Genomic DNA, 576,716 nt, shown 5'->3' on the forward strand with positions numbered 1-576,716 from the left:
GCGATGGCTGGAAGTCCTTGGCCAAACGAGGGGTGCCGGGGGTGTAGGAAAGCGTTTGTATTTGAGTTAAGGGCTGATGGTGAAGGACACAGACATGGGTGAGGGCATTCAGATTCAGCAGGTCTGGGCTGGAGGCCAACAACTGCATTTCCGACACCTGCAGTTTATGCTCATGCCTATGAGCCATACCTTTGAGTAGTACGGATATAAGTTATAGCTGTTGGATTTAAGAGGTTCCTAACACCCAGGAGTTTTAATAAATGATATGAAGGATAATTTATGGCCCGTCAGAAGCATTTTGTTTTAATGAAAGGAGGACCTTTATGTCCCCTTAGGCAACTCACTAATCTTTTTAGACTGAATGTCTTCTATAAAGTGGGAAAAATAATAGTGGTTCTTCCTACCTTTCATAGTTGTTATGAAGAGTATACAGAAATAAGGCTCATGAAAACGATATAGGAAACCTGAAACCCTATGCCAGTGATTATTAACTGAAAGTGTACACCAGGGTATCAGCTTTTTTTAAAAAAAAAATATTTTTTAAATTGATGTCAGAGAGGAAAGGAGAGAGAGGTAGAAACATCAGTGATGAAAAAGAATCATTGATCAGCTGCCTCCTGCACACCCCACAGGGGGATCAAGCCTGCAACCGGGTATGTGCCCTGACCGGAATCGAACTGTGACCTCCTGGCTCATGGGATGATGCTCAACCACTGAGCCAAGCCAGCCAGGCCAGAGAATTAGCTTTTAAAAATTTTATGCACCTGCATAAACATGCAAACGTAGTATATACACACACATACTCAGTCTTCACTGCAGGAAAAGTTGAAAGGTTACTTACATTTAGAATCGCCTTGTAAACAAAATGGTATTTGAGTCTTCAGCTCTGACCTGGTGTGGTGCAGTGGGAGTTACTTGAGTACCACTGTCAGGTGTATACTAATTAGTGTGGATCCAAGTTGGGTCCTTGCCCTTCAGGCACTTTGCTTTATGCAGCCACGGAAATGTGTACAAGTAGTTTTAATAGTGTGTTGGTAATGATGGAGGCCTGTTCTTTGACTGCTGAGTAATCTAAAAAGCATAGGAAAAGGAAATGCAAAGGGAGCTTTGGAAGCTTGTAAATGTATGCGTATAAATGTCCAAAAGTAGGCTAAAATCTGATGTGTAATTTTTTCCTGTAGATGAGTCAGAGCTCCTCACTGTACCTGATGGTTGGGAGGATCCAGCTTTTTCCAGAGGACAAACCCAGAGGACTCTTGGGAAGCAGTTTTGCATCTCTGTTCCCAAATACAGAGATTGGCAAAAGTAGGCTCACGGTTTTCATATGGAAAAAGACATGCAGGTTATGATTATTACAATAGCTTTATTAACTCAAAAGAGTGTCACAATGAACTGTAAACTCACCCCTGTATAGAGAGGCTTACTGGAAAGAGTGCTGGCCGTTGGTACAGAAAGCCTTGAATGAACACGTATGCACATTTTATGTATTTCTTTGAGATTTTGCTCTGCTGATACCTTTACTTTTAAGTAAGTATTGTATGCTGGTAGATTTTTTTAAAATATATTTTTTATTGATTTCAGAGAGGAAGGGAGAGGGAGGGGGGAGGGAGGGAGGGGGAGGGGGCGAGAGAGAGAGAGAGAGAGAGAGAGAGAGAGAGAGAGAGAGAGATATGAGAGAATCATTGATCAGTTGCCTCCTGCTTGCCCTGTACTGGGGATAGAGCCTGCAACCTGGGCATGTGTCCTGACTGGAATTGAACCATGATTTCTTGGTTCATAGGTTGATGCTCATCTGGCTTCTCTCTCTCTCTCTCTCTCTCTCTCTCTCTCTCTCTCTCTCTCTCTCTCTCTCTCTCTTTGGTAAACTCATAGTGATCCAGCCTTATGTTGAATAGTTTATTACTCAGTGTATTGAAATATTCTTCAGAATATGTTCACATGTCAAAAAATAGCATTTTTATTTGCTTTCTTGAAATCTGGTTCTTTGTACTGAGAGTTGATGCATAATTTTCCAATTATTGCTTCTTTTCGAACTTATGATAATTTGTTTTTACTTTGTATTTAGCTAACAGAAACCAGCTTGAAAAAAAGTTGGAAAGGGAAGTCTGTTCTCACCCTAAGGATAAGATAGAGGATTTGAGTTAGGTCCAGGATAGGGAAGCCATATAGCTTTGCATTTTTACCTTAGATGTTAAATATGGCCTCATATGGATATGGAGATATATATATATATATATATATATATATATATATATATGTATATATATATATATATTTTAATTAGAGATAATATTTATTGCCCTAACCAGTTTGGCTCAGTGGATAGAGCGTCGGCCTGTGGACTGAAGGGTCCTGGGTTCGATTCCAGTCAAGGGCATGTACCTTGGTTGCGGGCACATCCCCAGTAGGGGGCGTGCAGGAGGCAGCTGATCGATGTTTCTCTCTCATCGATGTTTCTAACTATCCCTCTCCTTTCCTCTCTGTAAAAAAAATCAATAAAATATATATTTAAAAAATATATTTATTATGTTAAGTACAAAGTATTCTAAAATCAAGTAAGTATAATGGTTTCAATTGCCTGACGTTCTATATTCTCGTATGAAGATAATCAAGCATTCTTTATATTAACTGCCCAGCTTCTTCAACGAGGGAGTTGATACAATTTTAGAGAGAGATTAATCCATAGTAATTAATGGTTAGATTGGGATAGGCTATATAAGTAAACTGAATTCCTTTTTAGGCGGTTGCTTGTTTGCTCTTTTCTTTTTGTAGCAAGTTAATGCAACCCTGGATCTGATCAAGGGCCGCATGACTGTACAACAAAGAAGACTTTTGATCCATACATCATCACTAGGGTCAGAGACCTAATAAAACTATTAGCAAGGAGTGTTTCATTTGAGCAGGTAAATTTACAGTTACAGAGATTCTGCTTTATTTGTGCCATTAGAGATGATATAGCACTGCTTCTATCCATCCCTTCCCTTCCTCCATAGAGTTTTCATTATTCTGCTTAGATATCAGTGTGGGCTTTGAAAAAAAAAGTATTTGTAAAGACTATCAGTTGAATATGTCTTTGTTTTTTTTCAAAAGGCAGTATGAATTCTTCAGAATGGGGTTGCATGCGATATCATTAAGTTGTTTAGTAAGAAGTAAAAAAAGATTTGTGAAAAGAGGATCATGGCTTATTGGTCCCAAAGGATCTACAGTGAAGGTACTTTTTATCAGTAGAAAACTTGAGTATCTTCTTTGTCATTAGTTTTTCAGTGTATTTCAACTGAATTTCAACTTATTGTTCTTTTGATGTAGGCATTGGAACTCTTAACAAACTGTTGAATTATGGTTCAAAGAAACACGGTATCAGCCATTGGACTTTTTAGTGTCTTTAAAGAGGTGAGAACGACTTACTATATTTAGTTAATTTTCAGCAGAGAACAAATTAAATAACTTGGTTATTTTTTTTTAATGATTGTATTGTTTTAGAACGTGCTTTGCTTGATTTCTCATTAGTAAATGCTTTGTACTTCATGGAATTTGAGGGAGCCATTGCTCCTGGACCCTAACATATTATGGCCAACCTTTGACAATTACAGACATCCATTTCTCAATTAGAGTCTGTACATCATCACTCCTTCCACTACACATTTTAGTTACATGTGCTCAAATATAGTGAATGACTGAACAGATGATGTTATTTGCAGGAATGTATACAGCCAGTTGAGGTCAAATTCAAATTTTCTTTTGTTTGAATTTATTATAATGTTTTCATGAACATTTATTTTAACTTGTTATGAGGAAATCTGCCGAGCAGATACTGTTCCAATTGACTCCCTTTGATTCTGTTATCTGGATCTGGCTGTGAGGCCTTGCTTCTTTTTTTCCAGGGCCTTTAATAGAACTCTCTTGGACTTCCTTCTTAGAAATGATCTGCCCTTTTCTTGTGGGGCAACAATAACTTAAATACATTGAATACTTTGTAATTCTATAAAGTATAAATACGTTACTCAGTTCTTACAACAAATCCTTGAGGTATCTTCATTTCTGCAATGCAAATGAGAAAGCTGGAAGAGGAAAATTAAGTGTCTTTTCCATATAAAGTGGCAGTCCCATTATTTGAGCCCACATATTCTGACTCTGAATCCTGCTCTCTTCCCTCTAAATTGCAGTTGCAGAGTGTTACACTCGTTCTATATGTCACATTTTCGCAGTACAATTGAGTAACATCATTGTACTCAAGGTTGACTATTACGAAAGATCTAGCAGCCACTAAAAGCAGTTGAAGGAACTATTATATTCAATTGGCAGCCACTGCCTGGTTTGTAGGATATTTTGCAATATAGTAATCCCTTTCTACCTTCTACCTGGCTAATTGAAATCTTTAAAAGTGACTAATTCATTTTTCTTTGCAAATTTCCAGTTTATTTTAGATTATATTGAACCTTTTCTTTTTTTAATTTAACACTCAGATTATTTATGTTAGCCTTTTGAGAGAAATATATCCCTGTGTGCAAAGTTCATGACTGTTCTTGGAAATGTAACCATGGTATACTGAGCTGTTTTATTTATGACAGGTATTTGTTGAACAGTCCAGTTAAATTAGATGATGTTATGGTAAGTTTAAAAGTCTCTATTAGATTGATGTGAAAAAACAATTTTGAGTTACTTTGGTATATTAAAGATAAAGAGAGCTAGTCATGCATCTGATGCCTGTTTTGCATCCTCTTGTGTACCAATGTCTATAAAATTCAAATGGCATTGATTAGGTGGTTGAGTTCTGTTAAAAGGACCTGTAAATACTATCAGATTATTATTTTTATTACCAAAATCTTGTTTTAAAAATTCTACTGGTCATTCATTGAACTAATACTTGAAAAACTTTTAAGTTTTTATGGGGTATTAAATGAAGTATATTTTGACCTATAATTTCCTGATTAGTTAATTAAATTAATGAAGCTGGCAAGACTATATGTAATATTCTTCATGAAATGTAATTTTTCCCTGGCCAGGTAGCTCAGTTTTTAGAGCATCATCCCGATAACACCAAAGTTATGGGTTCAAATCCCAGTCAGGGTACATACATATAAGAATCAACCAATGAATGCATAAATAAGTGGAACACCAAATAGATGTTTCTCTCTATATATCTCTGTCTCTATCCCTTTCTCTATCTCTCTCATCAATAATAAACATTTTTAAAAATTTAATTTTTAATTATTTTAGCATGTGAGATGGAAAATTGGCATATTAATGAGTACGTTAAGGTACCAAAATGTAGAAAAGAATATAAGTAAAAATAATATGATTTCAAGTGTGATTTAAGGGGAAAAAATGTAGTTGAATCCAGTTAAATCCAGTAGTTGGTTCAGGTAGCTAAATTATAATGCCATTTTTATGTATATGTTCACTAATGTATTTTTAAAGTATTATTATTATTATTTTCTCTTAAAGACATTTCTAACTTTAGGCTGATGGCAAGTGCTTTATATTTTATAACACTAACTTCCAATTATAACAGTATTCTGAAATTAATTGTACTAAATATATATTCTTTATGTTTCACTTGGTTAAATCTAAAGAAATACACATATTGTGTTTTTTATTTGTCTAGCTTCTATTGAAACTAAAATTGACGTGGCTGCCATCAAGGAAAAGGTTAAGAAAGCAAAGATTAAGAAACTGTGAGCTCTCACAGCTGAAGAAGTTAAGCTTAAGATGGAAGCAGATGAGAAGAAAGAAAAGTAATACACACACACACACACACACACACACAACCTGAACTAGAACCTACTAAGCTATCTCTTTTTATAAAGGACTTTGAGATACTAGGGCATTAGTTGTATGTAAGAAGTAATATTCTAATTATTTTTTTTCTGAATGTGTTTTTCTTTATGAGAGTATTTATATGTATGGCTATTCTTTATAAATATAAATTATTGTATTCTCCATGTGCTTTTTGAACAGTGTACTAGAGAGCGGTATATATGTCTTTATGTACATTGCACCCAATCTGTTCTAGGCAGGCTTTGTCTAGCATGATTTTAGGAGTAATTAAAAAAAAATTCTTTTTTTCTTTCATTTTTTTAATCCTTACCCAAGGATACTTTTCCATTGATTTTTAGGAAGAATGTAAGAGAGAGGGAAAGACAGAGAGAAACATCGATGTGAGAGAAACACATCGATTGGTTGCCTCCTGCAGGAGCCCTGACCAGGGCCCTGGCCGGGGAGGAGCCTGCAAGGGAGGCATGTTTCCTTGACTGGAATCGAACCTGGGACCCTTTGGTCTATAGGCCAAACCGGTCAGGGCTAGGAGTAATTCTTTCGTTTGATGTAAAGATTTTTGAAATGTGACTGTTGTAATTATCCAACAAATCGAATATCTGATTTGGTTAAATACCTACAACTATGTCCCAGGAAAACAAACCTGTCCCAGGTTTTGAGGAAAACAAATGCAGAGTTTTCAGTGCTCTCTCCACTGATAACAAACATTTAGGCTTATTCCTTTCTGTAATCTCATTTTATGTTGTGTTCCAAGATTAAACAACTCATAAGCAAAAAAAAGAGCAAGGCCTCTTTAAGTCAAATTCCTTAATTACTACTCTATTCTGAATCCAGAAAAGTGATAAACCAAAAATACCTCAAATTGCAACTGGATAAACAGATTATTTAGAGTTGAATCAGCATGCAGGAGTTATGAAGAAATGTTTATACTCATGAAGGCCTGTTGACTTATTTAGAATCACTGAAATCTAGCTCCCTCATTTTATTTTATTTTTAATATTTTATTGATTTTTTTACAGAGAAGAAGGGAGAGGGATAGAGAGTTAGAAACATCGATGAGAAACATCGATCAGCTGCCTCCTGCACACCCCCTACTGGGGATGTGCCTGCAACCAAGGTACATGCCCTTGACCGGAATCAAACCTGGGACCCTTCAGTCTGTGGGCCGACACTCTATCCACTGAGCCAAACTGGTTAGGGCTAGCTCCCTCATTTTAGGTTACTTACTGAAAGTCACTGTGGCAGCCTGAAAACGGTGCTTTTTCATAGAAACATGGAAAGTAAAGGTGAATTTATCCTGTAGAGTGAGGACTTTGAACATTTTGGTTATGGCTTTACTGAAGCAAGGTAATTTTTTCTTGAATGTTTTAAACTTAGAATTATACCCAATTGTTATTTTTAAAACATCTTATACAGATGAGTTTGTAAACGTTTTTTTAAAAAATATTTATTTTATTGATTTCAAAGAGGAAGGGAGAGGGAAGGAGGGATAGAAACATCAATGATGAAGGAGAATCACCGATTGGCTGCCTTCTGCACACCCCCTACTGGCGATTGAGCCTGCAACCCCGGGCATGGACCCTGACCAGGAATCAGAACAGTGACCTCCTGGTTCATAGGTCAATACTCAACCGCCGAGCAACACTGGCCGGGCAAGTCTGTAAACTGTATTTTTCTGGGTTGTATTAGTCCAAAAGAACTAAATGTTTGTACTTGACCAAGATGGTAATAATAGCAGCCAGGATTAATACTAGTGGACTAACAATGAGAAAGAGAGATAGGGATCTATTACGTAAATATATTGGCCAGTCTGGATACACAATAGAGTAGTAACCTGTGAAACAAACATAAAATATCCTCTTAAATGTTGTTTTCATAATGCAGTAACATAATTCACAAAGACTTTAATGAAACAGTTAAGATTTATATACATACGTGTGAGTTTGTCTCGCTGTGTGCTAACTGTAAAATCAGAGAGAGAAAAAAATTAAAAGAGTAGGTACTGGGGAGGCTTTTGTTTTATTTTTAAAAACCAAGTTTCTAATTATAACTACTAACTGTTGCTTTGACTTTATTGCAGTGATTTTCAAAGGTTACTTTTTAAAGATTTTATTGTACTAACTACTCACTTGATATTTTTAAAGCAACTATTATATAAACTAAACTTTTTATGTACCACTACTGTAAATGGAAAATCATTTTACATATCATATCTAACAGATGATGAATCCAATTAAAATAAATATTAAAACATTAAATTTTTAAAATAAAAAATATTAGTAATATTGAGTATGAGCAATTTATTAAAATATTTTCCTGAAAATAAGTTCCTCCTTTAGAAAAATGATGCTGTTTATGATCAGTCAGTAAAAGAGAGACAGTTGCCTCTCATCCATTTCATTATGTTGGTAAATTACATATAGGAGCATTTGGCAATCATAGTCATATCTACTCCTCTCTCTTCACTGAGCTTTATTCAGAATTTGGCACTGGAGCACTACGAAGAAAACTTTGCATTTGCCTTAGCCTTCTTGATGCTTTTTTAATAGTCAAGACACCTTTTGACACCAATCCTACTCCAGCTGCTATTGGATTCCTGTGGTAGAACCAAAAAGGATCTGGCCCTCTGGGTACCTGTGAGCATCCCTGATCATCACACCTGGGCTTTTTCTGTGTTCGGTTACTGTGAACCTGCTAGACTTCACACAGTTTTCAATATTGGTGGTTCTGTAGTTTAGTTGTAATTTTGATGTGGATGTGGGAGGAAGTGAATATAGCATTTACCTATGCCTTCATCTTGGCTGGAAGCCTGGGCATATTGTTGTAAAATCTATGGTTTTAACTCCTATGCTATAAAACCTAACTTGTAAAACATAATAATTTGCTTTGTAGTGTTGTAGCAACATGAAAGGGAAAATTCAGTAAATATATTGATACTCTGAGAAGAGGTTTGTTGCACTTGGACTACACCTTACCGAGTTCTCCTAACAAAACTGATATGAGTCAAATAAAGAATGCTTGAACCAGGGAGAAAGGACTGGCTCAGAAACCTGGTCAATAAAGTGTTACTGTTCTTGGAGGGAAGATGAGAGTTAACTGTTTACATCAGGAGAAAAGGAACGGGCAGTTTTAAATAATTTTGTAATTTTAGACCTGGAAGGGGCCTTAGAAAACATGTAAGCAGCGGAATGCTTTTGCCAAACAAAATGTATGCAGTTAAACTCGGTCCACTCTGCCCTGCCTCTACTAAGAACCTCACCCCAGCCCTGGAACTCTGGGAGTTCAGTGGGTTACAGATGTGGACACTAAAGTACTACACAAAAGGATTTGCACAACTTCAACAGCTTAATTGAGTTTTCCTTCACATCATAGGAAAAAGAAATGTGTCTGGAAGAGGAACTTATAAATAAACTCTTGGCCAGTTATGAATTATTATTTCAAAATTACAAAGCAGAATTTTGCTAGGATGTTTAGTAAAACATCCTTGCAGTTATCTTCATTGGCTTTCTACACCATCCTCATTAAAATATTGTTGTTTTGCTCATTTAAGAAGTGCCCCATTACAGCTTCTTTCATTTATTCTACAGATGAAAATGCAGCCTTGAATGCCTCAAACAAGTAGTATCACAAAATTCAGAATACTGTTTATTTGGATAGTTTCATTATACAAATTTTTGATCTTGCTGAAATTAGCAAATTTTGGGTCTATAGTTTTCAACACCATAGTCATTTTGTGTTGTACTGATTAGAACTAAATAAACAGGATACTAATTGCTTCTTTAAATTTATATTAAACATAGTGCTGAGACAATAATAAGCCATTGGTTTGATTGCAACCTAATAGCTATTCCTGAAAATAGCTATTAGGATAAAACAAAGATTTGCATTCTTAACTGTAGAAAGTTACAATCGTTTAAACACATTGTATTATGGGTAGATTGTTTCTTTTACTCACCGCACAGATTGTCCAAACAATTATCATTTGGGGGGCAAGCACTGCAAGTGGATCCTTTTTTATATGGCCAAGTGGGGTAATTTCCTCTATAAAGAAGATGAAAACTGTCCATTAGGAGAGGTTTGTTGTTGTTGTTGTATTACAATTACAATTTACTATGAATCCTTGACTAAACCCATAAGATAGAAGTCCAGATTCAGAGGGTTGATAAGAGAAGTGGAGAGAAAGCAGAACTGGAAGCCTGTTCACATAGAGAATTTACTCTGTGTGCCTGTGTCATTAACCTGTGTCTTGGTCTACATTATTTAATTCTTAAGACTACTCAGGGAGGAAAGTATTTTTATTTCTATTTTATAGATAAGGAAACTAAAGCTCTAAGGATTAAGTAGTTTGCAAAAAAATACCCACTATATATATATGTATGTGTGTGTATACACACCCACACACACACACACACATCACAATATATGTCAGAGTCAGAACAAAACCCAGATCGCTCTGGTTCCAGGGCAGTGCTCCCTCTGACTGCCTGGCCCATGTGATCACTGTCATCCAAGCAACTGTCCATCTTAGAAAGAGTGGTGTGACCCACATTGACTCCTCCATCCACAAGCCGCCCTGGTGTTTACTGGATGGGAGCCATTTGGCTGGATAAGCACCTAACAAAAGAAAACAAGACATGGGGGAGTTTCTAAGGTGCAGTTTGTTTTTACATAAAAGATGTGATAAGAATAATAGGTAATAATTACTGAGTCTTCCTTGTGAGCTAGACACTGTTCTAAGTCCTTATGAATTAACCTCAGCCCGATGAGGAAGATACAGTTCTTTATCCCCATTATATAGCTAGAGGCTGAGGCACAGAGTGCAAGTAATTGACCAAGGTCACAGAAAGTGAGAGACTATCCAAACATTTTCTATCCCCGTGAAGATCTGCAGAGAAGCAGTGAGGGGCTGTGCGTATATTTCAGTGAACTTGCAGGTACACTAGACCTTTTTGGAACTCTACTTTTAGAAAGAAGTTCTTAACTTTTTATGCCTGGGACCCTTTGGTTGCCTGGTGGGGTCTGTGGACTCTCTGAAAATAGTTGTTTTTTAAATGCATAAAATAAATGTTATAGGACTAGTATAAAGGAAACCAATTAAATTGAAAGTTGTCAAAATGGTAAACATTTGTGATATAGTCAAATATACTTCTCTATTAAATATTAGACAAGATCAAGCAGGGAGTTTAATAGTTATATTAATTTCAAAGCAGTGATGAATAAAAGCTATTTTGAGATGATCTACAGCAACCAGAATGGAATAGGAAATATCTGTGATATTTACAAAGATATTGCCAATAGAACGCACAGGTGTTGCTGGTGAAACTGGAGTGTTCTCTTCATTCGTAATGAAATGTTACTTTCAGTAGAGGTTAGTGAAAATAAGATGTTACTTTTTCTAATCCAAGTTCAGGGACTCCCTTCCCCTAATACTATACTTTTACCTCTGAAGTTAACACCCCCTCCTTAGAAACATTAACATCTTATTTCCCACCCAAAAATATATGTTCTAATTTCGTTGGGCTCCACATTAATTTAGGTTGTTTTGGAAATTAAATTTACCCTCATGCTTACTCTACGCCATGGAAATTAAAGTAATGTAGTAGAGATTCTGATAACAATTATAAAAGATGTCCAAAATGGACATTAATCATCGGAATATCTCATCGTTAACACAATACTCATTGAGTGGTTACGTTCTTAATTAAAATCATTTAGTAAAATCATTTATGCTACATTTTTGGTCTAATTGTGCATTACACATGATAAAGAATAGGGGGAAATAGTTGCTTCAAAAATAAGCTAAAAATGAGGCAGTTGCTATTCTAGGGAAGTGGCAGAATTCATCTTGGGAGAAACATGCTGGCAAGGCCTGGATTTGACTAGTTGGGGAGAGATTAAGACAAAGCAACCTAAAGTACTCTGCCCAATAAAGAAGCAGGATGTTTTCCTGTTTCCCTTGGTAGCCTGAGAGATAAAGGATCAGGGCCCTGGGGCTTTGCAAAAGAACAAGATTAACATGAGCAAGGGTCCCCAAAGAAGTGGTGGCTCAAGTACACTGGGTACTATACTGTTTGATAGTCAACATGGTCATGTCCTCTACTGTATTATAATCCTCTCTTCCACAGTCCACTGAGGGAAGTTCTGTGGACATAGCCTTGCTCAGTGCGGCCCAGGGGGATGAAGGAGAGCGTTGTGTCTGTGTTTGGGATAATACACATGAGAGAGACCTGAAGCTGCCAGGAGAGGGGTCGAAACTGTCCTGAGCAATGGGAAGGAGGTGAGGGTGTGCCTCGGAGCGGGAGGACAGGTGTGGCTGTGAGGAGCAGGGACCCCGGAACAGCACGCACTCCGGAGCCAGACGGCCAGGGCAGAGCCTGGCTCTGACACTCCCTAACTGAGGGACCTCGGCTGGCGGTTCACCCTTCGGTGCCTCAGTTATCTTATCTGCAAAGGGGGTGGTAACGAGCTGCCTCACAGTCTGTGAAGATTACATGGTTACTTAGAGCAGTGCGCAGAGCATGAGGAGCAGAGTGCAAGCACAATGACCTGGGACACGCGCATGGTATCACTTTAAGTAAAAAAACAGAAAACATGTATTTCCACAATCTCAGTTTTCTAAATAGGTGTATGACGCATACGCAGGCATACTTAAACTTTAAAGGAAGTCGGGCCGAAACCGGTTTGGCTCAGTGGATAGAGCGTCGGCCTGCGGACTGAAGGGTCCCGGGTTCGATTCCGGTCAAGGGCATGTACCTGGGTTGCGGGCACATCCCCCATGGGGGGCGTGCAGGAGGCAGCTGATCGATGTTTCTCTCTCATCGATGTTTCTAGCTCTCTATCTCTCTCCCTTCCTCTCTATAAAAAATCAATAAAATATATTTTTTTTTAAAAAAAAAAAGGAAGTCGGGGAGAGGTCATGTGTCTTCCCGTTTTCTAAAAGAAGGCATTATAATCATTTTAAAGCAGAATTGTCAAAAGTAAATGAAATAAGTTATGTACATTGGAACATTCAAATCAGAGTTATTTTTATTTTGACAATTGTGCAAAATTTCCAAGTTTTAAATAAACCAATAAATATAAAGTAACACCAATCCTCTTATTTTGTGGTGCTATTACCATATCCAGTTAATCTGTGTCCCTGAAAGCATTTTAGTCTTGCAACTGTTAAAAATGTACACATGTATTTATGTAGTATTTATAAAGGGTGTATACACCACAAAATGTACCAGAATGTGAATGCAGTAGATTTCTAGGCAGAGGAATTAAGGTTAATATTACTATTCTTCTATACATTTATTTCAATTTTCTTAAAGTGAAAATAAATACTTTTTTAAAATAGAATTAATTTTTTTTTTTTTTTTTTTTTTAGAAAGAGGTTGATTTGAGCACTTACGCTGGTCCATAGTTGCATATAAAATGTGCAGCATTAGGAAACTGTAAGCCGGTAATTTTAGGACAGAATTGTACTGCACAGCCAACTTTGTAACTATCTGCCCACACAACCTGAAAGAGAGTGAGAGAGATAGAAAGCAAACATTTGATTGTGATTAGGCCTTCATAAACGTGGTGAGGTATAGTCACTCTAGTAAGGTAGAACATTTATACCACCAGGGAAGTTGTAGGTGCTCAGAACTCAGGTGGAAACAAGAATTGTAAATTATTATTTGGGGGGGGGGGGTGTCTATGTGTGAAATATACAAAGAATAACATCATTTTTGACAGTTGGCGCAATGAAGACATAAAGGGTCACAGGATAGGGAGTGACTGAGGGAGGAGGAGGCTGCTTTAACTTGGGTGTTCAGGGCAATGTCTGGGAGGTGGCATTCCAGCTGAGACCCGAGGAGGAGGAGGCAGCCCCGAGGAGGACCATGCAGGCCAGCTGTGCGAGGAGGAAGAGGCCTGTGCAGGAGGAGCTCGCAGGGCGAGGCCCTGAGTGGAGAGTGGCTGGGAGAGAACAGCTGGGATCTGATGGTGAGGGGGAGGGGGGAGGAGCTGCAGAGGCAGCGAAGGCAGAGGCAGAAGAGCAGGTCACGGGGAGTCTTGTATGTATGTGAGTCATGGGCCGTTTTCATGTCCTGGAAAGATCCCTTTGGTTGTTCTGAAGTAAATGGACTGAGAAGAGCGAGGGAAGTAGGCGGGCGGGGATGTGGGAGGCTATCTCGGTGGTACAGAAAAGAGTTCACACTTGGATTGTGGAGTGGAGTTCCTGAGAACCGATCAGGCTCATGGTTCCGGTTAGATGGAAAGCTGATAGGATTTCCTTTTGCTTTGAGTGTGGGGTTAAGAGGAAAAGACACAAATCAAGTTAATGTTTTAGGCCCGAGCAGCATTTACTGAGATGGGGAGAATCACCAAGGATGAGGAGGGGTGGTTGCACGGGCGGGGTTCTGTCCACGTCATGCGAGTGTTCAGAAGCCTATCAAATGTCTGAGTGCAAACAGTCTCTGCTGGATAGAACCATCTGCAGCGCAGAGACGCAAATCTGGAAGACATGTGACTGGATCAGACCACACAGACCAAGGTAACAGAAAAACAAGTGAGAGCTGGGATCAAGCACAGCCGCCGGCCAGGGGGTTGAAAGGAGAGGTCAGTAACACAGGGAACCAAGAACAGAGCCAGCTTCAGGGAGAGGGGGCCCTGTGACCAGAGGGCTGCATTCTTGGTTTAATTCAATGCTGTCACACGTTTTAGTACCTTTACTGATACTTCCCCCCTTATTTTTGAACAAGGACTTCACAGATTCATTTTGTACTGGGTCCCACAAATTCTATAGCTCATCTTACCATAGTGTTTGGTGTCCCAGAACCTAAAGAAAAAAGGTATCTGGAGCCAAGCCAGCCATTAAAAGTACTTTTTTTTTTTTTTTTTTTTTTTACAGTGATACCATATTGCATTTTAAATTACTTTTACTCAAAAATTTTCACAACTCTGTGACAAGAACTGTGCTGAATATGGGGGATGCAAAAGTGAATGGGCTGGAGCCAGTGGGAGCCTTCACAAAATGCCAAGGAAAGCCGTTATCACATAGGGTTTCATGCTGTGCAGGGGAAGCAGAAGGTGCTCAGGGGGTCTATAGCATGGGGCCCTGCCCGCCCCCCCCCCCCCCCCACCTCATTAGTGAGGTGGAGCTGGAGCTGAAGCTGGAGGAGTGGGTCTGAGAGAGCCTGGAGAAGTCTTCCAGCAGAGGGCAGCATCCCTGTGAACCCAAGGTGAGAAAGACAAGGCCATTGAGGCTGCAGAAAAAGATCAAGTTTAGGTGAAAAAATCAATAATAAAACCACTCCCTGGGGAGCGAGTATAGGGTGAGGGAAGAGGGGAGCTGAGAATGGAGTCTGAGCTTCTCCAAGGTTCAGTGGTGGGGTAGGAGGCTCATAGGGCCTTCCTTTACCTCTATAACTTGTTTCTTAAGCCCATTTCTTCTACAAATAACTTCTTCTCCCTCTGTGATTTTCCAAATAAATGTTCTCTTATAGTTTGTAAAGAAAAAGGGGTGCTGGATTTTATCAAATGCTTTTTCTGCATCTATTGATATGATCCTGTGGGTTCTATACTTCAGTTTCTTTATGTGATATCACGTTTATTGATTTGTGAATAGTGCACCAACCTTGCATCCCCAGAATAAATCCCACTTGACTGTGGTTTATGATCTTTTTAATATGTGGCTGGATCTGGTTTGCTAACATTTTCTTTTTTAAAAAAATTTTATTTTATTGTTTAAAGTATTTCAGATGGTAGTACATATGTACTCACCAGCACATGCCCCCCCCCCCCACCCCGCCCAGTGTCTTGTGTCCATTGGTTGTGCTTATATGCATGCATACAAGTCCTTCGGTTGATCTCTTACCTGCCCCTCCACCCCCCGCCCCGCACCGCACTCAACACTCCCCAGCCTTCCTGTAATTTGACAGTCTTGCTAACATTTTCTTGAGGATTTTAGCATCTATGCTCATCAGATATATTGGCCTATAATTTTCTTTCTTTGTTGTGTCTTCATCTGGTTTTGAAATTAGGATAATCCTGGCCTTGTAAAATGAGCATGGGAGGTCCTCCTTTTCTTGAATTTTTTGGAATAGTCTGAAAAGGATGGTTGTTAACTCTTCTTTGAATGTTTGGTGAAATTAACCTGTGAAGCCATCTGGTCCAGGACTTTTATTTGTAGGGAGTTTTCGATCACTACTTCAATTTCACTGGTTGTAAGCTGTCTGTCTATTCAGACTTTTGTATTCTTCCTGATTAAGTTTGGAAGGATGTATTTTTCTAAGAATTTATCCATTCTGCCTAGGTTGTCCAGTTTGTTGGCATATAGTTAGTTGTCATAATATTTTCTTACAGTCCCTTGTATGTCTTTGGTATCAGTTGTTACTTCTCGTTCATTTCTGATTTTATTTATTTGGGTTCTCTCTCTCTTTTTGTTTTTTCTTGATGAATCTGGTTAAAGGTTTATCAGTCTTGTTTATTTTTTTCAAAGAACCACCTCTTGGTTTCATTGATTCTTTTATTTTTTACCCTTTGGTCTTGGAGAAATTTCTTCCAGGGTTTTTGTATGTCAAGTATTCCTAATCTTTGGGTCTTCCCCTCTTTCCCTCCCCCCCCCCCCCCCCAGTATCTTTAATGCTTTAAGCCAGCGATTCTCAACCTGTGGGTTGCGTCCCCTTTGGGGGTCGAACGACCCTTTCACAGGGGTCGCCTAAGACCATCGGAAAACACATATATAATTACATATTGTTTTTGTGATTAACCACTATGCTTTAATTATGTTCAATTTGTAACAATGAAATTGGGGTCACCACAACATGAGGAACTGTATTAAAAGGTCACGGCATTAGGAACCACTGCTTTAAGCTATTCTTCTTTATTCTACTTTCTTTTATATTTCTGGTATATTTTTTCTAAGAGTATGCAAATGTCAGTTAGTATTTATTTTGTGTTTTAGATGGTCTCTTTTTTAAAAAGTCAGGTTGTAATGAGCATGTAGTAAAAGCCATCCTTTTTATGTGTACAGTTCCAAGAATTTTGTCAAAAGTTTATATTCATATAGAAGATCTAGAACATTTCCATCACCCCAAAAAGTTTCCCTGTGCCCTTTATAGTGAGGCATTATCCCACCCTCCATCCCTAACAATCACTAATTTGTTTTTTTGCCTATGTGTTTTTGCTTTTTCCAGAATTTTACACAATTTGGATCATTTTAAATGTAGCTATTGAATCAGGCTTCTTTCATTTAGTATAAGCTAAATTTCCAGATTCATTCATGTTGTTGAGTCCATTAGTAGCCACTCCCTTTCATTGCTGAGTAATATTTGTTGCATGGACACACCACAGTTAGTGTTTCCATTCAAGTTGGTCTTTTAATAAAAGCTTCCTGGGCATTCAGATTCTGGGCTTAATTTCTGGAGTGACAAAGTCCAAGTTCATCTTCCAGCTCATACACTCACTGTGTGCTTAGCTTCCTCATCAATTAAATGAGAAGAGCACCACTTCACAGGCTTATTTTGACATTTTAAATGGGCTAATAAGAAAATGCTTAGAACAGCTTCTGGTACATAGCAAGCACTCAGCAAATGTTCATTTTTAATTCTCTTATAACTAATTTTTTCTGCTTTAAAATTTTGAAACTTTTTTTTGTCAGATTCCTATTGCATGCTTTTTTTTTTTTGTCTTTTAATATGGTAGACAAAAAACATAACTATAAAAAAAATAAAGCTACTCATTGAGAATTTACCCAGTGCCAGGGTAAATTAAGCACTTTACATGCAACATATGTTTAACCTCGTAACCAGTCAATAAATAGGCACTGCCCTGATTTCTGTAGATGAGCATTGGAACCTAATTTGCTTGACCTGGCAGTACTGTGAGGACAGTCCATGCCCCAAGCAAAAGGCCTTCCGTGTGCTTCCCCTTTTAGCAGAACCAGGAAGGACTCTCTTACCTTTCTCACAAAAACACGGCATTTGGGGAACTAAGTGGGGGCAGGCATGTCTCTCCCTTCTGGCTAACAACCCCTTCCCACCACCCTCCCCTTTCAATTCTCAGTGTGAGTCCATCTGGCTCATTACCAGGGTGTGGTCACCCTGTCGCATATGAAAAGCCAGCTAGAAAAACTGGGAGACATGTCACAGTCCCTTTGTTTCTGTGAGAGTGAAAAATGACAACAATTTCTAGAGGGTTGGGGTGGGGTGGGGAAGGACGTAAAAACAAAAATGAGACCAATAGAGGGCATCCTCCGCACTGTCAAACCTAAGCTGCTGCCCTGCCCAGATACGGAAGTCAAACAAATATTTTCAGACTTTACAAAGCTGAACTGTCGGCAACAAAATATATAATGTAAATAGCCTGCCATATTATTATGCCAAAATTCTTCCACAAGACAAATCATCTTTCATGAAGACAGCTAACGTGGTTAGCATTTTAAGAAGTATCATACCTTTGTGAGGTAATAATGGGTCTGAATCTATTGTCTTTATACAATCACCCTCCACAAGCCCAAAACTGAAAATAGCTTGCTTTTTATTAATAGAAGATGATAATAAATGGGAGGTTATAATACCCACTTGAGGTCGTTCCAAGCATGAATTTAAAATGGCAACTGAGTAGTCTTGACTCTCCCAGCGAGGTTTTGTGCAAGCTGAGCCTTCTTCCAATATAATTGGTGGAAAACCGTCTCATGGAAGAAATGCACGCTTTGTTCAGTGCATACTAAATACTAGTACCTTACTAGATAATTTACAGACATTGTATTATTTAATCTTTACAGCATAACTGGTATCTGAATCCCAGCTCTTCTTCTGACTAAATGACATTGGGAAAACAATTTCTTAACCTTTCTGAGGCTGTGTATTCATATATGGAGATTAGTGTTTCATAGGCTTGTAGTGAGAATTGAATGAATGAGATCTTAGATATAGAGAACTAAGCACCACGCTCACTAAGCACCATGCCCGGCTGACATGGCTCAGTGGTTGAGTGTTGACCTATGAACCAGGAGGTCATGGTTCGATTCCTGACCAGGGCACATGCCCAGGTTGGGGGTTTGATCCCCAGTGTGGGGTGTGCAAGAGGCAGCTGATCAATGATTTTCTCTCATCATTGATGTTTCTATCTCTCTCTCTCCCTCTCCCTTCCTCTCTGAAATCAATAAAAAATATATTTTTAAAAGGAGTAATTGCTGGTGGTGCATCTTCCCAGACCCAGGGGGTTCCTGGACATGCTTCCCAGAATGAGGGTCCCTCTTCTGAAGAGGGGGTAGGATGTCTCTTACAGAGAACAGGTTAGGATCACTCAGCTTGGGCTCTGACACCTGTATGCAATGGAGTGGGTTTTAGTGTGTCCAAAATATTAGCCATTCTTTCTCCCCCTGGATGTAAAGGGAAAACTTACAAGTAAGCTCAGTTAATTTGGGGAGGGCCATCTCTAAAATCTCAGGTCTATATGATATGAAATCAAGTTTTGGCTTTCTGGGATGATAGACATGGAGTGTCTTACCTTGCATTGTTTAAGAGTCTTTTGCCAATGTATCAGCCTTTTGATCTCTAAATATTTGGTGTGCTAAGCTACTGGCCCTTCTTTTGAAGTACTAGGCTCATTAGTACAGATTGTCCACCTTCCATACCTTCTTAATATTTCTTGGTGTTCTCTTCCCTTTCCTTTCACTTAGTTTTCAAGAATGAACTTAGATGTTTCCTGCTGTGTGAACAACTCCTGTGTCTCCACACCTCCCTTTGGCCAGATAAGCTGCTCTGTCCTCTTTGCTCAAAGGCACTCTGTCAGTTTCTCCAAATTGCACTAGCTGCGCACTGTTTGTTATATGTCCGTTTACACATATGCCTCTCTTCAAAGAAAGTCAACTCCTAAGGGTCAGGGCCATTCCCTGCTGAGTCCTTCACTCCCTAGCTCACTCCCCAGTTCTCCTCATTCTTACTTCTGCCTAGTAAAGAGTTAGCACATAAGTTGTTGTCTCAGGTTCTGTTTTTTAGGAACTTGGACTAAAACATATGACCAGTACCTTACAAAGTGCCTGGTGTAGGGTAGAAGCTTAAACGCTGCTTGAAAGAGAGTTGGCATCCTCAAACTGACAATTATTTCTGGAGATTTAAACACTATCATGCACCCTGGCTGGTGTTGTTCAGTGGTTAGATTCCCTATCTAAGGCTTTACCTGGGTTGTAGGCTTGATCCCTGTCCCTGGTCAGGGAGCGTGTGGGAGGCAACCAATTGATGTATCTCTCACATCAAAGTCTCTCCCTCCCTCCCTTCTACTTTCTCTAAAAACCAATGGCAAAAATATCCTCAGGTGAGGATTAATTAGATAAATAAATAAATAAATAAACAAACAAACAAATACAAACACCATAATGCGTAATGTTACCAAGTACCACTTGTAGGCAATCTGGATTTAGCTTTCTTGTCCTGTAGGACTTGTAGGAACCCAACAAAATTTATTCCCTGGTTAATTTTATTTGTAAACATAAACCAAAATTGACTTCAAAAAAACAACTAAAAGACAAAACGGACATCATCCAGAACCACAGGAAGGCTGGCCGAGTGGAAATTCTACAACTAGAAGGAAAGAGAAAAGCTCACTGAGACTCAGAGGAGGTGTGGAAGTAAAGTGCAGAGGTATGGAGGTGCTCGCGAAAAGGGCTGGCAGCTGAGGACGCGGCTGTCTTTTTCAATCGGGAGGGAGACACAAGCTCCCGACTGCTCTGAACTCCAGTTCTGGGCAAGTCTCTGGGGACCCACACTCATACGGGGAGAAACTGGACTGTCTGGCAGCGGGCAGAACTCGAGGACAGCTTTCTCTCAGAGGTGCTTGCAGTGATTACCTCGGAACAGTGAGACCCGGGTCCTCTTAGGGCAGGGCTGAGGATCAGCCATAGCTGTTTGCTCTGCCCTGTTGATTCCCTGAGACCCCACTCCACCCAAGCTGTGCGCAGAGGCTTTTGCATATGAATGGCCTGGCCTTTTGCAATCTAAAATTACCTAACTAACTGCAGCTGGGTCAGAGAGACCCAGAACATCCAAAAAGAAGGCCCAAGGCCCCACAGCAGCTTGCATTGCTTCACAGCTGGGACTCATCTAGGCACCTCCAAACTCCAAACAAAGAAAAGGAATTAGCACCTCCTTAGAGAGCCAAGAGCCAGTGTACCCAGTGGTCAGAGTGGACCATCCAGATTACAACTCCTCAGATCCATAAGGGACACACTCAGGGTGCAGACTCAGGGAGCAACAAAGCCCCACTGAAGCAAGTCTTGCCCTAGAAGGGTGTCTTCAGCACAGAAGTTCTCCCACTGCAGACACAGCTGATTCTCACTGCCAATTGGCCTGGAGGTCAATTCCTCCCAGTGATCCTACAACAATCAAGGCATAACTACAACAAGACTGTGCACAAAGCCCACAAAGGGGTGCATCAAGAGTGTCCACCTCAGGTAATTGGGGAGGCTGAGCCACTGGGCCCTATAGGACACCTAGCACAGAAAGCCACTCTGTCAACACAGGGAAGCAGCCAAAATGCAGAGACAAAGAAACAGGTTACAAATGACAGAAATGGAGGAAAGCAAGCTACTGGATATAGAGTTCAAAATCACGGTTATAAGGTTTTTCAAGAATTTTCTAGAAACCGCCGATAAATTTAGTGAGATCCTCGATAAATCTAGTGAGACCCTCGAGGATATGAAAAATGACCAATTAGAAATTAAGCATACACTGACTGAAATAAAGAATATTATACAGAGTTCCAACAGCAGACTAGAGGATCGCAAAAATCAAGTCAAAGATTTGAAATACGAAGAAGCAAAAAACACCCAACCAGAAAAACAAAAAGAAAAAAGAATCCAAAAATATGAAGATAGTGTAAGGAGCCTCTGGGATAACTTCAAGCGTACCAACATCTGAATTATGGGGTGGAAGAAGAAGAGAGACAGCAAGATATTGAAAACCTATTTGAAGAAATAATGACAGAAAACTTCCCCTACCTTGTGAAAGAAATAGACTTACAAGTCCAGGATGTGCAGAGAGCCCCAAACAAAAGGGATCCAAAGAGGACCACACCAAGACACATCATAATTAAAATGCCAAGAGCAAAAGACAAAAGGAGAATCTTAAAAGCAGCAAGAGAAAAACAGTTAGTTACCTACAAGGGAGTACCCATACGTCTGTCAGCTGATTTCTCAACAGAAGCTATGCAGGCCAGAAGGGAGTGGCAAGAAATATTCAAAATGATGAACACCAAGAACCTACAACCAAGATTACTTTACCCAGCAAAGCTATCATTCAGAATCGAAGGTCAGTTAATGAGCTTCACAGATAAGAAAGAGCTAAAGGAGTTCATCACCACCAAACCAGTATTATATGAAATGCTGAAAGGTATCCTTTAAAAAGATAAATAATTGATGGACAGAATAAACTGGTGAATATAATAGAATCAGAGGCATAGAAAGGGAGTGGACTGACAATTCTCAGCAGGGAAGGGGTGTGGGGGTGTGGGAAGAGACTGGACAAAAATCATACACCTATGGATGAGGACAATGGCAGGGGTAAGGGCAGAAGGTGGTGTGGGAACTGGGTGGAGGGGAGCTATGGGGGGAAAAAGAGGAACAACTAATAATCTGAACAGTAAAGATTTAATTAAAAATAAATAAATAAATAATAAATAAAATAAACATAAACCAAATTTGATGGTTTATGGAATAAATTTAGGGGAACCTTACTTATTTTCCAAGAAATGGACTTAATGCTACTGATGACTTCATAGCCCCTCTCTGCTTACAGTATGAAAATCTCACTGAAATCTGTCCTGTCCTTCTCATCACACAATCATAACCTCTTTGTAACTGTGCTTAACTTGTTTTACCTATAACAATACCAGTGAAGTCAAAGGCTTTATGGAGCTGAACTGTATTAAGAGTTTTTCTAATAACATTTGCTCTTTAAAAACTCTTGCTAGGGCCCTAACCGGTTTGGCTCAGTGGATAGAGCATCGGTCTGTGGACTGAAGGGTCCCAGGCTCTATTCTGGTCAAGGGCATGTACCTTAGTTGCGGGTATATCTCCAGTAGGGGGTGTGCAGGAGGCAGCTGATCGATGTTTCTAACTCTCTATCTTTCTCCCTTCCTCTCTGTAAAAAATCAATAAAATACATTAAAAAAAGAAAAACTCTTGTTAGGAGTGTTTTTGCCATCACACCTCATTTCAATACATTCTTGCTCATTCAAACCTGTCCAACATAGATTAAGTCCCTTTAGTTCTGGCTTAACAAGGACTGCCAGGAAATAGATATAAGTAAACAGAACATGTCCAGCAGGCAGACAGCTTGAGTGGAGTGGGGTGGGGTGGGGTGCGGTGAGGTGGGGTGTGGTGGGGGTGGAGGGTTTGAGCATAAAAGAAAAAAAGAGAGAGAACTCATGAACATGGACAACAGTGTGGTTATTGTGGCAGGGGGAGGGGTGTAGAAGAGAGCATAGAGGGAATAAATGGTGATGGAAAAATAAAATAAAAAAGAAACACACACACACACACACACACACACACACTCGTGTCCAGTCCAGAAAGTAGCTTATGGAGAAGACTTCGGAAGACGCTACCTAGGAACTTCTTCCCATAAAGTTGCCAACTGGAGTTAGGGTAAGGGAGCTAAAACCAGCTTGAGTGAAAAACAGGACAAAACAAAAAAGTCTCAATGGGAGGCTCTGAATGTCGCTTTGGGACTAATACTATCGATTTGGGGGCAGAAAAGCCACAGCATTGTTTATACTGTGGCTTTTGGTTTACATGTTGGTGTCTCTCTAGGGGGTGTAACTTGTTTTTTTCTCCTTTTGTGACACTTGATAAGCTCTTGATCCACATTTGAAAGAATTGGAGGATACAAAAGCATCAATTCTTATTGATGCTTCTGTCTGAGAGGCTCATTTCTCCCAATTTTGTAGTTCCAAAACAACGGTCTCACCTTTCACAGAGCTCTCGTACTTGACCATCCACTCTTAAGGCTCTGTGATTGCTTACAAATGGAATCAAGCCGCACGGGAAGAGAGCTGTTATCAAAATTATTCCAAGCCATGGTGGGCCTGCACATGTCACCATGTCCACTAAACTGCTCAACCACCAACTCTGCTATTGGACTCTGTTCCATTTATTTATTTTTAAGAGGAAACCTGTAACCCCGACTCTGTCATGTTGACAGCTGTACTAGCTTCCTGTATATTTTGTTAACACTTGGTTCCAGTTTTGTCCTCACCCATGAAAAGATGGTCTCAAGAGAACACAGCGCAGATCCTTACCTGAGTGTAATGGCCACAGACCTTGCTGCACCTCCGTGTCTTGAAGTCATAGTATTCAACTTCATTGTACCAGCTTGTGATGGCTGAAGACACAGAAAAGATGGACTGAGACCCACTCCAGATGTTTTCTCCCAGTGAAGTGAAATTTGTGAGCAGCAGGTGGGGTGTCTTCAGCTGTTCGTTATGTGAAAACTGACATTTTTTTGCCCACGCTTTCGCCGTTTGGGCTAGTACTGGGTCCCAGGTCTGCGAAAACAAATATGAAACAACAAGAGGGTCAAGAATGGAACCTATTTATGTAAGAATGTAACTGGAGTGAGCAAAGGGGGAATTTAAATGGGGAATGAGGTGTGAGGACAGGAATAGAGAAGGAACCACTGCACATGGTCCTCTATAGAAGCATGGTCTTCAAGTAATAATAGGGCTACTAGGGAACACGAGCATCTAATTTCGTGGAATTTAGCATCTGGGTGATTGACACAGACCAACATCTCACTGAAGATCTATTACAGGTTGCCCTGGCTATCCGAAAGTAGGGCAGACCTATGGACACTTCGGTTAGCCAAAATCCGTGTAAAGCGAAAAAGCAATGACCTTAGGGCACATCTTGCTAATGATGCACCAAGTAAGTGGAAATAAAGCACAAATGCCCGCAGACACAGGTCAAACCTTGACGCTGTGATGCTGATGTCGCTCCTGGGAGGGGCTTGCTCAGGGTGCAGCGGCCTCTGAACAGCTGGGAAACCAACACTGAGCACTCCTTCTGCTTTTCACTTGTTTTTCGTAGAAGGGAAGACCCTCTTCAGGTGTCTTTCAGTTGGAGAAAACAGGCAGGGATGTAGGTCTTTTTGTAAAGCAAAGTGGCATAAAGAGAACTTTCTAAAAGCAAGAGGTATCCGTAGGTGCAAAATATTGTGTGCTGTTTGACGTCTTTTAGAAAATGTAATAACCACAATACTTGACATCTTAAGAGCTCAGAAAGGTTAAAAACCAGCTCAAAGCCACAGAACTGGGATTCAAACCCAAACCCGTGAATCAAAATCCGATGTGTCCCCATACTCCATTTGCTGTCTTCCTGAGAAAGTCAGTACTCTGCTGGCCACAAACAGTTACACTTAGAGCCCAAAACAAACACAAAACCCTCACAAAAATTGAAAGGGAACAAAAGACAAAAAGAGAAGTGCAATCTATCCATGCCCTGAGGAAAGGAAGTGACCACAAAGAGAACTGAAATGTATTTGCCCAGTTGTTGACAGATAGCTACACCGAGTTTGTTTTGATCACAGACTGTAAATTTACTGAGCACATTAATGACAATGAAAAAAACACACAACACAAACAAACAACAACAGCCAGGGTGACCAAGGATTCCCCCTCCAAAAATTAGCGCACATCAGTTGTTTTTGACTGACTTACGCCACAAACACTGATATTTGCCTTACCATGTACAGCATGTCACTGGCTGCCGGCTTCACCTCTGATCGGAGCTTGTTATGAATGCGAACACAGTCTTTGATAAATGCTTCATTGTCGATATCTGGTAAACTGTTTGCTGAATACGAGTAACTGGAGACCACAGAAACCGTCCAGGCTGTCAGAGCAAGGGTGACTCGCATGCTCGGGCATCTGGCGCGGAGCCACCGCAGGTTCTGCCTGTGCGTGTCTGGGTTTTGCAAAGCACAGCCCACTCCTGCTTGGGGAAGTGGCAAAGCAGAACACGAGTGACAAGTTTGAAGATATGGGTTTCTCCATATATGGCTTGCTGCTTTTAACCCTGTTTTCAGTGGTTCTCAGTGCACCTATTACAACACAGATTTTTATGAGGCTGAGTCAGACTTTTGTCTGAGTTGGGGGATATTTCCAAAGGAAACTCTGGAATCTCCAGAAATAACAGTTTCAGTTTTTACAGAGGTTCTGCCGGTTAAATAAAAACGTATCTCTTACTTGTAGAAATGCTTTTTAAAAACTTTTCTGGGGGGCCCTGGCCAGTGTGGCTTAGTAAGTTGAACATCATCCCTTGCACCAAGAAAGAGGTCCCCAGGTCAATTCCTGGTGGGGGCACATGCCAAGGTTTCAGGTTCGATCCCCAGTAGGGGGCGTGCAGGAGGCGGCTGATGGATGTTTCTCCCTCTCCTTTCCCCTCCCTCTCTATAAAAACATATTTTTTAAAAAACAACTTTTTTTGGAGTATCTAGGTAACATCATAACTTGACCTAGATTTGTCCTTTTAAATACATGATGAGCTCTCTTATTTCTCGGGGAGAAATGATGTGTAATTCTTTATGCCCTGTTTATTCCTCTCTGATTGTATTCTCCTAGTATAAACACTTAGGCTCCAAAAGGTTCTAGTCACCCATTACATTGAGAACGAGGATGCCTGGGTGGGAATGGACAAAGACAAAGAATCCAGAAAGGGAGAAAGACTATGCTATTTACCAACCAAATGCAAAACACATGACTGCCATGGTGTCTGTGTGGTAATGCTTCATACCAGAATAACTGGAGATAAGCCAGCTGTATACATGCCAGGGTACACAAGTTAACTCTATCTAATTCACATCCTCTGAACAATCAGAAACCCACACTCCAAAGGCAGGAAGGCTATAGAAATAGACGCCAGAGTTTGTTCGGTAGATTAGGGAATGTTCAAGAGTGATTTCCTTTGGCGAAATGAGTAGTGCTCAACGATGGTTTGTAGGAAGATGGAACATGCCTTCCCACCGTTGGGTAAATGAGGTAAAGAAAAAGCCAACCACAGCGCTCCAGAGACCCGTCTCAGAGGCCCCTGTCCCCGGCCTTGACTCAGACCCGACTTCAGACCTGGCCAGTCCTGGCTTCGGAATGGATCTCAAGAGAGCCTCTCATATAATTGTACGATTGGAGTGTCCCAGGACAGAGAGGACTGTGTTCTGTTTGCTAATGAATGTTTATATATTTAGCAGCACTTGTCCAAGACTTGCTTTCATACTAGCATACCATCAAATATTGAGTTTGGGGGGGAGGGGGAAATAGACTTTGATAGACCAGCTCCACTGCATAAGGCTCCTCCTCCTATGAAAGGAGCCCAACTCTGGAGGCCATGTCAGTTCAGGTCAGCTGGCAGCAGCGGTGACAAGCAACGAGCTGGGGCGTTTTTATTTTCATATTCATGATCTCACTATCTCTCACAGTAACTGTGTGAGATACACATTATTATTTCCACAGATGGCAGTACTGAGACAAAGGGAGGTTAAATAATTGGACCAAGAGCATGACACTAGTAAGAGGCTAACATAGGGTCTGTCTGATTGCAAATCTTGTCTCCCGTTGGTAAGAGCACAAGTTCTTTAAGTTGTCTGGGTTCGAATCAAGTCCTGTGTATTGGCAGTATGACTTTGGGCTTTTTACTTCTCTGGGCCTTGGCTTCCCTATCTATAAAATTGGGATAATAAAAGTACCTCGTTATTGGGTAGATAAGAAAGTATTTGTAAGGAACCTTAGAAAGTGCCCTAACACACAGTAAGTATTGTACAGATTAACTATTATTATCATTGCTTTCCTTTAATTACCCCAGTTATAAGTAGGCACAGTTCATAGGTACACTGAGAGTACATTTAACATGGAACATAAGCTCATTGTTAGAAAAATAGATCTTGACACCATAAAACTTATTGCTCTAGATTCACAATGGACTTTGATACAAATTATATCACACATGCTGATATTTATTTGCTAAATGAGACCACAATTTTATATAATCCTGATTTTTTCTACTTACCATCATTTCATAAGTATGTTTTTGGTTACTATGACACTTAATAAACATTTTGAGGGTTGCACCATGCTTCCTCAAAGGCATACATTATAATTTACATAACAAATTAGTGTTGGATATTCAGATTTCTTTCCATTTTTCTTTATTATAAATAATGCTACTATGGATATCTTTATACATAAGGTATATTCCATATTTAGTAGGATTGATTCCTAAAAAGAGAATTACTATATAATAAAGCAGTGTTTTAAATATTTCAAATATAGAGTACCTAATTACCCTCTTAGAACTTGAACTAATTTCTATTGCTATCACCATCATAAGGGCATTAAGACTATATATTATTTTAAACATCAGAACTCTGTGTATATATATGTATCAGGTTGTGCATATTATCAGAGAACCAGAGCCAGATACTAGTTAAAGCAACAAAGATAGATTTTATTCAGAAACTACTGCAATAGGAAAAAGAGACCTCAGCATAAACTGTGCTCAATTCCTAATACAATGAAAACAGCTGGAGATTTACAGCCAAGGGGTAGAGTTGGAGTTGGGGGGAAAATGAGTTGATGGAAAATTACTAAGAGCAGTCCAGAGTGATCAGATATCAAGGGTGGGGACTGAGGAATTTAGTAACATATTGAGAGTGATCAGATATTAAGGGTGGAAGATATTTTCTCTAAACTGGCATGGCAGGATTCTTGCTGACACTGGTCTATTTAGATCTGGCAAGGATCGGGGAGGGAGCAAGACTGAGGCCTGGTCCAGAACAGGGCTTAGAGAAATCTGACTAAAGTTTGCTCAAAGAGAGTGTTTTGTCCATATATGTAATTAAGTACTTCCTCCTTTTTCTCCCTTTGCATTCTAGAATTAGTTTATAGCATCTTAACTTTAGCTGACCTCAAGGTGTAGTTTCTCCAAAAAAGCAGTCACTGATGGTGGGAATGCAGACTGGTGCAGCTATTATGGAAAACAGTATGGAGTTTCCTCAAAGCATAAGCGATAGACACAGACAACAGGGGGTGAGGGTGAGGGCAAGACTGGGCGGATAAGGGGACAATGGGGGGATAAAGACACATTTGTAATACCTCAATCAATAAAAAGTTAAAAAAATTAAATATGGAACTGCTATTGGACCCAGTGATCCCACTTCTAGGAATATAGTCTAAGATACCCGAAACACCAATCAGAAAGAATGCATGCACCCCTATGTTCATAGCAGCACAATTTACAATAGCTAAAATCTGGAAACAGCCCAGGTGCCCATCAGTAGATGAATGGATAAAAAAGCTCTGATATATTTACACCGTGGAATACTAGCTATACTAATAAAAGGGTAATATGCTAATTAGACCGGAGACCGACCAGAGAGGGCAGTTGGGGGCCATGAGGCTGGCAGGGGAGGGTGTTGGGGGCCATGGGGCCAGCAGGGGAGGGCAGTTGGTGGCCATGAGACCGGCAGGGGAGGGCAGTTGGGGGGCCATGAGGCAGGCCAGGCAGAGCAGTTGGGGGCCATGAGGCTAGCAGGGGAAGGCAGTGGGGGCAAAAAGGCTGGCAGGGGGCTGGGGGAGCAAGTTGTTGGTGAGCAGGACCGCTGGCAGAGTTGTTAGGGGAGATCGGGCAGGCAGGCAGGTGAGAGGTTAGGAGCCAGCGGTCCCAGATTGCTAGAGGGATGTCCGACTGCCTGTTTAGGCTCGATCCCTGTCAGGCCTAAACTGGCAGTCTAAAATCCCCTGAGAGGTCCCAGATTGGAGAGGGAGCAGGCTGGGCTAAGGGACACCTCCCCACCCCTATACGAATTTCATGCACGGGGCCACTAGTGCAGCTATAAAAAAGAAGGATCTCGCCGAAACCGGTTTGGCTCAGTGGATAGAGCGTCGGCCTGCGGACTGAAGGGTCCCAGGTTCGATTCCGGTCAAGGGCATGTACCTGGGTTGCGGGCACATCCCCAGTCGGGGATGTGCAGGAGGCGGCTGATCGATGTTTCTCTCTCATTGATGTTTCTGACTCTCTATCTCTCTCCCTTCCTCTCTGTAAAAAATCAATAAAATATATTAAAAAAAAAAAAAAGAAGGATCTCTTACCCTTTGAGACAGCATGGAGGGACTTGGAGAGCATTATGTACATGAATTAAGCCAATCAGAGAAAGATAAGTATCACATGATCTCACTCATCTGTGGACTCTAGAGAACAAAATAAATTCTTGGAACAAAGAAGCCATCATAGTGGAATTCCTAAATGTTGCCCTTGATTTGCTGTATGGTTTAACAGGAGAATGAGCATCCAAACCAAATTTACAAAAACGGGTATCAACTCTGCTTTATTCTTAAACAGAGTAGTCACTTATTAAAATATGAATTCAAAGGTAATGTTACAATGAGAACTGAGTACCAGACATTTCTAAACTCTTAAACATTGCTGTATTTCTCCTACAAATAATTCTCAAAACTTTCTTTAGCATAGACATGTTTCAGAGAGAGATATCTACTGAAGGTTCACATGCTCTTTGCTGTGTTTCTTAATTTGTAATGGTCCAAATACGAGTTAGCTCAATTTCAGCATAAAATCTGCCTGGTGTTCCCTTTTCTGTTTCTCCATGGAGTCACGCTGTTCTGATTTGAGTAAGTTCTTGCTATGCACCCTCTCAAGTTCCTGCAGGGCCTCTCTGCTGGGGTGATTCAGAGGGTGACTCACAGTCTTCAGCAGTCACACCAGCAGCCACTCGGAAGCTGTACAAATTGTACAGGAAAATCAGCTCTTTTGTAGACAGACCCAGAGAGCTGGTGTGCCGTTACCAATAGCAACATGCCTTCCCCTTCTGCCGGTTAGCTTCTACTCTGTCCAAAACTGAGGAAGTCTAATGGTTGTATGTCACACTATGCCACCTACTCAGAGGGCAGCTATCTTCTGCCAATCCCTATGACAGCGATCCATGGCCTTACACTTTTCATCTCATGGTATCGCACGGCCCAGCATGTTCTCAGTTACTGTTTACTTCATTGTAATCCTAGAGAGTATGTATTGTAATGCTGCATTTTTTTGATGAGGAAATTGAGGGCCAGCATTAAGTAATTTGTTCAAGTTCACACAGTTAGTAAAGAAGTGAATTAAACTCAGCGTTATCTTTCTTCTTTATACCAATGACTCACACATCTTGTGCATTAGAATATCCACCCTGTACAAACCATGAGTGCTTTTAAGCAGCCCTCCACAGTGTTTCTCAGATATGGCCAAAGTTTGAGGACCGATTTTACACCATGATGTTTCTCTTTGCCCTGATGACATCTGCTCTGTGGCTACCTGCTTAGGCCGAAGGCACTCAATCACTCTCATTCACTGTATCTTAGGATGTTGGGACCCAAATCTGCCCAGCTTTGTACTGCTGCTTCCAGACCATTACTACACAGCCTTTCCTCTGTTTCTTTGAGGGCTATGATATTCATTTATACTGAATTCTACTTTTGCCATCATCATCCTCAGACCTTCCCTGCCACTGTCTTTGTCTCTGTTTGAATTACCTAACACTCTGCCCACAACTCAACTTCATTGATTTGAATAAATAATTCACATGGACATATCCTGGGCTTTACCAGCTGGAGTTGTAGGCAGTTAGACAGACATGAGCAGAGCCAGGTACAGAAGGTCTTCAGGATGAAAAGCCCCAGGGGCCTAGCACAGGATAATTGTAGGGTGGGACCTCTCTCCCCCTTCCTGCCCCCAGGGTGACTTTTCCTCCCCTAGCATATCACTGGTAAGGAGGTTTGGAACCCCTGACTTTCCTCCCTAGAGATAACATCTAAGCCTCAATTGTGTTTCAGCACCAGGCCCAAATAAGCAACAAAACCAGCCTTAGGACCAACTGCATTGAATAAAGACACCCCTGCCACACACACACACACACACACACACACACACACACACACACACACTCTTAGTGCGAACCAATCAGTGGAGACCACAACCCTGAAAAGACACACCTGGAAAACTGCTGAATGTTCTACTGAGATCTTCTACTGAGACCTCCCATAAAATCTCTGCCCTTAAAACCTTTAGGACCTAGGACCCAGCTTGCTCTCCCTCCTTGGAACACACCCTTGCCTGTCCCCGTTTTCCCTTCCCCACTCCCCTCCAGTCACATTACCATCAGCTTCCTCACTCCCAAGCTGCAAGGGCCCTTCCTTTAGCTCTATAACTTGTGTCCTAAGCCCATTTCTTCCAGCAATTACTTTTTCTACCTGCACAATTTACCCAGTAAATGTTCTCTTACAGTTTGGGTCTTGCTCTGAATTCTTTCCTAGCCAGATACCCAGTACTGAGGTTGCTGAACCCAGGTTTGGTCTGACCCCCCTGGTCAGACACCTGGTGCTGTTCCTAAAGCCCACAACAGAGTCTGGCTACTTCCAAACTCCATCGGGAAGTGCTCTACCTCCAAATTCTTACTCTTTGGCCAAAGTGTTCTCCCTTCCATCTCTCAAGCACTGGCCCTGCCGCTGCTTCCATATCCGCTCTCCTTATTCCTGGTGCTCACAAGCCTCTCACCTGGTGCTTGAAGGACTACTGAACACTGGAAATGTAGCTGGTCTAAATTGGAATGTGCTCTAAGTGTAAAACATACACTGGAATTTAGACTTGATATGAAAGAATGCAAAATACCTCCTCAATACTTTTAATATTGATTACATGTTGAAATGATAATATTTGTGATATGTTGGATTAAATAAGATCTATTATAAAAATTCATTTCACCTGCTTCTTTTTACTTTTATAATGTAGCTACAACAAAATTTAAAATAACCTGTGTGGTTTTCATATATTTCTATTAGACAGTGACGTTTTAAATAAATAACTATTAGTATGAATATAGCGACTAACAAAAGTATGGACTGATAGAATTTAGGAATATTTTCAACTAGGAACTTTGTGTATAGACATATACTTAAAATAATAGTTTGTTTTTTTTAATTCTCCAAACTATATAGTAAATTTAAGTTTCTCATTTATGTGAGATTAGAAAGAAGTTATTGACAACCTATCCTCATTATTAGAAGATTCTATAGATTCTGTACTAACATTTTATTTAATATATTGTTATTGATTTCAGAGAGGAAGGGAAAGGGAGAGAGAGATAGTAGCATTAATGATGAGAGAGAATCACTGATGGGCTGCCTCCTGCATGCCCCTCACTATGGATCCAGTCAACAACCCCGGCATGTGCCCTGACCAGAAATTGAACCATGATCTCCTAGTTCATAGGTCGACGCTCAACTACTGACTCACACTGGCCGGGCCTAACATATTCTTGTGTAACAATTAAAATATAGGCCTCTTCATTATCCAAGTATTTATATTCAATTCTCCACAGTACAAGCTGGCCTCGGGCAGCTAAAGCAGTCAAACACAAACACAGAAACACTTGCTAATAAATGTATATGGAGTAATTTCCAATTCAAACATTCCTATTCCTGTATCATTAACACTTAATCCTAACAGGAAGACTCAACATCTTTGTAGCTTTCTTGTTAATTTCACATACTGTCATCTTACAATACAAGGTAAATGCAATAGAATAAATCAATTGCAACATTAGTGAGATTGCAATTCCTAATAAAGATTTAAGATTTTAGAAATTTTTAAAAAAGCTGTCGACATCCCTGGCTGGTGTGTTCAGTGGTTAGAGCATCGGCACATGAGGGAGGCAACCAATCAGATGTGTCACTCTCCCATCAATGTTTTTTTTCTCCCTATCTCCTCTTCCCTCCCTCCTTTCCACTCTCTCTAAAAGTCAGTGGAAAAATATTGGGTGAGGATTAAAAAAAGAAAAAAGCTGTTGACAAGTAAAATGTTGAGTAGAATTAAATTGGTCAAAAAATTTTGGGGGGGTTAATCCTCACCCGAGGATATTTTTTCTATTGAGATTTTTTTTCTTTACATTTTCTTTTTAAATTTTGGTCCTCATTTAAAGTATATTTTCTTGAAACAGTCCTCTTCTAATACCAATTATCCTAAGATAATTGTGATAGGTAAATTTTAAACATCATTATACATTTAAGCGAGATAAATGTACTTTCTAAGTAAATAAAAATTCAGAAATGAATAAATATTAATAGGTTAGTGCTTATGTTTATGAAGTGTTTACATCATATTGAATAATGCTGCTAGTCAGTCATTCATAAGCAAAACTTGTTAGTGCATCTGAACATAACTCAAATGTTTATAGGTAGAAACACAAGATATAAATGTTGTAACCAATATAATCTTACAGCATTGAGACTTACCCAATCAGTGTTTACACTGTTCAATTGGCTACACATTTTAGCATAGTTAATGTCTCACTTCTAAGAAGAAAATTCTTTTCCACTTGCTCAACCCAGATGAAATGTGGTTTCAACCACAATTTTGCTGTTTCCTTTGGACATTTTAGTTCTCCGCTTTCTGTTTCTGTTTTTTTTTTTTTTTTTTTTTTTTCAGTTTCTTTGCTAAAGCATCTTCTAAAACATGTTCTGCCAGCTGTGGTTCTGAAGTAGTCAGAGAGGGGAAAAAAAACTAAATAGGGTTTTCTTTTGAAAAATGAAAGTAAAAATTTGGAAATTATTTTCTTTCTTTCTCATATCCAACCAATGTTTAACTGAGATGTGCAACCATGGACTAATTCTGAGAAACAGTAAAGAATAAAATGAGTGTTGATTGAGGGGATAGGCCTAGGCAGAGCAGGAGGGTGGGTCAGGTGCTGAGGATCATCTGAGCAAAGAGCCCAGCTGCCTAGCAACCGGTAACACTACCAAGCCCTTGAGCAGCCGCTCCCTTAAGCGTTAGCCACTGGAGATGTGTGTAGGCCTCAACTGTGTTTCAGCTCCAGGCCCAGAAAAGCAGCAAAACCAGGCAGAGCTATGCCATGGCTGACATCAGGACCCGCCTCAATGACTGGAGGCCCCTTGGGAAAGCTGGTGAATATCCTATTTAGATCCACCCCTGAGACCCCAGATCAAAGCCCTCGGGATGAAGGACCCAGCTCAGCTCAGTCTGCGGAGCAGTTCCACCCTTTTCCCCACTCCCTCCTCCTGGATGCGTTTTCCTTGCCTTTCTCTTGTGCTAAGCTCCAAGGACCCTTCTTTTGCTTCTGTAACTTGTTTCCAGAGCCCATTTCTTCTAGGCTCACTTCTTCTTCTGTGACTTTCTAAATAAACTTTCGGCTCTGAAGTCTTAGACCTTGGTTCTTGTCTTTTTTAAAAAAATATATGTTTTTATTGATTTCAGAGAGAGGAAGAGAGAGGGAGAGAGAGATAGAAACATCAATGATGAGAGAGAATCATTAATCAGCTGCCTCCTGCACGCCCCCCACTGGGGATCGAGCCAGCAACCCGGGCATGTGCCCTGACTAGGAATGAACCTGTGACCTCTTGGTGCCTGGGTTGATGCTTAGCTGCTGAGCCACACTGGCCAGGCTTGAGTATCTTTTCATATGTCTACTAGAGGCCTGTTGCACAAAATTTGTGCATGGGGGATGGGGGGGGTGTCCCTCAAACCAGCCTGCACCCTCTCCAATTTGGGACTCCTTGGGGGATGTCTGACTGTCAGTTTAGTCCGGATCCCACTGGCAGTCAGACATCCCTCTTACAATCCGGGACTGCTGGCTCCCAACCGCTCGCCTGCCTGCCTGCCTGATTGCCCCTAACCGCTTCTGCCTGCCAGCCTGATCGCCCCCTAACCACTCCCCTGCCACCTGATTGATGCCTCACTGCTCCCCTGCTGGCCCAATTGCCCCCAACTGCCCTCCCCTGCAGGCCTGGTTGCCCCCAACTGCCCTCTCCTGCCAGCCATCTTGTGATGACATGAGGGCAGCCATCTTGTGATGATGTCACAACACCGCTTAGGCTTTTATTATATGGGATTGACCATCTGTATGTCCTTTTTGGAGAAGTGTCTATTCAGATCTTTAGCCCATTTTTAAATTGGATTGTGTTTTGTTTTTGGTGTTTTGTAAGTTCTTTATAAATATTGGATATTAACCCCTTATCAGATGTGTCATTGGCAAATATGTGCTCCCATTCAGTGGGTTGTCTGTTCATTTTGTTGATGGTTTTCTTTGTTGTTCAAAAACTCTTTAGTGTGATATGCCCTCTTCCATCCTCCATGCGTCTCTATTTTACTTGGTAGTTCAGTTTGTTTATTAAATTCCATAGCCAGGCTGGTGTGGCTCAGAAGTTGAGCACCAACCCAGGAACCAAGATGTCTCCAGTTAGATTTCCAGTCAGGGCATATGCTTGGGTTGTGGGCTTGATCCCCAGCAGGGGGCCTGCAGGAGGTAGCCAATCAATGTTTCTCTCTCATTGATGTCTCTGTCCCTCTCTCCCTTCCTCCTTTCTAAAATAAATAAAATTTTTAAAAAAATGTAATTTCCATATATGAGTGAAATTTTATGGTACTAGTCTTTATGCAACTGGCTTATTTCTGATTGAAGAGTCTGAGATTACCTCAGACTCTTTAATCAGAGTTCTCCAGGTCCATCCATGCTGTTGAAAAGGGAAAATTTTTCTTTCTTTTTACAGCAGAGTAGTATCCCATTATGTAAAAAGTAGTATCCCTTGTCTGTGTCCATGGGTTATGCATATATGCATATAAATTTTTTGGTTAATCTCTTTCCACCACCCCCTGCCCTCTGAGATTCGTTAGTCTGTTCCATGCTTCCATGTCTCTGGATCTATTTTGTTCATCAGCTTATTTTGTTCATTAGATTCCACATACGAGTGAGATCATGTGATACTTATCTTTCTCTGACTGGCTTATTTCACTTAGCATAATGCTCTCCAGGTCCCTCCATGCTGTCTCAAAGGATAAGAGATCCTCCTTTTTACAGCTGCATGGTACTCCCTTGTGTAAATGTACTGCAGCTTTTTCTCCACTCATCTAATGGTGGGCACTTGTCTTGCTTCCAAATCTTGGCTATTGTAAATAATGCTGCAATGAACACAGGGGTGAATTTTTTAGAGGTGCATATTATTCTTTTGAATTAGTGTTTAAGGAATAGCTCTGTTTAAGGGTCATTAGGTCTAAAAACCCAATGTTCTGCCTTGTAGCACTTCTCTTCTTTCAGAAGTACAATTTCCTTTTGTGCCACACAGGGGGGAGGCGGGGTCTGTATTGTTAAAACTTCCTATGTCTTTCAGCTTTGATTACTCCAGATTCCTACCTAATGGAGCTTTCCTTACTTTCAGTGGCAGCAGCAGATTTCCTACTCACTCATACCATCCATACCAACAAAGGGCGCTCATATTCAGCATTTGTTACTGATTTACTAATCTAGCACCTTTCACTCTTTCACCATTGCATCTTTCTCTCCCCTCAGTATTGATTATATGGTCCTAGGTAGGACCAGGGTTACATTGTACATCAAACCCAGTACGCTGAAACTCTGATCCTCAGGCCATTATACCATGACCTCATCATACAGATTCAGCCTGCCGGTCATTTGGGATTTTTATCTCATCCTTCAGAAATTATTTTTCTCATAGAGGAGAGTTTAATCTCAGACTCTTTAGTAACTAGAATCCCGCCACCCCTTTTTGCAATTATTCTCCCCTTGTTGACATAAGAAACATCCAAATATGTAGATAATTTTTATGAGTTTATTTGAGCCAAATTGACAACAACTGCCAGGAAGTTTCTCAATGGATTGAGAAAATGCTCCAGAGAATGGCAGTTCTGCAGTTTATTTTAAACATTAGAATCAAAGCAGGAGACATAAGGAGGTTTACATGAAATCTATTGGTGGTAGATTAAGGGGGCTGATGAAAGCAAAGTGGGGACATCCCTGGGATTGGATCAAGAGCAACATGGAGAGAGACACATGCTTCTTTCACACTGGTGCGTACAGGACAGCCAGCATTTACAGTCCATAGAAATGGACTCTCTGGTGAAGGGGATTGTGCTTCAGGGGTCTAGAAAAGAAGATTGCTCTGGCATTTCAAAGGTATGTTAGGTGCTAAAAGACAATAGACAGGCTCACATGAGGTAAGGACTGACTTCTGTCGAGGAAGCTATAGGTCTGGGTGTGACTACCTACCATCACCCACCTTTAGTTAGGAATTTTTATGTTCAGACCATCCTGTGTGGTTACTTTTGGTCTCTGAGTTTGTTAGGCCCACCATGCAGGCCTCCCCTGAGCTTGTCAGATTCAGTAGGTGGCCCCTTTTTTTGTCACCCTCATCTCCTCCTTGGGAGCTGTAATCCAGTGGTTCTCAACTTTCCTAATGCCGTGACCCTTTAATATAGTTCCTCATGTTGTGGTGACCCCCAATTTCATTGTTACAAATTGAACATAATTAAAGCATAGTGATTAATCACAAAAACAATATGTAATTATATATGTGTTTTCCGATGGTCTTAGGCGACCCCTGTGAAAGGGCAGTTCGACCCCCAAAGGGGTTGCGACCCACAGGTTGAGAACCGCTGCTGTAATCTATGCTGCATATTTGCATTGACACATGTGAAGTGTCAGCTACTGTAGGCAGGTCCCCTTTACCCACTGTGGCAACATGGAGGCACATCCCCCACATTTCCCTTTAAGACTGAAACTGCCTGGAGGAGTGCAGTACTGAGAGCCCCCGCTGCCACGCCTTTGGGGTCTTCTATAGCACCTTAGCCAAGCTACACTCTCCCCCTGTCAGTGACTGAGCATGACAGCCCTACAAGCCATCTCTGCTCAATGAATACTTCCAACTTGAAATATCTCCATGGAGGGTGTAGGCACCACAGCTCCTCCCCCTTGTGTGGGCTGAGCTTTTCTGAGTTGTATTGCATTCTGAGCCTCTGCCAACTGAATTTCACAGGTGCATTGCAGTCTGAAGGCTTTCCCTATCTACTCTTGCTCTCCCAGTGAAACAGGAATTTTTCGGGATGAAAAAGACAGGTTTTAGAAATTAAGGGGACCATGGAGGAAGCACAGGGCTGCAGAGCAGCAGAAGGTATATTTCCATAGACTAGGAGAGCTGAAAAGCTGCAACAGGTACATCTCCATAGAATGAGGGAGCTGGGAACAGCAAAAGGTCTGTATTTACAAAATAAAGAGAAGGAAGCCCTTCATCCAGAAGGAGAAGAAGAAAGCCCAAAGGGAACAGGAAAACAATAAGGAGGGAGGTGGTAGGGAGAACCTCACATGTCCCTTGTGAGTTAGATCTTTGAGTCTAGGAGTAACTACAGTAACCAGCCTAAGGGAATAGTGACCAATCAGAGGGGATATCAGGGCACCAGGATCTGCAGCCTTTATAAGCCTTAGAAAAAAGGAACTCAGTGGGACCCTTTCCCCTTCCCCATGTGGGAGTCCATTCTGTGAGACTCTTTCCCTCTCCCCATGTGGGAGTCTATACTTGTTCTTCAATAATACTACCCTCTGTCCATGGATTCATTCTTCAACTCCCATGGACAAAGAATCCGGATTCCAGTCAAAAAATTCCGTATAACCAGCCTTTTGTGTGTGTTTGTGTTCCAGTAAAATTTTATTCAAAGACACCGTATTTTGAATTTTATATAATTTTCATGTGCCACAAATATAGTTTTTATTTTCACAAAAAACTTTAAATTTTATAACAATTTTAGATTTACAGAAAAATTTGGGAAGATAAAACAGAGAGTTTCCATATACCCCAAAGTTTCCACTTCCCCTTATTAACATTTTACAGGACACTTGTCACAAATAATAAACCAATATTGACACATTGTCATTAACTAAAATCCACATTTTATTCAGGACCTAATGTCCTTTCACCTAATGCCCATTTTATGTTCCAGGACCCCATTCAGAATATCATATTATATTTAGTAGTCATGTGTCTAAGCTTAGACTCTTCTTAGTTTTGATGGGTTCTTAGGTTTTTCTTGTTTTTTTTGATGACCTTGACAGTTTTAAGGAGCATTGATCAGAATCTTATAAAATGTCCTTTAATTGGGATTTGTTTTTCTCATGATTAGACTGGGATTATATGTTATTGGGAAGAAGACCACAGGGGTAAATGCCATTTTCATCAGATCATATTATGGATGCATGCTATTCAACATACGTTATCACTATTGATGTTGACCCTGAGCTCCTGGCTGAGGTAGCATTTATCAGATTTCTCCACTGTAAAGTTACTCTTTTTTCTCCCTTCCCATACTGTATTCTTTGAAACCTCAATTTTTACAGGTACCAACTAATAAGTTGCTTGTATTTCTAATTCTGTTGCCATTGCCATCAGGAGATTTTGCACTGGCATAGTTGATTTTAGTAGACATCCAGGAAAGCAACCGGTAAGAAATCATATTCCCTAGCTCAGTTACTAGAGCTGAGCCAGTTTTCACACCTGGAAAGCACTGACTAAAGAGGTGGCTGAGTGCTCAGGAGAAAGCCACTAGCGTACACTTTAAACATTTCCCTAGTACTTTGCAAAAGGGACCCATGGGCATTTACTTGAGTGAATATATACTTGAAAATAGGAATGTTCATACACGTGGGGAACTGTTAAACAAAGGATCTGAGTTGACATCATCATGGTACCAAATCCAAGCAAGACCAGAGGGCATGAGTAAGCTATATGAGCAGACAACCTAGACCTCCGTTTCACCCGCCACCATATACCAATGTCCTTTTTCAGTTCACACCTATGACTATATTGAGTGGGGTCCTGTATTGCTATATAAAGGTAATGGAAGAAAACCAAATCCTAATTTATAAATTGGTTGGTTTGACATATGAGTACAAGCTAAACATGGACAATGTCCTCAGGAGTGGCCTTGAAAGAGCAGTGAGAGAAAAATCTTCAAGATGGAGCTTTGAGTGGCACACCTGGTCATCCACTTTGTTTGGAAGCATAAGTGGCCTGAGATGAGAATATGGACGCATGGACAGTAGCAAACGCTTCACCAAAGCTTAGGAGTTTAGAAAGAAAAGGATTGAAAGACCAGAAATATGAGGATCTGGGGCAGAGGCAGGTGAATGGAGACATGGGAATGGGAATGGTGTGTAAAGATTTTGCACGGGTTAATGTGCACCAGAGGCATTGAACAACCAAGAGGACAAAATGACTCCGTCAGTTGACATTAGCCAGCCTTTGTCCTTTGTCCACTGGAAATTAGCATGATGGGTAAATGGGATTCATGAATGCCACACATAGGTTCATTTGCATGGATTTTGACTTATCAGTGCTGATCTAGGTACCTCTGTATGTACAATCTACCAATAATAGAGATGAATGCTGAATCCCTGACATAGCACTATTGTTTACAGAGACAAACTGGCAGTTGGTGGCAAGTTCCTTCCACCCTGGAAGATCCAGTGGTTCATTTTCTTTGGAATAGACACCTATTTTAACATCTTTTCTGGGTATGAATTTGACTTTTCTGCCCTCAAATTTTTAGCCAAAACCCCCATGTGTGGGTTTCCTGGGTGCCTGGTCCACAGAAATAAGTTACCACGCAAGCTAGCATTCCATCGGAAGTCTCACTTCACAATGAAGGATTTTCAGAAGGGAAGTTCTGAATATGAAATCCACTGGTTGGTTGTATTATATACATTACACAGTGTAGAAACTTCTGACCTGAGAAAGCTTGGGGGTGGTCTTTTGGAGGTACAGTTAACATGCCACGTTAGAGGCAATACTTTGTAGGTATATGTCACCAATAGGAAGATTACATGAGACCAGGAACCAAGGTTTGAAAGCTGGAGTAACTTAAATACCATCACGCCCAGTGATCCATTGTGTGACTGTGCTCTGCAAACTTTGTGGTCCTGTTTCCCTAAACTGGCACATTCTTGCCAGGACACATAGCAAGGGTTCCTTTAGCCTACGAGTTATAGCTGTGCAATTTTATTTTCTGCATTGGTTAGTGCTGTGTGGGACAGACTAGTCACCAAAGCTGCACTGTCCCAACTGGAATGAATCAGAGGTTATTGATTACGGTTTTCTCTAATGATGAGGTCTGTGAAATCCTATCTAATAAAAGAGAAACATGGTAATTGGCGTACGACCACTACCCTTCCCATTGGCTAATCAGCGAGATATGCAAATTAACTGCCAGCCAAGATGGAGGCCGGCAGCCAGGCAGCTTGAAACTAACATGAGGCTTGCTTGCTTCAGTGATGGAGGAAACCAACGTTCCCCGCCTGCCTTGCTGGCCTCTGAACCTGCAGTTTCAAACATTGTAACAAATATAGAAGCGAAACAAAACCCCAGAAACCTGCTTTCAGCTGCTGGGATCTCAGAGCTGGAGTTGATACAGAGTTTCGATTATAGAACCGAAACAAATCAGATACCTGCTTTCAGGAGCAGAGGCCTAAGAGCTGGAGCCTCAGAGCTAAAGCTGGCCCAGAATAAAAAAAAAAAAGAAAAAAAGAAGCAGTTGGGAGCTTCAGTCCCAGCCTGAAAACAGCCCTCAGCCCCTCACCCAGACTGGCCAGGCACCCCAGTGGGGACCCCCACCCTGAAGGGTCTGTGACCAGCTGCAAACAGTCATCATCCCCTCACCCAGGCTGGCCAGGCACCCCAGTGGGGATCCCCACCCTGATCCAGGACACCCTTCAGGGCAAATCAGCCAGCCCCCACCCATGCACCAGGCCTCTATTCTATATAGTAAAAGGGTAACATGCCCCCCAGCACTGGGATCAGAGTGACAGGGGGCAGCGCCCAAACCCCCTGATCACCCTGCGGCTCTGTGTGTGACAGGGGGCGGGGCCACAACCTCCCTATCCGCCCTGCTCTGTGTGTGACAGGGTGCGGCGCCCCAACCCCCCCGCCCCCCACGGGCCCTGCTCTGTGTGTGACGGGGTAGAGCCATAACCTCCCTATCTGCCCTGCCCTGAGTGTGAGAGTGGCGGTGCCCCAATCCCCTGATCAGCCCTGCTCGGTGGGTGATAGAGGGCGGCGCCCCAACCCTTGATCCGCACTTCCCTGAGTGTGACGGGGGCGGTGCCCCAACTCCCCTATCGGCCCTGCTCTGTGCATGACAGGAGGGAGCTCCCCAACCCCTGATTGACCCTGCTCTGTGCGTGACAGGGTATGGAGCCCCAACCCCCCTGATGGGCCCTGCTCTGTGCGTGACAGGGGGTGGTGCCACAACCTCCCCATGGACCCTGCCTTGAGTGTGACAGGGGGCGGTGCCCCAACCCCCCAATTGGCCCTACCCTGAGAGTGACTGAGGGTGGCTTCGCAACCTCCTGATACGCCCTGCTCTGTGCATGACAGGGGAAGGCGCCCCAACTCCCCAATCGGCCCTGCTCTGAGCCCGACCAGGGGCTGCACCTAGGGATTGGGCCTGCCCTCTGCCACCCGGGAGCAGACCTAAGCCAGCAGGTCGTTATCTCCCGAGGGGTCCCAGACTGCGAGAGGGCACAGGCCAGGCTGAGGGACCCCTCCTCCCCCCCGAGTGCACAAATTTTTGAGCACCGGGCCTCTAGTCTGTTTAATAAAGGGAATATCATTAATACTATTCAGATTTTAAATATTTTTAGGAATTTTGTCTAACACTGCCCATAATCACATTTCCCTCACTCAGGCGGTACTTTGAATTTGAGTGGGCATGTGATTTTGGCAATTTCCACTTTTAGGACAAAAACGTTGAATTTCTGCTAGGAAAGGGAGGGAAAGGTCACAATGCCCACTCCACCCCAGCTCACCATAGCTGACCAAACTGGTTTCCCTGCAACATTATGTTGAATGATGTAGAAAAGGTTCATGACTATGCTAAATAATTGCAGGTCTTACCACCTCTAGAGTCACTAAACATTTATGACTCTAGTTGGATATGGAGTCTTTGTGTCATTTCCATTGGCTGTCACTATGCGTGACTGCTATATTGGCAATGTAAATGGTTTGATGTATAGACAAAGCACAAACACTTGAAAACATCAAACAAGTTTTACTCTCATAAAGAACACAAAAAAATGTCAGGATAAATGGCAGAAAGGCCAGCAACATTCTCCAGGACCAAGAGGGTGCAAACCTCCTAGTACTAAACCTCACTAGCAGATATATGGTTGCAGAGGTTACGGTATAAGTGAATGAAGGCCTAGAAGCATATCTGTCTTCCTCTGGACAGTTATATGCTGGAGTATTCCTATATGTATGTAGTAAAGACATTTGCTGGAGGTTACCCTACCAGGGCCAGGAGCAAGCATTTCAAGTTTCAGAGTTTTACAATGCAGAATAGAATACATGTCAAGGAATGAACCAAATGCTCACCTATCATTCCAGACTATCGAGGCCAGAATATCCTGGTCCAAGTACATTCCTGATCTCAATGCCATGGAAACAGAATAAGAGTAATTTTCCCTGACATCTCCAAGATTCATGCTAATAATCCCTTATGCTAGCTGAAGGAGTCAACCTGTGATTTGTGTAATAAATATAAAAATAAAAATTCTAAGCACATAGGGTGTGTGGTTCTGAGAGAGCTGGAGATGATACTGAGAACAAATTGGGAACAAATTTTATTGGGAAATAAAACTTAAGCAGACATTCTATTCCTTTGATCACATGATGATATGAAAGACATTCATAGACTAAGTTTTAGTGCCATTATTATTCATGGTGTTTCAGAATAATAAAAATTTTAATAAAAATAAGTTTATAATGAGAATGTTCTGTCATTTGAATCAGTTACAGAAATCCAATTCAAAATAACCTAAGAAAAAGGAAAAGTTACTGGATAGAAATAGGACATAATTTGGAAAAAAATTATGTGAAAGGTTGGAATAAATGTAGGTATCAGAGACAACAGCCTTTTATTGCTTCTCTCTGTTTTTATTTCATCCTTTCCTTCTATTCAGTCTGATAAGTAGCTTCAGAGATTTACATATTAAAACTTTAGCTACTGAGTAGAACCTTCCTTGAATGTCTGTCTGTATCCCTAAACCCAAGAGTACAATTGGGCTGAGCTGTGGTTAGTGGACCATCCCCAAACTAGGGAGATGGCAGCTTTTATGGTAACCTGTGGATATGGAAAGGTGATAAAAGAGAAGCAGAAAAGAGATGGGAAACAATTTTTAGAAAAATGAGAGTTTAAGGAAATATAATCTATATATAATACATACATATATATATCTACACTAATAAAAGAGAAACGTGCAAATTGGTATCACTCCGCTACGCCCACCAGCCAATCAGAGCAACTATGCAAATTAACCCAACAAAGATGGCAGTTAATTTGCATACGCAGGCACGGAGCGAAGACTGAAGGCTCCAGCCAGAGTGAAGGCTGAAGACTGTAGACTGAAGAGGCTTGGTTTCTCCACTGCAGCTGGACCAAAGGCCTGGGTCCCGGGTGCCAGAGGAAAACCAGTGCCAGCAGCCAGGGGAAGGAAGGTCTATTTTGCGAATCTTTGTGCAACAGGTGTCTAATATATATATATGTGTGTGTGTGTGTATATATATATATATATATATATATATATATATATATATGAAACCTAAGTGACCATTTGACTGTTCAACTTGTAGCTATGATGTGCACTGACCACCAGGGAGCAGACGCTTAATGCAAAGGCATGGAAACATGGAAAAGACTGATGAATCTCAGAGGGAGGGGGAGAGGGGGGAAGGCGGGAAGAGATTAACCAAAGATCTTATATGCATACCAGATGCTTGGTGTATGGATTTGTGTACCAGTGGGGTCCCTCAGCATGGCCTGCAGGGATCAGGCCAAAACCAGCTCTCTGACATCCCCTGAGGTGTCCCGGATTGCGAGAGGGCACAGACCAGGCCGAGAGACCCCACCAGTGCACAAATCCATGCAACAGTCCTCTAATAACATATAATGCATCCATAACTTACACACATTTAGGGTGGAACTAGCCTATAGCAGAATTTCTTGATCTCTGCACTATGGACATTTTGAATCAGATAATTCTTTGCTCTGGGGCTGTCCTGAGCATTGTAGGATGCTTAGCAGCATTCCTGCCCACTAGATACCAACAGTACCTTTCTGGTCATGAAAATAAAAAAATGTTTCCAGATATTGCCAAATGTCCCAGGGTGGGGGAGGGGAGTAGCAAAGTTGCACCCTGTTAACAGCCACTGGCTTAAGGCAATCATAATCCATGAAATTGCCTGGGGAGTATGTTAAAGAGTAGATGTAGAAATGTAGAAGTTAGTCATATTGGGAATTGAACATGGTATCTCAAAGAATTTCTACTTATGCATCAGAATGTTCAGAAGTTAATTTGCCCTCTGTCCTAAGTTGAACCACTTCACAAATCCAAAGTCAGTTTTTTTTTTCCATTTAAAAAATGGAAGCAATACTAACTCCATAGGGTACTTTTGAGTATAAAATAATTATGTGAAAATATTTTAGAAGCTACGAAGTGGTATATGAATATAAAATAATAATTTTTAAAAATAAAATCACTATAATAACCAGCCCTTTTATCTTCCTCAGGATATTATATTTCTTAAGAGTCTGGGGAGAAAAGAGGTTTGCCAGGGCTGACCAGCAGCCCCAGAGCGACAGATGAATGGATTACTCCGACACTGTGAAGAGAGGCTAAGGGACTGACTATAGCAACAAGACAGCCTCAATTGTCTGCCTCAAGGCCTTTATTGAAGTTTTTATCTTTAGATACAATGAGTAGGGTGAGTAATCTTGGGAGGACACATGAGTTTGTATTGTGCTCAAGGCAAGGGCACCCAAAGATTAGGCATAAAGATTCCAGTAAGCATCCAGGGGTCTGCACATGCACAGACTTGTTTGGAAACATCAAGGAATAATTAGGGGCACCCCCTTTGACACTCCCCTACGTCGGAATTCCGATAAACAGGGCAGGCGGCCTTCCACACACTTCCCTTTTCTCAGAACGTCCTCCTTACAAACTTTCCAACCACGTCTCATGTGCTCCCCAACAGAGACTGACTTCATATACACAGAATAGAGTTTATTAACATACAGTTTATACGATTTGATGTATTTTGCTATGTTAGGTGTTTTTATTCAGTTCATTCATTAGTATTAGCTGAAAATAGTTAATTTATATTACTAATTTATGCACTTTTACTATACTTTTAAAAAATGTTTTTATTGATTTCAGAGAGAGGAAGGGATAGGGTGAGAAGGATAGAAACATCAAAGATGAGAGAGCCTCATTGATTGGCTGTTTCCTGCATGCCCCCCAATGGGGAGTGAATCCACAATCTGGGCATGTGCCCTGACCAGTAATGGAACAGAGACCTCCTGGTTCATTGGTGACCTCCTGGTTCACGAATTGAGCTCAACCACTGAGCCACACCGACTGGGCTTTACTATACTACTTTGAATTAACTACAAGTAAATAATTATTTTTAAAGTTTATTTTATCACCTAAACTCAAAAGCATTCAGATTGCTCAATTATAACTAAGTAAGCCTTTGACATTTATTAGCCCTTGGTGGCAACAAATTATTTAGCCTAATAAAGAATTACAGCAAGGCTTTAATGAAAGATTGAACATGAAGTAGAATAATAAGTTCATCTCCTAACAGCATATACAAGTACCACTTAAACCATTCCAAACATATATATTACAAAAATAAATAATATTTGGTGCCCTGACATCACATGGAGAATATCACCACCACCACAATCACCATTACTAATAACAACGATGATAGTAATGATAAAAACAACAAAACCAAAAGTTATCTATTAAATGGTTGTCTTGAAGTTGGAATGGTCTTGAATACCTCACGGGTAAATCTTAATGCTTGAGAAATTTATTAACACACGTTAAAAATCTTAAAAACACAGAGATAGAAACATATTTAGAAAATGGGAATTTTCTCCTTTATCAGGACAACATAGTGAAATCTTAGCATTTCTACCATCACTTCTTTATATGTTCTTAGTTCCCAAGAGCTTACCTTCCCATACTTACTAATAAAGTACATGTTTTTGTTTGTTTCTTTGTTTTTCAAATTTAAATTTGTTGAATAAGTATGAGAAGGAATAAAAGGTATTGCAATAGTGGCTTGTAAATATTTTTTTATTTGAACTCAAAAAAAAATGTTGCTTTTTGGTATTACACTTTTGTCCTATGATGGTGGTAATATCTTATCCTTCATCTTCCTAACCCTAGTCATCTTCATCCTCATCCTCATCCTCATCCTTCTCCTCCTCCTCTGATTTCTCCTCCTCTTCTTCTTCTTCTTCTTCCTCTGCCTCCCCTTCCTCCTCCTCTTCTTCCTCTTTTTCTGTTACCTCAAGGGGAAATGTCATCTGTTCTTCCATTAATATATTTGGAAAATAAGACTGTACTATCAAAACAACTGTGGCACATAATGTAAAACTTAGTGTTCTCAAAAAGAAAATTAAGAAGCAGAGTGGGTCACACACAAGTGGCCGGGGCACTTCCCATCTTGGATACCAAAACTGATAATCTGTCAATAAAAAAGCAATTGAAAGCTGGGTTGCACATAAAGTAGTTAAATTGTTCAAGAAATAAAGGACAACAATACATACATATGGCTTCCTCACGATCTGCATTGCCTAGGGGGGAAAAAAAGGAAGTCAATAAAGAATGACATATACTTTGTCTTTCTCTAAAATAGAAAATATTTTTCCCAAAAATAATGACATCATTTTCCTAGCTCTCAGGCATCATACTATTATTATATTTGATTTCTGCTGTCCCACCAGCACCCAACCATAAAGTCCAATATATCTTCTTTTAGTAAAAGTCAGTCTGGCCTGCTACAGAGAGCATGAACGTATAGGAAGAGATGTGAATTCTAGAACTAATTCTGTCTCTAAATCATTGTCATCTTATATAAATCATCATATATATATATATATATATATATATATATATATATATATGTATGTATATCTGTTTGCTTTCTCAAGATGGTTATAGTATCAGTAACCTAGGATTCTACAACATCTCTTATTTTCATCTCTCCCCTACACTGATCATTGCAAATTAATCTTCAGAATCTACTCACTTTTCTCATGGAATCTTTATTTTCAGAAGCTTTCAGTTGCTCTTCATTTCCTAGCTGGCAAAGTTAACTCTATAGTTTGGTTTTCGCTATCTAGCCCAAAGCTGTCATAATACCTTTCAGGAAATAAATTTTCTTTCCTCTGCTCACCTGGGCATAGAAAGTCAGATAACCTTTCCTGGATTCCACTAGGAAAAAGAGTGGGAGGATAAATGAGTTCTCACACATAGAGGGCATAGTGGCAACCTGGGGCTTGTCTTGCAATAATAAAACCCTTAGAGGAAAATTTAGAAATGACTATTCTGGCACCTGCGAGATGAACCAATTTTCTGCTGGATCTTTGAGATGATTTCAATCTTTTGTGCTTGGTCATAGTTATTACTATGTATTTTATGTAAAAATTTCTATTTTGCAGCTCATTTAAAATATTGTACCATATAGTCTCTATATTTTTTTCAACTTTATTCTGTGTATGTGTATCTATCGATTGCTTAGAATAAGCAATGAAGTAATTAGTACATTTCTTTTTTGCATCTTCATTTCTCATCACCAATTTTTATTGATTACATTCTTCTTTTACTTTTGCACTTGATCAAATATTTAAGTACATTTATACTTACATCTTGTTTTTTTTCTTTATTTTTCCCCCATCACCACTTATATGCCCTCTACACCTTCCACTCCCTCCCACCTCCCTTGCAATAATCTCCATACTGTTGTCTGTGTCCATGAGTTCTTTCTCTTTCTTTTTTTTCTCACTTCCCCCACTAACAACCCTCCTTCCAAGCTGTTGACCTGCTTTCTACTAGTCTGTCTCTATTTTGCTTATTAGTTCAGTTTGTTCATTAAACTTCACATGTGAATGAAATCATATGGAACTTATTTTTTCTGACTGACTTATTTCACTCAGCATAATGTTCTCCAGGTCATCCATGCTATTACGAAGGATAAAATGTTCTTCCTTTTTACAGCTGAGTAGTATTCCATTGTGTAAATGTACCATAGCTTTTTTCCCCCCATATATTTTTATTATTGATTTCAAAGAGGAAGGGAGAGGGAGAGAGAGAAACATCAATGATGAGAATCATTGATTGGCTGCCTCCTGCAAGTCCCACACCGGGGATTGAGTTTGCAACCTGGGCATGTGCCCCAACCAGGAATCGAACCCCGACCTCCTGGTTCATAGGTTGATGCTCAACCACTGAGCCCTGCCAACCACTGAGCCATGCTGGCCAGGCTATCATAGCCTTTTTATCTACTCATCTTCTGAGGGACACTTGGGCTGCTTCCAAATCTTGACTACTATAAATAACACTGCAATTAGCATATATTATTTTAAATTAGTGTCTTGGGTTTCTTCAGCTAAATTCCCAGAGGTGGAATTGCTGGGTCATAAGGCAGTTCCTTTTTTTTTCTTTTGAGGTAACTCCATACTGCTTTGCATAGTGGCTGCACCAATCTGCATTCCCACCAACAGTGTACAAGGGTTCTCTTTCCTCCACATCCTTGACAACCCTTGTTTGTTGATTTATTGATGATAGCCATTCTGACAGGTATGAGGTGATATCTCATGGTTTTAATTTTCCTTTCTCTGATGATTAGTAATGTTGGGGATGGGTTTATTTCTGGGCTCTCTATTTTGCTCCATTGATCTATATGTTTGTTTTTATGCCAGTAACATGCTGTTTTTTTTTTTTAATTATCTTTATTGTTGAAAGTATTACCAATGTCCCTTTTTCTCCCCATTGACCCCCTCTACCCAGCCCTGCCTGCCCCCCCAGGCCTTCCCCACACTATTGTCTGTGTCCATGGATTATGTGTGTGTGTGTGTTTGTGTGTGTTGTGTTGTGTGTGTGTATATATATATATATATATATATATATATATATATATATATATATATATATTAGAGACCCATTGCACAAATTTGTGCATGGTTGGGGTTCTGAGGGGGGTGGGGTGGAAGGCTGGGATGCGATTGGCCCTCCAGGCGGGTGGTGGGATGCCCTTGCTGACATGGGATCCGTATCCGTCCCTCTGACTTTCACGCTGGTTGTTAGGAGCCACCTGGCGGCCGCTTTTATATTGTTTCTTTCTTGTGGAGCATCTAGGGAGGGGAAGTGGCCCCAGTGCCCAAGGCTGACTTCCAGGAGGCTGGTGGTGTCATTGGGATCATGCCAGCGGTGCTGGTCCATTGGTGCCTCAACCGTTCTCTGATATTGGACCTGCAGGACTACTGAGGGAGGGAGTGGCTGCCACCGGGCTGGTGGGTCTCAGCTGAGTGGCACTCCCACTGTGGGAGCACACTGACCACCAGGGGGCACCTCCTGCATTGGGTATCTGTCCCCTGGTGGTCAGTGCACATCATAGTAACCAGTCGTTCTGGTCATTCCGTTGCTTAGGCTTTTATATAAATAGATATATTTAAGTTCTTTGGCTCATCAATCCCCTCCCCCCCCCCCCCATCCCTCTGAGATTTGTCAGCCTGTTCCATGCCTCTATGTCTCTGGATCTATCTTTTTATCAGTTTATTTTGTTCATTAGATTCAACATATGAGTGAGATCATGTGATACTTATCTTTCTCTGACTGGCCTATTTTGCTTCATGGTGTCTCAAAGGGTAAGAGATCCTTCTTCTTTATAGCTGCACTAGAGGCCCAGTGCACGAAATTTGTGCATGAGTGGGTTCCCTAGGCCTGGCCAGCAATCAGGGCCAATTAGGTTCCCTGCCTCCCAGCCTCCTCCTTCCCTCACCACCCGCATCCACCACCACCCACGCCCAGTTCCCTGTCCCAGCCTGGGGCCTGGTCCTATTGGGTGATCAGGACCTGCTGGCCAGGGGGAGGGACTGGGAGGTTGGCCAGCAGGCCCCAATCAGGGCCTGCTGGCTGGGGGGAGGGATAGGGGGAGGGACCCAGTAGGTTGGCCACCGGCCGAGGAGGGAGCTGACCCTCAGCCCCCCTGAGAAATGGGCCGTGCCTGCCACCACCCACCCTTGGTTTCCTGTCCCAATTGCCCAATTGGGGCCTGCCGGCTAGGGGCAGGGACCAGGAGGTTGATTAGCAAGCCCCATTGGTGATCAGAGCCTGTGGGCTGGGGACAGCTCCTGCATTGAGCGTCTGCCTCCTGGTGGTCAGTGCACATCATAGTGACTGGCCATCTGGTCGTTCTGTTGTAGTTATCTATACATATAGATAGTATTCCATTGTGTAAATGTAGCACCATTTTTTTATCCACTCATCTGCTGATGGGCACTTGGGCTATTTCCAGATCATAGCTATTGTAAATTGCACTGCTATGAACATAGGGGTGCATATATTCTAAGGGTGCATATATTCTTTTCTAACCTGGTATTTCAGGTTTCTTAAGATATATTCCTAGAAGTGAGGTCGCTGGGTCAAATGGCAGTTCCATTTTTAATTTTTTGAGGAAAATCCATACTGTTTTTCATAGTTGCTGTTCCAGTCTGCATTCCAACCAGCAGTGGCTGAGGGTTCCCTTTTCTCCACAACCTCAGCAGCACTTGTCATTTGTGGATTTGTTGATGATGATAGCCATTCTGACAGGTGTGAGGTGACACCTCATTGTTGTTTTGATTTGCATCTCTCAAATGATTAGTGACTGAGCATTTTTTCATCTGTCTCTATATATCCATCTATATGGCCATCTATGTATCCATTTTGGCCCTTTGCCTATTTTTGATTCAATTTTTGTCCTTTGTTAAATGGTATGAGTTCCTTAAATATTTTGGAAATTAACTCCTTATTAGATATATCATTGGCAAATATGTTTTCCCATACAGTGGGCTCCCTTTTCATTTTGTTGTTTCTTTTGCTGTGCAGAAACTTTTTATTTTGATGTAGTCCCATTTTTTTATTTTCTCCTTAGTGTCCCTTACCGTAGGAGATGTATTGGCAAACATACTGCTATGTGAGATGTCTGAGATTTTACTGCCTATGGTTTCTTCTAGGATTTTTATGGTTTCATGACTTAAGTCTTTTATCTATTTTGAGTATGGTATAAGATGGTGGTCTAATTTCTTATTTTTGCATGTACCTGTCCAATTTTCCCATCACCATTTTTTGAAGAGACTGTCTTTATTCCATTGTATGCTCTTGCCTCTTTTGGGTCAATTTCTGGGGTCTCTGTTCTGATCTATATCCCTGTTCTTGAGACAGTATTATGCTATTTTGAATACAGAGGCTTTGTAGTATAACTTGACATCTGGAATTGCAATCCCTCCAACTTTGTTCTTTCTCAAGATTGATGGGTTATTTGGGGCCTTTTTTGGTTTCATATGAATTTTTGGAATATTTGTTCTAGATCTGTAAAATATGCCATTGGTATTTTAATAGTAATTGCAGTGAATCTATAGATTACTTTAGATAGTATAGACATTTTAATAATGTTAATTCTTCCAATCCATGAACACAGTATATATACTTTCACTTATTTGTATCTTCCTGAATTTCTTTCTTCAATGTTTTATAGTTTCTGAATACAGGTCTTTTACCTCAAATTTATTCCTAGCTACCTTATTTTCCTTGTTGCAGTGGTAATGGCATTGCTTTCTTGGTTTCTCTTTCTGATAGTTTATTATTGGTATATAGAAATGCCACTTATTTCCTTATTTCTGAATATTAACTTTTTATCCTACTACTTTGCCAGATTCATTAGATCTAGTAGTTTTTTGGTGGAGTCTTTAGGGTTTTCTATGTGCAATATCATGTCATCTGCAAATAATGACAGTTTTACTTCCTTCTTTGCAGTTTGGATGCTTTTTATTTCTTCTTGTCCGATTTCTGTGGCTAGGACTTCCAGTACTATGATGAATAAGAGTATGAAAGTTTACATCCCTGTCTTTTTCCTGATCTTAAAGGAAATGCTACTAGTTTTTGCCCTCTGAGTATGATGTTGGCTGAGGGTTGTGATATATGGCCTTTATTACAATGAGGTATGTTCCCTCTATTCCCACTTTGCTGAAAGTTTTTATCATAAATGGGTGCTGGATTGGCTCTCCCTCCTGGGATCATGCCTCAGCCTTTCCCCTCCACCCTCTCCCTTTCTTTCCCCATCTTTCCCCCTTTACCTTCCTCACTCCTTAGCTCGTAGGTCCTTCCTTTTCCTCTACAACTTGTTTCCTAAGCCCATTTCTTCTATGAATAACTTCTTCTACCTTTCTGATTTTCCAAATAATTGTTCTCTTATAGCTTGAAAAAAAAACAGTGCTTTCTCTGCTTCTATTAATATGATTCTGTGGGTTTGTTTATGTGGTATCATGCTTATTGATTTGTGGATATTTTATCAGCCTTGTATCCCCAGAATAAATCCCACTTTATCATGGTATATGATCTTTTTAATGTATTGCTGGATCAGGTCTGCTAATATTTTCTTGAGGATTTTAACATCTATGTTCATCAGGGATATTGGCCTATAATTTTCTTTCTTTGTTGTGTCTTTATCTGGTTTTGGAATTAGAATCATGCTGGCCTTGTAAAATAAGCATGGGAGTTTTTCCTTCTCTTGAATTTTTCAGAATAGTTTGAAAAGGATAAATGTTAGTTTTTCTTTGAATGTTTGGTGTAATTTACCTGTGAAGTCATCTGGTCCAGGACTTTTATTTGTAGGGAGTTTTTCGATTAGTGCTTCAATTTCATGGGTTGTAATCTGCCTATTCAGATTTTCTGATTCTTCTTTATTTAGTTTTGGAAGATTGTATGTTTCTAGGAATTTATCCATTTTCATCTAGGATGTCCAATTTGTTGGCATATAGTTGTTCATAATACTTTCTTGCAATTAATTCCTTGTATGTCTTTGGTATCATTTGTTACTTCTCTTTCATTTCTGATTTTATTTGGGCCCTTTATTTATTTGGGACCTGATGAGTCTGGTTAAATATTTATCAATCTTGTTTATCTTTCTGAAGGACCAGCTCTTGGTTTCATTGATTTTTGTATATTTTACCCTTTGGTCTTTGAGAAGTGTCCTCCAGTGGTTTTGTATGTCAAGCATTCTTAATCTTTGGGTTTCCCCCCATCCCATACCTTGAATCCCTTATGCTATTCTTTATTCTACTTTTTTTTATATTTATGGTATCTTTTTTCCAAGAGTATGCAAATGTTAATTAGTATTCATTGTGTATTTTAGGTGGTATTTTTTTTTAGGTGGTCTCTTTTTTAAGCCAGGTTGTAATTAACATATAGTAAAATCTGTTCTTTTTATGTGTACAGTTCAATGCATTTTGTCATGTTGTTGAGCATCCTTATAATTATTACTCTGAACTCTGTATCTGATTAATTGCTTACCCCCATTTCAATGAGCTCTTCTGGAGAATTCTCTTTTTTCATTTGGGGCCTCTTTGTTTCTCCCTTTCTGCTGCATTTTTCTTTTTGTTTCTATGTATTATGTAGATCTGCTGTGAATCCCAGTGTTGCCTTATGTAGTAGGTGACCTGTGGGACCAAGTGATGAACTATTCCTGATCACCTGAGCTGGACGCACCAAGAATGTCCCTTGTGCATGTTATGTGGGCCCTCCTTTTGTAGTTAAGTCTTGATTGTTCTTAGCCAGTTTGTGTGTGGGATTGACTCTCAGGCTATCTGACTGTGAGGCTCAACCACCGGACACAACATGCAAGCTTTTGTGCAGGTTCTGATCACCTGGAGTGGAATGTACCTCAGCAGGGTTTGGTTCTGCTGAGATCTCCCTATGGATATGCTGCTTGTGAAGCTTATTGGATCGTACTCTGTTGTCTGAATCTGGTCACTGGATGTCTTGGTTCTGGGCCTCTTCAGAAGGACTCTGGTGCTGGCCAATGCCAGGTGTTGTCTATGACTGGCCCTGGGCAAACTGTTTGGAGCTATCAGTGATCCACAGATTGTGGCTCCCTCTTCTGGGCCTGGATGCATGTGGAAAGACCAAGCTGCCCACCAAGGTCTGCTTTGACTAGCACTGGGCCCAGGGACAGATCAGCAGAAATCTCAGCACATCCAGACATCAGCCTCTGTCTGCAGTCTGTCTGTTAGGTTCGCTTAAAGATCCTCTAGTTGTACTCTTCACCAGGGTGTAGGCTCAGGGTGGGGTGAGAGGGATTCCAAGGTGGGGCTATTTCTTTCTCCCAGGCTGATGTTCCATGGAGGGGAATACTCTGCCTGAGAAAGATGGCTCTTTCAGTACGGGGGAATGACTTAGCACAGGGATCCCAGCGGTGACCTTTCAGCTCTCTTGCCACCAATTCCAGACCCTCCTCATGCACCTCTAGTCCACTCTGCCCTCCCTCCGCCAGAGCCCAGGGGGAGTGGCTATGAATGAAAATTTTGTATGTTGGCCCCTTAAGAGTTCGCCTGTGTTTCTAGCTGTCTCTCCCCGGTGGACAAAAACACCACTACTTTTCACAGGCAGATGTTGTGTGGGCTCCTTTCCTGGTTCTGGAGCTCTGGGCTGGGGAGACCCACTTGGGGTTTAGACCCCAAACTTCTCAGAGGGACCTTCCCCCAACACAGGCAATATATCCCTCCAAAACTTCAGCTGCTGACTGTGAGTGTCCACCCAGCCCTTTTGTGCTTCCACACCTCCCACCAGTCTCAATGTGGCCTCTTCTGTAAATCCTTGATTTTAAGATTTCTCTCCAGCTAGTCTTCAGTTGGCTGTTCAGGATTACTTTTTGGCTGTTCTGTACTTTAGCTGTAACTCCGGTTTGGTCCTGGGAAGAGGTGAGTATAACTTTTACCTAATCTGCACCATGTTGGATCCTCCACATCTCTCTTGTTTGATTTATCAGCTTTAAATTATAACTTTTGGCTTCTGGCTCTAAAAGATGAAGAAATTAAGCATGTTTTTCTACCCCTCTCTTCTCCCAAGTTTTATTAATTGCATCACTTGTATATCTCCTAAAGTTATCATATTTATATTTTGCTTTGTAATTATAAACTTCAGAATTATTTTGGACTTTGTCTATGAATAGAGATTCAATGCTTCTGGATAATTCTTTCAATGAATCATTTTGCTTTTCAATTCATCTCTTCTTTTTGGTGAAAGTCATACTCTAGGAGTTTATAGAGGAAACACTCATAAGAAAAACACACTGCAAATTACTTCTTTTCTCTTTCGAAATAGCTTATCTTTAGACCAGTCATTTTCAAAAAGCTGCGCTTTCAGGAATTAATTGTGAAGCTTTTTCAGGGTATAGCTATTAGTCTTCATTTCTTCTTTCAGACATTCTGGAATGTCCTTAAGGGCAGGAATAGAGGTAAGTGGGGGCAGAAAAGGCTGTGCAGTTTAGAAAAATCTAAAGATGATACTGTTTCAACCATCCTTTGATAATATAATACCATTCTGGTCAAAGGAACTATATTAGCATGATAATGGAAAACTAGTGTTCAACACTTCATTTTTCTCATCGTCCTATGCACTATGGTCTTTTTTTCTAAATGTTAAAGTTATTTTCTTTGTCTTACTGCATAGAAAATCTGTGCATCTGTCACTTTCGTTACATTGAGAACAAACTACTCCTTGTTGATAAGGCTTTCTTCTTAGAGTTGCTCTACAAAAAAAGCAGAAAACATTTGGTTAGAAAATGTCTCACATTTTATATTATTTACGTAATGTAATTAACAATTTTTATTAGTTTAGAAAGGTGATTTAATTAAGAAAAAGGATTCAAGGAAGTACTCCAATTGGAAATGCAATCTTTCCTTTCTCTCCCCTCCACAAAAAAGTCTCTTTTGAAATGAATTCCGATATCCTTGAAAGAAAATATTGTAATTTAAAAATGAGTGAGTTTTAAAGCTTATTTTATCTTATTTGTAGCAAAGTTTTTCTTTAAAACATGGATATTACAGAATGCTTTGTAATTAACTGCTTTCTTGTTGGCACACTTGTATAAGAAGTTGTATTAATTTTCTGAAGAGTTTGAAAAATCCTGAAATGTCTATTGTCTCAAAGACCTAGCTGCATGGATTACTTTGAAGTCTCCATGAAAAAATACATAAATATATAAAGAAGTAAATAAATTTAAGTGGAATTTTACCAAGTTGTTTTAACCCACCGTATAGACCAGGGTGGAGAACTGAGAAACTATTACATCAATTCTTCAAAGCTAAGTAAGAAAAAGGGTCCCCAAAGTAGATATGAATTGGGAAGCTTATATAAAAGATCTAGGATAGAAAAGATAGAGGAGATGTGTAGGAAAATATGTTTTTCAGTGAGGGGGGGTCATTGATACTGATCATTAAATAGAATTGCTTATTTACTCAGTGTGTATTGGAAGCTATAAAAACAAACATTAGGCATATATGTCCCTAGAAGTTTTTTTAGACTCATATCTGGCCATACCTTCAGTATACTGCCACTTATAGGACGTGGGTCCAAGTCCTAGATAAGGACATGTTGCCTGGCTGGCCTATTGGGTAACCTTACCTATGTCCAACCCAAAGTCCATTAGAAGACCATTATTTAAATTTTATAGTATAACTATATTGTTACAGAAGGAGAACACAATTCTGGTGCTGATGGAAACTTTCATTGCTTACACTAGACCCATTTCTGTCACCACTTTATTCACGAAGGAGGTAATTCAGCTCCATGGTTTGACAATCTAACAATTATAATTTGTAAGCATATTCTTCTCTTCAAAGTTCTCCATGTATAGACTCACATATCGGTACAATGTCCATAGAACAATGGCAAGAGGAGATCAAACAGATGTTGATCTTTCCATTTCATAAAGCCAGAAGAGTTATACCACATACAATAACCACTTTCACTTTCACTCTTCCATATATCATTGAGAAATATCACAAAGCTGGCTTCCAGTTTACTGGTACACCTGGGCATCTATAGGTTTCCCAAGAAGATTTAAAGAATCTACCCCAGTAAGCTAGAGAAAAATACAATGCAATAAACAGCAAGGAAGATTATCTTTTAGAGATCCTATTTGGCTCTCCATCTGATACACCTAATGCAGTGGTCGGCAATCTGTGGCTCGCGAACCACATGCGGCTCTTTGGCCCCTTGAGTGTGGCTCTTCCACAAAATACCACGTGCGGGCGCGCACGTACAGTGCGATTGAAACTTCGTGGCCCATGTACAGAAGTTGGTTTTCAGCCTGGGCGAGTCTATTTTGAAGAAGTACTGTTGATATTTGGCTCTGTTGACTAATGAGTTTGCCTACCACTGACCTAATGTATTAACTACCAAAACTCTATGACTACTTCCTAGACTTATTCAAGGTCAAGAAAAGCACGAATCCTGTTGTTTTCTGTCTCAAATTATCCCTTTATGTCAGCCGTGGGCAAACTACGGCCCGCGGGCCAGATCCGGCCCGTTTGAAATGAATAAAACTAAAAAAAAAAAGACTGTACCCTTTTATGTAATGATGTTTACTTTGAATTTATATTAGTTCACACAAACACTCCATCCATGCTTTTGTTCCGGCCCTCCGGTCCAGTTTAAGAACCCACTGTGGCCCTCGAGTCAAAAAGTTTGCCCACCCCTGCTTTATGTGCAAAGCTATGTTACTTTGTATCACTTTCTGTAAAATTCAGGTGGTCATATCTCCACTTCCACTGCTTGGAACTAAAGGACTAGGGGCCACAGTTAAACACTGACAAAGCTCCTTCGAGGGTGATATTATTTTGTTGTACCATCCTCTAATCATCCCCAAGATACTATCTTCTTTCTGATCATGCCTCCTTCCTCATCTTAGCACCTGATTCACAATCTCCCTTTCAATCAAAATTGTGCCACTGTCTTAGAATTTGGGACCCAGATGATTACAATATGCTTATGGATGATTTGCCTAATAACTTGCTCTCTCTGTTACTGTAATTGGCATTTTTGTAGCCACACTCTGGATCTTGTTATCCCCTAAAACTGCTCCACCTCTGAACTCACAAAATCACAAATTACACTCGCTGACTGCAACCTCCTATCCTTCCAGAGTGCTCACTTATTTACTTGCCCATTAATTTCACTGGCACTGCAAGTCTGTTTTCTCCCTAGCCACCCTGTTGTCTCTTCTCTATTTAGCTTAGCTCTCTGCATATTCTCATATTTGCATGTTCAGCTAAAAACCTGAAACTCTCTTGCACTATTTTCCTTTATAGACACCTGATTAAACCCAAGTCTGGAAAAGAAAAAAAAGGAAGGTATCTTACTGTGTGAATGTTCCATATCTGCTTCAGGGCAACTGGGTGCTGCTGGAGCAAAATCATTAAATGAGGTAAGGAATCTTTCTATGGTTCCCTACTCAGATTCCTCTCTGTTTCCACAATAACTATTTCAAACCTTCCCAATCTTCTTCTTTTTATTTTTTATTATTGTTTAAAGTATTACAAATAGTAGTACATATGTCTCCTTTTTTTCCCATTGACCTTCCCCTGTCCTTCCCTACTGTCCCCCCGACCTGCCCCAGCACATGCCCTCACCCCACCCCCCAGTATCTTGCGTCCATTAGTTGTGCTTATATGCATGCATACATGTCCTTCGGTTGATCTCTTACCTCCCCCTCCCCCCAACTCTCCCCAGCCTTCCCGCTGTAATTTGACAGTCTGTTTGATGCTTCTCTGCCTCTGTACTTATCTTTTTGTTCATCAGGTTATCATGTTCTTTATTATCCATAAATTAGTGAGATCATATAGTATTTTTCTTTCACTGATTGGCTTATTTCACTTAGCATAATGCTCTCCAGCTCCATCCATGCTGCTGCAAATGGTAAGAATTCTGTCTTTTTTTATAGCAGTGTGGTATTCCATTGTGTAGATGTACCATAGTTTTCTAATCCACTCATCTGCTGATGGGCATTTAGGCTGTTTCCAAATCTTAGCTATTGTAAATTGTGCTGCTATTAACATAGGGGTGCATATATCCTTTCTGATTGGTATTTCTGGTTTCTTGGGATATATTCCTAGATGTGGGATCACTGGGGTCAAATGGGAGTTTCATTTTTAGTTTTTTGAGGAAACTCCATATTGTTCTCCACAGTGGCTACATCAGTCTGCATTCCCACCAGCAGTGAAGGAGGCTTCCTTTTTCTCCGCATCCTCGCCAGCACTTGTCATTTGAATTTTTTGATGATAGCCATTCTGACAGCTGTGAGGTGGTACCTCATTGTTGTTTTGATTTGCATTTCTTGGATAAAATTAGTGACTTTGAGCATGTTTTCATATGACTCTTAGCCTTCCTTCTGTCTTCTTTCAAAAAGTGTCTATTTAGGTCCTTTGCCCATTTTATGATTGGATTGTTTATCTTCCTTTTGTTAAGTTGTATGAGTGCTTTGTAAATGTTTGACATTAAACCCTTATTGGAGATACATTGGCAAATATGTTCTCCCATGCAGTGGGCTTTCTTGTTGTTTTGTTGATGGTTTCTTTTGCTGTGCAGGAGCTTTTTTTTTTGATGTAGTCCCATTTGTTTGTTTTCTCCTTAGTCTCTCTTGCCCTAGGATCTGTGTCTGTAAAGATATTGCCACGACATATGTCTGCAATGTTGCTGCCTATGGAGTCTTGTAGGATTTTTATGGTCTCCTGTCTTACATTCAAGTCCTTTAGCCATTTTGAGTTTGTTTTTGTGTATGGTGTAAGTTGGTGATTTAGTTTCATTTTTTTGGCATGTTTCTGACCAAATTTCCCAGCAACATTTATTAAAAAGACTGTTTTGACTCCATTGTATGCTCTTGCCTCCTTTGTCAAATATTAATTGCATACAATGGCTTGGGTCAATTTCTGGGTTCTCTGTTCTGTTCCATTGGTCTATATGTCTGTTCTTGTGCCAGTACCAGGCAGTTTTGAGAACTGTGGTTTGGTATTGTGATCTCTCCAACTTTGTTCTTCTTTCTCAGGATAGCTGTGGCTATTCGGGGTCTTTTTTTATTGCAGATGAATTTTTGGAGAGTTTGTTCTAAATCTTTGAAATATGCCATTGGTATTTTAATAGGTATTGCATTGAATCTATAGATTGCTTTAGGTAGTATGGACATTTTAATGATGTTGATTCCACCAATCCATGAAAGTGGTATGTTCTTCCATTTGTTTATGTCTTCCTCTATCTCTTTTTTCAGTGTACTGTAGTTTTCTGAGTACAGGTCTTTTACCTCCTTAGTTAAGTTTATTACTAGTTGTCTTAATTTTTTGTGTGCAATGGGAAATGGGATTGTTTTTTTCATTTCTCTTTCTGTGATTTCATTATTGGTGTATAAAAAGGCCATAGATTTCTGGGTGTTAATTTTGTATCCTGCCAAATTCATTTATTAGGTCTAGTAGTTTTTTGATGCAGTCTTTGGGGTTTTCTATGTATAATATCAAGTCATCTGCAAATAAGGATAGTTTTACTTCTTCTTTTCTAATTTGAATGCCTTTTATTTCTTCTTCTCCTTTTTTTTATTAATCTTTATTGTTCAGATTATTACAGTAGTTCCTCTTTTTTCCCCCCATAGCTCCCCTCCACCCGGATCCCACCCCACCCCCTGCCCTTACTGCCCCCACTGTCGTCATCCATAGATGTATGATATTTGTCCAGTCTCTTCCCGTACCCCCCACCCCTTCCCCCCCGAGAATTGTCAGTCCACTCCCTTTCTATGCCCCTGATTCTATTATATTCACCAGTTTATTCTGTTCATCAGATTTTTTATTCACTTGATTTTTAGATTCACTGTTGATAGATATGTATTTGTTGTTCATAATTTTTATCTTTGCCCTTTTCTTCTTCTTCCTCTTCATAAAGAATACCTTTCAGCATTTCATATAATACTGGTTTGGTGTTGATAAACTCCTTTAGCTTTTTCTTATCTGTGAAGCTCTTCATCTGACCATCAATTCTGAATGACAGCTTTGCTGGTTAAAGTAATCTTGGATGTAGTAGGTTCTTGCTATTCACCACTTTGAATATTTCTTGTCACTCCCTTCTGGCCTGCATAGTTTCTGTTGAGAAATCAGCTGACAGTCGTATGGGTACTCCCTTGTAGGTAACTGTTTTTCTCTTGCTGCTTTTAAGATTCTCTCTTTGTCTTTCGCTCTTGGCATTTTAATTATGATGTGTCTTGGTGTGGTCCTCTTTGGATTCCTTTTGTTTGGGGTTCTCTGCGATTCCTGGACTTGTAAGTCTATTTCTTTCACCAGGTAGGGGAAGTTTTCTGTCATTATTTCTTCAAATAGGTTTTCAATATCTTGCTCTCTCTCTTCTTCTTCCACCCCCATAATTTGGATGTTAGTACACTTGAAGTTGTCCCAGAGGCTCCTTACACTATCTTCATATTTTTGGATTCTTTTTTCATTTTGTTTTTCCGGTTGGGTGTTTTTTACTTCTTTGTATTTCAAATCTTTGATTTGATTCTTGCGATCCTCTAGTCTGCTGTTGGATCTCTGTAAAATATTCTTTATTTCAGTCAGTGTACGCTTAATTTCTAATTGGTCATTTTTCATATCCTCAAGGGTCTCACTAGATTTATAAGAGTCTTACTAAATTTATCGGTGGTTTCTAGACAATTCTTGGAAAAGCTTATAACCATGTTTTTGAATTCTGTATCCAGTAGTTTGCTTTCCTCCATTTCTGTCATTTGTGACCTGTTTTTTTTGTCTCCTCATTTTGGCTGCTTCCCTGTGTTGATAGAGTGGCTTTGTGTGCTAGGTGTCCTATAGGGCCCAGTGGCTCAGCCTCCCCAATTACCTGAGGTGGACACTCTTGGTGCACCCCTTTGTGGGCTTTGTGCACAGTCTTGTTGTAGTTAAGCCTTGATTGTTGTTGGTATCATTGGGAGGAATTGACTTCGAGGCTAATTGGCTGTGAGAATCAGCTGTGTCTACAGTGGGAGAACTTCTGTGCTGGAGACACATTTAGGGGTAAGACTTGCTTCAGTGGGGCTTTGTTGCTCACTGAGTCTGCCCCCTGAGTGTGTCCCTTATGGATCTGAGGAGTTGTAATCTGGATGGTCCCACTCTGACCACTGGGTACACTGGCTCTTGGCTCTCTAAGGAGGTGCTAATTTAGCCTCTGCCTGAGGCTACCCTGCAGGAGCTACGAAGAGATCTGCAGATTCCTCTTCTGTGTTTGGGGTTTAGAGGTGCCCAGATGAGGCCCAGCTGTGAAGCAATGCAAGCTGCTGTGGGGCCTTGGGCCTTCTTTTGGATGTTCTGGGTCTTTCTGACTCATCTGCAGTTTGTTAGGTAATTTTAGATTGCAAAGTGCCAGGCCTTCATATGCAAAAGCCTCTGTGCACAGCTTGGATGAGGGGGTCTCAGGGGATCAATAGGGTGGAGAAAATAGCTATGGCTGATCCTCAGCCCTGCCCTAAGAGGCCCAGGGTCTCAGTGTCCCGCAGTAATCGCTGTTAGCACCTCTGAGAGAAAGCCGCCCTCAAGTTCTACTGGATGTCAGACAGTTCAGTTTCTCCTTGTATGAGTCTGAGTCCCCAGAGACTCGCTCGGAACTTGAGTTCACAGCAGTCGGGAGCTTGTGTCTCCCTCCTAATTGGAAAAGACAACCGTGTCCTCAGTTGCCAGCCCTTTCGTGTGCCTCCGTACCTCTGCACTTTACTTCTGCACCTCCTCTGAGTCTCAGTATGCTTTTCTCTTTCCTTTTAGTTGTAGAATTTCCACTCAGCCAGCCTTCCTGTGGTTCTGGGTGATGTCTGTTTTGACTTTTAGTTGTAGTTTTGAAGTGGTTGTGCGAGGCAGCAATTTCAGGTGTTTATCTATGCCACCATCTTGGTTTCTCCAAAAACCTTTTATTTCTTCTTGTCTGATCACTATGGCTAGTACTATATCGAACATGGATGGTGAAAGTGGGCATCCTGTCTTGTTCCTGTTCTTAGGGGAAATGGGTTTAGTTTTTGCTCATTGAGTATGATGTTAGCTGTAGGTTTGTCATATAGGGCTTTTATTATGTTGAGGTATGATCCCTCTATTCCCACTTTGCTGAGAGTTTTTAATCAAGAAACAGTGTTAAATTTTGTCAAATGCTTTTCCTGCATCAATTGATATGATTATGTGATTTTTGTCTCTCAGTTAGTTTATGTGATGTATCACATTTATTGATTTGCAGATATTGTACCATCCTTGCATCCCTGGAATAAATCCCACTTGGTCATGGTGTATGATCTTTCTAATGTATTGCTGAATTTGATTTGCTAGAATTTTGTTGAGGATTTTAGCATCTATGGTCATCTGTGGTTCTCTTTTTTGTGGTGTCTTTATCTGGTTTTGGGATGAGGGTAATGCTGGCTTCATAGAAAGAGCTTGGAAGTGTACTTTCCTCTTGAATTTTTTGGAATAGTCTTAGGAGGATGGGTGTTAGTTCTTCTTTGAATGCTTGGTAAACTCCCCTGTAAAGCCGTCTGGACCAGGGTTTTGTTTGCTGAAAGATTTTTGATCGCTGTTTCAATTTCTTCAGTAGTTATCGGCCTATTCAGGTTTTTTTATTCTTCTTGGTTGAGTTTTGGGAGCTTGTATTTTTCTAAGAACATGTACATTTCATCTAGGTTGTCCATTTTGTTGGAATAGAATTGTTCATAGTATTTTTCCATAATCGTTTGTATTTCTGTGGGATCAGTTGTTACTTCACCTCTTTCATTTCTGATTTTATTTGGGTCCTCTCTCTGTGTTTCTTGGTGAGCCTGGCTAGAGGTTCATCAATCTTGTTTATCCTTTCAAAGAACCAGCTCTTGGTTTTGTTGATCTTTTGTATTGTTTTTTTTTTGGTCTCTGTCATTTATCTCCACTCTGATCTTTATTATTTCCTTCCTTCTGCTTATGCTGGGCTTTTCTTGTTGCTCTCTTTCTAACTCTTTGAATTGTATGGTTAATTTATTACCATTGTTTCTTGTTTTTTGAGGTAGGCCTGTAGAACTATGAATGTCCCTCTCTGGACTGCTTTCACTGTGTCCCATAGATTTTGGATTGTTATGTTTTCATTGTCATTTGTTGCCATGATGCTTTTTATTTCTTCTTTGATCTCTTTGGTAACCCAGTCATTGCTTATTAGTGTGCTATTTAGCCTCCAGGTGTTTGATTGTTTTTGTTTTTATTGTCGTTGATTTCTAGTGTTATGCTACCCAATCTTCTAAACTCCATCTTTGAAGTCTTATTCTCAGGACATCCTCTGCCTTACTTCACAGAGAAACATAATGTACTTTAGATTGCAGCTTGAGATTTTTTTTTGTCACTAAATGTGCCAAATATACCCACCCCATCTTTCCTTATTTTTTTTTTAATAAAATTAAAGTACTGCTTCTCCATCTTTCTACGGTTAAGCTCTTGTATGTCTTTATTCTTTGTAAAGAATTACTTTTATTCTATATTACATACTATATTACATACTTCATGTCAACATTTAAATATACTCACATCATTCCCATTTTAAAAACAAAAGAAAAAACAGTCTTTGATTAATTACAACCTGGCATCGCTTCACTCCACATAAATGGCTCTTCCTATGTTTATCAATGAAGTTATCTTTAAATCTGATATTTTTAAATCTTTATCTTGCTTGACCTCTTAGAATTTGAAATTTCATACACTGGGCCACTAGTTGAATAATAAATTACCACAAGTGTGGTGACATAAACTATCACCCATTTATTATCAAACAGTTCTATAGGCTATAATCCCAGGTATAGTGTAGTTAGATTCTTTGCAGAGGGTGTCAAAGGCCAAATTCAGGGTGTTGACTGAGTTCTTATCCAGAGGCTCTGTATGAGAAGCTCCTGAATGAATGAAAAATTTTCAGGCCAGCAGGGGGGCAGTTAGGGGCAATCAGGCCTGCAGGCAGGCAGAGGCAGTTAGGAGTGATCAGGCAGGCAGGAAGAGGTGTTAGGGGCGATCAGGCAGGCAGGCATGCAGTGTGGTTAGGGGCATCAGGCAGGCAGGCAGGTGAGTGGTTAGGAGCCAGTGGTCCAGAATTGCAAGAGGGATGTCCATCTGCTGGTTTAGGCCTGATCCTAAACCAGCAGTTGGACATCTCCCAAAGGGTTCCAGATTGGACAGGGTGCAGGCCAGGCTGAGAGACCATTCCTTCCGCCCCCTATGCATGAATTTCATGCACTAGGCCTCTAGTTTTAATATAAATTCTGTAACATCTTACATTTATTTTTCATAGTTCAAAAAGACATTTATGAGAATACTAGTAGCCCGATGCACAAAATTTGTGCAAGAGTAGATCTTCCTTCCCCCCCAATGACGGCACCGCTTCCCTCCAACCTCCGGCATGCAGTTGGGACCTGGGCTTCCCTCGTAGCCCTGGCTTTGTCCAGACGGTCGTCCAGAAGGACGCCCGGAAGGACATCCTGTCTAATTAGCATATTACACTTTTATTATTATAGATATTGGAAGTTAGGAAAACTTAAGTTGAAAAATTCTCAATTTATTTATTTTTATATTCTATTTTAAATTTGAAGTAACTTACCCTGGTGCATAGTTGCATATGAAAAGTGCTGCATATTTAATACGTCCAACTTCTGAACATGGAGTAACAGCACAACCAACTTTGTAAGACTTGTCCCAAACAAGCTAAAATGAAATTTTCAAGAAAAACATGAAATTTAATTCTAAACAATTATTCTGCCATATTGTAAACAATAATATATTCAATATACATAGAACCTTTAACTAAATAATTTAAAAAATATGAACTATGAATTAGCATGGTTTTAGGGTAGCATTTGCAACACTGTAGTTAGAGAAATACTTTAATAAATTCTACCAGTAAGTATTCTTAGGATAAAAAGTTTGAGAACCACTGATACAGAATAATGCTTTCGAGCCAAAGAAAGATCCACCAGCTGAATCAATTTTCATCCTCTTATTGAACCTGAGTTCTAGGTTATTGGAAGAGAGGAAGAGGAAAAGAGAGGAGAGAGATTTTTGAAAGAATAAAAGTTGTAAACAGAAGGGAGAAAAAGAGAGACACTAAGATTAGAGAAAGGGAAAAAAGTGATAAAAGAGTAGAGAGTAATTAAATGCTATTGTCATTTTTCTTTTGTTGAAGAAATTCCATTATAAAAAGATTTTGGGCCTTTCATTTAAAAAAATGAATAAAGGAGCTTGCTCTTATAAAAGGAAAAGCTGGTATTAAATAGGAATAAAAATATGAGCATAGTTCAAGATACTCCAGAAATTCTCTGTAATGCTTTAATATTTCTAATACTTTCAAGTGACAAAATAAAGTACTTGTTTTGTTCTGTTAATCTCTGTGGGAGGGAGGGGAACCATTTTTGTTTCTTTTTATCCCAAGCCTTAGTGGTTTTAAAAGCATGTTTAGTAAAGAAATAGAGTGATGCATAAAAAGAATAGAGGATGGAGTGACTGCAACGGTTAAATTAGAGTTAGTCAGATTAAATGCAGGAAACAGAAATGTCTAAGATACTAGAATTAAAAAGTACAAAATATAGAGGAGTAGGTCAGGGAGTAGAATTTACTAGTTTACTGAAAGTATGAAGTTATATTAAGACTAGCTTTGATACAAATAAGATAATGGAGAACCACTATAACTTTCTAGAAGAAGAATAAACAGATCAAACATTTTTTGAAAGATTTATTTGATGAATGAGAAAGACATGAGTTCAACATGAAAAAAATTCCAAGATTTTAAGTTGTATATAAAACATGACATCAGTTTATTTGATAGAAAAATAATCATTTTTATTTTATTTATTTTTGTTAATCCTCACATGAGGATATTTTTCCATTGGTTTTTCAGAGAGAGTAGACAGGAGGGGAAGAGACAGAGAGGGAGAAACATAAATGTGAAAGAGACACATCGATTGGTTGCCTACTGGGGCCAGGGATAGAGCCTGCAATCGAGGTATGTGCCCTTGCTTGGAATCAAACTCTCGACCCTTCAGTCCTCGGACTAACATTCTAACCACTGAGAAAAACTGGTTAGGGAAAAAAAAAATCATATTTTACATAAGCTTGGAAGTTTATTTAATAAATTATTGATCCCTGATACAAATATTTATTGAAGACCTAAATAATGTCATGTTGTTGTGTTGAGAATAAACAGATGAGAATGTCCCTGCCTTTAGTGTAGTATCACATATAAATAATTATTAAACAATGTGATATATGAAATAATAAATATATGTATAGGAAATAAGTAGTTCAGTATTTTGAGGGGATAAAGTGTAAGATAGATAATTAGACATGAGGTAGGAAAACAATACTGTTAATTTGCATTTAAAAAGTTTTAACCAATTAGTTATGTAGTGATATGTGTACTGATCTGTGCAAAAAATATCATCTTACACTTATGTTTATAGTCAATAGTTTAGAAATAATTTTTATTTTCTGGTTTCTTACTTCCTTGTCCAGTGTACATTATTTTTAGAAAAGTACCTTTCATATTTGGGTATGGAGGTTAAATTTCCTACATTTAAAATAATGTTTTAATTGTATGGTTCAAATAATAGAGAGAATTACAAACATTTTGAAGATCTAGGACTGATAAGAACTTTGATTCTATTAGACTTAATAATTTACCATTTGTATTTACTTATAAAATTTAAACAATCAATAAAAACTTGATAGTAACGCTATTAAGGAATCTATTGAATTAATAATACGAAAATTAGATACCTGCATATATTTAGAACAGTCACCAGAGCAAGTGCCATTTCCAAAATGGTACCTTTCCTTCTCTGCATACCAACTTCTGATAGCAATACTTGCAGTAAATTCATTTTCAAGGCCGACCCACATATTTTCACCAATACCATTAAATTTAGGATGGGCCATTTTTATTTCTTCTAAATGAGTATTACGCTCAAACACACATTTTTTTCCCCATGCTCTAGCAGTCCGTGACAAAGCTACGTCCCAAGTCTGAAAAAAATGCAAAAAGCAAAGAAAACAAAATAATTGATGAGTTTGAGTTCTCATAGTAAGATTTAAGGAAAACATTCCTAACTTTATGCTTAAGGGTTTTATTTGTGGAATTTCTATAGGGAACTTTTTTAAGATAATCATAAATGAAACAACTATTTCCTGGTACAAAGGACTATGCATATATTAGTAATTAAAAAGTCAGATTGTTAGATGATGCAAACGATTATGATACTCTTACACAGAGTCTGTTCAGAAGTGTATAATACTCATGTAGTCTCTTCAGAACATATATTTTTTATTTTTTCAGAATATATATTTTTATCTCATGCCTTTTATTCATAGTAATACAATAATCTATATATATAAAAGTCCAAGTGACCGTTACGACTGGACAACCGTCTGGTAGTCATGATGTGCACTGACCACCAGGGAGCAGACACTCAACGCAGGAGCTGCCCCCTGGTGGTCAGTGCGTTCCCACAGCAAACCTCCTATGGCTAGCCAACTCCCTTGGTTCCTCCCCCTGGCCTGCCAGCCTGATGGGTCCCAATTGGGACTGGGCAAGACAGCCCTGATTGGCCCTGATCGACAGCCAGGCTGAGGGACCCCACCTGTGCATGAATTCATGCACCAGGCCTCTAGTATAAAATACTCATTTAAGAACTATTTATTGAGCACTAATTTTATGCAAAATATTGTGTTTTGAGGAAATAAAGTCTTACGATATTTCCAAAAATATGAGAAAATTTCACAAGATGCTGCTCCCTGGCCAGCTATCTAGAAATATCCAAAAATGTGTACTTTTGTTATTATTTAGAGCCTCATTAAGTTCATTGTTAAGGATAAGAACAAACACAATACATAAAGAAAAATCAACAAAATAGTTGTCAAACCAAAATGCTAAGTACATATGTCTCAGTGTATCTGAAAGTAAGCATTTCTGAAAACTAAGAATTTTTTAGGGTTTTCTCAGTTAATTTCATAGATTATACATATATGTAATATAAAATATGTCATAAAAAATAAACAAATCAGGCTTTTAGATTACCCCCCAACTACTTCGCTCCCCAAAGCTCATTATTGTTTAAAAAATTGCTTTGTATACATTTCTCTACACACACACACATATTCATATATAAGATAAAAGGGGTATTTTAAATGCATATTTTGTGATTTTTTCCCTTGCACTGTTGTAATAATTCCATACATAATATTATTGGCCTGTAATTTGTAGTTGTCACTTAGAGAGATTGTTCCATATTAACTCAAGTAGATCTACCTAACTTTTGCAATCTCTCCATAGTATTCTATATACTATAGTATTCTATAGCACATAATAAATGTTGCCATTCCACTATTAGGGGGTGTGCAGAAGGCAGCTGATCAATGATTCTCTCTCATCATTGATGTTTCTCTCTCCCTTTCCCTTCCTCTTTGAAATCAATAAAAAATACTTTTAACAACAAACAATAATGCCTGGTACATAGTAAACATGTGATGTATGAACAATATACAAAATAAGGCAGTAAAAAGATGATCCATGAAACATTGTTTGCAAATGAGAAACAATCTAAAAGATTAGGATGAGTGACAGAAGCATAATGACCTCAGGGTACATCCAAGTTGTTGTAAATGGCAGGATTTCCTTCTTTATCATGGATGACTAATATTCTATTGTATATATACACAACACCTTCTTTATCCATTCATCCAATGATGGACACTTAGATTGTTTCCCTATCTTGACTATTGTAAATAATACTTAAATGAGCATGGCATTACAGTATTCTCTTTGAAATCCTGTTTTCATTTCCTTTGTATATATACCCAGAAGTGGAATTGCTGGATCATATGGCAGCTCTATTTTTAGTTATTGAGGAACTGCCATACTGTTATGGCTTTGCTTCAATTATACTTCTGTCACTCATCTGAATTCTTTCTCTCAAGCTGACTGGAGCTGAGCCCTCTCTGACTCAGCCAGATCTCCAGTAACAAAAGGGGAAAAGCTTCATTATATATGGCAATGATTGCTTGGCTATGTCCTGAAAAGCACAGGAAACAAGATACAAAATAGATAAATTAGACTTTATCAGATTTATAAACTTTTGCGAGTCAAAGGATACTACCAACACAATGAAAAGGAAACCTATGCAATGAGAGAAAACATTTACAAATCATATATTTGATAAGGGGTTACTATCAAATATAGTAATTTCCTATTTATTTATCTTGTTTTATTTTTAAACAAGAATATATAAAGAATTTCTTCAACTCAACTAACAACAACAAGCCTGATCAAAAATTGAACAAAGGACTTGAATGGACATTTCTCCAAAGAAGACATACAAATGTCTAATAAGTTCAACATAACTATACATTAGGGAAATGCAAATCAAAACCATAATGATGCCTATTAAAATGGATATCTATACTACTAAAAGGTAATATGCTAATTAGACCAGACATCCTTCTGGACGTCCTTCCAGACAAAGCCACAGTGGCAGGGGCCGAGGCAGAGGTGGTTAGGGGTAACCAGGCCGGCAGGGGAGAGCAGTTAGAGGCAACCAGGCCAGCAGGGGAGGGCAGTTAGGGGTGAACAGTCAGCAGGTAGAGTGGTTAACGGCGATCAGGTAGTCAGGCAAGTAAGCAGTTAGGAGCCGGCAGTCCCAGATTGTGGAATCAGGCCTAAATTGGCCATTGGACATCCCCTGAGGGGTCCTGGAATGGAGAGGATGCAGGCTGGGCTGAGGGACCCCTCACCCCATGCATGAATTTCATGCACTCAGCCTCTAGTACATATATAAAATCCAGAAACTAACAAGTGTTGGCAAGAATGTGGAGAAATTACGACCCTTGTGTATTGTTGGTGGGAATGTGAAATGGTGCAGCCACTATGGGAAACAGAATGGCAGTTCTTAAAAAAAAATTAAACATAGAGCCCTGGCTGGTGTGGCTCATTTGGTTAAGTGTCATCCCATGCACTGAGAGGTGGCCAGTTCAATTCCTAGTTGGGACACATGCTTAGGTTTGGGGCTCAATCCCCAGTAGGGGGTGTTTTTGAGGCAGCTGATGGATGTTTCTCTCTCCCTCTCCCTTTCTCTCTCTCTAAAATCAATAAAAACATATTTTCAAAAGATACACAGAATTTCCATATGTTCCAGCAATCCCAGTTCTGGGTATTGCCAATAGAGGTGAAAGCAGGGAATTGAACACATATTTGTACACACACCCATTTTCATAGCATTATTCACAATAGCCACTGGTGAAAGCAACCAGAATGTACATTGACAGATGAATGGATAAACAAACTGTGATATAAATATACAAAGTAAAATATTTAGCCTTAAAAAGATGGAAATTCTGACACATGCTACAACATGAATGAACCTTGAAAATATGCTAAATAAAATAAGCCAGTCACAGTGAGAAATACTGTATGATTTCTATATGAAGTATTTTGCATAGTTAAATTCATAGAGACAGAAAGCAGAATAGTTGTAGCCAGAAACTGGGAGAAGCAGGAAATGGCTTAATGAGTACAGAGTTTCAACTGGGGAAGATGAATGCTAGTGATGGTTGCACAACAATGTGAATGAACTTAATGCCACAGAACTGTACAATAAAAGATGGTTAAAATGTTAAATTCTATGTCATGGTTATTTTACAATAAAAGAACTAAATTTTTTAGTTTAATGACAAAGTAGAAGACAAATACCAGATGACAACAACATCATGGACACAGGCAAGGGATTTAGAATTTGTGTTGTAAGATCTTTTTAATATTTGGAAGGAAGTTATAGATGTTAACTTTGGATTTTGTAAACTTATATATATTTTAAAACGTTAAGAATGACCAATAAAAAAAAAAAAAGAAAGTGTGATTTCTAAACCTATGAAGGAAAAGTTCTAAGGAGACCATATTACTACAATAAAATATTCTATTTACAGTTAATATTTCCATCCTAGCAAAATCTATGGAAAAATACACATGAACTTTTAGAAAGAGGAGAAGAGTGAAAATTAAGGTTGGGACTTTAAACTGTATCCAATACAATATTACTATTAAAATAATCATATATTAAGATATACATTGCTGGTACACAAGTGCCTGCTACATTATTCTCTATATTTTTCTTTATGTTTTAAATTAATATTTAAGGTTTAGAAATACAAACCCTATAAAAATTGCATTATATGTTTATTAATTATGAGAAGGAAGGCTAATCATCTAACTTGTAAAAAACCAGAATTAGCCTGGCCAGCATGGCTCAGTGGCTGAGCATCAACCTATAAACCAGGCTATCATGGTACAATTCCCGGTCAGGGCACATGCCTGAGTTGTGGGCTCAATCTCCAGTGTCCCCATGAAGGAGGCAGCCAATCAATGATTCTCTTTCATCATTGATGTTTCTATAACTCTCTCCCTCTCCCTTCCTCTCTGAAATAAAAACAACAACAACAACAAAACACAACAAAAATGCCCTAGCTGGTTTGGCTCAGTGGATAGAGCATCAACCTGCATACTAAAAGGATCCCAGGTTTGACTCCAGTCAAGGGCACATGCCCAAGTTGCAGGCTTGATCCCCAGTGGGGTGCATGCAGGAGGCAGCCGATCAATGTTTCTCTCTCATTATTGATGTTTCTATCTCTTCCTTTTCCTTTCTCTCTGAAATCAATAATTATATATATATATGTATATATATATATATACATATATATATATATTAAAAAGTAATAATAAATGGGAGTGCATAGCTAAAACTTTCAAAGATCCCCAAATTCTATGATTAAATTCAAAACATAAAAATTGGCTTGGAAATAATTATATTCAGCAACAGATTAAATTCTAATGTATTTTTATAAAAATATATAAATATAAGAGGAAACACCAAAAATACAAAAGGTAAAGAAAATGAACAAAAAAGAACTAAAATATGATCACTCAAATTAGCATTTAAAAATTAACATTAATATGAAGTACCATTGTATAATTTATCAGTTTAGCAAGTGACTGACAATGCCCAAGCCAGTGCGGATGTGGTGAAAGCAGAACATTTATACACTGCTGGTATTTGCTTAATTTGTCACAACCATTTAAACTAGCAATTGCTATGTGTCATATAAATTAAAAATATTACATCCATTATTTATGCCATATTTTTGAATTTGTCCAAAGGAACCAATCCAGAAGGAAGAAAAGACTCAAGTCTAGGGAGATCGTCTTTAACACTAGAAAGACTGAAATTTAGTATATACCTATATTGCCCAAAGGCAGTCGAAATGACTGCATTGTGAAAGAATAATATCGGAGCACTCTTCACTTATATTCCTTAGCTTTTCCAATAACTCACTTCTATTCGACATTTCTTTCATGAATTTAGGCACAAAAGAAATAAAATAAACAACTTATTAGAACAAGTATCACTGCATAAAGATTCGAATAACAAGTACTAGTTTAGCTTATTGAGCAACTGCAACTTATCAAGTATCGACAATTTATCATGTACTTGTATGTTATCATGTGACGGTAATCGAAAAAAAAATGAAAACTGTTATTTCAATACAGAGCCGAACTGGTCATATAAGAAATTTACTCAATTCAATAATAAGAGTCATTTGATTATTTAAAATTTCCCAAGCAGTCAAAATGACTGCTTTTGGGCAATATAGGTATAACACATATATATATATACCGGAAATGAAGGAGGGGGAGGTAACTACAATTATTAATAAACGCATTTATATGTTGTACAAAAAGTCACAACATTCTAAGACATTGTGTCCTTATATACATAATTGTTTTTCTAATTGAAATTAAAAAGCAGTCAAAATGACTTCCTTGGGCAATCTAGTGTTAAAATACATTATAATGTAAATTGGAAGCTTCTAATTGCCTCATAAGAGACTAGTTATTTCAATACATTTTAGTCTTTTTTTTTCTTTTCTTATTGACTTTTAGAGAGAGAAGAAGGGAGAGGGAGAGAGAGAGAGAAACATTGATGTGAGAGCACATCAATCTGCTGCCTCCTGCCCACTTTCTCCCAGGAACCAAGCCAGCAACCTTTCCATGCTCCAGATGAAGCCCAACAGAGTTTCACTGGCCAAGGCCATTTTAGTCATTTTTAATGACAACAAGGGAAGAGTTGATACATTAAATAGAAATGGGGAAGGGGAGGGAATGGGAAAGAAGCAAGAAAAAACATTTAAAGGAATGAAAAATAAGGGTTGAACTAGGGTAGGGGTGGGGAACTTCTGACCTGAAGGCTGTATAAGGCCTGAGAAATCTTTTGGTCTGACCCTGCCAAAGCTACCACAGGTGGGACTCGAAATTCAATAAATCTAGGAGCTTTTTTTCATAGCAACCTAAACGTATATTAAGTGAATCATAATAATAATGTAAATTTTGAGGGAGAAGCAAGGAATGACCATTACAGGATCGATAGGACACATATGATGAGTAAATGACAGGACAGACCTGTATGCTTCTTGCCAGCTGACCGTGGCCCATATGCCTGTATTGTGGTGACTCAGAGGACAGTTAGTGCCGGGCTGGCTGAGTGTGTACACGCTGGGAAAGTGTTAACACGCTGTGGTGAAGCTATAGCGATCCGGTGATGATGGACCAGATGCAATGAGATAATTCCTAGGGATGTTGATGACTTTGCCTCCAATGACTGACAACGATGTTGTTGACTTTTTGTTGACACAGATGATAAATCCAATCCAACCTTTATCCACACATCCATGATCAACAATCCTTGTAAAAACTGATCTCAGATGAAGATTAAAGAAATAACAATACACTGAAAAGACCTCAAGAGTCAATGATACGAACGTTGGATATGTTCCAAATCCAAGATACAGGATTAGAACAGCGATCAAAGCAAAATGATTGCAGTACGGCAACACCCTGGATAGTTAATAAAACTTAAGTGGGGTGACATCCTACAGGTGGTGACTACAAAAAAGAGAAAACTTGATGTGCAGTGTCGATCTTTTTAAGAGAAATGGACAAATGATTTTTTTTTGGTTAATCCTCACCTGAGGATATTTTTCCTTTTTTTTTTTCTTTTTTTAAGAGAGTAGAAGGGAGGGGGACAGATACACAGAGACACCTCAATTGTTTGCTTCCCACACATGCCCTGATGAGGGCTAGGGATTGAGCCTGCAACCGAGGTATGTACCCCTTGACAGGAATCAAAGCTGGGACCCTTCCGTTCATGGGCTGACACTCTATCCACTGAGCCAAACCGGCTAGGACCAAATGATTATTTTTTTGTTGAAGTCAAAGACGAACCTATGTGCCCAGTTTGTGGTGATGTGCTGGCAATAATGAAAAAAGTCAACCTGGATTGTCATTATAGCTCAAAACATGCTGAACTCAATGAATTGAGAGGCCAAATGTGTCAGGATAAAATCAATATTCTTCGGTGGAGTTTAGAATCACAACAATCTGCTTTTACTTAAGCCTCCTTATGACAGTGACAATGTTATTCAGATGAATTATGTAGTGAGGGAGCAAGTCGAAAAGAAGCTGAGGCCTCATGTGAGGGAGAGTCTGTGAAAGAGGTCATGGTGGCAGCTACAGAACTGTTAGCACCAGACAAATTAAAATTGTTTCAGAGTGTTAGTTTGTCTCAGAGAACCGCCTCCGATGGGATTACTGACAGCAGAAGGTATTGAAAAAACACTGAAGGATTTCCAATTTTTCTCTCTGGCTTGTGACAAGAAGACATAACAAATACTGCCCATTTGGCCATTTTCATTCATGGGATAACTGCAGAGCTTGACACACGAGAGGAACTGCTGTCCCTGGAAGCCATGCATGGCACTACAAGGGGTGAGCAACTTGAGAGGCTTGTTTTAACAATGAAAAAATTCGAGCTAATGTTTGAAAAGTGGCCTTACTACTAACAGAGCTACAGCCATGACTGGCTCACAAAAAGGGTTAATTGCATTTGTCAAGAAAGAACAGAATCATTTCAGTCTCGATCCAAGCGATTTAATTATATGCCACTGCACTGTATACTAAGAGAGTCTCTGTGCAAAGTCATTGAGGCTCAACAACGTGATGTCAAGAGTAGTGTCATGTGTACATTTTGTCAAAAGCAGAGGGTTTAATAGCGGCCAGGTTAAGGAGTTACTGAATGACCCTGACTGAGTACAATGATCTCGTTTATCGCTGTGAAGTGTGGTGGCTGAGTCGCAGGAACATGCTATGAGGTTTTATGAACTACAGGATGAAGTCAAGCAGCTCATGGAGATGAAGGGAAAACCTGTCTGGGAACTCAATGGTGGCAAGTGGCTGTGTGATCGCGTCCCTGGTGGATGTTACCAAGTACCTCTCAGGGCTGAATGTCAAGCTGCCGGGCCCCAACCAGCTTCTCAACTCCCTGCTTTCAAACGTGAAATCATTTGAAGCTAAATTAAGGCTTTTGGAAAGTGCAGCTCGAAAGGAGCAACACGGTGCATTTCCCCACTCTGGGAGGACAAAAGCCTTCTACGACACTTGAATATGCTGGCGAATGTGGGGAACTCTGAGGCCATTTAATGAAAGATTCAAGGCCATGAAAAGAAAACCAATGGAACTGAACATCTTTGCTACATCGGTTCAATGTGGAACCCGCTGACGTGCATGACAACCTACAACACGAAACCATTCAGCTGCCAAGCGACGATGAGCTGAAAGCCAAGTACAACCACCTCCCCCACTGCTTGCGTTCTATACACGCTCCATAAGCAACGGTGGCTTTCCCACTCTGAGGAGCCATGCACTGAAATACGCATCTGTGTTTGGAACAACGTTCTGCTGGGAGCAGTTCTTTTCAAAACTTAGCATCGCAGAGTCACCTGCGCTCCAGACAGACCGAGGCAAACCTGGAAAAGCGGTTCGACATCAATACCAGCTAACTACAGTGATGCGAACCTTCTGAGCTCGGCGTGTCAGCATTTTGAAAAACCCTAACTTAACTCTGGTGCCGTGTCACATATAGAAATATTTTGATATTTGCAACCATAGTAAAACAGAGATTTATATTTTTGATACTTATTTTATATATTTAATTGCCATTTAACAAAGAAAAATCAACAACAAAAAATGAGTTCGCGTGTCACCTCTGACATGCGTGTCATAGGTTCGCCATCACTGAGCTAACATCACAAGCCTCACTAAAGAGAAGCAGGTCTAGCCAACAGACCAGGAGTTAATTACATGTTTGACCAAATAGAGCAGGCTCATTTTTAAGTTTCTAATGTTGTAGGGCCTACCAGAGATGTTACAAATATCAACCGGTCCCTGGCAGAAAGAAGGGTAAGGTGACTGAGACGTCCCCTTGGGTGGATACCAGAGAAAACACATCTCACAATAATGACGGTAAGCGGTATTTGAAAAAAAAAAAAAAATTGATGTAAAAAATCCTTGATGAAAAAAAAAATCACTATTTTAAATAAAAACAAGATCTGGCTTTTCATTTGCATCATCCTGAGAGTGCCTCACTAGCCTCGTCCTAACTCAGAGGTTCTCAGCCTTCTGGCCCTTTAAATACAGTTCCTCATGTTGTGACCCAACCATAAAATTATTTTCGTTGCTACTTCATAAGTGTAATGTCGCTACTATTATGAAACGTAATGTAAATATCTGATATGCAGGATGGTCTTAGGCGACCCCTGTGAAAGGGTCGTTCGACCGCCAAAGGGGTCGCGACCCACAGGTTGAGAACCGCTGCGCCTGATTGAAGACAAGGGTCCTGTTGTTTAAATTGATAGTCTCCATCGATGTTTTTGCAGATTTTTAAATAAAAAAAATAAATGAAATGCGCTGAACCGTCATTTCTTCGAATGGAAACCTGAAATTGTACACCTCCGATGAGTGCCTCTACTCACCCTAGTCCCAGCCCTATGTACAATCTTGGTAACAAATGTGTTAAGAAGACGGTGGTTTGTATTTCTTCAGTGCATAAACGTTACGCACATATATTTTTAAGCCCAAACGGAAAGTGCGGCTCCCTACAATCCTTAACCCTCCGAGCAACGGCCCAGACTTTGCGAGGCCCCGGGGTGCGTGGTCAGGACAAGGGTTGTCAGAGGTTCAGGCAACCGCCTCGGGGCCTCACCATGAAGCGCAAGTTAGCCCCTGAGGGCCTGACCTTGCCTCGGAGTTCATTGTGGAGGTTCACGTACTCATTGATAAAGTTCACGTCCTCTTCGTGCGGCAGTAAACCCGCGCACAAGCCGGACGTCAGCAGTAGCAGCCAGAGCTCACAGAGCCACAGCGTCAAACCGGCCCCTCGCGTCAGGGGGAGCCACGGGACGTACCAGTCCTGTGCAAAGGGCCTCGGCGCCTCCATGGTCCACCGGCCGGCCGCGGACCGGCCAGTGCGCATGCGCTGGCCCGCCCCATGACCTGCCAATCCAGCTGGCCACGCGGACAAGGTTGGCCCCGCCCCACAGACACGGTTGGCCCCGCCCCTTGAGGGGAAGCCCTGCCCGTGTGAATGGTCCAATTGCCGAATAATTAAAATGCCTGAGAAACCTTCTAATTATGCCAGGGTAATCATTCTTCTGTGATATTGATGAAAATTATCCCCCCACCCCCCATGCTTACCTGTTGACCATGGAATTTAATGCAGAACATGCTCCTTATTTTCCTCGTAGACTGAAAAATATCCTCTTTAAGGTGGACTTCACTGAGATTTTCTCTCAGTGTTTTGTGGGAAATCACAAAATAAATGCAAGATTGGAAGCTCAACATGTAGGGGTTAAACTAAGGATCATAAAATTATCATAAGCTTGAAATATTTCCATATTTTCTCTTACCAAAATTTTATAGGCAGCCTGGAATATCCACAACAATCTTCTCTGACAAAAATGTCCAGTTCATAGTAAGTAAAATTTATTTTTGTTTTAATTTCTTTTTTCAGACAACAACTACTAGTGTCCTACCGGATTTTGGCCTGTGCTTTTTTACAAACAATTTGCTCTAGAAAACTTACTTTGAAGGATATAAGTTCTAGGCACAAAATAAAAGCACACATTTGTTTGGGGGTTTCAATTGCACCCTCCTATATAATAAACGGGTAATATGCAAATTGACAAAACAGCAGAACGACCAGACCACCTGCGGACCCTCGCCCCAGCCAGCCCACCCCTGATGGCCCCTATCGGGCAGGCCAGCTGGACCCCACCAGTGCAGGATGCTTGATAGCATTAAGGAAATATTCAACAGAATTTTGCCACAAAGAAAGCATTGTAGCCAGTTGGTCAAAATATCTAAAAAGAAATGTGCTTTTAAAAATTATCTATGGTGTACACCAAGCATGTCAAACTCGCAGCCTGCAGGCTGCATGCAGACTACAACAAATATTTTTGCAGCCCAGCCAATAAAATGGTAAGTAAGAAATCTACACTAATAAAAGAGAAACATGGTAATTGGCGTACGACCGCTACCCTTTTCATTGGCTAATCAGCGAGATATGCAAATTAACTGTCAGCCAAGATGGCGGCGGGCAGCCAGACAGCTTGAAACTAACATGAGGCTTGCTTGCCTCAGTGAAGGAGGATCAGATTGTTGGAGGAAACCAACATTCCCCACCTGTGGTTGCAGGCCTCTGAGTGGGCAGTTTAAGAAACATTGTAGCAGATACCTCTGGACTTAAGCCAGCAGATTCGCAACATTGTAAGCAAAGGCCAGAAACCTACTTTCAGCCGCGTGGAGGCCTAAGAGCTGGAGCCAAACCTCAAGGTAAAGCTGGCCCAGAATAAAAAAAAAAAAAAGAAAAAAAGGAGCGGTTGGGAACTTCAGTCACTCCCAGCCTGAAAACAGCCCTCAGCCCCTCACCCAGACTGGCCAGGCACCCCAGTGGGGACCCCCACCCTGATCCAGGACACCCTTCAGGGCAAACCAGCCAGCCCCACCCATGCACCAGGCCTCTACCCTATATAGTAAAAGGGTAATATGCCTCCCAGCACCAGGATCAGCGTGACAGGGGGCAGCGCCCAAACCCCCTGATCGCCCTTCAGCTCTGTGTGTGACAGCGGGCGGGGCCCCAACCCCCTGATCAGCCCTGCTCTGTGCCTGATAGGGGGGAGCTCCCCAACCACCCCCCCCCCCCCATGGGCCCTGCCCTGTGTGTGATGGGGTAGAGCCATAACCTCCCCATCGGCCCTGCCCTGAGTGTGAGAGTGGCGGTGCCCCAACCCCCTGATTGGCCCTGCTCTGTGGGTGATAGAGGGCGGTTCCCCAATCCCCTGATGGGCCCTGCTCTGTGTGTGACGGGGACAGCGCCCCAATCCCGATTGGCCCTGCTCTGTGCATGACAGGGGGTGGCGCCGCAACCTCCCCATCGACCGTGCCTTGAGTGTGACAGGGGACGGTGCCCCAACCCCCCAACTGGCCCTACCCTGAGCGTGGCTGAGGGTGGCGTCGCAACCTCCCAATCCGCCCTGCTCTGTGCATGACGGGGCAGTGCCCTAACTCCCCAATCGGCCCTGCTCTGAGCCAGACCAGGGGCTGCACCTAGGGATTGGGCCTGCCCTCTGCCACCCAGGAGCAGGCCTAAGCCAGCAGGTCGTTATCTCCTGAGGGGTCCCAGACTGCGAGAGGGCACAGGCCGGGCTGAGGGACCCCCCTCCCCCCCCCCCCAGTGCACAAATTTTTGTGCACCGGGCCTCTAGTGTTTTAATAAAATTCCGTAACTTAATTTTTTCCCTTATCATGTTACACATAATTATTAATAATGAACTACAACGTTCACTAATGACTGATTACTATAATTGTGTTGCATTTATTTCCCTTAGGTACCTTACACACAGGCGCACCATTTCTCTCCATTAATACTAGCAGCGAATATTTTAGCAGGTGATGGCCATGTCATTAGTCTTGGACTAACTTGTTTGGTGTGCACAACAGGAAATATTTTGCTTTCGGAGAACAAGAAAAATAGGTTTATTTGCATTATGCTTATTCATTTGTGTAGTTATTCAGTGTCTGGTAAGTTAATGTTCAAGAAAAAAATATTAATTTTTATTAAAATGTTCTATTATTTTATGTTAACAATTACTCATTTATTTTAGTCCTTTGTATTCAGCATGTCTCTATAGAAATAAACCTATGTTTCTATGAAAATTGAAGCTTTTGTTTGTATGCAGCCCGCATAAACTTAAACCTGGTTTATTTGGCCTGTGTTAGCCTTTGAGTTTGACATGCTTGGTGTACACAATTGAAAGCAATAGACCTCAGAAGATAGTTTCATTCAGGCCGTTAGTCATTTAGTAACTACTTATTACCAGGCAGTGTGTTCTGGGGTTGACAATGATTGGTGGACAAGACACAGACTCTGCTTCCAAGTAGCTTACAAGTTAGAAAACTAGCAACTCGGTAACTTTATACCCCGTGAAAAAGACCAAGCCTTTCTGGAGAGTGTGATGTCAAGAAAGTAAAGAACACAGGTAAGTGAAACAAAGGAAAAGGCACGTAATACATATGCCAGGAGAGCAGGAACTGCTAAGAGTATTTTACTGATCAGAGCCTATTTCGGGGGTTAAAATGGCAAGTGCTGAAATATGGAATTCCTTCATGATGTTGATACTGTTATTAGATTATGAAAATTGCTATAGTAAAACACGAGATAAACAAAATAATGCAATCATAGATTGCTAAGAAATTTAGGCAGTTTTACTAGTTCCATGTTTTAGACATATTCTATGACACATCATTGGCAGGTGATCATTATAACCTCTGCTTAAATAATTCCACTCACAAAGAAGTCACCATTTCTCAGGCAGCCCATTCTATTGCTAGACACCTCACTCAACAAGTATTTCTTAAGGACCTCTTGTGTGTCAGAGCAACAAATGCTGAGCAAGTTAGACATATCTATCCACATGAAGCTTTTAGTTAAAGATGTTACAGACAAATCAAACTATTCTAATACCATGTTTAATTTCAAAATATCCTGGCTATGTGTCGGGAGCTATTTTATTTTATTTTATTGTAGTAAAATAGACATAACAAAATTTACAATTTTAATCATAATTTAGTATAAAATTCAGTGGCAGTTACATTTACAGTGCTGTATAACCATCACCACCATCCTACATTGTTTTAAATGCTTGTCTACTCATTTAAAAAAATAAAATAATCCTTAAGATACAGATATTATTATGTTCATTTTAGAGATGGAAAAGTGAGAAAAAGTGGGAAGATGAACTTTACTTCATTAAAATGTAAATAAAGGATAACTGAGAAAGATATTTGGTACATAAATGTCAAAGGATTAAAATACTGATGTTTCATTAATGCACATTTAAGAATAATTTATAATTCCTGAGAAAATGAGCAGCACCATTAGAAAAATGAATGGAAATCTGTTGAAAAATGAATGAAGGAGGTGAACAGGGACCAAAAAAGAAACAAAAAACAAAAACCTAAAATAATGTGGTGGAAGGTGGTCTCAGGAACTAACCAATAGTTTGCTTCTATCCCAAAGTCAAAACCATGAAATGGAGTATAAATCTGGGAATAGTAATATGAAATCTTGGCTCCTAAATTTGCATTACTCTTATATTCTTGAGGTCAATATTTATTTAGTATGGTAATATGTATGCAACGACTTCTAGAAATCTTCCCTGAAAGGACATTTCCCCAGACTACCTTAATAACTCTCAAAAAATATATTTGTAAATCTGAGTGCAGTTTATGAAAACATATTTAAGTCTACAAATAAAGAAATAAAAATTAATATAATTTACCTCACACTTATTGAGAGGATTATATAAATTATATGTAAAGCACTTAGTTGCTTGGAACATTGAAAATATTATTTAAATTTAGGTATTATTAAATTAAAACTATTAATAAGTACTACCTCATTTTCATTTATTTTGATGAGAACTAAAATAAATTTTTAACACTTAGCATTTTGCCAGACATATTATTATACATTCTTAATACATACTTGTTGAATTATGATAATCAGTATGTTCTCACTAGCTACAAGGCACAAATCCATTGTGTGCAACTCCAGTTGAGAACCTGATGATTTTCACTAGGGGTGCATAGCTTTCCTGAGGGAGCATCTGCCCCTTTGTAGTCAGTGGACATCATAGCAACTGGTCAACTCCTGGTGGTCAGTGCACGTCATAGCAAATGGTTGAGCGGCCTTAGCATATCATTAGCATATTACGCTTTGATTGGTTGAATGGACAACTGGACACTTAGCATATTAGGCTTTTATTTTATCTACACTAATAAAAGAGAAACATGGTAATTAGCGTATGACCGCTACCCTTCCCATTGGCTAATCAGGGCGATATGCAAATTATCGGCAAGCCAAGATGGCGGCCAGCAGCCAGGCAGCTGATGCGAACAGGGAGACTTGCTTGCTTCAGTGAGAGGCCTTGCCGGCCTCTCAGCTGCACTCTAAGGAACATTGTAACAAATATAGAAGCTAAACAAAACCCTGGGCTTCAGCCAGCAGGACTGCAACATTGTTTCAAATACAGAAGGTAAAGAAAGGCCAGAAACCTGCTTTCAGCAGCAGAGGTCTCATAGCTGAAGCCGAGCCTCAAAGCTAAAGCTGGCCCAGAATAAAAAAAAAGGAAAAAAGGACAGGTTAGGAGCTTCAGTCACCCGCCAGCGTGAAAATGGCCCTCAGCCCCTCACCCAGACAGGCCAGGCACCCCAGTGGGAACCCCCACCCTGAAGGGTGTGTGACCAGCTGCAAACAGCCATCATCCCCTCACCCAGGCTGGCCAGGCACCCCAGTGGGGACCCCCACCCTGATCCAGGACACCCTTCAGGGCAAACCAGCCAGCACCACCCATGCACCAGGCCTCTATCCTATATAGTAAAAGGGTAATATACCTCCCAGCACCGGGATCAGAGGAGCCGTGAGGCCTCCCAGCACCGGGATTAGCAGAGCCGAAAGGCCTCCCGGCACCGGGATCAGCGTGACAGGGGGCAGCGCCCAAACCCCCAGATTGCCCTGCAGCTCTGTGTGTGACAGGGGCCGAGGCCACAACCTCCCTATCCGCCCTGCTCTGTTCGTGACAGGGGAAGGCACCCCAACCTCCTGATCAGCCCTGCTCTGTTCCTGATATGGGGGAGCTCCCCAAACCCCTGATTGCCCTGCGTCTCTTTGTGTGACAGGGTGCGGCACCCCAACCGCCCCCCCCACCCCCATGGGCCCTGCTCTGTGTGTGATGGGGTAGAGCCATAACCTCCCCATCGGCCCTGCCCTGAGTGTGACAGTGGCGGCTCCCCAACCCCCTGATTGGCCCTGCTCTGTGTGTGACAGGGGGGAGCTCCTCAACCCCCTGATGGACCCTGCTCTGTGCGTGACAGTGGGGAGCTCCCCAACCCCCCTGATGGACCCTGCTCTGTGCGTGACAGGGGGGAGCTCCCCAACCCCCTGATTGACCCTGCTCTGTGTGTGACAGGGGGGAGCTCCCCAACCCCCCTGATCGACCCTGCTCTGTGCGTGACAGGGTAAGGAGCCCCAACCCCCCTGATGGGCCCTGCTCTGTGCGTGATAGGGGGCAGCACCCCAACCCCCGGATTGGCCCTGCTCTGTGCGTGACAGGGGGTGGCGCCGCAACCTCCCCATCGACCCTGCCTTGAGTGTGACAGGGGGCAGTGCCCCAACCCCTCAATCGGCCCTGCTCTGAGCCAGACCAGGGGCTGAACCTAGGGATTGGGCCTGCCCTCTGCCACCCAGGAGCAGGCCTAAGCCAGCAGGGTGTTATCTCCCAAGGGGTCCCAGACTGTGAGAGAGCACAGGCCAGGCTGAGGGAAACCCCCTTCCCCCTCGTGCACAAATTTTTGTGCACCAGGCCTCTAGTCTATATATAAAAGACGAATGACCAGAATGACTGGTTGCTATGACATGCACTGAGGCCAACCAACCTGCCTGATCAGAGGCGGGGCCAGCCGGCAAACCTCCCATGGCCCCTCCCCCACCAGTCGGCCCTGATTGGGCCCTGATCAGAAGCAGGGTAGGCGGCCAACATCCCTTAAGCCCCCCTCCCCTCTCCCCCAGCCATCCTGGCCAGATGCTACCCGTGCACTAATTTATGCACTGGGCCTCTAGTTGTAAATAATGCTGCAATGAACGTAGGGATACATGTAGCTTTTAGAATTAATGTTTTGAATTTCTTCAGATAAATATTCAGAAGTGAAATTGATGGTTCTTTTTTAATGGTTTCTATGTCTTTTCTCTTTGTTTGTTTACAAAATCTCTGTTGAAGTTCTCACTCCATATTTTCCCATAAGTTTGTGGGCATCCTTATAACCATGTTTTGAACTCTGTATATGGTAGATTGCTTGCCTCCATTTTAGTTACTTAACTTCTGGTATTTTGTTCTGTTCTTTCGTTTGGGGCATGTTTCTTTGTGTTCTCATTTTGGCTGCCACGTTGTGTTTATTTTTATGTATTAGGTAGATCTGCCATGTCTCCCGGTTTTGCAGAATGACTTTATATAGGAGTCTTAGTGGCACGGTCTCCCTGGTCACCTGAACCGGGCGCTCCAGGAATGTTTCTTGTGTTGACTGTGTGTGTCTTCCTGTTGTGGCTGAGTCTTGATTGCTGTTTGTCAGTGGTTGAGTTTGACCCTAAGGCTGACTGACTGTGAGGACGGGCCATGGTGAAGCATGGGCTGACCTTAGGAAACAGGATTGCCCCAGGGGGTTGTGGTCTACCCTTCGGCTGTGCTGTTTATGGAGCTAACCAGGTGGTGTTCTGTTCTGGTCAGAGGCCAGCCACCAGGTGTATTGGTCCTGGGCCTCTTGGGAGGGACTGCAAGTGGTCTGAGGTTAGTAGCCACCTGTGCTGCATCTGGAGGCGTGTGGGAGAGGCCATGCAATGCCCCAAGGCTGGCTGCCACCTACACTGGGCCTGAGGCCACTCAGAAAAAGGCACAGGGGATACTGAGGCCAGCTGTCGCCTGCTGGGGGCCGTAGGTCTTGGGACGTTTGTCAGAAAGCACAGGCCAAGGCTGTGGGTGAGGCATGGCTGCAGAATGGGCCAAGGCCGTGGGCGGCAAACCGCGGCTCGCGAGCCACATGCGGCTCTTTGGCCCCTTGAGTGTGGCTCTTCCACAAAATACCACGTGCGGGCGTGCACGTACAGTGCGATTGAAACTGCGTGGCCCGTGCGCAGAAGTCGGTTTGGGGCCTGGGCGAGTCTATTTTGAAGAAGTGCTGTTGCTATTTGGCTCTGTCGACTAATGAATTTGCCGACCACTGGGCCAAGGGAAGTGTGCGAATCAGGTGGATCAGGCTCTCGGGTAGTCATCAGGTGGGGCCAGCTGTGTTCACAAGGTTAAGGCAGGTTCCGATTTGGAGCCAGCCTGCCCCTGCAGAGCACGTGGGGGGAAGGCCCAACACCTGGGCAGTGGCAGCCCTCGCCCTAAAGTCACACAATTCAGTTTCTCCTGGGATGTGTCTGGCACCTTTTGCGCTGCCGTCCTTGGCTGGAGCTCAGTGTGAGTGCCTGTGAGTGAGTGAGTCTGTGACAGGCCCTTGAGGAGGAGGCCTGGGTTTCCAGCCACCCTCTGTCGCACTGGGATCATCTTCACAGCCAGCTGCTGTGGGGACTACTTTCCCAGCACTGGACCCCTGAGCTGGGGAGCCTGGTGTGAGGCTGGGACCCCCTCAGTCCTCAGTGGGGATCTCTGGAGCCAAGATGTGCCTCCCGATTCTTACCATCCTCATGTGGTTTGGGGAGCAACCCATTCTGCTCTCCACCCATGACTGGCCTCCTTAGTTTTAAGAGTTCTGTTCAGTTTGCCTTCAGGTGGTTCTCCAGGTTGATTGCCTGATACTTTAGTTGTCTTTTTATGTGCTCATGGGAGGAGGTGAGTACAGTGCTTATCTACACCATTTTTTTAAACCTGAGAATATGCTTTTATTGTTTATTTATTTATTTACTTATTTTTAAAATCTTTATTGTTGAAAGTATTACATATGCCCCCTTTCCTCCCCACTGACCTCTCCCACCCTTCCCCCACCCCCCACCTCAGGCCTTCATCAACCTATTGTCTGTGTCCATGGATTATGTATATCCCATACGAGTTCATTGGTTGATCTCTTCCCCCACCCCTCACTCTCCTCTGCCTTTCCTCTTTGGTTTGACAGTCTGTTTGATGCTTTTATGTCTCAGTCTATTTTTCTTCATCAGTTTATATTCATTAAATTCCACATATGAGTGAGATCATGTGATATTTGTCTTTCTCTGACTGGCTATGCTTTTACTGATTAGAGAGAGAGAGAGAAAGTGAAAGATAGATCGATAGATAGATAGAGAAACATCAATGTGAGAGTAAAACATCCATTGGTTGCCTCCTGCACATCTGGGCCAGCAATCAGGGTATGTGGCTTGACTGGGAATCAAATCCACAACGTTTTGTTTCCGTGCAAGGGATTACCTTTCAGTGAGTGGGATGGGGCTCCATAAATTGAGCCATGGGGGCTCTAGTCAACCCTCTTGACTGGAACCTGTATGAATTTTTCATTGAGCTACTAATGGAGTGTGTGTTCAGTTTCTCCAAAAGTATACTTTTACCCTTTTTGTTTGTTATTAGTTTCATTACATTTGTAGTCAGAGAATATTAACTATTTATAAAGCTGTTCCTATTGGAACTTGAAGAAACAGATACCATAAAGAGAAGAAAGAGTCATGAAGTATCCACACATACACCCCAAAACTGGCATATAATAGAAATGGCATTTCTGATGAGATAGGTATCTGATGAGAATGGCATTTCTGAGGGTGATAGGACTTTTAAAAGAATATTCTCAGATAATTACTTATCCTTATGGGAAAATGTAAGCTTTAATATCTTCCTTTTTCTTACACCAACATAAATTCCAGATTAAGACATGTATGGGAAAAAATATCTAGAGGAAAATAAGAGAGTATTTCTAGCGCATCATAGCTATTGCCTCTATGTATCCTTATCTTCATATCTGCATTTAAATACTATACTCAACAGAGCATCCAGAGTGGTCCTATTAAATGTAAGTCAGATCACGTCACCCTTCCGTTCTAAACCTTCCAATTGATGTCTTCCTATGGCACTCAAACCACAATCCTAAATCCTCACAATAGCCGTCAAGGCCCTCCCTTCTTTTTCAGACACTCTGGCCCCATTATTGTCATTATTGTTTATGAAAAGAGCTAGGTGCTCCTGTCTCAAGCCATTAGGTATTGTTTGTTTGGGCTACAAATTCTTTTTCGTTGAAAGTATTACATATGTCCCCCTTTTTGCCCCATTTATTCATTCTAGCCAGTCCCTTCCCACTGCCGCAGGCCTTCAGCACCCTATTGTCTGTGTCCAAGGGTTATGAATACATGCATACAAGTCTTTTGGTAGATCTCTTCCCACTCACCCACCCTTACCTCCCTTTTCTCGAGATTCTTCAGTGTGTTCCATGCTCCTATGTCTCTGAATCCACTCCATTCATCAGTTTATTTTTTTCATTAAATTCCACATATGAGTGAGATCATGCGATACTTGTCTTTCTCTGACTGGCTTATTTTGCTTAGCAGAAATCTCTCCAGGTCCCTACATGCTATTTCAAAGGGTAAGATATCCTTTTTTTCTGTGATATAGTATTCCATGGTGTAAATATACCATAGCTTTTTTTATCCGCTCATCTACTGATGGGCACTAGGGCTGTTTCTAGGTCTTAGCTATTGTAAATTGTGCTGCTATGAACATAGGGGTGCAAACATTCTTTCTGTTGTTTTGGATTTCTTAGGATGTATTCCTAGAAATGGAATCCCTGGGTCAATTGGCAGTTCCATATTTAATTTTTTGGAGAAGTGGAATTTTGGAGTTTAGATTCTAGTCCTTCCACTCTAAGTTATTGGGACAAAGTTTGCCTTTGAGGTTTTCCATTTTTAATTTAGGAATAACAGCCACAACCTTAGGAGATAATAGATATCTCCTTCTGTATAAAATGTATAATATAGTAACTGAGACATTGATATGTACACATTATATTTTGGCTGAATCGGTATGTAATACATTCAAAGTTAATATTGTTTAAAAGTTATTATTATTATTTTGCATTTTCCTTTGTAGCTTAAAATAGGTTTAGATTGGTAAGGGCTTTCACAGTCCTCTGGTGTATTTCACTTAAATTTCTCAACAACTTCACTGACAGAAATTCTACCAGTTCCACCGCAATTCTTTTATATTTTCAGACTGTAATTGTCAGGCAGTTACTTATAACTTTTATCTTTTTGTCTTATTCTTATTTTTCTGGAAGTTTTAATTGTCTTAACTTCAAACATGTGAATGGATCATGCATTAATTTCCTACTGCTGCTGTAACAAATGACCACAGACAGTATTGTAAAGCAAAACACACATTTATCCTCTTACAGTTCTAGAGGTCAGACCCGTGGGAGGCGCCTTGACAGGCGCATTCCTTCTGGAGGGTCAGAGAAGAACCTGTTTTCTTGTCTTTTTCAGCTTCATTGCTTGGCTCGTGGCTCATGGCCCTTCTCCCTTGTTCCAAGCCAGCAATGGCTGGGCAAGCCTTCTCGTGTGATCTCACTCTGACACTCTTCTGTCTCACGTGTTCCTCTGCTTCCCTCCTATAAAGACCACGTGATGGCGCTGAGCCACGGGGGTAATCCCGGGCAATCTCCTCATCCCCAGGTCTTTCATCTGCCATCGTATGTAAATTAACATATTTACATGTTCTGAGGATTAATTAGGACGTGGGCGTCTTTAGGGGACCATCATTCAGCTATCACATATCTAAATCTCTCAAAGTTTTATTAAAATGAAATACACTCTCACAAAGGATACACCTTCTGGGTGTGCGGCGTGTGAATTTTCTCAGCCTGAACAAGTTTCTAGATCAAGAAATAGAAGGGACCCTGTTCCCCAACACCCCGCCCTTGGTGTTGTCTCCCAGTACTGTCCGCACCCTCTGCCACTGCAGGGTGACTTCTCTGTCCTGCTATCAGAGGTTATGCACTTCAGTGAAATCACAAAGTGTACACTCTGTATCTGGCTTATTTTGCTCAACGTTATGTTTGTACATTTTGTCCATGTTATTGTTAATAGGTGTCCTTTATTTTCATTGCTGTACAGTATTTCAGTGTATAAATATACCACAATTTACTTATATGCACATGCTTATGGACGTTTGACTTTTAAAAAATATATATATTTTATTGATTTTTTACAGAGAGGAAGGGAGAGGGACAGAGAGTTAGAAACATCGATGAGAGAGAAACATCGATCAGCTGCCTCCTGCACACTCCCCACTGGGGATGTGCCCACAACCAAGCAAGGTACATGCCCCTGACCAGGATCAAACCCAGGAACCTTGAGTCCACAGGCCAACGCTCTATCCACTGAGCCAAACCAGTTAGGGTCATTTGACTCTTTATGAAGAGTGTGCCATGAACTTTTGCATGCCTTTTTGTGAATGTATGTACTGTGCTCATTTCCGCTCAGAAGTGGAATCACTGGACCATTGAGTATGCATGTGTTCAACTTTAAAAAATATTGACAGCCTAGTTGGAGTGGCTCAGTGGTTGAGCATCGACCCATGAACCAGGACGTCACTGTTTCATTCCTGTTCAGGGCACATGCCTGGGTTGCAGGCTCAATCTCCAGTAGGAGGAGTGCAGGAGGCAGCCAATGGATGATTCTCTCTCATCATTGATGTTTTTATCTCTCCCTCTCCCTTTCTCTCTCTGAAATCAATTAAAAAAAACATTTAAAAAATATCTCCAAATAGATTTCTAAAGTGGTTGCAATTAACACTGTTACTAGTAGCAGTAAGAGGGTGCTAGTTGCACCATATATTTGTTCCTGCTTGGTATCGTCTATTTTTTTAGTTCTTACAGAAATGGTTTAGTAATTTTCATTTACATTTCACTGGATAATAATGAACTGTAGCATTTTTAGATATGTATATTGACCATCTATATGCATTTGTATATGAAACTTCCCTTCAAATCTGTTGGGTTATCTTTTTCATATTGGCTGTGGAACTTATTTATAAATTCTAGTTCCAAGTCCCTTTTTAATTGTATTTGCTGAACTAATATTTTCCTATTCTGTGATTGCCTTTACATTCTCTTAATCAGAGTTCTTAATTTCAGTGTTGACCAGTTTACCATTCTTTCTGTTTGTTATTAGTGTCCTTTGTACCTACTTTAAAAAATATATATATACTTTTTTATTGATTTTAGAGAGAGAAAGGGAGAGAGAGGGGGGGGGAGAGATTAACATCATTGTGAGAGAGAAATATTGACTTTCTGCCTCCTGCATGCCACTACAGGAGATGGAGACCACAAACCAGGCATGTGACTTGATCAGGAATCAAACTTGTGACCTCATGGTCCATGGGACGATACTCAACAAACTAAGTCACACCATCAGGTAAGGGCACCATCATGTCAGGGCACTGTCATGTCAGGGCACATACCTAGGTTGGGAGTTTGATCCCTGGTTGGGGCTCATATGGGAGGCAACTAATCAATGTTTCTCACAGCGTTGTTTTTCTCTCTCTCTTTTTCTTATTTCCTCTCTCAAATCAAACATATCCTTGGATGAGGATTTAAAAAAATAATCTGAGATACTTTTTTTTACTTTTACTTTTCTTCTATACAGCAATACTATATACCTTTGAATTAAAAATATAAATTAAATTATATAACACACAGGAGTGTTGAAGTTTTAACAATTAATCTGATGAGACATTTGGCCATGCACTTTTTTTTTTATTGTCATGTGTGAGACTCTCTCTTTTACGTAAATGTTAGAAATAAAGTCAGTGGTGGTCCATTTCAAGGCAAGGCTTTTAACCCTGAATGGAAAATGACTGGTAGTTTGCTAGCATAGCAGCCTGTGGACATGACAAAGTTCACGCACCTGGAGGGTCCCCGGGCAAACAGGATGCTAGGGAGGGGCACATTGACAGAGGAACTTAAACTGGAAAGGAAAGAATACCCTATAAGGAAATAATGAAACTTAGGTGAGGTCCGGGAAGATTGTATACCCCCTAGTCCTCAGCCAATGAGGAACCAAGGGAGGGATCTGAGCACCAGGGAATAAAATGTGGGTTGTAAACGCTTTGGGTGTGCCTGCCCACCAGACACCTGATCTTGCCAGACCGACATTAAACACCTCACTTTTGCTGTACTTTGTGTCTCCATGTCCATTGTCTTTATTTAATTTTGGACCGGTGAGTGTGTTTCCCATAATGCACAAAGATTAACACATTCTCAGAAGAACACAAAGTGGGCACAATAGATTCCATGCTGCCAACTGTGGTGCTTCCCCCTTTGGTTCCCAATTTGGATATTCTGTCAATAAAAAACAACAGTTAAGTGCTCACGTTAGTCTCAAGGGACCAAAGGAATTAAATCAATTCTCAGAGAGTTCTATACGTACCTACGAGTCGTTCACGTGTTTCATTTCCTATAACAGAAAAGAGTAAGATAAAATTAAAAGTATTCATTTGCTTTTTGGGCTTTTAGAATAAGGTAATGAACTTAGTAAACAAAATTTGGCTTTTTAGCTTAAAAAAAAATGATGAAAGTTTCCTCCCCAAAACCTGTTGTACTTAAAATCCGTGTGATGCTCTCTGCCAACAATGTCATTTCCACAAATATTTCTAAAATGCCTTTTGCGTTGAAGGCATAAAAGCCAAACATAGACAAAACTATATCACTTTATATTTGCTACTCTGTCATACCCATTTAAAAATCTCTGAAAAAGGTCGTCCTTCATGTAGTGTTTTGGGAACCCACAGCCTTCCATGAAATATCTCACTCATTTCTGCACAGGCCCTTGCTCTGAATTTTGCTCAATGTCTTTCCCCCTTCAAATTATTCTCCCCTATTTACTGTTTGATCAGCAATCTGCAGTTTGTAAGAAATGCATTTACTTATTTATTTGTTTGTTTGTTTGCTTATTCATTCATTTAGTCCTTCTTTTCTTCCTTTTTTTTTTTTTTTAATATTTGGCTGTGTATTGAGCATGATTACAGCCTTTGGACGTAATGGTTATCAGAACCAAAATGAAGTTCCTCTCCTTACAGAAAAATAAGGAAAGAAAATCTATCATCAATTTAAAAATGGACTAAGGAAATAAAAATGATCATTACAGAGAGTGGTTAGTACTATAAAAAACCAAAATGCCTCAAAAGATAGACAATAATGAGGAACTTAAACTAATACCTAAAACTTATTGAGAGCTTACTTTATTTTGCACTCAATCACTTTGTATGACACTTAAATGCTCTTAATCACCTCCTCAGTAAAGCCACCTCACATAAGTTCAGGAGGCACAGAGAGGCCCAAGCAACAGTCAAGATTTTGTTTAAAAAGCGATAAAAAATAATAAGAAAATAAGAATACAGGAAACAATAAATAAACAATAATAAAGGAGGAAACAGGATGTGATAAAAGTTTAAAAAAATTAAAAACCACTCTGTATCTATCTCTTTGCAATAATTTCAAAATATTAGTTAAATGAACCAGTTTTTAAAAATATACTTACTCAAAAAGGAGTTGAGAGTAAAAGTAAATTTTAAAAAATTAAACTTACAGTGTAATACTTAGAAACAGTATCCAGAAAGCAAAAAAAAAAAAAAAAAAGTAAAGAAATACTATGATGAAGTTTACAACATTAAAGAAAGAGATTGGGGATCATTTGAAGAGATGCAGAAAATATCTTGTAAAATTAAACATTCATTCAAGATAAAAGATCACAGCAAAATAAGGAAAGAGAAAACTAACATAATCTGGCCATAAGGACTAATTAAAAACACTTCAAAGCAAAAATACATAATTTTGAAACATGTCCTAAAAAATATGGAGGAACAAAATGGTCTCCACTGTTATAAATCACTATAGGCCCAGTGCATGAAAATTTATGCACTGGAGGGGGGTCCCTCAGCCCAGCCTGTCCCCTCTCACAGTCCAGTCGCCCTCAGGGGTGGGAGGTGACCTGGCGATCAGAGGAAGGTGATGCCCCATCACACCTGTGCTGCTGCCACTGCTGGCAGCAAAGCCTTAGCCAGCCCTGTTTACCTGACCCTGGGTGGCTCTGGGTGGCTGGGCAGCCGCCATCCGAGGCTTGCGTGCGCCTTAGGCTGGGGTGGGCAGCTGGCGGGGCTGAGGGTGGGTCTGGCTGCACTGTGTTCCTCCCACCCCCCTGGCTTGGCTGAAAGGACTGGGGGGCTCTGGTGGGGCTGAGGGAACTGGGCAACGCCATCTTGTGGCTATGGGCACCACCATTTGTGATGGCATGATGGTCAATTTGCATATTCCCTCTTTATTAGATAGGATTGTATTGGAAGATTCACTGACTATTAATATTAGTAAAATAAATAACTGATGTAAAGTTTATATGACAAAACATATTTTTTATAGAGAACATTAAGAAAATACAAGAGTATTAACCAACTATTCATAAGAGAATTATGTAAGATTTCTGGATATTAGACTAATATAAAAATAATTTATATTCTATAAATTAGCAAAAATCAATTAGGAAATATAATTTTAATATGCCATTTTAAAACAACAAATACATGCTACTAAGGAATCTAACTTGGTGTGCAAGGTCTTTACTGAGAAAAGTTTAAAACTTAACTGAAAGACATTTAAACCCAAATAATCTTTATTAATATAAATAGTCAATGTAATAAAGATGTTAAATCTTCTTAAATGTACCTATAAACTCAATGTAATGCCAACCACAATTTCAAGGTCTTCTATGGAATCGATGAGCTTATCATAACATTAATTTCCAAGAGTAAAGGACCAAGAATCACCAAATATTTCAAAATAGTTGGAAAGGAACAAGTTGGAGAAAACACCTCCTAGCAGGTCTCAAAGTTTATTGAGCCTTTGCAGTTTGTGCAGTGCTGTACTGGAGACCATTGTCAATACCTACTTACGTCTCAGCAATGTAGTCGTTTGGGACAGACAAAAGCGGTTGTCAATCACAGCTGGAAAATCCAAATAAAATACAACAAAACAGTGCTTAAGAGCATCAGAGATTCAAAGCAACAAAGACTAGAGCAGTGATGGCGGACCTTTTGAACTCTGCGTGTCAGCATTTTGAAAAACCCTAACTTAACTCTGGTGCCGTGTCACACATAGAAATTTTTTGATATTTGCAACCATAGTAAAACAAAGATGTATATTTTTGATATTTATTTTATATATTTAAATGCCATTTAACAAAGAAAAATCAACCAAAAAAATGAGTTCACGTGTCATAGGTTCGCCATCACTGCTCTATACACTGGATGCTTCCAAGACAGCAAAGCCAAAAGCTTCCAGGTCTTTTAAAGACGAGTTTCAGAATTGGCACTATATCAAGTCCTTTATTCAAGGAGAGGAGATATATGGTCCACTCCTCAATCGGAGTAGAGGCATGCATGTTAAAGGGGAGTGGGGTCAGGGGGAGGAATAGTTGTTGGCCATATTTCAAGTCAATGTACCACTCCAAGAGACAAAATATCCTTGCCTTAACCGGTTTGGCTCAGTGGATAGAGCGTCGGCCTGCGGACTGAAGGGTCCCAGGTTTGATTCCGGTCAAGGACATGTACCTTAGTTACGGGCACATCCCCAGTAGGTGGTGTGCAGGAGGCAGCTGATCCACACTTCTCTCTCATTGATGTTTCAAATTCTCTATCCCTCTCCCTTCCTCTCTGTAAAAAATCAATAAAATATATTTTTTTATAAAAGAAAGAAACAGCATATCACCAAAACTAAGAGAAAACAAAACAACCTTGAAAGTAGAAACAGACCCACAGGTGATTTGGATGCTGGAGTTTTGTAAGGGGGTTGGAATATTTGAAGGTGTTGATAATGGAGCTTGAGGGTGGGGGGAGTTAATAGAAACATGGGTTTAGCAGCTACATGGCATGGAGTCAGATTTTTCTTCAATTGCAGTAAGAAGCAAATGAGGAATTTTAAGAAAAGAAGGTATTTGATCTGATTTTCTTTGGGTAAAACAGTTTGGAGTAGAGTAGGAAGAGCATCATTAGGCTGGACTAGTTCAGGAGAGTAATGACAGTGGCTTGGATACTGGGCAGGAAGGAGAAATGAAAAAGAGAGTGTTTCTTTGTTATCTTTTTATTTTTTCAAGGAGAAAACACTAATTTCCAGGTGGGACATAATGCAGGAAGGTTATTTTTTAAATTGCTTTGAATGAAATCTGATTTTAGATGCACCATACTCTAAGTCATTCTTTAATTGATGTATAAAATGGATATTCAAGCATACATATCTCATGGAAAGTTAATTATCACAAATTGAACATGCATAGATAACCTTTACGTAGTAAGTCCCCTTTCTTTTCCAAAGGTAACCACTATCCTGAGTCCAAATGTAGAATAGTTTTGCCTGATTTTGAAATTTATATAAAGGAAATCTTTCAATGTGCTTTCTTTTTGTATCTGCCTTATTTTATGGCATGATAACTATTTCTTTTTCTTACATCTACCCCCTTCATCCATTTCACTCTATCTTCAATCAAAGAATTTATACACCTAACTTAAAAAGTATCTTTGTTCTGAGGACTAATAGGATGATGATGGAACAGAAACACTAGTTTTAAATCACGATTAATTTGGACATTGATTAACATGTTAAGCACCATGTCAGTCACCGGTGACTGACACTGTACTTTACATCGGGACTGGTCAGTCGCTGGTGTTGCCAGCATATTGGTGAAATCGGATATCGCGGGCTAAACGGAAAGGAAGGCAAAACAGGCTTGGCGCTTAACGTGTTAATGTGTTACTCCTGAGTGAGTCACTATTTTAATAATCCTATGTAATAAATGGGTAATATACAAATTGACCCTAACGGCGGAACAACCAGAACGACTGATGGACCAGTCACTATGAGGCGCACTGACCAAGTCCCATCCCCTGGGGGCAGGCTCCCATCGCCTGATGGCTAATGGGGAACTGAAGGTGGGTGTCGGAGGATGCAGGAGGCACCAGGCCAAGGCCCCCGTACCGCTGGTTACCCCACAAACAGACGGCACCCTACAGCAGGAGCTGGGCAGGAACGGCCAACCTCTCGGTCCCTCCACCCAGCTGCAGGCTCCAATTGCCCATGGGGCACCAGTTTCTATTAGTGGGAAGAAGATACAATAGAACAGCCTGGAAAAGGCAAATCTTTCCTTATTGATTCTTTATCGCCGGGCTTTAGAGAAATAATGGCCAGGTCCCCTGCTGGGTCCCTCGGAGTCCCATCTCTCCTCCTCTGCTGAACTCTGCTGGTTATCAGGTGTACCAAGAGCAGGAGGGAGAGGAAAGCTGGACTTAGCAATGCCACCCACCTGAGGGTCAGGGGTAGCAGAGGGACAGGGTGATCATATACAGACTTTGGAGCCACACAGGCTCTGCCAGTTAGAGCTGTGTAACCTCTCTGAGCCTCGGTTTCATCATCTATAAAATGGGTATGATAATAGTACCAGCCTCATTGGAATGTTACAGTGTGTGCATAAGATTATGCATGTCAGGCTCTCAGCCCGGTGCTTGACAGGTACTAAGTGCTCACTGTTGTCACTGTGATTATCTGTCCCCTGCCCGCACTGGGCCCACGAACCCCAGTGCTTAACTGGCAAGATAGGCAGGTGTGGAAATTGCCTGCTCCATGTCCTGGGGCCCCTGGGATACTCCGATTCTGGATTCTGGATTCCGTATACACGGGCAAGATGGCTCTGCAACATGAAACCCCTGAGGGTCAGGAGTCCAGGCTGGTCCCAGCATGTGCCCTTGAGTCTCTGGGGCAATAAGCGCTGCCTTCTCTCTTCCTGGCACGTCCTGTCCTGCCTCAGTTGTCACTCCCGCCTGGAATCCCTGCGCCATCTGTGTGCACATCTGTTCCCCAGCAGCCCCCACTCCGTGTGCCTCCCAGCTCTGCCCTGCACTTGGGAAAATCACTACCCACTCCACGTCTTTGTTTTCTCATCGGACCGCTGGGAAGAACAGTGCCGGCCTGCTGGGGCTGCGGATCCAACCAGGTCCCCAGGTGCAGCACAAGTGCTGGGGCCTGTGTTAAGTGGCCATTCAGTGTCAGCTGTTCTGTTGCTACTGCTGAAAGGCAGTCTCCTAGGAGTAGGGGTTCTGTGAGGTGCCCTGTCCTGTGAAAACCCTGAATGAGCATCTTCAGCCTCTTTCAGAAACTAGGAGCTCATGAGCATAATAAACCACCTGTGAAGGACCTTTTGACTCCTATAAGCATTAACAACAAAGAGTAAAAAGCCCGAGGCCTAGATGTCTGTCCTGTATACCAATAGGTTGCTGGTTAGGTTCCCTGTCAGGGCACATGCCCAGATTGTGGGACCAATATTTCTCTTTCTCTCTTTCTTGCTCTCTCTCTCTCAAATAAATAAAAACATATTTAAAAAAATAAAGTTGAAAGTGAAGCCATTATGGTCCCATGGCTGCAAACTCTAGAAAAAAACATAACTCAACAAGAATAAGAGACTCTTAAAAAAAAGAAATTATAGCAATAAAAATAACATAGAATTCCAATGAGGAAGAAAATGGGCATCTAAAAGAATTCATGTGGCTACAGGGGAAATCGCTAATGAGCCCAGTTTTTAAAACTCAAACTGGGAAAAATATATTTGCAGCAAATAGTCAATAAATGGTTAGTATCTTTAACATATAAAGAGCTCACACAAATCCTATATAATAAAAGCCTAATATGCAAATTGACCGAACTATGGAACAACTGGTGGAATGACTGGTTGCTGTGATGCACATTGACCACCAGGGGGCCGAAGATCAATTCAGATGATCTCATCAGCCAGAAGCTAGCTCATGGCTGGAGAGCGCAGCAGCGGTGGTGGGAGCCTCTCCTGCCTCTGTGGCAGCGCTAAGGAGCAGTGAGCTGAGAGGTAAGGAGCAGCAAGCAGGCAGGTGGAAAGGAGCAAGGGATCCCAGACTGTGAGAGGGCACAGGCCAGGCTGAGGGACCTTCCCCTCCAGTGCACTGATTTCATGTACCGAGCCCCTAATAACTAATAAAAGGAGGAGAATGGAGGCAAATGCCAATAAAATTTCAACTTGTAGTTCCTTGTATAGTAGCAAATATCTACTGTATAGCAGCACACTGGATCACAGTTATACCTCACTCCCACCTTCCTTTAGCCTCAGAGGGAAAATAATCAGTGAAGAAGGGAGGGATTATCTGAGTTTAAGTATGATTTATGACAAATGAGTTATATCATCAGAGAGCAGCAATCAAATCTTCTTCATAAGTTCTCTATAAACTTGAGGAGAGCTAAATTTGAAAATATAATGAATTTATGGAAACTTTGCTCTCCAAGTAGGAAGTTACAATTTACTTTTTTCATTTTGCTTACTGCAGAGGCTGATTTCACAGGTGTCTCCTTTTCCACACATAGAGCAGGATGCTCCTTCAGTGTAAGGGCGGGCTCCTCTATAATTTCCTCTGTAAAAAAGGGAAACATTGGGTAGCAAATGGCTATTTACTCCTCTAATTTTGTACCATTTACTTATTTTTTGGTTGCTCATTAAGTCATGAATGTTGAAAATGACTTTTGTCTCAATTTTATGCTAATTTGTTTAGTAAAAAGATACTTTAAAACTGATCTCTACAGTGTGGTCTCAATATGTCAAAGTTATATCCTTTAAAATAAAAACTTTTATTGATTTTTTTAGAGAGCAAGGAAGAGAGGGAGAGAGGGAGATTAACTTGTTGTTTCACTTATATATTCATTCATTGGTTGGTTGATTCTTGTATTAAAACTGCAACCTTGATGAGCAAGACCAACATTCTAACCAACTGAGCCACCCAGCCAAGGAGTTATATTCTTTAATATGCAATAAGACATAAATTAGATATGAAACCAGTGTAGTTATGTATGTGAAAGCCAAAGTTATTTTTTGTTTGTTGGTTGTAGAACACTAAGATTATCTCTTTATTTTGTAAATGGAATAGGCAAAATTTAAATAGCAAATAGAAACATATGCTTTATGGCTTATTTTAAAAGTATAATATCATCATCCTTATCTAGTCCTGTTTGATGATATACCAAAGTAATAGTACCATTTGGACAACCATTTGACAGATATTATGCCTGCTTTTCAATAGTATAAGCTGACACATTCTAACAAACCTGCTTTTTTCCATCTCAGTGTTTGTGGTAGACTTTACAAATGTTACTTAGAGTACCCAGAGAAAACTTTAATAACATTAGGAGCACTCCATTAAAGAATAAGTCACAATTCATTTATCCACCCATTGTTTATGGACATTTGTGTTGTTCTGGTTTTTTACTATTACATATTAAAGTACTATGCACATTTTGAACATTCATATATGTCTCTTTATGGGCATCCGTTTCCTTGACTACATATCTAGGAGTGAAATAAATAGATCATATGGTCAGTGCATATTTAACTTTTTAAGGGAGTTCTACACTGTGTGCAAAATATTTGTGACACTTTATATTCCCACCAGCTGTGGTGGAGAATGCCAGTCCCTTCACATCTTCCTCTGGATTTAGAATGGCCAGTCTTTAGCCAAATTGATGTGTAGCAATATTGTGGTTTTAATTTGTATTTCCCTAATGATTAATGATACTGAGGTTTTTATCATTGCTTTTTTGCCATCTGAAAATTTTCTCTATTTACCTTTTATTCATTTTTTATCGTTTTAAGCATTCTTGATATTGAATTGTAACAGTTCTCCCTATATTCTTGATACAAGTCTTTTATCTGATATGTTTTGCAAAGACTTTCTTTTACTCTGTAGCTTATCTTTTCATTCTCTTAGCAATGTCTTTGAATAGTTGTAATTGTAATTTTAATGCAATCAACACGTCAGTTTGTTCTTTTGTGGATCATGCTTTTGGTGTGGTAGCTAAAAATTGTTGGCTATGTTAAGGGCACAAAGTTTTTATAGTTTAGGTTTTAGATTTAACTCGTAGATTACTTTTGAGTTATTTTATTTTTTATTTTATTGATTTTTTACAGAGAGGAAGGGAGAGGGATAGAGAGTTAGAAACATCGATGAGAGACAAACATTGATCAGCTACCCCTTGCATACCCCCTACTGGGAATATGCCCGCAACCAAGGTACATGCCCTTCATCAGAATCGAACCTGGTACCTGTCAGTCCACATGCCAACGCTCTATCCACTGAGCCAAACTGGTTAGGGCAGTTTTGAGTTATTTTTATAGGTTTTATTTTATGCAGATTATATATATACTAGTAGTCCTGTGCACAAATCCTTGCGCCAGTAGCTCTCTGCGAGACCTCTTCACTCCACACCCGCTTCCCAGAGGCTCTCCGTGGCCTAGAGGCACAGCCGAGGCTAGGTGCGGAACTCTTGCCTCGTAGCCAGGGCGACGACGCAAGTGTTCCCACCCCACACCCCCACCCTGGCTACTCCGTGCCTGCTGCCCAGAGGCCCTCCATGGCAGAGGTGGAATGGTTGCCTCGTTGCTGTGCTCTCAGTGGACGCGTCCCTGGGACTGGGGGATTCTGGCGGGGCTGAGAGGACTGGGCACCACACTCTTTGTGATGGAGTGACAGTTAATATTCATATTACCCCATTATTAGATAGGATATCATATCTAATAAAGAGGGAATATGCTAATTGACCCTCACACCAATGCAAAGATGGCGGCACCCATAGCCAATACGGAGAGAATATGCTAATTTACTCCTCTGCCTTCAAAGATGGCAGTGCCCACAGCCACTGGGTGGTGCCTAGTCCTCACACACCCCCAGCCACCCAGGGCTGGCCTGAGGGACAACCGAACAACTGAACAGCAGGGTGTGTTGGGCGACCAGGCTGGCAGGGGGGTTAGTGAGGGATGACCAAACGACTGAACAGCAGGCTGCGTGGGGTGACCATGCCTACAGGAGGGCTGTGAGGGGTGACCAGGCTGGCAGGGGGGGCAATTGGGGGCAACCAGGCCAGCAGCGGGGTTAGTGAAGGATGACCAAATGACTAAACAGCAGGCTGCGTGGGGTGATCAGGCTGGCGGGGGCCAGGCATGAGAAGTGACCGGGCTGGCAGGGGGGGAAGTTGGAGGTTGCCAGGCCTGCAGGGGAGGTGCAGCTTTGGCAACCAGGCTGGTGGGGGGACAGTGTGGAGTGACTATGCCGGTGGGAAGTCAGTTGGGAGCGACCAGGCTGGCAGTAGGGTGCAGTTATGAGTGACCAGGCTAGCAGTTAGGGGGCAATTGGGGGTGAACAGACAAGCAGTGGGCGGAAGTTAGGGGCAACCAGGCCAGCGTGGTGGGGGGGGGGCAGTTAGGGGTGACCAGGTAGGTAGGCAGGTGAGCGATTAGGAGCCAGTGTTCCAGTATTGTAAGAGGGATCCTGGATTGGAGAGGGTGAAGGCTGGGCTGATGGGACTCCCCTGTGCATGAATTTCGTGCACTGATCTTCTAGTCCTATATAATATAAGAGTAATATGCAAATTGACGGCCGCCCCAATGTGGTCAAAGATGACCAGCAGGGGAGGGAAGTTGGGGGGAACCAGGCCTGCAGGGGAGCAGTTAGGCGTCGATCAGTCTAGCAGGGGAGTGGTTAGGGGCAATCAGGCAGGCAGGCAGGAGAGCGGTTGGGGACCAGCAGTCCTGGATTGTGAGAGGGATGTCTGACTGCCCGTTGAGAGCCGATCCCACCAGAATTAAAGAGGGTGCAGGCTGGGATGAGGGACACACCCCTCCCTGGGCACAAATTTTGGCCCTTGCAGCCCCAGCTTCGTCTGGAAGGTCATCAAGACAGTTGTTTTGCTGTTCTGCCGTTTGGTCAATTTGCATATTACACTTTTATTATATCTATATCTATATCTATATCATCTATATCAGTGATGGCGAACCTATGACACGCGTGTCAGAGGTGACACACGAACTCATTTTTTGGGTTGATTTTTCTTTGTTAAATGGCATTTAAGTATATAAAATAAATATCAAAAATGTAAGTCTTTGTTTTACTATGGTTGCAAATATCAAAAAATTTCTATATGTGACACGGCACCAGAGTTAAGTTAGGGTTTTTCAAAATGCTGACACGCCGAGCTCAAAAGTTTCGAGATCACTGATCTATATCTATATTTATATCTATAGTAATAGATAGGTGTATATAAAGATGTAGCTAGATAGCATCTTGTTCCAGCAGCATTTGTTGAAAAATTTTTTTTCTACTGCAATGCCTTTTTGTATCTATTAAAAATAAGTTGAACACATGTGGTCAACCATGTGTAGATTTAATTTTGAACTCATTATTCTATTCTATAGATCTATATGTCTAACTTTATGTCAATATTACAATGTTGTGATTATTCTAGCTATACTAATTCTTAAAACAATAGTGTCAGCACTAACAGGTTTTGCTCAGTGGATAGAGCGTCGGCCTGTGGACTGAAGGGTCCCGGGTTTGATTCCGGTCAAGGGCATGTACCTTGGTTGGGGTCACATAACCAATACTGAGTGTGCAGGAGGCAGCTGGTCGATGTTTCTCTCTCATCAATGTTTCTAACTCTCTATCCCCTCCCTTCCTCTCTCTAAAAAATCAATAAAATATATTTAAAAACAAACGAACAACCAAAAATAACAATAGTGTCAGTCCTCCAAATTTGTTCTTTTTCTTAGTTGTTTTGGCTAGTTTAAGTCCTTTGCATTCCCATATCAATTTTAAGATCAACGTTTCTCAACATTTACAATAAAGGCCTGCCAGGATATTTATAATTGTGTTGAATATATATATCAATTTAGTGAAAAATTACACTTTATCAATATTTAGTCATTTATCCTATTAAAAAGGTACATCTATTTATTTTTATATGTTAATTTATTTCATGAAGATTTTATAACTTTCAATGTACCAGTCCTTCATACCTTCTGTCAGAATTGTCCCTAGATAATAGATATGTAATGCAATATTTTTACCATCTTTATTTGTAAAAATAACCATCTGAATGCATTCCCATAGTGTATTACAGTTAAGTACTCATTACATTATTAGCATTCAGTAGGTGAAAAAGTATAAAACTGTGCTTGAGAGGATTCAGATTGGTTCAAAGTCATTCACTGAACTCAGTCATTTTCCTCATTTTTACAGTCATAGCATTTATCAGCGTCATTCAACCCTAATTTACATAAGAAAACATTAAAGACAAAATCCCACTGAAATCATCGAACAATAGTTTATGCTGTTACAAATATATTATGCAAAATAGAACACTGGCACCACATTTGTATCATCCTGCTTCACAAAGATATATTGCATATAATAATTTATATTTTAAGCTATTATGAATGATAATGCCATTTTATTTCAGCTTCTAATGGTTCATTGCCAGAATATGGGTATGCAATTGAGTTTTGTATCTTGATATTGTATCCTGAAGAATGTCTAAACTTACTTATTAGTTCTAGAAGAGTTTTCATAGACTCCATTAGATTTTCTACATAGATCGAAAGACCTGCAGTCAGCAAAGTATGGCCCATAGCTAAGAATTAATTTTTTTATATTTAAGGGGTTATTTAAAATACAAAAAACCAAAGATGGATATGTAACAGAATGCATGTGTTCTGCAAACCTAACATTTTTGCTATCTGTACTTTACAGAAAAACGTTTTGCTGTTAGCCTTAACATTACATGCAGGTTTTTCACAGACGCCCTTTTTTGGGTTTAAGATGTTGCCTTCTGTTTCTAGCAGGCAGAGAAAGTTCACTATGAATGAATGTTTGTCTTTTACTCCATCCAGTGAGATGATCAGATGATCTTTATTTTTAGGTTGATTGATATGGCTAATTACATGAATTGATTTTAGAGTGTTAAACCAGGCCTATATTCCTTGAATAAACTCCATTTGGACAGGATGCATTATGGTTTTACTATATTACTGTATTCAATTGCTAAATTACGTTTCAAAATTTTCTACTTATATTCATAAGAGATACTGTTCTGTAGTTATCTCTTCATTGTATTTCTCCTGCGTAATTTGTGTCTTTTGAGGAATTTGTTCACTTCATCCAAGTTGTCTCTTGAATACTTACCCCCATTATTATTTTTAATGGTTTTCTTTATCCCTGGCAACATTTTTTGCTCTGAAATTAATATTACCTGATATTAATATACACAATGCAGCTTTATTTTGCCCAATGTTAGTATAGTAAAGCTTTTCCCATCCTTTTGCTTTTCATGTTTTTATATTCAAAGCGCTAGAGGCCTGGTGCACAAATTTGTGCACGGGTGGGGTCCAGCTGGCCCACCCCTATCAGGTTGATTGGGGCAGGCTGGCCTGGGAAAGGGGCCCCATGTGATTGGCAGGCTGGTCCCACCCCCCTTTGGGGTGGTAGGGCCCATTGGGGTGGAGTAGGCCCGGGGAGGGGTTGCGGGTGGTTTTCTGGCCGGTCCCGCCACCTATTGGGGTATGGGGGCCAATCAGGGTGGGGCTGGCCAGAGGGAGGCACCACAGGCAGTTGTGGGGTTGACTCTGCCTTCTGTTCAAACTCCCAAAGAGACAATTTGAATATTAGCAGATATAAGATGCTTCTTGTAGGAAGCATATGATTGTTTCTTGATTTTTTATCTAATCTAACAATCTCTGCCTATTCTTTTGGATGTTTGTAGCATTTATATTTGATGTGATTATTAACATAGTTAAGATTGATGCTATCATTTTCTTATTTATTCTTTGTTGCATCTGTCGTTTGGTTTTTTTTTTTTAAGTTATGCATGTGTCATACTCATTTCTGTTGCTAACTGAGGGGTAAAAAAAATACAGGAGGAGATATACACACCTGTACTCAGCAATTTTGACATATCTCAGCTTCTTTTTATGAATCCTATATATTTATACTATGCTTGGATTTTGATCTTTTGTATATTTTATTTTAATATTTTTGTTTGTTAAATGGTTGGGTTGTGGGTGGATTTTATCTTCTTTCTTGTACAGATCAATGGGATGAGAGTTCCAGAATTTTATTTTTGTAGCCTCCCATTAGACTTATGTTATATTTCCACTTAGATGCACAATAGTAAAAAAGGCAATAAAACTTATGGTATTTTTTCAAAAAATTTGCTTTTCACTATCATTCAGAATCACTTGCTCATTCCAGTTATGTTATGCTATATTAGGAAAGCATCTGCCAGTCTATTTTGTGTTCTAGAACTTAGCATGGCAATGCATTTTACGTTATCTGTTGTTCTATTTAACAAAGAATGTCCATCATTTTTACTCTGAACTGTAAATATCTCATGGTAGGTATAATTCTTTACATAAGGTAATAGTCGCTCACCACTTTCTATTTTCATTTGTTTCTTTTATTATCATTATACTGGGAGACTTCATTTATTAGCTATACTTCATTTATAAAATATATGAATAAATATAACATTTATTTCAATATAAAATATTTTTTAAAAGCAAAATAACTTACGCAGGTCCATAGTTACATACAAACATTACATGGTCATCTTTCCCAGATTTAGGACAAGCTGTCATTGCACAACCAACTTTGTATGAATCGGCCCAAGCTACCTATAAGGAAATGAATTCTTAATTAAAATATGCAAAACACCTCTATGCCACAATGCACTATGGGAAGAGCTATAATCTTAGTCATGCAATAAAAATGAGTAGACAGAAATTTTTATTGGCTACTTTAATTTGTCATATTTAGTTTAAAACAATTTTTAAAAGGCTGCTTTCTTGAAGTCTACCTAACTAGATTTTCCTCACTGATAATTCTCATAAGTCAAACAATATAATATGTAGTCAAAATAATATTTTTTCCAGATGATTTATGAAAAAAATTATTTTCTCCATGTTTATATAATACAATTAATATTAAAATCACAGTGTAAATAAAAACAGTTATAGACTTTTATTTCTTTTTCTCTAAAACCTTCTACTGGTGCTTAGTTTATGATCACATTTTAAAAGTTGTGGTCGTAACCATAATCTCATCTCTGTCAAATTACTAGACTCAGATAGATACAGAGACTAAGAATATATTGAGTTTATTGCAAAAAACAAAAACATGATTTTCATAAGGAGGGTGAATATTTTTGTTTCATTGTAAAGAATAGCAGTATTCAAAAGAAGAAGATTCCTATGGAAAACTAACCATGGGTTGGGAGGAGGGGAGAAACAAAAAGATTAAAAAAAATAGTATTCTTTTGTGACAATGATAGAGTAGAATTTTCTTCCATTTCCTAAATAAACAAAAAGGAAAATGCTAATTTACTCCATCTGGAAAACAAAATAACAAAGGAAAATTGATATAGATTTTGATAACACTAATAAATTTTCTGAACCCATTTATTTTACAATTCAATTAATATAATCTGTTGATACATTTTATAAACTGATGTGTTAGTCACTATTTCCCATGACTTGGGTATAGCTGTAATCAACAGTTTTCAGAAGTATGTTTTAATGGCTGTTTGTCTGAGAGGCAGCAAAGTGCAATAAAAGCACTGTGAATAGAAAAGATATGACTTTTGGTTCTAACCATGTGTGTGTCTTTGGAGAGTGATAGATCAATTCTGACCTAGTTTACCACTTAGTAAAATGAGATTAAGCTAGTTCCTTAAAATACCCATTCCTTTGGAATGTTTTAGAAAGTTAATAAACTATATGACTACATGTATATATATTTTTAAAGAAATTTATGTTTAAAAATTTGGTTAATAACTGACCACACTATGAAATTTTATTATCTTAATATATCTGAATTGTGACATTTTTTGACTTTTGGAATGGTAAGAATAAATATTGAACATGAATAGGTTTAAAATGTTTACTTTCTTAAAGGAACTAAATGTAACATTAATATGAACATTGGTTGTAACTTCAGTACAAATATCTTCAGATGGTAACAGTAAGACCATTTTTACCTCATTTTCTTTAGAACACTAAGAAAGATACAGTTGTTGAGCCAATATGAAGAAAGTACCTATTCCTAGCTTTTTACACATCTGTGTACATTATCCAATGCAGAGTGAGCTCGTGCTTCTGCTGTATAATGCTAAGGGACAAGGGGTATTTGAAAAGAGATTCCTTTCCCCTGACAGTAAAAGAGGAGACAAATGATTACATAAAGGCTGTGACTCAGTCTTGATGCTATATTAGGAATATTGCATTATGCTTGTTATCAGGACACCTGACAATTGATCCCATTCTCTCAATTTTCCTAGCAGTAGCCAAACCATAATCATTGTATAAAACAACTATTCTGAAAGGGATTTCTAAACTTACAGCATCCTGTTGTCAGACGAAGTTTAAATGGAATAGGAGCTGCTAATTTCTGTGTTCAGTGAACCTCCTAAAAAAATGGCATGCTTTCAGACACTGTATGTTAGTTCAACTTAGACAGATAAGTTTAGAGAAGAGATCTCTTCTCTTGCTTAAATGGTCCATCCTAGGGACTCCATGTCATGCCTAAAATGTGATTTCCATTTCTCACCCAAACTCTCTCACCAACCAACCAAAAGAATTAGAAAAATTATCTATACTAACAAAAGCGTAACATGATAATTAGATCAGACATCTTCAGGATGTCCTCCTGGACCAGTGGTTCTCAACCTGTGGGTCATGACACCTTTGGTGGTCGAATGACCCTTTCACAGGGGTTGCCTAAGACCATCCTGCAAATCAGATATTTACATTACAATTCATAACAGTAGCAACATTACCGTTATGAAGTAGCAACAAAAATAATTTTATGGTTGGGTCACAACATGAGGAACTGTATTTAAAGGGCCAGAAGGTTGAGAACCACTGTTCTAGACAAAGCCACGGTGGCGGGTGCCAAGGCAGAGGATGTTAGGGGCAATCAAGCTGGCAGGGGAGAGCAGTTAGGGGTGATCATTCCATGGAGGGCAGTGAAGTTGGGGCTATCAAGCCTGTAGGGGAAGGAAGTTAAGGGTGATCTGGTCAGCAGGGGAGCAGTTAAGGGGTGAACAGGCCTGCTCCCCTGTATGATGAGGCCAGGAGGGGGGAGCAGTTATGGGTGATCAGGCTGGCAGTGAAGCAGTTAGGGGGTGATCAGGCTGGCAGGGGAGAGTTTAGGAATGATCAGGCTGGCAGGCAGAGGCAGTTAGGGGCAATCAAGCAGGCAAGGAAGCAGTTTGGGGCATCAGGCCGCAGGCAGGTGAATGGTTAGGAGACAGCGGTCCCAGATTGTGAGAGAGATGTACCTAAACTAGCAGTTGGACATCCCCCAAGGGGTCCCAGATTGGAGAAGGTGCAGGCCAGGCTGAGGAACACCCTCCCCACCCCCACTGCCCAGGCAGTAGATATTCTGAATACCCTCATCATGGATACCTGCCCACAGACACTTCGATAGCTTGGCCTCAGCCAGGGCCCTTCAGAGTGCATCAGTGTGCAGCACTGGCAAACACTGTGGGTACCCCCTATGAGCTGCCACTGGGCGCATGTGTATCCAAGCGAGAAGGCAACAGCAAAAACTATTCTTCCCACCCTACAGCTACAGAACTGTGGACACCACAGATGCGCCTTTCCAGAGTGAAGGCCTCCTGAGCCTCACCACCCTGACAGATGGCTCCTGGGCACCTCTGTATGCCCCCGCTGGGCAAACGTGATTACAATCAAGGATGCAAGGCAGCAATAATTGGGACATCACCCTCCCCGGCTGCTGACATCTGAACTCCGCAGTTGCACCTTTTCATCTCTCAGGCCTACATCAGGATACCCAAATAGCTCAAGTAGGGGGTTCAGCTAGACTACCAAGCCCAGGAGACCCAAGAGATCACACCAGTAGCACCATCCCCAAAAGAACCTGGGTAGCAATGCAGTCAGATCTAGGACACAGAAACAATTAAAACTGTAGACCAAAGCTTGGGAAGACAAAAAAGCAATCCCCAAAGAAAAGGAAAAATCACCAGAAAGGGAATTAAATGAAATGGAGGCAAGTAACATTTCAGAGAAAGATTTCAGAGTAATGGTTCTCAGGATGCTCAAACGTCTGGATAACAAATACACTCAACTCAATGAGAATTATAATGAGCTAAATGAGAATGTCACCAACATGAAAAGGAAACAAGAGTAAATGAAGAACGACATAGCTGCAATAAAGTACACAATGGAAGGCTTAAACAGTAGAATACAAGAGGCTAAGGACCGCATTAACGAATTAAAAGACAAGGTAGGAAAAAGCACACAAATACAGCAGCAACTAGAAAGAAGACTTAAAAAGCAAGAGGAGAGCCTAAGGGAGCTTTGGGACAGCACAAAACGAAACAACATCTGAATAATAGGTGTACCAGAAGGAGAGGAAGAGAAGTAAGGAATAGAAAACCTGTTTGAAGAAATAATGACAGAAAACTTCCCTGATGTAGGCAAGAAAAAAAACTATGCAAGTCTAAGAAGCATATAGGGACCAAAACACAATGAACCCAAAAAGACCAACACCAAGACACATCATAATTAAACTGGCTAACATCAACGACAAAGTAAAAATCTTAAAAGCTGCCAGAGAGAGACAGAAAGTTGCATACAAGGGGTCTCCCATTAGATTATTGACTGATTTCTCAACAGAAAGACACCAGGCCAGAAAGGAATGGAATAAAATATACAAAGTGATGCAAACCAAGGGACTAAATCTCAGAATACTATACCCAGCACAGCTGTCATTCAAAATTGAAGGTGGAGTGAGAAGGGGCTAAGAGAGTTTATTACCACCGAGCCAGCAATGCAAGAAATGCTAAAGGGACTGCTGTAAAAAGAAGAAACAGAAAGTCAAGAAGAAACATAAATATTAAGAATAAAAAGGATGACAAACAATTAATAATCAATAATAACATTAAAAGTAAATGGATGGATTAAATTGCCCAATCAAAACACATAGGGCAGTTGAATGGATAAGAAAACATGACCCATATATTTGCTGTCTGCAGGAGACTCACCTCAGAACAAAGGATTCACAAAGACTTATAGTGAAGGGATGAAAAAAATTTTTTCAGGCAAATGGAAATGAGAAAAAATCTGGGGTTGTGATCCTAATATCTGACAAAATAGATCTCAAAGTAAAGGGAGAAATTCAACAAGAAGATATAACTCTGGTAAACATATATGCACCCAATACAGGAGCACCCAAATACATAAAACAACTTCTGGAAGATATCAAGGGAGAAATTGATAGCAATACAGTCATAGTAGGGGACTTTAATACCCCACTGACACCCTCGATAAATCCTCTAAACAAAAAATCATCAAGGAAATAGCAATCCTAAGTGACTCACAAGATAAGATGGACTTAATTGACATCTTCAGAATATTTCACCCCAAAGCCACAGAATATACATTCTTCTCTAGTGCATACAAGACATTTTCAAAGATAGACCACACATTAGGGCACAGGCAAAGTCTCTTCAAATTCAAGAGGATAGAAATCATAACAAGTATCTTATCAGATCACAGTGGCATAAAACTAGAAATCAACTACAATAAAAACAATGAAAAAAAATCAAACACTTGGAAGCTAAATAGCATGCTATTAAACAATAATTGGGTTACCAAAGAGATCAAAGAAGAAATAAAAGGCATCCTGGAAACAAATGACAATGAAAACACAACAATCCAAAATCTGTGGGACACAATGAAAGCAGTCCTGAGAAGGAAGTTCATAGTTCTACAAACCTACCTCAAAAAAAAAAAAAAAAGGTAATAAATTATCTAACCCTGCCACTTAAAGAATCAGAGAGAGAGCAACAAGAAAAGTCCACAGTATCTAGGAGGAAGGAAATACTAAAGATCAGAGCAGAAATAAATGACATAGAGATCAAAATAACAATACAAAAGATCAATGAAACCAAGAGCTGATTCTTTGAAAGGATAAACAAGATTGATGATCCTCTGGCCAGGCTCACCAAGAAGCAAAGAGAGAGGACCCAAATAAACAAAATCAGAAATGAAAGAGGTGAAGTAACAAATGACCCCTCTGATATGCAAAGGATTATAAAAAAATAATACTATCAACACCTCTACTCCAAAAAACTGGACAACCTCAATGAAATGGACACATTCCTAGAAAAATACAAGCTTCCAAAACTAAATCAGGAAGAATAAAAATACCTAAATAGGCTGATAACCACTGATAAAATTTAAACAGTAATCAAAATGCTTCCAGCAAACAAAAGCCTAGAACCAGATGGCTTCACAGGGGAGTTTTACCAAGCATTCAAAGAAGAACTAAAACCAATACTCCTCAGACTATCCCAAAAAATTCAAGAAGAAGGCACACTTCCAAGCTCTTTCTATGAAGCTAGCATTATCCTAATCCAAAAACCAGATAAAGACACCACAAAGAAACAGAATTACAGGCCAATATCCCTAATGAACATAGATGCTAAAATCCTCAACAAAATTCTAGCAAACCAGATCCAGCATTACATTAGAAATATCATACACCATGACCAAGTGGGATTTCTTCCAGGGATGCAAGGCTGGTACAATATCTGCAAATCAATAAATGTGATACATCACATAAACAAATTGAGAGACAAAAATCAAATAATCATATCAATTGATGCAGAAAAGGCACTTGACAAAGTCCAACACTATTTTCTGATAAAAACACTCAGCAAAGTTAGAATAGAAGGATCGTACCTCAACATAATAAAAGCCTTATATGACACACCTACAGCACATCATACTCAGTGGGCAAAAACTAAAACCATTTCCCTTAAGAACAGGAACTGCTGGGGTCCAACCCCAGCGGGCCCAGGGGTCCCCAAAGGTGTGGACGGAGTCAGCGAAGAAGGAATGACACGGAGACAGCGTTCAGTTGATCAGCAGCCTAGCCAGGATCTCCAGCCAAGTTCTGGTCTGGATATCCAGAGAGGTTCTGTTTAGGATCTCCAGCCAGGTTCTGTGTCCATGTTCTCTTGCTAGGTTCTCCAGATTCTCCAGCCAGGTTCTGTAGCCATGTTCCCTCGCTAGGTTCTCCAGCCAGGTTCTGTCCAGGTTCTCCAGCCAGGTTCAGTCACCAGGTTCTAGTCAGGTTCTCTTGCCAATTTCTGTAGTCAGGTTCAGTCCAGGATCTTTTGCCATGTTCTCTCGCTAGGTTCTGTCTCTAGGTTCTGAGGCCAGTTTCTGTCCAGGATCTTTTGCCATGTTCTCTCCAGTGAAGTTCTTCTGTCTCTAGAGAACGTTCTGTGTAGGTTCTGTGCCTAGGTTCTGTCTCTCTCTCTGTCTCTTGCTGTCTTGTTACATCTGTATTTATACCAGTTGATTCAATCCTATCAATCTCTATTACAAAGGTTAGGGCGTTTCTGATCTCCATTCCAGGGAGTAAAGATTATGTAGCTTAAGCATGATTGTTCATAGTTAAAGTGATTAATTACCCGCCTGGCACTTAGTTAAGAGGTTTTATTCCCTCCCTAACTTCAGGGGAAAATCCCTACCTGGGAAAACAACCTTTCTCAGAGACCTTGGTTAAAACACATAGTGCCAAGAAGGTGAGCAAATATATTAAGAACAGTATGCCATATATGCCAGGTCCCTTGAAACAGCAAGCATGGACCGGCTCCCGGCAAGGAACAAGACAGGGATGCCCGCTTTCACCACTCTTATTCAACATAGCACTGGAATTGCTAGCCAATGCTATCAGACAAGAAGAAGAAAAAAAGGCATCCAAATTGGAAAAGAAGTAAAATTGTCATTATTCGCAGATGACATGATTCTGTACATAGAAAACCCCAAAGACTGCATCAAAAAATTATTAGAGTTAATAAATGAATTTGGCAATGTAGCACGGGACAAAATTAATGCCAAGAAACTAAGGGTATTTTTATACACCAACAGTGAACTTACAGAAAAAGAGATTTAAAAAAAACACAATTCTATTTACCATTGCACAAAAAAATTAAGATGCCTAGGAATAACCTTAATTAAGGAGGTAAAAGACCTCTACTCAGAAAACTACAGAACCTTAAAAAAAAGATAGAGGAAGACATAAATAGATGGAAGTACATACCGTGTTCATGGATTGGTAGAATCAACATCATTAAAATGTCCATACTACCCAAAGAAATTTATAAATTCAGTGCACTGCCCAATAAAATACCAAAGGCATATTACACCAACCTAGAACGAGCTCTCTAAAAATATATCTGGAATAAATTAAGACCCCAAATAGCTGCAGCAATCCTGAGAAAGAAGAACAAAGTAGGAGCGATCTCAATACCAGATATCAAGCTGTATCACAAAACCGCTGTTCTCAAAACTGCCTGTTACTGGCACAAGAACAGACATATCAATCAATGGAATAGAATAAGAACCCAGAAATCCACCCAAGCACTATGTTCAATTAATATTTGACAAATAGGCAAGAACATACAGTGAAGTCAAGACAGTCTCTTCAATAAATGGTGTTGGGAAAATTGGACAAAAACATGCAAAAAAAATAAAACTAGACCACCAACTTACACCATACACAATAATAAACTCAAAATGGATAAAGGACTTAAATGTAAGACAGGAAACTATAAAAATACTAGAGGAATCCAAAGCAACAAAATCTCAGACATATGCTGAGCAATTTCTTCACAGATACAGCTCCTAGGGCATTGGAAACTAAAGAGAAAATAAACAAATGGGACTAAATCAAAATAAAAAGCTTTTGTACAGCAAACAAAACAAACAAAACAAAACAAAAAATCAACAAAACAACAAGAAAGCCCACTGAATGGGAGAACATATTTGCCAATGTTATTATCTGTAAGGGTTTAATCTCCAACATTTACAGGGAACTCATACAATTTAACAAAAAAGGAAGATAAACAACCCAATCAAAAAATGAGCAACAGACCTATATAGATACTTTTCGAAAGAAGAGACATAAGAAAGGCCAAGAGATATGTGAAAACATGCTCAAAGTGACTAATCATCTGAGAGATGCAAATCAAAATGACAATGCGGTATGATCTCACACCTGTCAGAAGGCTATCTTCAACAAATCAACAAACGAAAAGTGCTAGCAAGGATGCGGAGAAAAAAGAACCCTTGTACACTGCTGGTGGGAATGCAAACTGGTACAGCCACTATGGAGAACAGTGTGGAGTTTCCTCAAAAAACTAAAAATGGAACTCCCATTTGACCCAGTGATCCCACTTCTAGGAATATATCCCAAGAAACTAGAAACACCAATCAGAAAAGATATATGCACCCCTAAGATCATAGCAGCACAATTTACAATAGCTAAGATTTGTAATAAGCCTAAGTGATCATCAGTAGATGAGTAGATTAAATATATTTTCTAAATCTACACAATGGAACACTATGCTGCTATAAAAAGGAAGGAACTCGTACCATTTGCAACCGTATGGATGGAACTGGAGAACATCATGCTAAGTGAAATAAATCAGTCAGAAATAGATAAATATCACATGATCTCACTCATTTGTGGTTTATAATGAATAACATAAATCGATGAAGAAAAACAGATCCAGAGACAGAAACATCGATCAGATCTTCAAACCTCAGAGGGAAGGTAGGGAAGCATGGGGTATGGGGGAAGATGAACCAAGAGACTTGTATGCATGCAGGTAAGCATAACCAATGGATGCACACAACAGAGGGTGAGGGTGAGGGCAGGATTAGGCAGGTGGGGGGCAATGGAGGGATAACCACACATTTATAATACCTTAATCAATAAAAAAACAACAATAGTGAGATATTACCTCACACCTGTCAGAATAGCTATTACAAAAAAGTCAACAAACAGCAAGTGCTGGTGAGGATATAGAGAAAAGGAAACACCATTTCACTGCTGGTGGGAATGCAAATTGGGGTAGCCACTATGGAAAATAGTATGGATTTCCCTCAAAAAATTAAAAAAGGAAATTCTGTTTAACCTAGTGATCTTAATTCTGGGAATATATCCTAAAAACCCCAAAACACCAATCAGGAAGAATCTATGTACCCCTATGTTTAAAGCACCATTATTTACAATAGCTGAGATTTGGAAACAGCCCAATTGCCCATCAGTAGGCGAACGGATAAAAAATCTCTGGGACATTTACACTATGGAAGACTATGCAGCTATAAAAAGAGGGATCTTTTACTCTTTGGACAGCATGAATGGACCTGGAAACTATTTTATTGATCTTTTTACAGAGAGGAAGGGAGAGGGATAGAGAGTTGTAAACACCGATGAAAGAGAAACATCAATCAGCTGACTACTGCACACTCCCTACTGGGGATGTGCCCGCAACCAAGGTACATGCCCTTGACCAGAATCGAACCTGGGACCCTTCAGTCCACAGGCCAATGCTCTATACACCTAGCCAAACCAGTTAGGGCAGACCTGAAAACTATTATGGTAAGTGAAATAAGTCAAACTGAGAAAGACAAGTATCACATGATCTCACCTATTTGTGGAATCTAATGAACAAAATGAATTGACCAACAAAATAATATCTGAAGCAGGGAGGCATGGAATAGACTGGCATACCACGATGTGGGGTTGGAGGACAAGAAGAGATAAACCAAAGAACTTATATATTTATATGCATAGCCCATAGACATGGGCTATAGGGTAGGGAAGACCTGGGGGAGGTGGGTAGGGGCTGGGAGGATTGGGGTGGAGAGAGGGAATTGAAGATACTATAATACTATCAACAATAAAAAATATGTTATAAAAATAAAAGAAAATTATAAAGCTTATCAGAGAAACAAAAGCATATTACATACACTGGAATAAATAAAAGGTTGACAGTAGATTTCTTATTGGAATTAATGCGTTGAGATGACAGTAGAGTAATCTTTAAAGTCCAGAAAACAAAAGATCCAGAGAATTCTATATCCAGTAAACCTATCTGCCAAATGATATTGAGCTTTCAAGATACCCAAGATTAACTCAAGAAAAAATGCTAAAAAAAAAAACAACATGTCTTATGGTTGAAATGGGCATAAATAAGAACTAATGAATAAAATATCAAATATTTACCTGTGTATAATGGCCACAAACTTTGGTACATTTATGACTACTATAAGTATAAAATTGCCTTTCATTATACCAAGAACGAATAGCAATTGCTGGTATATATTGGTATAAAATACCGAACCAAATATTTTCTCCCACAGATGTAAAAGTTGGGTGACACTGATTTGCTGGACATTTGTTGTGTTTAAATTTGCACTTGTCTGCCCAGGATTTTGCAGTCTTCGCTAAACCTTCATCCCAAGTCTGAAAGACAAAAATAATTTCAATTGCATTGTGCATATTCCTTTGCATTTAAGTTATTCTAATGATGACAGTCAAAAAAATTTTAAGTTTTCAATTTTAATAAAATATAGTTTTTTTTTTGCATTTATTATGTTCACCATTAGTCAGTGTTTTGTTTTGTTTTTAAGTTGTGCTTCAGAAACACTGTACAACCCCTTCTGTGGCCGTTCATATTTGTAGGAGGTCAAAATGTACAGACTTCTGGTTACAAGGTAAACAAGTTTTGGGCTGTAGAGTACAGCATTGTGAGTATAGTTAAGCATTCTGTATTGTATACTTGAAAGTTTCTCAGATATTAGATCTTAAGAATTCTGATTACAAGGAAAAAAATGTAACTATGAGATAATTGATCTTAATTAAACTTATTGTGGAAATCACTTTGCGATATATATTCATATACCAAATAACTATCTTTTATATTTTAAACTAATACAATTTATATTAATACAACATTTTAAAAAGTTTGCATGATTTCAGGGCTGATCTGTTAACACATCATGCTCTATTTTTTCTGACATTTATAGAAATTGACATGAGAAATGAGATGCCTGGTTTTTCTGGTTGATGCAATGGTGGATGACAGGAGAAACTCCTGTTGAAGTCTTAGCCAACAGTCATCACTTCTACTTTTGGCCAAAATGGAGTAACTTTCTGACTTAAAACAATAAAACTAACATACATATGTGAGAAAGCAAGACACATGAAACCAGGCAACAAGGACCAGTGATCCCTGAAAGGAGGGAAACCAATAAGGTTTATTCTATAATGGCCTTACCTGCTGCCTTGGGAGAATGTTCAGGCCATACAAGAATACCAGAAAGTACAGACATGCACAGAGGAAGGGCTGTAAAGATGGCTATTTAGCAGAGGGTTGATTAACACACACATGTGAAGAACATATGAAACACCAGGGAATGAGTCACTCAAAATGACAGGAGAGCATATAACCTAATGCTTACACAGCACTGGGACTATTGCTTTTTCCTGCTAGCGAGATTGGAAAACCGCATAATCTTGGGAATTGCGTCGAGTACTCAGGAGGATCTCTCCTTAATAGAGATAATTATCCCTAGCCTCAGTCACTTCTTTTGTTCTGCCTTACAAATCGTAAACACAAGACTCAAAAGGATCAATATGCCAAGTAACATAAGTTCATGCCAGACAAAAATGTCAAGAATATTTACAGAAATACAAAAATTACCATCACCCAACAAGCTAAAATGGACAGATTCAGATATCCAATACAAAGTTATCTGCATACAAGGACTCATGATCTCTATATATAGAACCCTTATCTACTTATATAAAAACCATGGGTGGTGTTCCTCACATACAGACAAATAGCCGCGACCTAGCGGAAGGAAGTCAGTCCTACAGGGGTTGTCTTGGCAACAGCTGTGCCCTCCCCCAAGTTGTTTCCCAGAGCTGTTTCCTGTAACAGCAGAGTTTGAGGCAGGAACCTGCCCTGGGAGCCTGGAGGCAGATCTTTCTAAAGTGTGTCGCACCAGCATGGGGTGAACCTGAGTGGGGTGGCTGAAAGGCTTAGAAAAGACAGACAAGAAAATGAAAGCTGGGTCTCGGTGAGATGCTGCTTCTCTGAGAGACAGCGACCACGCCCACAGCCATGCCTTTATTTTACAGCAGATGCTACAAGGCAAAGTAAGGGCATGACCAAGATGTTTACAAACGTTCTCCTGGGTTTCCATCCTACTCAACTACATGCACCTGAACTCTATTAATCCCACATCACTCAGGCACGTGGGGCTACGTGTTCCGACCATAGGTTCAAGCTTACAACTACAGCTGTTGGCTATAATTGTGCTGGGAGGGCCCTGCCCTCCAAGCTGGGACTTGCACGTGGCAATGAGAGGACTGTGGAAATCACTTTGAACGTATCCCAAACACTGTAGCGGCTCCCCACAATAAAGTTTTAATTCTGTTTCTTTTTTAAAATATATTTTATTGATTTTTTACAGAGAGGAAGGGAGAGGGATAGAGAGGTAGAAACATTGATGAGAGAGAAACATCGATCAGCTGCCTCCTGCACACTCCCCACTGGGGATGTGCCCACAACCAAGGTACATGCCCTTGACCAGAATCGAACCTGGGACCCTTCAGTCCACAGGCCAATGCTCTATTTAACGAGCCAAACTGGTTAGGGCAATTAATTCCCTTTTACTGTGCAGGAATTTCATTATTTGCTACTAGTATGCAAATAAACTGAAAGGCGGAACAACCGAACAACCAAACAACTGAACAACCAGTCACTGTGACATGAGCTGACCACCAGGGGGCATGTGTGGAACACGGCAGGCATTGGCAGCAGGTGGCAGAATGGGGAACGTGGCGGGCATCAGCTGTGGCAGGATGGTGGAGCAGGTGAGCAGGGCACCAGACCAAAGTAGGGTGACGGTCGCTGTCATCAGTGTGAGCCTCTGGTGGTTACTGAAAAACTCTTTGCTTCCATGTGCCGTGGTCCCACCTGGCACTCATACCTGCTGCCAGTGCTGACCCTGCTGGCACCCGCTGCCAGTGCCTGATGCCAGCCCTGATTGATTGGCGCCATCAATGGGTGTAAGCAGTGGCTGCCAGCCCTGATTGCCCCTAAGGGCTTCTCCATCTCCCTCTGCTCCTGAGGGGTGAATGAAGTAGCAGCCACTGCTCACATCTGCTGACAGCACCAGCCATGCTCACACCCACTGCTGGCACCAGCCTCAATTGCTCCGTGCCATCAGCGGGCGAGTGGGATCAGCGCCATCAGCGCGTGGGAGTGTCAGCAGCAGGAGCAGGGCTGCCAGCAGAGAGCGGACCAGGGGCCGAGGTGGGAGGGACTGGCCGGGGGTGTGGAGGATGGGCTGAGACCCACCCCTGTGCTCACCACGGCATCATGGCCCATAGTTCCTTTCAAGGTGCACAGATTTGTGTACTAGGCCCCTAGTAATACAATAAAAAATGGGGAGAAAGGCCCTGGCTGGGTAGCTCAGTTGGTTAGAGCATCGTCAAGGTGAGCCAAGTTTGAGGGCTCCCTGGTCAGGGCACATATGGGAACCAGCCAATTAATGTATGAGTAAGTGGAACAACAAATCTTTGTTTCCCTCTCTCTCTCTGCCTCATACTCTAAAATCAATAAGTTAAAATAAATTAATGAGAAAAATCAATGAGTGGAAATTAAACCAGAAGTAACACATCTGTTAAAATTAGCAGAAAGCAAGAGTCAGAAAAAAACCCTTTTACATGAAAAGAGCATCAGTAGGCTGTGAGATAACTTCAAATTTTATAATTAATATGCTTATAATTGGAGTCTTTAGTTTTTGACTATACAGTGGCTAAAATTTTTCTAATTTGTTTAAACCTGCAGGTCCAAGAAGCTCAATGAACCCCAGGAAATTAGAACAATACTACACCATGGTGTATTATAACCAAATTGCTCAAAACTAAGGATAAAGAGATTTCTTTAAAGCAGCCAGAGGAAAAATACATCTGATATACATGGGAACAAAGAAAATGATCCAGTAGATTTCTAGTCACAAACAATGTGCAGGAAGATAGATGTTACCAGGGCAACTTAGAATTCTGTGACTAGTATGTATCATAACTTAAGGAGAAATAAACTCACAGACCACTAAGTTGAGAGGATTAGTTACCAACTGACCCACAGTATGACAAATATTAATATCCTTTAAGCCAAAGGAAAATGATACAAGGTGGATATTGATCTGAAAAAAAGAAAAAAAAAAAAAAGAAAAGCACCAGATCTTTCATGTAAAGTGTTAAAAAAAGCAAAAATGATCGCATGTTTACAAAGTTGAACTATATATAAAACAAAGTAAATTCAAAGAAGGCTCATGATTCCTCTACCTTATTCCTTTCTTCCTCCTCTTCTGCAGGTAGCTATGAAAATTTAACTTAATCTACATTTATCCTTCCGTTTAGAAAATATAGCATATGTATGTGTTTCTATAGAATGTCCGCATATACAGGGATGGGCAAAAGGAGGTTTACAATAAACAATACAATAATTAAAAGATAAAATACAAGAATAAACTGATTCATGTCTTCACAGCTGTAAACTGTATATTAAAAACACACACATGTAACTCTAGCCAGTAACAGCATCAAGATTTCCTTTCTCCTTCCCTTCTATCACCACTCTGCAGGAGAGAGCTCAGCCAAGGTATGATTTTAAACTGCATGCTGAAAGTCCTAACTGAATTTACATAAATGCGTCCCTAAAATGAATCGCTAAGATCCCTTAGTACAGTGGTCAGCACACTGCGGCTGCGAGCCACATGCGGCTCTTTGGCTCCTTGAGTGTGGCTCTTCGACAAAATACCACGTGTGGGTGCGCATGTACAGTGCGATTGAAACTTCTGGCCCATGCGCAGAGGTCGGTTTTCGGCCCAGGCGAGTCTATTCTGAAGAAGTACTGTTGATATTTGGCTCTGTTGACTAATGAGTTTGCCGACCACTGCCTTAGTATAATCCCAGCTCATTTTTTTCTCACCATGTATTTCATGTTGGCCGCGGAGGGCTGGACTGTGCGACGCATTTCATTGTGAGCTCTGACACAGTCCTCTATGAACTTCTTGTCTGTGATGGAAGGTACGGTGGGAGTTTGACTGGCTACCAGATAGAAACCTAAAGTCCATAAGAAATTTAATTTATTCCCATAAACCATGGCAAGATGCAGAGGATGCCTTGGCTGTTTGGACTGGTAACGGCTAAGCCAGCCTGCGCTCTGCACCTGGGCCCAACTTTCTCTGCTGGTGTGAGCTCATAGAGGGTTGCACAGCAAGCTGGGCCCCAGGGGCGGGGCCAGAATGGACAGGGAACAGGCAGCAGGAGGAGCTGCCCAGAAAGCCCTGGGCTACAGGGGAAAGCCTTGAGTTGCCCCCTGGTGCAGGCATTCAACCATCCTGAAGGCACTGTCTGTGGACCTAATCTGGAATCACCAGGAAGGGTGTCTGGATTGTAATCCAGATTGCAACATTCAGGCAGCACTGTGTCATGCAAAAGAACAACATGAATTAGATGCTGACAATGAGCCAGGCTTGTGCAAAACCCTACATGTTAGTTTCATAGACTCAGCTTCTGTGTATTGCTTTATTATTGTTTTAAATAAATTGCAATATCATATTGCTGGTTTCCCCAGAGATTGGGAGTAACGTTAGCATACTGAATGACATAGTATGAGTCTCAATTATTTCATCAAAGACTTAATTCAAGGACTTGTTTGTTTCAGTAACTAAAGAGAATGACTGCCTAGAAAGATAAAAACAGACACATGGAAAGTGCAGCCAAGTACTTTCCCTGGACAAAAATCTCTTCTTCTTGACACTTACCTTTGGAACACACCTGCCTTTTTGGTGACTAGGGCATTTCAGCTAAGGACTCATTTAGTTAGTATGCTGAAGACTAGGGCAGAGTACATTTGATTAGCTATTTTATTTTTCTATACTAGTATCCCGGTGCACTAAATTCCTGCACATTAAAAGGGAATTAATTGCCCTAAGCAGTTGGGCTTGGATAGAGCATCAACCTGTGGACTCAAGGGTCCCAGGTTCAATTCTGGTCAAGGGCATGTACCTTGGTTGCGGGCACATCCCCAATGGGGAGTGTGCAGGAGGCACCTTGTGGAAAGTGATTTTGGAAAAATTGGTTCACGCAATTGTGGGGGCTGGCAAACTCATAATTTGCAGGGCAAGCTGTCAGGCTGAAAGTCGTGTATGAGTTGATGTTTCAGACAAGTCTGTAGCTAGAAACTGAGGCAGTATCTCCATTGCACTTTAGAGGCAGGATCCTGTCTTCTTCAGGAAACTTCAGACTTTGCTCTTCAGGTCTTTTAACTAATTGGATGAGGTCCATCCACACTATGAAGAGTAATCTGCTGTATCAAAGTCTATTGATATAAACCTTAATCACATTTAAAATTTTTCCTCATGAAACATGTAGACTAGTATTTAAACAACTGCTCACCATTATCTGGCCAAGTTGACACATAACATTAACCATCATGTCATCTTACTTCTCCAAACATTTCATGTGCCTATTTTATTACTTTATGTTTCTTTCCACTTCAGACACTATACTCAATCAATTTACAAGTTGTGTCAACTCTACTTTTACACTATATCCTGTATCCAAATACTGCTTCCCACGCTTGGGATGGCCAAGGCCATCATCATCTCTTGCTGGAACAAAGGTAGCAGTATCCTTCTACTCAGTTCTTTTGTATCCATTCTGGGTTCATTACAATTTATATTCCATAGAACAACCAGTGTATTCCCTTTAAAGCATAAGCCCCCCATTTTACAAAAGCCCCTAAGACTTCTTATCATACTTATAAATCTGAAGTCCAGGTATGACCTGCAAGGCACTACATCACCTCACCATGGCTCATCTCTGCTCCCTAACCGACATTCTTCCCTGACTCACTCTGCTTCAGCCACATCCATCAGCCTGACAAGGATGCTCTCTCCTCAGGCCTTTGCCCTCGCTGTTCCATTTGTCGTTAGGATTCCCCTCAGTAAAGCCATACCCGATCTCACCTCATTTTCTACCAGTCAGTGTCTAGTCCATTAACTGTTGCTATCTGAACATCATGTTATTTATGTCTTTAACATTTGTCACCTCTTTTAGATTGTAACCTTCACTAAAAGACTGGCTTTCTTTGCTTCACTGCTATACCTACAGCGTCTAGATCAGGTACTGAACCCTTATGCCCGCAATAAAATTTTTTGAATGAGTTCCTGAGGAAATGAACACTCTAACTTTCCAATAATATGTATACAAATGTTAGGTTTTTTAGAAACTATATCTTATTTGTTACATACATGCTAGTGACTCAATAACTTTTTTAGACTCCATTTAAAAGATAATAAGTAGGCTCGTATGTTTTTACTATTCATGACATTGGATATATTTGCAGATAGTAGGTGTTCCATGAATATTTATTGAGCTTCAAATGCAAATTATTTTGATACTGAAAATAATATAGGTTAACATATAGTCAATTTAGTTTCATTTTGTTTATAGAGAAATTAATTGGCTGTAATAACTACAGAACTTTTGTAATGAATTTTATTGAAGAATGGCAAAAATGTATAATTTATATAATCAACCCATAATCCAAGATTTTTGCTTTTTTAATAGATGTTTTAACCCAATATCTAGATTAGATAGATTTGTTTTAATTAGACCATGTTCCTACTGGCTCAGAGAATCACATTCAGAAATACTATACAGTTTAGGTATAGGAAGCCTAAGTTACAGGAATAGAGAGGATATTTTATTTTCTTGCATACGTATTTGTTTAATGGGCAATGATAGTTGGGCATGAGAATTTTTAAGGTTTTTGATAAATGTTTAAAAGTTGAAGTTTAGCGTTAATTTCATTATTACTTTTGTTCAGTTTATTTTTGCTCTTCTTTCTGTGTGGGGATAATGGGTAAAAGAGTTTTATGGAGTGTAGGGAAGAAACAGAAGGCATGATTGCCTTATACCTATTTACTTCACTACCTTTATTCTTTAAAAATATATTTGTCTTTTTACTCCACAATTTTCTCTAACTGGAAATGTAATGCATGTATTTTGAGGGGAGCCGGTTGTGAAAAGGCACTGCAGAGTAGAAAACAACCTGATTTTATGGGACGAGAACTGGATTAGGCTTCAGAGCTCTTAGTTCTAGCTTGTGTATCTGACACTTGCTCATACAGTTCAGGAGAGTCAGTCAGGCATCCTAGAGTGGAATGGAACCTTAGGGACCTTTCAAATCAGACCTTTTCTTTTATTGATGAGGAGTTGTCATCCAAAGACATTGTGTGTAGAGCAAAGAATAAAATGGAGGTTTCTTGATTCCTAGGCTTGTTCCTATTATATCCACATGTTAATCTATAATCATATATATTATATACAACAAGTGATCGTATATATTTGTGTATACGTGCACACATTTTTAAAGAAATATTTATGTCTATGTCTATATAGCTCTCTATAACATTATCTTGCAATCTTGACTTTTTCAATAATTGCAAGCTCCTTCAGAGCTTATAATGAAAAGTTTTCCCCATCAAAATATCATTCTGGGGCTGACACCTGGTAGATGCTCCACAAAATACGTTCAGTAGAATTCGCCTAAAAGAGGAATTACACAACTGCCATTGATCCAGACCGGGCTTTCGCTCTCTCCCTGCGCAGGAGAAGCACCAGCTCCAGTGAGTCCGCTCCAGCTCCTCCCCAGAGTTTAGAGGCCTCACAGAGCTGGACACAGGGTAAGGCCCTGGAGGCTGCTTCTAGAAGTTCCCTTTCTGGGTGAGTACCTCTGAGAGGCTGGCTGGGTCACTTTAGGCGAGGACCCTGGGGGAGGAGAAAAGACCCACACAGCCTGGGGGCAGCGGGAGATGGTGTGGATGCAGCTAGGGACTTGGGACTAGGAGCCTCTTTCTCTGGAAGTGAGAGAAGCCTTGGAGGCCCAGGTGGAGAAGCCGGTTGCCAGGCAACCTGCAGACGCTGGTCTGAGTTGGCTGGAGCCTTTGCTGGGAACTGCCTCTTTTCCGTGTGTGTCTGAAAGTGTCTCAAGAGGGTTCTTGGTGAAGTCGCCCCAGCTTATACATTCCCCAGCCCTCTCACTTGGGACCTGCTTTTTACCCAGCTTGCTGGATCAAGTCATGTTGGCTGTCCTTGGGTCCCAACCCACCCAGTCCATGAATCCCAGATAGGAGGAGCTTGGAGCATTCGTTCTGGTACATTGCAGGTACCATTGCCTTGGTGTATTATCTGCCTTGTTTGAAATTAACAATGGCCTCAGCTTCCATTAAGGTACCTGGGTCTGCCACTACCTGCGCTACAAGACAGGTTTACTGGGTCCCTGCCTGCATGGGGCTGAAAATACTATTTCCAAATCTCATTCCTCTCTCTTTGATTATGTGCTGGATTTATTCTTTGCTTTCTATTATGTTCTGATTTGGTATAAGCAACAGTATAGCCACTAGTATCACTAACCAAGAGAGACATGATGATGATTAGAATTGGAAATAAAATTTTCTCCTTTAAAAAATGAGAAAAGTGGGAGGTGATCTGATTCATGTTGGTAGCACTGAGGATAATATGGTAAGACTCATGGCAATCTAGAGGTAACTTCTCATGAGTTCCCTCAGTTTCAGAGAAGACAAGCCACTGAGGTGAACCTGGAAGTTTGAGGGTATGAATATTGTTGTTTTTAATATTGGCACATGAATTATAGTTATTTTAAGTGGCCTATAGTTATTTGAAGTGGCTATAGTAGCGACTGAGATATAAATAGTTGTGTGGCTGATGTGTGGTGAAAAGTCACCTGGCTGATTCAACACCCTTGTCTCAACTTGTGTTTGTTGTCCACTAATCAGCATGGCAAAGACCCACAGCTGCTTGTGATGTGATGACAAGCAAACAACAACCTCCCTCCTCCCCCCAAACTAATAACAACTTTAAAAAGCTCGTCTTTGCAAAATTGATCTGTGAAAAGCAAGCTGGCTGCTAGTACTATAGGACTATTTTTAAATCAAATGATTTATGTTTTCAGAATATGTCTACTATTGTTAAGTCTTCCTGACTTCACTCTACCAGTAGAATTCCATGCTTAGGACATAGGCTTTTTAGAGGAGGGGGCAATGACAATGGTGTGAAGGGAATCGTATAGACACTTTATTAAAGAATTGGTATATCTTTCAGGTAAGAGGATTTCACGGGACATGAAATGAAACTATTTTAATAATGATGGTGGCTACCATGTATTGAATGTTAATGGTGTTCTACATGATACAAGAGAAACAGAAAGGTGCTAACATTAAGCTCATTTTACACGTAAGAAATGTTGGCTCAGAAAATTTAAGTTCTTACTCAAGCTTACGTTATGGGAAAGTGTAAAAAATGAGGATTTGAATATCAGCCAGTTTGACTTCAAGAACTGTGGGGAGGGTGGGAGTAAGGGGGAGAAATCAACCAAAGGACTTGTATGCATGCATATAAGCCTAACCAGTGGACAACAGACAACAGGAGGTAAGGCCGTGAGTGTGGGGGTTGGGGGGTAATAGGAGGATAAGGACGCACATGTAATACCTTAATCAATAAAGAAATTAAAAAAAGAACTATGCCATACTATCTTTCTTTAAAAACAAAAATATTTTGCTATTAAAATAAATCCAAGTCTAATAGAAAAAGGAGGTATGCATGAATAAGTAAACAAAAATGTATACTTGGTAATATAAGGATAAATATTCAGAATCTGGATGACTGAGATATTCATGTTTTTTATTTTGTACATGTTTGCAAGCTGATTATTTTCACATTCTTTTGCTAGCATTTTTGCCTATCACCTCAGAATTACCAGTTGAATCATTCACTCCATTTTATTCTTTGTATTAGATAAATAATACTGCTTGCTACAAAACATTTTCAGCAGTCTCCTCAGGCAAAGTTAACACTCAAGAAAAGTTCGGGAAAAGAGTAAAGAAAAGAAAACACTTTGTGGTAGAGAATAGGTACCTGCATTAGTTTCCTATTGCTGCTCTAAAAGGTAACCACAAACATGGTGATTTCAGGCAATATAAACTCGATATTTTGCAGTTCTGGTGGTCAGAGGCACAAAGTGAACTCTGCAGGACTGAAGTCGAGGTGTCGGCAGGGCTGTGTTCTTCTGGAGGCTCTGAGGGGGAATCCAGTTCTTGTCTCTTCTGCCTCCTGGAGGCTGCCTGTGACCTCTTCCTCCATTTTCAAAGCCAGCTGCAAGCACCTTGCTCCTCCATGACCTGTGCTTCCATCCTTACATCTTCTCTTTCTCACCGTCTCCCTTTTATAAGGACCCTGTGATTATATTGCACCCATCAGTTGAACCAGGGTAATCTCCACATCTCAAAATCCTTAATCACATCTGAAAAGTCCTTTTTGTCAGGTAAGGTAACATATTCACAGGGTCTGATGATTAGGATTTGGACATCTTTGGGGGGGTGGCGGGGCAGGGCTATTATTCAGACTAGTATTGACCCCATAAATGTTGCCTCACATAATGGAGTTGCTCCACAAATAGTTATTTTTGGTGAAAGAAGGAAAAGTGATTGACCACATGTTTTTTTCCATATAATATTATTATGTAATTTGTAAATGTATTTAAAATTTGAGCAAGAATTATACTTTTATATATTTTATGTTTTCCAAAGTGTATTACACAATCGGTACATGAACGTGAATGGATTTGGAGGTTAAAGGAGTTGCTGCTTCTCCTAGGAGTCAAACTCAGTCATTCTCTGGAAGAAGGAAGCCACTACAAGTACGTGTGCTATGACACACACTGACCACCAGGGGGCAGATGCTCAATGCAGGAGCTGTCCCCTGGTGGTCAGTGCGCCCCCATCGGGGGAGCTCTGCTCAGCCACAAGCCAGGCTGATGGCTGCCAGTACAGCGGTGGTGGCGGGAGCCTCTCCCGCCTCCTCAGCAGCACTAAGGATGTCCAACTGCAGCTTAGGCCTGCTTCCCACTGGCAAGTGGACATCCCCAGAGGGCTCCCTGGCTGCCAGAGGGATATCTGACTGCTAGCTTAGGCCCGATCTCCCAGGGAGTGGGCCTAAGCCAGCAGGTGGACATCCCCGAGGGGTCCCAGACTGCATGAGGGCACAGGCTGGGCTGAGGGAACCTCCCCTCAAGTACACAAATTTTTGTGCACCAGGCCTCTAGTATTATATATTTATTTTTGTTTCATTATATTAAATATATACTTCTATTTAAATAATTTTGTGATTTTATGTTTCTACATTTTGATTATTTGTTAGGATATTATTGAAAGAATATCATTTTGAAGCTGATACAGAGCCGGATTTGTTTTCTCTTACTCTTATGGTATATAATCTTATATATAATCTCTAACTTGCTATCAGAATAAAAAAATGACCAGTTATGTAACATTTCAGAATAAGATATTAGCAACAATGGATGAATTATTTTCTGTTTTTATTAACTTTAACTTTCCCTAAGACTCATACTTATTTCTTATCACTGTGGCTAAGCTCACTGTACTTTTCTGGTCTTTGTACACTTTTTTGGCAATATGATTGAACATTTACAAACATATACATGTATATATTTGTCACTTCTTTGCTTACTATTTTCCCCATAACCTTTCAGACAGGGTCCAAATTCCTTAACTTGTATTATAATGTAACAACTCTGGACATTGCTTTCTCACTCTATGGATTTCAACCCTTTCCACTGCTAACTTCTGCCTGTGGGTGGTTTCAGCACAAGTTGCTCCTCTTGGCTGGAGCAGTTTTTTCCCTTCTCTCTCTATCTGGCCAATTCTCCTACACATCCTTCAGAGATTCATTTAAACATTACTTTTTTGTTTTTGTAAAAACTTTGTCAAGTCCCTAGACTAGGTTGGATACACATGCTCTGTGTAGGTTCTCTGTCATAGCACTTATTTTTCACATTATTGTTTTTATGAGTGAACTAGAGTCCCAATGCATGAAATTTGTGCAAGAGTAGGCCTTCCTTCTCCTGGCTGCCAGCACTGGCACCCAGGACCCGAGCTTCCTTCCCTCCGGCTGCTGGTAGGCACCCGGCACCTGGGATGTGGGCTTCCTTGCAGCCTCCGGCAGACACCTGGGACCCAGGATTCCCTCGCAGCCCCGGCTTTGTCTGGAAGGACGGAAGGACATCCGGAAGGATGTCTGGTCTAATTAGCATATTATGCTTTTATTATTATAGTTGTTCTCTGCATCAGGTGGATTACCACGTAGGTAGGAATTATCTATATTGTTTATCAATCTATCTCTGTTCTCAAACACAGGGCTTAATCAATATTTTTTAGTGAGAAAAGTTATAATTAACCTTATTGCATTAATCCATTGCTTATCTTTTAAAGTATAAATAAAGAGTATATGCACATTGATTCTATTTTTTTTTTAATTAAAGCAAGGATGGACTTCCAAATCATGGGCCATACAGAATCCTTGCCCTCCTGTGTAAGTCACATTTTTTTCACATTTGAACTGTTTAATGAGCAAATATTTATAATGTACTGACAAAAAATAAGGCAAAATTATATATACATGGCTATGGTTGTAAACCACAGAAAAATTTATATGCAGGTAGGTGGCCTAAAATTACTATGTCAAAATTAACTGAAATAGCTCTTCTATAGGATGATAGATAGGATTAAGGGTAATACTTTTCTTGTTTTTGCTTTATTTAATATTGTTCTTCTGTATTCCTGGAAAAGTTTAAATATTGTTTTATTTAGAAAATTTAGCTAAGTGCATTTATTAAAGAAATATATAAAATTTTGCATTTTATAACTAGGATAGTCAAAATGAATTTGATGAGAACTCTATCTGTACTTGTATCTTGAGGAGTATGATTTTATTTTGAACTAGAATACACTGACTTGTTTTATACTTTATATTTTACCCTTTTAAAATTTGGAAGTATATATGTCCTTTCAAGTATTTTAGATTACAGGGCATTCTGGAAAATAGAAATTAAACTTAATAATTATGAGGCTGAGTCACATGAAATTGGCAAGTATCAGAAATTTCTTGTGGTTCTACATAATAGTACCTGTATACTCATCTAGACAGGGAATGGAGCTGGGTGCAAACATTAGATACAAGATGTTGAGTATGTAACAACAGTCAATTGTGTGTTGGTAAATGTTTTTAACAACTGGTTTTCTGAAACTGTACTATAAGATTAATATAAATTTTAATTGTTAATTATAAAGAATCTTAAGTATATTTTAAATTGATTATACATTTTACTGACATAAAGGATTTGTAGTAAGGAATTGACAGATACTGATAAAACTTATAAGCCCTTTATTGTAAATTGTAATCAATTGATATAGCCAGTTGATTATCACAGAAATACATATTTTCGTTTTATTTTTAAATTCTCAGTTGAAGATTTTTTTTTCTATTAAATTTTAGAGTGTAGGGGAGGAGGGAGATGGGGGAGAGAAAAAAACATACCAGGGAGAGAGACACATCCATTGGTTGCCTCCTGAATCTACCCCGAGGATGGAGCCTGCAATGGAGGCACACACCCTTGACTGGAAATTGAACCTGCAACCCTTTGATCTTTGGGACAATTCTCCAACCACTGAGCCACTCCAGCAAGGGCAAGATATCTTTGTTTTTTGCTGAATTCTTTTATCTGTAGCCAACCTATGGTTGGAATTGATGGACTGTATAGTTCCAACATGAGTGTTGGTTGATATTTTTATTTATTGTAGGGTGACGTGAGTGATTGCTGGGTTGAATCAGGTGACAGTTTTGAATACTGCAACAATATTTCTGTTTGTTGTTATTCACAATGTGACAGTGAAGACGTGATACACTTTTAAGTTTTTTCTGCATTATTTATTTTCTCCACCACTTTTAAAGTCTCAGAAATCAAAAGTAATAAGTCAAGTCCTGATTCATATTATTTTGCCAATTTCTGTGTAAATAATACCACTGTGCTTGATTTCAGGCTACCTATAGAGCAGTGATGGCGAACCTATGACACGTGTGTCAGAGGTAACACACGAACTCATTTTTTGGGTTGATTTTTCTTTGTTAAATGGCATTTAAATATATAAAATAAATATCAAAAATATAAACCTTTGTTTTACTATGGCTACAATATCAAAAAATTTCTATATGTGACACGGCACCAGAGTTAAGTTAGGGTTTTTCAAAATGCTGACACGCCGAGCTCAAAAGGTTTGCCATCACTGCTATAGAGTAATATCATTGAACACAGAATTGGAAAGAAATGTCTACCATTATATTACTACACAGACATAAATAACCTCTGGCATACAAATAATAGTGAAGGATAGTAAAATCATTAGGAAGTAAACCATTGGCATCAGTGCACCATTTTATGTAAGATGCAGCATATATGATTTGCAGCTATTAAAGTCTCTTTTTTAAAAGTTATGGGCTACATAGATTTTTCTTTTTCTTTCAGGGTCCCACGCCTTGATTTGGGAAGCCTTGTTGACTCTGACGATGAGGTAATTTTTACTTAGTATTTAATATATCAAACATTTGAACACAATATTATATGTAGCAGATAATAAGTTCACTTAATTTTTTTTTAGGATGATTTTTCATATATTCCATTTAGAGCAGCGCATATTCATTTTGACCCACCAAATCCATCTTCTGCTCTTGATGGGGTCACACCATGTCAAATACCATATACTCAGCAACATCTAAAGGAACTGGTTAGTATTTAGTTCTTATAACCAACATTCTGAATTATAGTGTGCATTTTAGCACTGTATTTAATCCAGAAATTTTATTATGTTTAACCTATGTTTTGTTCAGTTTAAGGATTTAACATATTAATATCCTAAACAATAATGTTGGTGAAGTAATTTTACTGTGCTTCACGTTTTTTCTCACAGAGGGATGTTATTATTAAAGTACCTTATAAAATTGGTAAAGCATAGGATTATCCTAATAGGAAATCAAGAATTTCAAATTATGGCAGAATATTAGATCAGATCTTGCTCATTTAAAAATATAAGATTTGTTTCTTGGAATTTGACTCATTCTTTAGGCTACTAGTGTATTATAGAATAAATAATTCCAAGGTATCTCCTTGGGACATATTTGTACTTCACAGAGTATTCTGTGTTATGACCATAAATTCTGACCAGTATCCTGTGAGTAGGGCATGCCTTGCTGTCTTTGTTAGTCTTTCTCATGTAACTGTCTCTATTCATGTTCTCATCAGTCTTATTTTGGGTAAATTGCACCAATAGTACCCTAGTCTGTATCATGTTACAGTTTTGCCTGAAGCTTTCCCTCCTCCTTCTCCTCTGGGTTAGACTTGGATATCCTATCAATAAAAGGATATTATGCAAATTAACCATCACTCCATCACAAAGATGGCAGTGCCCATAGACAAAAGATGGCAGCGCATAGTCCTCTCAGCCCCGCTGGAGTCTCCCAGTCCCAAGGGGACGACGGCTGAGAGCAGGCAGCATGAGCTGCCTGGCAGAATGCTTGCTTCGTCACTGTGGTGACGAGGCAAGTGTTCCAAGCTGGTCCATGGATGGGCCTCTGGCTAGGCCGGGGTGCGGAACGCTTGCATAAGAAGAGAAGGAACCAATGAGCTGAGCAGAGTCGAGTGGCCCCCTCATTCCCAGGCAAGGTCAAGTCCAGGTGGCCAGAGGGTGGAGGGGGTGGAGGATAGTGTGACAGGAGGGGCTGGTGGTGGAGGCACAGCAGTGAAAGCCAGCTGAGAAAGAGGAAGAAAGCCCTTTATTGGAGTTCCTAAGAACAGGGAGGGAAGTTGTTTGCATTTCCCAGCCACAGAAGGGCCTCTGGCCAGGCTGGGGCGCGGAATGCTTGCATTGCTACAGATGGGCCTCTAGGCCACGGAGAGCCTCTGGACAGCAGGCACAGAGCGGCTGGACCCTGTAGAAGGCTATTGGTGCACAGATTTGTGTGCAGGGCTACTAGTTATCAATAATTTTCAAGGGTTGTGCTGGCTTTTAAAGTGACTGTCCCTCTCTGGTCCATTAAGTATGCCCTAGTGTTTGCCTAAAACTTGTTTTAGGTTTCTCTTATCCACTCTGTATGTCTCACTCCCATGGAAGTGTGGCAGGTGCCCAAATAATACCAGAAGATAAACATCTTAACATTCTGGAAATGGGAACCATCTCAGTATTAGTGATTTGTAATTCCTATGACCCTTCTGGAAGAAATGATTGACAGTGGAGTTTTTCTGGGGCAGGAAGAAAAGGCCTAAAAAGAAAGAAAAGTTGTTCATTGTCCTCTCAAATTATCTTAGTACCAGGGCTGATTATCCCTGGGAAACAAGCTCTGGGCTTTCTGGTATTAAAGGCCAGTGCCCAATCTCAGCAGTTCTGTCTGCTCTGGTTGCTGTGATGCTGCACAGCTAAAGGTTTTAACTATCGCCTCTTTTAGGATGTAGATATAATTGTCTGTTTCTTACACATAAATGCTAAGGTAAGTGATAAACATGTTAATGTTAGTAAGGCAATTAATAATGATTTTGATTTCTTTTTTCTGGTGGATAGCATACTTTTTCTATTTGTCTTAGGAGCAGGATATTATACCTGAAGATTTGCCAGCACCAACAAGCAAATATAAACTAAAATATCAGCAATATAAAACTGAAATGAAAGAGGGATATAAACAGTATTGTCAGAGAAATGCAGAAAAGACAAAATCAAATATCAGATATCAACCATCTCCAAGAAACAAGATAGATAACAAGGTAATATATGAGGCTTTATAAAGTTATAATGAAATTTTGAAAAAGAGTACACATATTATAGAAACATCTTCTTGTCTGATATGTCTTGCTGTTAGTCATAATAAGTGTTCCCTAGTATTTTACTCAGATTAACTAGTTTATTCTTCACAATTATCCTAAAGGGTTATTGCTATCATTTTCAGATGTAAAAAGAGTCTAGCCATATGACATGAACTCATCATCTTTTCTCAATTGGAAATTTTTCACTTGCCATGGATTGTAAATAAGACAGTATAGCTGTTTTTGATGTAGCTGCCTTGAATTCTGTCTTCCAGTCTAAATATTAAAGTTGAAAAGTGGTTTCAGATTTTATAATGACCCTCTTTTTTTCTAAAACTACCATTACTCCATGATTGTTTTCTGTCTTATTTTGGGAAATGTGTTTTAACATCATGAATTCCTAAAGTTGTTATGCTTTTATTTAACACTAGAGACCCAGTGCATGAAATTCGTGCATGGGAAGGGGATCCCTCAGCCTGGCCTACACCCTCTTGCAATCCGAGACCCCTAAGATATCCCTCTCGCAATCTGGGACCACTGGCTCCTAACCACTTGCCTGCCTTCTTGCCTGATTGCCCTTAAACGCCTCTGCCTGCCTGCCTGATTACCCCTAACTGCTCACCTGCCTGCCTGATCGCCCCTAACCACTCTGCCTGCCTGCATGATTTTCCCTAGGTGCTTGCCTGCCTGTCTGATTGCCCTTAACCACTTCTGCCTTGGCCTCTGCACCCACTACCCAGGCTTCCCTCCTCCGGCCGGCCACAGGCATCTGGGACCTGGGCTTCCCTCCCTCTGGCCGACCACAGTACCCAGGACCCAGGCTTCCCTCCCTGTGGTCGGCTCCTGGCATCTGGGACTGCAGGAGGCTTCCTTCGGCCAACTGCAGGCACCCGTGATCACGGGCATCTCCCCCAGGCCAGCTGCAGGCACCTGGGACTATGGCTTTGTCAAGAAGGACGTCCGGAATGATGTCCAGAAGATGTCCGGTCTATCTGGTCTAATTAGCATGTTACCCTTTTATTAGTATAGATTAAATAGGTGGAAATTCAGTAAGAGTAAAACATAATGAATTTAGTGGCTTTCCAGAAGCATACAGGAGAGATCAATCTTGAATTTTGGAAAGAAAGGTTTGGAAATAGTTTGTGATGCAACTGGACATAAAGAAGAGAACAGTTGTATACAATTCTTAATTCAGTTAACTTATTATAAAAGTAATGTATTTTCAGGGACGTTTGATAGTTATATTTGGTTAGTTGTATTTTTCTATCGGTAAAAAAGATTAATTTATAAGCATGTGTAGCACATCAGTTAATTTTTCTAGTCCACATATAAATTATCTAGAATAACTAAATCACATGCTGTTTAGCTGAAAGCATAACAGCAAAAGTTATGGGGTTACTAGGTGTCCTTTATCTTAAGACAAAATTCCCAGATCCAAACAATGCACACAAGTACAATGATCTAGTGTCTATAATAAGCAGGATAATTTCACAATTTTTTCACATCTGATGAGAAGCCAGATTCTGCAGAGATTTTGAAGATTGGGCTGAGAAAACTTGCTAATGGATTTCTTGTAGGCTTGAGAGAAAGGAAAGATGAAGATTGGTGCTAAGGCTTTTGTTTTGAACAATTGAAAGGGTGGGGAAGACCACAAGGAAATATGGTTTGAAGAGGTTAAATTTAAGATACCAAGTGGAAATACTGCGGTTCCCCCTATGTAAAGGTTAAAAACAAGCTGAAACAAAACGAAATGCTTTTCAATTTTTCAACTTAAACATAATGTAGAATGTCTGAAAGAAAATCTGACAAAGATATTAGCAGTAATAAATAAAGGTATAAAATATCCTCATACATTGATTCCTGATAGTTAATACTTGAACAAGATTCATTATTCATTCATTGAATAAATATTCATCAAGTGCTTTCTCTGTGTGTTCCTCTTCTGTCACCTGGGAACTGCAACGAAAAGGACAGGCAAGATTCCTGCTCTCATGGAAGTTACAGCAGGGGAGGCAGGCAACGAGTCACAAAGAGATGTATAGTAAGATTTCCTGTAGCAATCACGGCCATGACAACAGAGTAGAGTATGAAGAAAGATCTTGAAATCTATTAAGTTTTTCCAGTTGCAATCCTACTGGAACACTTTTGTTCTTGTTAAGGGAATATAGCACATCTTATATTCAGAGAAATAGTTGGTGTTTATCTGTTTAGGACCCCAAAGGATTTTTTCCTTAAAGGATATACCCCTTCTTTTAGTACTTTACCTCCAAATTTAATTTTTATAAGGAGTGGGCATACTTACATTTATTAGCTTTACAAAGACTTAAATGGACACTAATAGTTATAATAGTTGCTACCTTTTATGTAATGCTTTCTTTATGTCAGGTACTTCTTTTTTAAAGTGTGTAACACGTGTCATCTCATTTCATCTTTTTCTGTGTGTGTTTGTGAAGTAGTAACTGTTGTTAATTCCCATTTTCATGAGTAAACCAAGGCACAGAGAGTTCATCTAGCTAGAAAGTGGAAGGGCTGGATTCGAATAGGCAATGTGATCCTCAGAGCCTATACTGTTAACCCCTCCATAAATAATCACTGACATGTTCACTGGTTCTTTAACCCTTTCTTCTTTTAAAAACAAATATTCAAAGTATGTGTATGTGAGTTCATTTATTGCTTTCATATATAGAATGCCCAAGGGGAAGAAGCCGTCACAGATGACCTTACAACTCTGGATAGGAAAGCCCTCTTACAGCAGCGTTATGCGGACAACCCTTACCATGCACAGCAGAGTACAAGGAAATCTAATGCTGTAAGTTACCAGTCTGTTTACTTATTATTTGATAAACCAGTGAGATAATTTGCCCTGAAAGGTTTTACAGACTTATCATTGAATAAATAATTTCAACAATTAAATTTGGAATGAGATAATATTCATTAAGGTGCACATTGAGTCCTCATTTTAATAAATGATTGACGTTTGGTCTGTTCACTGTGGAGAAATTGTCTTGAATCTTTGAGAGTTTGTAAAAATCCTAATATATAAAATGCAGGGTCTGTAATGTCCAAAATGACTGAAGTCTCGACTGACCGGAAGTCACTCCTGATAACCCAGCACTGACTGCCGCTGCTATGGGTGCGGTGACCCAGCACTGACTGCCAAGAGGGCTGTGGATCAGGCCCAGAGAGAGAAGCAGATTCTGACCCGTAGCTTCCATGGCAGCTGTTGATCAGCCCTTGGCTCTCTCTTTCTCTCTGGGCCTGGCCAGAAGCCACGCCTCTCTTTCTCTCCAGGCCTCTCCCGGGCCTGCTGATTAGCCCCGTCTCTCTGATCAGGCCCAGAGATAGACCCGGGGACACTAACTGACATAGGAACCAATCAATCAGAACCAAATCTGGGTGAAGGGGAGGGAAGTTGGGGCTGAGAACAGGCTGGCAGGGAGGGCAGTTGGGGGTAACATCAGGCCAGCAGGGGAGGGCAGTTGAGGGTGAGAACAGGCCGGCAGGGAAGGGCAGTTAGGGGTGATAGGCAGGCAGGCAGAGGCAGTTAGGGGCGAACAGGCAGGCAGGTGAGCAGTTAGGAACCAGCGGTCCCACATGTCCCACATGTCCGATTAGAGAGGGTGCATGTTGGGCTGAGGGAACCCCCAGCACTGGGAATTTCATGCATCGGACCACTAATTTTGTTTATAAAGTTCCTAATATTAATTAGCTACTCTTTGTCAGTGGGTTTATTTGTCATCGACTCTCCCCCACAGTAGTCTGGTTATGTTTTTCAAAGTCAGAAGCTAAGAAAGCTAGAGAAATTCAGAGCTGTTAAAGAAAAGGATGGGAATTAAATATAAGCTCTTTAGCAAAAGGGAAGTAAAACTTTAGACTCTCAGTATTAACTATATTATAACCTTTACAAAATCAATTAATATTGTTTGATGGGTATTGCTTAGATCAGTTCTGGTATGTCATTTCTTTTTTTTTAACATTAAAATAAATTTTTTCAATAGAAGTATTTTACTTAATGATGTTTACTTTTTTTAAAATATATTTTATTGATTTTTTACAGAGAGGAAGGGAGAGAGATAGAGAGTCAGAAACATTGATAAGCTGCCTCCTGCACACTCCCCACTGGGGATGTGCCCGCAACCAAGGTACATGCCCTTGACCGGAATCGAACCCGGGACCCCTCAGTCCACAGGCCGACGCTTTATCCACTGAGCCAAACTGGCCTCGGCAATGATGTTTACTTTTTAAAAGTTAAATTAATTGGGATGATATAAGCTAATAAAATTATATAGGTTTCAAGTGTGCAATTCTATGATATACCATCAGGATATTGCATTGTGCCCATCACCCATCAGACTAACCTGCTTGAAGTTGGATTCCAGTGGCCACCCCAGACACTCCTGGGTGGTGAAAATCTTAGGGACGCTTGTAATAGATGATGGAAATCCAGTGAATATTGGCTCAAAAATTGGGAAAATTCACATTTAGATAAACTAAATAAAAATAAAACAATATGGATCTAGCCGGTTACATTTTCATTATCATTGAAGGGAAAATTAATATATTTTTATTTTGGTCAAACTCATCCAGAATCACTGTCTTCTGAACTGACAGCTGTGTGTAATCAGTTTCCACCAGGTAGACTGGTTTTCTGTGGATGTCCCACGTTGTTAACTTGTTATAGTTTTTTTTACTAAAACCACATAACATTATTTTCTATGCCTAATATTATTTAGACTAGAGGCCTGGTGCACAAAAATCTGTGCACTTGGGGGGTCCCTCAGCCTGGCCTGTGCCCTCTCACAATCTGGGACCCCTCGGGGGATGACCACCTGCTGGCTTAGGCCCACTCCCCAGGGGATTGGGCCTGAGCTGGCAGTCAGACATCCCTCTGGAAGCCCGGGAGCCCTCGGGGAATGTCCACTTGCCAGCAGGGAGCAGGCCTATGCTACAGTTGGACTTCCTTAGCGCTGCTGAAGAGGCGGGAGAGGCTCCCACCACCACCACTGTACTGGCAGCCATCAGTCTGGCTTGTGGCTGAGCAGAGCTCACACTGTGGGAGCGCACTGACCACCAGGGGTCAGCTCCTGCATTGAGCGTCTGCCCCCTGGTGGTCAGTGTATGTCATAATGACCAGTCATTCCCAGTTGTTCTTCTGTTAGGGTCAATTTGCATATTACCCTTTTATTATATAGGATAGAGGCCTGGTACAAGGGTTGGGACAGACTGGTTTGCCCTGAAGGGTGTCCCAGATCAGGATGGGAGTCCCGCTGGGGTGCCTGGCCAGCCTAGGTGAGAGGCTGAGGGCTGTTTTCAGGTAGGCCACACCCTCTTCAGGGAGAGGGGGTCCTGCTGGGGTGCCTGGCCAGCCTGGGGAGGGGCTGATTGCTGTTTGCAGGCTGGCCAAGCCCCCCAGTGGGGACCCTCACCCCATGAGGGTATGGCCACCCTGGGTGAGGGGCTGCTGGCTATTTGCATGCTGGCCACAGCCCCCAGCCACCCAAGCTTGCAGTGGAGGGTGGCTGGAAGCAGGTATCTGAGATTTATTTAACTTCTATAATTGAAACTTTGTTGCCTTGAGCGGAGGCCACAGCCAGCCAGGGCAGGTGGGAAGCTTGGCTTCCTCTATCGCCAGGGCAACCAAGCCTCCTGCTTGCTCCAGTTCTGTGGCTATCAGCCACCATCTTGGTTGGGTTAATTTGCATATAGTCGCTCTGATTAGCTGGTGGGTGTGGCTTGGGGCATAGCGGAGGTATGGTCAATTTGCATGTTTCTCTTTTATTAGATTAGACTAGAGGCCCGGTGCACAAAAATTTGTGCACTCAGGGGGAAGAGGAGGTCCCTCATCCTGGCCTGTGCCCTCTCGCAGTCTGTGACCCCTCGGGAGATAACGACCTGCTGGCTTAGGCCTGCTCCCGGGTGGCAGAGGGCAGGCCCAATCCCTAGGTGCAGCCCCTGGTCGGGCTCAGAACAGGGCCAATTGGGGAGTTGGGGCACCGCCTCTGTCATGCACAGAGCAGGGCAGATCGGGAGGTTGCGATGCCACCCTCAGTCACGCTCAGGTTAGGGCTGATTGGGGGGTTGGGGCACCCCGCCCCTGTCACACTCAAGGCAGGGTCGATGGGGAGGTTGCGGCACCACCCCCTGTCACGCACAGAGCAGGGCCAATCAGGGGGTTGGGGCCCTGCCCCCTGTCACTCACAGAGCAGGGCCCATCAGGGGGGTTGGGGCTCCGTACCCTGTCATGCACAGAGCAGGGTTGACCAGGGGGTTGAGGAGCTCCCCGCTGTCACACACAGAGCAGGGCCCATCAGGGGGTTGGGGAGCTCCCCCTGTCATGCACAGAGCAGGGCAGATCAGGGGGTTGGGCTGCCGCACCCTGTCACACTCAGGGCAGGGCCGATGTGGAGGTTATGGCTCTACACCGTCACACGTCACACACAGAGCAGGGCTCGTGGGGGGGGGGGGGTGTGGGTTGGGGCGCCGCACCCTGTCACACACAGAGCCACAGGACAATCAGGGGTTTGGGGCGCCTTCCCCTGTCACTAACAGAGCAGGGCCCATAGGGAGGTTGTGGCCCCACCCCCTGTCACACACAGAGCCGCAGGGCGATCAGGGGGTTTGGGCGCTGCCCCCTGTCACACTGATCCCGGTGCCAGGAGGCCTCGCGGCTCCGCTGATCCCGGTGCTGGGAGGCATATTACCCTTTTACTATATAGGATCGAGGCCTGGTGCACGTGTGGGGGCTGGCTGGTTTGCCCTGAAGGGTGTCCTGGATCAGGGTGGGGGTCCCCACTGGGGTGCCTGGCCACCCTGGGTGAGGGGATGATGGCTGTTTGCAGCTGGTCACACACCCTTCAGGGTGGGGGTCCCCACTGGGGTGCCTGGCCCGTCTGGATGAGGGGCTGAGGGCTGTTTTCAGGCTGGCGGGTGACGGAAGCTCCCAACCGCTCCTTTTTTTCTTTTTCTTTTTAATTCTGCGCCAGCTTTAGCCCTGAGGCTCCAGCTCTTAGGCCTCCGCTCCTGAAAGCAGGTATCTGGTTTGTTTCAGTTCTATAATCAAAACAATGTATAACTCCACCTCTGAGATCCCAGCTCACTGAAAGCAGGTTTCTGGGGTTTTGTTTACCTTCTATATTTGTTACAATGTTTCGAACTGCAGGCTCAGAGGCCGGCAAGGCAGGCGGGGAACGTTGGTTTCCTCCATCACTGAAGCAAGCAAGCCTGCCTCATGTTAGCTTCAAGCTGCCTGGCTGCTGCCGCCATCTTGGCTGGCAGTTAATTTGCATATCTCGCTGATTAGCCAATGGGAAGGGTAGTGGTCGTATGCTAATTACCATGTTTCTCTTTTATTAGATAGGATATTGATGTTTGGTAGAATAAGGAATATTAGCAGGATCATTCTAAAGATAAAGAAGCTACTTTATAAGACAACGTAGTGTCTCAAATAAGGGTTCTTTGATATGTGTCTCAAGTTACACTTGAAGTGCATGTCACCAATGCTTAAGGTCAGTTGGGTTTTGGTCTTGGTGTAATCCAAAGCCACCGGGTGTGAGTGGAATTCTTTTCCTTACAATTACTTTATTAGTGGCAATATATCTAAATTCACTATCAAGTACATTTCACTTGATTGTGGTAGTCCTCATTTATCTGTGCTTTTCAAGGGAATGTTTATGTAAGTAAACATTGAACACATCAAAAATTAGTATTTATTTATTTTTAAAATGTAGGTGGCTACTTTTTAATTTAATATTTAGCCACCTAACTGGACGACAGAAGCGGTGAGAGTGAGGTTTCCATTTCGTATCTTCTAGTTTGTTTGTCATTTTTCAATGTTATCAGATTCTTTGCACCAGTGTGACTTCTGTATCTAATCTGTTTTATGCTTATACAGACCTCTAAACCAATGTGCCTCAGGGTGGTTCTGACCTTTCCAAAAATATAAACCACCATAAATGTCAACAGTTACGGTGGGCCTTCTGCAAAGGCTCCATATTTATTAACCTCAGCTCTTTTGTTTGCTTGTTATTGGTGTAATTAGCTAGTTTATTGATATTGATAATAGGAAGAGAGCAAAGGGGAGGCCAGACATTATAAGCATGGTCATCTGGGCAGCTTCACCAAGAAACTGCAACATCACACTCCCCATGGGAACCACTGGTCCATTCCCTGAAGATCACTGGGGGAAGAAATCATATAAAAAGGTAGATGGGTGTGTGCGCAGTGAAGTCGGGGTGACGTAGGAAAGGTGCTTGTCTGTCAGTCTAGCCTGGGGAACAATGGATTGGCTAGGGTGTGGACCCCATCAAAAGCATGCAAAATCTTGGAAAGTTAAAATCTCCAGACAAAATCTCTTGTTCATGCTGGCTCCCTCTTGCTCTGTGAACAGCACTGTTCTCTCTCCATAGCCATGTGGCCTTAAGCAGTGCATGGCCATGGCTGTGCGAGCCTCACATGCAATGGACTGCAGCTGGGAACACAAGCTAAGCTAGCCAGAGGCTAGACTGGAATGGACTGTAATATGGAGCAGAAATCCTGGGCAGTGGCCTTTATTCTGGCCCTACTGAAGACACAGTTGAACTCTTTCAATGGTGGGATGAACAGAGATAAGACCTTAAAAGGGAACACCCGTAATTTTGCATAATCATTAAGGCTTTCTACTAACGCCCATCATCCCATGGGGCCTCAGGAATTTATTTTCCTCATGCACCCCAAGAACTTCACTTTCACCAGTAATACTTCTGGGTTTTACATCTCTGTTCTGGCTGATCTCTATTCTATATAATTTCACATTTTAGACAGTATCCACTTTCTGAATCACCCTTGGATATAAAATGTTTTACTTGTAAGTTACACAATCCTTCTAACTTCTTAAAAATCATTATAAAGTGCCACAAGCTTAAGACCACAAGATGCAGTTATATATTACACTAGAGGCTCAGTGCATGAAATTCGTGCACGGGGGTAGGGGGGTCCCTCAGCCCAGCCTGCACCCTCTCCAATCCAGGACCCCACAAGGATCGGGCCTAAACTGGCAGTTGGACATCCCTCTCGTAGTCTGGGACCGCTAACTCCTAACCACTCGCCTGCCTGCTGGCCTGATGCCCCTAATGCTCCCCTGCTGGCCTGATTGCACCAACCGCCTCTGCTTGCTAGCTTGATCACCCCCTAACTGCTCCCCTGCTGGTTTGATCACTCCCTAACTGCTCCTCTGCTGGCCTGATTGCCCCTAACTGCCCCCCTGCCAGCCTGATCACCCCAACCGCCTCTGCGTGGCTTTGTCCGGAAGATGTCCAGTCTAATTAGTATATTACTCCTTTATTAGTATAGATGATATGAGCTCCAATGAGGCATATTTGAATGTGTAAAGCATGCATCTTAAATTTCTACCCAACAAACATCTAAATTCAATTGCAGACTAACAATTAAATGATTGTGCCCAATGTTTCCAGGTTTCTTAGGAGTTTGTACTTTTTGTTTTTATAATATACCTTTAGTTATTCTAATTTAAATTTTGTGTCAGTTTCAAATAGCATTCTCTCTCTCTAAAGGTACAAAGCCTCTATCTTAAGCAACATTACATACTTGAATTCATTTATTGGAATGTTTATTGGAATGATCCATGGAGATGGATGACAATAATTTATATTCTGAAAATAGAACAAGTTTTATTTGACTTCTTAATTTTTTCACCATTTTTGACTTATCCTTCAAAAGAAACATTTTAGTGATTATAGTTACTTGATAATCTAATTGGACTTGAGTGATTACAAATTAGTTTATGAAACCTAAAATGCAGTAAAAATACTTTTGGAAAAGCAAAAAATAGTATGAAGATAGTTTAGTCAAAACACTAATTGAGAAAAGTTGATCAAGGATTATTAATGGGTTATATGTGTCAAAAATATTACTCTTTTAATGATGGGAGCCTTTGTTTGTTAGATTTTTGCTATAGCTTTAATGATTGCAATTCAATTTCAGCTTCAGGTACTGGGGATGGTTTATATTTTAGGACTCTTGAATTAACTGCAGTATATTCTGCTTTATGGACAGTGTGATTTTCTTTATTTCTCTTCTCAGGAAATTGTGGCCACTGAAAAGAAGAAACAGAGCGTTGCAGAGCAAGTGATGCTGGACCACCTATGCCGGTGAGAGTCACTGCTGACAGAAATCCATTCAGAAGATGTTCATAGCAGCACAACTTACAATAGCTAAGACCTGGGAACAGCCCAAGTGCCCATCAGTAGATGAGTGGATAAAAAAGCTGTGGTACATTTACACCACGGAATACTATGCAGCAGTATAAAAGAGGGATCTCTTACCCTTTGCAACAGCATGGAGGGACCTGTAGAGTATTATGCTAAGCAAAATAAGCCAGTCAGAGAAAGATAAGTATCCCATAATCTCACTCATGTATGGATTCTAGTGAACAAAATAAACTGATGAACAAAATAGATCCAGAGACATAGAAACATGGAACAGTCTGATGAATCACAGAGGAAAGGCAGGGGTGGGTGGGAAGAGATAAAATGTAACATGCATATATGCATAACTCATGGACACTAGAGTGGGAGCATGGGGCAGCTAGAAGGAGCCAATGGGGGTGGGGGAGGAGAAAGGACATCAAAAATACTTTCAATAATAAAGATAAATTTAAAAAATACATTTTTTTTTATGCCTGATGACCCATATCCTTGGCTAATCAATAAGTTGTTAACTCAGTCCCAAACTTTCTCTGTTCAATGCCCTCATAGTGTTTTAGTACTTTTTAAATAGAAATAATAATACCCATTATTTCTATTTATTGAATACTAGAGGCCCAGTGCACGAAATTTGTGCACGGTGGGGGGGGGGGGCACGGTTTCCCTCAGCCTGGCCTGCACCCTCTCCAATCTGGGACCCCTTGGGGGATGTCTGACTGCTGGTTTAGGCCCAATCCCATAGGGATTGGGCCCATAGGGATCGGGCCTAAACCGGCAGTCAGACACCCCTCTCACAATCTGGGATTGCTGGCTCCTAACCGCTCACCTGCCTGCCTGCCTGATCTCCCCTAACCACTCTGCCTGCCAGCCTGCTCACCCCCAACTGCCCCCCACCGGCGTGCTCACCCCCAACTTCCCCCACTGCCAGCCTGGTCACCCCCAACTGTCCTCCCTTCCTGGCCTGATCTCTTCTAACCACCTCTGCCTCAGCCCTGCCACTATGGCTTTGTCTGGGCAGTGGCCACAGAGCCTGGCTTAGCTTTCTGGGTCGCTGGGGTGACCCAAGAAGCCAAGCCAAGCCTCCCGCCCGCTCTCCTCCAGTTGGCTCTATGGCTCCGGTTGGCTCTGTGGCTCCAGTTGGCTCTGTGGCTCTGGCCGGCACCGCCATCTTTGTCGTGTCAATTTGCATATCCCCTCTTTATTGGCTGTGGGAGCCACCATCTTTATCGTGAAGTGACAGTTAATTTGCATGTTACTCTTTTATTAGATAGGATTTTTGTCTTAACAACTGAATGAGCATGCACTTCCTAACTAATAGCTTTGAAAAACAACAGCACATGAATTAAAAGAAGACATATTTTTCTCATTCTTAAGTAGCCATAATTACTTGCTAATGGGATGTATGTACCTTTTGGGGGCACTGCACAGTCTCTCAAACCTTGGACCTGTCTATGATGCTGCCACAGTCACTTTCTATTTCATATGGCACTTGCTGTTTACCACAGCACTGTAGAAAGCCCTGCTTTGCAAAGATGTGACTTCACTGAGGGAGTGTGTCTTGTTGAAACTGTGAGTTACTTTGAGCTAGTAGTTCATGTGGTGTCCAAACAAAATACTGTTTCCCTCAAAAACTAAAAATATCCTTCAGTGTCCCTGAGAGTTCCCTGGGGCACCTCAGAATGACTTGGCGTAGAGTTTGGGAACAGTAGGACTAACTATAGAATTGTAGAACGTAATCTAAGTTTTACAACCCTTAGAAAACTATATAAAGTTTTAGCACCTGCTGTGCTCAGTTGCATAAGAATGTGTAAATACTGCAAGATTTCAAAAGAAAACAGAAGAGTCTAGGTCTAGGACACCTTTGAGAAGAAGTAAGACAAGTTTAGCTTTAGAAAAAAGTCTTTGATTAGGTGGTAGAGAGAAAGAATAATATTCCACATGCATGTTTTTCAGTAAATTATCTGAAATAAATAATTATACTTACAGTATTCAATGTATCTCCTTCCATTATCTCATGAACTCACTTTAATAATGTTTCTACCCCACCATCCCACCACAAGGTGATTATTCATTTAACATCTGACAAATACAGAATTCTGATAGCAGTATAAATTTGCATTCATACGTGGGCTTTTTCGACTGCCTACCAATATGTGAACACTGGCACAACGGATTATCCCACTTCAATGTCGGACTTTGTGTTTTGTGGCGTAGGGCTGTAATCAGTGACCCAGAGCAAAACTTAACCACTGAGAAACCAGAAGGTGCTTGTGTCCTTCCAGATTCCAACCTAACACCTCTTCGATGTAGGAAAAGAACACTCCATGAAACAAAGTAAGAAGAGCTTACCAATCAGTGTAAATGGAGCCTGTGGTATTTATACGTGTGTTTTTTAAAATGTTATTTTGCGTCCAACTGAAAAGTGTTTTGCTTTTTGCAAATTAAAAGGAAGTGGATTTTTGGAGTTTAGATTCTAGTTCTTCCACTTTAAGATACTGGGATAAAGTTTGCCCTTTAGGTTTTCTATCTGTAATTTAGGAATAACAGCCACAACCTTAGGAGAGAATAGATATGTCCTTCTGTATAGAATATATGATACAGTAACTGAGACATTGGTATGTACGCAATATATATTGGCTGAATCTCATTGGTATGTATTACATTCAAAGTTGGTGTTGTTTAAAGTTATTATTTTGCATTTTACTTTGTATCTTATAACAGCCTTTGGCTGGAATGGGCTTTCACAGGCCTCTGGTGTATTTCACTTAAATTTCTCAACTTCACTGACTCTTGACATCTAGCCTCAGCTTTAAAAGACATAGAAAATCTACCAGTTCCACTGCAATTCTTTTATATTTTCAGACTGTAATTGTCAGGTAGTTACTTATAACTTTTATCTTTGTGTCTTATTCTTATTTTCTGGAAGCTTTAATTATCATGACTTCAAACATGTGAATGGATCATGCATTAATTTCCTACTGCTGCTGTAACAAATGACCACAGACAGTATTGTAAAGCAGCACAGATTTATCCTCTTACAGCTCTAGAGCTCAGACCCGTGTCTTGTCTTTTTCAGCTTCATTGCTTGGCTCGTGGCTCATGGCCCTTCTCCCCTGTTCCAAGCCAGCGATGGCTGGGCAAGCCTTCTCGTGTGATCTCACTCTGACACTCTTCTGTCTCACGTGTTCCTCTGCTTCCCTCCTATAAAGACCCACGTGATGGCGCTGAGCCACGGGGGTAATCCCGGGCAATCTCCTCATCCCCAGGTCTTTCATCTGCCATCGTATGTAAATTAACATATTTACATGTTCTGAGGATTAATTAGGACGTGGGCGTCTTTAGGGGACCATCATTCAGCTATCACATATCTAAATCTCTCAAAGTTTTATTAAAATAAAATTCACTCTCACAAAGGATACACCTTCTGGGTGTGCGGCGTGTGAATTTTCTCAGCCTGAACAAGTTTCCAGATCAAGAAATAGAAGGGAGCCTGTTCCCCAACACCCCGCCCTTGGTGTTGTCTCCCAGTACTGTCCGCACCCTCTGCCACTGCAGGGTGACTTCTCTGTCCTGCTATCAGAGGTTGTGCACTTCAGTGAAATCACAAAGTGTAGACTCTGTATCTGGCTTATTTTGCTCAACGTTATGTTTGTACATTTTGTCCATGTTATTGTTAATAGGTGTCCTTTATTTTCATTGCTGTACAGTATTTCATTATGTAAATATACCATAATTCATTTATGATATATATGGTAAATGTCCATGCTTATGGACATTTGGCATGTTATGAATAATGTTGCCATGAACTTTTTGCATGCCTTCTTGTGAATATATGTATTCATTTCTGCTCAGTACCTACTTAGAAGTGGAATCACGGGACCATTTAGTATGCAAGTGTTCAACTTTAACAAATACTAACAGCTGGCGGGGTGACTCAGTGGTTGAGCATCGACTCATGAATCAGGATGTCACTGTTTCATTCCTGGTAAGGGCACATGACTTGGTTGTGGGCTCGATCCCAAGTAAGGGGCGTGCAGGAGGCAGCCAATGCATGATTCTCTCGTCGTTGGTGTTTTTATCTCTCTCTCCCTTTACCTTCTCTCTCTGAAATCTATATATAACATATTTTTTAAAATATTGCCAAATAATTTTCCAAAGTGATTGCAATTAACACTGTCACCAGTTACATTAAGAGGATGCTAATTGCACCATATATTTGCTCCTGGTTGGTATTCTCTATATTTTTTTATTTTAGTTCTTATGGGGATGTATTGGTAATTTTCATTTACATTTCACTAGAGAATAATGAAGTTTAGTACTTCTACATATGAATATTGGTCATCTAAATATATTCTTATATGAAACTTCCCTTCAAATCTATTGGGTTATCTTTTTCATATTGGCTGTGGAACTTATTTATACATTCTAGTTACAATTCCCTTTTCAGTTGTATTTGCTGAACATCTATTTTCCTACCCTGTGGTTGCCTTTACATTCTCTTGATCAGAGTTCTTAATTTCAGTTTGCCATTCTTTCCATTTGTTGTTAGTGTCCTTTGTGTATTATTTTTTAAATATATTTTTTATTGATTTGAGAGAGATAAAGGAATGGAGAGGGAGAGAGCAGGAGAGAGAATAATCCATGTATGAGAGAGACATTGATTGGTTTCCTCCTGCATGCCCCTTACTGGGGATTGAGCCTGCAACCTGGGCATGTGCCCTGGCCGAGAATCAGCCGGTGACCTCTTGGCTCATGGGTCAATGCTCAACCAAATGAGCCACACCATCGGGGCTTCTCTATCTTCTTTAAAAATTTTCTGCCAACCATAAACTCATTATCTCTCTGACTTTTAATGCCATTTATCAAGTTGTTATAAATTCATGGTAGGCTTCTAGGCTTTTTCTTTGGTCTCATCTATCTGTAATATATTTTTGCACCAATATAATTCTATCTTTTTTATTGTTGTTGTTGTTAATTCTCACCCCAGGATATTTTCTTCCACTGATTTTTAGAGAGAGTGGGAGGGTGGTGAGGGAGGGGGAGAGGGAGAGAGAGAAACATTGATGTGAGAGAGACACATCTATTGGTTGCTGTCGAGTAAGACTCCTTCCACGTTCTGCATGGAGTAGGGTTCAGTATCTGAAAGAGGAGCCACACAACAAATGAGAGAAAAAGACACGAGATAATTTTGTAATATTGGGGGACCAGGCGGCAGGTCCCAAAGGACTTCCTCCGTGCTCAGGCCTCACCAAGCTTTTATTGATCTGGGATGCACCCATAGCATAGCCCTTAGGCAGGTGACCCCCTAGTAACAAGCAGACTAGCCTATCAGCAAGGATTTACATAATAATAAATGGGGGAGTAGTTTCAGCTACCACTGTCTGGACAAACAGAGGTGGCACCTAGCTCAGACCTTTGCTAGAGCTTCAAAGGCACCCAGCCTTCAGGAGGTTTTGGGGAGTTCTCTATCTATGCTTATCAGATAGTGAAGGCAATAAACAGTTTCCCACATCTCCCCCTTATTTTTTCTTTAAAAATTAATCAAGTCCCAATTTCAATGTCCAAAAGTTCTGAGTCCATGTTTCAATGTCCAAAAGTTCATGTGTACATGCCAGCAATGAAATGCTGGTTCTGGATGGTGGAAAATGCAGGTCCGGTCCTTTCTGGTCTGGTCCTGGGCACCCTGCAGCACCGCACAGCTACTGACTGCTAGCATGGCAAGGCGTCTTCCACCATCTCCATCTCTGAACTGTCTCTCCTGTCTTTGTGGCTGGAGCAGTCGGTCAGTTTCTCTCTGGTATCCCTTGTTGCAGGAATCCACATGGTCTAGGAGTTGTTCTCTGAAAGTATACAAACATATTCTCGACCAAAGGTTAATAAAGGAAATTTTACTTGGGGAATCCTTTTTATATTTGCCCAAATGATTTTCCTTTGGCTTATTTTGACACCACATATGTTTTTCATGGGTGTCTTGCTGTTAGCATTACAAAATGAAAAAAAAAATTTTTCTAGATGTAATTTAGTTACAGGATATTTTTCCTTACATGGTATTCTTCCACTATCCCCCTTTTTTGATTTAATTAGGAGGCGTATAGAAAAATTTTTTAATGCAGTCTAGATAACTTTAAATTTTTAGTTTTTCTGCACAAAAATATGACTGCTTTAGGTTCATTGCATGTTAAGCAATTTTACCATGAAATGAAAATTTTGGTTAATACTATATGAATAATTACTTATTTCAAGTTAGCCAAATTTAATTAATTTGAAAACTTGACAACTATTTTACTTTCAAATTTAATATTCTAACAATGATCTTAATTTACACTGTAAATATTAATGAAAAGGATCACTTTACATCCTTGTGAAGGCTCTGAGCATTCCTGCTGTTAGGCTAGATTTAGACATAGGTTCTGTTAGCCAAGCCTCTGTTTATCTGGATTCTGATTTCAGCTGGACCAAATCTCTTCTGTTATTTGGTTCCTGATCTGGGCTGGGCATGGAGAGCAAGAAGCAGCCATGGGGACAGGAGACCTTCCTCAGAAGGGGCAAGTGTTCAAGCCCGTGCACCATTGGGGGGGTGGGTCTGTGCCCCACCTTTGTTGCGCCCCAAGTTTTCTCCTACTGGCCCCCGGCTGTGCCTGGCTTAGGTCGCCCCACCCTGTGGGGTCTTACCCGTCGTTGACTACCAACCATCTCTGGGCCAAGTAGGGTGATGTGAGGTTCATTTCTGTCTCCTTGTTAACCTATGTCCCTCTGGCCTCCATGCCCAGCAACTGCCTTTGGATCCCCTCACCTGCTGGCAGGGCCCCAGCATTGATCATAGGGAACCCAGGTTTCTTCTCCAGAGAGGGCCCAGCTTACGCCATTGGGCAAGAGACAGATCCATGGTACTAGCTTTTCATGATCACAGCTGAACAGAGAGCTCAGGTAAACAGCTGTAGGCAATTGGATTCCTCTTGGCAAAAAAAGTCAAGATAGGTCAATACAGAATGCTTAAGTGCCTTCCCAGGAGGGAATAAATCCCTTCATGTCAAAGAATTAATTTGTAAGTTTGTTTGGGATAAATGCATAATATACTGTTGTAAAGCATCAAAAATTATTAATAAAACTTGTAGAATAATACCATGTAAGAATATTCTTTGTTCTAGGTCATGACAACTTAATTTTAAACTGGCTGTCTCAAGGTTTGGAATGAGGAACCTAGTTTAAAAAAAAGAAATTTATAGAAGCAGAGACAGTATGCTATCTAAATTACAGTTCTGGGTCTCCAGAGCACTGAGTTGACACGCTAACTGGAGCCTTCTGACTTTGGGATAGCTATGATGTCCTTCCCAGGTAAAGGAAAAATGTGCCTTCTAAGACATATGAAACCATAGTTTTTACCTGAATTAATTGTTACCATACTTCACTTTACCGTGCCCCAGGTGGTCTCTGGGCTGTTGGTTGTCTGTTTTGTCTTCCTCCTGCTGGATTACACTTGGAGAACTTTAACTTAAAAAAGAAAAACCTTTCTTTTTTACACCAAGTAACTATAAGGTTACTTCTTGGATGTTGACTGATAGTGCCACAAGGCCATGTATTTCAAGTCAAAGTCATTAAACATTTATGGTGACTGTACTTATTTTCAGATTTGGTATTTTAACAGCAAATCATTAGATTATCCTGTAAATATTAGTGGAAGATATTTCAAAATATTAAAATTTCTCCTTTTTATTAAATTTAAAATAATATTTTTAAACAGCATTCCCTTTCGGCTTATTTGCATATACAGAGGGATCATGGGAAGCCTTCAGTAACTTTTTCAGAAGAATTTACTTTACTAGGATTCAATTGCTTACAAAGATTAGTAAATTTAGTAAAGTTTTATGTCTGATACACAAGGTGCAAATGCTGCTTCACCTCCAGCCTAATTTAAAATGCAGCGGTGAGGAGCTTTTAAATAAAAGACATTGCTAGTTTAAATAAAGACTTTGCTGCTAATAAATCAATTCTTTCTTTTATTTGGCAGAAATTCCTTATACAACCAAGCATATTATATTTTAAAATGTTGCACTCGGGAAAAACCTCCAAATACATATCTAATTAAAACATTTTCAACACTTTTTAAACAGTTCTCAACATAATAGGATCTAGTCTTGACCATGGAATCAATTACTCTTAATTTGTTTATGATATATGCATAACTGTGGTTCTACTGAGAATTTAAGATATCTTTTAAAAATGTATCTACAAGCCTTTTAAGAAATATGAGCTCTATTGTCGGCCCTTATAAAGCCAACTGCTCAAAACATTGGTCTATCATACCACTGAAATTATATTAAGACCATGATTGCTAATTTATTAAGCATTAAAAATATCTTCTTAAAAATAGTATTAAATAAATCTGAGAGGCAAGCACACTTTCTGCCTCATCCGCATTTCCTCAGTAAAACTCCGCCTTAAAACTCCACCCCTGAAATCCCATCCTGCCTCAGTGAGCAGACATTCCTTTTGTGATTGGCTAAATCAGAGGGAGGGGCCTTGGCTGTTCCAAGATGGCAGCCCCCAGGGGGAGCGGTGAGCCATGCGACCAACATGGCAGCTACCAAGTCAGGCAGCCCAACATTGTGGCTGTCTAAACTGTTCTCTGACAGAAAAGATGATTTCCTTATTCTCACAATAAACAAGGGAAGAGCAAACCAAAATCCCTAAAAGATAGATGGCCAACATTATATTGTAGACAAACAGAAATCTCATTAGCTGTTTATACCCTTTATAATTATCTTAAAGAATATTAATCAAATTTAAACTGGTTTTTGTATTAAAAATTTCAGTTGAGATCACAAAATTAATCCTCTTTTTTAAATCAGACCAAGAAGTAACATATTTTGAATTCCTAATCATTTAAGAGAAAACACATTTTATTTTTTCAAAAACAAGTTATACATTAGATATTTAATTAATTTTTCCTGATTCAATTTGCACTGTAAATTTTCAGAGCTTTAAATCTTAGGTAGCAAATTAAATACTTAGCATTTTTCAAATCAATACTTTTACATTTAAGGATACATTTCAAATAAAATATAAGGCATTTTCAATTAATAGATTAACTTCTATCTTCTAGACTTCATACTAGGCATACTCAGATCAACATTTCAGTATTATAAATCTCAATACTTTTAGATGATTTGAACTTAAAAGTTTTAAGTTTTCAGCCAATAAAGCCTGGCATAGCTGCTTAATTTCAAAATGGTCACAATTTTCCTGCTGGGGAAGTCAAGAAGCAAACCATAGCTATTCACATGTAAACTTGACTATCAACTTCCTGGTGGTACTTGCCTCAGGGCGGGAAATTTCAAAAGCTACTTTAGATCACCTTGGGAAACCAGCCTGTATTTCTTTCTCAGGTTCATCTCCACCATTTTTAAGGCCAAAACAGTCTTGGGTTTTTATTCTGTACACAGCAAAAGGTCAAGTTCAGCTCAAAACTATGCGCACTCGTTTTTAAACTGGCCTTTTCCCTTTACATGTGCACAGAAATCCCGGATGCATTTATAAATTTGTAAAAGCTTTTCAATTACAAGAAGGACTTTAATTTTAGAATACTTGGGGAGGGGGCATCCACACTGGATCGCCACGTGCTCCTTCTTCCCTTTCCCCACATCCTGCTTTTGGGGGAAGTTTCAGCAAATGACTCAGATGGCGTATTTTTCCCAAAGTCATGCTTAATAGAAAACATTTTAAATTTTTCCCTATTTCGCTTTCTAAAGTCATGGCTAGCACCCAAGCTTATCTTAGCCAAAGTTTGGTGTTACAAACATGTTCTCTGGTAATTTTTAAATAAAACATTAAGTAATCTCATTGTGGGAGAGCTTATAACTCTGCCTTTTCCTGCCACCTTCGAATCTCTCCACACCAGAGGCGGACTCGGCAGCAGGGTTTCATTTCTTATTACAGATTTTAGATTCCAAATACAAATTAAGATTTTAATTTGGACAAGAAACCACATTAAGATGACCATGCCACTCTTTTTTCAGCCTGATTTTAAAAAGTACCTTTTAATATTCCAATTTCTTTATAAGTTGGCCTTTTTGCATAGGTGAATTCTATTAACGGCAAATTAAACATATCAGGATTAGGACATGGAGGTAGAGGGTGCCATGAAGGCCATTCCTCCCATTTTTTCTTTTCTTTCTGTTCCTCTTAAGGAGCAGATGGTGCAAGGGGAGGAGATTTATCCTCCTTGACCTCTCCTAAAACCTCTAGGAAATGAAATGCCGTGTTCCACAAGGGGAAACAATTTTGGGCAAGTTCTGATTAACTTTTTGGCAAACTTTTATGATCTAATGTACCTTTTTCAAGAAACCAAGGGTTATGTTCTATAATAACATGCAAAAACTGTAAAAGATTACCTTCTAAAATTTTAATACTTTAAACATGCAAATCAAAAGTCTATAATAAAGTTTCTTACTTTTTTAAAAGCCAAATATACCTTTTTAAAGCCGAATCTACTTTTTTAAAGCCAAATCCTGCCCCGTTTGTTAGCCTGGTTAAGAAAACATTCCCAGTTTACTTACAGACCCGGGCTTCTGTAGTTGATCCTGGGCATTGCTTGCGGTAGACTTCCCCTCACCTTTTTTTCGGTGAGTTTTCCACACCTTTTCGGTGAAAACTTCCTTTTCTCGCTCCAGCAAGACCTGCACTTCCAGATTACCCGTTGGGCGCCAGATGTTGAGTGATACTCCTTCCACGACCCGCGTGGAGTAGGGTTCGGTATCTGTAAGAGGAGCCGCACAACAAATGAGAGAAAAAGACACGAGATAATTTTGCAATATTGGGGGACCAGGCGGCAAGTCCCAAAGGACTTCCTCTGTGCTCAGGCCTCACCAAGCTTTTATTGATCTGGGATGCACCCATAGCATAGCCCTTAGGCAGGTGACCCCCTAGTAACAAGCAGACTAGCCTATCAGCAAGGATTTACATAATAATAAATGGGGGAGTAGTTTCAGCTACCACTGTCTGGACAAACAGAGGTGGCGCCTAGCTCAGACCTTTGCTAGGGCTTCAAAGGCACCCAGCCTTCGGGGGGTTTCGGGGAGTTCTCTGTCTATGCTTATCAGATAGTGAAGGCAATAAACAGTTTCCCATAGTTGCCTTCTGCATGCACCCAGACCAGGGCTGGGGATCAAAGCTGCAACACAGGTATGTGCCCTTGACCAGGAAGCAAGCCCATGACCTTTTGGTGCAGGACCCGAAGCTGTTTCCATTGAGCCACACTGACTAGGGCTATAATTCCATCTTAATTAGTATTGCTTTATATTAAATACCTGCAGCTTGTTTATCTTCAATATTGTCTTAGCATACTGAGCCCTTTTCTCTTTAATAGAAATTTTGATTAAGTTAGTTTAGTTCTATGAAAAATTCTATGGGGATATTGATTAGAATTATTGAATTTACGGACTTCACTCCCTCCCTTTTTTTATTATTCCCAATAGAAGAGGAGAAAATTCTGCTTTATAGAGTTAGAAGCAGAAAATTGGCATGTCTTCTCATCTCTTCCTTGGGAATCAGCTGTCTGCAGAAGTACACATTCTGTTCTATGCATTATATTTTACAAGTACCTCCCCAACGGGAATGAGTGAATTAGTCTGTTAAATTCTAGCATCAAAGACTTAACTTCCTGTTGCTGTATTCTTAAACTCAATCAATAATAAAATTCATATTTTGATCTTAACCTGCTTAATTCTTATTTCTGTATTGGTTAAGAACTTGGGTAGGTTATTGGTACTGCTTATCAGATACCTAAAAGCCCAATATGGAACTTTCCATTAATAATACAGATGCCTGTTTACTTCTTTTATGTTTTCACGGAGTCACTAGACTCATTGAAGCTATTACTTCAACTTATCACTGTTATACTGAGTTCTGTTCACCTTTGAGAAGCAATATAATGTAATGGCTATGAGCAAGATTTTTTTTCTAGCTTTGCCATGTACTAACTGTATGTCTATGTAAAATTTACTTGTGAAATGGGGATAATAATAATTACTTCACAGAGTTATTGCAAGCATTAAATAAGCCAATACACACTGAAGTGATTTTAATAATAGTGTCTAGGAAGTTCTCAATAAATAGTAACTATTATTAAAGCTGTTATTTTCTCAGCATTTAGAGTTGTTTGTGGCACATAATGGGCATTCAATAAGCACATTAATACTAATGGATTAAATTGAATTGAGATGATCAAGCTTTTATGGCTCTACCCTGTGTTCACAAACTCATTTGGTCTACTGCCTCTTGTTGGCTGTATCTTGTTTACCTTTCATAGAGACCTAGGTTTTATAGAAATAAAACATTTGAAGATCTTTATATCCCTTGCTATTTGCATTGTTGCAATGTTATTACACCTGCAGGATATATCATAAGACTATTTAGGAAGGCGATTAAAAATATATCACTGAATCTTAAGATTTCTTAACATAGAGATTATTGGTAGTAGAGTGCCAAAGTGTGTACATTGGTGCTTTGCTTCATATTATTAAACAGAACTTTAAGAAGAGCAATCTTTGTGAGATCACTCAGTGCTGTCTGAAGGCCATAAAGATTAAATGTCTGATCTGAGGTCTCATAGACCAATTCCAAGGCTAAAACCTCATCGAATTCTCTTTTGCACTCTCCTGGATTTTGGTAAGAAATGTTTTGAGCTACCCCTACTGGAAACCTGACTGCTAGTGACTTAAACAAGTCAGGATTTATTTTTTATTTTACTTCAGTAGCTCAGAAATGGCACAGCTCTGGGCTGACTTTTTCCAGCTTTGATTGGCCTTTCTGACATGGTTGCTTGATGGCTATAGTGGCTCCTAGTGTCATATCCCTGCCACGTTCACAGTCAGGAGCTCTTCCCATGCCACTCTCTTATCCGGACAAACCAGTCTTTCTTGGAAGTTTATTGGTAGAACTGGGCTGCTCGGTCACGTAAAATTGAAGAGGCTAAGAAAGCAAATTCTATGGTGGAAGGAAAACAAGGAGAATAGGGTTAGAAATGCCGTCGGGTTAGCCCTGCAGCAGTGCCAGTCACATAGCACTATGCTACTGTACATTCTAACATAAAAGTTGTTCGTCTTACGTGCCATATTTTAGGTTTATACTTATGTGTCTGCTGCAATGATCAATCTGGAAAAAAGAGGTTAAATGGTCATCTTAATGCAATTTGTGCATTTCAAAACATTAACAACTTTTTTTGTACTTTTATTGTTTATATCAAATGTATGTAACTTTAAAATCATTGTTGACAAATGTGTTTCTTAACAGGATAAAAACACATTCTACATTAACCGAAAATATGCTTTCTCATAAAGTACAATTTGACTGTAGGATCATATCAAGGTAATTATAATTTTATTAAACTTTTAAATCTTATGATTATAAAATGTATCCTATTTTCAAATAGAAATGACAATAGTGAGATTAGTTAAATTTGTCACAAACAAGTGAAAATGTGAATTGAGAAAAAACATTTTTAGGTAATATATATCGATCTGTTATAAAAATTATAGGAAGTATGAACCTAACTAAAAGCATTTCAATTAGAAGTTATTTAAAATGTGATTTTAAAATGTCTTTCGAAAAGAAATACAGAAGTGAATTTTTAAAAGGTATATATTACTACCAGAAGATTCTAAGCCATTGAAAAAATAACCTTTATGTAAGCTGCTTTATATAATTTCATGTTAATGGCTTAAGTTAGAGTAGATTATTGATAGATGCAAGAAGATGACAAAGTAGATGATTCTTAACTCTCTTTCGCTGTCTTATAAACTTCCAGTAAAATGTAAATGCTACTTGATATTCTTTGTGTACACTACTGGTAAAGTCTTTTTTTTTTTTAACTATCATGTTTGTTTAATGATTTTAAACTTTTTTGGACAAAGGGTAATAAATGCACATCCTTGATTGGCTTCTTGAAAACTCAACATTTTTTTAAAGATCTTTCACTTTACCTTAAAAGTCTATATCAAATTAGTAATCTGTTTATCCATGTTCATATCAGTGTAAGCTAAAGCTTTTTCTCCATCCAAATCTAACTAAAATGGGCACTGCACAAGCTGTGGCATGTTCTTCCCGTGGCTTCCCCTCCAGTGGTCGGCAAACTCATTAGTCAACAGAGCCAAATATCAACAGTACAACAATTGAAATTTCTTTTGAGAGCCAAATTTTTAAAACTTAAACTATATAAGTAGGTACATTGTTATTAACTTAATTAGGGTTCTCCTAAGGCTTAGGAAGAGCCACACTCAAGGGGCCAAAGAGCTGCATGTGGCTCGCAAGCCGCAGTTTGCCGACCATGGCCCTAACCCCTGCTCATTGCCACACACTCCAGGGAGTTAATATCATTCCTCTGACGAGATGATTTTAGTTTATTATTTAATTTGAAAGTGTTCTTATTTGAAAACTTTTGATATTATTCTCTTTTTCTAGAAATGGACGTGATGCTTGCAGAGAGCTGGTTGGGTTCTTTTTTATTCATGATCAGTCCCTTACAATTTACGAATATCGGCAATTTGGGAAAAATAGGTATGCCATAAAGCATTGTTACATTTCTCAAGATGACTACTTCCGAGAGAAGCTGACTAATTTCACATTCTTGTCATTTAACTTCTAGAACAAATGTGCTTCCTTTTATTAAAAAAAGCACTTATAGTCATCAGTGTGGGCGAAGAAAAGGCAAACAATACCAACTTGGCGATTTTTATATTGTAAGTTTGTGTATGTGTACAAAGGTTTAATTCCAGGTGTTGGATTTTGTGGGTCCTGTGGGGCTGGAGGAGTGGGCTTCTCTTCTTAGCTGGTTCTCCTTCCTGAGCAGGGGCATTTATTTGTGTGAATGGCCAATGGTTGGTGTTTCCCTGAAGGTTCTGCCTCTCAGTCTCAGACCCCAGTGCTCTGAATCGAAGCATAGCTTTTATTCCCTGTAATGTTACCTCTGCCCCCACCCAAATCCACAATGTAAGCCGCGAAGAGCTTATTTCTTGGTACTTTTAAAGGCTTTCCAGGGCCCTAGCATTTTGCTCAGTGGTTAGAGCTTCTGCCTCCAGAATGAACCTGTCTCAGGTTGGATTCTAGTCAAGGCCACCTACCTTAGTTGCAGGCTCAATCCCTGGCCCTGGTTGGGGCACGTGCCAGATGCAACCAACTGATGTGTCTCTCTCACATTGATGTTTCTTTCTGTCTCTCCTCCTCACTTCTACTCCTTCTAAAAAAAAAAAAAATCAATGGAAAAAATATCCTCAGGTGGGGATTAAACAAACAAACAAACAAACAAAGGTTTTACAGGGCTGTGCCACTGGGCTAGGGGCAATGCTCCACCTAAAACAGGCTTATCTTCTGGGGACACGTGGTTTTTCTCCACACAGAGGGGTAGTTGGCTCTGGAACTGTCATATATATGATTGTCAGTTTATCTTTGTGATTTTCCACCTCATGTAACTCCTGGCATATGTTGTATCACAAGGAATTCCTAGAATGGGTTGATAATCTATAATAATAGAAGTGTAATATGCTAATTAGACTAGATATTCTTCCAGATGAAGCCGTGGCTGCTAGGGAAATCCGGGTCCCAGGTCCCAGAGGGAAGCCGGTGCCAGTAGCTGGGGGAAGGAAGGCCTATTCTTGCATGAATTGTGTGCATTGGGCCTCTAGTAGATAATGTTACAAATCTGTATAGTGCTCCTATATTTTAAATCATTATATTCACGCTAGAGGCCTGGTGCATGAATTCATGCATGGGTGGGGTCCGACTGGCCCACCCCAATCAGCGTTGGGGGGGGGGGAGTGATCGGGGGCAGGACCAGTTGGGGGGAGGGGCCTCAGGCGGTTGGCCAGACAGCCCCACCCCCTGATAGAACTCCTGGTGGAACTCCTGGTTGAGGGGACAATTTGCATATTAGCCTTTTATTATATCGGACTAGAGGCCTGGTGCACAAAATTAGTGCATGGGAGTGTGTCTCTCAGCCCGGCCTGCACCCTCTCCAATCTGGGACCCCTCGGGGATGTCCGACTGCCTGTTTAGGCCTGATCCGATAGCCCCCAACTGCCCTCCCCTGCTGGCCTAATCACCCCAAACTGCCTTCCCCTCCTGGCCCAATTGCCACCAACTGTCCTCCCCTGCTGGCCTGATCACCCACAACTGCCCTCTCCTGCCACAACCCGCCTTTTCCACCAGGACCGGCCTCCTCCACACCGCATGGAGCCATGGGACCCCCAGGCCTCACTGCGCAGAGTGGCCACCAGCCCCGCCTTTGCTGTGCACACGGCCATCTTGTGGTGGCCATCTTGTGACAACGTCACGCGCGAGGGCGCGAGGACCACCTAGGTTTTTATTAGTTTAGATGTTATCTCATGATTACAATGCAGCACTATCCACCGTGATCATTCATGTAACAACTACCGTATATTCATAGGCTACGCATTAGAGAGAGCACAGTGGGTAAGTCAGGCCCATTCCCTGCTTTTGTTGAGTTTAGTCTAATGGGAAACATTGTCAGATAGGAGGGGTAATAATTTAGATTTGTGGAGTCAAAGAAGGCTTCATGAAGAAAGTGCCATCTAAATTTCACTAGAGGAGGAGTTAACTAGATTGGATAGGGAGATAGGAGAGGTGAGGGAAAGTCTGTCTGGAGTATAGAGTTCAGGATTGGTGTTGTCAAGAATGAGTCAGAGCTTACTAACAGCAGCCTCTGTTAAAGAATTACCTAAAATGTGTTGGGTTCGATTCTGGCTCAGGGCACATGCTGGGTTGTGTACTGAAGGTAACTGATTGATGTTTCACTCTCCTTCTCTCCCTTCCCCTCTCTAAAAATCAATAAAAAAACACATATCCTCCAGTGAGGATTTAAAAATAAATAAATAAATAAAATGTGTTGGGGAGTCATTGAGAGATAAGATGTGGATGGAATGTGGAGAGAGAGGTATAAAGAACCAGATTGGATTGAAATACAGAGATTTAGGAAGGAGGTTATGACAACCTGAAGTAGGCAGGTGGCTGTGTCTGTGAAACTAATTAGAAAAATAAAATGAAAAATCCTCTTTAGGAGGTAGAATCAGTAAGATGTAGTGACTGTCAGGTGAGGACAAACTTTACATCTTAAGCTGGGATTAAATAGAATATACACGTATCACTCAAGTCTGCCTCTTGAGATCTGAAGAAAATCAGCTCCGACTCCCACTTCACAACCTGCGGAAAGGATGTCTAATGCCTACCCCACGACTGAAGTTACCCCTGGCTCTGAGTGCTATCTCCAATAACTTAGTGTGGTTTATGATTTATTCTACCATTCCTGTTCTATGTCACTTGAAGCAGATGTGGAACTCTGCTCCCTTTGATGATTTCCATCAAAGAAAAGAAGAAGAAAAGGGAGAGAGCGGCAGAAATCTGCACGCAAATTTGATGCTTTGTGTGTATGGCAGACAATTTGAGAGGGACATGGAGGGAAGTTAATATTGCAGCAGTGTCAGCAGCTTACAATTTATTAGACATTCTTATTCTTAGATATATGTCCCTTGAGTATTTCCCATGGTAAAGGCACCTCCTCTTCAATATTCTATTTTTGACTCCTCCCATCTTTTTCTCCTCCCTTCAATACTCCATTTCTTTATGCAGAAATTTTCTACCTTGTCCTTTATTTTGGGGGTGGGGGTGTTCTTCTGATTTCCAGATGTTACTCTGGAACTTTTCTATATGCCCCACCAAGGTCTTTTCCTAAACACTTCCTAAAAGAAATTTTAGTGCCAGCTATTAAAATAATAATCAAATAAACACACACATGCCCACAGGCACACATGTGTAAAAAGTGTACTCACATATGTTCATTCATATGCATGAATGTATAGCTTCAGATTCACGGACACAGATCACATGGATGTAACCTATGCACACATGAATACATACACACATTTGCTTTGTATGTACGTTCTTATATGTATAACCCTACTACCCAACCCACATAGTCTCTTCAACTGCTTATTATGATTTGAAAAAGCATTTATATACATCCTATATAATAAAAGGCTAATATGCAAATTGACCAGAGGAACGACTGGTTGCTATGACACACACTGACCACCAGGAGGCAGACGCTCAATGCAGGAACTGCCCCTTGGTGGTCAGTGCACTCCTACACGGGAAGCGCTGCTCAGCCAGTAGCTGGGCTCAAGGCTGGTGAGTGCAGTGGTGGTGGCAGCGCTAAGGACCACTCAGCAGGCCGGGCTGAGGACCTCTCACCTCCCGTGCACGAATGTCGTGCACCAGGCCTCTAGTTTCAAATAAAGGAGGAAGCACATAGAGTTACAAGTTTTCTTAAGTAAATGCTCCAGGAAAAAGGAGAGGAGAGAAACCTCTTCCATTATTTTTAAGAGAGAAAATTAAACTTCCCATCTGACTATATTTATATGAGTGACTTAGAGATCAAAATACTAACCATTTTCTGAGTAGGTTAAGTATATTTGATAGGAATATTTTATTGAAGCCTGTAAGTTCAAATTAGGTTAAAAGTAGGTTTTATGCTTATGTGATGTTTGTTATCAAAAGACTAGTTGAAAAAGTGTGATTGATCTATCACAGTTCATCAATTTGCAGTACACCTTTCTGGGCATCAATAGCTGTATTTTCATTTGAATAATTTGTCATTTCTTCCTAAGATTCTTATGAAGATCGAGTTCTTATATTATGTTTCTACACGGATTGTTAAATAGATGATTATTCTAATTCAGAGATTGATTGGGAGATTAGTTCCTTTATTTTCCTATATTATTAGTTGAAGCCTGTGTGACTTCTAAATGGTCTCTAAAATGCTTTTTAAAAATCATTATAAAAGTATACCATGTCACATAGTCAAAATTGAATACTTAAAATTAGTATTAGTTGTATTTTACTTCTTTTAGGCATTATAAGTTTTAAATAATTCATCTGTTAATTTTTTTAGGGTGCAAACTTGACATTTTTAAGTTCTGATCATCTCAGACTTCCAGAAAGCATAAAAGAAAACACATTACTTATCCTTCGAGTCACAAATATTGATCGGGTAGCTTCGGATGATCTCAGGTAAGTCACACATGCATTTGTCATTTTGAAGGAAAGTGAAAACACTGTTATTTATTATCTTAAAATTAAATTCAATTCCAAAGCATTTTGACTTAAGTTAGATTTATATTTTTTAAAACAAAGCATAACCATATCTGTCTATTTTATTTACCTCACACTCCATGTGTGGAAACAGTTACAATCAAGCCATGAACAAAAATGTCCCATTTTATGTTGAAGAATCTGTATTAATTGGCCTTTGCTATAACACTTCTATTTTATAAAATGCTAAGACAGAAATAACATTTAAAAGATGAGATACAGCACATCACACTATAGCAGTGATGGCGAACCTTTTGAGCTCAGCGCATCAGCATTTTGAAAAACCCTAACTTAACTCTGGTGCCGTGTCACATATAGAAATTTTTTGATATTTGCAACCATAGTAAAACAAAGACTTATATTTTTGATATTTATTTTATATATTTAAATGCCATTTAACAAAGAAAAATCAACCCAAAAAATGAGTTCACCTGTCACCTCTGACACGTGTGTCATAGGTTTGCCATCACTGCACTATAGTTTAATTTCCCCACATTTTAGTGTGATGTTTTGTTTTTATAGCATTAAAAGTGTCTTGGGTCCTACATGTTACTAGTGTTCATTGATTGCTAATATCCATAATGTAAAAATAATGCTACGAATATAAAAGGCTCTTAAATGAATTGGACTTATGTTAATTATTTTTATATATGCTATTGTTATTGCTGAGTGCTTCTTAGTGGTAAATATAGTGCTATTCTGTGTTTCTTAGTGATAAATAGAATTCATTTTATTGTTTGGCTCAAAGTGAATGCATTTTTTAGTTTTCCAAAATAGCACTTTATACTTTGCAAGGTAAAACTGCTTTTAAATTTAATAGTTTTAATTATTTTAAAAGAACAATGAAATGGCCACAAAAATGAATATAATGTTTAAAGATAATTCTTGGAAGGTTTTAAGGATGTTAGCCCATGATTTAGCATATTAAATCCTCCCAGGTATGAAATCAGCAGGTGGAAGGTGGGACTTGATTAATCTTCTAACTTTGATAGAGTTTCACTGAGCCTTGAGCAGGGAAGAGCTGAGAGTTTCCGCACTCAGAGTTACAAAAGAGATTGTATTTTTTTCATTGTGAACATGTCAATTGCAGAACTGATTCTGTGCAACAGGAGGATGATACAACCAGGCAAGAGGCCAATGATAGGCTGGTCTTCAAAGCCATTCAAGGTCTGTGTCAGTTTAGTATACTCTCAAGTATTTTACATTTTTAACAATTTTCTGTGTAAGTAGTAAAGCAGTATTTTTCAGGTATTTCTTAGTTTTATGGCACTTGACTTTTTTTTTGCAAGTTAATTATGTACATATCCATATATATGGTTTCCCAAAAAATGTATACACATACTTTGAATAATTATAAAGGCAGTTTTTATTAAAATACATTTCATTTTCAAAATTGAGCTATCAGCTGTTAAAGGGTGTATATATTTTTTTTTGGGGGGGGGACACTGTATATGTTTACAAGTATTTTAAAGATTTCTCCTACTTTAATAGTCCTATCTAACTGAATAACTAGTATTATATGAATTATGAATTTAACAACTAGAAAGAACTAGGCAATATGGGTTTATTCATGAACTGAATCAAGTAGCTAACTCTGTAATATAATACTTGTCTTATGCATTAATGATGACATCCAAAAGAGATTTGTAGTAGCTTAGTGTAAAAGAAAAATGCGAGAACGGGAGCCAGGTGTGGTTGGACGCTGTCATTCAATAGACATATAATTGTGTAATTCTCTTGTACCTCTTTCTTCATCCTTCAAATGCAGAAAACAATTGGTTTTATTAACTTTACATAGTTGATGTAATATATGTAGGCTTTGGACACTAACACATATTACAGATTTTATTTCTAGAGCCTAATCTTCTACTACAGTATACTAGGCTCAGACAATTCTTTTGTTGAATTTCTTAGCCTAGAAGTAATCACAGAGAATCATCATATAATTTATGAATTTTGATAAATCCTGATTTATAATTTAAAGATGATCACAGAGTAAGAAGACTAGAAACATTTTAAAGTTGTCGGAATTGGTATTTGAAGTCTCAAATATTCTTGATGCCGTTGTTTGTAAATTGTTTATCCTATCATAGTCAATACAATATTTGTCATTATTGTGTCTAGTGATATTTACTTCCTCTATATATTTTATTTACTATGTTATTAGTAAAGTTCCCTATATTTTCTTGAGATGGCACAAACTGCACTAAGTGAAATCACTGACCCACGAAGAGAATACTAGGGGCCTAGAATATAACTTCTTATGAATTCCTGGAAGAAAGGATTACTTTCAAATGTATCAGTACAGAATAACACTCCAAGCCTTGGTGCTCTTTCGCATAGAAGTTTTAATTTGAAAATTGCAAACTGTTTTAGACATTTTGAACTGATCATCTTTGAGTGACTTGCCTGGTGTCAATTTTGTAATTCATTTGAACAACAAAAACAGAGGAAGGAGATGAAAAAATGTGGGGTTGTTAGATGAAGAGGATGCCTAGAAAACGAAATGTTATTTGTAACATTTAGGTTATTTTCATGCTGATAAAGTGAAACATTGTTTTCCTATATTTAAAAAATAACACTTTCACCACACAGTGGTGCTATAGTTCTGGTATATTTGCATGCAATTTTATATATAACCTTCTTTATTAAAAGGATTCTATTTTTCAAAGTTTTTTTGTCAGTCATACATACAATTAGGTTGACATTACTCATATCAGTTACATCAAGTTTCACTTTCTTACATGAGAGACAATTGCAATTTGATAAATTTGTGAACAGGAGGTGTTAGTTTCCTTCTTTCCTCTTCCTAAACAGATAAGCTAAAAGAACAGCTACATAAAAGAGGTGTCCGTATTTTGACTGCAATGGGAAAATACTTTGAACAACGGGACAAGGAAAGAAATGGACTTTTAGATAAAGCAGATTTTAAGGAAGCTCTAAAAGTCTTTCACTTAGAAATGTCTGAAAAGGTATGCATACAGATACTTCACTGCATGAATGATTTATTATTCTTAGGTGATATTCTTCACTTCTCTACTGAAATTTTAGTAGTTCATTTGTCTCCTTCTTCTTCTTTATGCCCTGTTATTAGTATTAAGCCACTAGGTAATAAGCCCTGTTGATTTTTTAAAATTTCAACATTCATTCCTCTACCATATATATAAGTGGGGTTTCCCCCCCAAAAATGTATACACACTTTAACAGCTGATAACTCAGTTTTCACTCCTTCTCAGGTTTAACTGATTTGAAATAATGGGTGAAGCTAGACTAAGCTCTGAACAAAGAAAATTTACCCTAAAGTGTCTCTAGACTTTTGTTATGGGGATACATAAAATATAGTTTACGGTACAAAACTGGCAATAGTCGATGGATTGAGGGTACATAAATACTTAACAATATGATTATTGATGTTTGGGATTCCATTGCTTTGAGTCATCAGCAGTACCTAGACCAGAATAGTCATCACTTTGAAAACAGGCATTGACCAAAAAAAAAAAAAAATTCATTTCTGTAGATTCTTTTAAATTTTAAAAATGAACTATATGTTAATAAACACTAACTTTCTAATAACTGAAAGTGTGTATACATTTTGGGGGGACACTCTGTATATTAAGAACATATTAACTAGCCATTATCCAAAGTTCTGAAAAGATATGCTCTGTCCTCAAAGGTCTTCACAATAAAAGGATAGAAAGATATAAATGATTACAAAATGACATATGTTAAGTAGAACCTGCTTTCAGAACACATGGGATAAATTTCAAATCAATTTAGGGAAGGAGAGGGAAGATCGTAGAAGGATTCCTGGAGGAGGACATATCCCAGCTGAATTTTAAACATGAGGAATTAACAGACAAGAGGGGAGGGGCGTGGATCAGACAGTGGATCATTCACAGAAAGGAGAAGCGCATGTGAAGGCATGGAGGGGAGAGGGAGTGTGGCCTGTCCAGGAATTACAAATTGTTCATGCCCTCAGTCCCCACCCCCAGAGCCTTCGCACATACTGTTCCCTCTGCTGTGAAGTAATCTTCCTCTAGACCAGTGGTTCTCAACCTTCCTAATGCTGTGACCCTTTAGTACAGTTCCTCATGTTGTGGTGACCCCCAATTTCATTGTTACAAGCTGAACATAATTAAAGCATAGTGATTAATCACAAAACCAATATGTAATTATATATGTGTTTTCCGATGGTCTTAGGTGACCCCTGTGAAAGGGTCGTTCGACCCCAAAGGGGTCGCGACCCACAGGTTGAGAACCGCTGCTCTAGACCTTTGCATGCTGGATTTTCTCATCATTCAGGGCACAGCTTTCTCTACAGAGAGTACAGCCCTGGCACTTCTGTCTGTAGGAGCACCCATCTGGTCCCTGGATCCCTGATCTTCTCTCTATCATTTCCCCATTTTCTTTTCTTTATGCTACTTTTTAAGTATTGTCTGGCTGTGCCTGCAAATGGAAAGTAAACCCCATTAGGGCAGAGGCTAGGGCACTTCTTATTTCTTTATTTATTTTTAGTGATATTAGAGAGGAGAGAGAGAGAGATCTCGACCATGGACTGGTTGCCTCCCATATGCGAGCCCAACCAGGGGCAGAAGTCCCAACAGGGGGCAGGGAGTGAACTTGCAACCCAGGTGCACGCCTTGACCAGGAACCGAACCCGAGACCCTTGGGTACATGAGATGACACTCTAATCACTGCACTATCAGCCAGGGCAACCTTGGTGTCTTTGTCCACAATTACATAGGTAATTAATAACCAAGATAAAACGGGAACCCAGATAATTCAGTCGAGTCTAGTACTCTTTCTTTATATATGTGTATATATTTTTTACTTCAGAGAAGAAGGGAGAGAGATAGAGGGATAGAAACATCAATGAAGAGAGATAATCATTGATCGGCTGCCTCCTGCACGCCCCCCACTGAGGACAAAGCCCCCAAACTGGGTATGTGCCCTGACCGGAATTGAACCATGACCTCCTTCCTGGTTCATAGGTCGAAGTTCAGCCACTGAGCCACACTGGACAGGCAGTCTAGTATTCTTTCTGCATCACCACAATAGTTCCCTTTTTGGTTGATTTGTTAAATTTTTATGATTAGATTCAGGAATAAAAACAAAAAATTATACAAGGCATCTAACAGAGAGAGAAAATTTTATGAGAATATGAGTAAACTTCCCTTTTTCTCATATATTTTAAACATTTCCTGTCCAGTCTCCCCCCCCCCCCCCCCCACACACACACACATCACTGGAGACTGGCCATGCAATGATAAGAAGAATTAAGTGGCTATCAAGTAAGAATATAAACAGAAGCATGGACATATAGAACAGACTGACAGCTCTCAGGGGGAGGTGGGGATTGGATGAATGAAGGTGAAGGGATTAGGCAAAGGACATATATACATCACCCATAGGCACAGACAACAGCATGGAGATGGCAGAGGGAAGGGGTGGTGGTGGAAGTGGGCACAGCTGTAATAATGTAAGATAAAAATAAAGTTAAAAAATCTTAATATTAGAATAACATATAAATACTTAACATATAGAAAATAACCTTTTCTTTTAAAACTTGCTTTGCTAACCACTTTTCTATTGGTTATTTCCAATTTATAATTATTACTAGAGGCTTGACGCACAAAATTCATGCAAGGGGCTCAGCTCTTGCAGCCCTGGCTTTGTTTGGAAGGTTGTCCGGAAGGATGTCCAGTCTAATTAGCATATTATGCTTTTATTAGTATAGATAAAAAATGTTGCAATACATATCTTTGTGCAGCCATCTTTGCACAAATAAGTAAATATATATATGAATCACCTAGAAAAGAAATTAGTATGCACCGTAAATAGCTTAATTTCTATAGAGATACTATCATTGAATAAACCTCAGTTTTCTTCAACTAATTATCATTTTTCATTCTGTACCATATCTTGAAAAAAGAAGGGGGTTATATAAATTTGTTGCCACTTTTTGTAACTTACTCAGGTTTTGAAAATTAATCATTTTAAGCCTCAAGCATTGTCTTTTAAATCTAGCATTCCATGAGTTGGGTTAGCAAATACATTTTTTCCTATCCATATTAGTTATGAGTTCACACTTAAAAGCTCATTTTACAGACCCTTAAGGTCTGTATCATGTATAGGTCATTAAGGCAGAAAAAAAATGTATGGGTTGTTGAGATTTAGTTTTTCTTACTGAAGTTTTATTTGAAAAATTAGGAGGAAGTAGAAGAGAATATTTTTTAAAAATATATTTTATTGATTTTTTACAGAGAGGAAGGGAGAGGGATAGAGAGTTAGAAACATCGATGAGGGAGAAATATCGATCAGCTGCCTCCTGCACGCTCCCCACTGGGGATGTGCCCGCAACCAAGGTACATGCCCTTGACCGGAATCGAACCCGGGACCCTTCAGTTTGCAGGCCGACGCTCTATCCTCTGAGCCAAACCGGTCAGGCAGAAGAGAGTATTTTTTGAGGACCTGTTATTACTGGAAAGGGGACCTGGCCCAAGCGAGTCTGCCTCAGGGCCAGCAGATAGTGTGTGGGTTCTTCACTCCGTGCAGGAAAGATTTTACCACACAAGTCCAGGAGATTTTGAGAGTACACTTACTGCAGCTGGGGGCAGTGAGCCAAGGAGGAGCCTAGGATCCAAGAAGCAGCAGGAGGCTAGGCAGGGCTCCCTGGGGAGTCAGAGGAAAGGGGCCTTGGAGACAGGCTCAGGGGGTTAGCCTGGATGAGCTGGTGCTGCTGCCCACTGCTCCCCTGGTTGCAAGTCTCCTCGGGACCCTTCAAATTCAGGAGATGCATGTCTGAGAGGGAAGAAGCGGGGGAAGCCAAGGTGAGGGCATACTCCCAGGAGAGGGGGTATTCTGGGCCCTTTGTTTTGAGGTTTTTTAAAGGCTGGGCATTTAGGGGAGATCTCAATAGATTATTCATCAGCTTTTCCGGGTGTGTCCTTTCAGAGTCATGGTCTCTACTGATTGGTCAGGGCCAGGGCAGGGGGTTGTTAGTCATCGCAGCTGGTCCTGGCATCACCCGCTTGGATTTGCGGCTTTCCTGGGACTGGAGCTGAAATACCATTATTTCTAGGGAGAGGTCAGAGGGTCTAAATCACATGGCCAGCCATATGCCAGGGGAGGAAAGGCCACCCTTGGGGCGAGATCGAGCACTAGTTTTGCTCATTGCTAGGCACCTGGGTTTCCTACCCTTGGAGACCTTCTATGTCTGGCTGTAAGTTGCTGGGCCAGTTTGTTCAGCTATCTGTCTCAGTTTCCCCGGCCCACTTGCCAAGCAATTTTCTTAACTTCTTACTATCCTGCTTCACTATTATTTGTCAATCACCTTGTCAGATGTTTTGTTTACATTCTCATTTAAAGCTAACAACTGAAACCTGAATTTAAGAAAATCTCATGGCGTGACTTCTTTGTTATTAGGAACTCTGGAAATAGAATGTTATATTAAATAGTGCATTTATCAAAGCAATAAGTGGCAATGGTAAAATGAACAAACTAGCATAAGAGATTTACTCAGAATAACACCTTATGCTGTAAATTGTGGAATAATATTAGAATCATTCAAGTATTATGCTTTATACTTTCAAGCCTGAAGACTAGGAGAAATACAATTACTGGTTCTATTGCTATTGGAGGCATTCCAGAACCTGAAGTGATTTTTTAATTGTCACAGATATAATATGTAAAAATAATTAAATGTCCAAAGCCAAGGAAACAATAAGCACTTTTATTTTTGTATGGAAAGAAAATGAATTTAAAATGACAATTTGTGTCTTACTGTCACTCCTAAATGATTATTAAATTTACAGAACTGTTCACCACAGAGTTTCTTTAAATAGCTTTCTGAGTGCCTTTGAATGGATTTGGATATAATTTTGGGGGGACGGCGGGGGGGGGAGATTTTCTTTAGTCCTCTACCTTGTTTAAGACTATAAAAAGATGTAACAAAATAATATTATCTTATGGTCATGTACAACTTTAAGGTGTAAGAGTCATTGGTCTCTGTGTATTATTTCTAGGATTTTGAGTCTTCATGGCGAATTCTAAATGAAAATGGCAATGGCAGGGTTGACTATGGAGAATTCAGACGTGCCATTATTGGTGAAATGAATGAATACAGAAAATCATTTGTTCGAAAGGTAACTAAGTAATCTTTTAAATAGTTACTTTTAAAAAATATGTTTTTATTGATTTCAGTTAGAGCAGTGGTTCTCAACCTTCCTAATGCCGCGACCCTTTAATACAGTTCCTCATGTTGTGGTGACCACCAACCCTAAAATTATTTTTTTGCTACTTCATAACTGTAATTTTGCTACTGTTATGAATCGTAATGTAAATACCTGATATGCAGGATGTATTTTCTTTGTTACAAATTGAACATAATTAAAACATAGTGATTAATCACAAAAACAGTATGTAATTATATATGTGTTTTCCGATGGTCTTAGGCGACCCCTGTGAAAGGGTTGTTCGACCCCCAAAGGGTTGCGACCCATTGGTTGAGAACCGCTGAGTTAGAGGAAGGGAGAGGGAGAGATATTGAAACATTGATGACAGAGAAACATTGATCGGCTGCCTCCTGCATGGCTCCTAGTGGGGATTGAGCCCGCAACCGGGACATATGCCCTGACCATGAATCGAATTGGTGACCTCCTAGTGCAGTGGTCGGCAAACTGCAGCTGGCGAGCCACATGCGGCTCAGTGGCCCCTTGAGTGTGGCTCTTCCACAAAATACCACGTGCGGGCGCGCATGTACAGTGCGATTGAAACTTTGTGGCCCGTGCGCAGAAGTCGGTATTTTGTGGAAGAGCCACACTCAAGGGGCCAAAGAGCCGCATGTGGCTCACAAGCCGTAGTTTGCTGACCACTGTAGTGCATTGGACAATGCTCAGCCAACTGAACTACACATGCTGGGCTTTAAATTGTTACTTTAGTAGATTGTTAGGTTCCTTATTGTAAGACTTGAGTGAATTACCACTGAAAATGTTCTAAATCCCTTTATCGGCAATGTATCTTGATTTCAATAAAACAGAAACACATAGAAATACAACTCTCCCAGGATAAATCTAAATAATTTATGCATATATTTTAGGAAAATACTATAAAAGGAATATGAAATATGAATCAAATTTTGGTTCACAAATTACTAGTTCCATAAACACTGTTGTCTCCATAAACTACTAGCTATGTGACTACTGGTAATACTGGAGTGCAGGTTACTATCTCAACCCCGAGAAAGAAGATACCTACCAAGAAGGGCTCCTGGTGGCTAACTGGTCTCAAATTTATAAATAGAGCCTAACAGCCCTGTCCAAACAGGGCCCTCACACAGACCTGCACTGTGTTCCTGTGTATGAGCCAGCCTTACAGAGGAGTTCCTGAAATAGTGTTTCAACCAGTAGGACTGAGACTTCCCCTGTTCAATTGGAACTGTGCAGCTATATCCTCATTAGCATTTTATTGACCAATCAGATCAGCTCACTGACCAATCAGGGCAGTGTTTTTTGGACCAGCCAAACTTGAAGGATTTGGAGTTCTCTATTGCATGAGGATAGACTAATTAAGGTCCAGGGGCCGGGACTTCTCTATAAGTCAGCTTTCCTCTGGCTCAGGGAGTACAGTACACTTTCCCTTCCTGTTGAAGACTAAAGGCTGTTTCCCGAGCTGGAGCTGAAACACTGAAGGTCTCTCCTCAGGTCAGAATGAAGCAGAGCTCAGAGCGGAGCGGAGCAGGCAGACCAGACAGGAGCAGAGCTTTGTGAGAGGGGCCTCCTCACCCAAGGGCCACCTCTGAAGACCATCTTACAGCCATGCTGTTTCACACTTGAGCTGTTTGCACTGGATAAAGGTTCCTTTTTCACTGTACCCCAAATTGGGGATTCCCATTGACAGTGAAACGGTGCCAACAATCATCAGTTAGCGCCTTATATCTTGCTCCAATGCCTTTCTTTCTTGCGTTCATGATGCTTCCTTCATATACCAGTTTAGTATTTTTAAATTGTCTTGTTTAAAGCTTATAAATAACGACTGCAGAATAATAAATGAAGTTTGCATGTCTAATGATTTCATAGAAAAATAATAACATGTATTTTATTATTTAGGCTTTTATGAAACTAGATTTCAACAAAACTGGCAGTGTGCCTATCATAGACATAAGAAAATGTTACTGTGCAAAGAAGCACCCTCAAGTAATTTCAGGTAATTATTATGAGGTAAAAGCCATTAGATTTCTAAAATGTTAGTTAATGAAAGTAATATCTTCAAGTAATATTAGTTTATAATGTAGACCTGAGGCCATTAGGGGAGGAATAAATCATTATGTTTTAAACTAGAAAAGTGAGAGCTCTTTGACCTTTATTTAAAAATTCCCAGGTCTATTGTCTACTTATTTTTTCTTCGATGTTTATAATCAAGATTGAACTTTTACTTTCTATTCAGCTAGTGAGGAATCTGAGTTAAAAATAACAGAATAGATATAGAGAATAGATAATTACATGTGCAAATTCTCTGAATTAGTTTTACTGAATGTGCTTATACTTGAAGATTTAAGGCAGAATGAAAGAATGTCTTTCTCTAAGGGTAGAGCTGCACATATAATGAAGATATAATGAAAATTTGAAGATATAGAGAACATCTCAAAGTAATTCTAGAGACTCATTCCCCTACTATATTTCTTCTGACTTTATATAATAAAAATTCACTTATAAATACATAATTGATTTATAAGTGAATTTTTATTATATAGAAAGCATTTGGCCACTTTACATTGCATTTTCCTTTAAAGAGGTAGCAATTGCTATTATTTAATCTTTAAAGCCTAAGCGATTGTTATGACCAAACGACCAGAATGACCAGAACAACCAGCTGGTAGCTATGAAGCGCACTGACCCAGACCTTGCTGCTAGGGCCCTGACAGCACTGAATCTGGTTCACCCACACCCCAGGCCCAGACAGGAGGGAGGAAGGAGCCCAATTCCTTATGGGATCGGCCATTGGTTATCTTGCTGCTGGGGCCAACCTCCTGCAGTACCTCCTGCCAGCTGGCCAGGCCAAGGGACCACACCTGTGCACAAATTCATGCACTGGGCTTCTTATATGTACATATATTCCAATCCTTACATTATAGAGTTTCATAGTTTATATGTACAATAAGTATCTAATAATTTTTGAAGTTTTTTCATGAATGGTTCACTAAACATATTGCTGTGTAGTTTGCTATCTTATTCAACAATTAGAGGCCCAGTGCACAAAATTCATGCACTGGGAGGTAGGGGGTTCCTCAGCCTGGATTGCGAGAGGGCACAGGCCAGGCCGAGGGACCCCACTGGTGCACAATCAGGCTGGGGATGGACACGGGAAGTTGGCCAGCTGGGTAGGGACTGCTGGAGGGCTCCAGGGCATGTCTGGCCCATTTCGTTCAGTCCCAATCATCTGGACCCCAGAAACAAGCTAACCTGCTAGTTGGAGTGTCTGCTCCCTGGTTGTTAGTGCATGTCATAACGAGCAGTTGAGTGGCCTTAGCATATCATTAGCACATTAAGCTTTGATTGATTGAATGGCTGACCAGACGACCAGACACTTATCATATTAGGCTTTTATTATATAGGATATGTTTTAGAGCTATTTCTAAGTTAATCCATGTTGAGCTATCTCATTTTTATCTGCTGCCTGTTATTCTTTTAAAAAGTCAATATATTACAATTGAGTGCAGGTTACCTATTTCTTAGCAAAAAATAGTGTGAAAACTTATCTACCTAGCTATTCTTCTATTGGAAGACTTTTAATTTCTACCTATTATGTGCAACCAACAAACTAATGAGTTTGTTTATTTGGCCTATTTTCTTGGGGTAATATCAAGACCTAGAATAGCCGTGGGCAAACTACGGCCCGCGGGCCGGATCCGGCCCATTTGAAATGAATAAAACTAAAAAAAAAAAAAAAAAAAGACCGTACCCTTTTATGTAATGATGTTTACTTTGAATTTATATTAGTTCACACAAACACTCCATCCATGCTTTTGTTCCGGCCCGCAGGTCCAATTTAAGAACCCATTGTGGCCCTCAAGTCAAAAAGTTTGCCCACTCCTGACCTAGAATATCAACATTTCAAGTTTTAATTGATACTTGCAAAATGCTTTGTAAGACAGCTATACCAGATTATACTGCCATTAGTTGGAGATTTTATTTTACCTCAGATTTTTGCCAATCTAATAGTCTATATTTTTTTAAATTTGCATTTCCCTGATTATTAGGGAGATTAAACACATTTTTGTATGTACATTGATCATTCATCATTTATATTTAATGAACAATCTCTAATTCATAATTTTGATTATGTACTAATAAATACTATAGAAGGCTATTCTAGAATTTTCCTTTTTAATATTAAAAAGATACACTGTAATTACTTTGGTTTATTTCTGTTATTAACCCTTGCAAATAGTTTATTCATTACTTTTAATTGTGAAATGAAAAAAACAAACAGAATTTGCATGAAGATTAAAGCAAATAATCACCACTGACTTCCCAATTTTTAATAATATATTTCAGGTCAAAATAACTTAATTTGCTTATCAATGACTAAATGAACTACAGTTGCTGAAAGGGAATTTTTAATATTATTTAGTTATATGTAGTATATATGTTTTTCCCTTAAAACCCATGCCATTCCTGATTTTTTTCCTTTAAATTGTCATACTAAAGATAAGAACAAGATAGTTTACATTTTTCAAAATTAGGTGCTTTCAACACCATGTGTTTTTCTCTTTGTCTTCTCCCCTCTAATAATCTTAATTAAACTGCTTAAGTAGCTCTAGTTTATTTTATTTTATTTTATTTTATTTTATTTTATTTTATTTTACTTTACTTTATTTTAGTGTTGGTGAATTCTTGGTGAGGGTTTTGTTTTGTTGTTGGATAAACCTTTGTTAGTTTAAGTAATTAGATACCTTGTTTTTGCATTCACATTGAAGGAGATAAGCTAGCAAACCAAACAACCTTAAAAAGAGGAAAATCTGTTACTGTTTTAAAAAAACAAACTTTTTGTTAAATCTATCATTACAAATTATAATTTATTCACATGCCCATCTTTAGGATGTATATTGTTTAGAATTTAATTTCAAATTAAGGCAATTAGATCAGACAATTTAATTACAGAAAATATTTTCTTTTTAGTTTAAATAATTTATTTTAAAAAGTATTTTCAGCTTTAATAGAAATGGAATTTATCAAGTGTTTTTTATGCACTAGTATTAGAAATCTGATGCTGTGTATTAAAATACTAAGAGAAGCAAAAGAAAGGTTACAAACGATAGAAGGTGGGTATTTCCTGGGTGGGGATACAACGGAGGTATACAGTGCTTCAATATTTGAAACAAATTTAAATAAAAATGTTTTTCTTAGAAAAAAAATAGCGTGAAAACTTATCTGTTAAAAATATGGATGGTAAACAAAGGGAGAAATCTCTTCTGCCAACATGTATATATTTTTATATACATTAGATCTTGATTATCCTTGACTAACATTCAATCACAAATTTACTATATTGTTTTATGTTACCATCTCTGTATGGCACAATTATTCAGTCCTTGTTTATTCAACCTGTTTTTTTTTAAAAAAATAATCACTGTTCTTTATTTCTTATACATGTTTTTAAAAGACTAAGCATTTTGCTATTCAAAGCAGATTTTATTCTTTTAGTGTGAATGAACTGTTATCTAAGTCCATTATAGACCCTCTAGTACTTGAAAAAGATCCAACTCTGACCAAAATTTTGCCTGTCCTATTAGGCAAACAATTAAGGCAGCATTCTCATTTAAGTTTGTTATTTTAAATGAGACTTAAAATGATTTATACCAACTATCCTTAAATAAAACAAGAAATTTTAAAAATAAAATGATTTATAGAGTCACAGAGATTTTTTTCTGACCCTTTTTTGCCTTTATATATGGGCTTCTGTTTATTTTCTTTGTGTATTATCTGACCATCTATAGCTTCCTTTCATCTCTTAATCCTTCTTTTTTTTATTAAAAAATTAATGAATGTCTTTTTTCCTGCTGTACTTTCAGATCCTGAGAGTAGATCAGTGCCAGGAGGGTAGGGAGTGAAGGGGTGGCAAGTTAGTGAGCAGAGTTCTCTGATGGAGCACCTGCATTGGGTGACCAGTGGAAGCTCCCCAAGAAAATGGTATTTAAGCTGAGATCAATCTCCCTCTCTGACCATAATATGATCAAAGTTACTTATTTAAATAGCTTATTGTTCTCTTTCTGAATTAAAAAAAAATCAAATGAATTTTCAGAAGGATAAATCAGATATTTTATGTTCTCTCTTTAAATAATAAACTAAAGAATTACAATTTTTTAAACATATATGATTCTCGATAGCATCTTCTTATAGGATAAAGTCAATCTTATTTAATATAACCCCATGGAAATAGCCTACTTAATGTCAGAGATTAAAATATAATGATTTAATCAAGTGTAAGGTCTTCCACAAACATTTCCACTGGCCTTTGAATCTTGTGTTTGCAGCAATGCTTTTCTAGCTGCAGTCATGAGTAACTGATTCACAAAATAACTAATGCCTGAATGGGACATGCCTTTTACACAATACATCACTGTGTTAACAGCATGTAAATCTTTGAAATGATTCCTTAATGACTCTGCATTAAGCAGAGTCCTTTAAAACATTAAGAAATACAAGAATGCAACAGTTGTAGCTGCTGTTTTGTCTAGATATATAGGATGCAACTTATCAGAAGTTTAAAAGATGCCTCCAATGTGTATTAAAGTCATTACCATTAAATTCTAGTTCATGCAAGAAAATGTTTAAATAAATTACAGGGTAGTTTGCCACAAGATTTCAAATTGCTGAAAAGGTTTTACAAGGCGATTAAGTATTTCTTTACCATCAACGGTCATTTTCCTGTACTTTTATGGAGATTGTTACATCATCAATACTATTTTGCAGGCCATTCCACAGAGGAAGAAATCAAATTATCTTTTCTGGATACGTTAAAAGAAGCCTGCAGCAAGTCTGATGAAGTCTCATATGGTGAATTTGAAGATTACTATGAAGGTCTAAGTATAGGAGTAGTAGATGATGAAGATTTTGTTACTATTTTACGTACTCCCTGGGGGATTTAGTTTTTCGAAGTTAGTCATAAGCATTTTAAAGGAGAGATGAATTCAATGTAAAGTATGATCAAAGACTGCAATATAATTTTCTAAAGCTCTATTCTTTTTTTTTTTCCTTTTTTTCTCAAAAGAGTTGAGTCTAGAGAGAGAAATATTCAGAAAGACAGATATAGGGGTATGTGTATGTTCAAGTGCAAGTATGATTGTTCACGTCTCTAAGTTTAAAAAAGACCCTGCTTGAATATATTCCAGAGGTCTTTTTTTTTTTTATTAGACTTCTTAGGAAAGTAACATCTGTATCAAACTATATGAGATCATCTGTGTAGTAACCAAGTTTCTTGTCCAATTTTTTCCCTATTCATTTCCCAAAATAAAATTGCTACTCTTTTCAATTTGATAAATGGGAGTAGGACCCAAAACTTATGAGACTGAAATAGTTCAAACATATGAAAATGTTAAAGGAATGAAAGGATATGCAAGAGAAATTTTCCAAGCAGTGTGATTATGGATGTTTTCTGTAACATCAATATTTTGAATAATAGAGGCCTACCCCTAAAATGCTTACTTAAACACAGACTTGTGAATTCTTGTCTTCCACATTGTGTGTTGTTGTTTTTCAATAGAATACAATGTAATTATTTAGTAACCAGTTCTATTCATCTTTTTATTTTATTTTTAACTGCAGACCTTATAACCTGCACAGAATTATTATTTAGCTAGAAACAATACAAAATAGGAGATGGGATGTTTTCTTAGATTACTGAATAAACATCTCAGAAAGGGCATTGTCACATACATGGACTGAGGGATAATTTGATAATTCTTAACCAAAATGTAAAAAGATATTTTGTGTCCTAAGATGAATATATATTATTCTAAACATCTTTTCTTTTGTTGTTGTTGTTATATAAACAACTGAAACAGTTCCTTCTAAATAGATATAACTTAATGGTTAGAAGTGTTGTAATCATTTTTTCTAAATTCTCCTATGTTCTTCACTTCTCCTCAGAAATACAAAGAGGGGAATTCATAGAGTTGTTTCCAAGTTCATAATTTTACATTTTTATGTTAATATAAATTATTTAAAAAGCAGTGTTGAGTAAAATAAGTGGCTAAAAAATAAAAATATATTCTTTGTAGAATACAACTTTTTGGCATATAACTTTATTCTTGGCAACATCTTAAAAAATGTGATGTGTGTGAACTAAATAAATTCAAAGTAGTATGTACCTTTTCAAGATTTTAGAAGGTACCAAAACTCACTGCTAAAATATCAGAAATACTATCTAATAAAGGGTACTATGCAAATTAACCATCACTCCATCACAAAGATGGGGTGCCCAGTCCTCTCAGCCCCCAGTGGAGTCCTCCAGTCCTGGGGGCGTGGCAGCAGAGAGTGGGCAGCATGAGGGGCCTGGCGGAATGCTTGCCTCATCGCTGTGGCGCCGAGGCAAGCGTTTCACCCCGGCCGCGGAGGGCCTCTGGGCTGTGGGCACCGAGCGGCCAGTGGTGGTGGGGGAACACTTGGGTTGTCACCTGTCCAGGAGGCAAGCTTTCCATGCCCGGCTGTGGATAGGCCTCTGGGCAGTGGGCGCAGAGTGGCCAGGCCCCGCAGAGAGCTACTGACGCACGGATTCGTGCACAGGGCTACTGGTACATGTATAACTATTTTAGTGTCGTTTTCACCAGCACAGAATTCTTTACTCCTTGGAGTGTTTTTTTTTTTTTTTCAATTAGGTTATTGTAATTAAATCAAGCTGTTGGAAGATGTTTTTAACACTGTTTGTGAATCACATTTTTTTACTTGGAAAAATTCATCCAACTATAGTCATCTTCAATCCTGTAAATTGCTCTGCCGTTAAAATGACTCATAATACTGTGGGTGCTCAGTATGCATGTAGTATTTTTCATTGATAAAATTATATTTAGTTCTCCTTAACAAGTCTGTTCTCAATTTTGTTATGCCACATTTCCCTGTGCATATAATCAGAAAATGTTTAGGCTGTTACATTATTTTAAAAATGGAGGAGAACTTTTTTGGGGAGTTAGCATATTAATATGACAGCATACTTTTAAAAAAGCCTCCACCCTATTAGTATAAATATTCATATGTGATTACCTGTGGGAAGTTTATTTAAATGATATAACATTTTTATAGTTAATTTCTTATTTTACACAGTTATTCTCATGTAGAGTTAGAAAATACATATTCAGTGTTGTTTGTTTTATTTCATTAAAATATAATTGGTAGCACAATAAATCATTCTGCTTTGCTTCACTGTCTGGATTCTTGTTTGACTTTTGCACAATAAAATCTATTATTTAATATTCAATTCAATAGAAGAGCATCTATCTAATAGCAATTATATGTTTCAAACATCCCAAACATAGTAATTGACTTTTGAAATTCTAGTCTTAATAATCTTCAAGATTCTAAAATATCTCTTGATTAACTTTAAAATATTAAGTTAAATGTTGTAATGATGGTACACGAAATTTATAGTTAAGTTCATTTTATCATTCTCTAGCTCTTTAAAAGGTAGTTACTTGTTATAGTATAGAATTGCTTTCCCAGTTAACAATACTATTTATTGAATTCAATATATTGATTTACTTTACTGTTTCTATTATAAAGTTTTACAAAAATTTCAGGAAAATTTCACATTGTATCAGAAAACTAGAGCTATACTTTAGGAATATTTAGCTATATTTAATTAGGAAAAATATACATGTGCATGATGGAGCAATTACAGGATAGGCAAAAGTATATGTAACTGTTTTCTTCTTTTTAAAAAATCTTTATTGATGAGAGTATTAGAGATGTCCCTCTTTTTGTATTCCTGTTTTAAATTTTATATTATATAAATATATATTGCTTAATGAAGTGATTGCACAGGAAGAGTTACCTAGAATAATTCATAATTTTGATACAGATATAAAACACATTTTATTAATTAGTTTGGATTTGCAGTCAGTTTAAGTTGTCAGTTACTGATAGAGAAAATTCACAATAAATTTTGCCTACTGCAGATTAAGATGCCTTTGTGGGGCTATAGTTTATGTACTATGAAAAACTATAATCACTGTTGGTTGACCAGTGAGGGCAAACATCTACAGTGAATATACTTAAAAAAGTAGAAGGCACTGAGCCTACTCAAGCCAAGCAAGAGAAAAGAGAATCCTGTGGGTTGACAGGGATGTGTTGGTATCTATATATATAAAAAGCCAGCAACCAGAACACCGTAACGACTGGAACGACTGGCCGCTATGACACCCAATGTGGCCAGCAAACCAGCCTAATCAGGGGATGGGGCCAGCCGGCCAACCTCCTGCAGCCCCTCCCCCTGGTCGGCCCTACCACGAATCCCTCAGCCCCACCCGCCCGGCCAGTCCCTCCCCTAATAGGACTCTCCCACCCCAATATGGGGCAGGGCCAGCCGGCCAACATCTTGCAGCTCCTCCTCCTGCCCGGTCCCACCCCAGATCAGCCCCCCAACCCTGACTGGCCTGCAGCCCCACCCCCCAGTCAGCTCCACCCGATAGGCCCCCCCACTCCAATCAGGGGCGGGGCTGGCCAGCCAACCAACCATGGCCCCTCCCCCAGGCTGCTGGTCCCCTATTGACACCCCTACCCAATTCAGGGGTGGGGCAAGCAAGCCCACAGCCCCTCCCTTTGGCCGGCCCCACCCCTGATCAGCCCCCACTACCCCGATCTACCCGGAGCCCCTCCCCCAACCAGCTTTGCCCACGAATTGGCCCCCCCCCACACCAATTGGGGGTGGGGCAAGCTGGCCCACCGCCCACAGCCCCTCCCCACTGCCAGCCCCACCCCCAATGGAACCTCCCCACTCCAATTTGGGGTGGGTCCCCCAGCCAATTGCTCTTGGCCCCTCCCCTCAGCCCACCTGGCCCTGATCACCCTGATCAGGGTGGGATAGCTGGCCAACCTCCTGACATCTTCTCCTCCCAACAGACCCAGCCCGGATCCGGCCCGATTGGGGCTGGGCCGGCTGGACCCCACCTGTGCATGAATTCATACATGGGCCTCTAGTCTGATGATAAGAAGAAGCTCTTTGCCTAGCTGGTTTGGCTCAGTGAATAGAGCATCAGACTGAGGACTGAAAGGTCCCAGGTTCAATTCTGGTCAAGGGCACATGCCCGGGTTGTGGGCTCGATCCCTAGTGCGGGACTTGCAGGAGGCAGCCAATCCATGATTCTCTCTCATCATGGATGTTTCTATCTCTCTCTTCCTCTTCCTTCCTCTCTGAAATCAACTATATATATATATATATATATATATATATATATATATATATATGATAAGAAGCTCCTGTCATAGCCTTTAATTTTAATTTTTCTTTATTTATTTTCAAATATATTTTTATTGATTTCAGAGAGAAAGAGAGAGGGAGAGAGAAAAAACTCCTCCAGCCCTAGTCCTTGATTGGTATAACTCAAGCATAAACCAGGCACAGTGGAACAGGGAAGGGCTATTAGTATCATCTCAACTGGATAATAATTCACACTTTGAAAACATATGATTTATTAAAGTATCATTGTGGAGAGACAAGATGGCGGTGGAATAGGCAGGGCTTGTCCCGGAGCAAATGGAGTGAGCAGCTGAAACTAATAACACCCACCCCGAATTGGTGAAGTATACCCAGCTGGTGAGACAGTTTGCAGCCAGGAAGGGCAGAGTTCCCCTGGAAAGGTAAAAACCAGGGATCTGGGCAGGAAAGTTTGCCAGACCTCTGAGCCCAGAGGGTCAGAGGGAGAATGTGTGGCACACAGCCGCGTCTCTTGGGACAGGCACAGCCCCTGACTGGGGATAGGAGATCTGCGGGACTGTTGGCACCAGGAGATTTGAGATCTGGGTTCCGTAATTATGGAGGACTGAGCCTAAAGGGGGCAGCCTGAAGCACTGACCAGACCATGCAGTGCCAGTAAGAGAGGAGATCCCAGAGACTCAGTCTTCCCCATTTCTGCGGCTGGCTGGCGTTTGTTTGTTTGTTTTCACTGAACCCTGTTCAGAGGACATTTTGGATACAGACACTCACCTGTGCTGAAGAGCGGGAGAAGGTGCGGACCAGTGGAATCTGGGGAGAGGCTGGGGAGAGAAGGGGGTCCAGGAGAGGTGGCAGCAAATTGAGTGCTGAGTCACCCCTGAGCCCAGGACTTGGGCAGCCATTTTCTTCTGAGGATATAATTCCTCCTTCCAGGCCCTAGGCAAGGAATACAGCCACACCCAGATTCCACCCTGAATGAGATGAAGGATTAAAATAATCTGATTAGTCCCTGGGAGTCAACAGGGTCTGGCCTATAGAGGGGCATTCAGTCCCAGCAACAGGAAAAAAAAAATCACAGAAATTCCAGGAAACTGGGATCTTAAGCCAGCCAAAGGAATGATGTTTCAATTTTTCATTTTTAGTTTTTTATTATTATTTTGTTAGCTTTTTTTTTTTTTGCTTTTTTGCTTTTGTTTTCCCTTTTGTTTGTTGCTCTTTTTTTTGCTTTTTTCTTTGTTCTCCATTTTTTTGTTTGTTCCTTTATTTCCTACTTCTTTTCACAGTATTTTTTCAACCACGTGAGCAGCAGACATTTGAGGAGCGTGCTCTTGTCCAGGGAGCATCAGCCCCATGAGCAGCCTGCCTCGGGCCTAAAAGCAGCATCCTCATGTGGCCAGCCCCTGTCCAAGGAGCAGCAGCTGTGTGAGCGGCCCGCTTCCCCATCCAAGGAGCAGCAACCACGCGAGCAGTCCGACCTGTCCGAGGAGCAGCAGCTGCACGAGCAGTCTACCTACATCTGAGGAGCGGCAGCCCTGTGCATCCCGCCCCCATCTGAGGAGCAGCAGCTGCGCACAGCCAGCACCCTGCACTAGTCCAAGAAGCAGCATCTGCGCAAGCATCTTGCCCTCATCCAAGCAGCAGCAGCCGTACGAGCAGCCTGCCCAATCCAAGGAACAGCAGCTGTGTGAGCAGCCTGCCTCGGGCCTAAGAGCAGCAGCCTCATGTGGCCAGCCCCTGTCCAAGGAGAAGAAGCTATGTGAATGGCCCGCTTCCCCATCCAAGGAGCAGCAACCACGTGAGCAGTCCGACCTGTCCGAGGAGCAGCAGCTGCACGAGCAGTCTACCTACATCTGAGGAGCGGCAGCCCTGTGCAGCCCGCCCCCATCTGAGGAGCAGCAGCTGCGCACAGCCAGCACCCTGCACTAGTCCAAGAAGCAGCATCTGCGCAAGCATCTTGCCCTCATCCAAGCAGCAGCAGCCGTACGAGCAGCCTGCCCAATCCAAGGAACAGCAGCTGTGTGAGCAGCCCGCCCCCATCTGAGGAGCAGCAGTTCTGCAAGTAGCCCATCCCCATTTGAGGAGCAGCAGCAGCCCAACCCGGTCCGAGGAGCAGCAGCCACACAAGCAAGACCATCCATGTCCGAGGAGCGGCAGCCATGCGCAGCACACACCGGTCTGCAGAGCAGAGCCACAACAACCTGCACCTGTCCGATGAGCAGCAGCCGGGTGAGTGGCACGTCCCCATCCGAGGAGGAGAAGCCACGCATGCAGCTCACTCCCGTCTGAGGAGCAGCAGACTTGCAATTAACCTGTCCAAGTCCAAGGAGCAGTAGCCCCACAAGCAGCCCACCACATCAGAGGAACAACAGCAGCGTGCAGCCAGCCCCCATTCAAAGAACAGCAGCCACGTGAGACGTCCGCCCCAGTTCAAAGAGTAGCAAATGCGTGTGTAGCCCGCCCCCATCCAAGGAACAGCAGCCTCGTGATCAGCACACCCTCTGTTGGAGGAACAGCAGCTGTGTGTGAAGCCTCCCCCCACCAGCCAGAGGGGCCACCACAGCTATGAACAGCACCCACCAAAGGAGCTGCTGCTAACTGAGGAACAGCTCCTAACACAACCACCCGAAGAGCAACCACAGCCCGAGGAGCCACTGCCACCCAAGGAGCAGCTCCTGAGTGACTCAACATCTAGATATGTCGGTGAGATCAAACATGGGTAGACAAAGAAACCCCCAAAGGAAAGAAAAGGACTTGCCACAAAAGCAGCTAAGTGAAACAGAGGCATGCAGCATGACAGAAAAAGAATTCAGATTAAGGGTCCTACAATGTATAAACCAGATGGAGGAAAAAATCAACAATTTATGCAAGAATCAAGAAGAAACGGATGAAAAAATCAACAACTTATGTAAGAATCAAAAAGAAATGCATGAAAAAATCAATAACTTATGTAAGAACCAAGAAGAAATGAAGAGTGATATAGCTGCAATAAAAAACACCATTGAAAGTTTCAACAGTAGACTAGGAGAAGTGGAGGACCGAATTAGTGAATTAGAAGACAGGGAAGCAAAACACACCCAAACTGAACTTCAATTGGAGAAAAAAATTAAAAGATAGGAGGAGAGCATAAGGGAGCTATGGGACAACAGGAAATGAAACAACATAGGAATAATAGGGGTGCCAGAACAACAGAAAGAGGAACAAGGGTTAGAAAACTTATTTGAAGAAATAATATCAGAAAACTTCCCTGAGATGGGGAAGAAAACAGTCACACAAGCACAGAGAATCCCAAACAAGGTGAACCCCAAAAGGTCCACACCAAGACACATCATAATTACCATGGCAAATGTTTAGGACAAAGAGAGAATCTTAAAGGCTTCAAGAGAGAGATGGAAAGTTACATACAAGGGATCTCCCATTAGGTTATCAAATGATTTCTCAACAGAAACACATCAGGCCAGAAAAGAATGGACGGAAATTTACAAAGTGATGCAAAGCAAAGGACTGAATCCAAGAATACTCTATCCAGCAAGGCTATAGTTCAAAATTGAATGGGAAATAAGAAGTTTCACAGGCAAAAATAAAGGCTAAGGGAGTTTATCACCACCAAGCCAGCAATGCAAGAAATGCTAAAGGGACTGGTGTAAAAGAAGAACTAAAAGCCCAGAAAGAAAACTGCCACAAAAAAATAGAAATGGCTACAAACAAGTACCTTTCAATAATAACTTTAAACGTAAATGGAATAAATGCTCCAATCAAAAGGCACTGAGTGGTTGAATGGATAAAAAACCATGACCCATATATTTGCTGTCTGCAAGAGACCCACCTCAGAATAAGGAACTCACACAGACTGAAAGTGAAGGGATGGAAAAATATTATTCAGGAAAATGGGAATGAAAAAAAAGCTGGGGTAGCAAAACTTATATCAGACAAAATAAACCTCAAAGAGAAGGCCATAACAAGAGATAAGGATGGCCACTTCATAATACTAAAGGGATCAATACAACAAGAGGATATAACCCTGATAAACATATATGCACCCAATGCAGGAGCATCCAAATACATAAAAAACTCCTGGAAGATATCTAGGGAGAGATCGACAATAATACAATCATAGTAGGGGACTTTAATACACCACTGACATCACTGGATAAATCCTCTCAAGAAAAAATCAGCAAAGAAACAGCATTCCTAAATGACTCACTAGATCAGATGGACTTAATTGACATCTTCAGAACATCTCACTCCAAAGCCACGGAATATACATTCTTCTCAAGTGCTAATGGGACATTTTTAAAAATAGACCAGATATTGGGTCACAAACAAAGTCTCCCCAAATTCAAGAAGATTGAAATCATACCAAGCATCTTCTCAGACCACAATGGCATAATATTAGAAATAAACTACAATAAAAACAACCCAAAATACTCAAACACTTTGAAGCTGAATAGCATGTTATTAAATATTGATTGGGTTACCAATGAGATCAACGAAGAAATAAATAACATCCTGGAAACTAATGACAATGAAAACACAACAATCCAAAACCTATGGGACACAATGAAAGCAGTCCTGAGAGGGAAATTTATAGTTCTACAGGCCTATCTCAAAAAACAAGAAAAAATGGTAGTAAATCATCTAACTCTACATCTCAAAGAATTAGAAAGAGAGCAACAAGAAAAGCCCAGAGTGAGCAGAAGGAAGGAGATAATAAAGATTAGAGCAGAAATAAATGACATAGAGACCAAAAAAACAATACATAAAATTAATGAAACCAAGAGCTGGTTCTTTGAAAGGATAAACAAGATTGATGAACCTCTAGCCAGGCTCACCAAGAAGCAAAGAGAGAGGACCCAAATAAACAAAATCAGAAATGATAGAGGCGAAATAACAATAGACCGCACAGAAATACAAATGATTGTTAAACAATACTATGGACAACTCTACTCCAACAAACTAGACAACCTGGAGGAAATGGACAAATTCATAGAAAAATACAACATTCCAAAACTCAGTCAGGAAGAATCTAAAAATCTCAATAGGCCAATAACTATGGAAGAAATTGAAGCAGTCATCAAAAAGCTTCCAGCAAACAAAAGCCCAGGGCTAGACGGCTTCACAGGGGAGTTTTACCAAACATTCAAAGAACTAAAACCTATCCTCCTCAGACTACTACAAAAAATTTAAGAGGAAGGAACACTTCTAAGCTCATTCTATGAAGCCAACATCACCCTAATACCAAAACCAGGTAAAGACAACACAATGAAAGAGAATTACAGGCCAATAGCCCTCATGAACATAGATGCCAAAATCCTCAACAAAATCTTAGCAAATTGGATCCAGCAGTACATCCAAGTAGGATTAATCCCAGGGATGCAAGGATGGTACAATATCCGCAAATCAATAAACGTGATACATCACATAAACAAATTGAAAGAAAAAAACCACATAGTCCTATCAATTGATGCAGAAAAAGCATTTGACAATATCCAACACCCTTTCTTGATAAAAACTCTCATCAAGGTGGGAATAGAAGGATCATACCTCAACATAATAAAAGCCATATATGACAAACCCACAACCAACATCATACTCAATGGACAAAAACTAACACCATTTCCCCTAAGAACAGGAACAAGACAGGGATGTCCACTCTCACCACTCCTGTTCGACATAGTACTGGAAGTATTAGCCATTGTAATTAGACAGGAAGAAGAAATAAAAGGCATCCAAATTGGAAAAGAAGAAGTAAAACTGTCCTTATTTGCAGATGACATGATATTATACATAAAAAACCCTAAAGACTCCATCAAAAAACTATTAGACTTAATAAATGAATTTGGCAATGTAACAGGATACAAAATTAATGCCAAGAAATCTATGGGATTTCTACACACCAACAGTGAACTTTCAGAAAGAGAGATTATAAAAACAATCCCATTTACCATCGCACCTAAAAAATTAAGCTACCTAGGAATAAACTTAACTAAAGAGGTAAAAGACCTCTACTCAGAAAACTACAGGACGTTGAAAAAAGAGATAGAGGAAGACATAAACACATGGAAGAACATACCGTGTTCTTGGATTGGTAGAATCAACATCATTAAAATGTCCGTACTACCCAAAGCAATCTATAAATTCAACGCACTTCCCATTAAAATACCAACGGCATATTTCACAGACCTAGAACGAACTCTCCAAAAATTCATCTGAAATAAAAAAAGACCCCGAATAGCTGCAGTGATCCTGAGAAAGAACAAAGTAGGTGGGATCTCAATACCAGATATCAAGAAGTATAACAAAGCCCCTGTTCTCAAAACTGCCTGGTACTGGCACAAGAACAGACATATAGATCAATGGGATAGAATAGAGAGCCCAGAAATCAGCCCCAACCAATACACTCAATTAATATTTGACAAAGGAGGCAAGAACATACAATGGAGTCAAGATAGTCTCTTCAATAAATGGTGTTGGGAAAATTGGACAGATACATGCAAAAAAATGAAACTAGACCACCAACTTACACCATACACAAAAATAAACTCAAAATGAATAAAGGACTTAAATGTACGGTGGGACACCATACAAATACTAGAAGAATCCAAAGGCAACAAAATCTCAGACATATGCCGAAGCAATTTCTTCACTGATACAGCTCCTAAGGCATTGGAAACTAAAGAGAAAATAAACAAATGGGACTACATCAAAATCAAAAGCTTCTGCACAGCAAAAGAAACCATCAACAAAACAACAAGAAAACCCACTGCGTGGGAAAACATATTTGCCAATGTCATATTTGATAAGGGCCTAATCTCCAAAATTTATAGGGAACTCATACAACTTAAGAAAAGGAAGATAAACAACCCAATCATAAAATGGGCAAAGGATCTAAATAGACACTTTTCAAAAGAGGACATTCAGAAAGCCAAGAGACATATGAAAACATGCTCAAAGTCACGAATCATCTGAGAGATGCAAATCAAAACAACAATGAGGTACCATCTCACACCTGTCAAAATGGCCATCATCAACAAATCAACAAATGATGCTGGAGAGGATGTGGAGAAAAAGGAACACTCGTGCACTGCTGGTGGGAATGCAGACTGGTGCAGCCACTGTGGAAGACAGTATGGAGTTTCCTCAAAAACCTGAAAATGGAACTCCCATTTGACCCTGTGATCCCACTTCTTGGAATATATCCAAGAAACCAGAAACACCAATCAAAAAGGATATATGCACCCATATGTTCATAGCAGCACATTCACCATAGCTAAGATCTGGAAACAACCTAAGTGCCCATCAGTAGATGAATGGATTAGAAAGCTGTGGTACATCTACACGATGGAATACTATGCTGCTGTAAAAAAGAAGGAACTCTTACCATTTGCAACAGCATGGATGGAACTGGAGAGCATTATGCTAAGTGAAATAAGCCAGTCAATGAAGGAAAAATACCACATGATCTCACTCATTCATGGATAGTAAAGACCATTATAAACTTATGAACAAAAATAGATACAGAGTCAGAGCTGCCTCAAACATACTGTCAAACTGCAGTGGGAAGGCCGGGGAGGGGAGGGGGGCAGAAGGGGAGGTAAGAGATCAACCAAAGGACTTGTATGCATGCATATAAGCATAACCAATGGACATAAGACACTGGGGGGTAAGGGAGGCCAGGGGATTGTCAAGGGCAGGAAAAAAAGGAGACATATGTAATACTCTTTGTAATACTTTAAGCAATAAAACAATTTAAAAAAATAATAAACTCTCATTATCAAAAAAATAAAATAAAATAAAGTATCATTGCGACCTGGCCAGTGTTGCTTAGTGGCTGGAGCACCCCAGGTTCAGCTTCTGGTCAAGGGCATGTATCTGGGTTAGGGGCTTGATCCCAGGCCCATTCAGGTCACAACCAATCAAAGTGTCTCTCTCACATCAATGTTTCTTTTTCCCTCTCTTCCTCCTTCCTTCCATTCTCTAAGAATCAGTGCAAGAAATATCCTCTGGTCAGGATTAAAAAAAAAAGTATCTTTTAGATGGCAACTAATGTGTTCTACACAAAAACTGAAATAGCAAAGATTTTAGAGTTTCAATTGTATAGATTACAGGAATGTATTAATGGAAATGCATGTTCAGATTTCTCCCTTTAGTAACACATATGTAAGCTGATTTGTATCATTTTTGGATATCTGAGCAAAGTAAAATTATTTGGAAGGATCTGAGTTATAAATTACCTATCTGGTGACAAATTTTATTCAATGGGAAAACAAGGTCCCTGTTGTGTTAATGATTCTTTTCATCAAGTTAGAATGGAATTTCTGAGCCATGGCTGAATGACTGCAGATATAAATGAAAAGATTCTCACCTCTGCAACTGTGTTGAGTTTTCTGAGATTTTCAGATGATGAGAAAGCCAATATGAAACAAATGACTGCAGTTCAAGAGAATCATCATATGTTATTTATGAAAGCTGCATACTTATCTAATAGTTGGAAATATTTTATTGAAAAAATTTTAAGAAAATATAAGTTGTCAAGGAAAAGTAATTTTGAGAAAGTATTCAGATGACCACACCAGCAAGAAAAAGTATGCACTTGGAGTAATATTTTAATATAAATGATGTAGAAAGAGCACAAGTTTTAAACTCACTGAATACTGATTTCAAATGAGCTCTGCTACAAATTAGCTTTATGACTTTGGAAAACGACTTAATGTCATTGAATCTCTACTTTATCTGAGGATTGAATATAGATATGGATATACTTAGAGATGTAGATATAGGTATATACCTAGATATATAGTACTTATCACAGCCTAGCAGGAAAATGAAACTCCATATACACTATCGCCTTTGTTTTAATGAAAAGCTTTAAAGAAATTAATAAAAAGAGTAATAAACAATTTTCCTCATTTTTTCTTAATTAATATCAAATGGCAACCATAAGAGCCATTCTTTTAAAGAGACATAATTAAATGGGTAGGAATAATTTATATGTCACTATTTCCTCTGGAATCTAGTAAACATTATTATCAATTCTCTTCTTTCATCAGAGCCTCTGAAGGAAAATCAAAATCTTGTATTAAGACTAGCAACTCTCTTTTCTGTCAACATATATAGCAAAGTGACAGGTTAAAAGGTGGTTAGCAACAAAATTTATTGTTACTGAAACTAATTGTAAGATGATACAGGTGGAAGACTAATTTTATATCTGTAGAGACTTAGGCAATGTTCCTGATATTTTTGGTGTATACAACAAAACAGTGGATGGCCTTTAACCCATGTTTTCCAAAGACGGCTGCATCCGTATCTCTCATCCCATATAATGTTCTTACAGAGTGAACTTGACTTCACATTGAGAGGTGAGGTCCGTGTCCCCTCTGCTTGGGTCTGGGTGCCCTGTTACTTGTGTGTAACCTTAGATTGTGGCAGTGATGCTGTGTTACATGTCGGATTAGGCCACAAAGAACCTCCTCTGCCTTGTTTGTGGGAATACTTGAACCACCAAGTAAGAAAGAAGTCAGATTGTGGGGCTGCCAAACTGCAGAGGCTACAACAGGTGCTCTGGTGACTAGCAGACAGGCACTCCAGCTACTGTCAGTTATACACCGAGCGAGTGAGCCCCCTCAGGTTGATTACAGCCCCAGCCCATATCTCACTAGCAGTGATTCTCAACCTTGGCTGCACATTAGAATCAGCCAGGAATCTTTTAAAAAATCATGATTTCTCGGCCTCATCCTCTGGAAATTCTGTTTCTTTGTTATGGGGTGGGGCCACAACATTATTAACAAAGAAACAGAATTTCCGGACGATGAGGCCCAGAAATCAGGATTTTAAAAAGATTCCCAGCTGATTCTAATGTGCAGCCAAGGTTGAGAACCACTGCACTATAGTCACATGACAGAACCTGAGTGGAAAGCACCCAGCTGAGCCCTTTCAGATTCTTTGTTTTTTTGTTAATCCTCACCAGAGAATATTTTTTTCCCATTGACTTTTTAGAGAGAGTGGAAGGAGGAGAGACACACAGAGAGAAACATGAGGTGAGAGAGATATAGCAAGTGGTTGCCACTCACACTCGTCTGTATCGGGATCTGGGATCCAGTGCACAACGAGGTACAGGCCCTTGACCGAAATCAAACCCAAGACCCTCAGTCTGTGGGCCATGCTCTAACCACTGAGAAAACTGGCTATGGCAATATTCTTTTTAAAAATTTTTCAGATGTGTTAAGGTGTAATGACTGAGCCATAACTTTGTGAACAAAATCAAATGGTTGCTTTAAGCTGCTAAATTTTGGGATTATTTTTTAATATACAAATAGTAAGTAGAATAAGTCCTTAATTAGAATTTTAATAAAGCAAGGTTATTAAAAAACATTTTGTTAAATATTCAGGGGATTAAGTTAATATGCCCCACATTTATGAATTTTTTTTTTTTTTTACACATTATAGGAGAAAATAGGCAAGATAAGTCTATGGGATCTCAGGTGTGTAGAGGAAAGTGATCTGATGGCATGTGTGATGTACAGAATCCAAAAGGTCATACTTTATGTAGGGATGGAAAAAAAGACCCTTCTTTTTCTTTGCTGTGGGCTTCCACAACTTCTGAGAAGCATCTGGTAATTAAACCCCTAGATTGTTAGCTCCTTTGATTCAAACAGCCCCTGTGTTCAAAGTACAAGACAAGATGAGCTACTCTCAAGGCTACATTCTTACATACATACCCCTCCTTCCTGCTATTTTTACAACTCAGGGATAATTTGCACCAAGAAGTCTCTAGGCAGAAAGTTCTCCTCCTTCCTCCCCTTCAAACAAGGCTCTTTTGAACACTTTGTAACTTTTGCTTTAAGAATATTTTACAGGCTTTAGAACTAACAAACTACAATTTCCCTGATGTCTGCTCAGTTTCAGCCCCCAAGTCCCCCTCCCTTCCTTGTCACCTAGCAACAGCAGCCAAGGCTTTAAAAGGGGGAGCAGCTTTTTGTTCTTTGCCATGCACAGGCGCTTTCCCTTCGGGGAAAATAAACTTTCTCTCTGCATCTGTCTCTTCCTGTAGTTGTGAATCCTTTCACTGCCCGCATTGCCGGCCCAAAACGTTAACACTTTTTAAAAGGTGAACTGAATTGAACCATAATATAAAGTTGAAACTTTGCAGAACATATGTTTTACCACTGCAACAGTTACTCATTAGGTGGTATTAATTCTGGCAATTGGTGACTTTATTTATTACTGTGTTAGGTTCAGTATTATATAATTCTCTTGCTGAAAAACTTGCCCATGATACATATGGCAAGATAATTTGTAGAGATTATTTATGTTTGGCTCTTATTCCTATAAGACACAGAAAAGAATAAAAGAGACCACTCCAAATCCATTTCAAGAACACAGGCAAGCTTTTGTTTTTCTTGTCCCAGGGTTGGAAGCAGAAATGCCAATAATTCAGTTCAGGATCTGAACTTTCCACTATCTTTGAGTGTGTGTGTGTGTGTGTGTGTGTGTGTTAGACGAGTTTGCTTAAGTAGATTATAATGGTTATAGTCCCACCTGAAGTGGAAGAGGGAACTTTGGGAGTTTCTACTGAGACAGAGAAGGAAAGGGTTTTCCTATGCTAGCCCCTGGTGGTACAAAGTAGAACGGCATGCTTTCTTGTCCTCAAGGAGCTTTGTGGGTCCTGGAGACTGCAGATCGAGGTCAGTGAGTACATAGTACGTGAGATAAGTGGTGGGCAGCATGGATAGCTATCGCAATGATACTGTAGGTGAGTGTGTGTGTATCTGTACATGTGTCATGAAGAGGAAGGAAAAGATAGGGAAGATGATACTTGAGCAAGTTTGAATGGAGTTATGTAGGGCAATGAAGGCTGGGAAGCACAGCATCATTCCGCATGTAAGTATCCTATTTCTGAAATTTCTTGTAAACAATTTAAAGCATAAGTTCAGGTCTCATCTGTAATGCCAGAAACATTAGGACTCCTTATACCCTCCATACCCTCTATGTATCGTTTGTATCTTTTTTCCCATTTACATTTATCTGTATCAATTATTCTTATTTGAGAGGCAATTGGTGTTTCTGTTTTATTGTGCATCACTGTTCTAGAGGCCCAGTGCATGAATTCATGCATGGTGGGGTCCAGCCGCCCACCCCGATCAGGGTGGGTGTTGGGGGCCAGATGTAAGCTGGCAAGGCCCTTGCACCTGTAGGGGCTAGCAAGGCTGGGACCCTTACCCACACAGTTTTCCCAGACTTGTTTGGATGGCGATTATCAATAAAATGAGAGCAACATTTGTAGAATGAGAACAGCCTTTCATAGCTTACCAAGAAGTCTGTAACTATTTACTGAAATATACTGTACTAAGAACTTGTCCTTCTGCTGTGTCCCTCCCTTAGAGATTAAGGGGAACAAAGAATACATTCCTCTTGACAGATCTCCTATTCAGTGTGATATGTATAAATAGTATTGTGTGGCTAATAAAATTACTTCAGTTCATCAAGAGAACTGGGGTCCTCCCGACCCCCTTTCCTGTCTTTCTTTCTTTTCTCAATTCCCACCTCCCTGCCTCAGCCCGGCTCAACCCTGTCAGGCTGGCCCTGACAGGTGGGGGGGTCTGATTAGGGGTGGGACCCGCCGGGGGAGTTATTAGTGTCAAAGATCTTTGCAGGGTGTATACACGTGTGTTGTTGGCTTCCAGATGAGTTGAAGCTTCAAAGGCGCTTTAGTGTCAGGGACACTTACAGCTTCCCTTTCTCAGCCTCTCCCTAGACAGGTAATGCGGCTTAGCTCCCTGCTGACAGACCCTCTAAGGAGAGGCCCTGGTGTGACGTGGCTGCCCTCTTCGGTTGTAAGCAGTGGAGAGAGAGCACAGGAAGATGGTGGTTGTGCTGGGCGCCTCTCCTGGACACCTGACTGACGGTGCAGACCGTGAGCAGTTCTCCTCCTGATCACTCGTCATTCAGGTTCCTGTCTATGAAGGCTGGAGAGGGTTTACTTACTTAGAATCACTGGAGGTCACACTTCAGTGATTGGGGTGGGGGGGCCCATCGGAGGTGGGGCTGGAGGGGGGAGGGGCCCGGGCGGTTGGCTGGCCAGCCCCGCCCCCAATCGGGCTGGTTGGCTGCCACAGTGCCCATCATAGCCACTGGTTGTTCTGGTCGTTCCGCCACCTTTCAGTCACTTCACTTTTATATATATAGATAGATTCTCTTTGTCTAGTGCAGCTCCTGGCTTTATGTCTGGCACATAAATACACAATACCTATTTGTTGACTGGTATAATACATAAAATTGTATCTGCCTCAGCAATCCCAATACTTTTGTATTACCTTTTTTATCAGATATTTGATACTTTTTAATCTTTTCTGTTTCTATCCTGTCACATTGTTTATGATTTCTACATGAAGAACTGACACTTAAAATATGACTTTGTTCCAAAAATTGTTGGAATTATTTAAAATTCACACCAATGTGTCCTTCTGGGTGTTTGTATTTTACCCTTTTAATGATCACACTTTTATCTTTTCCTCCTTTATATTTTTTATAAATGACTAGAGTGAGTAGTTTGTTTACAAGACATTTGAAGACTTTTGAGTTTTCCTGTAATCCTCTAGTTGCTGGTGTTCTCAGTACAGTACTTGACTGTTGTCTGAAGAAAGACACATAAGTAGGAAAAGTGTGGGGAGTTGGCCTATCCTAGAATGATCCTGTAGCCTCCAGGCAATAGGGACCGGTGTGAGCACAGCAGGCTTGAGTCACATGCTTTCTCTTTAAGTACGACTTTTGAAGATGTCGCTCCGCTGTCTTTGGCAGTCTGAGCTCTCTGAAATGTGGTTTCCTGGTAGTAATCTGCTTACTTTCCACCCACTTTTGAAGTTTGGAGATTCTTTATATATATAATTTTTAACTTTACAGACATTATTATGACATAACACAGTACTGACTTCAGCTTGTTTATTTGATATAAGGCATATTTTCTACTTTTTGTGTTTCTCATCTTTGTTATTTTAATTTCAAAATTTTTTCTAGTAAAATGTTCATTATTAATTTTGATCTATTAATCCGATGTTTTTTCATATATTTTAAGATTTTATTTCAATGATATAATAGCCATATATATTTCTATATACTTTTATATAAAATTTTTGCTGTTCTCTACATTTTTCTTGAATCTGTATCTTCTATTTTATAAATGGCATGTTTAGGTATCATTATATCATTGTATTATACGAAAGATCTTTTTTTTTTTTTATCACTGAATTCAGGTTGATGATTCCCTGTTTTCCTCTCTTGCACGCTCTCCTCTCTCAACTTCAGATTAGGACCTAACAATTGCATCTCCTGAGCCAGTTTTTCCCCAGAACCCAGTGAGACGAAGTAATCCTTTAGAAAAACAGAGTCCTGCCCAGGTGGCTCAGTTGGTGGGGTGTCATCCCATGAAACGTGGTCGGTCCATCCCTGGTAGTGGGCATGCAGGAGGCAGCCATTGATGTTTTCCTCTCATATTGGTTTCACTGTCTCTCGTTCTCTCTCTTTCAAAGTAAATTTCAATTAAAAAACAAGAAAAAGAAAAATGGTACCTAAGAATGTGTATGTCCTAGAATGCAAACACACACAATTTATTGTGTACAGTCCCTGTTTCAGTATTATTTTCCAATGATATTATTGAATTTTAGTTTCTTCATTAACAGTGTCAGTGCTATTCCTATGGTTGGATAATTATGAAGCTATAGATAAACACTAATCTTAATTGAAAGCATTTAGCCTAATTGCTTTTTACCCTTAAACAAGCTCATGGTTCTGCTCCTTTGTCCCTTCCTTCAACAAATATATATTAAGTACTTTTTGTAAGTCAGTTGGTGGGCAGACTTCAGGCATCCCAGTAAATCCAGGTTAGTTTCTGACATTTTCTACATTTGTTTCAATTCACGTGACAGATTGCAGAAACCTGGTCTAGTATGGTATCACTGGATTAGGATGATAGCTACTGGAGAATTTAAATTCTGATTATACATTGAAGGTTGAGCCAAAGGATATATTCTAGTGCTACAAATGACACATGGCATTACATATTGCTCCCAGACTATATGTACCCTTACGATGTTGTCCAATGTTTTAGAAATGTCAACAGCTGACTACTTCCAGTTAAACTTGACAGATTGACCATCCTTTCCCATCAGCTCTTCCTCCAAAAACTTTATTAAACTATCAACGAAGAATTAAAAAGGTATTAGCCATGAGGACAAAGAGAACATAAGAGACAGTGCATGAAAGATTTCAGAAAATGTTTACACAATAAACTAATGGAGATTTAATAGACTTAGCAGACCTAGAAGAAATAGGAATCCAGTGCCTGCAGGAGTGGAACACTCATAAGAAGTGATCTAGTTTGCCTGACAGAATGTCCATAACGTAGGGTGAGATACGATTGACAGCATGATTGGTTGAAAACCCATATACCGATTGGCTGAAGTTGCTCAGTTTCCTTGAGCATTCAGGAAACTGCCCTACTTACATCCATCTAGGTAGCAAGAGGCTGAGTGTGGAGAAACTGAGGCCAGGAGCTTCAGGATTCAGAGATAAAAGATACAGGATGAGGTAGGGGCGAGTATAGGAGCTAAGAATAGCACGATTATATTGCCCTAACCGGTTTGGCTCAGTGGATAGAGCGTCGGCCTGCAGACTGAAGGGTCCCAGGTTTGATTCCCGTCAAGGGCATGTACTGTGGTTGCGGGCACATCCCCAGCGGGGAGTGTGCAGGAGGCAGCTGATCAATGTTTCTCTCTCATCGATGTTTCTGACTCTCTGTCCCTCTCCCTTCCTCTCTGTAAAAAATCAATAAAATATGTTTTAAAAAAAAGAATAGCACGGTTATAGAGAAATCTACATTTTGAAATGCAGCCTGCTTTTCCTGCCTTGCTCCTAGCATCCTAGACAGCCAGGTTTAGTATAACCTCCCCACTAACACACACCAACACACTTCTTCCAGTGAGCTTTTGGTTTTAACATATTAAGAGGCGGCCAACATGCTGAAACCAGTTTGGCTCAGTGGATAGAGCGTCGGCCTGCGGACTGAAGGGTCCCAGGTTCGATTCTGGTCAAGGGCATGTACCTGGGTTGCGGGCACATCCCCAGTGGGAGATGTGCAGGAGGCAGCTGATCGATGTTTCTCTCTCATCGATGTTTCTAACTCTCTATCTCTCTCCCTTCCTCTCTGTAAAAAATCAATAAAATATATTAAAAAAAAGAGGCGGCCAACAATCTCTAGACATTTGAGAAAAGATAAACTTAGGAGACAGATTCAAAAACAAATAGCGGGGGCGGGGCGGGGAGAAAGTGAACAAAAACAATCAATGGAACACAGGAAACAAAAAGAAGCCAGTATCACCAAGGATATAAGCAAAGACAAACTGCTTATGACACCAAAACATGTTCATATGAAAAAATCAGAGAACAATTTTTAGTTTTGGAAATTAAAAATGTGATGAACAGAAAAAGGTTTGTTTCAGCCTCTGCTGGTGGCTTGGTAAGACCCCAGAGCGGCTGGGGGGCCAGCAGTCTGCAGGATGAGGTGCTGCCAGCAGGAGGCATGGGCGTGGGCAGTGGCAGGAAGCTGGGCAGTGAGGCTGAGCAGATGGCCATGGCAGTGGAGGGGATGCCTGTTGGGGCACTGCTGAGTTGATGGGTGCCTGACACATGGAAGAGTCCAGGATGTTCCTCTTGCTCACCTCTCTAGGCCAGCGGCTGCATCTCCCACTGAGTGAAGGACCTGGGAGCATTGCTCTTGGCAGTCTAGAATGAACGCAGCTCTCAGAGTTCTTGAAGCTCTACCCGGAATAAGCACAGACATTCTAATCCTGAGGAAAAAAGGCTCAGTTTGAAGACGGCTACCATTGGGAACAAGAACATTTTGTGTCGAAGACAGAGAAGTGTCAAAATCTAAGGCACTTAACCAACTTTTTTGGTGAGGGTGGAGAGATCTTGTACATAAACTTTAATCCTGGCTACCAATATTTTGGATAAATCCTTGGCTTTTATGAAGGTGAAACCTAAAATTCTTCTTGCATTGGAGTCTATTATTTTTGCTGGCTTCCAGAATAGTTGAAGAAAAAAGCAATGTTTCATCTACTCATAAAATAATCCAGGTTAGTCCATGTAAATGCACTGGCAGAAAAGAAAAGGAAATATTCTTCTGGAAAAAAAATCCCAACTATGAATGAAACATACTGCTATCTCGTGTTTTTTTTTTTCTTCTCTCACTTATATAAGACATTAATTTTATATTTAACAGAGAGAAGAAATATTGAGCCCTGATAAACTGGAAGCTTAGCTGAAAGTATAAAATTTTCTACCAGTCTTTTCACAAGCAAAGCCATCTGGGTCAGTTTTGTGCCTTCTCAATTGAGAAGTAGAACCGAATTCATTAAACTATTGCAAGTTCTCCTGCTTGTTATCGAGGTTTCAACGATTAAGGACACTGAGTTCTTTTTACTGGAGAGCGGTAGTTTCTAATTACCTAGCTGAATATTGTCTCTTGAAGGTTGAAAAAGTTGGTTTGGATTGTTTCTAGATGCAGAACCCAGACCCTCCAAGACAGCAACTAGAGTGTTCCTGAGCTGTCAGTAACACCAGCGAGTAGCATCCTGATGAAGATGTGAGTTGTAGAGAATGAAGTCTCAGCAGCTTTCTCTCCGACAGTGATCAAAGATGCCCTTTCTTTTTCAACCTGAAGTGGCACAGTCTCTGTGCTGTCCATTTTAGAAATCTAATTGTACTCTGACAGGATTGAAAGTATGTGTATAGTTTATAAACAATAAATGAGGGATTATGTTGTATTTTTGTCCAGCTCCCATTTAGACAGAAGTACATACACTGGAACACCTGTTGTCTATAATTATTCAGACGAGATTGGGTCTGTTTCTACACTCTAGCTGTCAAATGAGCTAAGACCTCGGTAATGATGAAAAATAGTTAATATCGGCACTTTGTTTTTCTCTGAATAAAAATGATCTTTACTTACTTGTTCATATAGATAATAGATTTTGTGGGTATGGATGTAGGAAGCTGAAGGAGAGAACTTTTGTTTTTTTGGATTAATATGAAGTAGGAGACTGAAATCTGCTGAGAATAAAACAGAATCTGAGTAGAAATTTAGGGGGAGTGGTGCAGGCTCTGAATGGGTTTTGAGGGAAATTTTGGAGGAAACTAATCAAGGACAAGTAAGGGCACTGAGGTCCTAGCCAAAGTTGGAAGTCATAACTCAATAGGAGTGCAAAATCAAAGAACTAGGGGCTTTTTATCAAATATTCACAACTACCAAAACGTAGAAACAAGAAAGGTTAATTATTACTGCTCAAACGTTTAGGTTTTGCAGATTGCTGGTGATGTTGAACTTGAGATGAACAATCTTGAAGCCCAAGGTAAGTAAGGAAGGAAGGTAACCTAGGAACAAAACTAAAACATCCAAAGAAAACAGGGAATCCAGGGACTGGGGGGTTTGTTGAGATTGTTGTACAGATTTGGTGTGAAGGATAGTATGAGAAAGGTGAAAAAAACAAAAATTTGTTTACAAAATTTTGAACATGGAACTTTTGAAATTTCTAAATGACCTGTTAAAGGTGTGTGCCTTGCGGGAGGGCAGAGAAGGAAAGGGTAATGTGAAAGAGATCTAGGGAACTTGAAATTAGGATGTGGTCTTTTCTCTACATGAAAACTGAACTCTCCCAGAATTGTGCCAAAAAGAGACTGTGGGCCAGTTCTGAAAGTCTACACTGAATGAAGTGAGCTTAACAAGAATGATAAAAGATAAGAAGCCTTCAATGAGGACTTTTACTGGCAGATGGAAGAGTAAAGATCTGGAAGAAGAACTGGAGCTGTGGAATGTCATTTCCACTCTCTCTCAATAAACTCACTTACGTGTGGATGTGGAGGAAAGAATAGCTTCCAATAGAGAGGCTTGTGGGAGTAGTGAAAGCCATAATGAATCAAGGTGTCTCTTCCTGTAGCACCCATTTCCACACATACTAAACAATTTTATACAGCTTAGATTAATACAAACTCAGATATATTTTGAAGTACGGGAAAAATTTATGTATATGTTAATGATAAAGAACAACAAATTCCTAAGAAAATTTATAGTTATGAAATGCTACTTTGGGCTAATTCTCTGGTTCCTCTGGAGGGCTGTCTTTCCACTGTTCTCCATGTAAAAATACTTTTTGTATATGGCAAGGGGGAGGTGAAGAGATTTTGAAGGAAAGGTTGGGATATAGGGCAGTTCATTATCCACAGAAAAGGGTGTTGCCTGGCAATAGAGAAGAGTTGGGGTAGTTGGGTTGTTCAATAGAGAGAAAGGTCAGGAAGAGAAGTCTGAAAACAGTAATGGTGCAGGGGCCCTAAAAAAGAAAAGAGAGTCTAGGATATTGAATTTTTTCAGTGATTAAGAAAAACTGGAATGAGGATTGTTCACAGATATGAACCCTGAGAAAGAAAACACCTACTAAGAAGGGTTCCTGGTGGCTAACTGGGGTCAAATTAAACAAAACAAAACAAAACAAAACAAACACCACCAACAAACCCAGAACGTACTTGGGCCTCTTAGGCAAATTGCACTTTAGGGAGAAGTCTGCACTCAACTGCCTGCCTGCACTATCTCTGCCATCTGAGCCAGCCCTTATAAAGGAATTCCTGGAATACTACTTCATCCAATAGGACCGAGACTTTTCCCATCTAATTGGAGCTGCCCAGCTCCAACCAACCAGAGTGGCTCTATTTTGACCAATCAGGACAGTGCCTTTTGGACCAAGCAAACTTCGAGGATTTGGAGTCCTTATTTGCATGAGAACAGACCAATCACAGACCAAGGGCAGGGACCACTGGTCAAATAATCAGCTCCCCTCTGACTCTGAGAGCTACTTTCCCTTTGCACTGAAGATTGAAGCCTGCATCTCCCTGACTGAGTTGAAACAGTCTAGATGTTTTGTGGTAAGAGAGCAGAATAGATCAGAGCAGACCAGCACAGACCAGCACAGGCCAGAGCACTCTGTCACAGAGCAAAGTGACCAAAGCACAGTGGAGCAGGCCAGTGCAGCATGGAGCAGAGCAAAGCAAACCACTGAGGAGCAGAGCTGTCTAGGGGAAGGGGCCTGGCCCCAGGGCAACCTCACAGCTGTGCTGTATCACAATTGAGCTCTTTTGTGCAGAACAGTCTCCTTCTTCAGTGCTCCCCAAATTGGGGATTCCTGTTGGTGTTAAGTTGGTGCCAAGGACCATGGGTTGGCACTGGTGATTGTCCTCAAATATTTTCCATTCTAAGTTTTGCACAAGTCATTTTTTTGTGTGTCTCTAAAAATACTGTGTCCCAGGGAGCCGATAAGACTGTGTGAGGAGATTTTCTGCAAGTATCAAGAGTTCTGACAATTTCAGGGCTTTTTCATGGAGTGAGAGACAGTGATGAGTCATTACTCTAAGTTCCTTCATGTAACCCTCAGTGTAGTGTGTCTTATAATTAATTCTGATGGTGACAAGATAACTTACTTTAGCTCAATGACTCTTTCCTGCCAGGTCAGAGACAACCAATAAAAACTGGGAAACAGGATTTTACATTTTATTTTATTTTATTTGTTTGTTTGCTTATTTATTTATTTTATTTTAAGGTTTCTATGATGCTTGTCTTTTCAACCTCTTTAAGACAGTTAAGTTGTGCAACTGATGAACAACATTGAGTTCCTCAGCAAACTTAACTTTTAAGACCCCCAATATCAGCTCTTTGGGTCTTCCACTTAGAGTGTCTTTAATCCTGGTTCTTGGAACTATTTACTTATATCAACAATTACAGCAACACTGGTTTCCTTCCCTTAAAGGCTATTTCTTCCTCATAAGAGATCCCTAAAAATGCATTCGATTAAAGACATATTTCAGAACACTTGAAGCTCTTTTCTTCCATTGCCAAGATAATTCTGTTATTTTGAAATTATGAAGCACTCTCATCTATACAGCTTTGTGAAGAAAAGCTTTCTTCTTCAAATGTTATTGGATATTGAATTTTAGTTCCTGTTTTTCATCTCTGTGAAAAAGCAGGCACATTATCTTCAGATAAACTAATTTAATGATTTATTAATGACCACATGACAATAATTAAACCGGGTAGGGATATGAATGGTGAAATAAAGAAAACTTATAAAAAGAAACTCTGACATTTAAAGAATTGTATTCTCAGTCTAACCTGAAAAAGCTGCAGTCGTTTCCAGAAGGAACTAAAAGCAAGCCAGTTGAAAGAGATTGGGAGTTTGGAGCAATTGACAAAAGGGAATTTTTCTAAAAAGGCCGACGGTGGTCTCAGCAAAGGAGACATGCTAAATGTATTGGGTACAGGCAGGAATTAAAATTTCCACATTGTGTTTTTGAGGATATCAGGATGGGGCTTAACCTGGAATTACTGAGTGCAAGTCTAGCACGAAAGTAACATCTGCGGGTGTTAGTGGTTTTCTAGCCTGAAGGGATAATGACAAAGTAATGCTAACCTTGGGATGAAATGCTTAATTTTTACTTTTAAGAGATCCTGCTCTCATCTAGGTACAATAAGGCATCAGTTGACAGCTATTAAACAAAATCTGAACTTAGTCAATCATTTAAGCATCAAATGACTTACTGATTTAAAAAAAGATAAGTTCAGTTGGTTAGAGCATCATCCTGATACAAGTTGCAGTGCAATCCCTAGTCAGGGCCCATACAAGAACCAACCAATGAGTGCATGAGTGGGTAGTGCGACAGGTCGAAGTCCCCCACCCCGCTTCCTCTCTCTAACATTGACAGATAAAGAAATGAATAAATAAAGACAACAAAATTGTGTTAGAAAACATCACAATTGAGAATAGGTGGGGATTTGCTGTGGACACTTGAAGATGATGTGACTTTGTTTAAAAAGGAAAAACGTTGTGACATAAGAACTAAAATGAAGAAACACAAGAACTTAAAAACAGAACAATGGGAATCATAAATATTAAGAGGATTTTGAGTGATAGATTTATTGGTGGGACTTTATCTAAAGTTCACCAAAATACTGTACATTCTTAAATAGAAGAGTAGCACTGACTTAGGAATCTTAATTGATACGTTGAGTTGGCAAGAATTAGTTGGACAATAGGTTGGTGGTGGCAGCTATTGCAATTATCCAAATATTAAAGAATTTCCCCTACAGAGCAAGTTTTGTTATAATGGAGAAGTAAAGAAGAAATAGGTATAAGGTTGTGGAAAATAAACTGATGGACAAAAGTAGATCCAGAGACATAGAATTAGTTACTTATTAATTTCTGTTGTCATTGACTGAGGTGACATTTAAACACAGATTTATTTAATTGTTCCCCTTTTGTTCATGACCCATCTTTCTTTTCTAGCTCTTTTTTATAGCTGTCAGTAATCTTTCATAGTTTATTTTTGTTTCCCACTCTTTTGGGTTTTTAAGATTTTTATTATCATCTTTGGTTATTTGATTTTCAAATTTTTTTATTCTTCAGAAATATTGACAATTAAAACAATATCCTTTTTCTTTTCACATCTTTAACATAAATGGTGTACAGTATGTTTCTTATAATTTGTAATCCTTCAGTATATTATCTATTTTATTATTTCATTTGTGTTTATTTCTTTTTCAAAATTTATCATCACTTTTTGTATTGCACTGTTATTGCTGTCAAGAATTAGCTCCTGAAAGTAATTTATTTTATTATTTTTCCTTTGATAAATAAGTTAGTCAATTTATGTATAATTTTTGTGTTTACTTTTTATTATTTTTTCCTAAGGTTTAATTTATAGTGATTTTAGAAATGAAGATAAATATATTTTAAACTTATTTTGTTATGTATTTTAAAATAATGAAATTATTTTATAGAAAATTTATACTTCTGTTACAGCTTTGATTGCCTCCTATATTATTTGATATGTTTTATTTTTAATGTAGTTAAGATGTATTCATGATATTATAAATATATAACATGGTAGTTTTTAAAATTACAAATGTATAATTTAGTATTTAAATATTTTTAAATTGATGTTTCTATCTCTCTCCTTTTCTCTCTGAAATCAATAAAGATATATTTAAAAAAACAAAACAAAAAGAAAACAAACAAACAAAAGAATCCCCACAATGATGAGGTAGCTCCTAATGGCCAAAGCCAGAACAAGTTGAGCAACAAAATAAAAACAAACAAACTATGATCATAACCAAACTATGAAATAAATATGCATAAGTCCATACAGATATACCTAAATGATTGAATAAAATCAGGGAGAATAAGCCAATCTTTCAAGCAGGAGAATTCCTAGTAGCTTTTGTAGATACTCTGTCTTCAAAGAGTTGGGACATAATTCCCCACTTCTTAAAAGTGAGCTACACATAGTGACATCGTGACTTCCAAAGAATACAGGGTGGAAATGGAAGAAAAAGAGTAACTTTACAGTGAAAAAACCTGACAAATACTACCTCAGCCAAGTGTAATCAAGAGCAATTAGACATGTTGATCACATGAGAAGGGGACTTTACCCCCGTGGCCTCTCTCCCCAAACCTATAACCTCAGCCTACTCATTAAGAAAAAAATCAGAACTCAAATCGAGGGACGTTTTACAAAATATGTGATCAGCACTGTTTGAAACTGTCAAGGTTACCCAAAACCAGAAAAGCCTAAGAAAATGTCACAGTCAAGAGAAACCTAAGTGTACATGACAATGAAATATAATGTGGTATCCTGGAGATCCTGCAACAGACAAAAATGACATTAGGCTAAAAACTAAGAAAATATGAATAAAATATGGACTTTAGTTAACAATAATGATTGGTTCATTAGTTGTGACAAAGGTACCATAGCAATGTATGCTATTAAGGCTGTGGATATATAAAAACTCTCTTTACTACCTTCTCAATTTTTCTGTATATCTAAAACTGTTCTAAACTAAAATGTTCATTTAAAAAATCTGTTGTGGGAGTAATTTTTTTGTTCTTTTCCCCACCATAAAATGTTTTCTTTGATCTGTAATTCTATCCTGCATGTCATTTAGATAGTAGTCTAAAATAGAAAAGCCACTAAAACAGACTCTTACTAATGTAGTTTGTAACAATATGCCTGAGAGAAAAAGATCAATGGGAGAGTGTCCTTGTGATATTATAGTCAGAGACGCTGCAGAAAACCACGAAATTCTTGGAAAGTTGTCCTACAGAGAGAGCACTGAGAATCTTATTAACCTGAATAGCTGGGCATGGGCCCTGACTTTAGCTTTTTGGTAAGTGCAAAAGCAATTCTGGTTCACAATAAAGATAATGAATCACTGCTTTATCACGTGATTTAGCACTGTACACATAATAAATATATACTGTCTCTAGACTCTCTTTACTCTCTCTCTCTCTCTGATATAATCATTTAATTTGAAGTTGCTATACAATCTAGCTGAACCATGATCAGCTCATAGCTCATAGTTCTTCATCTTTCTTTACAAGACCTTGCCTATAACCACAAACTAAATTTCTCTGGCCTGGATGCTTGGAGTATAGAGATAAATAAGATATACATGCTTCTCATCCTAATAGAGGTTACAGTATGATGAGAAAGACAAATATTAAACAAGTAATTATCCAGACAACTAATCAATTATAAAGGTGATAAGTGCTATGAAAGAAGAACTGAGGATATAACAGGTCCATTTGCCCAATGTTTGTGTTTCTGAGTGGAGGCGAGTGTCAGGGAAGGTTTCCATAATGAAGTAATGTTGAATCTGAGACGTGAAGGATGAATTGAGTTAGCTAGTGTGTAGGTGTGGAGTTCAAGAGAGTGTCAATCAAGCAATTAAGACGTTTAGAGGCAAAGGGAAGAGTATTGCAGAAGTTCTGTGTGGGAAAATCCAACTAATGCAATAATTCAGACAAAGAGAGGAAATGCTGGGGAAAGAATTTTCCTGTGATTTTAAAGAATCATTTCACAGATTACATACTAATTACAATAGTCAAAATGTACCTTTACATGAAGAGATTTCATGGTCCCTTAATTACCAAATAACCAACTTAGCATCACCCATAGTAGTAGAATTGCTTATGCATGTCTTCAGATGGGATTTGGTAAAAAAGTACACTATATCATCTATGTGATATTCTTTCCAAAAATATTTAATTGAATCTAATAATGAGAGAAAATTAGACAATTCCAGAACATGGGACACTCTGCAAGACAAATGGCCTGGACTTTTTGAAAAAAAAAAAAAAAAATCATGAGAAACAAAGGAAGAGCAACATGTTCAAGATGAAGAGAGATAAAAGAGAAATAATGAGCACATGCAAATATGTGAATATTAATTAGGTACTGGATTGGGAAAATCAACATGGAATATTTATTAGACATTATGGAATCATTGTTAATTTTCTTAGGTATTATAAATATATAAGAGAATGTTTTTATTCATAGGAGATACATGCTAAAATATTTAGAAATGAAGTTTCAGGTCTTCTACAGCTTATTTTCAGTTGAGTCAGCAATATACTCACACATATCTGCATGTGTGTATATATAATGTTAATGTGTATGCATATAAGTGTAATGAAATATTTGTATATTTAATGAGTGAGTTAAGTTCACCAGCAATGAAAGGAATGTAAAGCAATCAAACAATAATAAAGCATTTCCCTCTTATCTTAATAAAAAGGGTAAATTATGCCTCTCACACCATTTACTAAGGCAGAAAAGGTAGAAAAATTCTCAATATCTTTCCTTAAATATTAAAAAGTAAATGTTTAAAATCTAAAGGAATCACTCCTGCATATTTTGAAAATGTGAACAACCAGAACATTTTCCAGCTGTCCTAGATATTAGAAAACAAAATCTTAAGGTTTTCATATGTTAAGTGAGAGTTTCTACCTTTTTCCTGGAAGAAAAATGTCCAACCCTATGGGGTCTCCTCTCTTCTCAGTGGCATATGGGTACTGGGTATGCTCTAGCAACATTTAGAAAATTGTATTTACAGGTATGCTTCATGGCCATATGTTTTCATTCCATTTTTATTGCAAGTATTTTTGCTCGAACAAAGTAGTTTTGTCTTTATATGAAGAGATTCAGGGCTTTTAGTTTGCCAGCCTGAGAATGGGGCTTCTGGGTACTCTTTTTTAATAGATTGTGCAAGTTGTCATTTTTGCTTGTGTTGTGTGTGTGTGAGAGAGAGAGAGTTTTAAGTTCAGCAATGGTACACAAATATTTCTGTATTGCTTTGTTTCACTGTGTAATAGATTCTAGTATGATTCCCATGAGTTAGAATCTGTGAAAACATTTTCCTTACTAAGAAAAAAAATGCATAGGAAATTAACTTGCTTCTAAGTCCTGGTGGAAGTGATGAAACTTGATGTTTAATGATGCTCCCTTGTGATTTGGAGTGCACATTTCTAAGACTGGGCAAGACTACAATTAAATTTCTAGTTTCTTCTATTGCCTAGAGGGAGAGTTCATCCAAGCTGATCCAGGCATTGCTTTCTAATAATTTCCTTTGCATCTGCTGTGACAACACGACACATTTCATTCTCCTATAACCACTGAAGTCAGAACTTTTTCCCTACAGCTAACATGAATTCCTAAACTTGTAACTTTATTTTGGTGTTATCTTGTTCAGATGAGAAATAACAGTTTAAAAGATATTTCTGAAAGAATAAAAATGCATAAGCATTTATTTTATACTGAACATTTTCTCGGTTCTCCATATAGTGTTTGTGTTGCTCAGGGTTTGGGAGTAAAACATAAGGAAGATGATAATTGATACAGTTGATGGGAGCAAAGTTGAAGAGTGTTAGGGCTGAAGGTTCTGTCTGTGGTCCCCACTTTCTTTTAGCCTGGATTCTCACTTCTTTTCTTTCCTTTTTTTTAAAAGTGGATTTGTTGTTGTTGTTGTTTTAATATATTTTTATTGATTTTTTGCAGAGAGGAAGGGAGAGGGATAGAGAGTTAGAAACATCAGAGAGAAACATCAATCAGCTGCCTCCTGCACACCCACTACTGGGGATGTGCCCGCAACCAAGGTACATGCCCTTGACCGGAATCGAACCTGGGACCCTTCAGTCCACAGGTCGACGCTCTATCCACTGAGCCAAACCAGTTAGGGCATCACTTATTTTCTTAAATTTATATTTACACCTTTCCCAAAGTTATAGGTGAAAAACAAGAAAAAAAAAAGAGGTATATTATTATATTGTGTAAACTTTGCTTTTCATAAAGCCACAACAATTCAAAGATGGAGAAAAAAATAAAGTCATAACTATTTGCAGTACCTCACCGTATACAAAAGAGGGTCCTCCTTTTCCTTTTGCCCTCTGCACTGCACAATTCTTCTCCTTAAGAAAAGCGAAATGCCTTCTTGGACTTTGGGTGACTGATGCAAAGTTAACTATGTCAAGACAATCATTACGCAACAATGAATCTGAGCAGAAATTTGAATGATATACAGGGCAATCCAGGAAAAAATCCATGAGAATAGCAATTGAGGGAAAAGGTAGTAAATGCAATGGTCCCAAGTTAGGAACTAGTTCAGTACATTAGTGAATAGAAATAAGACTACAGGGACTGGACATAAGGTTAGGTTTGCAATATCATAGGAATCTTTGTAGTGTCCACCAAGATCTATTGCTTTTAAAGCCCCGAGCTTCAATGTAAAGTGTCCAACTCCCCTGGTTTCCCTTGGGCTTCCATACTGGAGAAACTCGTTGGTTTATAAACTTAGTTCTAGGTAGTCTGCCTTTGGAAAGTTTATTTCTTTTAGTTATAGTCTTTGATTATGTTCTCTAACTTGGTTCTATAGCCCAATACTTTTTTTGTGGTTACTGCCAAAAAAGGGGACAAAATAAATGAAATGATTAGTAGTAAAAGCAGAAAGTATTGTCTTTAGGATTAGGGAAGAGTGTATTGTGCGTATTGTTTTTATATTACATTAATAAATTGTGACACCCATCACAGTAATGGAATAAAATATAAAAATGATGCTCTTAAATCTGTTTAACTAAATGTACAAATTTAATTATGGCAATAAAAAGACTCCAGGACATTCAAAGAATACTGGACTTTTTAAGATTATGAATCTATGGAATTGAATTGAGGTTGTTTTTTTTTCCTGACAGAAATTCTAAAAGTGTTTTATATCGCTTGGAAACAACTGTGTGTTTCATAGCGTAGTTTAACATTTTCTTTGAGAGGTTGTTTTGCCATGCTAATTCATACTGGAGTTATAATTTTTTTCATTTCTGTCCCCCAAATTGCATGATAGACTACTCTAAGCTATTTTATAGTTCTCTCTCTCTCTCTCTCTCTCTCTCTCTCTCTCTCTCTCTCTCTCTTTCTCTCCTCTTACAGGAGGACATGTTTATTGACTTTAGAGAGAAGGTAAGGAAGAGAGAGAGCGAGAAACATCAATGTGAGAGAGAAATATCGCCCCAACCTGGGATGGAACCTGCATCCTAGGTATGTGCCCTGACCAGGGATCAAACCTGCAACCTTTCGGTATACAGGGTGACACTCAAACCAACTGAGTCACACTGGCCAGGGCCCCATAGTTTTATTTTATTTTTTTGAATAAATTGAAACAGGTTTCCATGGTCTGGTTAAAGGAAAAGAATTTCAATAATGTTTGCCTTTGTCTGGTTCCTCTTTAGAACTGCTTCTTTGCTCTGACATTATTTTTACTTCCCTTGATTCTGTTTGAAACCTGCATATAGTAGCTTTTCAGAAGCCTGCTTTTCCACTTGTCTAGAGGTCTTTCTAAATAATGAAGCTAAACTGGTGTGCTTATATCTGCTTTACTTTTATTACAAGTCTCTTTCAACTTTCTCATTCCTGTGCTCTTACTTTTATTTCCTGGGGAAACCAACCTGATTATTTTCAGCCTTTTGCAAAAAAATATTTGTGACTCATGGTTTCCATTTTATTCTTCTGTATTAAAGAAATGTAAGCATGGTCTTTTTAAAAAAATCTGCTTTACTTACCTATTTTGATTAATGCTTTTATCTTATGCTATTTATTCAAGAGAAGGAGGAAATATAGCTCTGAGATATTTTGATAATTGGTTTTTCATTCACTAAATAGTTGGTATGCTTCAAGTATGGTATTTATTTTTTGCCATGTCTATGATCTTCTATTTTCTGTTCAAATCATGGTTCTATGTATATTCAAATCATGGCTCTACCATTTACTCTCTGACTGGGATGCAAGCATTGGAATTAAACACCTGAGGGTGTGAATGTTACCAGCTGTCCCTTACTAGCTTGGTAATATTGGGCAAGTTATTTTAGAATTCTAGTCTCCACATCAGTAAAATGCTGGTAAAATCAGAGGTTGCACATCAAATGAGTTAAATCCAAACTTCTTGGTATTTTATTTTGCACTTACATACTTAAAAAAGTTTTGACTACTGCAATTACTAATAATTATTTTTTCCTTAATCACTCTCACAATCCCTTGTTCAATATGAAGAACACGAGTTCTCAATACTTGCTTGTTATACTGCTTGTAATGGACAATAAATAATATATGTAAATATGGAGTCTATAGCTTGTTGTCAATAAATATTAGTTCTCTTCCTGCCTCACTCCCCCTTTAATATATTCCGTAGGTGCAAAGTTCAGTTAATTTCTTGTCATAGTTTTATAATCATTCACTTCAATATAGCTTCTTATAAATGTTTCAAAACGTATAAGATGCTTTTTTAAAATACAGATTTGAAATTGCAGAAATTGGTGCAGACCAATCAACTGAACCATAAAACCAGGGTGGGACCTTTTGCATTTTAAAAAGCTTCACCCTTCACCGGGGACTCTAATGCACTTCCAAGCATAGAACTCTATCATAGCTGAGAGGTCATAAAGACAATGTAAAGAGAGGAAATCTATAAACATATATAATGTAGTAGAGTAAGTCATGCATGTATGAAATCATTAGCGGTAGAAGACAGGAAAGTACTAAAAGTACAGATTATAAAATTTTAATGAAATGTCTTATTGAGCATCCATGATCTATTACAGAACAAGAGCAATAGGAAGTAAAGTACACTTTATTGATATCTGTCAATAATTTACCCTTCAAGGGAGAGCAGCCACCCTAGGAAGAGCTCCTGCGTATTGCCCCCTTTGTAAGTTAGAATGACTTCAAGTAGTATGACAGATAACCATTTACTAAGGCTCTCTCTCTCTCTCTCTCTCTCTCTCTCTCTCTCTCTCTCTCCATCTTTCTCTCATCTATATCATCTATCTAATCTACCTTCATCATCATCATCTATTTAAATGAATGGCTGGTGCAGAGAGCTATGGTCCAGAATTTTTCATAATGAGAAGGTCATTTTTCAACACTTGCTTTTAATGTTCATCAATCAACATTGTCTTATATTTACTGAGAAATTTTCTCTTCCTTCAACCTAAAATGCCTTTTCTCAGCACTATTACACATTAATTTTCTAAGTATACAGTAAGCTCAAATTGGCTAAATGTCTATGTTATTATGCAGAGTACTTTGGCAAAGCCTCTGGTATTTGACAACCAATGCAAATTGTGTATTTCTTACAAATCAAAAGACCAAGTTGTAAATTGGTAATCCATATATTTTTTCATATGTAGATCTGCCTTATAATTATCACAAGTAAATATGTTGGGTAGTTAAAAAAAATGTGTTGCACATAATAGGTTATTAAAAGATGGTTAATACATACATTTTTAAATTGAAAAAAAATCAGACTTATTGCAAGAATTTTAGAGTTTTGATTTCATTAGATCTGTACTAGAGGCCCGGTGAACGAATTTGTGCACGGGTGGGTTTCTTTGGCCTGGCCTGCAATCAGGGCCGGTGGGTCAGGGGGAAGGACCACGTGAGATTGGTCAGCCATGGGAGCTTGGCTGTGGGAGTACACTGACCATCAGAGGGCAGCTCCTGTGTTGAGTGTCTGCCCCCTGGAGGTCAATACACATCATAGCAACCAGTCGACCAGTCATAATGGTCACTTGGGCTTTTATATATATGTAGATGGGATATCCAACATTTGAGCTAGTTTTGACTTCTGTACAAGGCAGTATGGAATAACAGATACAAGTCAGAGGATATGGGTTATAGTCCTGCTTCTGCCAAGTATTAACTGTGATTTTGGGATGAAAGCTTTTCTTCATTTGATAATACAAGTTACTATGAATAGATGCCTAAAATGTGCCAATGATGGATGTCCTTACATGTTCCATTGGCCTATGTCATTTAATCGTCAAGTTAACTATACTGTCATCATCCCCATTCTATAGGTGAGGAAATTGAGGCTCAAGGAGGTGTATAACTTTTTACAGGTCAGATATCTCATGAACAATACTTAGAAGATAAACTCCATTTTATTTGCTTCCAAGGCCTGTGGAATTTGCAATTAACTATTGTAAAATACTCCCTCTCAAAAATTTATGAAATTAGAAAATATATATCATATATTAGTTTTCTTTTAGGATTCACAACACATGATGTTAGTTATTGTTAAGAAGGCAGTAGTAAGTAAGCTTATATTTTTTACTTTTCAGATGAAGGAAACGTAGAGGATGAATCATCTTGTATAACAAACAATTTCAAAGCATGATAACCTAAATATAGTTTTTTATTTAGCTCAAGATTCTGTGGCTCAGTGTATCTGGACTAGGGTCAACTGGACAGTTCTTCTGGATCATGTATGAGAGCAAGACAATTCTAGTTTTGGAGATTGGCTGGCTATCATCTAGATCAGGGGTGGGAAACTTTTTTCTGCCAAGGGTCATTTGGATATTTATAACGTCATTTGTGGGCCATACTAACTTATTAACTTAGAAATTAGCATATTTAGTCGAACATTTAATTAAGTTACCCCTAATGCCTTGGCAGGATCAGACCAAATGATTTCACGGGCCAGACGTTCCACACCCCTGATCTAGGGGAAGAGATGAGAAGTGTATTGCTGCTGGGAAGCACTTTATTTCATTTTTAAAAAATCCTTATTCTGTTTTGTTCTCTGACTTGCTTCCTAATGCTATTTCTCTTTGTACAAAAGAGGTTTTGTGTGTATATGTGTGTGTGAAAGGAGAGAGAGAGAGAGGGGGGGGGGGAGGGGAGGGGAGGGGAGGGGAGGGGAGGGAAGGGGAGAGGAGAGGAGAGGAGAGGAGAGGAGAGGAAGCTAAGTCTTGTTCTCATAGTACCAGGGCAGGGTTCCAAGAAAGAAAGAGAGAGCACAGATGCCTGAAGGACCTTCTAAAGCTGAGGCTTTGTACTGGTACAACATCACTTCATTTCATTCTATTGGCCAAAGCAAGGTATACAGCTGGTACAGATTTAAGGGCTGGAGAAATAGACTTGATGGGAGAAGGTGAAGAGCCTCATATGACCTTACAAAGGGTCATACCTATAGGGAGGGATGGGAAACAGTGGCCATTTTTTAGTCTACTGAAGAGGAACTTGCCTATAAATAGTATTTTGTTTTTTGAAGGTGAAGAATATTTTAGAAATTCTTATACTGGACTTTAAAAGAGTTAAATTGTTCAAATGTTAAACTAGCCAGATGTCATTTTGACATTCACACTGTGGCTTCATGAGATCAAGCCACACTTCTGGTGGGGATGTCCTGCTAGGTTTCTATAGCTCTCTGTAATGTTGACTGGAGGCTATAAAGGAAGCAGCCTTTCAGCCACTTCTCCACAGGGGGCAATGTCTCTGGTCTTTTAAATCCTTGCTCTACACAGACCAACAAAGGAAACCACAACTGCTTTTTCTCTCAGCTTTCCATTGCTATCTTTTAAAGATTTGTTTTCTTTTCACTTTTGTCTTTTACAGCAAGATCAGCGGAGTTAGCTGGAGGGGTTTTCTGTACTCTTGTGTCTTATATAATAAAGCCTGGATATTTGTCTTAGGCTCTTCCCCTCTTATATTGACAAAGAAAACAGACAAAAACAAAGACTATTACATTCACTGCTTTATCAATTCTCCAGTGAAATGCAATCTCATCCTTTTATTTCTCACATTCTTATTTTCAAACTTATTGGACATGTTCTCTAATGTTACATCTAATCCTTTATGAATCACAAGAAAAGTCTGACTTCTAAAAGATGATCCCTCTTGTCAATGTGATTATTTCTAGGTAGCTATATACGCTTAGAATCACATTGATTAGTTACATCTTTTTCTCATTTGCCCCTCATGAGTCCTTTGTATCCTCCGCCTCCCCCCGCTTTTTTTTTTTTTTGGTTTCTCTATAGATCCCTCATAATACACCTTTCTTATAATCAAACTGAAGGTTTTCATGATTGGTTCTTGCCAACTGTATAAGTTATCGTTCTAAAAGTCTTATAATTTAATGTGAATATATCCTCTACTTAAATTAAAAAGGAGTAATTTATGTAAATCATTTTGCACAGAGTAAGAGCTCAGTAAATGTTATCTATTATTATAAATATTTCTGCTACTATATTTTCTATTGGTAATTTATTTTAAAGCAAACCATATGACTTTTTATCTCTACTGAATTCATAATATTAAGCTATATAAGGAACCATATAGACAACATGAAGATGCATGTTAGAATTTGAATATAATTTTTCTTTGTAAAATTTCAGGCAATTGAAATGAACTATTCTTGTTACTTTTAGAAATTCCTCAGTGATTGATAACAGCAAAAAAACTGGAAGCACTCCCTCAGTATTTAGCTTTTGCACATTTTTGTATGTGTTAGTAAAGGGAATTTATATTTTCACGAGGCTGCTCCTTAGTTTATTACTGCGCACTTACTGTCATATTGTTAGTGCATTTTTACAAACGTATACATGCCCTATTTTCTTACATTAGTTTCCTAGATATCAATGAGCTTTGAAAGACCTTTCAGATCTTCACTTTAGTTATTTACTGCCATAACAGATAGGTATCTTTAGTAAACTGTTTATCTTTCACTGCCCACCTTGCAGGTCCCTCTAATGCTAAAACTTTATCAGTAACTCATAACTCTCGCTCTTTTCAGATCATAGTGTTAGTATCAATCACTGTTTTTCAAACAGATTTCCTCTTCTTACAACCTGGTGTTTCACCTACTCTGTGGACCTCAATCCTGTCAAAGCATACCTGTGGAATAGGCACTCACTTCCTCCTTCCTCCCGCTCTCCCTCACTTCCTAGAAATATACACACAGACACAGAAACACATATTTTTTGGTGGTGGTGAGAGCTGATAAGGGTTGAATTGTCTCCCAGCCTCCCTTCATCCCTCTCCAAAGAGAGATGCTGAAGTCCTCATCCCCAGCACCTCAGAATGTGGCCTTATTTGGAGATAGGTTCTTTATAGAGATGGTTCAGGTTAAAATGAAGGCATTAAGGTGGGTCCTAATCATTAGGTCTTTTAGTGCTTTTCTGCAAGGGGGAATTTGGACACAGAGCCAGCCTGCATAAAGAGAGAATGATGCGAAGAGACACAGGGAGGATTTGGCCATGTACAAGCCAAGGAGGCCTGCAATAGATCCATTTCTCAGAGCCCTCAGAAGAAACCAATCCTGACAACACCTCTTGGCCTCCAGAACGGTGGGATATGTGTTTCTGCTGTAAACAGTGCAGTTTGTGATACTTTGTTATAGCAGCCCTAGCAAACTCATACAATACGAATTTAAGAATGGGGAGACATTGGCTAATTAGATCATTGCTTTGATACTTGGATACCTGTAGTTTGTCTTTTCCGTTTCTGGTAAAGAAACCCGAATTTTCACTTGCTAGGGCATGTTTCTGGAATAAACTTTTTAAAACTTGTTTTGTTTTATATAATCATGATGTGGTGCCTGGAGACCTACATTTGACAGAAAAGAGCAAGCCAGAGCCATGAATAAGACACTAAAAACCAGACTCACTTGTCACCTGTCTCTCTCTCCCATCAACAGTCATTAAGAAAAAAAAAAAGCAATTGGTTTTAGATTCTCTCTCACTTGTTGGGAGGGGTGGGACAGCGGGAAGAGAAAGGGTGTGGAGAGCGGGGTGTCAATAAGGCAGGCAGAAGCTCCAGAGAGGGTGGGGAAAGAGCATCATCAAAGAAAAATAGATGAACCTGGTTGGTACAACACAGCTTCCCCAGACCCACCCACCCACCCACCCACCCACCCTTCCCCAGCTCTGTGCTCCGGCGGCGGTGGTTGCAGGCGAGCGGCGCGGAAGGGGCAGTTTCAGCAGCGGCTGCTGGTGGGGGAAGAAACAAAACCTGCGGGTCGAAATCGGGGCAGGCTGACTCCACCTTCCAGAGGGCGAGCCCCGACCTCTGCGGCCGGCTCCGCGGCGGCCACGGCCGGCCGATCTGCCCGCGCGCGGCGGGGTCGCGGGGCGCCGGCGGGACCCGCCCCGAGCTCCATGGTTCGCCCGGCCCCGCGCGATGCCGACTCTGCGCGCCGAGCCTGGCGCGGGGCGAGCCCGCCGCTCGCACCATGAAGGCGGGGAGCGCGGCGGGTGGCCGCCAGGGGCTGTCTCCGCGACCCCGGCGCCCAGACGAGCGGCCCCACGGCCTGAGCCCGGAAAACGCCAACAAGTAGTTGCTCAGTGGAGCAGGGCGGCGCGGCTGGGTGTCGGGACGCAGCCCGGCCGCCGGGAGAAGCTCGTCCCCGCGGAAAGCCAAGCAGAGCCACTTTTATCTCGGTCTCGCTAAGGTACCTGGGGCCGGGGGCCGAGGGGGCCGGGAAGGGCAGGCTGACCCTGCAGGCAGGCTCCCTTCCATTCCAATGGGAGTAGGGCTGTGCCGGCGAAGCCCCGGGGAGAGGCGGCGGGGTGCCCAGAAGCGCGGACGCGGGCGGCCGGGACTCGCAGCCCAGGGGGTGTGCCCCCAGCGGCTCTCGCCGCCGCCTCGCCCCTCCTCGAAAGCAGCCCTCCGCCCCCATCCATCCCCCGGGCGTTTGTTTTTCTTGGGCAAGGGGGATGGGGCGGGAAGCGCGGATCACTGTTCTCAGGAATGGATCCTAATGAGTCTTCTCCTTTCCCGAGTCAGAGTATTAGTAACAAGCAATAAGGTGGCAAGGAAATTGGATCAGGAAATTGGTCAGAGGTCTCCTTGGCGAAAGGCGGCATCAGGGGAGGTTTTTTGTTTTGTTTTGCTCTGACTTCTGCGTCCAGGCTGTTTTGCCTGGTCCGCGAGGGAAAGTGGAGGTGAAGCTGGAACAGGTCGCCCAGAGGGCACGCCCTGCGCGCCGGGGAGCAGCGCTCAGCCTTGCAGTTGACGGAGGGTACGCCTGCCCGCGGGGGGGAGGGGGGGGGCTCGGCTGAGTCTGGGGGGCGGAGGGGGGGCTCTCAGCCAACCCTGCCAAGTTGCATCAGCAGAGAGAACTCCCTGCCTAAGGGAATTGTTTCCAGGCCGGGGGAGGGGGAGAGGTTAGGGGAGTCAAACCTAGGGACCCGGGCGGGGGGTGAGGGGGGAGGAGAAAAGGGCCAGAGAGGGGGAGAAAGAGGAGGGAGAGAGCAGGGCTGGGTGGGGAGGATAGGGCCTGGGAGCAGGTTACACATGAGAGAGGACACAGGGGAGGGAGGGTGAGCGGCGGAAAGGCGAAGGAGCAAAGGGAGGGAGGTGTGAAGCAGGGGCAAGGTGTCATGGAAGGTCAAGGAGGGCTCGGACGGCTACCTTCTGGGCTCTCGGGAACCCGGGAGAGGCGTGAGGCTTGAGTGGGGACGGACTGGGCGCTGACCCCCCAGGGCGGGTGGTTGGCCCGCTGCCTCTCTGCCGACCCTGCACCGTGGAAGCCCGGGGCTGGGCGTGGGGGCGGGGGCCGTGGTGCGGCGCTGCCCGCCGAGGTCCTTAACTTGGCTGTGTTCGCCTTCCCCCCAGTCATGTCTGAGCCACAGAGATGGGCAAGATCGAGAACAACGAGAGGGTGATCCTCAATGTCGGGGGCACCCGGCATGAAACCTACCGCAGCACCCTGAAGACCCTGCCCGGGACCCGCCTGGCCCTGCTCGCCGCCTCCGAGCCCCAGGGCGACTGCTTGACGGCGGCGGGCGCCCCGCTGCAGCCCGCGCCCCCTCCGCGCTCGCCGCCGCCGCCGCGACCTCCCCCGCTGTCCCCGGGCCCCCGCGGCTGCTTCGAGGGCGGCGCGGGCCACTGCAGCCCCCGCGGCGGCGGCAATGACCACCCCGGGGGCGGCTGCGAGTTCTTCTTCGACCGGCACCCGGGCGTCTTCGCCTACGTGCTCAACTACTACCGCACCGGCAAGCTGCACTGCCCCGCCGACGTGTGCGGGCCGCTCTTCGAGGAGGAGCTGGCCTTCTGGGGCATCGACGAGACGGACGTGGAGCCCTGCTGCTGGATGACCTACCGGCAGCACCGCGACGCCGAGGAGGCGCTGGACATCTTCGAGACCCCCGACCTCATGGGCGGCGACCCGGGCGACGAGGAGGAGCTGGCGGCCAAGAGGCTGGGCATCGAGGAGGCCGCGGGCCTGGGGGGGCCCGACGGCAAGTCTGGCCGCTGGAGGAGGCTGCAGCCCCGCATGTGGGCGCTCTTCGAAGACCCCTACTCCTCCAGAGCCGCCAGGGTAAGGCCAGAGCCGCCCCCTTCCCTGCTCCTCCCGCTCCTCCCAGCGCCTTCCCCACTTGCTGTGCCTTTGCACCCAGGGCCCTGGGATGGGCCTGGGGGAGGGGAGAATCAGAGGCCCATCTGGTGAAGGGTGATCGCAGGGGCCCTGGCCCTTCCCCCCCACCCCCTCCCCCACCTCAGTTCCCCTTCATCTCCTTCTTCTCTTCCTCAACTCAAACTGAGATTTACTTTAGCAGATGGGACCCGAAGGGCCTATGTCCAGTCCTCTGGGCAAGGCTGTCTGGAACCTTGTCTTGAAACCCTTATCAGACTTCATCTCCAGTTTGTTTTGTTGTTTGTGTTTTCCTGACTCTTTTGCTCCAACTTTTCCTTTAGTTCCGATGTCTCCTTGGGTCTTCTGGTCCCCAGGATTTGACACTTTCTTTCAGTGGGGCCCCGACATGCCTGCACATCTGGCTCACCGGGAGCAGAGGCTGCCATTAGCGATCTAATCTGAGGACAGAGTGGCTGGTGTGGGGGAGGGTGTGCCCGGAGGGTCTCCTCCTGCTGTTGGGGCCATGCTTTCCAAGCCAGGAGGAGGCCGGGAGTGCTGGTCCCAGTGAGGCGGCCCAAGAGCCCACGTGCACACTGAGTTTTGGAGGCAGGTGTCTTTCCCTTTGGGCTGTGTCTATGTTTATTTTACAGGTGGCACGTGAATGAGTCACTTCGGTGATCTAAGTTTCATCCGATTTTCTAAATCTGGGCAATTTAGATTGTAGCGAACTTTATTTTACTCTTTAGACTGTGATCCCATCCTTAACTTTTCTTTTCAGATTCTAGCTTGAGTGACAGCTTAAAGTTGGTTCTTGACATTCCCAATTAATTCTTCAAAATCCCATGAAGGGACTATAAAAGTAACCAGGAATGGTTTCTCCAGTTTAAAGGAAACAAAAGAAATATAAATAACCAAAAATTACATAGTATGTGAATGGTTTTTAATTATATGTGAGAACAGAATACTGTATTTTGTTAAATCTTTGCAACTGCAAGTGTCTGGCTTGCTTCTGACGCCCAGAAAAGACACCCCCCACCCCCTGGGCATAATGGGAATTCTCCCAGCTTCACTTTGGCTCTATTCTTATTATTGTCTTTGCATGTTAGAAGTCTTTGTCTCTGAGATATTGTGCAGCTGTCTCTCTACCAACTTGTCAGATGTGCTTCTGATACCACTTCAGAAGTCTGAAGATATGTTTTGCTTTCAGTGTGAAAAAGTATATAAAGGATGTAAACTATTGCTACTCTATTGGATCTGGAATTTAAATGCATGCATAAATTCTAGTAGGTCCACATTTTCATATTTGAATATTGAATTCAAAACTTCAACTCTGAAATCTTCCTTTTAAGATCATTCTATAAATTCAACAAAAGTTGGCACTCAGAAGAAACAAACGACTACATATTTATTTAAATTAAATCACAGACTCATGACCGTAACATCTGGTCCCCCCCTTCCTCCTCCCTCCCCACCCCTACCTACCCAGTGGAGTGCCACAATGCTCTTTCCACTTGGTGGCTAAAAAGATAATCTGAATTTGTTTTTAGACTCATCATGTGATCTCCCCTCCCCCCCAAATTATGTGCTATAAAAAAGACAGAATATTTATTATCTTTCTTGCATGAGCATATAATATATTTAATGCCTTTTATTGTAGGACAAATTGTATAGCAAAAACTTAAGTAAGAATGTGTTCAATCTTTATTATTGCTATGGAAATTGATTCAATTGATTATTGGTCAAAGGGTAGACCCTTAACTTGAAAATAGTTTTTTAAAAATCTTGCTAAGATTCCATTATAATATTAAGAATTTGACTTGCATTCATTTCAGGTGAGGAAAGAACACAGATTAGAGATTAACACAATGTCAAAGAGCCATTAGAAGCAGAATTAACTGAGAACTGGAGATATGGAAAATTTCTTTGAGATAACCTTGTGAAGACCCTTTAAAGTTTAGATGTAGATGAGGAATATGAAGACTGCAGATGCTAAGTGATGGCCAAGGTCAGACAGCAAGTTAACAAAGGCAGAGCCCAAATTATCTGGAGGTCTCATGACATCCTCTCCAGGCCCTTTCCACCACAACCACTGATTATAACCGACTGGTTTGTGAAATCTCTGCAGATTGTGTTGCTCTCGAGAGTTAATGCAGCATAAGATATTCGCTAGCATTCTGACTCTGAAAGGTCATCTGTGACTTTTTTAATACATGTATTCCTAGACTTTGGCTGGTAGAAATTTTTACCCGGCACCACCCAACATTTCAGTAAAAATATGGGAATTATGATAGTAAATCCATCATTTTTAATTATGAAAATATTCACTATATTCACTTTATTAGCATTTCAAATTGTTTTATTTCTACAATTTTAGTTCTTAAAACTACTAAAATTCAAATTTCTGTATCTGGAATTGGATTTAGAATTGCATGTGTTTATTTTTATGGGCCATTTTTCCCCCTGTCTTCAAACCACAAAGAACAAAACAAACAAAAACAAGAGGGAAATGACCTAACTACTGTAACTATTTGTTAATTTTAAATGTAATATTTAATTAAAAATATAATAAGATAGGGACAATTTTAGTCAAAAATTAGGTTAAAGAAGGAAAATACAGTATATTCTTGTTTTGTAAACATTGCCCCAGTTAAAAGATTTAATGGCCAAATATATCTTGTTCATAAAATATTGTAATCAGTTATTAAAATTTTTAGAACATTTATTTATTCAATGAATATTGAGTATGCATTCACTGTAGGCCAGAAACTATGCAACATACTGGAAATGCATAGAGAAAATATAATCCTTTGCCCTCAATAGGCTCAGCATTATTTTATAATTAAACATTTCCAAAAGATAATATCTATTAAATTTTAAAAAGTACAACAAAATAACAACAAATAAAATTCTAGAGATAGTAAAAAGTTTTTTTCAAAAACAGCTCAATGGAAATTTTGCCTGATATATGCCTGAAAATATTCTATTTAGAAATGATGGTCTTAACATATTGCTAGTCTTTATTATGAAAATGTTAGGCTGTTTTAATCTCCATTGTTGTGCCTTCAAAGTGACTTATAGACTATTTGTAATATTATTGGAGAAGATGATGAAGGCTGTATTTATACCAAACAGCTGGATTTTTGGAGGTATGGTCAAGTGTCTGCATCCCGTTCATATTAATTAAAAGTCATAGCCAACCATATAGCAATGCAAATCCAACCTTCGGAACCCTGAAAAGAATCTGCTGTAACAGTCTGGTGTGATTGCATTTGCCTTATAAGCATCCAAGTGTCTTTTGACCTTTTTCAGGCCACTGTTTTAAAGTTCACATGCTTATATTCTCAGAATACATGCTTATATTCTGAGCATTGGATAGGACCAGAGAGTACTGAATTCAATACATCATTAAAAGAAGCTAGTAACTTCATTAGTCAATTGTATTTTCAGTAGTATATTTGGTCACAAACTAGATGATCTCCACATTAGGTTGGGCTTTAGGCATGCCAAAGGTGAATGTACTAGTAGTTGGACAGATTAGGTATACATTTTTTTTTGTGTGTGATATTTTTCTAAGAGCTCATTTGTGAACTTGAGTTGACAAAACTAAATAAGAGATTAATCAAATAACTTGTATGCATATATGCAAAACCCATGGACACAGACAATAGTGTGGTGAAGGCCTAGGGTGGGGGACAGTGCAGGCTAAAAGGGGAAAAAGGGGGACATATGTAATAGTTTCAACAATGAAGATTTTAAAAAAAGAGAAGGAATTTTTTTTTTCTGTCAAGCACATTTTCAAAGTAACTGAAAACAAGGAAATGTGTGGGTTTACATAAAAAACTCAGGACAACCTTTCCCATTTGAAAAATGTATATCATAACCATTTATATTTATGACTCCAAATAAAGTAAATGCAGTTTTTAGGTCTCATATTTTTGAACTTCTGAGTCATATATCCTTTTTTATTATGACAACCTTTAAAAATATGTCTAAGTGAAATAGCAAAGGGCACTAAAGGACTGGTAAAAGGTAAACACAGATCTCCAGAGGGAAATATATAGTGGCAACATGGTCTAAGTAATAAGCATCACTGTATTATATAAATAATATAATTCTGCTTGAAGTATAAAGGGCTTTTCTTTTACAAGATTAGTCAAGATTAAAAAAAATTATTGATTGATTTGAGAGAGAGAGGAAGGGGGAGAGAGAATATTGATAAGTTATTGTTCCACTTATCTATGCATTCATTCATTGTTTCTTGTTTTCATGTATGTGCCTTGACCAGGGATCAAACCCACAGCCTTGGTGATCAGGAACCAACTGAGTTACTGGCCAGGGCTAAGATTTTTTTTTTAATGACAGACTAGCACTGCTTTTTTCTTCTCTTATTGGTCGAAAGATAGTAATTAATTGTAATACTCTGCAGTGAATATTTTTACAGAAAGTGACTAACAAGGGAATATTTGGGGGAGAAGAGACTAGGAGTAGAGAATATATGGAAACAGCATTGGGAAAATAGCCTGGACTGGGGTTTCTGAGACCTATGAATGAATCCTGATTTTACCATTGGATGTGTGACCTTGGAGAATTCACTTCATCTTTCTGTGTCTTGATTTTTTTTTTTTTTTTTTTTGCCTTATTCTGGAAAAAAAAAAAAGGGCATAATGCTTTGGGCTAGATAGTAGCTAAATTTCTTTCCAGGTCCAACATTTTGAGGTTTGGAGGAAAAAGATCTCTGGGGTTAGTGGTGCAGGGACAACATGTCTGCACTGATTTTGATTGTACCATAAGGAGCATCATACTGATAAAGTAAACCAGCTTCAGTTTTGTTTGTTTGTTTTTTGCATTTATAACTTTCTGCCCTTTTATCCCCCCTACAGCTGTTGGTAGCTACTGCTCTAGTTACCATAGAAACAGGTTAGCGCCTTGCTTCCTGTTTCCATTGAAAACAGCTTTCTCTCAACCACATATTTGATCTCAGGAAATCTTTTGCTGTGGCTCCATCATGAAACCCATGAAGATGATGGGCTCTGTCATTTCCTAAGTCTCAGCTTCACTGCAGGTGTAAATCCATTTACCCACAAGGATAACTGATTAGAAAATCTCAGTTTTATTTCCATTTGAAAAGTGCCTTGTCAAAGACACCATCCTTTTCCCCTTCCTGTATCTTACACAGAAGGGAAAATCTTATTCACTTGAAGATTTACAGATATGCCTGACACATTTAAGTGTTAACAAAATAGTGTCAAATTATTCAGTTCTAGCTCTTTCATAACTCCCTTTATCAGAATAAGCATAGAGAATATAATACTGTCTAGCACAGTTCATAAGTTTATTTTTTAATGTGCTCAATGAATAATATTTCAAGATATATATATATATATATATATATATAGTGCTCCATGTTTCTCATTTGAGAAAACAGTTTTTTCTACTTCAGGATATACATGTTCACATAAAAGGAAGTTATATTCATGTTTATAAGATAGATCTATACTCAGGGAATATGTTTATATGGATAAAAAATGGAAGAGACATGTAATAGCATGGCTTAGAGTTTTGATTAAGGACGTGCGTGCATGTGTGTGTGTGTGGACATGCATGTGTATTACATATATCCAAAATATATAGTTTGAATAGGACTGTTGACTGATATGTACGACAGACTTCTGGTGTTCATGAGACTTAGAGTTGGAAGGAAACTGACCATCATCTGGCATAATTGTCTCAATCCACAGATAAGGCAGCTGCCTTGTTCATAGCTGTGGCTATGACAGTGGCAGCACTAGAACTTAGATCTGATTTTTGTTGCTCTTCCCATTCAATCTTGATTGCCTCGTCTGGACCGTGTTAATATTAGATACACAAATTGTAGCTCCCAGGAAGCAGTGATCATATTAGGAATAGTTGGGGTAAGGCCTGCCCTCTTCCCTGTCCTGTCGTTCAACAGTAGCAGGGGCTTGTCACTGTCTCAGGGATTCACTTTATTTCCAGTTCCCTCTCCAGATGCGGCCTTCCGTTGCTGCCTCCTCTGCCAGTTCTACATCTTATTGTTCTATTGCCTTGAAAGCTCCCCACTAACCTGCCTATGCACTTATCTCCTATTTTTCCCCTTTGCCTCACAATCTCCATGAGGAGGTCTACAGAAGCCTCAGCTTCCAAACTGAGCCATGTGAGGGCGTCTTCAGGAGAGATTTAGATAATTAAGAAATCATATCTATATTCCCTTTATCCGTGTGTGTGTGTGTGTGTGTGTGTGTGTCTTTTGTGATATGCTTTTTTGAATCTTGTTTGATTATGGTCTTTAGAATTTTTAAATGAAACCTGGTTTAATCTCTGGTGATGGTTAACGTGTTTTATAGAGCATTTTCTTTTCACATGTAATTAATGTGATCAGGGAGGATTTACATAAAGATAACTGATGAATTAAAGGAGCAAAAGATCTTTGGAACTGTTAAGATCTGCAAATGAAACGATGTTGTGAGGTCAGTAAACACAGGGCAGAAAAACTTTTCCTTGGACCTTTCTTTAATGGATAGTTAGCCAAAGTTTGTGTTTATTTCACTGTGATGTGATGTAAAGCAACATTATAAGCTTAAGGGTGTTTGAGAGGATGCATTTTATAGGAATCAGACAGAACGTGGGCCAAAGTGTTGCTGGTAATATCAGAAAAAAAAAATACTCCATAATTGCTACAGTCACTTGACTGATCTTTTCTTCTGAAAGTTGAAAATGATAAAGACATCTGTGTCATCTGATATTTCCTATGTGTTGTAAGTATTAAGAAAATTTTATGCATATAATCCAGTAGAATCTTCTTCATTTTCTGTGTGAAGACCCTGGTGAGTTTGCTGTCAGATCTTAGAGCATTGCCATTCTTTATGTATCTGACAACATTGGTGACATGTTTAAAAATTGGAGCAAAGGTCAAGGTAGTTATTCTTGACAAGTGTTCTCTGATTCAGTCTCATCAATGGAATTTTGACTTGTCTCTACAGAGACAGTGCCAGAGATAAAATTATGACACCTATTGGCTGCAGACTTTTTCTTACTTATACTGTGCCTATAATTTGTAAGTTACTCACTAACTGATAAAACGCAAAGGATTATTTTAATAATATTGTTAATATATTCACACAGTATTGTTAGTTCTAAATTTTATACATGATTATGAATTTTTAAGTAAAAACTAATTGGACCAATAGAAAGTTATTAGTTGAGTAATTTGTTAGATCGGGTTTGATGAAAGGGCCATACGTTTTTCAGAACTTACGTAAAATTTGTGTCTATGTTTGCAAATTGTACAACAGAAATTTAGATATGAGGTTATGTTTATTGATTTGCAGTAGTTCTCAACCTTCTGGCCCTTTAAATACAGTTCCTCATGTTGTGACCCAACCATAAAATTATTTTCGTTGCTACTTCATAACTGTAATGCTGCTACTGTTATGAATCGTAATGTAAATATCTGTTATGCAGGATGGTCTTAGGCGACCCCTGTGAAAGGGTCGTTCGACCACCAAAGGGGTCACGACCCACAGATTGAGAACCGCTGGATTTAGGATAACATGCTGTTTGCTAAAAGTGAATAATGTTTAATAATTAAATTGGAAACAATAGCAAAGTAATCATAGCACAAGTAAGCATCCTCACTCTTTTGACATATTAATTTGTATAAAATGAATAAAATTAATATTTAGGAAAATAGAACAATACAGTTATAGTTTGATTTATTATTTAAACTATCCTGTTTTTCTCTTGGGGTGGGCAATTATGAAAATTATTAAAATATCCTTAATGAAACCTTAGGAAATTGAGTAGGAAATGGACAGAATAGAGCCTTAACTGGCACTTTTCTATGCAAACAGAATCTTAAATAGTAAGTAGCCTTTATAAGCTTTTGAAAATTTATTATCTCTCAGGCCTGAATGAATCTCTCTCAGTCATATAGAATGATTAGTGGGCGCATTAAGTTGAACAATTATTGTATTTGTATCATGAAAGATAAACATTTGTGAGCTTATGCTTAATTCCTTGGTTCTTAATGGTGTTGACTGTGCTTTTATATTTAGAGTACAATATTAGAAATACAGAATTCAAATAATGAAATCAAACATTGTAATGCACCAATAAGCTTCAATGATACTCAAAATTAATTCATCTTAGTGTCAAAATAGGGTTATTTAATTGTTTCAATTTATCCCGTGAGTCCATTGCTCAATTTTTAGCTGTGCATGCTATCAGTTCTTTAGTTTTTTAAAATTTGGTGATTGTTTTCAAAATCTGTTTCTATTTATGTATCAATCATTGCTTTAACTCACCTCTGATTTCCCTGTCTTAGGTGGCTGCTTGATAACATTTGTTTTCTAGAAATAAATGTAGTTGCAGAGTACTTGCCTTGGTGCTTCAGCACTGGGTTTATCAACCCCTTTTGTATTTCCTCCATCATGGCTTGCGTTGATGGTTGATATGTGTTGACACCAGGTGTTAGTGTATTTTTTTCTTAGCTAAACAAGCAGGGAGATAATCAAGCTTCAAAGATAAAGTCTTTTAAATTCCTTTGAACCCCTCAACTGATAATTATTGAGCCTCAACTATTGGCTAAGACTACATTAGTATTGACAAGGCAAGAAGGGTTAAAATGTGGCATTTACCACCAAGACACTTGTATTCTGCTGGAAAAGAACTACACATCCTTCATTATAATAGAATGCATTAAACACTATAACGAGATATTGGTATAGTGTGGATGCACAGACTAGAGAGGAACCCACTCTTCTATACAGAGGAGATAACATTTTAGTCAACTCCCAGAAGATAAGTGTTTTCCAGCAATCAAGGGGAAGATCAGTCCAGTAGCAGGGAAACATGGAGTATTGGCAGAGAATACCATGCCATGTAATATGGGCCGGTAGAAGGACCAGAAGGCAGGCGAGCAGACTTGAGAAGTAGAGAGGGCTGAAACTGGGGATGAAGGAACCTCTGGGTTTATAAATGAGATTCCCTGATGAGATGTAAGGTGCTCAGCCCAAGGCAGGACTGAAAATAGATGTGCTTAGAACTAACATAAGATGATGACTAAAAATTTCAATTCCCAGGTCTCACTCCAGAGACTCTAATTCAGTAGGCTTCTATTAGAATTCAGATGAGGTGGTCATCGTTGTAGTTGACTATTGGCCCAGTACATACTACTACTGTGAAGTGACTGCTCCAAAAGCAAGTACAATTTTGCAATGAACTAGGAGAATAATCATGTTTAGACCAGTATTTCTCAAAGTACACTTTGCAGATTAGCAGTTATTCAGGATGTGAATAGGTATTGCCCCTTAAAAGAGTTCTATGGATAGTTGAACTTGGAAATCAGTTTAATACAAAGTTAAGTAGGTTTTTATTCTACATAATAAAAGAGAAACATGCAAATTAACTATCACTCTGTCACTCCGCTACACCCACCAGCCAATCAGAGCAACTATGCAAATTAATCCAACAAAGATGGCAGCTAATTTGCATACACAGGCGCAGAGCGAAGACTGAAGACCACTGAAGATGGCGGCGGCCACGGAGCTGGAGCGAGCAGGAGGCTTGGGTTGCTCCCGGCGACGGCGGAAGCCAAGCTTCCAGCCCATCCTAGGCTCCGCTCAAGGAGGGGCTGGGGGCCTGGGCTCCACTCAAGGAGTGGCTGGGGACCCAGGCTTCCAGCCAGCCCAGGCCTCCGCTGGAGGAGCTGGAAAAAATAAAAAAGGAAGGGCTGGGCGCAGCTGCAGTGGAGAAGCCAAGCCTCGCTGCTGCGGCTGGACCAAAGGCCTGGGTCCTGGGTGCTGGAGGAAAACCGGTGCTGGCAGCCAGGGTAAGGAAGGCCTATTGAGCGAATCTTTGTGCAATGGGCCACTAGTCCTATGTAATAAAACCCTAATATGCAAATTGTTCGACTGGGAGTTCCACCGCTGGCTATGATGTGCGCTGACCACTAGGGGGTAATGCGGAACATGGCGGGCATCAGCGATGTGGCACTGGCAGCAGGCGACAGTGGAGGTGCTGCTGGCCCTGATGGGCCCTGACAAGAGTGGGGCCATGGCAGGATTGTGGAGCAGGTGAGCAGGCGGCACCAGGCCAATGTGGGTGTGAGTGGGGGGCCTGATTGCCCTGCAGATGGCAGCCAGTGGCAGCGGTGGGGGATGGGGCCGCTGCCTGGCTCCTAGGCACTGAGGGAGCTGGGAGGGGGCCCGGCCCTGATCAATCACCCCACAGGCAGGATGGTGGAGCAGGTGAGGGGGCGGCGCCAGGTCACAGCGGCATGCCAGGTGGGACTGCGGGGCTGCAAGCCTGGGGTCGCGAGCTGGGGCTCGATCCCTGCAGGCCACCCTGAGAGACCTCACACGTTGCATGAATACATGTACCAGGCCTTTAGTTTTTAATAATTATTTATTATTTTTTTAAACTACAATATTGTTAGTGTACAAGAATTGAAAAACTAGCTCACTGCCTGACAGTTGGTTCTGAGATGGAAGTGAAGTAATGCTATGGGTTGGATTCAGCCAGCTGAGTTTTAATTCTGGTTTGACCACTTGCTGGATGTATAATTTTCACCAAATTGCTTCTCTATACCTCCTTCTTTTTAACTGGACTGGGGAAGTATTAATAGTATATGATTCAAAGAATTGTTATGAGGATGGACTGAGCATATTCATGTGAAGTATCCAGCATGGTGCCTGTTCTATAGTCATTTGTATCATCATCATCATCATCATCATCATCATCCCAAAGGGCAAACATTATTATGTTGGAGGATGGTGCAGTTGCAATAAACTACCTTAAGGAAGCCTTCTGGCATGTAGAATGTTCATGAAAAAATAATTTGTCCCTGAGATTTTTCATGCAAATACTGAATAACTTTTGGAAAAATTATAAAAGTAATTCTATCCTTCATGAATACATAGTGATGAACTAGAACAATATCTAATATGTATATATTACATACCTGGCATTTTACAAGTGGCAAGGTCAAGGCATATCATTTGCCTTTAAGAAGTTTGTGGTCTCGAAGAGAGGAATAAAAGGGAAACATTAGTGCAATGTCATGAGATCTCCAGCAGGAGTAAGCACAGGATGCTTTGGAGGTAAACATAGTCTCTCCAAGGTTGAAAAAACCTTCCCGGGGGAAGTATGTCACTGCTGGTACCAGAGGATGAAGAAAAAATAGCCAGACTTTTGAGACAGAGGGAAAAGCCTAGGGCTTTTGGTCAGCAAACTCATTAGTCAACAGAGCCAAATATCAACAATACAACGATTGAAATTTCTTTTGAGAGCCAAATTTTTTAAACTTAAACTATATAGGTAGGTACATTGTTATTAACTTAATTAGGGTACTCCTAAGGCTTAGGAAGAGCCACACTCAAGGGGCCAAAGAGCCGCATGTGTCTCGCGAGCCGCAGTTTGCCGACCACGGGCCTAGGCAAAGTCCTAAAAGAAGAAGGCATGGCCTGTGCAAAATACTGCAGGTAATTCAGTACAGCTGCCCCACTGTGTAAGAGAAGGGGAAATGAGGAGCGCACATGTAGAGAGATTGGATTGAAAGGTCTTCGTCTGGTGGTGATGGGAAGCTTTTGAAGGATTTTAAGCAGAACAATAGCGAGCAGATTTGTAATTGGGAATATTATTCTGAATAAAGAGGAATTGGGCTGGGGAGAACGAGTGAGTACACATTTGTTAGGAGGACTACAGTTTAGTATGTGTTGACCTTAAAAATAAAAGCCAATTTTTTACCAGCAAAAATGGGTTTATTTGGGAACAGCAAAGAATTGCAACTCAGGACAAGCAAGCTATAGCAAAGGCATTGGTAAATTCAGCAAAGGACAGGAAGGTTATTTTATGGAGTAAATGGAGGAAGTTGGAAGAGAAAAGGGAGAGTTCAGGGAGATGACAGTTTCTCATTGGTTGAGTTCTGGGATACTTGATTTCTTATAGGAGATGCAATGTACGTCTTTTCCTGTTGGGGCCTGTCATTGATTATTCTTTCCAGTTGAGGACAGATTTTTCTATTGTGGTCTATAATTGACATGGATTGTGAGAGCTGTCCCCTCTGGCCTCCCTGCTCCATTTTAGTGAGGTTTCCCTTTATTAATTTTCGCACATGTTAGAGATTCTGGTGACCTGAATTAAGTTAGTGGCCTGAGGAATGAAGTAAAGTAGACATAGTTACATAAAATGGAATTGTTGATTGATTGGGTGCAGTGAGTGAAACAGAAAGAGAAATCAAGAATGTTCCCCTAGTTTCTGTTTGCACAATGGACAGAAAAACCTTTATAACTTCTTTTCTAATTCAAGATTCATTGGTTTTATGATTTGAAAACCTGGTTTATTAGTAGTTTTTCTTCCATTGGATTTAACACTATAAAATTTTGTATTATGTTTGTGATTTTTCATTTATATTTCTGGCTTATAGACAATAATTTCATAAATTTTATGATTGCAAAATTAAATGCAAAGTATCCTCCTTACATTTTTTTTGGTTGCAGTAAATCACCACCATAAAAAGGGAGTGGAGGATAAGAAGTCTTCTCTATAAGAAATGTCAGCTTTGCATTGTTATTATTTTGTTAAAGCCCAAGAAAATACTAATTTTTGTATAATTTCTTTGAAATGGAGCTGGCTATTCAATGTAGTAGCTCTTCCCCCCCAATAGAGCTAGACTATTCCAATAACTTTGTTTCCCTGCTTCCAGCCTTGTCCTACTAAAATCTATTCTGCTCACAACATCTAATGAACCCTTAAAAAACAACAACAGCCCTGACTGGTTTGGCTCAGTGGATAGAGCATCAGCCTGCAGGCTGAAGGGTCCCAGGTTCGATTCCGGTCAAGAGCATGTACCTTGGTTACGGGCACATCCTCAGTAGGGTCTGTGCAGGAGGCAGCTGATTGATATTTCTAACTCTCTATCCCTCTCCCTCTCTGTAAAAAATCAATAATGTAGCCCTGACTGGTTTGGCTCAGTGGATAGAGCATTGGCCTGCGGACTCAAGGGTCCCAGGTTTGATTCCAGTCAAGGGCATGTACCTTGGTTGTGGGCACATCCCCCGTAGGGGGTGTGCAGAAGGCAGCTGATCGATGTTTCCCTCTCATTGATGTTTCTAACTCTTTATCCCTCTCCCTTCCTCTCTGTAAAAAATCAATAAAATATATTTTTTAAAAATCAATAATATACATATATTTTTAAAAATAAAAAAATAAAACAACAACAACAACCCTGGCCAGGTAGCTCGGTTGGTTAGAGCATCATCCTGATATGCAGGTTCGATCCTCAGACAGGGCACATACAAGAGTCAACCGGTGAATGCATAAATAGGTGGAACAACAAAGTGATGTTTCTCTTTCTGTCTCTCTCAAATCAATAAATAAAATTTAAAAATATAAATAAACAACAACAGTTCATAGCACTTTAATCTGTTCTCCAAATGGAAGTTTATCTCACATTACCTAACCATGTCTTACAGAGCTCAATATAGTTCCTAAGTTTCAGCTTCTCACTCTGCTCCAGCCACAACTTTGCTGTTCCTAGAAGGCTCCACGAATTATCTCCCCTACAGGACCTATGCGTACCTCTGCCTAAAAGTTCCTAACCTACCTAAAGGCAAGGCTTCTCAGCAAATGGTTTGCAAGATTGTAATTAAATTTTATACAACCTCTACCCTCACCCCTCCAAATGCTAAGAAATTACTGCTTTCTCAGCAATTACACTCCTGACACGTCTGTAATCACTGCTCCCTTCTGCATACACATATTAGAGAAATTTACAAGCTTTCCTGTGTGAATTACCCCCAAAGCTAGGACTGCCACCTCTGGGCAAATGCATAGATCAGATTTTAGTGACAGCAGGAGAGTTCTATGATCACGTGACAATTATATTCACATTAAAACATAATTGAAGTTTTAAAATTTTATTTTATGTACAGAGAGCATTCTGTGGTAAGGTAGATGTCTTGAATGACCCATTCATGGTAGTTCATGTGGTCCAATTTAATGAAGCCTATGTCCTCCACATACTGATTGAAGCACATACCAGTATTGAGGCTGTGTTTCTGGATCAACCTTGCTGGTTTGAGCAGATGCAGCAAGAATGAGAACCCTGGCTGAATTTTCTCAGATGCCTCCAGTAGAGTTGAGTTGCTGGTGACCCGGCTTGCTCTGACCCCAAAAGTAGATGCTAAAATTAACTAGAGATTTAAAAAAATGATAATAAGAATCTTTGAACACTTTTTAGTAATTTGCTTTACGTAAATACATATTTCTTTTAGATAAAAGTCCAGGAAAGAGCAGAGATTAGAGAGGAAGGAAATAAAAAATGAAAACAGGCATCACAGGAGTTACACTGGGAAGAAGATGGTGACTTCAGAACCAAGGAAGTGTAATTCCTTCTAAAGCATAAATATGTCATGTCATTTTCTTATTTAAAAATCTCTTTATCTCTTTCCTTTGGCTGCTACATAGCCTGATTCCTCAGAGTCTTCCACCACCTATGCTCTTAATAATATTTCTTACAACTCCACCTGTAAAAGTACTGCTGAAGTCAGACCGCATGGTTAGCCATTCCTGAGTATTAAAGATGTGTTCACATAGCTGTACGTTTGCATATACTGTTGTCAGAGCTTGGAACACACCTCTCCTGGATTTAACAGGCTGATTCAGTCATCTTTCAATATCGTGGATAATTATCAAGTCTTACTTGACACCTTCTATGTTCTCTCAAAAGCAAAAAAAAAAAAAAGTTTCCTTCTCTGAGTTTCCATTTCACTTTGTAGACACAGTAAAGCACTAAACTGACTATTCGTTTCCCAGAGCTGCTGGAATAAATTACCATACCCTGGACGTCTTGAAACAACAGAAATTTATTCTCTGACAGTCTGGAGGCTTGACATGTGATATCCAGGAGTGAGCAGGATTGTTTTTTTCTGGAGGTTCTCAGGAAGAAGCTGTTCCATGACTCCTGGCTGTTGGTGGTTGCTGGCGATCTCAGTGTCCTTGGCTGGTAGATTCATCACTCCAGTCTCTGCCTCTGTTTCCGTATGCCCGTCTTCCCTGTGTGTCTTACGTCTCAGTTTTCTCTTCCTATAAAGACACCAGTGGTTGGGTTATAGACAATAATAATCTAGTAAAACTGCATCTCAAATTTAGCTAATTACCTCTGTAAGGATGCTAGTTCAAAGTAAGGTCACATTCCAGGGTTTAAGGTTGACATGAATTTTGGGGAGGTATTCAACCCAGCACACTGACTTTTCCTTTTCCATAACATGTTAATACATCTTTTATCTTATGGTTTCTCCTTTTTGATATCAGTGTAATCCCATTTAATGGATACATTGCCTTCACATATCTTTCTGAAAACACTAGTTAGGCAATTTTTAAAGTTCTATTTTAATTTCTGGTATTAACTCTTGTCCATTTATGAATTTTTTAAAAAAATATTTTCACCGTTTTTATACTATTGATTTCTTCAAATATCTTTTCCTTGAAAGATGACGGGGGTGATTATGATTTTATGTGGGTAGATAGTCAGGATCATGCAGAAAGATAGGATTCCCTTCAGGGTGGGTGGGTAGAAGCAGGTGGGCAAACTGGGAACACTCTCAATGTCTAAGGAAGGAAGCTTCAATTGGAGACCGGACTTCAGTGGATTTTAGTTAATGTGGAGTGACCTTCCCCTGGTCTGCTTTTTTCAGGGCCCTTTGAAGAAATCTGAGGTGGTAAGAAGTCCATCTCACTTTCTCCTAACACACCAACACATCTAATTAGGAACTGTCTTCTCTTTTGATTCTCTACTTGATTTAGAAGCTGATCTGCTGGCTGTGTTCTGGGGGCAAATTCTGTAGGAAGTAGGAGCTCCAAGAACAGCCTGTTGTTCTGAGTCTGAGGTTCTTCTGGATTCTGGATCTCCTTGGGAAGAATTGGACCAACTCCAAGAAATGCTTTCTCCTATGATTCCACCCCCAAAAAGTCAATGCTGCTTCTTACCTTCTTTAAGCCCTTCTTTATTTTTTATCTATTCTGATCCCCAAATATGTAATTTTAGTGAAGAAATTCAAAGCCTATATATAGTGTGTGATTTTATTATTATTATTATAAGAAGCTTGTTAGACTAATACAAAATGCTAAAAAATTAGCACTTGGAGCACAGTGATACTATAATCTGTCAACTGCCCACTGAGAATACATTTGTAAGAGCATGAACTTTGATGGTTTAACAGATGTTTGTGGTACTTAAAAGTCCCCAAATAAAGTAACAGCATTGAGTTGAAATAATGTTTACATATTAGTGCACTTTAATTTTTTACAGAGACATTGCCAGTGGGGCCAAATGCCTAGTCCCTATTATGTAGAGAAGCATCTGGCTGATGATAATAGATGGCACCGATTGTCCTGTTAATTACATGGACATAGGCCTTCACTGAAGGATGCTGTGTCCTAAGAAGAGATGCTGAAGAAGGAATGTTGCAGCAGCCAGGAAATGCGACAAGGAAAGCAGGGAAAAAATAGATTCCTATTTATCACAGTATTGTTATCTCATTTCATTTTATAGAACAAAAATATCCCAAGGTGAATTTCCTCCCATGCTATCTAGAATGCACTTTATCAAACCAATGCAGTAATGAAGATCAGTACATCTAAACCCTAATTATGTCCAAATAATCCCTCTGAGCTGTGACAAATAGAATGACTGAGAAAGACATTTAATGAAATATGTATGCTCTATAGTGATCATACAAATAAAAGGAATGAGAAAAGCCTTCACTTATACAAACATACTGCATGTATTATTTTTAGAAAAAATTATTGGAGACAGTTGATACAAATAAAAATTATAAAATACATTGTACTATTAGAACAAGTTTATATTTTTTTAAAAGATGAAGGGTTACTGTAGTTTATTTGTTTTTAAAATAAAAAGTTCTTAAATCATAAAAGTAAATGTCTTTATTATGAAACATTGGAGAGAAATAGAATATATAGAAGACAGCCCTTTTAAAATTATTTTATTTATTTTTATTGTTGACACTATTGCAGATATCCTCATTTCCCCCCATCCCTTGCCTTCCTCCACCCAGTCCCCACCCCCCCTTCCCTCTGGCCATCACTACACTGTTGTCTGTCTGTGGGTTATGCAAATATGTTCTTTGGCTAATCCCTTCACCTTCTGACATCCAGTCCCCTCTGCCCTCTCTCCTCTGAAGGTCTTTCAGTCTGTTCCTTGTGTCCATGCCTCTGTTTCTATTTTGCTTGTGAGTTTATTTTGTTCATTAGATTCCCTTTTATCTCCAAAAGACTATTAAAAATGAGTATAATTATTTCCATTTTTGTTTTCTTTAAGATAATTCTAATCATAGGGAATATGGAGGGTTTTTTTTTTTAATACAATGTTTTATCTTTGTAATCAGGACCACTGTATCTTTCCATTTCATTCAAATATAGTTTTAGATCTCAAAAAAAAAAAAAGAATTTCATTGTTTACTTCTCACATATGTCCTACATGTTTCTTTCAAATGTTATTACTATTTTTTTTTATGTTTAGTTGTTATTGTGAATAGTATCTTGCTGTCCATTACATTTTTTTAAAATTAATCCTCACCAGAGGATATTTTTCCATTAACTTTTTTTTTAGAGAGAGTGGAAGGGAGAGAGAGACAGTAAGAGAAACATTGATGTGAGAGAGATACATCAATTGGTTGCCTCCAGCATGTACCACGACCACGGCTGGGGATTGAGCCTGAAACCAAGGTACATGTCCTTGACTGGAATCAAACTTGAGATCCTTCAGTCCACAGGCTGACACTCTATTCACTGAGCCAAACTGGCTAAGGCTCTCCATTACATTAAAAATAATAATAATAATGATATATATATATATATATATTTCAGAGAGGTAGGGGGAGGGATAGAGAAATATCAATGATGAGAGAGAATTATTGATTGGCTTCCTCCTGCAAATCCCCAAAAATGGGGATCGAGCCCACAACCTGGTAGTGTGCCCTGACCATGACCTCCTGGTTCCTAGGTCAATGCTCAACCACTGATCTATGGCATTGGGCTTCTCATTACATTTTAACTAGTTACTGATGGTGTATGAGTAAGCTATATCTTTTAGTATACTAATCAATCATATGTATGGTTATCTTATTGAATCTTTATTGATGGAAGTAGTACTTCAGTATATTGTTTTAGGTTTTGTAGATATGCCAATTGGTAAATGATAACTCATTTTATAATTTCTGATAGTGATAACTAACACTAGAGGCCCAGTGCACCAAATTCATGCACAGGTAGGGTCCCTAGGCCTGGCTGGCGATCAGGGCTAATCTGTGGGATGACTGGCAAGGCGATCAGGGGGCCCCCCTGGCACCCATCTTGGCCAGCCTGGTGCCACCTAATTGCCAGCCTCATCTCTGGCTGCCGCTTGCTCGCCAGCCGACTGCGTCCCCGTTCCCCGCCACCACCGGTCACCTTCCTCTGCAGGGTGACTGGTGGGGTGATCGGGGGCCCCCACTGGCACCCTCCTTGGCTGGCCTGAGGCCTGTAGACTGGGGGAAGGTCCTGCATTGATCGTCTGCCCCCTGGTGGTTAGTGCACATCATAACCACTGGTCATTCCACTGATTCTGCAGTTCGGTCGATTTGCATATTAGGCTTTTATTATATAGGACATATCCTATCTGTTTCATTTTTGTTATCCTATATAACAAAAGGCTAATATGGTAATTGACCGAATGGCGGAAGGCCAGTTGCTATGATGTGCACTGACCACCAGGGGCCAGATGCTCAATGCAGAAGCTGCCCCCTGGTGGTCAGTGTGCTCCCACAGGGGGAGCGCTGCTCAGTCAGAAGCCAAGCTCACAGCTGGCGAGCACAGCGGTGGTGCTAGGAGCCTCTCCCGCCTCCACTGCTGGTGGGCGGTAAGGAACAAGGGGTCCCGCACTGCGACAGGGCCCAGCCTGGGCTGAGGGGGACCCCCCCACACCCCCAGTGCATGAATGTCGTGCACCAGGCTTCTAGTATGTATATAATTTACAACTATATTTATGGTCATAATTTAAAGACATATTTGTACCTGTTTAACAAATTACTATTCTTGCTTTCCTGTCATTATTTTCTCACACTTGAGCCAGTTTGGAAACATTTCTTTTTGATATGCTTTATATTTTAAATTTTATTTTTCAGGAATGACTTGAGTATTATCTATTTTTTATAGATCTTCATATATATGAGAATATCTTTCTGTTGCATTGACATGTAACAGTTATCTTGGCTCAGTATATAATTTTTTGATACACAATTTTGTTTACTAAAGTCTGCTGTTTTCTGTCTGATATTTAGAAATAATGAAGTTTAGGAGAAAAAGAGAATAGGGAAATTCCTATGTGTTGTAAATCCGTAGTGAAACCCTAAACAAATCTTAGCCTCAAGATGGACATGAGCTAACATATAATGGAAGAGTCAGATTTAGCCAAAGGAAAGAAACAAGTATTTAAGAAATAGAAACTAGAGGGATGAAAGGCCTACTGGAGCTAAGGGAACCAAGTGGATTGGAAGAACTGAAAGAAGATAGGTGTGACTAGGGGTGGCGGGCCAGGGGGGAGCTATGCAAAGAGACCCTAGAAATGTAACTAGGGAGCAATCAAGAAGGGTGTCATGAGCCATATGAAGCTTCTCTGTTTTCACATCCTTTTATTTTATTTTTTTAATGAATCTACCTATATTTGTAGGTTCAGTCTCCTTTTTTTCATTTTGTCTTCTTTCATCACTTTTATATTTTTCTTTCTTATTTTGCATTCTTGCAAAAATTCCTAAGTAGTCTTCTACATTTATGATTATCTCAATTTTTTGCAGTGTCAAATTTGTTCTTTACTGTATTTAACAGAATATATTCTAATATATTTTTTATATATTTTGCATATTTTCTGTCATGTTTCTAGTTTTTGTCATTCTTTTATTAAATTTTTTGGTTCTTTTCTCATTTAGATCAGTTCACATTTTTTTCTAAGTTTTTAAAAAATTTTCAATCTCTTCTTTGCTTTTGTTTTGTTGACTCAGTATCTCCGTCTTAAGGACTTGAAGGAGGCAGTTTTACAAGAAGAACTGCACTGTCAAACATCAGAAGGCTTTTTCACTTATCTCTTGCTGCAAATTCCACTTCGGCCCCCAACCTTATCCTCTGTTGCTCTTGTTATTCTCCACCTCCCAGGTTTGGCCATCCCACCAACAGAGATGGATCTGTACCTCGTGTTGGAATGCAGCCAAGACTGAGAATTGTCCTGAATTTCCTTATGATCCATTTATGTTCTTACATAATCTCCCTTTCAGAGGCAACACATTGTGATGGCTAGGAGTGCAGGTCTTGGTATCAGACAGATCTGGATTTGGATATGGCTCTTTGTCATATTAGTTGCATGACCTTGGATGATGTAATTAACTTCTTTACATTTCGTTACCTTATGTGTAAAAGAACCTTCAATTGGTATTATGAGGATTAAATAATATGAAAACTACATGAGAGAATGCATTTAATGTGTGAAACAGAATGCCTGACACAAAGTAAGCTGCCTACAAATTTTGATATTGTTATTATTTTTGTCATTATTTGAAGCTTAAGGGCAGGCAGATATGCAGAATCTTTAGTCTGTAATTGGTGGCTTCTACTAAATGATTGTTGTATGTCTACATCTGGAAACAGGAGAGCATCTTTTCATTGGATCATGTGTATGAAGTACAGGAGGTTGTGGTAGAATTTTAAAGATTATTTGTGTGTTTGTCAATAGATTGTGGAGTACAGTAGACAACTTTCTCTCTTGCCTTGACCGTAGCTGCACTATGTTTGGACTCTCTATTGAAATGAACTAAGATAACATTTCTAATACCATTGTCTACTTCTTTGAATTAGGTGAAGGTAGTGAATGATCAAGAGGCACAGGGGAGACAGAGATCCCTTTGTTTAATGAATTACCGTTGCCCGGGACAGACTGGTGCACGGTACACAGTTAAAGATGTGTTTCCTGACAGATTGGCCAACTGACTTTCGTAAGTGGAGAGGCAAACTCCTAGCATGCAACACTCCAAAGGCTTCTACTGCTTCCTCCTACAAAAGCATTCTTGAAGGAACAACTGTAAGCCCCCTTCTTCCCTCAGCTGGGTGGCTGCCTGGTATCACTGTCAGAGGATAAGGAACAAGACACAGGAGGACTCCTGGCCATTGTTACAATGCTGGAATGGAGAACATGACCTCGCTGGCAACTCTCCACTTCCTGAATCCAGAAAGTAACAGCTAAGAAAAAATATTGTTGCAGAATTAGACTTCTCTCTTATTAAGTGCCTGGTCCTTGAAAAGTTAATGGTGGATTAATTCTTGGATAATGTGGTTCTCCTAGTCAGAGGTAAAACCTTCACTAATTATAACTTTTAAGTTCAATAGAGTTTTCAGATTTTTCCAATTCTGGTCTACGGTCACTCCACCCCTTTTCAAAAATTTGAGCACAAGTTGCTGTGAACATCGATTCTTAATTATTCTCACCAATACGTTTTTTGTTGTTTTTTTAATTTCACCACCCTACCAATACATACTTTAATTAGTATGAACTCTTCTTATATTTTAGCATGTTATTAATTTCTTTTTTTTACTATGCATATATGTTCTTTTTTAAAAAAAGTCTTTATTGTTTAAAGTATTACACATGTCTCCTTTTTCCCTAGTAGATCCCCCCCCCCCCCGCACATGCCCTCAGTCCCCTACTGTCTGTGTCCATGGGTTATGCTTATATGCATGCATACAGGTCCTTTGGTTGCTCTCTTACCCACCCCCTCCCACTCCCTTGCCTCCCCTCTGAGGTTGGATGGTCTCTTTGATGCTTCTATGTCTCTAGACCTATTTTTGTTCATTAGTTTATGTTGTTCATTATATTCCACAAATGAGTAAGATCATGTGATATTTATCTTTCTGTGACTGCCTTATTTCTCTTAGTATAATGCTCCCCAGGTCCATCCATGCTGTTTTTGAATCTACTCATCTGCTGAGGGGCACTTAGGCTGTTTCCAGATCTTAGCTATTGTAAATTGTGCTGCCATGAACATAGGGGTGCATGTATCCTTTCTGATTGGTGTTTCTGATTTCTTGGGAGATATCCCTAGAAGTGGGATTACTGGGTCAAATGGGAGTTCCATTTTTAATTTTTTAAAAAATATATTTTATTGATTTTTTTTTTACAGAGGAAGGGAGAGGGATAGAGAGTTAGAAAGATTGATGAGAGAGAAACATCGATCAGCTGCTTCCTGCACACCCCCTACTGGGGACACGCCCTCAACCAAGGTACATGCCCTTGACCAGAATCGAACCCAGGACCCTTTAGTCCATAGGCTGACGCCCTATCCACTGAGCCAAACCGGTTAGGGCCATTTTTAATTTTTGAGGAAACTCCATGCTGTTTTCCACAGTGGCTGAACCAGTCTGCATTCCCACCAGCAGTGCACGAGGGTTCCTTTTTCTCCACATGCTCTCCAGCACTTGTCGTTTGTTGATTTGTTGATGATAACCATTCTGACAGGTGTGAGATGGTACCTCATGGTTGTTTTGATTTGCATCTCTCAGATGATTAGTGACTTTAAGCATATTTTCATATGTCTCTTGGCTTTCTGAATGTCCTCTTTCGAAAAGTGTCTATTTAGGTCCTTTGCCCATTTTGTGATTGGATTGTTTATCTTCCTTTTATTGAATTGTATGAGTTCCCTATAAATTTTGGAGATTAGTCCCTTATCGGATATAACATTAGCAAATATGTTTTCCCGTGCATTGGGCTTTGTTGGTGGTTTCTTTTGCTGTGCAGAAGCTTTTTATTTTGATGTAGTCCTATTTGTTTATTTTTTCCTTAGTTTCCATTGTCCTAAGAGCTGTATCACTAAAGATATTGCTACAACATATGTCTGATATTTTGCTGCCTAGGGACTCTTCTAAGATTTTTATGGTTTCTCATCTTACGTTTAAGTCCTTTATCCATTTTGAGTTTATTTTTGTATTAGAGGCCCAGTGCACGAATTCATGCACCAGTGGGGTCCCTCGGCCTGGCCTGTGGGTTCAGGCTGAAATTAGCTCTGCAACATCCCCCGATGGGTCCCAGATTTTGAGAGGGTGCAGGCCAGGCCGAGGGAACCCAATGGTGCACGATCGGTGCTGGGGAGGAGCATGGGAGGTTGGCCAGCCAGGAGGGACTGTGGGAGGACTCCAGGGTGTGTCTGGTCTGTCTCCATCAGTCCCAATCTGCCAGACCCCAGCAGCAAGCTCACCTACTGGTTGGAGTGTCTGCCCCCTGGTTGTCAGTGCACTTCATAGCGAGTGTTTGAGCGGCCTTAACATATAATTAGCATATTATGCTTTGAATGGTTGAATGGCTGACTGGTGAACCGGACACTTAGCATATTAGGCTTTTATTATATAGGATATGGTGTAAGTTGGTGGTCTGGTTTCATTTTATTTTGCATGTATCTGTCCAATTTTCCCAACACCATTTATTAAAGAGATGTCATGACTCCATTGTATGCTCTTGTCTCCTTTGTCAAATATTAATTGAGCATAATGGCTTTGGTTGATTTTTTGGGTTCTCTGTTCTGTTCCATTGGTCTATATGTCTGTCCTTATGCCAGTATTAGGCAGTTTTGAGAACAGTGACTTTGTGATACAACTTGATATCTGGTATTGTGATTCCCTCCAACTTTGTTCTTTTTCTCAGGATTGCTGTGGCTATTCGGGGTCTTTTTTAATTTCAGATGAATGTTTGGAGAGTTTGTTCTCGGTCTGTGAAATATGCCATTGGTATTTTAATGGGGATTGCATTGAATCTATAGATTACTTTGGGCAGCATGGACATTTTAATGATGTTGATTCTACCAGTCCATGAACACAGTATGTTCTTCCATTTATTTATGTCTTCCTCTATCTCTTTTTTCAACATCCTCTAGTTTTCCGAGTACAGGTCTTTTACCTCCTTTGTTAAATTTATTCCTAGGTATCTTAATTTTTTTGGTGCAATGGTAAATGGGAAATATACATATATATATATATATATATATATATATATATATATTTATATACTAGGGCCCCGGTGCACAAAATTCGTGCACTGGGGGTGTGTGTGGGGGGAGAGTGTCCCTCAGCCCAGCCTGCCCCCTCTCACATACTGGGAGCCCTCAGGCGTTGACCCCCATCACCCTCCGATCGCCTGATCGGCCCCTTGCCCAGGCCTGACGCCTCCGCCAGAGGTGTCAGGCTTGGACAGGGGACCCCCATCTACCCCGATCACTGGCTCTGGCCCCCGCCCAGGCCTGAGGCCTCTGGCCCAGGAATCATGCCTGGGCAGGGGACCCCCATCTCCCTCTGATCGCTTGCTCCACCCCCCGCCCAAGCCTGATGCCTCTGACCCAGGCTTCAAGCCTGGGCAAGGGGACCATCATATCCCCCCAATCCCCAGCTCAGCCCCCCGCCCAGGCCTGATGCCTCGGCCAGAGGAGTTGACCCTCATCACTCTCCGATCACCAATCACCGGATCGGCCCCTTGCCCAGGCCTGAGGCCTCCGGCAGAGGTGTCAGGCCTGGGCAGGGGACCCCCAGCTCCCCGCGGTTGCAGGCTCCGCCCCTGCCCAAGCCTAACGCCTCTGGCCGAGGCGTCCGGCCCGGGCAGCGGGGACCTGCAGTGGCAGCGGGGGGCGCCCCGATCGTGGGCTTCGCTTTAGGCCCAGGCAAGGGACCCCTAGCTCCTGGGACTGCCAGCTTCGACCGTGCCCAGCTCCCATTGCTGGCTCCACCCCTACTTCCTGCTATCACTGGCCAGGGCGGCAAAGGCGCCTGATTCTCCGATCATGGCTGGGGGGCAGGGCAAAGGCGGCCCCAGGCCGCCTTTGCCCTGCCCCCCAGCTCTTAGCTCCCCCCTGGGTTTCCGATCACTGTCAGTGGCAGGGGGCTTCTTCCTGCTTTCCCTTTCGCCTCCCTGCATTGTGCCTACATATGCAAATTAGCCGCCATCTTGTTGGCAGTTAACTGCCAATCTTAGTTGGCAGTTAATTTGCATATAGCCCTGATTAGCCAATGAAAAAGGTATCGCCATACGCCAATTACCATTTTTCTCTTTTATTAGTGTATATATATATATATATATATATATATATATATATATATTAGTTTCTCTTCCTGTGAGTTCATTATTGATGTATAAAAAAACCGTAGAGCCTTAACTTGTTTAGCTCAGTGGATAGAGCATTGGCCTGCAGACTGAAGGGTCCCAGGTTCGATTCCGGTCAAGGGCATTTACTTTGGTTGCGGGCACATCCCCAGTGAGGAGTGTGCAGGAGGCAGCTGAATCGATGTTTCTCTCTTATCGATGTTTCTAACTCTCTATCCCTCTCCTTTCCTCTCTGTAAAAAAATCAATAAAATATATTTTTAAAAAAGCCATAGATTTCTAGGTGTTAATTTTGTATCCTATTACATTGCCAAATTCATTCATTAAATCTAGTAGTTTGTTGATGGAGTGTTTAGGGTTTTCTGTGTACAATATTATGTCATCTGCAAATAATGACAGTTTTACATCTTCTTTTCTAATTTGGTTGCCTTTCATTTCTTCTTCTTCTCTGATCGCTATGGCTAGCACTTCTAGTGTAATACTATGTCAAACAGGAGTGGTGAAAGGGGCATCCCTGTCTTGTTCCTGATCTTAGGGGAAATGGTTTTAGTTTTTTTCCCATTGAGTATGATGTTGGTTGTAGGTTTGTCATATAAAGCTTTTATTATATTGAGGGATGATCCCTCTATTCCCACTTTGCTGAGAGTTTTTATCAGGAAAGGGTGTTGGATTTTGTCAAATGCTTTTTCTGCATCAATTGATATGATTATGTGATTTTTGTCTCTCAATTTGTTTATGTGCTGTATCACGTTTATTGATTTGCAGATATTGTACCATCCTTGCATCCCTGGAATAAATCCTACTTGGTCATGGTGTATGATCTTTCTGATGTACTGCTGGATCCAATTTGCTAGAATTTTGTTGAGGATTTTAGCATCTATGTTCATCACGGATATTGGTCTGTAATTCTTTTTCTTTCTAGGGTCTTTATCTGGTTTTGGGATTAGGGTAATGCTAGCTTTATAGAAAGTGCTTGGAAGTGTGCCTTCCTCTTGAAATTTTTGGAATAGTCTGAGGAGGATAGGTTTTAGTTCTTTGAATGTTTGGTAAAACTCCCCTGTGAAGCCCTCTGGACCAGGGCTTTTGTTTTCTGGAATTTTATGACTACTGCTTCAATTTCATTGGTAGTTATTGTCCTATTCAGGTTTTTTGATTCTTCCTGATTGAGTTTTGGAAGCTTGTATTTATCTAAGAATATGTCCATTTAATAGTTTGTTTTCTAGTTTATTGGAAGATGTTCATAGTATTTTTTTTACAATCCTTTGTATGTCTGTGGGGTCGGTTGTTACTTCACTTTCATTTCTGAATTCTTTCTCGACAGGTTGCTTGCCTTCATTTCATTTACTTCCTTTTCTGGTGATGCCTGCTTTTCTTTCATATGTGGGCTGTTTCTTTGTCTCCCCATGATCTCTCTTCTCCGGGTGTCTGGTTATGTAGTTCTCTCTCTCCTTTCCGTGAGTGGGTGCAGAGCTCCTCCGAAACCACGTGCTCCCGCCACTTGGGGACCGGTGTTCCCGGGTTCGCAGCTGTTTGCTGGGTCCCGTTGTTGTAGATTCCTGGGATTTTCAGGCTTTTGACAACATCCACTCTCCCCTTCAAGATGATGTGGTCTCCGCGTCAGAGACGGTCGCTCCAGGAGGATCCCAGCAGCAGTAGAGGCTGCCCGGTTAGAGGAACCCCATCCAGCAATTCCCCACAGTCCCCTGGAGAATAGCTGTCCCTCAACTCACAAACAAACACTCCCCTTGCGACCACACACTCTCCCTTTGTTCTCTCACTCACGCACTATCTTGCAGTCTTCCTTCCCATTGGCATTGCTGATTGTGCTTATTTGGGTCCTCTCTCTTTGCTTCTTGGTGAGCCTGGCTAGAGGTTCATCAATCTTGTTTATCCTTTCAAAGAAGTAGCACTTGGTTTTTTTGATCTTTTGTATTGTTTTTTTTTGTCTCTGTGTCATTTATTTCCACTCTGATCTTTATTATTTCCTTCCTTCTGCTTACTCTGGGCTTGTCTTGCTGCTCTCTTTCTAATTCTTTAAGTTGTAGGGTTAGATAATTTATTACCATTTTTTTCTTGTTTTTTTGATAGGCTTGTAGAGCTAAGAACTTCCCTCTCAGGACGGCTTTCACTGTGTCCCATAGATTTTGGATTGTTGTGTTTTCATTGTCATTTGTTTCCAGGGTGCTTAGCATGTTGTTAATTTTTGTCCTTAATTTTCTGGCCTAGTGTAATGTATTATTATTGTATATTTTTATGGCTGTAGGGTTGCCAGACAAAATACAACACCTACTTAACTTTCAATTACAGATAAACAACAAATACATTTTTTTTTTTTTAGTATAAATATCCTGTCATACTTATACCAAAAATCTGACATTCAAAGTTAAGTAGGTAACCTGCACTGTTATTTGCTATATTCGGCAGACCTCTGTTGGTTTTTCATGAGAATGAAGAAAGAAATTTTTGGTGCTCTCATTTTGCAGTCTTTCTCTCAGTTTTAGCATTCATTCCTACCCAAATTTTCTGACTTAGCATATTCATGGTGTACTGTATAGTGTCTATTGTAGCTTACCTCTAATTTTTGAAGCAATTAGTGCCCAAATAACTCTTCTAGCTATCCAAGGACTCCACTGCCAGAACCATGAAGATGCTTGTGTCCTTCCCAGAGGGGATTTCTGTGTCCCTTGAACTGGAGAAGGGGTAAAATTTAATATAATTGTCATTCAAATGTACGTGGACCAATACACTTTAAATGACCCTGCAGTTTTTTCTCTTATTGCTGGCTTTAATGCAAGTTCTGTCCGTATGTTAATAACCTCTTAGAATATTTTACTTACGAAAGGTATGGCTGTTGCAAAAAGGAGGGCTTTTAATGTTTACTTAATAATTGTACACAAAGGCAATGTTATTTGAGGAAAACACAGTAACTGCCATATAGAAATTCATCTTTTTATTACAGGTTTGTTTTTAAGTATGTGGGTATATGCATTCCTAACTTCTGGCCATATGAGTTCTCATAATTTTCATTTATAGTCCTGAGGTTATTATGTTTATATTATTAATTGTGGCATTTTCGGACAGGGACTATTCAGTGGGCAATTAAACTTAAATTAAGCAGTCTGCCCCAGGATATACTCTTGGCAAGGTTTCTTTTTGCCTCTGCCTTCAATTTGGTCCCACAGGCATTCCTTTTGGCCTTCACTGTGTGTCTTCTGCAAATACCTCTCCTCCCAAGCAGTGCCAGCATGCCTCACTGTGAATTCCCCATCATTCAGTAAGTGAGAAACACGTAGGAGAAGGAATGCCGCTGAGAAAATTAGGACAAAGGAAGAGGCTGGAACAAAAGAACCTGTCCTATAACTGTAATTCTGTAGGACTGATTTTCCAATGTTTCATAGATGGTCTGTTGAAATAAGTTCCAACAGAGGTCTTCTAAATATGTTTAAACAACGACAATGTCATACTAAGGACATAATCTCCCCAAGCAAGTGTGTTCTTTAGTGCACAAGTCCTTTGAGACGCAGATTCGCAGTGCACATGGGGGTGTAAAGCCTCTGAGAAATCCCATTTTAGAAAGGAAAATTTCCCATCTTCCAATTCTTTTTACAAAAACATCTAGTAAAATATATTTTGTAAAATACTGTCCTTCAGGCACCTTGTAAAAGGAGATCATTATCATTGCTTATCTGAGTTTTGAGTTGTGTGTTTTTAAAGCCATTACTGTAGAGTCATGTATTGCAGTAAATGTGTTAAAATGGCTCATGAGAGGAAAATGACACCTGTGATTCACATATCTAAATGATGGGAAGACACTAATTTTCTGAAATGAGGATTTAGCGCAAGTCTGTGTGCCTTTGAGTTTGGCCCCTATTCAAGACAACATTTGAGGGTTTTGATCATGTAATTTCATAATAGAGTAAAATATCAAAAGTAAAATGAAAATAAGAATGTCTTCATACAAATTAACATCATGTCTTCTTGCAATCATGGAAAAGACTGGTGAAATGCTGCTAGCTTCATAAAGAGGCAAAATTGTTTCTTGATCTGGTAAACTTTTAGGAATTAATTATTAGAAAATATATTAGGAGGAGGAAAGTAATTTTTGAACAAAAGTATTTCTTGAATAATTATTTTATAGTAGTGAAATTTTCAAATATCTTTATCCAACAAAGGGAGATAAGATCTATATATCTATATCTATATCTATATCTATATCTATCTATTATAGTAATCCACAATATGGAATATGATTCTACTGTAAAAAATAATTTTTATGAAAAAAATCTTAGCAATATGGAAAAAATACTTATTCTAAAATATTATCATAGTAAGTTTAAATTTTACTTATTTGGAATATTATTAAATTTTATATGAATATGTACTGAATAAATGTTGAGAACTAGTGAAAAGTTTTAACATCAAATTGAATTATAAATATTTGAGATTATTTACTTTTTTATCCTAAAAATATGTATTTCTAACTTTTGTTCAGTGGTTATTTATTGAAGCTCGAAGCACTGAATATGTTGCAAGTTTGGAATTTCATAAGTCTTTTTGCTTTAAAGGGATAGTGAAATGATAAAAAATCCCACCTCTAATGTCTCAACTCTAATGAACACCACAGAGAGAAATTATCAGTGAGAAAAATTAAGTAACCAAATCAATTTTCATTTATTCATTGATCAGATATTTACTGAGCTTCATGCCTAGGTGCTGTTGGTTTGGAGATTATATCTAGCCTGAAGAATCATATAGTTTAACTGGGGCTTGGGGGTACAGCAAAAAGGCAGACAGAAAATGACACAGTTTGATAAATTCATGAGAGAAAACAGAATGACCTAAGAACCCGTGAAATGACTAGCCCAGATTTAACAAGCTGGATAATTTCCTTGAGGAGGCAATGCATGAGTTGAGTCTTAAGTGATGGGATCAAAGTAGGTAGGACAAGAGTAAGAAGAAAGATATTCCTGGCAGAGGGAAAGCCTCAAGTTTGAGGGCAGCTACAAGTCAAGCATTTCAGCTTGGGTAGCGTATGGAGGCACAGAAGGAGAGGTGGAGAAGCGCCCAGTGTGTTTTCTCAAAGTGTGCTACATGGTTCTGGAATTCTAAAAAGTGTTCTCAAGTAAGCCTAAAGGAATGTTCAGAAACAGAATTTGTAGACTCTTTGTACTGTGGGACACCAGGTGTAATTTTCCTTGTTTGGCATTACAATGAAATTTGAATCAGTAACCAAAGTAACATTTATAAGAGACTATGATAGTATACCTGGTAGTTATTTATTAGAGTACAGATTTTATAGTATTGTCTTCAGAAATACATAGAAATTGAATAAGTATGCAAACTATTAAGTCACATAAACTTAGTAGCATGTGCTACCATTGTGGCAGTCCACAATGTCTTTCATAATTCTGTTTTCCATTATCTGATTACGTACAGCATCTGTTACCATTTTTTTTTCTTTTCTTCATCTTCACTCAAGGATTTGTTCATTGATTTTTAAACAGAGAGGGAGAAGGAAAGGGAAAAGGAGGAAGAGAGGGAGAGGGAGACATCTAAGTGGGAGAGAAACATTGATCCCACATGTGCCAGATCAGCGATCGAACCCACAACCTAGGTATGTGCCCTGACCGGGCCTCGAACCTGCAAACTTTTGGCGTATGGGATGATGCTCCAACCAACTGAGCCACCCGGCCAGGGCTGTTACCATTCTTATTAAGGTTACCCATTGTCTTTTTTGTACCATTTTTGTTGTTGTTAATCCTCATTGGAGGATAAAATCACATGCCTATTGATTTTTAGAGTGTGGAAGGGAGGGAGAGAGAGAGAGAGAGAGAGAGAGAGAGAGAGAGAGAGAGAGAGAGAGAAACATTGATATAAGAGAGACACATCAATTGGTTGCCTCCTACACCTGCCCCGACCAGGGTGGGGATGGATCCTACAACTCAGGTATGTGTCCTTGACTGGGAATTGAACCCAAAATCCTTCAGTGCACTGGCCGACACCCTAACCACTGAGGCACACCAACCAGGGCCCTTTTTGTAACTTTTTATTATTCCATTTCTTCTATGAGAACATTCAGTGGATCTTAGATCATTTCAGATGTAGAACCTACCCTTACCATTCCAGATTTGTTCTTTGTATTCTTCCAGCTCTAAACACCTCTGCTCCCTTGAGATGGAGCCTGCATTCACATGCCTATTAATGAGTATTTACACACTAAAAATTTCTCGTGAGGATATTGCCTGTCATAGTCATGCTCACTGAATACTGAGGATTTGGCATGTAACCACCACAAGCATTTAAATCCTGTTCTATCTCTGTGGATTCACATATTATTTCACAAGCAGGCACTTAGTACGTGAATGGCTGTTCAATCAATGCATCATACAGGTCTGGATGAATAATTTTAATATAATCTTTCCCAGGTGCAATGAAATAATTGAAAAGAACCACTGTGCCTGGTGACCAATACATTTAATATTCAGGAAAGAAATACTGTGCAGCAGCACATTCTCTCAGGCAGAGTGAGGTGGTGAAAGGAAGAAGTGCCTGATGGATCAGACCTGGGTTCACATTCCAGTTCTGCCCATGAAGTTGTTGACTTCCAGGAAATGACTTCCTTTTCCTTGCTGAAAAGGGAGATGTAGAAAGGGCGAAGTTATAAAAATATATAAATTCACATAGAAGGCACTCATCTAAGCACTGATATTCTTATTGTTTAAATCCATATTCTTAGCCTAGCCCATCGATACCTATGAATATTTTTATTTTATTTTATTTTTTTAAAAATATATTTTATTGATTTCTTTACAGAGAGGAAGGGAGAGAGATAGTTAGAAACATCGATGAGAGAGAAACATCGATCAGCTGCCTCCTGCACACCACCCACTGGGGATGTGCCCGCAACTCAGGTACATGCCCTTGACCGGAATCGAACCCGGGACCCTTCAGTCCGCAGGCCGATGCTCCATCCACTGAGCCAAAACAGTTTCGGTAAGATTTTTAAAATAGCTGATTAAGTTGGCATTATAAGTATCTGCTCTTGAATAACATGAAGAATGTTCGGATTTTACAAAGGCATGTGTGATTGTCAAAATTATTTATTCTTGCCCTGGCCGGTTTGGCTCAGTGGATGGAGCGTTGGCCTGTGGATTTGGGGGTCCCAGGTTCGATTCTGGTCAAGGGCATGTGACTTGGTTGCAGGCACATCCCCAGTGGGGAGTTTGCAGGAGGCAGCTAATCGATGTTTCTCTCTCATCGATGTTTCTAGCTCTCTGTCCCTCTCCCTTCCTCTCTGTAAAAAATCAATAAAATGTATTTAAAAAAATATTTATTTTGTGTTTCCACACAATGGAAGGCTCTGTATTAGTTAAAGGGGCCATAGAATATACTATACAAATTCTTAATAGAATTTCCATCTAAAAAAGCTCCACCAGTTTTTACAGTAAAATACACTGCATTATAATAAGAGGAATACAGGGAACATATAGAGAGTGGATCTAACAAAGTATAGGTGATCAGAGAAAACCTAGATGAATTGTCATTTACATAGGTTGTTGAAGGAAGAGTGTGGATTAGAAGAAGTGGGTGTGAACAGGGAGTGTGTGAGCTGTGAGATGAAGGGTATCAGGTGGATAAGTGGTGAGTGTGGTACTCCCGAGGAAGATAATGATACTGAGTCAGGCAGGGGCTCCGAGAACCTAAGGGGGGAATGGACAGAGAGGGTGGTGAGATTGCAAAGGTGGTTGGAAACGAGAGCCTGGTAAGCCAGGTCAAGGAGTTTGAGATTATCTGAAGAGCAATGAAAAGTTAGTGAAGGATTTGCAGCAAGTGAGTGACAAAATCCATTTTCAGTTTTAGAAGCATTGTTGCTACAGTCTGGAGAACGTACAGTAGAGCAAGAATGGAACGCTAGCAGCCAGTTAAAGAGGCATTACACTAATTGAGGCAGGATTTTTCTATCTGAACATCTTAGTATGCCTGCCTACATGCCTGATTGTCATACAGTTTTTGCTTACATAGAAGTGAACAGAGTGAATAAAAACCTGGAACAACTACAGATTTCTTAAAAACAAGGACAATGTGGACTTTAAATTTTTTTTAATGGGAAAAATAGCAGCAGCTTCACGTTTTTTGATCAATAAAATATTTTAAGACCAGAATATTATTTAATTTACTTAACATCCCAGGGAGAACCAGATTTCTGTTATTAAAGTTGTGGGAGCATCTTGGGGGAGTTGACATTTTGTATTCTTCCATCCCTTTTATGGTGAGAAGACGAGATATCATTCAGTTGGACTTGAAAGGAAGCATATGATTATGTTAAAATTCCTAACTCGTAGAGAATATTTCAAAGGCACATCAAAGCCTTACAGAAATTTCAAATGTACTGTGCTTTTATCTCTACAGTCTTGTCATATCCAGGTCTTTCCAATAACTGGCTATTTCATTCCTGAATATGACTGATAATTTTTGTGTATTAAGCAGTGAGTATGTGTGTGTGTGTATACACACACACACACACACACACATTTGTTCTTTGGATTGAGCACTGAGAAGAAAGCTTAACCTTGATTATGGTGAATATCTTCTGTAACAGACTACAGTTTTAGAAATTATCATGGTTATAGAAGCTCCTGCTTGCTTCACATGAAGAGCTTGTCAAATTTAGACTTTAGAGTCTGTTTGTGGAGAATGTTTGAGCTGAAGGGGACCAAAATCTCAGCACCTGTGTTACAGTACCAGTGTTATTCCGCTAGAATGCCAAAAGGACTTCTATTAATGGAGTCATTCCTTTCAAGTAACACATTGTGATTTTTTTAGTGTTGCTGTTAACATGTAAATATGTTTCCTGAGAGGAGTAACCAACCCGTTGCATTCTTTTCTGCCACAATCACTGCCATGAATTAATGATCCGATTGCTAAAAGCACAATCAATGAGGGTCTGGTAGATGTAAGTCTGTTTTGGGATAGGAGGTGGGATGATAATGTATTCATTCTGTCTGTACTGCTCTGCTGTTTGAGATCTCTTGTCCCCAGCACCCAGCAGAGTGCCTGGCATAGAGTAGCCCACAATCTCTTCTCCTCAATTTCCAAATCCAAAAGCTCTGAAAGCAGAACATTTTTTAATAACTGATTTGCAATAAAGCTTGGTCTGAAGTGAGAGAGACTATTTATAGTCTTTATTTATCCCACTTAGTGTGAATGTTTTGATTGCTGCAGAAATATTAACGTGCTTGGTTATGTGGTGCTGCCCGGAGCCTGCTGTAGGTGTTACAGAACACCTGTTAAAGGTACTATAAATTGAAAATCTGAAAAATTCGGAACTCTGAAGTACATCTGGCTCTCAGGATTGAAAATATATATACATTTTTATTGATTTCAGAGAGAAGAAGGGAGAGGGAGAGAGAGTTAGAAATATCAACAGTGAGAGATAATCATTGATCAGCTGCCTTCTGCACGCCCCCTACTGGGGATGGAGCTGGGATGGAGCTCACAACCTGGGCATGTGCTCTGACCAGGAATCTAACCATCATCCTCTTGGTTCATGGGTTGACACTCAACCACTGGGCCACACCAGTTGGGCTGGTGTGGTTAAATGAGATTGGGATTATAAGAGAAAGATGATAAGTACAGTTTAGGCCTGTTGAATTTGAATTGTTTCAATCAGGCATTTGGATTTATGCCAGAAGTGCAAATGAGAGGAAGGACTGGCGTGGGTTAGATGGCCAAAAGCAAGCATGTAGAGTAATGAGAATAGCGCCCAAGGGTAGAATTCTAGGAAATAGCAACATGTGAAAAATGTCAGAGAAGTTGTAACCAAGTTGTTTGAGAAATAAGGGAGGTAAGATATGGTCATAGAAGATATTACCAGCCATAAACCTATGGGAGCAAAACATTTACAAAGAATCCAAACATAGGCCGATATGCTATGTACAGTCTAGAAGCCCAATAATACACGGCATGAAATGTACTTGTCCAGTTTATCAACATGGTGATTATTGGTAACCTTTGGAGGAACAGTTTCTGTGTGGGAAGATTCCATATTCCAGTGAGCTGAAGTGTCAGTGGGATGAGAGGAAATAGAAAAAAATATTCTTTCAAGAAATTTGCCCAAGAAGGGACAGTGGAAGGTAGGGTTCTAATATGAAGGTGTTGCAGGTTCAGAGAATTGTGGATTTGGGAGGACATTGTTGGAGTTTGGATATGACTTGAACGTATTCAGAACCAGGAGAGAGCAAGACATTGAAAAAAAGGGAAATAATTTTTGAAATGGGCCAAGGAAAGGGCAGAAAATGAGATTATTCATATTAGACTCTCAATTAGTATTTCCTAAATGAATGAATGAGTGCATATAGGTGAAAGGATTAATGAATAGTACAAGAATTACACATCCCCTGAGCATAAAGATAATTAGGTAGTATTAGGTTTAAATGTTAGGTAAAATTCTAAATGGGCCCTAACCGGTTTGGCTCAGTGGATGGAGCATCGGCCTGCGACTGAGGGGTCCCAGGTTCGATTCCGGTCAAGGGCATGTACCTGGGTTGCATGCACATCCCCAGTGGGGGGTGTGCAGGAGGTAGCTGGTCGATGTTTCTCTCTCATCGATGTTTCTAACTCTCTATCCCTCTCCCTTCCTCTCTGTAAAAAAATCAATAAAAAAAATATTAAAAAAAAAACAGTTCTAATTGGATCAAGAGATGAGCCATTTCATGTTTGAGTTCTTGATTTTTATGATGAAGTAGGAATGAGAAGTTGAATAATACGTTTGAGAAGTTATGAAAGACTTATAAAATATTAAATTACTGAGAAAAAGAGAACTTATTAGGAGGAAAGTTAGCTTTACAATTATCATAATACTAGAGGCCCAGTGCACGAAATTCATGCACAAGGGAGGGGGGTTGGGGAGTTCCTCAGCCCAGCCTGCGCCCCTCTTGCAGTCTGGGATCCCTTGGGTGAATGTCCAACTGCCGGCTTAGGCCCGCTCGCTAGCCGTGAGCCTGGCTTCTGGCTGAGTGGTACTCCCCATGTGGGAGTGCACTGACCACCAGGGTGCAGCTCCTGCATTGAGCGTCTGCCCTCTGGTAGTCAGTGTGCGTCAAAGTGACCAGTGGTTTAGCTGTTGGGCTGAAACCAACTCTCTGATATCTCGCAAGGGGTACCGGATTGCGAGAGAGTGCAGGCCAGGCCGAGGGACCCCACTGGTGCATGTTCAGGGTCAGGGAGGGATGCAGGAGGTTGGTCAGCTGGGGAGGGACTGCAGGAGTGCTCCAGGGCATGTCTAGCCCATTTTGTTCAGTCCCAATTGGCCAGACCCCAGCAGCAAGCTAAGGAGCATCTGCCCCCTGGTGGTCAGTGCACATTATAGCGAGTAGTTGAACCTTAGCATTTTATTAGCATATTACGCTTTGATTGGTTGAGTGGCTGACTCAGCACTTAGCATATTAAGCTTTTATTATATAGGATGTCTGGGTTTGGAGATTTTGTCAATGAAGAGAGATGAGTGTGGACAGAGGTGAAAGAGAGTAGGGAAAATCTCTTGGTTCTTATCCTTCTCCGAAAGCTGAGAGCTAATGGAAATTGTGATGGTATATAGTATGTTATATACCATCTTTGTTATATAGAACCATGATCAATTTTTGTGTTTTTATGTGTGTGTGTGTGTGTGGGGGGGGTGAGAAATATCTATGTGAGAGAGAACATCTAATGGTTGCCACATACCTACCCTAACTGGGGATCGAACTGGCAACCTACATATGTGCCCTGACCAGAAATTGGACCCACAACCTTTTGGTGTATGGGACGACACTCCAACTAACTGAGCCAGCTGGCCAGGGCTTAAATTATGGTATTTTAATAGGAAGATTCAAAGAATGTGAAATAGTTTATCTCTTTTTATTGTGGTAAAATATACCTAATGTAAAGCTTACTATTTAAATAATTTTTAGGTGTACAGTTTTATGGCTTTAAACACAGTCACATAGTTGTGCAGCCATCTCCACCATCCATCTCCAGAACATTTTCATCTTCCCCAACTGAAACTCTTTACCCATTAAACACTGGCATTTCATTCCCTTTCCCCCTGCAGCCCCAGTAACCACTATTCTACTTTCTCTCTATGAATTTGGCTACTCTAGAAATCTCATATAAGAGGAGTAATACAATATTTGTCACCTTGTGACTGGCTTATTCCAGTTAGCATAAAATCCTAAAGTTTCATTCATATTATAGAATATGTCAAAATTTCTTCGTGTTTTAGGCTGAATAATATTCATCATATGTATGCACCACATATTATTTATCCATTCATCTGTTGATGGGCACTTGGGTAGCTTTCATATTTGGCTATTGTGAATAATACTGCTATAAACATGAGTGTACGAATATCTGTACAAATCCTTGCGTTTAGTTCTTTTGGTTCTATACCCAGAATTCCAATTATATGGAATTATATGGTATTTCTATGTTTAAGTTTTTTTGAGGAATCAGCATACAATTTTACATTCCCACCAGTAATGCACATGGTTTCCAATTTTTTTTACTTTCTTGCTAACACTTCATTTTTCTTTAAAGGGCCATTTTAAATGACTGTGAAGTAGCATCTCATTGTAGTTCTGACTTGCATTTCTCTAGCATCTACAGTGATGTGGAGCATCTTTTCATGTGATTTTTGGCCATTTGTATTTCTCCTTTAGAGAAATATCTATTCAAATCTTTTGCTGATTTTTAGAATAGTTTGATTTGTTTTTTATTGTTGACTTGTAGGAATCATTTATATATTCTGGATATCATTTCCATAACAGATGTATGATTGAAAATATTTCCTTTATTCTGTGGGTTACCTTTTCATTCTGTTAATAGTGTCATTTCATGCACAAAAGTTTTTAATTTTGATAAAGTCTATCTTATCTATTTTTTTTCTTTTGTTTCTTTTGCTTTTCATAGCCAAGAAATCATTGCCATACCCAACATCATCAAGCTTTTCTTCTTAATGATAGATCACCACAAGGATTACTTTTAAAATCTTATGACTAAGAAAATGAAGTGTCTAAAGTGAAACTATAATAATTAGGTGTCTAAAGTTCAACTACTTAAAAAATGAAAGCAGCATATCTCCTGAAAGAACTCTTCTGGTTATTGAAAATTAGGATATAAGAAAATTGTTCTTATACTCTTGAGCTAATGCAAACAGTTTGCTAATCATTGATATGGGATAGGGATGAATAAAGTTGGTCTGCTAAAAGATGGTAGACAAAGGAATTTAGAAGGTGATTATGTAATTTAAAAATTGGTATTAGTTATTTAAAAATAAGTTGAAAAAGGCATTTTAGAAAATAATCATAACTTGATTGAACTTCTTACACTTGATAAGTTTTAAATGGTTTTAAATGGTTTATTAGGGTATCCCAAATCCTCTTCTTCTCTGGTGTTAAAGTTATCTTGCTGAAGTACAACTCATATGAAATGCTTACCCACTTCAAACCATCAAAGGCCGTTGTTGTTTACCACAACATTTATGCATTCATTTAAAATATTCATTGAGCACTTTCTTTGTACAGGTTGCTGTTTTGGGCACTGGAAATGAAGCAATGAATAAAACAGACAAAGTGTTTAACCCTTGTGGAATTTACATTTTACTGGGGAAGCAGACAGTAAATAAGTAAATAATTAAATATATTGTATGCTATATGGTGATAAAAGTACGGAGGAAAATTATTTAATAAGAGATGAGGGTACAGTGTCATATCCATCAGGAAAAGCTTCACTGGAAAGATAACATTTGAGTGGAGGCCTGAGGGTAGTAAGGTAGCAAGTTGTGTAAAAGAATAGGGAAAAAGTGTTTTCAGGTAGAAATATGAGCAAGTACAAAGGTTCCATGATGTGACTATGCCTGGTGCATTTGAGGAACACCAGGGAGGCAGTTTGGTTAGGGCCAGGCTGGGCTGAGAGGAAAGTGGGAGTAAATGAAGTCAGCCTGTGTGCAGAACGTGAGATGTTGTAGGGCCTGCAGGCCACTGTAAGCACTTCAGTCTTCACTCTGTCAGAACAAAGCCATGGAAAAGTTTTGAGCAGAAGAGTGACATTACCTGTTGTCCTTTTTTTTTTTTTTTAAAAAAAAGAAAATTATTATTCTTTAAATTGTTTTTTTTTTTAAATATTTCAGAGGGAGGAAGTGAGAAGGAGAGAGAGCAACATTAATGATGAAATCATCTATCGGTTGCCTCCTGCATACCCCCTACTAGGGATTGAGTCTCAGAATGGAGCTGTGAGTTCCTGATTCATAGGTTGACCCTCAACCACTGAGCCGCACCTGCTGAGCCTGGTTTCTGTTTTAACACTACTGTGGTCACTATATTGAAACACATTATAGGGAGCAAGGGCTGAATCAGGGTTGGGTGGCTATTGTAAGAATATAGTTAAGAGATATTGGCTGTCACCAGGGAGGAGAATATAGTCCCATTCCAGCTCATTAGAGAGGAAGGACAGGAATGGATGACAATGCTTAGGGCAAACATCTAGAATAATTCGAATAGTACCAAGTATGAAACCCTAGGGGATCCTATATAATAAAGAGGTAATACACTAATTGACTGTCATGCCCTCACAAAATGGCAGCACCCACAGCCACAAGATGGTGGCGGCCAGTCCCCTCAGCCCCGCTGGGGAGCGGCAGGTGTGCGGCGCGGCCAGGCCCACACCCAGGCAGTTCTGGCTGTACTGTGCACCCGGTGCCAGAGTCCCCCAGTCCCCTCAGCCTTGCCGGCAGTGAATTTCCATGTGACCATTACCTTTTTAAAAAATCCTTACCCAAGGATATGATTATTTCATTTAGAACATCTGTTCTTGGGGAGCAGGCCTAAGCTAGCAGGTGGGCATCCCCGAAGGGTTCCAGACTGTGAGAGGGTGCAGGCTGGGCTGAAGGAACCCTGTGTGCATGAATTTTCATGCACTGGGCCTCTAGTTCAGAAATAAGGGTACACAGATTCCAGGTTCACAGATTTTCAGTTGTTAGACTTCTTACTCTTTGAACATTTTCCTGTACTTTTTGGTCTTTGGTCCTTTGCTTCAGCATTTGCTTACTTTTTCTACATGTCAAAATTTTACTAATGACCTAAAATTCATCTCATATACTACTGTCAAGTTTAGCAAGTAAAACATAGAAGGTCTAATTAAATTTGAATTTCAGGTAAACAATAATTTTTAGTATGTCCCAGATACAGTATGGAACATAGTTATACTAATTACTTTATTGTTTATTGAAATTGCAGATTTAAGTGGGAGTTCTGAATTTTATCTGGCAATCCTATTCTTGAACTGTTCTTGAATACTTAAGTTTGGTGCCACATTAGCCAGAATACGTATTGTTCTGCCACAATAACATGAAATTTCAGTCTTATAGTCTTTAGACAACAAAGTTTTATATCCTGCTCATACTACATGTATTTTTTAGGGCAGCAGAAAATTCCTATTAACTGTAGCTCTTCAAGACTACCATTTCTTGTTCCTTACCATGCCAGAGAGGAAGAAAGAGAACTGTGCAGTCTCACATTAGCAAATAAACGCTGTGGCCAAAAATAACAAACATCTCTGCCACGTGTTACTCATTGGCCAGAAATAGTCCCTTGGGCCCATCAACAGAAGAGGAACAGGACATTTAATCCTACCACATCCAGGGAAAGACTGGAACTATGTAGGGTATACCAATGATGTAATCCATAGATAATATTTCTCAGAGGTGGAATCTCTTTCTTGAACCCCATAGGAATCAATATATATAAAAGGCTAATATGCAAAGTGTCTCCTCTGGAGTTCGACTGGAAGACCAAGAGTTCGATTGCTCACTATGATGTGCTCTGACCACCAGGAGGCAGCGCGGAATGAAGGAAGGTCCCAGCTGGCAGTTGGAAGGCCAAGTCGGCCCTGATTGCTGGCTAGGCCTAGGAACCCTACCCATGCACGAATTTCATGCACTGGGCCTCTAGTTTATTTATAATTCCCTAATGATATGTATCTTATTTTAACTTACAGTTTAATAATTCTCAACTTATTTAATCCTTTTGGGATAAAAAATTATTTGAGGCAGATATTAGAATTATGTTGACAAAGAGTAGATCTTCAATACATGTGTGTTGAATTGATCTTACATTTTGTGCTTGAGGTGAGTACCTTACTCGTCTCACTGTAGGCCAGTTCCGTGTAAAGGTGTGATTTTATTTTAGGGTTTCTATATCCAGTGTTGTGGTCTCCACTGGCCTTCTAGTACACAGGCTGTCCTCTGCTTCTCATTTGCCTGGTGGTCCCCTCTTGCTGTTTTCCTGGAGGCTCTGTCTGACAGACAGGAAACAGATCTCTCTATTCCTGAGCATTGCAGCTTCTCTGCTTTCTGTACTCTTCATTATGGCTGTCTCCAGCTTAGAGGAATTAATTTAGTATGGATTTCATGTTTTTAACCTTTACTTTTCTGCTATCCTTTCAGTCAGGTCAGATAAATAGACATTCACATAGATAAGCACATGTGTAGAAAACCACAGTTAATTCAATAGAACATGCAGAGAAATATGTTGAGTATTCAAATGAGTGACTTCTTTTGAATCCATTTGGGATAAATAATCATGTTTTGATGGGTTTCTACCAGGAATAGACTTCATTTTCCAACAACTGAGAAGATACCATACCATACATTACCATATGGTGCATCACCAAAAATATAATGGGGAATGGAAGGAATTTGAGGGATTCAAGCTCCAAGTAAAGGCTCGGTTTAAATGATTATATTTCAGTCATTTACATGTGTACTATGTCAAGGAAAAGTCATTTGTTTCTCAATAAGAGACATATTTAGACTGTATAGCAGTGCTGCAATGTTTTTATCTCTCTTGTGGTGAGAATGAGGCAAGATAAGATAGGTTTTGGCTATGCTTTATTTGCATTTACTAGGGGAATCCATATGCCATACACAGCATCAGAGTAATTAAAAAATTAACGCCAAGAAATCTATGGCATTTCTATACACCAATAGTGAACTTACAGAAAGAGAGACTAAAAAAGCAATCCCATTTATCATCACACCAAAAAAATTAAGATACCTAGGAATAAACTTAACTAAAGAGGTAAAAGACCTCTACTCAGAAAACTACAGGACATTGAAAAAAGAGATAGAGGAAGACAAAAAAATGGAAGAACATACCATGTTCATGGATTGGTAGAATCAAAATCATTAAAATGTCCATACTACCCAAAGCAATCTATAAATTCAATGCACTCCCCCATTAAAATACCAATGGCATATTTCACACACCTAGAACGAACTCCAGAAATTCATCTGGAATAAAAAAAGACCCCGAATAGCCACAGCGATCCTGAGAAAGAAGAACAAAGTAGGTGGGATCTCAATACCAGATATCAAGCTGTATTACAAAGCCACTGTTCGCAAAACTGCCTGGTACTGCCACAAGAACAGACATGTAGATCAATGGAATAGAATAGAGAACACAGAAATCGACCCAAACCAATATACTAAATATTTGACAAAGGAGGCAAGAACATACAATGGAGTCAAGACAGTCTCTTCAATAAATGGTGTTGGGAAAATTGGACAGATACATGCAAAGAAAAATGAAACTAGACCACCAACTTACACCATACACAAAAATAAACTCAAAATGGATAAAGGACTTAAATGTAAGACAGGAAACCATAAAAATACTAGAGGAATCCAAAGGCAACAAAATCTCAGACATATGCGGAAGCAGTTTCTTCACCAATACAGCTCCTAGAGCTTTGGAAACTAAAGAGAAAATGAACAAATGGGACTACATCAAAATCAAAAGCTTTTGCACAGCAAAAGAAACCATCAACAAATCAACAAGAAAGCCCAGTGCATGGGAGAACATATTTGCCAATGTTATCACCGATAAGGGTTTAATCTCCAACATTTATAGGGAACTCATACAATTTAACAAAAGGAAGATAAACAATCCAATCAAAAAATGGGCAAAGAATCTAAATAGACACTTTTCAAAATAGGACATTCAGAAAGCCAAGAGACATATGAAAACATGCTCAAAGTCACTAATCATCCAAGAGATGCAAATCAAAACAACAGGGAGGTATCATCTCACACATATCAGAATGGCCATCATTAACAAATCAACAAACGACAAGTCCTGGAGAGGATGCGGAGAAAGGAACACTTGTGCACTGCTGGTGGGAATGCAGACTGGTGCAGCCACTATGGAAGACAGTATGGAGTTTCCTCAAAAAGTTAAAAATGGAACTCCCATTTGACCCAGTGATCCCACTTCTAGGAATATATCCCAAGAAACCAGAAACACCAATCAGAAAGGATATATGCATCCCTATGTTCATGGCAGCACAATTTACCATAGCGAAGATTTGGAAACAGCCTGAGTGCCCATCACAGATGAATGGATTAGAAAACTGTGGTACATCTACACAATGGAATACTACACTGCTGTAAAAAAGAAGGAATTCTTACCATTTGCAACAGCATGGATGGAACTGGAGAACATCATGCTAAGTAAAATAAGCCAGTCAATGAAAGAAAAATACCACATGATCTCACTCATTTATGGATAATAAAGACCATTATAAACTGAAGAACAAAAATAGATACAGAGGCAGAGCAGCATCGAACAGACTATCAAACTACAGCGGGAAGGCCGGGGAGGGTTGAGGGAGGGTAAGAGATCAACCGAAGGACTTGTATGCATGCATATAAGCATAACCAATGGACACAAGACACTTGGGGGTAGGTGAGGCCAGGGGAAGGTCGGGGGGGGGGGGGGAGGAGACATATGTAATACTCTTTGTAATACTTTAAGCAATAAAACAAAATTATAAAAAAAGTGATTAAGATGGTTATCCAATTATTCAAGAACATTTGCAAAATTAGTTTTATATATTATTACCCATTTTATGACAATTTAGTCATGTATTTATAATATTTAAAAATTATAATTAAGTTTAATTGATGATTTAGAATATTCAAGTTTGCTGTTGTTTTCATAACCTGATTAAATTAAAGAACCTGGTTGTTATAAATTTTGAGCCCAGCTGGTCTGGGTCAGTGGATAGAGAGTCAGTCTGCAAACTGAAGGGTTCTGGATTTGATCCCAGAAGAGGGCACATAACTTAGTTGCAGGCTCAGTTTCTGGCCCTGGTCGGGACACGTGCAGAAGGCAAACAAGTGATGTGTCTCTCTCACATCAAAGTTTCTCTCTCAGCCTCTCCCCCTCCCTTGCACTCTTTCTAAAAATCAATGGAAAAACATCCTTGGGTGAAGATGAACAACTAAATAAATAAATAAAAATAAATAAATGTTTTCAAATAAGTTTTGCTATTTTATTAATTATTATTAATTCAACTAGTTTTTCAGAGTTGTTGCAGCTTATATCTACTTTGTGATAGTCAGTGATTCATCCATTTATTCAAAAATATTTTTGTTCAGTCTTTACCATGTGCCAGGCACTGTGCTAAGGGCTAGGATAGAGATTTACCTGGGAAAGACTAGCAAGGCCTCAAAGTCCCAACTAGCTTTATGATTGAAAGAGATTTTTAATTACTATGATTTATTTATGACTGCATTGATCTCTTGGTTTCAAAAAAGGAAGCTACACATAGTAAATTAATTGCCCGTTGGAGAGATAATTTTAACAAAAATGTTCGCTCTTTTCTTTTTGGCATCTATCTCAAGGGAAGATTGATGATTAAAAATATCATCTGCCTGACTTTTGCAAAGGGGAGTGTTTCCATTAGTGTTTCTGTTAGTCTTATTATTTGGATTATATTTGTGAGAAAGTCTTTACAATAGTCATAGCTATGACCTAACTCGAGTTAATAGAACCTTTAAATGAAGATTGTGTAAACAAAATACTGAAACAGATTTTTGATGTTCATTTTGCTGAATTAGATTTTTGATACTTATTTTGGCCGAATTAAATACATTTGAACAGATTCCAGTTTCTAGCCAATAATAGACTGATACATTATTTACAACTCCTACTGATTAAAAAATTATTTGGGGATTAGTTTGATGAGGAAATACTTTTTTATATATATATTTGAGCAATTATCTTCTTTCTGCCAATATGGTTTTAGTCAGAAACAGAAAATACAATTGTCAAAATAAAAGAAAATCAAAAGATTGTATTTATCATTTGTGATTCTGAAAACAATTTTGTTTTGCTTGATTTTCACTTAATTATATTTTTCTTAATAAATTTATATGAAATTTATTCGTGTATGGAAACCATGCAATTGATAATTATATGGCAGAGCAATTAGACCAACTCTGAATCTAGACAGCCTGGCATCACCAATTCTGAGCTCCCTTTTTTTTTTAATCCTCATCAGAGGACATTGTCTTAAATTGATTTTAGAGAGGGAGGTGACGGGGTTTGGGGGGAGGGAGAGGGAGGGAGAGAGAGAGAGAGAGAGAGAGAGAGAGAGAGAGAGAGAGAGAGGAGAGATGACAGGAACATTGGTCATGAGGAAGAAACTTTGATCAGTTGCCTCCCATACTTGTCTCCATCTGGGATGGAACCTGCAATGTAGGTATGTGCCCTGACTGGGAATCGAACTGCAACCTTTTGGTGTACAGAACTGTGCTCCAACCGACTGAGCCACCTAGCTAGAAAGAAGCACTTTCCAGATTTATTATGATGTTGGGCAGTCAGTTTCTCTGATGCAGTTCTATTTTGCTTTAGTAAAAGACTGAACACAGCCGAAACCGGTTTGGCCCAGTGGATAGAGCGTCAGCCTGCGGACTGAAAGGTCCCAGGTTCGATTCCGGTCAAGGGCATGTACCTGGGTTGCGGGCACATCCCCAGTAGGAGATGTGCAGGAGGCAGCTGATTGATGTTTCTCTCTCATCGATGTTTCTAACTATCTGTCTCTCTCCCTTCCTCCCTGTAAAAAAATCAATAAAATATTTAAAAAAAAAAAAAGACTGAACACCATACCTGGTAAATAGACAGTGCTTGATTAATAACGCATTATTATTATGTCCGTATAGAATATATTTATTATGTACATCTACTAGGCTGCAAAATAGTACCCTTAAAAGAGATTTAAAAGTCATCACATAATTTTTTTCTCTAGTACTCAATTGCTTCACTCAACATAGCCATGACTTTCAGTTTTCCTCAAACCATTTATTATTAAAAGAAAAAGCTGCACTCATTTTTGTCAGTTACAGGAGGGCGAATGATAAACAGCAAGGAGAGATTAGATTTTTGGAGACAGTAGATCCAGATTATTTGTATATGGAGCTCATTTTGGTCTTTGGCAATCTCATATTATGCATTTTTCACAAAGAGTTGTCATTTTAATATGGAAGATAAAATGCAGAGATTAAGTAAAATAGGAAATGATAATTGAAAATTTAACATAACCTTTTTATGCATTATAAATTAAAAGCCACCAGGGAGTCAGAAAATCTTTAGATACTGTCATATATACAACCATGATTAAATTCTATTATAAAATAGTAGATACATGAAAAGAGAGAACTTTAATGAAAATAATAAAAAATTTATTAGGTAGAATGAATGATTTAATACCTGTTTTTCTCAGTTGCACTTTTGAGAAAAGACTAGAGCCAAAGGCATAAAGCCATTTAAATACAACGCATCTGTTACAACTCAGATTGGTGGAAGAAAGACCATTTTGCTAAGGCAACTAAAGTCATCAACCTTTATTATTTATTTTAAAATTCATGCATTTTACATATTTTAACCTCAATGTTATTTTCTTTGTGCAGTTTCCTCATTCTGTCATTTTGCATTTACCTATAATTTTTATGCATTATATTTATAAATAATTTCTAGTTTTCAATGATCATTATTTATATGACCCTTAAGGAGCTTTATATATATATATAATAAATATAAATAAATATATATAATTTTTTTAATTGATTTCAGAGAGGAAGGAAGAGTGAGACAGAAATATCCATGATGAGAGAGAATCATGGATCGGCTGCCTCCTGCAAGTCTCCCACTGGGGATCAAGCCCACAACCCGGGCATGTGCCCCTGACCGGAATCGAACCCGGGACCCCTCAGTTCACAGGCCGATGCTCTATCCACTGAGCCAAACCGGCCAAGGCAGGAGCTTTAATTTTATATTTTTGAGAAAAGTGTCAAATTATTTTTAATAAATCAATTTACTTTTTGTGGTATTTACTAATTGAGTTTTATTTTACAAGTGAAAAACTTAAGTATTCCATGCTTGTTGTTAAAGAGAAACAAAAGGAGAAAATAAAAATACAGATAATAGAGTAAAAATTCACCTATTACCCTGTACCTGTTTATAACCACCATTACTATTTGGATATATATTCTTTTATATTTTTCATGTGTTCATACATCTTTACCACACGTATACATGAATGCACATTCCATATCATTTTTATTTACAAAATTTAAATAATATTATAACAGTCTTTTTCTCTCTTCTTTTACTTAACAATATACACATATTATCATTTTATGTGCACGAATCTTGATCTACATGGTAATTATAATGGTAACATAATATATAATATTCTATAGAAAGCTACATTATTTATATAACCCATTCCCATTTTGAACATTTAGAATATTTATGAAAGGCAGTAATGGGTGTGTAATGGTTAAGAGCATGGTTTCTAGATCTGGACTTCTGTGGTTCATATGTCAGCTCTGCTGCTAATGGATGAGTGATTTGGGGAAAGTTTCTTAATCACTGTTTTAATCATTTTCCTTGCAGGTGAAACCAAAATTATAATAGCAGTTATTTCACAATTGTTGTGAGAATTTAATGGATTAATGATACAAATTACAACTTTGTAAAATTAAGATTAATCTTGGGCTGGAAAAGCAGCATCATATCTCATACACTCTCAGTGTTGATGCAGCAACATTCCTCAGGTCTCATCTTTAGACATTTAAATCCAGAGATGTATTGAATCATGCAGAAAATAGAAATTATTTATGATCTAATTCAATTCCTTATTAGATTGGGTATTTAGTGCCTGAAAATATCTACCTAACAGTGGAAAGGATTAATCTGCTCTGGGGAAAATATTTTCAACTTTAGCATATATATTTTTTTTAATACATAATGTTTGATATATAAATGAAAACTAAAAGACAAATGAAGGGCCCCAAAATTCAAGTGATAAATAGATGATGAAAACAGACACACAGATAATCCAAATAGTGCGATTAGCAGACAAGAGTTTTAACTACAAATGATTTGTAAGCTAATGAAAAAATTAGAAACAGAGGCACAGATACATGGAACAGACTGACAACTGTCCGAGGTGAGGGGGGTTTGTGGGGTGGATGAAAGAAGGTAAAGGGATTAACGCATGCCCCACTATTGTCTGTGACACATAGACAGAGACAATAGTGTGGCATGAGTTAGAGGGAAAGAGTTGAGGGTAGGTGGAGGTGGACAGCGGGGGGATAAATAGAGACTGGAAAAGAGACTTTGCTTTGGGTGATGGGTGCACAGTGCTACATGCAGATGCTTAGTTGAGTTGTACACTTAAAACCTGTATGGTTTTGTGAACTAGTGTCATCCAGTAAATTCAATAAAAAGTAAATAAAGTGATAGTGGTTGAGGATTTTCCAAAACATAAATTCTGGTTAAACAGTTCAGAGATCCCTAAGTGGAAAAATGAAGCACACCTAGGCAAATAATATTCCAATTGCTAATCATTACAGATAAAAAGAAACTCTTAAGCATCCAGAGAAAAGAGACATTGCCTTAAATGGAGTAACAGGAATTGCTCACATTTTAACACACGATGGAAGGTGGAAGACAATAAAATAACATATTTAGATCATGATGGAAAACGACAACCAGCTGACTTAGAATTATATATTCAGTGAAACTATCATTTAAAAATTCAAGGAAATAAGTACAGTTCTAGATTTTAAAAAGCTGAACATATTCATTATCAGCATACCAGCAGTGCAAGCAATACCAAAGGAAGTTATTTTTTAAACTAGAGGCCCAGTGCATGACATTCATGCACTCAAGGAGGGGGGGCTGCCCCTTAGCCCAGCCTGTGCCCTCTTGAATCCAGTAGCCCTCGGGGGATGTCTGACTGATGGCTTAGGCCCGCTTCCTGCAGGGAGTGGGCCTAAGCCTGCAGTTGGACATCCTTAGGACTGCCACGGAGACGGGAGAGGTTCCCGCCACCACCACTGCGCTTGCCAGCTGTGAGCCAGCTTCTGGCTGAGTAGTGCTCCCCCTGTGGGAGTCCACTGACCACCAGGGGGCAGCTCCTGCATTGAGTGTCTGCTTCCTGGTGGTCAGTGTGCATCATAGTGATCGGTTGTTCCACTGTTCAGTTGATTTGCATATTAGTCTTTTATTATATAGGATTTTTATTAAATTCATAGGGGTGACATTGCTTAATAAGATCATATAGGTTTCAAGTGTATATTTCTATGATACCTGATCTATATGTTGCATTGTGTGCCCACCACCCAAAGTCTTTACTACCCTCCACCCTCTGATAAATACTGTTAGTATACTGTTGTTTGTGTCTTTGAGTTTCAGTTTTATATCCCACATATGAGTGAAATCATATGGTTCTTAGATTTTTCTGACTTATTTCACTTAGCATAATATTCTCATAATGTCTCAAATGGCAGTATTTTATCTTTTTTTATGGCTAACTATAGTATATATGTACCACATCTTCTTTACTCAGTCCTCTATTGCAGGACACGTTGGTTGTTTCCATGTCTTGGGCACCATGAATAATGCTGCAATAAACATAGTAGTGCAGGAAGGTCTTTATACTGAAGGAAAATATTCCAAAAAGTGAGCATTGAAACGCAGAAAGGCATGAAGAGAACTGGAAGTGGGAAAATATAAAAGACCATTGACTGAAGTCACAATGATTAACATCCATTATAGGGCTTCTAACCTATGTAAAGTAAAACATAGGACAATAATAAGAAAAAGGGGAGGAGGATGGAAATGGTGCTATACAATTTAAGGTTATTGAATTGGGAAGAGGTAAAAGTAATAATTTAAGATATCTTATAAGGCATATTGTAATCTTGAGGGTTACCATTTCATACAAAAAGCATAAATAAAATAGCCTATCCTATCTAATAAAAGAGAAACATGGTAATTGGCCATACCTCTGCTACCCTTCCCATTGGCTAATCAGGGCGATATGCAAATTAACTTCCAACCAAGATGGCGGCCGGCAGTCAGGCAGCTTGAAGCGAACACGAGGCTTGCTTGCTTCACTGATGGGGGACTCCCAACGTTCCCCGCCTGCCGCTGCCGGCCTCTGAGCTTGCAGTTTGAAACATTGTTACAAATATAGAAGCTAAACAAAACCCAAGAAACCTGCTTTCAGCCAGCTGGAATCTCAGAGCTGGAGTTGAAGCAGTGTTTCGATTATAGAGCCCAAACAAACCAGATACCTGCTTTCAGCAGCCAAGCCTCAGAGCTTAAGCTGGCCCAGAATAAAAAAAAGAAAAAAAGGAGTGGTTGGGAGCTTCAGTCACCCGCCAGCCTGAAAACAGCCCTCAGCCCCTCACAAAGATTGGCCAGGCACCCCAGTGGGGACCCCTACCCTGAAGGGGGTGTGGGCAGCCTAAAAACAGCCATCAGCCCCTCTCCCAAGACTGGCCAGGCACCACAATGGGGACCCCCCACCCTGGTCCAGGACACCCTTCAGGGCAAACCAGCCAGCCCCACCCATGCACCAGGCCTCTATCCTATATAGTAAAAGGGTAATATGCCTCCCAACACTGGGATCAGCATGACAGGGGGCAGCGCCCAAACCCCCTGATCACCCTGCGACTCTGTGTGTGACAGGGGGCGGGGCCACAACTTCCCTATCGGCCCTGCTCTGTTTGTGACAGGGGAAGGCGCCCCAACCCCCTGATCAGCCCTGCTCTGTGCCTGTTAGGTGGGAGCTCCCCAACCCCCTGATCACCCTGCGGCTCTGTGTGTGACATGGTGCGTCGCCCCAACCCCCTGATCGGCCCTGCTATGTGTGTGACAGTGTGCGGTGCCCCAACCCCCCCCACCCCCCCAAGGGCCCTGCTCTGTGTGTGACAGGGTAGAGCCATAACCTCCCCATCGGCCCTGCCCTGAGTATGACAGTGGCAGCGCCCCAACCCCCTGATTGGCCCTGCTCTGTGGGTGATAGAGGGTGGTGCCCCAACCGCCCCTCACGGGCCCTGCTCTGTGTGTGACAGGGTAGAGCCATAACCTCCCCATTGGCCCTGCCCTGAGTGTGACAGTGGCGGCGCCCCAACCCCCCGATCGGCCCTGCTCTGTGGGTGATAGAGGGTGGCGCCCCAACCCCCTGATGGGCCCTGCTTTGTGCGTGACAGGGTACGGTGCCCCAACCCCCCTAATGGGCCCTGCTCTGTGCATGACAGGGGGTAGCGCCGCAACCTCCCCATCGACCCTGCCTTGAGTGTGACAGGGGGCGGTGCCCAACCCCCCATTCGGCCCTACCCTGAGCATGACTTAGGGTGGCATCGCAACCTCCCAATCTGCCTGCTCTGTGCATGACGGGGGCAGCACCCCAGTTCCCCAATAGGCCCTGCTCTGAGCCCGACCAGGGGCTGCACCTAGGGATTGGGCCTGCCCTCTGCCACCCGGGAGCAGGCCTAAGCCAGCAGGTCGTTATCTCCCAAGGGGTCCCAGACTTCGAGGGGGCACAGGCCGGGCTGAGGGAACCCCCTCCCCCCAGAGTGCACAAATTTTTGTGCACCGGGCCTCTAGTCTAATAATAGCCAAACATGGTAATTGACCGTACCTTCGCTACGCCTCCAATAGGCTAATCAGGGAGATATGCAAATTAACCGCCAACAAAAGTGGCGGTTAATTTGCATATGTAGGCGAAGCAGTGGAGCGAAGACTGAAGGCGGTTCCGGCTGGTGCTGTGAAGGCTTGGAGGCGGCTCCAGCCGGGGCGTGAAGGCTGAAGGTGCCTCCGGCTGGAGCGAAGGCCTGGGTCCCGGTTGCTGGAGGAAAACCAGTGCTGGCAGCCAGCGGAAGGGAAGGCCTATTGCATGAATCTTTTCGTGCAACAGGCCTCTAGTAATAACTATAAACAGAATAATTAAAAAAACTTGATTAATCCAAAATAGGGCAGGAAAGAAGAACTAAAGGACAAAGAAATAGTGGGAAAAGAGCAAGATCATAGACCTAAACCAAACAATATATCAGCAGACACATTATTTATATAACTGAATATACTACAATTAAAAGACATATATTATTTAACTGAATTAAAAAATAAACAGAACCTAACTATTTGCTTGCTAGGCACTTTTCTGTGTACTTGTATGACATCTAAGAAGGCAATACTTAACCTAAGATCACAAAGATTTACTCCTGTGGTTTCTTTGAAGAATGTTATAGTTTCACTCTTACATTTAGTCTGTTATACATTTGGAGTTAATTTTGTGTATGGTCCAAGGTAAAAAAACAACAACACACAAACACAAAAAACCACTTTTGCTTGTGTGTTTCCCAGCACCACATGTTGAAAGACAATTATTTTTTAAGCAATAAAACAAAATTTAAAAAAAAGACAATTGTTTTCCCCATTGAATTGTCTGAGCACCTTATCAAAATCAACAATATATCTGTTCTTATGCTATTATGACACTGTCTTGAAAACGGTACTTTTGTAGTACGTTTTGTAGTTGAGAAGTGAGTCCCTCAACTTTGTTCTTTCTCAGAATTGTTTTGCCTATCCTAAGTCCCTTTAATTTCCAGATGAATTTTAGTATCATCTTATTAACGCCTGTAAAAAAGGCACCTGGCATTATGATAGGGATTTTGTTGAGTTTGTAAACTGGTTGGGAAGTAGTGTCATCTGATCAATAGTAAGTCTTCCTATCCATGAACATATATTTAGAGATTTTTAAGTTTCTTAAAAAATATTTATAATTATCAATGTACAAATCTTCTACTTCTTTTCTTAAATTTATTACTCTATTCAATGGAATTTTTTCCTTAATTTCATTTTTGGATTGTTCATTGTTGGTGTATAGAAATACAGTTGATTTCTGCATATTTATTTTGTATCCTGTAAACTTGCTAGAATTGTTCATAAGTTGTAGCTATTTTTTTAGTGATTCCTTATCATGATCATGACATCTGCAGGTAGAAAAACTTCTTCCTTTCTTATTTGGATGTCTTTTTTTTCTTGAATAATATTTCTGGTTAGGACTTTCAGTACAAAGTTGAATAAACTGGCAAGAGTAGATAGTCTTGTCTTGTTTTTGGTTTTAGCCTTTGTTCCTGATCTTAGGCTTCTGCCATTAAGTATGATGCTAGTTTTCTTTTTATTTCAAGAAAAATGATCTTAAATATAATAATATTACATGCAATAAACATTAATATCTCAAGAAAAACAATTTTAAATATTACCATGTTACATGCAACAAACATCAAATGTTCAAGAAAAATGATCTTACATATAATATTACATGAAATAAATATTTCAAGAATAAAAGGATTTTAAGTATAATAATACTACCAAAACTGTACTAATGCTAGTTTTTGTTTGTTTGTTTGTTTGTTTTGCTTTGTACCTATCCTTTATCAGGATAAGGAAGTTTCCTTCTATTTCTAGATTTTTTTTTGAGTATTTTTATCATGAAAGAGTATTGAATTGTGTCATATTAGTTAGGATGCAGTAGGTTGGTGGTTCCCTTGGTGATGAAGTTAGGGAAGCACATAATTGAAAAATAGGCTTTCAAAGTGTTAATGAATATCCAGCAAATATCAATTCTATTTTGAATAATTCATGCAGATGAAGATACTTTTATTTCAATTGTTTTTAATCTAAGGATAATATATAGAAACCTCCAGGCATCATACCATTGGCTATTGTCAAAGATAAAAAATAGATTTGAGAGGGGAAGTAAAGCCGCAGTCATTACCAGTCAGTGTTTAAGGGACGATAATTTATTTACTGAGAGACATTCACATCTTTCCTGCAGATGCCTGCTGGGCCCGTTACCAAAATTCTACCTGGCAGCACTAAGGAATGCAGTCAATTAAGGATAGATAGTTGTGACCAAATCCATTAACTGAAAGAGTGGAGAGACAGCGGCTACTGGCAAAGGATCAGAAATCTGAGTGGTTTTTAGCAACTAGCGTTTTCTAGTTAGTGCACACGGTGCGGAGTGTTAGATAGGTGTGGGGCCGAGGGTACAGTTTGACATGTGACACCTCATGATATTTATGATAATATAACTCTGGTTATATTGTCAAACCAAAATGGATGCCGGTTTATTGTGAACAAAATGAAGGGAATTGAATTCGGTTTTCGATGGTGGTATGTTGGTCTGGGCTGAGTGAACATGGACAGAGCTAGCACATAAACTTGAGAATAAAGTCCAAACCATTTTCACCACTGAAAACATATGGGAAAAAGTACAACAAAAACATAAATATGAGACTGGTGATGTTCAGATGCTGGGTCTGTATTTTCCTCAAATGACCAGAGAAGCTAGTCATGTATCAGGGAATTTAAGTCATATATTAAAGGCCACTCTTTAAAGAGAGTTTTGAGAGTTCCTGAGTCCAGGTACCATCTCTTTCCCTTCTTTCACATTGTTCTTGCAAATTTCAAAAAAGGGGAGCCTGTGATTTTCTCCAAGGCAGTGCCTCCCTGCCTCACACACACTTTAAGATACCATAGCACTACATCATGGATAGAAGAATAAGGCTGTTCCTCGTAAGAACATTTAGAGTGTATTCCCTGTTTAGAAAGTGTTGCATGACTCCAGGTGGGTGTATTGCACACATTCAAGTCCTTGTGAATGACTTTCTTCAGAATTGGGCAACGGCCAGTCTGAGTAACTAACTGTATGTGGCAGGTCTAGATTGTTAAACTTGACAGAACATAAATTTTACCAACTCGATTAGAAGTAGTAACTTTTCTTTCTTTACATTGTGGAGGAGAATATGCCAATAAATCTCTTCATTAAGTAGAAATTGGGACACCTCAGCTTCATGCTGTTAAAGAATCTCAGAACTTTACTGTATAAAAGGCCCTGATGTTGGATAAAGTGAATTTTTTTTAAATTTAAAAGGTATCGGAGTGCTCTTTTAGACAGACTGTTTTCATGTCTTTGAACTCTGTTTTTAGACAACTATTTGAAAGTAGCTTCCCATTTGGTTTTGGGTGAAATTAGTTTCTACTAGAGTAGATGTCATTTACATTTTTAAAGTGCTTTTGTAGAAATAAATCCATAGATGTTTAAAAAATGTTAGATTTAATACTCTTATTTAATTATGAAAATATTAAGTTTTACATATACTTATGATGGTAACCATTGTGACTCTTTTTGAAGGCCAAAAGCAATCCTGAATTTATACTTTAGAATATCTAAGTGTCCATTAATCTTTATAACAGGAGACCTACCACCTTCAATGATACTGACTCATTAGTACCCAGAATGTAGGTTTGGTACCTTGCATAACCCAGTAATAAATGAAGATAAAACTTATTTTATTTCTATTCTAATCTTTTATTTAGAAAATAGATACAAAACATATATCTCATTAAATTTGTTTTGGTCTCATTTGCTTTTCATGGTAGATGAAAAATGTTCAAATTGATAATACACTTGAAAATTGTGTTACATATTTTAAAACTGCTTCTTGTGCTTATTATGGCCCGCTATGCCTATCATTGGTGAAACTGTGATAATGCATTTAACTGAGATGTTAACTGCATGCTTTCTTTTAGATCTTAATAAAGCTTTTAGTATATTTATATCATGATGAGCAAATGGGGCTCTTAACACAGAACATATCAATGTGCATTTGACAATGTTATAAGAAAAACATGCTGTTTATAAACAAGTAATCTTCACCTTTATATAGATTAGATCCTGTTTTAGAAGACAGTTATAATTATAGACTTACTACAAGTCCGGTGCATGATATCCATGCACTGGGTGGTGGGGTGTCCCTCAGCCAGGCCTGCGCCCTCTCACAGTCCGGGACCCCTTGGGGGATGCTGTGGAGGTGAGAGAGGCTCTTGCCATCAGGGCTGTGCTTGCCAGCCATGAGCCCGGCTTCTGGCTGAGCAGTGCTCCCGCTGTGGGAGCTCACTGACCACCAGGGGGCAGCTCCTGCCTTGAGCGTCTGCCTCCTGGTGATGGTTCACGTCATAGCAACTGGTCGTTCTGCCGTTTGGTCAATTAGCACATTAGCTTTTTATTATATAGAATTACTAGAAGGAGCACTTTGCAGTCCTGTAGTATAGTGGGAAAATTATTTGAGTTATAATTACAAAGCCTGTTAAATCTATGTTCAAACTCTGGCAAGGAATAAGCTTGGATTCCTGGATATATGATCTTGGGTAAGACATTAAATTCTTTGGCTCTTGTTGAAATAATTAGCATAATTGATAAGTGTAAAACATTCTTTGTCAGTTTATAGCAAATTCTAATGTGACTTTGATTTTTTTCTTGCTAAATTTATTCATTTACTAGGGTTCCCATAACAAAATATCACAGACTGTGTGGCTTAAAGTCAGAAATTAATTCTTTTCACAGTTTTGGAAGCCAGAAGTCCAAGATCAAAGTGTCAGCAGGACTGGTTTCTTTTGAGGCTTCTCTCTTTGGTTTGCAGACAGCCACCTTCTTGCTGTGGTTTTTGTTGTGGTGTGGTCACATCCCTGGTATCTCTCTGTGTGCCCTAATTTCCTCCATTTATAAGGACATCAGTTATATTGGACTAGAGCCCAATCTAACAATTTTATTTTAACTTAATTGCTTCTTTAAAGGCTCTACTTTCAAATATAGTCACATTCTGAGGTACTGGGGCGTTGAAGCTTCAACGTGTGAGTTTTAGTGGAGGGAACACAATTAGTCCCATAACAATAACTAATAGTGTTTTTATTCTGTGTTCATGTGTTTGTATATTTTCCATTTAACATTCACTTATAAAGAACCCATTCTCGGGCAGACACCTGTGCTAGGTGCAGGAGATTAAAAAATGGTTCAACACTGTCCCCACCCTCAATGAACTCAGTAAAGTTTCAGTGGTTTGCAAACTTGGCTGCACAACACTATAACATGGAAGACTTTAAAATATACAGACTCCTGAGTGGGTAGGATCTCCCAGAGTGGGGCGTAAGTATGTTGTTATAAAAAACTCTCTTGGAGATATGGAGTTTGGCTACCACCAATCAAACTGGAAATAATTACTAAATATATCAACTTCTTTTTAAATAGTTGAGCCCTTTGGTGAACATTATGCCCTCTAGTTCTATGTAGTCCACTGAGGTTAGAAATTGAGTTTAAGAAAATTTCAAGTGCTTTGCCTGGTTTGAGTGAGGGCTTGGACTGAGCCTTCTCACTCCGTTCTCCCGTCACACACACACACACACAAAAATCTTTATTTCATGAGATAATCTTAAACCATTGGTTCCATTAGGGTTCTACCTTAGGGTTCTATATGCAAAGCCAGTCATACTATTATTCCTAAAGGCATCAGTGGAATAACTCTTAAATTTTACTAGAACCCAAGGAAGTGTTATTGGGAGAAAAACAAAAATAAAAACAAGTTCCACTTTGTTTTGCAACTTAGAGTTCAGGTATTTCTTAAGTGCTTTGCCCAAATCTTTAGTTGCTCCCTAGGCCCTTAACAAGGTCACATTTTAAACCCATACCTCCAAGCCTTTTAAAACTAAAAATTTTTCTGTTGTATCTCTTATGTCTGATTAGACAAGACCAAATTTAATTTTGCTCAGTGTTGACTCTATAACTTGATTATATTAAAAGTCTTAGGGGACTAAAATTAAATCTGCAGAGGAAGATAGCCCTGCTGTTAATGAAAAGCCTCTTAGATGGTTTTTGCCTTTGAAGTTCACTAGATTCTTTTTCTGGTAAAACTTCTCAGAAGGTTTTGGGGCCAAAATAATCAAAGTAACTTTGTTGACTAAAGCCTTGTTACGGTTTCCTCGTTTCATAAGACCTTCCAGTGCTTGAAAAGACAGATTGATTTTTTTTTAGTAAATTTCATGGGAAATGTCATAACCATGAAAAAACCTTGTTTTGGATTTCAAAGCACCAGGCCTTCTTGGTAGGAAATAACCAAGGTTACAGCCAATGTACAGATAAGAGTATACAGGCTGTTACTTGTTTTGTCATTAACTAAAAAGGTGTGAGTACTTGCTTCATTCGCTTTTAAACATCTAAAAATATACTCTTCACTGATTTAATGAATGGTTTCCAAATACAGTATATGTATGCTTTCATTCTTACTAAAGGTAGACAACAACATTGTGCGGAAAAAAGTGTTTCCCAATTTCAGTTAAGGTTAAGTTTAGATTCCACTAGTTCAGAAAATTAGAACTGCACTTTTTGGTTTACAAAGCAATACTATTTATTTTATTACTGTTCTAGTTCACAGCTTGAGTTTTGGTGGATGATATATTTATTCAGATAAATTAATAAATGATAAGATTGGTAAAATTTATGTCCATTACTGAACACTGTGAGAAAATGTAAATAAGTCTCCTACTGACTGGTATTCACTTCAAGTGTAAATTGTGTAAATAAGGTCCAAGGGAATCGATTTATGACAAAGGTTGGGCAAACTCAAATGTCACTTGAACCAGTGACCCACCAGAGTGAGTTATTCCTTAAATGACCTTGACATCAATAAAGCCTCTCTGTCATTTAATCTGATCTTTGTAAGAGCTAAAGTTTCCAGAGGAGTGGGTGAACCAAAGGTTTATAAAGTTTCCAATAAAAAATGCCTTTAGCCCTAACCTGTTTGGCTCAGTGGATAGAGCCTCGGCCTGCGGACTGAAGATGTCCCAGGTTCGATTCTGGTCAAGGACATGTACCTTGGTTGCAGGCACATACCCAGTAGGGGGTGTGCAGGAGGCAGCTGATCGACGTTTCTCTCTCATCGATGTTTCTAACTCTCTTTCCCTCTCCTTTCCTCTCTGTAAGAAATCAATAAAATATATTTTAAAAAATGCCTTTAAGTGGTAAAGCAGTTTAGTGCTGATTTGCAGCACAGAATTCAAGCTCTTAAATCATAGATTGTGTCACTTAAGATTGCCATTGTCAGTAGTCAGCTGGTAAGAAGTCTCATTCAAAGTTCAGCATCTCAAATTTCCTTTCTCCAAGGAATAACACACCCTATTTCTTTATCTTTTTTTTTTTTATCACTTTGAATGATTGGTGCTCATTGATTACCAGGGCACAAGTGATAAGAAACATAGTACTGGAAGTCCTCACCACAGCAACCAGACAAGAAGAAGAAACAAAAAGCACTCACATTGGAAATGAAGTAAAACTGTCATTATTTTCAGATGACATGATACTGTATACAGAGAACCCTAAAGACTACACCAAAAAAAATTAACAACTGATAAATGAAATCAGTAAAATAGCAGGATATAATATAAATATCTAGAAATCAGTTGCATTTTTATACACCAATAGTGAACTATCAGAAAGAGGAACTAAGAAAACAATCTCATTTATAATTGCATAAAAAAATACCAAAGAATAAATTTAACTAAGGATGTAAAAGACCTATACTCAGAAAATTATAAGACACTGAAGAAAGGAATTGAAAAAGATACAAATGAGTGGAAGCATATACCATATTCATGGATAGGAAGAACGGACATCATTAAAATGTCTACACTGCCTAAAACAATCTATAGATTCAATGCCAATTCCTATCAAGATGCCAATGGTGTATTTCACAGAACTAGAAAAACTATACCAAAAAGTTTTATGGAAACACCCAGAATAGCCACAGTAATCTAGAGAAAAAAGAAAGTTGGAGGAATCTTACTACCTAATATCCAAGTACACTACCAGGCCACAGTAATAAAAACAGCATGGTATTGGCATAAAAACACATATAGATCAATGGAACATAATAAAGAGCCCAGAAATAAACCCATGCTTTTATAGTCCATTAATATTTGATGAAGGAAAGACAAACCTACATTGGGGTAAAGACAGTCTATTCAATAAATGGTGTTGTGAAAATTGGACAGATACATGGGAAAAAATGAAACTAGACCACCTTCTTACATCATGCAGGAGAATGAACTCAAAATGGACTAAAGGCTTAAATGTAAGATTCAAAACCATAAAAGTCCTAGAAGAAAATTTAGACAGTAAAATCCCAGACATTTTTCTTAGCAATATTTTTTCTAATGTATCTTCCTGAACAAGGGAAACAAAAGAGAAAAATAAACAAATTGGACTACTTAAAACTAAAACATTTTTGCAGAGCAAAGGAAACAAGCAACAAAATGAAAAGAAAACCCACTGAATGGGAGAACATATTTGCCAATGATGCTTCTGATAAGGGGTTAACTTCCAAAATTTATAAAGAACTTCCACAACTCAATACCAAAACAACAACAACACAAACAATCCAATTAAAAAATGGGCAAAGGACCTGAATAGATACTTCTCCAAAGAGGAAACACAGATGGCCAATAGACATATGAAAAGATGCTCAATATCACAAGTTGCCAGGGAAATGCAAATTAAAATCACAATGAGGTATCATGTCACACCTATCAGAATGGCTATCATCAATAAATCAATAAACAAGTGTTGGCAAGGATGGGGAAAAAAGAGACCCTTGTGCACTACTGGTGGGAATGCAGACTGGTGCAGCCACTGTGGAAAACAGTATGGAGTTACCTCAAAAAATTTAAAATGGGACTGCCTCTGACCTAGCGATTCCACTTGTGGGAATATATCCAAAGAATCCAGAAACTGTAATTCTAAAGAATATATGCACTCCTATGTTCATTGCAGCATTATTACAATAGCTAAGATTTGGAAGCAGCCCAAGTGGCCATCAATAGATGAGTGGATAAAAAAAGCTGTGGTACATTTATACAGTGGAATACTACACGGCCATAAAAAGAAGGAAATCTTACCTTTTGTGACAGCATGGGAACCTGGAGAATATTATGCTAACTAAAATAAACCAGTCAGAGAAAGACAAATACTTGTATGTGCAATCTAATGAACAAAATAAACTGACAAATAGAAACAGACTCATAGATACTGAGTACAGACTGACAGCTGTCAGAGGGGAGGGACTGGGTAAAAAAGGTAAAGGGGTTAAGCAGACAAACAAACAGAAAATACTCATAGACACAGACAGTTGTATGGTAATTACCAGAGGGAAAGGGTTGCAGGGAGGGGAGATAGAAGAGGGTAAAAGGTGGATAAATGGTGATGGAAATAGACTTGACTTTGGGTGATGAACACATGATACAATATACAGATGCCGTATTATAGAATTGTACACCTGAAACCTATATATGTAATTTTATTAACCAATGTCACCCCAATAAGTTCAATAAAAATTTAAAAAAAAAACTGATCAAAATTTCTAAATATAGTCTTAAATATCTTTCTAAATATACTCTTAACTTGGGCTTAAAGAAGTATATGGATTAAATAATTTTTTAAAAATATATTTTTTATTGATTTTTTAGAGAGAGGAAGGGAGAGGGATAGAGAGCTAGAAACATTGATGAGACAGAAACTTCTACCAGCTGCCTCCTGTATGCCCCCTACTGAGGATCGAGCCTGCAACCAAGGTACATGTCCTCGACTGGAATCAAGCCCGGGACCTTTCAGTCCATGGCCTGATGCTCTTTCCACTGAGCCAAACCGGTCAGGGCTGCATTAAATAATTTTTTTTTTATGTGAATATGTTAGTTAAGATTGGATCTGGCTATAAGAAAAGAAAGGAAAGACAAATTAAACCTTTATTTTTTCTGATTTATTAAGAGATCTTTAGGTACATAGTTGCTGGTTCATCAGCTCACAGATGTCAAAGCTAGGTTTCTGTAATTGTTCTAGCCTTTCCCTCCTAAACACATAGTGACTGCTGGAGCTCCAGCCACGATGTGCACAGTTCAGGGAGGGGGAAGGTCAAGGACTAATAAGAACAAAGAACAGAAGGGGCAACACAGCCCAAATCGGAAGCCTCTCATCTAGTAAGTCCCACTTTTCATTACCAAGATCATCCCTACCTTCAAGGTAAGTAGGACAATGCAGTGTTTTGTGTTAGTCGGGCACATTGCTACTCAAAACCGAAGTTCTGTCCCTAAGGAAGAAGGGAGCATAAAACCGTCAGGTTCTGCACAGGGACGAACCAGAGCAGCACCTAGGATCTTCTCTAGACCATCGTGGACTCTTAATAAACATTTCTTGAATTAATTTTTATTTAAATTACATAGTTGATATTTTACAGAGCTTTAGTTTTAGCTAAGTCATCCTCACCAGCTTATAAACACATTAGCCACTTCACTGGAAAAATGGTAACATGATAGATTTACTTGGTTATGATAATGATATTGAAAAATTCTAAATGAGCTTATGGGACCCACGGCATATAAAAATGGTAGGCTGTAAAGTTACTTAGAGATTTAGAGTTATTTGAATGAAGGATCTATGGGTATGATTTTTTTATTATGTGCAAGACACTAGGTTAAGTGATTTAGTTTATTATTTTGTCTCACAGTAACCCTTTCAGGTAGGTATCATTTAACAATGAGGACACTGGGATTTCAAAGAAGTTCATGACTTTCTTAACAGGGATAGATAACAGGGATAGACATTAATCAATATTTGAATTTAAAACAATGACTATAGAGCAGGGTCGGCAAACTTTTTCTGTAAAGGGTCAGATGGTAATTATTTCAGTCTGCAGGAGCCATGACTCTCACATGCGATGAAATATTATTCTTTTCATATTTTCCAGTCACTTAAAATATATAAACCTTTTTGCCCCCAACTTAAAATTTTTTTAATTGATTTTAGACAGAAAGTAAAAGAGATATAGAAACATGGATGAGAATCATCGATCGGTTGCCTCCTGCACACCTCCAACCAGGGATCAAACCTGCAACCCAGGCATGCACCCCGACCAGGAATTGAACCATTGACCTTTTGGTGCATGGAATGACACTCAACCAACTGAGCAACAATGGCTGGGCTGCAAACCATTTTTAGCTTGTGGACTGTACAAAAAATGGGCAAGGAGTCAGATTTGGTCCATGGATCATAGTTTGCTGACCACTGCTCTAAATCCTGTACATTTGACCTTGGTGCTACATCTACTATATACTATAGCTACTTTGGGCTAGATCTAGCTACTGTACACATACCAACCTGGCATTTTATAGATGTCTGCATGCTGACAGTTCCACTTTCAAAAGCTACAAGGAAGAAATATATCATCTTTTTCCTTGGTGACCTGAAATCGGACCATTAGAATTTTATTTCTAAACATTGAAGCCCAACTCTATTTCCTTTAAATAAATAGTGCTTTATCATAGGTACTTCCTTTTTTTCTTAATTTTGTTTATTAATTTTTAGAGAAAGATAGGGAGGGAGGGAGGAGAGAGAGAGAGAGAGAGAGAGAGAGAGAGAGAGAGAGAGAAATAGAGACATTGATTTGTTGTTCCACTTACTGATGTAGTCATTGGTTGCTTCTTTTTGTATGTGCCTGACGGGACCAAATCCACAACCTTGGCTTATGAGGACGATGCTCTAACCAACTGAGCTACTCAGCCAGGCAGGGCTAATACTTATTTTTTATTTATGCTCCCCCATTACAGCATTTCTCCCTTTTTAGATGTAAGTGGTCTCATTTCTTTGGGATTTCACATTGTCCTCATGTGTAAATAATATCTACCTCAAAACCTTATTATGAGAGAAAATGATCAACTATAACTAAAGGACTTAGCCCAGTGACTTGAACCTCCTTAACCTCATCATCTCATCAACTGCTTAGGCAATGTCTAACTCATTAATTCATCTCCCATCCTTTCCCTTGCTAAATACCCTATTAAGCAAAGGTCATTTTCTATCGTCATTGGGTAAACACAGCACATGAACTCACACATCAGGGTTAGATAAAAAGCATTGCCAACATAAAGGAAAATTATCCTTATTTTCTCCCAATTTCTCAGCCACAAACTAACTTTGAAGAAAATCTAGATTGGGACTCAATCTTTGAACAATCATGCTGGTACTGACTTTATTCTTAAGTGACTGTGAGTTTATTTTTCTTTGTCTTATTTGTCTCTGACATTTTATTTAAAACTAAATCTAAGACTAGCTTTTGGGAAAAGAAAATATTGCTATTCTTAGTTTTTCTTTGTTTCCACGTTGTTCCACTGTCTCCAAATTAGCTGTTAAATGTAAGAGTGCATGAGAGAACCTGACTTAATTACAGGCACTGTAGACTATAATTTCCTCAGTATATTTAATTAGCCTCTAATCCAATTTGTGCATTGGTCATTGTTACTGCAATATTTGGGCCCAAGGTTTGTGCAGACATGATAAAGAGGGGCAATTTTCTTGGGAGAGGGAGTTGGAAGGCAGGATTGAGTCTGGCATCTTTTAATTTCCTGAACTTGTGTGAGCTCCAAACATGGTAGTTACGAAACTTTCTTCATACTTAGCATATAGCACAGCATCATTGAAAAAGTGTGTTGAAGCTCAAAAGGCACTTCTTGGTAGTGTCAATAAAGACAGGAAAATTGACAGAAATATTTTAGTTCTTCAGATGTTAGTTTTTGCAAATACTTAAAATGTGAAAGAAAACTCACATAGCAGTTGCTATGTTCAACAATTATAGAGAGCCAGTGGCTTTTCTATTATCTATTTATACACTGTGTATTTGCTCTTCCAGCACCAGTACCATATGATTTATGAAATGATAGCAAATGAAAACAGCTCAGAATTATAAGAGATTTAAGTTATTTTTCTCTCTTCTACTTATTTGGGTGACCAGCTCACATTTCATGACTCAGGACACAACACTGCCAGTCAGATCTCTTTTTTAACATGATAGCATCTGTCTGTGTGGCAGAGCAGCAGATGGGACTGGGGAATTTAGTCAGTCTGATTTATTGTAGCTTATCTTCCACATGCCACCAATGCCAGAGATGAGGCCTTCATGTCTGACATTTCCTGAAGTGTAAGCTGCGTAAAATGCTAGTCACCGAACCTCTTTGAGAGCATCGGGGTGGGAGGTGGAAATAGACAACTGTGAAGACAGATGCGGTGATTCCTGGCAAGGAGAGCTCGACTAAGGCTTCCCAACCTCAGCTGCTCCTGTAACAGCCAGTTTTACCTAAAGAATATGGCTTGTCTGAGATTCCTGTCTTTCAGATGCTCCCATCTAAAACATCCACAATTATCCTGATCCAATAAATGGAGTACTTGTATGTTTTGTTAAATAATTAAATATCAGGGATTTATTAAATCTATTAAATAGGTGTATGATAATTCCAGAATATGCTCTTTTTATTCTTTTATTATCTACTAGAAGCCTGGTGCACAAATTTGGGGCCGATTTGTGCACCAGGGAGAGGGGCCATGGGCGGTTGGGGGGTCAGCCCCGCCCCCTGATTGAACTCCAGTCAAACTCCTGGTTGAGGGGACAATTTGCATATTAGCTTTTTATTATTTGGGGTATATCTATCATTTATTTATCTATTGATCACTTATCTAATCTCTCTCTCTCACTCACTCTCTCTCTCTCTCTCTCTCTCTCCCTCCCTCCCTCCCTCCCTCTCTCTCTCTCTCTCTCCCTCCCTCTCTCTCTTCCCTTCCCCCTTCCTCCCTCATCTGTCTATCTATAAATTACCTTTTTCTCTTTCCTACTGATTGTGGTTCATCTTTTGTTCAGATTGTGAATTTTGATTAGGTTGTGAGCTATAAATTTCTCTGGAATGTCTATGTGTGGAAATTCCTTAAGGCCTGGTTTGAAGTTGAGCTCTTCCTGAGAGGATTTATATTTGTTTTTGCCAGCCATCTGGCAGGGCACCAACCCAGGACACCTTTCAATTCTCCACCTGATCACTTGGGACTGAACAGACAGTTGAATGACAACTGCAAACCTGGACAGAGGTAGTCAGTGGTGTAGACCAAGCATGTCAAACTTGCGGCCCACAATGAATATTTTTGCGGCCAAGCCAATATAATGGTATGTAAGAAACGTTTTAATAAAAATGTCATAACTTAATTTTTACAATATCCTGTTATACATAATTATTAATAAAGAACTACAATGTTCGCTAATGACTAATCACTATAATTGTGTTGCATTCATTTCCCTTACACGCCTTACCCGCAGGCGCACCATTTCTCTTCACTAATACTAGCAGCGAATATTTTAGCAGCCGATGGCCACGTCATTAGTCTTGGACTGACTTGTTTGGTGTGTGCAACAGGAAATATTTCGCTTCAGGAGAATAAGAAAAATAGGTTTATTTGCGTTATGCTTATTAATTTGTGCAATTATTCAGTGTCTGGTAAGTTAATGTTCAAGGAAAAATATTAATTATTAGAATGTTCTATTATTTTATGTTAATGATTGCTCATTTATTTCAGCCCTTTGTATTCAGCATGTCTTTATCAAAATAAACCTATGTTTCTATGAAAATTGAAGGTTTTGTTTTTTTGCGCCCCACATAAACTTAAATCTCGTTTATTTGGCCTGTGTTAGCCTTTGAGTTTGACATGCATGGTGTAGATTCTCAGGGGAAAATTTTATTTTTATCTTCACCTACATGCAGGGCTTAGAGAGCCATTTTGTTGGATGTATCTCCTCAAATGGAAGGGTTTAGTTCTCCTATACTTCATCCTCTGTGCAAGGTTTTCCTATTAGTCCTCCTGCAGTGTGAGGGTGTTGAGCTTTGCCAGTCTTGTCCCTCTGTCCAGCTATCAAGCTCGAAATCTTTTGGATTCAGACAAAAACTGTCAAGCAAAAACCGTCTTTAGTATTTGCTCGCCTCTCAGAGTTCTTACTTCCTTTTTTTTTTTTTACATGTGTCCAGTGATGTGTTCAGAATGATATATGTACCATACACACACTCACATACACACACGCATTTTAAGTGAGAAGGATCATGCAGGGTATAATCTGCCATACTGAAGGAAACTGATATCCTAGTGTTAATTTAAGAGCTCCAAATGCGAGGAAGGCTAATGCTACCTCTAAATTTCACTGTAAGGTTTTAAAGGTTATGTTTTTACATAGCTGGATTTTTATTATAAAATACATTTTATTCTTTTAACCATGTAAAGACTTCAGTGAATGAAGCGCTGCTGATATTCAGAAGGGCATTATTTATTAAAAGGGAATGTATAAGATATTGTTGTATTTTTTATATTGACAACTACAAACTCCTGATGAGAATAATGTGGCCATGTAATATTTTCTTTCTGAAGACTGTATATTTCATATATGTAAAAATATGCTTGGCCCATAAGCCCTTCCAGGATTTTTAAAACTTCTCTTAAAAATAAAAGAATAGTGAGAGAATTACACAGTTGTATTTGTTTGCCATCATGAATATTTTATCTATGGCACACATAAAAAGGCACTTCTATGTTTATATTCAGTTATAAAAATAGCTAAATTTGTGGATAATCTGTGCTGGAAACTGTTCTGAGCTATTAAAATGTATTTACTTAGTCCTCATTATAACCCTTCGAGGAAGGTACTTGTTAATATCTGCTTAACAATACAGATGAGAAAACGGAGGTCAGAGTCTAAGAAACTCACCCTTATTTACACAGCTAATTGCAGCCAAGTCAGAGTGATCACGTAAGCAGTCTGGTTTCAGAATTCAATTTTCTTAACTTTGTTACACGGATTTTCTAACTGACCTGGAAAATTGAAGATGTTTTTAATGCAACAGTTTATTCCTACCTTTTGAAGAATATTTGTTGAAGAGTTACTGTGTCGAAAGAATTGCACAAAGCCATTGGGATGTTCCTGGGTTGATGAAACTTACAATTTAGTAAATGAATAGCCGTGTAATCAAATAGCTACAATATAACCCCAAGAGGTATGTATCAATTAATCGTGCTTAGAGTAAAGATAAATTCAGTCTTCCTGTGAGTGTTAAGGAAGTCTTAAGAATGGCCTTCATATTTGTACATTAATGAGCATCTTCAAGTGAATAAATTGCAGATAATGATAATGGTGGGTTTTAAAGGCATGACATTATACACATAGCAGTATGGTATATTTTATAGAACTATAATAAGCTCACTATTACTAGAGAGTATAATGTGTATTAATGTAGACATGAGGGTGTAGTGAAAAATGGAGTAAGCTATTAAGCAGAGGTCAATGAAGTTATTTTTGTGAACCATCCAAATTATTGACACTGAATAATTTTCTAATTTTTAAAAGTAATATGTAGGCTATAGCACTATAGAGCAGTACATATTTAGCAGAAGTGAGCGATAGTAGACTCTGTCTAGAGGTGCAGAATGTGAGTTTATATTTGAAGCTGTGCAATTAAATGCCTTCAAAGGTCAGGCAGGTCAGGTAAAATACTCGTAGCAGTGAGTATGGGCACAGTGGCCGAATAAAAGTCCATGCTCAACCTAAAGATGTTCAGATTTAGTGTTTTAAAAACACTGAATCTGCTTATTGAATAAAACAGGATTTTTACTGAATTTACCTCAGTAGTTTTCAGTTGCAACTTAGTTAAGAGGCTCAAGATTTGAGTAAGAGGACATTGGAGTTTTAAAAAATCCAAATTATAACCATATATATATGTATGTGTATTGACTTCTTTTTTATGTCATAGATAATTACACTAGACTTTTTGTTTTTTAGCAGGTTTGTTTTACAAATGCCTTCCAATGAATATTTTAAATTCTGAAACATGGGTCAAAAACAAATGAAAATAAACATTGGCTGTTTAATTTATAAATGTGAAGCACTACTAAAGCTTAAAAATGACTAATATGAGATTTGAAGTGGGATATCTATGAGAAGACGTGCCACTTCCAGTGACTATTTTTGCTTATACTGTGACTTTTTAAAAGACTGGCAGAGAAACAGTCTCACACAAATGAAAGTTCAGGCTGAACCTGAAACTTTATTTTTTTTACAATGGCATACATTTTGTTTGTTTGTGTGTTTATTTTTCTCTATGTTACTGAACATCGTTTAGAGGAGAGGCTATTATGTGATCTTCAGAAGACTAGTGAGAAATAGATAATTCACAGCCTTGAGTTGTAAATGGACATTTGTGGACAGAAGAGTCACTTGTTTTTGCACATTAATATTACTCATTACAAGGAGTAGAGTAGTTGGGAACTCCATAAAATAAAATGCACACATGTTCACATGCAGTTCCTCCAACTTTCCATCATTACCTTTTTAATTGACTGGTTAAAGGTCTTCTTAAATTGTATCCTTGATCCAATGAGTTACCAGAAGTTGACCATTCATTGCTTGCCCTTAACATTCTAATATTCTGGTAGACAGTTATGAGATATCCCTTTTTAATTTCCATCAAGAACCTTTTCGTTTTAATACCACTCATTTAAAATATTTTCACACTCATTTACAGCATGAAATAAGGCCTTTAAAAAATGTTTGCATTGGCAGACAGGGAAAATCATCAAACTGTTGAGTTGGAATTGAGGGAAAAAATGTATTAGGAATGCTGACTCAGAATTCCTTCCCTAGATAGATATTAAGGAGAATTAAGAAATAGAGAAATAGAGAAATCCTTCACTATTCTTTCAAAATATTGGGCCAAAGTTTGATGAGAACCTATAAAACTATAGCAATGTTTGTCAATGAGCTTGCATGGTTTTAGGTAAAAACTATTAAATAATGCATTTTTATTTTACCTGTAAAATACCACATAAAAAGATAATAAATATTTTTCTTTTAACCTGCCAAATGGAAATATTGAAGTCACTGTCATCAATTTAGTTTTTTGATTTAAATAACTAATTAGTTTTAACAGTAGATAAACATATCCAAAAAAAATAAAATAAACAGACCGAACAAAACACTTATTCTGTATTATTTTACATTTAGGGATAGACAGAACTCCTGACCTAAGCATTCAAAGTTTAAAGGCCAATAGAGGAGAAAAATATCTCCAGGCTGCTCTTGTTAAACAAGCATTTTTTACAGTTTAGATTTCAGCCATAGAAAGGCTGTAAAGTTTTGTCAGTTTGGATGCAATTTATCTAATTTACTCTTTTATTAGCTAACTGAAGGATAAAATTGGGGATTTGTTAAATTTGTATGTGACAATGAGTCATAGATTTGTATCTTTGGGAGGTTATTATTCTGTCTTTCATTTGCAATTAGGACATATTAGATTCTTAATCAGTACAATATGTTCTTTTCCAAGTTTTTATGCAACAGATAAAATTTTACCAGTTTTTGAAGTCCAAACTTGTAGTCCTGAAATTTAAGAGCTTTTATAGTTCGAATAAAATATTTTTCATCTTTATTTCCTGTGTTTCAGACCCTAAACTTTGTATGTTTGCCCAGAAATACCTTTCATACCACAAATGCTGTACACCTTGGTTATCTGAAAGCTGGGCACCTTTGGTCTTTTCAAGGAAAGAATTTGGAAACTGAAATGCCTAAATGTAAAATAAATCCAGGGCTCTAACTCTGCTTTTCCCCTTCAGTTCTATGTTTGTGGTCTTGGCCAAGGCAAGCATCATGTCTGTGCTCTGTTTAAGCCATCTTACCTTTTAGGAATGACTCTTTCTTTTCTTTTCTGTCTAATCAAATTTTATTCTAAGTTCCAGGTTCAATTTTAGCCTAGGTAAACATCCTTTGTGACCACCTGAGATGCAAGTTCTTTTGTAGGATGACTAAAGCTTTCATTTCCTGTAGTATTCTTTTAAAACCGATCGCTTCTTGAATTGTTAGGAATTTATTTTAATTTACAAATGACTTCAAATCAACCAGAACCATAAGTTGGTTTAGTATAGGGCCTTAATCTTCAATATGAATTTATAGGAAGGCAGTAAAATTTTATGAAAATCCTGTTTGAATAGTGATAAAGCAGCATCAAAAATTTAGATTAATGTGAAGAGGACTGTCTTCTTTCCCAGGAAAAATGATTTATCTCCTCATTTATTTAGTTGTAACTTTTATAAAGTTTTATGTTCCTCTCCATAAATATGGTGCACACATTTTGTTTACCCTTAGGTGTCTTATGATTTTTATGGCTATTGTCAACAAAATTGAGTTACTTATTTAATTGTTTAGGGCTGCTAAGAACTTTCATATGTTGATTATGTAGTCAATAACTTGCCAGACTCGCTTATGACATCTAAAATTGTGTAAATTCTCCTGGATTTTGTAACGGTAGAGTCTTAGGATCTGTAAATATATTTCTTTCTAATCCTTGGTAGCTTTTATTTTGTTTACATATATTTTATTATTTCTCTCTTTAAGACCTCAGCACTATATTAAACAGACTAAGTGTAAAGTGTTTTCTGGGGAAATGAAAATTAAATCAATGAGTGGATATAATGCATACCCACGAGAAATGATAAATATGTTTATTGACACTGACAGTTGGCAAGATGTGAGGAAATGATGGTGGAAGTGAAAGTTGTTATAATTGCTATACAAGTCAATTTATCAGCATTGACTGAGGCTGAAAAGGCACATACTTCATGACTCAGTAGTTATATTTCTAGGTATTTATCCTAGAGAAACTCATACACCCGAGCAAGTATGATGATTGTTGCACTATGTTAGTAGTGAAAATAAGAAACTAATATGTTTCAGTAGCAGATTAAATAAATGAACTATGGTTATCCATAGTTAGAATTAATAAACAAGATCTATTTTTAATTACATTTATAAATCTCAGGAATGAAATGTTGAATAAAATGCAAGATTCAAATAATAGAAGATTAAAAAAATATTGTATAAATTTTTAAAATCACACAAAACTATTGTTCTCTCTCTCTCTCTCTTTTTTTTTTTTTGTGGGCATGTCTGTATGTTTAAAATTCCTGCATTGGAATGAAATACATTAATTACAGGAAAGTGATTATTTCTGGGAAGAAGGAAAATGAATGTGGTTGTCAGGACTTTAGTTGTAGCTATAACATTTTTAAAAGTTTTTACATTTTTTTAAAAAATATATTTGTTTGTTTTTATTTTTAGAGTGAGAGGAAGGGAGAGGGATAGAGAGAAACATCAGTGAGAGAGGAACATCATCAATTGGCTGCCTCCTGCACACACCCCTACTGGGGATCAAGCCAGGCATGTGCCTTGACTGGGAATTGAATCAGTGACCTCTATGGCTCCTGGGTCAATGCTCAACTGCTGAGCCACACTGGTTGGGCTAACAGCGGTTCTCAACCTGTGGGTCGCGACCCCTTTGGCGGTCGAACGACCCTTTCACAGGGGTCGCCTAAGACCATCCTGCATATCAGATATTTACATTACGATTCATAGCAGTAGCAACAATACAGTTATGAAGTAGCAACGAAAATAATTTTATGGTTGGGTGACAACATGAGGAGCTGTATTTAAAGGGCCAGAAGGTTGAGAACCACTGGGCTAACATTTTATTTTTTTTAAATGAAATAAGCAATAATAACAAAAGACTTGAAACAAATGTATAACACAATATACATTAATCCTGAATGGGCACATAATTGTTCCTTATACTTTATTCAGTTTTTAAAAATATTTTTGAAATATTCACAATTACCAAAAAACAGCAACTTTAGAACACACATATTGCACTATTTACCACAATATATGGCAAGTAGTACCCTAAAAATTATATTTCTACTATTCTTGACACTGCTTAAATTCTTTTAATTATTATATTTAGTTTTGGTTTCACATTTTACTGATATAAATGATGATGAATATCAAAGAAATATCAAAATGGAATATTACCTTGGCCTTATGAAAGAAGATTAATGATTTAGAAAAGACTTAGGATGTGATCATTATCTTATATAAGTTTTATAAGGATGATAATTGTCTTTTTTTTTTTTACAAGAGAAAAAAATAGGATATGAATTTAATGAAACTGGCTTAGACTCACTATGTAACTAAGCAGTAGCCAGCATAAAATTTATGGAACGTATACATAGCATCTTAGAAATCATTGGACCATGCATTTTAAACTGGTATTTGTGGATATTCTAAAGAGAACATGGGGAAGTTCCAAGGAGCAGTTGCATATCCTGAATTTTCATCCATTAATGGCACCTTTTTCTGAGGAGACGATCCAGAGTTAATATTGTTAACACACTGATCAACTTCTACACTTCGGAAATGAGAACGCTGAGGTGGGCAGGTAAATGACTTAGTTATGGGTTTATACTGGCAAACAGTCTGAGCAAGGCTTTAGCCTTCTGGATACACATACCAAGAAGGCGAAAACACCACAGAAGATCAGGTCCAAAATCTCTTCAGTGGATTTGCGAGAAGCATGAATAATGTAAACAACATTCCTTTCCTTGACTTTCTCATTCACTTTATTTATTTTATTATTATTTAAAAAATCTTTATTGTTGAAGACTTTCTCATTCACTTTAGATAAAGCTTATTGGGACTGGGAGCTGGTGAGTGACACTGACTATTTCGATGACAGAGAGGTTCTTTGATACCTGAGTCTTGGTAATGGAATGACTATGTCAAAAGGAAGGGGCATTCACCAGAGACAATTCACATTTTGTGAAGCAACTAATGATGTCTATAAAGTATTAATGAACAAGGTTAGGCTATAGATAAGGACAAACCAAGACAGTAAGGAAACTCTGGAATGTATTCTCAGTGTGTTGCATGGGCATATCTTGCAATTCTAGTGACTCCAACTTAGTACAGTAGCCAACTGTTTAATAAATTAATAAAAAACATCAATATAATAATGGAAAACCACTCTTCTACCAACTCACTGATTATATTTGCTCTGGCACATGGGAATACATGATAAGCTTGTCAGATTCCATAATACCCATATCTTTCAATACTTATGACATACTAATTTAAAAAACAGGTGATAATTTAAAAAATAAATAATGCTTGCACTCATCAGACAATATGTTTGTTGAAATCTATCTTTGTACAATAAAACTAATACTCCTTTTTCCTCTTTCAGTGACAAGTGAAAGTTATAATTATCAACACAAAGTCAGTCATATAAAAGTGGGTATTCATCATGAATGGCAGTGCTATTTTAGGCCATTTTTTACTAGCATGCACCAGTTTTTTACCTTATCATTTTTATTATCAGATGAAAAGTTTGTCTACATGCATATTAAAACAATTTATTCCTAGCACTTAAATTAGTTTTATATGTCTAATTAAAACTTCCCTAAAACATAGCATACATCAGCGGTTCTCAACCTGAGGGTCGCGACCCCTTTGGGGGTCGCCTAAGACCATCGGAAAACACATATATAATTACATATTGTTTTTGTGATTAATCATTATGCTATAATTATGTTCAATTTGTAACCATGAAAATACATCCTGCATATCAGATATTTACATTATGATTCATAACAGTAGCAAAATTACAGTTATGAAGTAGCAACGAAAATAATTTTATGGTTGGGGGTCACCACAACATGAGGAACTGTATTAAAGGGTCGCGGCATTAGGAAGGTTGAGAACCACTGGCATACATGTTAAGAGTTTTCAAGCTGACTTATGGAAGACTTTGGGGAAAAGGTTTTGCTACTATTTTTGCAAAAAGAATCCAAAATCAAGGTGAAAAATACAAGAACTCACTGGGTACTTTAAAAAAAGTTAGTTATGGAAAGAGAAAGGCGTCTAAAATAAACATAAGAAGCCAGGATCAGATGGGGTGGGGAATTCTAAGCCAGAAAATGAGCGGTTTCTCTTAGAACCTTCTTGGTCAGATGAAGGTCAAGAAAAGCAAGGGATTGGGGACAGGGTCTTCTATTCTGGTAAAGATGTGCAGGGCATGAGTCTGAAGATAAGTCTCTAACATGTCAATCAACAGAAGAAGCAGGTGGCTAAACCCTCATCGGGATGTTACCAAAACTAGCATGTACTTATAATCAGGTGAGGCAGCTGAATGACAGAGGTGCATGCGACAGAAATCCTGGGAAGTAGGTTGTCCTCTGAGAGGGTTGTAGAAACAGGAACTACTACGTGCATAATCACCAAGGCTGGTCTTCAGAGGCAGATAAATTTTGTATCTGGATGGGCACTAGAATATGAGGTGTGAGATACAAGTATGGGAGAATAGTAGGTAAAGAGTTACTTAGATCCTAGGGCATTGGAAACTAAAGAGAAAATAAACAAGTGGGACTACATCAAAATAAATAGCTTCTGCACAGCAAAAGAAACCATCAACAAAACAATGAGAAAACCCACTGTGTGGGAGAACATATTTGCCAATGTTATTACCGATAAGCATTTAATCTCCAACATTTATAGGGAACTCATACAACTTAACAAAAGGAAGATAAACAATCCAATCAAAAAATGGGCAAAGGATCTGAATAGACACTTTTCAAAAGAGGACATTCAGAAAGCCAAGAGACATATGAAAACATGCTCAAACTCACTAATCATCCGAAAAATGCAAATCAAAACAACAATGAGGTACCATCTCACACCTGTCAGACTGGCTATCATCAACAAATCAACAAACGACAAGTGCTGGAGAGGATGCGGAGAAAGGAACACTTGTGCACTGCTGGTGGGAATGCAGACTGGTGCAGCCACCATGGAAAAAAGTATGGAGTTTCCTCAAAAAGTTAAAAATGGAACTCCCATTTGACCCAGTGATCCCACTTCTAGGAATATATCCCAAGAAACCAGAAACACCAGTCAAAAAGGATATATGCATCCCTATGTTCATAGCAGCCCAATTTACCATAGCTAAGATTTGGAAACAGCCTAAGTGCCCATCAGCAGATGAATGGATTAGAAATCTTTGGTACATCTACACAATGGAATACTATGCTGCTGTAAAAAAGAAGGAATTCTTACCAGTTGCAACAGCATGGATGAAACTGGAGAGCATTATGCTAAGTGAAATAAGCCAGTCAATCAATGAAAAATACCACATGATCTCATTCATTTATGGATAATAAAGACCATTATAAACTGAAGAACAAAAATAGATACAGAAGCAGAGCAGCATTGAACAGACTATCAAACTACAGTGGGAAGGCTGGAGAGGGTTGGGGGGCAGAAGGGAGGTAAGAGATCAACCGAAGGACTTGTATGCATGCATATAAGCATAACCAATGGACATAAGACACTGGGGGATAGGTGAGGCCGGGGAATGTCAAGAAGGGGAAAAAAAGGAGACATATATAATACTCTTTGTAATACTTTAAGCAATAAAACAAAATTTAAAAAAAAAAGTTACTTAGATCCGTGGTTGGCAAACTGCGGCTCTCGAGCCACATGTGGCTCTTTGGTCCCTTGGGTGTGGCTCTTCCTAAGCCTTAGGAGTACCCTAATTAAGTTAATAACAATTTACCTACCTATATAGTTTAAGTTTAAAAAATTTGGCTTTCAAAAAAGAAATTTCAATCATGCTGTTGATATTTGGTTCTGTTGACTAATGAGTTTGCCGACCATTGACTTGGATAATTCATCTCAGAGGCCGTGGAGATTACCTGGACCAGCAATTTTCAACCTTTTTCATCTCATGGCACACATAAACTAATGACTAAAATTTTGTGGCACACCAAAAAATGTATTGTGTTTTCTGCCAATCTGCCAAAACAAATAGGTATAATTTTGATTCATTTATACCGGATAGCTATTGCTGTGTTGGCTGTTGTCATGTTTTAAATTTGGCAATCTAAGGGGAAAGAGATCAGTGCCCCTGACAAAATAGTCAGGTATTGCATGTTTTAATTTTTATTTTTTTATTTCTTTTGTGACACATCAGTGTTCTGAGGCCTACTACTTAAAAATCACTGACCTGGACCCAGGACCTCATTTTATAGATGAGAGGACTGAGAACGATAGAGGCCTCCGTCACATAAGTTATGCAACCTCCTGGAATTAGAGCTTGGATCGCCTACCTTCTGAGATACGTGTTCTTTGAACAGCATTATTATACCTATATTCCTGCAAGAATGACTCATCACGAAGTTGATGAACTGCTTCTACAGGGCTTTGCACATTCCTCTTTGCTAGGGACAGAGTTAATTTGAGAATTGGGAATGGGACTAAAGGTATTAATTTGGGTTAAAGGACTGCAGCTTTGAAAGTTAAAGGAGTACAAGGGTATAATTACCTCTTTGACACTCCTCCCATCTCTGTTCTCTTTCTTTGGATATGGGTAGGTGACTTGTGACTACAGCAAAGTGTCACTATGCGAGTTCCCAGGATAGATCATAAAAGATAATACAGCTTCTATGTAGTTTTCCTGGGATGCTCACTTTTGGAGTCCAGCTCCACACCATAAGAAAGTCTGGGAAGGGGCTGGATATTCCTGGCTGCGGTCCCAGCGGGCAGTCTGCACTTTATAGAAGCATTTTGAAAATGGACTCTCAAGACCCCATTCAAACAACCAACAGCTGATGCCACATAGAGTAGAAGTGGCCTGTTTACCCATGCGAAAAATAAATGACTGTTGTTTAAAGTTACTATGTTTTGGGGGTGATTTGGCATGTCAGATACAGTGTGCTTGCTTACCTAGTGATGTTTATCAGTGAGACCATGTATTCAAGAGGGCTTAAAAACTGTTTAGCTTACAGGTTTCATTGTTTCTATTTTTCCCAAAAAACTTAATTTTGGACTTATGAACAACAAGTCTATCTAAGTTGCTTAACAAGAAATGCTCATTTGCAGATTTGTGCTTTCTGGGACCATAATAATCTTATATAATAAAGCATGTTTGTTTGTCTTATTCTGACGCCAGACCATACTAGGTTCAAATCTTAGATTTGCCATTTACTGTGGGGTCTTGGACAAGATATTCAATCTTGCCCTGCCTCAATTTCCTCACTTATGAAATAGATCAAAAAACCCTCACACAAGATTATTTTTTGGCAAATGTATAGGAAGTTTACTCAACAATTAGGCACTCAGCTTCTGGAATCTGACCTGGATTTAAATGTAGACATTGGCACTTACAAGGTGCAAAGCATTAAGCAACTTCCTCATTTGGAAAATAAAACAGTATGAGTATCTAGTCCAGCATTGTAATTTTGTGAGGATAAAAGAAGTAGTTCATGTAAATTATATAGCATAATATGGTACACAGTAAATCATCAATACATGTTAAGTGTTATTTATTACTATTATTGGGATTAAATCAGATGAACCTTCAAAGCACACAACTATTTCCTGCTCTGGTACATTGTCATGCCCACTAAAGAGTACTGCCTTTATCCCAGCTCCTTTTCAAGACCTCTTGGCCCACTAAGTCAACTATAATAAATTTATATTAGTTACAACCTTACTCAAACTTGGAAAATTTACTTTGTAAGTAGACTTAAATTCTGAATGACTTTGATTGTTGAATAATTTTTATAAATGGAATGCTCAAATGGAAATCATTGATTCTGCCTGAATAAAGGTGTAGAGCTGATAGCCAAGGTGCCTGAGAAGCCACATACCAGTGAAGAATATAGCACTGTTAGTAAAAATGCCAATACATGAGAATGGTTTTTTTTTTTTCTCTTGATTATCCTCAAAACTGTATTACTTCAAGTCAACATTAAATTCTTTTATTATGCTTCCATACTGTTAATACTTACATCATCTTTCCTACAAAATTTTTGTTGTTTTCACTCTTATCCCTACCTTAATTTTTTAAAATTTTTTTTTAATTAAATCTTTATTGTTCAGATTATTACATTTGTTCCTCTTTTTTCCCCCCATAACTCCCCTCCTCCCAGTTCCTGCCCCACCCTCCGCCCTCATTCCCCACCCACTGTCCTCATCCATAGGTGCACGATTTTTTTTTTTTTTAAATATTTTTTTTTTATTGATTTTTTACAGAGAGGAAGGGAGAGAGATAGAGAGTTAGAAACATCGATGAGAGAGAAACATTGATCAGCTGCCTCCTGCACATCCCCTACTGGGGACGTGCCCGCAACCCTGGTACATGCCCTTGACCGGAATCGAACCTGGGACCCCTCAGTCCGCAGGCCGACGCTCTATCCACTGAGCCAAACCGGTTTCGGCAATAGGTGCACGATTTTTGTCCAGTCTCTTCCCGCATCTCCCACACCCCTTTCCCCCCCAAGAATAGTCAGTCCATTCCCTTTCTATGTCCCTGATTCTATTATAACCACCAGTTCATTCTGTTCATCAGATTATTTATTCACTTGATGTTTAGATTCACTTGTTGATAGATGCATATTTGTTGTTCATAATTTGTATCTTTACCTTTTTCTTCCTCTTCTTCTTCTTAAAGGATACCTTTCAGCATTTCATATAATCCTGGTTTGGTGGTGATGAACTCCTTTAGCTTTTCCTTATCTGTGAAGCTCTTTATCTGACCTTCAATTCTGAATGATAGCTTTGCTGGATAAAGTAATCTTGGTTGTAGGTTCTTGGTGCTCATCATTTTGAATATTTCTTGCCACTCCCTTCTGGCCTGCAAAGTTTCTGTTGAGAAATCAGCTGACAGTCGTATGGGTATTCCCTTGTAGGTAACTGAGTTTCTTTCTCTTGCTGCTTTTAAGATTCTCTCTTTGTCTTTTGCTCTTGGCATTTTAATTATGATGTGTCTTGGTGTGGTCCTCTTTGGATTCCTTTTGTTTGGGGTTCTCCGCGCTTCTTGGACCTGTAAGTCCATTTCTTTCACCAGGTGGAGGAAGTTTTCTGTCATTATTTCTTCAAATAGGTTTTCAATATCTTGCTCTCTCTCTTCTTCTGGCACCCCTATAATTCTGATGTTGGTACGCTTGAAGCTGTCCCAGAGGCTCCTTACACTATCCTCGCATTTTTGGATTCTTTTTTCATTTTGCTTTTCCGGTTGGGTGTTTTTTGCTTCCTCGCATTTCAAATCATTGACTCGATTCTTGTGCTCCTCTGGTCTGCTGTCGGGAGTCTGTATAATATTCGTTATTTCAGTCCATGTATGCTTAATTTCTAGTTGGTTCCCCAATATAACATCGAGGGTCTCATTAGTTTTCTTGTAGATCTCATTAAGTTTATCGGCGGCTTCTAAACAGTTCTTGAGAGACCTTAAAAGTGTGGTTCTGAACTCTATATCTTCCATTGACAATTTTGTCCTGTTTCTTTGTCTCTGCATTTTGTTATGCTTTCTTGGTGCACTCCCTAGTGGTCTTTTCGAGAATGTTTTAAATTAATGAGCTACTAATACCGCTACTGTAACAACTAATTGCTAACCATATTTTATTTATTTATTTATTTATTTATTTATTAGAATATATTTTTATTGATTTCAGAGAGGAAGGGAGAGAGAGAGAGAGAGAGAGAGAGAGAGAGAGAGAGAGAGAGAGAGGAGAGAAACATCAATGATGAGAATGAATCATTGATTGGCTGCCTCCTGCACACCCCTGACTGGGGATTGAGCCCACAACCCTGGCATGTGCCCTTGACCCGAATTGAACCCAGGACCCCTTAGTCTGCAGGCCAACGCTCTATCCACTGAGCCAAACCAGCTAGGATGCTAATCATCTTTTATGCTGGTTATTATTCTAATCTAATTCTAAGGAAATGTATAAATCTATTTAATTGTTAAGACAATCTAATGTTGGAGAAGTTAACTGCATTATAGTTGTCTCTGGCTAATCACAACCCACAATAAAGGATTCTCACTCTTTAGAGATGAGTGTTGAAATTTTTGAAAGGATTTGGAAGAACACAGTGAAAGTGATATAAGGGTTTGAAATAAAAGATTTTGAGGAACAGTTTAGAAACTGCAATTTAGTCAAAGAAGAGAAAAATAGATGTCAGAGGAACAGCTTTCAAGTGAATGGAGGATTAAGTGACTGTGTAAAGGAGGTAACCCGCTTCATGCACTTGCCCAAGGACAGGAGTGAAGATAATAAGCCCAGGTTTTCGCATACATAGTAGAGGTTAGACACGAGAAATGTCTTTTCCTCACTGAGAGTAATTAACACTGAGTGAAGCTAATGGATGAATTTTTTCCCTTCACTATTTTAAAGCGTAGGTTTAGGTTTTACTTTTGGAAGGACACTAAATGGTGTTCTGGAGGAGATCGGCAGTCTCTCAATTGTTTTCATCTTTCTGGGTCTAGGACATTAATCATTCTACTTTTAAACAAGGATAAATTATATATGTTTCTAACCTTTATTTTGCTGAGTTTGTGATTATTCATTTGCCTAGCTTTTCTTTTTTGGCCTATTAACTATCAGATATCCTTTTCTGTCTTCCTGGTCCTTCCATTTATTCTTGAACAGATATGTATCTCAGATGAGTCTCCATTGACATGTACTTCAAAGGACATATTTAAAAGGTGATGAAATAGAAATCAAATTTACTACATGGTAGCAAATAATGTCAAGGGGAAGGCATCAATAATTTAAATTTACTTTTATAATATTTTTAATTATTTTATTATTCTGCTATTTTACTACTTTCAATATTAAAGTTCTTATACTTGTGTGATTCTTTACAGTTTTCTAATTGTAATATAATTTTGGCAGATTATGATGATAGTGGTCCCTGATGATTCACATCCCTGATGAATCAATATATGGGAATATCAATCCTATAACTCTATACAATCCCCTCCGACAGTCTGTGTTTGGGCATGTAAATTGCTTTGACCAATTGGATATTAGTAAATGTGATGCAAGCAGAGGCTTGATAGAGGTTTGCACACTGTGATTTGTTCACTTGGAAGATGCTGAAGTATGTGAAGACCAGAAGTGCCAGAGTAAAAGTCCCAGAGAACCTCCGTACGTTAATGAGACCATTGTGGTCCCTCCAGACCCAATATATCCTTCTCCTGGGTGCACATAAGGGAGACTATTAAAAGACCCCTCAGCTAAACCCCTCCTACAGCAGAATATTAAATTAATATATGGTTTTTACTTAGACTCCTATGTTTTAGGGTAATTTTTTATACAACAACTAGGGGCCTGGTGCACGAAATTCGTGCACTGGGTGTGTGTGTGGGGGGGGTGGGGGGGAGTGTCCCTCAGCCCAGCCTGCCCCCTCTCACATACTGGGAGCCCTCAGGCGTTGACCCCCATCACCCTCCGATAGCCTGATCAGCCCCTTGCCCAGGCCTGATGCCTCCGCCAGAGGTGTCAGGCTTGGACAGGGGACCCCCATCTCCCCCTGATCACTGGCTCTGGCCCCCGCCCAGGCCTGAGGCCTCTGGCCCAGGAATCATGCCTGGGCAGGGGACCCCCATCTCCCTCTGATCGCTTGCTCCACCCCCCGCCCAAGCCTGACGCCTCTGACCCAGGCTTCAGGCCTGGGCAAGGGGACCATCATATCCCCCCAATCCCCGGCTCCGCCCCCAGCCCAGGCCTGATGCCTCAGCCAGAGGAGTTGACCCTCATCACCCTCCGATCACCAATCACCGGATCGGCCCCTTGACCAGGCCTGAGGCCTCCGGCAGAGGTGTCAGGCCTGGGCAGGGGACCCCCAGCTCCCTGCGGTTGCAGGCTCCGCCCCTGCCCAGGCCTAACGCCTCTGGCCTAGGCGTCCGGCCCAGGCAGCGGGGACCTGCAGTGGCAGCGGGGGGCGCCGCGATCGTGGGCTTCGCTTTAGGCCCAGGCAAGGGACCCTAGCTCCTGGGACTGCCAGTTTCGACTGTGCCCAGCTCCCATCGCTGGCTCCACCCCTACTTCCTGCTATCACTGGCCAGGGCGGCAAAGGCTCCTGATTCTCCGATCATGGCTGGGGGGCAGGGCAAAGGTGGCCCCAGGGCCGCCTTTGCCCTGCCCCCCAGTTCTTAGCTCCCCCCTGGGTTTCCGATCACTGTCAGTGGCAGGGGGCTTCTTCCTGCTTTCCCTTTCGCCTCCCTGCATTGTGCCTACATATGCAAATTAACCGCCATCTTGTTGGCAGTTAACTGCCAATCTTAGTTGACAGTTAACTGCCAATCTTAGTTGGCAGTTAATTTGCATATAGCCCTGATTAGCCAATGAAAAGGGTATCGCCGTATGCCAATTACCATTTTTCTCTTTTATTAGTGTAGATAGGTAGCTGATACACATATTGTTATTTGAAACATAGCAACCCTGTGAAGCAGTTAGGAAAGGTATTGTTATCTCAGTTTTACATATGAGTACTTTATGGCACAAATATAAGATTACTATTAGTTTTCTTCTACTATACTTTATTAATTCCCTTAGCAGTTTTGGAAGAAAAACAAAATCTAGTAAATATGTCATATGGTTTTAAGAAATTAAAAAAATTCTAAGATGAAATATGAGTTATATTTCCAAAGTCAAAATTATTTTATTTTATACTTGAAAGAATATCTTGAACACATTTCTGCTAAGACATCTCCTTTATACTAGCTACCACTAGAAAATGTACTTAGAGAAAAAGAAAGACTGAGTGAGGATAGTAATTATGGATGTGGAATAGCAGTAAGAGTTGAACTAAATTTATCCCCAAATTTTTTTTTTCATATAAGAAAATGTTATCCTCAATCATGATCTCTTTTTAAAGAGAATTTTGTTCTTTTCTCCTGGTTGACAAATTGTACTTCACTTGCTGCCGTTTTAAAGCAGAGCATCGCTTATAATTTTATCAGCTTTTTTTCCCTAAACATAATTCACAGCTTCCTTTGAAGACAAGGTAAAATTTTGGGTCATGTTTTATTCTTTTTAATTTTCTTCTAAAGGCATGGCCTTATTATATCTGGGCCATCTTAGATGCTTGAAGCGACTGCTTGTTGTGTAGCAGAATGAAGTGAAGTGAATTGGTTATTTTAGCTCTAAAGAGAACACAGGCAGTTAAGCTGATCTTATAGATGTAGATAGTAAATGAAGTGATTGATTCGCTATCCAAGGACATGAGGAAGTCATGCTAGAATGCCTTCATTGCTTTGGCATTTTCTCAGGTGAGTAGCAAGCACTGGCACACATCTTCTTGAACATTCTCTTCATGAGGTCCCCGACCCCCTTTTTAAAGTAAAACATTTTGACAATTTCTCTGCCTTCAGTCTCTCTTTTTGATTTCTTGTTCAAAGTCAACTCATTAAAAGTCATAAAAACGTGTCTTGTTCTCAACTTTAGTGTGCATAGAATTATCTGGGATGAATATTAAAAAATAGACTGTTGTGTCACTGAACATATTATGACATAAAAGATTTTCTGGGGGCTCCAAGAATCTGTTTGTTTGTTTTGTTTGAAACAAGCATCTAGGTCAGTAGTCAGCAAACTGCGGCTCGCGAGCCACATGCAGCTCTTTGGCCCCTTAAGTGTGGCTCTTGCACAAAATACCGACTTCTGCGCATGGGCCACGAAGTTTCAATCGCACTGTACGTGCACGCCCGCACGTGGTATTTTGTGGAAGAGCCACACTCAAGGGGCCACAGAGCTGCATGTGGCTCGCCAGCTGCAGTTTGCCGACCACTGATCTAGGTGATTCTGAAGCAACTGGCCTAAATAACCTCAGGTATACTTATATTGTTATTCTTTTCTTCCAACTGATAATGTAATTCACACATATGTCTAAAACAGTATTTTAAGGCCTATGATAAAGAGAGTGAGAACAATCAGTGGCAGAGCTTTTTGTAGTGGATATAAAACATGCAAATGACCAAAAAGTGGATATTTTTTTCTTGGAAAACACAAAATGCAACAATAAAAAATTCAGATGGTAGCCGTGCTCTCATGTCAAAGAAAATTCCAGATATGCAATCTCCTTGCATTGCTTTTAAAACGGAATTCACAGGCTTCTGTTTATGTGCATATCAGCGAGTTAGTGCATGGGCAGGTACAGCATGAGTGACTGTTGATTAATGACAGCATGTTCTAAGCAGCCGCTGTATTCCCGCAGTGGGCTCTCAGTAATGCTCCTAATCTTGATGAATTAGATTTTTCTCTTTAGGGAAATGAACTCAACACTGTATTTTCATATTGGTACATTAAAATTAATGTGACCGCTAACAGGCACAGTTTTGTGAATCAAGGTTAAATCAGAGGTATTGATGCTCTGCTCCTTCCCAGGTGGAAGAGTTGAGAATATTTGATGCTGATTAATATTTGTTAATGGAATGCAAACTGAAGAAAATAACTTAAGCTGACTTTATGTCTTATTTATATCCTTTACTTGGTTGGTTTTAAAGGTCACATGGACTGCAAAGCAGAAATAGAAATGATCTGTATAGAAATGTTTCAGCATGAAGATACATGTGCAAAGAGTGCACTGAGAGAAAGTATCAATTGTAGTCCTATTTTTAATGAATATGATTATATAATCATTTTTTAATTTACCCAATTTTTAAAAAGAGATGCTTAGTCCATTGTTCCTTGGCCAGATGAAGAACTTGGTTATGACAAATATGCAGCTGTAAACAGGATAGGATCCTGGGATTTGGGGAAGAAGCTAGGAATACAGTTGCAGTTACAAAAAGTCTCTATTCTATAGATGATAGATAAGATCAGTAGATAATAGGAGGTTTTCTAGGAAGTTTTGTGAAGTGTGAGAGAATTAAGGGTGGGATTCTTGAGAAATTAGGGGAAGACATCTACTACTCTAGACTTAAAAGGAATAGTCAATGAGTTAGGAGAGAGCTAGGGGAGACAGCATCTTGAAGACCAAAGAGAGGAGAGAAAAAAAACTCTAAAAGTGTTCATTGGGTTTAAAAATTAAATGGTCATTGGTGACCTTGGCAAAGGCATTTTGAAGAGAAACTGTAGTGAGTTGGAAGTGAAAAAGCAAGACAGATAGAGAGGCTACTATACAAGTTTGATTGAGATGGGAAGAGAAAGTTGCAGTGGATTGGGAATGCTGCAGTGGGGGCATATTTAGGAAGGCAGAGGTTGTTTTATTTTAAAGAGTGGGAGGGACCTGGACTTCTTTGTCAGCTGAGACAGTGAGAAGAAAGTAAATTTAAAAACAGAGAAAGGATAATAGATGGAACTAAATCCTAAATGATAATGGAGAAACCTTAGTGTTTAAATTGACAGATTAGTCTTCACTGAAGGGGCACCTTTCCTCTGAGGTTAGAGAAAAGGAGTCAAAGGTAAATTTGATGTATAGAATGAAAAATGCTTAGCACTTTCTCAATTTATCCCAAACCTGTCAAAGGAAGAAACCATGTTAAATTAGAATGTCATCGTGCTCAGGGTGCATGTAGAGTGCTATTATCTACAGTACACAATTAATGTTCAAAAATGGGCATTATAATGAACCTCTATTATTTTTAAGAGCTAAGATAGGTCATTAATTTGAGGAAACGAGCGGGCAGAGTTCATATCCGTTGTGCTAAACACAATTCTGTGATGTGTGGAGCGGGGAAGCCATTTGTCACAGAAGCAATGTAAAATGTCCTTACATTTTCTTCTTTTGATTTTCAATAAGCTTTTATTTAAAACTAGAGGTCTGGTGTAAGAAATTCAAGCATAGGTAGGGTGCCTAGGCCTGGCCGGCAATCAGGGCCAATTTGTGGGGTGACCAGTGGGGAAATTGGGGGGCCCCCATTGGCACCCGCCTTGGCTGGCCTGGTGCCACCCACTTGCTGGCCCTGTCCCCTGATCGCCCCGCTGCCGCCACCAGTCACCTCCCTCTGCAGGACGACCAGCAGGGCGATTGGGGACCCCCCCTACTGACACCCACTTTGGCTGGCCTGGGGCCTGTGGGCTGGGGGCAGCTCCTGCATTGAGCATCTGCCCCTTGGTGGTCAGTTCGCATCATACCGATCCGTTGTTCCACTCGTCATTCTGCCCTTCAGTCGATTTGCATATTAAATTTTTATTATATAGTATACTTCAAACCCCCTTTTGGAGTAAAAGTATTTATTTTTGGAATGGTGTCCAAAGTTTGGGTATAAGCCTTTAATTATCCACTTAGTTAGCTATGTATTTCTCTTAGTTTATCTAGAAAAAATTTAAGGACATTGAAAGCAGAAAGTCTACATGCAGTAATAGTTTGAATGCATGACTGAAATAACACAGGCATGTTATATAGCAAAGAGGGATGCATTAATTTAACTATCCTCATTGTAACATTCACACACAGCTGAGAGTGCATAATGGTCAGGGATTCAGTGGCATTTACTTTCCTTATATTTTTGTCAGAAACAAACACCTGGAATGTTGCCTAATGAACCCAGCTATTCTCCATCTGTTTTGTCCTGGACTGATTCCCATTTGCTATGTAACTGTGAATAGGGATTCTAAGGAGAATGGTTATTAGTATCCTCAGGTCATAAGAATTAATAAAATGTTTGCTTAGTGACTTTGCTATGTAACATTTGAGAGTACAAATAGGAAAATATTTTGGATTTATTTGGAGAAAAAATGATCTGATATTAGTTATGAATGAGTTTACTAAAAGCCATTTCTTTTTGTGCATGTAATTGTAATTATACAAAACCTGCTTAATCAGTCTAACTGGAGAGAACTCCAGTTTGAATATGAATTTTAGAATGTGTAAAGTAAATGTGATTTTATTACTTGCAAATGCACATTGCATTTAATATTAGATTGAAATTGTTTTCAAAGAGGAGGCTTTAATAAACTTACTCTATTATTAGATGACTAGAGGCCCAGTGCACAAATTTGTGCATGAGTAGGGTCCCTCGGCCTGGCCAGCGATTGAACCCAATCAAGGAGGCCGACCTGCCAGGAGGAGGGACCACGAGAGGTTGACCCCAGCAGCAAGCTAAACAACAGCTGATTTCGCAAGGAATTGGGCTCCCTCCTCCCTCCTGTCTGGGCCTGGGGTGCGGGTGAACCAGATTTGGGCTGTCAGGGCCCCAGCAGCAAGGTCTGGGTCAGTGCGTGTCATTCCAGTCATTCGGGTGTAATGGTCACTTAAGCTTTTATATATATAGATTATAATTATATCAGTTATCTGTGAATAGATGTTTCCAGAAAGAATGATATTGCTTTAAAAGAATTTATAATCTTAGTGCCTTGGAGAAACTGTTGTGAGTTTAACCCAGTATATTTAATTGACATTAAAAGAGATTGATAATGCCCTCTGCTGCTATGGGTATTTTGGCACTAACAGCATTATGACAAATATGTGCAGTGGAACATCTTCCAACACTGAACTTAGACCTTTAATCATATTTAAGTCATCACAATGATAATCATGTCTATTTTTCTGCAGTTACAACATCATGTTTAAAAGAATTTATGTTGAATAGAACTGTATTATTCTTCTTTCAGAGAACACAGTTATACCACCTTCTTTTTTTTAAAATATATTTTATTGAGCTTTTACAGAGAAGAAGGGAGAGGGATAGAGAGAAACATCAATGAGAGAGAAACACTGATCAGCTGCCTCCTGCACACCCCCCACTGGGGATGTGCCCACAACCAAGGTACACGCCCTTGACTGGAATTGAACCTGGGACCTTTCAGTCTGCAGGCCGACGCTCTATCCACTGAGCCAAACCAGTCAGGGCAAGAATTTATGTTGAATAGAACTGTATTATTCTTCTTTCAGAGAACACAGTTATACCACCTTCTATGTTGTAAAGAAGAATGTGTGTATTAATCATGTGCTTTCATGGTATGAGTAGAAACACAATATAATTATATCTTTGGAGTATCACAATACTTTATTCAGCAGGTAATCACTTAATGTGTATTATAGGCAGTTCATTAGGCATGATTTTTAACTATACCAATTTAAGTGGATAATGAGTAAGATGTTGACTAATTCTGACCACTGCTCAGGCACATTTTAATCACCATTGGAGATAATAATAGACTGCTTTTTATTTGTATGACAAATTTTATTTGTCTCACGCTTTCATACATATTACATAATACACTTTTGAGAAAAGTTGGATAAATATTAATCAGTACCCACTGTTTTATACTCTTGCAATACTCATATCCTTTCACCTCTGCCACTTTTTTTCCTTTTCTTTGTGATTTTTAAAATTTATTCTTGTTCTTATTTTTAGTTTTTTATCTCTACAATTTTTCTTAAGGCAGGAACCATATCTGGTTGGTTCATCACTCTCTCACTATTGTCTAGCCCATTTTTATTGCACAGGGCATATTCTCTGTAATACTTAATAGATGATTAAGCTTCCATTAATCAGAGAACGAATTTCAGAGAAATCAAAATTGTGCTCAAGTCTAACTAGAAGCAGAATCAGAATTTATTTCTTTTATTTCTGGGTCTCACTTCTCCTCTTCTGCAGTGGATCATTTCCATACTGTTTAGGCTTATAGCAGAGTGCCCAAAATGGTAACCACATTTATACATGAAGCCTAGTGACTGATATTCAGTTGTTGAAGAACTCTCACCAAGAAAATAATATTTGTCATCTCAATTGTAAACTCTGGGATTGGTTTGAATGGATTCATGTAAACTTTCATTTTGTGAAAATTATAACAAATGCAGTGAGTGTTCACCTGTCCTAAATGATGGAAAGTAATGTCCTTGAACCTCTGAGCTTAGCTATAAATTCCTCTATATAAACAATGCTCAATCAATATCAAATACTTGGCTTATAAATTATTCTGTTACATATTTCTTAATGTATATGATATTGGGTAGCCAGAATTTAATATGTATTTAAACATGAAAGATAATTACTAGATAAATATTTTCCTTCTTCTATAAACTTGTATAGGTTGTTTGATTTGAAGTTATTGAGTCTTGCATATCCTTTAAACCTTAAAATATTAATTTAATAATTTTTATTACTCAAGGCAAGCCCAAATAGATATTTCTTCAGTAATGGATGAAGTCAGGAAGTTATTTATAACTTTCAGTAAATTTTTATACTTCTCCAGCTAGCAGGAGTTCTTGGGTAATGAAAGCCAGTCAGATAAAAAAATAAAAAACTCACTGTTGAAAATCAGTGAAAAAGCAATGAAACACAAACAAAATTAATATAATGAAAACTAAGTCAAAACATTAATAAGAAAGTGAAAGGACACCCCATTTATTGAAATAAAATATTTGCAAATTGTATATCTAACAAGTAGCTGATATCCGTGATACATAAAGAATAGTTAACAACTCAACAATAAAAAGACAAATAACTCAATTTTAAAATGAGCAAAGGATCTGAATAAACAGTTTACCAAAGATTATATACAAATGACCAATAAGCACATCAAAAGGTGCTCAACATCATCAGTCTTTAAGGAAATTTGAATCAAAACCACAATGAGAAGCCAGTCAACATCTAATAATACATATGTAATTAAAAAGACAGACAATAACAAGTATTGGGGAGGATGTGGAGATGTTGTAACCCTTACACATTTTTTTGGAGAGAATGTAAAATGTAGCCACATTCTAAAATAGTTTGGTACTTCCTCAACTGGATAAACAAAGAGTTACTATATATCCTAGTAATTTTACTCTTAGCTATAGTCTAAAGAGAATTGAAAAAATGCCCATACAAAAACTTGTACAAGAATGTTCATAGCAATGCTGTGCATAACAAACAAGAAGTGGAAACAACCCAATGCCCATCAACTGCTGAATGGATAAATAAAATGTGGTATATCCACACCACCTTATATGATTTAGTCACAAAAATGAAGTACTAACATATGCTGTAATGTGGATGAGCCAAAAACACATTATGCTAAGTGAAAGCAGCCAAACGCAAGAGAACATTTATGATTCCATTTGTATAAAATGTCCAGAATAGGTAAATCTACAGAGACAACAAGTAAATTAGTAGTTGCGATGGACTGAGGAGAGAGAGGAATGGGAAGTAACTGCTAAGGGTATGGAATATTGCCTCGATCTTCACTGCAGGGTTCAGGATCTGAAGGAGGGGCTGACACACAAATGCAAATGCTATACAAGAAATATGAATTTAGAAGGCATTGGGGGCCAGGTGGAGCCTCTTTCTTGAAGAGACACACTGACTTCTGGCCGGGTCTGTCTTTTATTTACTTGAATACACATTTGCCCTTTAGCAATGCATACAGGCATATCAAAGGTAAAGTTTGGTAAACAGTAAAAGGATTATCAGGTTAGGGAATTGCCATGAGCCACCACTTACCTCAACACTAACAATTGGTGCTTAATGTCAGCCCTGCTAATGCCCAAAGTCCATCTGCGTTCCTTGGTGCACTCTCTTGACAGTATCAGCAAGTGGTGGCTTCCTGCAGAATATCTTTTTGGATTGATAAAAATGTCAAAAAATGAGTGGTTCTGTAAATATGTATGCTCTGTGCATATACTAAAAGCTACTGAAATGCCTACTTTAAAATGGTGAATTGTATGATATGCAAATTATCTCAATAAAATGTTATGAAAAATAAATTGATAATATGAATAACCCCAAATTTATTAAAGAAATTAAATTTAAGCTTAAAAGTATTTCTATGAAGAAAATCCTGATACCTTCAATGGTAGAATCTATAAAGCATTTTAGCAAGAAATTATATAAATTCTTTCAGAAAATAGGAGCAGAGGGAATGTTTCCCAACCCATTTTATGAGGCCAGTTTTATCCAGGTTTCAAATGAAAGACAATGGAGATAAGAAAACTGCTTAGTGACCAGAATTTATCATGAACATAGACTCAAAAATCATTATGAAGCATTGTCAAATTGAATGTAACAGTATATAAAAAGATAATATCACTTGATCAACTGGGGTTTTCCCCCCCGGAATACAAGGGGGAGGGGTGTTATCATTTGAAAGCAAAACAACATAAATCACTATATTAACAAACTAACAAAGGAAAATGTTATAATTTTCCCAATAGATGAAAACAATGCAATATTTTCCATAAGTTAGGAATAAAGCAGAATATCCTCAATCAGTTGAAGTGTACATAAGAAAGCCCTACAGCGAATATCCTCATACTTAATGGTAAAAATCTGAATGCTTTTTACTTAAGTCGGGAACGGCTCCCTTTTACCACTTTTGGGAGAGGGCTGACTTGGCTCAGGTCACATCAATGGAATTACTGAGCCACTTGGCTCAGCCTTTGGAGAACAGGAGGCACTTCTGCCACATTTTGAATTTTTCTCAATATTTTTGCTCACCCTACCTTTTTTTTTTTTTTTCTGTTGAAAGGAATGAGTTGTGTTGGGCAATAGGAATCTTGATGTAGGCTATTTTTTATTTGCTTCTCTAGATCCTTTGCCTTTCTCTTCTTTGTGCCCTAGAGACCTTTCACTAGGCTACAATCCTTGCTCTGTGTCCCAATAGGATCAGTCAGTTGGAGGAACTGGCAGGAGACCAGAAGGTGAAGACCAGAATTTTCTATATTTATTCCTCCATCTTCCTCCCTGCTGCGCCTTAAACTAGCAATAGCTGCATGCCTTGACCAAATGCTTCTCCCCTAAAGCTGCAGGCCCCCAATACTGTCCCTTTGAGGCCCAGGGATGATAACCACTTTCTGCTGTTGCCCACTTCAAGGCAGTTCATACCGTTGCACTCATATTCTAATGAGTGCTAAAATTAAGAGAATTAAGGAAGATAGAGGAGATAGACCTAACTGAGGCTAAAGACTTGACAGACAGAAATATTTGTGACTGCACACCTTCATAAAGAAGGTCTGCTAAGACTGAAAATGTGTTATAAGCAATTAGATTTCTACTTGCCTTGCACATTTTTATATATGCATGTTTAATTAAATATATCTATATGTTTCTATACATTACATATTTTAGAGTGGTGTGTCAAATCTGTTTTGGGATGGCGCTTCAGGACTGATTAAGACAGTTCCCATACTTTTAAAAATTAAGGCTACTGGCATATCATGGATACTACACAGAATTTGAATAGTGTTATAAAGACTTAATGATTTTAGGAAACTATGTATGAGATTTGTTTCTGCATATGTCTTTAGATTCGATATTTACCCTATCAAGTAAATACATGATCAAATTACTCCACCATTAATTTCTCAGCCTTTTAAAATATATTAAAGTACAGCAAGCTCTTAAGCAGAATACCATCCTATAAACGTCTTGTTAGTATGCTGATTGTCATGACCTTTCAGATTATTTTGTCTCTAGCAAAAACTTCCCATACGGGCTTTTTTTCTTTTTTCAATTCATCTTGTTGACAGTATTACAGATGTCCCCTTTGTGTTTTTGTTTTTGTTTTTCCCATTGACCCCCTCCACCCTGCCCCCACCCCTCCCAAGTCTTCACCACAGTATTGTCTGTGTTCAAGGGCTATGCACATATGCATATAGGTTCCCTGGTTAATCTCTCCCCACCCGCCTCTCCCCCACCTTCCCTCTGAAATTTGTCAGGCTATTCTAGGCTTCTATTTCCCAAACCACTTTTCTGTATGATTTACAAATCATGGTACAGATTTTAGGAAATCATTTTATTTCTTCCTCAGGTCCTTCTTCTGCTTTCTCTTCTGAGTTCCTTCTATTTCAAGATATACATTTGGAGCAATTCTTGTGGGACAAGCACTGTGGTATGCACTGGAAAGAAACCTCTGGCTAGAGTCAGGACTTAGTCTTGAACTTAAGGAAATTAGAATGTAAGCAAGAGAAAAATTACAAACACCAATGAAAGTACAATGCTCGCTGCCATTTAATACTTAGCATTTGGTAAACTGAGCAGTAGGGAACATCAAGTTCAATATAGCCAATTTACCCATGAAAAATATCACTGGATATTTGTCCTGACTTATTACCCAGGCTAACTGGCAACCGAGGCAGAGCTGTAGGAGGATCAGAGACTGCTTCAGAGTGTTAGTGCCCTGACTCCTTGGCAGGATTATGTGCTTGGGGACTTGTTCAGCCAGTGGTGTCAGTGTGTTGTTTGTGCTCATCTGCCACTATTTGTCCATTTCCCTTAAGACCCATGTTCGGCCTCAGGGTCATTTGTTACAACAGTAGTTTGGCAGGAGTTAGGGGTGAAGCATATAATCATGGTCGCCAGAGCACAAGTATAACTAGCTTATGAGGATTTCAAGTTGGCACCTTGGCAACTGCAGTATGAGCCTTAAAATTTTTTTTTCATTGGCTGACTTTTACCCCTAGTCTTAAAATCTAAAGAAAACCAATTTTAGGGTTTATAAGTCAGTCTAATTTATACAAAAGAATGGTGGGATGATAATTTTGATAACACCAAGTGTATTATCTATCCTGGTTGATATTGAAATACTTTAAATACAAACTACTCATTTTACTGATTTCCTTAAAAAACAGAAAACTTGCTATTAATTTAGTCTGGATCTATATCCCAATGCTACTTTATATACTTAGAAATAAATTAATGTTATAGAGAAATTACTTTCCTTAAAAATGTTTATTCCATTTGAAACCACATTAATATAAAATATTCACAAGACAACTTTCAAAGTATTTTAAGATTACTTTGTGTTGATAATTGCACTCTATAAATATACTAAAAATTATTAAATTATACACTTGACACAAGTGAATTTCATTAAAATGGTCTATAAAAACAAAAAGAAAGAAAAACAACTTAGACAAATAGTGAGAAATCATCTTATATAATAAAAGCCTAGCAACCAAATGGCAGAACGACCAGAACAACCAGTTGACCGGTCGCTATAACGCGCACTGACCACCAGGGGGCAGACGCTCAATGCGGGAGCTGCCCCCTGGTGGTCACTGTGCTATCACAGTGGGAGCACCACTTGGCTGACAGTGGCTGCTCCTGCTGCGAACCCCGGCGATGGACAGGAACCCGGGCTGCGATCTTTGAATCCTCACCCCATGTTCCTTCTCCTGGCTCCCTGCCTCCTCCTCTGGATGTCCACAGGCTGTGCAGCACCGCTGCTGGGCTCGCAGAGCTTTCCCAGAGGCTGGGAGGTGGGTTCATGGCCACCGTGGGACTGAGGCCTACTCTGCCGCCTCTCAGTGCTACTGTCCCTGAGCCCGCCCCGACCGGGTCCCCTGGAGAGGCGAGTGCTCCGCTCCAGGGAAGATGCTGGACCAGGGAGCAGCCGCTCAGAGGGGCTGACCTGGATGAGCAGCGCTCCCACAGCTGGCTGATCCCCGAGGGCCACGCTGCCCACCAGTTTACAAGTCCCTTGCACTGAGGCCTCTAGTTTAGATAATAAAATTCTTTTTCTTACAACCTTCAATCTACAAACCATTTGATAAACACAGTCAAATTTTTATTTCTTTAGACCTTGATCCCATGATTTTGCTGCCACCATTCCACCCTTGAAAATCCTGTCAATTCTTTTTGTTTGTTTGTTTTGTTTTGTTTTTTAAATGTTTTTTGTTGAAAGTATTATGTATGCCTCCTTACCCCTCATTGATCCCTTCTAGTCCACCCTTGCCCCCGGCCTTCACCACACCTATTGATCCACACTTTAAATGGCTCTTCCAACTGCTTCTCTTACCGGGCTTGTGAAAGCGAAGAAGATTTCCATATTTGGTGGCAATCTGACCTTAATGTTGTGGATCAATATCAATTGAAATGTTCAGAAGCTTGAAGCCATGCAACTGATTAACAGGTAAGAGGTTAATTGCATCTTCTCTAGAGAAAACAAGGAAATAAAGCATGAATCAATAAGTAATGGACTCGCCAATGGTGTAATCTGATTCTATGCCTCCTATATAAAATAAATTAGTTTAAAGCTTAACCATCTATTTGAATAATATCAGGCACAGGAAACCCTCTTGAGGCTTGAATATCTATTTTTTTTCCTCTTGAAGGATTTGAAGGACGAAACCCTAGATATGATTTTCTTTTCTTCTTATGAATAAAGGAAATTGGCATTGGATATGCATAAATGTAAAAGCCTAAAATTCCTGATGTAAAAATATGAACTACTTTTTTTTTATCTTTGTTAATCCTCACCTTAGGATATTTTTTCCATTGATTTTTTAGAGAGCATGAAGGGAGGAAGAGTGGGGGCATGCAGGAGAGAGAGAGAGAGAGAGAGAGAGAGAGAGAGAGAGAGAGAGAGAGAGAGATTGGTTGCTTCCCCGAGGCCCTAACCAGGGCTGGGAATCAAACCTGCAGCCCAGTTATGTGCCCTCGATCGGGAATCAAGCCTGAAACCCTTTGATAGGTGGGCCTACACTCAACCACTGAACCACACCGCCCAAGGCTGAATGAATGACTCTTTGGTAACAAAGCATGTTTTTCTTTGAGTCTCTAAATGGGGAGAGTAGGTGCTTATCCTTAAACTTGTAAGTGACTTTCACTTTCTAAGTATTTAGTTGTCATAAACAATATCTAATGATTGAGTTTGTTGACTCAATTCATTTTATAAGTTAGGTATTGGAATCATAGAATTGTGAGGACTTTGAGAGGCCCACATACACTAATTTAACCTTTGAGCTCTACCTTGGAATGCTCTAATGCACAGCTGGTATGAAGCTGGTTTGAGAATTTACTTATACCTTTCAATCATAAACTGCTTTGGTCATTGAACATTTTCTACATCAATAAATCTTATTTAGATATTTATATGCATATCTTTCTATGTTGAATATATTTATACTTATATTTATACTTCTAAATGAATATATTAGAGAGAATAGATTTCTATTGTGGGCCATAGAGAATTAAACATAATTTGAGTTATTCCTTTTCATTGGTTAATTTTGTGATTATTATATGGCAGATTTTCCTTTATTTAAAAATATGGATTGTAAATATTTTAAAGTTAAAAATATAATAAGAAAAGAAGATTAATTAGGAGAGAGAGTGATAGAAAACAGATTGCATAGGGAAGTCAATATTAAGAATTTTCCATGGAATTCTGTTTGAAGCTGGGACATTCAATTATATTACTATATATTTTTATTGCTATACCACTTTAATGTTAAAGTATGCTCATCATTATGACCTTTATTCATGGTTTTTGGCTTGATATGTTTCTTTCTTAGTTTCGAATGAAGTCATATCCATTTTTTTAGGTGGTTATAGTCTGTTTTTCTACAAGTAAAAACAGTGAAAAATCTTTAATATTTAACTTAAAATTGAGAGAATTCCATTAGTAATTTCATAATCCATAACTTATTTGAAAAGGTACATTGAGTTGTGAGATGGAAATATTCCCTTGTAATGTCTTTTCATGGAATCAACCTTCTTCTCACTACATTTGTTTTCCAAACATGCTCACATCTGCATCTTTTTAAGAAATGGTAAATTATATCTTTTTCACTTGCCTCCTCCTTTTAGAGAAATACTGTTTGCTGCCCCCTTTTTACTTCTCTGTCATTGCTAGCCTTTATTATTTTAATTCCTAAAGATAATGTGTTTATTTGCCTCATCAGTCTTTTGAAACTTTCCAGTTCGGGAATGAGAGCCTACATGTCTTGATTACCCAATAAAGGACTAGTTTCTTTCCCATCCTTTTTCTTTATATTTTCCAATTGACATGTTCAATTATTACTTTCAAACCCTCACTAGGATTAAATAAAACAGACCACTGAGACTGCCAGTTTGTTCCATTGTTTCATAAAGCCATAGGCAATTTCCCTTAAATATCAAGCTCCTTTTTCTCGCCTTGTCAACAGTTGGAGAACTGACCTTTTTCTATGAAAGCCAAGTGAAAGATCCTTTAATTTCCAGTATTGCTTGAATTTAATTTGAGCTACATTTCAAACTAGCGCTGTCATGTAGCCACTAATTCTCACTTTGTTAAAACATGGCTTTTGCCAGAACACAGATTGTTACTACCTGTCTTCTGCAATTTCCACAGTGAGTTCTCGTTCATAAATCTTTGAACCAAAACATGAACTCAGACAAACTAGAAAGCAAAATTCCTTAATGATACACAGTAAATAGAACTAGAATAGGCAATGTTTAATGCAGTGTTGTTTTAGTAGGCATGATAGAACATTTTTTGAAATGTTTGGTTATTATATACAAGGGTTTTTTGTTTTGTTTTGTTTGTAAATATGTCAGGGTCATTTGGAAGCATTGGCTCTCTACCACGTGGTTTAAAAATATTGGGAAATCCTTCCTGCCCCAAATATGTGTCGAATTCTTCTTAGTTTTTTTTAACAAAAGTGTTATCCTTATAATCTTTTGATGGCTCCACTTAGGATTCAAAATAAAGTTCAGAATCCTAAGCTTAGCCCATGACACTTCATTTTCAGCTCCTTCTTTGTGCCTTGCATGTTGTTCAGAACCATTCTTTCTTTTTAAATATGTTTTTATTGATTTTTAGGGAGAGAGGAAGGGAGAAGGATAGAGAGCGAGAAACGTCAATGAGAGAGAAACATCACTGATCAACTGCCTCCTGTAGGCCCTCCACTGAGAATTGATCTCGCAACCTGGGCATGCGCCTGACTGGAATCGAACCAGCTCTCTCCAGGTTCATGGGTCGGCATTCAACCATTGAGCCACACCAGCCGGGCCAGAGCCATTCTTAATGATTTATGGTTCCTTCCTTGTCTCAGGCTGTTTCACACCTGTGTCTTCTTCATATAGTCCTGAGTGTCTGGAACATCCATCCTCTCTCATAACCAACTCCCTCATTCTACGAAGCTCAGCTCACTTGTCACAGTACACATAGAGCCTTCACAGATGTTTCCCCCAAACTCCTCTGTCTTTCTATCTTCCAGTGTAAATCTCTCATATTATTTATCACTCCACTGTAACTAATGGTGTTTAGTTTCTGCATTAGACATGTAAAAATGCCTTAATCGTGTTATATTCTTAGCACCTTATAGAGTGCTTGGCACATGGTAGCTGTTCAGTAAGAGTCTGCATAGTGAATGTGTAAATAAATAATGTTTAATATTTCAACATTGGAAATTTATTTTCTTTTAAAGACTTAAGTTATCAAGTTTTCTCTTTTGAAATGCATATATTATAAATGAAGTAGTAATACATCAACTCACTATTAGTTTTACCCCCTTCGATGCAATAAGTATCATTTAAAACTAGTTCATGTAGCACTGGGCTAGGCCATACAGATGAGTCTTTTTACTATTTTGTGTAACAAGGTTATGAGATTGGGAAAGAGGGACTTGCCTTTTACTCTTGGCTGCATACCTCACCTGATGTCCAGCTCAGCCTTAGTTCCCTTATCACTTACGAAGAAAATGATATTCATGCTATGGAGTTATAAAGAGCAAAATGTTATACACATATGCTTATATATGTATACTTTATACATGATGAGTCCAGGAAAGGGAGAGCTGAGAATTTTGTTGAGGAATAAGAAAAAAAAACGAATTTAGTCTGAAGGTCCTTGTCAGAAGCCTGAGTATGTGTGGGTTTGATGGTAGTGCATGTAAAAGGATAATAGAAGAACAAAAAGCATGTTTGGCACATAAAATAGCAATAAAACTTACCTATTTCACATTTATTCCCATGACTGACCCTACACATTGTAATAATCTTGGCTAAATACATTATAAAAGGTAATATTAAAACAGAAGTCAGAGCCGTGGCTCATGCTCAGAATGATTGCCTTCTGAGTGGAAAGATCCTAACATGAAAGATTCCACCATTCCCCTAAGCATATGCAAATAGTGCAGTTAAGAAACCCACCTGCTCCTCTATTCTCTTGGTTAGGATTTTTTGCTCAGTTGATTACTTTTATTTTATTTAAAAAAATTTATCTTTGATATTGAAAGTATTACAGATGTCTCCCTTTTCTCCCCCATTGACCCCCTGCACCCTGTCCCACCCCAGGCCTTTACCGTGCGCTATTGTCTATGTCCATGCATATATGCATATACATTCTTTGGTTAATCACTCCCCTCCCTTCCCTCTGAGATTCCAGCAGTTGATTAGTTTTAATTGTAAGCATATTGGAAAGTTTTCTGTTAAGAAGAATAACCATATCATCATGTGGACCTGAACTCTTGGTTGGTTGGCTAAGGTAGGTTGTTCTGATTTGGACTCAAATCTAAGACTTAGAGAATATTTTCCAAGAGCCTCAATTTAGATGTGCACTTTTGTATGCTTTGTTAATCCATTTATCACTCACACTGTGAATAAATTGCTCAGGAGGATGGTAACCACCAGAGAATGCCAACTGGCAGCGTTATTCCCCACCATGGCAGCAGATGCCCCAATCACATGAACCCTTTTGATGCTCTTTGCCAGCTTAGTTATTGTTTTCGCTATGAACCTTTGGTGCATTTTGATTAAGGTTGTCTCAGTAGGAATAGTAAGAAAAATATGATTTTCAACGAGATGGTAAATTTTAGTGAGAGGATTATAAACTTTTTGAAGAACATTGTAGTCACTATTGAAAAAGCAAATTGTTTTTAATTTTAAAAGTTTTATGAGCCTGGTGAGAAACAGATGTAATCACAATATATGCAAATTCTACATCTTAATCCTACATCTTTAATCCTCCTTTGACACAGGAAACATCTTTATCTTCAAAGTTTTTTCTGTATCATGGCCAATTTCTACAGAATCAGAGGTCTGCAAGGGGTCCCCAAGGTCTTTTTTTTTGGCTCTGTGTATGATTAAATATTTAAACCATTTCAGACAATTAATCCTCAATAACATGTTAAAGTATCTCCCTCCTCTACCAACAATTCATATTCACAGCTCATAAAATCCCTCTCATTGCAATCTAAACTCTTGTTCTATCCTCAGTGAAGGTAGAAAAACACCTGGTTTCCTTATTGGTAGTAAATCATAGAGCTGAACATTATAATCAAGTAAACCTGCAGCCTTTTAACTTAAAAAATATGCTGTAAAGGTATTTTAAGGCATATAAATAACCTAGATATGTTTTGTAAAGTGGGAATAATCATATCCATGTTTTTTTAAGCATAAAAATTGATCAGTAGAGGCCAGATTGTTTTTTTCTCTGGAATTATATGCCATTGAAAATTGATTTGGAGAAATAGGGATGATTTAAGTTGATACAAAACCAGACCCTGTGTACAGAAGGTAATAAAATTTTATGCAGCAAGATTTGAAAGGTTTGGGCTCTTTTATGGAATTTTCTATTATCGACCTTTAGCAATCTTAGGTGAAATTGTATTCCCTTGACTAGATGAATGGAGCATATATAAGGCTTCAGAAAATGTAGTGTTTACTGAAGAATGGCTTCCTTATGTTGCAAAAGTGGTGTTCAATTTTGGTTTTTGACAACCTTTGGAGCTTCCTCTGTCACCAATGTGCCAAGGGCTGGCTGATTTTGAAGTTTTTTTGTGTTTCCTTTGTGATCCAGAGAGATACTCACTGATTCCTGGGTCCCTAAGAGAATCAGGTCCTTGGGGTTGCACCATAATGGGAAAGGATTTAAGGGGAAGCAAAGGTGGAGTGGTGCATAACCCAGAACCAGAATTATATTCAGATTATATTGGGCTGACATCAGGTCAGGGAACCTGGTACCTTTCAACATTCTGGACTCCATTGGTCTAGAATTTTCAGGAATTTTTTTAAATTTTATTTTTGTATGTTTTTACTGATTTCTTTCTTTTTTTTTAGAGAGAGAGAGAAAAAGAAGAAAGAAAGAAAGAAAGAAAGAAAGAAAGAAAGAAAGAAAGAAAGAAAGAAAGAAAGAAAGGAAGGAAGGAAGGAAGGAAGGAAGGAAGGAAGGAAGGAAGGAAGGAAGAAAGAAAGAAAGAAAGAAAGAAAGAAAGAAAGAAAGAAAGAAAGAAAGAAAGGTCATCCAGGGACTGTCTTGTGCACCACACCCCCTACTGGGGATCAGACCTGCAACCAAGGCACGTGCCCTGACTGGGAATCAAACCCACGACCTTTTGGTGTATGGACGGTGCTCAACCAACTGAGCCACACCAGTCAGGGCACTGTAAGAATTTTTAAAACATGCAATACATGACTTCTTAGAGGCACTGACCTCTTTTCCTTTAGAGTGCCAAGTGAAAAAAATAACAGCCAACAAAACAATAGCTATCTGGTGTGAATGAATCAAAATTATACCTATTTTTGGGGTCGTATTGGCCAAAAATATATTTTTTTGGTGTGCCACAGAATTTTAGTAATTAGTCTATGTGTGCAATGGGGTGAAAGAGGTTGAAAATCACTGCTCTAGAATCCAGACCTTAAAGCTTGTCAGATACAGTTGGAAGATTCCCATGTGAAATGGAGTATGTGATGCTGTTATAGTGGTTTCCTTTGCAGAATGAATGATTAGGAAAGGGAACCTCAGGCAGAAGTAAGACTTACATCTCAGCCCTAAAAGAGGCATTTGGGAAAGGTATTTGCTTAGGATGGTGGGTGGATACCAAGTTCTTTGTTTTGCTCTTCTTCTTAAATGTGCTTTTAAAACATTTGATTAGAAGAGAGGCCTTGCATTGTATATATTTTTGTACTATTAGAAATAGAATTGGTTTCAAGTTATACTCTGCTTAGATTTACATCTCACTGGTTCTAAGTAAAGTAAAATAAGCTTAGTGTTTAGTACAGTAGAAATTGCCTTAAAAAACCTAATGTGTGTCTCTTCTATACCCAAATTTAAAGCTGAAATCTCATAAAACTGCTTTTATTTTTGTCCTATCATAGCACCTTAAGTTCATATAATGATCTTACAGAAACATTCATTCTTTAAAATGAGTAGGGTTTATATACCAATTTTTATTTTTTCTACAAAATTGGTACTTAATTTTAAAAATGTAATTTAATCTTAACTTATTGATTTTGAGAGAGAGGAGAGAGAGCGAGAGAGAGAGAGAGAGAGAGAGAGAGAGACTTGTTCTACTTGTTTGTGCATTCATTTTTGACTCTTGTGTGTGTCCTGACTGGGGATCAAACCCACAACCTTGGGATATTGGGATGATTCGTTAACCAACTGAGTTACCTGGCCAGGGCTGTACTTACTTTTAAAGGAATAGATTTCATTTAAAAGCAATTATTTGATCTCATTAGATAGGGATTTTTTTTCATCTAGAATTCATTACCACTCAATTTAAAAATATAATACTTGATAAACTATCTTTATAAATTATCAAGTTAGATTGGCTTGAGACTTGAATTAAAATATTCTCTGATTTAAACAATCTGAGTTTCAAAGAATAAATTTATTTTAGGAATACTATGACCTACAACACTACTTGATATTTTTTCAGCTTTCTGATATTCATTATACAACCTTAGAAAATGTTAGAAGATAATGAATATCCCATAGATAAAAAAAAAAAAGTTTGTACTTGCTGATTTGCTTTGATTTCTTTAAATTTGATTCCTTTTAATTATAGTAGGGCTTATTTGTCCTAACAGGTCAAATAAGAAACTTCTACCCTTGAATTTTTCTGTCTTACTAAGTTTTCATCTTTTTACATGTGTACGTTGATAGTGAAGCCATGTGGAGCAGGTGAGTCCTATTTTTCTTGTCTTAAATATAGGACTACTGATTGGTTTATAAGGGTTAAATGAATGTTTAATATCACACAACTACAGATGGGAAGAATTGGGATTTGAACCTTCATCTTTGGATTCTGAATTCTGTGGTTCTTTTGTTTTATGGCTTTTCTTATGTTTTGCTTCAAGGATGTATCAGCTAGGTTTTCTAGAAGGTTGAGATTTAAGCCAAGGAATATAAAGTTTAAAGATCCTTAAGATATGTACTGTAAAACTCAGCTTTTATGAAAAAAAACGTGTTGTGTGTATTTATTCCGCTAGGTTTTTCAAAGTCACTTTACGCAGTTTCAAGAAACAATTTCATTCATGTGAATATAGACTAAAAAATATAGCTACCATTTCCTGATTGTGTGCTAGACATTGAGTTAAGCAATAAGCCTGCATTATTCAATATAGTATCTGAAAAATTATTAAGGTATTGACCCAATTTTACTGGTGATAAAAGGTCAGGGAGATAGTAAAGTGAGTGAGCAGCAGTTAGGATAAAACCCATGTATGTTGACTTCAGAGCCTTTAGCTTTGAACTACTTTCCCTGATTTTCTAACTTCTTAAAAATAAAAATAAAAATTCTGTTGATAAATCAAATATATTAATTGAAGAATATTTAATGGAAAATAATACATATGTTAGAACAAACTTAATTTTTCAAGAATATTTATCAAGAATATTTAATGGAAAATATTACATATGTTAGAACAAACTTAATTTTTAATTCATATGCTGTTTTTTCCCCCCCAACATTGGGGTCAGGGGGCATAATGGGAAGTTTGGTTCTATGATGAAGTCTGTCTCTTTCCATTGTGTAAATGTCCGTGGGACTCAATTCCTGCATCTGTAAAATGAGATCCTATGCTTCCCTTTAGGATTGTTGCAAGATTTGGATGACAAGTTTTGGAGGGCGCCCCTGTTCATGACTGTGTAAAGCAGTCCCCACTTCCCCTCTCCCTTCACACTAACAAATGAGCTCTATTGTCCATGAGTCTATTGGAGGCAGAGGTGGCTTCGTCTTTCTGGCAAGAAGACTAATGTGCTTGCGTTGGTGGTGGTGGAACATGGCTTTTGATTTCTCCAAATGGTCTTGCTCTTTCAGTGCGCCAGCCATCATTGTAGGCACTTTGGCTGGGTCACTGCAGGTGTCACCTTGAGCACTGTCATTAGCAGCCTCCATGGGAGGATTCTGGTTACTCACTCAACACTGAGTCAGTGTTCAAGCAGCTAATAGCCCAGAGCTCCGTGTTCTGACCTTTTCTCCATCACGAGTTCGCAGAGGCCTTCAGAGCAGGTCACTTAAGCACAAAGGACCTCACGTTTCTCCTCCATAAAGTGGAGCTAGATAAGGATCACAGCGGACATCAGAAACGGAATGGAACATTTTATTCTGACATTAAAACTGAGCTGAAAAAATGAGTAGCTCTTATTTTAATTTGTAAAATGTGTTCATTCTGAAAGAAACAGGGCCCAGCTCTGCAGGCACAGCTGCAGAGTATCTGAGCCTCATGCTGAATATTAGCCAAACTAATACAACATCTGATTGCAATTGCTAATCAAAAGCACAATTAAACAAAGAAGAGTGATTACGGTCCTATGACAAAGGCAATCACTTCTTCAGGGACCTACCCATTCTCCCTCCTACTCCCTACATATTTTCCAGGCACGTACTGCAACTTTCACTCTCTGCTTAGATGTGTGATTATTTGCTTAGCATCCGCTCGTTCCTGAGGGCTGGAATCAAGTCCGTTTTTCACTGCCATGTCCTTAGTGTCTTATGCTATGCCTGGCCCTGTGCTCAGTAACTAATCATCAAATGAGGAAGACTTGTTAGCAAATTGTCCTAAAGCAGCTGACTTGATAGAGAAAATGCTTGGCTTCTCTGTGAGTCTGAAAAAAAGGAGAATTTGGAAACAAAGCAGGTGAAATGACTAGGAAATCCATTGAACTCAGATATGTATTTTAAGGTCAAATGGCCAAGTCAATAGCCATAGAAGGCTGTAATATTAAGAGCTAGGGGTGAGATGAATTATGAACTAGAAATATTACAAGGGCTAGGAATGGAAAAACAGAAGGTGTGAAGGTCAGTCTTAGCACTTGGACCACGTGGCCCAGGGAGAGGTGTGCACAGAGGACTGGGGTAGACAGAAGACAGACTGCCCAGAAGCCTGCTGTTGAGGAGTTGTTCATATTAACTCTTATCAGCTGCAGAGAAGGGGATACTATGCAGCATTACTTCTTGTAAAAAAAAAATGTATAGAGTACTGCCGAAACCGGTTTGGCTCAGTGGATAGAGCGTCGGCCTGCGGACTGAAAGGTCCCAGGTTCGATTCCGGTCAAGGGCATGTGCCAGGGTTGCGGGCACATCCCCAGTGGGAGATGTGCGGGAGGCAGCTGATCGGTGTTTCTCTCTCATCAATGTTTCTAACTCTCTATCTCTCTCCCTTCCTCTCTGTAAAAAAATCAATAAAATATATTAAAAAAATGTATAGGGTAAGTCTTTTGTGGATTTATACTCAGTGCTAGAGTTTAAGGAAAAAATGTTGCAATGATTAAAAGTAAATGAAAAGTTGTGTGCTGCTGAAAAATGAGAGCATAATCTCAAAGCCTTCTGAAGATACATGGAGCCCCTCTCAAGTAATTCCCACATATCCTCTTAAAGAGGCACTTTCTAAGGACCAGCAAAGGCCTTTGCTGGCAGGATAATTAATAGCCATGTGCTAAGGAATGCTGTGTAAGAGATTCTCCTTGTTGTTAGAGTCTTCCATCAAGTGTAGAACTTTTGTGTCAGGGTCAGGACATTCCTTTGATGGCTTTGGCCTCACTTCTAGCCTCAGTCCACTCATCGTCAGAATCTCAAAAGTATGTCATTCCCTAGGACTTAGGAAATAGCATATAGTAGATTAGTTCTAGTTGTGAAAAGAACTGGCCGGGGTCAAGGAATGTCATCATACAGAAGTGCTGTTACATGCAATCTCTGCTGTACTTGGGGTCGAAGGAGGCCAGCAGAGGGAGGTTGCAGTGCCTGGTGGGAAGCCAGGGCAAGATGCTGTGTCTGCCAAGTTCATTGCCAGGATGCCCAGGAATCTATGGTCTGTGCTCCAACGCAAATCAATCCTAGACATCAGTGAGACACTGCTGCCAACTGGTGAAATCTCTGCAACTACTAAATGATAGCATGTTTGAGATTAATGGGAAGTGAGATGCTCTGAACGCTCTTTAAATACAGATGACTAGAAATATTAAGCTGAAGTTCTTAAGAGACTTAACTTTCTGTTTTATTTATTCTGTATTTATTACACTTAAATCCTGAGCCTTCTACTAGCTATGTGAAGTGTAGAGAATGGGTTGAAATTGTCTTTGTAATCTTTAGGCAGAGTATAATAACTGCCTGAGTCACCTCATCCCTGATTTTTTTTTTTTTTACAGTTGTGTCCTGAAGACAAGGTTCATCTATTTCTTAAACTATCATTTATTGAACTATTCTTGTGGCTTAAGACATTGTGCTAAACTCTTTCTAGATATTGTTTTAATCTGCTATGAAAAAATGTTTGAGGTGGAGTTTGTTATCCTCTTACATATAAGGAAACTGAAAACTTTCAATTACACAGATATTGCCAGTGAAGTAGCAGAGTTGGTGCACAGATGAATGGAGCTACATGGCACCTCAAAGCCTGTGCTCTTGACCCTGGCACTACACAGCTCTCTGGGGGCTAGAGACCCTCACTAAATGCAACAGTGCAGGGTGATGGAACTAGCATGACTTCGAGCTGGTTTCGAGTTCTGGCCCAGTTGGCCAGTTGCTGGCTGAGTTTTCTTGGTTAAGTCAATAACTTCCCTGAATGTGTTTATTTATCTCTATATTGGATATAAGTATAATTATAATTATTATCCTACATCACAGTGTTAGTTTGAGGATCTTATGAGACATTGCATGGGAAAGTTCTTTACAGATAGTAAAGTGGCATATAATCTTAATTACTTTTAACCAACTCCTTTTCACTGTCTCCCTTAGAACTAGAGAGTATTTTTTTTAATTAGCTGTGATTAGGTTTGGTCGAAGCTCTTTCAAAAGAAAATTTAAAATTTGAAGTTATGTATGGAACGGCTCCTGTGTGGTCTCTCCATGGGTTTTGGTTGTCCTCCTGAAATCAGCGGTGAACAGCCTCAGATCCCAGCCCTGCAGTTACCAAGTTGTGCATTTAATATCAATCTGTTTAACCGGGCCACTGAGTGAAAAGGAAGTGCCTGAAAGGGAAGGATGTAATAGGATGCAAAGACATTCCAGGTAACCGCTCAGTGTAATTGATGCGTTGCTTTGTTCTTTGTGTTTTCTGTGTTTCACCATGATTTAGATGGACTATCAGCAGGTCTGGTAACCTACCGTGAAGTTGATCAAAAGTAAGGTGCAGGTACCACATTGTCGTGTAAGTGAATTCCCTTTTCCTGTGCCTATAGGTCATAAAAACATAAAATTCAGGATATCATATTCAACCAGTATTATGTTCTGTTCAGTTAGATGTTCTTTCTCTGACAGTGCTAGAAAGGATATAATGCCCAAAATAATCTCTTCCCTGGATTATTGCACTGGGCCCTTAACTGACCTTTCTACCCTTATTTTCTACATAGTAGCTGGAATAAATTTTGTAAAGTTTAAATGAAACCCCACTGCTTCCATGCTGAAAGCCATCTAGTGGATTTCCAGTGTAACCAGAATAAAATCTATCCTCTTGACCAGGATTTATAATAGCCTGCCTTTGCTTCTGACTCCTCCCTAAAATCTCCTGCTTCCTTATAGCATTCCAGCCACTCTGGGCTTATTTGTGCTCTTTGCCAGCTTGTTTCAAGCCTTGATCTTTGACGTCCTGCCCTGGGTGCTCCATCTTCTGGCATGGCCATCTTCTCAGCACCGAGGTTGGAACTCAGAGGTCACCTAGGAGAGGCCTTCCCCAAGTATATTATATACACCTCCCATCCAAGCCAAGATAGACCCTAACACCCTACCTTATTGTTCTTTTGCTCACCAGTAGTAGCTGAAGTTATTTATTTGCTTACGTGTCATCACCCATTTTCCCCACTAGACTATTAGCTACCCATAGCAATGGTTATGCGTTGTCTTGGGCTGTACCCTGGAGTCTGGCACACCACAGGTATTTAGTAACGGTGCTCAGAAAATGGCCAATGAGCATTTAATGGAAAGCTCTTGATTAAGTCACTTACTCTGTGATTTGGTTTCTTTGTTTGTCTGAAGGGGCTAATAATATTTTCTAGCACTTACCTTTTAAGGCCTTGTTATCACACTGTAACAGGTAGGACTGAGGTATAAACATGAAGAATAAGTCTTGTTTTCAGGAGCGCACAGGGCAGTGAGGTAGGTAAGTACTTAGACAAATAACTTGACACTTTGATTACGATGCAGAATTGCCGCATTGCACAGCTTTGCAGGTGCCCTTTGAACAATTTGTGGCGTATAGTGCCCAGCTTCATTGCCCTAAATTATTTTATGCATTTTTAAAAATACTTAAAATATTAACTCAAGCAGATACTTATAAGAAACTGATGAGGAGGATACTTTAATTTTCATTTTTACAGTTCATTGTAATATGAGAGAGTGTATTATTTGCTATCATTATTTATATATTGCATGAATTTAAACTTTAGTTATTGCCTTCTCTGACTTACTTTTTTCAAAACTAGGAGCTCTTATTTTTAGTTTGTTCTCAAATACTGCTGATTTCTTTCCCTTTAAAAAATTCCTGAATATTCTTTAGCATTACCTTTGTTCTGATGAAAACTAGTGAAGTGCTCAGAGATATAGAAACAATAGTGTTGATCATAAAGATCGTTTGGATATTCCGAGGCTATCCATGGTCCTAACAATTATCACATATGAAAATCAGCATTCCAGCCTTTTTTGGGGACAGTTGTTTTGGGTAATTGATGTAAACTGCCTGCTGTCCTATTGGTGGCTGTAGTCAAAGCAGTGCAGGGCCAGCCTGTGAACGGTGCAGCTTGTATCTTCCCCAGACTTTCTCCTTTGTATATTTTGAACGGAGCAGGCAAAATTAATTCAAAACAAAACCTTCTCAGAGCATCAGAAAGCACAAAAATATTAAGCCTTTAAACACAGAAACTTCTCAATGTATGGAGACAAATGTGTAATTAAATCTGGACGTTATTTCTTTCTTTTTGTCTTCTCTTTCTTCTTCTTCTTTTTTTTTGGAACTGCAATGCTAAAAAGTCCAATTACCAGTTATAATGAGAGTCAGGGAGTAACTGTGTCCAAAACAGAAGAAAAAAATGTGTTGCTATGTGGATGGAATCTTAGAGCAATTGTAAAGGAGAAGCTTTCTTGTGCTGGGCTGGAAATTATAGCTAGAACAAGGAAGATGTCACCTTTAAAGTTAGATGATTAAGGCAAGGCTGTTTTCTTTGGAGGTGGTTGGCTGCAGGGAATAAGTTGTATCAAACACATTATGTGTTGGAGAAATGTGGGTGAGGGGTCTACTAAGGCAGGTGGGTCCAGGGTCTGGGCTGAGATTGCCAGGACAGAGAATGTTGTAAATGGTGCCACCTTGCAGCCCAACCGTTCCTACAACATTGCCCCTTTGTTCCACGTTTACATATCCTTGTGTTATTTAGTGAGCTAAATTTCAGGCTAAAACCGGTAATATGCTGTGTTTACTTTTTTATTCCTACTGTTCCTGTTTGGTTATTTGTAAATGTTATTTTGCTTTTGCAGTATTTTTCTCTGTTGAAATATTCATATGCATATGTCAGTTCTGTTGGAATGTTCATTTTATTTGAATCTGAATAAGAAATTTATATTATGGAAAAATTGGAAGTATTCACACAAAAAATTTTTTTTAGTAGCTGCTTTTGCAGTCTTCTTTTTCAAAATTCAATTAATTCCTTTCACTTAATTATTATTATTACTTACAATGAGCAATTCCAACAATATCACTAGGAGGAAATATTCTTCTGATATTCTCTTTGAGCTAGGGAGTAGGAAGTCCCAGTTGAGTCCAGCAGTGCCAACAGTTCCCTTCAGACACTCATGTAGATCCAGATTCTGCAGCCAGCTTCAAAATTCACAGCTCAAAATTGACCTCAAAACACTGGGGTTGAGCAATGTTGTGTTTCCTTTTAAAAGTTATGATCCTCTGAATTTTGGATTCTGCAAAATGGTTTCAACATTTTTTTTTAATTTGTTTGTCCATTTATTTATTTAACAAAATGGACTTAGGTTAGTTTATGCTGAAAACCAACATCACCTAGAGCACAGGGTTGTTGTTTTTTTGACAGGCTTGCTACTTAGTATTTGTTCAGCACTGTGCCAGGCACTGTAGGGAGCTCAAGAGAAAAAAGTTATAGTTGTTGTTTTCAATTTTCTTTGTTAGTTTAAATAGATGCATTTAAAGCCAGAAGTCTAAGGATGAGTTTCAGGTATGCATAATATGATAATTATATTCATTCTTTTTTTTCTAGGGAGGGTATCTGGGCCTCTTGCTAGATTTTTAAATAATTTTATTTAGAAGAAAGGATTAAGAATCACACAAGTAGAGAAATAAATGGTACCAGTCTGTGCAGTTCCCATTCCAAATGGACCAGAAGTTCAGAGAAGAGATATCAGTGTGGCCTTAACTAATTTGGAAAAACATTGTAGTATGCTGAGCCTTAAGGAACTTGACATGCAGAAGGGAAGCTGAACAGAATTCCAGGCAAAGGTATTGGAAATCATCTACCTCCTTATCTTTGAAACAAGAGATGGACAAACTATATTTTTTATATGGGAGCATAAATAAATAAATATAATGACATATAAGAAGTTGTGTGAAACTGGGTACATATGTTGGCTCTGCTGTTCACTAGCTGTGTGGTCAGCATATCTCAAAAGGTCAGTTCGTTCACCTATAAAATTGAATAGTTATGCCTAGAAATGTGAATATTAAATGAGATGATATGTAAAGGCTAATGGCAGAGCTCCTGGTTCATATTAAAATTCCTTTAAGCATCATTTGTCTTTCAGATTCCAAGTGCAATGACATTTGGTACAAATCACAATAAGTGGGATAGTTAGTTACGAAAGGAGTTGAGTACTGTTTAGACTTTTTTGGAGAAAGAGTCACAAAAACATGCGAAGAACTGATTGGATTCCAAAGGCAGCAGAACAATTGGTGAGCATTTTAGGGAGAGAACAGAATAAGCCAAGGTATAGATCAAGGAAATAGTCTGATGAGAAGAACTCTAGGCACCGAGAAGGCCCCAGGTCCTTTGCACTTGGAGGAAGGCTCAGTTCCTCACATCCCTTAGGCTTTGATCAAATTTTACCTCTTTGGGAAATATCTGGAATATTATCCTCTAACATTTCCTTGGCCTGATTGATTTTTCTTGATAAAAATTACAGAAACAGTTCATTATAGAATACAGGCTCAAGAGGACAATGATTAATCAATATTGGTCACTTACTCTATCTTTGTTGGTCGGTCTGTGCTGGTATTTATTAAATACTTTCTATATCCATTGGATAAATGAATAATGCCTCCAAGATATTTAGGAACAAGATCCTACCATACTTACTGCACGATTGGCTATAGAATACAAAAGAGGCAAGGGTTAAAGCTGGCCACCATCCACAATCTTATCTTTTAATTTTGAATTATTTTTTGTTTAGTGATTTTAAAAATTAAAATATATCTGTCCATAATTGGTTTTGAGTGTCTAAGCCAAAATATCAAAACAATCCTCATTTTGAAGTTTTAATATATTATTTCATCAGATTTTGAAAGTTTTACATTCTGCTTCAAATTAAAAATTTAAATTTAGTTGGGTGAAGTTCAGATGTAAATTAGATTAATTAAATTGTCTGATCTAAAAAAAAAAATATCTTAAACCATGGTCTGTGGAATTAAACTTTCATAAGCAATATGTGTGTTGGGAGCTGACTTTGGGAAAGGAAAAATAGAGTTACAAATAAATGAGTCATAATTAAGTTGAATTTTGGTTGATAAAATAATATTTTTCCAGAGGAGATTTTTAAGTGTCTAAGTGTTGCATATCTTAACATCAGCACAGTATTCTTATGATGCAGGGTAAGAGAATGGACTAATGTCCTGTGATGGGTATGGACAAGATAACTCAAGAATCAAAATATAAGTGGATAAGAGGTTTTTTCCCTCCTCACCTCTCTGTTATATTGAATTTACAAAAATGGGTTTCTGAATTTAGGGGAAAGTTTTTCATAAATAGTGGGCAGTCCATGTACTCTTAGTGACTCAAAACTCCATTTGAAGAGGGTGTGTATACCATTTGGAGCTGGAGATGTGGAAGTTGGATTGTGTGAGGAATTTATCAGTCCAGGATTTCTGGCATAGAATAGTGTGATTCCTTTATAAATACAAACCCTAAATGCAAAAATATTTTGGAAGATTATACTGACTAAATTCTTTTTCCTTTCTTTGGAAAATTACAGTGAAATAGTGATTTTAAAGTTCAGTTGAGTAGAGGCTGCGTATCTCAAAGATTACATTTGAATTAAGGTTGGGAATTCAGTGTTAAAGAGATAATGCTGAGATCCTATGAAAATTGAGTGTGCTCACCTTACTGGTCCAAATTTCTAGCTATGAAAATTGTTATTAATGTCAGCACATTAATTTTAAACATTTAAATTTGTCAAATGATAGGCATTATCATGTGTCAACTCACTCTGAATATGTCAGATGTTCAAATGTTGTTGGGTATCCTATATAATAAAAGGTTATTGACCCTAACGGCAGAACAGCCGGTCCCTATGATGCACACTGACCACAAGAGGGCAGACACTCAATGCAGGATCTGCCCCCTGGTGGTCAGTGCACTTCCACAGGGGGAGCTCCACTCAGCCATAAGCTGGGCTGACAACTGCAAGCACAGAAGCAGTGGCAGGAGCCTCTCCTGCCTCCATGGCAGTGCTAAGATGTCTGACAGTGGCTCCCTATGGGGAGTGGGCCTAAGCTGGCAGGTGGACACCCCCGAGGGCTCCCCGGCTGCCAGAGGGATGTCTGACTTCCAGCTTAGGCCTGATCCCCTGGGGAGTGGACCTAAGCCAATAGGTGGACATATCCCGAGGGGTCCCAGACTGCAAGATCGTGCAGGCCAGCCCTAACCAGTTTGGCTCAGTGGATAGAGTGTCAGCCTGCAGGCTGAAGGGTCCCAGGTTCGATTCTGGTCAAGGGCATGTACCTTGTTTGTGGGCATATCACCAGTAGGAAGTGTGCAGGAGGCAGCTGATCAATGTTTCTTGCTCATCGATGTTTCTAACTCTCTATCTCTCTCTCTTCCTCTCTGTAAAAAATCAATAAAATATATTTAAAAAAAAAAAAAAAGATCATGCAGGCCGGGTGGAGGGACGCCTCGCGTGTACAAATTTTCATGCACAATGCCTCTAGTTTATGTATATAAAAGCCTAAGTGACTGTTAAGACCAAACAACCAGACAACTGGTCGCTATGACACACACTGACTACCTGGAGGCAGACACTCAATGCAGGAGCTGCACCCTTATGGCCAGTGCACTTCCACAGCCAGCTAACTTCCCACAGTCCCTCCCTCTTGGCTGGCCAACCCCCCGTGGTCCCTCCCACTGGCCAGCAGGCCCCACTCGCCTGATTGGGGCTGGGTCCTGGGCTGGGCTGGGGAACTGGGGGTGGGTGGCAGCAGACATGGCCCCTTTCCCAGAGGGGCCAAGGGCTGGCTCCCTCCTCGGGACTGGTGGCCAACCTCCCGCAGTCCTTTCCCCCAGCCGGCAGGCCCTATCCATCCCCCTGGCGAGCAGGTGCTGGTGGGGGTGTGGCGGTGAGGGAAGGAGGAGTGGGGGGAGGCAGGGAACCACACAGTGGCACGGCGCCAATGGTGGCATCAGTGTCCAGCATCTGTTCCTTCCACACCCAGCCCGGCGACTGTCACCTCCTCTCCCAACCCCACGGGGGCCTTTGGGTCCTGATCGGTATGGCCCCTGATCCTAGGGACTCTACCCATGCATGAATTTCATGCACCAGGCCTCTAGTATAATTATAAGCATTGTCTTCTGGCGTATAATGTGCTTCTTTTGGTGTCTTCTGAAATACACCTGGTTATTTATTGCTTATCTTTTAAGATAAATAATAAATTGAATTCAGGTTTTCTAATTAAACTACATTGGTAGATTTGAGAATTTTATTTGAAGTTTCAATTTCCTATCACTTGAATATCAAGGCAAGGCTGATTGTTAAGAAAATACTAAATATTTGTATACTTGAGGCATTTGTTATTGATATCTTCCACATTTTCAAATTTTCAATTTTGGCATAGTGAATTTTTATTAGTATTTATCTTTGTATGGTTACAATTAACAAAAAAATAATGATCTTAAGATTTCTATTAGACAGTTGGTTTCTTTATGCTAAATTATACCAGTTATATGTATTTTGATAGCTTGTTATATTTTGTGAAACTTGTGGTATGCCTACTACTGGGCAGGCTTGCATTAATCAGTTTAGATACATTCTGATCATACAAGTAAATGGAGAAAATAGGTAGGAATTTTCAGCTGAAGAGTAAAGAAAGGAAATACAGAAACAAAGATAAATAAGCATAAGGATAAAATGGGGAAAAATGTAGAACACAGTAGGATTTTTAGATTAGATTGAATAAACACGGAGTGGCCACACTTGAGACAGTTGAAAGAGGGTCAGGGCAATTGTAGGAAGGGTTAACAAATAAATCACACAAATTATTTTATATTTAAAAATATCTTCGGGTTTTTAGAAGTCCTATTAAACTAAATGTAATCTTTAGCAATTGTTGCTATCAAGAAGGAATTATTTTATACTAGAGGCCTGGTGCACGAAATTTGTGCATGGGTAAGGTCCCTAGGCCTGGTTGTCATAAGGGCTGATCAGATTCCCTGCCTCCCCGCCTCCCTCTTCCCTCACCACCTGTGCGCTGCCACTGTGCAGTTCCCCCCCCTCCCCCCCCCCCGCCTTCCCACATCCCCACCTCCCTGCCTCTTCCTTTCCTCACTCCCTCAGCACCCCGCTGCCCCCGCTGGTCACCTGCCATGTTCCACACCACCCCCTGGTGGTCAGTGCACGTCATAGCAAGTGATTGAACTCACAGTCTCCTGGTCAAACTCCCAAGGGGCCACTTTGCATATTAGCCTTTTATATTTATAGATTTAGAGAACTTTGCTTCATTTGAAATTTTTTCTTAATATTTGATAGAAACTCATTTGTGAATTATGAATAATGTTTTATAAGTATAGATCATATTGGATACTTTTCTTTAAGATATTAGTAATCTTTTGGTAGTTTTATTTTTCTTAAAATTACGTAAAGTGATAAATAAAGAAAATTTAACCTAAAAGATATTATAACAGACATTTTATATTTTAATAGCAAGGGTTTCTAAAATTATTTCAAGATAAATAATCTAGTATAAATTGTATGGACTATTCAAAATTTTCATAATTTTTTTATGTTGTCTATAGATTATTTTTTAAACAAGAATATAATAAAATTGTCTAATTTCCCCTACAACACTGATAGCTTTTTGAAGGAACTTTAAAAATTAAATCACCATTTGCAGCTGATATGTTTGCTGTAATACTCTTCAGAGCATTCAATTTTGAGGATAGAGAAGAGAGTGAAAGCAGGTGGCCCATGGGCCAAATGGCTGTAGATCTGGTCCACTAGTTTCAGTTCATATAGTTCATATAAATTTCCCACTGTACTTTGAAAAATTTCAGTTAGTTTCCAAGTAATTTTATATAAAAGCAAAACAAAATAAAACAAAACAAAAATGAATTAATGGGCTCTTTTGAAAAGTTGGAAGAGGTGGCTACACTGGGTCTGTACGCGTGGCAGTGTTTGCCTGAAGCAGGTGGCAGCCCCTGTAGGTCAGCCTGTGTTCCAGTTCACAGCAGCGCACATCCTTCCCTGCTGTGCCCTCACTTGTTTGGCTGCACTTATTCATGTCACTTAACTGATCTCTTTATGCCTTTGAGTTTGTAGCCCATTTTAATGAGCTAAAGTAGCAGTGATGAATTAATTAAGACCATCTTTCTAAAAACTCAAAACCCTTTATTATTATGAATGTGTTCTGGTAGCTAATTATAAAATGTAATTAATGCACACTGACGATAAAGGTAAGTAGAACGAAATATTAACATATATTTTCTAAAATTCCTTTTTATTTCATTTTTTATTTTAGTATTTGTATGTATTATATACATCTTGCTTCCCTAATTTATTCATTTTTTAATATTCCATTTTTTTAAATGAGTATGAAGTTACTTTTTTCAGTTCTTATTTATTAATGATGCTACTCAAGTCCACAAAATTTTCTCTTTAGCTGTTCTAAATAGGTCCTTTTAAAATACATTTTGTAAAGGACCTAAATAGACACTTCACCAAAGTGGACATACAGATGGCCAAGAGACATATTAAAAAATGCTCAAAGTCACTGATTATCAGAGAGATACAAATTAAAATGACAAGGAGGTATCACCTCACACCTATCAGAATGGCTACCATCAACAATAAACAAATGACAAGTGTTGGTGAGATTGTGGAGAAAAGGGAACCCTAGTACACTGCTGGTGGGAGTGCAGACTGGTGCAGCCACTATGGAAAACAGTTTGGAGTTTCCTCAAAAAATTAAATATGGAACTGCCATATGACCCAGTGATCCCACTTCTCGGAATATATCCTCAGAGAACCGTAATACCAATCAGAAATAATATATGTACCCTATGTTCATAGCAGCACAATTTACAATAGCTAAGATCTGGAAACAGTCCAAATGCCCATTAGTAGATGAGTGCACCATGGAATTATATGCAACAGTAAAAAAGAAGGATCTCTTACCCTTTGAGACAGCATGGAGGGACCTAGAGAGTATTATGCTAAGCAAAATAAGCCAGTCAGAGAAAGACAAGTATCACATTATCTCACTCATATGTGAAATCTAATGAACAAAGTAAACTGAAGAACAAAATAGATTCAGAAACATAGAAGCATGGAACAGACTGTGGAATCTTGGAGGCAAAGTTGGGTGGGTGGGTCCATGGGAAGAGATCAACCAAAGAACTTGTTTGCATATATGCATAACCCATGGACACAAACAATAGTGTGGTGAAGGGCAGGGGTGTGAGGGTCTGGGGAGCTACAGGGGTGAGGGATGGGGCTGGGTTAGAAGGGGTCAATGGGGTAGAAAAAGGGACATTTGTAATACTTGCAACAATAAAGATTTAATACATTTTGTAAATTTACTTTTGATTACTTCTTTGACCCAAGGATTATGGAAAACATTTAGAAAATGCCATTGTAGTTACCTTTTCAGTTACCTTTTTATCATTTGTAAGTTCATTCGTTAATCGCCTATAAAATTTCTTTTTTAAAAATATTGAATATTTTTATTGTTAACCGCATGATGCATTTTAATAAATATTCCTTGGTCAAACGTTATGAATAGAAATTCAGTACTTATAGTGAAAACACAATTAAAAGATACAGAAACAGATGGAAAATATAGATGACAAACTGAGCTTTTAATTTTCAAACCCCTCATTCCTTAAAAAAATGATTTTGCTCTATTCAGACGATGTGATTTAGCATCTGATTCTATAATTGTATGTTTATCTAGGCCACCTTGTACTTTTAGTAAGTTTGAGTTTTTATATTTAACTGCGAAGTTTATAGATCTTTGTAAATTGCCTTTTTTGAATTCCTCATGTGCCTCATGTCCAATTGAATGCAATGATTTCACATTCTATTCTGATGTTGCCATTTCTGCTTTGCTTTGGTTTGCATTCATCTAGTAACTGAACATCATTTTGATTTTAACCTCTCTGTTTCATGAGTGCCACTAACTAACAGGAAAAAAGAGAGGAGGGTTTTGTTCCAGGGTTATTTATTTATTGATGTATACTGTCCTCTCTTCTGCAATAGGGGAAATTAGTCAAGTCAGTCACATTTAGTGGAACTAATAATAGTTTTGTTAAATGATTTTTATTTCTGCTTTCTGAATTTATTTCCTTTTTTTCTTATTTTCTCATACGAAGTGATCAGAGATTTCTTTCCTCTAAATTTAGAGTTTTAGTTCATATTTCCACTAAGCTGCTTACCTTTCAATTTATATTGTTAGTTTTCAAGTTTATATTGTGTGAATATTATTTTAAAAATGAAACAAGTGTAATGCTCCTCTGTTCACAAAGGAAGAAAACTTTTTGAATGTATGTATTTCTCACCTTTCCCTAACGCACTTCCAGACTCTAGATTTTGAGGATGTTGTTTAATATTTTGACTTTCAGACTAACTAAGCTTTCTCTTTTAGTATATCACTTTAGGTTTTATAACTTGCTCAGGTCAATGCCAAATTCTGACAACATTCAATAAAACCTCATTCTTAGTGATAATGAAAATTAATATTACCTTGCAGGATGGACATTTATTAGTATACAGGATGTTGATATACTTACCTCTGTATATTCTCTAGAGAAACTATTGCAGTAGGAAATATGAATAAAGTTATTCAAAGCAATAGCATTTGTAACTGCTAACCACCAGGGTTCTCTAACAGGAAAATGGACACTGAGCAGTGGGTTCATGCAGTGGATTATGATCCTGCAGTAAAAGCAGATTATCTGCAGAAAAACATGTATGAATTTAAGGGGCTTAGTATTGCATAAACAATAAGTTCCAGAAAATTGCATACAGTGTAATGCAAATTTTTATAAACCTTAACAGTAAAAACAAATAATATAGCATATAAAGATATACATATGTTATTTTAAAAAACAGAAGTTCAGAAAAATCAAGAAAATAACAGTGGTGCAGTGAGGCAGAGGTATTGTAGCCCAGAGTCAAGGTGTTGGGATAGTTAAGTGGTTGTTAATGGATATTCATTTTCTTATTGTGCTTTGTAATTTTTAAATATACTTTATAAATACATTTTAAACATGTTTTATAAGTAAAAATATTGCCTTGAAATGATGTGAAGAAAAGAATGTATCTTTATAACATATATCAGTTGCCCGCCTCTCTATGGAGGTCATTCGTGTAGATTTGTCTATATGCTTCTCAAGGTTCATGCCTCACCCAACACTCTCTCCTCTCTTCACCTTTTCCTATCACAAGCTTTCCGGTGTTGCTCAGTGATATTTGGTGTCTTCTCACATATTTTTCCCGGATGGAAATGTGTGAGTGACATATTCTCAGAATCTGTGTATAGAGGTATACTTTTATTTCCACAGGTGACAGGTGTCTCTGCTTGATTCCAATCATTTTCTATCATGACCTGTTAATATGAGTTTTTGTTTTCTATCTTTTGGGATTTCAGATAAGTTCGAATGCTAGTCTAATTCTTTTTAAACGAAAGATAATTACTTTGTATGGACGCTTACAACAGTTTACCCCATTTTAGGAATTCGGAATAATTTATCAGACTACATATAAAACTAAGGTGAGTTTTTGTTTGTCATTAGTCGTGTCTGGAATGTGGCAAATATTTTCAATCTGTGGTCCAAATGTTTCTTCAGTTCAGAAAGTGTTTTGTCTATTGTTGGCTTGATTATTCTCTCACCTCCATCTGTTCCCTTTCCTTCCTCTGAAAATCTTACTATTTGCATATCAAGGCTCCTATAGTTTTCCTTCCAGACTCTTAACTTTTCTCCCATGATTTTTTTATATTCTTGTATTTTTCTCTCTTTTGTTATATTCTTGCTTATTGATATTTGCCAATTTTTAAAAATTACAGATTACATTCCATATTATTTTGTATTAGTTTCAGGTATACAACATAGTGGTTAGACAATCATATACTTTACAAATTGTTCTCCCTTCCTCCGATATTTCCAGTACCCATCCGGTACCATATATAGTTATTACAATAATATTGACTATATTCCCTATGCTGTACTTTCTGTGACGATTTTGTAATTACTAATTTGTATTTCTTAATTTCTCACCCTCAATTCCACTACCCTCTGGCAACCATCAGTCTGTTCTCTGCATCTATGAGTCTGTTTCAATTTTGTTTGTTTATTTTGTTCTTTAGATTCCACATATAAGTGAATCAAGTGGTACCTGTCTTCCTCTGAATGGCTTATTTCACCTAACATAATACTCTCTAGGTCCTTTCATGCTGTTGTGATTTTTGCAAATTCTTTCACCTCATTTTCTTTACTGACTGAAAAAAAAATCCATATTATTTTTTAAGACCTAAAGGATATCCTTTTGTGGTCTTATTGCTTTTTATTAGTTTCTAGTTATCATCAGACTCTTCTTAGTGATCTATCTATCTATCATCTATCATCTATCATCTATAAAAGCCTAAGTGACCATTATGACCAAATGACCTAAACAACCAGAATGACCGGTCGACCAATCGCCATGACATGCACTGACCACCAGGGGGCAGACACTCAATGCAGGAGCTGCCTCCTGGTGGTCAGTTTGTTCCCACACTCAACCTCCCATGGCCGGCCAACTGCTCGTGGTCCCTTCCCCTGCCGGCTGGCTTCCATCGGGCCCTGATGCTAAACCATTCTGCTTCTGAGTCGGGGTTCCATATGTAACAGAGCAGCTCCCTCGCTGCAATCTATTGAAAGCCAGCCCTCGACACTAGGGTTTGTCTTGCTCCCGTCTTCTGCCTTCCCTGGGGGCTGCCAGCCCATCCTGGTGGTGGCACCGCAGCGAGGGAAGGAAGGGGAAGTAGGAAATCGTGAGGAGGTGGGGAACCACGCGGTGGCAGGGCGCCAACAGCGGCATCAGCATCTGGCGTCCATTCCTTCCATGCCTGGCCTGGTGACCATCACCTGTTCTACTGACCCTGCCGGGGCCTTCAGGTCCCAGGTTGGGATGGGGAACTGGGGGTGAGTGGTGGAGGATGCGGCCCCTTTCCCAGGGGGTGGGGTGGGGGGTCGAGGGCTGGCTCCCTCCTCAGGGCCTGCGGACAACCTCCCACAGTCCCTCCCCCCTAGCTGGCCAACCTCCCACAGTCCCTCCTCCTGTTCTTCCCCGTGGCCAACAGGCCCAAATCGGCCTGTCCCTGATCAACCCTGATCGTTGGCCAGACCTAGGGACCCCACCCGTACAAGGATTCATGCACTGGGCCTCTAGTTTAAAATAAACTTCTTGAAATTCCTCCTGTAGAATTCTGGGTTCAAATGCCCATTTGTAGCCATTAGGCCAGGTTATTAGGGTCCTGTAAGTGCTGACCAACCAGGAAAGGGGATAAGTCCAATAGCTTTTGTTTCTTTGTGCCTGCAATAAATAGACAGGGGACTTAAAATCTGATGTGGCAACATAGAAAGCTTCTGGAATGCTTCCAGACCTGCAAGGGTGCAATGCAAGCTTTAGATACTCACTTAACTTCAAAGATTGTTAGAAATATGGCCCCAATTATGGCTCCCCATAGGTTATCAGCCCCCACATAAGCATGAACTCTCTAAAATAACTCATAAATAACTCATAGATCTTCAAAGATGAAGTTATTTTTGGGTGCACCAAGGTCCAAATCATCACCCCAGGCCACTGGTTTCTGGACTCCCATCAGGACACAGAGGCCAGTGAATAGTTTATCTTTGGTGACTGCTATCTCAAACCATAGAGCTCAAGGGAGTGTGGTGGGAATAATAATGTTTAAGTTCAGGAGATGCTGTCTTTATAGAACCTGCCAGGTCTTTCTGTAAGACTGGCCAGTTATACATAAAAGTTAATGAATATGGAGTTTACTGTGTGTCAAACAGTATCTACTTTTAAACCATCACATCAATATATAGTAATTGCTCAATTTTTTATATATTTTTAATGATTCCTTAGAGAGAGATGAAAGGAGAGAGAGACAGTGAGAGAGAGGGGAGGAAGAGAGAGAGAGGGAGAAGAGGGGAGGGGAGGGGAGGGGAGGGGAGGGGAGGGGAGGGGAGGGGAGGCGAGGGGAGGGGAGGAGAGATGAGATGAGATTGGTTGCCTTCTATATGCCCCCAACAGGGGATGGAACCCACAATCTGGGAATAAGCCCTGACAGGGAATCAACTGTGACCTTTCTGTGCATGAGATGACAGTGAATGAAATGAACCATACAGGCCAGGGCAATTGCTCTGTTTTAAGTGAGGAAAGTGAAGCTTAGATAAATAAGTAACCTGCCCACAGTTGCATTAGAAAGTGGCTATGATTTTGACTCCAATTTGCCTTTCTTTCACTAAGTGTCTTACTTTTCAAGTTAGCCTGAACTTGATTGCCGAGAAATTGTGAACATTGCTACAATATTCCGTCTTTTCCTTCTAGCATGTATATGAAAATATTACTTGGGGATAATAAGTACTATACAGTTAAAAGAATATATCTGATAGTGTGAATTTCAGCTGAACTCCTTAGGGGGAAAAAATGCTTAAGTATCCATGCCCAGCAAAATTATCTCAGCCTTGAAATTATCACAATGGATTCATAAAAACATCATTTTCTATTTGGTTTAGAATAGATTTAAGCAAGAAGTCCATTTACAAGAAGCTGTGAGACTTGTGCGGGCAAGTTGTAATTGTTTGGTTTATGAAATCCGCAGCTGTTTGGGAATGGATAAGGGCAGTCAAAGGCTTAGTCATGATAACTAGTACTCCCAATTCTGAACTTATTTTTGAAATAATTGCTTCTGAGGTGCTTAAACAAAAAAATTAGAGAAATTGTTCTGCAGGCTGTGGAGGATTAAAAGCAAGAAGAGGGCAGGCTTTCCTGCTCCTGCCCCTAAACAGTCTTCAGTTCAATAAACATGGAAAAGACAAGATAAACCCAAATATGCAAATAAAAAATAGTTATTTTATAGAGCTATAATTGGGACCAACTTATAGCCATTTTATTCTTTCTTCCATTAATTTTTAGTAAAATTTACTCTCAAATTCACTGACATTATAATATAAAGCACTAAGTAGTTGCGGAGGTGGGATGGCTAAAGAACAGTCATGGGTGTTTCTGAACCTATGAAAAATTATGAATCAGGAGGGAAAAATATTTCATTACAATGAGGTTAGGAAAGACTATACCAGGGAAAGGCGTAATTATGACAGCAGATGTCTCATTTTGTGTTGTTCCAAAACCCTTCTTAAACGTTTTAATTGTATTATCTTGTTATCCTAGAATAACTCATATATACTAGAGGCCTGGTGCACAAAAATTTGTGCACTCGGGTGGGTCCCTCAGCCTTGCCTATGCCCTCTTGCAGTATGGGACCCCTCGGGAGATGTCTACCTGCTGGCTTAGACCCGCTCCCTGTGGGATCGGGCCCAAGCTGGCAGTCAGACATCCCTGTGGCAGCCCAGCAGCCCTCGGGGGATGTCCACTTACCAGCAGGGAGTAGGCCTAAGCTGCAGTCGAATATCCTTAGTGCTGCTGAGGAGGCAGGAGAGGCTCCCACCACCACTGCTGTTCTGGCAGCCATCAGCCTAGCTTATGGCTGAGCAGAACTCTCCCTGTGGTAGCACACTGACCACCAGGGGGCAGCTCCTGCATTGAGCATCTGCCCCCAGGTGGTCAGTGTGTGTCATAGTGACCAGTCATTCCCAGTCGTTCTGCTGTTAGGGTCAATTTGCATATTACCCTTTCATGATATAGAATAGAGGCTTGGTGCACGGGTGGGGGCTGACTGGCTTGCCCTGAAGGGTGTCCTGGATCAGGGTGGGGGTCCCGCTGTGGTGCCTGGCCAGCCTGGGTGAGGGCCTGATGGCTGTTTGCAGGCTGGTCAAGTCCCCCAGTGGGGACCCTCACCCCATGGGGGTTTGGCCAGTCTGGGTGAGGGGCTGATGGCTGTTTTTAGGCTGGCCACAGCCCCTTCAGGGTAGTGGTCCCTGCTGGGGTGCCTGGCCAGCCTGGGTGAGGGGATGAGGGTCATTTTCAGGCTGCCCAAACCCCCTTCAGTGTGAGGGTCCCCACTGGGGTGCCTGGCCAGCCTGGGTGAGGGGTTGATGGCTGTTTACAGGCTGCCCAAACCCACTTCAGGGTGGGGGTCCACTGGGGTGCCTGGCCAGCCTGGGTGAGGGGCTGATGGCTGTTTTCAGGCTGCCCAAAACCCCTTCAGGGTAGGGGTCCCCACTGGGGTGCCTGGCCAGCCTGGGTGAGGAGCTGATGGCTGTTTTCAGACTGACCAAGCCCCCCGGCGACCGAAGCTCCCAGCCTTTCCTTTTTTTGTGTTTTTTTTTTAATTTGCTCCAGCTCTGTGACCATGGCGGGTAGAATCAGGTATCTGGGGTTTATTTACCTCCTATAATTGAAACTTTGTTGCCTTGAGAGGAGGCAGCAGCCAGCCGGGAAGCTTGGCTTTTTCCATCACTGGGGCAACCGAGCCTCCTGCTGGCTCCAGCTCCGTGGCTGCTGGCTGCCATCTTGGTTGGGTTAATTTGCATATAGTCGCTCTTATTGGCTGGCAGACGTGGCTTGGGGTGTAGTGAAGGTATTGTGAGTTTGCGTGTTTGTCTATTATTAGGTAAGATATTTGGTGGATGTGGAAGCTAAAGATCAGAGAGATTAAGCAACTTGCCAAGGTCATTTTAGTCTATTGCATATATATTTTTTAAAACACTTGTCATTCTAAGTTAAAATAACAAGCTGTTAATTATTTTAGATGGATTCATTAACTTCTGAGAGGTAATTATATAAAGAGATATGTGGAAAATAACTCAAAATATTGTATCAAATATTTGCTTGGTATTTATTCATTGATTTCTTCAGCAAATATTCTTGCTTACTATCGATTGAAGTAATGTGTCAGCTCCCAGAGGCCAGAGGCCTAAGGATAGACTGGTGACTTTATTTTCTCCTCTGTAATTCTTTCCTTTCTCTTCCCTGTTCTTTTTTTTTTTTTTTAATCTTTTGTGATGTGAATACAGAATTTAAAAGTAAATCAGTTTATGTACAGATTTCTGTTTGCTACTTTCAGAAAATAAGAGTGTCTAGAGAGCCCTCTGCTTTAATATATATCAGGAAAAAGTGATTCTCTTACTGCTTTTCCTGAATATTTTATGAAAGGTAAAAATAATCAATGACTTAGGCTTTGTTTTACTCTGTTTGCTCTCTTACAGCTTACTCTAAAATTCACTTTATGGTTGCCACCATCACATTCCTTTTACTCTTCTGGTTTTTAAACTTAAAAATTATAGCTGTGTCACGTGAAAGGTGTGTGCAAGAAACACATTCAAATAAATGGATGCATTTCATGTTTTCCCTCTGCTCTTCAGTTGAAACCATAAATCTAGCAAAGATTTGAGAAGATTGACTGGCCATGTCATTTATTGGAGATGAGTCTTAGAGAGTTTTATTTTTTCCTGACAGAGAGGTTACTGAAATAGCCTAATAGCTCAGTATTCATCTCATCAATAACACCTCTCCAGCAATTATCCCTCCTCTCTCAGGTATCTTTGCTCTCTCTTTTACCACTGGAATAATTCTCATCCACATAGAAACATATTATCATGTCTTCCAGCCATCACCTTATTTCTCTGCTCTCTTTTACAGAAAAAATTTCTCCAAAAAGTAGTCCATATTTCTTTTCTCTGTTCCTGTCCTACCAGTCTTGCCTGAATGTACCACTCTCAGGCTTTCAACCCTCAATTTCAGAGATTTCTCTTTTCAAGGTCCTCAGTGATCTACATTTGCTAAAACTAAGGTGAAATAATTGATTCTGACAGCAGTCATGTTTATCAGCACCATTTAGCACAATTGATCATCCCATCCTGCTTAAAACATTTGTTTTATAGATCACCTGATTGCCCTTTTACCTTCTGTCTGCTCTTTCTCAGTCTCTTTCGCTATTTTTTCCTGTTTAATGTCCTAAGGCTTAAATTCTGTCAATCTCTCTGTTCTCAAAACTTGCCTCTGGATTTCCTTCTGTAGGTGATCTCTTCCAGTCTGAGACATTTAAATTTCATGTATATGGTGATACATATAGTTCTCTTCCCAAAATTCTGGATTCTTGCATCCAATTGCTTTAATTGGCATCTGTTCCTAGTTTCCTTATAGTCATTGGACTTAACATGCCTCCAAATGAAATTCTCATAAATTTTAAATCAACTTCCGTAAACATCTTCTCCATCTCAAGACCTGCCAACTTTATCTTGTAATTTGTGTGAGCCAAAATATTGGAGTTAAGTTTAACCTTTCTCTCTCTCTCTCTCTCTTTTTTTTTTACTTTCCATATTCTATTTTTTAGGAAATACTATTTGCTCTGCTATTCAAAATACTACTCAAGATATAGAACTTGATACTTCTCTCTATCTTCACCACAGTACCCAAGCACAAGCCAATATAATCTCATTTGTATTTGTACAATAACTTTCTAACAGACCTTTTTTCCTGCTTAGTTTATTCTTGACCAAAACACCTTTCAGCTCAAAATACAACAATAGCATGTCATTACTCTCAAAGTAAACGCCGAAGTCCTTCTAAGGCTCTGTAAAGCCAGGTCACCTCTCACTTCACTCTTTAAAGTCTATCTGTTTTTTCATACTACTCCTGCCATACTGGTCTTCCTGTTGTTACTCAAGAGAGTTAACTGTTCTGTGGCATCAGGGTCTTTGCACTTGTTGTTCCCTTTGATAAAATGCTCTCCACCCCCGCCCCCCGAGCCACGGTATCTACATGTTTCACACACTCATCTCCTTCAGCCTTCCCCTTACATGTCATTTCTACAGTAAGGAGATTTAAAATAGTAAATATTCACTCTATTTACACCTAGACTTTGTTATTTGCTTAATTTTTCTCCACAAGAATGACATGCTGTAGATTTTACTTATTGATAATGCCAGTTTTCTGACTTCCCTACTAGAATATAACCTCCCTGAGGACAAGGGCTTTGATATATTTTGATCCTAGCTTCATCTCAAGCATCTAGATCAGGGCCTGATATAAGGTAGGCACTCAAAAATATTTGTAGAATAACTGGATTATAATAATTTCCATTAGTGTTAAGAGAATGTTTTTTATTACTTAAAGGCAGTATTACCTAGTGGTATGATTCTTAATTCTGGAGCCATACCATCTAGGTTTGAATCCTGGCTCTGTCATGTACTTTGTGTGCTCTTTAGTGAGTTACTTAATTCTGTGTGCCAGTTTCCTGTATTTATAAAGGTAAATTAACTGATATTTGAAAAGCATTTAGAACAGGGCCTGGTACATAAATATAGGTATATGTTTATTTTTATTATTGTTATTATTACTAAACTCACATCTGAACTTGACATATTTTAAAACTGTGCTGAGAAGTAAAATATATTGAAATAGTGGTGGTTACAGGACTACAGTTTGATTATACTCAATATACAGGTTATATTATATATAGGTTACAATTGCAGTCTGATTATACTAAATCATTATTATACTACTAGAGGCCCGATGCACAAAATTTGTGCAAGAGTAGGCCTTCCTTTCCCAGGCTGCCAGCACAGGCTTCCCTCTGGCACCCGGGACTCAGGCTTCCCTTGCAGCCCTGGCTTCGTCCGGAAGGTCGTCAGAAGGATGTCCAGTCTAATTAGCATATTATGCTTTTATTATTGTAGATTTCTCAAGTCCTGTTTTGGGAGAGAACATGCTGTATTCATCTCTGAATATTAGTATCATATTACACAATGAGTTTGGATTTGGGGAATAAGTTTGTTGTCCCAGTTCTCCCACTAACTGTGTGTCTTCAAGTTACTAATATTAAACTTTATTCACCTTATTTCAACACAGGGCATTTATGCACCATAAAGGTCTGGTATAATAAGCAAATGAGGCAACAAATATAGAGTGCCCTACAGAATGGTTGATTAAATAAACCAGTAACTCAGTAACTCTGGCAGTAAAGAATAAGGATTAAAGCCCAGGGTATATAACTATCGCCCTTGTTTTAATATCTTATGGAAAATTACTGGTGGAATTTGATGAATGGCTTTGTTTTCAAGTTTCAGGACAAAAGATAAGGACAAACCATAGGCTTTTCCTTAACAATTCTACTTAACAACAATAAGGTAAGAAAAAACTCCACACATTTGGGAATCATAATAGTGGATATAGAACCTATAATTCTAGTCTGGCTCACGGTTGGAAATTTCCAATTACATTCATTGGCTTGTTTGTTTTTCATGGAGTTAGATTTAACCCTTTTGAACATCTTCATTTAGAGAACCTATGGAGATTCTTTTTCAAGCAACTCAGTATCTTCTTAGGGAAAGCTAGAACATGTCTTCAACATTCTTAATCTCCCTCCTGCTGTCCTGTCTCTGTTTGTTGTGCCTGAACTCATGAGGCATCTCATGTCCCAGTGCCCTTCATCCAACTATGAAGACCTATTCTGAAGAAAGAATAGTTACAATCTTTTATATCACATAGGAGGTTCAAATCAAAACCTTTTAATTCCATATATTGCTATTTGAAACAAATTATCATGTAATATTGAAGACACTGTAATCTAAACATGTATAGGAGGGGCTGTATTACATGGGCAGGGACACTTTTTGCAAACTTCTGAAAGCTCACCATGTCAGTGAGAATATAATTTTTGGCACTACCCCTTATTAGCTCCATTAAGATACAGATCTTTGATTTTAAACATATACACATATATAATGACATCTATATGTACATGTATTATAGAAATATGTATAATATATAGTTAGAAATACATGTACATATATATGCAATTTAAAATGTATCCTATATAATAAAAGCCCAGTGACCTAATGGCGGAACAACCAGAACGACCGGTCGACCAGCCGCTACTATGATGTGCACTGACCACCAAGGGGCAGACGTTCAACACAGGAGCTGCCCCTTGGTGGTCAGTGTGCTACCATAGTGGGAGCACTGCTTGGCTGACTGGGATGAATGGCTGCTCCCCCTGTGAACTCCATGCTGATGGGCTGCGATAGTCGTCCCCTTGCCCCAGCCTCCTCCTCGCTCCCTGCCGTCTCCTTCAGATGCCCACAAGCCATGCAGTGCAGCCGCTGGGCTTGCAGAGCTGACCCCAGAGGCTGGGAGGCGGGTTTGTGGCTGCCGTGGGACTGAGGCCTACTCTACTGCCTCTCAGTGCTATTGTCCCTGGGCCAGGCCCCGACCACGTCCCCTGGAGAAGGAGTGCTCCAGCTCCATGGAAGATGGAGCAGCTGCTCAGAGGGTGGGTCCACAGCTGCTTAGCTGACCTGGATTAGCGGTGCTCCCATAGTGGGCTAATCCCCGCAGGCCATGCCCCCAACCAGTGCATGAATCCTGTGCAATGGGCCTCTAGTGTATATATAATTAGAAATATCTGTGTGAATATATATATATATATATATATATATATATATATATAATTTAAAGTATATGTATATATAATTAGAATAATGAGTATGCATATACATATGCATACATAATTAGAAATCCTACTTTTCTTTGGCTATTGGTAATAATTATTATGGAGGGAGTTCTAAAAAATACAGACCTTGAAGAAATGTCCAGGCCACATTTGCATGCTAAGGTTCTTTTTGAGGTTTGTTTTGGCTGCTGGCATTTTCTTCCTGGCTAGCTACCAGGCCTTTCCAAAATTAGAGGTATGTAAGCAGTGCAGATGTCACCTTAGTCATCTAATTTGCATCTAATGATTATATTGGAAAAACTATTCTAAGTGATGGGATTTTTCTCTGGAAAAGAAGAGTCAAATAGGCCTCACTACATAATTATCTCTTTTGTCTGAACTTATTTTTTGAAAATAGCTCTTTTTCCTTCTTTCAATTTCTATGCATACATAGAAATATGGCTGTTTAGAAAAAGCTCCCACCACTATTCTGAGAAAAGAGCTGCTTGTTTCAGGAAGATAACCTAACTCCTTCTTCCCCTGTAAGGAAGTGGGGGAGAACAGAAGATCCAGTCTTGTTGCCTGAGAGCCTCATACACTCTCCATTGATGAAATCACCCAGTGGCAAATCACAATGTGAGAGCAATGCATGTGAAGAAATTCTTCTTGACATCTCCCTGGGGCAGTTGACTTTCTCGTGCTGGGCAGTCCATGGAGATGTACAGTAATTTTTCCCCATTTGATTATGTATATGCATATGCTGTCAGCTTGCATTGCTAGGATAAGCGGTTTGAATTTGATGATTTGTTTTAAATGCCTTCTCTTCTCCTTAAGTGAAACCTCGTTTTCTAGCCATTTCAAGGCTTGTTAAATTAGGCCACAGAGGAAAATATGGTGCTGAGGATAGAGAAGAACTCCACAGAATTTCTAGTGCTACCCCTAAAGCTTTGGAAAATCTCTGTTAAACTGGACAGTATGGAACCATTATTTTTGGTTCTTTTAATATCCCAAGGAAGAAGTGTGTTTACATTAGTTAACTCATAGGAAGAAAAGGTGATATTAGAGACTAGTCAGATTTTCTCTTCTTCTTCTTCTTTTTTTTTTTTTTTTTTTTTTGGTGAATCCTCACCCAAGGATATTTTTCCATTGATTTTTAGGAAGAGTGGAAGAGAGGGGGAGAGACAGAAAGAAACATCGATGTGAGAGAAACACATCGATTGGTTGCCTCCTGCACGAGTCCTGACCAGGCCCTGGCCAAGGAGGGGCCTGCAACTAAGGTACATGCCCTTGACTAGAATCAAACCCAGGACCCATGGGTCCACAGTCCAACACTTATATCTACTGAACCAAGCCAGCTAGGGCAACTTTTTTCTTTTTTAAAGATCGTCTTCTTTTGTGTGTAGAAATCAAAGTTTCTTTATTCTCATATAGTGAGTCAATTCTTTCTCTTTTGTTGCCCTGTTCTATTCAGAGTTGTATTGTCAATGGGTGTAACAGACAAAATGGCCAGCTCTGAAACAAGGTGTCTTTTTGGCCGATCTCATCAAAACTTATTTTAGGTATTCCAAGAATAGTTCAAACTTGTGAAACTGCCCCAGAATGAATTAGCATGCCTCTGAACACTGTGCGACCTGGAGTTTAACCATTCTCATCAAAGTGAAAACATTTTCATTGTAATAGTCTATTTTTATCAAGTAAAACTTGGTATCACTGCTCTCTTAGACTGAGCTGGATTGAATTTCTAAGTAGGTATCTGGAGTATGGGCTATAAATCTCCTTAATGTAAAAACTTGTCTTATTAATTTTGAATATGTGTGGGCTTTGCAATTCCAACACAAGGAACATAAAGTATATGAAAAACCTCATGTTCAAAATAGCAGATGAATCTGCCATTAAATAAGAATTCACAATTGAAACATTAATTTAAACTTATCTATATACTTGTAACAGAGAAAAGGAAACATCCTCCTCTTAAATGTAGTTTCTTTCCCTAAAAGCAAATTATCTTACATAGTTCAGTGTTATAATGAACTAATATACCAGCATGTGATTGAAGATGTCTCTCAACCAGCTTTACTTTGAAGGCTGATTTCCTTTTCCAATACAATAAAAAAAAAAATTTAGTACACATGTAGGTGAATCTGGGAAAATATTCTTTCAATAGGGCTCAGTTGTCCAGAAAACTCAGGAATTGTTGTCAGTCATACTATAGTGACAACATACAGGGTACTTTTACTTTTCTTTCACCTATTAACTAGCAAGTTCTCACTACTAAGTTACATTGATAAGTTTTTGATACATATATTTTGATACATAAACACATGATAAATATATAATTATATAAACTATTTATTAATTATGAAAAAGTTACATTTACAAATATAGAAAGTAAAAATGTAAACATATGTAAGACAATAACTGTGCACTAAAAATGAAGGAATGTATGTGAAGTCATTTTGTAAAGTTAAAGATTTTAAAAATGTTAAGATGTTATTAATAATATAATTAAAATTTGATGTTGTGGCATAAGTGGCTTGGAAAACTACATTTTCTTACTTTTCATTTGTCATCCAAGAGAATTAGCTATTTTAACATTTAAAAATATCTTTGAAAGAAAATGTGTATTATTATGGTGAACTGATTTGATCAGATTTGCAAAGATAAATAAGGACTTAGGTCTCATGATCCCCACTGAGTAATAGAGACTATAGAAATTTACCTAATTACTTAAAGAATAAAATAGGAAACATTTTTAGAAGTGAATCTTGTAATGAAACCCAAGAATAAGGAGGATAAGTGCAAAGTGATTCTAATGGAAGGTGGAGTGAAAACTGTACCCATCTGAACTTACTTTCTTTTTCTTTGGTTCCACCTTAGTCTTCTCTAAAATAATTTAATGAACACAGATGTTCTGTAACACAACTTGAAAATCATTCATCTAATTCATTTCCCTAAATTTTTATGTGTGGACAGAGGCCGAGATATTTGCCCAGGGTCACACGATCCTTTGGTGTCAGAGAAAGCGCTTCTGACTCTGTCTGTGGTTCCACTCGTCTACAGCTGTTACTCTGCTCATTTTGACAAATGGTTAGCCTTAGAGATGTGGCATTATTTCACATGATATGTTTTGTTTTATTAATTTGAAGTTATTCAGTGGAGACTTGAGATTGAAATGGAAATAATAGAAATCTAGTATTTAAGCAAAAGCTGAGTTCTTTATCTTGAGATGATGGACCATTCAACAGCTGTCTAAGGAAGCCTTAATAACTCAATCAGGGTTGAATTCTTATAAATGCCATATGTTTGTTTAAGAATCCCTAAGTAGAGATTCCAAAATGGTGGTAATACCCCTTGATAATCTTCATGTTCATAAAGTCAGAAGCTTTTTTATATGACCTTCGAACAAAGAAAATGTATGTTTACCATTTTTAGTTCCAAAGGAAATTGCAGGAGTACAGAATCCCACAAAAATAAGGCTATGATCAAGTATGATTGGTTGACAGCTGGGTAAGCAGCTGGGCCTTTCATGGACAAAACAAAGCAAAAGTGTGTAAAAAGTGAACTTTAAGTGTCAACTAAATTCAACTTCAAAATCCCTGAATGCACTGTACAGTTGTGGGTTTCTGTGTGCAATATCCAGTGCCTCCCTTTCATTTGAATCTTAGAAAGTAAATTTACCTCAGAACAAGTGTCATCTTGCATTTGTGTCAGCCCTCTACTCATAATTATTTTCAAATTAACAATTCTAGTTTTCCCATTACATTGTACATAAATAATAGTGATTTTTATTACTTATCACAAATAGACATTTCTTAGCAGTATGTCTTTTTAAGATTTGTATCTTAAGATAGTATCTTAATTCATGAGCTGCTATTAAAGAATGTACAAGATATTGACACCCTTTGCTCATTTGCTGCATTCAGTGAGGAAGAGACCTTGAGCAAGGGCAAACAATGAATCAGCAGGACACTGGGACAGAACATTTCCAGCTTCTCCGAGGGCAAAGCCCCACTCTGTGAATCAGTTCTCCAAGCCCTTCTCAGAACACAGTTGGCTTATGATTTTGTATAGCTTCAAAATTTTTCAAGTATGATTTCTGAGAAATAATTTCTAGTATCAGACCAACACAATTTAAGAATTCCACAGAGAAAAGGGATTTAAGTTAGATTTAGAATGTTTGAAAAGCTTCTCTGTAGTTCTTCGTGGCAATAAAACCTGAGTCTACCAGCCAGAGTAATGTGAAATAAATATTTTACAAATAGCAACAGATTGCACAGTAATATAAGTGCTCAGAAAGACATGTGAATACTTAAAGGGCTGCTCATGGTTCTTATTGGGAAGGACAAAAGCAAACTTCTTTTCTATTAAATGTTGGTAATGTGTTTTAACATAAAATATTCAACAAGATGGTCATGTCCTTAAATTGCCCTTATCTAGAAGGGAACAGCATCTACTTATAAAGTTCAGATTGGAGCATTATTGCTGTAAATTTCCTCTCTCTTTAAGACTTCTTAATTGTACATATTCATAATAATGTAAATAATAAAGTTTTTATTACAGAACTCCGGTCGGAGGAAGATAGTAAATTTATACCAACAAACCATATCAGAACTTGATACTATTCTTATTTCTACAAGAACAAATAGACTTTATTTGTTCTTTGAATATTTCATACTGATAAAAACAAATCTAGATATCTGTACAGATGTTGTCCCTATTTTATAAATAATGAAATGTAGATTTTGAGAGGTTAAAATTATTTTCTAAGGTCAAACAGGTGGTAAATAGCAAAGCTTAAATTGAAATGCTGGTCTCTTTGTCTTCAAAGTCCTTGCAATTAAAAACCATCCTATATAGCATCTAATTTCTTTTTTAAAGGGTAGAATAATTTCGCTAGTATACTTTTGTTTTCTTTTTGTTTTTTAATTGGCCTTAAAAACAGACATTTTTTGTTTTGTTTTGAGCAGTTCAGGGTTACAGAAAAATTGAGCAGAAAGTACAGAGTTCCCATACATGCTTTCCCTCCTTCCATTTCTTCTATTATTACTACACCTTGCTTTAATGTGTTACATTTGTTAGAATTGATGGCCCTATAATGATACATATCGTTAAAGTCCTTAGTTCACATTAGGGTTTGCTGTTTGTGTTACACATTCCATCTGTGTTGACAAACAATGATGACATATATTCACCATTATAGTATCACTAAATGCCTGGTGCATGAAATTCATGCACAGGTAGGGTCCCTAAGCCTGGCCGGTAATCAGGGCCTATCAGGGCCTCCTGGATGCCAGCAGAGCCTTCCTCTGTTCCGCGCTGCCCCCTGATGGTCAGCACACATCATGGTGAGCGATTGAGCTCCTGGTCTCCCAGTTGAACTCCCGAGGTGACACTTTTCATATTAGCCTATATATATATATAGATATAGAATAATGTTACAGAGCTAAAAATCCCCCATGCTCTACCTATTCATCCTTCTCACCTTCCCTCCTGGCTCTGCTAACCACTGATCTTTTTACTCTCTCCATAGTTTTGCCTTTTTGTAATATGCATTTAAAGTTTTTCTAAGTCATTTCATGATTTGATAGCTCATTTATTTTTATAATGAATAATATTTCATTGTATGGATGTATCACATTTGTTTATCCATTCACTTCTTGAAGAATATCTTGGTCTCTTCCAGGTTTGGCAATAAAATAAAAGCTGATATATGCACTCATGTACAGTTTTTTGAATTGATATATTTCATTGTTTCTTAAATTACATTTCTATAAATTAAATTATTCCTCATGATTTTAAAGTGGGAATTCCTTAAAGATCTGAAAATAATGAGGATATTATTTATGCACTAAACATTAGGAGTTATACTTGATTTTAACTTAAATTTTCTTTTTTAATAAATGAATTGCATCAATTTTTCAGATTTTCAAATCTGAGTAAACTAATTTCTTGTGTTTAAAGGTTAGTAGGATAATGGTAGTAGTGGTGGCATGTGTTTTCTGAATTTCTCTTATTTCTCTGTTTATTATTCTTTTTTCTCCTGTAACCACATAAAATAACTTCACTTTTACTGTCGCTTAGTTTCTGAGGAAACATACCCTTTCTTTGATATAGATTTTTTTTGAGTAACAAATTTATTATGTGATTTTTCTATACTCAACAAAATATTTTATTTAAGCATTTAGAACTGTAAGGCAACTTAGACACCTTTTAGCAGAATGTCTTAAATGTTACTCAATGCATAAGGAAGATAAATACAGATTTGCTTTGATAGAAAGTAAGGGTAACTGGGATTCCTTCCTACTATCTCCACCTTCCCAAGACTATTCCTAAAATATTTTCATGATCTAGTTCATTCTTCTCAGTTTTCACATGTAAATTGAATCTTCTCTAAGCATGAGGAAATTGAACTGTATCTTTATTTCTAAAGAAACATAAAGTTGAAGTGAATTATTTGCACTCGACTTGTCTAAAAGTGGTATAATGGAAGAGCAAATTGTGGGATTTCTTCATTGTGGTATATGAGGAAAATTAAGGACTTCAACCAAGCTGTAGATGGCCTATGGTAGGGAGAGGGTAATTTTACCAAAAGACATTATAAATTACTTTATCAAGTAAACTGAATCTTTGACCACTATCATTTTACTTGAAATACATTTCTATAGTTGGTAAAATCACAAATAAAGTACTTATCCACATTGATGGAATAAGAATAAAATATCACAATTATGGCAGGAAAGTCAAGATTAGAAAAAACTTTAAAATATAAGGTTACTTGGCAGACTAGGTAAACAAATGTTTAAGAATATTATTAGACTCGTTCATTCATTCTCTCAACAAATATTTATTAGGAGATTGCTTTTGAAGTCTTTCAAGGACTCTTAGAAATAGTATTTTTTCCTAAAAAATAAAAAGTAAAAACTTACAAAAAGATAGAGATCCAGAAATATTACCTCTAGCATTAATGTGGTGGAAATGGGGAATGTGGCTCAGCTACAAGGGCAAAATGGGTTTCCTAACACTGTATTCCAGAATTAAGCAGATTTATGGGCATGTCATGGGACTGAGTAGACCAGACATTGAGTAGTACTCATGTTCCCTGTGGATTAGGTGGCTTCTGATAAAGGGAAGAAACATTCTTCCAACTTAATAGGCAGAGATCCAAGATTATATGGGTTCAGATGTAGGTTGGTTGGTTGATTGATTGTTTTTATTTTCTCTGTAGTAAAACAATACACACAAACCATCAAGAACAAGATATGTACACAAACTGAGAGCAAGAAGATACTGGAGGAATAAAAGAAAACAATGTATGAAATAGTCATTGGGGAGAATTGAAGAGTGTACAAGTGATTTGACTAGGCATAGACTTGGCAATGTAATTTACAGGGCCTGAGAAAAGTGGAAGCTGTCAGAGTTCTGTTACTGAGTTATTAGAAATGGAAGAGAAGGACAGCTAAGCATTAAGCCAAACATGGGGCCTTCTTCCTGTGGGCCCTGTGCAAATATACTCATGCATCTTAACCTAAGAAAATATAGTGAAACTGCTTTCTAGCGCTGAGGGGTCACTTAAAGATTAAGATTATATGTTGGATATGAGAACAGCCAGTCAGTATGGTTGTGTAATCTTCTTTATTAATGATCAGCTGTGAACCGTTTTCTATTCTTATACTTCTTCTATCTATAAAACAGATGAGTAAATACATACAGATCTTCTGCCTTCAGTATTTGAATGTGCTGACAATGTGTAGTCCACTGTATGTGAAGCATGACACTTTAAGCGTTTAATTTAATTTCTAGAGGCCCAGTGCATGGCATTTGTGCACTGGGGTGGGGGTCCCTCAGCCAGGCCTGCGCCCTCTCGGGGAGTGGGCCTAAGCTGGCAGGTGGACATCCCTCAAGGGGTCCTTAGCCCTGCAGCAGAGGCAGGAGAAGCCCCCGCCACTGCCTGTTGTGCTTGCCAGCCATGAGCCCAGCTTCTGGATGAGCAGTATCCGCCCCCCCCCCCCCCCGGGGAGCGCACTGACTACCAGGAGGCAGCTCCTGTGTTGAGCATCTGCCTCCCTGGTGGTCAGTGTGTGTCATAGCAACCAGTCATTCTGCCATTTGGTCAATTTGCATATTAGCCTTTTATTTTATAGGATTTAGGGGACATTGGGTATTGTGAATTTCTGTTTTTACCCATTGTTACTTTAAAAAGAGTTAGATATTCCTAGACTAAATTGGTCTGTCTTCAAGCACAGTAGGTCATGGATCCTCTATCTCATTATAGTATCATTTTCTGTAATTTCTGCAGTTGGGATTTGCATTGAGAGAGAGGGATGCATTAAGTTTTTATCACTGCCAATTTCTGTTGACAGAGCTTTCATTTGATTAGTAGTCCTACATCAGGACTGTCAGGAGGCCAGATGTAATTAATTAATCTTTATCAGTTCTAATTCAATTAAAACAATTCAGGAAACTTTTCAATGTCTTCTTGAATTGTCCTATGGAAACCTTGCTGTTAGGAAGGTGAAACTTCTTATTAAATAGAAACAAGGATTTTACAAGTAAGACATTTCTTGGAGGAGGGGTTATATTCACCAATTGATTTAGTAAAGGCAAAATATTACTGAATATAATTTTGAAGGGGTGAAGGAGAATTTTGCTATTTAAGTTCAACTTTTAAGCTAGGAGAATATGAGAATATGTGCATTTACTTATAAGCATATAATAGCAGAATAATTTTACTGTTTTGCTATATTACCTTTAACAAATCAGGCTACTACTTTGCTCAACTTGAGAATGGCAACTCATTAAACTATGTATTGTCTTGGCAGAGCAATGTTTTATGGTGATCCATTTATAAAATACTAGAGGCCCGGTGCACAAAAATCATATACTGGGGGGGAGGGGGTGGCCCTCAGTCTGGCCTGCACCCTTTCGCAATCTGGGAGCCCTTGGGGGATGTCCGACTGAAGGCTTTGGTCCTGCTCCCAGTGGAGAGGGCCTAAGCTGTAGTCAGACATCCTTAGTGCTGTGGTGGAGGCAGGCCGCTGTGCTCACCAGAGCAGTGCCCCCCCTGTGGGAGTGCACTGACCACCAGAGGGAAACTCCTGCGTTGAGTGTCTGCCCCTTGGTGGTCAGTGCACATCATAGTGACCCGTCCTTCCACTGCTTGATTGATTTGCATATTACCCTTTTATTATATAGGATTAGCTGATGGAATGTTTGATGCTTGTATAGGAAGAGCAGATAACTTTATTTATTTTTTTAATTATTTATTTTATTATTTAATAGTTTGCATTTTTTTAAATTTTGTTTTATTGCTTAAAGTATTACAAAGAGTATTACCTATGTCTCCTTCCCCGCCCCCACTTGATATTCCCCTTGCCTCCCCTTATTTTTGATATGTACTGTGTACATGTTTAAATTTTATGTAACTGAAAAGTTGAAAGACAACTTTAAAAATTATATTTAACTTTACTTTTAATAAGCAGGAAGTTGTACTCACCCACACTGTGAACCAGTAACTAAATGTGTAATACTGGCATTCTGAACCTCGAACAAAAAAGGAGCCAAGAGTTTCCTCTTTAGTTAATAGAAAAATAATAAAAAATTTAAGAGATCCCTGGCTGTTTTGGCTCAGTTGATTGAGCATCATACTGGGTACCAACAGGTCACCAGTTTGATTCCCTGTCAGGGCACCTGCCCAGATTTCGGGTTTGGTCCCCAGACTGGAGACAACCAATCAATGTTTCTCATTGATGTTTCTCTCTCCCCTCTCTTTCTTCCTCTCTTTCTAAAATCAATAACAACATATTTTTAAAAATTTAAAGAAAGACCTAGTAAAGCACTACACTCAGCCTATGCATTGTATAATTCAAAATGTATTAAACTGAACCCTTTAAATGTAACCTGCTAAAGCTGTCTCATATTACCTCAGCGTTCTTGCTGGTTAGTAGGTATATGTTTATTAATTAGAAATAATTATGATTCTAAACTTAATTCTTCTGAAAATTTTGAATGTTTTGTGTGTAACCGTGGGTTTTAGTTGCTATTGGCCATTTGAATTGAAGCAAAATTAGTGCAATAAGCTCTAGTCAATGTCAGGTTGTGCTAGGAACTCCATACTGACATACAGACCCCGCTGTAAAGTCAGCAACTTTGACAACTTCATTAACCCTTTTGATAAAAAAAATCCTTTAGTTTTTAGTATGTTGTCAAAATTTATAGATGAAGTGAGTGCTTCTCTCCCTGAATAAGCCGAAAGAAGGCTTCAAGTCTTTTAATAACCCATCAATCCCTGGCTGACCAATCCGTGGTAAATCTGATTTTCAATAAGAATGGATGTTGCATTTGGAGAAATCAGGCTTGCTAGGCCCTTAGCTCCTTACAGAAAATGCTTTTCCATAATCACATGAAGGAAGAAATATATTTTTACATATTTTTTTTCTTTTTATGAGCATAAACTGATCTTGTAACATATGCAAAGTTGACACTATTGAGGCCATTGATGTTGAAAAAAGGGAACAGATTTTAAAAGACTTTTCTGAGTTTCATTCAGTTTGTGAGTTGTTGCCATTTCATCAGAATATGCACATTCCTAATGGTTATGGTTGCCAGAGTATTTTGGTTCTATGTATTCATGAAAAGTTAAAAAGGAACAATTACAATTGCTGCATTGGTTTTTCCTAACCTCCACCCTCATGTCCTTGAGAGTTTTTAACTACTGGGGAAGGAAAGGATAGCTATGCAACTTTTTTGTTTTTTTAATCTGAAGTTCAAATTACAATCACATGCTGGACTCATGGCCTTTCAAAATTATAGTCATCTTTGTGATGACAATTTGTAATGAACTGATTGAACATTATATGTAAGCATGACTTCTACTGAAATATTATAAGCTTTCTCAACTATTGTTTAATTTTGAGCAAAGTTATTAACTTGTATCTTTTATTCAAAGAATGCTGTCTTCAAGACTAAAATGTAATACTTGATATGTGTTTCCTTTAGGGATTTTGACAGAAATTTGAAGACGTAAGGGAAGGAAAATCGACAATTATTCATTTATTTAAACTATACTTTTTTATTATTATGTTTAGAGTTTTGTACAACTGATTATTATAATCATTACTTACTCAAGAGAGTCTCATTTTTCAGGGTAGATGTCTTTGTTTAATTTGCCTTGAAGATACTTATATAAGTTTTCATCAATGAATTTTAATTCAAACTCGAGTAAAATATATTTGAATATGTTTGCAAGGCAATGAAAAAATAACTTTTCCCCACGGAGAAGTGCTACACTGATTAAAATAGTTTTACAAATAAATTTATGTTGAGTATATAAGCCTTAGTCTATTTTACTCTTTAAATGATCAAAGTTTTATCAAGAAAATTTGAAAACCAGATGTTATGCTAATGGTTAATTATACAAACTAAACTAAGTCTTTTCATCTATTTTTGGCTTTGCTCTTCAGTCGATTTCATTCTAAATAATATAGTGCATTATTTTTAAATTTGAGTATCTAGGAGTTACTGGAGTGATTGTTAAAATGCAGATCTGGCCGTACCTCCAAAATTCGGTTTCTTTCAGGAACCCGCAATATATGAAATTAGCATTTTTGTTGGATCTGATACTGTTGATTCAGGGAGCACATTCTGAGAGTGATGGTTATAATGGAATGATGCTGGTATTTGAGGGAAATTATAATGGAGTACTACATGTATATTATTCTCCTCAATGAACGAGGTACCATAATTCAGTTGCTGAATGTTTACCATTTATAATAAAATAATTGAGGTCTTATAAGTTCTGGCCTACAACCAAAATGGATAGTATTTGCAGATATATCTTCAAGGACACAGTTTTATATTTCCCTGCAGTCCATATGGCATTCCTTTATTCAATATGTGATATGTTTTTTACTGGAGCACTCCATAGGGACCCACTCACTTGTTGGTTATTTTTGAAAACCATAAATATTTTTACATCAGTGAGAGAGAATTCTTCATATACTCTAACAACTTTTTAATTCTGTTTTAAAAATAAAATGAACCAAAAGAAAAATATAATTTGCTTCTTAAAAACTGAAGACCTTCTACTTAGATCAACTTAAAATCTACCTTATCCTCCATTTTCCATGAGGATCAAAGTACTATTTTTTAAAAACCTCTCATTTTATAACTTGCTTTTCAAGCATTATTTTATTGTTACTCAAAACAAGACAGTATATGAGGAAGGCTGAGATTCAAGAAGATTAATTTGCTAAGACAGCTTCACAGATGTTATGGTCATTCAGTAAATTCTATGTGTTTGCTAATAAGTTGCCTTTATTAAATTAAAAGATAGCTACTTTCATTGAGGACTATTCCTAAGTTGTTGCTACATGAAGAGCTGAAAATAATCCAATAATTTATTTGGTGGCAATGGAATAACATTGCTAACTAGATAGGCGTGATATTGTAATGCATCTGAGCAATAAAGCAGACTACAGATGTGGTTTTTGCATCAGGAGTTAGAAATACAATGGAAATCATTCAGAAATCTTATAAAAACAATTTAAGGTCATTCACAGCATTGGACTTCAATAACCTTTGAGTAACTTTGAGTGACAGTGAGAAGGTCAGTGATACCCTGAGGCTTCTTGGTGATATGATTAGTCATGGCAAGTGGGTGGTGTCTTGTCTGACCCATTTTCCTTCACCAGTGAAATGAAACTTGGGGTCTTTACCAATTTGTCTATGAGTCTTCTTTGAGAATGCAACTAGAAATTGGAGGCTAAAACCAAATTAATAATGATGCAGAAGATGATGATGATGTTACCGGACTAAAGAGGTCTGTTGGCCAGCACGCATCAGAGCCCAATATGACACAAGCAGGAGTTTGTAGCAAAGGGTTTATTTTTAGAAAGTGGCCTATTCCCAGAGACAGGTGAACTAGTACTCAAAGACCTGGCTCCCCCATGGCTTCTGGGGAATGGGTTGTATGGGGAAAATATAATTAGAGTGATTAAGAGAGTCAGGGTCATGTTCAAGGTTGCGGTCTTTACTGATTGGTTGGCGCTAAGGAAGGGGTCATTGATCAGTGCATCTGGTCCTGATGTCAGCCATGGCATTGCTTTGTCTGGTTTTGCTGCATTTCTGGACCTGGCACTGAAATACAGCTGAGACCTAGATGTTATCTCTGGTTTGACCAAACTGTCATGGTTGTAATAATAATGATATTAACATTTTTACTACATGTTTTAATTTTAACCTCTAAATTATCCCTGAAAGCTATATTCTTTCCTCCACTTTATGGTGGAGGAACTGAGGGTCACAGAGATTAAGACCTTGAACTTGTTTTCAGGTATTTGGAAAAGGCTTAAAAAATCCCAACAGTAATTACCAAGGCTTCGTGAGGGGGATTGGTTGCACGGGTAAGGGTTTATGAAGTCTCTTATGCTATGCTAAGTAGTTGGCACTTCATTTTGTAGTTGGAGCTGCCATCTAATCTGTGTTCTAGGAAACTGCTATGGATTTTGTTTGGAAGATGGATTAAAGCGAGAGAAAGATGGATGACAGTGGCAGCGAGGGTGGAGAGGAGGAAAAGACCTAAATAAATAAATAAATAAATAAATAAATAAATAAATAAATAAATGAAGTAGTTGAATAAACAGGGCATAATGGCCAATTCAGAGGTACCAGGAGATGAAGAGAAAAAAAAAGCAAAGACGATTTTGAAGATTTCTGTTTAGGTGACTATGGAGATGGAAGTACTGTAAACAAAATGAAGAGGCAAGACAACAGAACTTTGAGAGAACAGTAAAGAAAGATGAGTAGAGTTTTTTTAAAGGAATGAGTTTGAGGGTATATAGAAATTTCTGGGTAGAGATGTTACTTAGGCTGTTGAAAGGAGGATTTGGAGCTCCTTATAAGATAGCATCCAAAACTCAACTGGCTTATTAATAATAATAATACAATGTATTATTTTAAACATATCTCATTCCAGCTTCTTAGAAAGCCTTAAACTCTGGACCATATGCATAGAAAAAAAATCAAAGCTAAAAACAGTTGTTACTGAAGTCTAGCTTAGGGCTATCATGTAGGACTTTCTGAGATGATGTAACTGCCCAATGTTTGTATTGCCCAATATGGTAGCCACTACCCATGTGTGTTTATTAAGTGCTTGAAATTTGGTTAATCAAATTGAGAAACTGAATTTCACATTTCATTTAATTCTCATCACTTTAAAATTAAATAGGTATAGCTAGTGGCTACCAAGATGGATAGTACAGGTCTAGATATTTTAACCGGAAACAGAGTACATTGTTAACAATTTGGAGACCATGACTGTATTTGTAATAATACCACAAAATTCATCACTAATGAAGACAATAGCAAAGGGGTCCAATTAAGAGTAACATTATTACATCTATATATATAAAAGCCCAGCGACTGCTAGGGTGGAAAGACTGGAATGACCAGAACGATTGGTTGACCAGTCACTATGATGTACACTGACCACCATGGGGCAGACGCTCAACATAGGAGGAGGGGGAGGAGGGGCACAGCAAGGCCTGGAGGCACACACTATGGCCCAGGGATCCCAGGGACCATAAGTCCAGAGCTTGCTTTCCAATAAAAAAAAAAATTGGAAAAAAAAAGGCAGCCAGACACCACCACCCTGGGAAGAGTAGCTCCAGGAGGGAAAGGACTCCCCAAGCCCCACCTGGCCTGGCAGGGGCGCCACAGGCTCACAGCGACTCACAGTTGACATGCAGGAAGTGTAGCCCCTCCGACTCCAAAGCCAGTAGTACCCGACAGCTGCTCCCCATCCCGCTCCATGGTGGACGCAGCGCTGCCAGGCCATGCCACCTTAGCTCCAGTTCCCGGCTTCCTGTCTGCCCCTTCATATACTACCCTTCCCAGCCAATAGCACCACACAGCACAGCCAGAGAGTGACAGGACACAGCCACCAGAGCTGGCTGCGTGACTGATGTTCATGTGTAGTTACACTGCATGTTTACATTTGTAGGGAAGCAGGGCAGCCTGATCCTGCCTCCTGTGTCACCTTCTAGGCTAAGAAAGGCCCGCTCATCTCCGTGTTTCTCCTGTCTGGAATAAAAACCTCTTGGGGATGAATGATCCCAGCAATGGCTCCAACACACGCTCAGTATCACTGTAACAGACATTCCCAGTCATTGCAGCCCATTCCTCAGCCCGCAGTGCCCTGCCCCACCCACTGCCAGTCCTCACCTGTCAACACCTGAGAACCACGTTATGTTATCCTATTTGAAATGTGAGCAAGATCTCAAATGCCCACCTACCCCTTTTTTTTTCAATAGCTCCCTTGCCCTACCTTTCTTCCTCTAAAAACCTTGCATTTTAAAAATATATATATGATTAATTTCAGAGAGAGAAATAGAGATAAAAACATCAATGATGATAGAGAATCATTGATTGGCTGCCTCCTGCACATTCCAAACTGGTGATCAAAACCTCTCGTGGTCCCTCCACCCCACTGGCAAACCTCCTGAGGTCCCTCCCCCAGCTGGCAGGCTCTAGTGGCAGCGAACTGTAGCATGGCAGGGCGCTGAGGGTGGCGTTTGCGTCTGGCATTTGTTCCTTCTGCTCCTGGCCCAGTGACAGTCACCTCCTCTCCTGACCCCGCCGCGGCCTTCAGGCCCTGATCCACCTGGCCTGGATCAGCCTGGTCCCGATTGGCTCTGATTGCCCACCAGGCCTAGGGACCCCACCCATGCATGAATTTTGTGCACTGGGCCTCTAGTATTATATAATCTTTTAGCTGCACATCTCCCACTGATGTTAATGAAACATGTAGGCAAAATAATGTTCATATTTAAAAATTCATAAATCATATTTTAAATCAAACTAGGTGGCATTTTTATTTTCTTGGTTTCAGGATTATCAAGATAATCTTTCAAAGCACAGCCCAACTCAATTACTGATGAAACTGGAGTTTATTTTATAGTTATACTACACAGTGTTCTAATAGATGGTTTCAATTTAGAAATATCACATAGTAAATGCTTAGGATGCAATGCTAGTTTCCCATTCAACATAAAAGTTTATGCTTTGATTCGGCATTTAATTTGAATTGGATATTAATAGAGAAAATAAATCACCAGGATGTACCCAACCTGTGTTCACTTTTTTTGTGTTGTAATTTAAATATACATCTGGAATGATGACATAGAGAATAATGATTTATCCTTAATTTGTGATGCTCTTTTCTTATAAAAAATTGATTTGTAGTCGGTCCTCTAAAATTAACAAATTACATTCTAATGGTGATATGTCTTTTTGCTCACTCCAGCCTTTACATATTGTCTAATCATTATGGGGGGCAGGAAAGGCTATTATCTAGCAACTGAAAGCAGGACCTTCTCTTTAAAGCATATTTGGGTTTGTGACTCAGCACTTGTTTATTAGATGAATGGACTCAGACACATTATTTTCTTGCAAGATTATTTTTAGTTTAATTGTAATGTGTATACATGGGTATGCATCCACTGACAAATTTCACTTTTGTTTTGCGTTCTCTACAGTTTTTACTTTAACTTTGTCTGAATTAGAGAAAGAAAGAAAATTGGTAAATAATGAGTGTAGATACTTCCATGTTTTCAAAATATCTCCAGCCCTACTTCCTGATCTTTTAAAGTTTTTTCTCTCATGTCCAATGCTATAGACATTTTTATTAGTTTAGGTAGATTTTATTTGAATTACAAAGTTTCTATAGTGAGTTAAATTTGCCAAAAGGACATTGGGATTGATACAGGGAGTACTTGGTAAGCATACACAGTTTCAGGCAGGGATAGCGGCCATGGATGTATTAATAGGTTGATCATGTGATTTTTCATCCAAGCTAGATACTTGGGGAGTAACAGATGACAAACTGTGATTTCCCTGGATTAACTGAGGCCTGTGGTTACCCTAGCTAGAGATTATATTGTTAGCCATGCATTTGGTTAGTTTGGGTATTAGTTCAAGTGTTTTACACAAAGAATACCATTTTTTGTTAATCTGGGTAGTCAATTAAATGGATGTCAAGAGAGATTCCACTGTAACTTCATGTTTATACATACATAAAGAGTTCACATGTATTGTGTTCATATTATAGTCCTGACACCAAGTTGAATACTTACATGCCTTACCTTATTAAATTTTTTATGTTTATGGAGTAGATTATTTTTATTTCACAGATATGGAAACTAAAACTTAGAATTTTATCTTTGTACGACTTGGCCAGTCCCATTGATTTCACTGTATGCCAGGCCCTGGGCTAATTACTTATGTTCATTGCCTCATTTAATCCTTATAATTACCCTATTGGGTTAATAGTTCTTTTCATCTCCAGTTCACAGATAAATATGTTGCCCAATGTTATATAGCTGATAAATGTCATAGACCGGATATTAACCAGATCTGTCATATAAAAAGTCCATCCTTCAATTGTTAGGCACATTTCTTTCCAAACTGATTTCCGTTATCATGAAATTTATGATTATGTCACTTAAGGCAATAAAAGGTGTAAGTGCTGGTGGCCCAAGCATTTCATTTGAAATACATTGGTCTATGTCATAGGAATACCTTCCTGAAGATGCTTTTTGGAAAGGTTCTTTGAATGTGGCTCTGGATTAGTAAGGGAGGAAGCAGCATTCCTCCTGCTCCCAGGCTTTGATTTTTTAGGCTCCACAGTAACGTGCACCTACAGATGGAGATCTGTAAATTAACTAGCAGTGCTGATCCGGGTTTCCCAGAGGTTTATTTTAAAAGAGTTTAATGTGGACAAGTGGAACTAAGGTCATGAACATTGAAAAGAAAAACCAATGGCAATGTCCTTAACTGATAATGTTACGAACCTCAACATAATTAAAGCACTATGAAAAGATTAATTAATCAAAAATGCATCACGTCTTTACATGATTATTAGAGGGTTAAACATTACTGAAATGACCAATCATAGATGATGCTAAGGCAACCAACAGATATTACTCTCCTCATCTAAAATAAAGCCAAAGGGTTTATAAATTTAAACCTTGCTGGGAGCCGGTCCATCCTTGCTGTTTCAAGGGACTTGGCATATATGGCATACTGTTCTTAATATGTTTGCTCACCTTCTTGGCACTATGTGTTTTAACCAAGGTCACCTCTCCAGGAAAGGTTGTTTCCCCAGGTAGGGATTTTCCCCTGAAGTTAGGGAGAGAATAAAACCCCTTAACTAAGTGCCAGGTGGGTAATTAATCACTTTAACTACAAACAATCATGCTTAAGCTACATAATCTTTACTCCCTGGAATGGAGATAAGAAACGCCCTAACCTTTGGAATAGAGATTGATAGGATTGGAATCAACTGGTATAAATACAGATGTAACAAGACAACAGGAGACAGAACTTAGAAGACAGAACCAAGAGGCACAGAACCTAGACACAGAACCTACACACAGAACCTAGACACAGAACCTAGACACAGAACCTACACAGAACCTAGAGACAGAAGAACTTCCCTGGAGAGAACATGGCAAAAGATCCTGGACAGAAACTGGCCACAGAACCTGGAGACAGAACCTAGCGAGAGAACCTGGCTGAAGAACCTAGAGACAGAACCTGGCTACAGAACCTGGATAGAACATGGCAAGAGAACCTGACTAGAACCTGGTGACTGGACCTGGCTGGAGAACCTGGACAGAACCTGGCTGGAGAACCTAGCAAGGGAACATGGCTACAGAACCTGGCTGGAGAACCTGGAGAACCTGGCTGGAGAACCTAGCAAGAGAACATGGACACAGAACCTGGCTGGAGATCCTAACCAGAACTTTGCTGGAGATCCTGACCAGAACTTCGCTGGAGATCCTGACCAGAACTTGGCTAGAGATCCTGGCTAGGCTGCTGATCAACTGAACGCTGCCTCTGTGTCGTTCCTTCTTCGCCGACTCTGTCCACACCTTTGGGGACCCCTGGACCTGCTGGGGTTGGACCCCAGCAAAACCTCTAGAATATTTTATTAACTAGAGGAAGAGGAAGCATGTATTAATGTTAAGGTGAATGATTAGAGATGAGCATTCTCAATTCTGCTTTCAATGAGCTCGTAGGCCTTACAGAAATGGTGCTCCATCTCCAAACTCCAATGCAACCTTTAATATGGGATGCATGTATTAACCTTGTTTAGCTCATGGGGCTATTGTGAAAATAAAAGGTTCAACATTTTGAACTTTTCTCTTTTTTGTATTTATCACATAGAATTACAGTAATTTATTTATATGACTTCTTTCTCATTCTCCAAGTTCCATAAGTATAAGGACTAACAAAGTACTTGGTACATAGACAATCTCTTAATGATTTTTGTTGTTGTTGAATGACTACATGTATTTAATGAAATGAATAAAAAAGTACTTTTGAACATTAAAAATAATTGTAAATACATATTTTATGCTCATTCAACTTCAATTTACTATTTGAACCAATTGCTAAATGAACTCACTTCACTTAGAATGTAACATAAATACTTGATATATCTAATATCTTGCCTACTGTGGGACATTTCTAATGTTCATTTTTTCCTTCGTTTCTTGAACTATGCCTTTATCATTTATCTTAAATGTGTGTGTGTGTGTTTTTGCTAAATGAATCTTATTTTTAAGGGGCTGTATTCTATTTGTTTGAAGGTGAACTAAAAATACCTCTTAGCCCTGAAGCCTGGTGCTGACTCACTGAGCTTGTCGACTACGTGACCAAATGTAGGTTGAGAACAAATTAGAAATATCTGACTTACTCATATGCATTTCAGTATTTCAAGAGAGAGTGTCACGGTAGTAAAATATACTAAGCTAACTGAGGTAAAAGAATGTATCTTATTTTTCATATCAGCTAAATTCTTATTCTCTTGTTATGCATGCTCTTCCAAATTATCTAAACCACAAGACTGACAGGGGACAGGGATTGCAGATGGCTCAACAGCCATGAACAATTTGTGATTGAACACATATGGCACAAGATCTTATCTTCTAATGACCAGATTTCTCACCCATTACCTCTTCCACTAACCCCTCTCCCCTTTTCCCCACCCAACACACAAGGAAAGCCTTTACAGATAGTTTTAGAGCAAAATGGTGGCTTCTTGAATTGGGAGGTAGAGAACTTTTAGAGTCACTATTGATATTTCTTACATCCTAAATCTTTCCTAGACTATGAATGGAATATACTAAAGGGGGAAATATGCTTATCTGTAAAAGTTGAATTATATTAAAATGAAAAACTTTAGAACTGGTTTGAGCATAGGTCAGGCTCCTAACTTCAGCAGAAAATATATTTCATCAAGAAATGTTTAAAGGGTAGGTCTGTTGACTCTTTTTTGTTGATTTCATCTTTTAAATAATTATAGTTGATATACAATATTATATTAGTTTCAGGTTTAAAACATAATGATTACATATTCATATAACTTATGAAGTGATCACCCTGATAAGTACCTATCTGACACCAATCATAGCTATTACAATTTTATTGACTATATTCCCTATGCTGTACTTTATATCCCCATGACTGTTTCTATAACTGACAATTTGTACTTCTTAATCCTTTCAGCCTTTTTACCCATCCCCAAATCCCTCTCCCATATGGCAACCATCAATTTGTTCTCTGGATCTATGATTTTGTTTCTGTTTGTTCATTTATTTTGTTTCTTAGATTCCACATATAGATGAAGCCAAAAATTCTTGTCTTTTTCTCTATTACTTAATTTACCTGGCATAATACCCTCTAGATCAGCGATTTTCAAACTTTTTCATCTCATGGCACACATAAACTAATTACAAAATTCTGCTGCATATGGGGCTGACCAGCAGTTTCTGAGCGATGGATGAATGGATTACTCTGACACACATTTCTGTGCAAAGAGGCTAAGGGACTGCTTTGCTATAGGATCCAAACAGCCCCGTTCGCTTGCCTCCTTAGGCTTTTGTCATAACAACAGCTTGAACTAAAATTAATCTCTAGATACAATCAGCAGGGTAAGTATCCTTGAGAAAGTACATGCTTCTACAAGGTCGGGTCTAAAGACTAAACATAGAGATTGCAGCAAAATGCATGGGGGCTCAGACTTGTTTGGAAAAGTCAAGGCAGGGGCTGCCACCTTCAGCAAGGTCCCCCTAGAGGTCCCTGACCTTTTGGAGATTCCTCTTTACAGACTTTCCAACCAAGTCCCGTGCTTCCCCACAGCTACACAACAAAAATATTATTATGTTTTGCCTATCTGACAAAAATAAGCATAATTTCAGTTCGTTTACACTGGATGGCAATTGTTGTGTTGGCTGTTGTCATTTTTTAAATTTGACAATCTATGGGAAAAGAGGTCAGTGCCCTTGACTAAATAATCACATATTCCATGTTTTGAATTTTTTTGCAGCACACTGGTGTGCCGAGGCACTCTGGTTGAAAATTGCATTTCTAAGTCCATCCATGTGGTCACAAATGACATACTAAAAAGGTTTTGCACAGTGAAGGAAACCTTTAGCAAAACTTAGAAACAACCTACTAAATGAGAGAAGATATTCATCAATGATACATCCTATATGGAGTTCATATCCAAAATGTATAAGGAACCCATACAATTTAACACCAAATAACGTCCCCAAACAGCCCAATGAAAAAAATGGGTAGGGCACCTGAATAGATATTTCTCCAAAGAGGACATATAGATGGCCAAGAGACATATGACAAAATACTTAATGTCACTAATCATCAGAGAAATGCAAATTAAAACCACAATGAGATACCACCTTAAACCTGTCAGAATGGCTATCATCAATAAATCAACCAGTGTGGAATGTGAATGTAATGTTCTTCCATCCCAACCATTACATTAATGACACAGCTGTAATGTTGTCTTTAATTTTCTAATTTTCTTGTTCTTTATACTTTAAGACATGAACCTTTATTTGGAAAGTTACTACATAAGTGATTATAATCAGTTAAGTGGAATCTGTTTTGGGGAGTAATTTTGCAAGAGTCTGGTAGTAATAAAGGCAAAGTTTTTGTCAGGCTAATAAACTCCCTAGAGACACATATACCATTTAAGAAGTGACTATTTGAGAACACTAAGATACTATATGTGACCCAAGGCAGTGAATGGAGTTTTCAAATGTGTCAGCCATCTGCCGTGATTGAGAGCATAGGCTCTGAATTCAAATGACAAAGATTTGAATCTTAGATCTGCCACTTACTAATCTATCATAGGAACCTAGGAGTAGTACTAAACCATTTAAAAAATACTAAAGCTGGGATGATGTCCTACTTTTGTGAATTCCTATGGTGTTTAAAAAATCCTTTACTATTTTGCATTTTTAGCTGATATATACAGGGTGGAACAAAAGCAGGTTTACAGTTGTTCATATGGAAAATAGTATAATAGGAAATAGTAGTACTAGAGTAAACTTCGCTTACTCACAACTGTGAACCTACTTTCGCCACCCCATGTGTGTGTATAGCATATGTATAAATATATTAATCTGTGTGTAATATATATATAAAACATATACATATATAAATGTAACCAACTAGATTATGAGCCCCCCGAGAGCAAGGTTTCCATTGTACATTGTATTTGGCAGAGGAGATGCTACATAGATATTTCTGGGTAAATTCCTTTCTTTGACATCTGCATTTTGCAACTTTCTCTGTGAACACTCTTGAAGTGGTTTAATTCTGGGATATTTCAAGAGGGGTATGGGCTCTTAAAACAAAAATTAAATAGGATTCTAATGAAAACAATGCATCTAATTTTGGAACATCAGTGATTACACATATTCTACTAGGTTCAAGAATATATTAGGGAAGGAATAAAAAGGAATATATTTATTCTTTGAGTTTAACTATCATTTTATTTTACATATCTTGGTATTTTTGAATTTTTACTAATTATAGTACAGTGTATTTCTAGTCTATAAAAAAGTAAGATAATGAAAACCATGTATTTGTTATTGCAAAGCATTTCCCTAAAGGCTTAAAAATGTTAGATTTAAATATTTTGTACAGCCTGGCCAGTGTGGCTCAGTGGTTGAGCATCAGCCCATGAACCAGGAGGTCATGGTTCAATTCCTCGTCAGGGCACATGTCGAGGTTTCAGGCTCAATCCCCAGTAAGGGGTGTGCAGGAGGCAGCCTATCAATGTTTCTATTTCTCTGTCCTACTCCCTTCCTCTTTCTGAAATCAATAAAAATGTATTTTGTACAAATGTAATAATTCAAGTTGTCAATTTCCTGATTTATTTTTAAATAAAAATAATCACACTAGTTATAATTCTATATAATAAAAGCGTAATATGCTAAGTGTTTGACCAAAAGGTTGACCACTTGACCAGTCGCTATCATGCACACTGACCACCAGCAGGCAGATGCTCCAACCAGTAGGTTAGCTTGCTGCTGGGGTCTGGCTGATTGGGACTGGGTGAGAGGGCCGAACTAACCCTGGAACTCTCCCATGGTCCCTCCCCAGCAGGCTAGCCAACCTCCCACAGTCCCTCCCCGGCCAGCCGGTCCTGTTAGGCTCTGATCACCAGCCAGGCCGAGGGACCCCACCTGTGCACGAATTCGTGCACTGGGCCTCTAGTGCTAATATAAACCTTCAGAGATTTTATACATATTATCAAAGTCCATATTCACATATCTCTCTTCAGGTAAAATGGCAGTCATTTTAGCTCACCATGCGATTATCTGTGGTTAGCCCAATTTTACAAATAAAGAAAATGAGACATGGGAATTTTTAGGAAACATTTTAAGGTTTCATGCCTTGTAAACAGCAGAACCAGGATTAGAGCTCTTATTTTCATGACTTCTAATTTATTATTATCTTCCAACTTTAACATGTACTCTCATTGATTTATTAGATTAACTACTAAATAACTATGTTCTTCACAAATTGAACAGTTAAATTTACATAGTATCTTGTCTTTAAGGATATTTCTTTAAACCTAGAAAATTTCAAATGTGATGGCAATGAATTAGCAATACAATTTACAGACAAATTAAATTGTGATTAGAAAAGACTAAAAGGGTCTTGATTTTTTGTTGTTTTGTTTACGTTTAATTCTTTATGAATTAAAATAGTTAACAGAAAACAGCAGTGGTACTGTTCTTGGTAAAATAATGCAGACCTTTTTCTTTACAAATTGTCTTTTTTATTAATAAACTATTACATATATATTTTGGAAAATGTCTAAGGTTTCTAAATTTCTAAACAAAATAAGACAGAAAAACAGAAGAAAAATTCTAATCCTCACTACCTATAGATAACCACTTCTAAATGTATCTATATACATATAGGGTGGAGCAAAAGTAGGTTTACAGTTGTTCATATGGGGAAATCCTATCTAATAAAAGAGAAACATGGTAATTAACCATACCTCAGCTACCCTTCCCATTGGCTAATGAGGGCGATATGCAAATTAACTGCCAGCCAAGATGGCGGCCGGCAGCCAGGCAGCTTGAAGTGCACATGAGGCTTGCTTGCTTCAGTTATGGAGGACTCCAACGTTCCCCGCCTGCCGCTGCCGGTCTCTGAGCTTGCAGTTTGAAACATTTTTACAAATATAGAAACTAAACAAAACCCCAGAAACCTGCTTTCAGCCAGCTGGGATCTCAGAGCTGGAGTTGAAACAGTGTTTTGATTATAGAACCCAAACAAACCAGATACCTGCTTTCAGCAGCCGAGGCCTAAGAGCTGGAGCCAAGCCTCAGAGCTAAATCTGGCCCAGAAAAAAGAAAGAAAAAGAAAAAAAGGAGCGGTTGGGAGCTGCAGTCAGCCTGAAAACAGCCCTCAGCCCCTCACCCAGACTGGCCAGGCACCCCAGTGGGGTCCCCCACCCTGAAGGGTGTGTGACCAGCTGCAAACAGCCATCATCCCCTCATTCAGGCTGGCCAGGCACCCCAGTGGGGACCCCCACCCTGATCCAGGACACCCTTCAGGACAAACCAGCCGGCCCCACCCGTGCACCAGGCCTCTATCCTACATAGTAAAAGGGTAATATGCCGCCCAGCACCAGGATCAGTGGAGCCGCGAGGCCTCCCGGCACCGGGATTAGCGTGATGGGGCAGCACCCAAACCCCCTGCTCGCCCTGCGGCTCTGTGTGTGACAGGGGGTGGGGCCACAACCTCCCTATCTGCCCTGCTCTGTTCATGACAGGGGAAGGTACCCCAAACCCCTGATCAGCCCTGCTCTGTGCCTGATAGGGGGGAGCTCCCCAACCCCCTGATCGCCCTGCGGCTCTGTGTGTGACAGGGTGTGGCGCCCCAACCCCTTTATCAGCCCTGCTCTGAGCCCGACCAGGGGCTGCACCTAGGGATTGGGCCTGCCCTCTGCCACCTGGAAGCAGGCCTAAGCCAGCAGGTCGTTATCTCCTGAGGGGTCCCAGACTGCGAGAGGGCACAGTCAGGGCTGAGGGATCCCCCTTCCCCCCCGAGTGCACAAATTTTTGTGCACTGGGCCTCTAGTCTATATATATAAAAGCCTAAGTGATGGGACGACTGGCCAGTAGCTATGATGCACAATGACCACCAGGGGGCCGATGCTCAGTGCAGGAGTGGAAACCACAGGCATGGAAAGGTGGAACAGACTGATGAATCTCAGAGGGAAGTGGGGAGGAGGAAGGGTGGCAAGAGATTAACCAAAGATCTTATATGCATACTAGAGACCTAGTACACAGATTTGTGCACCAGTGGGGCCACACTGCCTGGCCGGCAGGTATTGTGCCAAAACTGGCTCTCCATCATCCCTGAGGGTCCCGTATTGCGAGAGGGTGCAGGCCAGGCCGAGGGACCCCACAGGTGCACGGATCTTTGCACTGGGCCTCTAGTAATATAATAATTAGTAAAAAATAATAAAAGACTAAATTCTGTATTTCATACATTCACAACTATAAACCTTTACACATATGCTACATACATACTATATATATATCTTAATTGGTATATAGATATATTTATAGATATACTTCTATTACTCCATATAGATATATCTATTTCTATGTTTATCTCTAAGTCTATCTCTGTGGGTATATCTGTCTTTGTCTCTCTCAATTTATGTCTAGTTCTACTCTAGCTGTACAGATCTATTTCTGTCTCTCTACATAGATATTTCTATTTATGGATGCAAAAATAAAATGTATGCTATCTTTACAGAAACAAAAATAGAATAATCTTTACTATTTTTTGTAACCTTATTTTTTTCATTTAATTTGCAAAAATTTTTCCATATCATTAAATATTTTTCCAAAATATCATCTTAATTGGTTACAAAGTAGTTTAATATATGAATCAACCAGAATTTTCTTAAATTATTCTTTATTACATGGATATTAGCGTATTTCCATACTTTTACCTTGAAAAACAGCACCGCAATCATTATTTTCATAACTAATTTTTAAAAACACATCAATGCTTAATTACTTTAGGTGATTTCTAGAAGAATTTCTGGATCAAATAAAGTTTAAATTTTGAAGATTTGGGTCTCATATTGCTAAATTAATCTTCTGAAAGGTTGTTCCAGTTAACACTCCAACAAGAAGCATAAACTTTCTTGAATTTCATCAACACTGGTTCAAATATACATTTGATTGACAGCAAATATCTGGGGTTTTTTTGAATTTGCATATTTTTATTAGTAGTAAAACTAAATATTAAAGAACACATAATGGATACTTATATTTCTTCTCTGTGAATTCACTGCTGCATTCTTTGACTCATCTCACATTTAAAAAGTATTGTATAATTAATAAAAAAATAGAGTTCTTTACATATTAAGTATACTAATCTAGGTCACATATATTCCAAATGCCATTTTCTTCTGAGGTTGTTTATTGTGTTTTCATCTTACGTGTGATGTTAACAATCACAATTGTCCTCTATACAGTGGCAATTACAGCTAAATTTTAATCATGCACAGACACATAAGGCAATAGTTACCTGTACACCAAGTGATCGCCACTCCCACATGGGGAAGTATCTAATCTTACAGAGCATTTGATCTCATTTCAGAAATTTTAAATTATCATTAAATTGGAGAAATATTAATTATATTTTGGTCAATGATCATGAAAAAGAAATACAACATATTGAAATGCAAAGAACAGAAGACCTAAATGTAAATGTAGCTCTGGTAGTTAGAAGCTGTTTGACCTGAGCACATTACTGACCATGCCAGAAACTGCTTCACCAATCTGTAATAAGTTTTAAAACAACACCTGTATACCTTAAGAACTGTTGTTAGACATAGTGAGACAACTGTGTAAAACCAAGTGACATATGATGTAGCACCCAATATAGTGTTTTATAACTGATGCAATCTGTCCTTCCTTCATATGCATGTTGAGACTATTGCATTTTTCTACTGGCTGTTGTTTATGGAACACTTGTTTATAATTTTATAATAAGTACTAGAGGCCCAGCATGCACGAAATCGTGTTTGGTTAGGGTCCCTAGGCCATCTTCTGCCCACTCGCCAGTCCTTGCCTCCACCCCTTGGTTCTCCGTGGTTCCCCATTGGCAGCATGGCTATAGTTCCCCAGAGCCTGTGGGCCACGGGGAGGAACCAAGTGGTCACTGTTCCATCTTTTCCCAGTCCCGCTGCCACTCACCTGGTTTCACTGTGGTTCCCCATTTGCCAAGCTGCGATTGGAGCCTGAGGGCTAGGGGAGGGACCAAGAGGTCAACCGTTCCACCCAGCTTGCCAGTCCCACCCGCTGCTGCTCACCTCAGTTCCCTGTGGTTCCCTGATCACAGCATGGCTCCAATTCCCTGAAGCTTGCGGCTGGGGAGAGGGACCAAGAGGTCGCAGTTCTGCCCGCATGCCAGTCCTGCCCCTCTGCTCTGTTTGCTGTGGTTCCCCATTTGCCATGCTGTGATCAGAGACTGCGGGCGGGGGCGGGGGGGGGGGGGTTGGGGGGGGAGAGGGACCGGGAGGTGCTCAATGCACCTCATGGTGACCAGTCAAACGGTCATTTTGGTCATCACAGTCAATGCCTTTTTATATATAGGATTATTACTTTATGGATTTTACAGATGATTCCAATACCTTGTGGTGCATTTTGAATTTCCAAGATTCAATACTTCCCTGAGATAACTTCTTATTCCTCAAAATAATAATACCTGCGTTTATATAGCACTTTTCAAAGTTGTCAGCAAACAGTGCTTTAATTGTTCTTCACACCATCCCTGTGAAATAATAGTAAGAAATAAGTAAGGCTGTGCCTCATTTACACAATCTGCAAATACTTAGCAGAAAGACAACTTGTTCAAGTCTAAACATAAATTAAGTAGTTCTCAAGAGAGTATATGAAAATGCATACATGTAGGAAACTAGAATGATCTTTGAATTATAAATATAACTAGAGGCCCAGTGCACGAATTTGTGCACGGGTGGGGTCCCTTGGCCTGGCTGGTGATTGGGGTCAGGGCCAGTCGGGGCCACGGGAGGTATCAATCAGGGCCATCAGAGCTGACTGGCTGTGGGGAGAGGCCACAGGAGGTTGGCTGGCCGCCTGATCAGGGCCAATTGGGGCCAGCTGGCCAGGGTAAGGTTTGGCTGGCCTGGGGGAGGGACCGTGGGTGGTTGACTGTGGGAGCGCACTGACCACCAGGGGCCACCTCCTGAGTTCAGTGTCTGCCTCCTGGTGGTCAGTGTGTGTCATAGTGACCGATTGGTCATTCAGTCACTTAGGCTTCTATATAGAGAAATAGTTCCCAAGATGTTTGGGATGAGAAGAAACCAGTAGAAAGGTTCATGTAGGATTGACTTTGGGTCCAGCACAGTCTTCTGGGCACCAATCAGCTACATCAGCAGAAGGCGACTATATGGGTTATGCTTATTTTCTAAATTTAGCAGATGTGCATCATGATTTTCAATTCTGTGTGTGCATTGAAGCATTTATGCTTCTTTTTTTCCTGAGGTATAAATAGTTCTTATGTTCTTATATTTTCAAACTATTATATGGGCATGACTCCATTACCTGCAATGGAAATTTTTATTGCTAGCCTTTTCCAGGGTAGCTAGGTAAATTTATTACAGGAAGTGAATCAGACTGTTTGTAGATAAGATATTTAGCAAACTATCCCCAGCAACCAAATTATTATGTTAAGAAAGAACTATAAATCTCTAGAACAAGGGCATCTTGAGGTTGGTCCATTCAGTGTTAGGTCTTGTTATTAGATTTTATTGTCTCTATAAAGTTAGTCTTCAGCTAAAGGGGATTCTAAGGTCAAAATAGATGTTTAAAAAGTAGCAATTTGGAAAAATAAAAAATAATAGGTACTGGTAGACTGTTTGCTTTATTCCAATAAGAACAAATTGATATGCGTAAACAAAATACACATTGACCAGGATTTAAATGTGATAAATACACTGATTATTAAAATCTGTTGCCATTTTCCTGTTGTAAAACAAAAATAATGATTACTGGGGAAAAGTTGTTTAAACACATTCATTTAACAGGGGTCCTCAAACTTTTTAAATAGGGGGCCAGTTCACTGTCCTTCAGACCTTTGGAGGGCCGGACTATAGTTTAAAAAAAAAAACTATGAACAAATTCCTATGCACACTTCACATATCTTATTTTGAAGTAAAAAAACAAAACGGGAACAAATCCAATATTTGTATTTGCATGTGGCCCGCGGGCCGTAGTTTGAGGACCCCTGATTTATAATAAGATAGATGCAGAGGACATAGCTAGTGTGTACAGTTACAAGAGTTACAATATAATTATAGAAAATAGGAAGGCATTCTGAAAATTGCCAGTTTTATCCTATGCTAGCATATAGTATTTCTGGAAGGTATTTACTATGAGAAAATTAGAAACCATCAATCTCTGTCAGTTAATATATATGATTTTTAATACATGCTTTACCCAGCAAAAGAGAGAGAGAGAGAGAGAGAGAGAGAGAGAGAGAGAGAGAGAGAGAGAGGCTAGCTGGCTAGCACGCTGCTTGAGGGGAAGGTTTTGGTGTAGAAGTGGTCCTTGATTTATCCTTGAAGGACAATTGGATCTTGAAAAGGCATCTGTTATGTGTCATTTGGTGCAATTCTAGCCCAATTCAGTATCTCTATTACAGAGAAGTTACACCTATTCAATAATGCCTTGTTGTTTTTATTGTAAAGCTAAATTGCTAGTGTTAGATTGAACTCTATGTCTTCTTTATGCATGACTAGTTGGTTTATATTAAGAGATGACGAGCGGTTTCTTAAGAATTTTTCTTTTATAGCACTACCACTGTAGGTGGGACTTATGCATGATTATGAACACACAGTCGTTCTCTCACACATTCAAAATAAAAGTTTCTGATCCGAACTCTTGGTGTACAAATGCTCCAATGAAAGGATTATTTACACAGCATGTTCATGTCTGTCTTAGCAAGTTAGTTAATTACCTTTTCTGCATATTTTATTTTGAAAATAATTTTCAATGAAATCCTTAACTTATTTTGGAAGAATAATTTATTGCCAACAGATTTCATGAGATTGAGCAAGAAAATAGGAAGAGCAATATATTTTTAAGTTAAAAAAACAATTTCCTGCAAAACTAAATGTGGTGAAAGAGTTTTCACTGAAGGATCAGTGTAAACACTGACCAAGCACCTTCTCCTGCATCACTGCCAAATCTAGCATCTCGTTTATTCCCTTTTATTCTCATTGCCAGTGAAATGTGGAAAAGCGTTGGAGACAAGAGCAGGATATCATTGTCTCCCTCGAAAGAGTTGTGTCCATGAAGGAAATGCTTTAAATCATACAGAGATGCCACTTCCCCCCTCTATTTCTCAAATGCTAAAAACTATGTTTCAGAGAAGTATCTCATCAGTTATCAATTACCTTTGATTATTTGGTTATTTTCTATTGAGAAACTCTGACAGAGCTGTAAGCTTCAGTTAGCTACTTGAATGCTTACAGATATTCAAAGTTTTGGTATCCAGTAATAAGTGAATCTTTGTTTTACTTCTGGTTAGAATTCCAGCCTAGTGTAGCCTCTGCTTACTTTACCATGTATGATAAGATTTAAACTGCAGGTAGTTATGATGATCAGATAGTACATAAGCATATACAGGGTGTGCAAAAGTAGGTTTACCGATGTTCGACCAGAACAGTGGTTCTCAACCTTCCTAATGCCACAACCCTTTAATACAGCTCCTTATGTTGGGTGACCCCCAATTTCATTGTTACAAATTGAACATAATTAAAGCATAGTGATTAATCACAATATGTAATTATATATGTGTTTTCTGATGGTCTTAGGTGACCCTTGTGAAAGGGTCGTTCGACCCCCAAAGGGGTCGCGACCCACAGGTTGAGAACCACTGGACTAGAAAAAGACATACAGGTTGTGATTATTACAATAGCTTTATTAAGTTAAAAGAATATCAAAATGCCTTAGTGTACTTTTGCTCACCCCTGTATACACACATGCAAACATATTTATTTTAAACACACAAATATACTAGCAAAGGGGTTCAGTATGCATTTATTTATTTATTCATTCATTTAAAGTATTTCTTAATATATGTTGTATGCCAATTACAAAAATATGTTATTTTTAAGTGCTTGAGATCTGTTTTTTTTTTTCTCAAAGTTGAACTTCTTTTTTTGAAATTAAAATTTTACATACAGTCTTTCCATTCAGGGATGGGGAAAACGTTATCCCTGTGATAGGTCCCTGGAGAATTTCTGGGGAATCTTGGGAGAATCTTAGCTCTAGAGCATTTGGGAATCTATTCATGTGATAAACCAAAAGTTTGATCTTCCTTCAAGTGTAATAGGTTTCCTCATTGGAAGTGGTACAGCCATGAATATCATTTAGCATATTCCTATGTTCTTTTATTCACACCAAAACATTTTCTCTAGATTGCAAACACTATTTGACATTATATTCTAGGATCTATGTTAAAACAAGTAATTCAATTTTCTCTTCCCTCCTAGTCTAATTTCAACTTTTCATGGTAAAATTTGAAGCTTTTGTGTTTTAGTATATACTTACCTTAGTGAAGTAAGAAAAAAAGTACACTTTAATAAAGTTTCCTATGACCTTATGTAAAACTTGGAATCCTCTAGATTCTATCTACTTGCAAGTTAACTAACCTGTGGAGTTCAAAGACCATTTAAGTGAGTAACATGGAAACCTCCATATAGCAGGAATGTAAATTATGTTAAAAGTATCCTCATACATTGTCCAGTCATTTCTTTTACTTACTAGTCTGTGAACTTGCACAAGTTAATGTCTATTGCTTCACTTTCTTCATTTATAAAATGAAGAAAAGAGTAGGATGTGCCACTGTAAGGGTTTCTCTGAGAATTGCAGGAGTTGACAAATGTATAGAACTGGTTTTGTATAAAGGGCTCTCAGTAAGTGTTGACTGTTATGATGGTGAAGACTGATCATGCCGAAGGAAATTGCTATTGCCATTCAATAACTCTTTCTGTATTCTCTTGATCACATTTTTGAAAGTCAGTACAATGATAAAAGATAGGTTTATGAGAAAATATTGAATGCTCAGATGCATAAGTTTGAGCAGAGGTGGGAGTTCAACTCCTTTATACTGATGTAGCCTGAAAGCCTGAGTTGTGCCATGCCATGCCCTTCCACCAGGTTGGCTCTGTACTCCTCTGGCGTTTTTCCCCTTGAAGAAGCATTCCCAGCATTCCCCCACCTTCATTTCCAGCGGTTCTCAACCTGTGGGTCGCGACCCCTTTGGGGGTCAAACGACCCTTTCACAGGGGTCACCTAAGACCATCAGAAAACTCATATATAATTACATATTGTTTTTGTGATTAATCACTATGCTTTAATTATGTTCAATTTGTAACAATGAAATTGGGGTCACCACAACATGAGGAACTGTATTAAAGGGTTGCGGCCTTAGGAAGGTTGAGAACCACTGATTTAGACTACTTTCTCCTAGCACTCATTCACAGTTTATGGTTTCCCACTCTGGCCCAAACTTACTAATGGACATTATATACAAGATACCTAAAATGGACTGAATACATCATCTTTTATTTATTTAACATATTCATAGGTAAATACAAGTATAAAGAGTACATATAGACAAAAACAAGGCAGCCAGAGGGCTTGTGTCCTGAAGGAGAAAGTGGGATGTGATAATAATGATAATTGGGGATCTCCTCTTATAACTCAAAGAATAACTGAATATGTATATTTAATTTTTCCCAACATCAGTCTGCTACTGGTATGCTTGTATAGTATGTATTTTCACCCTAAATGTTTCATTTTCCCTCCTCTTTTCCTTTCAGAATTACCAGAGGAAGTGGGGACTCAATTCATTTGCCTCTGTACTTGTATTTTTGTATAATATGCTTTAGAGGTCTTACCTTATCATTACTTAGCTATTCTAACAAAGGACATTATCCAAATTGCCTAAGATTCTAATGATACCATGTTCATTTTAAGATAGTCAACAGATCCAGAGTTAAAAATTAAGGTGTATCTTGCGTCTTTTAGTAGGATGGAAATTTTAGTCCTTCAAAGGTATTGCGGACTAAACAATAATAGAACCAATGAGTAATGCCAAGAAGTGGATTTGCATTGGAAATCTTGCTTTGTTTTCTCATTCTGGTCACTACAGCCATGGAATATCCCATTAAGTAAACAAACTTAAATTTTGCTCAGACAGCAAGGGATGAAATATTATCAAAATGGCCATGTGTGGAAAGTAATTATTGAATGAGTCATTCAGATCCATAAAAACAGGAATATATTAAGTCTTAGAAAATTGACCGAATTTAATGGCATTTGACATATAGAAATGGTTGCATTCTTGCTTAAATAATGAAGCCTAAGGTGACTTTTTTCTAAAGCAAATACTAATGAAATCAGCACTGGCAGTAATAAGGTGTATTACTGATAGAGTAAATCTAATAATAAAAGTTGGTGAAACTAAAAAATTTTTACAAATTGACTCATGTTTTTTCATTGGCTAGATTAAATTTTAAAACTTCTCCAACCACAAAAAAAATGTTACTCTTAATCTTTATTAAAACCCAATTAATAAAGCTTGTAATATATTTGCATACATAGAAAAATAGATATATTTAACTGGAAGACAAAATATTAAAATAAGCACTTAGAAAGTAAAGAACCCTGACAAAGAAAGCTACAGTAATGTGCATTGGGGTTTTTGAAATGTATAAGTATCAAGAGAGATTATCTTTGTTAAGACAGATCTAGATAGGAATTAATTTATTCTGATCCATTCTAAAGGAGTCCTGTAAAGGGATATTTTAAAAAGATCCTATATTTTGCCTTTTCTAGGTGTACTTATTGAAGAGTTAACATGAGTAATGGTCTATAATTTTTTAAAAAATTAAAAATTAAAAATTAATTTTTTAAAAAAATTGGAGCATTAATACAACTATAACTGCCTTGATTTTCTAAAACTATAAAGTCAGAAATTTCAACATTTAGGTCAAAGACTCTACCATTTTAGAAATCAGTAACACACTCATAGCTGTCATTTGCCTTCCAACCAACCCTAATTCAAGACTTTCTATGTTGTTTTCTCCTAAAGAAGCTTCCACTAATTCCCTTTCAGTCATCAGATTAGGCCTACATGCTGAGGTATTTTGTGTTTTGCTTTCCTGAGAATTGGAATGTAAGTTTGGAGACATTCAAATTTCCCCAATCAAGTTAAGGCGATTAAGGGTATTTTTTTCTGAAAGGATAATGAGAGAAAGAACTATAGCATCTCTCTTTAAAAAAATTTTTTCCCCATTGTTATAGAAGAGGGAGAAAGAGCTGGTGGCATCTTGGCAGAACTTGGATGAGCTGGTGGGGCACATGTGGTAGTCTCAGCTGATGAAGTTGTAGGACTTGTCCAGGGCCTCCTCACAGAGGTAGCTGGAGCTGTAGGCATCCTCAGGGACCACCAGCCAGGGCCATTGGCCCTGAGGCACACCCAGGGTCAAGTGAATTCGCTCCAAGCCATGTCCTGGGTGGCCTGGCCCTCACACACCACCGGGATGCAGCAGCCACACATTGCATCTCTTGACAAGAGCAAAGTTTCACCACCAACATTGCCCTAGTGTGCTGGGGGTTGGGATAAATGGATAAAACAAGACTAAAAACAAACAAACAAAAAGTTCATGACATATGAATGTTTCACATTTCAATAGAGTTCAAAAGTATAGATCTAATTCTGTCACTCTCTTGCATAGATCTTCAATGTTGTTTTGGGATTGAAGTTCAAAATCTGTAGATTAACATTCATATCTCTAAATGATTTATTTTTGTATAATCTTCTTGGAATCACATTTTTCTCCTCCTTCACGTGAAACTTTAATCCAACAACACAACAGTAGCAACACATCTTGCTATTTAACATTTCTATCCATCCTTTTCTTTTTTGATACAGGAACACCTTCTCTTCCTTCAGTAATCTGGACTTTAATTCATATGAGTCCCCCCTTGTCCTCCTGAGTTAGATCTGCCACTAGCACATTGTTTTTCCCTAACACAACATATTATACCATTACATTAAGTATTAATTTATGTCTCTTCGAGGGCAGAAATATATCATGTGCATCTTTATGTTGTCAGTATCTCATGTCTAGTGTTGGGGACATGATTGGTGTATAATTGATATTTATAAAAGGAATGAGACCTGAACACATAGCCAGGCTTATATTTTTAAGGTTGAAAGGGACCTCCAAGGTTATATCCAAATCCTAAATTATACACAGGACTCAAGAGTCTAAGATTTCAGTGACAGATCAAGAACAAAATTCTAAATGAGCCTGGACCTCTAACTGTATGGGTTAATGCAGTTATTTACTTGAGGCAACTTAATTTGATGCTAGGTTTCCTAAAGGGTAAGGAAAGTGGAATTGATTAAGCAGCAAAAATTCCATAATGATTTGGATATCAGAGAGAACACAGACCGTTGCCCTCCTTACCTTCCTCCCTCCCTGTGTTTACCTCAGCTATGGCTAAAGGGACTCTTCTTACTTTCTACCTTGGGAACAGGCCACTGGTGAGTTTTGCAAAATTTCAACAGCATTTTACCCAAACAGCAAAAACTATCCACTAGCTAACCTTGGTTAGACTCTCTGTCCCAGCTTGATTTTCTACTTAATTTCTCTTGTAACTATTATTGTAACCGATAATTATTAGTTCATTTAATTTTATTTATTGTAATTATCTTAGAGGAAGAGGGGAGAGAGAGTAAAACATCGATGTGAAAGAGAAATATTGATTGATTGTCTCCCACACAAGTGGACTAGGGCTCGAACTCACAGTCTCGGTATGTGCCCTGGCTGGGAATCAAACTCGCCATCTTTTGTTGTGCAGGGGGCTGGGGGGAGGGGGGGGGGCACTCCAACCAACAGAGCCATGCAGGCCAGGGCTGTAACAGATTATTTTTTAATATAAATAGATTCTTACTACAATTATAAAACCATTTTTAAATACCTATTTTTTTTGTTGATGGTTCTTTTTTTATGGCATCTTTCCTCTCAACATGCTTACAATTTCAATAGGTAGACAAATTGAAGAGCCATAAAAGAGAACGGGTAGTCAACTGCTGCTATATGTAAAGCTGCTGTAGGGACAAGTCACTCATCCAGAATATGTAGGAAGAACTTTAATACAAAGCAGTGATGTTAAGTTGATTAGGTATATTAGTTTTATTTGGATTCATTGAGTAAAAATTGCTTATGAAAAAACTTAGTAATATCTTAAGGATAATTGCTACCTAGATCTAGATAGCCCATACATTTATATTTTAAATTATTTCCTTGGTTTATTCAATATAGGCACTTGAAAATCATCTATATCTATACTTCGGGAATTTTATATTCGTCTTCCTCTAAACAGTTATCTTAATCACACATAGTTTATGTGAATAACTCCCAGGCTCCTACATTTAGGTGCAGTCTTTCTAATAGTGCAGAATATTTTAAGCAAGGAAACAACATGCTTAAAATACAATGGTCTGGGTCTACCTGAAACTAGTGTAATACTGTAACTGTAGAGAGGAAGCTTTTGTTGAACATGTTGACATCCCTCATTGAGTTTTACCTACATTTGATTTTGTGAAAATTTTACATTTCTAAAGAAATAAGAAGACACACAAAATTACAAATAAAATGAGTTTCAGAAATTGCTATAGAAATATTTCCTTGACTTAGAAAGCTTTATTACGTATTTCCTACTTACAATCAAAAGATCTTTCCAGCAGAATTTAGCTAGGCAAGCACTTACTTTAGAATTATGTTTCTTTTAAAAATGACATTATTATTATTGTTATTTCTGTATGACAGCATTTGTTTCAGATCAGCTTTAAAGTCAGCCAGACATTATATGTGTAGAATAATCAAAAGCATGGCAGTAGCTCTTTTATGATGATAGAATATCAGGTCTCAACAGAAAAACAACCTGTGTAGAATTATAAAGTCGGAATGAGTTTTATAATTCCAGTTCAGTTTGCTGCAATTTAGCTGATACTTGTTTTTCTTTGACACAAATAGACATTTTTGTAACGAGAAATCTATTTCTATTCCTTTGAATGGGCACCGTCCTGCTCACTTCAATGGAAACTGTCTTATTGAAAGACCTAAATTTTATAATAGTCTGCAAGTTATATTTACTTGGCAATTTTGATAGATTTATGTCTTAAAATCATATCAGATCAAAGCTGTTTCTAGATCTTTAGTTCAAGAACCTTTACTGAAATAATATTAAAGGTCTTATTTAAACTGACAAGAAAGAGAAAATTGCGAGTTAAGGTTGTTATTCCCAGGCACTCAGCATGTTCCAGAGAAATTTTTGAGTTTTGTAGAATCTCTGAAAAGTTAATCATAAAAATAATCTTTTGTATATAGGACTTACTTGATTTTTGTATTGGTTTTCCCTTTTAAGTATTCTAAAATTTTATATTTTGGGGTTTCCCAGATGTTATCTGTTTTAAGATGTCAGTTATGTAAAGAGAGTAAGCATTTATTTAATACACATTTAAATAACAGGACTTCCTGAAGGACCTCAGTCATATTTCTGAAGTATCATTTGTTTTTGCTAATTACAGAAGAATAAATTCCTTTCCTACCCAGCCAGTGTGGCTCAGTGGTTGAGCATGGACCTATAAACCAGGAGGTCTTGGTTCAATTCCTGGTCAGGGCACATGCCCAGGTTGTGGCTCGATCCCCAGTGTGGGGCATGCAGGAGGCAGCCAATCAATGATTCTCATCACTGATGTTTCTATCTCTCCCTCTCCCTTCCTTTCTCTGAAATCAATAAAAATATATTTAAAAATTCTTTCCTTTTACCATTATATCTTTTTATTTCCTTTAATGTCAGTTTGAATCACCTATATTGAATTTACTTACCAGTGATTACCATAATTTAAAACCCTCCTAATTGAATTAGATTAGATATATTTGTCTCGCCACAGTGTTCACAAATGTGAAGGTCACTTTAATTCTTACCCTCTTGATTACATGGTGTTCAGTAACAACTACAAACACAGAAATCAACAGAGGTGAAGAGAGCTATATGTAACTTCACACCTAGCTTCAAGGCATATTGATCAGCAAAATTATACAGACCATAATCAGCAAAATTATACAGACCATAATCAGCAAAATTATACAGATCAAGTTGACATTATATTAAAGAATAACCCCTTTTGAGTTTTTGTATCAAGAAATTTAATTAAAGAAAATGTTTATATTTGGTGTTCTATTATCCAACACCTTTACTATCTCACTTGGACGGTGGAATATAATAACAGCGCTGAGGAATTGGAGTATTTTGAAATGTCTAATGAATCATGAGAAGTTTATTGGGTCAGGTAGAGTTTTAGTAGGACAAATAGTCCATTGTATACTAATTTTTTGAAAACTTATTTAAACCCTAAGGTACATGGGATAATTCTCAATAAGTTATGAACCTAACCATTTAAGATAAAGAATGTGAAATCTGGATTGTTTATATGAAAAATTAAATTTATGAAAAAATATAAATTGCTGAAAAAATGTATACCAACATTTTTTGAATATGCTTAATCATAAACCTGGTATGTCAGAGAATATGGGTAGGTGAAACATACCAGTATTTATTGATTGCAGTACCTCCACAACCAATGTGCGGGGCTTACAGATTTTCTGGGTCATGCCCTATGCAACAGCTCTTGTTCTGGGTATAATTGGGGTCTGAAATCCCCTCTCCTAGTTCCTTAAACTGTGTGACTTGGGGGCATTTTTACAAATTAGTCTACCAGCGGTTCTCAACCTGTGGGTCGCGGCCATCGGAAAACACATATAGCATATCAGATATTTACATTATGATTCATAACAGTAGCAAAATTACAGTTATGAAGTAGCAACGAAAATAATTTTATGGTTGGGGGTCACAACATGAGGAACTGTATTAAAGGGTCACGGCATTAGGAAGGTTGAGAACCCCCGAATCATTCGGAGCAAATATTTATTTAAATTGCTGCAAAGGTATCTTTTATGCTAGAAGAGACCCTGACATTATGAAATGCCTTTTACATAGATCAGATAATTTTGAGGAACAAACAGCAACTATATAAAGAGCTTCAGTATCTCTGTCCCTAAAATGGGGCACAGCCTAAGTAAATTTTCTGGCATTACACAGATCTTAAATGGTGAAGGATGACTCAACTCCAATCCTGTAAATTTACTTTCTATTAAACCATGAAAATGTAATTAGGTATAGGAAGATGAAAATAAAAAGCTGAGCAAAATAAATATAAGAATTAATGTGAAAAATATATCTGTTGCTAAGAAATCGACTATTGATTTTAATGCATGTATTTTTAATAATTAATTTCTGTCTCAGCATGTATATGTCCTATGGGTATATTTCAGCACCTTCGTCTGAAAATATTTTTCAGAATGTTTGTACTCTTCATTTATTTCCCACAAATGCTATTTTAATGGACTTTTATAAATTATGAAATGTTTTTAAACTATATAAATATAAATCTTATAAAGGGTGCATATAACTTAAGTGTACTATAAATACACCTACATATTTATATAGTATCATTTATAGTACTATATTTAAGAATATCTAAAGGTTTTCTTTTTTAAGTTCTATTTGTATTTCACCTTAAGGATAGAGATGAAATGGCAATGTAGGTGTCAGACTCTGGAAATATTCTTCTGAAAGTATTTAATTCTCTTCAAAATAATTTGCCTTTGCAATTTTTAATATTTTTCAGCTTAAAGAGTATGTTTATCATAATCATTTTTTGTATTAACCAGAAGAATATTCTTTTATATATATATATATATATATATATATATATATATATATGTATATAATTGATTTTTTACAGAGAAGAAGGGAGAGAGATAGAGAGTTAGAAACATCGATTAGCTGCCTCCTGCACATCTCCTACTGGGGATGTGCCCGCAACCCAGGTACATGCCCTTGAACGGAATCGAACCTGGGACCTTTCAGTCCGCAGGCCGACGCTCTATCCACTGAGCCAAACCGGTTTCGGCAGAATATTCTTATTAGTATATTTTCTTAAGTTAGCTCATATAGGTTAGCTAATAACTCTTTTTTTTTTAATATACTTTATTGATTTTTACAGAGGGGAAGGGAGAGGGATAGTTAGAAACATCAATGAGAGAGAAACATCGATAAGCTGCCTACTGCACACCCCCTACTGGGGATGTGACCACAACCAAGGTACATGCCCTTGACCGGAATCGAACCTGGGACCCTTCCGTCCACAGGCCGACGCTATCCACTGAGCCAAACCGGTTAGGGTGGTTAGCCAATAACTGTTAACAGCCACATTTCTCTGCATGAATAAAGGCACCAGAGAGAGAAATTTCTCATTTCTCATGAAATTTGTTGCAGAAGAATCAATTAGATCCTGTTTATTGCTTTCTTGATGTATAGATGGGGCTATTACAGTTTTATGGCCTCAAAAATTGACCCTCTGAGATCCAAACCTTCTATTCTGGGTCTCTCTGAATAGGAAAGATATAGACAGTGTAGCTGAGACATAGAGGAAATATTAATTGCTCATTGGCTTGAAGCTTTACTTATTCAAAAGGTATGCACACTTAGATTTGCAAGAAGTTCTACCTAGAGGCAGAAGGTGTGGGAAGGCATGCATTCTTTTTCTTGATATACCCAGTTAAGGGACTTCCTTTCCTCTTTGAAGTGTTTGGTAAAAAAGAATAATTGAGCCCAATGGTGATTAGATAGGAATAACTGAAATAAGATCTCTGTAAACCACCAAAATTTGTTCCCAGAAGTCATTCTGTAACAATCATACTGCATAGTGAAATCTTAGTCCATTGGAATCATTCAATGGAAACAATATGCTGAGCATTTGATGAAAATTGTTTTGATTTTTAGAATACATAAAATTGAAGCTGTTTTAGTTCTTTGGACATGTTTTAATAGTTCTTTAATTTTAATTCTCTTTTAAGATATGTTCACAGATAAGTGTGTTTGCTGCTATATATTCAAGCTCTTCCTTTCCACTGGTTTCTTTTCTTCTGCCTACGAAATACCATACTCAAAATATTTTCTAAAAGGAGAGAAAAACTAAGCAAAGACAAACAGACCTTTCTTTAACTGTTCTTCTCCTTGAAGACTTTGCTTTGAATATCTCCTTAGTGTAATAAAGAGTTTTGTAAAGAATACCCCAGTCATTCCTGAACTCATTACAGTTTGCTTCTGGGATCAACAATCTCATAAAAAAATTGTTCTAGTCATTGATTACTTCCCATATCCCAATCCAAAGACTAATTTCAAGTTCTCTTTGATTTCTTCCTGATAATTGTAACTGTTCATTATGCTCTATTCAAATCTCTTTTGGCTTTTTGGAAATCAAGATTCTTATCAGTACAAATATATATATATACTAGAGGCCTGATGCACAAAACTTGTGCAAGGGGCTCGGTTCTCATAATTGCGGCATCTTGCCTTGACCCTCGCAGCCCCGGCTTCATCTAGAAGGTCATCTGGAAGGTTGTTCAGCTGTCCAGTCTAATTAGCATATTATGCTTTTATTATTAAAGATTTTTTGTCAGTAGACAATGTCTACAGAATTAAGGCACCCTTAATTTGTCTGTTTAGCTTCTTATTATTTCTAATTCTGCTTTCTACAAAAAATTGATCACATTAAAGAATTTTTAACAAAATATGCCCTTTTTTCTGTTTTGCCTCAGAAATTTATTTTGAACCAATTTTCTTTCTTCATTCTGATGGCCATTTCCATGGCATTAACCCTTGCCCTCATGTTCTATTGCTTAGTTGATTGGGACATATTTCTATTAAGTCTTCTCATTAATTAAAATTATACAAACATAAAGACTGACTGTGTCACTACCATTTTTGAAACATCCTTTGGATACCGGTGTTGAACAGAATAATTCACAGTGGTTATTATGGCTTCCAAGGCCATTCTCAATTTAGAACCAGCTCATCACCCATCATTTGCTCTACAAGCAATGGCTTTTGCTTTCCATACCATGCCCTCCCTCCAGAGGTGGATACTTTGCTAAACTGCACCTCAGACTCACTAGAGTTTTCAAAACTCTGTCCCTTTCATGTTTATTTTCTTCTTTGGGAAGTTATTTTCCCAGCTTCTCTCCTTAAGAGATAAACCCCATGTTCATTCCATTGGACCCTACTTATGTTGGGGACCTCCTGTGTGTAAGGTAGGGAACATGAGAAATAAATCATTTTCTTTGCTCCCAAAGAGCTCACAGTCTGTAGGGAGTGATGTGGGTAGGATGTGAGAAACATTGTCACATTGGTAGGATATCATGAGAACTAGGAAAGGGGCAGCTAATCATGGACATAGGGGATTACAGAGAATGTGCTCTTGAATACATTCTCCATATTGATCACGTTTCAGATCTTTATATACTTAGAGAAGTAGTTAAGTTGGAATCGATTTTCAATGCTGCTTTAGTAATAGATGTTAGATATGATTCTTCTAACACAATTAGCCACGCAGAAGAGAGTCAGGGAAGTCTTTGCAGGAATAAGTGGAGTACAGTGTCCCTTCCACAGTGAAGCCTTTGCATATTCCCCCAAGAAGATTAATCTTTTCTGTCTCTCCATTTCTATAGGACTCTGTTTGTACCTGTCACATTTGCTGGTCTATTTTGGGTTTTATATACTGCAAGTGTTCAATAAGTGTTGGCTGAATGCACATATAATGAACTTCTGGAATTGAACTTAATGTACTATAACATTGTGTAATTTATCTGTGTGTGAAACTTTAATTAGAACTGTATCAAAATGCCATGTGGGTTAGACCTTGACACAAACCTAGGTGACTCTGGACGTGTTATCTAACTTCTAAGGCTTTTTTGTCATCCATAAATTGTAAAAATTAAAATAATTTTAAAGTTCTTTACACATTTAAATTTCTTCTTCTATTTATTTGCTATAAATAAAAAGACTTGGAATATGTTTATTTGATATATTGAAGGTAAAACATTACTTAAAGACATTCTGATAAATTTGAAAATCTTTGCAATTAACTAGTAAGAAAAAGAAACAAAGATCAATTCCAAATCTAAATTATATTGGACTTATTGAAATTAATACTTTAATGTCATTTATTAAATGATGAATTATTGATTACTTAAGGAGAAAGAATACCTGGCTTAAAGTCAGGTCCATGTTTTATAACTATGTCATTCAGTAATAATAAGATGTTATTCATTTCAGTAAAATTAGTTAAGTAAGCAATTTGATTTACATTTTTACACTTTTATATGCACATGAATTATTTCAACTGAGCACCAATTATAACCCAAAGGCTTAAATTATCTAGGAAACTTTAATTTACTCACATGTTATGACATTATGTGATCCAGGTTTATAAGTGACATTATTAAAAAAAACAAAAACAGACCATTACTTCCAATTGTGTAAGGAACACATGGTAGTTCAACCTTTGTCTTTGTAGGGAAATATTAATCTTACCTACATTAGAAATAATGTAATAAAATAATTTGAATCAAAATTTAACAATGAGGAGAAGAAATGTTATTGTGACATTTTAAACATTGGCTAACCATAAAAAATAGTGCTGATAGCGCCCTGATCTGTTGGGTTCAGTAGATAGAGCATTGGCCTGCGGACTGAGGGGTCCTGGGTTTGATTCTGGTCAAGGGCACATGCCCGAGTGGCAGGCTTGATCCTCAGTAGGGGGCATGCAGGAGGCTGCTGATCAATGATTCTCTCTCATCATTGATGTTTCTGTCTCTCTCCCCCTCTTCCTTCCTCTCTGAAATCAATAAAAATATATTTTAAAAAATAGTACTAATAAATGTTGAAGAAATCAGAAAGTGATAAAGAAGTCTGAAAAGAAAATATTATTATCATAAAGTTAGGTCTTCTTGAATTATTCTTATATTTTTTACAAAAGAAGAACAATATCTTTTAATATTTAATATTGTTTTAAGAGAAGGTTTTGATAATATATTTGACATTGTTTTAATTGGTGCAAAAGGGATATGTAGCAAATTGAAACATGAATGTAATTTTACTTTAAAAAGTCAAGGGAAGCCTGACCATATCAAATACTGTTTTTGAGCATTTACAAAGTTAAAATTGTAGAGAAAACTAATGATACCTGGTAATATCATAAGTATATATATATATATATATATTATTCATAATGCTATCATTGTTTAAGAAAAAATTACATGTTCATCAATTTCAAAAGTGTTATTAGAATTAGATCTCACTGGGACTTCACCTGAGGCACACCAGTACATTGAATTACTACATTCCCATTGCTGCTGGGGTCTTTTGAAGAAACTGAGCCAATATTTGTGGCCATTACTGTTTGAATATCCACTAGGGATTTATTGACTCCCAGTAGTTCCAACCTGTATTACCATTGAAATCCATTTTTTTCAGGGACTGATAATTATATTTAATTTTGTAAAGAAATTCACTGATATTTTCTTTTCCTCCAATCTAGCTGCCTATATTATTTGGTAAAATAAACTCACAGTTTTATAAGTTTTATCAAATTTTTATATAATACTGGAGGCCTGGTGCACGAATTCATGCACAGGTGGGGGGAACATGGGAGGTTGGCCAGCAGGCCCCTAGGATGGAGCTAGCCCTTGGCCCCCCTGGGAAAGAGGCCACATCCACTGTCACCCACCCCTGGTTCCCCATCCTAGCCTGGGGCCTGAAGGCCCAGCGGGGTTTGGAGAGGAGGCAATGGTTGCTGGGCCGGGCACAGAAGGAACAGATGCTGGATGCTGACACCACGGTTGGTGCCCCGCCACCGTGCAGTTCCCCACCTCCTTCCCTCTTCACTGTGCCACCACCATGGCGGGCGGGTGGCCCCCCGGAATGGGAGAGTACATGAACGAGACAAACACTTGTGTTGAGGGCCGACTTTCAATAGATCACAGTGGGGGAGCTGCTCTGCTCCGTATAAAACCAAGACCCACAAGCAGGTCTCTACAAATGGTTTAGCACTAGGGGCTGATGGGGGCCAGTTGTGGGAGGGGCCATGAAAGGTTGGTTGTGAGAGCGCACTGACCACTATGGGCCAGCTCCTGTGTTGAGCATCTGCCCCCTGCTGATCAGTGTGCTTCATAGAAACTGGTCGGCCGGTTGTTCCGTTTTTTTTTCCAGTCATTCAGTCGTAACAGTTGCTTAGGCTTTTATATATAGACTAGAGGCCCAGTGCACAAAAATTTGTGCACTCGGGGGGGGGAGGGGGGGTCCCTCAGCCCGGCCTGTGCCCTCTCACAGTCTGGGACCCTTCGGGAGGTAACGACCTGCTGGTTGAGGCCTGCTCCAGGGTGGCAGAGGGCAGGCCCAATCCCTAGGTGCAGCCCCTGGTCGGGCTCAGAGCAGGGCTGATTGGGGAGTTGGGGCTCCACCCCCTGTCATGCAAAGAGCAGGGCGGATTGGGAGGTTGTGATGCCACCCTCAGTCATGCTCAGGGTAGGGCCGATTGGGGGGTTGGGGCACCGCCCCCTATCACATTCAAGGCAGGGTCGATGGGGAGGTTGTGGTGCCACCCCCTGTCATGCACAGAGCAGGGCCAATCAGGGGGTTGGGGCACTGCCCCCTGTCACGCACAGAGTAGGGTCCATCAGGGAGTTGGGGAGCTCCCCCCTGTCACTCACAGAGTAGGGCCGATAGTGGAGTTGGGGCACCACTCTCTATCACCCACAGAGCAGGGCTGATCAGAGGGTTGGGGCGCCGCCACTGTCACACTCAGGGCAGGGCCGATGGGGAGGTTATGGCTCTACCCCATCACACACAGAGCAGGGCCCGTTGGGGACTGGGGGGTGGGCGGGGTTGGGGCGCCGCACGCTGTCACACACAGAGCTGCAGGGTGATCAGGGGGTTGGGGAGCTCCCCCCTATCAGGCACAGAGCAGGGTTGATCAGGGGTTTGGGGAGCTCCCCCCATCAGGCACAGAGCAGGACCAATCAGGGGGCTCAGGCGCCGTCCCCTGTCACACACAGAGCAGGGCCCGTGGCGGGGGGGAGTTGGGGCACCGTACCCTGTCACACACAGAGCAGGGCCGATCAGGTGGTTGGGGCGCCACACCCTGTCACACACAGAGCTGCAGGGTGATCAGGGGCTTGGGGAGCTCCCCCCTATTAGGCACAGAGCAGGGCTGATCAGGGGGTTGGGGTGCCTTCCCCTGTCACAAACAGAGCAGGGCGGATAGGGTGGTTGTGGCCCCGTCCCCTGTCACACACTGAGCCGCAGGGCCATCAGGGGGTTTGAGCGCTGCCCCCTGTCACACTGATCCCGGTGCCAGGAGGCCTTGCAGCTCCACTGATCCTGGTGCTAGGAGGCATATTACCCTTTTACTATATAGGATAGAGGCCTGGTACATGGGTGGAGGCCAGCTGGTTTGCCCTGAAGGGTGTCCTGGATCAGGGTGGGGTTCCCCACTGTGGTGCCTGGCCAGCCTGGATGAGGGGATGATGGCTGTTTGGAGCTGGTCACACACCCTTCAGGGTGGGGGTCCCCACTGGAGTGCCTGGTCAGTCTTGGTGAGGGGCTGAGGGCTGTTTTCAGGCTGGCGGGTGACTGAAGCTCCCAACCGCTCCTTTTTTTCTTTTTTTTTTTTTTTTATTCTGGGCCACCTTTACCTCTGAGGCTTGGCTCCAGCTCTTAGCCCTCTGCTGCTGAAAGCAGGTTTCTGGCCCTTGTTTACCTTCTGTATTTGAAACAATGTTGCGATCCTGCTGGCTGAAGCCCAGCGACTAAAGCAGGTTTCTGGGGTTTTGTTTAGCTTCTATATTTGTAACATAGTTGCTTAGAGTTGCAGCTCAGAGGCCGGCAGTGGCAGGCGGGGAACGTTGGAGTCCTCTGTCACTGAAGTAAGCAAGCCTCATGTTCACTTCCAGCTGCCTGGCTGCCAGCCGCCATCTTGGCTGGCAGTTAATCTGCATATTTTCCTGATTAGCCAATGGGAAGGATAGCGGTCGTACGCTAATTACCATGTTTCTCTTTTATTAGATAGGATTTTTTGGTGCTAATTTCCAAACACACACACACACACACACACACACACACACACAATGAAGTGTATATGCTCACAATCTAAATAATGCATACTAAAAATTTTTGCCTGGAGTAAAGTTGTAAATGGTATACTTTAATGGAACATTAGTCCACAAATTCAAGCATGAAACTTCAAAATTTAAAAAAAGAGAGAATGAGAAAACATTTTCTGATCAGTCACATTTGAAAAGGTGATATTCTCTGCCAAAAGATATAAAGTTGGAGCATAAGTTCCATTGTCATTTTTTAAAATTTATCTTTATTGTTAAAATTATTACAGATATCCCCTTTTAGCACACCTCCACTCTCCCCAGGCCTTCACCACCCTATTGTCTATGTCCATGGGTTATGCATATATGCATACAAGTTCTTTGGTTAATCTCTTCTCACCCACCCACCTCCACTCTTGAAAGTATCCATGTTGTTGAAAATAATTGTCACTGCTGATAATACTAGAACAAAAATTGAATGGAAGAAATTTAAACCTGCTCTGTAATCCATATGATTAAGAGAAATAGTTATTCAGTCTTTCTACTACAGTTACATGGAATACTTAATATATTTCTTTATCTGTGGCATTTAGTGTATTTTCCCCCAGGAAGTAAAAAGTTATAGTAATTTCAAGAGCACCTCTCTAAAATAGTCACTTTCATAACATGGAGCTGCATGATGAAAGAAAAAGGTGTTATGGGAGGTAATATTGTTCACCTAATGTGGCTTTTTCTGGTGTTAGAATATTTTAGAATCCAATAGGAGAGATTACAATTTATAACACTTTAGTGTAGTAATGGAATAAAGGAGGTGATGAGAGATTATTTCAAAATAGAATTTAATAGAGATTAAGTGACACGTGTATCACTTTTTGCTTCTCAGTATTTATGTATCTTGGAATCAGTATAGTTTATTAAAATAAATAAAATTTGTAAACATGGTGGAAATTTTTTTTATTGTATTCCTGTTTTAGGCATTAATAGTTAAGAAGTCATTTTTTTAACACCAAGAAAGAGAAAATTATGAAATTGTTTATTGCAAAGTTAAAAAATTCATCCAAATTTTTAGGAATCCTTTTTTGGGAAAAATAGTAATCAATTATGAAAATTAACACATTGGTAAGGCAGTGTAGGCATCCTGGATAAGTCTTACTCTGGCATCTAATTATTCTCATCTGCTTCTCATTGGGCTAAACCTGCCCATGTGAAAGGATATGTCCTGTCTCTGGTTCACATACATCTTCTGCTTCCATAATGTATCATGAGAAACTTAAGGATCTCAAATATTTTATTGAATTTACCATCAACATTGTTGATGATTGTTTATTGAGTTGAGTAGTTGAGGTGATTTAGTTCACGACGTTTATGAAATGACAGCCTGTTCACCTCTGCACCCGCTCTGCCTTGTGCTAACACACCCACATCACTGTCCTACTTCTCTCATCCTTGGTGTTGAAATCATTTTTGTGTGCAGAATAATCACTCTTCCGGGATCAGACAAGGCAGGCAGGTACTCTGGGAAGGCTAATACTGTGACACCAATTCAAATCAAATGTATTAATATATGAATTGAACATCTAATGAGTTCTGATTTCCAACTTCTCATAGTACTCATGGAACAAGGGAGTTTTCTCCATCTCATTGCACTGCTGGCAAAGTTGTCTTGCTTGTAGACCAGCACCCCACTATTCCTCATCTACTGCCTTCCTGAATCTGACCCTGTGTCCTCCCTTTCAGATGTCCTCATCCTCTTAGCATCTCTTTGAACTCCTTTCTGTGCCTACAACCTGGACCATGATGCGCTTCTCTTCTTTCACATGGTCCCATGAAACCTGCAATCCATCTTTACTACAAATGAATTCATTGTTATGGACTAAACTTTTTCTCCTCCTTGCCCCCAAAATTCATATGTTGAAGCCCAGGTGCCAATGTGACTGTATTCAAAGATAGGGCCTTTAAAGGGATATGTAAGGTTAAATGAGGCCATAATGGTGGGGCCCAATCCAATAGAACTGGCATCCTTAACAAGTAAAGGAAGAGGCACCAGAAATAACAGAAGAAAGGCCATGTGAGGACACAGGGAGGAGGTATTGATCTACAAGTCAGGAAGAGAGGGCTTATGACAAACCCACCCTGCCAACACCTTAAATTTAGACTTCTAGCCTCCAGAACCATGAGAGAACAAATTTCTGTTGTTTTATTTAAGTCACTTAGCTTGTGGCATTTTGTTACGGCTGCTTGAGCAGACTAATACATCCAGTTTGTAGTTCACTTTGCTGTCATTCTTCCACCTCCTTGCCTAAATGAAACCTAAATTTTTCTGAGGTTGTTTTCAATTAGTTCTTCCTCCTTGTGCGATTCCCGGGAAAGAAGTACTTTTTCGCTTTCTTCCTGTTGCCATGTTCATACGACTGAAGCTTTCCTCGTTTGAAGTAAAGCTTGTAGCTGTGCTTTCTCCATTTAGGTCATTCCTTCTCATTAAAATTACCCACAAATTTTCTGAATCTCTTCCAGTCTTTCTTGTTAACATCAGGCTTTTTCACCTAGACTTCTTTTAATGCTGTTCTCTCCACCAATGACCACACAAATTCACAATTCTTGAATTTACTCATTTGCTTAAACTTTTTGTTCCACTTCACTATGTGCCACAATGGTCATGGACTTAGTTTATGTAAATGCTCTGCACTCTGGGCAAAGAAAGGATGTGGTGGTTTTAAAATATATATTTTTAATTCTTCATATTCTTTTCTTCAAGAGGTGGAATTTAATTTTTCGCTTTTGAATGTGAGCTGGACTTAGAGATGTGTTTCTAACAAACAGAATATGGAGAAAGTGATGATGCATAACATAACTTGTGAAGGCATCACATTTTCTTCCTGTGCTCTCTCTCTTTTGGATCCCTCACTCTGGGGGAGGCAGCTGATGTGTGATGTTGTGAAGACCCTCAAAGAGCCCTATAGAGAAGCCCCATAGTAAGAAATGGAGATCTTCTCTCAATAGACAGTGAGGAATTGAGATCTCCTGCCAACCACCTTGGAAGCAGATCTCCTAGCCCTAGTTAAACCTTCAGATGACCACAACTTCTGACCAAAATCTTGACTGTAGCTCATGAGAGGCCCTAAGCCAGACCCACCCTGACTGATAGGAAATTGGGGTAATGAACATTTGTTGAAGTTGCCATTCTTTGGGGGAGATATTTATAAGCAATAGATAACTATAACAATGTCCAGAAGCACGGGAACAAAGGGACTAATTAGGAGACTATGGTAATTTCTCAAGGAAATGATTGCCACTGGACTCCGAGGAGTTAGTGGATTAGGCAGTGAAGTGAGGAGAAAAAGGAAGGCACCAAGATGACCTCTCAGGTTTTTGTTGTTGTTGTTTTGTCTTGTTCTGTTTTTCTTTTTATTATTGATTTCAGAGAGGAAGGGAAAGGGAGAGAGAGATAGAAACATCAATGATGAGAGAGAATCATTGATTGGCTGCCTCCTGCACACCCCACACTGGGGATCAAGCCCACAATGCAGGCATGTGCCCTTGACTGGAATTGAACCTGGGACCCTTCAGTCTGCAGGCCAATGCTCTATCCACTGAGCCAAACCAGCTAGGGCGACCTCTCAGTTTTGACTTGAGTAACAGTGTTCTGTTTACTGTGGGAAAGAGAAGGAGGGGCAGAACAGATTTGAGAGGAAAGAAATAAAAAAAAATGTGCTTAACTATTTGACATCATGCCCTCTGACAATGACAAGAAAGCAATTGAGCAAGAAAGCAGCCTACAGCTCAGTGAGATCAGGGCTGGAGATACACATTTGAACCAAGCAAATAAATGCAGTTTTTAATAATTGGACCATACTACGGCACCTAAACACAGAAAGAGGTATGGAGCCCAATTGTAAGTTTCTCTCACATTTGGGGATCAGTTGGAGGAGAGTACCCAGCCAAGGAAACTGGAAGGTATTGTCCAGAGAAGTGGGAAGAAAATCAGAAGAATATAGTGTCCTGGAATTCATATAGTGTCTCAAAGGGAAAGCACCTGTAGCGTTTGCTGCCTTTGAGAGAGTGAACAAAAAATACCCATTGGAATTGGAAAGGGGCTTACAACTGATGACTCAATGAGAGCTAGCTATTCCCATTGGAGAAATACGACTGGAAGGCAGACTGAGGTGGGCTGATGGCTGTCTTTTAAGCATATTGTCTCTTGTTGAATGAACTCTATTTTACCTTTATTTGAGGTATTTATTTATTTTGTTTTTTTCCAACTATAAGAGAACATTTATTTGGTAAATCAGAGAGGTAGAAACAGTAATCCCCTAGAAGAAATGGGCTTAGGAAACAAGTTATAGAGGTAAAGGAAGGGCCCTTGGAGCTTGGGAGTGAGGAAGGTCATGGTAATGGGCCTTGGGAGGGGGAGGGGAAGGAAAAGGCACCAGGGTGCCCCTGGAGGGAGAGTGTGCTGGGTCCTCCCTCCTAAGGGTTTAAGGGTGGAGAGTTCAGGGAGAATTCAGGGACAAATTCAATAGAATTTTCAGCAGCTTTCCAGTTGTGTCCTTTCAGGGTCCAGGTCTCCACTGATTGATTGGCCGCTGCCAGGACAGGGGGTCATTATTCAATGCAGCTGGTCCTGAGGTCCGCTGCTGGTTTTGTTGCTCTTCTGGGCCTGGAGCTGAAACACAACTGAAGCCTAGATGTTATCTCTAGAGAGGAAAGGTCAGGGGGTTCATCATTCCCCCCAAATAGATGACTTGCTCCTTGTGCACAAGTGTTATAGTTTACCTTCGTTTCTCCATAACTCACTGCAGGGAGCCTTCAACTTAACAGTTGGGTAAGAAATATTTGTTGAATTACAGACTCTTGTACAACCTATAGAGAAATTGCAGAAAAGAGTAAAACAAAACTTTAGGTTATTAAAAAAAATCACATGAAGGACTATAACAATTTAAAAGGGACTTTTAGGTATGTGGGAAAAGGGTTCCCGCTAGTCTTTCAAGAACTTACCCTGTCTAAAGGAATTTTCACATCCTCTTGTGTGTTTTTTGTTCGTTTGTTTTTAAAGAGGAAGGGAGAGGGAGAGAGAGATAGAAACATCAATGAAAGAAACATAGATGGGGGATCGAGCCAAAAACCTGGGCATATGCTTTGGCAGGGAATCGAAGGGGTGACATCTTGGGTCCATGCTCAACCACCGAGCCACACCTCCGGCAGGATTTTCATTCTTAACATCAAAATCGACAAAGCATGTTGGATATGCAAAACTGTTAAATGACATTAGATAGCTGATTTGCCTAGTGTTCCTAAAATTTTCCTTTACTCAAACAAAACAAAACAAAAATGGCAAGCAGAACAAAATAAACCAAGGCTAGATAAAATTCTGGCTGTTGTCAGATAGTTAAAGTTTTAAGAAGTAATACGGTGGTAAATATAGAACATGAACACAACTTTAAAGGCCAGTTCAGTTATGTTTTCCCTTCGGCACATATTTTAAAAGAATCATTTTACCTTTAAGAATGTAACCATTTCAGTCGTGCGTGTCGTTTTAGAGAGTGCTGTACTGACTGCATCTCTTTAGATTCTACATGTGGAAATGGGACACTTTAGGTTTCTTTCCAAGTCAGCACTGTGCAAGCTCAAGAGAATATTAAATGTAGTATTTTCTAGCTCTATTAAATATTCAGAAGCTTTTCTTCTATTGTCTCTATATCAAGGGCAAGTCCTGTAAACCTTGCTCTGATAGCTCTGAAATGAGCTAAATAAGCCATGAAAACAGCCATTTCTTTCTCTAGCTAGGACATAGAGATTAAAAGAGAAGTATACAGAGGAGAAAGAAGAACCCAGCCCATCCATGTCCATTCATGCAAGTTTCTGAGTTCTTTAGATACCTTTCGCCCAAAATGTATAGTTAACTTTGTTCAAATAGTGAAAATACAATTACTTTTTAGCCTTAAAATCATATGCTTAGTTATCTTTGCTTATTTAGAATTAGCATTTGGTTACAAAACCATTTATTTTATAAAGACCTTGAAAAGGTACTATGAATAAAGATCCATCAAACAAATCAGGAATAAAGCTTAGGAATTTCACTTTCCTGGCTTTATTGTTTTAGCACTATTGATGACCAAAATTTAGAGTGTGTTGTGTGTGTGTGCATGAGTGTGTGATTACATGCACATATGTGTATAAAACACTATTTATAATACTTATCTCCTAAATATTTGTATACAGTGGGGTTGAAGATTCTTGTAGGAAAAAAGGTAACTCAGAGAAGCAATATGTTACAAAAAATAGAGAGTTTTGACCTTTGTTTCTGTGCCTCAGATTGCTTCTCTGTAAAATGGAACAATAGAATCTATTATGCAGTATATTTTCAGGATTAAATGAGATGAAAATTATTTTTTAGGACAGATGTGCTGACTGAATATTACCTATTAGTATTAGTAATGCTGTTATTTTTAGAAGAAGAAAACATACATATTATTTGCTAGGGTTGTGATCTTTTAAACAGCAGAGGCAGTATGGCATCTTAAAGCTATACTAGTTTTTCTATTATCACTTATCAATCCTGTAGAACTGTTACCAGTGGCATAGCACTGAATTTCTTACTTTCCTGATGCCTTTTAGCACAATTAATACACAGTTAGATTTTGGGGGTAGAATTAGTTAAAAAATCAGATAGCTTTCTGATTGATTACGGATAGAAATGTCTATTAGATAATTTTGATAATAGTATTCAGGAATATTTAGTATTATCTTTCATTATTAAGTTCTTTACATTTTCAAAAATATGGTCCAGTGCTGTATTACCTTTTTATATATTCTAGAATTAGCTCATTTTGTTTATTCTTAGAGAAGAGCCAGAAAAAAAATTTAATTTGTAATGATCTCCATGGGCAAAATGGATTCAAACCCTTGTGAATGAGTAATTGTGTGTGTGTGTGTGTGTGTGTGTTTACTTGCCACTCATACTTCTCAACACCCATTAGCTTGTTAATCCTGAAATCTGGATTCTCTTCCTTTTTCTTTTTAATTAAAACTGTTCACCAAGAGAAACTAATGATGGCCTGATGATCTCATCCAATAGGCCTTTCTCTATTTTTATCTTCTTTGAACTCTGCAGAAATTGACATTATGGTAACCCCTCCTCATCGAAGCATTCTCTTTTCATCTCTGACATTGCCCTGCTCCTGTCACTCAGGCTGACAGTCTGTTTCCTTATTAGTCTTACATTATAGTTTTATTACTGTAAGTAAAAGTTTACAGTTTTATTCCTATGCTGTTGTCCTCATAAGCCTTCTTAATATTCCACCTGGGGGAAGTATGGGTGTAAATAAATGAACCAAATGGAATTAAGCTTTATGTTTGGTATATCCATAGTCTTTGCTATTACTTCTTTTCAATATTTACTAAGCACTAACTCAGACCCCTTGACATAAAATACAAATAAAAATTCCTGCTAGCAAAAGCTTGTATTCTACCAAAGGATCAGTAAATAAAATGTTATAGAAATGAGGTAAGTGCTGCAGTAGAGATATGAATAGATAACTATAAGAAAGTGCTTAAATTTGCCTCAGATTCCAGGGTTTTTTTTCCCAAAGACCAATTGTTTTCTGAGCTGAGTCTTCAATACTAAGTAGTTCTTTGCCAGCCGTACAAAGGAAAGAGGTAGATTTGAGAGAACTTCATGTACAGAGGCATGAGGATGGAGCACCTGCATATCATAGAGGATAGTAATATTCACAATAGAAAGGTATGGAAGGTCCACAGAAAGAAATTTCTCCAATAACATATTAAGAACAATGCGTGTTACCCTGTAATTGGGAGCCATTAAACTATTTTAAGCAGATGAATGGCATAATCACATTTGCTCCCTCCAAGGAGTGCTTATTCCTAGTACTCCCGGAAAAGCTAATTAAAGGCAAATTAAAAGCTAAGCTACTGGCACTGGGAGTAGAGAGATGAGAGAAAAATACTAGAGATATTTCAAGTCTGAGAATCTGCAGGATTCAGTGATTCAACAGACAGAGGTGTTGGGGAAGAAAAACGGGCCTAAGTACTAAGTAGGTTAATTGGTAAATAATGGTTCAAAATAACAGAGATATATAATGGAATTGGAAGATCAGATTTGTTTGAAGTTCTTTTGAAACCATAAAAAATAAAATGTATAATAGTCACTGTGGTGGCTAATTTTGTGTGTCAACTTGACTACTAAAATAAGAAATGCCCAGGTAGCTGAGAATACATTATTTCTAGGTGACTGTGAGGATGTTTCTAGAGGAGATTAACATTTGAGAAAACACGTATTTCATGAAAAATAATTTTTAAAAAATCTCTAAAAGGAAAAAAATAAAGTGAGAAAGGGGCATCGTATTATCTTTTTGTAAATCTCATGTCTGACTTGATAGGAGACGGCTGGGTTCTCTATCTACGTGAGCATTCACTCTGTCGTGACATCACAGGTCATGCAGCCTCCAGAAAACTCCCCTGTAAACTATTGAGACAATGAGAGTAAAAAGACCAAAAAAAAAATAGTATTATTACAAAACTAATTTTGATCTTATGGATCCCTAGAAAGGTCTCAGCTTCACTAGAAATCCCCAGACCACACTTGGATAGCTGTTGATACAGTTAAATTGCTAAGGCAAGCAACAGTAATGTTGACTTTTACTGGATTTCCAATTACATAGCCAATCAATCCCCTCCAGATTTTAAAAATGGCTTTTCTTCTCTTTGTAACCAAATTACAAGTTACACAGGAACTTCTGTTTTATGGAATATAGAAAATTTGCCTCTGCCCTCTGGGAAGAATTTGCAACTGTTTGCAAGAGAGAAAGCAGGATGGGAGAAGTGGGCCCAGGAGGAACCCCTGAAACGTTAGTGTTCTGAGTCCACATAGGAGCACTGGCTGAGGTAGACTAGACTGGACTGGGGGTTCCTGACCTAGGCTGTATAGTCAGGCAAAGCAAATATCCACTAAACAAAATGAACCTGAGGAAGAAGGAGTACTAAAGTTCTAACTTTAATACATAAATATGTGTGGGGGAAGGACCAGATCCTTTGGAGCCGTGGTTGGGAAGACTGAGTATTTGACTATGTAGGCATAATGGAATGTTTTTAAAAAGGATTACTGAGCAAGTGTACTGTATGCATAGGAAAAAGAGGAAAACAATATTTGAGACTGAAGTTTGGGACATCCTTTGGTGTTCCTGAACCAGAAAAGTAGTACTGCAGGTGTCGATGTAAGAAATGTCTAAACCAGTAGAGAATTTGTATCAGTTTATTTGAATTTCATTTGCCTGACTACACTGCTGGAAACAAAAATCTCAAAGGATTGTAATTTTGCTCCAGAGAATGGCAGTTTTCATCTTATTTTTATAATCAGAATCAAAGGAGATGTAAGGTGAGGAGTGAGGTTATATGAGATCAATTTGTGGTAGATTAGGGAGGCAGGAGAAAGCAAAGTGGGGAAATCTCTGGGACTGGAGACAGAATAAAACAGAGAGACACATGCTTCTTTTACATTGGTGGGTGCAGGATAGTTAATAAATTTTCAGCACATAGGGATAACAATGAGGGGTTCTGTGGTCTCCTGCTTTGCTCGGAGGTTGTACCCTGAGGGGTCCAGAAAAAAAAAAAGCATTAATATGACACTCCAAGGGTGTATTCTCTTACACGCAAAACGACAGTAGACAGACTCTCTTAAAGACTGACCTTTGTCAAGGAAGCTACTGGCTTAGGAGGTGACTACCCACCATGACTCACGCTTAGCTAGGAACTTTTGTGTTCAGATCATCCTTTGTGGTTACTTTTGGTCTCTGAGTTTGTAAGGTCTCCATGCAGGGTTCCCCGGAGCTTGTCAGGATTTTTATGTGGCCCCTTTCTCATCCACACAGGTGACACTGCGTAGGGTATGTAATAACCACAGTGCCATCATGTTGAAAGAAATAGTTATATCGAAATCAGTGAATCTCCGGTAGATGTTTGTAAGCTAGCCACTTTCCTTCACCTTCAACTTTATCATTCCATCACTGTCCCTCCACTTTCAACTAAATAAGACCAGATTCATGCATAATTCCTTTTGGAAAGTGATTGTTAGCCTCATGAAAGATGTATGGGGACTTGTAGGTAGGTAGATAGGCTAAAAAATGTGGCCCTCTAAGTAATCCTAGATCATGGTGGTATAGGTCATATCATTCAAAGACAAACTGAACCATTAAAAAATACATTTAAAATATGCTTAAAATGAATTAATATGTTAAAGATAGACACTTTTGGGGGAAGTTTTCAATAATGAAAATTTAGGAATTATAATTCATGTTTATATTGTGAATTAATTATTTCTAATCTGTTATTGTTTTTATGACTGAGAAATGTGAAATTTAGCTAATGAAGCAATTATAAAAAAATATTTTTATGAAATATATTAATTATGCACACACTTTAAATTTTATTGCAAGACTCAGAAAAGCAAAATGATACTGCATATTCATATTTGGTGACTTCATTCATGTTACCTAACTTTGAACACCATAAATCACTGCAATAATATTAATAGGTATATAGGCCCCCTATCCTGTATCCCAGAAAATTACAGTTGTGTGTGAGTAAATAGGCCTTGACTGTAAACAATCAAAATTTCAGTGAAATCAGTCTGTGGCCTAGGAAAAAATTAGTAAAGGAATGGTGTGTATTGGACAAGGCTACCAAAAAACATACATGGAAGTATTTATCAGAGGCCACATAAATCTCAGAGGCCAAAAGTACTATTTGAGTATGTTTTCTTGATTTGAAGAATCTAAGTCTTACATTTTAATATCTATTTTTATACCTATATATAATTTACACATACACTCAACATATTTTATATGCAGGTATAGACATAAAACATAGAATGTATCATAAACGCCCGTGTGATTATACAGGTTCCTGAAACTTCATCTTCTTCATCTTCACTGACTTCTGAATGTAGTACCATGAATGTGTGGTGTTCCATTGAAGGAATCTCAGCCTTCCTACATTTAAATAATACCTCAAATGCAGCAGAATTTGGGGAACTCCTTAAAAATGGTAAAACTTGGATAAAGCAAAATTCACTTACCAGCCTAAGAAGAGTCTGAAGTAATTTTCAACTCTGCATGGAACCAGCAGACATGGGCACTAGTTGTCCCCATTTGGCTGGCCCTGTAGGACAGACAAAGTAATGAAAATCTTTTTCTCTCTCCAGAGACCACAGTTCTGTGGACAACAGCACACTTGTTAATTTGGCAAAGCTAGGGTATGGGACTTGAACACATACATAATTAAGAGCATCTGCCAAATTTAAGAGGCTGCAGAAAAGAAGAAAAATGGCAAGCTGCCAGTGTGTCATTTCTACAGACTAGTAAAAGCAATTTAATGGTCACTAGGAATAAAGGTCGAGATCCAGGCTTAATACTCTTTGTGTGATTGTTTTCTTTGAAATTTAAAAAAATTAAACATATAATATATGATTACAATATTTGTAAAAAAATTAAACTTTTATAGAATCAGAATTGCCCATTAATAAGACACTTACCCAATGCCACTCTCGCACCCAGACATTACCAGTCCTAAGGACATAGTGCTTCTGCTTATTTACGTGCATTAGTTATATATAAAGAAATGGGATTAGACTGCAAATGTTGTGCCACAGTCTTTTTTTGTTTATTTGTTTGTTTAATGTTTCATTGGAGATTATATCTTATCAGTGTGTATTGAACTATGTCATTCTTTGTAATGCTGTATTATGAACCTACCTCCAATTCATGGAAACTTACATTTTGTTTTGTACAGAGAATACTTCAGTGAATGTTCTTCTGAGTATATCCTTGAACTTTTATATAAATATTAGAGGCCTAGTGCATGAAAGTTGTGCATGGGAGGGGAGGTCCCCTCAGCCCAGCCTGCACCCTTTCCTATCTGGTACCCTTTGGGGGATGTCTGACTGCCGGTTTAGGCCTGATGCCAGGGATCGAGACTAAACTGGCAGTCGGATATCCCTCTCACAATCTGGGACCACTGCCTCTTAACTGCTCACCTGTCTGCTTGCCTGATTGTCCCTAATGGCCTCTGCCTGCCGGCCTGATCACCCATAACTGCCCCCTTGCCGGCCTGGTTGCCCCTCACTGCCTCCCTCTGCTGGCCTGGTTGCCCCTTACTGCCCCCCCCTGCTGGCCTGGTCACCCCATGCAGCCTGCTGTTCAGTCATTGCATAAGGGTGTCACAAACAATTTGCATATTACCCTTTTATTAGTATAGATTTTACCAGAGTAAACTTTCCAAAGTGGAAATTTTGGTTCAGGAAGCCCTATGAGCTCAGATACTTCAATACTTGAAGTCCCTGCTCTTTTCATGTCTTCATTTCATTATTTAAGAGAGAAGAACAGAATAGGCAAAATAGGAATGAACCATTCCCATTTGGAAAACATATAATGTCCTTGGAATACAAACTAAAAATAGGTATACTTCATGTGGAATTTTAAAAATTGAAATTCCTTAGCCTATATTTAAAGTAACTTGTTTTAAAAATCTCCAAATATTAAATGCTCTTACTGATTTTCACTTAAAAAATAGAGTTGAGGTTATTTTTTTCCCCCAATTTTGTTATTTTTGCCTTCAAGGTTTGCAAAATATGTCAAGATTTCTAATTGTGAATTAAAAATATAAAATGACCTTTAAAGGACAGATTCTGTTTGAGGGACAAATGAATTTTTATATACCAAATAAACATATTTTAAAAATGTGTTCCTTTACTAATTTCACAAGAACTGAGTACCTACTTCTTGCATTTGGTCAGACCTTGTCCTTTACTCTGGGGATCGATATTCCAGTCCCTTTCTTTGAACAACTTGTGGATGTGTGGAATCAGTAACAAAAGTGTGTGAAAATTGCTACAATAGCAGTAATCTTGGGCTCAGAGAGCGCAGAGAAGGGTCGCTTAATTGGTCTGGTCTTCCTTTCATGCTGAAAGTTCTGGCATTTTCAAATTAATTATCAGGTCCAGTTATATTTAATACTAACAGGAAAGAGAAAATGATGAAACATAAAAATATACCCACTTCTCCCATCCTGCTTTCTCTCAGCCTATTATACATCCTAAAGACCTACTTGAATGTTTGCTTTGAGGTAGATTGACATAACATCTTCTAGGTAGAACTTGGACTCAGGACTTCCTCTTAATGGTTGCTAATTGGACAAAGGGTTTTGGGCACTCTGTGTATCTAAGGGTATTGGACACTCGGCTTATAGAGGAAAGGGCTACTCAGTGGACCCACAAGCCAACACGTTAGCAGGACCTTTCTATTGGAAGATGCCTGGAATGATATCTCGGTTCTGTGAATTCAGTCAACATGACATACCTTGTTTGGAAAGCTTTCTAAATTGTGATTATTTAACATGCCCCATTTTGTTTTCATTTAACGCCTGTGGAAATTGGTGTTCTTATCACAGGGGAAAAGAAAGAAAGCTGACAATGTGATTTTATTTTCCAACTCCCTGATAAGACACAAGCTCCATTATTACAGGGGTGGGGAACATCCGGCCCCTGGGTAATGAAGGCCACGAACTCACTTGGGCTGGCCCTGCCATGTCATTAGGGATGAGCTAATTAAATGTTTGACCAAATATAGAAGGTTAATTTTTAAGTTGGTAATTTTGTATGGCCCACAAATGATGTTATAAATCTCCAAAGGACCATTGGCAGAAAAAAGCTTCCCAACCCCCATGAATGGAAGCTACTAGTGGCAGCATTTGGATTAATAAACTGGTTAAATTTGCTTCTGCTATAAATTTGGCATTTTTGCTTCGATAATTATACTTTCTTGTTTCAATACGTTATTTCTTTTTTTTACATCATTCTTACTTCTAGTAGAATGTGTTCTACTTTATTATTTTGTTCATTTATTCATTCTTTATTTAATTCTCCCATCCTCCTATTAATCCAGTCATATTAAATATGTACTTCCAACTGAACCAGGAGCAAGAGTTACAAAAATGAACATGACATCATTCTAGTTTTTAAGACTTCCCAGCTCAGTGGAGGAGAAAGACAAATAAATAAAACCTTCTTTCTCAATTACCTTTCTTTTTAATTTTTGCCTTAATAGTATTTAATCTAGCCTCATATTTTTCTATTTCAGTTCAACACAGTGAGTCAGAAACAAAGGAATACATTTTTCACATCTAAGGCTCTATGGATTAAGTTCAGATAAGTGCACAAATTCCTTGCTGATGCCATCAAGTGTTGCCTCTGGGTAATTTCAGATTTTCAAAGTTTCTGGGGTCACCGTTTCATTTGACAATCAAAATAAGTTCCTAATAAACTGAGCTTCACTCTTCCTTTCATGGAAAACTCTGTCTCTCCCCCTTATCTCCAAGGTCTTCCATGCAGGCTACATTTCTCCCGATTGCCTTTCACTCTTATTTGTTGTCATCCTATGTTTTTGAACCACATTGTGTATCTTACCTGCCATGGATGACTGCTCTCCTCTATCTGTCCTCCCAGGCTCAGTACCTTCATTATTCAAAGCATTGTCACACCCAGTTGGGTTCTACAACCTCCTTTTGCTGAAGGCATAAAAGAATACCATCTTGAAATGTAATATTCTCATTATTATCCCAATGTTCTGTAGCTGTACATGAGGAGGAATTTCTCCCTTGCAGGCACTCATACCATTATTATGGGCCTGTCTTCTTTTCCTTAGAAACCTTTCCCATTATTTTCTTTTCTTCAGAATTCAACGCTTTTCAAACTTGTACACCTCAAACCAGCTTCCAATATCCTACCATGTTGTTATGAGGCACACTCAGATTCTCTTTTCAGTGTTCTCATTCCAGTGGTCAGCAAACTCATTAGTCAACAGAGCCAAATATCAACAGTACAATGTTTGAAATTTCTTTTGAGAGCCAAATTTTTTAAACTTAAACTATATAGGTAGGTACATTGTTATTAACTTAATTAGGGTACTCCTAAGGCTTAGGAAGAGCCACACTCAAGGGGCCAAAGAGCCGCATGTGTCTCGGGAGCCGCAGTTTGCCGACCACTGTTACCTAGTGACCTTAAGTCTTTACACACACACACACACACACACAGCAGCTAACTAATGTCTAGCTGGGCTTTTTTTTTAAAGCAAAATAATCACCTACTGCACCTACCTTTGAGATGAATATTATCTCCCAGATGCCAAAGTTTGTTTTCTTTTTTATACTACTTTTACTTTCCTATTATAATATTGTCACACTCCAGCAGATTTACAAAGTATGTAAAGCTAGATATACTGAGCTATAAAAATTACAAAGAAGAATGATATAAATACAAAATATTATGTTGTACTCTAAATAATACAAATAAAAATATTGATAAATGCAAGTGCCAAATGACATAAAAACAGACAGACAACTTTTGGATTCCAAAGTTTTGTGTCTTAGAATTGTATCTATATAGAGGCTGTTCAGTTGCTTTGTTTGCTCACAGGTATTTGTGTGAAAGCCTTAATGATGTCACAACATACACACAAAGGCACAAACATCCCATTATGTAGGAGGTAGTAAATGATGATTACTAAGGTTCTCTTAAAATTTTACAAATGCTTATAATTTTTTAAAAACTGATCCAATCCATTTAATAATGACTTATCATCCTTGTGTTATCAGTCTGTTGCAAACAGACAAACAAAAACACTGCAAGTATGGTCTTCAATCTTTAGTATGCGTAGCAATCACCTAAGAAGCTAGTTAAATGCAGATTTCTCCCCACAAGTCTGACATCTGATACGGAGCTAAGAAGTTTGCTGTGTATATACTCCCCAAGTATATTTTAATGAGTGTGATCTTTAGGCCACACTCCTTTTGTAGGAATATGGATGGTCAACTTAAATGATTTCCAAGCACAAGATGATTCGTGCTACTTATTCTAACCACCAAGTGTGGTATATTAAGAGCTGTTGACCTTTGCTGGCCAACATAATAGTTTGTTTAATAAACATAGGCATCAAGTTCTAGTAGTTCTTATAGAGTTAATTATTATATTTTGAGTGCATACTCAAGTATGTATAATAATGATTTCTAATATTTTCATAGTGCTTTAAATTTAAAAAAAACACATAATATATGTCTTTCTTTCTTTATTTATTTTAATTTATTTATTTTCTAAAATTTTCATATGTCTCCCTTTTCCATGATTGAACTCCCCCCTCCCAGCCATTCCTACCCCGGCCAAGCCCCCACTGCCCCAGTGTCTGTGTCCATTGGTTATGGTAATATGCAAGTCCTTTGGTTGCTCTTTAACCGCCGCCCCCCCCCCCCCCACCACCACCACACCATTTGTCTCTGGATCTATCCTTGTTCATCAAATTATGTTGATCATTATATCCGACATATGAGTGAGATCATTTGATATTTATCTTTCTCTGACTGGCTTATTTCTCTTAGCATAATGATATCCATCCATGCTGTTGCAAATGGTAAAAGTTCCTTCTTTTTTTAGTGGCATAATATTCCATTGTGTAGATGTACCACTGTTTTTTAATCCACTCATCTGCTGATGGGCACTTAGGCTGTTTCCAAATCTTAGCTATTGTAAATTGTGTTATGAACAAAGGGGTACATATATCCTTTCTGATTGGTGTTTCTGGTTTCTTGGGATATAGTCCTAGAAGTTGGATTATTGGGTCAAATGGGAGTTCCATTTTTAACCTTTTGAGGAAACTCCATACTGTCTTCCACAGTGGCTGCACCAGTCTGCATTCCCACCAGCAGTGCACCAGGGTTCCCTTTTCTCCGCATCCTCACCAGCACTTGTCATTTGTTGTTGTTTTTTGATGATAGCCATTCTGACAGGTGTGAAATGGTATCTCATTGTTATTTTGATTTGCATGTCTTGGATGATTAGTGACTTTGAGCATGATTTCATATGTCTCTCAGCCTTCTGTATGTCCTCTTTCAAAAAGTGTCTATTTAGGTCCTTTGCCCATTTTTTGATTGTATTGTTGATCTTCCTTTTAAGTTGTATGTATAATATATGTCTTTTATTTACACTTCATCCTAAACAATGGGGCTGGCAACAATAATTTAAGACAAGTGAATTCTGTAAGTTTCCCAGTAGGTCAGCAAGTCGAATGGAACACTACCTGCAGTCAGATTATTCTAAAGTCATCTTGCAGCCTCATTTTAAAACCAAGATAATAGTTTTGGTTGACTTGAAACTCTTCAGAAAAAGAAGTTACTCTTTAAAAAGTCAGGGTTTCTGTTCTAGGTTGGGACTTATTCACCATGATTTGTGCAAGAGGCAGATTTGGAAAACTTGCTATTCCTGTGATGTTATAGTCAAAGCATCACTTGAGAAAGTGAAATGGAAAAAATCCAGACTATTCTTGTTAAAACTTCCTACTGTGTGATATATGTCTCCCTTTCCATCACGTTAACCTCCATTCATTTGTCAGATTTCAAACTATTGATATTTTCTTGGTTTCTATAATCTCTCAGCCTAAATAAAGTCCCCTTTGATACATATTTGTGTTTATTGCATTTATTACAATTGCAATTATATAATTTTTATGGTTCATTATTTAATTCTGTATCTCTAGTAGATTGTGATTTACTTAATGACAGGGGTTAACTTTTTTAACTACTGTTAAATTAATACCCTAGCCCTATAGCCTGGTACAGAGAGGCATCTAATACAAACTTGTTGCATGAATGAATGAAGAGTAGAAAATGTCTGATTGGAAAAGTCCCAGTGTTTTATATTGACAAACATCAAAGCAGACTAGTAAACTGTCTTTGTTGTATGGAAGGTGGGCTGGTGAGCTTGGACTGATTGTGAAACAACAATGTTGGGAAGTCCCACTAATTCAATTATGAATATAGGTGCAAAGGGTTTGAGATTACAAAGTTAGCTGGAAAAATGCTGATTGAGGAACACCAAAAGCGTAAAATAAAATTGCAGCCTACTTTAACTGCCTTATTTTCTCTTACTGCCTCATAGATAGAACGGGTGCACTAAAACTTCTAACACAGCCTGAAAAGCTTGAGACTAGGTGGGAATGGTGGAGAATGTGGGGGAGTGATTGACGGGACGTCAGTATGTAAACACCTTAGTATGGTTCTGATGCCAAAAGATTTTACGGGGCGTCAGAAAAAATATGACCATCAAATCTATAGATAATATTTTAATTTAAGAAATAAGGTATGAACCACAGGTAATTGATTCTTCCCCACAAGATGTTAACTTCTAAAGAATCTAGAGGGTCTTAGTGATACTGTTTTAAGAAGTATTTGAATAACAAAAAAACTGTATTTATGTGTACAGAGAGAAATATGAGTGAAAAAAAACCCAAGCTGATATCTCACAATATGTCTGGAAAGACAAGTCAAATTATAGTGTCAAAACCAAAGGGAACCCTTACAGGTGGCTTCCATACACTAAAAGGTTGCAGGTTTGATTCCTGATCAGGACACATACCTAGGTTGCTTTTGATGATCCCCAGTCTGGGCACGAATGGGAGGCAACTGATCAATGCTTCTCGCTCACAGTGATGTTTCTCTCTCTTTCTCTTTCTCCTTTTCTCTCTCTCTCAAATTAATAAACATATCCTCCAGTGTGGAAAACAGCAACAAAGGAAGTTTGAAGATATACATGGGAAAATAAGTCACATCCATGAAAAGGACATGCCTTATAATACTGTATGATGCTGTCCTAACTGGCCCACTGCAAAGAGAGAGTTCCATAATCTGGGTGTTTCTTTAGGGCAGATAGTAAAGGTTCTAAGATTTTTTTTTGTATTCTTTTTTATATCTCTTACATATTTGGTGAGATTTGTATCTCTCACATTGAACCTCAAGAGGTTAAAAAAAAAAAAGGAATTGGTTTCAATCTCTTCTGGAAACTTAAATCTCAATGGCATAATTGAGGAATAGGTATTAGGGAGCAACTTTGAGTTTTGGAATACTCTTTTATTTTCAAACTAGAGGCCCAGTGCACGAAATTCATGCATGGGTAGGGTTTCTAGGCCTGGCTGGTGATCAGGGCCAATTGGGACCTTCCCACTGCTGGTCAGGGACTCCCTTCCCTGACTGCTGGCTGCTGGCTGCTGGCTGCGGCCTTCCTTCATTCCACGCTGCCCCCTGGTGGTCAGCACATGTCATAGCAGAGCAGTCGAACTCCAGGTCTCCCGGTCGAACTCCCTAGGGGACACTTTGCATATTAGCCTTTTATATATATAGATAAGGACCTCTCTCCGTTTGACTGATCACCACTTGCTCCTGAATAATTTTTAGGTTTAGACATTCAAAGAACCTTGGTGCTCACTGGGTATGCTAAATCAGAGAGCACTAGGAATCTGCCAGTTACTTTGAAAGCCTCTGGTACTGACTGCAATGGTGCCATTCACTCAAACAACTGTGTTTCAACTTTTGTAGATCTTTAACATTAAGAAGTATGTGATCCCAAGATAAATATTCCAACATACAGTGGGGCCTTGACTTACGAGTATAATTTGTTCCGTGACGGAGCTCGTAACTCAAATTACTCGTATGTCAAATAAAAAAGTGAATGAGTGAGACATGTGATGATAGGCTGATGTTGTGGCGTTCATTGTGACGTTCGCTGCGCCAACTAGCGGTGGGGTATCTGAAGCTGGCTCGTAACCCGAATTTTAGCTCGCAACTCAAAGCAAAAAATTGGCAGAGACAGCTCATATCTTGAAAAACTCGTTAGTCGGGACATGCCCCACTATATTTGTATTCTACAGTTGAGGGTTTTGCAGTTAATGGAACAGAATCTTTGGTGAAATGTGCCAGGATAGTGTCTCAAGTCTATCACTTTGTATCTTATGACTTTGGAAAGTAACTTAAACTCTGTGGCTAATATTGCAGAACTGTAAAATGCAGTAGGAAATAGTGTTATTATAAGTATTGATATAAGTTAATTAAGTAAATTGTTTTTAATAGTGTTTGGTACTGGTAAGGACTATATAAGTGAGAACTTTTATGATGATTCTGTATTAGTAGTTTTGTGTATTCATATATTATTGGCTTAAGAAATGAAATAGTTGAATTAAAAAAAAACACTTGCAACTTTATAACATGATACTTAAACATTTGCAGTTCTTTTTGAGGAGAGGAAGAAAATTTTCTTTTTAATTTTTTCCTTAACTCTGTTTCTCTTTCTCAGTCTTGTTGCCTATTTTCTTCCATAGATTTTCTCTTTGGATAAGTCTCCACCTTGAATTAATATCATTTAAATAATAACATAACTCAAATATTTTTTTCACATTCATACTTCCTGGTAACAGGAACATTTTATCTACAGGTAGAAACCTGCAGTTAAATATTAGTGGCTTCCAAGTTTCCATCAGTGTGGACTGCACCTCATAGTATGATGTAAGAACTTGATCTAATACATGAAGATTACTAGGATCATAAACAATACCTGGAGCCATTGTCTACTTTTATTATTATTTTTAATTCTGTTGCCCTTCAACATTCTTTGGAAGTGCTTTTTATGCTCTTGTTACAGGTATAAAAAATAGTCAAGAATTTGTTTTGCAACATCAATCAAAAGTTTTTACCTATATCAGCTGATAACAGAACTTGAAACACAATCCAGGTGCAAATCTAATTAATGTTACCGGTACATCTCATCTTTCCTTGGAGCAACATCCCAAGTGAAATCTTCAAAAAATGCTTTCAATGTTTTTCCTCTAGATCAGTGGCTCTCAACCTGCCGAATGCCGCGACCCTTTAATACAGTTACTCATGTTGTGGTGATCCCCAAATTCATTGTTATAAATTGAACATAATTAAAGAATAGTGATTAATCACAAAACAATATGTAATTATATATGTGTTTTCCGATGGTCTTAGGCAACCCCTGTGAAAGGGTCGTTCAACCTCCAAAGGGGTCTCGACCCACAGGTTGAGAAACGCTATTCTAGAGGGATTGATGCTCTTAAATCTGGGTCAAAGTATATTATGGTTTCAATCACTCTCTCCTTTTTCCCCCCTACAGTTTATTGCTTTTGCTTCTTTATTCTTCATCCTGGTTTCAATCACTACCTTTTGCCTGGAGACTCATGAAGCTTTCAATATTGTGAAAAACAAGACGGAACCAGTCATAAATGGCACAAGTGTTGTTCTACAGTATGAAATCGAAACGGATCCTGCCTTGACCTACGTAGAAGGCGTGTGTGTGGTGTGGTTTACTTTTGAATTTTTAGTCCGTATTGTTTTTTCCCCCAATAAACTTGAATTCATCAAAAATCTCTTGAATATCATTGACTTTGTGGCCATCCTACCCTTCTACTTGGAAGTGGGACTCAGTGGGCTCTCATCCAAAGCTGCTAAGGATGTACTTGGCTTCCTCAGGGTGGTAAGATTTGTGAGGATCCTGAGAATCTTCAAGCTCACCCGCCATTTTGTAGGTCTGAGGGTGCTTGGACATACTCTTCGAGCTAGTACTAATGAATTTTTGCTGCTGATAATCTTCTTGGCTCTGGGAGTTTTGATATTTGCTACTATGATCTACTATGCCGAAAGAGTAGGCGCTCAACCTAATGACCCTTCAGCTAGTGAGCACACGCAGTTCAAAAACATCCCTATTGGGTTCTGGTGGGCTGTGGTGACCATGACTACATTGGGCTATGGGGATATGTACCCCCAAACTTGGTCAGGGATGCTGGTAGGAGCCCTGTGTGCTCTGGCTGGAGTGCTGACAATAGCCATGCCGGTACCTGTCATTGTCAACAACTTTGGGATGTACTACTCCTTGGCAATGGCGAAGCAGAAACTTCCACGGAAAAGAAAGAAGCACATCCCTCCTGCCCCTCAGGCAAGCTCACCTACTTTTTGCAAGACCGAATTAAATATGGCCTGCAACAGCACACAGGGTGACACCTGTCTGAGCAAAGACAATCGACTTCTGGAACATAATAGATCAGGTAAGGCATAATTTTAAATGCATGCCATTGCGTACTTTATAGACCAGTATTATCCAATAGGTAGAAGGCAATCATTCTCATTTTCTGCAAATGTTCATGAGTTTTCAGTTCTACCCCTTCACAAAACATGTGTTTGTGTCAGGCTTATAGATAGCTAGATTGTACCTTCCTAAATAAATTCCAAGTAGAAGTCTGCATAGCTGGTCTATAGAGTTTTCCTGCCCTTTGCTGATGGTGCCAATATTTTCTTTTGCCTGTTTGTTGCTCTTGTGCCAATGTTTTTGTTTCCCTGCACGATGTGATGATATGATATTGGCCATTTTCCATCGTTCATCCTCAAAATGTTGATCTCCATCTCACTTGGCTTGGTGTGTTTGTCTCAGCTTTATCTCTGCCACATGGGGCCATGCATCTCAACCTAATTCACAAGAAGCAGTTACTTAAGAGGAATGGATGTTTACATTTCAAAGGCCTAAACATCAAAGAGGTGATATGGAAGGTAGCCCTTTGGATAACGCAGATCTTCCCTAATAATATTCTGGAGAATTGATTAAATTTTTATTATTACTAAATTAGGTAGGGTATTCAATGTAATCCCATTGGATTGAGCAAGGTGTTATATAATCAATTTATCATTATTCTGGGGATAGATGATGTGCTTTGGCTCATCAGTGGCAACATTGAATTTCTCTGTGGATTTCCATTTTTATCCACAGAGACCATCTTCAGCAAGCATATAGAAGTAAACAAAATTTTCAAGGGCATTTAGAGACATTGATCTCATTCCATTATGTTGAAAACTATTTTGTTACTTCAAACTAGAGAACCTCGTCACAATGCATTAGGTTCTCTTCCTTACCACAATTGAATATTGGATGATTTACTGCCTGACATTAGCTGAATCCTTACTCCTCTCCATTGCCATAGATAATCCAGAGAAGACTGATAAGAATGACTGTCAGTTGACATTCATTTTGCTAAAGTGGTCATCAGTAGTATCATCTTTAGTCTATGTCTGGTACAGATAAAATATTTTGTAGACTAAACAACTTAATTACCTATGATGAAGATTAAAAAATATATATGCATTCACTATAAGTTGTTTATATATAATCTTTTTAGTGTATAAAAATTATTTATGATAATCCCATGTGAGTAATTTTGCATATTTAGAAATACCAGCAATTAAACAAAGCAAGCAAACAAACAAACAAAAAAGCCAGGTGACATTTTCATAGGTTTCCTTCTTAGCTTCTAGACCAGCCGTGGGCAAACTACGGCCCGTGGGCCGGATCTGGCCCGTTTGAAATGAATAAAACTAAAAAAAAAAAAGACCGTACCCTTTTATGTAATGATGTTTACTTTGAATTTATATTAGTTCACACAAACACTCCATCCATGCGTTTGTTCCGGCCCTCCGGTCCAGTTTAAGAACCTATTGTGGCCCTCGAGTCAAAAAGTTTGCCCACTCCTGTTCTAGACATTTTTTATGGAGTAAATAGGAGGAAAATGTGGTTGGAGCTGAACTGCTTTTTAAATATTTTATTCTCAGTCCTCCTGTTTATTTAGGAAATTGTTCTGTAAATTCTGTCAATATACACCTGAAAACTGCTAGGCCAAGAATGTCTTTACGAAAGGTAGAGTTTAGTTAGTGTTGCTGGCCTCCTCATAGTGTTCTCATAGTACCTGCATCTTATGAAGGACATGGATAAAGAGGACACACCCTCAGCCTAGCCCTAGGGTAAACATTGTTATAAGAGGCTGGTATCCAGGCTGATAGATTGTGGCCAGCTTTGGCAAATATACAGAAGCAAGAAAATTTTTCAAGGGAATTTGGAGAAGTTTATCTCATTCCATTATGTTCAAAACTATTTTATCACTTCAAACTAGAGAACTTGGTCATAAGTTTGTCAGCTTTGGAATTATTTTTATTAAGATTTGGGGAAAAGATTACTTTCAGAAAATAATAAAAGTGTGTGTCTTAAAGAGCTGCAAAAGCCATATATTTACTTAGGAGTTTTTCCTTAATAGGCTCCACTTAAAAAAAGATCCCGTTCACAGTAACTAGATAGCATGTCAAAAATTATAAGATGTTAATTTGTGTGCTACTTCACCATTAGACTCATTTTGAATTCATCTTAGTTTTGTGAAAGTAAATTTCTTCTTAGATAAAATCCAAAGTGGAATTAAAACTTCCCCAAGAACATTTATCTTTCTTCCAACACATTTCCATTTTGCTCCATGTAAATTTTTGTGGTGAGTGATGACAATCTTTTTCTTACCATGATGTGATTATTGTTTTGTATATCGAGCAACTGTACTATGGACATTCGGTGTAAACTCTCTGTACTGTCTGTCTCATTTCCTCGTCTATCACTGTCTGTCAATGGGCATGGTGCTGTGACCAGTGCTATCAGGTGATGACAGTTCGGGACGTGACTCGCCATTATCACCCCCTGAAAGGCTTCCTATCAGACGCTCTAGTACCAGAGACAAAAACAGAAGAGGGGAAACGTGTTTCCTACTGACGACAGGGGATTACACGTGCACTTCTGATGGAGGGATCAGGAAAGGTAGGCGAGCATTTAATCAGATCCTCACAGGTGACTTAGAAATTAAGCGCTGCAAAATATCCAGAGTGCTGCGAAATTCCCTTCCGTCATTTTCCAGGAAAAACTACACATAGTGGTCTTTCTCATTCCTCATCACACCTTTTCTCATTACAAACATTTAAAAATATTCATCATAGCAGTCTACGTGGTTGTCATTTCTGAAAGGAATTTCTCTTTCCTCCCTCCCTCCTTTCCTCCCTCCCTCCTTTCCTCCCTCCCTCCTTTCCTCCCTTCCTTCCTTCCTTCCTTCCTTCCTTCCTTCCTTCCTTCCTTCCTTCCTTCCTTTCATTCTTTCTTTCTTCTTTCTTTTTCTTCACTTCTTTTTTCTTTTTTGGTTTTCCATGTGTCTATGGGAAGACCTGTAATAGAATATTTAAAAACTAAGACACTCATCTTAGTATTTTAATATGTCTTATCAAGTATTTTTAAAAGTTCTTTTTTTTCTACAACTAATAAAACTCACTAATTGGCACTACGCATATATATGATAAGTAATTTATAATTATAAAATAATAATAAGCTTTTTCTCAAGGAAAAGCATTAAACATACTCTAGTTAAGTCTTTTATCCAATTTTTGGACTTTTTTTTGCTGTGATTTAGCTCAGTGAAAGAAGATTGGAAAGGTGAGAGATCCTTGGCCCTACAGAACTTGAAAGGCCCAATCACTTGAAAGGCTACTTATATACTTGTAACATATGGTTACATAATTTCTCTTTAGGGCAATAGTAATAATTTTAAATTTATTACTAATTTTCAGTCCACACTGAAAGTGCCTGGCACATAGAAGATATATTGAATGGATAAATTTTGTTGGGAAGGCATCTTGATTAAGGAATATAACAGAATACTGAGACTTCACTCCATCACGTGGTTCCGTTTTCCTAGATTGGGCCACTTTGACCACTTCCTAGGTGCTGGTTTTTGTTTTTGTTTTGAGCAAACTTTACAGAAAAAAAGGACAACTGAGCCCTAGCCGGTTGGGCTCAGTGGATCGAGTGTCGGCCTGCGGACCAAAAGGTCCCTGGTTCAATTTCAAGGGCACTTACCTTAGTTGCAGGCTCCTCCCCAGCCATGCAGGAGGCAACCAATAGATGCGTTTCTTTCACATCGATGTGTCTTTCTGTCTTTCTCTCTCTCTTCCACTCTTTCTAAAAGATCAATGGAAAAATATCCTCAGTGAGGATTAACAACAAAAAAAGGACAACTGAGCCTTTTTTCTCTTCCTTAAGAAATAATTTTGTGACACAACCCGCTCTTGACAAAGTGATGGTATGTTCTTTATTGCCTCCTCCTTTGGTGGTTCAAGTTGCCTTATTACCATGATCATTTTCTGTTTTTTGACAGAATGGAGAAAGAACTATAGTAATTTATTATGCAGTGGACTGAATTTAAATAAAATCCACTCCAAAACTTTCATAGTCATGCAAATGAATTTAAAAAAATATTGTGCTCTTTGCTATTCATTGCAGTTTCTCCCTATTGAATATGTTACCATTTTAGGTCTCATATATTTATTTTGTGATGCCCTGTCTCTTTGAAATACCTCATTACCCATGTTGTACTTCTCTTTCATTTCTTCTGAACACTTTACATTGTCCTGTCTCCATGCCTTTGAGTTTCAGAAGACAAAGCGTTCTTCTTTTGTCTCTTCAGTAGGCAATATTTTAAATCTTTCTTCATTTCAATTATTTCCTTTCTCTGCATCTATTCCTTTCACCAAAATGTATTTCAGTTATCTGAATATGTTTCATCATTTGCTATTTCACCTGTAAATATTATGTTAGAACAATCTTAAAATATTTTATAAAGGTAGTTAATAATTCTTCAGCAAAATATATATACATACATTAAATAACCATTATAATAATATTTAACTAAAGATATCTTATGTAGAACATAATATTGTAAGTACATTACATATCTTAATTCACTACAGATGTATATATGTGTATTTATTTATATGTAATATGTGGTTAAATTTACATACATTTTTGAGCATATTCTATAATGTATCACATGCTGTGTTTATACTAAGATCACATGTTTAAGAACTTAGAAGTTTTTTCTTCATGTTAGACAATATTTTGAATTTTAAACTGCCAAAGATCACATATGAAAAAAAACTTTACAAATTATAAAACACTATGTAAATATAAATTTTTCTTTTAAAACGTTAAGTTTCATGAGCAAAGCAATTAATAAGATATTTAGTTTGTATGGAAAAGTTATACATACAATCTTATTTCGCAAATATAAATTTTCTATCAGTGAAAACACTTCTGTAAATTCATCTATGAGCTTTTTATTATCTGTCATTTCTTACCATAGTCACCTTTCTTTTTTCATTCTTGGTTAATTTTTTTGCAGCTTTGTGTTTTTCACCTAGGTCTGGTAACATTTCAGGCTAACTTCATTTAATATTCTCTTGGTGTGTTATCTTGTCATGTCTATCAGGAATTCATTCCTTTCTTCTGTTTCCTTTTATGTAAATTATAGATTTACTTTTAGTAGATTATAGGTTAATCCTCTTAATCACACTCAGACATTTATTTCCTATATTATACCTTTGTTTAAACCTTTTAAGTTGGTCTCTCTACTGAGATGATTTTAGAGTTCTGAAAATTCTTCCCTATATAGACGGAAAAAATATTGGATTCCCATTGAATTCTTTTTCTGTGGACAAATATAAATATAGTTGGGCATATATTAAGAAAACTTATGGATTCCCTAAAAGAGTAAACTCCCAGTACTTAGAAACTATGATTTTTTTAATGCAGTAATTTTTAGAAAATCACATTACAAAAACAAAGACATACCCATTGATAGAAAATGCATAGAGAGGTTCAATATTGCCCCAAATAAATGCCTGATCTTAAGAACTATATAAAATGAACATAATGGAAAAAAATGAACGTAATGTATTTAGATGTTAGTTCAAATTAACATCCCATTCAATAAAAGTTTGATTGGGAAAAATTTTATATCAAATTTTCTAATCAGAAATTAACCTGCAGAATAAAGAAAAGCACACTTATATTAATAACTTATCATTTTACTAATGAAATAGTTGTTACTAAATTAGAAGGGAAGCCTTTTTAAATGAACTTTGAAATTATAGTTACTAAAAATAAAAGAATTTATAAGCAAAATAGGTAATAGTTATGTTAAAACTATAATTCAGAAAAATAATTAAACATTTAGAATGGCAGCCAAGATTTATATATAACTACCGTGATTAATATAAAAGTGTCAAACAGATTTTTACATTTTGGAGGTCCTGTAGGGAGTGTGGAGATTTGGGGGATAAGATATAAATTTTTATATGGATGATTTATAAGTATTAACAACCCCTTTAGTTCATGCATATTTACAAGTTTGTTTTTAATCAAACCCAGTCAGTGTTTATGGTGAAGTTTACATTTTCAGGTGACACAGTCAATTGGGAAAACTTATTCTTTCTGCAATTTCCAAAGTTATATATTCAATCATTTTACCAAAGAGCAATAATTACTAGCCCTCCAGGCACATGAGGGTCCCAATGTAAGGATAAATTACCTGGAATTCTTTTTTAATTATTTAAGACACCTTCCCATTAACTATTCTATCATTCACCAGAGTTTTATAGCTCCCATGTTTTATAGTCCAGAATATTAACAAAATATATTGGCACATAATTCTCTCATTAGCAGAAATTATTTCCTGGAGAACTTTACCATGGTTAATGGATGGCAAACATTTCCATCTACAAAATATCAAAGAAGACATCTAGTCTGCTGAAAAGGGATCCCTCTCCAGTCCAGCTGTTACCCTGCAGCAGAGCTGATATTGCACTTGCAAATAAAATAATCACTAAATCAGTCATTTCTCTTCCAGTGAAAGGCAGAGAGAGAGAGCAGTGGCTTCCTCCCCAGAAGTTCCATGAAAGTATAGAATTAAGGAGAGAAGTAGCTGAAAGGAACATAAAGAAACACAACAGATCCACTTTCTCTCTATATTGTCGTCACACACATCCATCTAATCCGGGCCCAAGGAGTGAACCCTAAGTCTAACGGAGACAAATAAGTTCATTGGAATCATATATATATATGATTCAATATATATATATTCAGCTTTGGAAATTTTATTTTCCTGTTATACAACACTTTTTCAATGGAGCTGTCAGAATATTTCTTTTATAAGATGTATAATATGACTACTTTTTCAGACAATAGTTTTCCTGCTTTTAAGATAGTTCAGTTCTAACTTTACACTTGGTACAACTTACCTTATTTAACTACTTCTAATCTTTTCTAATAAACAGCACTATAATATTTAAATTCTTCCAAAGGTGAATTGATAGGTGTGTTTTTTTTCTAAATTATATTTTATTTTATTTTATTTATTTATTTATTTATTTTGATGGAGTGCTTCCTGAGTAGCTAAAGTGAACTACTGGGCTGAAGCTTGTGAGAAGGACCTTTTATTCTATAATTCCTGAAGTATTGTGAACAAAAAGTCAAAATGCAAAATAATATAAAAAAGGTTAATTGAATTCAAATGATTCTCAAGTCCTGGCGGGGGAGTCAGATGAAAACATCATAAATCAAATTCAGATTTTAACTCACTGAAATTATGACTCAACTTATATTTCATCCATTTTATTTTTTCTTGACTTTTTTATTGAAAAGATTAGATATTGGCATTCATTCTACACCATGTAGGTAATGGCATCAAATGTCATTATTCAAGAATCATTTTTTTTATTTTAACTCCATAAAGCTGGAAGATTAAATATGCTATAAAAAGACTTGTCCATTTAAAATTAAGCATTCTTTAGTAGCTTAGTAAATACTAAAAAATGAAAAGAGAAAACGTAGTCCATTTTTTTTTTCAGAAACGTATTCAAAAACTTAATAATATTAGTCAAATGTATATCTTACTCAAGTTGCTTTGCCTAATTCTAAAAGAGTTCTGGTATTGGATATGACAAAATTACACCAATACAAAGTATAATTTGGGAAAGAATCATTTTTGAAGTATTGCAACTGTAATTTGTGGTAGTTGTTTTACTCTTTTGGGAATAACAGCTAACAGTGAACTTCAGGGTTTTTTGCAGTTAAAAATTGTCTCAATATTGAATTCTTTGTAAGCAAATTCTTTTTTTAGTTCAAAAATAGCACATTTGATTATCCTGTGTGGTATTGTTTGTCTGTGTCTATTTTCTGTTTGAATTCAACTGATGTCTGTGCCTTTTTTCATAAAAGGATATGAAAAATCTCGAAGCTTAAACAACATAGCGGGCTTGGCAGGCAATGCTCTGAGGCTCTCTCCAGTCACATCACCCTACAGCTCTCCTTGTCCTCTGAGGCGTTCTCGATCTCCCATCCCATCTATCTTGTAAACCAAACGGCACCAGTCGGCTAAATTGTATTACTTCAAGTACTGTCTACTCTATAATGGAAATAATTAAACATAGAATTACTCCCGCCTCCATTAATACAGTACAAATCTGCATGATGTTATTTGAAGTCAGCAAATGCCATGTGGGTAGCTAACGAATCTTATCCTGGTTTTAAAGGCAATCTAAAGTAGTGGTACTATTTCTCCATATGAATTGCCCAGATCTCCTTTCACAATAAAAAAAACAGGTAGTATCAGATACTGGCCAGTACACTAATACACAAACATATTTTCAGGGAGATATATTTAAAACAGTGTGCTTCCAAATGCCAGCCACTTCACTGGACCATCATTTCTTTGACTCTCTAAACCATTCTGAAGATGTCTGGAATCCTGTCTTGCTTGCATACAACATGACTTTGGTCAGCTCATGTGCATGGACCATCTTGTCTCTCTCACCTGAAAGCAGTGTCACAGAGTTCAGAGATCCTGGAGGCTCAGGGTATGTGTGCTTGCATCAGACCATCCTGCTGATATGAAACTGGTTGACTGTTCTGCATGTCGAATGGTGGGGCAGGGAGGGCAAGTTTCTCTTTGACATTTTTTATTCTGTGAAAGACATATTTGTTTTAAATAGCTTAATTTCTTGATTGATTTACCTTTCTTCAAAAATTATGTATTGGAGTTCTGAATGTCTCTGGTTGTTTGCACACAGATAACTACAAAGAGGTTGTCATTACTGGTTACACGCAAGCCGAGGCCAGATCCCTGACTTAATGGCTTGGGGAAGGCACAAAACATGAGAGACAGGTAACTGCCAGCCAGGCTTGCATTGTTTAAACAGGAATTGCTGCTTGATACAAGAGTCATTTTTATTTAAAATCTCACAATTTGTCGTCGTTTTCAGAGGCAGAGTGCCAAATATTTCCCAAAGCTCTCATGTCTTTTTTACCTCCTTCTTTTATTTTTATTTATTAATTTATGTGCAAACATCAAAGAGCATTGTTGTTCACAGTTGGCTTTCTTGACTAACCTTAGGTTTCTGACTTGCAAGAATAATCAGATTTCAGTCAATGTTTAATCAGGTGCTTTGTCCTGAATGTTGTTCTGTCTGTCTGTCTGTCTTAACTGTATATGTCATCTGTCTCCATAAAGCACAGAAATGCCTTGATAAGGTGTTCATGATTTTAGTCCTGGGTCTTCTCTCATGTCCCATGCCTTTTTGCTATTTGAAACAGCTTCTCTGCTTCATGTGTAAATTAAGGATGCCCTGTAGACTAAGTTAATCAGTACTGTGAACCTTTCTGAAAAACAGGAATTAGGCAACAGCAATGTCACCATTGCGTTTGGTTGCCTGCTGCAGTGTCCATTTCTGCTACCAGCATTCATCTCTACATTTCAGTGAAACCCTAGGGAGTCCTATTCAGTCCAAGTGGAAGAAATTCTGTTTCCACATCCCCATGAATGCAATAGTAATAGTGTGTCTGGTGAATTGGGTGTGTGAGGGAAGAAAAATGCCATAATATATATTTAGGGATAAACAATATTTCTAAGGCATTCAAGATCATTGAGATGATTGTTGATTAATTTCTAATTCTTATGTTTATTTTTTGTTAGGAGGACAATTATCACTTTTATTCTTGGCCACGTAACTTGTATTACTCTATATCCCCAAGTTCTAGAGCATGACCTGCATGTCAGAGATCTTGTACAGCAATGTATTTACCCAGACATACATATCTGATATTTAGAGATTCAGTGATCCTCTTGATAACACCACATATAGAAAAGCTGTAATTGCACACAACTTTATGGTAAAGGAATTCATATGCTGTCTGGTGCTGCTGTTATTGACTGTAGTGTTGCACAGAATTTATCATGGATTTTTGACTGATGAAAAAGGGACAATGGAATTTAGCCATAGCAAGGACTATACTGGAAACAGACTTCTGCTGTTGAATGTGCCCTGAGGTAACCAGATTGCACTTGGAAGATGTCCCGGCGTCTTCATGCAGCATGCAAAGCTCATAAAAGAACTGTGACTGGAACTCATTTGGTGCTCCCCATAGGAGTGGTCTGCTGTGGACTGGCCTGTGTCAGTGAAACAACTGTAAATACCAACATGTGTGCATGGGTCAATCGCATTTGGCCATCCCACATCAAAAGAAGCCAAATTCATGATCCATGTCTCTGAAGCTTCAAGTATGGCCCATACCTCTGTGAATGACCCTCCATTGGCCTGCGGTAGATTGTGCTGTGAATCATACAAGGCAGTGATTTGGGTGTAGTATCCGTCTGTCTTAATTTCCCTTATTTCTCCTTTTTGGTTGGCTCCATGAACATGGACTGTATAGTTTTCTTATAAACCACTTATGTTATCAGCTTGTCATATTACGTTGTGAATTTTTCAGTGCCTATTTATCAAAACTGACCTGTTTTTAGTCATGTATTTGTTTAATTTTGGAAAATTGCTATGACAGAAAACACACACACTCAACAACATTATTCATAGTCTTTTGTCATTGTTACCTCAATTATAAAAACTATAGAAAAAATTCTGGCAATGAGAGTATTTTTTTACTAAATGATCAAGGAGCAATGTTGGTATATAGTAGAATATTAATCAAATTATATCCTAAAATGTATATTTTGCATAAAAGAGATATTCTTCAATCAATTACTTTTTTGTGAGTTTTGTGACAAACGAAGCTTGTACTTGTCTTTAAAACTGTTGTTGCTGAAACTGTATAATTATTCTTCGTCTTGCTTAATCAATATTTCTAGAATCTATTTGTTCCCCTGGGATTCTGAATATAACATATAACATAGTTATAAGCCCCTGTATTGTGGACCTTTTGTGAGCATTTCGAGGTGCATGTACAACCTTGGTGATAACCACGAAAATGTTACTAACTGAAATGCAGAATAAAAGGCAAATAAGTTGGGGATAAGCTTGAATCTCATCTGATTAAATTATTCATATTCTTCTCTGTGTTTTGGAGTTTTCAACAGGCTTTATTATTTTTATGCTTCATGGTACCAAACAAGACACTCACACATAAGAAAGATATTGGGATGAAAGGATTTATAAATATACACAACTCTCTTTCATTCAACTCTCAAGCATGTAGCCAGTGTTTCTCTCTTCTAAGTGATTTGTCTATCTAAATTTTCTTATCATTTGAGATAGCCAAATTATGAATTATTATGGTATTTGATATTTATATGGCATTTTATGATTAACACTTAATTTTCACTTATACTTTCCAACTTAATCATCACAGTTCTGAAATGAAAAACTTTTTGCTTTTATTTTATTGATGATTAAATTAAAGATCAGAGACAGAACTGTTCGGTTGTATTTTTGCCACAGATCATCTTCCCTGGTACAATTTCTCATAGTTGAAATATTTATTGAGCCTCTAGTCATAAACACCTTATCTTCTAACGATATCTTCTGTCTCACTTTGGGTGTGAACCTCAGTTTCTGCAGCACACCACATGTATCTGGCATTTCGCTTACATTGTGGGGTTACATGTCGATGTACCCTGTAACATTCTATGAAAGCATAGGATTAGGGAAAGGTAAAATGAAAAAGAGGAATAAAGTTGGCGAATTGAACATTTCCCCATCATGCGTCAGCAGAATCTATTCTGTGTCTAAAAATGCTGTGTTTATTTTTAAGAGAATATTAGGAAACTGAGCTCAGAAAAAGGGTGTCTGTCTAAATCTAAGTACCAATAATATGTTTTTATTGATGGTGTCAAAATGTAGGATTTACTGTAAAAAGAAAAAATACGTATGAGGGGGACAGAATACAATTTAATAGATGATAATTGCCATCAGGTTTTGATTTAAAAATAAATTAAATAATTATAAATGAAAGGGAAGACATTCACTTTATCTTTGAAATAAATCACAAGACAGACTAATGAAATAGCAATAGAGAACTGTCTTGGAAAGAGACCATGAATATGTTAAAATGCAGTATTTCTAAGCAGGAACTCTAAAGAATTTATAACGTGCTAGAAGACATTTAGAGCTAAGTGAATCTATTAAAATATTAAAATCCCTAGTAGTTCATAATGATTAAAATAGGTGGTTTAAATTTTTTTTCTTATTGAAAAAGAATTAAATCCTTCCAATTTCCCCTGCCAAAATTTAATTAATGGTTTAAATCCTTGAACATTATTAAACAATAGATATATATGTGTGTGTGGGTGTTAATTTTCTCTAAGGTGTTCAATATTATTAATATTGATCCTACATTTTATAATTTCTTGTTCTCCCTTAAACTAACTCTACTTTGAGGCTATACTATTTTTATTATTGTATGAAATTAAATAATTTAATTTAATTTAATTAGTAGTACATGATTTTGTTTATTATTTATCACACTATCATGTCAAAGTGGTGGACCACTTACTAGGTACTATGCATTTTAAACATTAAGATCTACAAGACAATGGTAACCTCCATCTAGAATCTCAGGCAACCTAATACTCATTATTTTTCTTGTTAACTATATTTTTTTAGAGCAGTTTTAAGATCACAGCAAAATTGAGCAGAAAGTACAGAATTCCCACCTACTCCCTCCCCCTCCCCCGACAAACTTCCCCCACTGTTAGCTTCCCACACCACCGTGATATATCTGTTACATCCATGAATTTACGAAGACACACCATTATTACCAAAAGTCTTTAGTTCACATGAGGGATCACTCTTAGTGTCCTACATTCTAAGGTAAGTGTAGAATGAAATGTATCCAACATTGTAATATCATACAGAATACCTGCACTGCACTAAAAATTGTATTTCGCTTATTCATCCCTCCCTTCCCTTTAACCCTTGGCAGCCATTAATCTTCTTATTGTTTCCATGGTTTTATCTTTTCCAGAATGTGATATACTTGGAATCATACAATATGTAGTTTTTTTCAAATTAGCTTATTTCACTTAGCAATGTACATTTAAGATTTCTACATGTCTTTTCATGGCCTGATTGCTCATTTCTTTTTAGTGCTGAATAATATTCCAGTTTATCCAGTCACCTACTGAAAAACAATTTCATTGCTTCCAAGTTTTGACAATCATGAATAAAGTTGGTTAAACATTCATGTGATGACTTTATGCATATGATTATCATATTAATATCATGTATCTTGGCAATGATTATTTATTAATGGTCTGTGAATAAGTTCAAAATATAGAAATTGGCATGATTTGAACCATTATAGAGTTTATAAATACCATTCCCTTAATTTACCTTATAGGTTAGTTACTCACTTACTAGTCAAGTATCTTTATTAGGAAAATCTTTTTTTATTTTATTTGGGAAACAAATTTGATGTACCATTGTTTGTCAGTATTTTCATAATAAAAAAATTAGAAAAGAAGATTCCATGTAACTCAAAATCAAGTAATTTATTGGGGGGGGGGGAGTATTTTTTATCTTTGTTAAATTTAAGGTAAACATTAAGCAAGTTCCCCTATAAGCCAGAAAGAGATATGATCACACCAAAATGATTAAAATATTTTGGCATTCATGAAAATTTTACAGTTCTCTTAGAAGTAGTGAAGTTACATAAAACAGCTAGAAATAATACCAATATGTAAAGGATTCTTAATATAATTTGAATGTGGCAGTTCCTGAAGCCTTTCCTAAATCAGTGGTCTCAGTGATTTTATTTCCTTTTGAGATCCTTTAGCAAGTATCTAAAATGTTATGTAAATTCTGTTCTTTCTTAAAGGCCAAGAGAAAGCTATATTAAAGACAAGTTTAACCTGCTGATCAAAAACAAAACATGAGGACATAGAGGGGAAAAATGGTAATGGAAAAAATAAAAATAAAATAAAGATTTATAAAAGAAAAAACAAACAACAAAACAAAGCAAGAGGAAAGCAAACCAAACCTGCAACGTTATTGCCCAGGATTAAGCATGAAGCCAGTATCTAAGAACAGGTTTTGATTTAAATATTTATATTTTTTTTTTTTTCTTGAGAGCTCACATTTTATCAATAACTCCATATCTCTGGAAAACAAAAGCACTAGTTTAAATGCCCTACATGCTGTCTCTGATCCCACTGGATGCCAGCAGGAAGCCTAAAATCTGCGGGAATTCTGGATGGCTGGCTGGTAAAAAGCTCCAGAATCTAAGATAATAATGATGAAAATACACACTCATACACACAGCTGGATATACAGAGATAAAGAAAAGATATACAAGAAAAGTTCAAATAAAGCTGCAAGAACTGAATATTGCCTGAAGCAACATCTTGTAATGTGAAATAAACAAAAAGGCAAGTTTCAGGTAAAGAAGTAATTATATAATTCTGCTTCATAAATGTTAGAATAAATTCTTCACAAAAGGACCAGTCTTCGTTTTCACTGGAGACCTTGAAAAGTTTGCATTGTATAACATAGATAAGAGAAGAGAACACCAATTTTCACATTCCCTAGTGAAGAATGGATTCACACAACTTTTATCTTATATACTTTATAAATTTTTTTTCTTTCAGTTTTGACAAAGAAATATCCTTTCTTCATATTTATATTAATATGATTAAATGTTTTCAGAGTCAACTGACTGTCAAAATATATAATGTCACTAGCTTTATTCCATTCTGATTTGTAAAAAAAATGTACTTGTGAAAGTTTTTTGTCTCTTATCCTATCTAATAAAAGAGAAACATGGTAATTAGCAGTACATCCGCTACCCTTCCCATTGGCTAATCAGGGTGATATGCAAATTAACTGCCAGCCAAGATGGCTGCCCAGAGCCAGGCAGCTTGAAGCGAACATGTGGCTTGCTTGCTTCAGTGACGGAGGACTCCAATGTTCCCCGCCTGCTGATGCCGGCATCTGAGCTTGCAGTTTGAAACATTGTTACAAATATAGAAGCTAAACAAAACCCCAGAAACCTGCTTTCAGTCAGCCGGGATCTCAGAGCTGGAGTTGAAACAGTGTTTTGATTATAGAACCCAAACAAACCAGATACCTGCTTTCAGCAACGGAGGCCTAAGAGCTGGAGCCAAGCCTCAGAGCTAAAGCTGGCCCAGAATAAAAAAAAGAAAAAAGAAAACAAGGAGCGGTTGGGAGCTTTAGTCACCTGCCAGCCTGAAAACAGCCCTCAGCCCCTCATCCAGACTGGCCAGGAACCCCAGTGGGGACCCCCACCAGAAGAGTGTGTGACCAGCTGCAAATAGCCATCATCCCCTCACCCAAGCTGGCCAGGCACCTCAGTGGGGACCCCCACCCTGATCCAGGACGCCCTTCAGGGCAAACCAGCCAGCCCCTACCCATGCACCAGGCCTCTATCCTATATAGTAAAAGGGCAATATGCCTCCTGGCACCAGGATCAGCCTGACAGGGGGCAGTACCCAAAGCCCCTGATCGCCCTGTGGCTCTGTGTGTGACAGGGGGCGGGGCCACAACCTCCCTATCCACCCTGCTCTGTTCCTGACAGGGAAAGGCGCCCCAACCCCCTGATCAGCCCTGCTCTGTGCATGATAGGGGGGAGCTCCCCAACTCCCTGATTGCCCTGTGGCTCTGTGTGTGACAGGGTGTGGTGCCCCAACCCCCTGATCGGCCCTGCTCTGTGTGTGACAGGGTCAGCGCCCCAACCCACCCGCCCCCCACGGACCCTGCTCTGTGTGTGACGAGGTAGAGCCATAACCTCCCCATCAGCCCTGCCCTGAGTGTGACAGTGGCAGCGCCCCAAACCCCTAATTGGCCCTGCTCTGTGGGTGATAGAGGGCGGCGCCCCAACCGCCCCCCACGGGCCCTGCTCTGTGTGTGACAGGGTAGAGCCATAACCTCCCCATCGGCCCTGCCCTGAGTGTGACGGTGCAGCGCCACAACCCCCTGATCCGCCCTACTCTGTGAGAGACGGGGGGGGGGGCTCCCCAACTCCCTGATTGGCCCTGCTCTGTGGGTGACAGGGGTGAGCTCCCGAACCCCCTGATGGGCCCTGCTCTGTGTGACAGGGTAGAGCCATAACCTCCCCATCTGCCCTGCCCTGAATGTGAGAGTGGCGGCGCCCCAACCCCCTGATCAGCCCTGCTCTGTGCCTGATGGGGGAGCTCCCCAACCCCATGATGCCCTGCGGCTCTGTGTGTGACAGGGTGTGGCGCCCCAACCCCCTGATCGGCCCTGCTCTGTGAGTGATAGAGGGCGGCACCCCAACCCCCACCCCACGGGCCCTGCTCTGTGTGTGATGGGGTAGAGCCATAACCTCCCCATCGGCCCTGCCCTGAGTGTGACAGTGGTGGCGCCCCAACCCCCTGATCGGCCCTGCTCTGTGCCTGATAGGGGGAGCTCCCCAACCCCATGATCGCCCTGTGGCTCTGTGTGTGACAGGGTGTGGCGCCCCAACCCCCTGATGGGCCCTGCTCTGTGGGTGATAGAGGGCGGCGCCCCAACCCCCTGATCCACCCTGCTGTGTGTGTGACAGGGGTCGGTGCCCCAACTCCCCTATCGGCCCTACTCTGTGAGTGAAGGGGGAAGCTCCTCAACCCCCTGATAGGTCCTGCTCTGTGCGTGACAGGGTACGGAGCCCCAAAGCCCTGATTGGCCCTGTTCTATGCGTGACAGGGGATGGCGCCGCAACCTCCCCATTGACCCTGCCTTGAGTGTGACAGGGGGTGGTGCCCCAACCCCCCAATTGGCCCTACCCTGAGCATGACTGAAGGTGGCATCACAACCTCCTGATCTGCCCTGCTCTGTGCATGACAGGGGAAGGCGCCCCAACTCCCCAATCGGCCCTGCTCTGAGCCCGACCAGGGGCTGCACCTAGGGATTGGGCCTGCCCTCTGCCACCCGGGAGCAGGCCTAAGCCAGCAGGTCTTTATCTCCCGAGGGGTCCCAGACTGTGAGAGGGCACAGGCCGGGCTGAGGGTCCCCCCTCCCCCCTCATGCACAAATTTTTGTGCACCGGGCCTCTAGTCTATAATAATAAAAGCCTAATATGCTAATTAGACCGGACAGGTGAACGACTTTCTGGTCGTCATTCCGGACATCCTTCTGAAAGAAGCCGCCGTGGCAGGTGCCAAGGCAGAGGCAGTTAGGGGCAATCAGGCAGGCAGGCTAGTGGTTAGGGGCAATCAGGCAGGCAGACAGAGGGGTTAGGGGTGATCAGGCAGGCAGGTGAGTGGTTAGGGGCAATCAGGCAGGCAGGCAGGCGAGTGGTTAGGAGCCACGGTCCCAGATTGTGAGAGGGATATATGACTGCCCATTTAGGCCCAATCCTTGTGGGGATCCCCTGAGGGGCCTGGATTGCAAGAGGGTTCAGGCTGGGCTGAGGGACATCCCTTCTCCTGTACATGAACTTCATGCACAGGGCCTCTAGTTTATTATAAGAGCATAACTAATGACAGAATACTACTGAGAACATACTGCCTTTTGATGTAAAACTTTTTAATTGGGTCTGGCTAGCATTGCTCAGTGGTTGAGCATCTACCTATGAACCAGGAGTCACAGTTTGATTCATGGTCAGGGCACATGCCTGGGTTGCCTGAAGGAGGCACCGCTCAATGAGTCTCTCTCATCATTGATGTTTCTCTCTCTCTCTCTCTCTCTCTCTCTCTCTCTCTCTCTCTCTCTGAAAGAAATAAAAATATACTTAACAAAAACCTTTTTAATGGGACCAATGAGAGTCCTAGGACAAATAGTATAATAAAATTTATTTTCCAAAATTTAATTTTTTGTAGTTTAAATCTATCCACTTATGTTTTTAGATCTGATAATTTTATATATAACAACCATAACACAGAGTGTCAAAATGTTAAGGTAGAAGAAGACTGTTTGCTTTTAAAAGCAGGATTTCTTGGCACTAAATGACCATGTACTGACATGTGGTTTGTTGGACATGTGGAATAAAAGACACATAGAATTAATACTTAGAAGACATTCTCTGACATGTGACACTAGAGAGCCACAGGCAGACATTGCTGTAGCCTCACACCATCAAATAATCCTTGTCTAAACATACCCAGTTAAATATGAGACTGTTTCTTAGATTAAACATGAGGTTAAATATTACCCAAAGAAACACTGAATTACCAATTGGTAGTTATGACCAAGATGCCTTGACATGCACCTTAACTCTATTCAACTTTACAGGTTTCTTCCTGACTATAGGGCCCTGAGGTCCCTTGTCTCAGAGCACTTACTTTGAAAAACTGCTATGGACAGGCTGGAAGCTCAGAGGGAAGGCTGGGGTGGGTGGAGAGATCAATCAAAGAACTTGCATGCATATACACATAACCCATGGACACACACAATAGGGTGGTGAAGGCCTGGTCAGGGGTGGGGCAGGGGTGGTCAAGAAGAAGTCATTAGGGATAAAAGCGGACATATATAATACTTTTAACAATTAAAAAAAAAATCCTGCTATAGATAATTCTTTCTCTGCCTCATGGAAATGTAAGTCTTCTCCTAGTTCTGGCCAGTTTTACAACCCAGGAATGTCTTTCTTAAGGGCCTGGAAGTCATTCCTTTGAAATGTAAAAATTGCCAAAGATAGCACCTTTATCTACCAGTTTGTGGGAGATTCCTAAGATCAATTAAATGCCAATTAGCAAAGACAGATGGCCTAATCACATTGACCAGCCTCTCCCCTCACGTCCTCCAGTGCTATTCCACTGTAATACCTTAACCAAGAAAGAAATTAAAAAAAAAAAAAAAAGAATTCTCCCGCTTTTGCTGCAGGGGAGTTGAGTTCAGTCTCTCTTCCTTGTTGCAACAATCTTGAATAAAATAGTTTTTGGCCTGTTTGGTACAATCTGTCTCTGACATTTCCTTGTGAGATATTATATGGTGGCGAATCATAAAAAACAGCTTTGAGGACTTATAAGGATTGGGGTAGGGTGGGGTGGAGTGGATTCCAACCTTGTTTAGTTATTTTAATTTTGAAATAGATCTTTAGAAGATTTTAATACTATCAGAAATATTATTTGAAAATTATTAAAAATCAGTGATTTGCTTTTCTTTTTCGAAACAGTTAAGTTTCTTCTTTCTCAGATGATCACATTGACACAAAGCTGTAAGTAAACTGGTAAGTTGCAGCCATTCATCTCTTCACATTCCACCGCCAAGGAACTTGATAAAGTGATTTAGGTAGGCCTGGCCTTTTGCTGGGCACTGCCTCGTAGAGTCCCCCATCACTCCACGGCCTGGCACACTACCAGGCTCATGGATGAGTCTTAATGTACACTTGTTAAATTGAATTTTTCTGAAATTCATATCTCGTTATGTTTTTTCCTAGTTGTTCCATCCTTCACCATCAGAATAAAATACAAACTTTTAATCGTGCCATTCAAGGTATTTTATCGTTTGGCTCCTCCTTACCGTGCAGGGTCAGCTATTGTTTGGTTCTTTTGTTCAGCATCTGCAGGGCCTCAGGAAGTGAGATATAGCATTTATCACTGTCTCTGGATCCCTTGCTGTCCTGCCTCACCCACAGGACTGGAGATTCTGAAACACTAATTTCTGTCTAAATTAAACCAGATCCTATAGTTACTATAATCTAAAGCTCTTATATATCTCTTTAATCGTTTCAACGGCCATGCCAGAGTTGATTGCCAGAACCAGAAATTCACTTTTCAAATCTACCCTGGCTTCCCCCATCCCATGCCACCAATTAGCACAAGTAGTTGGGTCTTACTGTGTCTTGTAAATAAACTTATGTAATTTATGTTAAAGAAAGTGACATTTAAAGTCATGGTAAATTTGAGTTGGAATCTAGTTCTCATCCTTAACCAGCTATGACTTCTGGAAAGTAATATAAACTAAGTTTTATAGAAACCTGTAAACAAATGGTGAGAATCATAATACCTACATTATGATTTTGTCATGAGTTCTGAATGAAAAGACTCATGTACCATATACTTAGCAAGTATTGTGTACATTCTGCTATTCTGTAAACTGCTATAATGATTATAATTATGCTATGATGGATTTTTTTTACAAAGACATTTTATAGTATAACAATTTGTCATTTTTTCTCTAGTATTGATTTTTTTTGTAGTAGTAGATGCTATTAAACAAAATTTTGGCAACAGTTTCTAAAACCATTTCCAATTGCTTTTAAAGATAATGAAATCTTCCTTTTAAATTCATTTTAACAGCAATAAGAATGTACTTTCAAATGATTTTCTTATGGTTTACAGACTAAATCTCCAGAGATGGAGTGTTGTGTGCGTTTTTTTTTTTAAAAAACAACAACAACAATGTATATAAATTAGCAGAATATTTTGGCATTTAAAAATGTAAAATGATGGAAGTCTTAACATAATTCCTGGAGAATATGAAAATATACAATTCTATATAATTTCTATATTATTCTATATTTTATTTCAATCTTGAAGACATTCCAGGATTACCCTAGGATGATATTAAGATCATCCCAAATTAAACATAATCTTTGTTGTGGTTTTGGTACATCCATAGTCTATTGAGGATTGCTTAGGAAATTATAAATTTCACAAAAGTGCTTTGTCTATTCTTTCACATTAGGAAGAGTTTCTATTCTGAGCTGGTTAAAATAATCGTTATAATCATGTAGTTATTTGCTTAGCTATTTCTCAAAATCTTATGAAAATGGAAAGCATGCCCTCATTTAGCTTGAGAAAAGGGAAGCAGTGGCCTCTGTTGTTAACAATAGCAGTAAGACAAGTGTTTAGGATTGGTCTTTCCTGTAACAAAGACGTGATAACTAGTTTTTAGGGATGTAACAGCATATTTTTCTTTGAATTAAGGAGAATAGAATTGAGAGAAAAAACTTTAATGCTTCTGAAACACATTATTTACTAATTTGCTGGGGTCCAACCCCAGCGGGTCCAGGGGTCCCCAAAGGTGTGGATGGAGTCGGCGAAGAAGGAATGACACGGAGACAGCGTTCAGTTGATCAGCAGCCTAGCCAGGATCTCTAGCCAGGATCTCCAGCCAAGTTCTGGTCTGGATCTCCAGCGAAGTTCTGGTTTGGATCTCCAGCCAGGTTCTGTGTCCATGTTCTCTTGCTAGGTTCTCCAGGTTCTCCAGCCAGGTTCTCCAGCCAGGTTCTCCAGCCAGGTTCTCCAGCCAGGTTCTGTCCAGGTTCTCCAGCCAGGTTCAGTCACCAGGTTCTAGTCAGGTTCTCTTGCCAATTTCTGTAGTCAGGTTCAGTCCAGGATCTTTTGCCATGTTCTCTCCAGCGAAGTTCTTCTGTCTGTAGGTTCTGTGTAGGTTCTGTCTTCTAAGTTCTGTGTGTAGGTTCTGTCTTCTAAGTTCTGTCTTGTTACATCTGTATTTATACCAGTTGATTCCAATCCTATCAATCTCTTTTCCAAAGGTTAGGGCGTTTCTTATCTCCATTCCAGGGAGTAAAGATTATGTAGCTTAAGCATGATTGTTCGTAGTTAAAGTGATTAGTTACCCGCCTGGCACTTAGTTAAGAGGTTTTATTCCCTCCCTAACTTCAGGGGAAAATCCCTACCTGGGGAAACAACCTTTCTCAGAGACCTTGGTTAAAACACACAGCACTAAGGGAAGCAAACATATTAAGAACAGTATGCTATATATGCCAGGTCCCTTGAAACAGCAAGGATGGACTGGCTCCCGGCACTAATTTAGAAATTATGTTTTAGAAAGTCTATTGTCTAAAAATCTGCATATTAACCTGTGAAAGATTCAATTGTTAAAGAAACTGGCTAGTTACAAAAATGAATACTATATTTATGTATTTGTAGATTTCTTTATTAGACAATAAATTGATGAACTCTCTACTTTTCATTCTTAAGAAAAAGGAATTTTTAATTATTTTACTTCTATAACAATAAATATGAGATTTCCATTGATACCCAGGTGGACATTTCAAGTAGGCAGTTGAATATTTGCGCCTGGATGTTAGGTAAGAGGTCTGGGGTAGAGATTTGCATTTTCGAGTTGTGAGTATAAAGATGGCATTTAAAGTTATCATAATAGACCTGCAGAATAAGGCACTGACTCCTAGGGCATTTCCACATTGATGGGTAACAAGAGATTGTCAGGACCCACAAATGAGATTGAGAATATCCCCCAGAGAGGATAGGTTATAATAGTAACTGAGCAAATTAATAGGAAAGTGTATAGTAGCCCACCCTTAAAAGATACCAGTTTAGAGGTATAAAGGTTGGAACTGCTCACTCTGGGTAAAGGTGAAATTCAGCAATCCTGGGAAGGAGGCAGGCTTTTGAAGTGTTACCAGGGATAACAGATAACTGTACCACTTTATCATAATAGACCAAGGAGGCAGCACTAACTATGGAAAATGACAGCATGATATACCTAGAGAGGTTGGACTCCAGGCAGCTACCATGCTAGACAAAGATCTCCTTAACCAAGGCTGGAATTTCAGTTAGAAATGTGTTCAGCTACCTGGGAGAGGATTAAAAAATATCTTAAATAGATGTTTACTTTTCAGGCATAACATTTAGTCCATTGGTTCTTTGTACTTAGCATTGTCCCAGCTGTGCAGCGACGTTAATGACGGGCTCTTGCTGTCTCTATCTTAGCGTGTTGGTTTTTATCCTTTTGCTTTTTGTTGGGCATCTAAATGTATCTTCAGCTTTATGTCGCCTTTGCTGGAAGCAAAAGGGGGAATAGCCACGGCCAATGCAATACCAATGAACTTCTGCTTTTAGTTCATTTCCCAGACTGTATCATGTGTCTCCCAACCTGCTATAAGGCCTGGTAAATTCCGTTTTTAGTGTATATAGTTCCCTATGTTTGAGGAAGGCAAAAGAGGATAAGTTGGAAGTGGAGGGTGAGCCAGGCAGCGCCTATAACTTCTATTGCAGGTGGCATGTTACTTCCCCCAAGAGAAAATGTCAACTTGAAATACAAACATGCCTTCAGCCATCAGCGAGAACCAAAGCCAGGGACCCTTCATTTTCTGGACTGCATAAGACCCTTGGGTATTCATAGGATCTTAGTGTCAAAAAAGGAGAAATTGCCTAATAATGACTGTAGTTTAATTTCTTGCCACGGTGGCTAAGAAAGGCATAGAGATAGATTTATTTCTGACTGCCAAATATAGTGATGTGATGCTTTTTGTGCCTGACTTATGTAGTGGAATTAAAACCACATCAGCTATTCAGTGCTATGATATTGTTCCAGTACTGACTCTGATAACCTGAAATCTCAATTACAAAACATGATTACTGATCTTTTGATTGATAGTATAGGAATAAAGAAATATCTAAAAACTTGCACATAGTTATTTAGATTTTTATTGATTTCATCGCATGCTTTTATCTCCAAATTTTTCAATTAAATACAATTTAGATAATTAAAATCTCAGTCCTCCACAAGTATTAACTGTTGAAAGCAATACTTAGGAATTATACAAAATATCAGAAGCCAGAAAAAATTTAATAATATTTTATATTTAAATGCATCATTGCCCAACTAGTGTGGCTCCATGATTGAGTGTCAACCTATGAACTAGGAGGTCACAGTTCTATTTCCAGTTAGGGCACATGCCCAGGTTGCAGGCTCAGTCCCCAGTGTGGGGTGTGCAGGAGGCACCCTATCAATGATTCTCTCTCATCATTGATGTTTTTTATCTCTCTCCCTCTCCCTTCCTCTCTGAAAATTTTTTTTAAATAAATAATTATTCACTTTAAGGCATTTGCAGGAACATTATGCCATTTTCATTGATATAGCATTACTTCAGAATTATATTCCTATTGTTACATGCATGGTACTTAAATTCTCTTTTGTTTTTTATCTTTCATTTTGTATTTCATAAGGGTCTCCCCCAAACCTTTGCAGTGCCTAGGATCCTGAAGTTCTTTTTTTTTATTATTGGATAAATTTAATATGTAACATTGTTAGGTGTACAGCCTGTTATTTTGATACATATTAGAATTCTGAATTGTAATATGGTTGCCATTATCACAACATTTATCCCATTGCATATTTATAGTGCAATATGATTATCTACTAGTATAGCCAATATACTGTGCATTAGATATCTCTGGCTTATTTAGTATTTATTACAAGTTTGTACCTTTAAATACCATCATCCTTATCCCTTCATCCCTCATCCTCTGGTAAGCACTGTTTTATTGTTTTCGGTGTTCTTGTTTGGTTTCACCTTTTCCCACATATAAGCGATATCATATAGCACTTGTCTTTCTCTCTGACTTACCTTGCTTAGCATAATGTACTCAAGGTCCATCTATGTTGTCACAAATGGCAGGATATTCTCCTTTCTCATAGCTGAATAATATTTCGTTGTGTATATATTCCACATCTTTTTTACTCATTTACCCTTAAATGGGATGTGGATTGTCTCCATATGTTGGCTATTGTGAATAAATTCAATAAACATGGTTAATTTCTCTTTTGGTGTACTCATTGATAAATAATTATTTAATCTCCAATAATTTTCCTAGGCACAGTGGTTTAACAAACCAGGCAAAGTCTTTGTTCTCATGGGATTTACATTTTAGTAAGGAAAGACAAAGACCACATAAATGAGTGCTATCTATCACATGCCAGATGGTGATAAGGGATATCAAATAAATAGGATGTGGAGATAAGGAGTGGATGGTATGCAGGCCATGTACATAGGTCTTCAAAAAAGGCCTGGCCTTGGAAGAAATTTGGGACAAGAGTATATGAGGCTGAGAGAACAGTAATGCAGAGGGTGATTTTTCATTTTCTCAGTGGGAATTCTGAATTTTTACATACCTGTATGTTTAGGTTGAATACTTAGAGAGAGTGTTGAGTGGGCAGTGTGGGCACAGCTGCCTACACATGCAGATTTAGCTAATGTCAAACCCAATTCTTGCTGCTTCCACATTCCCATGGTTCAAAACACCTTCCACTGGCCCTGTCACAGGGCCAGAAATTAACACATTTTTCATTTCTTTGAATTAAGGCACTGGATGTTGCTGATAATTATTAAAATACCTTTTAAGAGGAAGGAAAATTAATATATCATTTATTACAAAATCCCCATGAAAGAAAATCTGATACATGAGAAGCTCAAGCTACTAAGCAAATAAATTAGAAGGTTATAGAAAAGAATTAACCACACACAGGACCAATTTCTTTTAAATAGCTAAATTCCCCATGCATTTAAAATACAATCTAATTTAGTAGAATTAAGAACAAAACTAAAACAAAACTTCTCAAATCAAATGAGCTGGGCAATCACCAACTAAGACACTGGGGAAATGGGACAGAAGTGAGGGTTTGTGAAATGGTGAATGTCAAAGTTTGTGAACATGTCATTTCCATGGAAGCTGTACTAGAAAGGGTCCCTGGGTAGCTGGGAATGAGGGCATTGAAGTAAAAAAGAGGAAAGTGGTTAGCTTGTATTATACTCAGAGTTAACTCTGCTATGGTGTAGAGCAGTGGTTCTCAACCTTCCTAATGCCGCGACCCTTTAATACAGTTCCTCATGTTGTGGTGACCTTCAAGCATAAAATTATTTTCGTTGCTACTTCATAACTGAAATTTTGCTACTGTTATGAATCATAATGTAAATATCTGATATACAGGATGTATTTTCATTGTTACAAATTGAACATAAAGCATAGTGATTAATCACAAAAACAATATGTAATTATATATGTGTTTTCCGATGGTCTTAGGCGACCCCTGTGAAAGGGTAGTTCAAGCCCCAAAGGTGTCGCAACCCACAGGTTGAGAACCGCTGGTCTAGAGGAAAGTAGTGAAATTCTGGAAACAGGAGACCTGATTCTGGGGTAAGTTATTTCACCTTTTATGTGGCTGAAGAATCATATAGGACAATGTGTATGCAAGCCCTTCCCTATGATAAGCAGACACATGTTGCAGTGCTTGGCTCAGAGCAGGCAACCAATAAATATGAGGCACATTAATATACAGGACTTGCTCAGTTAGAATAAAGGCATTTTAATGCAGTGATTTTGACTCAGTCTCATAAAAACAGTAATGTCAAGATATTTTTAAAAATTGTATGTTATACTAGAGGCCTGGTGCATGACATTCGTACACTGGAGGGGGGCGTGTCCCTCAGCCTGGCCTATGCCCTCTCAGAGGATGTCTGCCTGCTGGCTTAGGTCCGATGCCTCCTGGGATCGGGCCTAAGCTGGCCGTCACACATCCCTCTTGCAGTCCGGGGTTCTTGCAGTTTGGGACCCCTCACTTCTTACTGCCCACCTGCAGTGGAGGTGGGAGAGGCTCCCACCAGCAAGCTGTGAGCCCGGCTTCTGGCTGAGCAGTGCTCCCCCAGTGGGAGAGCACTTACCACCAAGGGGCAGCTCCTGCATTGCGTGTCTTCCCCCTGGTGGTCAGTGCACGTCATAGCGACCGGTCATTCTGCTGTTCGGTTGATTTGTATATTAGGGTTTTATTATATAGGATATGCAAAATCTATCATGGAAAATTACTCTGTGTCTGAGCATCATCCTATCTCTGACCTTTACTCTCATCACTTCAGGATATTCACTAACTTTTAAAAATATTATGTAATTATTAAGTGATATATGTAATAATGCTCCATTCTTAAATACATGCCTGAGCTCAGCCCATGCTATGAAAATTTTAAAGAAATAGCAACTAGTTAAAAATATAGTAAACTGTAAACCTCTTTTACTCCCTCTAACGAGAATTGATAAAAAGTGAATTAAGAGAAAAAGGTACTCAGAGAAGTTAATTTTAGATTTAGCTTCTAAGGAGATAGTAAAAAAACACAGTTTGTTAACTCCTTTTCCCACACCCAACTCCTGAGATGCCACAAAAGAAAGAGAATTATTGTGTTGTACTTGTTATAGACTACTTGAAACTCCTATAGAGACAGAAGCTATTTGGGCTGTGGTGTGAGGAGAAATTGACAACCAAGTAGACCATGGAAGATAGGTCTGCTGAGAAGAAAACTTTTACTAGGTATTACTTTTCCTCCTTTAGGAAGATTCTTGTCTGCCTCTGTGGAACTGAGAGGCAGAAACCAGCAGTGCCAGTTGGCACTGGCCTACAACTAAAGGCAAAGATAAAGTGCAGAAATCAAGGTTTGCTGGAGTGGCAAAATGATGAAAAGTAATTCGATCCTACCCACCAGCCCCTAGATGTTTTCCTCCCTCCACATCTTCTCCATCAGCATTCAAGGGCTAGGTGATAACCACCGCTGGAGGATGCGCCTGAAAGGAGCAGAGCCTGCAATGTCAGTACAGAATGATTCTCAAACCCGAATCCATAGAGGTGCCCAAACACTATTGCAATAATACTGGCCTCTCCCTGTGTCTCATATACACACCCCACATGTCGAACAAGGGTAAAAAGTGGAATGGAGCTTGAAAACATTTTGTATAACAAAATGAATGGCACTAGCCCAGCCGGTGTGTCTCAGTGGTTGAGCATTGACCTATGAACCAGGAGGTCACCATTCAATTTCAGGTCAGGGGACATGCCTGGGTTGTCAGCTCAATCCTCAGTAGGGGGCATTCAAGAGGCAGCCAATTGATGATGTTTCTCTCTTACTGATGTTTTTATCTCTCTTTCTCTAAAAATCAATAAAAACATACTTAAGAAAAAATGAATGGCACCAAGAAAGTAATATTCTGGAAGGTTAAGTTTGGTAACTTTCCTAGATGCTATAAAATGATAAGGAAATAGAAAATATTTTTAAAAATAGATCTCAAAAAAAAAAGTATAACTTTTAACATTTGTAGAAGTCTCTGTGGGAGAAAAATATTGAGAAATAGAAATATTTGTATAAGCAATGACTAGGATGTCTCAGAAAAATCGATAAATTGAAATTTTAGACTGAAATGGTCTAGAGAACCCCTCTGCCCCCCCCCCCAAAAAAAACATAGAGAGAAAAAAAATACTAGATCTTCTAGAGAAGAGCAGACGATCTATAAATGAAAAATATTAACAATGGCTTTGGATATTTCATCAGCATGTATCAATGCAAGAAAACAATGGATTTATGTTTTGAAGGAAAGAAACTTGGAACCAACATTAAATATCCAGCTACTATATTATTTAAATGTGAGAGTGAAATCACAAATATTCTTATATGTAAACTAGAGGCCCAGTGCATGAAATTCATGCATGGGAGTGGGGGGGGGGTGGACCCTCAGCCCAGACTGCACCCCCTCGCAATCCAGGACCACTAGCTCCTAACCGCTCACCTGCCTGCCTGCTTGATTGGCCCTAACCGCCTCTGCCTGTCTGCCTGATCTCCCCTAACTGCTCCCCTGCTGGCCCAATCGCTCCTAACCACCTCTGCCTTGGCCTCCACCACCATGGCTTTGTCCAGAAGGAAGACCGGACAACCAGAAGATGTCCGGTCAACCCAGTCTAATTAACATATTACCCTTTTATTAGTATAGCTTCTCAAATAATTCCTAATCCAAAGACTCCCTTTCACAACATCCTTGGAGAAAATACTTGAACAAATACCAGAAAATGAATTTAGGGTTATTGCCTATGACATTGAAGGTAACCTTAAGTAAATGAAAAGTATACTTTTGTCCAAAAATATAAGAATTAAATACATTTTATCTATCAGTATATTGATATCTATCTCTTTACCTACCTACCTACATAATTTTATATATAAAACATACCAGGACTATATTTAAAGAAGATAGCAATATGATGAGCAGGTGGGGTGTTGGGAGGTGCAGGGAGACTAGGGACAAATATTAATGCGCTAAGGCATCTCTCTGTTCTGGAGGAAGATAAGGCTATTATTAAGTTGAAGAAATTTATCGGAAAAACAAATATGTATAAACCTGAGTAGTAGTAGAAAGTTAAGACGAAATGCTATATAAATAAATTGGCATGTTTAACTTTCAAATTAGAAGATCATGTAGTTAATGGCAGGCATAAAGATATATAAGAGAACTAAAAGAAGTGACAGATGTTCTTTGATCATAATACAAAAAATAAAATCAATAACAAGAATACCTTAAAATCTAATATATACATATGAAAACTAATAATATACTATTAAATATTTTTGTCTTATAAATGAGGATTTCATGAAACAAATTAGAAAATACTTATAACTGCATAGCACAGAAAAACAGGATGTCAAAACCTGTGGGACACAGAAAATTTCTGCTTAAAGATTTATAGCTTTAAGTACATTTATCACAGAGTAAGAAAGAGTAAAAAGGAAAAACTGAGATAAGCATTAGCTTCAAGAAGATAGTAAAACACTGGCAGAGTGATAGGAAAGCAAATCCAGACAAACAAGAAGTAAGGAAGAGATCAAATAGAAAACAATCATATCAAATCAAAGAAATTTAACGAATCAAAGCATGGTTCACTTAAAATATTAATAAACACATAATCATCAGGTAACAGGTCAAGAAAAGTAAAAGAAACTTAAATATAAATAAAATCCAGAAATGAAAAATAAAAAGGAAATGGCTAAGTACAGATACAATAGTAATTGCAAGGTGACAAAGGCATACCATGAATTATTATATGATAATAAATTTAAAATATCCAACAGAAGTGTTTACATTTTTGTAAAATATATAAAATGCCAAAATTGGTACAGGACAAAATAGAAAACTTGAGTAGAACATTATCTGCTAAAGAAATCCAAGTGATGATTAGAGCCCATCTCATCCTCAATGAGAAGTCACAGACCATATGGCTTTTATTGATGAGTTCTTAAAAACATTCAAGGAACAGGCTATACTAATATATATTATTGTAGGACATGAACATAGAAGAACAGCTTTCCACTGTTTTATGAATTTAATGTAAGTTTGATTTCAAACTGGAAAATGAAATAAAAAAGAATGATAGACTCATTTAAGTTATAACACATATAAACATAAAAATGTATTACAAATATTTTATAATGGCCAAGTAGAATTTAGTTTAAGAATGCAAGAATTATTCAACATCAGAAAATTTGTCAACTTAATGTATTCAGTGAAGGAAAACAATTATATCAATAAAATCAGAAAAAATGAATTGATAAAATTAATTATTAGTTATAATTTTAAAAATTCTTTCTGGAAGCTATAGATAGAGATAATCTTCTATAGTTTACAAAGAGCTGTAATACCAAGTACTTGCAGAAAATCCAGGCAGAAGTATTTACTTTTTATTTAAGAGCAACATGACATATATATATATATATATATATATATATATATATTTATATATATATCCTACATAATAAAAGAGAAACATGCAAATTAGCCATCCCTCCGCTACGCTCAAGCCACGCCCACCAGTCATGCCCACCAGCCAGTGAGGAGTGACTATGCAAATTAACCTGACAAAGATGGCAGGTAATTTGCATACACAGAGCAGAGTGGGAGAGCTGGCAGCTTGGGGGAATGTGGGGAAAATCCAGAGAGTGGGGAGCACCAGGAATTCTGGGAATAGTAGTTTTGGTGGCAGCCCCAGGACCAGAAGTGGAAGCCCAGAGTGGGGGAGCATCAGGAATGCTGGGAATCATAGTTCTCCTAGACACTAGAGCAAAGTGAGCCTGGAGCAAGTTACTGTTGCGGTGGGGGATGGAGGGAAAGCAAAGGTGAGAGACATAAGTAAAATCAGAGTGTCTAGGAAAAATTAAAGGGAAGATATCCTAAAACTTCCAGGAAATCTCCACCAATGGAGCAAAAAAAAAAAAAACAAGCCTCTATTATTCTGTGAGCAACAAACCAAAATGGGTTGGGGTCTCAGACAATTTGCTCATATGATTGCAAAGACAGACAGAAACTCCCAGATTGGAGAGGGTGCAGGTCTGGCTGAGGGACATCCTCCTCCACCCCCACAATTCCTTACCCCCAGGGCATGAATCTTTGTGCACCAGGCCCCTAATTATATATATATATATATATATATATATATATATATATACATATATATATATATATATATATAAATAAATAAATATATATGTTAGCACTGTCACTTTAAAACATTTTGCTACTTGTCCTGACCAATTTTATAAGAAATAAAATGCATAAGGATTAGTGGGAAGATAAATACTGTCATTTTTTTTAAATCAATCCTACAGAATCCTTAGAAGCACTATGGAATTACAAAATAGTTTGTAAAACTAATGGGAAAAAAATTGTCATAATTAAGTCATAAATATTAATAATGTCTTTTATACCACAAATAATCAAGTAGACATTATAGTAGAAATGTCTACCATACAAATACCAAAAATTAAAAATGATTTAGGAGTTAAGCAAATAAAAGATACAGATGTAGAGAAACTTTCTAGGAAAAATTAAAACTCAATTAAAAGACATAACAACACATACCTGCATAAATATAGGCATGAAAAAATATAGATCTCTCTATTTTCAAAGACAGAATCTCTCCATGGATAAAATAATTTACTGTAAACATGTTAATTATCCACAAATTAGTTTATAAATTAAATTTGATCCCACCAGGATTTTTTAAAAATTTCATTAGTGCCTGCTAAAATTTACATAAAAGCATAAAATGCCCTTGAATAACTATATCAATTTTGAAAAAGAAGAGCAAAGTAGGGGACTCACTTTATAAAAATTAGAATATAGTTCAAATACAATGTGGTACTTATGAAAAAACAGACATATAGATCAAAAGAGTAGAATGAAGAACACAGAAATTAACATTGTATACAGAAAACAGTATTGGAAAAATTGACTCACTACATGGATAAAATAGTTGGACCATTGCTCAATTCCAACAGAATTAAAAACATAGTTTGAAAGAGATAATTGTAAACTAATAAAAGAAAAATGTAATTGACCACCATAATGCAAACACATGGATGGATTTTACATTTTAAAAAATTCAGTACAAGAAATGACACCTTATCCAAAATCTAACAACCAGATTCTTTTTGAAATATCATTTAAAATTCTAAAACGTAGTTTTCAAGAAAATTTGGTAATGCATACACACACATACACATCCCAGGAACTTCAATAGAAATATAAGCAAAAGAGGTAATTCATAGAACAAGAAACAATAATGACTAACACTAACTGGTTTGGCTCAGTAGATTGAGCATCAGCCGGCGAACTGAATGGTTCTAGGTTCAATTCTGGTCAAGGGCGCATGCCCAGGTTGTGGGCTCAATCCCCAATAGGGGCATGCAGGAGGCAGCTGACCAATGCTTTTCTCTCATCATTGATGTTTCTAGCTCACTCTCTTCCTCTCCTTTCCTCTCTGAAATCAATAAAAATACATTTAAAAAAGAAACAATAATGACTGAAAAGCATATGTAGAAATGTTCCTAACCTCATCAGAAAAGAACAAATTAAAATGACAATGCAATGCTATGTTATTCTGAAAAGTTGATACATTTAATAGGTCAGATTATTTCCAAGCATTGGTGAAGTGTGGAAAGCGTGGGTTTCTAGAAGTGTAAGTGGTCATAACTATTCCACAGAACAACCTTGCTATATTGCAGTGAGCATGCATGTACTCTGCAATCACACACAGGGAGAGGTTACAAAGGCAATCCAACACAGGTATGCCAGTGTACAAGTATGGAGATTTTCATCATAATACTAATTTGGTGGCAGAAAACTGAAAGACATCTAGGTTTGTAGTTTTAGGACAATGGAAGAGCAAAACATGGGTCACTCTGAAGCAGTAACAGCATAACGTACAACAACATGAATGGGTCTTAAAAACGTAATGTCAAGGGGAAAACGTAAGGAAGAATGAGATCCACAACACAACTTACACACAAGAAGAGCTCATGTATTTTCTATGGAGACAATATTTTCTGGTCACAAATTAGATATTTTACAATCACTATCTATGTGGGAGACTGAGTGGTTATAGTTGCTAATAAAAATCTATAATAATAAAAGCATAATATGCTAATTAGACCGGGCATCCTTCAGGACGTCCTTCTGGATGATCGTCCGGACGAAGCCTGGGTCCAGGGTGCCAGAGGGAAGCCAGTGCCAGCAGCCAGGGCAAGGAAGGCCTACTCTTGTATGAATTTCATGCATCAGGCATCAAGTATATAATAAAATGATAAAATGAAATTTAAAAAGAGAGCCATGAACTGTTGAGAGTGACTAATTCAATTCTTATCATTCAAGGACCAAAGGGGGAAAAATGAATTAAGATAATAGTTATTTTCAAAATAATTACCAAAAATACCTATTCTTCAGCAACGAAAAACTGGAAAATTTGAGGTTATAAATTAGCAGGACAGTACTTGTTTAGAAAGTAAAATTAGTTGCAGTTGTCCTGAAATATTGTCTGACAACAGATATGGATAGTAATCATAAACTACAAAGAAACCACATTCCAGAGAAGTGAAATTTTACATTTGTGACTAAATAAACCTACGTAAAATACATTTCTTTAGCATTTTATTTCAATATATTCACACATATAAACTACAAAAAACTAAAAAATATTGAAAAATTTTTGTTACTGGAGGAATGAAATATTCTGCAAATGGAATAATTATGGGGCTTCTCTCTTCACATACCAAATTAATAATAAAATATATACCGACTCTCTTTTACCTAGAACTCTGGTGTGGCAGTAGGATTATGTTATAATTACTAATATGAATAAACTTTGGGCTTGCATAGTACAATATAGAGTTTCTGTATTAAATATCGATAAAAAGATATAATTTTTATGCATGCATTTTTCAAAGGATCACTTTCACTTTCAAGTTGAAGTTTATTCAAGTTATAATATCTTCATTCTGAAATAGAACAAAATGTAAAGAAACCAGATGCCTTAGATTAAATTTCATGATCAAGTGGGTTTCATTTTCTTTGCAAAAGTCATATTCACTAAAGAATCAGAGCTCTTACTTCCCCGATGATGGGGAGGGTGGGGGAGGGAAGGTATAAACCTAAGCTTATAGCCGAAACCGGTTTGGCTCAGTGGATAGAGCGTCGGCCTGTGGACTGAAGGGTCCCAGGTTCGATTCCGGTCAAGGGCATGTACCTGGGTTGCGGGCACATACCCAGTAGGAGATGTGCAGGAGGCAGCTGATCGATGTTTCTCTCTCATCGATGTTTCTAACTCTCTATCCCTCTACCTTCCTCTCTGTAAAAAATCAATAAAATATATTTAAAAAAAAATAAAATAAACCTAAGCTTATACTCAGTGTGCTAAATAAAAAGGTAATGTATGTTGTTATTATAAATGGAAGCACCCTCAAAAGTAGACTCTAAAGACCTTTAAGTTTCAACTTTAGAAAACTCTTGATGTGAACTGGGGAAAAAAATTATAAATCTATTGTTCTTGAAGACATGTAGCTTAAATTTAAAATAGAATTGGCCAGTAATTTGAATGTATTATTAAATGCATACTGCAATATTATATTTTGAATCTCTGCTATAGCACATCAAAAAGAAAAAAGTTAAAAAAATTAAAAAAATAATTATTTCAAAATGTTTATCAAAATTTCAGTAACTAAAATATATTTTATTTACTTAAATTTGAATAGAATGAATAAACATTGGTACATGATTTCAAAGATAAGAGAGATGAATGACTATTCTCTGCAATTTTTTTTAAGTGTGTGGTAGCTTTAGTTCGGAGTATGATAAAAATATGTACTGATTGTTTACAGGCATTCTTCTAAGTGCTGTGGCTACATCAGTAAACAAAGACTGTTTCCTATGTGAAGCTGATGCTCTGGATTCCTTAATTATTTAAAAAATTTAATAACTTTAATAAAATTTAAATAATACTTTAAAATAATTTTAAAATTTCCAAATTGGTTTTGTTAAAAAATTCAACAAAAATCAACAACTTGATCTTCTCCTAAATACTGATTTTTGTGTTATAATTAATTGACAAAACAATCAAAATAACAGCTAATGTTTTAATCTGTTCAGAAGAATATAACATAAAGCTTTCATGAAATATTTTTAAAAATATTTTATCATTGATTTTAGAGAAAGTGAGAGGAAAGGAGAGGGAGAGAGAGAAACATCACATTGATTGGCTGCCTCCTGGACGCCCATTGCTGGGGATGGAGCCTGCAACCTGGGCAAGTGCCCTGAAGGAACTGGTGACCTCTTGACTTCTTGGTGCATGCGATGATGCTTAACTGACCAGGGCTCATGAAATATTTAAAGATCATATTCTAGGCCATTTTTCACTGTAAATAGATTTCTTGTTGGAGCATAATTGAATAAAAGTAGGACCTTTCTTATTCCATGTCTTAGTGATGAGATTTTAGATCCAAATTACTCTTGTTTTTCATATATTTCCTTAAATCTATCTTTGGTTTGGAAACTATGGAAATGCATGGCAGTATAAAAAAGAAAAATTTTCCCAAATGTATAGTTGATTATGTAACCCACAAGCGAATTTGTTTTATAATCCTGAGGGAAATATACTATATTTGGCACTTGTAGTCTTTTTTCTTGAAGGTATGAGTTCTCAAAGATGAAATTAATATTCTAGCTATTGAAGATATTTAAACTTCAAAGGATTAGAGGGCCATTTAATTCTATCAATGAAAATGTAAGAAGTTGCATTTGTCCTTAAGGTGGATACCCATGATTTTATTTCTATGATAGTTTAAATTGCATTGGGAAACTTTGGATAATAATGAAACTTTGCTTATGTTGTGTGGTATGCATGAAGCTTTATGAAAAAATGAAGGATTCTTGACTATTAAAATAACATTGTGAAAAGAGAGATTATATGCTTCTTTACAAAAAACTCTTTATCTCAAGTGATATTGTTTGATGACTCAGAATGGCAAAATTATGAACCTTCCATGAGCTCTATTTTATGAAGAGAATAAAAAGGATATTGTTTTCTGTGGCGGTTCAGATGAGGTTATTGGGCATCAAATAATTCTGTTGAAAAGTTTAATGGCACAATGGGGATATCTATATATAAGCAAAAAGGCCTGACATTTTGACATTTTTATTTTAATCATCAAACGCTGCAACAACCCACTTCCATTCCTCTCTCTCTCTCTCTCTCTCTCTCTCTCTCTCTCTCTCTCTCTCTCTCTCCTTTCTTCCTTTCTTAAGTACAATGTTTATTTTAAGTAATTAAAACAAGTGCTTTTTTCAATACTTTTCAACATCGAACTAATATAAGTGAATAGCTGTTTTCCACAAATAGGAGAAAGCTAAGCTTATCCGTTTGAACTTTCCAGAAGGAAGGGTAAGAAAAAAAGATTCAGAATATTGTTCCGGGCTTTGTTGTTTCCCACTGATCTGAGTCTATGCTGACTTCCACACATGTTAGATTTTTTCAAAGGCTACCATCTCAGAAGAAAATGTCCCTTAAAATGTTGTGGTATTGTGTTTCTCTGGGAAGAACTTTTTTAAAAAACATATTTGATTCGGGATCAATCTAAGGCATATATTCAATCCTTGGTGGCAGGAATTAATTTACTTATTACTATTATTTTGGTGTTAATTTCGCCATTGCTCATGTTTTCTGTAAACTATAGCATGGCATTTTTTTCCCACAGAAAGGACATTCTAAGAATATCTGTTTTCTACCGTAGCTGGTTTGGCTCAATGGCTAGAGCATCGGCCTGAGAACTGAAAGGTTCCAGGTTTGATTCCAGTCAAGGGCACATGCCCGGGTTGTGGGTTCGATCCCAAGTGGGGGACTTGCAGGAGGCAGCCGATCCACAATTCTCTCTCATCCCTTTTCCTTCTTCTCTGAAATCAATAAAAATATATTTTTAAAAATTGTAAAATAAAAATAATATCTGTTTTCTAACTGAATCATCATATATTAATACTTCCAAATAGGTTTTGAAATTATTTTCTGATGTATACAATTAGGGTAGTGGTTTTCATTAAAATCCTTCAAGATAATGTATTTATTATATCTTATTTTCTAGTTAAAACATTCTGCCTCAGAATTTAGGGCTTGTGGGTTCAAAGATGAAAAAATTGATAACTAAGATCATTACCATTGCTAATTTTAAAAAGATGCATCTACCACATTTTTATTCCTGCTCCATAATAAAGGGGTTCTGCCTATAGATGCTACAGCCTACCATAAAAATCATAGATGTGGACAAATATGCGTCAGCTTCATAAATAACCCAACCAACTGTTAGCTCATTAACATAGAAATTAACACCTTGGGCACAAGAATTTACTTTGCTACCTTTTTTTTTCCTTTCCCCAGGACAAGCTATTTTCTCACACACTGAAAGCATTTAAGCATCCAAACATTGATAGGCTACTCATAACCTTGACATTATCTTAATAAAAATAGCTCAATACTTGACAACTACTAGAAGTCATATTAAGTCAAATGATATAAATTTAAAAATTTGTGCTTTATATGTATCATACAATTCATATTTCCTCGTCTATAGACTTGTCTTCTTCATCTTTTTAGCACTTAATACTCATTAGGAAGGTTTTATGACAATTCACATTATTGTTATTAGACTTTATTAGAAGTTAATGCATTTGGAAATTGTTATTTATTTAGATAAATTAGATGATCAACATGTCTCTTCCAATTAGGTGTGGAATACCTAGGAAGAAGAGATACTTCACCAGCTGTTTGAATAAGCAACAACAATAGGGACATTAAGGTGTATCTGAGACACAGACTGAAGGGCACACCTAGAGTACGTTCCGATAGGTTTGACTCTGGATCTAGTAAACAATCAGAGAAGAGAATCCAGGACCAGAGGTAAAACAGCCCGGCAGATGAAATAGCCTGGTGAATGACCTCAACAGACATCCAGGAAGGAAGGTGACCCTTCTCCGCAGTGTTACTGTAAGCCTTCATCATATCTAATGCTGGGTTTTCCCTTGTGACTTTTTCTTTAATTTTTAAAAAATATATTTTATTGATTTTTTACAGAGAGGAAGGGAGAGGGATAAAGAGCTAGAAACATTGATGAGAGAGAAACATCGACCAGCTGCCTCCTGCACACTCCCCACTGAGGATGTGCCCGCAACCAAGGTACATAACCCCGACCAGAATTGAACCCGGGACCCTTCAGTCTGCAAGCTGACGCTCTATCCACTGAGCCAAACGGGCCAGGGCCCCATGTGACTTTTATTAAGACACTCTTCCTTTCTTCAATATTATGATATTTTCTCTGAGTAATGGAAAACCCTAACAAAATTGCAGTAAACTAACCCAAGTGGATTTGATAACATTGCTAGTCACTGATAGGAATAGAGAATCGGTGGAAGTTGTTGATGAAGGTAAGAATTCAGAGCAGAAAATCTCTTGACAGGCACATGAGTAAAAGCTTGTGTGTTAGTTTTCTGTTATGCTGTAACAATTTTTGATGAGCCTAGTGGCTTAAAATAGCAGTTTTATGTTACAGTGCTTGAGGTAAGAAGTTTAAAGTGAGTTTAGCAGGGCTAAACTCAGGGTGTTTGCAGGGCTGTGTTCCTTCAGGGTGTCTAGGAGAGCATCTGATTCTTGCCTTATTTTTTAACTTCTAAAGCAGTGGTTCTCAACTTTCCTAATGCCGCGACCCTTTAATACAGTTCCTCATATTGTGGTGACCCCCAATTTCATTGTTACAAATTGAACATAATTAAAGCATAGTGATTAATCACAAAAGCAATATGTAATTATATAAGTGTTTTCCGATGGTCTTAGGCGACCCCTGTGAAAGGGTCGTTCGACCCCCAAAGGGGTCTCGACCCACAGGTTGAGAACCGCTGTAAGGGTACTTGCATTTCAAAAGCAAGCAGTGGAGCACCATCAAATAACCTGACTCTGACCCCTTTTCTGTCTCCTTTTACTTTTAAAGACTCTTGCAATTACATTGGAGCAACTTAGAATAACCTCCCTATTTTAAGGTCAGCTGATAAGCAATGTAATTCCATTTGCAACCTTAATTCCCCTTTGTCATGTAACAAAACAAATTTATAGGTTCCTGGGATAATTACATAGCTATCTTTGGGGAAACATTATTCTGCCTGCTGCAGCTTGGAAATCAATGGTGGGAGGAGATCAATCAATGGTGGGAGGAGATCAATCACTTGGGGAAGAAAAACATTTGCAAAATTGAGGAGGCACTTTGCAGAGTACCATGAGGTAAAGACTGCATGGGGAGGATGATATAGCCAGGAGACCAATAGAGACAAAGCTGAGGATGCAAACAATTGGGACTGAATGAGGATTATGTTTTAAAGCCTGGGGCAAAGGTAAAAGTGTGTACATAGTAACAGGTAAAAATGATAGAATTTCGCAAATGAATTCGTTGAAATAACACTAAAGGTAGAGTGAAAATCAATCAATAGAATTCTTCAAGGTAGAGTACTGAGTGCAAATATTTTGCTTCCCACTTATTTTCTAGTTACATTGGTTTAAGATGCCACCAATAGTTCATTTTATGATGTCATAGTTTTTATTAGAGATTCTTACCTAGGTCATCTGGTGCATGTAACCAGTATTTTAATCTGGGATCTGAAAATTCAGCATTGAAGTTTCTGTGTAACCAGGGTCTTACAAGACAAAACCTATCCTTAAGCTCTTCCCTTGATTTGCCCTCCATAATTCTTGAAAGCAGTTGACAGAGCAGCTCTAGTTCTTTCAACTGAGTTTCAGGTGGAGGGAAAAGCCCTACTTTCCATTTTAGAGCTGGATCTCTGAGAATCATTAAGGTTTCAAGTGAATATCTCAACTCAAAAAAATCTCTGGCTGGAAAATAGGACCTGGAAATAGCAACAGCAGTAAAAGTTGATATGCTCTGGAGAATGTACATCATTGAATTATTCAGCATCTTAATTACATTTCCTTTCTCTGTCCAAGAGCCTACTAGGAAATATCTGGTGTCTTCACTGCTTCCTAATGATCAAAATAGATACTTTCTGGACTGTATTTTATTTTTACGATAATGAGACATATGAGTGTAACATCAGCTGGAATATGAAATATCCAAAAGCACTAGGTTCTGATGTACACATATTTGGCACTGAAATGCAAAACTGAGAGACTCCAAAGCGTTTATTCAGCAGTGGTTCTCAAACTTCTGGCCCTTTAAATACAGTTCCTCATGTTGTGGCCCAACCATAAAATTATTTTCATTGCTACTTATAACTGTAAGGTTGCCACTGTTATGAATCGTAATGTAAATATCTGATATGCAGGATGGTCTTAGGTGACCCCTGTGAAAGGGTCATTCGACTGCCAAAGGGGTCGCGACCCACAGGTTGAGAACCACTGGTTTATTGTGATAATTTATTTAAAGCTCCTGGAACAGTATATGCTCTTGTTTGAGTGATGTTCTTTTTTGTTAATTTTCACCCAAGGCTATTTTTGTCCATTGCTTATTAGAGAGAGTAGAAGTGAGGAAGGGAAGTGGAGAGAGAGAGAGCAAGAGAAGCCTTGATGTAAGAGAGACATCAATTTGTTGCCTCCCTCATGTGCCCCGACTGGGACCGGGATTGAACCTGAACCCAGGTATGTACCCGTGATGAGGAATTAAACCCTGCACTCCTTCAGTGTGCGGAGCCCATGTTCTAACCACTGAACTCAAGGGCTAGGGCTCAATGATATTCTTAAGAAAGGAAATAGTAGGTGAGCCTTCATGATTTTATTTCCATAACCCTTCACTCCTCTTCATCATTGCTTTGTGGTCATGAAATATTCAACAAGCGGCTCCTCAGCTCCTTGACCTCACGGCCGAAGGGATTCCTTTTCACTCCCCCACCACTTTTCTTCTGATGCGCATCATGCTGTCACTGTAACTATTTCATCTTCAACCAGAATTAAAGCACACTCCACCCTGATTGCACACTTCTCCCATTCCAGCCACTTTTAACTTCATTGGTATCTCAAGCCCAAATATCTCCAATTTCATTAGAGCCTGCAATCCAAATGTCAGTACACTCTCAAAAACACTCTCAATTCCCTGGCTTCTCTTTATGCTTTGTCACATCCTTCCAGCAAAACCCAGCTATAAATATGGCCAACCACTTGCTGTTTCTGTGAATGCACTTGACCAGCCATGTGCTGTTGAGAAAATTCTCATAATGCAGCTAAGTGATTGCCAAATGAGAATAGGTCTGAATGCTGTTCAACAATTCTACTACCAGTCATATGCAAATCACTCTCAAATTTATAATTATAGTTCTATAATTTCTAGACTCCAGAAATGTGTTGCCAACTAGGTTTCCAATATCCCTACTTGGATGTTTTAAAGGCACCGACACGTCAACACCTGTGGACTCATTACTGTCTCCCCAAATGGGATCTCTTCTAGTGTTTCCAGCATCAGCATCCACTGCCCTCTCCTTTCCTCCAGCAGAGAGTTCAGCACTATGAATAAATTTTGCATCCTAAATATTTCTCAAGTGATTCTTCCTTCCATCTCCACTGTCTATGCTCCAGTCCACACAACATTATCTCCTTCCTACTGCAATAGGCCCCAACTTTTCTCCCCATACCCAATGCTGCACTATTAAATCCTTTCTTCACACTGAAGCCACAATGTTCTATGAAATGTAAATTTAGACATAGAGTTCTTACTTCAAAATTTCCATTATTCATATGTAGAGAGCATCTCTGGGAAAGGCCCCAGAGATGATTGTCATCTGAATCCAGTGGCGTCTGGCAGAGCCATACCCTGGAAATATGCCTTGCCAGAGGCAGGTGTGTTGTCAGCCTGACCTTTAGCTCAGGTGCCAGGGGGTGGGTTTCATTATCTAAGTTCAGCCAAGCACCAGGAATGGATGCAATTATCCAGGCCCAGCCATAAGTGGCAATTACAAAAAAGCCACAAGATTGAAGAATTCCAGTTTGATCTTTAACCAAGATTTCACATAATTTCCTTTATCTTAAACTTTAGTAAAACTTCCTGGTATCATATTTTATAAAATAAATGCACTGTACCGGCTCTGGGTCACTGTCTCTCCATCAGAGGGCCAGCTGTCTCACCAGGCCCCAGCTTTTCCCTTCTGTCTCTGTGTCTGTCTCTTTCTTTCATTTTCTCAATTCCTAGCTGCCCCTACTCAGGATTCCTGGACCACTCTCTACCAGGGGTGGGCAAACTTTTTGACTCGAGGGCCACAATGGGTTCTTAAACTGGACTGGAGGGCCGGAACAAAAGCATGGATGGAGTGTTTGTGTGAACTAATATAAATTCAAAGTAAACATCATTACATAAAAGGGTACGGTCTTTTTTTTTTTAGTTTTATTCATTTCAAATGGGCCGGATCTGGCCCGCGGGCCATAGTTTGCCCACGGCTGTATCTGGACGTGGTAAAAAAGAGAGAATACTTATATTCATAGAGCCAAAATATTTGACAGGACCTACAAAGAAGGGCCTCAAGACCTAACCTTATTTACCTTTATAACTTCATTTTTCTCCATTCTTCCCTTTGCTCTCAGTACTCTAGCTTTACTTACCTGTGAATGAGACTATATACTCTTCTGTTGCCTGAATGTGTCCTTCCTATTTCATCTTCCACACCATATAACTTCTTTCTGCCTCATACTTCAATTCAATTATTAGTTTCTCAGATAATTTCACTGGCACACAGAGGTAAGTAAATGCCAAATTTAGAAGCTTAATAGTATCACCAGCTTTTTGATATAGCACTTACTACCATTTTACGTTTTCTGCCTTATGTGCTTCTTAGGCTAATTTCTCAGTTAATACATGGTAAACTTGCTAAAGATTAGATGTACAATGGAGTTGAATGAACTTCCTCTAACACTAGTAGGTTAGACTATTAGTGCCATCTTTGGTCTCATCCTGAAATATATGCAAGCATCAGGTTAAATTTTGAGAGTATTGATGATAGGAGTACAATATTCTATGGACATTGCTAGATGACAAAATATCAAATCTGTCTTGTATTTTTTTGCAACAGAAATGGTTATTTTAGCCACTGTACTTTATTTCTTTAAAAAACATTTCTTTTTAATTTTTTCTTGTTTGTTAACTAATTATTCTAATAATTGGACCTTTTCAGTCAATTCTTATGCTGTTGTTATCTCTAATTGCCATGTTATCATGACTAGATTGGAATTTAATTCCAGTCAAGGGCACATGCCTGGGTTGCAGGCTCAGTCCCCAGTAGGGGGCATGCAGGAGGCTGCCAATCAATGATTCTCTCTCATCATTGATGTTTCTATTTCTCTCTCACTCTCCCTTCCTCTCTGAAATCAATAAAAATATATTTTTTAAAATAAAATATGGGGGTTGGAAAGATATGGAGTAGCTAAAGAAGTGTTTTCATATGTCATTACAGTCCCAAGTTCATGGCATAAGCATTAGATATGCTACAAGGATTCAGAAAAGAGAACAGTTAGTGAAGACTGGAACAGTCTAGTGCTGAAGCTCTCAATTACTTTGTTGAGTTTGAGAGTAGTACAGGCCTCAGAAGGATGTGAGAGAAGGGTACTCTATATGGCAGGGCTGCATTTTGGCAAAATTATAATGAAATACAGCAAATCCAGTAAATATTTAGAGGTATGCATGGTCTACAGGAAAAATGAAAAAAAAAAGCTTTTGTAATAAATATATAAATATGAATGGAGGATCTGAATGTTATTCCAACAGCTTGCATGGTAACAAAAATTCTTGAAAGTAGCCTTGAGGTCAAATTGTAACATCAATTAGGCATATATAATGCAGTATGCATTTGGATGAGGGAAGAAGTACCTATAATGCATGGCCTTTGGGAGACAAGTAGAGGTACCATGTCTGACTAAAGCGCATTAACATAAGAAGAAAGGGAGAGATTGAGCATGTGGTTGTCTAGAGAGTATAGTAAAAGGCCTTCTAATTCAAACTTTAAATAAACTATTCTAGCAAAATATATATACCTGTGGAGCTGAGTCTACAACCCCTTCTGGACTATGCATATCTTGAAATTAGGGGATGTGTTTTATGTATGTCAGTGACCTACACCTTTGTACAATATTTGAAATGTATTAGTGTGGGCTGGACAAATGAATGAATCTCACCTAATAATCAGTCCCTCTTTAAAGCATTGGCTCTAAAGCAATAAACTGTTTATGAGAGACTCTTGACTTCTACTCATAAATACAGTCCATTCCTAGGTCATATAATAGCTAATTTTTACATATTTAATTTACTTTTTCATAACCCTCTGATATAATCAGAGTTGGGATTATTCTCTCCATTTTGTAGAAGAAAAAATAATGAAGTTCAGAGGGGTTAAGTGAGATGGCCAAGACTATATAGTTAAAATGAAAATATTAAGTAGCAAGGGTGAAATCCAAAATTTTGTGTATTTATATGTACGCTTGCCAACTTCTGGCAATAAACCAATTATAAATTTTACTGAAACCTAAACTACATCTTTAGTGCCTTATCATACATCAACGTAATGCAATATCCGGCATCAGAAATTACTAGATATTTTTCTGGAATATTTTCCACTAGCCACTAAAACAGAAACAGCTCTATGGAGAGAATGGAATGGCCTTTGGTTTGAGGCTGAATGGCACTATTATACATCATGTGATTTTTGAGATCTGTGAAGATTTTCTTCAACAAACTATTTTACAAAGGAGACAATTAATACTCACAGTGACTTGCTTGCTTTGGGTGATTTTCTTAAAGCAAGAGGCGAGGCTTAGTTTCAAACCTGAATCCACTGATGCTAGATCCATGAAAACCCCACTGCCTAGTAGCCCCTTAAAGATACACTATTCTAACAGGATAGTCTAGAAATCTCAAGAATTCAGAAATTTGTAGAGAATGAATGTGAGCGGGTTTTAGGGTAAAGAAACCTCTTTTGTGCCCCATTCATTTCAAGGAGCATTTTAGGGACTCAAGTACTATCCATTTGCAGAAATGCACTGCCTTTCTCCTTCAAAAGGGTGATCTCTGTCCTCCAAGAATTCAGATCAATATGATGACAAGTGATTCATCTCCTTATGTCTTACTCACTTATAACTGTCACTTTGCAAAGCACTTACCTCATTCTATCTCCCGGATATATCTTGGCCATCCTGTGGTCCAGAAACTGCTAAAACAACTCTTTAAAATATATTTAAATGGATAGTATAAACCTAAAATCCAGTATATTTGATGTTCCAAATACCAGGTTGTTTTAATCTTTATAAAAATAACAATTTATAATAAGAAAAGTAAATATAGCTCTAGATACCAAAGGAATTTTTTTTTTAATATATTTTATTGATTTTTCACAGAGAGGAAGGGAGAGAGACAGAGAGTTAGAAACATCGATGGTAGAGAAACATCGATCAGCTGCCTCCTGCACATCTCCCACTGGGGATGTGCCCGCAACCCAGGCACATGCCCTCGACCGGAATCGAACCCGGGACCCCTCAGTACGCAGGCCGACGCTCCATCCACTGAGTCAAACCGGCCTCGGCCAAAGGAATTTTTAAAAAATCATTTTTGTGTTGTCTATTATGATTTTTGTGAGAAAGGTCCTTTAAAGTCACCTCATTTTCAGAATTCAACTACAACTGAAGTTTTAGGTGGTCATGGTTTGATAGTCTCAGAAGTTGAGAAGGCAAGACTAGTCAAAGCAGAGTCAAATTTAACAGAGAAGTAGATAAAGACTTTGGATAAGAGACATTTATCATATTAAATTTATTTGGAGCGATTTCTATTAATTTAGAATTTGAGAATTCACATAGAATTACTCCAGAAACATTATTCTTTAAATGATAATTTTCTTTTTTTTAATATATTTTATTGATTTCTTACAGAGAGGAAGGGAGAGGGATAGAGAGTTAGAAACATCGATGAGAGAGAAACATCGATCAGCTGCCTCCTGCACACTCCCTACTGGGTATGTGTCCGCAACCAAGGTACACGCCCCTGACCGGAATCAAACCTGGGACCCTTGAGTCCGCAGGCCAACGCTCTATCCATTGATCCAAACCGGTTAGGGCAATGATAATTTTCTTATAGATCATGAAAATCATATATAAGTATTGTCAATTTTTTTCTACTTAAGAGAAGTTAAAAAAAGAAAATAAATAGAAAAGCAACAAATATCACAGTAAAAATCTTTAGCAGGGGTTATAACTTCTCATGGCCAACACATCTAAGTTTTCCTTTAAAATATAATTTAATACTGATAGTGAAATAGAATGTCTGGTACTACCTTGTACCATCATGGTTTGAATTTCCTTTTAATTAAAGGATTTTTTTCTCAGCTTGCAACATCAGAAAATCTATTTATAAAGATCAATATGAAAGAATCATGATACTGAGAACTGTACATGAATTAAGCAGCATCACTTGAAATGTGCCACCAGAAACCTTAATCTGTTTTCCTGTTTGTAGACAGGAAAATGTTTTGAGGCCAATCAAGGAGTGGTGGCATTATGCACATTGGTTGCAGCTGAAGAAGATGCCAGCTTGAACATCTGCATCTTATATAAAGTGAAAAGGGTAGTTGGCACATGAAATGCTATCAATAAATCTCAATGATAAGATGATGACAGGAGATGTCTCAGAGCAACTCCAGGAAAGGTAGTAATGGACTCACATTTTAAGTAGAGATTTAAGGTAACTAATCTAATAAAAGACAAGCATGCAAATTGGCCATACCTTTGCTGTGCCTTAAGCCATGCCCACAGCCCATCAGAGTGACTATAAGCAAATTAACCCTACCAAGATCGCAGCTGGCAGCCACGGAGCTGAAGCGAGCAGGAAGTATGGTTGCTTCAGTGATGGAGGAAGCCAAGCTTCCCAGCCAGCTCTGAGCTCCACTGAAGGCAACAAAGTTTCAATTATAGAAGGTAAATAAATCCCAGAATTAAAAAAAAAAAGAAAAGAAAAGAAAAAAAGCAGAGGCTGGGAGCTTCCATTGCTGGGGGGCTTGGCCAGCCTGAAAATGGCCCTCAGGCTCTCACCCAGACTTGCCAGGCACCCCAGTGGGGACTCCCCACCCTAAAGGGGGTGTGGCCAGCCTGAAAACAGCCATCAGCCCCTCACACATGCTGGCCAAACCTCCATGGGGTGAGGGTCCCCACTGGGGGAGGGGGGTTTGACCAGCCTGCAAACAGCGATCAGCCCCTCACCCAGGCTGGCCAGACACCCCAGGAGGAACTCCACTGTGATCCGGGACACCCTTCAGGGCAAACCAGCCGGCCCCCACCCATGCACCAGGCCTCTATCCTATCTAATAAAAGAGAAACATGGTAATTAGCATACGACCGCTACCCTTCCCGTTGGCTAATCAGGGCAATATGCAAATTAACTGCCAGCCAAGATGGCAGCTGGCAGCCAGGCAGCTTAAAGTGAACATGAGGCTTGCTTGCCTCAGTGACGGAGGACTCCAATGTTCCCCGCCTGCCACTGCTGGCCTCTGAGCTGCAACTCTAAGCAACTATGTTACAAATATAGATGCTAAACAAAACCCCAGAAACCTGCTTTAGTAGGCCGGGCTTCAGCCAGCAGGATCGCAACATTGTTTCAAATACAGAAGGTAAACAAAGGCCAGAAACCTGCTTTCAGCAGCAGAGGCCTAAGACCTGGAGCCAAGCCTCAGAGCTAAAGCTGGCCCAGAATAAAAAAAGAAAAAGAAAAAAAGGAGCGGTTGGGAGCTTCAGTCACCCGCCAGCCTGAAAACAGCCCTCAGCCCCTCACCCAGACTGGCCAAGCACCCCAGTGGGGACACCCACCCTTAAGGGTGGGTGACCAGCTGTAAACAGCCATCATCCCCTCACCCAGGCTGGCCAGGCATCCAAGCGGGACCCCCACCCTGATCCGGGAAACCCTTCAGGGCAAACCAGCCGGCCCCCACCCGTGTACCAGGCCTCTATCCTATATAGTAAAAGGATAATATGCCTCCCAGCACCGGGATCAGTGGAGCCGCGAGGCCTACCTGCACTGGGATCAGCATGACAGGGGGCAGCATCCCAACCCCCTGATTAGCCCTGCTCTGTTCCTGATATGAGGGAGCTCCTCAAGCCCCTGATTGCCCTGCAGCTCTGTGTGTGACAGAGTGTGGTGCCCCAACCCCCTGATCGGCCCTGCTCTGTGTGTGACACGGTGCTGCGCCCCAACCCCTCCCCCATGGGCCCTACTCTGTTTATGATGGGGTAGAGCCATAACCTCCCCATCGGCCCTGCCCTGAGTGTAACAGGGTGCGGCGCCCCAACCCCTGATCCGCCCTGCTCTGTGTATGACAGGGGGCAGTGCCCCAACTCCCCTATCGGCCCTACTCTGTGAGTGACAGGGGGGAGCTCCCCAACCCCCTGATGGGCCCTGCTCTGTGCGTGATAGGGGGTGGCACCGCAACCTCCCCATCGACCCTGCCTTGAGTGTGACAGGGAGTGGTGCCCCAACCCCCAAATGGGCCTAACCCTGAGCATGACTGAGGGTGGCATCACAACCTCCCGATCCGCCCTGCTCTGTGCATGACAGGGGCGGCGCCCCAACTCCCCAATCGGCCCTGCTCTGAGCCCGACCAGGGGCTGCACCTAGGGATTGGGCCTGCCCTCTGCCACCCGGGAGCAGGCCTAAACCAGCAGATGGTCATCCCCCAAGGGTTCCCAGACTGTGAGAGGGCACAGTCCGGGCTGAGGGACGCCCCCCTTCCCCTGAGTGCACAAATTTTTGTGCACCGGGCCTCTAGTTCTATATAATAAAAGGGGAATAAGCAAACTGACCCTAACAGCAGAAAGACTGGGAATGACTGTTCACTATGACACACACTGACCACCAGGGGGCAGACGCTCAATACAGGAGCTGCCCCCTGGTGGTCAGTGAGCTCCCACAGGGGGAGCTCTGCTCAGCCACAAGCCAGGCTGACACCTGCCAGCACAGGGGTGGTGGTGGGAGCCTCTCCCGCCTCCTCAGCAGGGCTAAGGATGTCCAACTGCAGGCCTGCTCCCTGCTGGCAAGTGGACATCCCCCGAGGGCTCTCGGGCTGCCAGAGTGATGGCTGACTGCCAGCTTGGTCCCAGTTCCCCAGGGAGCGGGCCTCTAGTTAAATAATAAAACTAGATATCTAGGATATTTACTAAGTCTCTATGCTTTTAAGAGTAAGATTAATAATACCTGTGCTGGGCTTTTTAGTGGTAGGGAGGCAAAGTTTGAGTCATAAAATTAAACAAGAGCAGCAGCTGAAACCCAATGGAAAGTTGACTGCATTGTTATTAGTAGCCTTGGACTAGAGCCTTAATTCAATCAGTTACCCAGAGCCTGGGCTTGGGGTGAGCCATGCTGTTTCCCTATGTGCTCCTTTTTCTCCTCACCATACTTTACCTCTGATGTTTCAGGCCTGGGAAGCACTTTTATTTCAAGAGACAGAAAGTACTCATGACTATAACAAGCGGATATGAAATGTGTCAAAATGCAAAGAACTTAAATTCTTGGATTCTAAATATTTATGAAAATAAAGAAGCTTACATTGAACACATATTAGGTAGCAGGCAATGTATCATTCTGGAAGGATATTTAAAAGCAATACTGCATTCTCGAGTAGCACAACACCCAGTAGGAGAAAAAGACAATCAAAGAGGCCATTGCCCAACACTGGAAAACTACCAGAGGAATGGGCTTCCTGTTCAGAAGCTCACAGGTGGAGCATAGCATCGCATAGCATAGCGTAGGCAGTTAAAGAGGTAATGCGGCAGACAGTAGGATACCTAAGTTTAATCTTAGAGGATAGACAGGCATTGATCAGATAGACAAAATGAAAAGGTGCAGAATTAAGGAACAATATTTACAAAGAAACAGAGAAAAAGTGTCCCATCTTAGAAATGGCAAATTGTTCAATATGGCTGAATGGTAGATTCATTGTAGATTTGTATGTGTTAATTTGGGGGGAGGGACATGATTGTAGTCTATAAGTCAGGTAACTATGTAACTGAAGTGAATTGCAGTTGCTCTTCATTTCACCTCAGTCCACTGCTGCCCTGGTAAATGTTTGACACTGGTCTCTGAGGATGGATGGAGAAACAGACTGATAACATTTGCAGATTTCCATTGTATCAATATTTCCACCCTCGTCAAAATCAAGCTGCCAGCATGATGCCACAGAACTTGAAATTGAAGTGCATACTATGTGCATACTACTCCTTTGAAGGAGAAGCAGCCAGCCCCTGTACCACACTGCCTCAGTCCAACCATGGACGTTTGTATTCACGAAGAGTCCTGACATGACAGTCATTTGATAATTTGGCAGTGACAGAAATTGTGGTAGATTCAAGACTATCTCCTTTGTTTAAAAGAAGTAGCTACTCGGAAGCCCCAGCTGTCATCACCCAGTATTGCCAAAACTTCCAATTTTTCAGGCAGTGTAAAATTACACGTTTTGTTTGTGAAATATCCCAAATTGTGATTGTTGATAAATCAACTCTTTAAAAAGCGTGGGGTCACATTTGTAATACCTTAACCAATAAAAAAATTAAAAAAATAAAACAATAATTTGCAAATTTACATAATACTTTGCAAAAAATTATTTGTGTCTAATGAAGGCACAAATATATCTGCACTCAGAACATAAACCACTGTATCACATTTCCTCTCATGACATATAACTGTTAAATATAATAAAATTACCTTTTATGAGATAAAAACAAAACAAAACATGGGGTCAGTAGTGAATAGAATGAAGAAAACATGTTAGTTAGGTATGTCCAGTCCGAAGGTCACGAGTTGGTGCACAGGGCAACCTTCAGATGTTAAGCTGAGCAGTGAGTAATGCAGTTAGTTACATTGGGTGCAATTAGCTCCCAGCATCATCAGGAGGGGCCATCCTTGCTCCTGGTGGCTTTTCCCCACACCTTGATCTGGTTCCAGACAAGCAAGTTCTTTGGTTCCCTGTTTTCCATATGCCTTTCTGTTCACCCTTTCATTGAGAACGCTGACTCAACTTTATTTCTTCAGCATTGAGTGTGGCAGAAAGAAATTCAAAGGTTTGATTGAATATGGCAAATGGAGAATATTGCTTGGTTTATTCTCCTAGGAGGCACGTCAAGTGGTCCATAGCTAGTCATAAACCATATCATGATTAAATTAAATTGAACTAGTCCTAACTGGTTTGGCTCAGTGGATAGAGCGTCGGCCTGTGGACTGAAGGGTCCCAGGTTCGATTCCAGTAAAGGGCATGTGGTTGGGGGCACATCCCCAGTAGGAGGTGTGCGGGAGGCAGCTGATTGATGTTTCTAACTCTCTATCCCTCTCCCTTCCTCTCTGTAAAAATCAATGTTATATTTTTTAAAAAGAACTGTACATGAGCTAGTAAATGAATTCTGTGTGTTGCAGTGGTTTAGGATCCTTTCTTTGGGTCTGTGTCCAAGACTTTTCCCTAATTGTGGTAAGCAGTTGCTAGGCAACCATCCCAAGTCTATGCCCCTATTCCTTTAAACATACAAGCTAGAGAAAGGAATTACATTCCACTTTAAAAACAGAATTTTATCTTCTTCATCAAGGCATTTGAGATTGATAGCTAAAACTCATGTATGTACTGTTTTAGTTGTCTTATTGTGGGATCAGCATTGATTCATTGACGCAACAAGCATGCATTTATTGAATGCCTATTCTATGTCAGGTTCTAGAACAAAAATATATTTAAAAATATATCCCTGCCCTGGGCAGTATGGCTTAGTTGGTTGGAGCATTTCCCATATCTGAAAGGTCACCAGTTTGATTCTCAGTCAGGGCACATGCCCCAGGTTGCAGGTTGGATCCCCAGTAGGGGAGGCAACCAATCAATGTTTCTCTCTCTCTAAAATAAATAAAAACATTAAAAAAATCTTAAGAAAAATTTCTCTCAAAAAAAAATATCCCTACCCTAAGGAAACTCACAATGTAGTGGAAGAATGCTGAGAAAACACACACACACACACACACACACACACACACACACACGCACACACACACACACGCACATGCAAACAGCATAACAAATGAAGAGACAAGAGCAGATGCATCTATACAATGTCTACCCTCAATTCTATGGTCATGTTAGGGTCTTTTCTAACTGCTCCCATGATGATAAATGAGATCATTAGAGTAATTTAGATTGGTAGCTATACAAGTTTCACTCCAGAAATTTCACAGATGAGTCTAGCTTAATCTATGGTCATCAAGTATCCTTTATCTAAAAACAATTTATATTTTCTGCTAACCTCTTCACTATTCTGATTTCTGATACTTCGAAGCCTGAATCCTTTTAACACTGTAAAATTCCTTCTCTTTTCCTTGCCCTGGCTGAATTAAGGTAGGGATTTTTTAAATGCACAGTGATGTCGGAGGCAAGGGTTCATTATCTCCTGAGTCCAAATTTAGAACACACACATCAATAGCATAATTGAAAATTTTAATTTGGTACAGCCTCAGAAAATCCAGGATTAGGTGGCCGTTCTAACCAAGTCTCATTAGCTGCGATTATATGTATCAAGTAACTCAAATGATGGAGTAAGGGAACTATCTGACTAGTGGGAAAGTTATATTTTCTTTATGCAAAGACTTGAGTTACCCATAGGATCTAAAATCATCCTTGGAATCTTTGACAATAGATTGTCTCCTGTAACTGGAGATGCTGATTCCTCGGTCATTCACTCTTCCCTGGCTAGATCTGAGGAGCTGAAGCTGCTCCCTCCTGGGTTGCTTTCTTTAATCAATCTTTCCATTAACTCAGCAGGGTTCTTTATATTATTCCCTTATTCAGAGGGAGAAGCTGACAGGATTCCACACATAACCCTGATATTTCCAATTCAGGAATAGAAAACTAGAAAGTCAACTGGAGTCTATCCCAGTAAGTTTATTTCCCATGACCTGGAATACTGATTTAAAAAATCCCAGGGAATTTTATGTATGTCCTGGATAATATTTTTGATATTAATTTGTTGTTGTTTTTACACACATGAGCTAGAGCTAGCTAATTATAATTTACCAAATCTGAAGTTTCCTTTGTATTTTTATTTTATTCCAATGTCTCCTCCTGCATCTGTGGTTAACACTTTTCTTAGCCCACCCATTAACTTCTAATCCTCAATAATGAAATGTATACAGTGACTCATCTTAAATTGAGTCTATTGCTCTATGTTTTTAGGAACAGATCCTCCTTTCTAAGACATTTTTATACTCTTTTTAGAGATTACTTTTAATTCCACAGTCACTGACAGTATTCATCTCTTATTTACTAGTATCATGTTCAAGGAGCTGGCAGCACTGACAACTAATTTCTCCTGAAATCTTGAGGGTACATACTAGACCTGGGGCTGGGGACAGAAAGGAACTGTTTTAATATAAGAACTCTGTGGGCTCTAATAACAAGGGGTTTATGATACCAGAAAGTGTCCCTACCCTTCCCTCACCCTCTCCCACCTCACCTCTTTGATAGGTTGAATATCTTTGCTTTTGAATTGCTCTGTTGATTCAGAATTTTTCATTTTGTGATTAGAATTCCCAAGATGTCTATACCTATAAGTGAAAACAAAACTTAAGGTTATAGAGATAGTTAGAATAGAGCCTGAATTACTGTTTTTATTTGTTTTCCTGAAACCTATCAAACTTTACTGTCCAGTGCCACAGTGAATCATCAAAAAGAACACTTTGACCCAAATGTTAAGTGTTCCGGTTCCCTCTGGGCCACATGTTGTTCAAAAGAAGATGCTGAAAGAAAAAAAAATATCTGCTAGGTACCGTATTAGCAATGTAGCAAACTTCTTATCTTTTTACTTGGAAAATGTCCTTGGAACACATCTACACTAATAAAAGAGAAACATGTAAATTGGTGTCACTCCACTACACCCACCAGCCAATCAGAGTGACTATGCAAATTAAATCAACAGATATGGTGGTTAATTTGCATACACAGGCACAGAGCAAAGACTGAAGGCTCCAGCCAGAGTGAAGACTGAAGACTGAAGACTGAAGACTGCAGAGGCTTGGCTTCTCCACTGCAGTGCTGCGGCCGCAGCAGAGAAGCCAAGCCTCACTGTGGCCAGAGCAAAGGCCTGGGTCCCGGGTGCTGGAGGAAAACCGGTGCCGGCAGCCAGGGGAAGGAAGGCCTATTGTGCCAATCTTCATGCAACTGGCCTCTAGTTAGATTATATTTGTGACACGTTGCAAACTATATCAATCAGCATTACTATTTATAATCTACAACAGCATTTATATCTCTTATCTATTTACCTGACTGAGGTAACTTTCTACAAGATACTGATCTGTGATGCTACGGAATATTTTTTCAATTATTTTGAAAGGTGTTTTGCCTATTTATTTTAGTTAATATACTTGTTTGTTTTTTGAATTGATTTGCAACTGACAATATTCATTAACAATGAAATAAACATTATTTATAGGGAAATTGTTCATTTGGTTACCACCAGTATTCAGTCCCTATAATTTTGTCTTTGCTATTAGCTGCTTGAAGTTATCTTCCACAGATTATTACCACAATAATTACTTCCTATTATTGCAGATCATCATTATTTTCAATTTTAATCATTGTTATTACGAACCACTTTTGAATGTAATTGAGGAGAGAGCCTTAGTAAATACATTTTAAAAATGATTCAATATTCTAAAAGTGCATATTAGAAAAATTCTTAGTCTTTCAGAAATATATTTAAATGTGTATTTTTATAAGATGTATACATCTTTTAGATATTAGATCCATATGCCTCAACATTTATCACATTATTTTCACAAAGTATTGGTGGTGGTCACAGTGCACATTTGTGACTTACAGTGAGCAAATGGAAGTTAGTAACATCTGTCCATCCTACCTTTTGAAATATGTTAATAAATTATGTAACTCTTTTTTTGGCCATTTATATACATCAGAATAATATACATCAACGTATATGTAGATATAATTCCAAATATATTTTTGGTTCTGTCACAAGGCTCAGATATATTTTGATTAGATTTATCATATATATACACTATATATATAAACTATATATATATATATATGCACACACATATGCAAACAAATATATATACATACTAGAGGCCCTGCACATGAAATTCGTGTGCAGGGATGGTCCCTAGGCCTGGCCTGCGATCAGGGCAATCTTTCTCGGCTGCCCACAACCGGCCCCGCCCCCTTGCTGCCACCCACCCCTGGTTCCCCTTGTGCCATAGGGTGATCGGTGCCTGACGGCTGGGGGAAGGGACTGAGAGGTTGGCTGTTACTGCCCGCTTGCTGGCCCTGCCCCCTCCACAGGTTGCCCTCTGTGTGGGGGGTGATGGCAGGGTGGAGGCCTTGGCCTGATGCTGCCTGAATCCCCACCACCCACCCCTGGTTCCCCACTCACCATCAGGCGATTGGAGCCTGCTGGCCAGGGGAAGGAACCAAGAGGTGGTCAATGCGCCTCATAGTGACAGGTCCAGTGGTCGTTCTGATCACCCCACCTTTAGGGGCAATTTGCATATTACCCTTTTATTATATAGGATAGAGCCTGGTGCATGGGTGGGGGCCGGTTGGCCTGCCCTGATGAGGGCCCCGAATCTGGGAGGGGAAAATCCTCTGGGGATCGGGGCTGGCCAGGACAAGGGGCCATGGGCAGTTTGCAGGCTGGCCATGCCCCCAATCTGGGTGGGGTCCCCACTAGTGTGGGCCAGCCTGGGCGAGGGATGGCAGGGGGGTTGGCCAGCCCCCCACCCTCAATCGGGGTGGGAGAGGCTGATCAGGGGTGGGGCTGGCTGGGGGGAGGGGCTGGGTTTGCTGGCCACAGTGGGTGTCATAGTGACCGGTCATTCTGGCATTACAGATTGACCCTTTTTATATATATAGATATACTAGAGGCCGGGTGCACGCACGAATTTTTGCACAGGTGGGGTTTCTTGGGGTGGCCTGTGGGGATCCGGTCCCAGCTTGCACTCCCAGGCTCACAGTCCTGCAGCCCTGCCTGGCACCCCATCTTGGCCTGGCCATGCCCCCTCACATGCTCACTCACTTGGATGTTCTACTTGAAGTGTTCTAAACCAAAATGCTTGGAATTTCTGTTTTAAATACCTGTTACCTTCCTCCACTTATATACCATTTTTCTTCTTCCCTTCCTTCTTCCCCTTTTCCTCTTTTCCTTCCTTCCTCTCTTCCTTCCTTTTACTTAATACTTTAACAACTTACCGATATAAACTGTTCAGTTGATATTTATTTTTATCAATTAATTATATGCAATATTTAGTGAAAAAAGGTGTATACTTGATTGTCATAAAATCATGGGTTATTCTTATAGTTTTCCCCTTAGTATTTATGTGATTTTGGACAAGTTACACAGGTTTTGTTTCATGACTAGAGGCCTGGTGCATGAATTTGTGCACAGGTAGGGTCCCTTGGCCTGGCTGGCAATCTGGGATGACTGGGGTGGTGGGTGGTTGGCCAGTGTGGGGAGGGGTCGCGGGGCAGCTCCTGCTTTGAGTGTCTGCCCTCTGGTGGTCAGTGCACATCATAGCGACTCGTTGACTGGTCATTCGGTCATTCGTTTGTTTGGTCGCTTAGGCTTTTATATATATAGATGTGTGAAACAGGAATATTAGTACTTGTTTCTTTGGGCTGTGGTGAACATTATTGTTTTCAAATGATTAGTTTCATAGAGCCACATAATAGGTACTCCATATAGGTAGGTACTCTCTTCCTTTTAGTTTGCATGAGATAGATGATGACATAGTAGGCAAGCTGATAGCTCAATGAAGGCGAGCTAAGTACATAAGTAATACAAACACAAATCATATACTATAAAAAGACTTTCTTGTAAGTCATGGGATTCAAAGGGGAGGGGTTTTTTTGTTTGTTTGTTTTTGCCACAGGAAATTAAGGTAGGCTCCATGGAAAAAGTTACATTTGAGACAGATTTTAAATAATGGGTAGCATTGGGCTGAGCAAAGATAACTAAAGGATGCTGAGTTCATGAAAATTCCGTTCTAGGTAGTGAGAGCATCAGGAGGTGCTAAGGAAATATAATCAATATAAAACAATACTGAAGGCATTCCAGCTTTTTGAATTCTCTATTACATGTTGAGAAATAGTGACATATAACTCTAGAAAGTTAGTTGAAGTCATGATGTGGAAAGTCTTGAATTCTGGTTTTCAAAATTTGCAAATTAATTCCTGTGTCTTAATTTTTCCTTTTACCTTTCTTCCAATTTAAATATTCCTAATGGAATCCATGAAGTCAGATTTTCCTTGGTGCTTCTGACACTGAAGCTTGCATATTGCGAACTGAACATTTTCTCCAATTTCCATTTAATGATAAATTTTGTGGTAAATAATTATGAAACAAAAGTCTTATTTTTTAAAATCTGCCTACATTGTAACTATTTTGTCACTCTTAATTCTTTTTGTGTAGTTCTGATTTTCTATGTGGAATTATTTTCTTCCAGCCAGAAGACTTCTTTTAAGCATATTTTACAGTGCAGGTGTGCTAGCAATTAATTATCTCACCTTTTTTATTTTTTAAAAATTTCTTTCAATTTGTTTTCTTTCAGCATCATAAATATATATTATTTTATTCTAGTTTGCATTGTTTCTGAAAATAAGTCCATAGAATTCTGATCCTTGTTTGCTTGACTGTAAAATTTTCATTTTTCTTCAAATATTACTCCCTTCTGTAAATCCAACCATATATAATTTAAACTGCTTGATATTGTTCTATATGTCACCTACACTCTATTAATTTTTAATCTTAATTTTTCAATTGTAGTTGAATTTCAATATTATTTTGTATTGGACTCAGGCATACAGCATAGTGATTAGACAATCATATACTTTACTAAGTGTCCCCCTGCCTCATATCGCCAGTACCAACTGGCACCATACATCATTACCACAATATTATTGACCATACTCCCTATGCTGTGACTACTTTGTAACTACCAATTTGTACTTAATTCACTCACTTCTTTCATCCAGTCCCCCAAGTCCTTTCCCCTCTGGCAACCACCAGTTCACTCTCTGTGTCTATGAGTCTGTTTCAATTGGTTTGTTCACTTATTTGGTTATTTAGATTACACATATATGGTATGTAAAATCATATGGCATTTGTCTTTCTCCGACTGACTTATTTTACTAGGTCCATACATGCTCTCACAAATAGTAAGATTTCTTTTTTTATGGCCAAATGATATTCTATTGTGTTTATGTACCAAAGCTTTTTTATCAACTTGCATATTAATGGGCCCTTGGGTGGCTTCCATATCATGGGTATTGTTAATAATGCTGCAATGAACATTGGGTTGCATATATCTTTTTGAATGAGTGTTTAGAGTTTCTTCTGATAAATTCCCAGAATAGCTGGGTCATAAGGCAGTTCCATTTTTAAGTGTTTGAGAAAACTCCAGACTGTTAAATTTTAAGCATTTTTCTTTATGTTTAAGTTTAGATAGCTTTTCATTTTTCTTATCGTGTCTAATCTGATATTAAATCCATTCAGTAAATTTTTTTCTAGATACTTCATTTTTCATTTTTAGAAGGTCCAGTTGGTTTTTTTCTTAATATATTCTGCTTCTCATTACATTTTAATCAATTTTTAAGTGCTTACGTATATTTATAATATTTTTTAAGTACTGTTGTGTTACTTTTAGCATTTTGTCGCTTCTAAGTTTATTTCTATTGATGGATTGTTCTCCTAGTTATTGATCACATTTTTCTTCTTTATGGCATGTCAGGTATGGTTCTATTGGATTCTAGACACTGTAAACATTAAGTTGTTTGATGTCTGGATTTGGTTGTTTTTCTTTAAAGATTTTGGGCATTTTGTTTTGTTTTGCAATATTTAAATTACTTGTGGATTAACTTTTTTTTTTTTGAGGATTTTAATCCTTGTTAGGATGCATAGAGAATAGCTGAAGCTACTCATGCCACCTTAGTCTTTTTACTAAATCATGGCTTTTTGGGTCTCTAATGAATGTTTGGATATCCAATATAGTTCCTACACTCTGGCTGGTTACAATTTGACTACCTCTCATCCTGTGAGAGCTTTGGGAATTGTTCAGTTTACAACTCCATGGAACTTCTTTCTTAGAATTGTTGAACTTAACCTTGGGCATGTACAGTTTAGAATTCATCCAAAGACCCGAGGCAAACCCTGTTCACATATCTGAAACTCTTTCTATGTATATTTCTCTTTTCATTATTTTTTCAGCATAATAGTTGCCTTAGCCTCCCCAAACTTGATTCACTATCCCCTAAATTCAGCGAGACAACTATGCTTGAATTCCCTCTGCCTTCATCACGGTCTGACATGTAGTTCTAGGCAGAAAGACCAGGTTATCATACTAGTCATCTCACTTGTATTTCTTATCTCAAGGATAAGAGCTGCATTTTTGTCCGATTTCTGAAGAGTTGTTGATATATTTTGTCCAGTTTCTTAGTTGTCAACGGCAAGGGCAGTTTTCCCATCATGGCCAGAATTACAAAATCTTTGTTTATTTTTTTATTAAAAGGTTTGCATATCACTGTCTTTATGTGGTTGGATTAAAAAGATGAAGCTTTATGGAAGTATTTCTCTTTGGAAGATTCTTCCTTGTGAAGCAGATAGAGCAAAGTTCATTCTATTGTGTGGACATAAAATATTTCAGAATCAAGGCATAATTTGCTCTCTTCAATACTATTAATGAGAAAACTGTTGTATCCATTGAAATTCCCCTGGCTAAGAATAGAGCATTCATGTAATGAACTTACTTTTCTCACTATGAATACTACCGATAGGAAAGTTATAATTCTGAAACTAAGAACTCAGGAATGGAGAATGCTGTGTTAATAGGACTGAAATATTAGAACTCTTTCTACTATTTCATATTTGCCCATACAAAGTACCTATAAAGATTACGTATTTCGATTGAAACATGCTTTTTTAAAATAAGGGGCTTGGGAATTAGATGATTACAAAATCTTCAAGTTTGGCTATGAATACCATTCTATGATACCAGTGGCCTCATGCACAAAATTTGTGCGGGGGGGCGGGGGCTTCCCTCAGTCCAGCCTGCACCCTCTCTTATTGGGGACCCCTTGGGGGATGTCTGACCACTGATGGTCAGACATCCCTCTCTCAATCTGGGACTGCTGGCTTCTAACTGCTCACCTGCCTGCCTGCCTGATCACCCCTAACTACCCTCCCCTGCAAGACTGATCTTGCCCCCAACTGCCCTCCCCTGCTGGCCTGATCTCACTCCCAACTGCCCTCCCCTGCCTGCCAGATTGCCCCTAACCCCCTGCCAGCCTGATCTTTCCCCCAACTGCCCTCCCCTGCTGACCTTGTTGTCCCCAACTGCCCTCCCCTGCTGCCAGATTGCCCCTAACCCCCTGCAGGCCTGATCTTTCCCCCAACTGCCCTCTCCTGCTGGCCTGATTGCCCCAAACTGCCTCTGCCTCGGCCCCCACTACCATGGCTTTGTCTGGAAGGAAGTCAGACGTCGGGAAGATGGCCAGTTGATCCAGTCTAATTAGCATATCACCCTTTTAGTAGTATAGATAGATTATATAGGACAGGATTGCTTAAATGGGGGGAAAAGCCTTTTTCAGCAGGAGGAGATGCTCTTGGCAGACAAAAACACATAATCCCTATATCTGGACTGATAGCCAGCCATATGCACTATACTACCAAACCAGTCATTAAAAAATTGAACCACTTTTTTACACCTTACACCAAACAGCTGTTGCCCTTAAAAACCCTCCTCAGGCCCCACCTTAGGTTCTGCCTTCACAGTTCACCCAGATTAGGTTCTGATTGGTCGGTTTCTATGCCAGGCAGCATCAAAAACTCAGCCTCCTAGGCAGCCATTGGCTCCTGGCACTTCACACAGATTTGGTTCTGATTGGTTGGTTTCTATGCCAGGCAGCATCAAAAACTCCGCCTCCTAGGCAGCCATTGGCTCCTGGCACTTCACCCAGATTTGGTTCTGATTGGTCAGTTTCTATGCAAGTCAGCATCTCTGGGCCTATCTCTGAGCCTGATGAAAGAGGTGGGGCTGATCAGCCCCTCTCCCCACTGAGGCCCAAAGAGAAACAGAGGCTCAGGTGCCGGTGAAGTTGGGAGAGAAAGAGAGAAGCAATGGCTGATCAACAGCTGCCACAGAGGCTGGGAATCATACCCTGCTTCTCTCTATCCAGGCCTCTCTCTGGGCCTGATCCACGGCCGGCAGTCAGTGCGGGGTCGCCACGGCAACCCTGCACTGACTTTTGGTGTTAGGTTGAGCCTTGGTCATTGTGGACCTTAAGGACCCTGGCTCTTTATATGTGTATAGATTATGAGAGGAAAAGAGAAATTCATCTTTTGTAGTAGCCAGAAAGGAATCAGATACTGGTATATCTCCTTGAAAGAATACGAAAATTGTAAAAGTCAATTATAATATATAATAAATCTTTAATAATTACTTACTCAAAGGTGAAAAATGTTAGTAATTTTCAAAATTAGCAATTACAAGTTATTGGGGTAATTTCTGTGTTTTTCTTATGTTTCATTTATACTTTGCACAAAAAAATTGTAAATAACTTTAAAATGATGTCATAATATGTTTATGAAAACATTTATCTAAAGGTGGAAATTTAATCTACTGGTTAAACACAGGTTCTTGTGACAGAATGTCTAAGGTGAAACCTAAACTTCTTCTTTGATATATTAAAGATTTTTTTCTAGTTTGAACATTAGGTTTATGCTGAGATCTTTATTGCCACTGAAATCAAACATCTAAGAAGTGCCTCTTGTTTGGTCTAAGAACCATATACAGAGCAATGATTCTAAATTAGTGAGTGAAGAGATATAGATTTTTCTTCCCAGTAGTGAAAGCTTTTTCCTTCCTTCCCTGTTACAAATAGAAAATAGATAATGCAGAGCATTTCCATTTAGAATCTAAAGATTACTAAATCGATACACAATGTGCCACTAAGAATGACATTAGTGTTATACCTCTTTGGCATGAGATCTTGTTGAATAAAATTCTGCCAGGACTTTAGAATTAAGGTTGCTTAAATGTTAAAGAAAAGCATTACATAACACCATTTTCTATTAATAGTAACAGTTTTGGGTTTGTTGGAAAATAAAATTAACCCAATTCATAAAAAATCTAAGACCAATACTGCTTCTTGGCATTTAGTTTTTGGAGGAATTGTTTTTTGCATCCTGTGTTAGGTAACTTCATTTTTATTTTTGCAGGAATGTTTGGAAGGTTGGCCTGAATTAAGAGCCATTGTTGTAAGCTTCAGCACAGCTATAATTTATAGGACAGTTTCCAAGCTTCATGTCTATGGCCTGGATCTGTCATAAACCGAATGCCTGACAAAATCTGACAACTTCTGATATGTCCAGCGTACATTTTAAGCAAACACTTCTTCTCAGTTTGTTCAGAATAGAGGCCAAACCATGCTTAAATAACATAGTGGGACATGCCATTATAAGAGGCAGGGATGGGCAGAAGGACCTGGATCCTGATACAGTAATATTTAAGGTTTGTCATGGAAGAATTCCCATTATACAGAGGTCCCTTGATTATGACCTTTCATAAATACATACTTCATTGGCTTCTCTGTGCTTTACCCAGTGTGGAAGTCAGCCTAGAATTCTGCACTACTTAGCAAAAATGATTTTAGTATAGAGTTCTTGAAATATTAAAAATGAGAACTTTGATATTAAAGCAAACAAAGATAATTAGTATTTTGTGAATTCACATTTAGTTACTCTCCATTCACCTTTAGAAAATATGTTATGCCACATTGTACTAGATAGTAAACCTCTTGAAGAAAAGAATAATTTCTTACTTGGTTTATAATTCAATTACTCAACAGTATCTGTTAAATGCTTCCATGATTTTTTAATAAATAAATAGTGCATGAAGAAAAGCCTGAATCCTGTTGGTACTAAGTAAGAACGGTGGTTGTTTTCACCATGAGATGAGATTCCTGGGATCATCATAAAATAATATTTGTTTTTTTGTGCTTTACCTGATGGTTTTGGAACCTGATCAAAGATAATTATATCTCGCCCTGGCAGGTTTGGCTCAGTGGATAGAGCATCAGCCTGCGGACTGAGGGGTCCCAGGTTCGATTCCAGTCGAGGGCATGTACCTTGGTTGTGGGCACATCCCCAGTAGGAGGTATATAGGGGGCAGCTGATTGATGTGTCTCTCTCATCAATGTTTCTAACTCTCTATCCCTCTCCCTTCCTCTCTGTAAAAAATCAACAAAATATATTAGAAAAAGATAATTATATCTCATTCTCATAAACTCATTCTCTTACAGCTCTTGAACTTCCTCTACTACTTTCCTCCATCCCAAGCCCTCTGAAAGTGCCTCAGGCACCTCTGTTCTTAGTGAAATGTGATTCCTCATTCTTCAGTCTCATCATAGAACACACCACTGCTCTTGCATCCCTATGGGCATACCAGGTCGGGGCTATTCATGCTACTAATATCCATTTAATAAAGAAATGGCAGGTAACGTGATATTCTCCTAAGATTTTATGTTTCCAATTGATCCCTCACCATCTCCAATATCATTTATTGAACCCTTATTCTAATTATCTATGGCACACTTTGTTGCCCCTTTTGATTATAATATGTTATTATTACATAACTCATGCCTACATCCACACTTTCTCCCCTCCCAGGCCTAATATATCTTAATTCAATGTCATTTTGTACGTCCCATCAAAGTTCCTTTCTCTCCTCAAATACAATAAATTCCACCTTGACTTTAAGTAACCACCCTGGGCACATTGTAAATATATGACCTGTCAAGGTATTTACAGTAATCTTATACTTTTTCTTTTTGTTGATGTTGTTAATCCTCACTGGAGGATATTTTTTCCATTGATTTTTAGGAAGAGTGGAAGAGAGAGGAAAAGACAGAAGAAACATCAATGTGACAGAAACACATCTATTGGTTGCCTCCTGCACGAGTCCTGACCAGGGGCTGGCCAGGGAGGAGCCTGCAAACAAGGTACATACCCTTGACTGGAATCCAACCTGGACCCTTTGGTCCACAGGCCCACACTCTATCCACCAAGACAAACTGGCTAGGGCTTATATCTTAAACTTTATGTATTTATTTTGTTAACCAGATCTGCTATTCCATCAAGGTTTCTAATCACTTTACTCCATTTTCTAACAATTTATCAGCCCCTTTGTTATCATTTCTATATTTTGAATTGTCCAATAACTTCCTATTATATTTAAAATAAAAATCTAATTCTTATACAGGCCCACAGAACCTGTATAATCTGGTTATTTTACAACTCTCTGATTTCATTTCCACCTCCACCCCCCATTCATGACCTTGTTCTCTAGACTAATTGGTTGTGTTTCTAACCCTGCAATACAGAAAATTCACTCCTGCCTCAGGACCTTTTATATCTCTGAGGTCTCAAATGCTACCTTATCAGACCCCTTTAAATGAAGTAACTGTCTCCTTCTAAACCTCACGTTCTCTGATTGTGCTCTACCATCTTTCTCCAATTTCTTCCTAAAATTAATAATATATATATATATATATATATATATATATATATACACACACACGCACACACATATACTCTATTTTTAATATCTTTCTCTTCTCAGGGTAAAGACATTTTCTGATGTGTGCATTACTATATACTTAGTACTTTGAAGACCTTCAGTTAAGATTTATTAAGCCATTGACAGACATTTAAACCACGAGTTAAGCTCCTAGGGCCATGGTCGGCAAACCGCTACTCCTGAGCCACATGCGGCTCTTTGACCCCTTCAGTGTGGCTCTTCCACAAAATACCACGTGCAGGCACGCATGTACAGTGCAATTGAAACTTCGTGGCCCATGCGCAGAAGTCGGTATTTTGTGGAAGAGCCACTCTGAAGGGGCCAAAGAGCCGCATGTGGCTCACAAGCCGCAGTTTGCTGAGCCACAGTTTGCCGACCGCTGTTAGAGGATAGCAATTTTGATTTCTTTGGACCTGCTGATGTCTCCAGCAATAAGGGACAATGACAAATAATGGTTGGAAAAAATAAATCTTCAAACAAAGAATGCAAATGGCAAGGAAACATATAAAACCTAAATTAAATTAAATATAAATTAAAAGTAACATCGAATTACCATTATTGCATATAAAAATGGCAAAGTTAAAACAAAAATATCCCATACTAATTCAAATTTATGTATAAAGACCTCAAAATATTAGTCCAAAGTATTCTACTATTAGGAATTATTCTTAGTGTTCAAAGATTTGTGTCCAAACATTATTTAGTATAATAAATAATTGGAAATGTCATTTGTGTCAACAGCAGAAAGTTGGTTAATATATTTCTAAGATGGAATAAAACTCATTTCAAATGACAAAAAGTATATACATCAAAATATTTTCTCTTGTCCAGAAGTAAGAGAAAAATTCTTTTTTACCTTGTTAAATATATTCATTCAATGAGATCTTATATTTAGTTCAAATAAAAATCCTATCTGTTCACACTGAGAAATCCTTTACTAAGTTCCTGGTAGCCTGTGGTTCTGTGTTAGGAGGCACAGAAAGAGATGATATAGATTCTCACAACAAAGAATCTAGGATAAAGGAGTTTTAAATATATTTTTTGGCATCATTAAACATTTAAATTATAAAAACCAAATCAACCTCCAAAAATATAATACACCCATCATGGGATTATGATAAAGTAGCAATGGTATATTCAATATATGCCATCATGGGATAAAGATGAGTATGTGGTATAAAGATAAGAGAGCGAACTAAATTAAGATCTATTGTCCTCACAGAAAATAACCAGCAATTCCACTGATTACTGCTCCGCAGTATTCTATGCAGCTGTGTTTCTCTTCTTCCATGTTTTCTCATTGTGAAACTCGAGTTTGAAAATAGGTTTCTGCAGACTTAGTCAAGCATTTACTTCTAAAAAGAGAGTCATTTTTTCATATGTCCATTGGCCATCTGTATGTCCTCATTGGAGAAGTGACTATTCAGGTCCTTTACCCATTTTTTTAAATTGGGTTGTTTGTCTTCCTGGTATTAAGTTATATAAGTTCTTTATATATTTTGGAAGTTAACCCCTTATCAGATGTATTATTGGCAAATATGTTCTCCCATTTAGTGGGTTCCCTTTGCATTTTGTTGATGCTATCTTTTGCTGTGCAGAGGATTTTTAGTCTGATGTAATCCCATTTATTTTTTATTTTTTCCCCTTGCCCAAGGAGATTGTTGTGCCCAGATTTCAAAGTTCCCAAGACCTCCAGGGAGCCAGTCAGTCCGATGCAAAAGCAAAGAGTCATTTATTTCAAACCTAGGTTTGGCTCCCCTGCCACACTCACCGATGCAACGGTAAGCTCCAGTGGCCGAGAGAGAGAGAGGCCCGATGGGACAGGGGGTTTTAAAGGGGGGTGGAGTGAGGGCAGGAGAGGGGACTGTGGGCCCCGCCGATTGGCCAGGTGCGAGTCGGTACAGGATGTGGTCATAGTGATGGCGTGCACTTCCCTTGATTATTATTGGTTAGTCCAGAGAAATCCTGGGTATGGCTAGCAGCGGCTTCTTCCCATGAGGAAGCACATGGCACCGTCCCAAAATGGAGGACCCAAGGCAAGATGGAGGGAGCACATGGCTCTGTCCCAAGATGGAGGACCCAAGGCAAGATGGAGGGCGCAGTCCTTGTCCGGCTCCTGCTGCTGCTGCCCGAACTCGCCACAAGGCAGGATGGCCCTCCTGCACAGCACCCGCAGCTGGCCTGCGGGCAGACTGGGACTCCAGCGCATCTGGGCGGCACAGGCCCAGCAAACGGGGTGCGGCCAGTGGAGCGGCCCAGCTCCGGAGGAGCGGCATCCGCTCGGAGCAGGCCCGGCCCATGGGGCCGGTGCACTGCAGCATGGCGGCCTCCCCGAGCTAGGGCACGCGCCCCACTCTGCTGCCACCGCTGCTGCACTGGGCCTGGTCCGGGGGGGGCAGCGGGTGGGTGGCAGCCCGCGCTGGGCTCCCGCCGTGGGCCGGGGAGCCAATGCCTCCCCCCATGGGGCCCGGCGGTCGGCCCACGCAGGCCCCGGTCCCCCCAACCGGGCCCCAAGGGCCGCATGGACCCCCGGCTCCAGCGCGGGCAAGCGGGGAGCCGACCATGGGGGAAGGGAGGAAAGAGCCAGGCGGTGAGGCCTTCCGCTCCCATGACCTCCCCCGTGGTCGGTCACCGCCCGGCCCCACCCCTCGGCCCGCCGCCGGCCACCACGCAGCGGGTCCGGACACTCGGACCCGCTCCGGGGAGGCCAGGCCCTACGGCGGGCGCGGAGGGATTTCAGAGCCCAGTGGCCAGACTCCTCCTCCCGCACCGCCCGGAGAGGCGGGCGGCACGCCTTTCAGAGATATATTGGCAAAAATATTGCTACAAAATATGTCTGAGATTTTACTGCATATGTTTTCTTCTAGGATTTTTATGGTTTCGTGACATACATTTAAGACCTTTATCCATTTTAAGTTAATTCTTATATATGGTGTAAGTTGGTGGTCTGGTTCCTTTTCCTTCCTCCCTCCCTTCCTTCCTTCCTTCCTTCCTTCCTTCCTTCCTTCCTTCCTTCCTTCCTTCCTCCCTCCCTCCCTCCCTCCCTCCCTCCCTCCCTTCCTTCCTTCCTTCCTTCCTTCCTTCCTTCCTTCCTTCCTTCCTTTCTCTCTCTCTCTCTCTCTCTCTCTCTCTCTCTCTCTCTCTCTCTCTCCCTCTTTCTTTCTTTCTTTTTCATGTACCTGTTCAATTTTTCCAACACCATTTATTGAAGAGACTGTCTTTACTCCATTGTATGCTCTTGCCTCCTTTGTCAAATATAAATTGACCATATTGGCATGGGTTTATTTCTGGGTTCTCTGTTCTGTTGACATATATACATAACACATAGACACAGACAACAGTATGTGATAGCCAGAAGGAAAGGGGAGTGGGGGCTAGGTGGAGACAGGCTAAGGAGGGGAAGATGGAGACAGAAAGAGACTTTGCTTGGGGTGATGGGTGCATGATGCAGACTGCAGAAGGTGTTTTATTGAGTAGTACAGTTGAAACCTGTATGGTTTTGTGAACCAATGTCACTCCAATCAATCAATAAATAAACAAATACATACATACATACATTTTAAATAATAAAATAAAAGGAGTCCTATCTATGGCCAAGATACTCTTTGAGTCCTCTGTATACAAGTATCTGAAGGGAACACCTTTCCTTGTAGGGAGCAGCTATAGGGTCAAGCCTTGGATTGACCTGTGGCAGGGCCACAAACTAGTCCCAGCTTGGAGGGCAGAGCCCTCCCAGCATAATTAAGTTTGACCTTATAGTCCTCCCTAGTTCCTTCCTAGGTAGCAAATGGGCTGTGGGAGGTGCAGCAAGTGCTGCCAAAACAAGGTGAAACTCACAAGAACACTATAAACATGTTGAGCACTTCTCTTATTTTGCTTTGTGTGCTCTGACTATAAAATAAAGCTTTGGCTTGCAGGCTGGATCACTGTTTCCTTATCCAGGCACAGTGATCCTACCTAGCCCCAGCTGTATTCTCTTGTCTGTCTTCTTTAATCCTTCACCACCCCTCCTCAGGTTCACTGAACCTGGCCATACTGGCCAGGCACATTTCCTCCCACTTCAACTTCAGGAATTTTGCAGATGATACTTTTTAAACTATGGTTCTGAGGATCCATTACTTTGCATACAAAATATGTTTAACTGTTCACCTAGAACTGGTGAACTAAGGCGTATTAAGGCCTGTGGGCCAAATCCATCTGGTTTACCACTGCTTTTGTAAATATGGTTTCGTTATAACATTGCAACACCTGTTGCTCTATGTATTTTCTACAGTTAGCTATGGCTGAATTCAGTAGTTGCAACAGAGACCATATGGCCCACAGAACCTAAAATATTTACCATCTGGCCCTGTAAAAAAAAAAAAGTTCATAGAACCCTTAGCTGAAAGCACTCTTTTCATATATATTTCAAATTAACTTAGCAAAGTATTGTTTAACATATTTTCCATGATGTATTATTGTTATTAATTACTTGAAACCATAATAAAACATACTAATTTATTAGAACATTTTTATTTCTCTCTTTTGTAAGTAGAAAAAGCGAATTAAGTCTTCCTATCCCCTAATGGCAGTTTCTCTTATTTGTATTAATATCCTATTGTTCTACTGAATATGACAATCCACATTAGACACATTCTCAATGAATTCCTTACTGACATGGACTTCTGGAATTATAACTAAAATTCTGTTTTATTTGGAAACTGGTTATAACTATTTTATATGAGTATCATATAAAACTAGAACCCTATGGGCTATGTTCATTAAAATAAATGTTAATATTTGTGTCTTAGATTTTCCCATAGAGATACATGCAGAATACAGACATTAATTTAATTTGTGAGTAGGTAATTTAATTATTGTACTTAGTTGAGAAGAGTTCACTATATTTGGACAGTTTTAAGCAGATAATGATTTTTTTTCTTAGACTAGTTGTCTCTAAGTGAAACTAGAAAAACATTTTAAACAGTAATGAATGTAAATCTGAATAAAAGTTAGGGGGGAAATTTAGCGAGTGCTTATTGAGAACTGAACCATTTCCCTCTCAAGAGGTGAGCTTAACCCCATTCAGATAATCAATATTTTTTATTAACCACCTAACCACTTCCCTTCAGACACACACACACACACACACACACACACACACACACACACACGAGTTCAGCAAGGTAAGTGCTATACGTTTCTGAGGCTGTTTGTCATAATAAAAATCATTGTTTTGTCACTATAGGCCAGAGCTTAAGGATGATGAATAATAAAGTATACTAATTTAAAGAATGCAAGATGAAAGGCAGAGCTGGTGGAAATTAGTCAATCCAACCTCCACCCAATACTTAAGTTGCTTCAAGCACCTATTTAATAAGTAGCCAAATAGCTTCTGTCACTTGTAGTAACAGAAAACCTATTTATTATTTTAGTTAACAATATATGTGACAACAGTTAACACTAGTTGCTCATATTAAACTGGTTCTTAACTGATGACCTCATTTTAAGCTGGTTGTTTTATTACGTTCTTAGACTTAAATGTTTCAAATATTGTCACCTTAAACTTTCCCCTTTTCCTTTCCAAACCATAGTCATCCTTTAAGGCTCAAAAGTTCAAGTCTCTGCAGCCATGAAAGTGACATGTTATGCTATATTCACTCTTCTTTTCTTGGAACTCCCAGAGTCCCATAGTTTGTACTAAATAGTTCAGCGCCAATTCACAAATGATCTTATACTTTCTGATTGCTCCATGTGTATTAGTGTAGTTTCAGCAAGAACACAACAAACATTTGACTAACTGTTATCTTACTTCATTGTATTATTATTCTTAAAGAATTTTAATGGAGGATTTGACTGAATTTTAAGAAGACATATTTCAAATGGTTTTAGCTAGCAATTGTAAAGCTGACCATGGTTCAATCTTTCTTTGTTGGAATACCTATCTTTATATATCTTTATTTCAATTTTTGTTTTCAGTCTGATATTTGGTCTTCTGGATTTTTGGGGATGAGTTACAGGAACACACCATTGTTCTTCTCAGTGCCAAGGAGATAGTATAATTGTTGAGTTTTGTTTCATATTTCCAAGAGAAACGGATTGTGTGCAATGTGAAAAAGAGACACTTGTTTTCTGTTACCAGACAGGGACTGGCCTGGAGCAGATCTGCCTCAGGCCGGCCTGTAGTGTGTGGGTTCTTGACTTCATGCAGGAAAGATTTCAGAAAACGAATCCACGTGATTTTGAGAGTACTTTTATTAAAGCTGGGAACAGTGACACAAAGGAAGGTCTTTGGGTAGAAGAAGCAACAGGAGAGAGCCTGGGAAGTGCTCTGTTTTGGCTCTAAAAATATCATAGGAAAGCAGCGAGCCGAGGCAGGCTGCATTAGCTCACTGGGGAATCAGAGAAAAGGGGGCCATGGAGATAGGACCAGTGGGTAAGCCCAGGTGTAGCTGCTGCCCATTGCTCGCCTGGGGACCCTTAACTTTAGGAAGAAATAAAAATTTCATGCCCTGAAAGTGGCATGGGCTTGCTATAGAGCAGCGGTTCTCAACCTGTGGGTTGCGACCCCTTTGGGGGTCGAACGACCCTTTCACAGGGGTCGCCTAAGACCATCGGAAAACACATATGTAATTAAATATTGTTTTTGTGATTAATCACTATGCTTTAATTATGTTCAATTTGTAACAATGAAAATACATCCTGCATATCAGATATTTACATTACAATTCATAACAGTAGCAAAATTACAGTTATGAAGTAACAAAAAAAGTAATTTTATGGTTGGGGGTCACCACAACATGAGGAACTGTATTAAAGGGTCGCGGCATTCGGAAGGTTGAGAACCACTGCTATATATCACATTTTCTTTATCCATTCATCTGTCAATGGGCACTTAGGTTGCCTCTATATCTTAATTATTGTAAATAATGCTGCAATGAAGAGAGTGAAGGTATCTCTTTCAGATCCTGATAGCAATTCTTTGGGATAAATACCCAAATACGAAAATAATTTTATGGTTGGGGGCCACCACAACGTGAGGAACTGTATTAAAGGGTTGCGGCATTAGGAAGGTTGAGAACCACTGCTACAGAGTGAGCCTTCACTGAGTCTTTGTCCTGAGGGACTTTTATTTATTTATTTATTTTCCTGTGGGCAAGAATCTTAGGGGAGGATTTTAAATGGCATTAATTTGGTCTTTGTTCTCTATTTCTTAGACCAGGGTGATTTAATGTATTCTCTGGTTAGGGAGAGGAGGTATAAATCACTGGCTTTCAAGTGTTGTTGGTGGGAAGTTGTTCAAATTATTTGGTCTTGTTTAATTTTCTTGTCTCAGTTTCCCTATTCCGCTTGCCCAGGAACTTTCCTAGCTTCTTCCTATCCTGCCACACTTGTACTAATAAATGGAATTGGCATTTAATAATTAATCATAGTATTATATTTGTGACATCTTATGGCCACAGATGACAGATCTATTTTTTTTTTGCAGCTATAATTTGTTGTTAATTAGCATCACTAACATTCAGAGAAAAGCAAATCATGACCACAATGAGATATCCCCTCACATTAATTATTAAAAAAACAAAAGATAACAAGTGTTGGTGAGGATATAGAGAAATTGGAATCCTTGCACACTGCTAGTGGGAATGTAAAATAGTGCAGCCACTGTGGAATACAATAAAAAAGTTTCTCAAAATAATTAGAATTTCCATATGATCTAGAAACCTCACTTCTAGAAACACTTAAGAGGGTTTCTCATGCTAAGTATTCTTGCCCACAGAAAAAAAATAAATAAATAAAAGTCCCTCAGGACAAAGACTCAGTGAAGGCTCACTCTATTGCAGTGGTTCTCAACCTTCCTAATGCTGCGACCCTTTAATACAGTTCCTCATGTTGTGGTGACCCCCAACCATAAAATTACTTTCGTATTTGGGTATTTATCCCAAAGAATTGCTATCAGGATCTCAAAGAGATACCTTCACTCTCTTCATTGCAGCATTATTTACAATAATTAAGATATAGAGGCAACCCAAGTGCCCATTGACAGATAAATGGATAAAGAAAATGTGATATATGCATGCAATAGAACATTATTCACCTTTTAAAAAGAAAGAAATTCTACAACTTGTGCCAACATGAATGGACCTAGAAGACATTATGCTAAATGAAATGTCAGTAACAGAAAAACAATATTTCATGATATTACTTATATAGGTATATACAATAATCAAACTCATAGAAATAGAGAGTAGAATGGTGGTAGCCAGTGGTTGGGATAAAGGGGAAATAGTGAGTTGTTTTTTAATGGGTATGAAGTTACAATTATACTAGATGAATAAGTTCTAGATATCTGCTTCAAAACAGTGCCTATAGTTAACTGTACGATGCGTGCATGTTAACACTTAAGAGGGTGTCTCATGCTAAGTATTCTTAATCCTTTAGAGGTGATGGATGTATTTATTATCTTGATTTGGTGATGGTATCACAGGTGCATGCATATGTCCAAACTCATCCAAATGTAACATTAAATATGTGCAATTTTTGTATATTTGGAATACATCGGTAAAACTAGAGAAAGGATGTAGATGCGTTCATTGTTTAGGTTTACAGATACTTCTGTTTTTAAAATTTCAATTTTAGTAGCACTGGCAGTACTTGAAAAGTTTACCTAAGACTAGTGGACAGCAGGAATGAGGGGACTGTTAAAGGCACAGTTTTTCACTTATGAAAACTAACAATGACAGGCTCCACTAAAATAAGTCCCTTTAGACTCAACAGAAAAACTTCTAGGTACGGTTGACCTGGTTTCTAAAAATTTGGCTTCAAATGGAAAACACTTTGATTATGTGCAAGTCTATTTATATTTTAGACTCAACAATATTTTTAACTGTAAGTACCGTTTTAGGTCTCTTAGAAATTTTATGCACATAAGCCATCTTGTTTCTGACATACCAACTGAGATTCAGTTAAATGAAATAATTATTTTTCATATAATTTATTTTAGATATTTAATAGACAGGAACTGTATTTAAATTCCATGGTGTTCAGCACTTACTGCATTGTGAATATTAGAGGAAACACCTATCTAGGGATTCCCTTGTACTCTTCCTAACATGTTTTCCTCTGACCTCTGTTTGACAATGTCCGTGTTTATTCTCTACTTTTTTCTGTTAAAGAACAATTTTTATTATATAACAACCTTTTAAAATATAAATTTAAAGGATTATATTGATATTACTATTTATCAATAGGGGCAAGCATTCTAATTGAAAGATAGTACAAATGAAAAAGTATCTGGATTGAAGTCCATTTTCATTGTTTAGCCTTTTAGTTGTTAAATAGAAGACTCTTCTAATATCCACACGACAGCTGTATTTTTCATATACCCTCCCAAAATTAAAAAATTAAAAAAAACCTAAAACATTTTGGAGAAGAATAGTAAGCCAGAGCCTAGTCATATGTAAGAATATTTGATCATATAAATTTTTTCATATTCTTTTTTACTTTACTTAAATTTTTTTTATTTTCTGCTGTATTCTGATTTATTTTTGTCACAGAAGACGAAGAAAACACAAAAATATTAAAAATATTCTTGAAATATAAAATTTAGATTATATTAATGGCTATTGATGGTTTGAAAAGAAAGAATACACATTATTCCTAAAGTCTACATCATATAATTTTTAATAACAAGACATTATAAAGTGAGTTCTATTATGATATAAAATGTATATATTCAATTTGTATAATAACTGGAATTTCATTGGAAAATTACGTTTCTTTTAGGCAAATCTCTTTAGTTATAAATTATTTAAACTGAAAGGAAACCACACGATTGAATTGCAAGTAAAAAGCAAGGAAGCAGTTCAGACTTGTTTACACAAGATAAAATGTGTCTGTTTATAAAGATGAATACATTCTGGAGAAAATATTGCAATTTTTCAATATCAATCTAATAGAAATTGTAGCACTTAACTTGTACCTATGAAACTCTGCATCTTGTCATCAAGTCATATATTAGTTTCTATAGTCATACAGTATCTAGATTAATGTTATTCATGTCTTATTGCCATTTCCCAATAAGTAAAAAGCTTTAATATTTGGACCCATTAGTTATCGAGCACTTACTATGTACAAAGTACCATAATATGTACTGTAGATTATAAAATAAAATGAATTTATAAGATCTCTCTTCTTTAACTGTAGATATTAAAGTGAAAAAATATCTGTACTCAATTATGTCTGTCCCTAAATCACTCTAAGAAGACTGTAATAAGAGAGAAAAGAACTGTGCATAAGCCAACACAGTTCATTGTGCCCAAATAATTATTAGTATATAAGTATTTTCACAAGTTTCTTCTCTCTTGCCACTACTAAATGATGATAGATGTGCTAGATCATAATGTCCCCAAATAAACCCATCCATTACTACTCCACACTCCCTAATAATGAAGAGTGAAAGATTCTATTTCTGTTGTAATATTGACATTGAAAGAGTAAAATTTTACTTTGCCGTTTTCTCCACACCCAAGTCACACATAAGATACCCAAACTATACACATTAACTATACTTATTCCTAAGTTAGGGAAAGAAAAATTAACTATTTAGAGTCTAGTGTGTTTCAGCTACAGTGGTAGGCAATGTATTTGTTTTATCTTATTTAATTGTCAAACATTCCAGTGAGATACATATATTACAGATGACAAAATTGGATCAGGGAAAGAGAATTGCTTAGTTAGGGGATTTGTTACACAGATCATAAGTTAGTAATGGGTAGAACCATCATTATGTATATTGTTTTATTTCTTTATCATATTAGCACAGTGAGTGGTGCATAGTACCGGAGAGCCATTGGAGTCTGAGGGAGCTCTCTCGGGTCATGCTTGTTAGAAAGAATTCAGACAAGTGACAAAAAACAGTGTTTTTTTGTTAAGCAAATTTATTAAGGAAGCAAAGCAAGTGAATTTATTAAGAATTTATTTGGCATAAAGCAAAAGTGGGCAACTCAGCTAATCTGAGCACCCTTCCTAGTGGGGGTTCAGGGGGTTTATACTTTTTCTACCTATAGGTTTCAAGGTTCCCCTGCCAGATAGATTAGATTTCAAGGTCCCCCTTTTACATTGATGGGGCTTTTCTAAGAGTTGATGAGAACATCTGGCGATTTTATCTTGGCAAGTCCCAAGACTGCTGACTTCTTTGTTCAGTGGGTAAGATAAACTCCTCTTTTTTCATGTCCCTTGAAATGCTCTCTCTAGGGGAAACAGAACACTACACGAGAAGCCTGACTGCCCTGAGACTTTTATATTGGTAAGCAATTTTCAAAAGAGTTATGTGAAGAGGACATACAAAAAGAAAGTAATATACTGGTTAACTGCATGTTGTTCTGCCATCCAAGTCTAGATAGTATGAAAGTAAAGAAACTACCCTAAACATTTCAGATCCAGCAGATGCCGCATGGAAAGGAACTTAAGTCCAAGAGATGTGACTGTCTCTGTCGTCTTCTGATATTTGAGCCATCCCAGAAGATGTCCAAACATCTTGGCACAGAGACAAGCTATCCTTACTGTGTCCTGCCCAGAGTTTGGCCTACATATTTGTTAGCCAGAATATAGCTTTAAGGGATAGAGTTGGGCAGGATTGATTATGATTCTCCATCTTCACCAACATAGAGATCTTGTCAATGTAAATGAAAAATTGAAGAGAGAGATTATCCTATTCCCTTTCTCCACTCTTTAGGGAAAGGAGAGAAGGGCTGACTATTGAGGGCGTGTTTTCCTGTGCACCAAATGCTGCCTGTTCAATTTCCCATCAATCAGGGCACATACCTGGGTTGCAGGGTTGATCCCTGGCCAGACACATATGAAAGGCAACCCATCAATGTTTGTTTTTCCTCTCTCTCTCTCTCTCTCTCTCTCTCTCTCTCTCTCTCTCTCTCTCCCTCTCTCTCTCTCCCTCCCCCTTTCTTTCTCTAAGCATGTCCTTGGGTGAGGATTAAAAAACAGATATTGAAAAGTTTAAGAAAAAAGATATGGAATTTTTAACTTGTGACTGGCCACTATCCAAATGTGTTTGTCTTGTATTGGATTATGAGTCTTAATTCCTTAGATGATAATTTCTATAGGTAAATAGATAAATCACCCCAGGAGAGTCTCTACAGAACAGCTAATCATTCTCTAGTCTCTTCTCAAACAACTCCTTCTTCATTATAATGATTATGCCTATCTGACCTATAGCAACAACTGAAGTTCTTAGTGCCATTGCTGTTAGTGTTTCAGGGACAAAGAGTCAGTTATGATGACTAAATAAAGCATGAAAATGGAAAATCTCTTCATGGGATGGGGAGGGGGCATGTACAGGTGATTTGGAGCTAGAAAGACTTGAGTTCAAATCCCAAAGGGGGTGTGCCCCATGGGCAAATTTCTGATGTCTGTTTTCTCATTTTTAGAGAAAGGATAACCTAAGCCATGAAGATACTTTTAAGATGAAGTAAAATAGTCATTGTAAAGGACTCAGCATATAGTAAAGTAGTCAGTTGCTCAATGTTAATGGATTTTACTCCTCTTATGCTTTCAGGCTACATAAACAAGATTCCAGTGTGGGCCTTGCTCTGTCTACTTAAGTGAGGAACTCAATGAGCATTTCAAAATGTCTGGGGAGCCCTGGCTGCTTGGGCGTGGTCCAGTGCACCGGAAGGTTGCCAATTCCATTTCTCGTCAGGCGCATGCCTGGGTTGCATGCTTGATCCCTGGTAGAGGAAGTGCAGGAGGCAGTGGATCAATGTTTTACTCACATCAATGCTTCTCTCTCAAATCGAAAGAAAGAAAGAAAGAAAGAAAGAAAGAAAGAAAGAAAGAGAGAGAGAGAGAGAGAGAGAGAGAGAGAGAGAGAGAGAGAGGGAGAGGGAGGGAGGGAGGGAGGGAGGGAGGGAGGGAGGAAGGAAGGAAGGAAGGAAGGAAGGAAGGAAGGAAGGAAGGAAGGAAGGAAGGAAGGAAGAAATGTCTGCAGAAAAGATGTGCTCTAGGAATCACTCACCATGATCATTGCTATTGTTATGCAGATTAGCCAGACAGACTGCAGGCCTTTTCTGAGGTGATACAGAGCAGTTCTGAGTTGTAAGCAGGAACCCAGTGTAAACCATGTGGCTCTTCCATCCCCATTTAACATCAGTGAGTGAAGCAGGTTATTAGCAAGAGATGCGTTTCTTCTTCCCTTTATAAATAAGTTTGAAGACATGTAATCTCACTTAGTCTAAGCTGTAGTATCTTGTCTCACATCTTTATTATTATAAACTTTTTTCCTTTTTAAAAAAGTATTCTCACTAAATGATTTTAGGATTTTTTATTTTATTTTTTTTCATTGATTTCAGAGAGGAAAGGAGAGGGAGAGAGAGATAGAAACATCCATGATGAGAGAGAATCATTGATCTGCTGCCTCCTGCAAGCCCCCCACTAGGGATCGAGCCCACATCCTGGGCATGTGCCCTTGACTGGAATTGAACCTGGGACCTTTCAGTTCGCAGGCTGATGCTCTATCCACTGAGCCAAAACAGCAAAGGCTGATTTTAGGATCTTGAAACTTATTTCTGTCGATTATAATGGAGACTGAAAGCTTCTCTCATAGACTCGTTTGATTGCAAAGGACAGACACATTACCTCAAATAACGGGAAATAGTCAGTAAGGGAGGCAGAGAATGTGAGGGTGACTCATAGTGAGAGAGTCATAAGAAGAATGAAACTAGACCAAAAGATGAAACGTCTGAACCAAGACATATTTTATTCTCTCTTTGACTTAGCAATTTTTCCAATGCTGCCTCTCTTATCCTTCTACTATTGATGCCTCACCCTCAGCTCGTTTCCACACATTCTTCTGACTGCCACGGCCTGTTTCCTCAAAATCTGATTACTGATCTCTTCTGTTCTACCTCTGAGTCTTTCTCCAGGCAGCCTTTCTGATCGACTCTTCCTTTTAAACAGCACTGATATGACTGACTTCCCTAACTGCTATTCTAGAGGCCATTCCCCATGGCCAGAGCAAGGCCACAGTGGGGTCCAGGAAATGGCTACACTTGGGCCATGAGCTGTAGCTTGGAGTCTGCAGTTGTAACAGGCACCCTAATTGGCATATTTAACACAGCTTGAGGTTTTTAGGGATACTCATTTATTTACTAACCAGGATTATAATTAGATTTTCACTTGTTATCATTCTTCTAGCTACCACATACATCAAGAAAGCTTTCCTTACCCTCCCATTCCATGATTAGGTTTTCACTGGGTGCTGTCACAGCCCATGTCAGGTCGCCTTGTAACTACTTGGAACTATCTGGGTGTCTCCTCCTTTGAACTATAAATTAATTGAGTACAGAGATGATCGTGTTATATTTATCCCCATTTATGTGTGTCACATGGAAAGTGTGTGTGTGTGTGTGTGTGTGTGTGCGCGCACGCACGCGCGTGTGTGTGTGTGAACTTTGAATGAGTATAGAGGCTAAAATATATATGATTTTACAATGTCCATAAAGTAACCATTTAGGAGACATGAGTGACTATCACCAGGGCACATGTCCTTTATAATATGAACTGAGTGAGCCTAATGTAAATGGCTGTTTTAAATGATTATTTAAAAGTAACTGGTTTTATGTAACCCCCTCCTGTACACTTCCATATATTCAGAAAATTTATCCTATTATTTAAAATTATAGAATATTTTATTAATGGCTGGTTCTGTCATTTTTCTTCACCAAACTTTGACAGAAAAAAAAAGTTTCCGCAAGTTGTCATATTTTTCCCAGTTCAAAAGTGTTCCAGTGACATTTTAGGCTAATTTTGTTTTTGCCAGTCTAAAAATTGTCTTTGCACAGAGCAAGTTTTATTGCCATGGAAGATTAATGGGAGGGTGTCAAGAATAAGAAAACATGTCAGACATTTTTGCTTCTTTCTGTCAATGGGTCATTCATTTACTCAGTCATTCACAAGGTTAGCTCATACATTTTTCATATATGTAAATGAACTAATTACTAAGGGAACAGCCAGAGAATATAAAACTCAGCCTAGTGTAATAGCAAACGTGGAGGCAAAAGATGACAGTTTTTCTTTTTTTAAAATAGTCTAGGGTTCTTGATATGAATACCCAAGATGCACTGGAACTATTTGTGACTCAAAGTGGCAGTTTCTCCTGCTGCCAAAGGCAGAGCTACTTGTTGCTTTAGTCTACTTTGGTATTACCATTGTGGGAACTCCCTGCTGTGTCGGAAATCTCCAACCTGATTAGAATATTCATGAGAAGGAACTCTGCTATTCAAAGTGCAGAAAATGAAGAAATAAGATGTGCCAGACTTTTATTTCTGTCTAAATTCTTAAGAATAATATATTTCCTTGCTGGAGCTGGTAGAAAATGATATCTAATGACATTACACTGAGTGTTCTTGTCATGCTAATAATCATGCCATAGATACACAGACACTGTTCCCCACAGGAGAAGGCCGTAATTTTCATTTCACTACAGACACAGAGCAAGGCTCTGACCTCACTGAGTGCTTGCTTGGGGATGGGGGTACCCAGACTTTGCCTGCTTTCTTTTAGTGCATCATTTTCTCACTTTTACACTCCTTTTCATATCTTTACATCATAGTATTATTAATTATTGCATCAACATATACTTTAAAGATATTAAAATGGTACCTGTTCAAAGAATGAAAATTCAATACTTTACAATCTGTTTCTTAGGCACGAGAACGGGTGGATTGTCTCTTTACAACCAGTGAAATCTTAACCTTTTCTCTGAGGTCAGTTTACCTTGAGTCATATTTCCATTGGATGCAGAATTCCAGGAAGATATTGCATATAAAAATCAAGTTTTCTAAAAATGGTAGTAATTAATGTAAAGGTTAATATTTAACACTATAATAATACAACTTTTAGGTTGTGGCATATATCATTCTCAGTTCTTTATAGGACAGAATTCACTTTTAGATAAGGACAATAAGACATAGAGCAGTTAAGTAGCTTGCCTAAGTAGGGATGAGGAGAAGGTGAGTCAATTGAGAAACTTGACCCCAGTGCAAAATTTAAGGGTGTCAAAAAGCTCAATGATCAAGGCTAATAATATTTAATGCAATGGGTTCAAAATCAAAATCAAATAAATTCATAATAAGCAAAGTGTCAAAAATTTAAATAATGACAGGTTGCTTTATATTTGCGATATAAGCCAGCCTTATTGTGTAGCTAGATCAGTTGTTTTCTATCACCATGATCTTCCTGAGTTTGAGCGGTTATTCTGATTCATTGCCGGTGTGTTTATGAGGGTTGACAGTGTTGTGCAGACTTGGCAATTCAGGGATGTATCTTTCTCTATCCTATCCAATAAAGAGGGAATATGCAAATTGACTGTCACACCGTAACAAGATGGCTGTGCCCATAGAGGAGGCTGAGTTCCCATAATGAGCCTTAACGAGCAATCAGCAGGGTCCTGAGGCTGCGTGACACTGGGTTAGGGTAGGGGACCTGAGGCTGTGCCCCCCCTCCCAGTGGGGCTTGACAGGGGACCTCAGGCCATGCCCCCACCCCAGCGCCAGGCCAGAGGACCTGAGGCCACGCTGTCCACCTGGCGGGGTGTGACAGGGGTGGGGCCAGCCGGGTCTGGGTCTTGCATGATTTCGAGGCTCGTGTGGGTGGGCAGGGACTTGACTCTGGTTCCCATGGTGTGCCCCAGACTCTGACAGGAAGAATATTTTCCTATACATTTTACTAAATTTCTTTCATCTCTGACACTACTATTATAGAGAAAGGGCAAATAGCAATATTAAAATATTTCCTCTAATTAATTCCTTTTTAATGTGCATGAATATAGTGTTTGTATTAACTTGGTTAAAAATATGGGAGATAAGTGGATATGGAGACACACTTGTCTTTAGTCTCAGACTCCAGTATGGCTTCGCAGGGCACTGTGCCTAAGGCTGCACAGCCACAATTGGCAGAGCCAGGACTTAAACACAGGTGGTCTGGCATCAGATTGTTCATTTTAACCTATAATAAACTGTCTTTCTATTGATGAGCAATGAACACAGTTTGCATAAAAACACAGGTTTTTATTTCACTTTCTTTTTTTGTGTGTCTTCAAATTAAGAAACTGAGGGATCTTCTCATGTTTACAGAACTACTGATTATTCAAAATTTCTTTGAAGATGTTACTTGGATATCCTTTCTGATATGTATGTAGTTCTCCTTCTCTCCTTGGACTAGTATACTCCCCAATTCATTTCACAAAAGTTCATTTGAAGAAAATACATAATTTTAAAATATTAAAAATGCAACTATCATCTGAATATTTTTATGTTTCATTCATGAAATCAATAATATTTAACTTCAAATAATGTAGTAATCACCCCAGTATATCTACAGTAATTCCTCAGAGAAACACATCTTCGTGTAATGTATGAGATGTACTGGTTAGTACTCATTTTAAGAAATTTCTTAAACAACATAAATATTGCATAAATGTATGTTAGCAATGTGTGGATACCACATGACATCATTTTGCATTGATGTGACAATTCATAGCATTGTCTCAAACAAAGTAGTTGGAAAAATTGTTTCTTCTAAAATTATTATACTACTTGGAGGTATTTCTTTCCTTGGTAGTGTTTTCTTTTTTTGTACTTAATTACTGAAGGTTTACTCTATTAATGTCTTTAGTGGTTCATAGATATTGATAGCATAACTTGAAAATTAAATACTGCTTCAGCTGAACAAGTTCATGAAAGTGAGATTTTTTTTCTAATTTTTAATTGTGTTTTTAAATAAGCCCTTACCAGAAACTTTGAATTTGTACAAAAGCAAGCACATAAATATTTTTTATTCTAGCTTGTGGAGTTTCTGATACATTTATTTTTTCTTTTTCCATTTGGGACTTATTTTAAGCTAACATTTTTACATTAATTTAAGTGGTTGGCAGTGTAGGGCTGAACTTCTCTAACTTTTATCTCCCCATCCTTAATGACTGTGGAAAGTAACTGATTTGGAGAGCTGAGTCAGACATCATTATTATGAATATACTAGAGGCCCACTGCACAAATTCATGCATGGGTGGGGTCTGGCTGGCCCAGCCCCAATAGGGGAAGATTGGGGCCGGGCCTGTCAGGAGGTTGGCTGGCCACCCAGCCCAACTGGGGCCTGATCAGGGCCGGGCCAGCTCGGGGGAGAGGCTGGGGGTGATTGGCCAGCAGGCCCCACACCCAATTAGGGTAGGGGGGCTGATTGGGGCCAGGGCCAACTGTGGGGAGGGGCTGTTGGCAGTGTGTTGGCCTGCCCCACCGCCAAATGGGGTGGGGGAACCAATTGGGGGTCAGCAGCCTGAGGAGGGGCTGGGGGAGATTGACTAGCCAGCCCCACCCCTGATTGGTGTGAGGGGGGCCTATCAGGGTTGGAGCTGGCTGGGAGGAGGGGCCATGGGCTGATGGGGATAGTGGGGACTGATCAGGGGTGGGGTCAGATGTGGGGAAAGGCTGTGTGTGGTGGGCCAACTGGCCCCACCCCTGAATAAGGTGAAGGGGCCAATTGAGAGCCAGCTGCCTGGGGGAGGGGCCATGGGTGGTTGGCCAGCTGGCCCTGCCCCTGATCGGAATGGGGGGGCAATCGGGGGCAGAGCTTACTTGGGTGAGGGGCTGCAGGATGATTGGAGTGATGGGGGGCTGATCTGGGGTGGTGCTGGGTTGGGGGAGAGGCTACAGGAGGTTGACCAGCCCGCTCTGCACCATATTGGGGTGGGGGGGGGGGCAATCAAGGTTGTGGCTGTCCAGGAAGAGGGGCTGAAGGCTGATCGATCTGGTGGGGCCCCGGCCATGGGGGGTGGGACCGGCCAGGGGGAGGGGCCACGGGAGGTTGGCCGCTGGTCCTGTCCCCCTGATAAGGGTGGATCAGCCAGCCCCAGACCTAATCAGGCCAGTTCGCTGGCTGCAATGAGCGTCATAGTGACTGGTCGTTCTAGTCATTATGTCATTCCGGTCACTGACTTTTTAAATATATATCGATATATATGAGAATTTGGGCCTGGCTTTAAATTACTGTCATTCTGATCTGTGAGGTACTATTGTCCCATCCAATAGAAGCTTCAGAGAAGGTCTACCTCCTTCTATTTAATTAATTAAGAGCTGCACTTGTATTTTTGTTAATAACTTTAAACACTAACAAAAACAGAACAAGAATATCACACCTTCTCTTTCTGGATTGTAAGACATTTCAATCTCTTTAGCTAGATTGTTTTTGGTTCATTTAAATAACTTGAGAAGAACCAATGTTTGAGATGGACAAATCTTATTTATTCAAAGAGCACACAGGCCATGTTTTTTTTTTTTGAAATATTTTCATTGATTTCAGAGAGGGAGGGAGAGGGAGAGAGAGATAAAAACATCAATGATAAGAGAGATTCATTGATTGTCTGCCTCTTGTATACTCCACACAGGGGATCAAGCCCACAACCCGGGTATGTGCCCTGACAGGGAGTTGAATTGTGACCTCCTGGTTCCTAGGTCAATGCTCAAGCACTGAGCTATGTCGACTGGACACAGGCCATGTTTTTAATATTGTCATTTGCAATTGAACTTTCTGTGATAAATTCTCCTCTCTAGTTCTATTTGTACTAGATGGCTGAGTGTGTGCAGAATTCTTACTATTACTCTAGACCAGCAAATTTTCAACCTTTTTTTTTTTATCTCATGGCACACATAAACTAATTACTAAAATTCTGTGGCACACCAAAAAATAGATTATAATTTTTGCCAACCTGAAGAATAAAAGATATCATTGTGGTTCATTCACATAGATGGCTATTGTTTTGTTGGCTGTTATCATTTTTTATTTGACATTCTAAGGGAAAAGAGGTCAGTGTCCCAGACTAAAGAGGTATTTCATGTTTTAAAAATTCCTGTGGCACATCAGCTGAAAATCGCTGCTCTGCACCATTCAGTCCTTCCACATTTACATGCATTGCTTCACTCTCTGGCAAAGTGTCAGGCTATTTTCAGACTTTACAGTCTCTTTTGTTGCATCCCATCTTTTCCCTTGTTTTGCACAAAATGAAAACTTTCATATAGGCCTATGATCCAAGGCTTTTTCAAATACTGTTTAACCAGCTGACCTATTTCAGATGCAGCCTTTCTTCTCTCTCCACATTTTCTGTACTAATGTGTGTATATATTTTCATACACAATGCCCAGATATTTTTATTACCTGATTTACAAAAAGAACATATATTTTGGTTTTATTAATTTTAGTTTGCTTTTCAACATCTCTTGTGCTATGTGTTCTTTAAATTGGTGAGCATGTTATTTTTCTGACTGTGGTCTGTGATTCTTTTGCACCTCTGTGATTTTCTTCTGTTAAACATGAGATTCTTCTGATATGCTTACCACAGTGTCCATTACTCATTTCCCAATCCGTTCTTCATCACTAAGTTCAGGTGACTCCAAGATGTTTACCATTAGACTCATCCTTTTTCTTCTCCAGACTCTCTGGAACGTTGTTGGCAACTTCTATATCCCCTATTATCTCTTTACATGGCCTGTCTCTTTATAGGATATCACTTACAGAAAATACCAGGCCACCTTTGTATCACTTATAGCACTGTTTTTATTTCATGACGCAACTTGTGTAAGGAGGAAAAGATGAAGACAATATAAACTGTTAAGCAAATATCTAAGAAGACTGCGTCTTCAGGTGTTGCAATTCAGAGGGTCAGTAAAGACAATTTCTTCCTAAACCTGAGGTGAAACCTGGCTGCCTTTGAGCAGCAGACATCTGATAGGAGATTCTTAAAATTGAAAATGAACTCTCCATTTGCTACCTATGTTTCAAATAGCTCTTTCTAAGAAGCACATGTTTTCTATTTTATAGGATGTGTAGAACATTGTGTTAGCCAAATTTACACATCGAATAAGCACAAGATTTCTAAGGCTAAAGAACAGTATACATATCTTGTCTTTTCTTTATATATAAACTAGTGTCCCAGTGCATGGTTTCAGGTACATTGAAAAGAAATTAATTAGAAGGTGGCCGGTGGGGCTGGACTGGGCGAGATGAGCCGGGTATGCCCTGGAACCAACCGCCCGCTCTCCCTCCCTAGACAGCCACAGCTAGGGTGGTGCCGTGGCTCAAAGGGTATCTGTGGAGTGAGCAGGGTCCCTCTGGCAGGTGGGGTTCCTCGGCCTGGCCTGTGGGGATCGAGCCGAAACGGCTCTCTGACATCTCCTGAGGGGTCCTGAAGTGCGAGAGGGAACTCTGCAAAGTTGCTGTGGTACAGGGTGTGGAATGCAAATCCAAGTGTGCAGTAAACCAGATTCAGGGCCGACAGTCCTCCAGCAACAACATAACCCACGGCTGAAGGTGGAATCGCGCAGTCCCACGAGGAATCAGGCTCCCTCCTCTCTGGTTTTGAGTGCATCACCCAAGAATTGCCACTGGCAAGTCACTGCAGCTTGGCATCTCCTGCATTGAGCGTCTGCTCCCTCATGGTTAGTGCATGTTATAGTGACTGGTTGGATGGTTGGACACTTAGCATATTAGCCATATATATATATGTGTGTTTGTATATATATATATATATATATATATATATATATATATATATATATATATGTAATTTTATATATACATATATATATACATATATACATATATATATATGTAATTTTCATTTTAAAAATATAAGTTCTAGATGTAGACCTCCTTTTTGAAATGGAATACTAGTAATGTGGACAATCCTTATCTTGAATGTTTAACAATAAGAAAAAGCATCATCTCTGACTCACCAATATGCATTCCATTGAATGGTAAAATTTTACCAAAATTCCTTTTTTTTATATATTTTTTTTATTGATTAAGATATTACATATGTGTACCCTCTACCCCCCCCCCCCCGCTCATCCCCTCACCCCCCCCCCCCCGTTGTCCTTGTCCATTGGTTAGGCCTATATGCTTGCATATAAGTCCTTTGGTTGATCCTTCCCCCTTGCCCCCACCCTCCCCTACCTTCCCTCCAAGGCCCGACAGTCCAATCAAAGCCTCTCCGTCTCTGGATCAGTCCTTGTTCATCAGTTTATGTTGTTCATTATATTTCACAAATAAGCGAGATCTTGTGGTATTTATCCGCTCTCCAGTTCCATCGATGCTGTGGCAAATGGTAAGAGTTCCTTTTTCTTCTTCCTCTTCTTAAAGAATACCTTTCAGCATTTCATATAATGCTGGTTTGGTGGTGATGAACTCCTTTAGCTTTTTCTTATCCGTGAAGCTCTTTATCTGACCTTCCATTCTGAATGATAGCTTTGCTGGATAAAGTAATCTTGGTTGCAGGTTCTTGCTATTCATCTCTTTGAATATTTCTTGCCACTCTCTTCTGGCCTGCATGGTTTCTGTTGAGAAATCAGCTGACAGTCGGATGGGTACTCCCTTGTAGGTAACTGACTGTCTTTCTCTTGCTGCTTTTAAGATTCTCTCTTTATCTTTTGCTCTTGGCATTTTAATTATGATGTGTCTTGGTGTGGTCCTCTTTGGATTCCTTTTGTTTGGGGTTCTCTGCGCTTCCTGGACTTGTAAGTCCATTTCTTTTACCAGGTGGGGGAAGTTTTTTGTCATTATTTCTTCAAAAAGGTTTTCAATATCTTGCCCTCTCTCTCCTTCTGGTACCCCTATAATTCTGATGTTGGTACGCTTGAAGTTGTCCCAGAGGTTCCTTACACTATCTTCATATTTTTTGAATCTCTTTTCTTTTTTCTTTTTCGGTTGGGTATTTTTTGTTTCTTTGTATTTCAAATCTTTGACTTGACTCTTGGGATCCTCTTGTCTGCTGTTGGATCTCTGTGAATTATTCTTTATTTCAGTCAGTGTATGCTTAATTTCTAGTTGGTCCTTTTTCATGTCCTCCATGGTCTCACTATACTCCTTGAGGGATTCATTAAATTTATCGGCGGTTTCCATAAAATTCTTGACAAACCTTATAAACGTGGCCTTGAACTCTATATCCAGTCGTTTGCTTTCCTCCTTTTCTGCCAATTGTGACCTGTTTCTCTGTCTCCGCATTTTGGCTGCTTCCCTGTGTTGATAGAGTGTCCCTGCGTGCCAGGTGTCCTGTAGGGCCCAGTGGCTCAGCCTCCCCAGTTACCCGGGGTGGACACTCTTGGTGCACTCTTGGTGCCTTGGTTGTTGTAGGATCACTGGGAGGAATTGACCTCCAGGCCAATTGGCTGTGGGAGGCAGCTGTGTCTGAAGTGGGAGAATGGTCCCCCTCTGACCACTGGGTACAGTGGCTCCTGGATCTAAGGAGGTGCTAATTCAGCCCCTGCCTGAGGCCACACAGCCGGAGCCATGGAGAGGTTCAGCTTTGAAGCAATGAAAGCCGCTGCGGGGCCTTGGGCCTTCTATTGGAAGTTCCGGGTCTGCTTGGCTGGGCTGTAGTTAGGTACATTCATATGCAAAAGCCTCTGCCGCAGCCTGGGTGGGGCGGGGTCTCAGGGAGTCAAAAGGGCGGAGAAAGAAGCTATGGCTGATTCTCCGCGCCCGCCCGGAGTCGCGCATCTCAGTGTCCCGGTAACGGCTGCAATCACCTCCGAGGGAAAGCCTCCCCCAAGTTCGCCCGCCGCCGCCTGACAGAGCAGCCTCTCCCCGCACGAGTCCTGGGTCCCCAGAGACCCGCTGGAACCGGAGTTCAGAGCAGTCGGGAGCTTGCGATCCAAAAAGATAGCCGCGTCCTCAGGTGCCACCCCCTTTCCGCGTGCGCGAGCCGCCGCCGTACCTCTGCACTCAGCCTCCGCAGCTCCTCTGGCTCTCAGCGTGCTTTTCTTTTCTTCTAGTTGTAGAAATTACACTCAGCCACCCTTCCTGTTGTTCTGGACGATGTTTGCTCCGTCCTTTGGGATATTTATCAATTGTTGTGGGAGGCGACTATTTCCAGGTGTTTATCTATGCCGCCATCTTAGTTTCTCCTTACCAAAATTTCTTAGAAAGATTTTGAGCAAGGCACTTAAAGAGAATTTTTTTAGATCGTTATGGTAGGTCAAGCTTAAGATTTAAACTGTACTGCTTCAGAAGAATCTATTAAAGCCATATAAAATTTTATGAAAAATATGATTAATTCATAAAGCCAGTGGAATGGCCAATTAATAAAATTGAGCAGGTACAACCTAAGGGAAAACTTTAATAAAAATTACAATTAAAAAGTGTTAGCATATGTTGATGGAAAGCTAAACATACGAAATATCTTTAAGCTGAGTTCAGATATATGGAAAATACATATACTAAATTTGAATAGCTTGTGATATCTTTGAAGTCCAAGAGGCACTATTAGATTGTTCAACTCAAATGAACTGAGATGAGTTCATTTATTCACTAAGTGCCAGGCACTGTTCTAGGTGCAGGGAATACAACTGTGAGTGTTCATCTCCTTTATTTCATGGACCCCTAACAAATTTTGCATACAGGGTCTAGTGATACTACTGGGAGTCATGAGTTCTAATGTGAAGAGGAATAAATACACAGCAATGAAAGACATGGAATCTAAGATATGTCTGAGAAAAATAAACAGGCCTCAAATTTCCTCTCAAATAATATGGCATTCAAGAAACTTTCTATAAACAATAGAAATTTCTGGACAAGTAAAGTTAGGTTGTGATTAAAAGTCTTCATTTGTACTTTCCTTTATTCCCTTAAGTCATGAAGTCTCTTTATGATTAAACTAGAGGCTCGGTACACAAAAATTTGTGCACTCGCGGGGGGGTGGGGTGGGGGGAGTCCCTCAGCCCAGCCTGGGACCCCTCTGGGGATGACCACCTACTCGCATAGGCCTGCACCCTAGGGGATTGGGCCTAAGATGGCAATCAGACATCCCTCTGGCAGCCCGGGAACCCTCGGGGGATGTCCACTTGCCAGCGGGGAGCAGGCCTAAGCTGCAGTCTGGCATCCTTAGTGCTGCTGAGGAGGCGGGAGAGGCTCCCACCACCACCGCTGTACTGGCAGCTATCAGCCTGGCTTGTGGTTGAGCGGAGCTCTCCCTGTGGGAGTGCACTGACCATCAAGGGGCAGCTCCTGCATTGAGCATCTACCCCCTGGTGGTCAGTGTGTGTCATAGTGACCAGTCATTCCCAGTCATTCTGCTGTTAGGGTCAGTTTGCATATTACCCTTTTATTATATAGGCTAGAGGCCTGATGCATGGGTGGGGCCGGCTGGTTTGCCCTGAAGGGTGTCCTGGATCAGTGTGCGGGTCCCGCTGTGGTGCCTGGCCAGCCTGGGTGAGGGGCTGATGGCTGTTTGCAGCTGGTCACACCCCCTTCAAGGTGGGGGTCCCTACTGGGGTGCCTGTCCAGCCTGGGTGAGGGGCTGATGGCTGTTTGCAGGCAGGTCAAGGCCCCCCACCCCCAGTGGGGACCCTCACCCCATGGAGGTTTGGCCAGCCTGGGTGAGGGGCTGATGGCTGTTTTCAGGCTGGCCACACCCCCTTCAGGGTGGGGGTCCCCACTGGGGTGCCTGGTCAGCCTGGGTGAAGGGCTGACGGCTGTTTTCAGGCTGGCCAAGCCCCCTGGTGACGGAAGCTCACAGCCTCTCCTTTTTTTCTTTTCTTTTTTTTATTCTGGGATTTATTTACCTTCTATAATTGAAATTTTGTAGCCCTAAGAGGAGCTTAGAGCTGGCCAGGGCTGGCGGGAAGGAAGCCTCCTGCTTGCTCCAGCTCCATGGCCACGGACGGCTGAAAGCAGGTATCTGGGGTTTATTTAGCTTCTATAATTGAAACTTTGTTGCCTTGAGTGGAGCTCAGAGCCAGGCGGCGGCAGGCGGGGAAGCTTGGCTTCCTCCATCATTGGGGCAACCAAGCCTCCTGCTTGCTCTAGCTCCGTGGCTGTGGGCCACCATCTTGGTTGGGTTAAATTGTATATAGTTGCTCTGATTGGCTGGTGGGCGTGGCTTAAGGGGTAGTGAAGGTACAGTCAATTTACATGTTTCTCTTTTATTAGTGTAGATATGCAAGTAGGATCATTAACTGTAACCATGTTTGTTCCTTTTCACTGCATCTCTATTTTAAGCATGAGGAGAAAAATGGCACATTACCAAAGGGTAAAAATTAGTGCAGGTGAAGGAATTTAGGACAGTGGGAATGGCTACTTTGCATCATAAAGATTCTCCTAAATATTTAAAGATAGAGGTTGGTGGGGGAACAATTCACCATTTTACTTAGGAAATCTAACATTTATCACCTTTACATCATGTTAAGAATGTGATCTTAATCAGAAAGAACAGCTCACAAGGTGGAAAGAATATTTACTTAGATTATTGAGTTTATTTAAGTTTGTATAAACATCAAAGAACATGACAAACATCTCAAACTGTCAATTGGTGAGAATCTAATAAAATATTGCTAAAAATACTTTCGGAGAACATGGTTTACAAAGCATATAAACAGGATATTAGAGGTTCATCCTCCTCAAACATGTCCATTTAGCATAGCTTCCTTCAGCATAAAGGATTTAGATTTAGTCTCAGACCAGTAAGTATATAACTTAAATTGGAGCTAATACAGCTAGGGGCTATATATATATACTCTTTAGAAAGTTGAATAATGGGCTAGAGCCATGGTCGGCAAACTGCAGCTTGCGAGCCACATGCGGCTCTTTGGCCCTTGAGTGTGGCTCTTCCTAAGCCTTAGGAATACTCTAATTAAGTTAATAACAATGTACTTACCCATATAGTTTAAGTTTAAAAAATTTATTTGGCTCTCAAAAGAAATTTCAATCTTTGTACTGTTGATATTTGGCTCTGTTGACTAATGAGTTTGCCGACCACTGTGCTAGAGGACTAGCTCTAAAGCTTTGTGAAGCACTGAATCAATATCAATAGGCTACAATTAGATGTGGAAATCTGACTGTTTTAGATCTGTGACTTGTTAATGGCAGCAACATACTAATCTGTCCCTTTTTTTTCTTAAACTTAGTAAAGCACTCTAGATCCTATGGATGCAAATACATATTGTGGACCAATTAATAATTAGGAAAAGAAAAAGCATAAAATCAGAAAGAAGGAATTTTTTTTGCCATAAATCTAGAATATTAAAAGCTTAAATAGACATGATACTGAGACATTATAGATATAACCAACATTTTCCCTGAATATTTACAAACCAATGCTTTGTTACACAATATATCCATATTCACTTGGAATTGAACACATATAAATATTACACAAATGACACAGCTATCTAATCTCTATCTGTACCTAGTAACATGGTCATACAAAAATGTGATAGTTATCTATTAAGATGACAGTTTCAAAGAAATTTGAGCACATACTTCAAATTTCTAAATATTTTTTCTTGCTAACCTGATACCATATAAAAATAACTGAAGTGGTATGACTTACTTTTGTTTTAAAACCATATAGCTCTGGGAGATATTTACTCATTCACATAATCAATATAAAATCAATAAAAATGCTAGAAAATACTTATTAAAAATAAACTTAGGATTTAAAAGCAAAGAAATACATTTGTACTTTATATAGAATATATTACACCCCACTAAGAATTTAACTAAAGACTTGTTATACAAAATTTCTGTGTTTTAACATGGCCTTTAATTTTTTTCTTTCAAGTATACAAACTAGCCAGCAGTATGCTTAAAATCCTAACCTAAGAAAACTTAATCTAGCATAGAAAGCTCAAAATAGTGATTATTTCAAATGATGTCAGGTATTTGTATAGCAGTTGAGCTTTCAAAATATCTTGCATGTGTAATCTCTTTTCATATTTCCAGAAACCATATGAGACTGTTTTATTTCCATACTTCAAATGAGAAATCCAAGGCTCATAAGGGTTGAATACCTTTTTGCGTAGTCAGTGAGAACTAGAGCCACAATTTGAATTAAGTCTCCTGATTGATTGTCCATTGCACTTTGATGACCCAATATGGCTTTGACATTAACCATGCAAATATGCAAAAACTAGTCATTTTTTTATAATTTAGTTAGTTGGACATTTTTCTATAAACCTATATATGAATTATAGACATTTAGAAGTAGAGAGGCAAAATGAAGTTAGTAAAATTCTCCAGTTGTATCACACCACCCAGCAATAACATGTTAATATTTAGGTGAATTTTCTCACAAACTCAGTAACACACTTATATGTATACTAGAGGCCTGGTGCACCTGTGGGGTCCCTCAGCCTGGCTTGTGGGGATCGGGCAGAAACCGGCTCTCTTACATCCCCCAAGGGTCCTGGATTGCAAGAGGGTGGTTCTTGGGTGACACACCCCAGAATCTGGGTGCGTCACCTGAGAACCATAGCTGCCAAGTCACTGAAGCTCAGCAGCTCCTGTGTTGAGCACCTGCCCCGTGGTGGTCAGTGCACATCATAACTACTAGTTGGAGTGTCTGCCCCCTGGTGGTTATTGTGTGTCATAGCTACTGGTAGGACGGTCAAATGGGCAGTTGCTTATGCTTTTATATATATAGACTAGAGGCTCGGTGCATGAAATTTGTGCATAGGGTGTGTGTGTGTCCCTCAGCCCAGCCTGCACCCTCTTTAATCTGGGACCCCTCGAGGGCAGTCAGACATCCCTCTCACAATCCAGGACTGCTGGCTCCCAACCACTCACCTGCCAGTCTGCCTGATTACCCCTAACTATTCCCCTGCCAGCCTGATCGATGCTGAACTGCCCCCCTGCTGGCACGATTGCCCCTAATTTCCCTCCCATGCCGGCCTGGTCACCCCCAACTGCCCTCCCCTGCAGGCCTGGTCACTTCTAACTGCTCTCCCCTGCAGGACTGATCGCCCCCAACTGCCCTTTCTTTCAGGCCTGATCCCTCCCAACTGGCCTCCCCTGCTGGTCACCTTGTGGTGGCCACCTTGTGTCCACATGGGGGTGGACATATTTGACCACATGGAGGTGGCCATCTTTGTGTTGGAGTGATGGTCAATTTGCATAATACTCTTTTATTAGATAGGATTATAAATCAGGATTACAGAGTGGAGGAGTGATGAGGGGACTGGATGAAAGAAGTGAAGGGATTAGCCAAAGAACATATATGCATAACCCCTAGACACAGACAACAGGATGGTGATAGCCAGAGGGAGGAGGGGTGGAGGTTGAGTGGAGGAGGGGAAATGGGGACATCTGTAATAGTGTCACCAATAAAAGTAAAGTTAAAAAAAACAGGATTACAATTCACATACTGCTTTATGATCTGCTTACTTTTTCCTCTTGGTAATATAACATGACTTCCTTTCCACATTATAACATTATGTTTAATATGTCATTATGTCATATTTTTCTCATTATGTTTAACTAGAGGCCCCGTGCAGAAATTGTGCACTAGTGAGGTCCTTCAGCCTGGCCTGTGGGATTGGGCCAAAACCGGCTCTCCAATATCCCCCGAGGGGTCCTGGATTGCGAGAGGGCACAGGTCAGGCTGAGGGACCCCCACCAGTGCACGATCGGGGCCAGGGATGGATGCGGGAGGTTGGCTAGCAGGGGAGGAATCGTGGGAGAGCTCCAGAGTGTATCCAGCCCCTCTCGCTCAGTCCCAATTGGCCAAACCCCAGCAGTAAGCTAACCTACTGGTTGGAGCATCTGTCCTCTGGTGGTCAGTGCACATCATAGCAACTGGTCGGCCAGTTGACTGTCTGCCTCGTGGTAGTCAGTGCACATCATAGCAAGTAGTTGAGCAGCCTTAGCACATCATTAGCATATTATGCATTGATTGGTTGAACAGACAACCAGACGCTTAGCATATTAAGCTTTTATTATATAGGACAATGTCATGTTAACAAAAGGAATTTTTAACATCCTGCTGTGAAAAGTCATCTGTTTGAGAAAACCTTCCTATTGCCTAAATCAAAATTAGATCTACAGAAGGCACTGGATCTCTACTTCTTGCTGAGTTTTCCAGGAGCCTCAAGAATGAACATATTGTTTAGTTGTTTCTCACAGGAGGTGGGAGGAGGTGAACATGATGGAAAATTTTAGAAGGCAAAGTCAGTAGAGTTTAATGAAGCTCATTTTTCAATGAGATGTGATAAATGGCAGATACATTTGTCTGAATGCCAGCTATTCCTCTGATACCTTGTATAGATATTTTCAGGGCAGTGTACATGCACAGATATTTTGTGAAGAAAATTTAAAGTTTCTAGGTTACCAGGTGCGGGATTCACAGGATGTTTTATGTATTTGTATTATTAGACTAGAGGCCCAATGCATAAAAATTTGTGCACTCGGGGAGAGAGGGGGGTTCCTCAGCCAGGCCTGTGCCCTCTTGCAGTCTGGGACCCCTCAGGAGATAATGACCTGCTGGCTTAGGCCTGCTCCCGGGTGGCAGAGGGCAGGCCCAATCCCTAGGTACAGCCCCTGGTTGGGCTCAGAGCAGGACCGATTGGGGAGTTGGGATGCCACCCTCAGTCACACTCAGGGTAGGGCCTATTGGGGGGTTGGGGCACTGCCCCCTGTCACACTCAAGGCAGGGTCAATGGGGAGGTTGCGGCGCCACCCCCTGTCACCCACAGAGCAGGGCCAATCAGGGGGTTGGGGCACTGTCCCCTGTCATGCACAGAGCAAGGGCCATCAGGGGGGTTGGGGCTCCGTACCCTGTCATGCACAGAGCAGGGTCAATGAGGGGGTTGGGGAGCTCCCCCGTCACTCACAGAGTAGGGCCCATAAGGGAGTTGGGGCACCGCCCCCTGTCACACATAGAGCAGTGCGGATCAGGGGGTTGGGGCGCCACCCTCTATCACCCACAGAGCAGGGCCGATCAAGGGGTTGGGGCGCCGCCACTCTCACACTCAGGGCAGGGCCGATGGGGAGTTTTTGGCTCTACCTCACCACACACAGAGCAGGGCCCGTGGGGGGGGGGGGTGGTTGGGGCACCGCACCCTGTCACACACAGAGCAGGGCCTATAAGGGGGTTGGGGTGCCACATGCTGTCACACACAGAGCCGCAGGGCGATCAGGGGGTTGGGGAGCTCCCTCCTATCAGGCACAGAGCAGGGCTGATCAGGGAGTTGGGGCACAGCACCCTGTCACACACAGAGCAGGGCGGATAGGGAAGTTGTGGCCCCGCCCCCTGTAACACACAAAGCCGCAGGGCATCAGGGGGTTGGGGAGCTCCCCCCTATCAGGCACAGAGCAGGGCCGATTAGGGGCCTGGGACGCCGCCCCCTGTCACACACAGAGCAGGGCCTGTGGGGGGGTTTTGGGGCACTGCACCCTGTCACACCAAGAGCAGGGCCTATGAGGGGGTTGGGGCGCCGCATGCTGTCACACACAGAGCCGCAGGGCGATCAGGGGGTTGGGGAGCTCCCCCCTATCAGGCACAGAGCAGGGCTGATCCAGGGGTTGGGGCGCCTTCCCCTGTCACGAAGAGAGCAGCGTGGGTAGGGAGGTTGTGGTCCCGCCCCCTGTCACACACAGTGCCGCAGGGCGATCAGGGAGTTTGAGCGCTGCCCCCTGTCATGCTGATCCTGGTGCCAGGAGACCTCCCGGCTCCGCTGATCCTGGTGCTAGGAGGCATATTACCCTTTTAATATATAGCATAGAGGCCTGGTGCACGGGTGGGGGCCAGCTGGTTTGCCCTGAAGGGTGTCCTGGATAAGGGTGGGGGTCCCCACTGGGGTGCCTGGCCAGCCTGGATGAGGGGATGATGGCTGTTTGCAGCTGGTCACACACCCTTCAGGTTGGGGCTCCCCACTGGGGTGCCTGGCCAGCCTGGGTGAGGGGATGATGGCTGTTTTCAGCTGGTCACACACCCTTCAGGGTGGGGGTCCCCACTGGGGTGCCTGGCCAGCCTGGGTGAGGGGCTGAGGGCTGTTTTCAGGCTGGCAGGTGACTGAAGCTCCCAACCACTCCTTTTTTTCTTTTTTTTTTTTAAATTCTGGGCCAGCTTTAGCTCTGAGGCTCCAGCTCTTAGGCCTCTGCTGCTGAAAGCAGGTTTCTGGCTTTTGTTTACCTTCTGTTTTTGAAACAATGTTGCTATCCTGCTGGCTGAAGCCCGGCAACTAAAGCAGGTTTCTGGGGTTTTGTTTAGCTTCTATATTTGTAACATAGTTGCTTAGAGTTGCAGCTTAGAGGCTGGCAGCAGCAGGCGGACAACGTTGGTGTCTTCCGTCACTGAAGCAAGCAAGTCTCATGTTCGCTTCCAGCTGCCTGGCTGCTGGTCGCCATCTTGGCTGGCAGTTAATTTGCATATCACCCTGATTAGCCAATGGGAAGGGTAGCAGTCGTACGCTAATTACCATGTTTCTCTTTTATTAGGTAGGATGTTGCAATACACCAATTTACAAAAGGAGAGCTCTAAAAATTAGATAACCTGACTTGAAACGTTATAGAACAAGTAAGATTGATGAATGGTGTTTTGTATTCATTAAACCTAAATATATTAGCATTAATATTTACAGAAATACTTAATGTGATTTTTCCTAGTGCGAACCATATTTTCTTAAAATATATATTATCCTACTTCAAAGGTGACCAAAATCTCAGTTAGTATAAGGATTAGAATTTTTTCAAGATCTGGGACTACTAGGGCTTGGGTCTTAAATGGGTAAACTTTTATAGTTAGGATCTGATATTTGTGGCAAATTAAACACAAGAACCCCTAAAAGATACCTTTAGTTTCGCTTAATCTAATATTGAAACAAACATGTTCAATCCCGCCCCCCGCCCAAGAAAAAATTTTATTTTTTCAAGGATTCATTGAAACAAATCGGAACATAAGATATGTGTTACTATTCATAAACAACATGATTGTTTACTTAGAAAATGGCAAAGAATTTACAAGAAAAGCTCCTAGAAAATGTGAGTTTAGCAAGGTCACAGGCTACAAGGTCAGTACATAAACATCAATTGCATATCCTATATTAACAATGAATAATTTGGATTCAAAATTTATTTATTTACTTATTATTAAAATATATTTTTATTGATTTTAGAGAAGAAGGGAGAGAGAGAGAGAGAGAGAGAGAGAGAGAGAGAGAGAGAGAGATCAATGATGATAGAGAATCACTGATCAGCTGCTTCCTGCAGGCCACCTACTGGGAATCGAGCCTGCAACCCGGGCATGTGCCCTAGATCAGAATCGAACCTGGGACCCTTCAGTCTGCAGGCTGACGCTCTATCCACTGAGCCAAACCAACTAGGGTGGGATTCAAAATTTAAACAATAACAATAATACCATTTACTACACCAACAAATGAAATACTTAGTACTATGGTCTGAATGTTTGTGCTCTCCCAAAATTCATATATTGAAATCCTAACCCTCAAAGGTGATGGTATTTGGAGGTGGAGGAGGAGAAGGAGAAGGAGGAGGAGGAGGAGGAGGAGGAGGAGGAGGAGGAGGAGGAGGAGGAGGAGGAGAAAAACAAATAGAAAAACAACAAAAAAAGGTCCCAAAAAGCTTGTTTTCCCATTGACCAGTGAAAAGGTGCTGGCCCTCACCACACTGTGACCACACTGGTGCCTTGATTGTGGACTTTCCGGCCTCTACAACAGTAAGGAATAAATTCGTGTTGTTCATAAGCCATTCAGTTCATGGTGTTTGGTTACAGAAGCCTGAATAGTCTAAGAAATCTAAGTACAAATCTAACAAAATATAAGTAGAATCTGAGTGGTGCAAATGTGAAACACTGGTGAAAGAAATAAAAAATGACCCAAATAAATGGAGATATATACTGGGTTCATGGATTGAAACATTCAATGCTAATAAATGTCACTTCTTCCTAAAGTAATCTATAAATTCAGTGCAAGCTTAGTCAAATCCCGAAGTATAATCTGTAGATATGAACAAGCTGATTTTTAAAATTTCAAAGTGGTTCTGATTCAAATGGCAGTGAATACCTTTGCCAGGAATATTTGCATTTGTTTTATTTTTTAATTGAATATACTGCACAAATACAAAATTTAACAAAGACAATTTGACAAAGACAGTTTAAAAAATAAAGTTAATGCTATTGTAATTAGTACCCAGATTAACAAATTGTGCATTACAAGCACCACAAAAGTTATCTGTATCATAAATTATGCCCATATGTGCCTGGTTTTATTTCAGAACTGTTTTTGTTTGTTTGGGATTTGTTTGTTTGTTTTGATCCTTTGGAATATTTGCCTGTCCCAATACTATAGGTTTTTAATCACTAGTGCTTAATCTTGTTTTGATATCTGGAAAAAGTCCTCCCACATCATTGTACTATATTTATCTTATTCTTTATCCTTGATTCTCTCTGTCACACCTGTTCCCTGGCCTCTGAGATGCTTGCTCCAACTCTACTCCAATGCAATTGGCTGAGTTGTGTGGGATACCTCGGTTCACCACTGAGGTCAACACTTGGAGCCCCTGCTTCTCCCACTACCTAGATTCTGATGTAGGTACCATGTGGTAGGACATGGGATAATGCTTTCCCACCAGCTGCCAAAAGGACCAGCTGTCTCCCCAGGCACCAAGCTTGAGGAATGGGAGATGTGAGGTGAGAGGGAGCTGGTAGGTAAATTCCTCCTTCATTCCTCTACTACATGGACCGCTGAGGCATGGTGTTTTACAGCTTGTTCAGAGATATTCTCTGTGGCCAAGTGACTTGCTATGCCATGTTAAGCCATGGGCAGTTTCAGAATGCATCATATTTGCTTCCCATCCCCGCCCGCCCCTTCAAATCACTTTTTTCTTATTTTCCTCTCTGATATGCAAACTTATAATAAAGAATTACAGTAGTACTTAATTTTTTCAAACTTCTTCTAGGGAGACTTCACTAAACAACTATTTAAATGACTTTTGCCTTTTGCATATCTTACAAATTCATAAAGTCCTTCACACATACACACACACACACACACACATGCACACACAAGCACAATTGTCAAGTTTCATAACAATTCTGTTGTTATAAGGCAATTTGGAAAAAATTAACATCACCTAAATATTGAGTACTTCAATTCATTGATGCAGCATAACTCTTTCTTTATTGAGATATTCTTTAATGTCAATAAAGTTTATATATTTTAATGTAAATATTTCATAATCTTTTGATAGATTTATTCCTAGATACATGATAGGTTATCAGGTTGAGAGTGTTACATGGCATTCCTAGTTTACAAAGAAATTTTATTGTGCATGGATTATGAATTTTATCATATGCTTTTTCTACATAATATAATCCTTCATTTATTGAATTTATAACATTAAATTAACCTTGGATTCCTTTGATAAACACAGCTCACCATGATAATATTGCCTTTGCTGCTGCATTTGCTTTGCTTATCTTTTGTTTAGGATTTGTGGAAAAATAATAGTTTATAATTTTCTTGTATTATTCTTATATTTTGAGTCAAGGTTAAACTGCATTAATATAATGCATCACAAAAGGTTCATACTTTTTCTTTTCTTTTATATGTTTTTGCATATTATGTACAATACATACATCTTGAGTGTTTGGTGGAGCTTACTGATAAAACCATCTGATCACAAGCTGCATTTGTGAAGAGTTTATTTATTACACATACTAAATTTATTTAATAGTTCTGGAATTATTCAGGTTTTGTATTTTTACTTTTATCAGTTTTGGTAAGTTATATTTTTAGTTCATTTTATTACATTTTCTAATTTTTGGCTTAAATTTGTTCATGAAAATTTTAGGTTAGTTGGTTTGCTTAATACTTCTAACACCTCTAGCAATATTTCCTTTGTCTCTTCTGACATTAGTTACTTGAATCTTCTCCCACATTTTTACTGCTCACTAGTGCTGAAATGACTCATTTTTATCAGAAATTACAAAAAATATTGTTGATCCTTTCCATTGTATATTTTCTATTTTATTAATGTGTTATCTGAATAATTTTCTCCCTTTAACATTCTTAGGTTTACTTTGCTATTTTTCAAAATTCTGGGCTGAGATTTAAGCTCATTAATTTTCAGATTTAAAAAATAATATACATATTAAAGTACTTTTAATTTATCCCAGAGTGTTATTATATATTACTAGTATTTTATTAACATTTAATTGAAATGACTTCATTTTTAAATTTTATTCTTTTTTTGACTTTCCAGATTAATTGCATATTTTTACAATCACACCCCACTTATCCACACATTAATGTAAAAGTTATATACTGTTTTTAGTATTTTAAAGATTTCCACAATTATTACAACATGCATAACTCTTCCAGTATATCTCTAAACATTCTAATTGCATTTTTAACCCACTTTCACACTCTTAATTGTGCCCCAATATTTACAAAACAGATATATAGCCACTTGTTTGATTTTAGACTTTTGATCACACTTTGACTTTTTCAGTTTTATCTACCACAATTTTCTTTAGTGCTCCACTGAACTCCTCTTTGCATTGTTTCTCACTCTTCATTCCACTTGGACTATTCTTCTTTAATGTCTCACTACATATAATAAACTTACAGTCTTCGGTCTCCAGTTCACATAATGTCAATTTCTCACAAATGTTTCTGGCCTCTCTAATGTAAAATTTAGTTCCCTTTCTTTCAACGTCCAGGCACTACATGTACAATTCAATTTCTATCTTAGATCACTTTTATTGAGTACTTGTCATTTCCACACCCCTGGAGAATATACATGAGCTTAAATGAAAATGTTGGGTTTTTTTAAATCATCTTTGGGTTTACCACCATGTTTGGTCAATTACCTTGAACATAATAGATGCACTAGAAGTATGGAAGATTGATTAAATAATTAAATAGGTGAGTAAATGAACTGTTTGGCACAAGCTTGTTTTTGGCTGATTGGAAATTGGCATCCATTCAGTGAGACACTAACTTGTTTCCACAATAAGGTAGCATGCTTCTTATAGTAGACAGACAGTGATTGATCCTCTTAGATGGGAATAGCACCTGTTTCTCTTTTAATATATTTTCAATGCCTATCAAGCATGCTTGATAATGCAGACTTTAATGGTTCTGAATTGGTTTGAGTTGACTGAAATGATATATGAGCTGATTTTGTCTTCAAAGACAATGGCCTTTAATGAGAATATGTTTGTATCTGGCAATTTTCAGTCATAATTTATTTATAGAAGAGCTTATGATTCATCAATATAATTTATTTCAATTTTTGTAAGAAAAATCATTTCTATAAGTGTCTCATTCTGGCAGCTGTTCTACACTAGCTGATATTTTGCTGCAAGATCTAAACCTAACATTAGCAGTGAGCATTTAGCTTAATTTTTCTTTGTTTATATTTGGAATATGTTTATCTTATAAAAACAGTCTCATCATTAGAAGGCAAGGAAGATAAAAATGCAGTTGCAACCGCATCTGTTAGCAAACTCTAGTCTTCCTTTGATCCAAGGTGAACATGTCGGTAGTATAAATCATTCCTTTCCCATGGGTGAGAATCTATAAACAGGAAATGGATCAAATGGTTTTTCTAAAAGGCTCATTGTGCTCAAACTGTTTCTCTAGAAACATTTGCTTTGTGAAGATTTAGCCACTTCCCAAAGGTTCTGAAGAATGACATTTATTTTTTATTATTTTTTGTAAGTAATTATACCTTCTAGGTGCTGGGGAAGGGAATGGGCCAACATTATTGCAACATTACAGTGTTATTTTTAACCAGTTTTAATCTGTTTATTACCTTCATTCCCTGTGTTCATTTTGTGATAGGCCTATGTATAAGATGGTGCAGAGACTGGGGAATACCTAGATAATGGCTGACTGCCTAAAATTTTATAGTTGCATATAAAATGTCCTAGGAATCAATGAAAGTCCCTGGCATAAGAAAAGGAGATGAAAGAATAAGGTGGCTGTTCAACTTGCTCCCACTTCTTGCAAAAAATATTTAGCTAAAAGGATGTCCAGTATGTTCAGGTCATTTGATTCCCATATCAGTTTACTTTATATTAATTATCACCCACAAATTTGTTTCATTTTTATTGAAATTGATTCTTATAAATGCTAAACAGAAAAGTCAAGACTTTCCTTAGGCTAGGAGTCTGGTGTTGGATACACTGCAACGCAGTGCTATATGTAGACCGGGTAGGCTCAATGCTGAGAGGAGGAATGCCAGACCAAAGACGTAAAGTCAGAATTTCAGCCTCAGGTGAAAACAATCAAACGAACACAGAAATTTGCAAACATGAGACTTGAAGCAACCATGATGTGCAGAGTGTGTATGTCTTTCTGACCATAAATGAAAAATAAATGATCCTTAATCCTTGAGTCGTGGGAATAAAATGTACTTTGGAGTTGGACAAAATTTTCCATTGCAGATATACTGTGTACTAATGCTCACAAATCATTTCACTGCTCTGGACCTCAGATTCCTCTTTTGCTAGAATTAATAAAATCTGTATCATAAACTAATGAGAAAATTACTGCAAATGATGTGTATAAAGTGTTTGGCACATAGAAGGCATTCAGTAGTATTAGTACCATCTCCTAATCGCAATTGTTTAGTTTCCCATTAGAAAATATAGAACTCAATTTCTTTGAGAAGTGCTTGAGTATTGTATAGGTTCAGTCCTCAATACACACTGTCTTGAACTGGTAAGTTTTAGGTTCTTACCACCAATGTCCTATAGCCCTTCCATACAAGAAACATTTTGAGCTGTTTCTTGTCTACATGACGTTTTAATGATCCACTGCTTCTTAATACCTGGTTTCATAATATACTTTCACCTTCCTGGCTCATCTTTAAAGTCCAAGTTTACATTGAGTTCTAAATTTCAATCTGAAAATGGTTCTTTTACTTTCTCACTGGCTCCTGGTTGAGATACATCTGTTTCTACATTCCCTGGATTTCTTGATTTCTCCAGATTAAGATATATTTCAGTAACCAGATATGGCAAATTTGAATATACTTGGTGGTAGACAGTGGCTTCAGATTCAACTTGGAGATTAAATAAGCAGATGTTTCTGAATAGTATCAATGTAATTTGTGGCCATAGTCATTGAGAAAGGTAGAACCTGAATGGGTCATAGATGATAGGTAAGTATCTACAGACAAAGCAATTGTGAGCAGATGACATATCATGATCCTAAGCATTAACATGGGAATTACCATAGCATGTACTAGGGAGAAGACAACTTGATTCCAAATGCATTTTCACTTGGTGGCAGTTCAACAAGGCTACAGTTCTTTCAGACAATCTCTTTGCAGTCTTCATTTTGCTGGAATATTTGGCAATGGATTACCAATCTAAATTATTAAAATTTCAGCTTAAAAATTGCCACATAAATTTGCAGAATAGACACTGGCATACCATGATTTCTGGGGTAGAAATTAAGATGGTATAAAGATTATTTAAGAGGCAAGCATTATTGACATCTGTGAAAATTAAAGAAAGTAACTCTACTTTTTGAAATGGACGACAATGCTGCATGAAACTGGTCATGTGGAAATAACTTACATGTGGATATTCAGTTTTCCAAAACTGTTTGTTGAAGAGACTCTTATTTCTCCATTGTGTATTCTTGAAAGCCTTCCAAGGACCAGTTGACAATATATCTTTGGGTGTTTAAAATTTGTTTAAAATTATAGTTTACATTCAATCTATATATATAAAAGCTTAAGCGACCAGAATGGCCAGAATAACCGGTAGCTATGATGAGTACTGACCAGCAGGGGGCAGACACTTAATGCAGGAATTGCCCCCTGGTGGTCAGTGCGCTTCCACAGCCAACCTCCCTCAGCTGACCAGCCTCCCACAGTCCCTCCCCCTGTTCCTCCCCACAGCTAGCAGGCCCCGTTACTCCCCCTGGCTAACAGGTCTCCGTGGCAGTGTAGTGGTGAGTGAAGGAGGTAGGGGGGGAAGCAGGGAACTGCGGTGAGTGAAGGAATGGGGGGGGGGGGCGGGGGGTGGAGTGGGAAGCAGGGAACTGTGCGGTGGTGGGGTGCCAACATTGGGTGTCGGCATCTGGCATCCGTTTCTTCTGTGCCTGGCCTGACAACTGTTGCCTATTCTCCTGACCCTGCCAGGGCCTTTGGGCCCCGGGTTGGGACAGGGAACCCGGGGTGGGTGGCGCAGACACAGCCATTTTCCCAGGGAGGCCGAGCGCTGGCTCGCTCCTTGGGGCCGGTAGCCAATCTCCCATGCCCTGTCCCTCCCCCCTGCTGGGCCCTGATAGGACTGGCCCTGATTGGCCCTGATCGCCAGCTAGGCCTAGGGACCCCACCCATGCACTAATTTTCATGCACTGGGCCTCTAGAATTATTTTATATTAGGCTTAGGTGTACACGATGACTAGACAATCATATACTTTTCAAAGTGTTCCCCCTGATATTTTCAGTACCACCTGGCCACAAACATAGTTATTACCATCTCATTGACTATATTTCCTATACCATACAATACATCCTCATGACTATTTGTAACTACCAATCTGTACTTCCCAATCCTGTGGTTACTAGATGGGGTCCGGGCCCAGAGCAAGCCTTCCTCCTGTCAGTTGGTAGTGTGTGGGTTCTTGACTTTGTGCAGGAAAGATTTCACGTTATGAGTCCAGGTTATTTTTAGAGTCATTTTTCACATCTGGGGACAGTGAAACAAAAGAAGTGCTTAAAGTAGAAGAAGCAACAACAGAGAACCTAGGCAGGGCGCTGCCTTGGTTCTCTAGAAATGTTACAGGAAAAAATGAACCTACTCAGAGCTACTTGGCTCAGTGGGAAATAGTAGTCATAGTTAAATAAGTGAGCCCAGGTCGGGCTGCTGTTAGATCACTGGCAAGTCAGAAAACAAGGGGGCCTTGCAGATGGGTTCCGAGGGTAATCCCAGGATGAGCTACCACTGCCTGCCGTTCCCCTGGTTGCAAGTCTCTCAGGGGCCATTAGAGTTTAGAAGAAAATGAGCAAAGATACATGCCACAAATATTTGTCTTGAGGCTTTTGAAAGTCCAACTTTACATTGAGTTCTCAATTTCAGTCTGAAAATGGTTCTTTCACTTTCTCACTTGCTCCTGGTTGAGATACATCCATTTCTCAGGGGAGGTTTCAGGTGAGGGTTTTAACAAAATATTTATTAGATTTCCATGTGTGTCCTACATATATTTATTCATCAAAATGTGTGTACAGAGGGATGAGGGTTATTTTCTGGTTAGTTTTATTTTTAAAGAATAATAAAAGAGGAACTGGGACAGAGGCCAGTCTGCCCTGGGATGGTCTGAAATGTGTAAGCCATTTGCTCCTAAGTGTCTTTGGTTAGGGAAGATAAACCTTGTGATGCATTAGCTGCCTACAAATTGCTCAAATTATTTGGCCTCTTTTAATTATTTTGACTCAGTTTCCCTTATTCCACTTGTCAAGGAATTTTCCTAGCAACTTACTATCCTGATACGCCCTCATCTTTTTTACCCAATTCCTCAATTTCCCTTCTCTCTGGCAACCATCAGTCTGTTCTCTGTATCTATGAGTTGTTTCTGTTTTTGTTTGTTTGTTTTTGTTTATTTATGTTGTTCTTTAGATTCCACTTATAAGTAAAATCATATGGCATTTTTCTTTCTCTAACTTATTTCACTTAGCATAATACCCTCTAGGTCCACCCATGCTGTCACAAATGGTAAAGTTTCATTCTTTTATGGCCGAGTAATATTCCATTGCATATTTGTACCAATTTTTAAAAATATATTGTTCTTAGAGAGAGGGGGAGTGAGAGATAGAAGCAATCAGTTGCCTCCCACACATACCTGGGCCGGGTTTCAACCCATAACCTGGGTAGGTGCCCTCATTGGGAACCGAACCCACCACCTCTCGGTTTACAACATGACTCTCCAACCAACTGTGACATACTGGCCAGGGTTGTAAATACTGCTGCACTAAACATAGGGGTACATATATTTTGTTTATAATCTTTCAAGCATATAACCCTGTATTCCAGGTGCTCTTCCATTCATTTTTTCAAGTATTAGCTCTTCTGATTCACACACAATTCCCTGTGATGGGTGCTATTTTTCCCCCCACCTTGCCGAAGTGGATACTGAAGAACCTGTATGATTAAGTAATTTGTCCAAAATAATTCAGCTTAATTGCAGATCTGAATATGACTAAAGCTTCCTGTTCAAGTTAAATTGCTTTATTTGTCTGTTTCCCTACACTTTTGTTATTATGTTTAAGAAAATCATTAAATGACACAATTTTTGATAATTGGAGGGGCCATGAAATTGGTCTGCTTTAGGGTTGGGACAGATGAAATCAGCAGTAACAATTTTCAAGGTGGTTAATGATCAACTGTGTTCCTTTATATTATGTTCTACCTTCTAATTATGGGAATATAATACCTTGTAGCATACTCATAGGAAATTTGTCTTCCTTTAAAAATAGAAGGCACAGGTTAATGGTTCAGGATTTTGTGATACTCAAGATCCCTTTTTCCTGCCAGTGCTTTGAGTTGCTGCTCTTGCTCAGCCCTGTGGCTCTGGAGTTATGTAGAGATGGAGAAATCACTGATATTATGGAAGTCTAGGGCCATGTGGAAGTTGGAGCAAGCAGATATAAAACTCCAAAGCAAGCAGATCTGCAGAAAGGAAATAGTTACATTTATGAGGAAAACCCTAATAACTCCTAGGAAGTGGGAGACTACTGTATCCACTGAAATGAGTCAGATATATCTAGATTTATTTCCTAAATTCTAAGGTTAGATAAATGTGGGTAGGTGGCTTCATTCCAGGCACTAACATTCATTGATTTATGAATGACCTGGAAATAAATCAGCATCCAGAAATGAAGGACATAAATCAGCAAAGGATTATGTCATAGGAGCCTAGGGAAGAGGATGTTAAAATTGCCCATTGGATTTTATACAAGTTTGTTGTGAATTCTTTATTCTAACATTTTTCTTTCATCAGAAAAAAGAAAAAACACAAAAAAAAACAACATCCCTGTTCTGACAACATAGGAACAATTTTGGAATTGGTGTGAATGTAAAAATTACTACAGGGAAATTGTCAAACATTATTAAATCATAATTTGCATGCCCGCTAATGGCACTCATTCTCTACCAACACCTTAGGGTTTGTGTGGGAAAGTAATTGGTGGTTAGATGCCAATTTCTCTGCAAGCCTGAGTTTGGATATTGTCATTTTGAGCAATAGGCTCTACAGAGTAACCTCTGGGAATGCCGCTGGAGAAGTAGGAGAGCTCATAGTGAGCCAACGGAGAATGAGCAGAGGAGAAATAATGCCTGATGTCATTTTATTGGAAATGTGTGTGCAAATACTGGAAGGAATGACTTATGCTACAACATCTTCAGGGCTCAGCATGGTCCCTATCATGAACATGCGCTGTAATGTATCATGCTGTGTCATGCCCTAGTACACTTGAATGGCTGTTTTCCTCTGCTTGATATGCTATCTCTTCTCCACTCTTCATGATTGAAAAAATCAACTAAAAAGGGTTTGGAAAGCTTTTCCTGATCTCACAGGCAGGATTAAGAATCTCTTTATTTTCCCATAGTCATTTGTATATGATATAATCAGACCCAATGGTTTCCAAAATAGATTATAAACTCTTCCAAGGCAGATATGATATTATTCATTTTATACTAGTCTACTGCATACATATATACCATAGTGACTATTGTTTAACTAAACTAACCTCCTAAAGTTGTATTAAAAGAACAGCAATTCCATTTCTGTGAATATATTTGGAGAAACTCAAAATACTAATATTTTGAGGCATTTCCATACTTCAGAAGCATGCTTATACTTTCTCTCTTGTCCTCTTGTTTGCAAGCTCTGATGTTGTGTGCAGCCTTATGGAAAGGGCCATTTAGAAAGAGTTAGGGTAAATCATCTGAGAGATGCAAATCAAAACAACAATGAGGTACCATCTCATACCTGCCAGAATGGCTATCATCAACAAATCAACAAATGACAAGGGCTGATGAGGATGTAGAAAAAAAAGGAACCCTCCTGCACTGCTGGTGGGAATGCAGACTGGTGCAGCCACTGTGGAGAACAGTATGGTGTTTCCTCAAAAAATTAAAAAAGGAACTTCCGTTTGACCCAGTGATCCCACTTCTAGGAATATATCCCAAGAAAACAGAAACACCAATCAGAAAGGATATATGCACCACTATGTTCATAGCAGCACAATTTACAATGGCTAAGATTTGGAAACAGCCTAAGTGCCCATCAGCAGATGAGTGGATTAGAAAACCATGGTACATCTACCCAATGGACTACTATGCTGCTGTAAAAAAGAAAGAATTCTTACCATTTTCAATAGCATGGATGGAACTGGAGAGCATTATGCTAAGTGAAATAAGCCAGATAGAGAGAGATAAATATCACATGATCTCACTCATTTTGGAATATAATGAACAACATGAACTGATGAACAAAAATAGAACCAAAGTCATAGAAGCATCTAACAGACTGTCCATCTTATGAGGGAAGGCGGGGGGGGGGGGTGAGGGGGTAAGAGATCAATCAAAGGATTTTTATGCATGCCTATGAGCATAACCAATGGACACAGTGGGGGAGTGAGGACATGTGCTGGGAGGTGGGGATGGCTGGGGAGAGGTCAATGGGGGGAAAAGGAGACTTGTGTGATATTTTAAATAATAAAGAATTTAAATTAAAAAGAAAAGAAAAGGATAAAGGGGTTATGATTAGAATTCTGTGGTGCTAACATTAATTTCAGATATTCTACTTATTGTAGAATTGAGCAAGGAAAAAGACTGAACAACAAGACCTTATTGTAGAGTTGGAGAGAAAATTACATGCAGAGGAGACTGCTCTGTTAGTTGTGATATAGCTGAAGTGCAACTTTGAGTTTCAGGTCGATGGTCTTTTCTATCGTATTTCCTTGGTATGATGTAGAGAGATAAGAGGAACACAATTCAAAATAGGCCCATACAGATCCCTTGAAGATAGGGAACAAAAAATTAGAGATGAAAGTGTGGGTGACATATCATTGAACACATTCCATGAAAAATATACTAGAAACACAGCAAATACTCAATGGTCTAAATCATATTTGCTGAAGCAGGACATATACTCAAAAATACAAATGATAACATTATGACAAAAAATTGCATTGACTTAGAACTTATTATATTTATACTAGAGGACTGGTGCACGGGTAGGGTCCCTAGGTCTGGCCAGTGATCAAGGCTGATCAGGGCCTTCCGGCTGCTGGCCAGGGCCTTCCTTCATTCTGCACTACCCCCTGGTGGTCAACACATGTCATAGCGAGCAATCAGTCTCCCTGTCAAAATCCTGTGGGGACAATTTGTGTATTGGGTTTTTACATATATAGATATCTAAGCCTTTTCATTGTCACAGAACCCTCTGAGGTATGTCTTACGCTTTCTGTTGTACAGATGAGAATGCTAAAGCTTAGGTCTCATAAATTACAAAATTATCTATGCAAAACCTAATTACATGATTTAACTAAAAAGTATATAAGATTTTAGAGCTGGAGTGTTAGATAAAAATTATCAGAGGAGTTGGGGCATGGGTCAGAATTTTTTCTTTATTTTTCCAAGTTCTCTAGCTGCATTTATTTCATCAGTTTGTCCCTCATGAATTATAGTTGGCGATGGTTTCATGGTAAGATTAACTAAGCAAAGCCAAGACCATTAATTCATGAGTAGCTTCTATTCATTCTTCATTTACACTGCTGCATAAAAGGACATATTTTTATGCTAAACTAAATGCAAGTGTAAAAAAGCAGGAAGACACTTATTAGCAAAACACTCATAAAACTCTTTAACTTGTGTGGTTGGATACTAGGAGCAAAGCCATAACATAAACCAAATCCTTAACTAATTTCCAGCAAATCCAGATGCTGGAGAAACTGGGAAAGAGTCAGAGTAATTCCTTTTTTTAAAAAAATTGATATTTGTAGCTTGCTGCACCCAAGTCTGATATAATACATTTGAATTTTTCTCCTGAGTCTATTTTTTGTTGATACCTTTGAATATATTAAAGGAAAAGGAAATATAGGCCTTTTATAACTAAAAAAATTATATGTCCACCATTTTTATTTTGTATTGCTTTCATAAATGTCAATGTAAAAACAATCTCTTGTAATGAATGTGGTTTTAGCTCTTGAAAATAAAATAAACTGATATTTGTTTCTTGAAATAATATGCCTGTTTCTGTATATTTAGTTTAAATGAACTTCTTATTTAAAAGAGACCAAGTTTTTAAAATGTAAAAAAAATAGATTATCATTTTCAAAAATTTAGTATAAAACGTTTAAAGCTTAATTTAAGTACGTATGATCTAATTGGGCCTCCTACCTGCAGAATAGCATATGTCTAATTTAGAGGTACTTCTGACACAAGTAAGAAAATACTATGACATTTGATATTTCAGGCACAAGTCATTTCAGTGGATTTATAATGATATATTGAATTGTTTCATATCATGAAACTATTTCCATGTAATTATTGCTAAGTAATAAACCACCTTATAGGAGAACCTTAAAACTTTACCATTTATTTTACTTATAAACCTGTGAGTTGACTAGGCTGTAGACCTTTCTCATTTAGGGTCTTTTTCAAGGTTGCAGTTGAATGGTGATTGGAGCTGTTGTTATTTCAAAGGTTTCTTCACTTGCCCTGGCCAGCACGGCTCAGTGATTACAGTGTCAGCCTGCACACCCAAGGGTTGTGGGTTCAATTCCGGGTCAATGGCAGTACCTGGGTTGCAGGTCCACTCCTCACTTCTAGTCAGGGCACTTGTGGGAGGCAACCAGTCTATGTGTCTCTGTTATATCAATGTTTCCCCCTCCCTCTCCGCCGCCCACTCTTCCCTCTCTATTCCCTTCCACTCTTTCTAAAAACAATGGGGAAAACAAATATCCTCACTCCTCCAGTGAGGACTAGGAAAAAAAAAAGGTTTCTTCACTCATATGCCTGACACTTAGACTGGAAAGACACAAAAACCAAAGAGTTAAGGGTCTCTCTCTCTCTCTCTCTCTCTCTCTCTCTCTCTCTCTCTCTCTCTCTTCTCTTTTTTCTCATGTAGTTATACTTCTTACATGAAAGCTGAAGATTGCCAAAGTGAATGTTCCAAGAGAAACTGGTTGAACCTGCATGGCTTTTCAACCCATTATTGGAAGTCAAACAATAGCTCTTCCACCAATTTCTGCTCTTGAGACAGACTCAAAGACCAGCCGAAGTTCAAGAGGAGGGGTGATTGATTCCACTTTGTACTGGAGGTAGAATCAAAAATTGTAAGAACATGTTTGAAAAACTACCACATCATATATGTAAATGACCTAATTTTCTTCTCTTTTTCCAGAAAAAAAAGTCTGTTTTTATTCAATAATGACTTTAATTTATGAGGTACCGAAAAGCAGTAAGTCACTATATTCATCTATAATGATGGCCACAGATGACTGAAAGCACTTTTCATTTTGTAGGCTAATATTTCCACAACACAATAGGAAAAATATTAAATTCAATTAAAGTGACATTCAGTCAACCAACGTAATAAGTAGGAAAATTTATTTCAATGTTTGTTCAACAAATATTTGTTAAGTTCCTGATGTATACTCACTGATCATTGCGGGTCAACAATTAAAGAAAGACAAGAAAAGTAAAAGTATACCTAAAACAACAGTGCTTTTTTTTTTCTAGGAAAACAACTAAAACTATGGGAATTGTTAACCTAATGCTAAATTTTAAAGGTCAGTCATTATTACTAAACTAAAAATATAAGGAACTATATAAATAAAATAAGTTAATACATTTACTTATAAAATAAATTAACAAGAAAAAGGCAAATATGCTTTTTAAAAAATGTGTAAAAGACACAAAAAAGTCTTTTTAAAAATATATAAATATATTTTTATTGATTTCAGAGAGGAAGGGAGAGGGAGAGAGAGAGAAACATCAATGATGAGAGAGAATCATTCATTGACTGTCTCCTGCACGATCCCCAAAGCCCTCAACCTGTGCATGTAACCTCTTAGTTTATAGGTTGACACACAACCACTGAGCCATGCCAGCCAGGCCCAAAAAGCCTTTTACAAAGCAGGAATACAAATGACCAGTATGCAGATTTGCTGAATATGTAACCTTATTAATTATCAATGAATTGCAGAAGAAACAACAATGAAGTACCATTTTCCTAAAACTGCCAAGGAATAACCATGGTTTATACCCAATGTTGGCAAACCTATGGTAAATATTAAGTGAAAATGATCACTGATGGGTGAAAGAATGAGTGGACACAGACTTCCTGAAGAGCAACTCAATATAAAGAATAACAATCCTTATACATATAAATATGCAGAAATTTCACTTCTAGGAAATTTTTAAGGATAATATCAAGAAAAGATATAATGAAATTTTCAAACAAGGACAGAGTAGGGACAATAAATAATGAAATGGTTAAATAATAAACAAAATAATGAACAAGAAAGAAAAGAAAGAAATTGGAGTTGATTTTACAGTGAAGAATGGGTAAAATGTGGATAAGCTGAGGAGATCAGAGAAATCAAACTCAAGGTAGTAAATCTGACACAATCTCCATTGTTGCCCTTAGTTGACTCTTATAATTCCATGTCATATCAATCTTTATCTTTTCGGAATCGCTACTGCATTTTTTCTAAGTGCTAAATCCTTGAGCATATGTCTTTTCTTATTTCTCCTTGTTTCTTTGCTTTCCCAATTAGACAGTTATCTCTCTAAGGACAAACACAATGTCTTCTTTGATATCCTCCACTGCACAATTCACCGGGTGGATTGGACCTAATTAATATATATCACCTAAGAGTTTGTTGACTGAGCACACACTAAATTAAATAAATAGATGAATTATTCAATTCTGAATACAGATAGCCATCTACACAGCGTACTTTTATTTCATTTTTGCTTTTATTTTAAATTTTTCTTTTTTTAAGAAAATATTTGTATTGATTTCAGAGAGGAAGGCAGAGGGAGAGAAAGAAACATCAGTGATGAGAGAGAATCATTGATCTGCTGCCTCCTGCATCCCCACACTGGGGATCAAGCCCACAATCCAGGTATGTGCCCTGACCAGGACTTGCACTGTGACCTCCTGGTTCATAGGTTGACACTCAACCACTGAGCCATGCTAGACAGGCCAATTTTGCTTTGAATATAGTGACTAATGTATTAAATTACAATTCATAAAAAGTAGTTAATATAATAAACGTTATTACAATTTTATAGCTCAAAACTATTTTCCAATTTTCAGTATGGAACTGGGCACATACAGTCTTAATATTCTAGTATCATAGATCTGTAAAACACTTTAGAAATAAAAATTATTAAACAATATTATTTTGTCTATATAATATTTCTTTGTATAGTCTGTATCTTACGTATAAGATACAGAGAGAGGTGTTATTACATGCACACCTGTATAGTTAAAGTAAAACTATATGATTCACTACATTATTAATGTTTAGAAATAACTTGTCACATTAGCAGATGTAAGAAAATATAGCAAAACCCAATTTTCACTTTATAAATTGTCCAGAATAATTTATGCACAAAGGAATCACAATTATTACAACCAGTTGATTAAAGTGAGTGTCGTTAATCTCCTGTCATAGATGTGAGAGGAGTCACCTTTTACCTTTACAGAATAGATAAGCTTATGGTGCAAAAGAAGATGCTCTGTAAGACAAGGACACTTGCTTTATAATGGAAAAGGTTTACATTTTATAAAGGAGGACAATTGAGGGATAAAACATGAATATACATGATATCAAAGAGGACAGGAAATAGAATAACATTTAATGCATCAGCCAAAGAGCTACATATCTGTAAATTTTGCTTATTTTATAATTTGCATCTCATATCACATTAGGAAACAGTGTGCCCTTTGTGGATTCAACTCTAATCTCAGAAAGGACTTGCCCTGAATCCCTTTTTGTGGGGAAAGATGAAAGATAATGAGCTCAACTGAAAACTGGTAACAAAATTGTTTTTCCGAATGGAAAATAAGCATATGGCACACATTTGCATCACGTTATTTTTTTGTCATAAAATATGAAAATACTAAAATAAGATGTAAGATAAACCAGAAATTGGTTTGGAGGAACCGGTTTGGAGGAACCACACAATTTCACTGTGTTGCCCAATAAGTAAAAATTTCCAAGTTTTTCAGAAACATGTAAATTAAAATAATCCAAAATATTAAATTCCATCTCCTGGGAAATCTTCTTTCAACTTGAAGGGAATAATTGGGCTTTATTCTTGTACACTAACCAAAAAAAAAGTTTCCTCTACTGAACTCCATCTGTGGACTAAATGAGCACAGAGCAAATTAGAAAGTTTAAATGCTTGAATCATGAAAATCAACAACTTCTAAAGCAATCTATTCTAACAGATATGAGGTAATATCTCATTTTAGTCGTGATTCGCATTTCCCTAATGATGAGTGATGTTGAACATCTTTCATATGCCTTCTTTGGAAAAACGTTTATTCAAGTTCTTACCTATTTTTAAAATGGTATTATTATTATTACGATTATTATCATTGAGTTTTAAGAGATTTTTATATATTTTGGATATTAACCCCTTACTGGATACAAGGTTTGCAAAGCTTTTCTCCCATTCTGTAGCTTCTCTTTTCATTCTGTTGATTGTTTCATCACTCTCACAAATTTTATATCCAAAATTTATCTCCCCGACAACATAAAAAAAAGGCATTGTCAGGAAAAAATTCCATCACCCATTTTCTTGTTGGACTCTAGTAATAATATTAATCGTTTCTGAGAATTTGTTTATGCCATTCAATCTACTAACTCCCAGTTTCTTAACCCATGCTCCAGTTTCCTCATCTTTAAAATGGAGCTATAATAGAATCTTGCTTATGGAGGTTTTGTGAGTTAAATAATTTGACACATAAATATTGGTGCAAGGCATGTAGTAAATAGTAAAGAGGTTTTAGCTGTTTTGTTACTGACATTACTATTATCACCACTCTGCATGCATTTGCTGTAACCATAAAATTGGACATTATACCTAACGCCTCTTTCCTCTCTCTACGTGCATTCATTTATTATTGTTTCCTCTTGTTTCTAGCTACTAAATTTATCTTGTTATCCCCACTGTGAGTTTACTCTACAATCATCTCTTAGACACTTGAATAAGTTGGAGTAATATAATTGTCTCTTAATATGTCTTCCTAACTACAGACCTTTCATTTTCTAATGAAATCTTCATAAAGCATGAGAAGGATATTGTGAAAATATAAAGTTCATCCTTCTTATTTAAACTTATTAGTGAGTTCTCATGGGAATGACTATAAGGTTCAACCCCCTGGATATGATTTAAATTACTGCTAATCAAAGTATGGCAAATGGGCCAGCAATGTTAACATTACTTAAAAACTTGTTAGATATTAGGATCATACCCCAAACTTCCTGAATTAGCATCTAGGTTTTAACAAGATCCCAGATGATTGCTGTGTCCTACCAATGTACCTTTTGCAAAGTAAAATTCCTTTTTTAAGTGTCTTTTCCTCTTGCAAATCTTTCAAGAGTGCTCTCTTGCCCCTATCATCTGTGGTATGCCTATTCCTTTTGCTTTCTTTTTTAAAAATATATTATTGATTTTTTTACAGAGAGGAAGGGAGAGGGATAGAGAGTTAGAAACATCGATGAGAAAGAAACATCGGTCAGCTGCCTCCCACACACCCCTACTGAGGATGTGCCCGCAACCAAGGTACATGCCCTTGACCTGAATCAAACCTGGGACCTTTCAGTCCACAGGCCGACACTCTAACCATTGAGCAAAACCGGTTAGGGCCCTTTTGCTTTCTTAACACCGTGTACTTTTCCCATCATAGCTGTAAATATTGTAAGTATTTTGTCCCAAGTACAGGAAGAATATAAGACACATTAATGTAAATATTCATACCAATAATATCTTTGGTGTCTAGCAGAGTGACAATATATGACAGATGATCAATAAATGCATAATGAACAAATGACAAGCATATTGAGGCTTAAAGTGTTTGAATAAATTATCCTATTAATAATTCATAGCTAAGGGATATTAAAGCCTAACCACATTCTCAACACCGAATTTCCCCACCTCTTGTCTCAGAATATATGTTTCTCCTTGTGGAATAGTAAACCTTTTAGCTTTTTCTCCATTCTAATCCCATACATATCATCTGGACATTGATTCAACCAATTATTTGGTCTCATATTTTTAATATTTCCAGATCCAGTAAGTGCTTTTTCTCATTCCATAAATACACACAAATTTCTCCAATTCAAAAATTAAAATAATAAATTTTCTTAGAAGAAGGTTTTTGAAAGATGTTCAGTATAACACTTGTGACCAAATGATATAAAATTTTGGTCTAGTCCAGTGGCCGGCAAACTCATCAGTCAACAGAGCCAAATATCAACAGTACAATGATTGAAATTTCTTTTGAGAGCGAAATTTTTTAAACTTAAACTATACAGGTAGGTACATTGTTATTAACTTAATTAGGGTTCTCCTAAGGCTTAGGAAGAGCCACACTCAAGGGGCCAAAGATCTGCATGTGGCTCATGAGCCTCAGTTTGCAGACCACTGGGTAGACCAAAAAAGAGTCTCCATCACCATATATACTACAGAGCATTAAAAAATATATGACTGTTATGGATATCCACAATTACTTTTTTTAAAAATATATTTTATTGATTTTTTTTACAGAGAAGAAGGGAGAGGGATAGAGAGTTAGAAACATCAATGAGAGAGAAACATTGATCAGCTGCCTCCCGCACACCTCCTACTGGGGATATGCCCGCAACCAAGGTACATGCCCTTGACCAGAATCGAACCTGGGACCTTTCAGTCTGCAGACCGACACTCTATCCACTGTGCCAAACCACATAGGGCTCCACAATTACTTTTTAATACTCAGCAAACAATCTGGGTCCATGATAGGAAGCATAGTGACCAGTTAGGAGACATTTATTAGGGTCGCGAGAAAAGGCTGTTGTTCCATTGTTTAAAGCTATAGCAATGGTGCTAAAGAAGTAGGCAGGTTGTAGACATTTTTAAAGGTAGAGACGAGGGCTTTTTTGTTGTTGTTAATCCTCACCTGAGGATATTTTTTCCATTGATTTTTAAAAATATTTTTTAATTAATTTCAGAGAGTAAGGGAGAGAAATAGAGAGATAAAAAAACATCAATGATGAGAGAGAATCATCAATCAGCTGCTTCCTGCACGCCCCACATTGGGATCGAGCCCACAACCTGGGCCTATGCCCTGACTGGGAATCGAACTGCGATCTCCTGGTTCATAGGTCCACACTCAACCACTGAGCTAAGCCTGCCGGGCTCCATTGATTTTTAGGAAGAGTAGAAGAGAGAGGAAACGGCAGAGAGAAACATTGATGTGCGAGAAACATATCAGTTGGTTACCTCCTGCACAAACCCGACCAGGGACCAGGCCAGGAAGGAGGAGCCTGCAACGAAGGTATGTGCCCTTGACCAGAACTGAACTCAGGATCCTTTGGTCCCAAACTGGCTAGGGCAGAGCTGAAAGCTTTTTGATCAGATGTAGATATAATCTGAGTTTTTTGCTTTTTATGATTCATGTGAATAGAGATAAAGATATGGTTAATTCTGAATATTTCCTATAAAATTATTTTAATATTGTAAGTGTTAAGGTGGGAAGTACTGGGGAAAATGTGTGGAGTTTATCAGGACCATAAAATATTTGTTTAAAAAGATGAATTATTGCCACAGGAAGCTTTCAAAAGGTATATTTAATAACATAATATTTTATAATTTTTTACATTATAATTAAATATATATTAAAAGTCAAAGATATCTAAACAGCTATTCAGTGATGAAAACAAAAATAATTCATGATCATAAGTAAATGGCATTTAGAAGGAGAAATAAGTAAATCAGGAATTATAACACAAAAGATACAAGCTTATAAAATCCTTTAATGCTCTAATATAGTGATTTGCTCCTAGATCACTGCTTGAAAAATATCACTCATACATTTTGTAATTTTCAGGCATCTGGGGAAATGTAGGTGGAAATAATAGATTCTCCAGCTTTCTGAATGATGGGGAAGAAAAAGACTACAAATAAAAGCAAAACAGGGAAAATATGTTTAACACACACTACTACCAAAATATCTTAGGTATAGTTGCCATAGTTACTCACTTGATATTTAAATTGTTTAACAAACCAGCTAGTTTATTGTTTATTTATTAATGAATTCATTCAATGAACTTGTATCTACTAGTTACTATGTGTCAGCAAATATAGGAGATGCTGATGTTACAGAGATTAAGATAGGAAGGCAGAGCACCATTTATAAGCAGATTATGGGAGCACAGCACTGGGTATTCTAACAGTGTTAATGAATATGACAGTGAAAACACAAAAGAGACCGTGTTTAATCTTGCCTGAGGATGCTGGAAGGGGCTTTACAAAAGAAAGAGCTCTGAGGTGTTTCTTGAAGAAAGAGGAGATTTTCAATTCCAGGCAGTGGGAAGAACATGTGCTAAAGAGTGATTAGCCCAAGGTCCTTGTTGCTTTGGGTATATATATATATATAAAAAAAGTTAAAAAAAAAAAAGGCAGGAGGACTAGTAGGGCAGACAGCAGAAAAGACAAAACTAAGAGTACTTTATATATAACTAGAGGCCTGGTGCACAAAATTCATGCACTCGAGTTGCAGGGGAGAAGAGGAAAGGTGGTAACTAAGAGTACTTTATATATAACTAGAGGCCCAGTGCACAAAATTCATGCACTCGGGGGGTGGTCCCTCAGCCTGGCCTATGCCCTCTCACAGTTTGGGAGTCCTGTGATCAATCGCCCCAAAGAGGTAGGCCCTGCCCACCCAGCTGGGGCTCCATGATGGATCACCCCTGCAGAGGGAGGCCCCACCAACCCACAACACCCCGCAGGATGGTGAACTGGGCCTTCCTCCTTGGGGCGACCAAGGAGCCCCCTGATTGATCACTCCACTGGCCAGTGGCCTGGGCCTCCATCTGTAGGGCAATCATGGAGCAATGGCCAGGTCCATGACCAATCATATCGCACCCACCTTGGCTGGCATGGCACCAGTGGGTGTCATAGCATAGTCTAGACCAGGGGTGGGCAAACTTTTTGACTCGAGGGCCACAATGGGTTCTTAAACTGGACCGGAGGGCCGGAACAAAAGCATGAATGGAGTGTTTGTGTGAACTAATATAAATTCAAAGTAAACATCATTACATAAAAGGGTACGGTCTTTTATTTCAATAGTTTTATTCATTTCAAATGGGCCGGATCCGGCCCGCGGGCCGTAGTTTGCCCACAGCTGGTCTAGACAGTGGTTCTGCTGGAAAGGTTGTTTAGTAGATTTGCATATTACCCTTTTATTATTATAGATGGGACAGAAGTTTGTGCTTTAATAAGTTGGTAATTAGGAGATAAGAAAGTTATTTAAATTTTTGTGATTTTCAAAGAATTCTGCCAGCTATATGTTCTAGAATGAGTGGGTTAACTGGTGCTCATGGAAATTTATAGAGAGTTTGTTGTTTCATGTGGCATTCGGGCAGTTAAAAAGATAGCCTTTATTCTTAGACTATATCCAAAGAAACCCAAAACACTAATTTGAAAGAATATATGCACCCCTGTGTTCAGTATTCTATCTTGGCCTTTAGGTTGCTCTTGTTACCACTGAACAAAGAGAGGTGAAACTAGAGAATACAGTTTGGTGAAGGAGAAGAAAGGTAATTGGTTGAAATTGGGACAATTGAAGCTATTAGAATATATCAGATCCCTGAAAAGAATACATAGTGAAAAAATGGCCAATGAGTGAATAGGTCACAGTAGGGCAAAAAAAAAGAGAGGCATGAATGCGATTTCCAAGAAGCTGGTGCTACCAGGTGAGGATTGGAAGATGATACTATGAATTTCAAGGGAATGAAACAGATTTAAGAAAAAATAACAACCAATATTGAAAGCTACAATCAGGTAATAAGAAGATATAAAAATGACTTTGTATTTAGCAATCAGAGCAACACTGCAAGGCTTAATTAGTGCAATTTTAGTGGAATGAGGGAGGAGTAGTAAGAATTCAAGCATTATAGACTGACAAATGAGAGGAAGTTATGTAGATAACAAGAGGTCCAGTGAATGAATTCGTGCATGGGTGGGGTCCCTCAGCCTGGCTGGCAATCCGGGCCTATTGGAGGGGTTGGCTGGCAAGAGGGAGTAACTGTAGGAAGTTGGCCAGCAGAGGGGTGGGAGGGTGGGGTCGTGGGAGCTTGGCTGGCAGGGAGAGGGGCCACCGGAGATTGGCTGTGGGAGCCAGCTCCTGCATTGAGCTTCTTCCCCCTCGTGGTCAGTGCATGTCATAGCAACGGTCAACCAGTTGTTCTGATCGTTTGGTCGTAATGGTGGCTTAGGCTTTTATATATATAGAATATAATGAATGTAGACTATATGAGGGTCATCTATAAGTGAAAGGAAAAAGAAATAATAGGTGGAAAACAATTCAACCCAAAAGTTCTTTAAATTTATTTTATTATGTTTTAATTTTTAAGGTGAAAAACAAGCATCTTTATAAGCATAGGAGGAAAAACTAACAGTAGAAAAAAAGATTACCAATGTACAGCAGAAAGATTTATGACTGGAGAAAATTCCTAAGGTCAGTAAAGTGGTAGTGATTGCAGTATACAGAATAGAGGTGTCATACTTTAGATGTAGATAGATTCATTTATCCTGTGACAAGAGGAAAAGAATTATTGGCACACAAAGTTTTTATGTTAGATAGAGGTAAGCAGCTGGTGATGGTCACCTACGTGATGACATCCATTTCATGGGTAATAGAAAAGAAGTTTTTATGCTAAAGGAGAAGGGTTAGGAAGCCTTAGGTGGATGTGGAAGCTGTTGATACTTATTCAGAGTTATATGAAAGAATGTAAATGGCCATAAATAGTTGAATTACTAACAATCATGGAAAAGTCATACCATAATTTTGTAGAGTTGTCAAACTACACAGTTAAATGATTTTTGACCAGTAATTTTATGCAAAAGCAAAATAAATGATGTATTCATACAATGAATAGAATTATTTAGACAGCTGAATTAAAACTATTTGTCTTTTAGGCCAAATAATTGGCCAAAAACTGTCTTTCATATACCGTTTAATCATTACCTTGGGCCATTCAAGGGAATAGCCAATGTGTGTGTGTGTGTGTGTGTGTGTGTGTGTGTGTGTGTGTGGCCTGCCATAGACTAATTCCAGCATGTCATAATTTCAAGAGTTTCATCAAATGGTTGATGAGACTTGGGGACTCAACAGGGTTGAGTCACACATGTAGTCACCTGGTGGGAATGGCTAAAGGCATTTCCCCAAACCTGAATAGTAAACTGATTGTGGCTGCCAGACAGTTAAAGGGCATCTTAATCTACATGTTACTGCCTCCTACTGGCCAAACACCTGAACAGCCGTAGGCTAATTCCCCCATTCTGACAATGGACTCTGTACCAAACCCTGACCCTTTGAAGTGTATATCTCTGCCTTGCCTCAGGACAAGTTGTGTTAAAAAAAAGCATGGGGTCCTGGGGATGGAGAGAACCTAAGACCTTAGACCAGGGGTCCTCAAACTACGGCCCGAGGGCCACATGCAAATACAAATATTGTATTTGCTCCCGTTTTGTTTTTTTACTTCAAAATAAGATATGTGCAGTGTGCATAGGAATTTGTTCATAGTTTTTTTTTTAAACTATAGTCCGGCCCTCCAACGGTCTGAGGGACAGTGAACTGGCCCCCTGTTTAAAAAGTTTGAGGACCCCTGCTTTAGACTTAAGACCTTAGAACTTAGCTCCTTTAGCTAAGCTCCTCTGACCCCCAATGCCTTTCAAAATTATATCTCGTCTCCAGACTCTTTATTAGTCTCTGGATTCCTATCTAACATCTATGCACAGCCTTTTCCAGATTCCTGAACCCTTCTTGATATTGGAATAAAAGCACTGACAGTAGTGGCCATGGGGTATTTTTTCTCTGAAGGATAAAGTAGCCCTATACAAAAGTAATAAGTGCAATAGGCTCAGGTTGATGCAGTTCATAGGAAGCCAGGAGACCTGGATGTTTGGAGAAGAGTGGTTAAAAGCTCATGATCCACAGTACACACAAGCCATTTAGTCTTGTAAAGAAAAGGAAATGAAAGGGAAAAGTAAATTCATGAGATAGTCATCATCCAGCAGCAGCTAAGATTACCCCTGGTGAGCACATACAAGGACATTTGGAGGCGTGGCAGTGCCTTAGGAGACACCCTAATTGCTCCAGGGTATCTGTGAAGAGAAGGGTTCTCAAAGCTTGAATCAGATTCTTTTCACAGATGGATTGTCAAATCCTCATCTTTTTCAAAGAGCTAATCAATCGTTTTATATAAAATATAGCTGAATACCCAATTTTTTTACAATTATGCTTTTCTTTTTTTTCCAATTTGTACCTCAAAGATTACTCCTATGTAGAATTGTCACTGAATTTTCAAATGCAAGAAAGAAAACATAGGCAAAGGCTATATAACCAATAAAGCTTATAAATGCCACACCAAAGATTAGCAAGCCTTACTGCACACATGTAGGTTAAGACTACAAAAAAAAAAGTCTATGCATGAGGAGCTACACTATGGTTGCTGTGGAAACAGAGCTGAACTTTAAGGTTTTAAACTGTGGTGAATTGAAAATTTCAAGCTGACTGTGCAATAATGTCAGCTTTCTCAGTGAATGTACAGCATTGGTTACAGGAAATGGCATGAATGAAAGAAAATTAGTTCCTTAGACTGACAACAACATTAAACACACAGACATGTTCACATGTGCACACACACACACACATACACACACATCTAAATTTTTATAAGCACAATTATTTATTTTTTTTTACTATTCCACTTTTCCTTGTCTTAGTTATTTGAGCTGCTATAACAGACTACTATAGACTGCATGGCTTATAAACAGCAAAGATTTATTTCTCACAATTTTGGAGGCTGGGAAATTCAAGATCAAGGTGATGGCATATTTGGTAACTGGTGAAAGCCCCCTTCCTGATTCAGAAACTGTCATTTTTTGCTGTGTCCTCACATGGCAGAAGGCATGAGGAAGTGCTCTGAGGTCTCCTTTGTAAGGGCAAAAACCCCATGCATGAGGGCTCCACCCTGTGAACTAATCACCCCAGAAGTCCCACCACCTAATGACATCAAACTGGGGGTTAGGATTTCAACATCAATTCTGGGGGGAGGGAGCAGAAACATTCAGTCCATTGCATTCATGAATCTGTTTTTCTAAATTATGGCAAATTTTCATTCTTATGACATCTATATATATAAAATCCTACGCTACTGTTACAACCTAATGACCAGAATGACTGGAACAACTGGAACAACTGGTTGACCCGTCGCTATGACACGCACTGACCACCAGGGTGAGAGAAGCTCCCTCTCTGCGATCTATTGAAAGTCAGCCCTCAACACAAGGGTTTGTCTCACTCCCGTCCTCTCACTTCCTTGAGGGCCACCTGTCCACCACAGTGGAGGCGCAGTGGCGAAGGAAGGAATAGGGGGAAATGTGGTGGCAGGGCGGCGTTGGCATCTGGTGTCCATTCCTTCTGTGCCCGGCCTGGCGACCATCGCCTCCTCTCCCCACTCTGCCGGGGCCTTTGGGACCCAGGCTGAGACAGGGAACCAGGGTGGGTGGTGGCGGACATGGCCCCTTTCCCAGGGGGGCTAAAGGCTGGCTCCCTCCTCAGAGCCAGTGGCCAACCTCCCACTGTCACTGCCCCCATCCCTATACATGAATTCGTGCACTGGGCCTCTAGTTTATAATATTATTCTAAAGATCCCTTTTTAAAAATTCTGACAATAGTGGTAATGGATGATTCCTACTATCTCTCTTATCAATGATTCCACTGATGGATTATAAATAAATCATGGAAGCTGTACACAAGGAGCATTATAAAGTTATTCTGTGAAGTTAACCAATACTGAACATGTATAAATTTGAATATACATAGATTATCCTATCTAATAAAAGAGAAACATGGTAATTAGCCGAACATCCGCTACCCTTCCCATTGGCTAATCAGGGCGATATGCAAATTAACTGCCAGCCAAGATGGCGGCTGGCAGCCAGGCAGCTTGAAGCGAACATGAGGCTTCCTTGCTTCAGTGATGGAGGACTCCAACGTTCCCCGCCTGCTGCTGCCAGCCTCTGAGCTTGCAGTTTGAAACATTGTTACAAATATAGAAGCAAAACAAAACCCCAGAAACCTGCTTTCAGCCAGCCGGGCTTCAGCCAGCAGGACCACAACATTGTTTCAATTATAGAACAAATGCAGATCCCTGCTTTCAGCCAGCTGGGATCCCAGAGCTGGAGTTGAAACAGTGTTTCAATTATAGAATCCAAATAAACCAGATACCTGCTTTCAGCAGCCGAGGCCTCAGAGCTGGAGCCAACCTCAGAGCTAAAGCTGGCCCAGAATAAAAAAAAAAATAAAAAAAGGAGCGGTTGGGAGCTTCAGTCACCCGCCAGCCTGAAAACATCCCTCAGCCCCTCACCCAGGCTGGCCAGGCACCTAAGCGGGACCCCCACCCTAATCCAGGACACCCTTCAGGGCAAACCAGCCGGCCCCCACCCATGCACCAGGCCTCTATCCTATATAGTAAAAGAGTAATATGCCTCCCAGCACCAGAATCAGCGTGACAGGGGGCAGCACCCAAACACCCTGATCGCCCTGCGGCTCTGTGTGTGACAGGGGGCGGGGCCACAACCTCCCTATCCGCTCTGCTCTGTTCGTGACAGGGGAAGGTGCCGCAACCCCCTGATCAGCCCTGCTCTGTGCCTGATATGGGGGAGCTCCCCAACCCCCTGATCATCCTGCGGCTCTGTGTGTAACAGGGTGCGGTAACCCAACCCCCTGATCAGCCCTGCTCTGTGTGTGACAGGGAGCGGCGCCCCAACCCCCTGATGGGCCCTGCTCTGTGTGTGACAGGGTGCTGCGCACCAACTCCCCCCCACGGGCCCTGCTCTGTGTGTGATGGGGTAGAGCCATAAGCTCCCCATCGGCCCTGCCCTGAGTGTGACAGGGGGCGGTGCCCCAACTCCCCTATCGGCCCTACTCTGTGAGTGACAGGGGGGAGCTCCTCAACCCCCTGATAAGGCCTGCTCTGTGCGTGACAGGGGGTGGCGCCGCAACCTCCCCATCGACCCTGCCTCAAGTGTGACAGGGGGCGGTGCCCCAACCCCCCAATTGGCCCTACCCTGAGCGTGACTGAGGGTGGCATCGCAACCTCCCGATCCACCCTGCTCTGTGCATGACAGGGGCCTGTGCCCCAACTCCCCAATTGGCCCTGCTCTGAGCCTGACCAGGGGCTGCACCTAGGGATTGGGCCTGCCCTCTGCCACCTGGGAGCAGGCCTAAGCCAGCAGGTCGTTATCTCCTGAGGGGTCCCAGACTGCGAGAGGGCACAGGCCGGGCTGAGGGACCGCCCCCCGCTCCCCCGAGTGCACAAATTTTTGTGCACCGGGCCTCTAGTATAGACATAAGAGCTAAAGAGAAAATAATGTCTCCTGTAGGCCGAATCTTTAAACAAAGTATAGAGACATTTTCTGTGTCCCTATATAAGAGTGCTGCTTTATAGACAGAACATACTTCATGCAAATCATTTGCCTAATGTGTTTGACATTTCTCTATAGTAATTGTGTCATCTACATTTCCCAATGTGACTCAACTAGAAAAAGGGAAAGCTATGGTTACAATTAAAGTATTCTAAAAGTAATGCAAGATCAGATGTCCCCACCTGCTACACCAGTCCTCTCCTCTCCTCTCCTCTCCTCTCCTCTCCTCTCCTCTCCTCTCCTCTCCTCTCCTCTCCTCTTCTCTCCTCCCCTCTTCTTTTCTCTTCCTTTTCCCCCCTTTCCTTTCTTTCCTTTTCTTTTGTTAATCCTCACCTGAAAATATTTTTTTCCATTGAATTTAAAGAGAGTGGAAGGGAGAGGGAGAGATAGAGAGAGAGAAACATCAATGTGAGAGAGACACATCGATTGTTTGCCTCCTGCTCATACCCTGACTGGGGACTGAGCCTGCAACTGAGGTGCATGCCCTTGACTGGACCTGAACCCCAAACCTTTCAGTCCATGAGTTGACACTCTAACCACTGAGAAACCCCACTAGGGCTTCAGTACTTTCTTATTGTAGTCACATCCCTAGGCCAGCTCATGTCCTTCCTCTCTCTTATTGGGGTCTTCAGGTTACTGAAACACTGTCACCACAGCCAGTGAGCAATGCTCTCTTCTGATTTACTGATGCCGACCTTCCCTCCGTACTCCTGGTGGCCTTGGTGCTGCCTGCTGTCCTCTGCTGTCCTGCTGGCTCACTTTTTGCTAACTTGGAGGGTGACTATTGCTTTCTGGTCAATCATTCCATCAAAGCAGGGCTGACACAATAGCTATTGTAGAAGTCACTTTTTGTCTTAAACCATGCTGTTGCTCCTGTTAACTTCCCAGTCTCTCCTCCATTTCTTGAATCACTGCTCTGAGTTGGGCTTCATCCATATAGTGAACAATTCTCTAACAGTCAAACAGGGATTGTGCTTTTTTTCTTATGAGGAATTTATGTGTTTGTGTGCTTTAATCTTTCATTTATTATTTCAACCTAAGGCTTAATCATCCCTCTCTATCCCTTTCTGGAACTTTTCAAAAATCCCACCTGGGCATGAACTGAAAGATAACATAAATAGCCCTGGCCAATTGGTTGTGGCTCAGTTGGTTGGAGCATTGTCCTGTACACCAAAGGGTTGCGGGTTTGATTGCGGGTCAGGGCACGTATCCAGGTTGTGGGTTTGATCCCCATTCAGGGCATGTGCAGAAGGCAACCAGCCATGTTTCTCCCATCGATGTTTCTCTCTCCCTTCCACTCCATCTAGGATCAATATTTTAAAAAGATAATATAAATAGCAATTCACAGTGCAGTGTTTAAAATTATTTTGCCTCACATGGACCATAGACCAATATCCATTTCCACCCAATGAAATGATTTTAGGAGCAGTTCTTAGGCTAGGCACTGCTTTAGCACTTTAACTGAGCCACAAACAGTTTAACAAGTTGTCCAAATTCTCACAGCTACTAAGGGTCAGAGCTGTGATTGTATAGCAGGAAATCTGGCTCCTGAGCATGTAATCGTTTATTATTTGGCCTCTCTATGTCTGAGATAAGGACAGTTGAGTTTCCGATCAGGTACAACTTTCTTAAAGACAAGCCCTTGCAAATTACCTAATTCAGAGGTCTCAATCAGGGGATTGGCCATCAGCTCCAAGAGTTCCTTCCAAGTTACTCATAAGAGCCTAAAGTGAAAAAAGTGCCTTGATGCCCATGTTGAGAAGCATGTCATTCTAAAGGCTGCATGAAAGTGAAATGTCTTCCTCTGGAGACTTCACTACTGTGAAATTTGATTTAAGTACTCTTTTCCAGTTCTAATTAAAAATGACACTATTAAATGGAATGATACATAGGACCTTTTGTAGTATAAATCATATTAATGTAACCACAATTAATTGAAAGACTATCATGGAGAAATCATAAATTAAAATAATTGTAGATTTTTAGAAGATATTGCCCCTATGAGTTAAAAGCAGAGTTTGTCAAAGCAAATATGTAAATATTGTGTGTCTTTCTTAAGTAGCATAGTCACTGAGATAAATAAAAGCCATGAAAAAGAATATTCCCTTTTCCCTTAATCAATTGTCATGAGTAAAGTTCTGAAACCTTTACATTACCTCTGAAAATTCTCCTTCCCTATTCTCCAAACATATCTATTTATTTATTGCAATGTCTCTATTTATGGGAATTTCAATTTTTATCTATGTACAAGATATCATCAGTATGATATATAGCATATAAATTATATATAAGCAAAATAATACATATTTATAGTTTAAACAGTCATGATTTATCATTGCAAACATCACTCTCAGTCCCTTCCTTTCCTGATTCTTACTTATCAGAAGGAATTACTATCAAGGCTTCTGTTTGCAAGTCTTCTAACCTCCATATTTATAAACAACAGGATTAGGCAGGTTTTTTATTTTTTATTTTTCAGTTTTAGGCATCAATCCATATTACAATGAGAGACTACCTTTTTCTACATTTCCCTCACTGATGTCTGTTTCCTCTTCCCTCATCCTTCCATTAGGGTTTTATATATATATTTATCACCTTTTTTGGTTCATTCAGAAGTCAGTGATTGGCATTATTATGACCATGTAATATCATTGACAGCAAAGCTATGTGGTATACTATGACTACTTTTCCTTAGTTCAAAAGTGTTTGACAGTTTTCCCCCCTATATGTATTAACTATCTCATTTGTTATCTTTTGCTCTATTTTCCATGTATTATTTATGAATGAGTTCAAAACATTCTGACAGAATTATGAAATTCTCCTCAAGTTCCTCACATATACTGTATATATTATCAGTTTGCTTTGTGACCCTGTGTCTGCTTCTGCAATCTTACCAGGGCAGTTGTGTAGAACTCATGCTTGGCTACCCTTTGTTAACATCTAGTGATTCTTTTTATCACTCATTTGGAATCCCTGTTTCCTTGTTCCCATGTTGTTGTTTTTTAAATTTATCTAAAAGAAAATTTATTTTCTATTAATTCTTTTAAAAAAAATTGTCTTTATTGTTGAAAGTACTACAGATGTTCCCCTTTTTTCTCCATTGACCTCCCTCCATCCCTCACCCACCCCTTCCTTCACAACACTATTGACTATTGTCTGTGTCCATAGGCTATGCATATATGCATATAAGTCCTTTGATTACAGTTATTAATCATCAGAGAGATGTAAATTAAAATGACATTGAGCCCGGACAGTGTGATTCAATGTTTGAGCATCAACCCATGAACTGGTTTGATTCCCTGTTAGGGTACATGACAGGGTTTCTAGCTTGATCCCCACTAGGAGGTGTGCAGGAGGCAGCCGATTGATTTTTCTCCCTCATCTCTGTTTCTATCTCTCTAAACCTCTCTCTTCTTCTCTCTCTAAAATAAAAAAAAATCCATTAAAAACATATTTACAATAAAGCACCCCACAATGAGGTATCACCTCACACATGCCAGAATGGCTACCATCGACAGTCAACAAATGACAAGTGCTGGTGAGGATGTGGAGAAAACGAAACCTGAGCACACTGCTGTGGGAATGCAGACTGGTGCAGCCACTGTGGAAAATAGTATGCGTTTCCTCAAGAAATTAAAATCTAACTGCTATTTCACCCAGTGACCCCACTTCTAGGAATATATTCTAAGAAGCCCAAAACACCAATTAGAAAAAATAAAAATATATGCACCCCTATGTTCATAGCAGCACAATTTACAATAGCTGATATGGAAACAACCCAAGTGCATATCAGTAGACGAGTGTATAAAAAAAACCACTGTGGAATATTTACACAATGGAATACTACACGGCAATAAAAAAGGAAGAACTCTTACCATTCACTACAGCATGGATGGACCTGGAGAGTATTATGCTAAGCAAAACAAGCTGCTGGGGTTGACTGGCAGACCCTGAGCGACGGGTGAATGATTACTCTGACAAACGTTTCTGTGAATGACAGGGCTAAGGGACTGCTTGGTTTCAGAAACCCAGCAGCCCCATTTGCCTGCCTCCCTAGGCTTTTATTGTAACAACAGCTTGAACTAAAATTAACTATTAGATACTACCAGCAGGGTAAGTATCCTTGAGAAGACACATGCATCTGCAGTGTCCTTTTAGCAAGAACGTCTAAAGACTAAACATAAAGATTCCAGTAAAACACCCAGAGGCTCAGACTTGTTTAGAAAAGTCAAGGCAGGGGTTGCCGCCTTTAAGCAAGGTCTCTCTAGAGGAGAGGCCCCTGGCTTTTTGGAGAATCCTCCTTACAAGCTTTCCAACCAAGTCCCATGCTTCCCCACAATAAGCCAGTCAGAGAAAGACAAGTGTCACATAATCTCACTCATATGCGGAATCTAAGGAACAAGATAAACTGATGAACAAAATAGATCCTGAAATCTAGAAGTATGGAATGGAGATTAACCCATGTTGTCTTTTTCTTGATTTACTCCTTTTTTAAAAAAAAAACTAGAATATCTCCAATAGTTTCCTGAAAAACCGTATACAGGAAATAAATGTGAAGAGGCTCACATGTCTGAAAACATCTTTGTTCCACTTTCACGTTTGATCTGTTACAGGTTGGATATTACTTACAAAACACTCTCACTTATAATTCTGGAAGTTTTGCCCATTTTCTTTTTCCTTTTGGAAATCACTTCTCTAGTCCATAGGTTCTTCGGGAGTGAAATCGAAATGTGCCCCTGCTGGCTCCATAGGGGTAACCATGCCATGCAGCCTTATACTTTGGGGTAGTACACACCCCTGGCCACGAGGATTGATTCAGGAATGGGCATGGAACTCTAGCAGCTCAATGCAGTTATATAGGCCCCAGGAGAGAGAAAATTTACCCTCCCTACTTCGTGATAATGACTGTATCCTGGAGCTGCCAGCAGCGCCCTCCTCTGACCACACAAAGGATGTGACGTATTTCACCATCATTTTGCATAGAGACACAAACACAGAGAGAAAAGCAAATGAAAGGTTAGGAGAGGAAGAGGGAGAGGGGCCACAAGACAATGTTTCTACCTTTAGAAGCAGCCATACTGAAGCAAATATTCATTTTCTAGAGTTATTTTGAACTACACTTTTACTTACAAACAAAAGGATAGCTAAGAAAACTACGTTTTAAATGTCAGTGAGAAGAAAACTAAGGAAAACAATTGCCTGCCTTTGATCATACATGATGAATGGCAGAGGGAGGTTTTCCTTCCTTGCCTCTTTTTCCTATGCACCGTGGTTTCTTGCATGGCACACATCAAGCACAAACTCTGAATCTGGTGAAATTAGGTGCTAGTTGGCATTTATTATTTGCCAGGAAGTGGGCCGCACCAGACACCAAATCTGTCAGTACCTTGATTTGGGGATTCCCAGACTCCAGAACTGTACCCAGGATGGCCCTACAAAGGGCATGAGAAAATGAGCATCCCAAGGCCAAGTCAGGGTAGCCAGCTGGTGATCCTCATGGTCATAGTCATCTCCTTGCTGTTCTACGCTTTCCTCTGGAGGGCAGCACCCTCACTGATTGCCTAACCTGATAATCGACTTCTACAACTTCTGCCTATAGAACAAGACTCTCTATAGTGCCACCAGTTCCCTGAGCTGCAGACCCTGGGGGCTCCTCAGGTTGGCCTGGTCCTGGCCAGGCTTGGTGTGTACGGGGCCCTGGTCCTCATCCTCTTTGACCAAATCCTGGGCAGGGAGGAAGGTAAACAGGATTGAATGGTTCCACATACAACCACCCACTGTATGCGTCCCTTTACTGCTCAACCCAGAACAAGAAAGGATACAAATACAGCTTGTATATTGGAAATTTTGTCTATTTTTTCCGCACCAGTATACTGGAACATCTGTACAGCAAATCGTTGCCTTATTCTATGCCTGTCAAAAGCCATGCTGGATACAGAGGCAATTTGGAGAAGAATTAAAAAAACACAAAAAACTAAAAATACCCAATAACAATGCTTGCTACTTTCCCACTACCTGCAAAGAGGAAAATTTGATGCTAATGGTGTGAAAAAGTCTTTATTCTTATTTTTTTATGGGTGTTTCTTCATCGTCATCATAAGCATCATTATGATTTCAACCTAAAGTTACATTAAGGTTACATAAAAAATGCCTTCCTTTGGCTTATCAAAAGCATGAGCATAGTTTTCTATTTTCAAATTGGAGATATTCTCATTAAATATGTAACAGCTTTTCTTATGAAATATTTTAAAGTTCTGGAGTCAGATGTCCCTTAAGTATTTTTTGTTTTATGTTTTAATATAGTGAATATTTATAGTATCTGCAAGAACTGACCTACATTTTAGGCAGTGCTAATTGGTGCATTTTAGGCAAATGTTTATTTGCAAATGGGACACTTTCAGGCTGTAATGGATGTACACATTTACTAGGCTCCAAATTTGTATAATTTTCTCTACAGTCTGCTTCTCAGTTTCAAAAATAATTGACTCTATAATTCTATGAAGATAGAGAGATAGCTGGGATTCCCTTTTTCTCTCTCTCCACGTCTCTAGGTTATTTGTAATGTGGTTCACTTACACTCCCACCATCAATCCTCTGGAATGATGGAGCATCAGCAGTGCATGTAACCCATACAATGAACAAGAATTTGGGGAAGATGGGAACTCATACTCATACAGCTGCATTCCTCTGGTCCTGGTTACCCTAGATTAGAACTGGTGTTCATTGACTGTGTATGAACCTCCAAAATTCACATGTTGAAGACTGTCCCCTCCACCCCCAGTGCGATATGGTATTAGAAGGTAGGGCCTTTGGGGGTAATTAGGATTAGATGAGGTCATGAGGGTGGAGGCCTTATAAGAACAAACCAGAGAGCTCTTTTGCTGCTTTCTTCCCCGCTCATTCTCTCTTTCTCTCCTTTTCCCACACCCCTCCCTTCCCTCCTCTCTCTCTTTCTTCCTTCTGTAAACCTGGAAGAGGGTCTTTACCAGACACTGAATCTACCGGCACCTTCATTTTAGACTTCCCACCTTCCAGAACTATGGAAAATAAATGATTTTGTTTAAGCCACATTGTCTATAGTATCTTGTGATAGCAGCCTGAACCAAGAGAAGAATTGATAGTGATCTTGAAGGACCTCATAATGAGTAACATGTTGTTTGTGTGACCGTGGGAAAGTTATTTGAGCATGGACTCATTTTCCTTACCTATAGAATGAGTATTATGATAATGTATTGTAAGAATTAAATGACAATATTTAAAAGTGCTTTAAACAGTGCTTGGCACGTAGTGTCAGCTATGTTATTGCTATAATTGCATGAATAGCTCTCTTTTAAAAAAACTAAATCTTAGCACTGCCTTTAAGTAACATTGCTTTAAAAAAATGAATCCTCGTTTTAAGTTCAGAAAATGGGGACACTGTTGTAAACAGGACATTTTTGGCTGGAAGTGATGGTAATCAACTCGGTTGGTTAATAAAATAAATAGTTTATGATTTCATATGACTGAGCACAGCTGAGTCCAGGGTCTAAAGTTTCACGAATTAGAGGATACCATCAGTATATATCACTCCTCTCTCTGTTTCTCTCATTTTCAATTTGTCTTTCTTTTATGTTGTGTTTACTCCAAAGAAGTGTGCTCTGTTAATCCCTTCAAGACTGTGCTAGCTTTGTTTAGAGATGTTACTGAAAGGGAGAAAGACCATCCTTTTCCTCCCAGCACTCACCCACAGTGGTCCATCCAGTCCATCTTGGTTCATGTGCCTGCCCCAGAACTGTTCCCAGAAGGTTATCAACTATTCCTCAGTCATAGCCCACTTTTGGAGCTGAGCAAGTGGGTCTCATTAATTGCAGTCTTGTTTTCTGTGGAAAAAGCAGAAGAGTTTATTATTAAAGAAGAAAGGAAGGAAGGAAGGAAGGAAGGAAGGAAGGAAGGAAGGAAGGAAGGGAAAGAAAGAAAGAAAGAAAGAAAGAAAGAAAGAAAGAAAGAAAGAAAGAAAGAAAGAAAGAAAGAAAGAAAGAAGGGAAGAGAGAAAGGAAGAAAGAAAGGAAGAAGGAAAGAAAGAAGGAAAGAAAGAAAGAAAGAAAGAAAGAAAGAAAGAAAGAAAGAAAGAAAGACGAAAGAAGCTTTAAGACAGAGGATAAAGTACAGATTTATTAACGGCCTTGCACCATCCATGCTTTCTCCTCACTTTGCATCTCTTCTCTAACACAGCTTGACAGCTACCCAAAAGTCTGGGGCAAGTGTCAGAGCCCAGCCAGTTGATTGGTTTCATTGACCTTATGACTATTGGTGTCACCCCACTTTATTCTTCAAATATTCAAAATCCTACTGTTGCTTCCTCAGCAGTCTGTGCTCATCACTTGTAAGAGTTCTGGATTCAAGTGTTCAAACTCCTGCTGTAGCATCTACTGTGTCTCCTGGTCAAATAACTTCCATCTCTACATCTGGAAAATGTGGATAATTATATGACCATCTAAAAACTGGTGATGCTGATTAGGAAAATCTATATAAAATCACATTATTTGCTAATTTTGATAAATTATCAGTGACTCCTAGCAACCAGTGAAGACAATTGCAACACATGAGATGCCTTATGATATAGGAAAGGAGCAAAATTTGGAGAGTGTTAGTGAGAGCAACTAATTGTATTCATGGGAGCAAGAGTGACTGCACTTCCTCTTGGAACCTAGTATGATTATTGCTTCTGCTTTTCATCTTTTTATTTTTATTTTTGCTATCCCTGGCAAATTCTAATATTTGATGAATTCAGAACATGTAATTCTTGCTTGATTCCAGAGTGTCAAGTGAATAAATAATATGTTTGTACTTCAGGCTTCATCTGGTTTTATTCAGTGTTGTTATTTTTGCTCACTTGCTATACCCCTTTGTGTCCTACCCTTCTCTACCTTCTTACAGATGAAATCTTAGATGATGTCCTTTAATCTTAACATGCTTTTCTATATATATCCTTCAGTTCTGAGGCCAGGTGCACTTCTAAGTTATCAATAGTGACAACATATGCTTTCCCTAAATGCTTTTATTGCATTGAAATCTTTTCAGCAGCCGTGGTCTTGCTTTGCAAACCTATGGAGAGGTCATTCACTTCAAATTCTACAGCTCTGTAATTTGCAATGTATGTCTAGGAAGTCTGTGAAGCCAATAGCCCTCTCCTCTCCCTGGCTCAAATCTGTCTTGACGCAGAGGTAATTTTTCAAAACCTTTCATGGGCTTTTTTATTATTCACCTCCTATCTTTATCAGTGTCTTCTATTAATTTTTAACTCTGTCAAGAGGTTAAGAAAAGATTTAAAATAGTCAGTCAAGCAATCCATCATCAAATATTGTTAACTCATTTAAAAATATTTCCCCCCTTCATTTTTATTACTTTTTTAAAAATTGTGCTTTTAAGAGGGAATGTGTCTACAGAAGCTGGTTGCTTTATATTTGTCCGCAACAGCTGAAAGACAAAATCAGTTAATTGTCCTTGAGAGGCAACTGCAGGAGAGATTATCAGGCCAACCTGTCTGTTCCCAATGGGCACTTTGAAAAGCCTTCTTTCCCACCTGACCTTGAGGTTTACCTCAGAAGCTAATGAGAGTTGACCAAGGAAATATGGGCCCTCCATAAATATAAATTATGGGTTTTCAAGCTAGAAACACTGGCCTTGAAAAGGAAAGTTGGATTCTTTAAAAGTCTATGAAGTTTTCTGTATTCCACATTTTGCAAGGTAAGGAGGGTTAAGACAGCTGAGTCTAGGTTATAGGAGACTTGAAATCTATTACCAGAATGGCTTAGATAATTTTCTAACTTGAGGATACTGAGATTTGATGTGGTGGTGACTCCTCACAAGTATCTAAGATATCAGCAAAGATTTTCATCTGTAGTGTGAAGATGAAACACGGATTCAGCATTTTGCATACCTTGTTCCATGTCATCTAAACATTTTCCAGCTTAATGTATGCTGGCTGTGAGTCAGGTCAGATGCTTCCATGCCTTATTTTTACCCGTTATAAAAACCCTATCAGGTAACTACTTCATATCTTTAAAACTGGAAGGTTCTAGAGAGGTTTCTAATATATTTTAATGCAGAGGATCAAGTTCCCATTATCTTTAGGGAAAATACTTGGGGAGTTAGAAAGATCACTAGCTTTTGAATTCTGATGGCGACTAAATGAGGTCATTTGTAATGTATTCTCATTCACATTCTAATATTCAAATACAGTGATCCTCAAAGTGTGATCCCTGGACCATCAGTATCAGCCTCACTGGAATCTTGTTAAAAATGCAAATTTTTAGAACTTACTAAACCTATTGAATCAGAAAATCTGATGGTGGAGCCGGCAATGAGTTTAACAAGCTCTCCTGATACATTCTAAAGTTGGAGAGTTCCTGTTCTAGTGGATCAGTCATTCTTTGGCTTTAGTGTCCTTTAGTGTAGACTGTTAAAAATAAAGATTCTAGCATCTTCAAAATATATTAATCCTAATTCAAGCTAAACAATATGAGTCCCAGATAATTGCACAAGCGGGAGAAGCCCATTAAACCTGATATAGGTGCTCCTTGTAATTATCTGTGTTAGATGGAAGTGCTAAATGTTGAAGTTGTTCAACTTTCTATTTATGCAAAATGAAGGCCTATTGTTTATATTACATTTAAACTCCCTTTTAAGTTTGTGCAGACCAATTTATTCAGTCCCCAAAAGTATAGTTTTCAAATGAATTTTTGCAGTGTGACTATAACAATCTGCACTGAATTTTCAGTATTCTGGATAATATTCTTTAGGCTGTACTTGCACTTGGAAAGTTATTTTGCTTTATATAATCAGCTTAAGACTTACAACACATTACATTAAATTAGACTAATTTTCTCATATTTGTTAAAGGTTCCTCTTCTTTTAGGAGTTGAAATCATGTTTTTTAGACAAAGTAAAAAATATTTGATAATTCTGTTGTAGGTAGCTTTCAAAATTGTAGGTTAGCTTATATAACTATGTTAATATTCTCATTTCGTAAGAAAGACTATGGAAACTGAAAGAATATGAAGAATTTGTTGCTTTATGACGTAGGATGGCTGCACTGATGGTATCACAAGTGCTTTTTTAGTGTGGTAGCTGACAGCAGAAGTACCAATTTTAATGAAGCTTTGCACAGGCTCTTATCTCTTGCTGGGACAGACTCTGTTATAAATAGCTTGGTCATTGACTCATCACTAGACTCATATCAGGAATCAGCCTGAACTCCTCTAGCTTAGCTCAGAGACCTGCCCTGCTTTGTGGTTCATAATTTTATATTCATATACAGTGGATAACATTTACTTAATGGAATATTTTATATTTCCAAATGGAGGTGTAATCATTTTGTAATTTCTGGGTGGCTAAATTTTTGAGATATGCTCTTGCTGTGTGAGCACTCATCAAGGGTAAATGGTATTATTCTACTCCCTTACCATAAGGAATACCTCACCTGCTCAATCTCTATCTTTTTCTCTGCACGTGAACGTGTGTGCGTGTGTTTGTGTGTGTTTGTGTGTGTGTGTGTGTGTGTGTAACAGAATAAAATCACACACAAAATCACAACCTCACTGCAAAGAAGCCTGGCAAGAATCCTAATGTGTGCTCCAAAACAGTCAATAGAATTGGTGAGTATCCAGCCAGTCCCATCTGGTCACCAGTGTCTGCCGGGGTGTTTCTCAACATCTAGAAGGGTTCAGGAATCTGGAGAAGGGCTGCGAGTAAATTAATACAGAGACTAGACATGAAATATAAATTTGGAAGGCATTGAGGAGCCAGAGGAGACCTAACTTCAGTAACCAAGTTCTCTGAATCTCTGGACCCCTAGCTTTTTATTAACACAAATTGCCCTAAAGCAAAATAGATATACATATCAAAGGTAAGGTTTGGTATACAGAAGGCATTGTCAGGTTGGGGGAACTGCCCTCAGTTGTTTGGCAGCAGGCAATAATATATGCCGATTTTCAGGTTTGGGGAAATGCTTTCAGCTATTCCAGCAGCAGGTAATATGATTCAGCCCTGCTGAAGCCTCAAGGTTCACCAACCTTTTGATGAACTTCTTGCATTTATGACCTGCTGGAATTAGCCCCCAGCAAGTGTCCTGTCATTATTCCTCCCATACAGAGCACATTCAGCCTTCCCAAAGCTGTCAACCACCAAATTACACCCGTGGTGGCATCCATCTCAAAACCTAGGATACTTAAGTGATATTTACTCTTCTCAGTTGGATCCAAATATTACTTCTTTTGGTCTAGAGACCTAAAGGGATATGTTATTTACACACTTTTCTCCCCCAAACCACTCAGTTATTTAATGGTAAAACAAAAAGAGCATGAACACAAAATATTCTTATTTTGGAAGTAGTAATGCAAAACTCCTGCCAGATAGACAATGTGAAAGCCCCTAACCTGGGTTGGGAAATGTTTGCCTGGCCGCCATGTCAGCTCTCTGGAGCAGCTCCCTTGAGAATTTTTACCCATCTTCTGGATCAGAACTCTGGGATGCTTTTCCATGTTCCTTGCTGTTCTCAGCCATGTTGGTAGTACGATTTTGGAGCTTTATTTTGTTTCATGCCAGGTTATGGGCCCAAGGATTTTTTAAAGTATTTATCAAAGCCCTTTCCCAACCATGTACCTTTATTAAAGCCTTCTTTTAAATGCTACATTTTCTTCAAAAGCTTAATAGCTTTCTGACTTTTTCTCTTTGAGTAAGTTCCATGTGTCAGAAACCATGTCCAACACTCACCACTAGTTCTCCAATCTATTCTGTCTCTTTTGTTTGTGGTCTTCATATCTTTCTGAACCCATTTCTTGTCAAGCTCTGCTGTATAAAATGATAAAAAATAAATCCAGAGTATATGGACAGCATCACTAAAAACTGAACAGAAAATTTTTTTCAGCAATGAATAATTGACCAAAACACCTGTTGTATGCTATCCTCATTAAAAAACAAGCAAAAAGCCCAAAAGAATAGTATTCATTGATTTTAACTCAATATTAATTATTATTCCTGGTGATACTTCATTTAGCCATCATTATTCCTTGCAGTCACTGCCATTTACTGTTTTGTGGACATATTACTTGATCCCTTTAAGCTTCATCTCTACAATAAGGGTAATAATGATATCCTGTTCACAATGTCACTTTTAAGATTAAATTAAATAACATTTACCTTTCTTAGTACAGTGTCCATTTCTTAGTACAGCTTCAGCATATAATCATAATTATTATTTTTACATTATTTCAATCATACTTTGGGTTTTACATAAATATGGAAAGTGTTGTATATTTTATACAACCAATGTTTATTGACCTGAGTATGAAACAATGATTCAGACATGACTTCAAAATTCAGTTTTGTGACTGCTTTATGTATAATCCATAACAATTTGAGAAAATTCAATTCTTATTTTCAAAATTGCTTTCCTTCACCTGATCAGTTTATAAATGTCCAAGATTAAATCAATATTTATTTATGAAATAAACAACATTAGGAATAGCAGACGGCTTTAGGTTGTACGCATATTATCTCTTTGGGCCTTAGTGATATATTGAGGAATCATTTGCTATGTAGTGGTTGCTTCAGGAAATAGACCAATTTATTCCAAAAGCACAGGGCAGACACATGGCATAAACAGACATATACAAGTGGCAGCGACATTGATACAACCAGTTAAGTACTGCCACAGATTCTAAGCACTAATCTGCTTTTGGACTACAATAAGCACTACCCGTATTACCATTATCAATTTGTTTTAAAGAGATACTAATTTTTATTTCTAACCTCTTGTTTTATTTTATTTTTTCTGTTCTGTATTTTTACGCCTCTGTATCTATTTTGTCAATCAGTTTATTTTGTAAAATATTTTTTTCAATTACAGTTGACATTCAATGTTATTTTGGATTAGTTTCCGATGTACAGCATAGTATTTAGACAATCAGGTACTTGACAACGTGCTTCCCCTCCTTTCAATATTTCCAGTACCTCCCCGGCACTGTACATAGTTATTACATTATTGACTATATTCCCTATGCTGTACTTTATGTCCCCATGACTTTTTGTAACTACCCATTTGTATTTCTTTTTAAAATTCTTTATTGTTTTAGAATTAGAATGCTGAATCAAGCTGCTGAATTCTATATTATGGCGAGTTTAGTTCTTAAAGTTCTATTGTACATGATGCTGGGTCATCAGACAACTTGATGAAGTAAGAAAATACCTTTTAATTTACTTGTTACTTTGTATACAAACCATTTGGTTCCTAGGTAATATTTTGGACATTGGATACCAATAATGAAGTCTATTTAAAATGTATTTTTGGAATATATTTCGGGCTTTCATAAAGAAGTACAGTTCCCACATAGTCCTTCAATTGCCAAATTTGCTGAGATTTTTGAATGGGTGTTTTGGCATTGTCAGAATGTGACAGGTCCCACAGCTGTGATGTAATGGGAACTATGGGTCACCACTCTCTCCACCTCAAAGCCCCTTGCCAACAGCTCGCTGTTGTTTGCTAAATAAAGCAGGTCTCTTTCTCTGATTGTATAAGTCACAAATGCTGGCAAGAAAAGAACAATGCTTTTTCTTTTTCAATCACTATATTTCTTTGATTTTTAATTTTAGTAAAACAAAACAATATTTTTATGCTTTAGAAAAGAAACAAAAGTATCTCTAGCTTGAAAGGCATATATTGACCTATCTGTGGGACCAGGGTTGGCAGTGGGGAGGTGTTGGGGGGGCGGGCTAGCAATCTGAATCTGCAGTGGATAATGATAGGAGTCATTTGAAATGAGGCCAAATAGGTAGGCAGAAGTCAGGTCACATGGGCATATATAAACCAGCTACAGTTTGTAAATCATTTTTAGTGAAAGGATAATCTATTGAAGCATTCAAAGCTGGATGATGGTATAGAGTGATTAATCATTTTAAAAGATAAGTACGTGGATATCTAATTCAAATCCTGTTGTGTTTTTGCTTGAAAACATTTAATGGAATTCATGATTAATGAATAAATGAGTGCATGATATACAGCAATTGCATGGAAAATATAAATTGAATAAATGATTATATGAGCAAAATAAATTACACATAACTTTATGTGTTTACGAAACAAAAATATTTTAAAATAAACTGTAATTTGGAGTTTTCAAAATTAGTACACTTGGATGAATTTAGTGGAATTTTATTCAACAAATATGCATTGTATTTACTGTCTCTTTATAAAGGCGCCATGGCCAAACAAGGCATAGTCTCTGCTCTCAGATTTTAGTTTGGATCACAGTACTTTCTCAAGACAAAAGCAAAGATAGGCTTTATGGTTTTCTTCCTACTTTCTTTCATTTTCTCTACAGGCATGGTAGACAAGTATAAATATGGAAATAATTTCAAGGAGCAAAGGAGGATGTGAAGGTCACTGATCATTTGCAGGCATCAGGTGACCTTAATTCTATTGGCATCTGTGACTAATACATCAGTAAACTTGGTGACAAATTATTCTAAGCTTGATTATAGAATGGCTCTGTATTAGTCAGCTTGGGTTGCCATACAAGATATCACAGACTGGATCATTTAAACAACAGAGACTATTTTCTCATAGTTCTGGAGGTTGGATGTTCGAGATCAAGTGCCAGCAGGTTGGTTTCTGGTGATGATGGGGAAAATAAGACATTTTTGAGGCGGGGGGGCGGGCTAGCAATCTGAACCTGTGCCAGTAACCTGCCTTCTAATGCACACTCTTGCTTGCTGATAATTAACTCCATTTGTGAAAGTAGGTAGGAGGCTAGCAGCGGCTCTGTATCTAGTTAATCAGTATCCCTAATGCACATTCTTGTTAGCCTATAATCATGCCACTGCCCCTTCCTTAATTATCTGGTCTTGCAAGACCTGTTTACCAAAAAACTCCCATTTTACAGAGGCCATAAACCATGAACCATACACAGCCCCAGGAGGGGGTTATCAGCGCTGACATTAGGCCAGGCCTTTAGGTGTGGTCTCACAGCTTCCATCACAACCTACGGGGCTCTGCAAAGCCCGCGAAAGGTCCAGAAGTCTGATCCATATTTGGGGGACAAAGAAACCAAAGGGTATAAAGGGAAAGCTTCCTCCATATTGGAGGACTCAGGATTTGAAGAACTGACCCCCTGAGTTACTGTACTAGTACATGTGAAACAACTGAAAATAAATGGGTTTATCCTGAATCTCTGAGTACTCCTGTGTATTTTCAGTCACCTGATAAATTCTATAACAGTGAGACTTCTCTCCTTGGCTTGTGTGTGACCGCCTTCTGACTATGTCCTCATATGGCCTTTTCTCTGAGCAAATGCTGAGACAGAGAGAGAAAGAAAGACAGACAGAGAGAGAAATGATCACATCAGGGCTCCTCCTGTATAATCTCACCCTAAATTACCTTCTCAGAAGTCCTATGTCCAAAAACAGTCACATTATATAAATTTTGGTGGGGACACAATTTAGTTCATAATATGCTCTATATGTTCCCAATTGGCTACTGCATTAAATATCTATTAAATTACCCTTAAATCTATCAGTTTAAACAACAACAAAAATCATTAACTTGAAGTTTCTGTGGTACAGAAATTGGGAAGAGGCTTATTAGGTGCTTGTGGCTCAGGGTCTTTTATGAATAGACAAGACATCAGCTGGTACTGAGATGTTCTGAAGGCTAGACTGAGGCTTGAGAATCTACTTAAAAGATGGCACACTCACATTATCTATATATATAAAAAGCCAGCAACTGGAATGCCATAATGACCAGAATCACCGGTTGCTATCATGCCCACTGCAGCCAGCAAACCACCCAATCAGGGGGTGGGGCCAGCGGCCAACCTCTGTGGCCCCTCCCCACGACTGGCTCCACCCTTGATCGGACTCTCCCACCCCAATCAGGGAGAGTGCTGTCCAGCCAACTGCCTGGGCCCCTCCCCTCATCAGGGCCTGCCCCTTATGGGCCCCCATCACCCCAGTCAGTCCATGGCCCCTTCCCCCAGTCAGCTCCACCCCAGATCAGGCCCCCCACACTCAGGTAAGGGGTAGGGCCAGCTGACCAACCATGCATGGTCCCTCCCCTAAGCTACTGACCCCTGATCAGCCCCCTACTGGGGGGAGGGGCTGCAAGCCGATGCCCAGCCCGCACCACCCCTGATCACTCCCCCCCCCCACCACCAATTTGGAGTGGGGATTGCCAGCCAACCTCCAACCATCTCCTCCTCCCGACAGGCCCAGCCTCGATCTGCCCTGATTGGGGCCAAGCTGGCCAGAACCCACCCATGCATGAATTCGTGCACTGGGCCTCTAGTTATAATATAAAACAGCATAGCCACCTCAAATAATTCCCAGCTTTCTAAATCCTTATGTTAAAGAATTTTAATTTCATGTACTAGTAGATATATGCCAGTGCCTTAAAACGGAAGAACTTCAGAACTATTAAGAAATGGATGAGCTAGACTATTTATTCTGAAATTCAGATGACTCAGGCACTGATGGTAGAAATGATAGAATAGGGAGAGATTAGCATTTTATCAGTATAAGCTGGAAGAGTCTGATTTTTACTAGTTGTAACCATTTGTTTGCATGTTAGCAAAGGGTAAAAGTCTAATAATTGATTATACTTTAATGTCATATATTACATTTTTCATTTTTTGGCTAAATATTTCTTGAGCTATTGTTGAAAAAAGACACTGGCCCTTATAGAAGACAGCCAGGTAGGATTACCACAGTTGTTTTCAATCTGTTCACTGTCCTATCTAGGGTGGGGCAAAAGTAGGTTTATAGTTGCTTGTATGGAAAAGAATACAATACTCTATATCTATAAAAGCCTAAGCAACCATCTGACCATTTGACGGTCCAACCTGTAGCTATGACATGCACTGACCACCAAGGGGCAGATGCTCAATGCAGGAGCTTCCAAGCTGCAGTGACTTGCACCCCAGAACCAGAGAGGAAGGAGCCTGATTCCGGGGTGCATCACCTGAGAACTGCCCTCTTGTAATCTGGGACCCCTGGTGGAATGTCAGAGAACCAGTTTCAGCCCATTTCCCACAGGCCAGGCCAAGGGACCCCATCGGTGCATGAGCACCAGGCCTCTTGTTAATAAATAATAATCCCATATAATAAAGAGCTAATATGCTAATTAGACCACACAGCAGAATCACCTTCTTGATGCAGCCGGGGCTGCGAAGGCCAAGGCAGCTGGGGCTGCAAGGGCTGAGCCTCTAGTACAAGAATAAGCCCTGTGTTTCCCATATTTGCTGCTGGAAACTTACTTTTGCCCCATCCTGTACAGTATAATTTTCTGAGACTGTGAATATGTGTTTTGATTTTGGTCTTACACAGCAAGATATGGCACATTGGTGCCCTTTCATTTCAGAAAACTTGATAGATTTTTTTTTTCCTTTTGACCTGTTAAGCTATTTCAAGGACTGGGGAAAAAGCAACAGCCGAAGATGTGTTTTTGATGTTATCTCTGGAAATGTTTCTTTAGATGTGAACAGCTATTCAGAAGCCAGGAAGACCTTAACCTTGCAATATTGTAGCTCAAATTATAATTGCTTTTAAAATGGTAGCGTGGTTGGCACTGAATTGCAATTTATGGCCTTGGTTCAAAATTGCAAAGAATCTCTGGTTTTGTAGCTAAACTCCAGTGGGAAGTAGCGAGGAGGAGAAGACTATAGATCTAAGTTCCAGGGCCTTGAGCAGGCAATCTAGCACTTTTGACCTCCGTTTTATGCACTAAAAAATGAGAAGTCAGGCCTCATTGCTTTCTGAGGCCTCTCAAAGTTCTACATTTCTGTGATTATTATTTTGAGGAAGAAAATATAAATTATCATTAACTTGATTTCTATATAAATATCAATAAAAATAAAGAGTTGTAAAAGATGCAAGTTTACTTCCTACATGACAAAGCCAATGTAATATTTAACATTTATAAGACATTTTTTTTATAAAATAAAGCTATCCAGGACATTAATTTACATAAATATTAAAGTATTAAATGATAACATCTATGGTAACATCCAAACTAAGGGACAGCTTTACAGACACTATAATGATCAAAGAAGTAGGGATCTACTAAAGAATTCAGGAATAACACAAACACCTTTTCTATAACGTCTATATTAGAATATAAGTGCAGAGATATGACCTTATAATATGTTATTATGTAATAATTTCCAATGAGTTGATAACAGATAATACCTTTCTAAGTATATTATTACCAAAGATATTAGTGCAACATTTTTGAGTAAGCTATGTTTAAGCCATAGTACTCAGATATTTACATATATCATCTAATTTAATAAAGTTAATTCATAACATTACTTAAGCTAAGATTGAATGTCATTAGCATGAGGAATTTTTTTGTCATAGACAGAGGTTTAGTAGAGTGACAGTAAGTACTTGCTATACATGTGACTTTAAGCTGATTACTAGTAGTATCTAACTGGACCATAATGCTCTCATCTTTGAAATTATGGGTTTGAGGGATTGATCTCTTTGTGCACTGGAAAGCTATATATTTAAAGTTAAACTTACTGATTATATAATATTAAGAAAGAAAATTAAACATATTAAGCTTTAATGTCTTCTGCTGCAAAATGGGGATAATATTGAAACATGGGGTTTGGAGTGCAGATTTTTCTTCACATGGGTCTTTGTCTGATAAAGTTGAAGAATAAATTTGTGGACTAACAGATTTCTTTAATAAAAATGTAGAAGTTTATTGGAAGCATATACAAACTCCATCTGGGCAGGAGTGTCCCCAAAGGAAACCCTGTAGGGAGGAACCCCCAAATGGAAAAAGCCTGCTCTCTCTCTCTCTCTAATGAGAAAAAAACCTAAATCCAAAAATCTGTCTCCTGTCCCTTTGTCTCTGGTTTATGTATGCTGCAGTTTTTTGTTTGAACCTGACTCCTTTTTTTAAGTAATTGTACAGATTTTTTAATACTAATTTGCCATTAATGTTGCCAACATATCACTTTATTATTTTAAGAAGAAACAACACCAAACAAATCTTTTTAAAAGAAGCCTAAACTGTATTAAAGAACCTTGTGTAGTAGTTTTCTTTTTAAAGAAAAGGTGTTCAAAATCAATTATAGTCATTCTTTTGATTCATAGTTGGTGAGTAGATAAAGGGCTCTTGGTTAAAATATCAGCTGTTTCTTAAGATAGAAGGCAATAAAAAAAGTTAATACTCTTTTTTTTTTAACTCTTTATGCTGAGTCAGCGTTTATTTAAATCTAACTACATATTTAACTCTTTTCTTCCTGTTTTCTTTTTTAAAAAATTATTTTATTGTTTAAATTATTACAAATAGTAGTACATATGTCTCCTTTTTTCCCCCCATTGACCTTCCCCAGGCCTCATCTACTCCCTGGCATATGCTCTTACCCCACCCCGTCAGTGTCTTGTGTCCATTGCTTATGCTTATATGCATGCATACAAATCCTTCAGTTGATCTCTTACCCTGCCTATCAACACTCCCCAGCCTTCCTTGCTGTAATTTGACAGTCTGTTTGATGTTTCTCTGCCTCTGTATCCATCTTTTTGTTCATCAGGTTATAATATTATTATCCATAAATGAGTGATATAATATGGTATTTTTCTTTCACTGCCTGGCTTATTTCACTTAGCATAATGCTCTCCAGTTCCATCCATGCTGCTGCAAATGGTAAGAATTTCTTCTTTTTTATAGCAGCGTAGTATTCCATTGTGCAGATGTACCAAAGGTTTCTAATCCACTCATCTGCTGATGGGCATTTAGGCTGTTTCCAAATCTTAGCTATTGTAAACTGTGCTGCTATGAACATAGGGGTGCATATATCCTTTCTGATTGGTGCTTCTGTTTTCTTGGGATATATTCCTAGAAGTGGTATTACTGGGTCAAATGGCAGTTTCATTTTTAAATTTTTGAGGAAATGCCATATTGTTTTCCACAATGGCTGCACCAGTCTGCATTCCCAACAGCAGTGCATGAGGGTTCCTTTTTCTCTGCATCCATGCCAGCACTTGTCATTTGTTGATTTGTTGATGATAGCCATTCAGAAAGGTGTTAGGTGGTACCTCATTGTTGTTTTGATTTGCATCACTCAGATGAATAGTGACTTTGAGCATGTTTTCATGTGTCTCATGGCTTTCTGAATGTCCTCTTTCAAAAAGTGTCTATTTAGGTCCTTTACCCATTTTTTGATTGGATTGTTTATCTTCCTTTTGTTAAGTTGTATGAGTTCCCTGTAAATGTTAGAGATTAAACCCTTATCAGTGATAACATTGGCAAATATGTTCTCCCATGCAGTGGGCTTTCTTGTTGTTTTGTTGTTGGTTTCTTTTGCTGTGCAGAAGCTTTTGTTTCTCTCTCCAGCCTGGATAGCAGACCTCACCTTTCCCTAGGTCAGTGGTCGGCAAACTTATTAGTCAACAGAGCCAAATATCAACAATACAATGATTGATGTTTCTTTTGAGAGCCAAATTTTTTAAACTTAAACTATATAGGTAGGTACATTCTTATTAACTTAATTAGGGTACTCCTAAACTGGCCTTTGCTAAAAACATCCTCAATCTGATTGAGGTATGTTCGCTGAGGTTGACCCCTTCCAACCACTAACCACTGCACAATGAGACTGCTGACTGACTGGCTCACTCAACTTGTGCATGAATAGCGCTTCTCCCCTGCGCTGCGTATCCTGCGGCCCACCTGTGCTGTGTCTCCCTTCGCCCAACCCACCACCGACATCCCCCACTTTTTTTAACACCACTTCTTCAAAATAGACTCGCCCAGGCCAAAAACCGACTTCTGCGCATGGGCCACGAAATTTCGATTGCACTGTACTTGCACGCCCGCATGTGGTATTTTATGGAAGAGCCACACTCAAGGGGCCAAAGAGCCACATGTGGCTCGCGAGCTGCGGTTTGCTGACCACTGTCCTAGGTGAAATATGATCTCTTCATGAGAAGGTGCAGAGCTCATCTGAGTCCATGTATTCACGCTGCTTGAGATCCAGTGTTCCTGGGTTTGCAGTTGGTCCTGAGTGTTGTGGTTGTAGAGTCCCAGGATGTATAGGCTTCCGATAACAGTCACTCTCCCCTTCAATTTGATGCGGTCTCCTGGGCAGAGCTGGTTGCTCCAGGAGAGATTTCAGCAGCAGTGGAGGCTGCCGGGTCAGGGGAGCCTGGTCTGGCAGTCCCCAATAGTCCCTTGGAGTATATCTATTCCTCACCCACAAATATACACTCCCTGTACGTCCATACACTCTTCTTTCATTCTCTCACTCACATACTATCTTGTAGTCTGCCTTCCCATTGGCAGCCATTTTCTATCTTAAAAGTTAGAACCTGACTCTTTCTAATTGGACCCTTCCCTTAATTTAGGATCCCTAGGCGTTTCTCATTGGTCACTCTGCTACATAGTATCAATTTCAAAGCTCATAGCTTACTTGGTGCCCCCCCCCCTTTTCTCTTCCCTTATCTTGCAACATTCCTCTATCCTCTGTGAAAATATATTTCCTTCTTCCCGATATCTTGTGACTTTTCTTTATCCTCTGTGAATGTATGTCTTCCTCTCCCCTTATCCTGTGGCATTTCTCTATTCTCTGTAAGATAAGAATTTTGGCATCTTCAAGCCCTCATCTATGCGTTCCTCTCCCATGCACCTCCCTTTATTCCCTGAGACTACCTGTTTTATCTCTAAATTCCTTTCAATATGATGCATCATTCAGGATTGTTTTAAGGGTTAAATGACACAGTACATCAACTAACTCACACAGTTCTAACACACAGTAAGTGTGGAACCACAGTATGTGGAACCACATCCTTATGTTCCCTTTGACCTCAATGTCCTCTTCTTAAAAATAATTTTAATCTAAGATTTTTGTTAATAGGGCTGACAATATTGGAATGATTTACTTTACTCAAACTAGCCTAGAGGGAATGAAATGATTCCTATCAGTGTGCATTGTTAATAATGGTAAAGAAATTTATATCTGCATTTTTATAATTGTATTAAAAGCTCATGAATATAAATGTATAAGTAGAACTGTTATATCATGTGACCCTGTCACTTTGAAATCTCAGTATTTGGAGGAGATTTGAAATCATAGAGAGTGAGATTAAAAATGCAGAATTGCTATTTTGGTTAAATAAATGCCAAATGATATTCACTAAAATTGAACCAAGCCAACTTTATCAAGAGAAGAAATGTTTTGCCAATGGTGACTCCCTTCTCCTGACTCCCTTCTCCTCCAGGATCTTAGGCTTGCTTCTTGATGACTGGTACAATGGAACTGGGGACCCTGAGGCAAATTCTAAAAACTCCATTCAGAGGGAAATTTCTGCCCTAAGGTATGCCTTCTATACTTATGAGAGATCAAATACACAAAGGGAAATATACTTTTCATAGTCTTTTCCTTCACTCTGAACTCTCTCTGTTAATTCCAAATCTAGTATATTTCAGATTGGGATTTATCAGTCTGAGATTCTTCAGTCTGAAATAGGTAAGGGAATAAAAGAAATTCGGTATGTGATAAAATGTAAAAATAGGTTTATTGATAGAAAACATAAAATGGCCTGAAAGTTAAGGCAAATTCAATATAATCCTGGTAGTTCACTTAAGTATGTAGTAAGATGCTCCAATTTCTGAAGGATGTTGAAGTTCTTTCAAGGACCTGATGTAGAGTTTCTGCCAGTTTATTTCATGGGCTCTGATTGTCAAGATGCCCACCTGGCTCCATGGCTCACCTTCTGCTGACAAAGCTGCCCAGCTGGCGGTCATAGCATTTGTAGCCCAGGTGCTTATAATCTGGACCGGTGAAGCGTTCACAGGATCACCTGCTATGCTCACAATAGTGGATTAGCATTTTAATTTTAAAAGTAAAAACAAAAATGTGAAGTCAATTGCATGATTTTACTCTCAATATTTTTCTCTCTTTCTCCGTAATGTTATTCAGGCCCACCTAATCACCTCATGCAGCTATGACCTGTCAGTTTAAGTTGTGGGAAAAATGAGAAACTACTTCTAGGGCTTGTCTTAAAAACTCCCTTTTGAAATGCTGAGTTACCAAGTAACCATATGTCCCCGTTGATATTGGACACCCACAGCTTAAGTCTGTTGTCACAGTAAAATTATTGAAAATTCCATCTTTAATCCCCCAAATTTCCTGATTTAGATAATAAATTATATGTTTACCTCATGTTAATGTAAAAACATTCAAACCTGTAAATAATTTTTGTGAGTTTATTTGAGCCAAACTGTGAACAATTGCAAGGAAGCAGTATCTCAACAGATTGGGATGATAATCCAGAGAATGGCGATTTTTGCATCTATTTTTATACATTGCAATCAAAGGAGCAGACATAGGTCAGTTACATGAAATCCATTAGTGATAGATTAGGGAGGCAAAAGAAAGCTAAGCAGGGGTGATGGGGGAGGAGGAGGACCTCTGGCCTCTGGAACTGGATAAAAAGTAAAATGATAGACACATACTTAGGTGGGTGCAGGATAGCCAACAGTCAACAACTGACATGATAACAATGAAGGAATTTGTGGTATTTGTCCTGGCACCCAGGCACATTAGGTTGTGTCCCCAGGGGTCCGGAAAAAAGGAAGTTATAAGTTACCCAGACATTTCAAGGGTATCTATAATAATAAAGCATAATAAGCTAATTAGACCGGACAGCCAAACAACCTTCCAGACTAAGCTGGGGCTGCGAGGGCCAAGGCAAGCCCCCACTGCTGAGAGGGACAAGCCCTTTGCACGTATTTTGTGCATTGGGCCTCTAGTGTTATCATAGATGCAAAAAGACAATAGGCTCAGTGAAGGTAAAGGTTGACCTTGTCAGAGAAGATACTGGCCTAGGAGGTGACTACCCACTGTTATGCCCAGATTTCAAGATTCCCAAGAGCCCACCAGGGAGCCAGCGAGTCCGGTGCAAAAGCAAAGAGTCTTTTATTCAAACCCGGTCTGGCTCCCATACCCTCCTTACTGACACAGCAGCAGGTGGCAGAGAGAGACTTAACCCGGTGTGAAGAGGAGTTTCATAGGGGGGTGGAGTAAGGGGAGGAGAAGGGACTGTGGGCCCTGCCAATTGGCCAGGCGCAAGTCAGTGTCTCGTTACACAGGATGTGGTCATATCGATGGCGTGCACTTCCCTGGATTGTCATTGGTTAGTTTAGAGAAATCCTGGGTGTGGCTAGCAGAGGCTTGGGCTTCCGGGAAGAAGCTTTGCCGAGCACATGGCTCTGCCCAAAAATGGAGGACGCAGGGTAAGATGGAGGGCGTAGTCCTCACCCTTTCACCCACCATAAGTGCTTTTAATTAAAGTTTAATTTCAGACCATCCTTTGTGGTTACTTTAGGTCTGAGTTTGCAAGACCGCCATGCAGGCCTTCCCTGAGCTTGTCAGGTTAGCATGTGACCCCTTTCATCCACACTCATAATCTCCTTAACAATGACATTAAGCACACAACACTCTTCTTAAGATTCTATTCTACTTTTAAGCACTAAATTTAGAGTTGGATTAATAAACTTCTCAGTTATGGCTAAAGAAAATAGGCAGATGGTTAGGGCAATCTTCCACAATACGTTAGTAGATGCTGGAACAAGCAGGGACTGAATTAAATTGGTTGACACTTATGGCCAATGTGATAAGTGCTAAAGCAAGTGGAGGTAAGGGAATAAAATGACTACATTATGAGCTCCTATTAGCAATAAGCAGGCTTGTTGTCAAAAGAACCTATTCAGTGACAGAAGAAAGAGGGCTGACACATGAAGTTAAGAGGCCAAGGAGAAAGTGGACTCTAATGAATGAGACTGAATGAGTGGCAAGCCAACAGGAGAATCTGTCAGGTGCAACACTTTAAAGTGTTCTTTTGGTGAGAAAATTGAATGAACAATTCTTGTCAGCAACAGAAGCAGTGAATATGAGTTTCAGGAAGAAATTTCCAGTAATACCAGTGGTTCCTTGTCAAAGGTATCTCAGATTTCCCATACAAAGTTCGATCTCTGTTGTAGAGATGAATGGGTCATGTTTCAGCCATCAACTAATTTTCACTTTCCTGGTTTGAAGCTTGCTAAGCAACCTTTCTCATTTCTCAGAAAAAAATTAGTAGATTAATATTCTGGTAAATATAAGTAACGGATCAGGCCAATTCAGTTTCTTGCAAATGTAATCAATGTGAAGACAGTCACAATTTCAAGTCACAATGAGGCACGGCCACTACCCAGTAAGCAAAGACCATCACTGTGGCCTCTTTGTGATTAAACATTGAGGTCACTCTGGTTGACACCTCATTTCATAATTTTCTTTATCAATTTTAGAAAAGCAGTTGCTTATCTGCTATTGTGAAGTGAGTAGGTGCTAAGGACAGTAAATATATTTCCAAACGTATGTGTTAAGATGCTGGTACTTGAAAATGACTACATTAGGCATCCAAAGCCAGAGTGTCAGCAGTAAGGGAGAGAGAGAATAGAACATAGATTTTCCAAATTCTTGTTCGTTGCTCAGTTTATTAGCATATACATTTTAAAGCTGTTCATTCATTCATGGGGAAAATGCATGTTTATATCTTTTCAGAAGAGCCATAGAAGCACTTAAGCATACTAGTCATGATTTCGTTGAAAGAAGTACCTTGACTCTGTCCTGGTATTTACAAGCGGTCAGAGTCATTAACCTGAGATGACATTATTTTCCGTTGACATTAAACATCGTAGGCCTGCTTTAGGTAACATTTAAATCCTAGACTCAGTTTAATAATTGGCCACATATTTTCATCAATGAATGCTTTTTTCCCATCTTTGAGCACTCTTAAGTGCAACCTATTTTTATTTTTATTTTGTAAAGGAAATACATTCATGCAATAAAATATTCAAAAGGAGTGAAAGAAAATGGAATTAAAACAAAGTTCTCTTCTTTCCATAGCCCCCACAGAGCCTAGTTTCTCTTTTCAAAAGTGTCCACACTTACTAGTTTCTTGTAATTTCTTTCTCCAACTTGTTTGAGGTACACACATACACAATCTTATTGTTTTTACACAGGAAGGTACTATACTAAGTACTCTATGCCTTGTTTAAAAAAATCTCTATATAGCATAGCATTCCTTTTTATATTGGTTTAAATAGAACTGTCATATTCTTTTTAAAAAAATATGTTTTTTATTGATTTCAGAGGTAGGGAAAGAGAGATAGAAACATCAGTGCTTAGAGAGAATCATTGATTCACTGCCTGCCGCCTGCACGCCTCATACCAAGGATTGAGTCTGCAACCCAGGCATGTGCCCTGACCAGGAATCGAACGGTGACCTCCTGGTTCATGGTTCAATGCTCAACCACTGAGCCACACCAGCTGGGCTAGAACTGTCATATTCTTTTCAATGATACAAAGTACTTCACTTAAAGTATGGGTATAATTGCTTTGAACTAGCTCCAGTTAATAAACATATATGTTACTTCCAATGCCTGCCTGAATTTCATTGCGCATTTGTTATTTTACTCAGATGTGAAGAAGCAAAATTCTAAAGAATAGAATACCTTTATATCCTGGGTAAAAGGATATAAGAATATAAAAATTTGGTAGATGTTGTCAGATTACAATAGACAGTATTTCAGTTTACATTTCCCATGTGTATGCAGGGGGATAGGAAAATGCGTCTTTCCCCCAGCCTTGACCACACTGTGTGCTATCAAACTAGTTCCTTTGTTCATATCATAGGTGAAAAACAGTATTTGTGATTAAAATGTATGAATTAATTATTATAAATTAATTTTGGTGTACTATTATGCCTAAGACTCAATTTCTATAAAATGTTTACATTTCTTTTCCTGGGGAAAACAATGATAGTGGCTTCAGTAGCTATATACTTCCCTTTGTCATTTATTAAGGGACCGTTTTTCAACCTTCTCTGTAGGTAGACCACTAACTTCTTACTGAAGGGATGGGTTTTGTTGTTTCACTAACTCTTCTGTCCAGTAATGATTGACATTTCTACAAGATGAGGAGATATAACAGCCATTTTAGATCATAGACAGAAGTTGCATTTTTAGAGAGGCCAGGCAACAATATAAAATCTGGACTATTTATACACATTAATACATGAGACAGAAAAAAAAAGCTAACTTTAAAACTACATTGCTTTAGCTATTATTTTTTTTTAATATTTTTTATTTATTTGAAAGAGGAAGGGAGAAGGAAAGAGAGATAGAAACATCCATGATGAGAGGGAATCATAGATTGGCTGCCTCCTGCACGCCCCACACTGGGAATTGAACCTGCAACCTGGGCATGTGCCCTGACTGCGAATCAAACCGTGACCTCCTGGTTCATAGGTTGATGCTCTGGAATACCTAAAGTCCTAAAAGTCACTAAGATGAAGACAGACAACCCAACAGATAATGGACAGAAAACATTAAGTCACCTCGCAAAAAAAGAAAATCAAGTACATAATAGGCTTATGAAAAAATGCTCACCATCATTATTCATCATAGAAATACAAATTAAAGCCACAATGAGGTACCACCATATAAACATCACAATAACTAATGTTTTAAAAAATACTGACAATGTAAAAGTGTTGGTGAAGAAGTGGAGCAACTGAAATCCTTGCAAATTTTTATGGGAATGTACATTGGAAAACTATTTGGCAGACTCCACTATAGCTGAACATATGACTATCTAAAAATACTATCCCAACAGAATTGTGTACATGTGTTACAGAAAAAGGCACCAGCATATATAAATATCCAAAAATTGAAAATGATTACACTTTTATCAATGGTAGAATCCTATATAATAAAATCTTAATATGCTAAGTGTCCAGTCATCCATTCAACCAATCAAAGCGTAATATGTTAATGATATGCTCAGGCCACTCAACAGCTTGCTATGATGTGCACTGACCACCAGGGAGCAGACGCTCTGACCAGTAGGTTAGCTTGCTGCTGGAGTCCGGCTGATCAGGACTGAGCCGCAAATTTTGGTGGCTTGTAATCCATAATGAAACATGTTTTGTGTGACCAAAAACAGACTTTGGAAGCTGCTGAATATCACAGACTTGACAATCTTTACCACATTCTCTTAGACTTAAATATTCCTTCTCCTTACTTCTCAAAGTAACATTTTCATCATTTTGTTGAAAAGGCCCCTGCTTTCTTCCATATAGATTTTGAGCTTCAAAACTGCTAGTATTGCTTACCTGCTTTCTCCCATATACACGTGGAGCTTCATAACTGCGAGCATTGCTTACTGATGGCTTGATAAGTATTTACATAAAAATGAATAAATAT

General features: G+C 39.1%; 4 protein-coding genes and 2 long non-coding RNA genes across 12 annotated transcripts in view; 3 read left to right on the top strand and 3 right to left on the bottom strand.

Moving 5' to 3' along the window:
* LOC308513398 overlaps window positions 1-6,623 on the top strand; it is a 7,176-nt gene extending 553 nt beyond the window's left edge. Inside the window, exons 2-6 of one of the 2 annotated variants that reach the window (XR_013995534.1) lie at window positions 1,182-1,342; window positions 2,773-2,903; window positions 3,091-3,211; window positions 3,307-3,390; window positions 5,606-6,623. This is a non-coding gene — a long non-coding RNA (uncharacterized lncRNA). The remainder of the gene's footprint in view (window positions 1-1,181; window positions 1,343-2,772; window positions 2,904-3,090; window positions 3,212-3,306; window positions 3,391-5,605) is intronic. The other variant, XR_013995535.1, reaches the window with a different exon arrangement.
* Window positions 6,624-7,213: 590 nt separating this feature from the next.
* Window positions 7,214-25,743, bottom strand: GLIPR1 (GLI pathogenesis related 1). Its single transcript, XM_081083392.1, has 6 exons — window positions 25,488-25,743; window positions 24,046-24,291; window positions 13,169-13,278; window positions 9,731-9,816; window positions 7,711-7,737; window positions 7,214-7,609 (listed from the first exon to the last, which is right to left on the bottom strand). The coding sequence occupies exons 1-6, from the start codon at window positions 25,659-25,661 to the stop codon at window positions 7,461-7,463; spliced, it is 792 nt and encodes a 263-aa protein (XP_080939518.1). The 5' UTR covers window positions 25,662-25,743; the 3' UTR covers window positions 7,214-7,460.
* Window positions 25,744-47,246: 21,503 nt separating this feature from the next.
* Window positions 47,247-79,890, bottom strand: GLIPR1L2 (GLIPR1 like 2; the record flags this gene model as incomplete). The annotated part of the gene is made up of 6 exons (XM_081083391.1): window positions 47,247-48,171; window positions 48,254-48,280; window positions 57,188-57,273; window positions 67,125-67,228; window positions 69,296-69,541; window positions 79,657-79,890. 6 exons carry the CDS (start codon window positions 79,888-79,890, stop codon window positions 47,867-47,869), a joined length of 1,002 nt encoding a protein of 333 aa, XP_080939517.1. The 3' UTR covers window positions 47,247-47,866.
* A 50,132-nt stretch (window positions 79,891-130,022) lies between these two features.
* CAPS2 (calcyphosine 2) lies at window positions 130,023-181,325 on the top strand (the record flags this gene model as incomplete). 2 transcript variants are annotated; one of them, XM_081083393.1, is made up of 17 exons in its annotated part: window positions 130,023-130,103; window positions 131,745-131,794; window positions 133,785-133,830; window positions 133,918-134,043; window positions 135,894-136,070; window positions 138,796-138,918; window positions 146,187-146,254; window positions 148,523-148,642; window positions 159,599-159,673; window positions 160,766-160,861; window positions 160,950-161,043; window positions 165,267-165,385; window positions 166,557-166,633; window positions 168,284-168,438; window positions 173,491-173,610; window positions 175,573-175,669; window positions 180,439-181,325. In XM_081083393.1, 17 exons carry the CDS (start codon window positions 130,023-130,025, stop codon window positions 180,612-180,614), a joined length of 1,800 nt encoding a protein of 599 aa, XP_080939519.1. In that variant the 3' UTR covers window positions 180,615-181,325. The 2 variants fall into 2 exon arrangements, with proteins under 2 accessions (XP_080939519.1, XP_080939520.1); XM_081083394.1 differs by lacking the exon at window positions 133,918-134,043.
* LOC308513399 lies at window positions 156,020-222,489 on the bottom strand. Its single transcript, XR_013995536.1, has 3 exons — window positions 222,186-222,489; window positions 161,425-161,540; window positions 156,020-157,064 (listed from the first exon to the last, which is right to left on the bottom strand). It is a non-coding gene; the product is annotated as an uncharacterized lncRNA (long non-coding RNA).
* KCNC2 (potassium voltage-gated channel subfamily C member 2) lies at window positions 220,793-436,269 on the top strand. 5 transcript variants are annotated; one of them, XM_081083386.1, is made up of 5 exons: window positions 220,793-221,102; window positions 221,699-222,404; window positions 420,649-421,576; window positions 423,985-424,149; window positions 435,319-436,269. In XM_081083386.1, the coding sequence occupies exons 2-5, from the start codon at window positions 221,718-221,720 to the stop codon at window positions 435,357-435,359; spliced, it is 1,821 nt and encodes a 606-aa protein (XP_080939512.1). In that variant the 5' UTR covers window positions 220,793-221,102; window positions 221,699-221,717; the 3' UTR covers window positions 435,360-436,269. The 5 variants fall into 5 exon arrangements, with proteins under 5 accessions (XP_080939512.1, XP_080939513.1, XP_080939511.1 ...); XM_081083387.1 differs by lacking the exon at window positions 435,319-436,269 and adding an exon at window positions 431,186-432,562; XM_081083385.1 differs by lacking the exon at window positions 435,319-436,269 and adding an exon at window positions 429,433-429,802.
* The last annotated feature ends 140,447 nt before the right edge of the window (window positions 436,270-576,716 follow it).

The sequence above is a fragment of the Myotis nattereri genome, assembly GCF_964212035.1.
Source record: "Myotis nattereri genome assembly, chromosome: 2".
Taxonomy (NCBI): domain Eukaryota; kingdom Metazoa; phylum Chordata; class Mammalia; order Chiroptera; family Vespertilionidae; genus Myotis; species Myotis nattereri.

Bases quoted from the DNA above. Each gene is read 5' to 3' on its own strand.
- GLIPR1 (XM_081083392.1), bottom strand. From the start codon at position 25,661: ATGCGAGTCACCCTTGCTCTGACAGCCTGGACGGTTTCTGTGGTCTCC. The intron at 13,279-24,045 runs GTAAGGATCTGC...ACTCTCTTTCAG, and splicing joins TCTGTGGCCATTACACTCAG to GTTGTGTGGGCAGATAGTTA. The intron at 7,610-7,710 runs GTATGTATATAA...TTTGTTTCACAG, and splicing joins ACAGCGAGACAAACTCACAC to GTTACTACTCTATTGTGTAT.
- KCNC2 (XM_081083385.1), top strand. From the start codon at position 221,718: ATGGGCAAGATCGAGAACAACGAGAGGGTGATCCTCAATGTCGGGGGC. The intron at 222,405-420,648 runs GTAAGGCCAGAG...TCCCCCCTACAG, and splicing joins ACTCCTCCAGAGCCGCCAGG to TTTATTGCTTTTGCTTCTTT. The intron at 424,150-429,432 runs GTAGGCGAGCAT...TTTTCATAAAAG, and splicing joins TGATGGAGGGATCAGGAAAG to GATATGAAAAATCTCGAAGC.